At 43.9% G+C, this 576,716-nt stretch overlaps 2 long non-coding RNA genes across 2 annotated transcripts; one reads left to right on the forward strand and one right to left on the reverse strand.

Annotated features, from left to right (window-relative positions):
• Positions 1 to 15,568: 15,568 nt before the first annotated feature.
• On the reverse strand, positions 15,569 to 23,986 carry LOC139085404 (uncharacterized). The gene is made up of 5 exons (XR_011543656.1): positions 23,948 to 23,986; positions 21,685 to 23,267; positions 19,471 to 19,882; positions 18,933 to 19,291; positions 15,569 to 18,228 (listed from the first exon to the last, which is right to left on the reverse strand). It is a non-coding gene; the product is annotated as an uncharacterized lncRNA (long non-coding RNA).
• Positions 23,987 to 474,583: 450,597 nt separating this feature from the next.
• Positions 474,584 to 479,574, forward strand: LOC139085405 (uncharacterized). The gene is made up of 2 exons (XR_011543657.1): positions 474,584 to 474,990; positions 476,062 to 479,574. It is a non-coding gene; the product is annotated as an uncharacterized lncRNA (long non-coding RNA).
• The last annotated feature ends 97,142 nt before the right edge of the window (positions 479,575 to 576,716 follow it).

Raw genomic sequence — 576,716 nt, forward strand, 5'->3', positions numbered from 1 at the left:
TGAGTACAAGTCAGAATGATTGCCTTCGCCATCACTGGGTTCAGGACAGGCATCAGCGCAGGCCTGCTTTGATTACCTGCAGGCAGGTGGCGGTCCCAACTTGAGCATACCACTCTACCCTGTTCTTGTGTCTATTGTCATTTAACAGGCTGCATGCACTGATTGGAAGCATCTAGTCCAATACCTCTTTGGGGGCTGAATTCCTCCCTGATGAGGATTCTGAGGCAGCAGACCCGAAAACTGCTATGTGTTGGAAAGGTTCATTTCCACCTAGATTAATTTGTGTTAGATAATGTTCATCTCTTGGAGTTTTGCTTTAATTGCAATTAAAGTTAGAACTATTTTTGTTTACAGCTTGAGCTCTGTTGTTCTTCCTATCAAGAGTATTTTTATTCAGGCTGCTAAAAGCCTGGGAGATCTTATTGGAAAACTCTCAATTCCTATTGGAATTATAGAATAACTATATCGTGTATTCACATGAATGTCATTCACCATTGTGCTTCCTGGGGAGGATGCCAGGTGTGTTTGAAAGGCACACTTTGATAAGTTTCTAAGAGTAGAGAAGAGATGCATCCTAAAGGGCCTGGATGTGGGCAGAGTGTTTTCATGACTCACGGGGGAGAACTGGCTGTTCTAGAGAGGGTGCAGGGACAGAAAAAGAGAAAGGGAAAGAGAGGCAGGAGAGGGCAGAAGTGATGTGCTCTGTGTTGTGAACTTTCCCCATAAATCTCCGTGGAGCCTACAAAATCATGAAATACTGTGAGTCATGGTGTTCCTCAGGGAAACCAGTGGAGAGCCTGGATTTTGAAACTCAAATACGGGGCAAATCAGAGACAGCACACATGGGTCAGGGGGTCGAGAAACGTCTGGAAAGAGAGCGGCAGCCCCTCGCACAACTCTGCGGCATGGAATCAGTTCTGGGGTTAGGTTTTCCAGGTCAACTCGACCTAGGAGGGACAAACGTCTGCATTATAGCTATAAGGTTCTTTTTAATTCTGGGTCATTATAGCTGGAGACATTGCTTCCTTCACTCACTCACTCTATCTGATTCTATTTATAAATCACCAACTATATGCCCAGATTTGAGTTGAATTCTGTGAGACAGACACTAAAATAAAGACAGTTTATGCCTCAAGAAACTTAATGTCTCATTGGGGAGGTAAGCTCATGGGAAAGTTTAAAATATTCAAAAGTCGAACCCAGCAGATTTTTATTCTAAGGCAATATATTGCTCTTTCACTTCCCCGTAGCGTAGATTTGGTTAAAACACCAATCAAACCATCTCTTCTCCTAGGCATTTTATTTTATGCATAAACTGAAAGGGCGCTGCCCACCTCTTTGCTCCTTCCCTCCATGTGTGTACTTATATGGCTTGTCTGCACGTAACTGATGTGGAGGGTGTAGCAATAGTTTCTTGACAAAAAGATAGCTAGAGACAAATTCAGAGGCTCAGGTGAACAGCTGGGCAGACTCAGTTTCTCCCCATTACTGCAACTTTCCATCTTTGTGTGTCAGGCACTGTGCTGGGCACCGAAGACACAGATGCGTTAAGGTTCATCTCTGCCCTGAAGGAGCTCAAAGTCTGAGGAAGGCTTTTAAAATTAGGACTCAATTAATTTCTACGATAGAAACCAGCACAAACTAGCTTGAGAAAAGGGGAGCTTACGAGAAGACTCTATAACAGGGTAAGGGCAGGAGTGTACCAGGACGTGGAGACAGCTGGACCTCATGGTTGAGCACTGACTGCATCCCCTTGGCATCTCTCAGCTCAGCTGCCATGTGTGTGGTCTTTCTTCCTGTCCACCTGCTCTTTGCATCCTCACACTTCTCAGCTTTGCTACCACAGAAAGATCACCTCTTTTTCTTTTATTCCACTTTGAAAAGTCTCCAGTGGAAGACCAATGATTGGCTTGGCTTAGATTGGCCAGAGATGGGGTGCAGCAAGGTACCATGTATGGGAGCCTTTGAAGATCCCCTTGGTTGGAGAGGGGATGGAGCAATTCTCTAAAATAGGAGATGTGCAGAAGTTGGGTGAGTTTCTGGATAGACAAAACAAGCTCCTTGCATATTGTTGAGTATCTATTATAAGCCATTCATTTTAGCACTGGGGATATAAAGATGAATAAAATCATAATCAGTATCTGCTAAGAGCTCAAAATGAGCCTGCATTACAATGTCCGATATAAAAACAGCATGCACAGGTGTGATGGGAGCTCATAAGAGGGGCTCTAGCCTGGCCTAGTCAGGTGAAACTGCTCTCTCTAGCAGCAAGGGAGGAAAGGAACGATGTCCCAGGCAGAGAGGGAATATCGGGCAGTGACTCTGGAGAGAGGACGCAGGGGCTGGTGGGGAGCTGTGAGAGGTGGAGAAAGCTGGGAGAGCTGAGGGTGTGGGAGGCTGGACACATCATCAGGGGCAAAGCTCCAGAGGTCGTACAGATGAAGGTCAGGAGCCTGATGTTTATCCTAGGACAAATGGAGCAAGAACTCATAGTCACATGCGGGAAGTAACGGGATGAGATTCGGATCTTAGGAAAGTCACAGAGGCTGCAGGGATGGGGAATGGTCTGGAAAGTGTGGCAGTGGGAGGAAGAGTGAGGAAGACACACTGCTGTCCAGGTAGGCAGTGGGAGCAGGAGGGCCATGGGGTGAGGTGGATGTCGGAGTGATTTCAGGAGGTGGGACTAGAGCATGCGTTGGGTTTGGGGTCCCAGGGACAGGGGAGAGTGTGGATGAAGCCACCACAAATGCTGTGGCACAAGTCCTGCCTTGTTTGAAACACAGCTCACTTGGCTGTGTCACCGTTTTTGTAGAATACCATGAATTTGTGATATATTAAAATTTAATTTCAAATAAATAAACATATGATATTGTCTGTCGACAAAAATAATCCATAACCAATCTACAAATGAAAATTTGGGTGAGTTTACTCTGAACTAAAATGTGAGGACCATGGCCCGGGGCCTTTCTTCCAGAAGGAAGAAAGGGCACTGAAGAACTGGGGTGCACAGAGTGGTTATATACCCCCAAAAAGCATGTTTTGCATAGGATTGAAATGTCCTTTTACAATAGTTGTGACACTGTTTCGTTGGCACAGCAATTGATGAAAACAGCAGGTAGGTCTGATGTCTTGGGGGACACAGCAGGGTGGCAGGTCTGTTGTCTCAAGCTGGGTGGTCACAGGTGAGCTGGGTGCTCAAAGGTGAGTGCAGCAATCAGTTCCTAGCCTAAGGAAAGATGCTTATCCCTAAGGAAATGCCAATGTGGGGGAAAGTTGCACCTTTATCTTAAGGCCATTTGTTCTTGCCGTAGGAAATGTTTAAAGCAGATATACAATGCGTGCTTGATGGCCATGTGAGGGCCTTTTGGAAAAACAAAGTCAGGCCGAATTAGGTTTACACCAAGTGGCTTCCTCATAGACTCCGGTATATCCTCTCGCTTGCCATTTCTATTTGTCATGTCTAAGTTTCACTATGGATCCAGCAGACAAGGCCAATTTTTTTCTTTTTCAATCTATAGGAGGAAAATTAAAAATTGAGAACATTTGGTTTATTAACTTAATGTTTTGACCCCAAGAGCATGGCAAGGCAGAGTTCAATGGGACAATGGTTTGAGAGTTACTGGACTCCCTAGGTGACACTGGGGGACAGAAGCAAAGTCCTTGAACATGAGGCTGGAAAAGCAATGCAAAGGTAGTAAAATGGCGCCGTGTTTAGTGACGTGTTCCCTTAACATGTTTTGCCATTTCCGTGTTCCACTTGTATTTTTTATTTATTTAATACTTTTTGCCTTAAATAGATGCACTTTTTTAACTTAAATTAATTTTGAAAGGAAATTTTAGAGTACTGCCATCGAAGGAAACCAGTTTCATTTGCCAGAAATAGAACATAACATAAAATAAGTAGAATGGAAAAAACCCGATGTTATTGCATTCTGGCTGAACTACCTGTTGTTGGAAGGCTCTGTGCCCAAGGTCTGAGAGCCGGCTTCTAACGCGTGCCTCTCAGAGAGCATGAGGAGCCTTCCTCCTGGGGTTTTGGCGGGACTGCATTTCCCAGCCTCCCCTGCAGTGGGCTGTGGTTGAGTGACTGAGTCCAGCCCGTGGAATAGGACAGAGTGAGTAGCACTTCCTGAAGGCCTGGCACACAGCCTTCTGTGTGATCCCACACATCCTTTCTCTTTGAATGAAGAGGAGCCAGCAAAGATCTCTGAGAGCCCAGGGGACAGCACAGCCATAGGGTGGAGGGAGCCTAGGTGCTGGGGTCCCCGTGAAGAAGGCAGCCCAGCACGCATTCTTGCTGAGCGAACAAGAGCTTGTAGTGTACGGCCACTGAGGTCTGGGGGTGCTTCTTACAGCGGTTAGCCTATGGAGACTAAAGCACTGGTAAAGACGTGCACATCCAAACTGAAACTTCCTCCTTGTGTAATAAAAAACAGTGAAATAAACTTTAAAAGCTAAAAATATGTTTGCTTTATAATTTAATGTCGTTTGAAGGTGGGTCTGCTGGCCTCTTGGCAGCATCTTTCACCACACCCTCTGGGAAATATCAGAGCAGGACATTTTGAACCAAGCTTCAGAATTAGGTCTTCTCTGTTATTCTCAAAACTATTTGTCCAGAGCCAAACATGCAAGAAGATTGTAACACGCTCTCATGGATAACGATGGTACACTGGAGCAGTGATGGTAATACTCTCTCATGGGTAACAATGGCTAACTGGAGTCATGATTATTATAGACTCATGGGTCACAATGGCTAACTGGATTGGTGATTGTTATGCACTCTCAATGGGTAGCAATGCCTAACTGGAATAGTGATTGTTATGTGCTCCCAAGGGTGACAATGGCTAACTGGATTGGTGATTATTATACACTCTCATGGGTTACAGTGGCTATGTGGATTGGAGATTGATATATACTCTCATGGGTAACAATGGCTAACTGGAGCAGTGATTGTTATGCACTCTCATGGATAACAATGGCTAACTGGGGTAGGGATTGTTATGCGCTCCCAAGGGTAACAATGGCTAACTCTAGTAGTGATTGTTATGCACTCTCCTGGGTAACAATGGATAACAGGGGTAGTGATTGTTTTATGCTAATATGGGTAAAAATGGTTAACATTAGTGGACATTGTGAAACACTCTGAGGGTAAAAATGGCTAATTAGAGTAGTGACTGTAATACTTTCTAAAGGGTAACAGTGGCTAAGTGCAGTAATATTTGTTCTACACTCTCATGTACAACAATGGCTAACTGGAGTCATGATTGTTATGCACTCTCATGGGTAACCATGGATAACTGGACTAGTGCTTTTTGCACTCTTATTGGTAACAATCACTAACTGTAATAGTGATTGTTAGGCACTCTCATGGGTATAAATGGCTAACTGGAGTCATGATTGTTATGCACTCAAATGGGTAACATTGTTTAACTGGAGTAGTGATTCTTAGACATTCTCAAGAGTAACAATGTCTAAATAGAATAGTGATTGTTCTGCAATCTCACCGGTAAGAATAGCTAATGTCAGAATTGATTGTCATGCACTCTCATGGGTAACAATTGCTAAGTGGATTAAGGACTGTTATACCATCTCCTGGGTTACAAAGGCTACAGGATTGGTGATTATTAGTACACTCTCATGTTTAACAATGGCTAACTGGAAGGGTGAGTATTATGCACTCACTCGGGAAACAATGTCTAACTGGAGTAGTGATTGTTATACACCCTCATGGGTAGCAATGGCTAACTGGTGTGGTGATTGTTATACATTTCCATGGGTAACAATGGTTAAAAGGAGTACTGCTTGTTATGCATTCTCATGGTTAACAATGGCTAATGGATTAGAGATTGTAATACTCTCTCATAGGTAACAATGAGTAACTGGAGTTGTGATTGTTATGCACTCTGATGGGTAACAATGGGTAACTTGAGTTGTGAATTTTATACACTCTCATGGGGAACAATATCTAACTGGAGTAATAATTGTTATACACTCTCAGGGTTAAAAAGGGTTAGCTGGTTTAGTGATTGTGAGACAATCTCATGTGTCACGATGGCTAACTGGAGTGCTGATTGCTATAAAATATCATGGGTATCAATGGTTAAAAGGAGTACAGTTTGTTATGCATTCTCATGGGTAACAATTGCTAACTGGAGTGGTGGTTGTTATACTCTTTCATGGTTAAAACTGGCTAACTCATATAGTGATTCTTATGCCCTCTCAAGTGAAACAATTGATAATGGACTAATAATTGGTATACAATCTCATGGGTAACAATGACTAACTGGATTGGTGACTGTTATACACTCATGGATAACAACGTCTAATTGGATTTGTGACTTTTATGCACTCTCATGGGTAACAATGGATAACTGGAGTAGTGACTGTTATGCACTCTCAAGGCTAACAATGACTAATTGGTGTAGAGATTGTTATGCACTCTTTGGTAAAATTGTTTAAATGGAGTAGTGATCGTTATACACACTCATTGGTAACAATTGCTAAATCAAGAAGTGATTGATATACACTCTCATGGATAACAATGGCTACCTGGATTGGTGATTGTTATACCCTCTCATGGGTAATAATGGCTAACTGGAGTAGTGATTTTTATGCACTCAAATGGGTAACATTGTTTAACTGGAGTAGTGATTCTTAGACATTCTCAAGAGTAACAATGTCTAAATAGAATAGTGATTGTTCTGCAAGCTCATGGGTAAGAAGGGCTAATGTCAGAAGTGATTGTCATGCACTCTCATGGGAAACAATGGTTAACCGGAGTAGTGATTGTTATACACCCTCATAGGTAGCAATGACTAATTGGCATGGTGATTGTTATACATTCTCATGAATAATAATGGTTAACTGGAGTAGTGATTGTAATACTCTCTCATGGGTAACAATTGGTAACTGGAGTCGTGATTGTTATGCACACTCATGGGTACCAATGGATAACTGGAGTAGTTATTGCTTTTGTCTCTCATGGTAAAAATTGGCTAACTGGAGTAGTGATTGTTATTCACTCTCATGATTAATACTGCCTAAATGGAGTAGTGATTGTTATTCACTCTCATGATTAATACTGACTAAATGGAGTAGTGATTGTTATGCACTCTGATGGGTAACAATGTCTAACTGGTGTAGAGATTGTTATGCACTCTGGTAAAGTTATTTAACTAGAGTAGTGATCATTACAGACTCTCATGAGTAGCAATCGCTAAATCGAGTAGAAATGTTCATACACTCTCATGGGTAACAATGGCTAACTGGAGTAGTGATTTTTTACGCTAATATGGGTAACAATGATTAAAATTAGTAGTGATTGTAAAACATTCTGTGGGTAAAAATGGCTAACTGGAGTAGTGATTGTAATACTCTCTCATGGGTAACAATGGCTAACAGGAGTAGTGATTGTTATGCACTCTTATGGGGACCTATGGATAACTGGAGTTGGATTGTTATGCACTCTCATGGCTAACAAAGGATAACTGGAGTAGTATTTTTTCCACTCTTATGTGTAACAGTGACTAACTATAATAGTAATTGTTATGCACTCTCACAGGTAACAATGGTTAACTGGATTGGTGATTGTTAAAGTCTCATGGGTAACAATGGCTAACTGGATGGGTGATTATTATGCACTCTTATGGGTCCCAATGTCTAAATGGAGTTGTGCATGTAATACACTCTCATGGGTAACAATGCCTAACTGGAGTAATAATTGGTATACACTCTCATGGGTAACAATGTCTAATTGTATTGGTGATTGTTATGCACTCTAATGGGTAACAATGGCTAACTTTAGTAATGATTGTAATAAACTCTCCTGAGTAACAATGGCTAACTTGAGTAGTGATTGCTATGCACACTCATGGGTAAGATTTGCTAAGTGGAGTAGTGACTTTTATCCACTCTCATGGGTTATAAGGGCTAACTGCATTGCTGATTGCTATGCACTCTCATGGGTAATAATGGCTAACTGAAGTAATGATTGTTACACACTCTCAAGGGTGACAATGAGAAACTGGACTGCTGATTGTTAACACTCTCATGGGTAACAATGCCTACTTGGATTGGTGATTATTGTGCACTCTCAGGGGTAACAATGACAAACTGGAGTAGAGATTGTTATACACTCTCATGGGTAACCATGGCTGACTGGAGTAGTGATATTTATAGTCTCCCCTGGTAGCAATGTCTAACTGGAGTAGTGTGCGTTATACTCTCTCATGGGTAGCAATGGCTAAGGTGAGCAATAATTGTTATACACTCTCCTGGGTAACAATGGCTTCCTGTAGTGGTGATTGTTATCCACTCTCATGGGTAACAGTGGCTAACTGGTGTAGTTATTGTTGTGCACTCATGTGGGTAACAATGGCTAACTGGAGTAGTGATTGCTCTGCACTCTCATGATAAACAATGGCTAACAGGATTGGTGATTATTATACACTCTAATATGTAATGATGGCTAACCAAGTAGTGATTGTTATGCAGTCTCATGGTTAACAATGTGTAACTGGATTGGTGATTTTTATGCTCTTTCATGGGTAACAATGGCTAACTGGATTGGTGATTGTTGGGCAGTCTTATGGGTAACAATGGATAACTGGATTGGTGATAGTTATACAGTCTCACGGGTAAAAATGTCTAAGTGGATTGATGATTGTTATGACCTCTTATGGGTAACATTGGGTAACTGGTATATTGATTGTTATACTCTCTCATGGGTTAAAATGGTTAACTGGAGGGGCTGGCCCCATGGCCGAGTGGTTAAGTTCACGTGCTCCGCTGCAGGTGGCCCAGTGTTTTGTTGGTTCGAATCCTGGGCGTGGACATGGCACTGCTTATCAAACCACACTGAAGCAGCGTCCCACATGCCACAACTAGAAGGACCCACAAGGAAGAATATACAACTATGTACAGGGGGCTTTCGGGAGAAAAATGAAAAAAAATAAAATCTTTAAAAAAAAAATTGGTTAACTGGAGTAGGGATTGTTATACACTCTCCTGCATAACAATGGCTAACTGGATTGGTGATTGTTATACTGTCTCATGGATAACAACGGGTAACTGGAGCATTGATTGTTATACACTCTCCTGGGTAACAATGGCTAACTGGAGTTGTTATAGTTACACACTCTCATGTGTAACAATGGTTAACTGGAGTGGTGATTGCTATACACTCTCATGGGTAACAATGGCTCACTGGATTAGTGGTTGTTTTTCACCATAATATCGTATCCTCTTTTCAGGTTGGTATTGAGAATGTATATCAAAATCTGGAGTGTGAAGATTTGAAATGTCATCAGCAGCTTCCACCTCTTTCTCAGCCACACTTTGTTCTGACTCAGATACAGCCCCACCTTGTGATCACCAGAGCTTCAGTGTCTGTGGGCAGCTTTTTAGGATGCCAAGTAGGTCGGCACATGATTAGATCTCTGGTTTAAAAAGAAAACACTGGTGATAGCAAGAAAGACGGATTGGAGGGAGTGCAGACTGGAGTCTGCGTTTACAGCAGAGCTGGATCAGATCTTCATTTCTCCTTTGTTAGTGAGATTGTCTAAATTACGTTATGAAAATGGGCAGCTCCTCTTTTGCATTTATTAGAGAGGGGATGTTTTAATTTGAACACACCCACTGCATTCAGCCTACACTCTTCCATCACAGGTGAAGTAGCTGAAGCTCATGGATCGTGGAGAGAATGTTGGAGGTTAATTAGAACTACCACAGTGTGACACACACGCTGTAAACTCTGATCAAATTGCACTTTACTAACATTTGCTTACAGAATCTACTTTCTCTGCTGAGCATCTTGAATTTAAACTGTATCCCCCCACAGTGTCCATTTCCTTGCTGCTTTGGAGGCTCCTGTCCAACTTATTTCCACTCCATTCCTTTTCTAGACCCAGAGAGAAATGCAGAGGCACCACAATTAAAACTTTCCTGCTGCGTCCTTCGCTGTCTCACGCCTAGCTCCCTCTTATCTCCAGGGTAGGACTTGTCTTGGATGCCAGCTCACATCCCATGGGAGGACATGAAGTCCCAGCCCCACCTCCTCCAGGAAGCCCAGAGGTGTCTGGTCTGAACTGACCTCTCTTCTTCTAACTGCTGCAGCACCTGCAGGACAGAATAAATCATATTCCATCTTGAGCTGCACTGAAATTGTGCCAGTGTTTACATCTATCTCATAAGAGCATAGGCTCATGCAGGTCAGGATTGTGTCTTGTATTTTATTTCAGAGAGTAACCACCTGCAAGAAAACACACATGTATCAACCGCCAACTATTTAACCCGGGCTTTCTGTATGCCACGTGAAAGGGGGCAGTGGCTTAGAAGCAGCTAACAGTACTCCATGTTATTCACAAAGAAACCCTCTCCATTGTGTGTGAGGGAGGCGGCCTTACAAATTATGCGGAAATGACCTATTTAAAAAAGAAAAGGAATTTAAACCAGAAATGATAAACAGACATACAAATTTAGCTCACAAAGTGGTGTTTTCTGAGTTTAACAAACTTAAATATTTAAAGATTTCACGTAAAAATCTAGATGTTTAGCATTTCCCCAAAATTCCTAAGCTCTGACAAACCTGGGTCCACATCGCACACAACAGCATTGTGGCAGCACGGAGCAGCAGTTGCTGACCTGGACAGAGGAGGGCATGAGCTCCACAGTTTGCCAATTTCCATTCTGCCCACAACACACAGTGACTTTAACGGCCTAGACCCAGCAGACCCGTGACTTTGCAGTCCCTAAGTCCCTTTTCTGAGGTTTTAAGATTGCCTTTTGGATGTATGCGTGTTCACATTTGCCATTTAGATGTATGCGTATATGTGTGTGTGTGTACGTGTAAATGTGTGTGTGTGTGACTGTGAGCGTGTGTTTCAAAATTTGCTTGCTGGACAATTGGAAGATAGAGTGTATGTAACCCTCATGTTACTTTAAAGGCCATCAGACGTGGGGCACCCATTTGCAACCTGAAGATTACAGTGGGGCTCACAGCCTTAGCCTTCCTACTGCTCTATTCTAGACGGACTAACTCACACTTGGGGAAATGTCCTCTGGGAGAGAAAAAGAGAGTCACGGCATGAAATGTGGGGCTTTCCAAACCAGCAGCTGATGATGAGGCTGAGAGTGGAAGAAACAAGTCCCTCCTCAGAGCCTAGGGGCGCAGAGTGAGGCTAGGATCCGGGCCCACCCTCCCTCCCCGAAAGCTTTAACTTCTGGAAAATTTTCTTTGAACAAAGGAAAATCCATATTTAAAATATAGTTTAAAATTTCCTCTACTCCACCTGTTCTAATGTTGTAATTTCAACAAGTGACTCCAACACTTTAGCACATGTTCAGCACCTCCTGGGCTGGGATGGTGGAACCCAGCACAGAGCTGGAAGTGTGGCTCAGCCACATTCACTCTGTCACTCTCATCCTTCCGGTGGGGCGCATTGAGGAGCTGACAGTGTCAACCAGCAGTAAAGTGTGCTTTTACTTCCATCTCCTTGTCTCTCTACCTTATGTTCAAAACTTTCTTTTGCATTTTTAATTTTAACGATTGTATTTTTAATTTCTAAGAACCCTCTCGTACGGATTTCTCCTTTTAAGAAGCATTCTGTTCTTGTTTTAAGGAGCTGCCTCCTCATCTGAAGGGCCTTCCATGGATGCTCTTGGGATTAGCTTTCTCCCTCTACCTTATCAGTAAACACTCTTCCATTTACTTAGTGCTCCAGAAATATACATGGAAATATCTTGTTTGCTAATGCCTTGTTCTTTCTTTCTTTTAAATTTATTTTCTATCTTTGGCGGGAGGGAGAGGAGAGAGAGAGAGAGAATGAAATGAATATAAATGTATGGATGTGCTTACTCTGTCCAAAAATCTTCTGTGGAAGGTTTTATCAGTGGAATGTTGAATGAATGAATGGAGCCCTTGGAGATCCCCTTTTTCTCCTGGGGAGAGGGTACTCAGTTTTCACCTGTTTTTCAAGGGGGATTATAACCTGTAGCAGTGTTTGGCTAGCTGTCCATCAAAATCCGTGCTTCCTTCCATAGTGTGAAGTTGCTGCGGGGGGAGCTGTTAGCCAGGGACACATTTCTCTTTCCACCCACATGTGGTCCTGTGAATGGTTCTTGGCAGTGCTATTTGGGGAGCAAGACACTTCCTCTACCCTCTAGGTCCTTCTGGCTGGTGTAAGAATTAAATTGACATGAGACAGAATAACAGGAGAAAATCAAACAAAGCTTTATACCATGTATACATGGGAGAAACCCAGGAAAATTGAGTGACTTGCCAGAACGGCCAAAGCCGCCACCTTAAATACCATCTGCAGCTAAAGACAAAGGAGGATGTTGGGGGTAGTGGTTTGGGACTTCAAGGGGGTGGAAGGCAATTTATGTGGAGATGGAAATGCAACTGGGCCAACTATGGACAATGTGACGTGAGAGACACATTTCGCATTACACTACAGTTCACTTATGGTACTAGCTCCTTCCTGGAACAGGCCTTCCATCTTAAATTCTTTTAGGCAGTTGGGGGGGAGGTCAAAGCTTCTTTCAGAGTCTTTTGTTCTTAAAAACAATTAGGTGAAAGAGACACATTTTGGGGTGGCCAATTCTGATCCCACAAGCCACACAAACAGAGGTGAGACATGTCTCATCCAGACTGAGGTTTTTAAGGAGCACATGTGCCTCATACTCTGTATCTTTCTCTTTTGGCCTATTGAATGCAGAAGACTCTGAGACTTTAGGGGACGGTAGAGCCACAAAATGGAAGAAAACTTGGTCACTGAATCACCCCATGAGGAAAGTCACTTATTAACCAGCAACACTCACACTAGCTTTTGTGCTAAGCCACTGATATTTTGGCATTTATTTGTTATTAGTAACTGGCAGCGCCTTAACTAAGATAGTATTCCAAAAGTTGAACGCCACTGCCCTAGGGCATCCTTGGAATGTAGCATATATTTAGGATGAGGTAGACATTAGACGGACCTTTAAAATAACACCACCACAAGTATTGTGATCCAAAAAAATGAGATTATTTTTCTTTTCTTGAAAGTATCTCAGTTGTTCAGTTTTTGGAGTTTACATACAGGCTGATGGAGAATGCTTCTGCAGGTTATAAGGTGGTTGTTGCTTTTCTTGGGGCCATGAATGTGGCTTGAAGGCCTGATGTAAGGATCTGTCTTACATGTTAAAATACTGAGCTCTTAGCTGTGCACAGTGGTTCCCGGTTTACAAAGCGCTCACGAAGCGTTGGTTTATCTACCCAAAACCAAAAGGAGAAAGAAGAAAGAAGCTTATTTGGTAGGGATGCAGTCAGAGCTGAGGAATTAGAGAGTTGTCTCCAAGGTTTAATAGAATCAGGCTCCACTGTGAGGGCCGAGGCTAACCCATCAGCACCTGGGAGAGCCCTGTGGAGACTGGCCGGGCTGCCTCAGGGCTGATCCTCCCCCTCCTCTGACTTGGTCTGTCTTCAGAAGTCTTAATGACGCTGTCCATTGGCTGCAGTTGGATTTGGTTGTCTTTTTTCCTCTGACTTTAGGAGGCATTCTGTCCTTAAAATGCCTGTGTGTCCATCAATCTCAATCCATTACGTTTTATTTTTGTAATTTAGCTCTCAGAGTTTCAAGGGAGCCTTATTGGCAACTCTGTGTTTCAACTGCATCACCATTTTATAGATGAAGAGATTGAAGCCCACAAGGAGAGAGAGATCTACTCAAGGCCACCCAGTGAGTAAGAGGCAGAACTGGAATAGGAACAATTTAGAAAACAGTCAGTGCTGTTGGGCCCAAGGATTTGTGTTCCTTGTCTTCCAGGGGCTCACCACTGGTGAGGAGACAGGCATGGAAGGACACAACCAAAGTGTCCTGGCTGACGCCAAGGGACAATGGGGGCTTGAGAGATGTGTGGCCCTCTTCCCTCCCCTCTCTATTTGTAAAGATTGAGTTAAAATGAAAACTCAGCCTCAGGGATTGGCATTCAGATATGGGCGGCGTATTGAGAGAAGCCAGAAAGAAGTCAAATTGAGAATCTAGACAGCAGAGCCCCTGGGAAAAAAGCTACCCAGAGGAAGAGGCTGTGGGAAGAAGAACCAGTTCCTACACCAGGGCTGAGGTTCTGAAGGAGTCGGGGGCTCTGAGTCTTGTGTGGCATCTGTTACATGATCCTCTCCTGACCAGCCCCATTGTAGCATGTGTATACTTTCAGCGGGAGAAAGTTGGACATATTCAAAGCTGAGAGAGCTATAACATTTTGGAGCTTGAGCCAAAGAACGTTGTTATAGGGCTCTTTACCTGAGCCTAACACAGGTGGGGCATCATTTCTCTACCCATACGGTAGTAAGGAAATGAACAAGCATCCAAAAAAGATGGCAGGGTATCAGTGGTTTGGGTGGTGGCCCAAGCCTCCCTGGGATGAGTGGCAGGGGCAGTGGCTTGAAGGTGAGTTAGAGCAAGACAGCAGCAGCCCATTTAGAAGTGGAAGAGGCTGATCTGGGAGTGCGTGGAGATCCAGGAAATCTCCCCAAGTGATTCTGACGCATATTTCTGATTGAGACACTGGAGGAGATTTGAAAAGAGGAGGTGAAGTGCCCATATGTCCACGGGAGTGTCAATCGAGCTGGAAAAAGGCAGGCAACGGCCAATGACCACTTCACTGGTACCCAAAGACAAGGAGGCCTGCTGGCCTCAGGTTATTCATGGTTCTGATGACATGGACTAAGAGCCATAATCTACAGAAGAGGTGAGAATGACTAGGTGCATTGGGGAATTGGGGTCTCTAAGCTCCTAGGGCTCAGCTTTCCCCTTTGGCAGGTGATACTGCCAAAGTATCACCTCTTCAACATTTGACACTGAGTAACCGAGCTCCTTCCATGGCACAGTCACCATCCACACTCTCAAGAGCCCAGAACTCTGACACTGGCGTTAGAAGAGCTTCAGCTGCATGATATTTTGTGAATTTTGCATTTATTTCCTTTATCCTTATGAGGCTTTCCAAAGTACATTTAATTCCTAACTTGGGGAAGCTCCAAGTTTCCCCAAAGTCTCAGCAGATTCGCACTGATTCCCCACTTCTACTGTCTTTCTCTGTTCTGTCCCAGGTATCCCTTTGCACTCAACTCAGGTTCTTCCCTGGATTTTACTAAAGATCCACTCACAGCAAGCATTTCATGAGTGTTTGCATAATTTTCTAAATATTTGGGGCTATGGGGAGGTGTTAACTTTGCACACTACACAGCTGTTACCATTTATCTCCTCTTCTCTCTCTCAACCCTCTTCCTCCTGCCCCTTTTCAGAGCAAACATATTCCTCTCCTGTCTCAGAGCCATTTCCCACTGTTCCAAACTCACAGCCCGAGAGCTGGCCACCCTCTGCTCTGAGCACGCTTATCAAGACGTCCAACCAATGTCATCCTCCATCCCCTCCCTAAGAGGGTTCCTCGGGGAAGAATATTATTCCCCTTTCTTGTTTCTTTCAAGTAGTTTCTTCCCTTCTCACATCAAATTATTCACCAGAAGGCTCTTTAATTTTTATCTTTTGCAGTGCATCCTGGAGGAGTTAAAATAAAACAGATTCTGGAGTTCCAGCCAAGATTTTTATTCTGTTGTTCTGGAGCGCACCTGGGCATCGAGGATTGAGCCCACAGCTCATCGGCATGTATTCTGGGGACATCTTCCATCACTGAGAACCCGCTGTCCACCAGAGTCCTGGTAAGCCCCCTGGGGTTTCAGGGGAAGAATAACTACACCCTGATGGGTAGCTTGTGACCTGGGTAGGAGTGGGGACGCAGCCTCATGAAATGGTCCCCTATGATTAACAAGGGAAAGCTCTGGGACAATATTCAACAAGGGACGAGAATGGTGATTTGAGAGTTTGGGAAAAGGAGGCACCAATAGTCTCTAGTACTTAGAATGGTGGCTGAGAGCCAGGACTTAACGACCAGAGGGGCAAAGGGCTTCCTCAGTGAATGGACTGGAGGGGCAGGTGAAATTGGGATGGGATTGGGGGGGAGCAAATTGAAAGGACAATACAAGCGAAAGTTTGGAGGTATGAATGAGCGCTGTCATTTTGGTGTCTGGGGAGGCCCTGGCCTGACCGGCACAGGAGAAGCTCGAGGGAAGTCGAGCTGGGGGCCTGGAAGGCTGCACTTTGGAGTGAGAGCTCAGATGAGGATGTGAGCAAGGAAGGGATGCATAGGGAGGGTGTTTTCAGAGGACCAATATGAATTTGGTGTGTGCTGTGTTCTCAGAGTGAGAAAGATGGATGGATGGATGAGATAAATGTTTCAGAACCAAGGTGCTGTCTGGTGAGCCCCAAATCCCAATACTGCCAGTGGGAAGCCATCCATCTTTGAGCATCTTGAATAATATTTGTAGCCCCCCACCTTTTCCCTGGCCCCTCAATCCTGGCACAGATGCTGAGCAAGTCAGGACCGGTATTCTTAAGGGAGAAAAGGTCCTCAGAGTGACCTACATCCTTTTGAGAGGAGTGTTTTCATGTCCTCCTTTGATTCTGTGGATCCTGGCTTTGTGCTTGAGCTGCTCCACGCTCTGACGGAGCTCAAGCAAAGCGCAGCTTGATGCTCAGCACAGAGGAGGGAAGCCGGTCCTATTTACTTATTTACTTTTCATGTGAGGGCGTGTTTGCTTTGCCTTGTTTTGAAATCAGTGAAAATGCGTGGTGAGCCCATGCCTTGTAGACAGTCATGGTCTGCCGTGTGCGAGGATGAGCCCGGGCATTTTGCTCGAGGGGAGACCGTAAACCATCAGAGCACCGCAGAGGCAGTTACTGTCCGGAGGAAGGCCAACATTCCTCAGCGCCCTCGTCTGCACCTGCAGGTGGGTGCGAGCTGCTCCTGGGGGCTTCAGGAGGAGAGGGCAGCCACTGCATACGAGGACTGCCCACATTTGCTCTCTTTTTCCTCTGCTTCCAGGCCCCCTGTGCCCAAATTTTGTAGTCATTTGGAACTATCACAGCAGTATATTTTCCTCTGGATTCTGACTGGAGACAAAAGCCTGCAGTCTCGTGATTCCCTGTGCAAGATCTTAGAACCACAGAAGACGCAGATTCCGCGCTGGAAGGCAGCTGCGGTGCCTTGCGGGCACACCAGCTGACTGATGACTGCATCCTTGTACTCCTTCCCTCCTCTCCCTTCCCTCTCTGCTTGCCTTTCATCTCTCCCTTTCCCTCTTCTTTCCCTCCATCACTCCTTCTTCTTTCTTATTTAAAATCACTTAAAGGAATAATACAGAAAAGTGAGCCAAACACATGATTTTTTAGACAATTCACACATTTACCCTAATTTTTCCTGACAATATTTCCTATCTTCAGAATGTCTTCTTGAGTAAGGCATACATATTTTTACCAGAGAAAGAATTCTGAATCTGAGAGTCCAACCCAGGCTTATGGCTCAGACTTGTGCTGGGGTCCTCCCTGGGGACAGGCAGACCAGACTCCTGAGCCCGGCAGGCTGTCTTCCAGGAGGCAGAGAGTCTGGGCAGTGACCCAGCTTGGGCTGGATCACCACGAGAGCTTCAGCCAGGGCCTGAATATACTCTCTTCAGTTTAGCCAGCTCCCTTAGAGAGGTGAGGAGGAGAGATGGAGGGGAATTCAGCTGGAGCTGGGGTGTCGGCTGTATCTTATGTTCTCATCAGGGTCTTCCCCCTGGTTCATCAGACGAAGGACCCTGCACCTCGCAGCTTGCATGTGACTCGCTATGAGGCAGCTCTTCCTTGTATCAACCAAGAGAACATACAAAGTCAAGTCACAACATTCTCAGCTGCAAACAATTGCTCCAACCTGTTAGCTAACTACGGCTCTCTTTCCTCTGGTATTTAGCATTTTAGGCCTAGGCTTTCCCTAAAGGTGGGGCCTGAGAACCGCCCGTGTCTGAGTCAGCTGGGATGTTTGACTTCTAGGCAACTTCCAAAGTCTCCTGACTGGAACTTTCTGTGAAATGGGGCCCAGGATTCCTGGGGCTGATCCGTGTGCATATTCATGTTCAGACACCACTGCCCCCTGAGAAGAGGCTCTGGAGGGAACTGACACTGGCACTGTCCTCTCGAGGATCGTTTTCCAGTGACGGGCACAGTGCCTGCTGCATACTAAGTCGTTAATAAATGTTTGATGAATGACAAATGTGTGGCGCCAGTCCCGAGAGGTGTTCACCTAAGCTTTTCTCTCCGCATTCTCCCATTTGCCGTCCCCATTCAAGGAAGCATCAGGTTCGTTCCTTTTTGCCTTGAAGAAGAATGGAAGAGTAGCACAAAACACAGTCAGAGGGGCCCTGCCTGTCCTGGCTTCTATTTCTGCCAAGTCCCTCAGGGCGGTGAGCGAGGTGTCCTGGGAGGAGACTGGGAGGGGGTGCCACTGAGGACAACAGAGCAGGAAGGATGTTCCAAGATGCAAATGAGATTCCTTGGTGCTGGGAGTCAGGAAGGGCTAGTGGCTTTCAGAAACAGTGTTTTGTGATGTGTAAGTTCCCAGAGATTTGTGCACCGCAGGCCTGGCTGAGGAGGAGCTGGGGTGCTGGGTGGGCACAGCTGGAGGAGCTGTGCCTGCGAGCGACACTTCCACAGTGCCCTCCGAGGTCTAGGAACTGCTGAGTGCTTTGCACGTATTATCTCATTTAATCCTCAGCATCCCTGGGAGGGAGGTATGGTTATTATTCCCATTCTACAGATGGGGACACGTAGGCTCAGAAAGGTCAACTAACTTGCCCAAAGGGACCAGCTAATAATCTGCCGAGAGAGTTGGTACTGAAACCCAGGCATCCTTCTCCACAGCCCCTTCTTAACCAGGATGTTGTGCCACTTGAGTGGGGTTAGCGGGTGCTTTAAAGGGAGTGGACAGTTCTGAGAATGACTGAAGCTGGAGGATGGGGACTCAGAGTCAAAATTATAGCAACTTAAAAACAAAAGAGAAATAAGACATTTCTTGCACACCTTGGTTTACGGGCTGAGATTCATATCGGCCACACGTCAATTACTCGTGTTCAGTCAAACTTAACATATGATGATCTGTGGCAGGGAGCAAGTTTTATTCCACTCTGGGTACCCGGATACCAAGCAAAGAATTGGACACACAGAGGTCAGGGAGTGCCACATGGCTGGACGAGTCTGCATGGTTCCCTCTGACGGTCATCGTGATCAGAGCTGGGAAGCAGGGGCTGCTGCAGGGATGGCACTCAATCTCCTCCTTCCCAGGAGAAGAGGACCCCGCATCTCAGGCTGGACCCCATGAAGCAGCTCCTGAGACAAGGGTGTGAGCAGAGTGGCTTGCTTGGAAGAAGCACCTGTAGGGACTGGGGAAGTGAGAGGGGAGAAGACAACACAGGGTGTATTCACGAGCAAAGGCTCTACCATTGAGGGCAGCTGGGGTCAACTAGTCTGGAACCTTTAGGAGGTGATACAGAAGACACCTAAAAGTTGTCCTATCTGAGGGTCAAGAAGGCTAGCCATGTACCCTCTAACTTCCACTTACTCTGTCTGGGCAGGGCTGCTAGGCGGCGGGGCATGAATCCCTGGGCATCCAGTGGCCCGGTGGAGAGCTGCAAGCTGCAGGGGGAGGGCCTGGCAGGAGCTGACTCTGCTCATCTCCCTCACCAGGGACTCCTTCCTCAACCACAGCCTGCAAGGACAGCTTTGGCAGGCACCTGCTGGCTGGTACCCTCTTGCCCCATGAGCACAGCTGATCATGCCTTGAGAGAGACTCCAGGTGAGGGAGCTGCCACGTCTGCAGTTCGAGCTCTAGTCCTGCGGGCTGGCAGACCATGTCTGTACTTTGTTTTTATGCAGGTTTGTCAGAGTCCCTCACTGAATGTGCTGCTCCATGGTTTCAGCTCCTGCTTTGCATCGAGGAGCCTTCTGCAAGACACTTCGTCTGAGGAGTTAGCCTGCAGGGGGATACAAGTTGGCTGACAGAAAGAGAAATTTAAACTGACTTCTGAATAAACAGTTTTGCAGGGATCCGTGACAGCAAACAGCTCTCTGCGGACACTCACCAGGGCTTGCATGGCGACTCTGCCCTGCGGGCTGCCCTCCTTCTGGGCCCCCCATTTCTGTGGCTCCCTAATGGCCTCTTGAGGATGGTCCATATTTTTTTTCCAGATTTCCAAAGTCATCAAACTTAAGCTCATTTTTTTTTCTTATTTGTTCCCTTCTTACACAAAGATGATTCCTACTCCTGCTCACAAATTTCCTCTGGAATGTTCTCTCTCTCCCCACCATTCACCTATGAGTATCTTCCTTGTCCTTCCACACTCAGCTCCATTTTCCCCTCCTCCTGCTGAAGCACAGGCTGGAGGAGTCAGGAGGAGAGTGAGAGGGTGAGAGAGAGGGAAGGGAGGAGGAGGGAGCAGAGAGAGAGTGTGTGCTCCTGTGTGTTTCTATCCATATCTAGGGTCCACAAACTGCATTCGGCCTCTTGGCTTGTTTTCGTAAGTAAACAGTAAATTGGAACACTGCCACACCCGTTCCTATACACATTGTCTGTAGCTGCTTTCTCACTACAAAGGTAGACCGAGTAGTCGTACGTTATTTCCTGCAAAGACTAAAGTATTTACTATCTGGTTCTTTGCAGACAAAATGGCCTACTCCTGGTTTATCTATTTCTTAACTTGTTCTGAAAAAACTTAAGCAGGTGAACAAGGACTTATAAAACGTGGCCATTTAATTGTGCCCTTCCACATCTCCCTCCACTCCACACTTCCCCACTCTGCTCTGGGCCCCAGGAGGCTGACCTGTGCGGGGCTTCCTCGATTCAGGCAGGTTTGACCAAGGAAAGAGCGGAAGAGATGAGAGGAAGGGAGGGGAGCTGGGGTTCTCCCTGCAGGGTACATGGGCTCCTGCCGAGTGCCCTCTCTTCATGTCTCTCTTTCTCTCTCAACTGTGGAACTAGCTTTGGGGTCCTGCTCAGTCCTCTGTGGGTTTCCTATGCCCTGCACACACCTTTACAAATAACATCTTCATTAAACTCTCCTCAAATTGTCCAGTTTGGGTGGACCATCCCTTCCCTGTAGGGACCTTGACTGACAGAATAACAAAGGCAGATGGGAACCAAAATAAGACGTGCGCCTTGCACGCTTTGAACCGCCACAGGTGTGTCCCCTGAACACTGCCCCAGCTCGGCTACTTTAGTGATCCGCACGCCAGCAGCAAGAGCATCCCCTGGGGCTTGTGGCAGGGCAGCTACACAGACCACCCAGACCAGCCGAATAGAATCTGCATCTTAACCAGAGCCCCAGGTGACTTCTTCAGCACAAACTCCATTCCTCTTCTTACCCCAGCCAGGCGTGTGGGCTCCTCGTCTCCCACCCTTGCCAGATGTCCTTTAATCCCAGAGTTGTCCTGGGGGAGGGGACAGGGACTCCTGGGAGTTTCCTTACATGGTAGCCAGATGGTGGCACCACTCCCACTGGGCAGTCCTAGGGGCAGGTGGGGTGACGTGCCCGCTCAGATGAGGACCCTGCCCCACAGGGCTCCTTGTCACACCCTCCTGACAGCCCACTGGCCCAGACCCCACCTTCTTGCTGGCACAGCCTCCACCTATGTTATCCCACTGTACCAGCCCCTCTTCTATCATTGTAGTCCCTGAGGCCTACTCAGGAAGTGCCGCCATAGCCCAGAATTTGAGCTACAGAAAACCTCTTCTCTCTTTGATGGCTGAGAAGACTCAAATGAAAACACAAAAACATACCAGTAGTGCGTGTTCTCCTCTCTTTGGGGATGAGGGGGGTCCTTGCAGTCTCTCCAGCGGAAGTGTCTTTGCCCCGGCGGTCTGCCTTCTGACACTGCCAGGTTCCCGAGGTGGACAGGACGGCCAGGACAGCTGACTTTCCCACCAGAGCAGGTGGCATGCTCTGTCCTGGAGAGCCCTCTCTAACCTTCTTTGCCTCCACTGTAATTGGTGGGTGTCCTGCTCTGCTTTCTCACTCAGGGAAATCTTTTCTGATTTCTCTTGGTCAGTAGTTACCTCCTGCTACTGCGTTTGCTGAGCATCTGCTTGAACTGGATCTTCTGAGGGGCAGAGCAAAGAGAGACACAGGGAGGCGGTTCCTGACCTGGTGAGTGTGTGGAGGCTCATGGGAGCCAAAGCCATGGCCCAGCAGAACCAGGCGGCTGGAAGCCTTGAAGGGCTCACACCACGGCAGATGCTGTGGGTGCCCTGCCACATGCCCTCGGTGGTTCCTGTTCTAGCGTGTATCCTCTTGCAGTCACATGTGACTCTCCAAGGCCTGGAGGCTCCCTCCTGGCTCACACACGGGGCAAGCTGGGAGTTCCAGGACACCGGCACCCCGGAACATCCTCAGCAATAGTGAGGAGGAGCTTGTGGATAAACACCCCAGCTTTCCCAGGTGGGGCAGCCTGGAAGCCGGTTTCATACCATCTCCCAAAGTTCCCTGGAAGGACCACGCCCAATCAGCGTGCAGCAGTACCTGCTCATGAATGCACCTTGCGTTGGCTGCCTTCTTGTCCTGCCCCACTTCCACGCTCACCTGTGAATGCTTCCTGGGGCTGTCTCCCACTTCCACTCAAACACTTATCTCAGGATCTGTTTCCAAGGGAATCCAGACTAAGACAACACAGAGACATTGATGTGTGGGTATGGGTGGGGGCAGAAGCTTAGCTCACTGGAATGTGAAGGTAGGTGAAGGGATGAAGAACATTCTCCAAAAATGGCATTATTAACCGATCCATGTTGAAAGTCATTTTTAGAACTGTGATGAAAGGGTATTTGAGAACTGGCGTTGTGGGGGACTGGAATTGGCCACACGAGGATGTGTTTCTTTGGCATGGGATTGTTTTGTGCTAGTTACTTTTAAAAACTGCAGACAGGAGAGAAACTCTGAAAAGTAGAATTTGCTTACCCTTTGTTAAGAGACATTTACATTTGTAAAGGAAATTTCCATCTGTAAAGGTGTCTCCCTCACTGTACCAGGAAGAAGGGGTGATGACCTTATCTCTAGAAATTCTTATCAATGCAGAAGGCAAGGACTTAAATCTGCATAATAACCTTACTCTTGTTTACTGTACTTTTATGGTAATCTCCCATAACTGGCTGCCCCCACCCCCAGCAGCCTCCTTTGTCTTTAGCTGAGGATGGTATTTAAGGTGGTGGCTTCCACCATTTTGGCAAGTTGCTCAGTTTGCCTGAGTTTCTCCCATGCAGACATGTTATAAAGCTTTGCTTAAGTTTTTCCTGTTATTCTGTCTCATGTGAATTTAATTCATTGTCCAGCCAGAAGGACCCAGAGTGCGTAGAGGAACTGTCTTCCTCACCTATAGTATGAAAGTAAAAGACCGAGATAACAGAGGAAAATTGGGCAAAGAATGGCACTTTTTCTGTGTTCCCACCCCAGCATCCACCCAGATAGGAACATTTTCCCCTTTGCCCCAAAACATCCTTCCCTTGGACTTCCTACACCTGTGTTGGCTGCACCCCTGGTGGGAAGTACTCAAGAGCCTGTCTCAACAACATGCTGGTGTGGGGGCCTGGAACTGGCCAGCCCAAGATATGTCTCTCTGGCATGAGGATTGTTTGGGGCTGGTTACTTTTAATAAACTGCAGACAGGAAGGCAACTCTGAGGGGTGGAATTTGCTTGCCCTTTGTTAGGAGACATTTACATTGTAAATGAACTCTCCATCTGTAAATGTGGCTCCCTCTCTGTACCAGGAAGAAGGGGGGATGACCTTATCTCTAGAAACTCTTATCAATGCCAAAGGCAAGGACTTATGCAAAGTCCTGCTCAGGGTAAAGACCTCTCTGAGTGAGGAGGAAGTGTGGAAGAAACTGCTTTTTATTGGATGATCTACTGAGAAAAACACCTGGGTAGGTCTGGTGTCAGTCACATATCAGGGTTAGGGAGAAAACTAAAGACTGAAGATCTTGCCTCACAACTCTAAGTTTTGTTTCTTAAAACAGAATCACAGAATCTTAGAATGAAGAAAGTTGGCTCACCTCATCCACTATTGTGGTGCTGAGGATTACCAGCCAGGCCTGGGGAAGACATGAATTTTTTGACCATTAATACAGGCCAGCAATTTTTGTCCTTGTAACCATTTCACAAATGGAGTCAGGAACCCCTGGCCCAAGCCCCATGTCCCACATCTTCAGTGATCCAGCCAGGCACCCAAGAAAGGACAGCATCTGCTGTAGGAGGGCTGTGTTCCACCAGCAGGTACAGGATTTTGGTGATTCTGGGGAGAGCCATCCCATTTGGCCCAACCCACCTTTCCCACTGAATGCAGCTGCCAGTTCCCCACAGACAGGCTGATAGAAAGCTGTGTGAGGGATCTGAGAGAGCCCAAAGAAATCATTTGAAAACAACTGGAACAGACTTGTCATAGCTGTTGTCATCTGAGAAGAGAACCTTATGGCTTTGGTTGGAGAAAACGTATTTTCCAGTTTGAGCTCAATTTTCTGGGGTTGTAGCTACCAGCTCTGCTTCAATCTGGCATGTTATTGCCTCACACCTCAAGATGAATGGACAAGCCTGGAGAAAATCATTTTACTTTTTTACCGGTCTTACAACTTCACTAGAAAGTAGCAATGCTGAGGTCCCCTGGGGAAGGGTACCGTGATGGAGTCTTAACATGCCTGGCCTGTGGTACTCCACTCCTACAGCGCATCCACTGGGGTTGTGGATGGAATGCTGAGAGCTGGTGTGAAATGGTTCTTTGTCCCCAGATGTTTTGTAAAGTATGTGTCTTGGGAGTAGGAGGGAGATGGTACTAGCAAGACCAGAGATTTGGTGATTTTTAAGACAACCAAACAATTTCACTGAGAACGGAGGCTTGATCCAGCTACCTTCATCTATCTGAACTGTGTCCATCCCTTCCTCAGGCTGGGAAATGATCTGGCAAGACTCCCCCGGGGACAACTTGTAACAGATTCTGTGTAACTGACATGGCGTCAGCCCACTTCCAATTAGAGCCCAGGCTGTGGAGACAAGCCCACTCAAGCTCCACTTCTCATCAAGCTGATAGCCTCTAGCTTCTAGCTTCTATCTTTCCTGTGTTCCTCCCCACTTCTGACCCAGGGTTTCTGTGATGCTACAGCCTGAAAGTGGAGTTTGGGGAGCATCCCTCAACAATGAGGGGTGGGAACCAAGGAGAAGTACCCTCATCCCTGGCCTGAGGTGACAATTTTGGGAGGCCTTCTGTGTGCTTCTCAGGAGGTGCTGGCAGAATGCGAGCAAAGTTCCCTTTTGCTCACATGAGTGACCTCAACAATGTACCCTTTATTGGTTTGATCTCCTCCCCGCCCCTCCCTTCTCCCTCACTTCTGCTTCTTCCTGAAACCACCTTCCCAATAGTCCGCCACTCGCAAGTTCTTGGCTGGGGCTCTGCTTTCGGTGAAACTGCTCATGGCTGAACACTCAGACAGCTCCTGGCATCCAGGCTTTCTCAGAGCTGAGGTAGTCAGCTGTCACATTCGCCATTCAGAGATGAGTCCATTCCCCAGTGTATTTTTGTAATTACAAAAGAGGTTGGATTTCTTATAGGGAGAGAGGTGCCAAAGCAATCGGACCATACAGTCACCTGGCATTTATTCAGTCTCTACTATATGCCGGGTTTGGGTCAAGTAGTTTGGGGGATGCAAAGAAGTTTACATGTCATAAGGGAATATATAAGAAGTAAGTATAATATAAATATAAATCATAATGAAATAAAAAAGAAGTAAAAAGCATAAATCTTACTGGTTTGAGGCGACAGCTGTTGTTTTGCTGGCCTTGCCTGACTGCCCCTTCCACAGGCACAGGCCGTCCATTTTCCTTGGCGGAACCTGTCCCTGGCCCGTGCTTTGCTCTGGAGTTCAGTGGCTGATCCTGTCCCTGACTCTTGGGGCCGGGGGCATGATCCAGGGCTGGTCTGGGCACGGTGGCTGTTGATGTGGGGATGTCCATGTGGCTCAGATTGGCCCAGTCATACTCAGTTCTGGCGCTTTTGTCGGAGATTTTGTTAGTGCAGTTCTTTCCCAGCAGAGTTGCTTAGCTGGTAGAAATTTAAGCCTGAAGCTGCTGACCCCAACTTGGATTCAAAGCTTCATCATATCTATGAAGCTGAGGGGTTGCTAACGTCGTCCTTTCCCCAGGCGCCAATTGGCTCGAGTTGGTAGACATGGAGGGAAAGGGACCCACAAGAGGGATGTTCCGGTCCATCCTCCAGTGGTCAGAAACGTGCTGTTCTGTGTTCTTTGGTGGTAAAAATAGCTTGAAGCCTATTCTGTTTCCCAAGCAATGCTGAGGCAAGGACTCAGCTGGGCCTCGTGAGATCTGGGCCTCAGGCTGTACAGTTCACACTCTGATGACAGGTCTGTACAGATGGAGAGACGGCTGTAGCTCGTGTTTGCCTGGAACATGACGTCGCTCTGGTACGGGAGAAGTGAACGCAGTCCAGAAATTGTTCTGGAGCGTTGAGAAGCAGCTCCCCGGGCAGGAAAGCATGTGCTCGTGAAGGCTGAGGTGAGCTCCTCGGGTGGCTCCTACGAGAGAGCATTCAGCCAGGAGACTGAAGGGAGGACGTGGGGGATCCCAGACCCCCCAGACACAATGGCAGATCTGCAGAAGGAAAGGTCGAGGAGGAGTGATGGAGATGCAGACAAACCACTTTTCTGGAAGCTGGTGTGAGGAATTTGGGAGAGAGATTTCTACGTCTTTCCTTCCCATGTTGTGAAAAAATTCTGAGATATATATAGGAGTGGGAACTCAAGATGTCACCTTTACTGCTGGGGAGGCTGACTTAAGAACATGCTTAGACTTGAGTCTTGAGTATTTTCCACCTACAGACAGACAGGGCACTGGACAGTGGTAAATCTTCTCTCCTCCCATGTGACCTCAGGACAGACTGGATCAAAAAGCTCCCAAGATGGGTTCAGCTGTGACATGGAGAAATTAATGCAAAGGTGGAGAGAAATCCCAATTTCTTTTGAAGACTTTCCAAGGTTGAAAGCTCCTATTTCCTGACTCTTGGCAGGCAGTGTGTGCTAGGAGTTTGCAAAATTTGGGCATTGATGTCAATTTGGCTTCATTTTGATCCTGTGCTGGTTATTGAGCTATTGTCACTCAGCCTTAAACCACCCTTTCATGCTCTGCTTTGTGATGCTGCGCTGGGAAGCTGCAAACCACAGCCTTCCTCCGCCTCTGAGATCTGCTGGCAAGGACCTGGGTGGAGCCTGGAGACCTGGCCCCGAGAGAGAGTGCTGCTGCTTTCTCTTTTCTTCCTGTCTCTCCCTGCAACACCTCACTAATGCTGCTGCACCTAATGGCAGAGTTGGTCGCTGTGGCCATTGGTCACAGTTCCCAGCTGTTATTTGCAGTCCCAGAACCAGCCTCATCACATTTCCTCCGATGCTGGCACCAGCGCACAGCACCTCCTGAAGGCACAGGCTCCAGGCCGCCGGCCTCCTCCCTCCGCAACCAGCCCGGGACCTGGCGACTGCTTCCCGCAGCTGTTCCCTCGGGGTGACCCCTGTGTTCCCTGGCCTTTTTCAGTCCTCCTGTGCCTGCTTAGCCAGTTCCCTCTGCTGGTTTCCTTCTGATTTAATGGCCGGCGTGGCTTCTTTCTTTCTTTTAATAAATCTGAGTGATAGTGATGCACAGGCTTGCGAGGCTGGGGCCCTCAGCTCACCTGAGACATGCCCAGACTTTGTGATTCTGCCACTGTGAGCCTCAATCTCAGGCAAAATGAAGACACTGGAGGGAAATATGTGTGAGGTTGCTTTAACACTGGCATTATACCTTCTATATTTTTCAAGTAAGAGTGACAAACAAGGAAGGTAATCCAAGAGGGTTCTGGTTAGCCCGTGTCCCTCGAACCTGGCTGCAGGCTTCTGTTATACACTCGGTGGCTCGGCAGGTCAGCACAGAAGAATTAAAGTAACTTGTGGGGTTCGTCCTGGGAGACGCTTTTTGGATAAAATTAACCAGCATTGGAATAGTTTTGACCAATCATTTCTGCTCATAAATTTGGAGTCAAAGTGTTCTCGGTCTCACACCAGTAGGTCCAGGTCTCACAATGCCCTAGATGAAAAATGGGGACAGGAGCCAGCCTTGGCCCAAATGCCGCCTCCACTGGGATAAACATCTGTCTGGCTGGCCCAAGCAGCCAGGTACCACCAGTGTCCGGGTCTCTCACGGAGACCATCAAACTGCTATTTGGGACATATCTAAGCCAAATGTTTTTCCATTCAATACATTTTATTGATGCCAGGCCCTGTTTTAGGATCCAGAAATATAGCAGAGAAAAAAAGAAGTTTCTTTAGTCTTGGAGCTAGTGGGGGAGATAGATAATAAGTACACTATAATAAGTGGACGGCACTCGGAGATAAAAAGAAAATGAAGTCGTATCGAGGATAGAAAGTGAGGAGGCGCCATGCAGATGGTGTGGACAGGGAAGCTGTCTCTCACCAAGGGACGTGTAAGCCACACCTGGGTGGACTTAGAGCGTGCGCTGTGGGGCTGCATGAAGACCCCCGAGGAGGGAGCGGCAGGTGCAGAGGCCTTGCTGCAGGAGCACACCTGGAGGTGGGAGGAACAGCAAGACTGGGGGGTGCAGATGTGGGCAGAGCAGGGCGCCTCAGAGGGGTGGAGCAGGGACGACCGTGCAGGCCTTGTGGGCGTGTGAGGGCTCCGTCTACACTACAGTCCACCACCATGAGACAGCTCTCAGGAAAGCCCTTCACCTCCTGGGCCACGAGTTCGCGTTTTTTGTCTTCTTTCTTTCTTTCTTTCTTTTTTTTTTTTGAGGAAGATCAGACCTGAGCTAACACTTGCAAACCCTCCTCTTTTTTGCTGAGGAAAACTGGTTCTGAGCTAACATCCGTGCCCATCTTCTTCTACTTTATACGTGGGACGCCTGCCACAGCATGGCTTGATGAGTGGTACCATGTCAGCACCCGGGATCCGAACCGGGGAACCTGGGCTCTGAAGCGGAACATGCGAACTTAACGGCTGTGCCACCGGACCGGCCCCAGGAATAATCGTCTTGACCCTGTGTTCCCTAGGGCGGACCCGGGCGGCCTGTTCACTCACAGGGGCTCGACCCAGCCTCTATGTCTAGTCCTCGTCTCCAAAATGCCTTTGAGAAGAAATTTGGGAAACGAGCAACAGTTATGTGGCTGTTTCTTCCCCGCCACTGGCTGTTCCCTGGTCCGTTTTCTCTCTCACTTGCTCAGAAGATGTGCAGTTTATCTGGCCGCAGAGCTTCCCCAGATGGAAGCTGGCCCAGCCTGGAAAGCACTGGTGCCCCATCTCTATTTCTCTTCTGTTTTCCAAGGACATTTTTATACTTTTTTGACCATCTCTTCCCTCTCCTCCCGCAAAAGAAGTTTGATAATTTGGGGTAAGGGATTTATTTGCATAAGCACTTTACAGGTGAGAAAATGTAAGAGCTGCGAGTGCCACATTGCAGGCCCGGGGAGCCGGGGTCAGGGGCAGAGCCGACTCTCATATCTTCTTATACTGCTCTTCCTTGTCCACTTCCACCTTGTCACAGGGCCTCCAGGGGCTAGTCTCTCTGTGCCTCAGTTTCCCACATTCGCCTGGAGAGCACCTGCCCTTTTTCTAATTCAGAACACTCGCTGCTCACCACTCTGATAACGAACCACTTATGAGTGTTTACCACCCCCAGGCACTGGGCAAGCTGCCTTGAGTGCACGGCCTTCTTTAATCCCAACAAGAACACGAGGGAGGGAGGAGTTACAGAAAAGGTGCTGAGGCTCAGAGAAGTTAAAGGCACCTCAGCTCGCAGACTAGTGGACCACAGAGTTAGGGCCCAGGCCAGGGGCTCTCATCCAGATTCACTGCACATACTCAGTTTCTAAACTGCCTCTTAGTGGAGTCCCTCTCTGCTCAGGCCCTCCCCCGCAATGTCAGAGAACTATTATTGGTACCACCCTTGTGATGCTGTGGTCAAGAGCAAAGCTAGACAGGGCTGAACGTGAGGCAGGGCTGTCCCACATGTATTCATAAACTTGAGTGTCACCTGCAGATTCCAAACTCGATTTATGCTGGTTTTCTTCGGCTTATTGGCTACAAAGGAGCTTGTGATTAATTTCCTTTTATTACTGACAAATAGAAATGGCAAGTAATAGGACATATGGGAGCATATGAGGAGGCCATTTGGTGTAAACCTAGCTCGGCAAGACCTTGTTTTGTCCAAAAGGGCCTGACATGACCATCGAGCACACATTCCATATCTGCTTAAGCATTTCCTATGTCAAGAACAAATGCCCTTAAGATAAAGGGGCAACTTCCCCCCACATTGGCATTTCCTTAAGGATATGTATTTCTCCTGAGGCTAGGAAATGATTGCTGTGCTCACCTGTAACCACCTAGCTCACCTGTGACCACCCAGCTCGAGACAGCAGACCTGCCACCCTGCTGTGGCCACCGAGACAGCAGACCTACCTGCTGTTTCCATCAATCGCTGTGCCGACAGAGCAGTCTCGCAACTATTGTAAAAGGGACATTTCAATCCTATGTGAAACATCCTCTTTGGGGGTATATAAACAGTCTGTGCACCCCACTTCTTCGGTGCCCTTTCTTCCTTCGGGAAGAAAGGCCCTGGGCCATGGTCCTCACATTTTAGCACAGAATAAACTCACTCAAATTTTCATTTGTAGATTGGTTATGGATTATTTTCATCAACATTTCTTGGCGTAGTTGTGGCAGGATTTCTGAGAAACCCACCGGAGACCACCTGGAATCTACATTGAACCGAAATTCGGTACCAATAAGGTCCCATTGAGCCCCTCGGATCACTGTATTCTTCAGTGACTCTGGTGAGTTCTCCTGAAACCTGGACCTCCTTATTTTAAGTTGATGGTCCAAGAGTTTATATGAGCTGGGTAAGGTCTTAATGATGCAGGGTTGGCAAGCTGAAGAGTGGAGAGAAAGATTTCTTGGACTCTCAAGCTCTGGCAGTAGTGCTCTTTTATTTAGAGAATAGTATGGAATAGCATGGGGACAGGATGCATGGTCAGTAAAGAGCTGCTGCATGGGGACAGGACCCATGGGCAGTCAGAGCTGCTGCTGCCATGTGTTGAGGGTTAGGGCTAAATTTATAAGGCATGGATATGTGACTTATTTTTACTGGAAAAAGAAAAGATGATGTAAAATGTCATTAAATGGTTTCAGTGCAGATGGGGTCTGATTATTGTATGGTTGTATAACTTGAGACATGAATCTGGTCATATAGATCAGCATGTAGGCCAGGATGCCCTGGGCTTCTCTCCCTGGGGCAGGCCTAATCCACACCATAAAATCCATCAGGTCATATAGATCAGTATGTAGGCCAGGACACCTTGGGCTTCTGTACCTGGGGCAGCCTTGATCCACATCATAAAGACTAGGTGTCTTAAGGGGTACCACTACATACCCTAGGTAAGAGGAACCTAGGAGGAATTTGCTAGGCCAGAGGAGCCTACAGGGAATTTCGTAGGCCAGAGGAGCCTAGAGGAACCTTGGAGTGAATGTGGAAGGCTGACCTTTTTAATTTGGCTTTAACATTGGAAAGAATTGTGTTTGTAAACTGCTTGTGAACAAACTGCTTGATAGAGAAATGAGACTGAACATGTTCAGCTCTGAAGAAAAAGGACACTAGCTCCTCCCGGCCTTTACCAAAAGGTGTCCTTTGGTGACTAAGGACCTAAGCGGGAGTGTCAGAGGATCAATCCTTGCGATGTGTAGTGGTCGCATAGGGAACTCCACTCTCATTCACGGTAATTAATTATAGGCTCATCCAGGGACGCTCACATAAGGGCTGGTCACCCAGTGCTCTGAGCCCTCATGGCAGTGTTAGACTGCCAGAGGGAGAAACTGAGGCACGTAAGAGAGTGTTTACGACCTTTCTATAGGGAGTAACACTCACAAGCAGCACACTTTCTGACCCATGACACTGTCCTTAGAAGTTGTTCGGACTTTATAACAAAACAAAATTAAAAGAGAACCCTGAAATCGAGCTTCTAAAACAGCCGGATCAGTTCCTGAATGGGCAGCCTCTCCTCTGGACTCTGGTTGGCTTCAATGCTGTGACTGCAATTGCTTAACAAAGGGGGATCCCAAGCCAGATTGCTAAGGCCAAAAGAAAGAAAGAGGGAAAAAAACTGGGAAAACAAGTTTTTCCACTGCAGTCTGCTATGAGAACACCTAACTCAGAAATCTAAGGGAAATCATTGTTGTATCTGTCTGTCTGTCTGTGTGTGTCTATATTTATGTTACAAATGTGTTGTATTTTACCTCTGGATGGTACAATTTCTAAAGAGCTCTATTCCATTGTCTTAAAGTAAGCGCTTACAAAATGTTTTTCTAAATAGAACTAACCCAAACGTCTTTCAAGTTAACATAATATAGGTTAATCTTTGGTTAATGAAAGTTTAAGTTTGTTTGTTTGATTGAAAAGGCATGTCCTCAAGAGTTGTCAGTATTTGAATATGATGCAGACATGCAGCCTGGGTTTACTAGTCAAATAAGCTCACGTTGTCTGTTAGAAATTTCTCAGCAAAATAATAGCTTTAAATGATACCTAATTTTGTCTAATGTCTCATGAAGTTTTGCAGGTAATCTAAACATCACTATTGGGAACAAATGGTTTAGATATAAATGAAATAAGAGTTTATGGATAAACTTTTAACAATAATAATAATTTATGACATGTGTATTTAAAATAACTTCCAAAATCTTATTGGTAACTTGAAATTTTGAAGTTTTGCTAGGTTAATTTAAATGAATGTTAAAATTCATTGAGTATATAAATCATTTCCAAATAAGATATTAAACATTAATTATTAAATCTAAGTTTATCTACTTTTGGCTTCTTATTGCAGAGAGGCTAAACGTGTTTGGGTGTTTTACTGTAAAGTGCATGTTTCTAGAAATTATAAAAAGTGTTTAGAATCCTGATATAAAAGACAATTCATAATTGGTTATCTTTTTAGTGTTTACTATGGTCTGTTATATGTTAAGGAGTTCTGATATATGTAATTAAAGCTATTAGAAGTTAATAATGAAAATGTATTTGTATTCAAGGAAAGTAAGGTGTTAAGTTTTCAGTAAAGAAGGTATAAAAAATGGAAAAATTTTGTTTGATTGGTTAAGAAAGATAAATTTGTCCTAGAGTACTAGGAGGAAAAAAAAAAAAAAGACATGGGACAAATTCTGAATACAAAAGAAAGTTATAGAAGGTTTGTGAAAGAAATTCTTAAAAGAGTTTTGTACATGGTCAAGTTGATTAGGATTAAAATTAATCTAAGTAAATGGGTTTTACTATGAAAAAGTAAACTGGTACAAAAATTAGAATCTGGCTTTCTCTCTTAAAAGGATAATTTTCCTACACTCTTAGTCTGTTCTTGATAAAGAGGTTATAAAAGGTTTTTCCTTCTAAGTGGGTTTACCTAAAGGACAGAAGACCTATGTTTTGTTAAGATAACTTCCTATGTGCAAAAGACAGAGGTCTATGAAGGTGTTTTTGCTGTTGTCACTTTGGTTAACTATTATGAAGCATTGTTTCAGTGACCCTTGTTTTACAATGACAAGATCAGCAACCTCTTGATCTTGTTTAAGTAAGTGTTTTAAAATCTTGATTTTTTGACAAGCTTCTCCCTCAAAAAATATTCAAGTCCTAAATAAAGGCTTTCTTTTGACCTGAAGGAAGAGAATTTCTCTGAGGATTTTCAGAGGGCCCCTGGGACTTCTCAAAGAAATATGTTCTCTCTTCCTATAAAGGAGGGATACTTATTAGGCTTGTTTGGTGCTAAATTGCATGAGAAGGATTGTCAAGTAAATAAAAATAAACCTTAGGTTATATTGTGCAGGTAAATATTATTCACTATTTTAACCTTGTTACCTTGCTTCCAACATCTCAAGGGGAGAAGACCACGACTGCATTCTATTGTTTAATTTGGTTTACAAATGGGTCTTACTTAAATGATAAGTGAGGATGTTATCAAGCTGAATATGCTGTCCAGCCTCAAGAATGCCTGCTACTTTCTGTTAACCCTGCTAACACAGTAAAAAGATTTCCTTCTACAGGCTTAAGAAATCGCCACAGAAGAAAATACATATATACATAAAGGTTGCAACGAAAGAGAAAAACAATACTTTTGGAAATTTTTTTCCAGTGGCTCATATATAGCCTCTACTTGTTGTGCTATCTGCCCAAAGTATAATCCAGAGAAGCCACTTCATGACTCACAAGCCCACTTTCTCTTCCTAAGGGACCCTTTGAGGTATGACAATTGGACGTTGTCCAAATGCCACCATCTCAAGGATAAATATATCTTGTAATCATCTGTATGTTCTCATTTTGTTTTGAGGCTCTTCCTTGCAGAAGAGCAATTGCTTTAGGTAAATTATTATTGAAAAGGATAATTCCTGTTTGAGGAATTCCTCCCAAGTTACACAGTGACTGGGGAACTCAAATCTATTTGTAATGTTTGGCAAATATTGCAGCATTTCCACTGCGCTTACCATCCTCGATCCTCAGGATTGGTAGAAAGAACTAACGGCACAACCAAAACGTAATTGGCAAAGCTTTCAGAAGAAGTTACTCTCTCATGGCCTAAAGCTCTTCTCCTAGTGTGCCTTAATCTTAGATCTATACTTTTTGTAAACATCGGCTGTCTCCTTTTGAAATAATAAAACAGCCTGTGCAGTTAGATGAAGAAATATATGAACCAACTTTGCTTAAGGGATATATTAAATTGTCATGGTCTTATTGAGGTGCTTAAAAGAAATGAAAGATTGATAGCTGATTCTTTCACAGAGAGCTGCCAGAACTTAAGGATCTTGGACTATAACCTGGAGAATTTGTTTATCAAAAGAGACATCAAATAAGACTCTTTGCGGCCCTGTTGGAAGGGACCATTCCAGGAGGAGAAGAAGACGACATCTGTTGTAGACAGCTGTCCCAAGACTCCGGACCAGGCCTGTATTCCCAACCTTATATCTCCTCATTTAAACATTTGTTATGCTTAAACTGTATACCTATTTTATAATTTGTTTGGAATACTATCATACTTAATGGGATTAATTTGGAACAGACTGGTCTTGAGCGACTTTTTTTCGAGCGACTCCTAATGGAACTCAATGGTTATGTATTACAAATCTCTGGCCTTGGCTACTGCCTGGATGGCTAAAATACTGCACCCTGAGTTTCCTTCAAAAGCAGGGAAGGAGTCAGGCTGAGTTAAAACCTGTTGCCAATCGCCCTCTCTTTAAGGCCAGATGGGCTCATTCAGTGTTACACTGGTATGGCTATGGCTATATTTTCAGCTATGTTTGCTCCTTCTTTGGGGCTAAAAGATGTCCTTATTACATATGAAAGCTCTGACTAAATTTACTCAAGCAGGAATAACTTTATTTAAATACTGAAATGTCTTTAATGAGAAGGGCTGTCCGTCAAAACAGAATGGGTTTAGATGTTCTTACTGCATCCCAAGGTGGTACATATACAGTCATTCAGACTGGATGCTGTGATTTTATGCCTGATGAGTCTTCCAACGTGTCATCTCTGCTAAAGCACACGAAGAAGCAGGTAGATGCCTTATGTGATCCTACACCCAGTTTGATTTGTTTGGTTGGCTCCCTTTCAGTATCAGTTCTCTTTTTCGATCTGGATTGCAATTCCTATTTCTAGTACTTATTGGAATTCTTTTACTAGTCATAATGTTCAAACTAATTGTTGTTTTCTTTAATCAGTGCTGTAAAAATAGCATACAAACTAGAGTAATGGTTGCTTGGTGACTCCAGATGGTTGATCTATCTTATAACCCTGGACAAATTGCCTTTTCTGATAAGGACCATGCCTTAGAACTCATTTTAAACTAATGTTTTCAAATATGTTGAACTATTATCATTCTTACTGTACTTGTTCTATGATCATATGCAATGTAAATGTAAAGTGTCATAGAAAAGTACATATACAATATTTATGCAGCAATCTAAAATTAATTGAAAATTATATAACATATGAAATGCTTCCTCTGTTACTATTTTACATTTATGCTTGTCCACTATTTCCCCCCAACATGGACAACTGGGCAGATCAATGAGATAAAAGCCTAGCACCGAGGGACATGATGGACCCAGGGCAGGCAGCAACAACCTTGGTGCCGAGAGACAATATTTTGATCATTAATGCTTTCTATCGAAAGATTATAGATCAAAAGGGAAAAATGACAAATGGAAATGGCAAGCAATAGGATATATTGGAGCATATGAGAAAGTCATTTGGTGTAAACCTAATTCATCCTGACTTTGCTTTTTCCAAAAGACCCTGACATGGCCATCGAGCATGCGTTGTATATCTGCTTTAAACATTTTCTATGGCAAGAACAAATCATCTTAAGATAAAGGTGCAACTCCCCCCCCCCCAACATTGGCATTTCCTTAAGGATAAGAATCTTTCCTTAGGCTAGGAACTGATTTCTGTGCTCACCTGTGACCACCCAGCTCAAGACAACAGACCTGCCAACCCTCTGTGTCCACCGAGACAGCAGACCTACCTGCTGTGTCCATCAATTGCTGTGCTGACAGAGCAGTCTCACGACTATTGTAAAAGGGACATTTCAGTCATATGTGAAACATGATTTTTGGGGGTATATAACCACTCTGTGCACCCCACTTCTTTGGTGCTCTTTCTTCCTTTAGGAAGAAAGACCCGGGGCTACGGTCCTCACATTTTAGCTCAGAATAAACTCATCCAAATTTTCATTTATAGATTGGTTATGGATTATTTTTGTCAACAGGTGTCCTTCCATCCTTTGGAAGGAAGGCCCCGGGCCATGGTCCTCACATTTTGGCTCACAATAAACTCACCCAAATTTTCATTTATAGATTGGTTATGAATTATTTTTGTTGACAATTACTATACATTATTGCATAACATGGTATGAAAATGCCATCAAATACATTTTCAGAACAGTAATACATTTCTGTATAGTGAAGTTTTGGAACTGAAATAATATGATTCCAGGGAAAATTTGGGGAAGAATATTCAAAAAAAAGAAATTTCTGTGCTGCTGAGCAGCAATGGTTTTAATTCAACAAGTTAAATACAGGATTCTCCAACTGCACATGGCGTGCCTCTAAAATGCCACCAAGATCTGTGTGCTTCTGGGTGCCTTCTCCCATGGCTAATTGGTCATTTGCTCATCCTGACCTTGGCGATCATTTGTGAAAATGCAGTAGAAAAGTACACTTAGATAAGACTCTAGAAAGCTTTTCATAATGACCATTAAAGAAATCAAAGCAATTTTATTAATTTTCAATTTCACACACACAGCCAGATGGAGAGTAAAATTCAGAAATGGCCCTCACCATGCTGGAGGAGAAAGCAAAGCTTGTTCTTCAAAGCACCACCCTCTTCCCCATTGTGCCTGTCTCCGTCCTGGAGCGTCCCTCATGCCATGCTATGGCTGTCTTCCTCTTCACCTTTTTCAAAAATTTCCTGCCATGCACCTCATCCCCGTCAGGGTCAGTTCTAGGATGTTCCTCAGGTTATGACAGTTACTAGCTCTCTTTCCACATAGAACTTAGCATCTATTAATTATTGAATTGACCTCATGTACCTTTGTATAGGGTTGAGTATAACAAAATGAAATGCAATCATAACATCCCAGACTGGAAAGGATGATAAAGTCATCCAGACATGACTCCATGTAGTACTCAAACCTTTTGGCATAGGCTAGATTCTCCTATAAGCAGGGATTTCTCCTTGAGAATTGAATACTAGTGGTTTATTTGGGAAGTTTTCTCAGGGAGTGTCAGTAAGGGTTGGATACAGAGAAGGGAAAGAAGCCAGTACTGGTTACCTTAGTGAGCAGATTACCGTTGTAGGCAATTGAGGCTCAACCCTACCAGGGACCTCTGAGAAATATTGTGGAATGTGCCCCAAAGTTAATCTCAGTAAGAGGTGAAGGAGGTGGGGTATTTATCCTCCAGTTCCCATTTGTCATTGGCTGAGGGTACTCCTGGGGCACTGACTCCCTGGACCTCCCAGCCAGTTCTGTTGGAGTCTTGGGTACTTGCTGTAGGATGCCATTGGAACGTGAGCACTGAACTTATATGGATGGGCAGTGACGCTGTCTGTTACACTCCTGTTATAAAAGCATCTCACCAAGGTTACCCAGGTAGTGGAGTTCCAGTGATGAGAAACTCAGCACCTCTTAAAGAGCAATTCTTCCTTCCTAAAAGTTGTTTCACATGCCCTTTGGTTGTAGTTATTTGACTTTGAGGACCAAAAAGAACATGATTCCTTCCTCAGTCTCTCATGTTTCGCAATCACCTTTTCACCCCACCTTCCCGCTCGTCTTCACTATCAGCCTACATACCTAGTTCTTCCACCTGTCCCTCATAGGAGGGCCCCTCCAGGCTTGCCACCTTCTCTCCTCTGATGATGTCCTTTGCTGAGCTCCTTCATTTGTAAGGTGTTTTGAAAGAGGATGCTGGATTATCACACTGCAGTTTAATAAAGCGGCTAAGAAGGTGGGCTCCGAGGTCAGACTGACTAGGTTCAAACCTGGTCTTTGTCACCTTAGGCACCTTACTTGGCCTCTCTATGCTCAAAAATGGTGACTGTATTTCCCATCCCGTAGGGTTGGGCATAGGACAGTTCCTGGGACACAGTAAGGACTGAACAGATATTCCCTTTTTTGTTGGTGGTGGTGGCAGTAGTAGTAGTATATTCTTCGGTTTGACTGGGTTCCATAGTATTCCAGCTGTAGTTTGATGGATGCAGGTAGAACATCTGGAATGACTGGGTGGAGAGGAGATGAGATAAAAGAGTGGTAGGCAGTTGACCACGGAGAAGAGCAAGTCACCAGGACTTTGGACTGCTGGGGCCTTGAGATACGATCCTATCCTGGTGGGAGGACGAGATTTTCCCTCGAGGAAAGCAGGTATCCTGCTGCCACTCATCCTAGGAGGAGGTCCTTTGCCCAGAGAGGCTAGGAGCAGTTGAGCCTGGTTGCTGAGTCATGGAAAATTCGGAACCAGTTGTTGGGGAGGCTATGAGCTGTCTCTGGCCATGTGGGCACAGGGATGGAACAAGTCACAACACCGACCTCTACTTTTTGCTGGTGACAGTGGCAATAGTGCAGACAGGCTGGCATTTGGAGGATGAGCAAATCCACCCTGAGGTATGCCTGTGTTCTGCTTCCACTAGCTGTGGGTAACCTAAGCAAATAAGATTAAGCCTTGAGTCCCTGAGCCATAGTGAGGTCTAAACATGTGGGCTGTCCCAGTAGAGCACTGCCTTCACCAGGGGCCTGGGTGACAGGGGCAGTGGGTGGGGGCAGAATGAGGACGAGGAGCCCCCAAACCTTGGGGGCCTGTTCTGGAGATCATGGAAGGCAGAGCAGTGAGAATGACTCAGAAGGAGTTGAGTTGAAAATGCAAGAGATAGAAATGGAGGGATAATCTTCAGCACAGAGGTGGGTGGGGCTCATGTCGTCTGCTGACTCTACTTATAGTCTGTTTATAGTCACGGACAGAGGAGGCCCATGAAATTCGAGGAACAGTGGGTAACAGCACGCTTTGTCTCCTGCATCTCTGTCCTCATCCCTGGCCTCTGCTCAGTCTCGACTTTGATCTCCCAGAGCAGAGTTTACAAATTTCTGGGCTGGAATTGACATCAGAACTTAAAACTACCAAGGAGATGCAAGTCACGTTCCCATCTTCCCTAAAGGTGGAGCTGTGAGGTAAAGATCAAACTCACAGCAGCCACAGCTGGGGGCCTGAGGTGGGGAGAGGGGGTGTGTGTCATCAGGCCGGCACTGGTGCTGAGGGCGTAATCCTTCTAAACACCAACATTCGTAAAGCCTGGCACATCAGAGGCTCAGCTGGGTCCCAGATATAACCCTTGGCGTCAAGAAGGACACATCGATTGAAATAAACTGTAGCATGAGTTATCAGCATCCATATTTGATACATATTATTAAGCTTCCTGTTCTTTCACAAAGCCTGGAGCTCTCAGCCAAGGCCTTCAGGAATCCAGACTCTGATCTCCCCTCGCCTGGCTGATCCCTTGCATTTCCTGTAGCAACTCAAGTGTTAGTGGCTGCAGGCGGGAGGCTCTGAAGTGCTGATGGGGCTTGTCCCAGGGCACCCACAGGGTGCCATGGCTGGGATTACAGGACCCCTTCCCCTCAGCTCCCAGGGACTGAGGTGGGTCTTCTGTGGCTTCCAACATTGTACACGTCAGTACCACAAAAACCCACACCTGCAGAGGCCGGGCCATTTGCTTACAGAACAGGAGTTGGTTTCAGAGCTGAGACAGAAGGCAGGTGCCCAGCCAAAGACACAGAGCCTGCTTCACGTCAACCCCGTCTCTGTGAGGCTGATTGATGTGTAGGGCTTGCTGGATTACTGGGTCTGTAGGGGATTGGCACAGAGATGGTAGTGGGATGCTGATCCTGGCCGACCCTTGCCTGGGTAGTGGGAAGAGGGGGGCTGCCTCTCCCACAGGCAGGGAAAGGGGGACACCGTCAACCGTACCATCAAGGAAGGAGGGCAGGAGTGGAGGGTTTGACTGGGAGTCGAAGAGAAATCGACTCCCGCACTGATGTTTGTTTTGGATTTGTCCCGCAGATTAGTGGACCCTTGTGATTGAAGCCAAACGTCATGGACTCCCAGAGTCAAGAAGAGCAAAATCGATTCCTAATTCTGCATCTCTTATTTCCTCTAGAATGCCCACTCTTCTCAACAGCTTCCCTGGGGTGTTCCCTGTAGCAGGAGGTTCTTCTCCTCATAAGGCAACCCCCCTGGGAAGCCGCGCTTGTCAGAAGATGCTTCCTGTGATGAACTGACATGCCCTGCTGGAGCCAGCTTTGCTCCCTGGAATGGTGTGATGGTTCCTTCCCACGAAGGTTTAGCCTGACAGCTGTGATGCACGAGGCACGGGACAGGCCACGCAGGAAGGGCGTCACCCTCCCCCTTGTTTTAGTATCTCTGATATAATCCGTAGAATCACCCCCAAAGCTCGTTTGGATTCTGGCTCAATGGCAACGGACTTCTCAGATGAGGAATGGGCTCCTGTCGCTTGGCTTTCTCTGCTTATACATCAGGGGTCTGATCGCCATGGGTTTCTCTAAATCTCCTGGGTTGTTTGCATTTGGTAACTATCTGGTTGCAAATGCTGGGGACAGAAAAACTGCATTCACGTGACTTAGAGCTGCTTCAATCAAGTTTCACAGAAAGGGCAGCGCTGGTGCTGGCCCTGCGGAGATGTGAACGAGCGCGCTCTGTTATCCCCACTTCCACTCCTTTGCTCTTAAGCTGGCTTTCCTCGCTCTCAGGGAGGACAGTGTGGTTGCTGGCCTCATGCTATAGGGCTTTGTCATCAAGGAGGGACTGCCTCTCTTTCCACAGCTCCATTTCTGAAAGTTCTGGGTAAAGACCTCGATTGGTGTGGCTCAAGTCTGCTCCCAAGCCATTGTCTGCAGTTACGTAGGTGACTCCCGGCTCCGCCTGGAATCTCCTCATTGCAGCTGTGGAGGAATAGCTCTCCAGCAAAGGGGAGGCCTTCCTCTCTGGACAGACGGCTGCGAAGCACAGAGGTCCGACCAGTGGGAGACTCCCATCCACCTCCCCTCTTAGAACTCCTGCAGGTGCTTGTGCTCCAGCCATCTACAAAAAGGAGGAGTGGAAGGAAGGCAGTCTCAAAGTCTGAAGCTATCCTAACAATTTTTAATTATTGTAAGAGGGGACACAGGTCCCTTCTCACACACCAAGCACTCCTACTAAGTCCAAAAATGACGTGCCTCCTAGACGTAAGACCAGTAAATTGCAAACGAGAATCAGAAAAGAAACCAGGAAAATAGAAACCATGAGGTACATGAATGAGTTTACAGCTTTCGTTAGTGCTTACTTTATATGGTGCTTAACAAGCTTAATTCTTCAGAACACGTGAATATACTCAGCCCTGTGTTAGGCACAGAGTACAAAGAGGAGAACGAAACAGGCGCTGCTGTCCTGAGCGGAGGCGACAGGCTGGTGAAGCACAGCATTAGAGGGCTGGGAGGCTCCGGGAACAGAAGCGCTACCTGCTCCCGAGCCTGCAGACGCCGAGAGAGGGTTTGCCAGACAAGCGTGTACCGAGCGACAGGAAGGGAGAGCTGGTAATATTGGGCGAGGCGTGAGAGCTATGAAAACAGGCACAGGAACTAAAATCAAATGCAATGGTTGAGGCCGTGTGGCGCTGGAGCAGAGTTTAAGGCACCTCAGAAACTCCAGACAGCGTGACATAGACCTCTGGATGCAGCTTGCACCAGGGCTGCATTAAAAGTCAGGGTACTGAGATATCACTCCTGGTCTTCCACCAGAAATCTTGGTCCCTTCACCTCCCTGGGCCTCAGTTTACCCACCTAGAAACTAGTGAGCTCGGCTACGTAATGTCTAAGGGATTCTGAGATTCTTTGATTTTGGCTGCATTCATAACGATGACTTTGTATTCAAGGTTGAGCTATGCCTAGCTTACTGTGTCTAAAAGGGAAGTGTATAAGCAATTTGAGAAAGGCTCCTATCCAAAATGAGCTGATCACACATTTGCTAATCTACTGGTGTGGAATGTGACAGCTTAATTTCATAAATTCAACAAATATTCATTGGGTACTGGGTGCTGCATAGGCTAAGGAGCTATAGTCAGGGGTGGGGTCAGATAGTGAGCACGCGATTATAACCTGGAGCGGTGCTTGAGCAGAGGGCGAGCAGGAATCCGTAGGATGGGCATGTGACCCGTGCCATCAGAGTGGATGGGGTACATCCAGGAGGACTTTCCAGAAGAAGGAGTGTCTATCTTGAGAGCTGAAAGATAAGCTGATGCCTCCAGGCAAAGGCAGGAAGTGGGGCTGGAGGAGTGTCAGAGGCAAGAGGAGCAGCAAGTTTAATGAGGACATGAGATGGCAGTGCGGGCTGGCGTAGAAGCCTCGGTGTGAAATCAAGGGCCTTTGCATTACGGCAAAAGTCTACACTAGTCCTGGGGGATGAGCAGAGATGGAAAGGGTTTACATCCTGGAGAAGCAACTCCTGTGGGTTTTCCCGACCCATCTGACTGTGTCCTTTGAGCTCTCATCCCTGGTGTGCAGGCCTGCACTCGCTCTGACCCCTCTCTCCCCTGTACTGTGTGATTGTCTCCTCACTACCTCGTCTCCCTGTGGTCTGCCATTGTCTCATCACTGCCCCTTGTCTCTCTGTACTCTGAGCTTGTCTCCTCACTCACCCCTGTCACCCTGTACTCTGCCATTGTCACCTCACTCACCTCGGTCTCCCCTCTGCTCTGCTATTGCCTCCTCACTGGCCTGTCTCCTGTACTCTGCCATTGTCTCCTTACTCCCCTCTGTCTCCCTGTACTCTGAGATTTTCTCCTCTCTCGCCGTCTCCCCTTTCCTCTGCGATTGCCTCCTCACCAGGCTCCTTCCATGTGTTCCCCCCGTTCTTCCTAAGCATCCTCCAGAGGACATCCAAACTCCACTTTTTTCAAGTCGTCATCATGTCTTTTCCATTCCTAACACTCTCCTGCTCTCCTGTTGCTCTTAGGATGCATTTAAAGGTCCTAGCATGAGTTCCAAGTTCCTGCTGGCGCTGTCCCTGAGTCCTGCCGCCACCTCATGTGAAATGAGCCCATCTCACTGTCTGCCCTGCAGCCGCACTGGGCTCCTGCAGTGGCCTATGGGAGCTCCTGTCATGTATTCCGCAGAGCTGTCTATTGAAAATAAAGGTTGGTTTCCCACGTGGAAAGAGCACTGATGCTGTCCTGCACCCAACCCTCCCCCTCAATGACCGTGCCACGTTGGTAAGATCTTCCCTTTCGTTGCCTTGGGTTTCTCATCTGTTTAACAAATATGTTGGACAGGATAATCTTTTTGATTCCTTTTCTACTTACATTTTCGACTTTTTAAAAAATATTCTATGTTGTTCATGCTAGACCCTCAATGATAATGCTATTCTCTCTTAGATAAAATTTCAACCTCCAAGGAGCAGTTGAAATCTTACCACATGTAACACTTTCACTCGTTAAGAATTCATCAGTGCCCATTTAGGCCAGAGGCCCAGTAGTCGGGGCTGGAAAACATAGTCATTTACGTTGGGTTCCTGCGCTCTCGTGCTCCTACCCTGGGTGATCAGCACTTCATTAGTCTTGACTGCCCGTCTAACGCTCCTCTTACTTGCTTCCTGTGCCACATTTGTGTGTGCTTAATCACATACTCTCTTGGTTTTACAACCATTTTATATGAATCACACGTCTTCCTAAAAACTACAATACCAGCAATCACTTTTGCCTTAATTGCTCTGAAACTTTCCCCCAGGTCTTGTGTTTGTGGAGTAGGAATGCAAGATATGTTAGACTTGAGGTTGCACCGTCGGAGCCCCCTGACACACTGTGCCTGCCTGCCTGGTGGTGGAGCCCCTGAATTGGGGAAGTCCAGTTTTATCTTTGAGTGGGTCTGCACTTTTTCAAAACTTCCTCCTCATTCTGGGTGAAGCCACTTCTGGGTTCTTCCCAGTGAGTCCCAGGCTCAGGGGTCAGGGCCATGGCTGTCCCTCAACCAAGCAGTTAGCTTTTCCTGACCAAACGGTCTTGCCTTAGTCCCCGCTTAGTAACTGGTGCCAGAGCCCATCAGTGCTCCTGCTCACCCAGGACTCTGAAGACCTCTTGTCTACACCCAGGTACCCCGCTCACCCCTATCCAGGTTGTCAGAAAATTAAAAGAGCGAGAGCTGTAATCAGTTGTTGTTTTGAAAGCCACACTACTTCTTTTCCCAATCTTCTTCTAGAACCATCAGCCACTCAAGGATTCTGCTTTTGTCTGTGGCTTTTGCCTTTTTTTAAATCAGAAATAGATTTAAGACAACAAACAGTGTGAAGAGAGCAGTTTGTCAGTTTGAGGGCATTCTTAGACTTTGTTCCTTTCCACAGGGAGGGAAAGGAACCAAGAACAGCTTTGTGAGCCCTGATGCTGATTTATGTTCTGGAAGATAAGACATGCTTTGTAAGATTCAGCTGGCGTAGACCTGCTGTGGCCAGCGAGATACCTCTGCTCTTGATTTAGATGAAACTTGACCCTGCACAGCCCAGGTACAATCACAGTATCTACCAAAATGTGCAAACCACTGGGGTACGTACGTGCAGGTGGAGGAAGCCCACAAGGGCTGGACGCCCCTCGTGGCAACCATACACACAGCCAGTGTGGGGTCTTTGCTGAGGCTCCTGAGGTGATCTTGTTGCCAAGCTCCCTAGTGGGAAAACAGTTTCAACTGTGCTGAGCAGGACGAAGGAAACACATCTGTCACCTCTTATGGGACATGTGATACTTGGTGTAACAACTTCACAAGGAAGCATGTCTTAAGTCCAAATAATTCATCCACTGTGCAGCAAAATGGCTTCATGTGTCTCGTCCCTCAGAGACCATTGAGTCTGCTGAAACGAGGCTGGTGCCAGTCTGTGAGGGAGAAACTCCGACACGAAGCGCTTCCGGCCGCTCTCTTCTTTGCCTTTCGTTTCCACACAAGCCTGCTGTGCAAAAGATTCTTAAAAGCAAAAAAATACAAAATATTCAAATCAGTTCTAAATCTGTCTTTGTTAATATGTATGACATATTGTTAGGATATGAATTTCAAGTCATTTTTCATCAAATGTTCCAATAATTAATATCGTCAGTGTGATGGATGATAACTATTCACAGCCAGCAAGGCCTGCAGGGCTGACTTTGTCAATGGCACCTAGCGACCTCGCTGGACAGGCTCTTAGTGTTTTGTATTTTCATATATTGTACGTTTTTATGATTTTTTTTTGTGTTTGGAAACACAATCATCTCCCAAACTCCTGTTTCTACTACAAGTTTAGCTCACCCAAGGTCAATGGTAAAGGTGCATCACATTTCAGTTATAGAAAATAAATAAAATGAGAAACCCACGCTGCTTCCCTCAGATCCTTTGTTACATTCATCCTGATGTTCCAATCACGTCGCTTTCTGCGCCTTCATGGAGGGACGTATGGAGATGGCTAGAGAGAGATGGATGGAGAGCCGTGGCCTCCACTAACCCCAGCTGCCACCCACCAACTCAGCAAATCCAGAAACAGGTTTCAAATGTACCGCTCCTGAAAAAACGCTCCCTTTCAATCTCTTACCTGTCAAAGATTATACAAATGATGAGACATAAAATGAATGAATAAATGAGATATATGTATATCATCATAATCTCATTTTTTTCTATTTTTCTTTATCAAGGAGAAGCTATGCATTCTATTAATATTTTTAATAATTATCTTTGTTTTATTATGAGTACTTGATATGACAGAGTATAAAATTAATAAATATTTCTACCCGTATCTTAAACAATTTAAGAACTTTAGAAAGTTTTATCTCTGGCCTACCTCTTCCATCCTTTCATGTTATTGTTTCCTGGTGTTTCAGTTCTACCTAGAATTTAACTGCCCCCCGTATTAGTTCATTATTATTACATAATATGCTTGTGTGTGTGTGTATATCTACATGTATATGTAGACATAGAAACACAATATACAGTATATATATATAAGCATCCTATTATATATAATAGAATATATAGTACATATCCTTAATAATATATATAGTTTTATATATTAATGACCCAGGATTCTGTATACATACAGCCTCTCTCTATATATGTACAGATATCTATCTGTCTATCTATCTAGACATTATAATGAACCTGCCAAATGTTGAAAACAAAGGGGAAAATATATACTCTCTATTACTTTTAAGATTTTTCTCTTTGTTTCCAATGTTTGGCAGTTTCACTATAATGTGTCTAGATATACATACATACACACACATTTAGATTTGTCCACATACTTGCTAAATTGTTGTTTATATTTGCTTCTTGTACCAAACTCCTTCCTTTCAGGTTTTATTTCCTATTATCTGAAGGGTATCTTATTTTTTTTTTTTTTAAAGATTTTATTTTTTCCTTTTTCTCCACAAAGCCCCCTGGTACATAGTTGTATATTCTTTGTTGTGGGTCCTTCTAGTTGTGGCATGTGGGACGCTGCCTCAGCGTGGTTCGACGAGCAGTGTCATGTCCGCGCCCAGGATTCGAACCAACGAAACACTGGGCTGCCTGCAGCGGAGTGCGCGAACTTAACCTCTCGGCCACGGGGCCAGCCCCTGAAGGGTATCTTTTAATAGTACATCAGGAGCCCGTGCATGAGTAAAACCTCCCCAATTTTTGTTGTCTAAAAAGTCTTTATTTTAATATTTGCAAGTCATATATCTGACAAAGGCTTAATATCCATAATATATAAAGAACTCTCACAACTCAACAACAAAAAAATCAAACAACCCAATCAAAAAATGGGCTGGAGACATGACACAGATATTTCTCCAAAGAAGATATACAGATGGCCAATAAGCACATGAAAAGATGCTCATCATCGCTGATCATCAGGGAAATGCAAATCAAAACTACACTAAGATATCACCTTACACCCATTAGAATGACAAAAATATCTAAATCTAATAGTAACAAATGTTGGAGAGGTTGTGGAGAAAAAGGAACTCTCATACACTGCTGGTGGGAATGCAAACTGGTGCAGCCACTGTGGAAAACAGTATGGAGATTCCTCAAAAAATTAAAAATAGAACTACCATACGATCCAGCCATTCCACTACTTGGTATTTATCCAGAGAGCTTGAAGTCAGCAATTCTAAAAGTCCTATGCACCCTAATGTTCATTGCAGCATTATTTACAATAGCCAAGACATGGAAGCAACCTAAGTGCCCATCAACAGACGAATGGATAAAGAAGATGTGGTACATATATACAATGGAATACTACTCAGCTGCAAAACAGAACAAAATCATTCCATTTGCAATAACATGGATGGACCTTGAGGGAATTATGTTAAGTGAAATAAGCCAGTTAGAGAAGGATAATCTCTGTATGACTCCACTCATATGAGGAATTTAAAAATGTGGACAAAGAGAAAAGATTAGTAGCTACCAGAGGAAAGGTGGGGTGGGGGGTGGGCACAAAGGGTGAAGTGGTGCACCCACAACACAACTGACAAACATTAATGTACAACTGAAATCACACAAGATTGTAACCTATCATTAACTCAATAAAAAAAATAAAAAATAAAAAAACAAAAAAAAAAGAAATTGGGAAATTATTTTCCTAAGGAATCTATAATGAAGCCAAATGAAGACAATATTGGATTTACGTACAATAAAAACCCAATAAAACAATTACAGAATATCAAAAAATATATATATATAAAAAGTCTTTATTTTGTCCTTACATATGGATGGGACTTCAGCTGGGTATGGAATTCAAAGTTAGCAATGATTTGCCCTCAACAGTTTGAAGATATTATCCCATTTTGACCTTGATTTTCGTTCTTGGGAAATCTCATTGGTGTCCTTCCTTGGGCAATTTTCTTGACCTGGGTTCCCTGAAAGCATAGCCTATAACAAGCACTGTGTGCAGACAGTTTATTTGGGAGATGATCCCTGGAGGAAGTAAGGAACTGGGTGAGTAAAACAGAGAAGAGAAAAGCTAATATAAGAGACTGTTATTAAACTTAACCAAGTAGACAGCGGGGGCCTGTCTTAGTTTCATTGGGACCTCTTCAAAGCATTTGGAATGACTCTTAGTACTGTTTATCCAAAGAATGTGAGGTCGGAGCATTTATTCATCGGCTTCCGTCACCGTCAGGCAAGGGCTGCCCCTGGGAGTATTGACTCCTCCACACTGCATATGTGTTGGGGATGGGAGAGCTCCTGTCCGTGTCCGCAGCACTGGAGGAGCACCGAGGCAGAGAGTGAGGACGGACAATGTGAGCACGAGGCAAGATGCTGTTGACACCAGGCGTGTTAGAGCCCTCACAGAGCCGTGCCCCCAGCCACAGCTGGAACCAGAGGCATGGCCGAGAGCATGTGCGGCAGGACACCAAGCGCATCCGACACAATAATCTGTTTTTTCTCTCTATTGCTTTAAAATTTTTCTCTTTGTTTTCAATATTTGGCAGTTTCACCAGAACGTGTCTAAACACAGGTTTAAACATTTTATTCTGCTCAGGACTGACTACACTTCTTTATTTTGGGTAAATATTTAAAAATTTCAGACACTGTTGCTTTGAATATTGTCTGTCTCCCATCTTTAGTATCTTCTCATTTTGAAACTCCTAATAAGTGTAGGCTAAACCTTCTCATTATACTCCTCATGTTTTTTCTTATCTTCTTTCATAATTTCTATATCTTCATCTCTCTGTGTTATGTCCTACATAATTTACCCAGCTCTATCTTCTAGTTTCAGTCATTCTCACTTCTGCTATGGTTTATCAACTGTTTAATTTATCCCTTAAAATATTCATTTCACTAGCTATATTCTTTATTTCTAGAAATTTTGTTCCATTTTTCTAAATCATCTCCTCCCCTCCCCCGCCATGGGGCTATCTTTTTGCATGTTTCTTCTTTTTAAAAATCTTTTAAATAATTTAAAACATTCCTTTATAGTGTTTCACATATTCTATTTATATTAAGCTCATGGGATAGTTAGTACTCCTGTTTGATGCGTCTGCTGTCATTCCTTCATGAGTTTTATAATATGATTTTAAATAGGAGCTCGTTTTCAGTTTTCTCTCCCACTGGGAGTTCCGTGGACCCTGGATTGAGGGACTGTCTCTACAGTACACTTTTTTTCCCCTTCCACTGGGGACTCCAGAGATTTCACAGCTCTGGAAACAGTTTTTATTTAATCTGTCAGCTTGGGATTTCTGCACGGTGCTGGTAGTATTTGCTCATGTCCCTACACCTGCGTGTGTCTGAGACTTTGATTTTGATTTTTCCACTTACTTCCTACTCAGAGTTCAGAGCAGACGACAGGCTTCCAGGCCCCTTCGAAGGGAAGCAGGCAGAGTTTTCTCTGCCTCTTTTCGTAATGGGGCTGCCATCACAATTCACAGCATTTGGCAGGGAGCTTAGTCCCACCTTTATCTCGCAGAGGCCCCAGGTCATGTCCTTGTCCCTGAGTGGGCACGCAGGCCTAGCTCCCACCTCTAGACCCTGATTCTACACCCTGTGCATGTATTCTCAGCTCTGACCTCAAGTTCCTTCCTCATTTCTAGCAATGTGGGATTCCCTTTTCTTTCTTTTGAGATCAGTTAGCTATCTAAATTCTCTTTTTGGTTGTTGAGTTTTATCCAGAATTTTGCATGTTTGCAGCAGGAGAATGGGAAGTGATGGGCTATGTTTACTCATTCAGCCATATTACTAGAAACAACTTCCCATGTCCCTTTTCTTAGTTACTTCTCAGGTATAATTTTCATGTCCTGCCATCTTTTGTGTTATGTGACTCTGCATTCTTATCCAACATGAAGATTTTCTGCCAGTTTATCCCTATGTTCTTCCACGCAAAACATTCTAGGTGTTTGAGGCTTAATTCACTGGTCATCCAGAAGGGACATGCATTATCATTTCCAATTCCTCAGCGATAAGTTTTTGGAAGTCAATTCTTGCAGCCTTGGTACAGCTTGGTGGAATTCTCTGAAGATTATAAGAAACGCTAGTGTGATGAGTGCAGCAAAGCAGGTTTGCAAAGAAGTAACTTCTGAAATCACAGATGGTTATAAATTATCCTGAACCCACAGCAGAAGTGAAAGGTCAATGCCTTCAGTCACAGACTCAACTTTGCCTCATCTGCACATGAAAATTGTGCAAATTGCGTATGAAAAGTGCCAGGGAAAAGAAGGGGTGGACTTGCTAGTTTTTTGTTCTCTGCTAACCCCCCAGTTCATTCCCGACGCCTCGCTGACGTCCTCTGTAGCAAAGCCTCTGGAACTCCACCCACGTGTCCTCTCACTTGCCATTTCCATGCATCCTGGCCTGACAGCACCTAGCACCTATGACTTTGACTTGAGAGATTTATTACACTGCTGGAGCCCCCTTGGTCTATGCGTACAGCAAGCCGGAAAGGTCCAGGAATTGCTGCTTCCTGGATTAGTCCTCAATTAATGACTGATGAAAGCTGATAGATAAATAACCCCCTCAATCCTCAGGGCAGTGGTCTGCACTGCGATCCAGAGTTGCTCTGGAAATCCATCTTGCCCCTTTTAACTGGCCTGATGACATGCCCTTTATTGGCTTCTTTCCCTTCTCACTCTCACTGCCCTATTCCCCTTCTGAGATCTTCTCGCAAATGAACTGTTTGCACTCAAATCTTTGTCGTAAGTTCTGATGCTGGGGGACTCATGCTAAAACTGCACATAGATGGCATCATCCACCTCTCTTGCCCTCTTGCTTCCAGGTGAATTCAGACAATGGGAGGCACTGGCAGGAGACTAGAGGGCTTTAGGAAAGAGATATTCGAGTATGTCTTCCCTGCGTCAGCACGGTGATTTTGTAAGGGCTTCATCTCTTGGCTTCAGCTCATGGCTCCAGTAGTCACCAGGCTGGAGTAACATTGTTTCCTCTACCACCCCTTCAGGCCCATGAGACATAGGTTTTTTCACTCTTGCTGGTCTCACAGTGCCTCAATGTGCCTTGTTGGTCCCTCTGCCAGTTATCAATTTATTGTCTCTCAGCTCAAAATCTCTACAAACAGTTCTCCTTTGCCAGCTGATTCTACGTGAAGCTTTGTCAATAGAGGGCATTGGAAGGACACTACATGGCCCTTACAAGCGGAAAGGAAGGACCTCCCTTCTTTGTTCCTGTGAGCATGCTCTCCAAAGATGTCTGAATAGCAGCCCCAGAAGGTTGTCCTACTCCACTCGGGCTACAACAAAGCGCCATAGACTATCGGCTTGAACAGTGGTCTCTCACAGTGCTGACGGCTGAGGGAGCACGGTGGCAGCAGGCCTGGGGGCTGGTGAGGCCGCTCCCCTTAGCTCGTGGTAGCTGGCTTCTCACCGCATCCTCACCCGACCTTTCTTCTGCGCGTGCAGAGAGAGAGAGTGAGTGAGCTTCATGATGACTCTTTTTGTAAGGATCAATGCCCCACCCTTTTGACCTCATTTGACCTTAATTATCTCCATAAAGATCCTCTCTCCGAATATAGTCACATTGGGTGTTAGGGCTTTCACATATGACTTTTGGGGACACACAGTTTGGTCTACGTCAGAGGTCTTCTTCTAAACTGCTTTCTTTTTCACTCTCCCTCACCAAAGAGGAAGCATCTGCTTTCTGAGTTTTCTCCTTCTAGACTCCTTGAGTCCTATTTTAACCCCTTTAAGTAGGTAGTCTCTTTTACTGGTTAACAATTCTTTATACCAACTTTCTCTGTTTAAATTACTGATTTACTCCTACCTCTATATGGAGTCTTTTTACCTAATTATTTTCAATTCCAACTGAGCGGATGCTCGGATATGAATAAGGTGACCAGACCTGACTGATAGTCTGGAAGCTCTGAGAGTACAGCCACTCTTTGTCCAAGACTTAATACCTTGTTCTCCACAACGATTGGCTTTAAATCCTCAATCTCCTTCAACTTTGGTCCAGCACTTTCTACATATCCCGTTTTCTTTCCTAAACTCAAAGGAGCCCTGTATTTTCAAGACTAGCCACTCAACTCTATCCTTTTTACCTTGAATTTACCTCCTCACCTTGCCCTATGACACTGCCTCAGGGCTCAGGTCCAGGAAAACTGACGTCCCATCGCAATATCTTTAGGCATGTGTATTTTGCAGGAGGACAACTCAGAGATAGAAATCTCTATCTTAACTCCATAAATTCTGGGGGAATTTATGATGGGCTAGTGGAAGACACATCTGGAGGAGGGTCTTTCCCACTGGGACTGCTCTGAGTCTTCTTTCTCCCTCATGAGCCCAAGAGAAAGAAGGCAGAGATGTGGCTCCACATGTACAGAAAATCAATAATCAGGTAAGACCCATTCCCACTTCATATTTTGCTGATAGTTGATTCTTTGGCAAATGTTTGTTAGTTATATTGGTATTTGATAGGTTATTGCCCACGGCCCACAGTGAGTCAGTGAGTGGCTCATGAGCGCTGGCTGTCCAGGACTGCTGATTCTGCCCAGCCCCACGCTGTTGGATCTAATTTTAGGCAGAGGAGAAAGCTCAATGGAGGAATTATTTTCAGTGCAGTGGTTGTTTATTCTAATTAGAAATTTGTTTCTTTAACAATTTCCTCTGAGTACTTAAATAACTTTAAAATGGATTTCTTTCTTTATGCTCAAAAATCCTGTAGGTTTAAAAAAATATATTACATTTTTAATGGGAAAATTAGTATTCCTTTGGGAAGAGTATGGAAATTATATAGAGTGGTACAGAGGACAGAAAAGATTTGGTTAGTTCTTACCATCCAGTAAAAAATTATTTTAGAATGTTGAGATAACGTTTTGTGTAATATTTCATATTCTTTTCTCAATTAATATTTTTGACAAATACTTTCTGTTTTATTACAAGCTATGGTGAGCGTGATTTCCAATGACTGTCCGACTATAATTTACAACATTATACACTAACTGACCCCTGGCTTGGCTGCGGGGGTGAGGGAGGGGAGGTTTCAGGCAGGGGAATCAGACAAGCTGTTTTTAATCTTTTTGGAAAGTAATTTGGGATGATGGTGATTTAACATCCTTGACGACTGCTTGGGAAAGAAGTGACGTCAGGATCTTCTCATGGGATCGAAAGATGCAGGAAATTTCCTGGCCAGCATACGTGAGAGAAATCTGTCACACCAGCAAATCCAAAGAAATCAGGAAGAAAAATTGCACAGGTGATTGAAAGGCTTAAGGTGACGAAGCTTTGGAAACTCGTATCTGACTCTGATGGACCACACTCCCCTCACGCCCGGGTCCAGTGCAGACGCACGTTTCTCAGAGCTTCCTCACAGAGGGCTGGAAGGATGGCAAGCAAAAGCCGTTCTCCTAGCTCGTAAAACTTAGATCTCTGAGTTTTATTTGCAGGTTTCTTTTATTCTCTGAGCATTGATTCGGTTTAACATTTCACATACCTTAAGGATGCAAACGGAAGGAAGCCGATGTGAAAATGCTATTAGCGTCATCCACAGAAACATCCTTTTCTTGTCATCTGAGCAGTAATATGGCCATCGCTTCTTCAGAGACTATAATTTTTGTTGATGCCTGTCTATTCTTGGCATTTTTGTCTTATTAACTGATCTATTTCTCTTGTTTATTCTCCTTTGGCATGAAAGTTGATCGACAGACGCACACATTTCATGTGAAGTCCTTGGGGTCTTTTTAAATCCCCCTTGCTCTAAGCTATAGTCCACATGTAAGAACTGTCACCAAAATAATATGGTCCTGCTTTTGCTGAGTGAGGTGCCTGGAGGCCTCTTCTGTTCAGAGTCTTGTACACCGTCCACAGGAGTGGAATTTTAAGCAGCACGTAAATTACTTTCCTAAGTTGTATTTTATAGTGGAGAGAGAGAAAAAGAACTCCTGTTTCCCAGAGACACAGCCTGACCCAAAGCTTATGAATTCATGTCATAATCTCTGAAATGCAATAACACCTGGCTCTCGCTTTTTAAGAAATGGAATTCACATCCTCCTTTTGCCCCCACTTTTAGAAAATATATATGTGTTGGTTTTGCTCTGAAGTTACAAGTGAAAGAGCAGTTTAAGAATGACAGGCTACGGCTGGCCCGGCGGCTCAGCAGTTAAGTTCGTATGTTCCGCTTCGGCGGCCTGGGTTTCGCCAGTTCGGATCCCGGGTTCAGACATGGCACTGCTTGGCACACCATGCTGTGGTAGGCATCCTATGTATAAAGTAGAGGAAGATGGGCACAGATGTGAGCTCAGGGCCAGTCTTCCTCAGCAAAAAGAGGAGGATTGGCAGCAGATGTTAGCTCAGGGCTAATCTTCCTCAAAAAAAAAAAAAAAAAAAAATGATAGACAAACTCTTGGGAAAATAAAAAAAGGAAGTCTTAAAATAGTCTCACTGGCAAACCGGAAATATAGACTACTTGGCCCCCCCTCAGCTGCAGAGCACTGACTTGTCACGGAAGGGTCAGTGTCAGCTGTCAGACGGTAAGGCCAGCAAGGAGCAATTTGGCTGGTCCTGCGAAGCCCACATCTACTCATAACACTGTTATTATCATTATTATGCTGCCAATCCTTGACAAGCGGTGCCACGTCCGCACCCAGGATCCGAACCGGCAAACCCCGGCCCACCGAAGCAGAACGTGCGAACTTAACCGCTGCACCACCGGGCCGGCCCCTGTTATTATTTTTAATGTGCATTTATTTAGTAATGTCACCTTGATGCTCTTTATATATTCATTGGCCATTGTCTTGTGTTTTTTCCAGCAGCATTGTGGGGTTTTCCCTTGATAATTTAGTACTTTTATATCATTTAATTAAAAATTTTAAATTATTAATCTAAATTCTAATAAAGAAAAAATAACTTATAATAATAAAAATTTAGACTATAGAGTGAAAAATAAAGTTTCTCTCCCATTTGTATACTCCAGTTCTCTGGTTTCGCCTCTCTACTGGTAATCCTTGTTACCCATTATTTTGTTTACAATGTCTTTGCTATGTTAGGCCCCGCAGTCTTCCCCTCTCCTTGTTCATCTAGCTTTGAGGAGATAGGTGCCAGAGGTGCTCAATGAATCTGACTGAGCAAGAATGGGCAAGGTTGTTTTGGCCACAGCTGGGTAATTCAAAACATTGGCATTTAGAACCATTTGACTTTGAGCCCCACATTTCTTCTTTGTGGTTCCCCAGCGTCTGCTTTCAGGGCTTGCTAGCTTGACCTTGATAGTTAGGAAAGGGTACTGAAGATCTCAGCCTTGCTTGAATCCTTGGCCAAAAGATTTTATGTCCTACTGGGCCTTTCTTACATAGCCTATTCTCCTGCATTATAGAGGCCTCCTTGAGAAAATCTCCTATACTGGCCCAGGTCCCCAGACGCCACCTAACGAATGTTCCTTCTCATAGGAAGTGAATGGGGTTAATAGACTGTGAACATCATACGTCTTTCTTAACTCAGTCACTGCAAGGTGTGTCCACCCCTTCCTGAAGATGGGCTGCACCTCTTCACTGAGGGCAGAGGGCTGGGAAACCCCACACATACACAATTTGAAGCCTCTTGGTTTAGAATCCCTGCTGGTTTGTTTATGTTAAAAATAGAAATTAGTTAATTAGATACAATGAATAGGTGACCTATAAACATAGCATACACTCCAACATACTATTTCAACATATATGCCCTACAAATAAATTGAAAAGAGACTTAAATATTTATGCCCCAAATAGGATGAAAGAAAGTTATAATTCCATTTCACATTGTGTCCAAATTTTGACCCTGGGAAGATAATGAAAGAGCCAGAACACTGTGGTCGCTGCTGTGGTCCCCGATTTTCTGGAAGAGCTGTCCAGTCGCCCTGCGGAAGTTTGTCTGTAGGCTAGCTGAAAATCCCCTCTAGATCCATCCTCAGTGCCAAGAGAGACATGGACACTCCAGGGTGCAGTGTTGTTTGGACTATTCTAGAACCCCATCTTTGTCGCAGGTAAAAATAACACAGAGGTTCTGCATGTAAGGAGATTGGATGCCACTGTTGCATGCTAACAAGCAGCAAAAAGTTGAACAGAATGAAAAATCAACACTCTTCTAGGATCTGTGAGAGAGGAGGACACAGGGCAAACTGCTGCCCCCGATATTGGAGAGACTAACAGGCAAACACAGAAAAACTTGGCAGAGCAGAGACCCATGAGCAGAAACCACTGCAGGAACCAGAGCAAAGGTAGGGAAACCAGAGCTGCAACTGAGGATCTACTGGAGGCTCAGTGTGGACAACTCTGAGAGTCAAAACTCCAGGGGACTCAGGCATGGGGAGCCCCACAGTTTTGTGACATTCACCTCCAGGAGCTAGAGCAGGATCCCACAGTAAATGTTGGGGAAAAAATTCCTCATGCTTCTAGCAGGGAAGGGGGAAGGAATCATTCTGAACCGTGCTGGAGCGCTCTGTTACAACGAGGCCTGCCCTCAGGAGAAGCTAGTTAAGCGGATCCTAACCTGCTTGGGTGTTATCAGAGCCTGATTGACCTGGGGGAAGGGAAACACCCGCTCTAGTCAGCTATAGACTTCTATGTGAGAGAAGTGAAATACCCAACTCCAGTCCATTTAGGCCATCCTCTCCCACCTGAGGGGGAAGAAAAAATTAAAAACACTTGTGAAGTTCACAGTCCAGAGGCCCAGGCTCACTGAACGACTGAGACCTAATCACAGGCCTGTAGAATATTTCCTCCCACCCCCACCTCACCACCATATTACTAAGGGCCTATTCACAGCAGTTCCTTCTACCCAGTATGTAACACCTAGCTATCAAGAAAAAATTACAAGGCTTGCCAAAAGGCGAAAAACACAATTTACAGAGACAGAGCAAGCACCAGACCCAGACATGGCAGTGATGTTGGCATCATCAGACTGGGAATTTAAAACAACTATGGTTAATCTGCTCAGCGCTTTAATGGGTAAAATAGATAGCATGTAAGAACAGATGAACAATATAAGCTGAGAAATGAAATCCTAAGAAAGAAGCCAAGAGAAATGCTACAGATAAAAAAAACAACAACACTGTAACAGAAATTAAACATGCCTTTGGTGGGCTTATTAGACTACCCATCACTGAGAAAAGAATCTCTAAGCTGGAGAATATATCAATAGAAACTTGTAAAATTAGAACAAAGACTGAAAAAAAAAGAAATAAAACAGAATAAAATATCGAAAGACTGTGGGACAACTACAAAAGGTATAACATACACACAATGGAAATACTAGAAGGAGAAGAAAAAAAGAAATAGAAGCAATATTTATAGTAATAATGACCAAGATTTCCCTAAATTAGTGTCAGACTCCAAGCCACACACCCAGAAAGCTCAGAGAACATCAAGAATGATAAATACCAAGAAAAAGCACCCCAACAACAACAAAAATACACATGGGCATATTATTTTCCAAATACAGAAAGTGAAAGATAGAGAAAAATCCTAAAAGAAACCATAGAGGGGAAAGACCACTTTACCTATAGAGGAGCAAAGGTAAGAATTACATCTGACTACTTCTCAGAAAGTATGCAAGCAAGAACATAGTGGAGTGTTGAGAGTAAAAAAAAACCCATCAACCTAGACTTTTGTACCCTGTAAATTATCCTTCAAAGGTGAAGGAGAAACAAAAACTTTCTCAGATAAACAAAAATGGAGGGAAGTTGTTGCCGGTAGACCTTTCTTGCAAGCAATGTTAAAAGAAGTTCTTCAGAGAAGGAAAATAATTAGGTCAGAAACTTGGATCTACATAAAGAAAAGAAGGGTGTCAAAGAAGGATTAGTGAAGGTAAGATTAAAAACTGTTATTTTTTATTCTTAATTGATTAACAGACAACAATTAGTTCAAAATAATAATAGCAACGATGTATTCAATTACATATGCTTAAGTACATATCTTATGTATATATATCTATGCTTACATATTCGTATATATAAATTAAATGAGCCATAGCAATGATATAAGGGGTGGGAGGGAGAAATTAGGATTATTTTGTTATTACAAAATACTCACACAACCTGTGAAGTGGTATAGTTTTATTTAAAAGCGGACTTGAATTCATTGTAAATGTATATTGCAAACTCTATGGCAACAACTAAAAAGGAAGAAAAAAGTATAACTGATGTGCTAAGAAAGGAGAGAAAATGGAATCAGTTAAATGCTCAGTTAAAACTACAAAAGGCAGGAAGAGTGGAAGACAAAAATAGAAACAAAGAACAAGGCCAACAAATAGGAAAGAATAACAAATATGGTAGTCATTAATCTAAATATGTCAATAATCACTTTGAATATAAAGATTAAAGACTGTACAGACTAATAGTAAGTGGATGACGATATACTATGCTAACACTAATCAAAATAAAGCAGAAAGCATATTAAGTTCAGACAGAGCAAGGAAATTTATCAGAGATAAAGAAGGGCATATTGATACATATTGATAATGGGATCAATTCTCCAAGAAGACATAGCAATCTGTGTAACATGTATGTGCCTAACAACAGCATCAAACTACATGAGGCAAAAACCAATAGAACTGGAAAGAACCATAGATGCATCCACATCATAGATGGAGGCTTCAAAATCTCTCCATCAGAGCATATTTTCTGCTCTGCCAGCAGGCAGGAAATCAGTAAGGACGTAGCTAGACTCAACAGCACCATCAACCAACTGGATATGTGGACACCTATAGACTCATTCATCCAACAACAGCAGAATATGCATTCTTCTCAAGCTCACATTAAACATTCACCAAGGTAGAACATATTCTGGGCCATAAAATACCTCCTAACAAATTTAAAAGTATAAAAATTATGTAATGTCTGCTTTTAGACAGCAATGGAATAAAACTAGAAATCAATAAGAGAAAGTAGCTGGAAAATCCCAAAACACATGGAGAGTAAACAACACACTTCTAAATAACACATTGGTCAAAGAAGAAATCTCAAAAGAAATTTAAAAATATTTTGAACTAGATGAAAATAAAAATGTCTTTTCAAAATTTGTGTGATGCAGCAAAAACAGTGCTTAGAGGGAAATTTATAGCATTGAATGCATGTATTAGAAAATAAGAAAGATCTAAAATCAATAAACTAGGTTTCCACCTTAGGAAACTAGAAAAAGAAGAGTAAATTAAACCCAAAGTAAGCAGAAGAAAAGAAATAATAAGAATTAGAGCAGAAAATGGTGAAATTGAAAACAGGAACTTTATAGAGAAAATCAACATAACCAAAAGCTGATTCTTCAAAAAGGACGATAAAATCAATAATCTCCTAACCAGGCTAACTAAAAATAAAATAAAGAGGACACAAATTACTAAAATAAGAAATGAAAGAGGGGACATAATATGGGTCCCATGGAAATTTAAAAAGATAATAAAGGAATACTATGAACAACTGTATGCCCACAATTAATAGCCTAGATAAAATGGAACAATTTCTTGAAAGACATAATCTGCCAAAACTCACACAAGAAGGACTACACAAATCTGAATAGGCCTATGTGTATTAAAAAATTGAAATAATAATTAATAACTTTCTAAAACAAAAAGCACCAGGCCCGGATGGGGTCACTGGTGAATTCTACCAAACATTTTAGGAAGAAATTATACCATTTCCCTATAGTCTCTTTTAGAGGATAGAAGCACAGGGAATACTTCCCAACTAACTCTCTGAGGCCAGCATGGCCCTGACACCAAAGCCAGACAAAGACGTCTCAAGAAAAGAAAACTACAGATCACTCTCTCTCACAAATGTAGATAGAACAGTCGTCAACAATATATTAGCAATTCAAATCCAAGAAAGTATAAAAAGAATTATATGCCACAACTAAGTGGGATTTATCCCAGGTATGCAAGGCTCCTTCAACAATCAAATATCAATTAATGTAATCCATCACATCAAGAGACTATAAAAGAAAAATCACATGCTCATATCAATAGATTTAGAAAAAGCATTTGACAAAATCCAACACCCACTCACGATAAAAACTCAGTAAACTAGGAATAGGGGAGAACTTTGTCAACTTCATAAAAAATATCTACAAAAAGACAATACCTACTGTTATACTTAATAGTGGGAAACTTGAAGATTTCCCACTAAGATCAGGTGCAAGGCAAGGATGTCCTCCCTTACACCCCTTTTCAACATCAGACCGGAAGTCCTTGCTGATGCAATAAGGCAAAAAAAAATGAAAATAAAGGATAGATTGGGAAGGGAGAAATAAATCTGTCTTTGTTTGCAGATGACATGATTGTCTATATAGAAAATCCAAAAAACTCAACAAAAAACTCCAGCAACTAATAAACAATTACAGCAAGCTTGAAGGATAGAAAGTTAATATACAAAAGTAAATCAATTTCCTATATAACAGCAATGAACAAGTGAAGTTTGGAATTAAAAACACAATGTCATGTACATTAGTACTCAAAAAGATGAAATACTTAGGTATAAATATAACAATATGTTCAAAATATGCATGAGGAAAACTGCAAAACTCAGATGAACAAAATCAAAGAAGAACTAAATAAATGGAGAGATCATCCGTATTCCATAAATAGGAAGTCTCAATATTATTAAGATATCAGTTGTTCCCAACTTGATCTATAGATTCAACGCAACTCCAGTCAAAATCCCAGCAAGTTATTTTGTGGATATCAAAGAAGTGAGTCTAAAGTTTCTATGGAGAGGCAAAAGACTCAGAATATCCAACACAATATTGAAGGAGAAGAACAAAGTTGGAGGACTAATGCTACTCAACTTCAAGACTTAGTATAAAGCAGAAGTAGTCAAGACTGTGGTATTCGCAAAAGAATAAACAAATAGATCAGTAAAACAGAATAGACAGCCCCGGAATTAGACCCACATAAATATACTCAACTACTCTTCCAAAAAGGAACAAAGGCAACAAAATGGAGAAGCAACAGTATCTTCAACAAATGGTGCTAGAATAACTGGACACCCAAATACAAAACAATAAATCTAGACACACATCCTACACCCCTCACAAATATTAACTTAAAATGGATCATAGACCTAAATGTAAAATGTGAAACTATAAAATTCCTAAAAGATAACGTAGGACAAAACCTAGATGAACCTTGGGCATGGTGATGACTTTTTGGATATAACACCAAAGGCAAGATCCATGAAAGAATAATTGAGAAGCGGGACTTCATTAAAATTAAAAACTTCTGCTCTGCAGAAGACAACGTCAAGAGTGTGAGAAGACAAGCCACAGACTGAGAGAAAATATTTGTAAAAGACATGGCTGATAAAGAACTATTATCCAAAACACACAAAGAACTCCTCAACTCAGCAGTAAGAAAACAAACAACCTGATTGAAAAATGAACGAAAGATCTTAACAGGCACTTCACCAACAAAGATATACAGATGGCAAATAAGCATATGAAAAGATGCCCTGCATCATATATCATCAAGGAAATGCAAATTGAAACAGTGGGATATTGCTGCAGACCTTTTAGAAAGGCCAAAATTTAGAACATTGGCAACATCAAATGCTGGTGAGGATGTGGAGCAACAGGAACTCTCATGCACTGCTGGTGGGAATGCAAAATGGCACAGCCACTTTGGTATACTGTGTGATTATTTCTTACAAAAGCAAACAGTCTTACCTTATGATCCAGCCATCGTGCTCCTGCATATTTACCCAAAGGAGTTGAAAACATTTATCCACACAAAAACTTGCACACAGAAGCTTATCACAGCTTTATTCACTTAATTGCCAAACCTTAGAAGCGACCTTGTAAGAAGTGTCCTTCAGTAGGTGAATGGATAAATAAATTGTGGTAGATCCAGACATAGGATATTATTCAGCGCTAAAAAGAAATGAGCTCTCAAGCCATGAAAACACATGAAAGAACCTTAAATGCATATTATCAAGTGAAATAAGTCACCCTGAAAAGGCTACATACTGTATGATTTCAACAATATGACAGTCTGGAAAAGGCAAAACTACGGAGACAGTAAAAGATCAGTAGTTGCCAGGGGTGGAGGTGAGGGATAAGTAGGCATAGTAAGGAGGATTTTTTCGGGCAGTGAAAATACTCAGTAAGATACTATAATTATGGATACATGTCATTATACGTTTGTCCATACCCCTAGAATGTATAAGCCCAAGAGTGAATCCTAACGTGTATTATGGACTTTGGGTGATTACGATTTGTCACCGTAGGTTCATCAATTTTAACAAATGTACCATCTGGTGAGTGATTTAAATTGAAGAGGCCATACGTGCATAAGGGCAAGGTGTATGTGGGCAATCTCTGCACCTTCTCAATTTTCCTGTGAATCTAAAACGGCTCAGAATAAGAAAGTCCATTAAAAAATAATGTTGATAATGTTTGCACATTGTTCTTAAGTATATTTAATAGAAATAAGGGGAGAATGAAACCTTTAACTTGGTTTTCTTCACTTGATATTTTGCAATTTTCACCTCACTCTAATGCAATGAATCAAAGAATAGATTAAGACAGAGAAGGAAAGCTTTTTTCAGTTTTGTAGACTCTAAAATATTATAATTTTGGAGCTTGCCTCAAACTCCTGTGTGCAAGACTCCCAGCTTCTCTGGACTCCATTGATGTACCAAAAGTTTCCATCAGCCATTCTGGTGCGGGTCTGCTCTCCACTGCTTGAGCCGTGCGTCTGTGTACGGCATGTTTCTCAGGCGCCATTTCAAAGCATCCTGGCCCTACCTTTTCCTTTAGCCACCTCTATGACAACCAGTCACATAAGGACTTTTACTGCCTTCTTTCAGGTACAACTTGAGAGTCCCCACCTAGAGGTGGACTCACACTGAATACCTCTTGATTACTGCCCCGGAGCTTCTCTGATTCCACCTTGTGGGATGCCCGCAGGCACATAGTCAGTACTCAATATTACACAATCTAGAAATGTGAGCTGTTTATACCCTTCAGGCTACCCTCGACTGATGGCTGACAGGAACCAATGGATGAATGGTTTCGCCTTTCACCTCCCTGGTAACAGTCCTAAGATGCATTTCAGAAGACTCCTAAAGGGTCATGTGGGATCAAGCACCAATTTCCCATAGCAACGGTCAAGTCAGTAACAAATCTTTGAAAAAGCATTTCATTTCCCCCTTTTTACTCTTCCTGTCCTTTAGCCCTGTTAGCTAGGATAACATTCCAAATACAACACCTGCATGTAAATCTTTGCCTCTCGCTGTTCCTTTGGAAAAAGAATGCAGATGCTTAAGATGGGTTTTCGGAGGTGCTAGAAAGGAACCCAATGCTGGTATTATTTGGGTTGTGATAACCACTGATATATTGTAGCATCACAATTCCTAAGACTGTCATTGGAAGGTGAACTTGGATAAGGAAGCAGTCAGTCGAATGATATGAGGATACTTGTAATTATCAGGATTATAGAGTTGGTCAGCTTTTAAAATTGTTTTGGAAATCTTTAAAAAAGGAAATGACATGCCAACTGTCGATTCACGGCATGCTGTGAAATCCAGAGGGATGCTACGGGTTTGTCTACAGAGACCCTGATGGTAACGGAGACGTGCTTCCCAGCTGCAGGAAATGCAGCCTGCAGATAGCCTCCAGCTGTCATTTCCTTTAGGGTCTGCCACAGCTGCAAAAAACCCCTTACCCCACGTCGTGAGATTCCAAGGCAGACAATATAAGGTACCTGAGTGAGGCAGGCATATGAAGGTCTAGGAATTTCAGCCTGCAGAGTATGATTCTAATGAGTAATATGTGCTCCAGAGTTTCTTGCCATATTGGCTGAGATTATGCCAGGCCTGTATCCTGTGTGCAATCCTGCTGCTGTCCTATTCCTTTCACAGATGTTGACTCAAAATAAATATCATGTACCTCAAACTTCAGTTCTATGTCTGCTTCTGGAAAATCTAACCAGTGACAACCCTCATCTTCTGGTGCTACAGGGTTCCACTGTGCCAAGAATCTGGCCCAGATTCTAACTGTAGGGATGACAGAACTGCAAAAGAGATTAAATATCCATCTTTGGCAGGTCTTCTATGCCAAAATATGGGCCCTATAAGGCAAAGAGTTGAAGCCTGAAACCTAGGATGGAGAAGTTTATGTGGACTAGCCTGAGTATATTAAACTCCCAGACTTTTGAGAACGTAGGGAGCTGCATAACCAGCTCCTTCCCCACTGCTTACTGAGGAACAGACTCCCCTGCAGGATATAACCTGTGGCAGCTACCCTACAATCTGATGCTTACCTTTCCAAGGGCCACACTGTTGCCCCATTCCCATTGCCTCCAGATGATAACCAGTGTTATAAGATAGCTCTCATGAGTAAATACAGTCCTTGGTCCAAAAAGAAATAGATTACATACAAAAGGAGTTGTAGGCCCTGGGTAATATATACGAGCAAAAATAGGAAACGTGTGTGGGAGTGGATCTTGAGGCGAAAGAACAGAAGGGTGGGAAGGAATGTAAGGCTGGAAAGAGATTTTACTCACATGAAGTGTTCTCTTGTGACTCAGGTCTCAAGATCCTAGCAAGGGGTACTTGGAGACAGACCTGTTACACAGCTAGGATGGTTCCTTAAAAATTGAATATGAGGATGACCTACAGTAAGTGAAGTGAAGAACTGGAACTGACTTGGGAAAGATTCGAGGAAGAGTTCAGAAGTCTCAGAGAATTGAGAATGCTACGCTGATGAATTATGTGGGACTGGAGAACATCTTACTTAGGAGATCACGGAGGTATCTCTTCATTAAGGCAGTGAGACACGCACAGAGGAGGGAGATGCTGTTGTCTTTGAAAAGTTTGGTAGTGGCCATCTTTCACAGGATGAGATTGATAGCAAAAGATGAGGATACAGAACCGAGCTCCCTAGTGTCGACGTGGATGATTGGATTCTGAAACGATAGAGACCAGATGTCAGCAGTTAACCACCAGATTCAAGTTAGATGGAATTACCCTAATAAATAGCAAAGCCAAAATAGCAATCAGGGTGCTTTCATCTGCAGGGATCTGTATTGATGGATAATGGTGTCCTGAGGGACGAAATATTTATACAGACAATTAGAGTATTTACTTGAGTTATATAACTGAAAGAACGTTGAGCAGGCAAGTGGAAAGATTATGCATTAGTTTACTAGTGTATTAGTTTACAAAGTACCACTGACCGAGAGGCTTAAACAACAGAAATTTATTTCCTCGTGCCTCTGGGGGCTGGAAGTCCAAGATCAAGATGTTGGCAAGGTTCATTTCTTCCGAGGTTTCTCTCCTCGGCTTGCAGATGGCCATCTTCTCCCCTTGTCTTCACGTGGTCTTTCCTCTGTGCGTGCACGTCTGTGTTCTAACCTCACCTTCTTATAAGCGCATCTGTTTGATATTGTCTGACATTGGATCAGGGTCCACCCATATGAACTGATTTTACCTTAATTACCTGTTTAAAGGCCCTATCTCTAATAGCCTTATTCTGAAGTACTGGGGTTTGGGGCTTCATTATTTGAATTTTGGGGGACACAATTCAGCCCATACAGCTAATTTCAATTGCTCAAATGGAAAATTGTGGTCCTTCAAGTAGTTTCCCTATGTACGTTAGCTCACACACCAGGAATCCACTGACTAAAGGAGAAGCTGGGTACCTATGAGTAAGAAAACTATAAAGCACCACAAGTGTATAATGTAAGTATATACGATAAACATTGGTAAACATCTTCCAAATCTTACCCAAAACCTTACACTGGGGAAAGAGTAATAACCAGAATTTTTGAGAGTCTGAGCAACACGGACCCTAGGGGCTCCCAAACAGTCTGACAGTGCTCCAGGTAAAGCTGGGCTTTACGGAGGCCAGATGATATAGTATACTCTGGCCCAAGACCATCTTACAATGGGTCTGTGGACCAACCCTTGGTTATTTACCCAGATCCCCCAAATCATAATTTGAGTAGTTATATTTAGTTGCTGGAATAACTCTGTCGTTGGTTTATAGAACCATGGAATAAGGGTCCTTATGGTAGGGAGCGCCAAGAAAAATGCCCTGAAATGTACCTCCACACCTCCAACACCAGGATAGCAAATAAAAGATAATATTTCAACTGAGAGGAATTTCAGAGACAGGTGTCACCTTAAAGGATGCAGGGGTTGTAATCTTCCCTATGTCTTCACTCAGTTCACTTCTATAAGCAGGTGGCACATGATGGTGAACAAGCACAAATGTAACAAAGAGGTGGTCCCAACTGTAGCTGCTGGGTCAAGTGTTGTACCTTTGCTAGAATAAATCATCACAGTCTCTGGTACTTGTGATGTTTATTGATCTGTTGAATGCTTTCCTCTTAACACCCATCAGTAAGCAGAATCCAGCGAAGTTCACTTTGCATGAGAGTCACAGCAGTACACTTTCACCATGTGCCCCCTGGCTCTCCATCACAATATAGTCTGCAGAGGCCTGGATCTTTTCAGCAATCTTCAGAACATTATGCTCGTTTACTCTAGTAAATATATCATCCTAATTGTGCCTGGTGACCTTAAAGTGTCAAATGCTATAGACACCCTTGTGCATGTCGGACAGTGGGAAATAAAGCCAACAAAGATTCAGGGGCATGGCACACTGGTGTAGTTTTAGGGTGTCCAGTGGTCTGGGGCGTTGCAGGAGAACCTGGCCAATGCAAAGCATGTTGTTGTATGTCACACTCCCTTGTTAGTAAGAGAGAGGCTCAGCCGTGCATTTGGTGGGCCTATTTGGATTCTAGAGTCCGTTGTGTATGTGAGCTGAACCAACATCTGATGTATGGTACTGCAACCCCATAGCTAAAATACACAGGTCTGGGAACAACAGAGAAGAAGCAGTATTGTCTGCTTTTACCCATCCCTGTGAGTAATCCATTTGTAGAATTTGCAGCTCCCTGTCTCTAAACCTTAGGCTCTATTGGATTGTAGGTGTTTCTCAGTGGAGGAATGTCTCTAGCAGGAGACAGTGAGGTTTCCACTAAAGGTTAAGCAAAGAACTATCATTGTAATTAATACTGCGCTGCATCCCTCAGATCCCCTCAAGACCAAGCAACTCATTCCACCAGCTGCTGGTGGGAATTTTGGCTGCTGATGGCTCATAATAGAGTCTTTCTGCAGGTATTGCCCTCAACTCAAGGGCGCTGTCTCATCCATCTAAGTTACTACTCCTCCCTGGAGGTGGCTGATCAATGCAAAATGAAAAGGCACAGTCCTTTTGTTCCACTTTGGGGTAAATCTGAAGTAGCGTTTTAGCTTCAGAGCTCCCGTGGGATTAGCTGTAGCCTCTGCTGCCACTAAATTGAAGCTCTCGCTCTGCCCAGCCCACTTCTCTCACTCCTTCACAGGCATTACTCCAGAGCGTTCCTACTCCTCTCACTCGTTCACAGCAATTACTCCTGAGTGTTCCTACTCCCCTCACTCCTTCACAGCCATTACTCCAGAGCGTTCCTACTCTCACTCCTTCACAGGCGTCATTCCTGAGTGTTTCTATTCCTCTCACTCCTTCACAGCAATTACTCCTGAGCGTTCCTACTCCTCTCACTCCTCCACAGGCATTACTCCTGAGTGTTTCCTAGTAAACCTTTTGCCCACAAATCTTCTCAGCTCCTGTTTCCTAGGGAACCTGACCTAAGACAATCAATTTTTGCAATGGAGCAGGGAAAAGAATGTCTGAAATCCAAAGGATTCTCTGGTGTATCTTTTGGTCTTTCCTTACTGGTGATAATAGTCAACCAGCCAAGCTTGTAACCAGAGCCTAACAAAAGCGCTGTAGCCGGGAAATCAGAGCCCTCATGGGTAAAAGTCTATGACATCCCACCAAGAAAGCAACCTAGGCCTCCAAGAGTACTGGCTGAGGGTAAGGGAAATCTAGACTGGTTGGCAAAGAGGAGAAATGATGGATTCATTTATGGCCTTGAGACTAGCTGCAGCCCTAGGTACCGACGTGTTTTGTTAACCCTCTTGCATTAAGCCTTTGCAGAATGTTGGCCATCTTTGGTCAATGGGGGACGGGAATCAGTAGATAAATTCTCCCTCCTTTCATTGCCTGTGTGGATAGTTTTGAAATGCATTTCACAAGGCTCCATGGTCAGTCTGTTTCATAGAATCAAGCACCAGCTGCCCATCACTGTGGCTTTTCCTTCATCCTTCCTTCCTTCCTTCCTCCTTTCTTTTCTTCCTTCCTATCTCTCTATGCTTTCTCTTTCTTTCATAGCTCCTTTTTTCTGTCTGTTTCAGTCTTCCTGACCCTCACCTTTGCTCCCTGGAACCACATTCTCAAAGAGACTATCCATATGCTAGCCTTTTCCTTCAGCTCTGCTTTCAAGGGAACCAAGGCTAAGACAGTCTGACAGAGAGGCAACTGAATTCAAAAAATCAATGGCATAAAAGAGAAGCAAAGTAGGTTAGTATCACATAGTATGTGATACAGTGAATCCAGCGATTCTTCCAAGACACTCTGGATCATATCTTCTCATGGGGTTCACAGTGATGATGAAATAGATCAAGGCCAGATTTGAGAAGCTTATGACTCTTTGGGTTTGAGTTTTTCCTCAATTTTATTCTCATTTTGGCTTCACTGAATTGGATGGCAGCCTTGAGTCCCTTAGCCAATTCTGAATACTACATTGACCCTCTTAAAAAAACAAAAACAAAAAAACCCAGATTAAATAAGAATGAGAAATTTGTAATCTCGTATATTTCCTCAGCATTTTCTGGCCTGGATAGTGTCTATGAGAGAGTAGAGGCTCATTTCCTTAGGTTCCACTGACAGTTTGGTATTTCTGTTTCGTTTTCCCTTTACTATTATTTTAATGTAGAAAAAAAACAAAAACAAAAACAAATAGACAGTGGTTGGCCTAGCTTTAGACTAAGTAATGATTAGTGCTTTCCTAGCATGGAAAACTCAAGGTAAATTCATTGTCCTAGAACCAACTCAGGCTTTTGTTCTGCCACCGTTTTTCAGAATGACACCGCTATTCCCTACCATCCTCTCTAGGTACAGAACAATAGCATCCTTTCCAGAGAACAGAGTGAGAATCTATCTCACATCACTCAGGTACAAAGGGGCCCAGGAAGAGACTGGCCATTGCCCTGGTTCCAGAGCTAGAGGGTGTACTGCTGGGACTAGAACCCAGGTCACTTGGCCTCTGATCCAGGGCTCCTTCCACTGCTCCTCTCCTAGTTTCAATGCTCAGGTCATACCGTTTATTTGCCTAGAATATGAAGATCAGATCGGAAATAGTTTAGTGTGTAGACTTAACACACCTTTAGCTCAAATACCTAGGGCACGGTGCAAATTAAACCGAAGTCCCACATTCCATCTGAACCAAGGAGGTGTGACACACAAGTGTGGGCTTCACAGTCACATAGGAATAGGTCTGAATCCCAGGTCATTCACCTTTCTAGCTGAATGACAGTGAGTAACCATTTAACACTTCTAAGCCTACTTCTTCACCCATACAATAGATACAAAGTCACTGGTTTCACAAGACACTTTTGAGAATTGCATGTATGTATGTAAAACACTTAACACAGCGTCTGGCCCATGAGAAGTACTTTCCTTTACCTTCTGCCATCAACCTGTCTTCAAGTTTAGCCCATATTCTACAACATCTCCCACAATCTTTTGTCTAAACCACCTTAATGGCTCCCCGCACTACCTGGTTTCATTGTTATGATTACATTTTGGTGTGTGATTCTGATCCACCCCACCAGATTATGAGCTCTCTGTGGTGGGAACTGGATTCTACCCGCCTTTGTTCTGCCACCACAGTGCTTGCCCCAAGATCATGGAAGCTTCCTTTTGAGACACTGGGTTAAAACTCTGCAGTGTAGACCAATTCCTGGGGAGGGGAATAGCTTCTGACATAGAAATGTGAAATGAAAAGATGAGTCCAAAGGGGTGCCCAGCTAATTTTCCTCTATGGACTTTGGGGTGGTAGAAATGAGGGTCGGACTTCATGATTTGGGTAGGGAAATATCTCACTCATGCTTGAACTATCCTCATCAATGAGCTCTGGTCTACCAGAAAGCTTTACGGTATGGTGTTTTATAGTATAAGAGGAGATGATGTCCCAGATCCAATATTAAGAAGGCTCTTTCCAAACTGATTCTATGAGCAGGAGTGTCTTTACCCCAGTCATCCCTACTCTTTCAGGCAATCTTTCCTGTGAAATTCTGTGATATCATAAGAATCAGTGAGATGATGGGTGAGGCATAAGGGATCCTCCATGGTCACAATCTGAGTGAAGTGATTTCAGCCTACAAGTGTTACTAATACTGCCATGTCCTGAGAGCACATTGTGTGCCAGGCACCATGTAGGCACAGTACTTTATTTAATCTCACAATAAGTCTATGAGGTAAGTGCTGTTGCCTTCTCATTTTGCATATGGGAACCTCAAAGATAAAAGAGGTTAAGATCCAAGTCTATGTGTCTCTAACACCCAAGGTTACTTCCTTCTGCCAGGCTCTCCTCCAGTGAGTGGATTCAGAGCTCTCCACCCCGATATGTGCACATTGATTATTTGGCATATTGGTTATTTTGAGCTGAAGGCACTTGAGAAACAGTAGAGGCAGGAAGGGCTCTCTGACTGCCTCCGTTCTATCTAAAAGCAGATCACAAAATTTCACCTGAGAAAGATGCCCTCTCCGCCCCAGGAAGAGAAGAGCATTCTTATCCCCAGAGACCGGGAGTCGATGCCAAAATGGACCTCTACAAATGCACCTACCAAAATAACCCTGATGGTCCCTTAGTTCCGACCTCCACATATTTCTGAGTTGCTGTCCCACATTTTATTGTCCCTAGCCCAATGTCTTGTCACATCCCCACAATTTATCATTCTTTTTGTAAAACGGTATGCAAGTATTTGGGCCTAATGGCTTCTTTGGATCTTCATTTTCTTCTGAATATCTTGTGCATGTTAAAAAATGTGTATTACAAAATTGTTTATGTTTTCTCCTGTTAATCTGTCTTATGTCAGTTTAAGTCTTAGGCCAGACATGGAACCTAAGACAGCAGAGGAATTTTATACTCTACATTAGTATTGACGACCATAAGGCCTTGGCTTTTCTTATATAACCCAGAGGTAGATTGCATTGTATAAGCTGGAACGTTGCTTTCCTAGTCTTTGGGAGTGGCCACGCTTCTCGCCTCTGATGTGGGTTGACTTGGCTCACTGAATTAGATGGACCCCCTAAGAGAAGTTGGGACTTTTAAACTCAAGCATTTTGAAACTATTAGCCACACAGGTGAGAGATTTTGTTTTATATGTGTCCATACTTGGGCTTTCTTTCGAATACCTGGCTGCTGAAGTGTATGTAAGTAAAATTGAATTTACACAAAATAATGTGCACACAACTTCTTAGCAACACATCTGCGGCTGAGAGCAAGCTTTGCAGACAATTTCACTGAGGGGTGGAAAGGGCTTGAGGTCACCAGAGCTCAGAGGAACCAAGTAATAAAGGTAGAAGGAAGTGAAAACCTGATCACTGGAGGTTTTAATAAGAAGAGTATGTTTAAATTTAGGAAACTTTAATTTTGTGTAGCCTGAAGAACGAAAAAACTATTTAAAGCAAAAGCTGAGTGCAGCTGATTTCACACACTGGAAGCAAGAGGGTCTGTCTCAGGAGCCAGGAGAGGTGGGGGACACCTTGGTGGAGCCTGTCTGCTCTCACTGGGAGTCAGCCTGCCCTGCCCTGGACCCCGTGGCTGGAGGGCAAAGGCAAAACAGAGAGGGCGGGCTCTCTGCCTAATCTAGTGGGTTTCTGAGAGCGGCCTGGGAAGAAGGGGAGAAAGAGGAGACACTAGACGGTGCTAGGGAGAAATGGCTCAGTTCAGGCAGGACGTGAGCAGGAGGAAACTCCCTGAGGGGGAAATTGACAATTAGGTTTATAGGTAGGAAAGTTATGTCTGCCATTAAATTTGTGATTTTATTACCAACTCTGTTGTAATTACTCAGCATGCTTCCAAACCTTCATAAAAGTGCAGGACACTCAGCGATTTTGATTTGGTGATACCCTCAGGGGAAGGAAGGGAGGGGGTGGTCCTCGGGATAGGAGAATTGAGTCAGTGAAGGGTGGCAGCTGGGGGAATCAGAGGTGTGCTGGTGAGCTCAGACTGCTGTAACAGAATACCACAGGCTGGGACCTTAAACAACAGAAATTTACTTCTCACAGTTCTGGAAACCAGAAGTCTAAGATCAAAGTGTCAGCAGGGTTGCTGTCTGGTGAGGGCTATCCTGGGGCTGTAGATGGCCGCTTTCTCCCCGGGTTCGCACGTAGCCCTTCCTCTGTGTGCCCACAGACAGAGAGAGCCAGAGCTGGTGGCCCTTCCTCTTCTGTTAGACTAGGGCCCGCCCTCGGATCTTGTTTAACCTTGGTGACCTCTGTAAAGGCCTCATCTTCAAATTGCAGCCACATTAGGGGTTAGGGCTTTCACATAAGAATTTTGGAGGGACGCATTTCAGGAAATAGCAAAGGGTGAGGCTGAAAACAGGTGATAGTAGAGGTGCAAGGTGTGGCATGTGCTTATTCAGGAATGGGCAAGAAACAGCCCTCTTTCCCCAAATTTACCAGAAGTTATTCCTAATAAAGGATAGTTCAGATTCCTTAGTTTTGTACAATAAGGTGTATCACTGAATCTTTTCTGCTCTGTTTCTGTACAAGAGTCATCTTTGCAAGATTTCCACCCAATTCTCTAAGAACAATTAACTCTACACTTCTGCCAGCAGAAGGTTGCGGTGTCTGGGGAGACAGACTGTTTTGTTAAGATACTGTACCTGCTCGTGTTCACAGCAGGGCTTACAGAAGGCAGGAAAGGTGTCTTGTTTCCTCCTGAAAATTCATACCTTTTACCTAGAGTAGAATCTTCTTTATCAGATGAGAATATGTATAACCCACAACATTCACAAAGAGCCCACATAATCACCAAACCCGTACACAGTTTCATGATTCAATGACAGCTAATGGAGTTATTCTCAGCAAAATGGGGTACTTGTTTGCGGTGGAACCCCCTCCTCCTTGCACATCAGAGTGGGACCCACCTGGACGGAGTATGCACAGCAGAGATCCCACCCTGCCTTGGAGGCCAGCCACCAGGAGCAGCAGGGCCTGTGGCAAAGTGGTTAGCACCATTCCTGGGCAGTGGACTGTCCCACTGTGCTCTCAGAGCCAGCCTCCTCCTGAGCAGGAAAACGACAGATGCTACTCCACACACGAACACATCAGGCCATGACTTGCCTTTTAGAACAATCAGCACAATGTGTTCAAAAGAACAGCTGTTTGATTATGGTTGCAATTTGCAAAATATTAGCTTGAGATGCTGGAAAGAAGAGGTTTAGCTCAGCTCGTTAACATTTGTGGGTAAAGAAACAGGGCTCTGTGCTCCATCTGCACCCAGGAGGCAGCATGATATTGTCATGCAGGGAGCCGGGGTTGGGAATCAGACCCATCTGAGCTAAGATTCCGCCTCTGCTTCCTTCCAGCTCCAGGCTCTGAAGTCTTCGTGCTTTTTCACGCATGAGATCCGGGCAGCGATGGTGATTGTGTTGTGGATCACTGCCCAAGACGATGCATGCAATGGTTTCAGCACGCTGTTTGATACTTAAGAAATGCACAAAAAAAAGTCTGCTCTGAGTGTCATTTAATGAATTGTCCAAAACTCATTAAGTTTGAGATGGAAAGGGGCACTGTTAGTATTTATCCTGGGCAACAGGTGTAAAGCAAGACTCTCCCAGGCTAACCAGCATGCAGAGTTGCCCCAGCTATGAGCGTGAGGCTGTCCGCTGCAGCTTCCCTTTGTAACCTGGAGACAGCTCTGGTGTGGAGAAAAATGCCGCCCCAAGAATGAGTAGATTTGCTTTGAAATTGGAGTGTAGATAACCCGGATATAGCTTGGATCATATTATGGACTGGATTGCATCCTCCCAAAACATATGTTGGAATCCCAACCGCCAGTCCTCAGAATGTGATCATATTTGGTACTAGGGTTATGGTAGATGTGATTAGCTAGGATGAGGTCATACTGGAGTAGAGTGGCTTCTTAATCCTGTTAATCTATATGATTGTTGTCCTTATGAAAGGAGGGAAATTCGGACATGACACAGAGGGAAGTTGGCCTCACCAGGGCCCGGCCAGCCCTCCGTGCAGGGCTCCTCCAGCCTCTATGACTTCAGCTCTTACCCACTCTCTTCCTTATTCACTTCTACCCACGTCATCCTTCTTTTTATTCTTTGACACACCAAAAACTTTCTTGCCACAGAGAAAAGCACTTTCTGGCCCATCTTCCTGGAATTCTCTTCTTCCAGATGTTCACGTGGCCTTAGTTTCCTTTCTAGACAGAACTTCCTTGACCTCAGTATCCCAAAATGCAACTCAGCAATTATCTCTGCCTGACCTTAGGTTAGATGATGAACAAGTGCACGGACTGTGAAGCCTCTGCCTTTCTGATTCCTCATGTTGATACCGATCCTGATATCAGTTTCCCCACATTAAACCCAGCATACATGGGGTTAAAACCAAAGCACTCATTCCCTGCTTACTCTCTGTTTTCCTGGCTCCAGAATCCACTATCCTCCATGGAGACAGACACCTCCAAGGACAAGCACCTGGATTCATCATCTCCTCCCTGCAAAGAGATACAGGCTGGTGGGAAAGCTCTGACCAGCAAGGTCATGTGCTCCCCCTCCCCTACCTAAAACACCAAATAAAAACCCTTCCTTTTAGCTTTTCGGGGAGTTTGGGATTTCAGCGTTAGCTGCCCTCTCTCCTTGCTCAGTGCTGTGCAATAATAAAATTCCTACTTTCTTCCACCACACCCGGTGTCAGAGATTGGCTTGCTGTGCAACGGGTGAGAAACTCACTTCAGGTTCAATATCAGTGTCATCCCCAGCTCCTAGGACGGTGTCAGGCACCTGGTAGGAACATCAATAAACATTTGCTGGATAAATGAGTGGATGGATGGATGGATAGGGTATTGAGATGCAGAATCATAGCTTGGAAAGATTGGTGTCATGGAGAATTTTTGTCACAAATCTGTGTTTCACGTAGCCTTAGGGCTTAATGTAGTAGAAGCTATGTGAGCCTGGGAAAATATACTCTCATTCATTTGTTTGCTCATTCACTCATTTGCTCAACATATAAAAATCATGCACCTGTGATGGTCTGGTGCTGTGCAAAGTGCTGGGAGGCACTGGTAAGCACACAAACCTGGTGCTGGCTCTCAAGGAGCTTAAATTCTTTTAGTGGTACAGTCAGCCAATTTAAAAAGTAAACAAACTGCTAAATAAGAAATAATTGGTAGTGATATAGACTATGGATAAAATGAAACAGAGAAAAGAGAAAGAGATGGGGTATGCTTTATTCTGCATGTCTGGGGAAGTTCTTTCTGAGGAGGAACACTTAGACTGAAATCTGAATGGGAAGAAGAAGTGGGTCTTGTGAAGAAGTCTGGGCAGAAGGAAAAGCAAGTACAAAAGCCCTGAGGCAGGAGGAAGCATTGAGTGTTTAAGGAACAGAGAGCAGGCCATTACGGCCAGAGCACAGTTAGCAAGGAGCTCCTGCTGCTCAGTAGGATAAGGCCTCAGCAAGCGTGCAGGTGACAGAACTGAAGGGGCATGGCAAGGAGCCTCAGTGTCCTAATCTGTAAAATGGGCATCAGAGTGCCTATCCTGTAGGGTCGTTCTAGGGATCAAGTCAGATCACGCATACCACGAGTACAACACGTGGCTGGCACAGTGTAAACAGAAGCTGACAATATTTCAGCACTGACTTTTTGCCGAAAAAGACACACTGGCTTCAATATTTCTGGTAAATTCTCTTGTCTGGGCTGGCTATGCTGGGATCTCTTGCCAGCAGAAGAGATGTTCTGGAAGGAAGTCTAGATGAACATCCTGGGCCTGAGCCCTTCCTGCCCGTTCTCCCATCTGCCCGTCTGCCTGCATGTTTCTACAACGTTCATTCATTTTTAAATGGACACGAACGGAGAACTAGGCAAGTGGAGGAATATTTCCGCCTGTTACAGTTAAGTTTGGGGCCACTATGTAGCTACAGGAATTCTTAAAATGAAATTTTGACGTGACAATAAAAGAGGAGAGAAGATGCAAAACTATTGGAAGTCCTCCAGTCTTGGAGTTGGGAGGCAGGGAGCCAAATCCAGGGCCTGAAATGGCTTTGGACTAATCTTGGTTAAAATTCTTTCTCATAGAGAGATTCTGACCTCCTTTCTTTGCGCTTAAGCTGAGTGGTTCACAGGGTGTGGGAGGTGACACTAGGAGGCTCGTTAGACAAGTGTGCTGGGCTGAGGATGGCTCTTGGAAAGCGCTCAGACTCCTCGCTGTGTCCTCCAAGACACCCCAGTAAAGGCTCTGGCCTCTGCCAGTGTTCCCCGCCTGGGCCCGCTCTGGCTTCCACGCTGCTCCTGAACACGCAGTTCTGTTCCCTTCTCCTAGTGCTCACATGTGGTCTTCCCTGCACACGGCTGCTTTCTTCCTATCGCCCGTGATTGATCCCTCCTCAGAGAGGCCCCCGGACTTGCATAATTAAAACAACCCTCCTTTGTCCCTGCTCGATTTTCTCCCTAATGCTTATCACTGCTGTAAATTATTTTGTTCTTTCGCTTGCTTGTTAACTGGCTGTTTCGTCCCATAAAATCATGTCCACATAAGAGCAGTGACTGATCTGCTCTCCATAGCACCCTGATGCCTAGAACAACGCCTGGTGCTCCGTAAGCATTTGTTGAATGAAAGATTGAAAGGAGAGAAGCAAATCTTGAACTGACTTGCATAGGCGAACAGAGGAAATTATTAGAGGGTACTGGGGTGGCTTGTGCTTTTCAGGAAGGGTGGGACATCTGAGGCACAGAAGACGTGGAGGGGCGGCTGGGCCTCCGGAACCAGGAGGCTGACTGCTACCAGGACTCTCTCTGTCTCTTTCCTCTGCTTCTGTCTGTGTGTAGGCATCATGCGGTTTCACTGTGAATCCTTTCTCCACATAACAGGAAGGACGACTATGCACGGCTACTGAGGCTCAAATCTCGTAATTTCTGACCCTGAAGACGAAGTAAGCCTCTTTTTAATTCCCTTGTAAAATGACTCAGGCAAGAGCCCTGACTGGCCTGATGCGGAACCAAGTGCTTGGGGCCCTGGGGATGGTTTGCGTGTGAACGTGCTGGCTCCTGTTGTAGCTGGGGGAGGCAGAGATGGAGTAGCTTCCGAAACAGAGAGATATGGGGAAGATGTCCGCTACACTGGGCCTTGAAACACAGAAAGGTGGGAAAACTTGAATAACTAGGCATGGAGATGGAAAGGAGACAAGATTTACCATAGGAAAAGCAAGCAGAGAAGCCTGGAGTTAGGAAAACTGCTTGGGAAGCTTCTGCAGTGGTCCCGACGTGAGGCAGTCCACACTTCCTGTATCCCTGACTCCTCGGAAAGCAGACCTGAGGCACAGTCTCCTGTGCTTCCAGATCATTAGGGAGCATAGTGCTGGGGGCAGGAGTGAGGCAAAGGAGGAGAGTGGGAGGAGGAGAGCCAGTAAGTGGATGTGTCTGCGAGCTGCCACCATCTTGTACCAAGCACACTGTTGTGTATACAGTGTCATCTTCCAGGAGGCCATGTAAATGATGACTTCTTAGGAAGTGCCTCTGAGAGCAGCGTGGGTAAAGAATTTGTCTGCTGGACCCCTTTTCCCTTCATCAAAGTTTGGCCCCGTGGGGCAGTAACTTCCCCACACTTCCAGACTGCTCACGTGCGGGCATGGGAAGGGCACATACTCATGCCTCAGTGTCAACAAGGAAGCCTCTGGGAATGAGGCTGCAACCCCAGAGGCCAGTGAAGTGGAGACGACATGAACTGACACATAAAAATGGGTCTGTGGCAACACCAAAATGGAATGAAAAGCAGTTGGAAGAGAGGAGAGGAAGAGTCTGTGAAAATGTGTGAAAATTGGATGGAACCTACAAACTAACTGAACATGGGGATTGAAGACGAGCTAGGGAGCTGAGATTCAGCAAGAGTACTCCACCGAGCTGCCCAGTGTTCTAAGAATCTCCTTCTCACTCTCTTCCTAAATTCTGATTTCTCTGCATAAGTTTTGATCCTAAGACTTGATTTCTGGATCTCTGAGTCTGACATTTCTCACAAACTTGGCAAATTCTGTCATCATTGGTGTAGGGGAGGAAGACATTTCCTCTACCCTCTCTGGGTTCTTCTGGCCAGAGAACAAATTAAATTAACATGAGACAGAATAACAGGAGAAAATTAAACAAAGCTTTATAAAGTGTATACATGGGAGAGGCTCAGGCAACCTGAGCAACTTGCCAAAATGGCAGAAGCCACCACCTTAAATATCATCGTCAGCTAAAAACAAAGGAGGATGTTAGGGGTGGAGGGGGAGTCGATCATGGGAGATTACCACACAAGTACAGTAGACAAGATGCAGATTTAAGTCCTTTCCTTTGGCGTTGATTAGGAGTTTCTAGAGATAAGCTCATCCCCCCTTCTTCCTGGTACAGAGAGGGAGACGCCTTTACAGATGGAGATTTCCTTTACAACGTAAATGTCTTTTAACAAAGCGTAAGTAAATTCTTCTTTTCAGTTGCTTTCCTGTCTGCAGTCTATTAAAAGTAACCAGCCCCAAATAATCCTCATGCCAAAGAGACATATCTTGGGGTGGCCAATTACAGGCCCCCACATTGGCAAGGAATTAAAAGCTGAGGTCTGGTTTTATTTGAAGAGCAAAGCCTGGACAAACCGTACCATTGGAGTAGAAAAATTTCAGCTCCCTGAGAGACAGATGGGAGCTGAGGTTCCATAAAGAAAGCACCAGAAGACCCTGCTGTCAGTGTCCTGTCTGCAAGCAGGGACCGCAGGCTGGCAGAGGGCTCGGGCAGAATGCAGCCTCGCCTCCTGACGGGCTCCCTGTAGTGACTAGAGCCTGTGCAGGCATGTCAGGAAAGTGAAAGGACATTAGGAAAGTCAGCTTCCTATTATTCCAGGAAATGGAATGGGTGTTATCTCATGGGCAAAAGAACCGATGGGCAAGAGGAGAAGGAAACCGGGGTGGCATGGTGATTGTACCACATCTCTGCAATGAGGGGCTGGTGTCTGACACATCAGATCCTCCTTCCCCCTCCTGCAGTTAACGTTACTACCAATAGTAAACTACTACCAAATAATAAAAGCCTGTTTTCTTAATAAGCGTAGCAAGTTTGTACATTAACAGCCAGAAGATGCACAGAACTAGCATCTCTTGGCTTTTAACTTCTGGAGTGTGGCAAAAACAAATTATCACAAAAATTGAAAGATTATTGCCTTTGTTGAGCCAAATACCTTGATCAGTTACTAAGACCATAAGACATTGGTTGCCGAGAGGCTTCAAAATAGAAAACAAGTTTACATGCGTCAGAAATGAGCAAAGAATGGGGTGGGAAGAAGAGAAAGGGAGGGGAAAATCGGCGAGGGAGGCAGGATGCTGAGTGACACTGTAAGGTGCTCAAGGCCAAGAATGTTCATGAGTTTTAAAGTTTGTTTGGTGTTGTGAAGGAAGTCCTTTGTCTTCTCAAAACTTCAATCACAAGGGTGACAATAAAATTATTATTAATTGAGCTCTTATTAATTGCCAAATACCACACAAAATACTTTACCTACATTATCTCATCCAATCCTTCCAGCAACCACGGGAGTTGAGCACTGCTATTATCCTTATTTTAAGCATGAGGAAATGGCAGCTTGGAAAGAGATGACCTGCCTAAGGTCACCAAGCTGTGAGTGGTAGAGTTAGTCTCCAAGCCAGGCAGACTGATTCCAGAATTTGCTCTCTTAATCACTTCCTCTGCTAATATGCTACAGACTCAAAGGCCATCGGGTGAGTGTGTGTGTGTATGTGTGTGTGTTAATAGAGCCTGAGGAACAAGACACAACCCAGAGGCGGGAAGTTGGAGACCTAGGTAACCACCAGTGGGAAGCTCCCTGCACATTTGCAGAAACGTGAGGCAGGGGCTGGCCTTCTTCAGGGCATAGTATACAGACTATTTTCTCTGGATTTTATAGGTCAAGGAGATGTTGGATGATAACTGGTTGGCATTTATAGACTAGAGTTGTTAATTTTGTCTCTATAAGAAAATGTTATTGTGAAGAGCTGTGAGAATTGTTGCACGAAATTTGTTAGCAATAAAGTACCAGTGTTTGTAAATGGTTTATTTCTTGTGTAAATGAAAGCGGGTTTGAGTTGTTCGCTATAGCAACATGATTTTCATCCATATGTATTCTGATTCACCTCCAGGTGTGGGAGAGTAAGGGAACAGACAGTGTTATGAATTGTGCATAGCTCCTCTCTATCTTGCCTATGCGACTGCGCATGGCCCAGACTGCATATGTAAACATTATCCATCAGAGGTATCTTGGCACAAAGTAGTTTGAGAATAACTTGACTGGACAACTACTGTGTGACTACAAGAATTCCCTCCGGCTCCTGGGTTATTTCAATGCCTATTGCCTCTAGGAGAAATGATGACATTGGGAATTTGCACCGGGTTCATCTGCGTTATGATTCTGCAGTGCTATTCATTTTGGTTTCCCGATGATGTTTAGTTGCTGCCACATACAGAAGTGCAAACTGTGAAATTGCCCCTGCTCTGCAAAAGGTGAATGGCGGTAGAGTAAAGGTGATTCTAACTTTAATTGATTAAGAAATTGGAACTTGTCACACACACAGACACAGAGCATTTTGTTGATTCTCCTCACTTTTCGTAGCTGTTCAGGATCAAGTCCATAGCCCAAGAGGAGGCAGCCCAGTCCCCTAAACCGTCATTGTTTCCATATCTAGAGTAAGGATCCTGATGGGAGACGGCCTAGGGATGCTCCCCTGTAATGAGCTGGATTACCCTCAGCTCAGCCAACCACATCTCCACCTGGGGCTCATTTGCATTTCAGAGGCAACAGAGGGCTGGAGCAGCCACAGCTTATCCAGTGCCAAACAGTTCTAGCTGCTCAGTTCAAGCCAGTTGAAGCTTGCATCTCCCTTTTCCTTGCTTGCTCTGAGCCCAGGAGCAGCCGTGGTCGGGCTCTGGGCTGGACAGTCAGGTCTGTTTTTGCATGGGTTTATGTGGGAGTCACAGTACTCACCCAGTTGATGAAAACACATTTTTGGAGGGAGCTTCTAAGTCATTGTTAGCCAAACATCTACAAGACCATTAAAAAACAAAATTCCACTGAGTAAATCAGAAGATCTAATGGGCTTTATTAAATGATTCATTAATTGAGCAGTATCCCGTCTAGCAACAAGAAGTCACTCTGAGGGATTGTACAAATGTGAGGGTTTATAGGAAGAAGGGTAAGATAAGGGAGCCAATAGCAAAAGAAAGGATTATTTTTAGGCCTGGCCATCTCCTCTTGGGGGAGGGGAATAGCAGGTGTCTTTATCATGCAGATCACCTCTTCTTTTTCTGGGCAAAGCATGGGGCTCAAGTGACAGATTACTTTAGTGGTACTTGACCAGAAGACTTCAGACTAGTGATTAAGATTACATTTCTGGTGTTAAATCTAGGTTTGGCTTTAGCATGAGTGATGCCATTTTGAGCCTGTGGTTTTCTTTTTACCAGAGGTCTAAAACAGCCCAGCTGATAGAGGCAGCATTATTGGCAGAAACGATTCCTTCCTTCTGCCCTCCTTCCTTTTCTTCATTTACTTGGTAGGTGTTTGTGGTATAACAGGAAATAAATATTTGGTCTTTGTCCCTGTTTCCTGGCACAGAGCTCCTACGGTAACCGTGGGCCCTCGAGGACCAGTTCAACACACCCCACCTTATCAACAGAGTAATTAAGAAATTGTCTTTCAGAAAATGTGCAAAGTCACACAGCCAGAGCATTCACAGAAGAAGAAATCTTGACCTGAAATGACTGCAGAACCAAAGAGACTCCTCCCCCTGGAATTAAAGGACCAGGACACGATCGGAACTAAAAGTTGGACTCTTATCAGAAACGAGGGGTTTGTCATTCAGGAAGATCCGGTGATCCCACCTCATCATAAATGTTTAGAACCTCACCATAAATGCTTGAAGCCCACCAATCAAAACCTGTCCCACCAGTGTTTCCACATTCAGCCTGTTTTCCCTAAACTCTTAAATTTTGCCCTAAATCCTGAACTGGGGAGAGGTACAGTAACACTACTCTTAAAATTTCCTGAGTGATAGGAGCATCTTCTGTCATTCCTAATAAACCCCTTCCAACCAGACCTGATTCACCTACTAAGTGACCCTTGGACAATCCCCAGCCAGGTTTAGAGTGAGGCCGGTCTGCAGAAAGGCCAAGCTTTGATTAGGGGGTTAGAACCCTCAGCCCTGCCCCTTCCTGGGAGAAGAGAGGAGCTGGAGATTGACTTCAACCACCAATAGCCATGATTTAAGCAATCATGCCCAGTAATGAAATGTCCTTAAAAATCCCTGAAGAAGGACGTTTGGAGAACGTCCAGGTTGGTGAACACAGTGAGGTGCTGAGACAGCGACGCTCTGGAGAGAGGATGGAACTCTGCCCACTCCTTACCACGCCCACCTTACACTATTCGTGCTTCCCATTTGGCTCATCCTGAGTTGTATCCTTTATAACAAACCAATAAATGTAGGTAAAGTGTTTTCCTGCATTCTGTGAGTCATTCTAGCAATTATTGAACCTGAACAAGGGGTCACGGGAACCCCCTATGTGTGGCCAGTCAGTCAGAAGTATGGGTGGCCTGGGGCTTCTGATAGGCATCTGAAGTGGGGGCAGTCTTGTGGGACTGAGCCTTTCAACTTGTGGGGTCTGAAGTGAGGTTGAGGTAGATAGAGTCAGAATTTAATCTAATTGTTGGACACACAGTCGATGTCAGAAAATCAGAGACATTTACTGAACATCTATTATCTGTCTAGTACTATTAAAATTGGGAATGTATTTGGTTGTTATCAACATTGAAAATGCTGTTGCAGTCCAGAACACGTGACTATGTTTGTCTGCATTAAGGAAGGCTTCACAGTGGAGGTACTATTTGAAAGAAGTCAAAATTTAGCTAGAAGGTTTTAGGTACAGAGGAGAAGGACACTCAGGCAATAAGAACAGCTTTGACCAAAGCACAGAGATGTCTTTGGGGAAATCCCCTGTGGCTGGAATCTGGGGAGGAGGCATAGGACTAATTCCCACGGAGACAGATGGGCCCCCCAAAGCAAGGGCCTTACACACCAGATTGACCAGTTTGTACTTTATCTTGAGGTGTGGGAGATCAGAACTGGCCACCCCAAAATGTGTCTCTTTGCCTTGATTATCTTTAAGGACAAAAATCTCTGAAAGAAACTTCGACCTTCCTGCTAACTGCCTAGAAGAATTTGAGATAGAGACCTATTCCAGGAAGGAGCTAATACCATAGTATGACTACAGTATAATGTCAACTAGCTGTGATAGATAGAAAGGACCCGGGAAGCCCATTTTTATCAAAGTTCTCTCTCAGGTCACATTGTCTACGGATGGCCCAGCAAACATTTGTTTATCAAACATTTGCATTTCTGTCTTGATGTAAATTGTCTTCCTCCCCTTGAGTCCCAGGCCACTACCCCCAACACTCTCCTTTGTCTTTAGCTGAAGACGGTATTTAAGGTGGCAGTTTTAGCCATTTTGGCGAGTTACTCAGTTTTCCTGGGTTTCTCCCATGTATACATGTTACTGAACTTTGATTATCTCCTATTTTCCTGTCTCATGTCAATTTAATTCTTAGACCAACGAGAAGGACTGAGGGTAGAGGAGGAGTCATCCTCCCCTACAAGGGTAAAGAGACTAGTAGGCAGGTATAATGAACACTGCTTGACCTTGTATCCTCTCAGAGTACTTTTTACCCCAGCTATTGCTGCAGCAACTAGCTTGTCACCATTAGAAACAGCCAGCACTTTGTCTTTTCTGCACCATGTACATCTTATTCTCTTTCCTCCAGTGCTTCTCTGATACTATGAGGTGTCTGTAAGAACCACCTGGAACACATATGTGCCCTGAAAGTATGAGGCAGGTAACAGCCCCACGGAGGCTCCTGCAATAGTCCAGACAAGAGTAATGAGATTTGATGAGCTTGGAAAGAGAGAGGTTGGCGGCGATGGATATTGGAGTTATTTGGAGTCAATGCTGAAGCAGACCAATGTCCACTTTGAATGATTCTGGAGGAGGAGTGCTTTCATTTGTCTGGAGGCGGACGGGGCATTCCCCCAGGCCTCATGGCCCTATTTAAGTGGGCTATGAGCCCAGATGGAGAAGAACCAGATACTCCCTGCTCTTGAGCCCACAACCTCCTGGGACAGACCAAGTATACAGACAGCTTAAAGGCTTTGTGCCAGGGGAGTACGGAGGGTAAAACAAACATCTTCACATATGACCTCTATTTAGATATACCACCAGCTGTCTCCTGACTCCCTATCATCTATTACCATGATCCTTTTCAATATGGAAAGCAACCACTTTTCTAGGATTAACTCCTGATAATTCACAGTTATTCTGTCCCCTCTTCCCCAGACAGCCATCTCTGGGCTTTTGTCCGTGCTGCTCCGTTCACCTGGGATGGCTTTATTCCCCTCTCTACCTCTTGAAATCCTGTTTATCTTCAAGGCTTGGCCCAATTGACGCCTCCTCCATCCGAGAACGTGAATTGTTCCCCCATCCGCAGTCCTTGAGTTACAGAGCTTATCTCAATATGCCTGGTGTTGAAGTTGCCGTGCACACTCTGTCTTCCCCACCAGGCTGTGAATCTGAGATCAGAGGCAGTCTAGTGCACCTCAGTGTCCGAGTATCTCTTAGAGAGAAGGTTGGCACACAGTGGATGTTCGGGAAATTGCATTCAGTATAACTTAATAATATACCCTTGCTTAATTTGTCCAGTTGTCCTTTTTGATAGTAAAGAGCAGAGGCTTGCAGAAACAACAACATGGCAGCAACAATTAATTGCTCTCCAGTGGAGTGTGGTACTTTGTCAGCAAGACTGCCATTCATGGAGAAAGTGTGGTGCATGGCTGCCTTGCCCTTCAGAGCCTCATCTTCCAGGACTGCACAGGACCAGCTGGTGAAATCTTCCTCTTGTACTTCCAGAACTGATTTTAGGGGTGTGTGGGATTTTTTGGCATCACTTCAGTGGGGCCAAAGCCCAGTCAGAGAGTTTCTTGCTCTCCTGCCTCCTGCCACTGTAGAAAGCCCCACAGCCTTCATGGTGTGAGCAGACCAGCTCCCAGAGCTCTGCTGAGACTCCCTGGCTTTATCCAGCCATAAAAGTCACTCACACAATAGCCAGCATTGTCTGGGCAGGACAATGCAGCAGCATTTCCTCAGCAGGAAGGTGCGTCATCCCCATTTTACTCTGAGACCCAGTGAGGGAGGCTGCTGTCTGGAGCCTGGACCTGGAAGTCTGTGCTCTGGGCAGCCAAAGCTGGAGCTTTTAACTGCTGGACTTCCACGTCAAATCCAGACCAGTGCTCAGACTGCCCTCCCCTTGTGAACATTACCTCAATCCGCAGAGCCCCGCTCCAGGGCTGGGCGTCTTTGGAGGAGACAATCCCTCCACAGCCCTGGGCTCTTAAGTGCTTCAAAGTTCAAATATGTAGGACTCTTTCTGCTTTTTGTTTGCTTGGTTTTTTTCTCCTGTTATTTATCTATAAGATTTTAAATTGAAATGTTTTCTGCCCAGACCATGGATTCAGAATGCAAACAAAATATTTTGTCCTTAAAAATATCCTTTAATGAAACAATACATATAAGGACTATTCTTAATTATAAAAGAACTTAACATTCTATTAACTAACAAGGGGTCCTCCAACAGAGAGGGCAGGATCCCATCTGTGCGGCGTGCGGTTTATTGCCCGGGGGAGGGTGGCGTCTGAGGACCCGCGGAGGCCTGCCTTCTCACTCTCCTACATTGCAAAGAAAGAAATTGTGAGTGATGGCAAAGGACTCTGCTGAGCTGCCCTCTGGCAATGCCATTCGGCAACAAATATAGCCGTTGTTTCTTCTAGGCCAGTTTATGAGTATTTTCCACTTAAAAAATAGGCTTAGGACAAGAACAATGCTAATGCAGAGTTCTGTGGCAAGAAAAAAAAAATCAGTCTTCAAGAAAAGGGAAGTAGTGGTTACTTAGTGTAAAATATTGTTTATGAAATCATAAAATAGAAAGTATTCATATGCTTTGAGGTTTAAAAACTAATTGAATTTTAAGCGGCACATGCATCCACATGTGATTTTCCCCGTGGATATGGTGACTGCATTTACAGAGTAGCACCCATCTATGAGAAGCATTTAGTTCTCAACAGTTTCTGGAACACACAGTGCTGTGAACGTGCTGTTCTTCCTGCCTGGAATGCTTCTCTCTCCTCACCACTTTCTGAACCTCTCGTCCATGTGTATTCTTGAAGCTCAAGGATCCCTTCGCTTTGAAAGTGTTCCATGACTCAGCTGAAGTTGACCACACCCATCTCTGACCTGCACTTTGCCCAGCACACATCCCAGTCTTCATCGCTCAGCCATGCAAGTAGGTCTGCACGCTGCTACCCGCTGTTACAGGCTTGCCAATCACCGTCTTTGTCCAACTTTCATGATTTTTGCCATATCTGCATTTCATTTGCACTATTACTTTCCTGATTGTTTTCTTTAAACTAGTCACCTTAAAATTTGCAAGGAATCTTAAAATCACTTCTCTAGGCTCTAGGCAAGACCCCAGTAGCACTTGCTACAGAGATAATGAGACAACAGTGTCTGGTGCCAGCAGAAGCCTACCGCCTGTCAAAGGCTGGACCCTGAGCCTTCCCTGCCTGCCTGAGATGAGCCAGTGGTGGGAAGCTGTGACAGACTGGCACAAAACAGGCTTTCTTCCACATGCAACCCGAAGGACTGAAGGGGACTTGGACATGGAAGAATCTTTCACTGGGTGATGATGTTATTTTAGGCTGAGATTCCCTCTCATTCCAAGGACAGAGTTTCTAGTGTCTTACACTTTGGAAAAAACTGTCCCTGGCCTGGGAGCTTCCCTGGAAAACAGAGACCAGGTGTGATTCAGCTCCATATTTCTCTGACCTGGCACATTACAGAATCAATGTGTTTGGGCAGAATAACTTTCAGTACCATCATACTATATTTAATGTACAAATGGATTCACTGACTGATGGACACTGTTGCGAGGTCCCAGATGCAGCGTCAGCCATGTGTGGAGAGAATGTGAGGCTGTTTGGCTCTTACTTTTCCTGCGTGGCAAAATTCAAGACATGTGTAACGATAGCTGCATATAGTAAGCATTTACCACGTGCACACATAAAATCATTTAACTCTTTAAACCACTCTGAGAGGTAGATATTCTTATCACCAACTGTAAGATGAGAAGGGTGGGGCTCAGAAAAGGTAAGTAAGTTATCCAAGGACACTCAGCCATGGGTGACAAAATTAAAATATGAACCTGGTTTGTCTCACTCTAAAGCCCTCATCACTGCATCAAACTTCCTCCTAACAATTATTGGTGAAAAGACCAAGCTTGAGAATCTAGAGAGCTGGTTCAAGGATTAGGATGCGGACATCTCTGGGGGCCGCTATGCTGCCTAGCCCAAATCTCAAACTAAATGGGGAAGCGATGATCTCCAAGATTGAATTTGGTTGACTGGCCTTTTGGTTTGACTTTGAAACCTCTCTCTGTGCCCTAAACAACTTTCCCTCCCCTCAGCTCCAATCATTGTTCCCCCTGCTGAGGACACCCTTTTCCCGATGTGACCATGTCGAAGCCAAATGTCAGTTAGTCGAGGTTTGGCTTGAACACCACCTGCTTTGAGTACCTCTGTCAAAATGACATTAAGCCTATCTTCCCACAGCATGTCACTCGTTCCTCCACATGGGGCATTTCTCAGGCTGCCTGTCCAAGTGTTTGTCCACAGGAGGCATTGTTTACGCATCTTTAATAAAATGGAGCCAATGGAACAGAGGGTGTGCTGGACCAGAGGTTGGTGTAGCCCAGTCATGTGACCCAGCCCTGGCCATTGGCAACTACAGGGACAACTGCTTAGACGGGCAGGATGACACAACATGTTGTGTTGCTTTGTGGACTTGCACTGTTTTCTGCATTTAGAAACTCGTACAGCAATTTAATTGAGTAATGTTGTGCTTGTTAAGTCTAATAATAATAATAACAAAATAATTGGGATTTGCATTTTGAACATGTTTATTGTTTATTTTCTTTATCCAGCCATTGATTTTTATTGTATTTTACAAAAATAGTGGTTTGTGATGGGTTGGAAAAAGACACCGGTTCTTCACCTCAGATAGTCTGAGCAGCTCAGGAACTTCTGGGAAAGATTTTCCTCCTTAAAGAAAGGGGGGCTTCCTCTTCGTGGGAGTCATGTCTGCACATAATGCTGGGGACCGCTGTGTTCACCCAAGTGGCCATGTGAGAATTCCACGCCTATGCTGGGATGTCAGAAAAGAAAGACCGGGGGCTAGCATTTATTGGTAACAACACTAGCTACCATTTGATGAGTGCTTACTATATACCCAGGACTTTTCTAAATGATTTATGCACATTTCCTCATTTAATCCTAATAATAACCCTAAGTGCTATCATGACCTGCTATGGCCTGAGTCTTTGTGTCTTCCCCAAATCCACATGTTGAAATCGAATCCTGAATGTGATGGTGTTGGGAGGCGGGGCCTTTGGGTGGTGATGGGCTCCTGAGGATGGAGCCTCACGAAAGGGACTCCTGCCCTTATACAAAAGACCCCGAGGGCTGTGTCACCTCCTCCACCATATGAAGACGCAGTGAAATATAGCCATCTATGAACCAGGAAGCAGGCCCTCCCCAGAGACACAATCTGCTGGAGACTTGATCTTAAAGTTCCCAGTTTCCAGAACTGAGAGAAATAAATTTCTGTTGTTTGTAAGCCACTCAGTCTAGACTATTTTCTTATAGCAGCCTGAATGGACCAAGAGATTACCTCACTTGTCAGACAGGGAAACCGAGGCTAAGATGCTAAGGGGTTAAGTGGCAGGGTTGCCTTTGGAGTCCAGTCTTGTCCCGAGCGTGGGCTCTTGCCCACAACAGTGATGCTGTTGAGCCACTGACCGATGGACCCCGGGGTCAACACCTTCCTTTGGTGTGAGGAGGTAAATCCTCTTCTATGAGTCTCTTTGGGAGGGATTTCCATTACCTGCAGCCAAAAGCATAGGAGCCACATGATAAGAAAAGGAATATTTCACCTGAAGTATGTATTTGTGCAAGCTTCAGGGAAATGACTGGTTAAATGATGGGAGCCATCCATTCCTGGTAAGTATTTGAAGCCAAATTGTCAGCATTCAGCCTTTAAAGTTGGATTGATTTGTAGGTGAACAACACTCATAACCTTATCTCACCTAGTTCATGATTTTATTTGAACTCTAAATTTTATGTCTAGATGGTGAGGGAGTCAATTCTCTAAAATACGTAGCCACACCCAGTGCAGAAGAGGCTGTGAAGGGCCTTGGTGTACACACAAATGCCATGATAAAGAAACCCTCCCTCCTGAGCCTCCTGCAGAGCCGACTGTGCTGAAGGCCGACTCCCCCTGCTGCCATCTGCCATCTGCACGCGTGTCGTCTCTACAACAGACTTCTTCTTAAAGCCGGGCTGGGACTTCACCCACAGGGGCTGCAGGGATCTTGTTACTTCTGTGTTTAGAGGCTTCCAAACACTGAAGAGTAAATTACGCTGTTCCCACTTGTTCTCCTGATAAGGCAGGTCAAGTGGTTCTCTCTAACTCTCTCCTGACGTGGCTGATTCTTGAGTGACAGCTGCAGCCCGGGCTGGCAGTTGGAAGGGTTTTTACTGAAGGTCATAACCTAAGAGCAAATGATTATCTTGCCATGTGGAATTGTGCCTTTCTGGTTTGTGTCATAGAAAATGGGATTAGAGTAGATGGATTTAGCTGCATCCTTCCCTCCCATAAATATCTTTTTGAAGTCATCGTTATCCTTAATTACTGAGAAAAAGATCTAGTTACGTTAAGAATCAGGGTTATACAAACTCTTGACATTGCTGCTTAGTCATTTATCATTGTAAATGACATTCCTTCAAAGTTATGTTTATGATGAGTAAAACCCAGGGTGAGATGAAGGAGATAAAGCAGGTGTCACCTTTTGGGTAAGGATTGTCCTCTGTAGATAGTTTCCCTTCTCAGACACAAAGATGGAAATAGTAATATTGATATAATCAGTATTTAGATAGCAAGAATTTTTTATTCAAAATGTATATGAATCACGGATAACTTGTCTCAATTCAACGCACCCCAAACAAAAGAATGCTTTGATTTCTTAATCTTGTCTTCCCAACGATGGCAGAACGGCTGAGCCAGTGGAGTCAGACATCTCTCTCCTACTGAGCATTAGGAGAAATCAAGTCAGAGGAGTAAACTGCCCCATTTCCCCTTAGCTGTGGGAACTGGGAGAAGGTGGCTCAGCTTCTGCAGACAGGAGTGTATGTGTGCGTATGGGAGGGCAGGGTGCCCGACAGGAGTGTGTGTGTGCGTATGGGAGGGGAGGGTGCCACGGACAGGAGTGTGTGTGTGCGTATGGGAGGGCGGGGTGCTGAAGAAGGTGTGAGTTCTAAATACAGTCTTGAGCTCTGAAGTTAGTATTATTTCTTTAATTCAAAAGAATAAACATTTTTTTAGTTTACATCACATTTAAAGTCACCATGGTAGGTGCTGGGGACACATCGTGATTAAGGCAGACAGTCTCTCATTCACAAAGCTTGAATTCTCTCCCACTTGCAAACATATACCAAGACAGATTCAAGCTTTCTCCTCTGGCTTTTCATGGCAGGAAAATTATGGGCACCTGAGGATCTAAGCCACAGTCTACTCCATCCACTGCGAGCCACATCCATCCCAGGCCACAAAATAGTCTTCCACCCCGGGGCCAGGGTGGCGGTGGTGGAGGGCAAGGCCTGGGTGAGGTGCTGGTTTCTCCCTTTTCTTTAAATCCGCGCACCCAATGTGTGGGCCTTTCTCCCTCTTCTAAGCGCCTGATAGTGGACAGGGTTTACTCTGGCGGTGGGCTGGGGAATCTGGGAATAGGGCTTCTATTAACCACTGCAGGTGGCTCAGAAGCCATCCTGCCTCACATCTGACAATGGGGTTTCCAGGTGAAAAGCTGCCCAGTGCACATCCAGTTTGCAAAGGGCTGAATCTTTCTTTTCTGTCAAATCTCAGTGAGTTTATTGCACATAAATGTGAGTACTATTTTGGGACAGGCGCTATTCTAATTGCTGAGCATATGGTGTTGAGTCAGAAAGACGTGACCATGAGACTGACAGGAACTAAGGAAAGATAGAATCAGAGAAGTAAACTTAAAGTGTATTATTTAATCCCAGTGATGCCGTTTGCTCTGAAGCTCACGGCGCTGAGTGTGTGGGTAGGAGAGCAGGCTGACCTGTCCTGGGAACCAGGAAAGGGCTCTTATGTGGCTGGGAATCTGAAGGTGATGAGGAATTGGCAAGAGAAAAGGTAGGACAGTTTTCAGCAGAAGTATGAGAGTGAGGAAGGAGTGACAGACGTGTGTTTGAGGAGTGAAATAAAAGAAAGACACATTTGTTGAGAGCCTGGAGAGTGAGGAGGAGGAGAGGGCTGCCAGATGAGGAGGGAGACACTCGGGGCTGCATTATGCTGGACTTCAACGGCCAGGGCGAGGGTTCAGAGAGTCTGTGAACAGAAGCGGGAGGCATTTGAAGCAGGCCATGAGTAAGGCTGGATCAGCATTCTGTAAAGATCACTGTAGCTGCCAGGTGGAAGTGGACTGGAGGGGAGCAGAGGAGAAGTGCAAGACCAGTCAGGAAATAGTGCAATTGTTCAGCAAGGAAGGATGATGTCTGGGACTTGGGGGGTGTGGCATGGTTGTAAATTTTAAACACCCTTTCTTGCAAAGCATCTTTAAGATACTTCCATCATCTAAATCTGCCCCTCAAAACTTTCTGCACTCTCTGAGGGCAACAATATGATGATTCCCTGTTTGTTAATCTTACAGAGGAGCTGGCACATCAGTTGCTTCATAGCACAGAATAGCTGCATGTGTACTCTGTCACACATAAGTTCCTTTGCATAATCAAGATGAGCACACAGCTAATGCCCGTTTTATGGGAGTTGGGCACAAAAGCATTGTCCCCCGTGACCAGAGAGATTTGTAGCTATTTCATCTTTGCGTTCAGGCCAGTTTGGTCGAATCTCTGACTTATTGGACGCTGAACCCTTGGTCAGGACGACCTTCCCATGAAGGCCTTGTTGCTGTGGGCAAATGTGACGGCTTCCTGACAGTCTGATTTATGGCTGACTTCCCAGGAATACCTCATTGATTGGTTTATTCATTCAACCAATAAGTGCTGAGCACCAATTATGTTCTAGACCAACTATGTGCTAGAAACAGGGGATACAAAGATGTCTTCAGAAGAAGTTTGAAGTGCAAGAGGGTCAGGCTCATCCTGCATCAGGAAAAACCCAAACCTAGACTCCGTCTCATCAGACCCCGTGATGGCCACTGCCTTCGTGTTTGCTCACACCACCCCCTTCTTCCATGTAGCCGGCCCTTTATTCTGTCCAAACAGATGTCAACCATAGTCACAATCTCCTGGAGATCCAACCCAAGGCGACAAAAAGAAAAGGCAAAGGAAACAAATTGTTATTTGTTCAAGGATTGCTACTTACTATCTTTCTAGGCTCAGGGTTATATGGTCTAGTATTTATTTTCCACAAATGAGCCAGGACCTCAGAAAGATTCTGAAGCAGAGCTTTTTTCTGTCTTTTTCCATAATAAAATCCTCTGAGCCGAAGGCACTGCCCTTCATTTATAAAAGATGATATTTATTAACTTCCTGATGTAATGAAAAATGCAGTGTTTGGAGATGGGAGCATGTGTGTGGATGATTTATCACTGATCTAGCTTCTGGAGCTGGCTTTTCAGGCCTGAACCATATAAATATGAGCTCAGATACCTCGTGTTAGTGACCTGGCCTTTTTGCTATCCCTCTCCTGAGATACCAACATAAAGACTTAGCTTCTTTTAGAGGAAACACTTCGAAACCAGAAAAAACCTTTTCCAGGAAATCATTTGTAAAGGCTGCTGCCTTTGAGGGGCCTGCCCATGGCTCTGTACGAAGCAACGGCTTATGTTTTCTCTTTCTCTTGCTGAGCTATTTTTTCTTGTTTATTCTTTTCTGTTTTAAAAAATGTGCTTTTTTCAGAGGCCTCTGAGGACACATCCAGAGCACAAGACTCTTTAAAATCCATTATATCAACCAGAAGGCCAGCTCCATGCTTTTGTGAAGGAGTAAACAGAGGGAACTGTGAGCTGGGGTCTCAGCTGGTTCCAGAGAGATGTTCTCCAGAGGTGTCGTGTGGAGAACACATCTGTCTTCTAGTCCTTGACTTCTGCAAGTTCCCCTGACAAAGCCAGCAGCCCCACACATCAGAAATGGCACCGGCACCCTGCAACTGTGTTCATCCCCCTGTGTCTGTATGTGTGTGTATGCATGAGAAAGACGAGAGAGCGAGAAAGAGGCAGACAGACAGAGAGAAAGATACCCAGGTGAAACAGAGTGATCCCCACAGTAATTGATAATAATAATAAGAGTAATAAGCAATAATAACTATAATGTATTGAGTACTTACTATGTGCCACATACTGAACTAAAGAGTTGATACTCATTATCTACTTTAATCCTCACAATTCCAGAACACACATTAAATTAGTCAGAATAGGACAGGTTATACAGCAGTAATAAGTAAACTCTGAAATCTCAGTGGCTTGACAAAGATAAGATTTATTCCCTACTCATACCATAATCTGTTGTAGTTTCCCTGGTCATTCTACCTCAGCAGTGATAAAGTGGTCCAGGCTGTTCCCATCCCACCACGCTTCACCTCTAAGCTCCTGGATCTTCTATCTATATGGTTACAAACAAAGTGTGAGGAACTCACATCTTCTCTTACCTGTGTTAGACCAGAATTGGCATGTTTTAATTCCCCTCACAAACTATTGGCTAGAAAGTCACATGGCCCAGGCAAACTGCAAAGGAGCCTGGGAAATGGAGGGAAGCATGTGGGCTGCTTAGCGAGCACCACTGTCTTGGCCAGGTAGATGATGCTGTTATCACCACTTCAGAGAAGAAGAATGAGAGAGTTTGAGAGGTTAGTGTCTGAGAGTAATAAAAGGCAGGGCCAAGGACCAGATCAGAGTAGCTCTGTAATCTTAACACAGGGCTGCGGTAACTTGTTTATCTTCTTCAGGATAATTAAATTCGCTCATTCATTTATTCCACAAACAGTTGACAAGCATCTATCATGTACTAAGAGCCGTGCTGGGCTCTGCGGATACCACAGTGGACAAGTCAGATGAGGTGCAAGAGTGAAAGAGTCTTACATGGCTGTGGGCCTGATTATGGACTGTTTTCAGTCCGTCCGACAGACATTTCTTGAGCACTTATTGTGCACATGACACTGTGCTGAGGTGATCACAGTAAAGTCAAATACAGATCCTGCCCTCAAGGATTGATGGGCTCCTAAGGTGGACAGAATATCCCAACTCTGTACACGCTACAGCAATATGGTACTCTGCTCAACTGTGAAGAGGAACTGACCAACACTGTGGGGACCAACAGCAGGGAGAAGAACTGAGACGTTTCCACGCTGCAGAGGAATGTGAACAGGGCAATGGGAAGTGGGTAAGTGTCTAACAGATAGGGGTGAAGTGATGGATGAGGACACCTGCACGAGCAACACCTGAAGGCAAGGAAGTGATGTCTGTCCAGACAGAAGTAGCAAGGCCCACGTGCATGTGGAAGGGAAATGTATGCATAGGGAAGTGTGGTAGGGTTAGGCTAAGAAGCCAGATATTAGGGGCCGGCCAGGTGGCGCAGCGGTTAAGTTCACACGTTCCGCTTCTTGGCGGCCTGGGGTTTGCTGGTTTGGATCCCGGGTGCAGACATGGCACCGTTTGCCATGCCATGTTGTGGTAGGCATCCCACATATACAGTCGAGGAAGATGGGCACAATGTTAGCTCAGGGCCGGGCTTCCTCGGCAAAAAAAGAGGAGGACTGGCAGTAGTAAGCTCAGGGCTAATCTTCCTCAAAAAAAAAAAAAAAAAAAAAAGAAGCTAGATATTAGGTGACGTGGAGAAAACAATTCAATAGCATAGTCAGGACACCAGGATGGCCTGAGATAAGATGTAAATACTAGCTTGGCTGACTTCTTACTGTGTGGTCATAGACGAGCCATTTAACATCTCTGAGTTTCCATTTTCTACTATTTTAAAATAGGGATAAATTTAGACCCATCTCACTGGATTTCTGGAGAGATTAAATTAGGTAATGCTTCTAAAATGTCTGGTGTGGGAAGCATTCCCCCACTCTAGTTACCATTGTATTGTGACAAGGTCTGGCAATGGAAGGAGAATCGTGCGAGGCACTTCTCCAGGGAACATAATTCTTTAAGCAGAATCCTTTGTCCTCCTTTCTAAAGCCTGTTACTGATTAACGTCTTCCCTCTGTCCTGGAAGCCTTGTAAAAACAGGCAGAACTAGCAATAAACATATCTCAAAGAACAAACAGCAGCCCCCAAGGATGAGGGGGTCTATATTCCGTTAATCATATACTCGCTGTCCTCCTAACTTCTTTGAAGACACTGAAACTATGTAACCTCTTCCTAAACAATCAATATGTATGCTGCACATCTGGTATGTAGATAACCACCTTTGATTATTACCTTTAGTCACGCACTGCCCCTCATCTCTTGTTCCCATGACAATAGTTAGACCACCTAGTGTGATTTTTTCCTATATAAGTGTACCCTATCCCCGAAATAAGTTGGACTTGCTAACACCAATCCAAGTCTCACGTCCCCTTTATTTTCCCCTCCCTCAGTTTGCCGACGCCATCTCTCCCGCGGGAACCTGGACTCTGACGAGGCTGGACCCCGGCAGTCTGGCACATAGAAATCCAATTTTGTGGCATGCCTAGTGCCTTAGACACAAAGCAAAAGTGGATCGACTCCTGAGGTTGGTTACACTCAGTTTCTGAACCAGTCCACTACACCCAGAATCTTCTCTTCCTCCAAAGATGACTCTCAGGGACACTCATTTGCACCAACTGGGTCACAGGAGGTGCTCTTTCCCTGGGCAGGCGGGCAGGTGGTGGCTAGTCTGCTAAGCTCCAGGGCCCTACCTTTCAGCCTTCTATTTGCTAAACTGATAAAAAAGATGCAGTTGGCACATTCTTGTTTTTAATGGCTGAAATGTAACATTGATCTTTTTAGGATGGTTGTGGCAGGGACACTATCCCTCAGAGGTTGCTAGAGATAGCAGAGCAGATGTGGCTCTTTAGAAAACATTTTTTAACTCTAGGCATATTCTTAAATTCTTTTAGGAAAGTTTTCGGCTATTATTTCTTCAAATACATTCCCTGCCCCTTTGTCTTTCTCTTCTCCTTCTGGGACACGTATAATATGAATGTTAGTGCACCTGATATTGTCCCAGAGTTCCCTTAGACTGTCTCATTCAATTCTTTTTCCTGTTATCTGTTCAGCTTGGGTGATTTCCTCTAGACTTTCTTCCAGCTCGCTGATCCCTTCTTCTGTGTCACCCACTCTGCTATTAAGTCCCTCTAATGAATTTTTCATTTCCAGGATTGAATTCTTCATTTCTGATTGGTTCTTATTTGTATTTTCTAATTCTTTGTTGATGTTCTCACTGAATTCATCCAGTTTCTCCAAAGATCAGTGAGCATCTGTATGAGCTTTTTTTTTAAAGATTTTATTTTTCCTTCCCTCCCTCCAAGCCCCCCAGTATATAGTTGCATACTTTTAGTTGTGGGTCCTTCTAGTTGTGGCATGTGGGACGCCGCCTCAGCATGGCTTGATGAGTGGTGCCATGTCCGCACCCAGGATCCAAACTGGTAAAACCCTGGGCCACTGAAGCAGAGCATGTGAACTTAACCACTTGGCCATGGGGCCAGCCCCCTCCTTATGAGTTTTTCTTAAACTCTTTGTCAGGTAGATTGCTTATTTCTGTTTCATTTAGCTTTTTTTCTGGGGTTTTGTCCTGTTCACTTGCTTGGAATGTATTCCTTTGCCTCCACACTTTGCCTCTTTCTCTGTGCTTATAGCTAAATATTAGGTGAGGCAACTATGTCTCCCAATCTTGGAGAAGTGGCCTTATGTAGGAGACAACTTTTGAGGCCCAGCAGTGGGCTTCCCTCTTGTCACCAGTCCAAATGATCGAAAGTGACCCCTTTGTGGGCTACTTGTATCCTTCTGCTGTGGCAGGATTGCTCTTACTGAAGGTACCCAGGGAATCTAGTCTTTCCCTCCCTGGCCAGCTGTTTGTAAATTGGATTTGGGGAGCTCCAGCACCATTGGCTACAAGGTCTAATATCACATTCCTGTTGCAGTTTTCCTGTTAATTGGGTAGGTACCCAGTGTGGCTGGTTGCTAGGCTCAGGGGTTTACAGTTGCTGTTGGCCTCAAGCCTGCAAGGCTGTTGTCAGCTCTCCTAGGATTGCAACTGAGTGGGGCTGGCCCCAGGCAAGGGAGCACCCAATTGTTTCAGGCTTTGGAAGGTGGGGCTGAACCCCTTTTTGGCTGTTTGTGAAGCACAGGTCTTCTGCCACTGATAAGCCCCATGGCCCACAGGTCCACACACACTGTCAACACAGTCCTGGCCCCTGCACACTTCCTGACCCCATGGAACATTCCAGTCACCCCACTGTAGAGGCTTCCACACTCTACACCAACGCCCTCCACAGTTCACCTGCTCCTCACACAGGCCCTGCCCCACAGAGGTGGACACACTAGCCTACTTGTAGAGGATCGAGGCACCAGGTCTATGCAGGCTGACAAGTAGCCTGAGGACTTGCTCTTGGCTGGGGCCAGTCTGCCCTGGCTGAGCTGGATTAAATCAGCACTCTGGTGGGCAGGGCAGACCCTGGGTTAACAGGCCAGGGGATGAATTCCAATGGCGTCTTCCAGTGTCTGTGCCAGCATGCCTGTACTAGGTCACAACAGTGGCCGCCACCAATGTCTTGGTCTCTGGAGAGGTCTCACCTCCCACCGAGATGCACCCACAGCCTAACAGGTGAGTTCCTTTCACCAAAGGACTATGCCTCTCTCTTTCTGGTGATTTTAGCCTGCTTTCTGAGACAGGTAATTTGTGCATGCGCCCTTTAAGAGCTGAGTTTTTCTGCTTATGTCAATAGCTTTCCTGGGGGTGTTCCCCATTGTGGTTAATAGCCAGCGAAGCCAGATAGTAGGACACTTGTCTCAGTTGTGCTGAGCCTGAAGGATGCTTATGGTGGTAATGGGCCCTGCTAAGGTCCCCACTTCTCCAGGGAGGGCTGAGTACCTTAGGATGGCTCCCACCCAGCCAGCTGTGAAGCTCCACTGCTCTTGCAGCTGGCTTTTTCTCTCCAGCAGGAATTTCTGCCTCAGTCAGGACTGTCCCTTGTTGTGGGGTTTCTTTTTATCCAGTTTTCAGTTCACTCTCCAGGCTAATTAATTGTTCAAAAAACAGTTGTAACCTGGTTGTGTTCATGGGAGGAGGTGACTTCAGAGTCTGCCTGTGCCGCCATCTTGATGAGATCGCCCTCGTTAATTTTTTCGAGTTAAGTACCTCACTAGTTGCTCTAGCTGTTTTCCAGTTAGAAAGAGCCTCTTGCCTGTAAACAGACAAGCATTAACCATTTTATTATTCATTACAGAAACTCTTTAACTAGAGAAAAAGACTAATACTTTTCCCTTGACTCAGACTTGTGATATTCACCAGATTCTGGGTCTTGAGGGTAAATTGCCCTGTTATCAGGCCAGGATAACACTCGTTGTTGCTCATGGACTTGCAAAGAAACGAACTCCCACCCAAACTGCTGTAGCTCCCTCTGGAACTGGGGCCAGCACTGTGCTGTTAGCCACCAGGCAGAGCAGGGGAGACTAAGTTTCCAGGAAAGTGTTTAAAGCATCTTATGACTTTAGTTTACACATAGGGTGAAGTGTCAGGTAATTTAAGTCCCTTCTGTGATCTAAAGCCTCTGCTTGCTGGTTCGTTGCTATTTAACACTAGCAACTTCTGGTTTTATAATTTGTTTAGATTGATTCTACTAACATCACGATTTGCTGAGATGACTCAGCTAAGGAAGTGCATAGTTGATTGACGCCCTGCGACCAAGGGAGAGCTTGCTCCCTGACTCCTGCCTTAACATTCCCAAGCAACATCAGGAACCTGGGAGCTCAGCATCCCTGGACTCAACTCAGCCTCTGGTCAAGTCTTGGACTGCGGTTGTGCAGCTGCCTCAGCAGAGCTCAGGACAGACTCTGTGTGCCGCCCTCATGGGTGAGTGTGGTAGGTGCTTCACAAAATGTTTGCCAGATGAGTGAAAGTGCACACGACGTACCTAGGAAAGTGGAGGAAAAGGGTTTGTGGATGATCCCCAGCTCATCAGAGGCCCCATTGTTTTACCCAAAGCAGATGTGTGGTATTTCCATCTTCAATCAGGGTGTTTTTGAAACTATTGTAGGTGAATATAAATTTTTCTTTGTGGATATGAAAAATTAGGAAATTACTTATATTGGCTGTGAGATATATATATATCCATAATGACAAATGAACCTCTAAACACACATGATGATGACAGCATATCAGTTATCTGTCGCTATAATTGAAGATATGTATAACAAGCAACTCTAAAACATAATGACTTACCGATGGTGCAGTGGTTAAGTTTGCACACTTCACTTTGGCTGCCCAGGGTTCACAGGTTTGGATCCTGGGTGTGGACCTACTCATGGCTCATCAACCACACTGCAGTGGCATCTCACATACAAATAAAAAATGGAGGAAGATGGGCACAGATGTTGGCTCACGGCCAATCTTCCTCACTCTCCCCACACCCCCCAAAATAGTGGCTTAAACAACCACCATTTATTATTGCTCATGACTCTACGGGTCTTATGAGTAGTTCTGCTGATCTTGGACGAGCTTGCTCATAAGTTTGAGGTCAGCTGTGTTATTTAGGTGCTGAGCTAGGGTGGCCTTACCCGGGATGACTGGGATGCCTCAGCCCTGTTTAATATCCATCTCTCATATTCCTCCAGCAGGCTGGGGCAGGCATGTTCATCATGGAGGTAGATGTTCAACAGCGAGTAAGGGGAAACACGCACGACCTCTTGAGGCGTAGGTGTAGAAATGACACTATGTCACTTCCCCTCCTTCTATTGCCTAAAGCAAGATACAAGGTAGTCTCAGATTTAAGGAATGTAGAAAAGGCTCTGCTTCTTTTCTGAAGGAGTGAAGAATCAGAGCTATTACTTCAGTAAATCTACCAGAAGCAGAGACGCATCAGCCAAAAGTGTGAAGCATAAGCTTGGAACAAAATAATAACCAGAGATAAATTATCTTCATACTTAATTAGAATTTTCCATCAGAACTGAGGGCTTAGGATTCAGAGGAAGGAATGGGGGGAGCCACACGGATAGATGAGGAGGCTAAGACCTCCTTCTACTTTGGACAGAAGTTCAGAAAGCTAGGACCCTATTATAGGCTCCACATGGAACAACCACAACAAGTTGAGGGGACGAAAATTCAGCACTAGCCATCTAAGGATGGAACAGCTCTACAGATCTGTTTCTTCCAAGCGCAGTCCCGCTGTCTGTCTATCTGTTTACAGTGCAAGAAAGAGGCTCTGACTTGCTTTCTCGCTCTTGTGAACTCTTTCCTTAAACAAATCTTAAGTGGGCCAAGAGTAAGAAGAGAGAACATATGCATTTTTCTCTCTCTTTTCTATCTCTATCCCCTTCAATCCTATTTCCATTTTGATCTCTGTTTAAATGGAGATGATAAAGGGAGAAACATTAAAACACCATAAAAAGAAGACAATTTCATCTTTGTTTCTTAGTACACCCACATATAGCCTAGACTTAGTGCAAATGCCTCTGTTGTGGGAGGAAGTTAAGCAATTTTGGTTAGATTTTTGAAGTTTAAGTTGAGACAACAAATATTTTGGCTCTGGATCTGCATAGAATTGACCACGTGGCATTGAGCCAATCAGTTACCAACCAGTCAGTTAATCCATATTGGGCATCTATTATGTTTATCTCTGATGTAAGGAGAAGTAAGAGCCAGGATCTCTACTGTTTATGACAATAATTCTGATAAAATTCACTTTTTAAATTTGCTGAATTTGGGGTTCCTCTATTGAGACCAGACAAAAGTAACCACTTCTGGCCCAGCTAACTTATAGAGCTGACAATGAAAAGAAACAATGGAACAATGAATGCAAAGAGATTAGGAATAAATGCCCTTCAGATATTATGAATTAGTGAGACTGAAAGAGGATGGTTGTTTTGCGTGTGGCACCATACCTGAAGGAGCACTTTCAGTGAAATGTTCTCATTTCAATCGGCATGTTTTACGCTGGATGTACAGAAGGACGCGTGTGGTACATATAATCAAAAAGTAAGATGCAGCTACTTTATTGTATTCTAATTAAGAAGGTGACAGATAAGAATTCAACTGTCCACTCTGTGATGGCTGCACTCATCTTCAGATGGTGCCTCTGATGTGGAGTCTTTCTCTTTAAGACCTTGAAGGGCTTCTCTTATCGTTTCCATCATACTGCTGCCAATGCTGCTGCTGTTCCAAGATGGGGATAATCCACTCAGGTGTCAAGGAGAGCCAGACTCCTTTCACAGCACTGGACTGTACAACGGGTCCCTTCAGCTGAGCACAGTCTATCTACCTGCGTGCCTCTATTGGGTTCCTCGGGATGTATGTAGCACTGAAGGGAAGAAGGACCGGGAACCTTACAATCTGGCAAGATTGATAAGCCTGTCACACACAGGCAATTAAGGAACAAGATAGTACATGGATGATTTCACAGCTTCTAAAATGTATTGTGCATTTGTTTTGCATTTAATCTAGTTTTACTTGTGTTAACCGTGTCAGTATCTGTTCCTGCCACCAATGAGGGGGAAGAACCGTAACAAATGACATCATATCACTCTCTTGATAAAAATCCTTAGGTGAGATTTCTTTCTTAGGTCTTGACAGTTTGGGGCACCGAACTCACTGTTCTGTGATAAACAATGAAGACAGTGGGAAAACATTTGGGGCATGGGTGAGCAGGGAGTATAAGATTACGGTTCCAGATAGAAGGGAGGCAAATGAGGTGAGCCCTATGCTCCAGCTGGAAAAATTTTCCAGGCTGCAGTGCAGGGAGGAAAAACCCAGATCAAGGCAGTCATGCTGAGCCGAGGAGACAAAGGCTGAATTTTAGAAAGGCAAGTGAAATTTGCAGAGCAGAGAACCACAGAGGAGGGAGTTACACAAAAAGAGCTCAAGAAACCTGCATGGGGTCCTCCGGAGCCTTTGGTGAGTAGGGTACACTATGTACACCATGAAATTGGGCAAAGGATGACTATCACAGAACTCTAAACCAAACAATTCCAAGACTTCATATGGGACTGTGAGATGCTTGAATTCCCATGAGCTGGAGGGATGAATCCTTTGTTTTATTTTATTATTATTATTTTTTATTGTGGTAACATTGGTTTATAACATTATATAAACCTCAGGTGTACATCATTATATTTCAATTTCTGTGTAAACTACATCACGTTCTCCACCCAAAGACTAATTACAGTTCATCACAACACATGAGTCTGATCACCCCTTTCCCCTCCTCCATCCCACTTCCCCTATGGTAACCACCAATCCGGTCTCTGTATCTATGTGATCGTTTGTCCTTGTTTTTATCTTCTACTTATGAGTGAGATCATATTCATTTGACTTTCTCCCTCTGACTTATTTCACTCTGCATAATCCCCTCAAGGTCCATCCATGTTGTCACAAATGGCCGGATTTCCTCATTTCTTATGGCAGAGTAGTATTCCATTGTGTATAAATACTACATCTTCTTTATCCATTCGTCCCTTGATGGGCACCTAGGTTGCTTCCAATTCTTGGCTATTGTGACTAATGCTGCAGTGAACACAGGGGTGCAAGTATCTTTATGAATTTGTGTTTTCAAGTTCTTTGGATAAATACTCAGCAGTGGAATAGCTGGATCATACAGCTGATCTAGTCTTAATTTTTTGAGGAATCTCCATACTGTTTTCCATAGTGGATGCACCAGTTTGCACTCCCACCAGCAGTATACAAGGGTTCCCTTCTCTCCACATCCTCTCCAACACTTGTTGTTTCCTGTCGTGCTATTTATAGCCTTATTGAATACCAAAGGCATTCTGTAGAGCCCCAGAGGGGTCACCTTTGTAGTAGGGCCAAGCCAGTCCTAGGGTAAAGGCCATTCTAGATCTTCCCTACCAAAACCATAAAACAAGCCACGAAAAGATCAAACTGATCTACAAGAAATGCCAAAAACAATAGTAACACTCTTTAAAGGAAAATAACAAATTCCAGGCATTCAACAATTTGGCATTCACAATACTTAGTATCCAATCAGAAATTACTAGCAATGCAAAAAATCAGGAAAGTATAACCTATGAACACAAGAAAAAAATAAATCAAGAGAAACAAACTCACAAATGACAGAGGTGCTGAAATTAGCAGACGAAAGAAGACCAGAGGAAAATGCCCCATGATATTGACTCTAGGCCCCAGCTGCTGTCCCCTGGACCCACCTCTGCTTGCACAGAAACGATGCTTTCTGAGGCTGCTCCAAGCTAATGACTAGGCATGGCAGAAGATTTAAGATAAGCCTATTCCTGTGGGATATAGAATTCCCCCAATGGGAAACACTGGATTAAGGATTTCCTCATCAGTCTGGTTGAACCTTCCTTGGTACTATACAGCTATCTAAGACTTTTTCTACCCTATGTGCCTTCCTCCCCTCTCTCCATGATAGTTATTAGACCTGTTTCATGGTCTGAAGATTCTCCCTGCCTTTTCATACCTTCTCTTCTTTATCTTTTATAGGCATTTCCACCAATAAATCTTTTGTATTTATATTCATGTCTCGATGTTTGCTTTGTGGAAGACCTGAGCTAAAAGTGTCTAAAAACAGAGCTTCATAATACATGAAGGAAAAAAAAAATGACAGAAATGCAAGGGGAATAGACAAATCCACCATGATAGTTGGAGATTTCATTACCTCTCTCTCAGTTATTGATAGAACAACTAGACAGAAAATGATTAAAATGGAAAAGATTTGAACAACACTATCAACCATTTTGACCTAAATGATATTTCTAGAATATTATAGCTAACAATGGCAGAATACATATTCTCTTCAAGTATATATAAAATATTTACCAAATTAGGTCATATCTTGGCTCAATACATTTACAAGGCTTGAAATTATGCAAACTATTCTCTCTTGATTCAATAAAATTAAATTAGAAATCAGTAATAAAGAGATAACTAAAAAATTCCCAAGTATTCAAAAATTAAACATAATTCTTTTTTTTAATTTTTATTATTTTCGATTTTTCCTTCTTTTCCCCAAAGCCCTCTGTACATAGCTGTGTATTTTAGTTGTGGGTCCTTCATAGTTGTGGCATGTGGGACACCGCTTCAGTATGGCCTGACGAGCAGTGCCATGCCCACGCCCAGGATCCGAAACGGCAAAACCCTGGGCCAACGAAGAGAGCGTGTGAACTTAACCACTTGGCCACAGGGCCGGCCCCTAAACAACATAATTCTAAGTAATCAATGGGTTAAACAAGAGACCCAAAGTAGAATTAGAAAATATTTTGAATTGAATAATAATGAAAACACAACATATAAACATTTAGGATCCAGTAAAATAGGACTAAAGGGAAATGTATAACTTTAAAAGAAAGGAAATTTCTAAGGTCAATTATCTAAATTTGCTCCTCAAGAAGCTTAAAAAGGAGAGCAAACTGAACCCAAAGTACCAGAATAAAAGAAATAATAAAGATGAAACCAAAAATCAATTAAATAGAAAACAGAGAAACATCAAAGTATCTTTAAAATCAAACACCATTTGCTGTTAAAAAGACTAATAAAATTAACAAAACTCTAGCTAGACTGATTGACAGAGAGAGAGAGAGAAAAGACACAAATTACCAATATGAGGAATGAAAGAGGGGATATCACCATAGACCCTCATGGCCTTAAAAAGATAATAAGGAAATATACAAAACAGCTGATCAGTAAACCAAAAAGCTTTTTAACTGGAAAAATTCTTTGAATGATGCAAATTAGCAAAAAGACTCAAGAACAAATATAACATATGAATATCTCTATGTTTATTTAAAAATGTGAATTTAAACCTTCTCACAATAAAATTCCAGGCCTAGATGGCCTCATTGCTGAATTCTGTGAATTTAAAGAAGAAATACTACCAATCCTACCAAACTCTCTCAGAGAAGAGAAGAGGAGGGCGTGCCTCCCAGTACAGGAGTCCCCCTTTATCTGTGGCTTCACTCCCTGCGCTTCAGTTACTCATGGTCAATTGTGGTCTGAAAATATTAAATGGAAAATTCCCAAAATAAACAATTATTCAGTTTTAAATTGTGCACCATTCTAAGTAGTGTGATGAAATCTCATGCCATCCTGCTTCATCCCACCTGGGACGTGAATCATCCCTTTGTCCAGGGTATCCACGCTATGCATGTGGCCTGCCCATTAGTCACTTAGTAACCATCTCGGTTATCAGATCATCCGTGGTGGCATCACAGTGCTTGTGTTTAGGTACTTTTACTTTACTTAATAATGGCGCCAAAGAGCAAGAGTAGTGATTCTGGCAGTTCGGCTATGCCAAAGAGAAGCCGCAAAGTGCTTACTTATAAAAGTAAAAAGGTGAAAACTCTTGACTTAATGAGGAAAGAAAAAAAATTGTACGCTGAGGTTGCTAAGATCTATGGTAATTTTTATTACAGCATATTATTATAATTTTTCCACTTTTATTAGTTATTGTTGTTAATCTCTTACTGTACCTAATTCATAAATTAAACTTTATTATCGGTGTGTATGTATAGGAAAAAACATAATATATATAAGGGTTTGGTACTATCCATGGATTCAGGCATCCACTGGGAGTCTTAGAACATATCCCCTGTGGATAAGGGGGGCACTGTACATTTTATGAGTCTAGCATTGCCCTATCACAAGAATCATAAAAAAATGAAATATTGACCAATATCTCTTAACGAAATATTAGCAAGTCAAACCCTGCAATATATAAGATGGGTCATGACCAAGAAGGGGTTATTCCAGGGTGCAAGGTTGGATTGACATCTTAAAATCAATCAGTGGAGTTTACCATATTAACAGAATAAAGTGAAAAACACGAGATTTTCTCAGTAGATGCAGAAAAATAATTTGACAAAACTTAATGCCTCCTAATGACACTAGGAGTAGAAGAATTTCAACAAATTCAGAGTAGAAGAAAACATTTCCTCAACCTGTGAAGTGCGTTTATAACAAATCTACAGCTAACATCAAACCTAATAGCGAAAGACTGTACATTTTTCCCCTGAGATCATACGGCAAGGATGTCTGCCGTCGCTTCTGTTCAGCATCGTAGTGGACGTCCTAGCCAGTGCAATGAGACAAGAAAAAAACAAACCAAAAGCACACAGCTTGGAATTGAAGAAGTAAAACTGTCCTTATTGATAGAAATAATAAATTCAGCGACATTGCAGGGTATAAGGTTAAACTAAAAAAATCAATTTTATTTCTATAGTCTAGCATTGAAGAATTTGGAAATGACATTAAAACTTTCCTTTACAATACCATGAAAATATAAGAAATATTTAGAGATAAATTTACCAAAACATGCACAAGACCACTGGACTCAAAACCACAAAACAGTGCTGAGAGAAATTAAAGAATATCTAAATCAGAATGAAGAGGGTTGAGAATTGGAAGACTTGGTGTCTTAACGTGCCAGTGATCTGCAGTTTGATTTAGATTCAGTGCAGTTCCAATCAGAACACCTGCGGGCTTTCTACGGGGATTGGCAAGCTGACTGAAATTTCTATGGCAACGCATAGCTAAAATGATTTTGAAAACTGATAAAGGTGGAACACTTAGATTACCTGATTTCAAGGCTTACTCTAAAGCTAGAATAGTCAAGGGCAGACACATAGCTCCATGGAACAGATTAATTAACCCAGAAAGAAACCCACACACATTGATTTTCAATAAAGTTGCCAAGGTACTTTAGTGGGGAAAGCATTGCATTTTTAATGAATGGTGCTGGAACAACTGGATACGCATATGGTAAGAAAATGAATCTCAACCCTCCACCTCGTACAAAAAATCAGCCTATAATGGACCATAGACTGCAACGTAAGAACTGAAACTATAAACTTCTGCAAGATAACACAGGAGAAAATCTTTTCATCCCTGGTATAGGCAAAGATTTATTAGAATACAAAAATGCACTAGCCACAAAAGAAAAAAAAGGACAAATGTCACTTCTTTAAATTTAAAACTTATGTTCTTCAAAAGATACCACTTAGAAAATAAAAATATAGGCCAAGAGGTTATTTTAGTCTGTTCAGGCTGGTGTAGCAAAATACCACAGACTGAGTAGCTTATGAACAACAGAAATTCATTACGCACATTCCTGGAGGCTGGGAAGTCAAAGATCCAGGCACCAACAGGATCATGTTTTGGTGAGCGCTCTTCCGGGCTCACAGCTGGCACCTTCTCACTGTGTCCTCACGTGGTGACCAGGAGAGGGAGTCTCCCTGGAGGTTCTCCTATAAGGCATTAATCCCATCCCTAAGGGCTCCATCTTCATGACTTAAGCACCTTCCAGAGGTCCCACTTCCTAATACCGTCGTCTTTGGGGGTATAATTTCAACATATGAATTTTGGGGGGGGGGACACAAAGATTCAGACAATATTAGAAGGAGAATTTTTTTTGCAAAATATATATCTGAAAAAGAAAAGACCTGATTCCAGAATATTTAAAGAACTCTTACACCTCAAGAAAAGGACAAATAACTCAATAAAAATAGGCAAATACGGAACAGAGATTTCATAAAAGAAGATAAAGGAATGCCCAGAAAGCATATGAAAAATGTTCAAGATCATTATTCATTAAAGAAATATAATTTAAAATCACAATGAGATACCACTACATATGCACTAGAATGGCTACAATGGAAATGACCTATTTTCACGAAGCTAGTCAGCCTTCTTTAAATATCATTTCTTCAAAGAGGACTTCTCTGAAGTCAAATCTAAATAATTCTCCAGAGGAGCTCCTTATAATTTTCTTCCTAGCACCTAAAATATTTCTGTGTTACACATTTATTAAAGTGAATATTTAGTGATAATCTTCTCCTCTAGGATATAAGTCTCGTGAGGGCCAGGCCACCATTTTGTCCCCATTCTATCCCTGGAAATTACTATACTGGCTGATACTTCAGAGCCCCTCAACAAATATTTCTTGAATAAATGAATGAATGAAACTCCCAATAGTGGCACAGACACTCATATAAAACAAATATTTATAAATGTTTCTTTCAATAAAAACTGGATAAAGATTATTGTTAAGTTCTCATTCTTTCATCTCGTTTTAGAAACCCACTATCCAGACCAGAAATTTGGGATGGTCTCGTATCTTCAGCTGAGAGAGATTTCTGAGGTTAGGGGCGATTCTGCTTTGGCTCTTCTTGGATGCCCACCAGGTGAAGGCGGCGTCTTCAGACTTTCACTGTCTCCTGCACGCCTGTTCGGTCATTTTGTATTTGCGCGTTACTAACCCTGTTGTCCTGCCATGGCTGCTGTGGCCTTTTGTGATCCAGACTTACTGAAGAGCAAAGACTGCTGGACTCGCAGGGTCTAAACCTGTCTTATCGTTCCATGTTCCCACACCGTGCGAGGAGACTACGTTCTGAACAGGCCTGACTGAAGAGAAGGGGCTTTCACCACGACCCGAATCACTACTTCAACGTTTTCTCTAGCTCTCCGACAGTTTCACTCCTTCTAGTGAATGACTTTATTTTATTAACAAGGGAAGACAGGCAAAGTCCTTGATCTTTCTATTCTGCTTCTCTTCCCTCTGACACCATATCCATAGCACCCAGCCACTTTACTCACTCCTCCCCTTTCTTAAGGTATGCGGTATGACTTACATGATACTAAAAACACAGGAGAATAAACTGGCTATCTTCAGCTCATTCCTACCCTTACTCTTCTTGAGAGTAACCTGCCTGAAGAAAGCATGTGGGCCACCCCAGTTTAGTGCCATCTGCCTGGATGTGTAACTCTATCAAGTTCTGGGGTCCGGTTTTCAGGCCTTGGGGCTCTCCCACTACACTATTTCCTCCCCTTAGCCTTTCAACAGTCCTTAAAGTGATATGTTATCGCCACTCCTTTCCTTTGTTTTACTGTTTGTTCAGAAGTTGGACAGGGGAAAGAGGCATGATTTAACCGGCTTCCACAGAGATGTTGGCAATGAACACTGTGTATCCATAGATTTGGGCCTCTGTAAGTGTAACTGATGAGCATACCTGTCAATCAGCATCAGCAGACATTTTTATAGACCTTATATGTTAACACAAATGCACCAGACTTGAGATGCAAGAATAAATACGACTTTGAGGAATTTATGGCTTAGTTAGAAAGATCACACATGTATGAACCGAATTGCTAAAAATTAGATCTTTTTAGTTTATTTTTTATATTTATATGTGTAATTCAATGGTTTTTAGTATATTCACAAACTTGTGTAACCATCACCATTATTTAATTCCAGAACATTCTTATCACCCTGAAAAGAAAACATGTTCTCTCCTAGCACTGCTTCCCATTCCTCCTCCCTGTAGCCCCTGCCAACCACCAATCTACTTTCTGTCTCTCGAGATTTGCCTGTTCTGGACATTTCATAAAAACAGAAAGGTTCCCACTAAAGCCTTTTAACGGCTGAACAACATTCGATTGTATGAAGAAATGTTTGTCAGATCTGTAGGGATTATCTCAGATATCTGTTATTGATTTCTAGTTTAATTCCATTATGATCCAAGAATATACTTATATGATTTCTAATATTTTACACTTAAGGTTTCTTTTGTAAGGTTTTTTTTCTTCTGAGCTGGTTGGTGTTCAGGTCTTCCATATCGGACTGACGTTTTGCCTAGCCATTACTGAGGGAGGACATGAATGTTTACAACTACAGTTGTGGATGGTCCATTCCTTATATACGTTCTTTCAGTGTTTTTTTTTTCCCATATATTTTGAAGCTCTGTTATTCAAGACATACACATTTAGGATTAAATTTTCTTGAATACTTGATGCCTTGTTTCAGAACAATATTCTTGTTCTAAAGTCTACTTTGTCTGAGTTTACTGTAGCTACTTCAGCTGGCCAAACTTCAAATTGATGCCTGTTTGAACCCATCGGAAAGCTGGAACGCCAGAGCAAACCACTAGTGGGAACCCTGCGCGTGCAGAGAGAGGGGAGTCTGAGGACTCGCTCACCAGGCCTGGATGCAGCTGGGCTCTGGAAAAGGGCTCAGCTGAAGAGCGGAGGAACCGGGAAAGCTGAGGATGGCCAGCAGGATACAGGAAGCCCCTAGGAGCTAAAGAAATTGTGTCTTCACCCTCTTCCAGGCTCCTTCTCCTTAATGCCAATGTGTGACCCCAGAGAAGAGTCTAGAGACAGTTAGCCGGCTGGTGGGGCGGGGAGCTCGCCGTGGTCCTGAGCGCCGCGGTCTGAGGCGGGCAAGGCGGTCTGAGCTGCGCTTCCCTCGGGTCTCCGCGTAGTTCCGAGTTCAGCACACACTCCTGCTGCTCCCTGAACAGGGGGTTTTTCCTCCCCTAGCTGCACTCGATTTTTGCCCGTGCCCTCAGGGGACAGTGTTTGAAGCCCTCCCCCCCACCTCAGGATCCCGGGTTTGCCCCACAGGGAGATGGGAGGAAGGGTCTGGCGCGTTCTGTTCCTGAGCAGCCGCTGCTCCCTCCCCCAGCTCTGCTTTACAACGCAAACGTCAAGGCTTTTTCTGCTTTTCTTTATTTTGTAAACACCCATTAGGATGCCTGGAGAAAGCCTAAAAGAGGGTGCGAACTCACTGCGTTTCCGCGGTTCCCGGACCTCGTCCTGTGCTGGGCCACGCAGCGCTCCCGTCGCCTCTCTCACAGCGGGGCAGTGTCGCCTGAGACTTTGTGGGTGTGTGCCCTGCCCCCTCAGTTCTCTGGTTAAAGAAGAAGGCAGGAATTCAAAGTCTGCGCCGCTCGCCGGAGGGCGGCGCAGCTCCGCGTGCAGCCCCAGGGGCCGAGCGCCCCGCAGCTCCCCGGGAGGCGGCACGGGTGGGCTGGAGCTGGCGGCCGCGTGGCCGCGGTTACCCCGGCACTGCAGGGTGGCGGCCTGCACGGCGCGGCCAGCGGGGGCTTGTTAGCTGGGCGCTTGCCCGCTGTGCCCGATCTGCCCACGCGTCCCCGCCGCCTCCCCGGGACGCTCGCCTGCTGCCCCGCGCGGCCAGGCTGCCTCTGCGCCCACACGCCGCCTGTCTTGGGCCGGCTCTTCGTCTCCCCGCCGGGGACGGGGTCTTCCCCAGTGTCCCTGCCCCTCCCTCAGCAGCGTTTCTGGTCCTTCTGTATTCCCGCCCCTCTCCCAGGGGTGGAGGCGTCTCCTGGTCCCTCCCCCAGCCGCGTGGGTTTTCAGCGGTGCCCCAGGGCCCCAGTTTCTGTGCCTCTTCTCCCTCCAGACGGAAGCTTTTGTTCCACAGAGGACAGAACGGAGATGCGTCTGGACGGTTTCACGCCCCTCCCACGGCAGCTGCATCCTGTGGGAGCTTTCCTAGGGACCTCCGAGTCTCCCCGCTCAGCTTCTGGTCAGGTTTGTGGGGAAAAAGCCAGCAAGAGGGCCGCAGCCCTCTCCTCCCCGCTCTGTAACTCCCAGGGACTTCACTCTGGACTGCCAGCCCTACTGCCCTCCACCTCAGCTATTCTAGCGGGATTCTTGCACCAGTCCTGCTGGCCTTTCTACCCCAGGTAAACACGTGTCCACGTCTCCTTTCTCCCTGAAGGCACCTGTTGCTTCCTAGATTTCAGGAAGAGGCCCTGGTACTTTGTAGGTCTCTACATTTCTGGGAGGAAACCAGAAGAAGTCAGTGAGTTGGAAAAACTATCCTTTGTTTCTCCTTTATTCAGATGCCAATATCCCACTAACAAACTTCTGACGCCAGATGTGTGGGTTTTCTACATAAACAATTCTCTGTGACACCAGCTAGATGTCCTATAATTCAATTCAGTTCTGACGTTATCTACCTGGAGTTAGCATCAGATCCCACAAGTTAAGGGCTCAGTCCCACAAGATTGCCCCCACTTCAGACACCAATCAAAAGTCTCAGGTTGTTGGGCCAGCCTAGGCACAGCAGTTAAGTTCCCATGTTCCACTTCCGCGGCCCAGGTTTCGTGGTTTGGATCCCCTGGTGTGGACCTACCCCCTGCACATCAAGCCATGCTTTGACAGGTGTCCCACATACTAAATAGAGGAGGAAAGGCAGGGGTGTTAGCTCAGGGCCAGTCTTCCCGAAAAAAACCCAAGTCTCAGGTTGTTACCTGTACTTCTGACTGGCTGGCTATAAGTCAGGGTCCCCATGGCCCCCTCCTTGGGTTAGATGATTTCCTAGAACGGCTTGTAGAACTTAGGGAAACACTAGCTTTACTGGTTTATTATAAACTATATAACAGGATACAGATGAAGAGCCGGGTGAAGAGACCCACAGGGCACGGTATTGGGGAAGGGGTGTGGCGTTTCCACACTCTCTCTAGGCCACTGCTCTGCCATCCCCCTGTGTGCACCTGCCTGGATGGTCTCTGAACCCCACACTTTTGGGATTTTTATGGAGGCTTTATCACATAGGCATTATTGATCATTAAATATAAATAATTGATCTGTATCAGGAATGGGAGTCAAAGACAAAATGTTAGAACAAAAGATGCTTCTAGTGCTCTTGTCACTTAGGAAATTACAAGAGTTTTAGGAGCTCTGTTCCAGGAACTGGGGACAGAGATCAGGATATATTTTTTCTATTATTTTACAGTCAGATACATTTTTATAAAAGTATCCTTCTCTATAACCACCAACCAATTTGAGAAATACAGTTTTTTCAGCACCTTCCCCTAAGCTAATAATCCCACAGAGATAACCACTATTCTGACTTTCATCACCATCGATGGTATTACCTATTCTTGAATTTCATATAAATAGAATCACACACATCAAATTTTTGGTCTTTGATTTCTTTTACACAATACTATATTTTTAACATTCATCCACTTTTTGTGTCTTAGTAGTTTTTTCTATTACTCTGAATATATCATTGTATGAAAATATTACAATTTATTTATCCACTTTCCAAATGATGGAAATTTGTTTTGCTTCAAGTTTTGGCTATTATGAAAAGCTGCTCCATTGAAATTTTAAGTATGGCAAAAGGATGATAAAAACACTAAAAACTGAAGATAGAAATTGAATAAACTGGTTTCTACATCTGATAGGATTTCAATATTCAAACTCCAGAGTAGCTATACAGAATTAGCCTTGTTTAGGACTTTTCTATACTGTAGTGGTGCAAAAATAGAATATTGCTTACAGAATCTGGGAGTGTCTCTTCACCAAACACGTATTTTTGCCAGTCAGAGTCCTTGTTAACCTTCACCCTTCCTGTTAGCTGTGCCAAACACTGAGAGATGGAGAGCCACATTCATCTTACCCGTCAGACAGGCCTTGCTTAAAACAGATCCATTGTATACACAGGGTCTAACATCCTTTTTTCTGCATGGCATTTAACTGACGTCTGAGACCATTTCTTAAGCCACAGCACTTAGGGGAATGAGCCCATCATTAAATAATACATTACACTCAAAATAACCCTTAGAAACTCTCCATTTCGTTCCTATTACCCTGATGCTGCCTGTGCTTTAGTGACAAACGTGCATTCTGTCTCTTCCCAGAAGCTTGCTATGGCCACTTGGGTCCACAATAAATTCTTAATCTTGGATTTCTCCAGGCGTTGGGGCTGAGGCACAGCAAATTAAGGCAGGGGCTGGGGCACTAGGTAACACAGTCAGGTTTTTGCCAGCTGGGTTCGAAGCAAGGGAGTGTGGCAAAAGTTCCTATGGGTCAAGGTCAAAGTCGTGAGAGGAGGACGCCACCAGCAGTCTGGAGAATAATAAACCCGAGAATGTGAGACTCAGAGACAGCACCTTGCAGAGCTTGATAAACAAACAGAAGGGGCTGGGCGAGCACATGGAACAGCACTGTCATTCACCCTCAACTGCTGTCGTCTCCTGATCTTGGACACAGCCCTGAATGTTTTCACTTGTGGGGAGGGCGCACTAATTTCTTGGAGTTTTGATCTTTGAGTGCTAGTTGGGTGAACTCTTTTGGAAGAATTCACAATGAGGTGGATTTGAAAGTTTGGAGATTGGGATTCCTTCTCTTCCCCCAAGTAAATTCAGAGCTCATAACTGTGCTCCCCCAAGAGCCCTGTGGGACTGGGACCCAGTACTGATGTTTCAGCTCCAGCACATGTGTTTGTGAGAGTCAGGCAGGAAGTGTGAGGGGCAGTGCACTGGAGGCACCTGGAGGCATCCGGGGGAGTCTCCTGTGTGCCTCTCAGCTCCTCCCCCTTTAGCCTCCTTTCAGAATCAGGCACAAGGTCTGGATGTGCTCTCACTGTGGCTAGGAGCTTCTAAAATCTGGTCATCGTTAGCAAGCTTCTGTTAAGTTGGGCAAATAAAACTTCCTAAGGAACTTGGCTCTGTAGCCCCTTTGCCCTAGTTAGGATTATATAACCCCAACCCACATAATGATTCGTTTCTTTATTAATAATTACAGCTTGCTTTAGCTGATCTTGCTCCTCTTAGATGTCTAAATGTTGAAATAAGTAAAATTCAAATTGTGGTTTTCTTATGTGAGAATGTTAATATTTTGTGTCTGAAGTTGCCTCGTAGCACAGGGAAGGATGGAAGTAGGTCTCCTGTAGAATCAGTCTCCTTTCTACACTTGCTTCAGCGATAGCCTCTTCTGGGCTCAGACTGGAGCCTTACATCTTTTGCCCGAGTTTCTGGCAGTACCACTCTGGCAATAACATTGATAACTTCACTTAATACTTGTAACAGTACACTCTGGGCTGGCAAAATTTTTAAAAATTCAAAAGAAGAAGAGTCGTTCTTTGTTCCCGTCTGGCTGGCTTATAAAAGGGTGATCAGTGTGAAACAGGGTGAGGGAGGAGTCAAGGTTAAATGAACACCTGTTCTGTTCAGGCCTATTGTATGTTCTTCGAGGGAAATGATGTATGTGGTTTTTACAACAACTATGGTACCGATAACTCCAAACCGCTGTGAATGAATGCGGGCTCAGAAAGGGTAAATGCGGACCCAGTGTTTCATAGCCCACCAGCGAAGGAGCCAGGGTCAAACCTAGGTGGTCTGGCTCCAAAGTCCGTCTACTTCCTGCTATGCTCATACTGCCTCAAAAACAAGCTGGTAAGGGTTTTGAACCTACTGGTTAGACAGAACTAAATTGAGGTACTAGGTAAGCATAATCTCCATAGGACTTTTGCCTTTTTGATATAATTTGTTTATCTTTTCTTTCTGGCTTGCCTTCTCCATTGCATACTCATATAAGTGAAACATACATAGACATTTGGACATTAGTAGCTTGCTATTATCTGATGCAGTTGCTAAAATTATGGCCAGAAAAGAAAATTCAGGCCATACTAAAGAACCAGAAATATCTGCCTTGGCTGGTGAATCCCTGCCTTGGCTAACTTCTGCTTCTCACTTTATTGTTTGACAGTAGCAAGTAGATGCAGCCACATTTGTGTCCTGGTATTTTCACCCCTTCTTTGATTATACAAGGATCATGTAAATTGTACAAGGATCAGTTGACTTGAGCAAATATGATCTAATTTGATGATTTATATCTGGTATTTATACCAACTTCTCTGTAGCCTGCTATTTTAATGGCATAGTCATGGTGAAAATGTTTCTTTTTTTCTTATACGTGCTGTTTTCTTTCTCATAGTGATTTAAGAAGCAATGACTTAGTGTAGCAAATTAAGATTCTGTTGATACTCAGTGCCAAAAAGGCACCTAGAGAAAGTCGAAGTCTTCAGACATAATAATTTTTAAATGTACCATTTTTTTCATAAAAGACACAGATAGTCCCTATATAAACAGAAAGGTTTAGGTTCCATTTATATTGAATTAACAAATAAAGTTGTGAGATTATAAACAAATTTTTTATTTTCCAACCAGATGTTTTAGGAATTGTATGGACAAGATCTAAAATAATCTTTGATTTATAAGGGAAATGAAACAATTTATTGTTCCTCTAAATCTCTGCATCTCCTACTCCTCTAAATCTGATTCCTGCGTCTCATTAATACCAAAGGAGAGTCATCATTTCAGGACTTGAGGAACTCAGGCTCACATCCTTCCCCTCCCACATACAGTCTCTAAATCTCATTTCTTTTTTCTGTCTTCCTTCCTGGACCCCGTCCCCACTGGTTCAGGGCATAAACTGCAGAAATCTGGACCACGGTAACAGCCTGCTAATGGAGCTCCCTTCCTTTCTCCACTCCGCTGCCAAAGCTGTCTGCTCACCACACAAAGTCCACTCTCTCAAGCCTGGTGTTCCAGGCTCTACGCGCATCTCCTCCTCTCGTGTAGTCTGTACAATGTGGTGTTCAATAAGCACATTCCTCCTTTTTGTGCTCTGCAGCTTTGCTAACATTTTGCTAATGTTATTCCCATTGCTTGGAATACTCTCTATCCCCATCCCGCCCCATATAAATACTGTTCATCTTTCAAGACTAAGAAACTCCTCATGGGGATTTTTTCTTATTGCCTCCTGGAGAAGGCAATTGCCTCTTCTGAACTCCTCTAACTCTTTGAGCAAATGTCATGAATCTATTGCTTCTTCGTACCAGTATGTGCATGTGCTTTATCTTTGCCACAATATGACATTCTTCTTAAAGTCTTTGTGTGGTCACCTTTTTTTTAAATCTCCTTAAGATATAGCATAGCTCCTAGATCATTCTAGACACTCAATTAATTTTTTTAATAAATGAAATTTAAGAAAATGAACTCTGCTTCCAGTTGATGTACGATTCCTGTGGAGGCAACATTTAGTATCACCACATAGCCACATGTTTTCCTATGTCCCAGCTTCCTATGCAACTAGACTGGAGCCATGTTTCCAGTTCTGGCCCCTGGAATACGAGTGGAGGTAACGTGTCACTTCTAGACTAAAATATGAGGCAGCTCAAAACTGGTATATCGGGGCTGGCCCCGTGGCCGAGTGGTTAAGTTCGCGCGCTCCACTGCAGGCGGCCCAGTGTTTCGTCAGTTCGAATCCTGGGCGCGGACATGGCACCGCTCATCAGACCACGCTGAGGCAGCGTCCCACATGCCACAACTAGAAGAACCCACAACGAAGAATACACAACTATGTACCTGGGGGCTTTGGGGAGAAAAAGGAAAAAATAAAATCTTTAAAAAAAAAAAAAACTGGTATATCTTCTTCACCTGTCTCTTTCCTGTCACAGTATCTACAAGATGACTCCTACTGGGCTTTATATGAGTAGAGAAATAATGTAGAGATTACAGCATAACCTGTATACAGTTATGCCTCAGAAGAATGACTCTTTTCATTTGTGTGACAATTTTATATCAGCACTAAAAGTATATATCTATGCATCTCAAAATATTTATTTTTCTATTCTATTCTGCAAAATCTTCATCCTACGTGAAAGTTGATAACCAATAGATTTGAGCAATATTCACAATTCCAAATAAATTCCTTAATTATTGATCTATTTGGCACATTAATCATTTACTCAGTTAACATTTACTCAGTGAATATCTGGCAGATACTTTTCCAGACACTGCAATTCACAAAGAGCAGGTAAATAAACAAGAAATCAAAACAGAGTGTAGTTAAGTATGGAACAGCATAGATATAAATAACACAAGTTTGGAACAAGGCAAAAATGAATAATTCTTTCTTTGAGTAGTGGGGAATAGGAATTAGGACATTGGGACATGGAGAGGGTACAAAGAAGACAGTGTTCGAGCTGAATGTTAGAGGATGAGTAGAAGTTTGTCAGGAAACAAGACGGATGGTGACATTTCAGGCAGAGGTCATAGATTAATGGAAAGCTCAACTGTGAGCGTGGCTACGCACACTGTGCAAAGCGCATGCTTGGAGTTGCTGCGGTGTGCGGGCAGGGAGCTGCGAGGCTGGGGGCAATGCTGCCAGGGAAGTGACCGGATGGGACTTAGACTTTGCTAAGGTTGCTTCGGCATGGGTGAAGAGGAGGGATTCCAGAGGAGTAGATGGACATCAACGACAATTAACAGACTGCGGTAATAATCTGAATGCGACATGGTGAGAGGCCAAAGTAGTGTTCATGAAGTGAAGGAGCCACATGCAAGAGATATTTAAAATGTAGAATTGGTAGTATTAACTGTTTGACATTTCACAAAGGGGAATTTAGAACAAGAGAGGATGAGAAGATATTCAGAGATATATCTCTATTACACAGAGGACGCAGGCGTGGCAAATCACCTGTATGATCTGATGATTCTTAATAGGTAGACTATGTAAGTATAGATGTTACCTTTAAGGTGCACTTTTTAGACTCTAGCAAGCAGATGATAGACCAGTGTCAATAATACTTATCTTAAGTTAACTTAAGAGGAGATGTGTTTTTTAAGAATAAAATACTTTTAACAAAAACAAGAACGTATCAATCAATGTATATCACTTGCAGGAGTTGGGGAGGTGATGTGTTCCAACATCATAGAAATGAGGAAAGATGCTCCTTTCTAGCAGGAAATCCCTGTGGTAGAAATTGCTGAAGAAAAATAACATTTCCGACCAAATAACACCATGCAGCTTGCAGATACTGTACTTTGCATAGACCTAATTTGTAGTTATTTACATTTTAATAAGTATGTCTGAACACTTAGCGTTTCTGACACTTGACATAATTTGAAATAATTTGTGCATTTTCACCAACTCTGACCCTAATTATGAAGTTAGATAAAATAGTGTTTTAATCTGTGGGTGGTGATAACTAATGGAACATGGGACTCGTTCCATTGAAGTTTTGAGTTCAGTGATGCCCCCAAGGTAAAGCTGTCTGCAGGGTGTCCTTGAGATGAGCGTCGCCCTGTGCTGTGACTGCGCTCAGCTTCTGCTAGTGGAGAGTTGCCGTGATTAATGAACATTTTGAAACCAATTTACATCTGTTCTCAATTGTAGCTGCTATAAAATGCCTCTAAACTAAAAATAGGTGTATTATGATATCTCAAGTTCAAGAATCATGGATTTGTAAAATACAGGTCACATCTTTCTGGACAAGAGATAGGCTCATACCTTTGTGGCCATCCTGAAACCCCTTAAGTAAATGATCTTTTGTGACTTTCAGGATAATTCCTGGGAGTCTTTGTGTTCAGTGGTTTCTTCTCCTTGTTACGGCTGTGTTCTTACAGGTTTTACAAAGCCCTTTGTTCCAATGACTTTGAAACTTTCAAACACAGCTGCCTCCCCAGTTCTCCCAGAGACTTAGCCAGCACTCCACAGTGCACACAATGCTGGCAGCCAGCCCTCCATCAAAGCGACTCTGCAGAGAGGGGCTGTGAGCAAGGGTCACCCCAACAGTCTCTTGTTTCTTCCTCAGATTTTCTGACAGTGCTTCCCAGCGGCAGATGCCACCTGGCAAGAGAGTCCCCTGATAGATTTCCTGCAGTCAGCATCCTCGGGCACAGAGCATGGTGGAGACTGGATCTGGAGGACAGGCGGAAAATAGCCAGCGCTTATAATTAAGCAGTTAACTTTTCTCCCACTTACATTTTTTACTTCTCTACCTCTTATTCCTTTCAAATCACTTCTTAGGAAATTTTACAAACTTGTGCTGACTTGGAATCACGTGTTTTTATTCCTCAAACGAGTACTTGAACTCAGTTGAATAGGTATTTAAAACATAAATTATTATTAACAATATTAGTAACCATTTAGAGTTGAAAAACTTTTGGAAGTACATTAGGGTCAGTCCAGGTTTAACAAGGATTTGAACACACTAAATATTTAATGAATCGAGTGTTATAGGTTAATTCACTTTTCCAAAGCATCTTATGTATATAGACCAAAGATCACAAAATATAGAACAGCTGGCCATACCTGCTACACAGACATCTGTTCCCCCTGTAGAATTGCTTTGTTTGTTTGTTTTCTTTTTTGTTTTTAATTTTATTAATGTGGAAAATTCTGAACTTTAAAAAGTGGCAAGAGTAGTATAATGAACTTTCATGCTCCAGTCACCCAGCTTTAACAATTATCAACTCGCGGCCAGGCTTCCTCCACCAAGTGACCTGTAATCACATTATTTTGGAATAAAATCCAAAACATCACATTATTTTATTTATAACTATCAAAATATATCTATAAAAGATAGGGGCTTTTTAAAAGTCCATAATCACAGTATCATTTTACACTTTAAAAATCTCAAAAATTCCTTAATGATCAGTGTTTAGTTCCCTGATTGCTTTATAAATGTATATGTCTTTGAATTAGAATTCAAATAAAATCTATATATTGCAATTGGGTTTTTTTATTTATTTATTTTCGGAGGTGCATCATAATATATTTTGAATTCTGTGTAGATTACATCATGCTCATCACCCGAAAACTAATTATAGTTCATCCCCTCACATGTGAGCCTAATCACCCCTTTTGCCCTCCCCCCTCCCCCCTTCCCCTGTGATAACCACCAATCCAGTCTCCAATGCTATATGTTTGTTTGTCATTGTTTTTATCTTCTACTTATGAGTGTGATCATACGGTATTTGACTTTCTCCCTCTAATTTATTTCACTCAGCGTAATACCCTCAAGGTCCATCCATGTTGTCACAAATGGCCGGATTTCATCATTTCTTATGGCTGAGTAGTATTCCATTGTGTATACACACCACATCTTCTTCATCCATTCATCCCTTGATGGGCACCTAGGTTGCTTTCAAGTCTTGGCTATTGTGTATAATGCTGCGATGAACATAGGGTGCCTGTATCTTTATGCCTTCATGTTTTCAAGTTCTTTGGATAATACCCAGCAGGGATAGCAATTGGTTGATGTATTTCTTAAGTTTCTTTTGATATATTGCTTCTCTCTTGTTTTCGCCCTCTTTTATTTTTTGCATGACAAACTTCTGCTGAAGAAATCAATAGTTATTGTAGTTTCCCACATTCTGACGTTTGCAGATTACATGCTGGTAGTATTGTTCTTTCTATATTTCTTGTAAATTAGTAGGTAGATCTAGAGGCTTGATTAGATGCATGTTTGACTGTTCTTTTGAAGAGCGCCTCATGCACAGTTCTGTGTGCCTCCGTCAGGGAGCGCCTCAGTCAGGCTTCTTCACTGTGCTGTCAGGAGTCCTTGATGGCCACTGCGTAGATTCTTTAACTCATGGGGGGTTGTGATATGGGGATATTCTAATTCTAACATTAATTCTTCATTTGCTTACTATCTATAAAGAGACTCTTCCTCTTATTGACCAATTTGCTATCCTAAATAGCTAAATGCAGTTTGATTTTAAAAAGCAGAATAAATATTTGATTCTTTCTTTTAATTTACAAGTTGTGGCAGATAACCTCTAAGATCCCTCCTTCTTGATATTCACATCCTGTATAATCTCCTCTCCTTAAGTTTGGGTCAGAGTGAATGATTTTTTTGTGAAATAATAGAATATGGCAAAAGTGATGGAATGAAACCACTGAGATTAGGTTACAAAGAGTCTGTGCTTTCTTACTGGGTGAGCTCTCTCATGTTTTCTCCGAAGGAAGCCGGTTGCTAAATTGTGAGTTGCCCCATGGAGAGGTCCATGTTCCAAGAGACTAATGTCTCCAGCCAGCAGGTGGCGAGGTCCTGAAGCCTCCCAACAACTTGCAAACAAATCTTATCCCGATCAAGCCTTGAGATGCCTGCCCTGGGCAGCACTTTGCTGCCTTTTGAAAGCTCCCCAGCCCGAGGCACACCTAGATTTCTGTCCCACACAAATTGGAAGATAGTAAATGTTTGTTGCTTTAGGCTGCTAAATTTTGGAGTAATTTCTTCTCTTTTCTTGGCATATTTATTCTTAAGGAAGGTTTATATTTTGACACTAGCATTTTATACTAATTATCCTTTATAACATCCCTTGTTGTCCTCCCCCACTTTTGCTTAATGTCCTGGGTCACATTTTCTTGCCTTGAGTCTGTCGAATAGATTGGTAATTTTCCTCTGGCATAAATCATTGCTTTCAAAAATCTCAGGACAATTTGTGGTGGTTGCCTAGATGTACCATCCAGGTCCCCTTCAGGACCAAGACAGCCATTCCTCCAGCTGGTGGGAGTTTTAGCAGCTGACCACTTTCAGTTGAGTTCGTCTTTGGGGATTACCCTCTGGGGAAGAGAGGTATTTCGTCTATGGACATATGTCCTCCTTAGGGACAGTGCACATCTAATTTCTGTCCAATTTGGAGGTGGGGATAAAAGGGCCTGCCCCTTGCTCGAAGGTGGGACAATTCTGAAGGGCCAGACAGCTCCACGTGTACAGTGAGATTAGCCGAGGCCCTTGTGATGACTGAATTGCAGCTGCTTCCTCTGCCTACACCTACTTTCTTTACTCGCTCGCAGATGTTGAGCCTGAGGTTATTCCCCAAGAAACATCCTGCACGTAAATGTGTCTCAGTGTCTGCTCCCGGGTAAACCAACCTAAGACAATCTGAATCCTGCATCCATTTCTTTTATATGCGGTTTAATCATTTTGCCCAAATGTCTTAAGGATCTTTTTTCTCTTTTCTTTTTAAATCAAATTGTTTAACTAGAAATGTTTTAGAGACGAAAGTACTGGGTCAATATTCCAAGATACACACTTTGTTCTTTCACTATGAAGTTTTGAGTTTGTTTTTTTTAATTGCAAAACATTTTCTTGATTTATAGTTTTTATTTCTCGTTACATTACATTGCTTCTTTTCTCCTTCAGAGATTCCTGTTATACATATGTTCAATCTTTTTCGCCCTCTTCCTTATCTATCATTTTCTCTCAAATTCTTTTCAACTTTTAATTTCTTTCTGGTTTTTAAAAATGTCACATTTTCTATCTTCAGTTGCTCTTAAGGCACCGTCCACTGAGTTTATTTCCTCTTGTGTTCTTTACAGGACATTTCTAAAGTTATTTTTGTATTTCTCATTCTTTCTTGAATTCTGTCACTTCTCTTTTCAAATATCCCTTTTATCCAGTTGCTTTCATTTCTATTTTTTTCTAAATTGGATTCATGTTTTTATTTCACAGTTTCTATAATTTTCTCGGTTCATTTAACACGTTTAGAAATATTAGGTTAAGTTTCTTCTTTTTGTGGGCATGTCTGTTTGTGTGCTTTCATTGTTCTACTTCATATTCTCTTTTTTTTCTTGTGATAATCTTGTATGAGGTTTGACTGTAATTAGTATCTATTTCTCATTTGGAAGTGAAAAGTTGTTTTGCTTTCATTTTGGAAATATCAGAAGGGTCAGGAGAGTATTTCTAGCTTCATGGCTCCAAAGCTCCCTTTTCAGTTCTTTGCATGAGATCTGCATCTTCTGTTTCGCTGTGATCTGGAACTTAGTGTCTCTGTCTTAGTCAATTTGGATTCTACTTCCAAAAGTTTCCCCTCAAGGTGGAGCCTTCGTTGTGAATTGGTACCCGAAAAACTTCCTGACCTTCTCAGAAGCTGCTTCAGCTTGCCCTGACTTGCGTTGCTCTGAATCCCTGTTGGTGGTGTTGACTGATCTCCGCGCCCTCAAGACCATCAGAAGCTTGGAGACATTTCTTCCACTTCCTCTCACGCAGATGATGGTACCATGAGGTCTTCCCAAAAGTGTGTTTCCATCTCTTCAAATTTTGAGTCCACAGGGATACATGCCACCTAGTTTCATAACATAACATTCTGGTTTTCTTCTATTAGACAAGACTAAAAAAAATATTCTCCTGCATATTTTGGTTGCTCGCATTTACAATTTTGAGTTTTCTGCTTTCCTTGAACAACTAGAAGATATGGTAAGACAGTTTATATTGCATTCATGCCTTATAGGCTGGAAGAGAAATCCTCTTCCCCATCATCTTCACCTGGACTATTTCTCTTATTTATAAGGTACTTATTTCACTTATTATAAGGTTCCTAGCCCTTTTTAGCTGTTGAGCATGTAACACCTCTGTATGTATGCCCCTAAAGATTTTGGTATATGATGCAGTGGGAGGAAAGGACTTAAGAGGAAAGTTAGGGGGTATATTTATGATGTTTTATTTGCATTGGAACTAACTAAATCCAATCAGCAAGGTTTGAGAGAGGATCAAAGAGGCTGGGCTGGTGTGGAAAGAGAGGTGTTAATGTATAACCTGAAGGTAGGGAGATGGTAGGGGGATCATAGTTCAGTTAGAGCTTCAGCAGGATTTCTAGGGAGAGGACTGTGATGTGGTCCCTTTTTAGCTCAGTGAAGTGGTGCTGTGGAGGCAGATTCATCACCCGGCACGTGTCAGTAAGGTCTGGAGGAGAGTGAGGTTATCTAGAGCGATGGAGCCGAGAGTGTGGCTGTGGACATCCCCAGGGTCCGGAGGTGAAGAGCTGGAGCAATGATAGATGCTCGGCACAGAGACAGTGGCCAGACTTAGTCCCTTGCTTGGGGGGAGAATTTTACCAGCTGTGCAGCCATCGAGTATCACCATGCGGCTAAAGAACTAAGATGGCCCAGTGGGTTGCTGCAAAGGGTGGAAATCAGGTCTGCAGGTCAGAGAAAAAGATCAGCCTTTAGGTAATGACTTCATTCATCCATCTATCCAAAATTCTTTTTCTTCTTCTCTTGGGGCAGAAGGGGGTTTATATCTTGAAAAGCAATTTCTTAAACATGTTGGGGAAAGCTCACAAGAGTCACACACTGGCATAATTTGTACTGAAGTCATATGTTGTTTGAATAGCACAGTATTGTTAATTTTTTGAATTTGAATTCCTTTAGGCAGGGCATGCATACTTCAGTTTTCATCTTCTCCAACAATTTTATTTTCTTAATATGGTCAAGTTCACTTATTTACGTTATCTTCCTAAACTTTATAGGAATTTTATTTTACTGCCTCAAAAAGAATACACTGGGCTGTCTCCGAAGCAATGGCAATAATGAAAGGTCTGCTTATGTATACCGCCCTATACAATTTATTAAGCATGTTAAAATTTCCCTTTGATTTGTAACTAGCTGTGGTATAAGAAGGTTAGAGAAACGGAGATTCAGAGATACGAAGTGGCATGGGCAATGCCACTCAACTAATAAAAGATATAACACAAGTCTGGTTTGCTCCTTTGTCCAACCCCTAAACAATGCTGCCCCTCAGCCAGCAGCTGCTCAAACCACATTTCCACCATTTATAGGCAGATTAATTATGACCCCCAAACAGCCTCTGATAGTCCCAACCACACACTAAGCACTGATAAAAATTGTGATCATCACTAATAAACCCTATTAGAGTATAGCGACATTGTCACCTGAGATCTAGGCTGAATGCAAATAACATTATGCTTAGTTAATATTTGCTGAGTGACTGGCCTTGCGTGTGTGCAGTGCGGGAAAGGCCCATAGGGAGACACCCAGCCATCCATGCGTATTTCAGAGAAAAGGAAAGAAAGTGCCTGCATTAGGGCCAGGACTTGGATCCATAGGCTTCAGGCTTCTCTTAGCAAGAGCTGTCAGTATGGTAGACAGGGCACTTTAGTTTCACACATTTCCAAGTATAGTGGAGTCATACTGAGCTGTATTATACATTCATTAGACTTATGTCATCTTAAAACACAGACACACACACGCAGCAGCAAAGAGAGAGAGAAAAAGAAACTTGGAAGAATTACAATTTAAACAGTGTTGGTAGAGAAAGTGATAGTTGAGTAGAGCATTGGGAGGGGGGCGGGAATTTTCCCAGGGTACCTGGATTTCCTGAGAGAGGGACCAGCATGGAGAGGGATCCTAGACCTGTGGGTCAGGACACTGAGGCTGTGGTAAGGATGGGGGCGGAAGTGATCTACCCATCTGGAGGCGACTCCTGCTGCGTAGGAACTTCATGCTGAAGGAATAAGATGATGTTGGTGGGTCTAGAACTCAGTGGGACAATGACACCTCTTCGCAGAGATGATGGCAGAAGGCTTTAAATGTGCTTATAGGTGAGGCTGGTTAGCTTGAAAAATATTGGGTAGAAACCCCACAGTTCTGAAAATATTGTGGAGGCTTCTGTATGTGAAAGCTTCCTGGATGAAAAGCAGATCCAAAGTGGAAGAGAGGTGAGACGACAGCCAAGAGCGAAGGTGATGACGATTGTTTGAAAAAAGGAGCAAGTTTGACTGGGAGATGTTCAAACAGCTCAGAGGATGAAAGCTCCAATCAGTAAAGCTGATCAAGTCAGAGATGCAGCTATGACAGCAGCCCTCACATCACTTCTCCTGGGCCAGCCAGAGCCAGGGTGGACGCTGAAGCCAGTCAACACTTTCAGGGCTTCAGACAAGGTTTTATTCCAACAGTGAGAAGCCTGGCCTGTCCCCTCAAGTTTGTCTCAGTGCAACCCTGGGCATCCAAGGATGAGTCCTCATCGCAGATTTACTGACCCACCCTCTCTCCTACCCCATTCTACAGTGGTCCATAGGGGAGGCGGCCGCTCAAGTTTACTAAGAATAGACGCACACCAGCCTGCATTGGAACCAGTGTCACCAGGATATTGAAGTGGGCCCCACTGCTGGAGGGGAGTCTCTCGCTGCATAATGTATCCACAGGCTTCATGCCTGCCGATTCAGGCGTCAGGCTTCAGGAGGGGAGGTTCGTCAGAGTTTCAGAAAGATAAATTTCTTCCTCCCACTTTGAGTGACTTACTGACCATATTACTTTGAGTTCTCCCGCAACAAACCCTGAGACAGTGATTCGGAACACCATTTCTTTGCTTCTTTCTGGGGGGAGGGTGATATTGGGAACCACCAGTAGGTAAGTAGGGAATGGTGAGTGACTGGAACTTAAACCTGGGGGCAAACTTTGGTTGAAAGGCACATTTTTCAGAACTATCGCACTGAAGGGGATAGTCACTGGTTGAGGATGCTCTAGAGTTCGGCAATTTCCAGCGCTTCTGGGCTGTTCACAGGTGGTTCCAAGGAAGGTCCTCAGGCACAGAGAGGCAAAGCCGGGCCGTCGGACACCAGCAGGCACACTGAGAGGGTAAGGTCTGACGGATACAGGAGGGAGTCTGCCGTGCTAACTTGTTCCAAACAAGGACAGATGAACACATCAAAAGGTTGCTTTCCCCCGTAAATTACTAATTACAAGAGTGAGGGATAATAAAAAAACTGGTTTTTACTGAATAGTTCCTACATGCCAGGCACTTTACGCACATTGTATCATTGATCCTTCCAACAGCCCTGCAAGGCAGCTAGCATTGTTTCTATTGTATAGAGGAGGCATGGAATCACAGAGAACTCATGTGACTTTCCAAGTGGCACAGCTAGTATACGGAGGAGTCAGTGCTCCGACACTGGAATCGAGTCCACCTCTTAATCATGGTGCTCTCTGACATGACTAGTGCTGAGTATCATTTGAATTGCTGAGGTCAATGGGCTTTTCAAGTCCTAGCATTTTTTTTTTTGTGTGAGGAAGATTAGCCCTGAGCTAACCTCTATGCCAATCTTCCACTAGTTTTTGTATATGGGATGCTGCCACAGCATGGCTTGATGAGCAATGTGTACGTCTGCACCCAGGAACTGAACCTATGAACCCCAGGGCACCAAAGCAGAGCACAGGAACATAACCACTTTCCTGCTGGGCCGGCCCCAAGTCCTGGCATTTTTAACTTTCACCACTTGACTGTTAGCGTTTTCCTGTCCTTCAGGTGATCAATGGGGCCATGGGGCTTTCCCTGCTGCCTGGTGCATCCCCAGCCTTTGATTCCTACACATTTGGGAGCTTTGTGTCACCCTCTATGATAATGCTCACAGAGTGCGCTCACAGACCCACATGAACCGTCAACCTCCCATTCAGCCCCGCTCTACCAATGGACTCTGGGTCTCTTCTGACTCCTGGCTCTTCCTCTGGCTCACAGGGAGACAAAAGCTTTGTCAAAAGGAAGTGGTGCATCTTTCAGATCTCTCAGAGTGAGACGTCACTCTTCAGATTTCCACCTTAATCCTGTCTCCTTCAGGTGGCTCTGCAGGTGCTCCTGGAGGCTGCCTGAGTCACTTGACAGGTCGTCACAGCAGAGGTGCAAAAACAAAATTACTTTTGCCACAGTGTGAGCATTGGAAGGCCCTGCTGAGTCATTTCTAAGATGCAGAGATCTGCTCTGATGATAAAATCCCAGCCCAAACCCCTAGGGCCACTCATTCCTGAATTTGTTCTCACCAGGCTGTTCCCAACCACAAGCACCTTCATTCCCCCCACACTAAAGGCCACAGACGGGCTATTGGATCTTGATCAAACTTGCACGCTCCAAGCCGGGCAGGGGAAGCCACACATCTGCATAAAAAGGACAGAATGCATAGTTTCTCTCTATTTTTCTTTTTCATTTCTCAAATTAAGAATTGTAAGAAAGAGCTGCAACCCACTAGTCTATGAGCCCCACTTGTAGCGTCTCCCTCTCCAAGACTCCTTCCTGACCTCCCAGCAGATCCACCGCTCCCCTGCTTCTCTTCCTGGACCCGGTCTTCCTTTATGCTTGCATTCAACTGCTAGGCTCCTGGACTGGGTGGAGATCACACACTGCCTGCACCTCTTGTTTCCTCCTTCTACCTTAACCTGAGGGGTCCTTAGGATTCTTTTCATGCCAGACCTACAGATAAGCTTGCAACCTGGCCTCACTTTGGCATCTGGCACTTCATCCTTCCTGGGTTTCCTCACGTTATCCTGCCTCTCTTTGGTTGCTCCTATTCTGCCCCTTTCCGGATGGTCTTCTTCTCCTTCCTTAAACATTCACACTTTGTTGTCACATCTTCACTCTAACACACATACCTCTAATTGTCCCTAAGAAGTCTACAAGGAGAAGTGAGAAGAGTAGGGTGCTGAAGTCAGGCAGAGTTGTCTTCTGTCCCAGCTCTGCCTGTTGCTGGCTGTGTGATGGAGGGAAGGTCATCAGTGCTCTGCGAGTTAGCTTCTTCATTCATAAACTGGAGGAAATATTATCTAATATAGTAGCAATGAATATCTGAGTACCCTAACCAAAAGCAGCTTGCAAGAGATGTTTTCCAGTTACATGTCTTACAAGATAATCAAATTTGAATGCCTTTAGGTGGGTCCTGAGCTCCCCAGCCTGAGATGCTGCCTTGCTTTATTCCATTATGTTAACGGGTTGGCCGCTGAAAGAGTTGAAGTTTTAGATCCCTCTAGGGTTTTGGTGAGAATAAAATTAGGGAACTTATTTTGCACAGAGTAGGGGCTTCATACATTTTTCTTTTCATTTAGGTCTATCCCATTGGTTTCTCTAACCCTTCTATTTTCAAACACAGCCGTTGAGAAGTTAACTCTCCCCTGTTTTTCAGTTTTGTGTCCAAATTATTAAGATACTTCCAGATTGAAAGATACTTCCAAGCATCTGCCTTCTCATCAATATTTACAGCACCCAACTGAACCCACCCTTGATAGTTTCCTCTCCCAGGGCCCCGGGCAGTCCCTCCTCTATCACACTTAAGTTGATCGTGACGCATCCTCCAGGCTGGAGTTTTGGAGTGATTCTTTTGCACGTCTGTCTCTTCTAATCCATCATGGGGTTCTGAAAATCCTTTCTGATTGTCCTAAGTCCGGATACCCCCTCCCCCCGAGCAGGCTCCCTTCAGGCTCCTCAGTGCCTAGTCACAACAGCCTCCCAATCCGCCACGCTGCCCGTCAGTTCAAACCACCCTCCCTCCACGATGTCTTCCATCTCCTGCTCAAAGAGCTCCTGATTCCATACCTAGTTCCCATTCCTCTGCCAGGCATCTGAAGTCTTTAAATCTTTCCTTCCTACTTGATCTACTTGATCTTATTTCCCACCACTCTCCAGAATGCCTACCCTTCATACAAGAATCACTTTCTGAGTATAAGAACTGGAATGGTCTTCCAAGATACCATCTCCCTATGTTAGAGATGGGTAATCTGAGGCCCAGAGAGGGTCTCCAGTCTAAGAGCAAAAGACAACTTGCATCTGTCCTGAATAGACCATATTTACTTACTACTTGGTCTGCATCTTCCCATTCCTCTACTTGTGTTCAGAGAACTTGCCTTTGTTCCTTCTACCAATCCAAATCTGACCCAGGATTAAAGGCCGTCTCTAGTCCCACACCTTCCAGAAAACCTGCTCTTTACTTGCCTGTTCTCTAGACTTGACTAGTGCTCTGGTCCCCCTCCAATCTTCTTTCCTCAAAGTCTGTTTGTGCTCACTGGTCACCTACAGCACTAGCATATTTCTGCCACAGGACCTTTGCACTTGTCATTTTCTTACCCTATACCTCTTGCCTGGTCAGCCTCTTCTCATTTAGATATCAGCTCAAATGTCACCTTTTTGTAGATGTCTTTCCCAAGTAATCTTTCTAAATTAGCCCCACTCTCTGGCATGCATCTCTATCTCAACACTATGTTTGTATTTGTAGCACTCATCACTCTCTGAAATTGCTTTGTCCATCTTGTTTACTTGTTTATTGTCCATCTTCCACCACTGGCATATAAACTCCGTGAAGGAGGAACCTTCTCTGCCTCTTTCCCCCTCAGAATCTACCACAGTGCCTGGTACATTGTAGGTGCTCCATAAATTATTATTGGATGATTAACGAAAGTTGCACTGTTCAAGTTCTGTTTTTCTAATTCCTTGGCCACTGGGTATACTGAAGCACTTAAACGGGACACAACAGAGTGGACATCAGTCCCCTTTAGAAGAGACTCTGGCACAAGACAAAGCTTCACCCCAGGGTCTGTTCCCAGGGTCCTGGAGCAGCATCACTGAACTCTGCTCCCATCCATTCCTTCCACAAGTACCTTCTCAGGTCTCTTTGCTAGCGCATGCCTTGATAGACTTTTCTTGGCTGCAGTATCTTTCTGAATAAACCAGCAATGACAGTGCAGCCAGAGTAGAAATTTATTTCCCCCCTGCAAATTTCTATTGGCACCTTGTTCTCTTATTACATTGCTCTGTTTGGTTTTGAGTCCCTGAGAGGGATGGAGGTCACACAGATGCTGTCTAACTTCTAGCTCTGTGCCCCGGTTGGACCCACTTGAATGAAACAGACACTTGAGGGTGTTAGAGAAACACTTCCCCTGCAGAAGCAAGGCTTGAGGACCCTGAGTCTTCAGCACTGAGTGAAAGCCTTTCAAAATAACCACTCTTCTGCGTTCTGGGTCTCCAGTGTACTCAGCTGCGTTTTTACTCACAGCAAACGTAAGATGTTGAAGTGCATTTAAAGCTATTTGTGAATGTAGGCTGTCCTTCGGTTTATTGCTGCTGGAGCTGTCAGCTGGAACCCTATACAGGTGAAGCTGAATGTCTATGTAGAAATCAAGGCCATTTATATCTCAAAATATTTCAAAAGTGATAGATAAGCTAGAGACTAACTGGACAGAAAAATTTGAAATAAATTCAGGTAGTGTTTTAAGAGAAGCTTCTCTTCTCTTTGTTGTGCATTATCCTTCTTCAATAGCTTGAGTCTGTAGGGTTACGGTTGGATAAGGGGTTTTAGGGTGAGACCAGGGTCTCCCACGGTTCCTAATGGAAGACCTGTCTCCCGATAGACCTTTGTTAGAGTGACGGCTCTTCACCTCCCCCAACTCTGCAGTAATTTTCATTCCTGTTAAACTCTTTACTGGTGTGATTTCTTGAATTTTTGTTTCTAAGAAGAGAAGATGTGTTAGACTTTTGGAAAGAAATCCCTAGCCTAGGGAAAAAAAAATTAATAAAGCCCATAAGACATTAAAAGACTTGTGAAACATTAGGTCAAGACGCATCTGCATATATTATCCTTATAATTATCCTTTGATTTAGCAGAAAAAAGTACAATCCAAAGGAGGAATGTCTCTCTGAGCCATGGAACTGTCACATCTTTTTTCCAGAGAATCAGGCTTCAGGTTAGTAGTTTGAAAAAGCAATTGAGTGGCACTTGCACAACGTAGCCATGGCGTTATCAATAAACGCTTGTTATAGGAATGAGTAAATGAGGGAATACTTTCACAGACTGAGGAAAAATTCACTACAATTCAAACAGTAGATATTTATTTGGGCAATTAGAATTGCAATTTAGGAGACACAGATTTAGGTACAAACCCAAAACGTGTTTGTCCAGGGAGTGAAAGTCAGCGGCTTTTAAAAGCAAAGAAGCGGGATAGGCATGGTGGCACAGTGGTTAACTTCACGTGCTCCACTGAGGCGGCCCGAGGTTCGCAGGTTCGGATCCCAGGTACAGACATATCACAGCTCATCAAGCCATGCTGTGGTGGCATCCCACATAAAATAGAGGAAGATTGGCACAGATGTTAGCTCAGAGACTATTTTCCTCAAGCAAAAAGAGGAACATTGGCAGCAGAGGCTAGCTCAGGGCCAATCTTCCTCACACACACACAAAAAGGCAAAGAAGGGAGGTTGTATTACGAAGAATTTTAATTGGAGTTCGAGGCAGAGGGCTAGTCTCGGCTAAACGTTGAGTGACTGTTGATTCTATCTACGCAAAGTCCACCATCCTCAGTCTCTGTGATCAGGGCGTCCCTTTTTCCTGCTGGCATCTCAAATAATTGCTTGTGAAACAGTTGCCACCTCAGTTGGGTCCAGTCCAAGGTGCAAGAGAGCAAAGCAGTTTCTCTGGAAGGGCAGCTCCGACTAAGTCTCAAACGGCTCCCCTGACGTCAACTCTGACACATCAGTGATTGAATAAATAGCTAAAAATGTTGATAAATATACAAGCACGTGCACATTATTTACTCTAATGTTTGTTAATCAGCTGGAATCATTTTTGGCCTTCTGAAAATTGAGAACTATTAAGCTTATAATAAAATAAAAGTTTATAATAAAAGGACTTAAATTCCTTTTCTCTTCCCACCATCTACATGTTTTATATTTTAGAAGTCTATTTTCAATCTATAATTCTTTTATTGTTTAAAAAATCAGACTCCATTCCTTTTCAATAAACAACATCCTTAGCTTTTGGAGTCGCAGCCAGAGGTATCTGTCCAGAGAAGCTTTGATTTGTTTGTTTTTATGATGCAGACAGTGTGGTAAAATGATTAATTGTAAGTTTGGGATCAGATTATCTGGGTTTGAGTCTCACACTGCCCCTTCCTAGATGTGACTTTGGGCAAACTAGTTATTTCTATGAGATTTTGTTTCCTCATTTGTAAAATGAGGTAATAATAATAAGAAGAAGAAGAATAGTAGTAACTGATGTGGATTAAGGCTGCCCCAGCTAGAGAAGCCCAAGGTGACCTGGCCTACATGCCAAACTATATGACCCAGTGGACTTTTTTTTATGGTATGAATTAGGACTGCCCCAGGGAGAGAAGCCCGGGGCATCCTCACCTGCATGCCGATCTATATGGCCAGATTCGTATCTAAAGTTATATGACCGCACAATAACCAGACCCCATCTGCACTGAAATCATTTAATGACTTTTTACATCATCTTTTTCTTTTTTTTTTCCAGTAAAAATAAGTCACGTACCCATGCCTTATAAAATTAGCCCTAACCCTCAACTCAGGGCAGCAGCAGGAGCTCTGACTGCCTGTGGGTCTTGTCCCCACACACCAGCTCTGCCTGCCCATGGGACCTGTCCCCATGCCAGCGGGGGCAGCAGCAGGAGCTCTGACCGCCCGTGGGTCCTGTCCCCACGCACCAGCTCTGCCTGCCCATGGGTCCTGTCCCCATGCCAGCGGGGGCAGCAGCAGCTGCTCTGCCTGCACATGGGCCCTGTCCCCATGCCAGCGGGGGCAGCAGAAGCGGTGGCAGCAGAAGCTCTGACTGCCCATGGGTCCTGTCCCCATGCTATTCCACACTATTCTCTAAATAAAAGAGCACTACTGCCAGATCTTGAGAGTCTAAGAAATCTTTCTTTCGCCTCCTCGGCTCACCGACTCCCCATCAGTAACTATCTCAGAGGTGCAGAAGATTAAAAACAATAATACATGTAAAAAAGCACTGAGCACAGTGCCTGTTACACACTGAGAATTCAACAAATGTTAGCTCTCTATATTATTATAATGATTAGGGTTCTCCAATTTAGTAGAAGGTTAAATCTGTAATTTATTTACCCCTGTTTTATAATGTGCGACCTACAGACTCTGGTCAGATGATCCTGGCCACGTTTCCCCGGGATGGTGAAAGGACGTTTTTTTTAAAGGCAGCACCCCCAACAAGGGACAATAGGAGAGGAGACCTGAGAAAGAAACATGAGACCCTGGCAGCTAGCTCTCCTCCTGAGGGAGCAGGGAGAAGTGAGAGAAAGCACTCGAATTACAAAAACAGTATGGTAAATGTCTATTCATGAGCTCATGTTCTTATCAGCATGTTTATCGAGTGATTCAACCAAAAGCAAAAGAGACAAAAAGCTAGAAAACAGGAGGGAAAATGAAACACACTGAGAAAAAGAATTCAGAAGGCCCAATATCCAAATAGCAAGAGATCCAAAGAGAGAATACAGAAATTGGAAGCGAGAAAATCATTAGAAAAAGAAGTGAAAACATTCCTGCCAGTTTTTCAGGCCCATCCAGTACCCAGCAAAATGGATGAACTAGTCCAGTGGCCAGCAAACCCTATCAAACCTGGCCCATGCCTGCAGTTGCATGGCTGAGAACTAGGAAGGATATTTACATTTTTAAATGGCTACATTTTAAATGATTATATAGGTACCTATGTGATGTCCTTGATTTTGTCTCTCAGCCTGCAAAGTTTAAAATATTTACTGTTATAGTCCATTACAGAAAACATTTGCTGTCCCCCTGGTTAATAGACTCACATAAAAGCTATAAAAATTTTGGAACAATTGAGGCAAAGAGAAGATTCTGGAAGATTCTAGATAGGAAAAAACCAGATAACATACAAAAGACCATTGCTTAGAATGCCTTTGGACTTCTCAGGTACAAGCCTGGAAACTAAAAGATAATGAAGAAATTCCCTTATAATTATGAAGGAAGTTATCAAACCTAGAATTCTATATGCTGTTAAACTATCTATAAATGCAAAGATATAATTAAATTACTTTCAGACATGTAAGATCTCAAACAATGAACCACTCTTACACCATTTCCCAGGAAGTTAACAGAGAAGGTACTCCATCAAAATCCAAAATGAGAGAGTAAGTCAACAAATGGCAAAACACAGACCCCCCAAAAAGGCGATGTGACTCAAGAAAGAGATGAAAGGACCCCAGGATGACAACGAAGGGAGGCCTCAGGATGGCAGTTGTGCACCAGGCCTAAGGATAAGCTGACCGGATCGGAGCTGTTTTTGCACTTGGACAGTTAACTCCAAGCACATGAAACTGATGACATTCCTGATGTGTTTAATTGTACCGAGGGCAGATTTGTGCAGTTATGCATTAGTGGTCACTACATAGAAATCCAAAAACAAGAAGAACCGATATGAATTCTAGGAAGGTGAAGGGGACAGATTGTGTGAGAACGGCCCATTTGCCATGGGTGTTACATACTCACTCCAGATTTTGAAGGTTTGGCTGACTGGAGTCGTGCATGTATGCTTGGCGACGAGGAAGGCGAAGTTTGTAGGTGTATGCTGTGGGGACAAATGAGAGCAAACACTGACCTTTCAGAGCGGAAAGTCAGAGGATGGTGCTGGACATAGAAACATGTTATTGAAAAGTGTGGCTGTAAACACCAAAATAAACGGCCAAAAATGCAAAGGAGTGCCTCTGCAGAGAGAGCCTGGGAGGGAACGGGGCTGGGTTTCTGTTTTCCTGAGTAGCCCTGAGGATAAGTTAACTCTTACATAGCAAGGATGCGTAAACTTTATACAAAAACAAAACAAAACAGTCATGTTTGCAGCATTGTATGTACTGGCTCTTGCAATCCACAGAAAAATCCTTCAAGGGTGTTTGAGGAACTGAAGGTTAGAGGAATTAGCAACTTTATGAAGGCCACATAGCTACTAGGTGCCAGATTTGAACCCAGGTGAGTCTTCCCAATTCTATAGAGTTTTTTTGTTGTTGTTTTGAGGAATATTAGCCCTGAGCTAACATCTGTCACCAATCCTCCTCTTTTTTGCTGAGGAAGACTGGCCCTGAGCTAACATCCATGCCCATCTTCCTCTATTTTATATGTGGGACACCTGCCACAGCATGGCATGCCAAGCGGTGCCATGTCCACACCCAGGATCTGAACTGGCAGACCCCCCGCTGCCAAAGCGGAACGTGCGAACTTAACTGCTGCTCCCCTGGGCCAGCCACTAGAGTTCTTTTCTTTGTGCCGATTACTTCCACTATATTGTCCTTTCAAAAGAGATGGAGTGAAACTGAGAATGAAGTTAAAAAATCTGCCCTAGAGCAAGAAACTCTGAGCAAAGCTTTGCCACCTGCAGCTGTGCGTACTCAGCACCATCAGCTGTTCAAAGCTAACCAGGTCCTCTATCCCTCCTTGGATACGAGGGAGCTGTTTCCTGCAGGAAGTCGGGGTCAAGACAGCAAGATTCAGCCCCCTAAGGCCAAACACAGGCTGGTAGGAAGGTGCCACCCAGCAGGCCACGTGTTCCCCCTCCCCCACCTAAAACCCCAGATAACAATCTCTACCTTTTCCCTTCTAGGAGGTGGATCTGAGTCTTAACTCCAAACTCCTATTCTGGCTGCCTTTCAGTAATAAACCTCTTTCCTTGCCATAAGCCTGATGTTCCTGTGATTGGCCCTACTATGCGGTGGTAAACAAACCCGTGTTTGTGTTTGGCAACAGTTTGGGGAACCAGCCCGGAGGCTCTTGCCCATGGCCCCGTGGTCCCGGGCTGACTCGGATTTCCTGGGAAGCAGTCCGGTAGCTGCCTATGTGATTTGCCCAGTGGACTGTCCCTGGTACTTTCCGTCTGACCAGGCACCCCTGGTCCTAGGCATGTTTTCCTTCTGTCAAGGAAACAGGCTCTAGATTTGTTCGTTTGTTTGTTTTGCTTCTGGTTTGGAATGGACGCCCTTTCGGTGAGTTTCCTTGTTAAAACTGACTGAGTCCTCTTTCTCCTTTCATTTGTTTGCCCCTGTTTCAGGGGTTTTGTTCCAAATTCTTGGAGTGTGTTTGTGCAGCCTCTTTCCAGACACTAGGCTGCACCAGTGATACGTGGCTACAGCTGTGAAGACAGCTCTGTAGAATTCTCGCGACTTTTGTGGATGAATTAGAATTTATCCTAGTTGAAGCACAGACATTTCAAACTTAATTCTTTTTTCAGTTTAATAACTCAGATAAATATATTTTATCCTATTTCTGAAGTGCTGCAAAGCCATTTCAACAAATTCAATGGCGGCACTTCCCTTGAAGTTGATCTGAGTTGCTTAGCAGCGCGTTGATTCCCTGCAATGGGGCTCACTTTTCCCTCTCTCTTCAATACAGATTGATTTTGAATTGTTCCTGATCCACAGAAAAAATTCTAGTTAAGGTCACCTTCGATACCCCTTTGTCCTCTGGTCCCCTCTGCTGTTGTCAGAATTCATGTGGGAGTAATAGTTCAGGCGTCTGCAAAAACCCTGTGGCTGTGCAGTCCGTTTCATACCGTTTCCTCCTGCCCTCAGACCAGTCTCCTTGCTTTACCATGCAGGTCTGAGATGCATACATGTTAGAGAAGATTACAGCAAATTTGCTCTTCCTACATTTTTTATAAATAACCTGAAGTTTTCCTCAGGCAAGGAAATCGGTGATGATTTATACCAACCCGAAGGGCAGACTGAGAAGTGAAGCCTGACCCCAACTTCGATGAAAGTACTGAAGGGGGTTTAAATTGCAAGGGAGAAAGCAAGAGAATGAGACACAGAGCCAGAGAGAAACACAGAGAGAACACTGCACCTGCCTTAGCAATTAAGGAGGAATGGAAGAAAGAGAAGAAATGGGTTGCTTTGACATCCATTATTCTCACAATTTTGCTTTGAATATTATTCATAATTATTTTATCCTAGTACATGATCCAACATCAAAGAAAAATAATAGCTATTTATGAATAAAGTACAGGAGTCTGTATATTCTGAGTAGAATAAGAAAATGTAGAGATTTATGGTAGGATGCTGCAAAACGTATAAATGATCTGTACATAAAAGGTAACTGCCTTTGGGAAAAGGGCATTATACACTGCCAAGAGTGTCTCACCTTTTCCGAACGTGGGAATTGCAAATTGATCAATTCTAAAACATTCCATAAAATTTACAGCCTCAAAGACACTGCCCTGTGGACTGGGAGGCCTCCAGAGCAATGCATCATGGATCTCAAAAAGTTAAAAAGACACTGTGTTTCAAGATGCACTGTGGCCCCAGGAAAGGAGCTGGGCTAACCTCTCGTAAGAAGAATTACAAGGTGGCTGCTCTGAGTGAGTCATCTTGCCTGCGTCTGCAGTGAAAATAAATGCCAAAGCAAGGGTGATGATATATTACAGATTAACTGACATATGTCCCTCACTTGCTTTCAAAATGAAACAGATCTGGGTTTAATGGATAATGACAGGGAAAGGAAATTTGCAACATTTGTGGCTAGGATCTTGCGTTTCATGTAAAGTGCACATAATCAGACGCAAAGTGTAAAATTCAATCAACCAAGTGTCAGGCTGACCCAGTGCCATCCCCTATGCTCTCATCAGAAGCCACAGATCTGGTGAGTCCATGCTCCTTGCTTGGCCCCGTGCTGCGGCAGGGATCGCCCTGCGTCCAGAGCTTCCACGGTAGTGTGAGAACCAGAGGGGCACAGCTTTACCGTCAGGCCCGTTCACTGCAGGGGAGACTGGCAGTGCTGAGGACGTCTCAGACCATGGGGACTTGAGGTAAGAATGAGCACCTCCTGCTGCTGGGATCAGGTGAGGCTTTGAGGAGATGTTGAGATCCAGCAGACTTTGTACACACAGATCGACGTGTAGATCTTGCTTGCTCAAAAACATGGAAGGAAAAAGATTCCGCTGTGAATATGATGGTGAGGAGTCCAGTTTGGCTTAAGGGGAACATCTGTGTAGCGGGAAAGTAATGAAGGGGTTTAAATTACAAGAAGGACACACAGAACATGTCATCTGCCTTAGCAGTTGAGGGAAAATGGAAGAAAGTTCAGAAACATGTCACTCCGACATCCATTATTCTACCTAGCAGAGCTGGAGAGACAGTCTGGGAGAGAGAGGAGGCTGTAAGCTTCGGTGCCAAGGCAAGAGGAGCAGGTGGTGAGGAGCCGAGCTGGTTCACAGCAAAGGGAAAGGCAGGTGTAAAGCAACTGGAGGTGGGTCGTCAGGCGGTGGGCTTGCACCAGGCGGCACTGGTTTTGGGGAAGAGCGGATGGGTTGATCTCAGTTTCTGGGCTCATCAGCTGTTTGATAGGGATCTAGCCCTGGCCTGGGATTGCCAAGGTTGGTGACAGGGTGGGATCAAGGCAGGGGAATGAGGATGCTCTTCATTCTTCGTCCCACATGAAGGATTCTCCCTTAGCTGCAGGTGGGCCTGCCTTGGCAGTGCCTACAGTGTTGCTCAGTCTGTGCTGTTGTGACCACCCCAACCACCAGCGTATCTGACCAACAACATGGCTCTAGGCTCAACCTCCAAAGCCCAGAGCACTTTCTGCCTCCCGAGAGTTGTTATTCGTAAGACTAGGAGGCTCCTAATTTTCCCTCTTTGTCTTTGCCCTTGCCTTGTAAAGGGAGCTTCTGGCTGGACTACAGGGAGAATCTTGGGCAGATTCAAGCGCAAAGCAGAGAACAGCACATCTCAGTATCAGTGTGCTAGTCCTGGGGCGGGCTCTGGGCAGTGCCTTGAATGACAGCGTTCAAGGGGGCCCTCTAGCGATTGTTCAAAGGCTTTTCTGCCGAGTGTTTGGTATCAGTCATTGCATGAACAGAGGGGGATTTTTGCTCCATGAAGAATCTTCTGAACTATCTATTGCCTGATAGATTCTGTACTAATCTCAGCTCAAGCTCACTAAAATTTCACTTATTGGGCACTGGTTTTTATCTTGGCCTCGATTCTCTCTCAAGTTACAACCATGATGCCTCTGTGGAACAAGTCTTTCAGAGACATCAGCTGGCTTTTCTTTACTGATAAGCCAGCATCCAAATGACAGCCACAAATACACTCCTGATTACAAAGCCCCGCTATTCCCTTGTCTTTCTTTTCAACTGCGGAATCTCAGGGAAAGTCTCCGGAACGGGAACCTGCCATCCACGCTGCTTCTGCCGGCATGCAGATTCCATCATTCTGGGGACCCCACCCATGGAGTAAACATTAGTCCCCTGGATTGATGGAAGTGACTTCCATTCCCTTCACCTGGTCAGGCAGAGATGTTTACATTGCCGTGGAGAGCGGGCTGGCCATTTCAGTAAAGACATTCTATAGGATGGGAAAATGGAAGAAAATTAAAAATCAACCCAAACTCGGGAGCACTCCCTCACAAACAAACTTGTGAGGGTTTGGAGAAAGAATCCTGCCTACTTCACGGGGTTGTTGTGAGTAACAAATGAGATCCTTTATGGGAAAATATGTTGTAAACTGCAAAGTCTTATGTAATTGTGAAAAAAGTGTTATCACATCATTCACTTAACAGCCTGTGAGTTTTAAGCTGAGTGACTTTTCCTCTGGATTTATGCACCTCTCTCTCTCTCGGAAGGGTCAGATTGTACCCAAACAGGTACAACTCTTGGTTAGAGTAAATGTACCTGCACACGCACCTCCTGCTCATCCCAGAGATAAACTCTTGCCCAGTCTCCTGGGCCCTGGCCAGCCTCATCCCTCACAGCTCTTCCTAATGTCTCTGTGTCATGTTGTCTCGCCTTCCTCTGAACACCACTGCTACATATCCATCCTCTTTTCTGCATACTCTCCTTCTTTCTTCACCTGGATTGGAAACCTAGCATTAGAAAGCGAGGGAACCAGTCTTGAGTTTGCCACTTAGCTATGTGATCTTGACCAAGGTTAGCATCTCTGCCTCATTTTCTTCTGCAAAGAGGACAAGAATACCTACCCTATACAGCCTTTGCAAGGAGTATGCAAGACAGCATGTAAACCCACTTGATAAAACTTTACAACTTGCAGTGCAGCAAGACATTATCATCTCTCCTTGTCTCAGAGCAGTGTGTGTTCACGTTGTACTAACAACCCAGGGACATTTTTTTTCAAAGGGTCTTCACAAGGACTGTTACAGGAACAAAAATCACAGGTGTTGAAAAATGTTGGAGATTCACTGGGAAGTTGCCCGGAGCCATATCCAGGAAAAAGTGAACACCAGGATATGAGGAGCCCTGGGGGATTAGAAAAGGAGCTGAAGTGGGGGAGAAATAGAAGCAGAACAGCAGAGCTCACACAGAAAACACAACTGAGTATTGATTCAACGTCAATAGCCTCAGGCACAATCCAGCGTAAGAACTGCCACCTACATCTTAAGGTGTCCGTCCTGGCACTGGAGGGAAAGTACAGCACGACTAGAGGGAGAGCTCGGTCCCAAGTGTTCTTGTCTGACACCCGCATAGCATGGAGAACAAGAGTTTAGGCATTTTGTGGAGGTAAAATGTTAGGAAGAAACAGGATGGGTGGCACCTGGCAGGCCCCGCTTGGGGGAGCCGGCAGGAGAGGCACATGTTCATCACGAAGCGTGGGAGGTGAGGGCCTTGGCAGACAGCTGGGGGAGCAGTCCTGGCTGGGTTTCCCCAGAGTCTAATGGAGATGGGGAGCAGGCCTGCCCCCCGCGCTGCTTGCCCACTGCCCAGCTCCCAGTCCTCCTGTCACTTTCCCTCCTGAGGGCCTGGATCCTCACAAGAGACCTTCCTCATGGGTATGACAAGGGCATTTTGGAAGAGCCGAAAATGCCCTTTACATCATTTGTGTTCAGGAGACTGCATCGTACAGAAGAACACTTCTGTTGATTCAGCTAGGATTTCCAGCACCCCTGCTCTGTACTGGGCCCTGTGCTTGGTGCTGCTGGAATGGGGCGGAGAGGAGCACAAGGACACCCCAGGTCCTGCCTTCAATGCACTTTCAGCCCAGAAGAAGAGGAAGACAGAAACTCATGACTCTCATTCATGGCAGGCAAGGCTGGGCTCAAGGAAGCATACCAGGGGATTGTGGAGAGCTTCTGTTGTCTCTGAGCCCAGAGTGCATTTTCTTCCTGGGCGCTGTGCCTCACTTTCCCTTTGAGAACCCATTAGCTCTGAGCCTCTCCACTCACAGTCCATCTGGTTGGGATGGGACTGGCTACATCTGCCCACTCTTCACTCTCATTTTAGGAATGGACACATGACCCAGTTGATCCAAGAATACTCAGTCTCAAGACTTTTGTTGGAACTGCTGGAAAATTGAAGCTCTCTCCACTGGAGAGGTCAGCTGCAAGGATGATATAAGCTGTAAGCTGGGTCCTCCACAAAGAGAGAGCTGTTCAGGAACTTACCCAGCACAGAGGAAGGCAGAGCCAGGCATCAGAGCCTCAGCTGAGACAACTGGCAGTATCAGGGAGAGCTTCATGGAGGAGATGGCATCTAAGACGGACCTTCAAGTCATACGTGGATTTTTTCTTGCATAAAACTGAAGCCAGCTAACTTCAGCAGAAATTACATTTACCAGAACTGACAGCAAGCCTGGAGACTCAGACGCAGAAAACAGAAAGCTTAGAGGCAAGAACTATAGTTAACGTCACACTCCAAGAACAGCCCGAGTAGAAGGACATTGCTGCTGCTCTTGTCCCTGGTGGACATGGAAGGCTAAATCTATTTCTTCTCCTGTCGCCTACCCTAGACGCTTCTTGCTGCCACATCAGCAAGGGGGGGCTCTGAGGCACTCCCGAGCATTTTGTCACTCACCAGACTCAAGGATCTGGCCAGGAGCATACCTAGCTGTGGGGTGGGGGAGAAGGTGTCTGGCCTCCTGAGCCTTGGGTGAGAGACAGGCCCTGCTTTCTATGAAGTCTCACACAGTGTTAGATTCCTCAAACACAAGAGTGGAGATGGGGACCCGGGGAAAATTTTCTAGTGCATGAAACAGTCTGAGACTTGCGGGAGGAGGGGGGAAGGAAAGCCACAGCACGTTTAAGGGAGAGTCATTAGACAGAAGAATAATAGGTTGAAGCAGATTTGTAAAGATCCTTGAATATTCTGTTTTGGACGAAGTTGTAGGCAATGTGGGAGCCTTTCATATCTAAATGAACTCTTCTATCAAGATGGACGTGGGGCTCCCGTTGCAAACTTGTCGCGGAATCGTACGGGAAAGGCACTTGTATGACTCAGGAACGTCTGCAGGAGCCCATTTCGGTAGGCTGAGCTGACTGTAGCACTGGGCAGGGATGGCTGGCGGCGGGATGGCTGCGGGCACTTTTGCTGTGGAATCCTTTTCTCCAAAGCAGCTGAAGCCTCCTTGTTCCAACACTGTGGTCAGCTGAGGCCGCTGGGGGTTCAGGGTCCAGGGGCCTCGGGAGAGCTCGTGACAGCGCCTGGCCTCTGCCCTCTTCCTACCAGGTGTGCTCTGAATCTATTACCCCAGAGGCTCCTCAGGGCTCTGGGCCGGACACCACCTTAGAGAGCAGGGTCATCACACGAAATATTAAATGTACTGAATTAAGTGGAGCAGAATTCCAGTGCCACAAGAAACTGCCGCGAAAGGACTAAGGGACTGGAGGCGGAATAAAGGGGCTGACTGTCAGCAGCTCTCTCCTGTTGGTATGCATGCAGGAGGTGATTCTGTCCAGGGATTTGCTCTTGGAAGGGCACTCCTTCCCTTCCCCACGTGGAGCCGCCCGCAGCCTGGCGCAGACTCCTCAGGGCTGCGGCGTTTTTGATCCACCTTACAATTCAGTTTGGAGTTGACTCCGATGTGAACTGGGTAAGGAATTCAGTTTTCCTTTCTAGTTGACACATCTCTCGGAAACATTTTTCGTAAGAGAGTTGGATATTTGAGCTTTGCAAACTGGAGCTGTATGGACTGGAAGGAGAGAAAATATTCACATTGGGCGGAGGGAGCTGAATCACAGCTAAAGACGGGAAAGCCCCTCCGGCTGCCCACCTCGCCTCTCCTGGGCCACTGACTTTTCTGCCGTCGCGGCAGGAATGGGACCTGCTCCGGAGGGCAGCAGGGGAGTGAGGGACTCCTCTGGAACCTTCCATCTGTGTCTGGGCTGGCTGACTCAGTGTGAGGAGCTGCACACGGTGGCCAGAGACCCCTTGGAAGAAGGTAAGGGGCGACCCAATCACTCTCCATCTCCCCCCATTATTGGGTAATACCGCCGGTGCAGCTTGAAAGCAACAGACACTGAAGGAGCCCCTCCCCGACTACCCACCCCTCACAGCCTCCCCTACACTGCTTTAACTGGTGTAGGTTTCTCCTTGTTCAGAAACAGGGGACCCTGCACCTTTGGGCACACACCCTTGGATTCCTCTCTTCAGTGAGGACCCCTCACTTCCCCTTTTGGCTGGTCTTTTGCCTGCTTGCTCTGATGCCTCCCTCACTATGCTTTGTACCACAAGGAACTACATTTCCCAGGCTCCCTTGCCAAGGGGCTTCTGCCTAAGCTTGGTCAATAGCAGGCACTGGTAGGAGAACGGAGGGGAGGAGCAAGGGAGAAGTCAAGCTGTTTCTCTCTCTCTCTGCCTTGGGAAGTGCTTCCTTTAACAGGTGTCTCCTCCTTGTTCCCAGCTGCCATCCACCAGGCCCACCGTGGTGCCAGCATCTTGTAGGGTGCCTTGCCTCCTGGCTTCCACCACTTATCTTTGTTCTGTCCGCTCTGTGGGTAGCAGTAGCTTCCTACCGCTGTTGCTAATTCTGGGTTTGCATGTGCCTTCTCACTGTTTTTATCACCAATGTAACCGACTCCCCGCATTAAATTTCTTCTGTTTGAAATACCTAGAGCTTTATATTTTCTGACTGACAGTGATGGATACACTTCCTTGTCCTGTTTCTTTTCCAGTATGCAGGCAGCTTCAAGCTACTTTTAAACATAGTCTGCTTAATAAAATTATGATTTTTCATTATTTATCTCTTGACATCAGAGAAAAGTTCCCATTAAATTTCTCTCTCCATCTGATTTTCTCCAGTGCAGGGAGGGACTGGCCCAGCTGGGCATCCAGAGTCAGGGCTGTAAATTGGGGAGTGAGGCTGGAGCCTCACCAGAGACAATGGGAGCCATGGGTTGCTGCCTGTGGGAGCGGTGCTGGTGGTGGTGAACCGTAGCCAAGCCAGAGACTACAAAGAAAGCCAGGGACCAAAAGCTGTGGACAGCCAGGGTGAACGTGCTATGCAAGGCCTGGGAGTCAGCACAGCCCCCAGCGTGTGGAGTGGGGATGACTCAGTCAAGGAAACGCGGGTTAGAAGCAAGGAGGAAATCCAGGAATGGCTGCAGTGAAATTAGGCTGGTGTTTGAGGTCCTTCTAGTAAGAAACGATGAGAGTCTCATTTAGTTTCTAGTTTCAGGCAGAGTCACAAGTTCTGGGCATGGTCATCAATGTGAGGGCCTCCTTGAAGGTTTTCAGTCTCATTCATTCATTCACTCATTCTCATCATTAACCACTCACTATACGTCCCAGCTCCCAGCCCAGCACCTAGCACAGGATGCGCGGAATTAGACACAGTCCCTGCCCTCCTGGAACTCCCAGTTACACGCATTGAATACATAACGAGATCAGGAAGCACCGTCTTAGACTCTGTGATCACTGCTATGAACAAGAATACAGGTGCTGGGAGGGAACCGACGTCGGGTGTCGAGGGAAGTCCTCTCTGAGACAGTGACAATAAAGCTAAACCTTGAAGGGTAAGAGTTAAACAGTTGATAGAAAAGGAAGAGAATTGCATGCAGAGGGAACAGCATGTGAACAAGTGCTGAGAAAGCAAAATCCTTGCACACAAGGGGAGCAGACAGCAAGCCAGGGTGGGTGGAACGGGCTGAGCATGGGGCACAGAGGAGAGAGCTGTGCTAGACAGGTGAACGGGAGCCAGTCCGTGCAGGGGCGACAGGCCAGTACAGACGGAGACAGAGTGGGTGTGAGCAGGACCATGGCACGCTCAGGTTTATATTGAATAAAATGATATTTTTGATATGTTTAAGAGCAGTTTGCACTTATTTTTTCTAGGACTGCCCATTCATATCCTTTGAACAGCTTTCTATTTTAGTCAATTTATTATGAATTCTCTTTATATTAGGATCATTAGTCTTTTGTCTATGATATGAGTTACTAATAGTTTTCTCAGTTTTTAATTTTTTTGACTTCACTAAATGTGTGATTGGTTGGTTCTTTGGCATTCAAAAGTTTTCTAAATTTCTTTATGCAAATTAATTTATCATTTATTTTGTTGCTTCTAAATTGATCGTAGTTAAAATGTCCTTTCCCATTCTCAGCATGTTTTCTTCTAGCACTTTCATGGTTTCACTTTTAAAATGTTTAACTCATACTAAGATAAATTTCAAGTGGATACAAATATAGATCCAGCTTTATTAATTTTTTTGCAGATGATTACTAAATTGTTCTGAGAGCATTTATTGAATAATTCACCTTTCCTCAACTGATCTGAGCTGCCACTTTCATAATATTATAAATTATGGTGTGTTTTGTCTTTGTAGCCTTTTTCTTGTCATCACATAAATAGAATTCTATAGCATGCAGCCTTTGGAGGCTGGCCTTTTTTCACTAAGCAAAATGCATTTAAGATTCACCATGTTGTTAGATGTGTCAGTGGTTTATTCCTCTTTATTTCTGAGTATATTCCATGGTGTGGATATTCCACAGTTTGTTTATCTGTGTACCAGTTGAAGGACATGTGAGTTGTTTCTAGCTCTGCTGATTGTGAATAAAGCTGCTATAAACATTCACACTCAGGTTTTTGTGTGAACACAGGTTTTCACTTCTCTTGTGTAAAGACCTAGGAGTTGGATTGCTGGGTCAGATGGTTTAATTTTATAAGACTCATTATAAACTGTTTTCCAAGTGGTGGTAGCAGCTTGCTTTCCTACACTAACGTATGAGAATTCACCCTACTTTTGAGAACCCAAAGCTCTGTGCAAAAACCAAAGGACAAGCGTCAGTCTCCCAGACAGCTGTTTTGTCAGCTGGGATGGGTCGATGTATAGAAAAGCAAAGTTCAGAAGCAGCCAGGGCTCAGCTCTGCAGAGGGAGGAAGGCAGGGCAGAAGCAGGTACAGCGCAGTGCAGTCTGCTGTGGGCCTTGAACTCGCGCCCCTCCTTAGCTCCTGCCCAGAAAGGAGCAGGGGGAGTGGGGCAGCTTAGAAAGGGGTGATCGGGTCCTCTGGACAATCTCCACTACAGCCTGTTGGTCTAGGACACAGGAGGGCGGAAACTTTGCTTCCACTAAAGAAAGCAGGCTCATCATGTCGTCCAGCTGGTCTTCACAAATCTGTGCCCCGGACGTGAAATTTCTGACTTGCAAACAGCTCCTCCACCTATGACCTACTTTCTGCTCCTCAAAGAGGCCAGAGCCTTTGGCCTTACCTGGGCTTCCTTGCACCTTCTTCTAGATGACCTCCTCCCATTTATGGAGGAATGGGGCTGACCAGGCTCGACAACAGCTGGCTAGACTGAAGCTTCTCATCAGACACCCACATTCGAGCACATTTAAATACCTATCTGGAAATGAGAAACGTCTATGTCAATAAGACAAACAAACCCTGTTGTTCCCAGATGTTAGTCATTTTTCACTGTGCAAGTTCTGGAAACAATTAAATAAGGAGAAAAATACAGTCACCAAGAAATCATGGCAAGCAGCTATGTATGGCTAAGACTGCCAAGCAGGCGATGCCACCGTGTCTTGGAACAATCAACAGTGGGATCAGCGGCTCTGGCCTGCCAGCCCCAAAATGGGAACATTTGGACACTTAGTGTCCTTTAGATCTCCCATCCACTTTGAGACGTATAAAAAAGTGTGCCCCATTTTTTTTCCCCAAAGCAATTAAAGCTGTTAACGTTTATCTTTGGCATAAAAAGGAGCTACATTTTTCCCACCATAAGAAAAACATCTGTTTGATTTAAAAGCTTCAAACTCCATATCCTAAAGGTAAGTTGGGATCTGTAGTAAAAAAGAAAAGTTTCCAGTAATGAAGCATAAACATCAACACGTATGAAAGGTAATCAAAACAAAGCTGTAGCTGGCTTAGGAAGCGTTTACTCAGGAAACACGCCTTCTTTCTCCTGGTCTTAGCAACACCAGGAAATAAACATTTGCAAAAATGGCTGGTGCTCTGGGCTTCCCTGGGGTCTGTGAATCTGGGCAGCGGGCACGGCCAGGCCCAGGACCCAGGGAATCTCTGACAGAGACTGGAAGCTACCTGGTCAAAAGGCATTCCCCAGGCTCAAGCCAACACTTGAGACTCAAAAATGTCCTTAGGATTCCACCTGGTTTAGTCTCCTACTGGACAGAAGGGGAAATTGAGGCAACATTCTGTTAGGACGTTAATGGGGAGAAAAATGTTAGATCATCCTGAAAGAGAGGAAGGGACATAAGATAAATTTACCTACGAAACTCAAGACAAAACAAGATGATACTTTGCTCGTTCATTTATGTCCTCACAGGCTGTGATTTCCTCAGCTGCTTTTCCTGTCTACAAGCAGAGGGTATGGAGGAAGATGGTCAACCCTCCACGTGGTGTGATCACAGAGACACCACCTACCCTAGTCCACCCCAAATCCTACCACTGGATTTGGGTTAAGATGATGTCCTTTTTATTAAATTAATAAATTTTATTTTTTAGAGTTATTTTAGGTTCACGGCAAAATTGAGTAGAAACTATAGAGAGTTCCCATATACCCCCAGCCCCACATATGTACAACAATCACTATGGACATTCCACACCATGATGGTACATTTGTTACAGCTGATGAACCTACATTATTATCACCCAAAGTCCGTAGGTTACACGAGAGTTCACTCTTGGTGCTGTGCATTCGGTAGGTTTTGACAAATGTATCCACCATTATATTATCATACGGAAGAGTTTCACTGCTCTGAAAATCCTCCACACTCTGACTATTCACCCCTGCCTCCTTCCTAACCCGTGGCGACCACTATCTTCCTATTGTCTCCATAGCTTTGCCTTTTCCAGAATGATATATAGTATGTAGCCTTTTCAGATCGGCTTCTTTCACTTAGTAATATGCATTTAAGCTTCTCCCTAGATAATGCCCTTTTAAGGTGTCCTCTTGTAAAATCCCAATACCTCCAAAAGGCCAACATGGCAAGTTTTCACTCAAAAGATACTTGTTTGGAAGATAATTCAGTTTTTATTCCTTCTACTAGGCTGGACTTGAAGGGATTAAAAATGAAACTATTATTTTTTATTTAATGTTCATCTTCCCAACTGGATGAGGAAGGACGTTATGACCACTCTATTTAGCACTGCTTACTACTGGGTAAGTACCTGGCAGGTAGTAGAGATGGAATAAATACCACTGGACAGATGATTGCTAAGTGTTTATGATGAGATAGGCTGGAGCAGTCGGAGGGAGCTGCCTCTGCTAAGATACTTTTTAGGGGAGTGGGGCCGTCAATGAACTGGTCAGTGTCCAGGTCGGGGCAGCAGAGACAGGTCAGGGGATTGGAGAAGATCAGTGAGCAACTCTAACCTCCTTCATGATGTGGCATCCTCCTGTCTGGAAGAGAAAGTGGCATCCTATTGGACGTCCAAGCCACTGCCCAGGTCAGCTGGTGACTCTCCCTCCCCGCCCCGCCAGAGACGCAGGAGCTACGTGTGGGCTCATCAAACATTCTAAATCCACCTCTTAGAATGAGCTCTTGAACCAAATATTTATTCCAAGTTTTCTGATTAGTCTGTCCTTTCTAGACCCATAATTACCCAACAGCCAATCAATCAGTTGCTACGCTGTTCAGCCTAATTGCTAATTGTCTGAGCTTGATTTTCAATGACTGATCTTCCAGCAGAAATTGCTCCAACAAGGATGGTCACAAAGTAGGAATCTCTCAAGCACTGCTATAAACATAGCAGATACTCTCTAATTAGCACCTCTGGATGTGTATTGTGTGTGCCTGTGTTTGCATGTGCATGCGTGTTTGTGTGGGGTTTACTGCTGTGATCAGCCTTGATGATGGTGTGACTTACGTGGCATTAATTACATCACCTCTTCCCACGTGGGTGGGCTTTGCTCTGAACACTGGGGACTGGGCTTCAGACATTCGGCTTCCAGTTTCCACTCCATCATCTACTCACTGTACGACCTCAGGGATGTCTCTTCCTCTCTCTGAGCCCCAGCCTCCTCTCTGAAAAACCAGGGACTGCATAGGATCAGATGTAACAAGCTCATCAGTCAGAAAGGTAGCAGAAATGAGCAAGGTGGGTTGGATTGTATGGGGATCTCTTGACAACAGCTTGTTTGCATGGGAAACATGTAGGGCTTCACTTCCTAAAAGAAACAGAATCTCCCACTCCACATCCTCCCCCCTGAAATACTCCTCTTCTCAGGCTTTCATTCCTGCACTTCTGTAGCGATGTGGACACAGAGGTCAATCTCTTCAGTGTCATCCTAAACAGTAGGATGAACAAGATGACAAACAGCAACTGTTCTCAGCCTCAAGGCTCAGAGACGACAGAAAAGTGTCAGGGGCTGGGAGCGTCTGGAAAGCCCAGGCCCTTCTAAAGGGTTGGCTCCTATCTGCCGCCTGTAGGTTGTTGGAATGAAGGAAGGTAAGGCCTGTGTTGCCAGATTTTTTTATAAAGAGAAGCTGGGTGTTTTTGTAGGTCTTAGTCTATCGACAGTGATGCTATCAACCAGGTCTGCCTGCAACTGGGCCCCTCCTGCTTGTGGTGAGCCCCCACAGACACTTCCCTGACCAGAATCAATGATGTGGCTGGACCAGCCCTCGTGGTTACTGTGATGGCAAGATGCACCTCAGCAACAACTATCAAGAAATTTTGAAAAAGGTTAATTTCTCATAAGTTCTGGGGGTTACTTGGCACACCCAGGGGCTATGCAGCAATGTCACTGGTAGAGACAGAGAGAGAGCTCTGACTGGCGCTCTGCCTTTATTGGGGTATGAGGGTGGGGTGCCTCGGGTTTTACAGGTTTGCTCTTTATCGGCAAATTTAAAATATAACAGTAAGAATTGGGGCGAGGGAAGGACAGCCCAGTGTCACTGAGCGGTCAGTTATCTAGGTCACTCACGGTTTCCTAAAAGGGGAACTTCGTGGGTGGGATGGCCGCGTTTCTTACCTAGTTGTTTTACTAGTAGCTGTGCCATATGTTATTGCAGATGGATGTCTTTGAAACGGATGCCTCAGCAGTTACAAAGCTTAATGTCAGGCACTAGCGCTATCCTGGGTATCTGGATTTTTCTGTGAAACACTCCGCAGGCCACACAGAACAGCCAGTGAGTCTGATTTGCTGCACTGTTGCCTGTTTGTGACCTCTGGCCTAGATCCTCACTGAGGTCCCTTCCAGCTGATTTGAAAGTTTGAGAAATGGGGTGAATTGCTGCCTTTAGAGAAGCATTTATTCTGTAGGAAAGCGGGAGGTAGGAAGCGCCAGCGGCAGTGAGTGGCCGCGGAACTGGGACCTGGGCTGGAAGCAGGGTGGCGTCTGCTCGGGATCCGGCGCATGGTGGACTAAGGGGTGTTAAATTCTGCCGTCGGAGTTCAGCAGCGAACAGATCATTTTACGGAGGGGACCAAATGGGAGTTCGGAGGGTGACAGTGCTGGACACGGGTGGTATAAGTGCTGAGGTGATGGGGTTATTCACTGTGTGACTAGTGTCCTGCGACTGTGTAGACAGAGCTTGAGCAGTCAGAGCCTGAGTGGAGAGTGCAGTGGGTTGAACTGAGCCTTGGGTCAGATGTGCCTCTTCCAATAACTCACCGCATGACTGCAGCCAAGCCGCCTACAGGCTTCCCCTGCTGTCCGAGACCAGAGCATCCCCAGGAGACCTTGTATGTAAAACAGGTAAAGTGAAGAAGCAATCACTAATAATTTATGTGGGAAAAATGTGTGTGCATTTCCAGACCCCCTCAAAAAAACAGCCAAATCATACCAAATAACACACAAAACCTAAAATAACACTAACATATAGTAAAAGTAGGGATAATATAATAAATACACAGCCTATATAAAATAGAAATAATGTACGTACAGTGTAGTCTCACTTACCAGAATCGTGGAGGCAGAGCTCACGGGACGGTGGTGGCGGTGATGACAGTGGGTTAGGCTGAGTCATCAGAGGTTGGGGGGTGGGAGGCACCGGGAGACGGGGTTGTAGGAGAGAGAGGACTAGGGTCCTCTGTTAACGTCTCATCGTCATCTGAATCCATCGGGCAGGCAGGTCACTGACGTCTACACCTTTTGTTGCATCTGCCTGGATGTCAAAGGTCGAGGTTCATCGTGCGCTGTGGCTGAAGTGGCTGACGTGCTTGAAATATGACAGCACGCTTGACTGCTTAGCCTCTATAGCAACTCGCTGCAAAACAAAGGCTGAAGGCTGTTTCCACTTTTCACCTTTTTTTGTAAAAGCAAAACCCCTCTTCAATTTCTTTGTGAAAGCAGATACCAACGTGGGTTTTTCGTAAAACAAAGCAGTGTAAAGCAAACTTTCAGGTAACGGGGGAAACCTGTAATTGCATTGACTCTCAGTTTCTCCATTTGTGAAACAGGATCATGGTGCTGGACTGACAAACTTGTAGCGCTGCTGCCAAGACGAACTGGGCAACATCTTTGCTGCCTGAAATACGCGCAGAGGACAGGCACTGAGGAGACAACTGCTGGAGGAGACCCGGGGGTGAAAACGGGTGTCTGGCTGCAGTGGCCGAAGCTGCCAGCGCCTGTTCCTGTTGTCACCATGGTCTGCTTGTCCCCTTCTCCCTGCCTTCCAAGACAGGATTTTATCTCACCAAACAGGAGCTACTCAGGCTCATTTTTGACCTGCGTCTGATGCCAGTGTGAGGAACGGGCGTATTCTCTCTTCTCAAGCTTGGGATTCATTCCGAGGTTCATATCTTCACTCGCAAATTTCCTTTCCAGCTACAGTCACTCTGAGGGAGAAAAGTGAAATAGAATTAACTTTTTAATTGCAGCACTAAAAGAAAGCGGTGCTCTAATTATTCATTATTACTATATGCACTGTTCCCCAAAGCTACCGACCTATTTAGTTTAGAGAGGAAGAGATTTCAAATGAGCACCATGGCACATCGAAACTAAAATGTTTATCTAGAAATACTACCAAAGCTGTGCACGGTTACGTTGCAGGGTCTGTGGCCGCATTTCTGAACTTGTGGTCATATTTCTACCCTAAAGACCAAAACAGAGGCCCACACTGGGGTTGGTCATTCATTTTTCATTCATGTACTCATTTGTTAACTATTTATTGAGTACCTGCTCCGTGCCTGGTGTGAACTTCCAGGCTGAGAGATAAGATGAGTCGTAGTCCTTACCCTCGAGACTTTATGGTCTAGTGCAGGTAACAGAACAGTGCAGGGATTACAACCCTGCATTTGCTTGTCCCAAGAAAACGAGTACCTAACCCTGATGCTTGCAGATTCAACAGAGGGAAGAAAACACAAAACATTCTAAGAGCAATTTGTATTTCCCAGTGACATGTTTGGAGCCAATCGTTGCCACCACTGGGAATGCCCTTCCCCCTAGTGTCCACGATGAAAGGACAGATGTTTGCGTCAGGGCCGTTGCCTGCAGCCTGCAGGCCATGGACCGAACAGCTCCAGGAAGTGCTCAGACAGACTCAGCTGTGAGCTCTGCCTTCCGGAGCCACACGTGGTGCTGGCCCTGTCCTCTGCTCGGGTGAAGAACGGAGGACAGCACCTTTCTTCATGTGACAGGTGGAGAATCTCACCTGCATCTCAGTCCAAAAAAGAGGCCCCGCTCTTCACCTCTGGTTGCTGCTCAGATGCCTTGGCAGCATCTGGACAGCCCTAGCAGAAGAAACTCTGCACAGGAGCCGTGGCCCTGTATGCGGACTCTGCACAGGTACTGAGGCCCATGTGTATTCAGGAAGAAATAACCTTACACAGGGGACTGGCCTCCACTCCCTCTACCCTAACTTGGCTCTCCATGCTCTGCTGCATAACCCCCTTCGTCCCTCTGAGAAATAAACTCAACTTTCCTGTGGCTGCATCTTTCTCGGAAGTACAGATGTGAATGTTCACGTCTATAAAATGGTCCATAGCAGAGTGCTTAGGAGACTGGCTTTGCAGTAGAACAAACTTCGATCCACATCCCAGCTTTGACACTTACAAGCTCTGTGACCTCGGGATAGTCACTTAAATTACCTGGCCTTCAGTTGGCTTATAAAATAGAGATAATCATATTTCCTTTACAGAGTTATCATAGGGATTATGCTAGGGATTAAATGGAAGATACAGGTCAAGTGCTTAGCATGCTGTCAGCCGTGGTGGTGATGCTGGGAGGATGCCGTGTGGTCGCCCTTTATTCCGTAGGAGTCTCAGCCTGGAGTGGCTCTGTGCTCTAGACCAAACCCTAACCCTCTTTCAAGCCTCGTGTCAGTCATGAAGCCAGAAATGTTTGCTCCTTCCTGCACTTCCAAAGCATTTTTCTAACACTTTTATCCTAGCAATTGCCTGATTCCACCTGATGTCATAGCAAGAAATATCTCACTTAGAAATTCTTTGGCTGCAGTGAGCAGAAACCTGACCAGAAGAGCTGACACAGGCAAGAGACCTGTATTAGGAGGATGCACAGGCAGGAGAGCTCTATTGGGAGGACACACAGGCAGGAGAGCTCTACTGGAAGATTCAAAGGGAGGAAGCTGATTTGGGAGGACGCACAGGCAGGAGACCTCTATTGGGAGGACTCACAGGCAGGAGAGCTGTATTGGGAGGATGCAAATGCAAGAGAGCTGTTTTGACAGGACTCAAAGTAAGTGGAACTGTATTGGGAGGATACACAGGCAGGAGACCTCAATTGGGAGGACATACAGGCAACAGAGCTGTATTGGGAGGATGCACAGGCAGCACAGCTGTATTGGGAGGATGCACGAACAGGAGAGCTGTATTGAGAGGACACACATGAAGGAAGCTGTATTGGGAGGACACACAGGCAGCAGAGCTGTATTGGGAGGATGCACAGGCAGGAGAGTTGTATTGGGAGGTCACACAGGTAGGAGAGCTGTATTGTGAGGACACACAGGCATGAGAGCTGTATTGGGAGAACACAAAGACAGGAGAGCTCTACTGGGAGGATGCACAGGCAGCACAGCTGTATTGGGAGGATGCACGGGAATGAAGCTGTATTGGAAGGATGCACAGACAGGAGAGCTGTATTGAGAGGACACACATGAAGGAAGCTGTATTGGGAGGACGCACAGGCAGCAGAGCTGTATTGGGAGGATGCACAGGCAGGACAGCTGTATTGGGAGGACACACAGGAAGGAAGCTCTATTTAGAGGACTCACAGTCAGGAGAGCTCTCTGGGGAGGCCGCACAGGCAGCAGAGCTGCATGGGGAGGACACACGGGAAGGAAGTTGTATTGGGAGGATGCAAAGAAAGGAAGCTTTATTGGGAGACCGCACAAGCAGGAGAGCTGTATTGGGAGGATGCACGGTAAGGAAACTGTATTGGGAGGATGAGCACACAGGAGAGCTGTACTGGGAGGATGCACAGGCAGCAGAGCTGCATAGGGAGGACGCACGGGAAGGAAGCTGTCTTGGGAGGACACATGGAAAGGAAGCTGTTTTGGGAGGATGCACAGGAAGGAAGCTCTATTGGGAGGACGTATATGCAAGAGAGCTGTATGGGAGGTCGCACGGGAAGGAAGCTGAATTGGGAGGATGCACATTCAGGAGAGCTGTATTGGGAGGAGGCACAGGCAGGAGAGCTGTATTGGGAGGATGTAGGGCTTCTCGCTGACCTCCTCAGGGACAGTAGGCTCTCAACTTCCCCTCTTTCCTTTTCTGTTTTCTTCTCTCTTTGTAACACCCAGCACCATCCAGCCCCATTCCTCTACATCTTCGGTTCCTTCTTATTGTTCCAATCAAACGCCTCCTTGTCTTCCTCAGCAAGGCCAAACCTGACTACGCTTCTACCCTGGGACCCTCTCCATTCCATCCCTGCTTATCACTTCACCAGACTTCATCTTCTCCTGAGCACTCATCGCTGCCCGACATAAACAAGCTAAACGATAAATTCACAATGCTGTCTGTCCTCCTGCCATGCCTATTCCCTCCACCACGGGAGCTTCTTGAAGGCAGAAACTTGGCCTGCCTTGCTCAGCACTGACTCCGAAACCTGGCAGAGTTCTTAGCCCAAACAACATATGTGGAATGAGTAAGCAGCCCACCTTATATTTTACTTGTTCTGTACTATTCTATAAATGAATGTTCTATAATATATTCATTATTATATTGACAGCTTTTAGGTGGTTTCCCATTTGTCACTTTTGCAAAATGCACAGGCATCAACTTCCTTTGCCAGCTGTCTTTAGCAAGGCACTGAGAAGTGGAACCACCAGACAGGGTGCATGTCCTCCACAGCACTTCCAACACTGCTCTCCTTCTGATACACCGGCCAGGCTTAGCTGGATCCTGTAACTTTGAGCCTGGGCACCTGAGTTAGGGAGGAAAGAATTGTTCTCCCACATATTTGGGGCCTGAGAACTTGGGAGGGATCTCCTCTTATTTCAGTATAGCTTAGTTACTTTGTTTCTGGTCACTGGGTTTCCTGCTCCTCCACTGGGTCTCTGCGACTCCAATGCTGCTGGGCCCTGCAGCACCTGCACCATTGTTCCTGGTTATCTTGGGGTACTCATTGCACCTGTTGGGGGTGCTGGGTTCACAGGCGTCACTGTAGCTGGCCTGGGGTCCCGGTGACCTGTATACAGCCCCTGCTGCTGGTGGAGCTGGCGTCGGGCTTGCCACCACTGGGGGCTGGATCATAGGTTCTGCTGTGGTTCCGCTTGCTTCTGGTCTCAGATTCCACCTGCCACTGCTAGGGGCAGGAGGGGTAGCCAGGGGCTGTGTTTCTGTTGCAGGTCTGCATTGGCGCTGGTTGGCCAAAGCACTGGGCAGGTCGCCCTCACGACAGGGGCTGCATGCTGGGGAGTCGAGGTCCTGAGGTGAGCCAGGCCACCGGCAGGCGGGGCAGCCTCTGTGGCAGGTGGGCGCTCCTGCTGGTTGGGGCTACAACTCCAAAGGCGTTGGCGTGGGCGGCGCTGTGCCGGATCGGCGACCTGGATCCCTGCCGCTAGACACGGGGAGGGGTCCGCTCCCCTAGTTCCTCGCTTCCCCGGGGCCCAGTCCACCCACCTTCAGATGTGCAGCTGCCTGGACCTCTCAGGTATCCTGTTGTGCTGTGTAGGGAATCTTCTGTTGGTTAATGGTGTGCTTTGGCTGTAACTTATTGGAGAGAGACAAAGGAACCCCTCACTCCGCCATGATGCTCAGGTCACAATGGGGATCCTCTCTCTGGCAGCTGGGGAACGAGTGGTGCTGTCATTTCCAGGCAGTGTTTCAAAGCTAACCTCTTCTTTCTCTTGAACCTTCGGATGCTCAGGTCCCACAGGCACTGACACCTATCTGCAGCATGGCAACGAAGCAGAGGGGAGCTTTGTAGAAATTTAACAATTAGGCAGGCTGAATTAACCAGGGCGAGTGGCCGGAAATTTAATTAGATTCTCCCAATCTCTTAAGAATCTTGTAGGGTCTGGATTTGAAACACATGTAAAGATTTAATAGAGAAATATTTTGCAAAGGTCATTTTGAGATTTTGGTCTATTTCTACTAAGTGAATGGCTTCCAATGAAACACTTTAAAATAAGTACCACTTAGAAAGTTAAAGAAATATTCATGAGTTAGACTGTTTCTAAGGAATATTTACGGTTCCTTGGTGAAACAGTTGCTGGCCTGGAAACAGCAGTGATTGGTGCCAATGATTAGATTTTCATATTTTTTATTGAGTGAATACTGACATCCCTTATTATTTAGCTAGTAGTGTGTTTATTCTTCGACAGTCATTATGTTCCCCACCAAATTATTGGGGTTAATTTTTATTATTTACCTTATTATTGTTACTAGTAAATTTACATTAGAAAAGCTCTGAGCCCAGTGCCCTCTGGAGTATGTGCCTGTCTCTTTTCAGCACCCAGCAGACTATGCCACGCCCTCCTGATAGCCCTGTTGGATTCCTGTGCCACTTTGAATACAAAGGGAAGCCCTCAGAAGCTGGACTTCCTCCAGCCTCCTTGTCCTCTACTTCCCTCTCTCTCATGGAGTCCCAACCACACAGGCCTTCTCGCTGTGTCTTGGACTCATCAAGGCTTTTCCCACCGCAGGGCCTTTGCCTATGCTGTTTCTCTGCTAGAACTCTCTACCCCATGATGTCACATGTCTGACCATTTCTCATCCTGCAGGTCTCAGGGCAAAGAGCCCTCCAAAAGAGGGGCCTTTCCTGACCCTCCTTGTTAAGGTGGGCCCACTCCTGGTTTACTCTCTGCCTCCAACTGCTCTTACCTATTTAGCTCACTGCTGTACCACCAGTATCTGGAATGAGACCTGGCAATAGTAGGTGCTTAGTAGATACTTAGTGATGGCCCCAAGTGCCTGTAGATTTTCAGTCCACACAGCTCTGGAACTTTAGGCCTTGAGCTGGTGCAACCCTTTCTTAATGTCTGAGAGTTCCTCTGTCTGAAGACAGAGACTATTTAAGTTAAGGAATCCCAGGTAGGTAGTGTCTTACGTTCCTGTTATGACTTCTATTTGAGATGTGGTGCCTACGTTGGGACTAAGACATCATTTTGTACTACAATTCTCAAAGAGTCCGAGCCCCGTCTTGCTCCCCTCGTTCTTGCCCTGCACCTTAGTTCTTCCTAGGCTGGGATCCTGGCTGGTCTGTGGCCAGAAAAGATCACCTGTTACAGGGCTCCCATCCTGCTCCCAGGCCTGCCTGTATAGAATTGGTTCCTATTGTGATGTCGCCTGGCTGCCCCCTCCATCTCCAGCCTCCTTCCCTACGTGGACACTCCCCCGCTGCCTCAGCCCAGGCTCATCCCTTCTCTGGGCCTCTTGCTGTCTTCCAGCTGAGTCCTGATGCTCACAGAAGGCACAGGTTTGCTTTTCGTGGTGACGGTTCCTAAAGCAACCCCCAAAGAATTGTTTCTTAACTAGGTGACTAGAATTCCTGGTTATGTGAAGGAAAACCAGCATCTCATTTTCCAGTTGATATTTTCTGAGTGGCAGAGGATTTCCAAGTCCTGATTTCAAGCCCGGGTGCCCAATATTTTTCTAAATTCAGAGAGTCATTCTAGAGAAAGGAAGCTGAAGTGCTAAAAATGTCCGTTTCCTTCCCTTGCACTTCTGCAAGTTTCGTGAGAGTGAGGAGCACGGACTACTCCTTCACCAGGCTGCATTCATCCTCAGGGCTGAGCATCGGGGTCCCTAGGTGGATAACGAGTGCTCAATAAATATTTGTTGATAAATGAATTAAAATAAAAAACTCTCCCTAGCTCTGCTTTGGAAGAAAAAGCGAGTTGTGTTTTTGTGTTTTTGTTCTTTTCTTTGGCAAAGAGAGCAAACAAGAAGTTTGATGATCTCAACTTTCTGTGAGCCCCTCTTTCTCATCGCTTGACTGGACTTTCCACCTGCCTGTCTTGGTTTGTGAGGTTTCATGTGAAGAGAATTCAACTGGATGTCAGGAAACATAGGATCATGCTCCAGGTCTCCCATGGACCGTAGAATAACCCTTGAGCCTTTCCTCACCAAGAAAACGAGTAATTGGTGAAAACAAATGGGGCACCATAGGAGACCAATTAGAAAAATTCCAGAGTGATATGATTATTTCTGTCTGACATCTTCCTGAGCTCTGTGCTCTGCATGCTCGCACCCAGCACAGCGCTGTCGCCACCCTCTCTGTGTAGGGCAGCAGAGGGTGGGGCTAGTGAACTTCACGGTGATGAGGCAGGGTCCCCGCCCAGAGGCTCCAGAGGGCTTTGCCAGTTTGCTAATGCAACAGTTAAAATGGGAAGAGGAGAAACACGCAGGTGCTTTTCCGACACACACACACACACACACACGGGGCAGGTAGAAGAGAGTGCTGTGGGTGACTCTGTTCTTGGATGAATATGAAAAGTTGAGAAAATTGGCACCTGGAGAATCCAGAGTCTTTGGAAGCTTCAAGTTTGTTTAATTTCCCCTTGTTAAGTTCTAATTTGGAAGAAAAGACTTTTCTTGAAGAATGGAACAAACTTGATTCATATGAATGGCACAAATCAGCAAGCAGTATTTGTTAGTTGTTAAGAAAACTGGAGTTTCTTTGGGGCCCAGCAAACTGCAGAGTGCCAGTCATGCCCGAGTGAGCCTCTGAGGTGGTGGTGAGCTGTCACAGCCTGGAGCACAAGGTCCCACTGTTCCTTTGATTCTTCTCAAGGATTTGGAGGCAGTCATCCAGCTCTGCGCAGCATGGAGAGAAAACACTGTTTCCCCCTTCAGAGCCTAGCTGATGATTCCCTTGTTTAGCTTGAGAAATCGAAGGTCTCTGAGGCAGTGGAGAGATGGCAGGAAGAAAACTATCATGTTGCTGCAAGCGTGCAGCCAACTGCAGGCTTCGTTCCACCACGTTAACGACATTTACCTGAACATTTACCTGGAAGATGGAAAGAAGTTTAGCCTGCCCTTCATGCTCACTGTGCTTTATTGACACTGCGAAGAGGATGCTGACAGCCTGAAGCTCTGTTTCTTCCTGAGAACTGAAGCTACTTCATCTCAAGAGGTAGGCAGAGTGGGAAACATGCTATTAATAAAACGTGAGTAAAAACATCACTATTTTATCTGAATATTTCCCATGTGTTTCCAGTGAGAGCCAACAAGTGGCCGATGAGTCAGGGTCTGGAACATCAGGGTAAGACAAGGCACTCCCCGGCTGAGGGCTTTCTCTCAGCCTTCCTGGGTGTCAGTGACGATTCTACAGGGTGGCGTTTCTGTTTTCTCATGTGGACCTGTTTGAGACAATGTTCACTCTGCTGGCAAATCCACTGTCCAACCCAGAGCATAGTTTTGAAGCCAGGTAGCCTAGACTGAAGCGTGGCTTCAGTGCTCATTAGCTTTGAGAACTTGAAAGTTTCATCTCCTTCATCCATATAATGGGATAATCTTTCCTACCTAAAGGACTGTTGAGAGTACTGAAGAAAAATGTTTAAGGAAAATAGACCCACTAAATGCAGTTCAAATAAAAAGAGGGTGGCAAATGATAAGGACATGGAGAGAGATCACAGAACCCGAAGAGGAGATATTAAGTGCAGCCAGGCCCAAGGAGTCTCTGTTCTCCAGCCTCTTCCTCACTCATTGGTTTCTTCTGGTCTGCTAGGCACGGACTTCCCCAGCCCCCACATCCACATACTCCCCCAGCCCAAGTGCTCATGGCTACATAAACTCCATCCCTAGTACCCAGTTCCTGGGAGAGAATCTGACTGGCTTAACTCATCTTTTTGAGTGAACACCTCCATGCAATAGGTTACTGGACAGAAAAATACTGAGTTTGGGTTATATTTCTGTCCTTGGGCGGATAAGTTATGGCTGGAGTAGGAAAGGAGGAGGTGTCACATGGAAACAGGTCTCTCTAGGGAACCATTTCTCAGAAGTTGCTGTGGGTAAGCAACGATTGCAAGGGCCAAGCACAGAGCAGGTGCTTTATAAGTAGTGGCTAAGAATTATTTCCATTTATTGAGAATTGTGATAGAACATAAGACAGGTTTATAATAATCCATAGGATTTTAATTTTTAAGAATCAGATGGAAAGTAGTGTTTTGTTGACTTTTAACCAGAGAAATTAAGGAGTTCTATGAATGTAATGATTTATTTATCTATTTTGTATTATTTTAACTAGGAAATTTACAATATACATAGAAAATAGATTCTGATATAACTGAACATCTGAATTGAAAAGATATCTATCTGTTGCAATATTTGTCAAACCATTTTAATAATAGCAATAAAATACTACTGATAAAACTGATAAATTTTGTTGCCATTTTCAATCCCCTTACCCATCCTATCTACCTAAACAAAACCACCATCATCCTTACATATGAGGCTTATATCTTTCCAGTCATGTTTTTATAATTTTATCACATTCGTGTGGCTTCCTAAACAATATATGGCATTATTTAAATTCTTTTAAATATGTTTGCAAATGGTTTCACATTATAGATAGTACTCTCTGGTGACTTAGTTAATTCAGGATATCTATTTATTTTGAGGTACCATATGGTATTTCACGATGCATCATACTATATTTGTGTGTTACCGTATTGATAGACATGTAGGTGATTTCCAATATCTTACTTTCACCAGAAAATCTTACAGTGACCATATTTTCTCTTTGCATGAATGGAGTTTTAAATCCTGCAGTGACATGGCTTGCTTTGGGAATGTATACATCATTTATTTATAAATTCTAATTTTAAATTCCTTAAGCCTAAAGTGGTATAGGAGATGCTATGGGGTGCCATCCAGATTCACCAGACCACCCAGAATGAGGAGACACTCATTCTCCTAGGCGCTGGCACCATTGACTGCTGACAACTAATAACTAGTCCTGGGAATCAGTCTTTCCTTAGTCAAGTTTACGTCTCCTCCCATGGCAGCAGCCCATATCCAAGGACTGGTTGATGATAGGGTATAAAAACCCAACCCCATTGTCTCAATTTGTCACATCTCTAAAGGGTCATCCCCAGGGACTGACCGAGGCCCTTTTGTGACTGCACTGCATTTTGGCTCCTCCCTTTGCTTAATCCTCCTCACAAGTGTTGTTCCTGAAAGTGCTCTCTAAACCACCTGCAGGCAAATCTCGGTTCAGTCTGTTTCCCAGGGAGCCCAACCTACAAAGTTTGGTGCCAAGAGTGGTCTAAGGAGGTGGATTCTGAAATGCAGTATAGGATCTGGATCTCCCACTAGCTGGCTGGCAATTGAGATTCCCTCAAAGGTAGTAGCTAGAGCACGAATAGCCCCTGGTGTGTAATGGCGGTGCCGTTATTAAACCTTTCACCAGTGGTGAACTGGGCTGGGATATTGGTGGGTAAATGGTGGGGCAATTACTCAGGTATTTTAGAAGTTGGCTGATTGAGGGAGAGAAAGGAATGTTTACAGGTGAGAGCTGAGAAGTTAGAAGAAGTTCCTTTGGTCCCACTGGGTCCCAAAGAGATGCATCTCTTTGCTGGACTCAGCTCTGTCTCCTGTGAGGCTCAATTCAGGGGCCTGTCTGGTCTGAGCCTGGACATGGGTTCCTGCTTCTACGAAATCAGCCAAAGTACAAATTCAGTGTCGTGGGCTTCTGGTGTGACACCATCCTCGCCTCTATATAGTACACTTTTTGGACCCACAGAGAACATTATGCTTTTGGAGAACATCAAAAGGAGGAACTTATCTCTGGAGTCAGACATTTGATGTTCGAAGCTCATTTTTGCTTCTTATTTGCTATGAAGCCATAGTCAATTTACTCAGCCTCTCTCTATATCCATTACATTTGTCAAAGTGAGCTAAGGAAAGTCTATCTCATGGGGTTGTTGTGAATATCAAAGACGTGAACACCAGCCACTGTTAGCAGTAGTATGGTTATCCATGCAGCCTGCCCCTGCTCTAGCCACACAGAGTTTGTCTTCATTCTCCAAGTCTCCTAACACATTTGGGCATACTGCATTCTCTTCCTCCAGCATTCGTTCATTAATCTTCCCCTGATAGACTCTTGTCCATCCTTCCAGTCTGGTTTACACGTTATCTACCCATGGAAAGACTTTGTCAGCCCCAGGATGCAAGGACAGTGCCTCTCTTCCCCACCTGCGAGAGCCTGCCCCCTCACTACTTTTCTTTGGCCCTATTCTAGCACTTGCCCTACTGGAGTGTTGCCTGTTTTGTGCCTGAGCCCCATATTGAACTTGAGTCCTTAAGGGCTTGGACCACATTGTATGCATTTCTATCTCTCTAGAGGCTGAGTGGAGCCTGGCGCATACTCAGGAAATATGTGGTGTTATAATCAATGAATCAATATGAACTTGTTACAGATACTTAAATCTTCTCAAAACCACATTATTAAATAAGCTGCTTCGGCCTTTTTGTTTGCATGTTCTGCTAGTGGCTGTTTGAGCCTAAAATGATTTCAAGTCCATTTTGCAAAGAGTCTGAGTTCTGACCTTATAACGTAATGCTGGAACTCTGCAACCCATTCATGGTGCCCTCGTCTCCTCTTGTCTGAACCAGGCCTGAATTTCCTGGCTGGTCTCCTGCCTCTGGGCTTTCTTTCTTTATTCCATTATCCACACCCTGTCGAGGATTATTTTCTTTAGATGTTGATTCTGTATTTTTCCCAAAAGACTTCAAGGCTCCCTGTCACTCCTTATTGGCTTGCCCAATCCACCTTCCCAGATTTATCACCAGTTTATGGACCCCAGAGTTCTCTACTGTACTCATAGAAGACAATATCTCAAGCAGGACTTGCCAGATACTTCATTTTAGCAGAGCATGATTAAGGGTACTCCAGCAACAGTAATCCTAAATGACACATATGGAAGGTTGAAATAATGGAATTTCTACAAAGCTGGGGCATCTGCATGGTTCAGATATTCTCAGTGAATCATTTAAGGAGCTGGGGACTCAGATCAGCTCAGAGAAGACTAAGAAAAGCATGTGTGGATGTATTCATTCAACAGATATATTTTTTTTACCACTTACTATGTGCCAGACACTGTACCAGGCACTGGTGGATTCAGTGTGGAGCAAGACGAGGTTTCTGTTCTTTTGAAGCCTGTATTCTAATACCTCTGCCAGTGGTAGAAGGTGAGATCAGAAAGGTAGGCAGGGGCAAAATTCTGGAAAAATTAATACTTCTTAATAGCCCACAGTAACGAGTTTGATCTTTTCCTTGAATGTAATGGGAAAACATTGAGAGTTCTGAGTAGGGAGTGACATTATATGATCTGCTTGGTAAAAGCCCAATCTCTCTGCTGGATGGAAAATAGATTGTAGGAGTACAGCATGGAAAAAGGAAACCAACAAGGAGACCTTTGTAAGTTGTTCAAGTGAGAAATTACAGTGTTTGGATCAGGGAGACCGTAAAGAAAGAAGGAAGAGACAGGAGACATGGCTTATTTTGTGGATGCAGTAACACAATGTGCTAATGCTTTCATGTGGGGGGCTAGGAGAAAAGAATCTAGGATTATGCCCAAAGTTTGGATTTGAGCAACTGGCGGAACATCACAAGTTCTGCTTCATCAGTAAAAGAGTCAGTCCTATGACGTGCTCAAGTGGAGATGTTGATCAGACAGTTTGATCAGTTGATCAGGAGCTCAGCACGGAGGTCCAGGTTGAAGACCTGAATTGGAAAGTCATCAGCTTAGGGAAGTATTTAAAATCACGGGGCTACAGAAGATCACTTAGGAGGAGAGTATAGATAGAGACAAAAGGCATCCGGACCCAGTCTTGAACTCTCCACACATTTACAGGCTGAGATGAGAAACAATGAGTGGGTGGTGAGGCAGGACGACAGCCAGAAAAGGTGGTATGAACTCAGCCATGGTGTTTTATGTTCTTGTCTTTATATTCGTGTCTCCTTTTAATCCTTATAAAAAACTTGTAAGGCAGATAATATTTTCAGCTCCACATTTTAAAGGGCAAAGACTAAAGTTTTGAGGGGTTAAATAATTTATATAAGGTCATACTGAAAGGGCGCACTTGTAGAAAAATGGCAAGTTTGGGACTTGGAATCGGAGGACTCTGATTCCAGACCCCAGGCTCTTCAGCACACTCAACACTGGAGAGAGTGGCTGTCCCAGCACCGGAGATTTCCACTTTAGAAACTACCTGCCAGGAATGTGGATCCAGTTGTGCATCTGGGCTCCAGAGCCAACAAGGTCTATTTCTGACCTTCAGTTCGACAGTCCTTTGATTCCTAGATCTCTCTTTTGTTGACAGTCCTTTCAATGGGCTTCCCTTCAGGGGACACCACCAAGCCCAACAGATAGTGCTGTTGGGGCTTTCCTCCTAAAGCTCAGGCTTAGAAATATGGTTCTTCACAATTCTCTCAAATCTCCATTTCTTTACAAATCTCATTTTTCTTCACCCTTGCTGATGCCTCTTAATTTCTCTCTGCATCTTTTATGCACGATCCAACTTGGAAAAGCACTTAGGAAACAATCAGCATCACAGTTGCAACACAAAGTAACATCACAGCTTACTAGTGCTTCTGTATCCAGGCTTATTTTTTCCTGCTGCATGGAGGCTAATCTCCCCTGAGCTGCTGCCTGGATCTCTAGACCTGAAGATTTTTCCTTTCATCAGTCAATTGGTCAGCCTTAGGATACTGAGGATATCACGTGTGTAGTTGGGAAGGCGTGGCAGAGCGGCCCCAGCCTGATAGTCTTCCGGCTGGCTGCCAACACAGCAGATCTGTATCAGCATTCATAAGCATCTGCGAGTTCAGACCCAGCCACCTTCACAGGTTTTCTAGCCACTTCCTTGCTTTATTGAGATCATCAGGGCTGCTGTGGCACTGATCCAGGTGGGTCTAAGTTTAACATCTGCTCTTGTCACATTACTAGCTGTGTAACCTTGGGCAGGTTATGTAACAGCTCTGATTTTAAATGTTCTAATCTGTAAAATGGAAGTCTTAGGTTCCCTAAAAATAGATCCTGAGATAGGGATTTGCACTTTCAGAAGAAACAGGTAAGAGAGTGAGGGAAGCAGCGTAGGGAAGGGCAGGCAAAAACATGTTTCAAAGTGGAGTTTAGCTTCAGCGTGCTCCACTAGGGAGCCATGGTACACAAATTGTGGAATCTGTGGGCAGGAGGGAGCAGAGCTTTCGTATCCCTGCCACGGTCAGGCACGGGCCATAGGCTGTGGGAGGGATGGAGTGGTATAATTCTCAAGGACCTCTGAGGCAGGTGGCTTCTAAACCTCTGCAGAAGGTTGCAGGGGCTACTAATAGCTGAGCAGAAGCTGGAGGATAGATGCATCAATGAAACAAGTGCAGAGAATCCCAGTGGTGTTTGCAACCACCTCGTGGGATACCTAGTCGAATTAGACAAGATAATGTCTATAAAAGGAGTAGGAAAGGCCCTGCAGGTAACACTCAATAAATGGAAGCAAAATAGGGCTGGGGTGTCTTTCCATTCAAGCTGATGGTTCTCAGACTTCAAAGAGATTCAAAATCACCTGAAGGACTTATTAAAATAAGATTATTGGAGCCCATCTCCAGAGTTTCCAACAGAAAAGGTCTGGGGAAGGACCAGAGAATCTGCATTTCTGCTAAGTTCCCACGTGGGGCTGGTGCTGCTTATCTGCGGACTCACACTCTGAGAATCACCGAACTAAGTGAATTAGAAGTATAAACAGAATTACAAAGGGACTTATATGTTCTTCAAGGCTTGGCTCCAGTCCCACCCGCAGGCGGCCATCCCTAAGCCGCTCGGACACTCGCAATCTCGCCTTTCTCCACGGCTTTATAGTCATTTTGTCCCCGGTAAGAGCTTGTTTCGTGTTGTATTCTGCACGCAGTGGTGGACTGAAGCTAGCTGGTACCAGTTCATGAAAACCCATTATTAAATTTTGCTAGCCTCTTGTTAAACACAGCTGTTATTACATCAACTTACATAAATTAAATTGTATGAACTTGCAAGAATAAATTATATTAAAAACAAAGGCAATAAATACTCAAAACTCATCACTTCCTAATTATTTTACTACATTTTATTGTTTTCTATGCTCTTGAGGTTATTTGCTTACATCACTTTGCTGTGTTCCCACTCTGCCTTCAGTGGCATCATGTTGGTAGCTTGAAACTGACCATGGTGACACCGTTTACAATGTGCTCTGAGAGACGGTCCGTGGCACCACCCGCATGCTGCTGCCCCAAGGCTTCAGGCAGTTATTACCTAATTGATCTGCAAGTTTTCTGACGCTACTGAATACGATTTGAGAAGCAGAAACTAGAGAAAAGTCCAGAGCACCAAGTAGGTGTTCAGCTTGTATTTGTGGACGCATTTGAGAGAACAGAGTCATTGGAAGCATGCGTAAGATTTCTTAAGTTCATTGCAAATTATTTTTGGTTATTTATTAAACTGCAAACCCCTTACCCCTTCAAATCACCGTCCTTGCAAGACATAAACCTGGATTTTTCTCCTTTAAAATAGTTCCCATTTGGAATCTTCTCAAATTCCAAGTAGTTTTCCCCTCGATCTGTCTAATCAGCCAGCTGCTTTCATTTGTGTTGTCTCAGAAGAATGGCTAGGGCGTCACCTCAACCCAAGCAAAAGTGTTTGGGGGCAGCCCTTCTATGCCACAAGCCTATACTGAGCATAGCGGGGGAGTACGGAGATGGAGAAGAGGAGGCTGAGTGTCTAAGGTGGAGACTGAAATAACCAGGGGAGTACGAGACAGAGAGGACAAGGGACAGCAGGCTGCAAGGAGTTGGGGATTCAGCCCTTAGACTCAGCTGTTGAGGATATATCATCAAAGTATGGAAACGGAGATGGCAAAATCTGGGAGGCAATAGTATGTTTGATTTCCTGTAATGTACTCTGTGTCTGGGTGTGTTTCTGGCTCTGAAGATTTGAAGGAGACACCGCTGGTAACAGAGTGTAGCCCAAGGAACTGGAAATCTGGATTCTAGTCTTGGTTTGATTGCTAACGCACTGGGTGACTTTGCTCAAGTTCCTGACCCTCCCTGAACTCCTGCAGAACGTGGAGGCAGTTGTGCCTGTTGTCCTCACAGCGCTGTTGGGCTAGTCAACTGGAAAAATTGTCACTGTGTTGTTATTGGTACAATTAATGAGCAGGGACCCTCCCTGGTCTTAGGACTCAAATAATACTGATATACTAAGTGAATTTTCACTTGGTGCTTTTCCAGGTCATTGTTCTACTTTTTGCCTTTATTTTGGCTTTGTAACAAAACTCAGATTTATTATTAAAGAAACGATTTCTTCCCTAAAATAACATTAGGCTCTGATGACAATGTGGAAAAATACCGTGTTGACTCAGGGGAAATATCTGACTAATGATCAGGTCTTTGGGTTTTGTGCACTATTTAATTGGGATTCGCATTTACTTGTTGCGTAGACTCTGTGTGACGCTGGGGGCTCTGTTGAAGTTGGCATTTGGAGTGGTTGACAGAGCAGATGCGTTTCTTCTTTTAACCCTCTTAAACAAGCATCTTTCCACTTCCCTCTGCCCCTGTCTTCTGCCAAGCCTTGCTCTGCGCTGGGGCTGCTTTCTCACCCAGGTGAGAAAGGTGTGTGCTCTCTTTAGCTAGAATCTTTGTTGCTACCCTGTTTTCCTACCATCTGCATACGTTTACCCGTCTCCACTGAGCCCTGAGGTGTTCACTATCTTTGTCAACCTCACATCAACTCTAAAAGGGGCATTAGAAGTGGCAAGACCCCAGTTTGTAAATGAGGAAACTGAGGCCCAGAAAGGTGAAGTGGAGACCTGTTGAAGCCAAGTTTTATGTCCAGAACTCCTGACTTTCAATATATTATTCCACAGAGCCCCAAAAACATTTGAAATAAAGGGAAAGAGATGTCCTGAAAAGGAAATGTCTTCAGTTTCCCTGGACAGTCTCTCCTAGTCAAGAATCTCCAGGAATTAAAGAATGTTCAGATTCAAGAAGGCTCGGGGCAAAGTCAAATCGAGCCCCGGCTCCTGTAGTGTGATGAACAGCTCATCTTAGAGACACAGGGAGAGAAGCAAACGCTTGTCTCCCAGTAACAATCCTAGTCTTTGTGGAGTGCCCTTCGCATTTCTATGAGGAATGCAGGTCAATTACGGAACAGTGAGTAATCACCCAGTGGCCATTAGTGCTCACATCTATCTGAGAAGGCAGGCAATGTGCCGGGATGGCCAGCACCAAGCAGATTGTGATACATCATTAGAAAAGGAATGATGAGGTATCAGAGAGAGAGGCTGCAGCTTTACAGGAATAAAGGTGGGAGCACACTTAAGGTGACTATACACGTAACTGGCCAAGAGCCCTCGAGACCCAGTCCCAGTGGCAGAAGATGATTACAGAGTAGACTTGCCTTGAGAAAAGCAGGGCCACCTCCTGCCCACGCCAGCATGGAGCATGGCAGCAGAACCAGTCACAGCATCTCAGCATGCTAGAGTTGGAAAGACCCTTAGGGATGAACTGAGCCAATACTTCCGTTTGAAGATAGGGAGAGACTTGCCACGGAGCCTGGTAAATTCCAGATGTTCCTCTCTCCCATCCAAGGCAGTCACCAACATAAGGCTCATTTTCTGAGAGGGGCTGGAGACAAGAAGAAATGTGCATCTCCAGAGACTTCCTGCCCTTGCTCCACTCTTGCCTTCTTCAGAGAACTGGCAATGGAATAGGAATGACAGCAAAGGATCTCCGGATCCACTTCAGAATAAACAAGACAAATGAACGTTCCAGCTAGAATTGTCATGGCCTTGTTTCCACATCCAATGTTTATCTGTACAGGAAAAGCCCTGTGACCATTTAATAGTCACTTGTCATTCTCCACAGAGTGGGTGCCTACTGTGTGTCAGGCATGGTGTGTGGAGTAGAGAGCCACAAATGTGATGCAGAACCTACACTGGGGAAGCCCAGCACCCAGGGGAAAGTAAAGACATCTTCTTCGTAGCCTGGGGTTACGTTTTCCATCTTGAAGATCTTTTGGGTGAGTGGATGCCAGAGACCACAACTTGATGACCACATCATCCAATCCAGTGACACAGCACCGAAGAAGAGAACCCACGTACTCACTCCCCTCTTCTCCTCCTCTGCCCCCTCTGGTGGGGGGCGTGGTTGTTTCCCGTTTGAGGGTGGATGGTGGGGGAGCGAGTGTCCATCCACGGTCTGGATCCAGTCCTCAATGCTGGCAGCTGTCATGACCTGTCTGATACTATGTGATATCGATCCATTCTGCCTACAAATTAAATTGTTTCATTACATCTGAAATAATTAGATAATTGGTTTTTAAAGTTCTTTATATTATGCTGTTAAGAAGGTTTTGGGGGGGGCGCATATCTGGCTTTTTCATGGGCTGGGCCAGCAATGCCTTGTTTTCCTAATTTGGAAAAATCGAAGATAGACTCCCACCAAACAAAAGTCGCCTTCCACCACACTCTGGATCCAATTTAGATGATGAGAGATGCCCGCACTTATCCAGAAAATAGGTCAGCCCTCTCCAGAAACACAATGAGAAAATTCCTAAAAAACTCTAAGTTGGGCCTGACCGCACGTCCATGAATGACTCATGTTTGAGTGGGAAAGTCAGGTGTCTGAGAAACCCCACAGAAGTAGCGTCCTAGACTCTGAACCCAGGATGCAGAGGTCCCCAAAACAGCAGCCATCACTACTTCTTCCAGGAAACAGCCCTGATTAATGCCACCCCATCTGCTCCCTCTGTTACTTGCAGCGAGGTAATCCGTTTTGAATGGTTCTCCACGATTTCCCACTTGTGAATACACCGCTTCATAGTTGTTCTTGTGCCATTTCATGCTTGGGTATTTTGTTTACCTTGGAGAAGAGAAGACCGGGGCAGATGAGGGAGCTGTCTGCTCCTGCCCGTAGGGCACTTTATGGAAGTGGGACAAGGGTCTGCGCTGCTCGGGAAGGCGGGAAGGCGAGGCTGGAAGCCGCAGGGGGCAGCTCTCAGCTCCACACAGGGCGGCAGTTCCCTGGCAGAGGGGCCCTGCTGAGAGGTGGGAACCTGTCTGCAGTGTCAGAGGGGCGTAGATGTCTGCCCCAGTGGGGAAGGGACCTTTGTGATGAGATCATAGAGAGTAACGAAAGGGGCCTTGATGTTCTCATCTAATCTATCATTACATAAATGTAGAAACCGGGAGCTGGTGAAGATGAGTAACTATCTGGGGTCGCACAGTGAGTCAGAGAAGGGTCAGAACCACGACACTTGTCTCCTGTTTCCTTGTATAAAATATATTTTTTTCATAACACTAAGTTTCGAGTTTTTTCTTTCCTCTTTCATAATTCCCTGATTCTAAGGCTTTGAGTCTTTGGTAAATTCTCAGTGGGATGCTTGAGAGTAGAGACCATTCCTTTTAAATCCCGTGGGTACCCCCATGCTGTGTATTTAGGGTTTCTGCAGGGCCTTGAAACAATTTACTCATAGCTCCCCAAATACCGCAGCACAATTTTTTCCCTGTAGTGCAAGGACTTCAAAAGGAAACGCTTCCAGGGGCCAGGCCGATGGGATGATCCGGTTAGGAAAGCAGGAGCAAAACAGCAAGGAGTGGTGAGGACTGCAGCTGGTGCCCCGTGTGACCTGTGCAGCTGTGTTTGGCTGTGGTGGAGGAGGCTGAGGAGTCAAGCAGGCCTGCTGTTGCCAGATCTTTGAAGATTCTACTTTTCTTTGGCCTTCACATCGAATCTTCTGATTAAGTGTTGTCACACACGCACACTCTGTGCAGGCCAAACAGAACTGGCCCTGAGCCAGATTTGGTCTGTGTGCCATCAGTTTGTAATCTCTGTTCTAGGCCCATTTGGCGAATGCTAAGGCACTATTTCTGGGAGGGCAAAGAAATGGGCTGTGGAGCCCAGGGAAGGTAAATTAATATTAATTGTCATTTGGCTCTTTGGTGAAGATGGGTTATCATTTTGGTGACCAATAAGTTTTGTTCACGCTCCTTGTTGAGAAGTTGCCTGTGTCAATATAAAGAAAGCGAAGCATTTTTCACCTCTCTCACACTTTGATGCATTACGTTTCACTTCTCACTGGCAGGCTAAATTAATGCATGAGGCTTTGATGAATGTACAAATATTGACCCAAAATGCACACACAGCAGAAAATAAAGGAAAGGATAATAAATCACCTTTTCCTTAAGCAAACATATCTCTAAATCTCTCTTACAATGGCCAGCCCTTGTGTTATTTATTATGACTGTGCCACACAGCCTGAGTGTCTGCTTTGACTCCTTGAGGGGAAGAGAGGTAGCCGTGGGCTGGCAGCGGGGCAGGGGCTGGGGGAGTTCATCTCTGCTTGCTCCGGAGGAGGAAGTAGGTGCCTCTGAGCCAGCCTAGCCCCAAACATTCTGCCATGCTGGGGGCAGGTTGCCAGAGTAGATGCTGAGCAAATACCCTTGGGGACTTCCCAAATTGGCCCCAAGCCCAGGGATATCAAAGTGAGGCCATTCTCTTGGCAAGTCCAGGACACACACACATCTGCCTTGGCATTTGTTTACAGAAAAGTCTCTGAGGGTGGAAAGGGTCTGGGCTGGGAGTCCTCAGTGTCCCCCGGCACTGGCTTCGTGGATTTTCTCTCCCAGCACCTCCAGCTTTTCTCTGAATGAAGTGCATCCACAGGGAGTCTTGGGAGTGGGCGTGGACAGAGGGGCAGAGAGCAAACTAGAGTCTTCATTTAGTCCTGTCATTCAGAACAATGTTTCTGGATGCTTGGTGCTATGGTGGACGGAATTTTAAATTTGGTCTGCAAGACAGTGGAATTAGAGGGCTCCCCAGCTCTCGTGGCTCCCGGATGGGTCTGAAAAGGACACCACTGCCTGCTGTGGTTGTCCTCCTTGGGGATGAACCCCAGGATTCCTCACTCAGAGGTGTCCACATTCACCGCCTGGATACAGGAGGGCCCTGGACCAGTGACGGAGCCCCACACTTCCACTTACTAGCCCCACGATCCAGGCAAGACATAGAGACTTGCCGAGCTTTAGTTTCTTTCTCTACATAGTAGGATTTTTTAAAAAATAATATCCCATCTGCCTCACAAGGCTGTCGTGAGGTAAAACGTGTGTAAAAATGGAGTATATTGCCATGTACTTTCAGAATACGCAATTGAAAGGTGGTACATTTGTTTTCTATTGCTGCTGTAAAAAACTACCACAAATTTAGCAACTCAAAACCTCGCAAATTTATTACCTTGTAGTTCTGAAAGCCAGAAGTCAGAATGGGTCTCACTGGGCTAAAATTAAAGTGTCAGCAGAGAGTAGATTATTGGTTGCTAGGTATTAGGGACAAGATGCTGGGGCTGGGGCTAGGAAGGCAAATGGGTGTGGTTATAAGAGGAAAACACAAGGCGTCCTTGTGGTGATGGAATTTTTCTATGTCTTGACTGTGACGGTGGATACAGAAGCTCCCATATATAATAAAATTGTGTAGAATTAAATATGCATACACTCAAAGACAGATGAGCAAGTCAAATGGAAAATCTGAGTGAGATCAGTGGACTGCATCAATGTCGACAGTGGTTGTGATATTATACTACAGTTTTGCAAGATGTTATGACTGGAAAAATTGGGTAATGGGTACATGGGATCTCTCTGTATTATTTCTTTATAGTAATAAAATTTGAAGGGAGAAATCTAGAAGTTTAACAATAAGTGATTAGTTCATTAAATATGCTATGTATTAGAAGTATAATAAACGTTCATGATGTACTTTATAAGACATTTTCATTGTAGTAAGAACACTTAAAGTGAGACCTAGTCTTTACGAAATCTTTGTGAACAGTGTAGTAGCATTAGCTGTAGGTACGATATTGTACCACAGATCTCCAGGACTCCTTCATCCTGCATAACTGAAACTTTATACCTACTGGATTGCAACTCTCCATTTCCCCTCCCCCCAGCTCCCAGCAACTGCCCTTCTACTCTCTGTTTCCATGATTTTGACTATTTTAGATCCCCATATAAGTGGAATCATACAGCATTTGTCCTTCTGTGACTGGCTTATTTCACTTAGCATAATGTTCTCAAGGGTTATCCATGTTGTCACAAATGGCAGGATTTCCTCTTTTTGTGAGGCTGAATAATATTCCTTTGTATGTGTATTCCACATTTTCTTTATCGATTCATCCCTTGAAGAACATTAAAGTTGTTTCTATGTCTTGGCTTTCGTGCATACTGCTTCAGTGAAGAAGGGAGGGCAAATATCTTTTCATGATCCTGATTTGAATTCTTTTGGATACATATCCAGAATTGGGATTGCTGGATCATAAGGCACTTCTATGTTTCATTTTTTGAGGAATCTTCATACTGTTTTCCAGAGTGGCTACACCATTTACCATTCCCACCAACAGCATACAAAGTTCCAATTTCTCCGCATCCTTGCCAACTCTTATCTTTTTTTAAAATGGCCATCCTAACAGGTGTGAGGTGATGTCTCATTGTGATTTTCATTTGCTTTTCCTTAACGATTAGTGATGTTGAGCTCTTTTCATGTACCTGTTGGCTCTTTGTATGTATTCTTTGGAGAGATGTCTATTTAAGTCGTTTGCTCATTTTCAAATTGGATTATTTACTTTTATGCTATTGAGTTGTATGAACTCCTTACGTATTTTGGAGATTAACCCTTTATCAGACATATGGTTGCAAATGTTTTCTGCCATTCCGTAGATTGCCTTTTCACTCTATTAATTATCTACTTTGCTGTGCAGAAACTTTTCAGTTTGATGCAGTCTCATTTATATAGTTTTGTTTTTGTTGCCTGTGCTTTTAGTGTCATATACAAGAAATCATTGCCAAGACCAATGTGGAAAATCATGGAAATACTCATGCTAAAATATTAAGTGGAAGAAACGTAAGCTGACTTACACTACACAACATAATACTAAAATTGAAAGAGGCTAGAAAGAATTTACCTAAAAATGTTATATGATATAGTACCTAACATACATGGTCTATTCTATAATAAGAACATAAAATAGATTAGAAAGAAATTATATAATACACTGGAATATTACACAAAATTATTTATAGAACTTATGAATAGTTGTGTGATTACAGGTATTTTTATTTTATATCATCCGTATTTTTCAAATTCTCTTTGGAAAATCTTCAAACTACTTTGGTCTTATTCCTCTGGCGAGAATATCCAACAAAATGTTTAATAGAAGTGGTAAGAGTGGACAACCTTGTCTTGTTCCTGACTTAGGGGAAAAGTTTCCAGTTTTCATCTTTAAGTACAATTCCAGCTGTAGATTTGTTGTATATGCCCATTATCAGATGGAGGAAGTTCCCTTCCTCCCAGTTTGCTCAGAGTTTTTCTCTGGTTTCCATTACTGAAAGCCAAAGGTCCGCATAGAGCATTAGTAAGCATTGCATTAAATTATCAACCCACACAAAGTATTCAGCACATCCATATTAGTGTGTCATGAAAGAGAGGAGGAGGACGACGAACAGCTTGTCTAGCCAGGTTGCGGGGAACCAGTGGACCTGGGAAAAGGACTCAGGCTCTTCTGATTTAAAATCTAATATTTTCCCACAGCTCAGAGTCACAGGGCCAGCCTCCAAGGAACGAACCCTAAAGACTCAGTTTTAAAAACCTGACTCCGAAACGAACCATCCCATCCAAAGCTTGAGAACTAAACTTCCTAAGGGAGATGCTCTCCCCTCTCCATGTGTGGATGACCTGGGGTGGGAATGCTCATGGGGTAGGAACCACAGAAATCTAATTGGAAAGTCATAGCTTATTGAGCCAGGAGCTCAACAGGTGTTTGAAGAATGTGGTGGATGGTGACGTTTGCTTAGTGGGAGTCCACATTTCTTTACTCTAAATGGAGAAAATCATGATGCATTTCAAGTGCAGCGGCCCCACCCCCCACCGCCACAAAGCTAATATCCTTCTCCTAAACTCTCTTAACTGCACAGTAGAGAAGGAGGGGGAACGAAGGGAGGGAATGAGCTGTTAGGAAGGGGAGGGAAAGAAAGGAGATGACTGGGAAGGAAAAGACAGAGAGAGGAAAGGAAAAATAGGGAAGCAGGCAGGATGGAAGGCCATGGGCAGGGACGGGCCGAGTTGTCACCACTGTGGAGGTGAGATCGAGGCAACGGACCCACACGTCAAAAGGGCAAAATGGCCAAAAGAAAGTGAAATCTTTTTTAAAAATTTTTTTCCCCGCATTTAGATTCTTTTTTTAACTGAAGTAGAAATCTTTTTCTGAAATAACACTATCTGTACCTTCACTTCAGACATACACTGGGAGATCAATTTCTGGAGGGAAAAAGGCAGATAAATAAGTAAACTTCCCCAGGCTAGATGGGGGAAGAATGAAGAAAAAGACCCCTTCAGTCTCGTCTAATTCTCTGCTCAGAGTCAGTGTGCAGAGTTTGAATATCCAGGTCCGACTTTAGGCAGAGAGACTGTTGTTCCAGCAACAGCAAAAAGCTTGCATCTTGCAAGTGAAAGGAAATAAGGCTCAGAGAGCGATTTCACAGAAAGGCTTAAGATTTAGACTCTGAATCCAGGCCTGGAATCTAGGAGGATATTTTTGCATCGTTCATCCCTTCCCATTTGTTAAGCTGAAGGATACAGAATTGCTGGTTTTGTAACTCAGAAATGGTCAAATATTATCAGTTTCATATGGTTCAAACTAATAATTTGCAAGTTTTCTTCTTCTCACAGGTATCACGTATTAATTACTTCAACAGCATTTATTTTGTACTTACCATGTGCTGTGCACATAGAACCAGGGTCTATTTCAGGATCCTATATTCAGTCCCATTATATAGTTAAAGAACAGTTTTTGGACTTTCTTTGGACATTTTTCTAGTGCTCATTCCACCAAAAAACCTTTGACCTATTTAGACTGGACATCTGCAGATTCTTTAACATCTGTATTTTCATCGGTATTTAACATCATGCCTTTGTTTTTTGCTTCCCAATAATTGCCACCTTTCTTCCTTCCCTTTGTCCATTCAAATCCTCTTCATATTTCAAGACTGAGAACAAATGCTGCTTATCCCATAAAGTTTTCTCCCAATCCCCATAGTTGCAGCTAATTTTCCCCTCTCCACATTGTCATAGCACTTCTAGAATGTCTTAGGCAATAATACAGCGACAGTGACACAATGCATAATACCTGTGTATTCACTCCAGTAGAAGGGAAATGCCTTGAGAATGGAGCATTCCTCATCCATCTACTTATCTCAGAGCTTACACTGTGCCAGGCATAGGTAGTAAGCACTCAAGAAATCTTTGAGAGGGAGACATTCTGTTCCGTTCAGCAAGTACGTATGACCTCTTCCACATTTAAGACTTCATTCCAAGGAGATGATCAGTCAAAGGCTCAAAGACAAGGGTTTTCACTGCAGAATGGCTTATAATAATGAAAAATTGTATTGTAAACCTATTGTATCTACAATGGAATATGAAAATAAAAGGAATGGTGTCTCTGTAAAACTGGACATCAAAATGTCTTCCATATTGCATCTGTTCTCAGGCTCTACATTGTTACAAGATGGTGCAGCATCTCGGCTCTGACTGGGCTGTGTGCCCATACTTAAACTATGGTCAGGGGAATTCACTGCTCTAATTTGCCAGGCTTCAGTCACATGCCTGTGGCGGCAACCCAACTCAAAGTGTATCTAATTTGCTATACTCATTCACATTTCCTGCCTGGCTCACACAGGCCATTGAGCTTGGTACGTGGAGTGGATACAATGGTATGCTGCTCGTATCCCCCTTCAGAACTAAAGGATTTATTCCCCTAGTTGTTGGGGGTGATGCTGGCTTTTTCTCCTCAGCTGTTCAGAAAGTGCCAGTGGCAATAGAAAGCTGCCTTTCACTACATCACACTCCTTTACTGGGGCAGCCTGCATCCAGATGTTGGTACAGAAGTATAAAGGCCTGATTCCTTTGCTGTGATGTGGGATACCTCTGATTGGCCTTTCCAGCTTCAGAGCTCCCCATGGGGCTGTCTGAGGCCTTTAGTGAGACGGCATTGCAATGCAACTTCTCTTTCTGCCTGATACTGGTTCCTCCCTTTTGCTTCCACAGGTGTTGATCCTGAGACCATTCAAAATGAACTTCCTACATCCTGGGAAACTCCCAAAAGTACCTCATCTCTAAGTTCTAACTCACAGTATTTTTATGATTATTAAATATTATTATTCTAATTTATATATTTAAAATGTTATCCTAAGAGGTGATATTAATACATGGTCTGAGGTTATACAAACACGAACCAGTGGATGTGGGGTACAATCAAGCAGTCTCCCCGCTCACTCCTTGGGTTCATATCCTTCGCAAAATTTTCTATACACTTTTACATCCAACTCGAGCACGACAAACACTTGTTCTCCTCTATTCTCCCTCAGCCTGGGTCGTGCTACCACTACAGAACTCACTGTTTTGCCTGGGAATTACTCATGTGTATCTGCATGTGTGTGTCCCTGTCCATGAGGTCTTTCCTAGTTCATGGCCCGTCTCTTCATCCCACACAGTTATGGACATATAACTCAGCAAATATGTGCTGAGTAACTAGATGAATGCATGGCATAGGAGGAGATTAGACCTGTCTCTTTGCAGGGCACTTGGCACCTTGGGCATCTTGGGAATGAAACTAATGCCTCCTCTGAATAGAAACAAAGTGAGACCTAGGTATTGAGTGGCTAAGACAGCATAGGAACTATAAGTTCTTAGGGGATAAATTTGACTGAAACTGCAAGCATCTGCTCCCCCATCCAAATGGTAGTTTCAGCTCTTCTGCAGCTTACAGATCTTGACACAGAGATAGCTCTTTGCTTTGTTGACACAGGTAGGAAATTGAAGTTTCCTTTCTTCCATTGCCATTAAAAAACATTTCAGAATCCATAGCAGGGGTGACTTTAACACAGCAGAAAGAAGAGAGTATGAAATCGAAGCCACATAATTGGTAGGGACCTGGGCAGCTGCCAAGGCTGTGGTAGGCAGGATTTCAAATATGAGCTCCAAAGATGGCCTGCGTTAATCTTCAGAACAAGCCATCTTTCCTTCGATTACGCTATGCTATACAGCACAGTTGAATTTAAGGTAAGGGGATCATCCAGGTGGACCTGACCTAATCGTGTGAACCCTTAATAGCAGAGAGCGTTCTCTCGCTGATGGCCAGCAAAGCTAGAAGAGGAAGACAGAAAAGGAAGTCAGAGAGATTCAGAGCATGAGAAGAACTTGACACCCCATTGCTGGTTGGAGGATGGAGTAGGCCATGTAGGAAGGAATGTGGGCAGCCAGTAGAAAGCCCAAGGTATTTTTTGTAAAGTTGGACAATCTGAGGCCCAGAGGGAGGCAGGTTACACAGTGGTGGGGAGCAAACTCCTTCCCGCATGGATTCCAGAGCTAGGCTCTTTTTATACCAATGTCATGGGAGGAAAGGAGGAAATGTAGCTGGGATTGGGAGAGTAAACTCCGGACGTAGGCACGCCTGAAATGGAGTAATGGTCCTGTTACTGAGCCTCAGGTGCCTTGAAAGTAAAATGAAAAGATAATGGGGTCAACCTCATGAGGTTGTTCTGGCACTCTAAGGAACGAATATTTATAAAACTCGTTGTATGGCACCATAGGCCATGACAAATATTATTAGTTGTGAGGTCTGTTATTGATACTGCTATTATTTCCACCACACTGCCTTATTGATCAGTTCACTAACCAAACCAAACACATACGAAACAAAACAAAGTTACAGTAAAGAGATTGAAAAAGGCTGGTCCAGTGGAAAAATCTTGGTCCACTGTGATAGAAGTCAGGAATTCTAGTCTAGTCTAAAGCAAGGTTTTCCTTTTCTTCATCTGTAAATTTTTTTCATCTATAAAACGAAATCAACCTAATAAGGCTGTTGTAAGATTAAATAAAATAGTCCAGGTCCAACACTCAGCATAATGCTTGATGTAGAGGAATGCTCAATAACCAGGAAAGTAGTAGTAGTAACAGCAACTGTCATCATGTCCATCCACCATCATCACCATTGTCCTCTTGTCCAGTGAGTTGAGCTCTTTGGACTTCATTTTTCACTTTTCCAATGTAACAAAGATAACTTTCTTTGTTTCAACTCTAAGGACTGGAATGAGAATCCAAACAGATGGTGGGAAAGGAAAGCACACTTTTCTATGTAAAAGTATGTTATTGATTTGGGGGCATGAACAGATTCTCTCCTTTGTACTGTGTAGACCAACTGCAGTCTGCTGGTGTTGCTAGTACACGGCCACGTTAATGCCTTTGGTGCCCCTGTAAACCCAACCTGAACTACGCCAAAGTAAGGACTACACAGGTCCCTGTCCTTTGGGAATCTGGCTGGGAAGATAGGAAAGGATAGGATAGATGCTTTCTACTTAGTTTTGTGGGTAATTCCAGATGGAGCTGGAGTCACAGATTAAAAGTTCAATGATCTGGTCGCTTTAAATGAGGAGACCAAGAGCTGTAGTGTACTGGCCATGGAAGACGACACCAGTTCTGTGCTCCCACTCAACCCGAGGACCTGGGCCAGCCATGAACCGGGAAGATGCCTCCCTCACAGGCGGGACTTTGTTTCATTCGGGTTTATACCATCTTGTTAGGCTCTTCTGTGTATCTTAATTTATTAGCAAGCTAGAAAACATCAGGCTATTTTAGTCAGATAGAAAGAACAGCTTCCATATTACTTTATAAAACACTTGATTCCAAATTGTCCAGCTTGAATAGTTTTAGTATTTAAAATCAATTTATTGTCCAGAAAAGCAGCAAAGAATATTCCTCAGAAATGGATTTTAGAGGCCTATAAATATTATCTATAAACTTATCAGCACATAATGATATTATCAGCATACAGAATGAATATGCCACTTCACATGAAATTGAATAATAGGCTTATAAAAGGAGAAAATAAAAGTGGACTTAGAACAGACCGTGCTGGCTTCCTGCTGTGAATGGTCCATTGATTCATCGATGCCCATCAGAAACAGCAGTCTCTTGATCACTTCAGTGTGTGCCACCACAGGGCCACACTGCTGGATCGTCTTCATTGTGTGAGTTGCTTGCAATAGCTGGTGTCTAGCACATCAAAACCCAGGCCTCATCCACCAAGCATTCAGCTTGCAAATTTGCCATGGTCCTGGGCCAAAACAATTTGCTTATTAAAAATCCCAACAAAATAAATGTTTAGATGAAGGGGCCAACTGTCAGTTTTGCCTGACTGTGCAAAACTACACCATCTCCACTGTATCGTTGCGTGCAATTTTATTTTTGAGATATACACTCTAAAAGAGTATCTGGAGTTTCTGAGTTTGCTTGGAGCATTTTTCTAAGCAGGAAATTTTGATCTCATAGATGAGGAATGAGTGAGATAGGTGTAGAACTCAATGAAACCTCCAAAAAATCTTAAAATTGTTTCCATGAAAAGAGTCCCCCACCTTTCCACATGGCAAAGTCATGTGCTGTAATTTAAACTTCAAAGCCCCTTCTTGTCTGCTGGATCAAAATAAACAGCTGTGTTGTATTCTCTTTTTCAGTATGAGACCTCTTAGGTCTGATTCCCTTAGCCCAGCCACTTAGACAAAGAGCCAGGAATTTCAGACCCAGAAGTACCCTCAAAAATTATGTCCCCCAGGGGCCAGCCCAGTGGTGCAGCGGTTAAGTTCACACCTTCCACTTCAGTGGCCCAGGATTCACTGGTTCAGATCCCGGGTGTGGGCCTACGCACCACTTATCAAGCCATGCTGTGGCAGGCATCCCACATATAAAATAGAGGAAGATGGGCATGGATGTTAGCTCAGGGCCAGTCTTCCTCAGCAAAAAGATGAGGATTGGTGGCAGTTAGCTCAGGGCTAATCTTCCTGAAAAAAAAAATAAAAAATTATGCCCCTGCTGGGGTCAGCCCCATAGCCTAGTTGTTAAGTTCAGTACACTCCAATTTGGCCACCTGGGTTTGGTTCCTGGGTGCAGACCTACACCACTCATCAGTGGCCATGTTGTGGCAGTGACCCACATACAACACAGAGGAAGAGTGGTGTAGATGTTAGCTCAGGGTGAATCTTCCTCAGTAAAAAACAAAACAAAACAAAACAGTTATCCCCCTGTGCTCCTTCTATTCTACAAAGGAGGAAACTGAGGCCTGGGGATGAGAGATGTTTTGCTTAAGGTTAGATTGTGAGGTAGCAGCCAAGCCAAGGCTTAAATCCAGATCTTATTCTACATTCGGACCTCTTCCGTTATAACTGTCACACCTGGTCTCTCCATTTAGCATATGGACAGGTCACTTTGATTGTCTGAGCCCCACTTTTCTTCCCTATACAATGAGATGATACTCTTTGCCATGCCAGTTTCACAGGGATGATGGAAGGCCCTATGTAGACAAGAAAGGAGCTATAAAATGAGTATTTTATAAAATACTGGGAGGCACGTTAGAATAAGAGATGATTCAGCAGGGTCATCCTTCCAGGAAATAGGGTCCTCTCAAGAGAGAAGTCACGTTTTGTTCACTCCAGTCTCCTCAGAGTTGAGACCAGTGGTGGTTGAAAGAGGGAACAGGCGAATTAAATGGATGTGGACCCTTCACATAAGGTTCGTAGGTCCGGACAGTAATCAGGTGTTCCCTGCCGCGCAGCACACAGGAGTGAGGTGGTTTCCACGGTGATCTCAGCCGTACCTTCCAACCCAGGAAGACGTTAGCGCATGTTATAGAATGTCTGCGTCACCAGCTCATTCATAGTCTCACCAAAGATTATCCCCAACCAGTTCTAGTCTGTATCCATTCCTCCTGAAACTTTCAAGGCCCTCCTTTAAGATGGCATTCACTATTCTCACAGTAGCGCGGCACGAGAAATCACCGTTGTTCCATTCCTTTATTTATTTATTTTTGTTGGAAAACTGAGTGATGGTAGTGAGGCGAAGAAGCGTGCATATGGAACTGAGAAGGCTGCTTCCAGAGCTGAGGGTTACGTCACAAGTTTTTTTTGTAGGCCTTTTAAGAGCTGGCCAGCTGCCAGAACACTGTCAGAGCTGCAGCCCCACACTGCCATTTCTCCCTTTTCAGAGACAGAGGAAAACTTCAGTGATCTGCCAAGTCACCAGAAAGACCAAGGAGTTGCCCAGGATCTCCCAGGTGAGATATGTGTGTTTAATGCAGTTCCCTCAAAATGCTGTCAGCCTCAGCCACGCTAGTTGAGCTGCCTGCCGGGCACGATTCATCGCTGGGCCTCTGTTCCCCCCCCCCAAAACGTCCTCCACCAGCTGCCTCCACTTCTCCCAAAGTTGCTCCACCTCTTCAGCTCGAGACTTGGATGCCTTTTGAACCAGAAATCCCCTGAAGGAGCCACATTTGGAGCTGCCATCGATCACACACAGTTTAGCACGGATGCTTGTAAGTTTCTCAGGGAGAAAAAAGGCTCCAAACCAGGAGACTGAAGATGTCCACTGCCAACTTTCTGATTTAAAATAATAGAGATGAAGATCTCTTACGTTTACTGATGGCCAGTCCTGTGCCAACCATTTTTACACGCACTCTCTTGCTTACCCTCATGGCCATCCCAGAAGGAGATATTATTCGAGCTTGCATTTCACAGAGAAGGAATCCAAAGCTTGAAAATTGGAAGCAACACACCTGAGGTCACACAGGAAGAAGGCAGTGGGGCAGGGACGTGAGACTGGCGGCTCCCACCCTAGGGTGTGTGCTCTTCGCCACCACACTTCTCTACCGCTGCTGCCTTTGCGATTTCTGTGAATCCTTTTTCCTAAGACCAAGGCGGGATGGAGGCTAAATGGTCAGGAGGCAGCCTCCCCCGAGGTTTGAGTCCCCCTGGTTGACTTAACTCTTGCGATGCCCTTGACCTCTCATAACTTTATGTACTGGGCGTATTGCTTTCTCCTCTCATCTTGCTTTTAACATGCTGATCTCTCTTTTATGAACACATTCCCTGCCCCAAAACTCATCCCTTATCCCATCTCCCACCCCGTTGCCTGACCAACTCTTACTAATCCTCCACGTCCCAAAGCAGATGTCACTCTCTCTGCAGGGCTCCCCTTACATGTCCCGCCCAGGTTATGTGCTCTCTCTGTGCTCCAACACTCAGGGAGAGAGTGTTGTACAACTCCCTTAGGCACTACTCACATTGTAGTTTATGGAAAAGGTGCCTCCTGGAGTTGGTGACACTGCAGCCTTGCATATCATAGCCCAATTCCAAGATAGTAAGTGTCCACTTATCACTCTTGGTCCATAAACTCTGAGATGGCTGAGCCATACCTGCCCAATTCAGCAGATGTTCCCAAATACATTTGTTCCATGAATAAATGATTCATTCGACCATAATGTTATAGCTGGCATTCATCCCCCTCACCTCATCAGCTTATACTGCTGCTCAGCTAAGAAGCAACACTTCTGAATGGTGATATCACTACGCTTTGTGTTGCTTATGGGCAGAAACATATATGCTAAATACCTTTGTGCTCAGAGATGATATTCAGAGCCCCAGAAACACCTGCATTTGGTTCCCAGAGACCAGTCCAGGGATGAAGGGTCTGAGATGCCAAGGGAAAGAAGTTTCAGATTTGTGGTCCTTTCCAGTGTTGGTACTGAGGTGATGCTGGCTTTGCAGTCTGTGCATCTCTCACCTCATGTACTGCCCTTCATTATAACATCCCAATTTAGATGCCATTCACACACTTCATTTGGCATGGCTGCTCACTTTAAGACAAAAGCAGTTTCTACCTGGGTTCTTTCAGCCAAACTTTGAGGAGCTTCTCACTGATGCTCCCGCTAACCAGCAGGCCAGGCAGAGCTCATTGTCGCTCTATACTGTGATTAGAGTGGACAAGTGGGCAGTCACAGGACGCATCAGTCCACAGAGGGAAAGTCCAAATCAGAGAGTCTGTGTGTCTGCTGACTTTACCTGGGGCCTGACCATGTCCTTGAGAGGTGGGCTGGGGGGCTTTCCCACAAATGACCCAGTGAAAAATGAAAACTTAAGTACACACCCCAGTGAGCTTACTCACGTCCGTCAGAAGGGACATAGCGTGTTCAACCCTGAGTTCCCAGAGCCATGCGCTTGGCCAGCAAGTGGAAACTGTTCAGGGTCCGTTTGCTGAGTTGAATCCTGTAATAGCCTCCTAAATGGTGAGAATACAGTACAGAACCTAATCTTGTCATCCTCAGAGTCAAGAAACTTTGGGAGGATATGAAAATGAATAGTAAGACATTATTAGCCCTTCGCAATCTATGTAGTACATTAACCTAAGAAGTGTCGCAAAGGCTGATGTGCCCCCACATCCGGGGCAGAACTCTACCTGCCCCATTTGCGGCTATATAAAAATGACACATCACCCACGGAGAGGGTGTACTTGTGCCAGGTACTGTGTCTGACACTTTAAATGCCTTTTCTCATTTAACCTTCACAGTAACCACATGAACAGGACACTTAATGGCCCCATTTTACAGAGAAGGACACCAGGACCCAGAGAGGTTAAGATACCAAAGTCATACAGCCAACAGTGGCAGAACCAGGTTTTGAACCCAAATCCCTCATAAAACCCTGTTGAAAATAAGAATGGATTAGCATGGGCTTTGGATGCATGTTTATATTTCTCTTCCTATTTTCAATGACCTTCATTTTCCACCATGGATAAAGGGAAAGACCCGTAGCCAGCACTGACATAGACTTTATTGGTCAGCAGAAGTGTTGGTGAGGTCTGGTGCGGTCCCTGTCTGGTCACTCCTCTCTCCCATGTGACACCACCAGGCTGGGGGCTTTGTAAAGCACAGTGCTTGGGTGGCAGTGCTTGGGGAAGTGTCAGACGTGAGGGCGGGCTCTTGTCTAGCTGACGGCCTAGAGTTTGGGCATGGCCTGGGGAACAGGAAAGAATTCTGCAGGAGAGGATGGGCCAAGCAGGAGATGCCACTGAGCAACTTCTCAACTCTCACAGAGCCTGCCCTCTTTGGTTTCATTCTGTTTGAGGGCCGTGAATTCCTAAAACGCCGACACCTGTGCTCAGGTGAGGGTGATGAGTGTGTGCTTCAGCACTGGCCGGAAAGGGATTTGGATCACTTCTTCTGCTCACCGACCTCAAGGGGAAGAGAGTGCTGGCTGTTTAAAATGGCCTGGGGACATGAGTTGCTCCTTGCTGCAGGCATCTGCACAGCGCTCTGTGCAGCCTGAGCCCGACACCCCGGGCCCTTTTAAAGGGTTTTAAGAGGGGTTTAGAGACATCAAAGTACGCGCTTCCAGCTCAGCCCCGTGGCACGCTTGTGTAGGAGCGCGAGGAAGCCTTTAGTTATAGAGCACAATTCGGAGGGTAGCAGGAAGTAGAGAGTGGAGTTTATCTTGGTACAGCTCACAAATAATTTTCATTACAGCTTATTTGTAATGATGATTACAAATAATCATGACAACTAGTATTTATTAAGAGCTTACTCTGTGCTAGGCACTATGTGCTGAGTGTTTTGAACATTGTGTTATTTAATCTTCATGCCAGCTGCAGTTGAGTGGGTATCATTGCCCACGTCTTAACCAGAGCTCACGCCTATTGGGCAGTCAGAGAACTTGAACTGCAGGTTTCTCCACACATGCTTGGCACCTGCGTTCAGGGAAATGGCTGCATTTTTAAAAGAGCCTGTATTGTAGCTGCTCTTTATTGGAGGGGGAGGTGTTTGAAGCGTGACTCAGCCGCTGGTGCTTTTCTCCTGAAACGAGATCTTGCTGCATGCAGAGTGCTGGTGAGCAGCTGAGACTTGGGATCCGATCTGTAGAAATGAAAACGTGCTCCACAGAAAGCGAGGCTTTAACATGCAGTACCACACCATTTGCAAAAAACCTTTACTTTTTCCCCACTGATGGGGCAAGCGGACCGTAAGCCATGAATTGAGGGAGAAGAATATCGGGCCCGCCTGGTGGCACTGATATTTCTAGGAACTGAATCACTACTTAGTTTGCCAGGTAATCTAATGAAAATACAGAAAACCCAAGTCATGTATTTTTATACAGTAGACTTGAAATAGACACTTCTTAAATCCTCTCTATTTCTTTATGCTCAGCTTCCAGCAATGCCGCAGGTTCATTAAACAAACACGGAGGTAAAGCATGAATGAAGATGGCAGGGGCAGTTTCCATTAATGAAAAGCCATAAACATAACTGTTCTAGAGATAACTGTGTGAGAGGAAGCCCTGGCCCCGTGGAGGAGAATTTCATAGGTTAATACAGTTGATATAAAACACGGCTCTGGAAAGAGCTATCAAGCTCCTGCCTAGCGCTGAGGTTTATGCTGTTCTCTAAATACAAAACATACGCATCACTTCTTATGCATGTGTATATGTCATACAGATATACACATATATACACATATACATATATGTTTTATATATATTTTGTATAGGTACATACATATATAATTCTTTCCAGAGCTCTCTATATCACTTTTTAAAAAGTGACATATGGGGCTGGCCCAGTGGTGCAGTGGTTAAGTTTGCGTGCTCTGCTTCGGTGGCTCAGGGTTCACAGGTTCAGATCCCAGGTACAGACCTAGCACTGCTTGTCAAGCCATGCTGAGCTGGCATCCCACATAAAATACGGGAAGACTGGCACAGATGTTAGCTCAGGGCCAATCTTCCTTACAAAAAAATAAACAAAAATAAAATAAAAAGTGACATATGAAGAGTATATATAATATATAAATAATATACATTATGTATAATATATACATACATAAATATAAATAATATATAATATATAAATGCATATATATGTACATACATATACAGTATAAATATTTACTAATGACTGCAAAAGCTATAGAAGTGATTTCCCCCCTCCTCTCCTTCCAGTTTCAGGATGTGATGCTTCAGATCATCCCAATGACTCTGTTGCCATCACTGTCCCTGTAGGACATTGTGACAAAGATGGGGAGCCAGTTTATGGTTACAGGGTCTTCTGAGTATCCCCAGTTTATTTGAGCTGGGGGACCTCAGTCTAATAAAACCAAGGAATTCAGAGAGAAGTTTGATATGGTTGGACTAGGAGGTTTTATTGACTAAAGCACATGAGGCAGCTGCGATATTTTCTTTGAAAGCATGAGCCAAGTAATAGCTGTGATTTCCAACAGAGCTGGAAAGAGTGGAGGGAAGGCAAAGGGTCCACAGAAAGATGGGATACGTCACAGACAGATCCATGAATCATCAGTCATCTTTTGTGAGCACAGGCGGGTTGTAAGTGCAAGGAGTGGGGAGCTGGCTAGTAGAGATGAGGAGAAAAGGGATCCTTGCGCTCTTAGAATTTAGGGGAAATTTGGATGCAGATATTAAACCAAATAGAACAGAGAGCCGCAGCGCAGGACTTCTGAGCACAGGGTACTTGGCGGTGATTGAGTCGGCTGTGCGCCACCCTCTTCCAAGTCCGTCATATGACCCCTGGAGAGCAAAGACCTGCTGTCAGGTTACCACGAGAGGTCCTGTGGGGGCTTTATTGTTGCAGAAGGAAATGGCAGGCTCCCCTCTTCCACCACCATTCGCATCCTTTCACCAACCCTTGACATTACTTCAAGCTATCTTCCTCTTGTCCATCCCAGGTAGCAGCTCCTTGTACTCAAATGGACTCTTACAGCCTCCTCCCAGGATCCTCCTGTCCTGGCTCTCATGAACCTGACCTGATCTCTCAAATCACCAGAGTGATTTGCCTGATGAATCTCTTTTGCCACATTACTTCTCTTTCAGAAACTGACTCAAATGAGTGGGGTTTTTTTCAGTTTCCCACTGAAATGCCAGTGAAGATAGAAAAAGAAAGAAGAAAACTTAAATTACTAGCACGGAAAGAGAATACAAATGTTGGGTTGACTTTCCACTGGAACACGGCAGATGGAGAGAGATGGGCCTTGTGCACACCAGCGGCTGCATGCAGTTCGGGCGAGGGCGGCGAGGGCCAGCTTCCGTGTCCCGTGCCCAGGCTTTCAGCACTGAGCCAGCTGCCCAGCAACAAGGATAGGCAGTCACTGTTGACGCTATGTTTGTTGTAAAACAAGGTTATACATATTATTTCGAAATTTGGTTTTGTTGAGGAATAAGACTTTTGAAGCACGGCCAAAGCATAACAGAAGAGGAGTGGCAGTATAGTGAGGTTGTTCTTAATTTAATTTTTTTTTTAAGATTGGCACCTGAGCTAACATCTATTGCCAATCTTCTTTTTTTCTTCTTCTTCTTTCTCCCCAAAGCCCCCCAGTACATAGTTGTATATTCTAGCTGTAACGTCTTTCTGGTCGTGTGTGCATAGTGAGTTTTCGATACTCTGACAGGTGAATTATCGTGTCGATCGTTGCCCTCTACCCGGTAATAGAGTTATACTTCCGTACCCTTTGCCCTGTAACTTTGCAGTGTCCTCCTGCCGTGGCTATGCTTTTACAGCTCCTGACTCTGGTTGGCCGTGTGACTTGCTGGGGCCAGTGGGATGCTGGCAGAGCAATACAAGCAGCAGGGTGAGCAGTGCTTGGGGAAACAGTCCTGCTTTCTCGCACCTCTGCCATTGCCGTGAAAAGAGCACACCTTGACGGTCTTCTGGTTCCAGGAGGAGGACGAGGAGGATAAGAGACACATGGAGCAGAGCCCTCTGAGGGGGCCTCAACCAACCCATGCATCCATGAGGGTAAATGAATGTTATTTTAAGCCACTATATTTAAGAGTGGTTTGTTATACAAAAATTTGTGGTAATAGCTAACTGATATAGATATCATACCTATTAGAAAAGTGGATACCATGTGGCAGTTCACTGTCACATTCCAAATCAAATCTTATTTAACAGTGTCTCCTCTGAAGAGTCAAATGATCCATGAGACCTTTAAGTGTCATCTTTTTCTCCCTTCTGTGCCTCTAATTTAACACGAGTTCTTTCTTAGCATGTCCCTGTGACATGGAGGCAGTGACTGCAAAGGAGACAAAGATATCATGATTTTCAGCAGGATGACATCTACTAAGGAGTTAGATGTACATTGGGAGAGCTCGGTAAGGTGGCTAATTATGAGCTAAATAAAATTAATAGATTTATATAGAGCAGATAATTCCAATTAAAAAATATAATAGGTAAAACCATCCTAAATGCAAAAGAAAATATAAAAAGAAACTACCTAGAAAAAAATTAAAATAAAATGTGCATTATCTTCATGATGAACAGTATACAGTTTTTTGGAAGATCATAAAGAATATTGTAATCATCATACACTGTCAGGTTCATATCATGTAAGAAAAAATTGTAAAGATGATAATTCGCACCAAATTAATTAATTAATAGGTCAAATAGAATCCCAGTAAAGTTGTCCCAGTAAAGTTGATTTGTTTAATGGTGGTAAAATTATTTTAAAAATTCATCTAGAAAATTAACAGGTGAAGATATTGAAGAAAATAAGATCCATGCCCGGGTGGACTTGAGCAATCAGCTCTTGAAAGGCTTGAGGCACATGCCCGGGGATGGACACACAAGTCTATTTGAAGGAATAAACATAGGCAGCCCAGAAATAGATCCTATTGTTTTAAATAATTTACTGTATAGCAGAAGTCAAAGAGTAAATCAGGGGAAATGGGAGGGAAAATTTTTTAACCTTTAAGGGAGAAAAATCTGTTTGATCTCTAACACTCCCTACATACAGGAATTCTATGTTAATTAAATATTAGATATAAAGTAAAAATGCATTTGTAAGTCAACTAGCGGAAAACATGAGGAGACTCATCTGAGCCCTGGGCACATAAAGTCACATCAGAGGACTCAGAGGAGGCTTGTCCCCTCGGTCCCAAAGACTGTTCTGTTTTGTCAGCATAGAATTAAAAAAAAAAAACCACACATCAACGATGTAGATTCTTAAAAAAATATTTAAACCGAACCTAATGATAAGGAAATAATTGGAGAAATCCAGATTGTGGACTCTCCCACTGGATAAATATCCTGGATTTATTAAAAAATGCCACTGTCACGAAAGACACACACGCTTGCGTGTACACACACACACAAACGTAGGGGACCCTTCCAGATTAGAGCTGACTGCATGGATATGACAACCTAATGAGTAACAGTTAAATGGAGCTTGAATTGAGGAAAAATGGCCAAGAAAGGACTTTTATGGGACAATTAGGGGAACTTATATAGAGAGTACATACTAGATAATATTATGAAATCAAGATTAATGTTTTGGGAGGGCGATAATGTCATTGTAATTAAACTGGCAAAATGTCCTTATTCATTGGAGATGACGGGAGGGGTGAGGGGTCATAATGCTATAGACGGACAGATGGAGAGAGACGGATCAATAAAACGAAAAATTCTCAGAAATCAAAATAAGACAAAAACAAAAAGTTGAAGATTTACAAAAAAAAATATGAATGCCTCATAGATGCATTAAAAATTCTCTAACATCACCAAGAAAAATAAAATAAGGAAGACTTTTTTCATCTGTAAAATTGGTAAGAATGAAAAGTAGACATCTACTGTTGGTAAAGACATAGCGAAATAGATGCTTTCCAGTATGGCTTAACTGTGTAGAAACTGGGGAAAATTTTATGGACTGAAATTTTATTATATTTATGTTTCCAGAGGATTTAAGTGTATAAAATTTTTGACCCAAAAATTTCATTTCTAATAATTTATTCAAAGGAAATATACCAAGGAAACATTGTTCTTCAAATGATGCATTCAACTATTCTCTACAAGAATACAAACTGCAGGATAATTTATAACATGAAATTGGAAGCTAAGCAAATGTCCAATAAGGAGGGATTAGTTGAGTTGCAGTGTGTCCATACGGTGGAGCTTCACATGCTGGCGTGGAGATCCCTGTGTGATCTTCTGCGCTCACTTTTCTGAGGATCCGCCTAGCCTCGAAACTCACAAACTCTGAGGATCTCATTTTGCAAACCCCGAATGCTACAGTACCTCCTCACTACGAATTTCCTACAGTCCTTCACTGATAACATCCAGGGAGAAGGAAAATGCGGGGCTTCATTTTAGGGTTCTTTTTGCTGGTCAGAGGAAGGAAGCAGAGGGCAACTGGGCAGGTTGTCTTAAGGAGCGGTCACCACCTCAGCTTTGGGATTTGGTTCTCAGAGTTTGAGAGATTCCATGCTCTACTCCGTGACACTCCCAACAGGAGCAGCCACCTCCATCCACTGATAAACTGCAGTGTGTGCGTCTTCTGTCCATGTGTTTTTGACTCGTGAACTTGACAGTCTTGGGGGCAGCAACAAGTCACAGCAAGGCACAGCTGTGGCAGGAAGAGCGGGAGCGCTCCCGATCTGCTGAGGGCTGCGGCCTTGGGGAGTCGGCAACCTTTATTTGTTTGAAGAACATTTAAGAAGATGTGAAAAAAACGTACGCGGTAGATAAGTCCCACTATGCCAAACTGAGTTTATAAGAAAAAGTCTCTCTCTCTTCTCTATCTCCTAGGTGTGCAATGTAAGAATATAGACTAGAATGTACTGTTTGATCCCCTCTGACAGCGCGAGTGACCGAGAGAGAATGAGCCCGTGCTCAAAGAAGGCCTGCCAGAATGCTGATGTAGTTATTTCTCAGTGGCGGAATAGTGACCTCTCTCTTAATAATTTCTGTATTTCCCAAATTATGTAATAAACGTAATACATTTATCACCAAGAACATCAGGAAAAATGACAATAAACAATATTTTATGTTTTGATTTTTTTAATGTCCTCTGGCACTAAGGCTTGGCTCTGGCCCATGTCTCCTCAAAACTCTTTCAGTTCCTAGCAAACCGGTCTCCTCAGTGACGCAGCAAATACCACCCTTTTCCACCTCCCTGCTTGGGCTTTGCTTGCTTTCCCCAGTGGGAACGCACTTCAAACTTTCCTCCATCTTCCCATATCTTAGCTCGTCTTGGCCTCTCTTGAAGCCCCTTTCCCCAGTAAAGTTTTCCCTAACTGAAGCAGCCTCCCCTGATTTGCATTTTCTGAACTTTAAATGCCTGTGGCCCCAGAATTTGAAAGCTAAGTCAACATTGAGTGAGACAGCCATGCCGCAGATACAAACAGGAGGCGGGAGCAGAGGGGGTCCCTGTGTGGTGTTGTCCACAGGTGCTTTGAAGCGCCTGGAAGCACCACTCCTACTCTGTGTTCAGGTGGAGAGTGTCAGCAGGCTTTCGGGGGGCTATTTTGGAGGCACTGCCAGGGCATCCTGTAAAAGGGGAAAGCAGCCTGGGAGACTGTTACAATCACCTAGGACACACAGTCTGACCCTAATGAAGGCAGTGGGGATGGAGAAGACGTCATGGGTGAGAGCTGGTGAGTGAGAGAGCATGGACAGGCCAGTCTGACCGCCCACATGTGGGACAAGAGGAAACAAATGAGTTAAAGAGAGTTTTGAACCTAGGTGACAGGGAGGACGATGACTCCATTGGCAGAATGATGCAGGGGAGATGAAGCAGCTGATTTGTGAGACGAGGGAAAGGATGCATTTGCTTTTACACATATTCAGAGTTTCACCTTCCTCTGGCTAGTGGACGCTCTGTCATTTATAACGAACTGGGACTCTCTGATACTTAGTCAGCGAAGGGAAAAGCATCCGTGTTAAAACCCTATCCATCCCAGCTTGAAGCTAAGTGCACTGAATCCCCTAAGCCTCTCTCTTGCCTCCTTTAAAACCACTTTAATCATCCTAGATGCACAACTTAGGAGGGAATCCATCTTGCTTCATCTCATGCACTGAATGGAAGCAATGGTGGTAGTGGTGGTGTGGTGAGGGTGCTGTGGCTGGCATTGATGTTAGCACTGCTGTGTCAGAAAAAGTCTTCAGGGGCCAGCTCCGTGGCCGAGTGGTTAAGTTCGTGTGCTCCGCTGCGGTGGCCCAGGGTTCGGATCCTGGGTGCGGACATGGCACTGCTCGTCAGGCCACGTTGAGGTGGCGTCCCACATCCCACAACTAGAAGGACCTGCGACTAAGATATACAACTGTGTATGGGGGGGGGGGTTGGGAAGATAAAGCAGAAAAAAAAAAAAAGATTGGCAACAGTTGTTAGCCCAGGTGCCAATCTTTAAAAAAATAAAGAAAAAAAGAAAAAAAGAAAAAGTCTGCAAAGGCAAGTGTGACAGGACCATGAACCCTCTAGGAGCTGCAAGAAACTGTTCCCCATTGGCCTGGCATGACAGAACTAGTAATTGCAGGCAATACCGTGAATATTAGTAGATACATTTGGGCTTAACATGCAGAATTTGTGCCAGAATTATTAAACAATTAATTAAGCAGGTGTTCTGTCCAGCTGCCCTCAATTTAAATCATATTAACATTTTGTTTACAGAAAGAGTCATTCTTATGTACAAACTGACTTTGAGCATAGTTTTCTCGTATTAGTCACTGGAGCAAGAGCCTTTGCACTCATCACGCTTCACCCTGGAGCTACATCAGCACACTTCTCTTTTTGTTGGAATCAGGATAACAAAGATGTCAACTTTAGTTGCAGTAGATGGTGCATCCTACTTCCTGAGGAAAAACAGACCCACAGAGCATCAGGAAACAGGCTTGTGCAGTTCTGAGCGATGGCAAATTCGTGTTCGTGGTTCAGTCCTCAGTGGTGGTGAGCATCCACTACGCACAGAGCTGGAGACTGAGCAGAAAAGGAACATGAGGCTGTTCCAGCTGCACGGGGGAGCAGGGCAGGCCAGAGGAAGGAATTAACCCTCTGCACCTCTCTGCACCCGCTAGATCCAATGTGGTTGTGAAGATGTTTTGACCATCTCCTCCCCTTTAGAAGTCTGAGGGCGGAGATGAGCTGGCTAGCCTGGCAAAGACAGAAGGGTCCTCAGAGGGGGCTGGGAAATGGGGGGAGAAGGCCATATGTTAACAAACCTTGTTCCTTTTGCACTTGCTTATTCCAAGTGTGAAATAAGTTACTCACATTTGCTTACTTCCACTCTCCAGAGTTTCATCTCAACCTGTCTTGACAGTCGTTTCTCCCACTGTTCTCTCCTCTGTATCCTCAGCATCATTTCATACTATTCTTTATACATATTCCACATATCCCAGCTTCCATTCTTTCCCCCTGGTGTTCCCTTTTTACAGGCTTCTTCCCTTAAGAGTTGAATTCTACCCATTTTCTGACACCCCAAGAGCTTCAATACTGTCTTCCATGTCTGGCCACCTGAGTCTTCCCCATGCCTTTTCTGTTGTGCATCCTTGGGCCAGACATTTTACTTAGTATATATTCTAAATAGCAGTTTTATAACTGTTTCCTTCTCTTAAGGAACAGATTGACAAGGGTTGAAGAACAAGTCTTCAGAGTTTCAGAGAGCTCGGTTTGAATTCTGGTTCTGTCATACACCAGCTGGGTGATTTGGGAATAAAGGGGATGGTAAAGGCTCCATCTGGGAATTGGTGGGAGCATCATGCGGGATAACGTACATGACTCCCTTATCACAGCACCTAGCGCATAGCCACCTCAGCAACAGGAGCCGCTGTCGTTGCCATCGTTATTTCACTCAAGAACCGGAGGTTGTAACAACTGTACTTGTACAACGAAACCGCTCTGCCACCAGTTACTCCACATTGTGCACGCACCTTACTCCTCTAGCTTTGATGTGAGTCCTCTGAGGGTGGATTCTTTTCATTGCATACCTTTGTGACCCTAGGCCCTTAAAGAGGATGTGGAGCTAATGACTGACAGCACAGCAGCTGGATTCAGATTGGTTTACACCCTAGCCACTGGTTCTGAAAACTTAAGCATGTTTTTAAACCTTTTGAGCTTCAGAATAAGATAGATGTAAAAGATAGGAGGCAGCGAAAAACAGAAGCTGATGTTTCACTTTTCTAATCTTTCTCATCCATGAATATTTATTGTTCTGGTCACTGTTCTAGTTGCTAAAGTGGACATGAGAACGAAGAGACATGAGTGAGGTTGTGCCTTGCTACTAGCCGTCATTCTGTCTGCAGCTGAGCCCCTTCCTGGCGGCCAGGGAAGAACACCGCCAGCACTTTGCGCCTGCATGGCCACACCCTGTTACACATCCTTAGATGGACAACTTCGCATTTTGTCCAGCCGTTTTGAAGTTTACAAAGAGCTTTTATAACTGTTGGATCATTTCATTTACTCCATATCCCTGCCACAAAGGCTGGGCTGCAATGTTCTCTGAGCCCTTTACAGAGGAGCAGGCACTGAGAGGAGCTCTCAGACCCATCATCTGTGCAGCCCTGAAGGTTGGTGGGCTCATCCTCGTTTTACAAATGAGGAAACTGAGATCCAAAGGATTATGTGAGTTTTCCCAGGTTACACAGCTCATAGGGTTTTGACTGCCATCTCAGGGCTGGACCATGCCAGTCTCATGGCACCCTCAGGCCCACCAAAATGCCCAGCATACAGTAGGTGGTCAAAAAATATTTGCTGAATGCTCTATTCCATGTACGCCTTCTTTTACAACCAGGACACTCAGTCTTGGAGAGACTAAGTGATTTGCTGAAGTTTCTAAGGCTAATGAGCTGAAGAATGTAATACAGCCTGAGGTCTTAGTAATACAAATAATTATTCTTTTTCCAGACAACTTTTGAAGACTGCCGTATTAGACTGTGAGTTGCATACAAACTTATTCTTTTGTTGGATTGATTTACAGAGTCAGGGGATCGTTGGCTGCAATTTAAACTCTTTAACCCCTATGAGCTGAGTGAACCAAGAGAAAAGCCGCCTGCTATAGACTGAGTGTGTGCATCCTCTGAAAATCGTATTTTGAAACCTAATCCCCAATGTGATAGTATTTGGAAATGAGGCCTTCGGAAGGCAGATAGGTCACGAGGGCAGAACCTTTATGAATGGGATTAGCGCCGGCACAAAAGAGAGCCCAGAAAGCCCCCTTGGCCTTCCTGCCTTGTGAAGACACAGCAGAAAGATGTCTGTGTGTGAATTAGAAAGTACGTCCTCACGAGACACCAAATCTGCCAGTGCCTTGATCTTGGCCTTCCCAGACTCCAGAATGGTGAGAAATAAATTTGTGTTGTTTATAAGTTACTCAGTGTGTGTCATTCTGTTATAGCAGTCCAAAATGATATCTTTTCTTGAAAAATGTTTCAAACCCTAAACTTGTGTATGCACGAACAGAGTAGTTAAGAAGTCTGACTATTCCCTGACGGAGCTTTTTTTTTAAAGATTGGCACCTAGGCTAACAACTGTTGCCAATCTTCCTTTTGTTTTTTTTTTTTAAGGATTGGCACCTGGGCTAACAACTGTTGCCAATCTTTTATTTTTTTTTCCCCCTTCTGCTGTATTTCCCAACCCCCCCGGTACATAGTTGTATATCTTAGTTGCAGGTCCTTCTAGTTGTGGGATGTGGGACGCGGCCTCGACGTAGCCTGACGAGCAGTGCCATGTCCGCGCCCAGGATCCGAACCCCGGGCTGCTGCAGCGGAGCACGCGAACTTAACCACTCAGCCACGGAGCCGGCCCCTGACGGAGCTTTTTAATCACATGTATAAAGTTCTCCCTTTCTGGTGATTAGTTTCCAAGAGTTTTCTCATTTACAATATCCATTAGTTTCCCTTCCAATTGATTCATTCCTCTTATCTGCTACCTAACCAGCTCATCCAAATCAGCGTGCCAAGTGAAAAATTTGGGGAAAGCTGTGGCACATTTTGTGGTAACAGAGGAAAAAGCAGTGCTAGCCAAGGCTTTATTATTTATGACCATTAATCTTCTAAGAAGCTCAGTGGGTACTCAAGACTTATTTCTCACGTATCTCAGAAATAAAAGACTGTCAGCATTGGCCAAATGACTGGAGGGCTCACACAGCGCCAGGCCCCCCCACCAGACATTCAGCCAAAGGGAGAAAGGAAGCAGAGCGCTCTGTACTCTGGGGCCGTCTGAGATTCACTTTCATGAACGCTTCTTACAGCTTCCTTCTTTGAAAGATAACGAGTGGTGGTACTGAGTGAAATAATCTCATGCACATCTTGGTGTTATGTCCTTAGGAGAGGATGCGGCATGTAGCACAGCGCTCCCCACTGCCCTCTACCCCCCAGTTTTTGAAAACAACTGTTTTGTGTTGTCCTGGCAGTAACTGCACTATGAGAATCACTGAATGGTGTTGACAGCGTGACACTGATCTACACAGAGTAGGGCTTGCTGGACTTCACATGATAGTTAGAAAGAAGAAAGTATTTCCTAATTGCTTCCCTCCAAATGTGTTTTACCAAGCCAAAAATTGGGGAGCTTTCCATTAATGCTCACCGTCTTCTGTCAGGAAAAGCAATGTACCAATTCATGAATTTCCTTATATAGCAAGAAAGACACAAACTGCTACTTTGGCCAGTGTGATGGTTAATTTTACGTGTCCGCTTGACTGGCCATGGGGCCCAGATTAAACATTATTTCCAGGTGTGGCTGCAAGGACGCTTCCAGATGCAGTTAGCATTTGAATTGGTGGACGCAGTAAAGCGGACCTGCCCTCCTCAGGGTGGGTCAGCATCATCCAGTGCGCTGAGGGCCCCACAGAACAGAAAGCAGAGGCGGGGGCAATTTGCTCCCCTTTTTTCTGTCTCACTGCTTGACCTGGAGTGTCTTGTCTCATCTTCCGCCCTCATCCTGGTGTTTGCATCATTGGCCCCCTGGTTCTCAGGCCTCAGTTACACCACTAGCCTCCAGCTTGTATGTGCAAGATTGTGGGGCTTCTAATCCTCCACATCGTGGTAAATCTCTCTTTCTCACACTGTATAACTATATAAATACAAAAATACAAAATCTCCTATTGGTTTCTTGGCTCTGTTTCTCTGGAGGACCCTGACAAACAGAGCTGGCATTGATTACAATCCATTCCTCTCCGTAAATTCCCATAGCTGAGTTTGGATTTCAAGTCAGGACAGAATTTCAGCCCCTTTGCTCTTCTCAGTAAGAAGCCCAACTTAGCCAGTATTATGAGGCAGACATATTTGCAGTCAAAAATGGAAATTTTGGTGGAAGATTTGCTTTTAAAATGTAAAATATATCTAACTCTAATCTGTGATGATCATTTTGTTCTTTCTTGTGAAGATTTAACCGGATCTTAGCCTACCAACTCCAGGCTTTATATGCTGAAAAGTAAAGTACGATTTTGAAGGCATCTTTAAACACGTTGCGTAAATTAAATACTTATTTTGGTTGAAGTTTCCGCTGGGGAGATAAGAACAGAAGAGCTGAAAATATTAGGTTGATTTCCCACTGGAACATAAGAGAAATTAGGTAGCTAGATATCGTTTCTATGTAGAGTACTACTGGAAAATGTTGTAGAGCCAAATCTAAACCTTCTTCTGAGTCAATGCCTCGTCACAAACCGTGACTCAGGAAGCCAGTGCTGCCCGTGGTTGAGCAGTCAGGCTCTGCACCCAACGCCGGAGCACAAACCCAGTCCCACCGCTCACCAGCTACGGGCCTGAGCAAGTCCCTAGTTTCTCTCTGTTTCTTCACCTGAAAAATACTGATAATAACAATGTTTATCCTATGATATCATTGCTGTGACTGAATGGTATAATCCCTCTTTAACAGTTTGATGCCAAGCACTTAGAAGTAGGTCTACAAATATTAGCTATTATATTAATTACATCACATCTCTCAACATTAGAGCTTCCTCTGATTCTGATAAAGACAAAGTAATTTAGTGAGATGTTCAAGGCCCTCCATGATTATCCAGGCTGTTACCTTCATCTCCCTCCAGGTCCTTTCACTCACTCCGTGTTCCAACTAAATTGGGTTATTCAACTTCCCCTGAATCTCTTTGCTCAGTTTTTTGCTATGTGCTGCAGTGTGTGTTGTTACCATTTCCCAAAATGCCTTAGACATTATCTCTGTCTTTTTAAACTGTTCTCATTGTCTAGGGCCCAACCTCAATATTGCTTTCTTTGTTTGTGTTACCCAGTTCTTTCCAAGGTCCATATTTAATCTCCCAAGGTATGTTGAATTTGTCAATTCAGTTGCAATTATGTGCCCAAGGTTTGTAATCATGTCCACAGGTGAAAATGAACCCTTTAGGGCCACATAATATACTAGTTCCATTTTTAAAATTTAAGATTTGATTTGTAGGATTTTTTTTTTTTTGAGGAAGATTAGCCCTGAGCTAACATCTGCTGACAATCCTCCTCTTTTTCTTTTCTCTCTCTCTCTCTTTTTTTTGTTTTGCTGAGGAAGACTGGCCCTGAGCTAACATCCATGCCCATCTTCTTCTACTTTATATGTGGGACACCTACCACAGCATAGCTTGACAAGTGGTGCATAGGTCTGCACCTGGGATCTGAACTGGTGAACCCAAGGCCGCTGAAGCAGACATGCACATGTAACCACTGCGCCACTGGGCCAGCCCCTGTAGGAATTTTAACAGCAATGTTTTCAAACCAGGGGTCAATGTGGGAAAGGGTCTAATTGTCACTATTTAGCTTGTGGGTGGGTAAGGGAATAGGACTACCAATCTGCTTCCTATGGTAGGCTTTAAAATCTGTACATAAAGGGGCTTTTGACAGAGGATTAATTTGATTGTAACAAACAGAAGTTGAGCAAGATGTAGATACAGGAGGGGCAAAATACATAGTGTTTCTTTTGCAGATAGTTTGGTTAGTTTTTGCAAATGCATCAGTGGGTACATCATGATTTAAGTTCCTGCTTGGTTACGAGCTTCATCATATACGTCAAGAGGTTTAGTTTCAGGTGGAAAAAGAAAGAAGAACAGGGTGGGAGAAGATTGAGGATTAAATATCTGGACACAATAGGTCATGTTGGAGTGTGGTTTGCTATAATCTATAGTGAAATTGGGAAGATGAGTAAAGTTAGTTATGGATATTACTATCAGATCATTATTTTTTGCAAATGATCCTATAGGAGAGACATGACAAATTCAGCAGTTGGAAAAATTGCCAGCAGAGGCTGGGGATCGAGATATCAGAACAATGGTGTTGTCTTGTCAAGGGTTAACTGTAGTTCTGGGAATGAGGAGGGGAAAGAGAGAGAGGAAAAGGATCAACAAGAACGCTGTTCAGGTTGGAGATATCCGTCAAAGGAAAGGTAGGGACCTACCCAAAGGCTTTGAATTATCCAGTTGAGGTTAGGGTATAATCTATGGGCCATTTGGGGTCATCTTTAGTCAGATCTAGGATAAAGAGGATTAAGAGCAAAGAGGTATAACTGTTCATGAATGTTATCACCAGTGAAAGAGACAAATTTGGTAAAGCAAAGCAAACAGCATAACAAAGCCTACAGGTAAGAAAAGAAATCCAAAGATTTCAGCTCTAGTGAGCTTGTACATGAGGGTACATGGCTTGGTTCCAACTCCCGGGAGAGCTGTCTACTCAGGTGTCGTCTACTTCTCTTCCTGGAAGCACTTATCGCGAGTCAGCTTTACTTGGTGTCTGAGAGCAGAGTGGAATTCCAGTCATCTGAAGGAGCTGGAGCCTTTTTAAAGTGAGAAACACGAATTGAAGAATCAATACCTTCTAATTTGGTTGCACAAAATTAGTTAACAGTGCCTGGTAAGGCCTTTTCCAGCAAGACTGGAAAGAGTCCTTGGTTTAGTGTCATTTCCAACAAACAAAATCTTCAGGATGCAGGTTATGCCTTGATTCTTCATCTCCTGGGAGCTCGCTGAGGAAGGAATCTTTGACAAAGTAGTATTGACCTGCAGTGAGCTAAGAAGCCCCTGGCAATAGTGGAGAAGATTTCCTTTCAGAAAATTGGGATATGAAAGTCCTTCATCGAACCTCATGAAATGGCCCATAACAATTTCAAAAAGCAAAAACTTACCCTTTCTTGTTGGAGGGGAACTGGGGTTAAGCAACACCAAGGGGGGAGCCTTTACCCAATGTGGAACAAAAGTCGTACGAATTCTTGCCAATTGAATTTTGATTATTCCATTAGTTCTTTCCACCAATCCAGATGACTGTGGATGGTAGGCACTGTGGAAATGTTTGTAGATGGGCCAAATCTGGCAGATATTTTGGACAATTTGTTCTATGAAATGGGTTCCTCAGTTGCTATGAAGCTCTGAAAGAACCCTCCCCCTCAAGTCAGAATGATTCTCTTTAATAGAAATTTAGCCACAGTCATGGCTGTCACCTGTTGGCATGGGAAAGCCTCTACACAGTGGGAAAATACACAGATCAGGACTAATACATGTGATAGCCTTTTCACTGGGGGAGTTGGATAAAATCCATTTACCAAACTTCAAAAGGGGCACTAGGAAGAGGGAGTCTTCCCTTAGCAATATATAAGGGTTTTCCGGGGTTAAACTGAGGACAAATCCTGCAATGTTTATAACCCTGGTGAGCAATTGTTGGGGAGAGTTTCCAACACTACTGCTGTCCCCATTGAATCATTTTGCCTGTTCCAGTGGGTTAGGTCATGGATGAAGGTTAAACATGGTCTTTGAAGGTTATCAGGAAGGACTGGGCAGAGTTCAGCCCCACCCAAAGGCTGCTTTGGGAGTCTACTTGACAGTTTTCTAACCTCCATCTCCCCTTTCAGGTACTGTTGGTTTGCACCTCTCTGAGGTGTCCCTGTATGGAGGAAGGAAGGTTGGTATAGGTGACAGACATAATGGAGAGAAGTTTGGAGGGTGGCTGACTTTGCCATCACGTCTGCCAATTGATTTCCTTTGGTCTCTTGTTTATTGGCCGAAAAATGTCCTTGGATTTTAATTATAGACAAGGACTTAGGGGTCCATATGGCATCGAAGAGTGCAAGAACATGGTCTTTATTTTTAATTAGTTGCCCTGATGAGGTCAGGAACTCTCTTTGTTTCCAAAGCATGCCAAAATCATGGGCTACTTCGAAGGCATAGTGACTGTCAGTGAAAATGTTCACGGTCTTCCCTGTGGCCAGTATACACGCTCAGGTGAGAGCACGTAATTTGGTCTATTGGGCAGAAGTGACCTCCACTAAGGGGGAAGAGTCAATAATGAGTTATAAGGACATGACAGCACTGCCTGCATGGTATTGGTCCTCAGAGTCCTTGAGATAAGCCCTAATAGTAAACCAGTTGAAGTCAACTTTGGGCAAGGGGCTCTCATGCAAGTAGGCATGAGGTGTCAGGACACGGTCTGTCAGTGAGATGCAGTCATGGGATATGTCATCTTAGACAGGTAAGGGTAACCGGGGAGCAGGATTGAGGAGGTTGCAGAGGGCAACAGTGATATGAGGAGAATGCAGGAATTGTGCTTCATAGGTTGTAAGATGACCAGCTGAAAGATGTGGGGTACAGTGAGAGTCAAGGAGAGCCTTAACAGAAGGAGGAATGAAAAAAGTCGGAGGCAGTCCGATGTTATCTTTTCAGCAGCTTTAACAAGGGCAGAGGCAGCATCAAGTATGCACAGGCAAGGGGCCAGCCTTGAGCCACAGGGTCTAATTGAGTGCTGTGTACCCTGGAGGGCAACAATGTCCCCACGGGACTGGGTGAGAACTCTGAGGCGGTTTCCCTCATGTTTGTAAATGAAAAGCCTAAAGGGGTCACAATTGGGGTGTCCTGGGTGGGTGCCAGCAGTAGTTGAACTTTAAGATTTTTAAAGACTTTCTCATCAGAGGTGTCCCAGATGAGTGGACTGGGAGAAGAAGCATTTCTTCACATTTTGTAGAGAGGCTGAGTTGTAATGAGAAATTTGGGATCCAATTATGGCAGTATCCCATAAGTCCCAAGAACCCTCGTAGCTGTCTTTTGCTTTTGGGGAGGGGGAAGGTAAGTTATTCTGTGACACAGGAGGGATCTCTGTTCAGTCCCTTGGGGGTCAAAAGAAGTCCTAGAAACTCAGTGGAGGGCTTGCAAAACTACAACTCATCTTCAGATGGCTTGTGGCCCTTAGAGCCTAGACTTCAGAGAAAGAGTAGAGAATCAGTGGAGCAGGCTTCCTGGCGGAGCAGAGAATATATCATCTACATATTGGAGTAGGGTGGAGCCCAGAGGGAAAGACAGATCGGCTAGATCGGCTCAGAGGATTTGGGAAAAATAAAGTAGGGCTTTCTGTAAACCCTTGAGGTAGCAGAGACTAGGTATATTGTTGACCTTTCCAGGCAAAGCTGAAAAGAAATTGGCTCTCGGGAAACTGGGATACTAAAGGAAGCACCACAAAGGTCTATTGCAGAGAAGTAAGCTGAATGAGGGGGAAGATTAGAGAGAACGGTGTGGGGTCAAGTACAACAGGGTGTCTGGGAATAACTATATTATTTACAGCTTGGAAATCTAGAACGAGTCTCCATCCTTTTCCATTCAGCTTCCATGCAGGAAGGATGGGGGTGTTATGAGGGCTGGTGCATGGAATGATTATCCCCTTATGTATGAGGTCCTCCAGGATGAGCTGGATGCCTTTAAGGACTTCAGGACTTAGGAGATATTGTTTGATGTTTGGGAGAGCCTTGTTATTATCTATCTGAATCATTAAGGGTGGGACCAAACATATATTCCCATGCCTGTGTTGGATTCAGCTCAAAGACTATCTGGTAGGTCCTCTAATGCTGGAGGACTGGGAGAGGTGAGTCAGTCAGACTGTTTATGGGTATGAGGATATCTAGGTCCTTGGCTAGACTGGAGGAATGGCGACTTCGAGCATTAATTCCCCCTTTTCTGAAAAGGAAATTTGTGCCTGATGCTCTTGGAGGAAGCTTCTTCCCAAGAGGTGAATCTGTGTTGAGGGTACTAGAAGAAATGAGTGTTTTCTGGAGAGGGGACCCAATTGGAAGGGCATAGACAGGGACTTAGAAACTGTCATGGGTTGTTTTGAGACCTTGACCATTCAGACTGTCTTGTACTCTGGGGCGGGGCATAGATAAAGTGTTGGGGCTGAGGACAGACAAGGTAGCTCCAGTAGCAATGAGAGCTGTGGTCAAGTTTTCGTCTATTTCTTAGATTGACCTCTCCTAGGGAGTTGACAGTGAGGAGAGGGGATGTCCCCCTTTAAGTCCCTGGAGTGCCCCCTAATATTGATGCAATGGAGGGGTCAAAAGATAGTGGATCTGTCAGGGTTCTGTTGAAGCTATCTTTGTTTTTCTGGCAATCATTTCTGAAATGCCCTGGTCTTTTACTAAAAGAAGAAGTCTTTTCTTGATTGGGTGGTGGCAGTGGTTGTTTGAGAGGAGCTGGGGAGTGTTTCTGGAACTGCTGCAATTGGAAAGCCATTAATTTTGCCATTTTTTCTCAGCAATCAAGGATACATAAGGTTCTTGACTCTTTATCTTTTTCTAAAATCTTAGATAATTGATTTTCCAAGGAAGCAAGTTCATGCAGACATTTAGCCAGTCAGTAAAGTTCATGTTGTTTTAAAAGAGTGGCCACGGGGGTCAGCCAGGTGGCGCAGTGGTTAAGTTTGCACATTCTGCTTTGGTGGCCTGGGGTTCGCCAGTTCAGATCCCAGGTGCAGACATGGCACCGCTTGGCAAGCCATGCTGTGGCAGGTGTCCCACATATAAAGTAGAGGAGGATGGGCACAGATGTTAGCTCAGGGCCAGTCTTCCTCAGCAAGAAGAGAAGGATTGGTGGCAGATGTTAGCTCAGGGCTAATTTTCCTCAAAAAACAGAAAAAAAAAGAGTGGTCAGGGTTTCTTGCAGGCCAGCAACAAAAAGAGAGTTAAACATGTTTAAGGTTTCATCAGTGAAGTCCTTTATGCCAGAGTTCTGCTGGAAAGTTTTCTCAAGTCTATCATAAAAATCCAGGACTGATTTGTCCTTTTTCTGGATGCAGTGGTGGGTGTCCTTCCAGTTACTTGTAGGGGAAGATTAAAGGAAGAGCTTTGGTCACTATGGCTGCCTGTTTTGGGGCCTGTTCAAGGGCTGTGACCCCAGTTAGACTAAAATCATCTAGAGGGTTCTCCCGTTAGGGTGCTTTTATCCATTCTCGGGCAAGGACATTTCCAACCAGCACATGAACCAACTGGTAAAGGTTGGAGAAGCCAGGTTGGTAAGTGCCAACGTAAGGCTAAAGTGGTTTTGGAATTCAAGGGAATCAAAGTTAGGGTTGAGGAAATCTTTGACTAAAACCAGCAATTCAGCTTTAATCCAAGGAGAATAAACGACCTGTTGGCCCCCTTTCCCTGCAGCGTTGGCTTGAACCTTGATGTGTGCTGTTAGGGAGGGAGGCGAGTTGGGTTTCGGAAAGAAGGATGGAGGAGGGATTTTGGGGGACCTGAAGTAGGGGAGCTCAGTGAGAGTGGGTGGAGTAGCAGAGGTAGGGGAGTGGAAGGGAAAGGTCAAGAAGCTTGGGTGGCAGGTGGAACAGCAGATATGGTTTTGTTTTCGATAGCGCGGTTGCTGGCATAGTTGTCATTCTCTAATTTGACAAGTGTCTCATTTAATTTGGAATTATTTTCTTTTAAAGAGGCAATAAGGGATTCCCTGACTTCACTTAGAAGCATCAAAATACCAATTAAAATAAGCTTCCTATTGTTCCTGGGAAGTTAGATATTTCCTTGATTCTAATTGCATATGGACATCAACTAATTTGGGGATTTGAAAGAACCCCAAATTAGCCAGCAATTTGATATCACCCCTGGTGATCTTAATCCAGGGAACAAGATATTTACAGGATCCAGGGCCATAATTCTTAAACATAAACGCAGCCAGGGTACCAGACCATGGCTGATCAGCAGAGGTTGGCTTCGAGAATGGATTTCCCATGTTGAGCTCAAGCAAAGGTTATCATCCTGAAAGGGAACTTCCCACTGAAAACTCTAACTTGTGGTGACAAGAGCTAGCATCCAAACAACTAGATAGAAACCTCCCTTTTCCTAAAACCTTAGTGAGCAACCCCTCAGGCAAAAATCTTTCTGCGTCCTCTACCTGACAGTGTAGGAGGTCTTGGATCTGAGACGACTTACCTGGACATCTCTTAACACCACTAAGGAGGAACTGAGCTCAAGGGGCTCTTACAGCCACTGGCGCGTTGCTCTAGAAGGTGCAGGGAAGGGTCCAAAGGTTGCTTTGGATCCTGCTTCTGGCACCAAAGAAGGTCAACAATAATCTCCGGAATACAAGAATTTACTTAGGAAAACCTTATTGCTCATACAGTTTGCAAACCAGGGAGACATCCCCTTCAGGACCAAACCAACAGTATACTCTGGGAGGACAAATGAAGTGGGGCTGCCTTTTACAGAAAAAGTTCCCTCCCAGGTTCCCACTCAGGTCCCTTTGCGCAAATGAAGAATGCAAGCCAGCTCCACTTATGCAAATAAGGGCTGCTAGCCTGCTGAGTCCTGATCGGTTGGAACAGGTCATAGTTTTATTGGTTTAGTCTAGGTGGCTGTTAGGTGCTTTTGTAAAATCAAGAACTTTGGCAGAGTCAAAGCTTAAGAGTCATTCTGTGGTTTTTCCGAGAACACAGTATATGACTACCTCCCAGCCTGGTCGTGGCCACTTGACTATTTTGTTTTTACGTCCCAGTTAGCCACACAGAATCCATCTAGTTCTCAAGGACCATTTTGATTTCATTTTATTCCATATATAGATAGATAGGTAGATGATAGATAGATAGATAGATAGAAAGATAGATAGATGACAGATAGATATATAGATGTAGATATAGATATAGATATACATAGCTATAGCTATAGATATATCATATATATATATTTGTATATTCTGCTATGTAGGTCAGCCTGTCTGTGGTCCTGAGTGTCCAAGCAAAACATCTATTTTCTAGGCTAAATTTTGGACACAAAGGAGAAGATAGCTTGGCCAAGAAGTAAATTTGGGTCTAAAAGCAGTGAATTTACCAGTATGTGAGAACTTTGGAGAAATTTGTAAGAAAATCCAAGAGGATGAGCTCTGTAATTCCGAGACAGCAGCCACTGCTGCATCTTTACAAGGCAAATACTCCTGAACGTTGAGATTCCAGCCAGCATTCTTACAGTAATCCTCATATTCATGAAACTGACATGAGAAATCCAATGTCCCCATCATGTGCCTCAAAAGGAAAATCTACACAGGCAGGTTTGCCAGTTAAAATAGTCAGATTTAGACATAATTGTTTTTTGGTAATCCTTTAAACTTGTGTTTGAATTTCGGATTCAACTAGATCGGTCAGTGAGAAAACATCCTCTCTCTATATATATACAGTTATTTACATATAAAGGAAGATATATTTACACATGCCCATTTGTGTGAGTGTATATATTACATTTATCTTTATATATATGCATACATATATATGCACGTATATTTAATACCTTTTTAAAGTCTCTTTAAAAGCCATAGACTTCAAGCTTGTCAAAGATAAAGCCAAACACTAGTCAAAGCATTAAGGATAGAATTTACTTAGTAATAACCTTTGTAATGGGGACAAGGGTCCCACATGAACCGACATCAACTTTGATTTGTGCAGGAATGACGGGCCGTTTTAGAAGGAAGAGAGCTCCATGAAAAAGGGAGCATTGGGCAGAAACTAGCCTTGTTAACTGAGGTTTATCTGGAGGAGAAGCAAGTTTTCTGGTATCTTTCAGACAGCAGGTGGTATTGCGCGTCACAGCAGGGGGTACACAGGCTGGGGAGGGAGAGTGGGAGTTATTTCCCTGAATGTTTACATTTCAAAAAGATGGCTCCCAGGTGCTTGAGAAGACGGCTCTGTGTGGCGGAAAATCTACATCTCAAAGGGGGAGAAGACGATCTGCAGCTGTAAGCTTTCTAAAGCAGCTGCTTCAGGAGAGGGCTTGGGGTCCTGGATGTTTATTACTGGGTTTTGGCTAGACAAACAGCAGCTCTCCCGGCGGCCACCGTGAGCTTTCTCAGGCAGGGTCTCCAGGGGGCCAGGGTTGTCCTGGGGATGCTGCCCTGAGCTGTTGGAAACTGAAGTGGATTAAGGCTGCCCCAGCTAGAGAAGCCCAAGGTGACCTGGCCTACATGCCCAACTATACGACCCAATGGATTTTTTTATGGTATGAATTAGGGCTGCCCCAGGGAGAGAAGCCCAGGGCATCCTCACCTACATGCCGATCTATATGGCCAGATTCGTATCTAAAGTTATATGACCATACAATAACCAAACCCCATCTGCACTGAAATCATTTAATGACTTTTTACATCATCTTTTCTTTTTCCAGTAAAAATAAGTCACGTACCCATGCCTTGTAAAATTAGCCCCAACCCTCAACTCAGGGCAGCAGCAGCTCTGACTGCCCATGGGTCCTGTCCCCATGCGGCAGCAGCAGGAGCTCTGACTGCCCATGTGCCCTGCCCCCGCAGCAGCTCTGACGCCCATGGGCCCTGTCCCCATGTGGCAGCAGCAGCAGCTCTGACTGCCCGTGGGTCCTGTCCCCACGCAGCAGCTCTGACTGCCCATGGGTCGTGTCCCCATGGCAGCAGAAGCTCTGACTGCCCGTGGGTCCTGTCCCCATGCTATTCCATACTACTCTCTAAATAAAAGAGCACTACTGCCAGATCTTGAGAGTCCAAGAAATCTTTCTTTCGCCTCCTCGGCTCACCGACTCCGCATCAGAAACGATGTCAGTGTTTGTTCTGGTCTTTTAGTGTGAAGGTGTGGGGGACGTGTGGACAAACTCATTGGTGCTGAGAGTCTGCAGTTTTCACAGGCCAAAGATGAGGCCTGGCTGCAGAGGGCTTAGAGGAGCCTGTCTAAATTTGGTCTAGCAGAGGGTCTTTGCCCAAACTTCTCAGCCAATTACTTATGTTACAACTGCACTATATGCTAATAAGCTCAAATACACATTTGAGTCCCTTTTAAAATTCAATATCTGCTTCATTTGCTAATTCATAGTGGTTTTCTGCCTGAATTTAATTTTTGTCAAGAGAGAAATCAATAAAACATATTGACTTTTATGAGAGGAGATATTATGAAATATATTTTAGCTTGCATATTTTGACATTATTTTAATGTGAATTTTCCTATCAAATCATACAATAACTCATTGATCTGAATTCTTATTACAAATAAATGCATCAGGATCAGAGATGTTGAGTTAAAAATATTTTTTAGACTTAGAATACAAAATAACACTACATTACTAATTTGTTTGTAGAATCAAGAGGAAGCTAAAGGAACTGTGTCATCTCATAGCCAAACATTTGTTGGTCTCTCTCATTCCGCCATCATCGAGTCAATACCTACGACGCGGCAGGAACACCATCAGGTGCTGGGGACTGCGGGTGTCAGACAGGGCCGCTTAACCATGAGCGACTTTGTCTGCTAAGTATATTTAGCAATGGCCGGAGACATTTTGGTTGTCACAACTGGGGAGGGGGCTACTGACATCCGATGGATAGAGGCCACGGATGCTAAACCCCTTACAATGCAAAGGACAACCGTGCACAGAATAAATTAGCCCACGATGTCAATAAAGCAAGGTTTAGAAACCCTGTTAGAGACGTAGTAGCAATCTCTACAGAGTTTACTTTCTAGATGGTAAAGCTCTTTGAGAAAAAAACACCTGCTGATTGCTATATGAGAGTAGAGGAGAATCAGAGGAGGGTCAGTTAGGGTGTGTTACACGGTTGGAAAAGGCTTTATATCTCAAGGCTTCCGATCTTGTCATTTTCTTGGCCTGGCACAATCTTTCCACCTCTTCCTACAAACTAAATGTTTGATCCTCAGTTTAAAGGACTTGTTCTTTGGAATGTCCACACTGATCGACCCCTCACACACTCCAGCTAAGTCAGGTTCCTTGGTTTTATGGTCTGCAGATTTACGGAAAATCAAGAGAGTAGAGGCAACCGGACTAGTTAGGACTACTGCAGTAGTCCAGGAGACAGAAAGACAATGAGAGCTAAACTAAGGTGGTGGCAGGGGTAGAGAAGGGAAGTGATGTAAGATTAGGTGGTGAAAGGGAGAGAGGAGTTGAGTATATGTAAGACATGTCTCACTTGGGAGACCAGATAGCCAATAGTCCTGTTTGCTGAGGAAGGGAACCAAGGAAGAAGATGAGATCATTTTCTGAGTCTGCTATTTCTCTGAGACATTTTGGTAAAGAGTTTCAATAGGTAGTTGGCTGTGTGGGTCTGGAGCTCAAGAAGGCGATATGGTCAGACTTGAAATCATGGAAATTACTAGGAAAAAGTGGGAGTGAGAGTAAATGAGTTTACTTAGTCAATTTGATATGAAGAGGACACTCATGAAACTCCACTAACAAAGGGACAACAGAGAAGATGGAGGGGGAACAGCTGGAGAGGCAGAAGGAGACCCCAGATCAGCGAAGGGAGGAGACAGTAGAGAGGGTCAACAGCAAGATAAATGCAAAGAGCTGGGCAGGACAATAGCTGCAAGTGGAACAGTGCGCCGGCTGCAAGGGGGTCTCTGCTCACCTTCTTGGGAAGTGTTCCTCTATTAATAGTGGAGAGTGAGTGGATGCTCATCACGGTGAGCCTGCACGTGTGGAGTAAACAGTGAGGCTCATGGAAATATGGGGAATCATACATCTCTGCAATAGATGATCATAGGGCCTAAATATTCACATTGGTCATATCTAAGCGTTAGGAATCATGAGTGTTTAAAATTTACTATTTTTCCCATTTGTATTTTTTATAATAAATGAGTATTTTTTTATGGAATAACAAAAATCTTAAAAGTAAATGTTACAAATTATTAGAATATCAATGTATTAAAGTTGATAGAGTTTATCCACTCTATACTGATGCTCTCAACTTCACGTTTATCTTCAGATGCGGGGTACCCAAAATGAGCCTCTCCTTCAGGAAATTCTTAGTTGAAGACAATATACGAAATAGATTTCATCAAAACAAAGAAACAGAAAGAAAATTGGGGTCCTGCTGCAAAATGCCCCTCGTGGAGTTAGTATGAGTGAATGAGAAAATATTCAACACATGATTTGAACTCTTTCAGGGGAAGACTCCCAGTAAATGCAAATACTGTAGTTGAAAAAGAAGATTTTGGAGGAAAATGCCTTAAGCTAATTGTGACCTCCAGAGGGTCATGTGGTTTGTCTTCACGGATCAAGGCCAAGTCTGATTCTAACTCACTTAGAAACTTAGTCAAACTCTCTTTTCTTTCTGGTAACTTGTGTGTCCTGTGACAATCCGGGCGTTGCTGTCTCTCTCATCTGCTCTTGAAACTGCTTGGACTTGACGGCTAGTTGTGTTACTTGCTCTTTTATATCACTAAGTCTTATGTACACTGAGGCTCACTTGATATTTACCGTTTCTCCTCTGTAGAGACCTAAGAACATTTTCTTCTGCATTTGCTTGCATCACTTGACAGTATTATACTAACAAATTGAAGGCCCCTTGTGGAGTTAACATGAATGAGTAAACTTGACTGCACTTCAGGGAGATAAGGGGATGGAGACGCTCAATAGCACAAACTCTTGTGCATATAGGTAAATAATATTCATGGGTATGACAAGGAGGCATTTAATTTATAGCACTAAGACATTCCAATGCACGTATTTTGTAATCATTTGCATCTGCTTAATGCGCATATGATGAACGCTTGGTCATAAAATGTGTCTTTACAGCACTTGGGCTGTGTCTACATTAGGCAAGTTTACCACGAGTATAAATAAGAGCTACATTTTTATGCATTTTTATTGGCAATGTGAATGGGAGGAGGAAAGTGGAGCCAAAATGTCTTGAATGAGAAACATTTAGAGTTCATTACATGCTTAGCAGCATGATCGAGACTATCTCAACACTACTTTAATTGTTTGATATTTTGTAATGACTGTTTACATGGATAAATTGGCTGACATTTGAATTTCTTCAGAATCTTGCCCCAGTCTCCATTTGAAATCTTAATTCCCATTAATTTCCTGCATATACTTCTATACTTCAGCCTATTTAATCATATTTATATAGATTTCAGGGGGATTATAGGTACATTTTCCTCTTATTTTCTAGAAGGGGGAGAGCAATAACCTAAGAGAATCTTTATTTATTGTTTTTTCTGCCTTTTCTCCCCAAATCCCCCCAGTACATAGTTGTATATTTTAGTTGTGGGTCCTTCTAGTTGTGGCATGTGGGATGCCACCTCAGCATGGCCTGATGAGTGGTACCAGGTCCACGCCCAGGATCCAAACAAGCAAAACCCTGGGCAGCCGAAATGAAGTGCACGAACTTAACCACTCGGCCATGGAGCTGGCCCCAAGAATCTTTATTGATGCTGATATAAGGTAACACTGCCAGGACCTTTAGGTTAATGTTTGTGCACCTTTTTCTTTTTTATCTTTAACCTATGTACTTATATTTTAGTTTTTCTTCATGTTCCACATTGCTATATTTTTAAAAGATCCAAACTGTCTTGTTAAAAGACAGTTAAAAGAGCATGTCTTTTAGTTGGTGAGTTTGATTTATTTATGTTTATTGTAATTATTGACACATTTTGATTTATCCATAGAAATTATCCAATATGAAGAAAAAAGGCATTTGACAAAATTCAACATCATTTATGATAAAGAAAACTGTTAATAAAACTAGGCATGGATAAAACTACCTTAGTTGTTAAAGGACATCTACAAATTAACTACATCTAACATCACACTTAATGGTACAAGCCTAAATGCTTTCCCTCTAAGATTATGAACATGGAAAAAGTGTCCATGCTTGCTGCTTCTAACTACATTGTACTGGAGTTTTCAGCCACTGCAGGAACGCAGGGAAAATAAATTAAAGGTATAACAATTGGAAAGTAAGTAAAACTCTTCATTCACAGATGATATGATGTTTAAAATAGACCATTATAAAATAAGATGTTTCATTTAAAGGTAATCACAAAACAAAAACCTATAGTAGACACACACAAGATAGAGAAAAACATCAAAGTATACTACTATGGAAAATAATCAATTCACAAAATAAGACAGCAAGAGAGGAAGAAAGGGACAAAAGAACTACAAAATAACCAGAAAACAATGAACAAGATGGCAAAGTAATTCCTTACCTATAACAATTACTTTAAATGTAAATGAATTAAATTCTCCAGTCAAAAGACATAGCATCACTGAGTGGATTAAAAAATAAGACTCAACTATAAGCTGCCTACAAGAGACTCAAATAAGCTTCAAGGGACACATAGGCTCAAAGTGAAGAGATGCAAAGAGATATTCCAAGCAAATGGAAACCAAAGAAAGCTGAGGTAGCTGTACTTATATCAGACAAAATAAAGGTTAGGTCAAAAACTATAAAATGAGACAAAGAAAGTCTTTATATAAGGTTAAAGGGATCAATTCATCAAGAAGATATAACAATTGTAAATATATATGCACCCAACATTGGGGCACCTACATGTATTAAGCAAATACTAACAGATCTGAAGGGAGTATTAGACAATAATAGCATAGGTCTTCACTACCCCACTTTCAACAATGGGTGGACCATCTAGACAGAAAATCAGTAAAGAAACATTAGACTTGAATTAGACTTTAGATGAAATGAACCTAACACACATATATAGAACATTCCATCTGACAGCAACAGAATACACTATCTTTTCAAGTGCACATGGAACATTCTCCAGGATAGACCATATGTTAGGTCACAAAACTAACCTCATCAAATTTAAAAAGGTTAAAATCATACTAAATATCTTTTATGACCACAATGGTGTGAAAGTAGAAATCAATAACAGGAGAAAAACTGTAAAATTCATAAATATGTGGGAATTAAACAACACAGTCCTGAATAACTAATAGACAAAAGATGAAATCAAAAGAGAAATAAAAAACAATCTTGAAACAAATGAAAATGGAAACACAGCACCCCGGAACTTATGGGATACAGCTAAAGCAGTGCTAAAAGGGAAATTTATAGTGATAAATGTCTATAGTAAAAAGCAAAAAGGAAAAATATCAAATAAAAAACCTAACATTGCACCTCAAAGAACCAGAAAACCAAAGACAAACTAAGCCCATTGTTAGCAGAAGAAAATAAAGAACAAAGATCAGAGCAGAAATAAATAAGTAAAGAATAGAAAAACAATAAAAAAAGATGAACAAAACTAAGAGTTGGTTTTTTGAAAAGAGATACAAAATTGACAAATCTTTAGCTAGACTTACCAAGAAAAAAGAGAGAGAGTTTAGATAAATAAAATTATAAATGAAAGAGGAGACATTACAACTGATACCATGGAGAAACAAAGGATCATGAGAGACTACTATGAACAATTATATGCCAATAAATTGAACAACCTGGAAGAAACAGATAAATTCCTTGAAACCTACAACCTGAAACATACCAAGGCTCAATCATGAGGAAATAGAAAATCTGACCAGACCAATAACACATAAGGCTATTAAATTAGGAATCAAAAAATCTCCCAACAAAGAGAAGCCCAGGGCCAGATGGCATCATGGTAAATTCTAGAAATATTGAATAAAGAATTAATGCCAATCTTTATCAAACTCTTCCAAAAAACTGAAGTGGAAAGAACATTCCCAAATTCATCTTATGAGGCCAATATTACCCTGATACCAAAGCCAGATAAGGACACTAAAGAAAAGAAAACTACAGGACAATATGTATAATAGATGTAAAATTTTTCAACAAAGTACTTGCAAACCAAATTTAACTGCACATTGAAAGGATCACGATCAGGTGAGATTTATCCTTCAAATACATGGATGGTTCAACATATGAAAATTGATAAATGTGATACACAACATTAATAAAATAAAGGGTAAAAATCTTGTGATCATCTCAATAGATGAAGAAACAGCATTTGACAAAATACAACATTCATTCATGAAAAAAAGTCTCAACAAACTGAGAATAGAGAGAGCATACCTCAACACAATAAAGTACACATATAACAAGCCCATACTCAATGGTGAAAGATTGAAAGCTATTCCTCAAGATCAGGAACAAGACAAGGATGCCCACTCTCACCACTTTTATTCAACGTGGTATTGGAAATCCTAACCAGAATAATTAAGCAAGACAAAGAAATAAAGGGCATCCAAATCAGAAAGGAAAAAGTAAAACTGTCTCTTTTTTGCAGATGACATAATAGTATATATAGAAAACCCTGAAGACTTCACCAAAAAATTGTTAGAACTATTAAATGAATTCTGTAAAGTTGCAAGATAGAAAATCAGCATACTAAAATCAGTTGTGCTTCTATACCCTAACAACAAGCTTGCAGAAAGCGAAATTAAGAAAACAATCGCATTTACATTTGTATCAAAAAGAATAAAATATTTAGGAGTAAATTTAACCAAGGAGGTAAAAGATCTGTACACTGTATAAGACATTGAAGAAAGAACTGAAGATATAAAAAAGTGGGAAGATATTCCATGCTCAAGGATTGTAAGAATTAATATTGTTAAAATGTCCATGCTACACAAAGCAATCTTCAGATTCAATGCAATCGCTATCAAAATTCAAATGGCATTTTTCACACAAATAGGACAAATAATCCTAAAGTTTGTACTGAACCACCAAAGATCTCAGATAGCCAAAGTAATCTTGAGAAAGAAGATCAAAGTTGGAGGCATAATACTATATTACAAACTTATAGTAATCTAATAGTACGATATTGGCATAGAAACAGATGCAGAGATTACTGGAACAGAACAGAGAACCCAGAAATAAATCTATGCATATATGACCAAATAATTTTTAAAAAAAGAGCCAAGAGCATACTATGGGGAAAGGATAGTCTCTTCAATAAATGGAGTTGGAACCACAACACACAAAAGAATTAAACTGGACCCCTATCTTACACCACACAAAAAAAATCAACTCAAAGTGGATTAAAGACTAAGATTTAAGACAAAACTGTAAAACGTCTACAAGAAAACATAAAAGGTAAGCTCCTTGACATTGGTCTTGGCAATGATTTTTTTTTGATATGACACCAGAAGCGCTGGCAACAAAAGCAATAAAAACAAGTGGGACTACCTTGCCTTTTCTCTGTAGTGGCCAAGGTGATATTTAAAACTAAAGACCCCAATACCTGCATGTCCCTCCATGGCTTACATACATCTAGTGGGTTCCACTGCGCTTTGAATCACAACCTAGTTTCTTTATGCAGCCTCCAAGGCTCTAGGCGATCTGGTCTTCCTGCATCTTAGAACTCATCTCCAATCCTCTCCCTCCTGCTTAACGTGCCTCAGCCACAGTGATTGTCCTCGTGTTCCTTGAACATGCCCACCTTCTGCCCATGTCTGTGCTTTTTGCTCTTACTCTTGTTACTGCCTGAGTTTATTTTCTCCTATGTCTCCTGTAGCTGAGACTTTCTCATCATCCAGTTATCATCTTAAGTATCACCTTCTCAGAGTGGCCCTCACTGCCCATTCTAATTAATGTCACCCTTTCTCCAGTCACTGTCATGACTGGAGATTTCCTCATTTTATTTTGACAAATTTATTATCTGTAATTATTTATTTATCAATTACATATTTATTTTTTATCTTCCTTTGTGTTTAAGCTTAACAAGAGTATGAATTTTGTATCTTATTTACTGCAGTATACCAAGGTCCTAGAACAGGGTTTTTCTGTCAAACACACTATTGAATATTGCACCAGTCTTTTGGTAGTTATTATCTCCAGAAATGTCTGCTTGTGATTCCAGGACTAAGAAGCTGCAAAGAGAACTCTGGTTCAAGAAGGAACCTAAAAAGTTTCATCTTTTCTCTTTTTTAGAGGCCATAACCTAATGCTTCTTGCTCCAACGAAGCAACATGGTTAGGACACTCAGCCACATGGATGCCTGCATTTTGCACACCTTCGCAAGTACTGAAAACACTTCATGTGGTTCTCGTTGGGTTTGTTTGACTGCTGACCCATGTGAGGAGCTTACAATCACTGCTTTGGGGGTAGGGAGCCAAAACTATCCAATTTGGCTGAAGAAAGAAGAATATGGCAAAAATTAAGAGCTGGAAATTTATCCCAGGCCTAAACCAAGGGAGTGACACACTAGGCCCTCAATAAATATTTTCAAGTTTTTGTGTAAAAGCACCTTAAAAGCAGTGTAGTGTTTGTTTCACACCTGACAAGTGATTACTAACGAGAAAGTGTTCCTGGAACCATAGTATGCGTCATTCAGCAGAAAGCTAGATCTTTATTTGAAAATTTTTGTCTAATTTATTAAGATTTTTGGCATTGTAATTGCATTCTCTATGGACCTATGGAGTCTCTGCAAGGCCTATTCATTAGTAGTTGACCTACTCTCTCTCCTCGGGATTGTATAGGCTTCTTTTCCCCTTTATAAGTTTCCTGAAAAGAAAAGCAATAGTTCCAGCCACATGTTACCTACGTGAAAAATAATTTACCACTTTTAGCTAAAAGGATTTTTGTCACACAAGGATCCTATAAGTGTGAGCAGATCCTGGTGGCTTCAGCAGACTGAGCAAGTCTCATTTTGCATTATCTCTGCTCTTTCCTGCTTGAGTCATCAACGGCTTTGCTCTCCAAGAGCTCCCAAGCAACTTTGGGTTTAATGCATCTGTGGTAAGTTGACAGAGTGATGCATCTTTGGGCCCTGATCTAAAGACTGCCACAGTTTCCTGGTTTGGGTCAAATTTATGGTCACTCCAGAACCAGGAAGGTATTTCTCAAAATGGTCCCTGAGGGCTGTTCACAGGTCAATCCTGGAAGGCAGTTCCCATAGTACCTGCTATCATGATGTCGACGAAAATAATCCATAACCAATCTATAAATGAAAATTTGGGTGAGTTTATTCTGAGCTGAAATCTGAGGATTATAACCCGGGAGAATCTTTCCACAAAGGAACAGAGCACTCCAAAGAAGTGGCCGTATAAGGGTGGTTATAGACCCTCAAAGAGGATGTTTCACATATGATTGAAATGTCCCTTTTACAATAGTCACGAGGCTGCTCTGTCGGCACAGCGATTGATGGAAACAGCAGATAGGTCTGGTGTCTCGGTGAACAGAGCAGGGTGGCAGGTCTGTTGCCTCGAGCTGAGTGGTTACAGGTGAGTGCTTCAATCAGTTCCCAGCCTAAGGAAAGATGCTTAATCTTTAAGGAGATGCCAACGTAGGGGGAAGTTGCACCTTTATCTTGAGGCCATTTGTTCTAGCCATAGGAAATGTTTTAAAGCAGATATACAATGTGTGCTCATAGCCACAGTCAGGCCCTTTTGGAAAAAACAAAGTCAGGCCGAATTAGGTTTATACCAAATGGCTTCCTCATGTACTCCTATATATCCTATTGCTTGCCATTTCAATTTGTCAATGAACATGCAAAGGAGAAAGCTGTAAAGCCGGATGATGTCTTCAGTTGCTGTGAAACTCTGGGATCTACACTGGTTGGTACAAGGGGCATAGGTGTAAGGAATTAAGGTAACCTAAGTGCAGAAATTTTACAATAAAGAGTCTTTGTCTTTATTATTCACAGATGCATCTCATCAAAATCCCTCTGGACTGAGAGATAGGGCTTCTCTCTGAGCACAAAGCAACATGGCTGTCACACAGACTTTGTTGAGGACAGATAAATACTCAACGTATCTGAATTTGGCTGACTTCAAAATAGGATTTGGCTACTGCAACTCTTGTTTCTTAAGAAATTTTTGTTGGCAATTTGAAATTTAACTGTGGTAGGCTGAAATTCCTTGGGCTTGCTCGCTCTGTCTGTGTCTCTCTTTACTGTTTGTCCTTCCTACACCCCTCTTGGTGTGGAGAGGAACAGTAAGCACAATAATGCATCTGAATGCTGTTCTGGGAAGTGACCAACATTAGCAAGGAACTAGTGCTTTTTCAGAGTGGAAATGCTCAAGACAAACATAAAGAGCCAAGACAATTCGGGATACGATGGCTTGAATCAAGCATTAAAGCGAGCATGAAGAGGAGGAAAGAGGGTGACCATGAAGGGTAGTTTACCCAATTGAAAGAACAATTGTAACAAAATGTACTACCCACCCATAGTCCTTACCAAGGCATACCTCTAGTTTCTCCCTACATTTTTACTCATTCCAACACACACTCTCTCTCATGCACAATACTCTAGCCCATTTAGCCATCTTTCTGTTTCTTCAAGCATACCATACCTATTCCCGTCTCAGGGCCTATGCCCTGAAAATTTGTTACTGTTATCCTGGGGATAAAGTTCTTCCTGTTATCTGCGTGGCTTCCTCCTTTTGGCATCTAAGATATCACCTCCTGCCATGTTCTCGCCCCATATTCTGCTTATTTTTACTTTAGACCCTTATCACTTTCTGAATACATTATAAATTTGCTGTTTACTTAACAATTACCTGCTACCTCCACTAAAATGTAAGCTCCATGAGGGGAGGAATTTTATCCACTTGTTCATCATTTTATTTCCAGCACTTGGTAGAGTGCTAGCCACAAAATGGACAGCTTTGTTGAATAAAAAAATAAATAACAAATCAAAATCTTCTGCACTGGTATTTATGATTGATTCTGTAGATTTTGAGTTCTTTTAGGTAATCAACTCTAACCATATGCATTCCTGTATAACATAATGACGTGGCTAAAGAATATATAAACAATGCTTTCTCTCGGCTATTTGAACAAAATGTAAGCTCCTTTCAGGAACAGGTGCTGTGTAAACTTGGTGGCTCTGTATGTCCCCAGAGGCAGGTTGGCCTACGCCCTGTTGGAAAATCGTGCTTAGACAATGTAGAGCCACTGAAATCTCAAGTGGAAAAAGCATCTCTGCCGAGTTGAGGCACATACAGCACTAGTGTTCCCTACCGAAGAGTATAAAGGAAGAAAGAAAGAACATCTTCAAGATATTTAAATGAGGCCAGCTGACAAAAGGCCCAACTTACGTCACTGGGGAGCGACACACCTTATCTCTTTATAAATGTCTTCAACTGTAAAGGTCACTTGAAAATAGTTCCAACGGTAAAAATAGTTGGCATCTGGAGATCCACCCCTGTCTACATTATGTTATTGCCAAATTGAAAAAGTGGAGAAAAGCAAGAGAGGTGAGGCGATAACCCTAATTCTACATTTCTTGGTTAGTTGGAGAAGGGCCCTTGTCTTTCAGGAGCACAGCTGCTGAGTGGGTAAATGAGAAACCCAATTTAGATCATAACTACAGAATCATTAGGCAGAACCACAAATTGGTAGGAATAAATTTTGGAATAGAGTGAAATTGCCTTTCATGCTCAGACCAGCTCTTTAGAAAATGGCTTGTGTCACATTCAGGGTTCCTGCTGACACTGCGATTAACTTCAGTGAGGAGGGTCTTTCTGTCTCTCACAAAAATCCTGCCAAAATCTGCCAGAGGAGGAAAAATAAAAACACGGAAAAGTGTTTTCATGGCAAAGGTTAGACTTAGGGGAAAGTCCCCAGTTCCCAAGAAAGCTTTCTTGAAGATAGACAGAAGGCCTGCCATGAAGTAAGTGCCCAGGTATGGACTACCAAAAAGAATGGTTAATTTATTCCCAACCCCTTGAACAGTTAGCAATGGCTAGACAACAAGTCAGTCAAGTGTGACACAGGCAAGCATGCACAAGGGGAGGGGCTGTGCCACATCAGTGGCTGAACACTGGCTAGTATCTCCATGAATTGTCCTCCTTACAGGTGACTTTTTTGCCCATGGCCTCAACTGACACACGATCTCAGCATGTCAGGGCCCCAGAGTGAACTTGACTCCAGAATCACACTCAAACTCCAGTCCCATAAGGCGCATCTCTCCAGTTCTTTCTTGCTTTGGGACCTCCTCTCAGCCTCTGCTCTCCCTGTACTCACCTGCTTTCCGTTTCAATAATACAGAGTCTCTTGCCTCTAACATTTATACATGCTGTTTTTTCTGTGTGTTTGTGAGAAACAAAATTGTTTCTCCCTCCTTTTCATCTGGATGATTTTAAATTATCCTTCAGGTCTTAGCTCAGACAAAATCACTCCGGCTGAGCCTTCACCTCCAAATTTGGTTAGGTCACCCACTTAGGCGGCCCAACTGTGTGAACTTACCTCTGTTACTGGGTTAACCAAATGCTTCAACCTGGATGTGGAACAGCGCATAAAACATTGACCAGCTGAAACTGGTTTTGCCTCCTTAAAACAGGTTGTTGATTAATCAAACCTTGCTCCATAGCAGAGACAGCACTGTGCGTGTGCCAGGTGGGAACCCGTAGCCCCAGGATGACCCCAGAAACAAGAATGTTCAGAAATGCTGCCACCTGAGCCCTTTAAAAGCGAGAAGTCCTTCAATAAGGAAAATCTGGCTCACAGCAGCCCAAGTAGTTTGATGATGGACTGATTCGAGACTAGCCAATCAGCTTACATGGGCCCAGCTGAAGCTCTGTGGCCCCTAACTCCTTAAGTTTTGCCCTGAACCTTGGACTGGGAAGGCAGATTTGAGAGCTTTGCCTCCCCTCTCCTTGCTGGTTGACCTCACAATAAAAGTCTCTCTTTTCTCAAAAGCCAGCGCCAGAGTATTGACTTCTGTGCACATCAGGCAATGAGCCCTCACTCAGTAACAGATGTAATATGTAATTTAGACCTCACAAGGTGGTCAATGACGGGAAAAATGAAACCTGAATGTCATTAGCTAATTTCGACTAATTTTCATAAGACTTTTCTTCTACAATTCCACCACTCCAGCAGAGTTCCAAGCTTTGGCTCTCACGCCTGTACTCCAGTAGGTTCTGTTGACTCCTTCTGCCCCAGGTCATATACAAGTCTGACACTCCACGTCACTGCTGGAGGGTGAGGATCTGACCAAAAAGTGGGGGAACCATCATTTCAGTCACTTCGGTGTTCTCAGATTCCCTAGTGCTTTTGAAGGGTACCAGAATATGCTGCCACAAAATATATCCACTTGGCATATTGATTATTTTGAGCTGAAGATAAGTGAGAAGAAGCAGATAGAAGAAAAGCTCTCTGCCCTTCCCCTATTTGCCCAAAAGCAGGACATTAATTTGTAAAGTATCCCCCCTCCTCTCTTCACCAAGGACAGACGTTAATCACTAGAGAAACTCTAGACCCTATCAGCCCAGAGCTGGCAGCAGAGGAAGCTATATGACAAACTTTGCTAACTGGTTCTTATCTTCCATTAGGTTCCCCCATATGTTTACCTTCCCACAATTCATTGCCCCTAGAAGCTCTAAGTCCCTTTCTCTTGTCTTTTCACTTTTTTACAAAATGTATTGTTCTTTTGTTAGGGTGCTAGATAAGCACAGGTTTTAACCATCCCTTTGAGTTACTAAGCACTGAGTACTCCTGCATGTATGTATGATGTGTGGATTAATAAACATCTTTTTGTTATTCCCTAGTTAACCAGTCTTTTGACAGTCTCATTTTCAGAGACCCAGCCAACGAACCTAAGATAGTGCTAAAAAAGAAATAACAGGATGAATGAAGCCATTTGCCCCACAATAGCAAACAAGACAATCTCAGTTTCAACCTCCCCTAGGAATCCTGATTGGCACTAGTGAGGTAATCTGCATGAGAAAATCCCTGCTGTTCCCTTCCCCCAAAAGAAGAGGAAACAATCCTTTGTCTTCTTTGATGTTAACTTCCTTGTCCCACTCTTCTGCTTATAAAACCTTTCCATTTTGTATAACTCTCAAAGTGCCTTTCTATTTACTAGATGGGATGCTGCAAGACTCATGAATTGTTGAATAACCAATTAGCTCTTCAAACTTACTCAGTTGAATTTTGTTTTTAACAGATTTGGTGGCAGTGATGGGATCCCAAATGAACTTCTGGTGGCATTCGGGAACAGCAAGAGACACAGGTGTGGCACCCACAAACTCCTTTTCGAGTTTGCTGTCTTTCTCATTGTTTCTGAGGGCCCTGGGCAAGTTCCTCTTGGTCTGAGCTCCACTCTCGTTGTGTTGAAGCTCTCAATCTGTTTGGCTTTCCAATCCAGTGCTTAGCAAGTCAGCTTGAGCTGGCAGACAGTTCCATCTGGAAGCTCAGTCCCCAGCCCCGGATTCAGTCTGCAATTCCCCAGTATTTGGTTTATCATTCTCTCCAGTTCCAGTTTGCAATCCTCATTTACCGAAGTCTGCTGGGAATGGCTAGAAGTATGCATAGGGCGTCCTATTGGCCAGTCCATAGTAATATTTACAGCCCTTGATTCTGTCCCCAGATTCCATGTTAGGAACTGCTGACGGTTTAGTCTGCAATTCCTCACTTGTTGGGAATCCTTTCCCAGATTCCACAGTGGGAACTGCTGGTGGCAGCTGCAGTCTCTGTTTGTTGGAATCGGTCCACAGTCCCATTCTTTGAGGCCTGCTGAATCAATCTTTTCCCCAGTCTCTGGTTTTTTGGTTACTGCTGGTGTCCACAATTTCATTTCTACAGTCATTATTAGTTTCTCTTAAGGTGCACACGAGGTAAAGGCTATTGTTAAAAGAGAATCTTGTCAGCCAAAGAGTTTCAGTACTAATTTGGCTCCAGGAAAACCAAAGGCCTAGCTAAAAGATGTGGGATTCTTTATGTCCCAAGATTTGAGCATACCACCTTATTTTAATAAGGCACACATGCTTATTTTATCTGAGAACTGTAATCCCAGAAGCTGTAGATATTAACAAAAATGGCAAACTATTGCTAAGTTTGTTTTGTGTCTTGAAGTTTGGCTTGGTAGCCATCAGGTAGGGGCTTCAAAATACAGCCAAATAGAAATGAGTTGCATTCCACTGTGGCTAGAAATGGCTGGACACAAATGTGGATTAAACTCCATTTGTGGCCAGGAACCTACCAAACTGCTGCTAACTGTTAGCAAAATTAAAATGGCCATTATGGGGAAAGTTCCAGACAGCATTTTAAACGTGTGCTTAAAAGCAAGAGTTATTCAGGAGCCTCCAAATGTTTTCAAAATTCAAAAATAGCGTCACTGAAAGATTCATTGCAAAAGGCTAATAAAAACTTAAAGAGAGAAAAGGCACCTAAAACAATGCCACAATCTAATTCTTGGGGGAATTGGCCTTGCATATCTCTGCAGGGCCAAAGATGGGGCTCTATATGTTCAAAGTTCACTTTCCCTTTTTGCCAATTCCTGAAATCTCCTCTATTCATCTCAAAATGCTTGTAGATTTTGGGACATTAGAAAGAGAATTGTCCTGTACTTAAAAATTTAACTTATGTTGACATCAGCATCATGGCAATGTGAGATGCTCCCTTTGTCTCTCTCCTTCAACCTAAAATGAGTAAAAGGTCCATAACTCAACAAAGGCTGCATTGCCCAACACACCAGAATGCTAGAGAGAGATCTTCACATTGGTACAAAGGTGAGTGGATTGGAGCATAGAGAAGAGACAAATTGGGGGAATACAGAAGAGGCAATCTTCATGATCCTGGTCCCCTGGCTAGAGAGGTTAAGACAGCCACCTTGAGCCCTAGAGAACCTGGTGGCCACAGCAGAGATATGCACATGACTCCAGCCTCCTGGCCACAGCTGTACCTGTGGCCACAAGAAACAGAGCAAGAGCTGAGGTGGAATACTGTAATCCGGACCCCCTAGCCACAGCCCAGAAACTGGTAGGAGCAGCAGAGACATACACACAACTCTGGCCCTGACCATAATAACACCTATGGCCACAAGGAATCAGATGACTGTGGAGGCAGTGCCCTATGAACCCAGTTCCTTCCCCACCCCTCCCACCACAGTGGCAGTGCTTGTGACCTAGCTGACCCCAGGTGCAGCAGAGGTGCCTCTCCATTGCTGTGCCCCAAGTGACACAGCCAGTGACAGCAGCAACACCAGCAACAGCAAGGCATCAGTGGCCCTACGAGTTGCAAGTAGTGACAAAGAAGGAACAGGAGGCACTCAATAGAAGCAATGGAGGTGGAAAGGGCCAATCCACAAATATAGTTACAGGTTGCTCATGTAAGAGAAATTAAAAACTAATGCTGGGGGCTGGCCCCGTGGCTGAGTGGTTAAGTTCGCGCGCTCCGCTGCAGGCGGCCCAGTGTTTCGTTGGTTCGAATCCTGGGCGCGGACATGGCACTGCTCATCAGACCATGCTGAGGCAGCATCCCACATACCACAACTAGAAGAACCTACAACGAAGAATATACAACTATGTACTGGGGGGCTTTGGGGAGAAAAAGGAAATAATAAAATCTTTAAAAAAAACAAAAAACAAAAAACTAATGCTGAAGCATCACATACCGAAAACAAAGGCCTTTAATCACCAACTGGTTGAATAATTAGAATCAAAGCAATCAAAGCTATACCTAAATAAGAAAAATGTTTGCTATGACAAATGTGCTGGCAGAGGAATAACTCAGCAAGCAACATGAAAAGCCATGGTAACACAGCATCACAAAAATAAAATAACAGTTCTCCAGAACCCAAACATAAAGTCATGGAACACTGTGATCTAACTGATAAAGAATTCGAAATAGCTGTCATAAAGAAACTCAATGAGCTACAAGAAAACTCAGAAAGGCAGTTCAGTGATTGCAGAAATAAAATTAATAAACAGAAGGAGTACTTCACCAAAGAGATTGAAACTCTAAAAAACAAAAACAAGCTGAAATTCTGGAGCTGAAGAATTCAATAAAACGAATGAAGAATGTATTAGAAAGCATTCGGAATGGAATAGAACATATGGAAGAGAGAATTAACAAACTCAAAGAGAGAAATCTAGAAATGATGCAGGAAGAATAAAAAAGAGAACAAGATTTTTTTAAAAGTAGAAATTATGTGAGAACTATTCAACTCCATTAGAAAGGGCAACATAAGGATCATGGGTATCTCAGGACAAGAGAGAGAAGGGAGCAGAAAGCTTACTTAAAAAATTAATAAACGAGAACTTTGCAAACATGGAGAAGAAATTGGATATACAAATCCACGAAGCTAATAGAACACTCAATTATCTCAATGCAAAAAGATCTTCTCTAAGACAGATGATAACAAAACAGTCAAAAGTCAATGACAAAGAATATTAAAGTAAGCCAGGGAAAAAATAATTACCTACAAGAGAAGCCCCATTAGGTTAACAGCAGGTTCCTCAACAGAAAGTCTACAGGCCAGGAGAGAGTGGAATGATGTATTCAAGACATTGAAAGACAAAAACTGACAGCCAATAATACTCTATCCAGCAAAGTTATCCTTCAGATAGGGAGGAGAAATAAAGACTCTCCCAGACCATCCATAGCTGAGGGAGTTCATCCTAACTAGACACGCCTGACAAGAAACGTTTAAAGGAGCTCTCCTCCCTGAAACAAGAAGGTGAAAGTACCAACACTCTGAGCAAGGTGATAAATAGACAGATAGAATCAGAAAATTGAAGCTGCATATCAGAATAGGTTGGTAAGCACTTAATTACAGCATAAAATTTAAAGGAAAGGAAACATTAAAAAATAACTATACCCACTTCAATTTGGTAACAAACTCCCAACATAAAAAGAGATAATTTGTAACAACAAAAACATAGAAAGGGAAGGGAGAAGGGGCAAAACCTGTATAGACAAATGAAGATAAGATGCTATCAGTAATAAAGGACTACTTACATATGAGACCTTATATACAAACCTCATGGTAACCACAAAACAAAAATTCAGAGCAGAGACACAAAACATAAAAAAAGAAGAATCTGAGAAACATGTCACAGAAAACCACCAAACTAAAATGGCAGACAGAAACACAAGGAAAAAGAAACAATGGAAATATAGAGCAACCAGGAAATAAAAGATAAAATGACAGTACTAAGTCCTCATATAAGAATAATCACCCTAAATGTTAATGGATAGAATTCACCAATCAAAAAATACAGAGCATCTGGCTGGATTAAAAAACCAGAGCCAACAATATGCTGCCTCCAAGAGACTCATCTCAGCTCTAAAGACAAACATAGGCTCAAAGTGAAGAGATGGAAGATGATACTCCAAGCAAATGGCCACCAAAAGAAAGCAGGTGTAGTCATACCTACATCAGACAAAACAGACTTCAAAACATAACAAGAGACAAAGATGGACATTATATAATGATAAAGGGGATAATTCATTACGAAGACTTAACATTTACTAATATACACACACCTAACATTGGAGCAATAGAAATAGAAAGTATTATTATTAACAGACCTAAAGAAATTGATACAACACAATAACAGTAGGGAACTTTAACACCTCACTTACATCAATGGATAAATAATCCAAACAGAAGGTCAACAAGAAAACATTAGACCAGATGGACTTAATGGATATATATAGAACATTCCATCAAAAAGCAGCAGAATGCACATTCATCTCAAGTGCATATGGAACGTCCTCAAGAATAGACAATATCTTGGGAAATAAAACAAGTCTCAATAAATTTAAGATTAAAATCATATGAAGCATCTTTTCCAATGAAACTAGAAGTACACTATAAGAAGAAAGCTGGAAAAGGCACAGATATGTGGAGACTAAACGATATGCTACTGAACAAATATTGGATCAATAAATAAATCAAAGGAGAAATAAAAACACTTGGAGACAAATGAAAATGAAAACACAATGTATTAAAACCTATGGGATAGAGGAAAGAGGGACATTCATAGCAACGCAGGCCACTTCAAAACAGAAAATCTCACCTGTTGCACCTAAATGAACTAGAAAAAGAAAAACAAATGAAGCTAAAGTCAGTAGAAGAAAGGAAACTAAAAATCAGAGTGGAAATAAATGAAATAGAGACTAAAAAGACAATTGAAAAGATCAATCAAACAAAGAGCTGGTTCCTTGAAAAGATAAACAAAATTAACAAATCTTTAGCTAGACTCACTAAGAAAAAAAGCGAGAAGGCTTAAATAAATAAAATCAGAAACAAAAGAGGAAAAATTATAATAGATACACAGATCCATCAAATTATAAGAGACTACTATGAAAAGCTATATGCCAACAAATTGGATAACCTAAAAGAAATGGATAAATTCTTAGAATCATACAACCTTCTAAAACTGAATCAAGAAGAAATATAGAATCCAAATAGACCAATCACTAATAAGGAGATTGAAATAGTAACCAAAAACCTCCCCAAAAACAAAAGTCCAAAACCAGATGGCTTCTCTCGTGAATTCTACCAAACATTCGAAGGTTTAATACCTAACTCATTGTACCAACATTACCTTGATATCAAAACCAGACATGGGCAACACAAAAACTGAAAACTATAGGTCAATATCATGGAGGAACAGATGCAAAAATCCTCAACACAATATTAGCAAACAAAATTCAGCAATACATTAAAAGGATTGTAGGTAACACGGGAATTTTAACTATGTTTATTCTTCTAATCCATGTGCATGGAATATCTTTCCATTTCTTTATGTCATCTTTGATTTCTTTCAGTAATGAGATTCAATGCAACCTCAATCAGAATCTCAATGACATTCTTCACTGAAATAGAACAAAGAATCCTAAAATTCAAGTGGAACCGCAACAGACTCCAAATAGCTAAAGCAATCCTGAGAAAAAAGAACACAGCTCAAGGCATCACAATCCCTGACTTTGAAATATACTACAAAGCTATAGTAATCAAAACAACATGATACCGGCACAAAAACAGACACACAGATAAGTGGAACAGCATTGAAAGACCAGAAATAAAACCACACATCTATGGACAACAGCTAATCTTTGACAAAGGAGCCAAGAACATAAGATGGAGAAAGTTTCTTCAATAAATGGTTTTGGGAAAATTGGACAGCTACATGCAAAAGAATGAAGGTAGACCATTATCTTACCCCGTACACAAAAATTAACTCCAAGTGATTAAAGACTTGAATGTAAGACCTGAAATCATAAAATTCCTAGAAGAAAATATAGACAGTACACTCTTTGACATCAGTTTAGCAGCATCTTTTTGAATACCATGTCTACCCAGGCATGGGAAACCATAGAAAAAATAAACAAATGGGACTACATCAGACTAAAAAGCTTCTCAAGGTCAAGGGAACTATGAATAAGACAAAAAGACAACCCATCAACTGGAAGAAAACCTGTGCAATCATATATCTGATAAAGGGTTAATTTCCAAAACATATAAATAACTCGTACCACTCAACAACAACAACAACAAAACAAACACCACAATCAAAAAAATGGGCACAGGATATGAACGGACATTTTTCTAAAGAAGATGTACACATGGCCAATGGACTTTTGAGAAGATGTTCAACATTACTAATTATTAAGGAAATACAAATCAAAAATAACAATATCACCCTATACCTGTTAGTATGGCTGTAATTACCAAGACAAAACATAACAAATGTTGGAGAGGATGTGGAGAAAAGGGAACCCTCATACACTACTGGTGAGAATGCAAACTGTTGCAGCCACTATGGAAAACAGTATGGAGATTTTTCAAAAAATTAAAAATAGAAATACCATATGATCCAGCTATCCCATTACTGGATATTTATCCAAAGAACTTGAAATCAACAATTCAAAGAGACTTATGCACCCCTATGTTCATTGCAGCATAATTCACAATAGTCAAGATGTGGAAGCAACCCAAGTGCCCATTGACTGATGATGGGATAAAGAAGATGGGGTATATATATATATATATATATATATATATATATATATACACACACACACACTAGAATACGACTCAGCCATAAAAAAGATGAAATCATCCCATTTGCAACAACATGGATGGGCCTTGAGGGTTTTATGTTAAGCAAAATAAGCCAGAGAAAGGCAAACACCTCATGATTTCTCATTTGTGGAAGATAAACAAACACATGGACAAAGAGAAAAGATTAATGGTTACCAGAGGGGACGAGGGTTTGTGGTGGGCAAAAGGGGTAAAGGAGCACATATATATGGTAATGGGTCAAAATTAGTCTATACAGAAACTGATAAATAATCATGTACACCTGAAATTACACAATGTTATAAACCATTATGACCTCAATAAAATAATTGAAAAAAATCAATAGGTTAAAAGAATCATACCCCATGAGCAAATGAGATTAATTCCAAGGATACAAGGATGGTTTGACATTTGCAAATCAATCAACATGTTATAGCACATTAACAAAATGAAGAATAAAAATCATATGATCATCTCAATAGATTCAGAGAAAGCATTTGACAAGACCCAGCATCCATTTATGATACAAACAGTCAATAAAATGGGTATAGAAGGAAAGTACCTCAACTTTGTAATGGCCATATATGACAAACCCACAGCTAACATTATACTCGGTGATGAAAAACTGAAAGTTATTCCTCTAAGACAAGGATGCCTACTGTCACCACTCTTGTTCAACATAGTATTGGAAGTCCTAGACAGAGCAATTAGGCAAGAAAAAGAAATAAATGTCATCCAAATTGGAAAGGAAGAAGTAAAGTTGTCACTATTTGAGAATAACATGATTTTATACAGGGAAATCCATCAAAAAAAAAACTATTAGAAATAATATGTGAATACAGTAAAGTTGCAGAGTTTAAAATGAACATAAAAAAATCAGTTAGAGCCAGCCCTGATGGTCTAGTGGTTAAAGTTCGGCACTTCTGCCTTGGTGGCCTGGGTTCATTTCCTGATCGTGGAACCACACCACCTATCTTTCAGTTGCCAGGCTATGGTGACAGCTCACATAAAAGAAACGCGACTTACAACTGGGATATACAACCATGCACTGGGGCTTTGGGGAGAAAAAAAAAAAAAGAGGAAGATTGTCAACAGATGTTAGCTCAGGGTGAATCTTTCCCTGCCAAAAAGAAAAAAAATTCAGTTGCATTTCTATACACTAACAACAAATTAGCAGAAAAAGAAATCAAGAAAACAAATCCATTTACAATAATAACACAAAAAAATAGAATACCTGGAAATAAATTTAACTGAGGAGGTAAAAGATCTGTATACTGTAAACTACAAGTCATTGTGGACATAAATGGAAGAAGACACAAATAAAGGGAAAGATACTCCAGGCTGAAGGATTCAAAGAATTAAGATAGTTAAAATATCCGTATTACATAAAGCAATGTACAGATTCGATGCAATCTCTATCAAAATCCTAATGAGGTTTTTCATGAAAATAGAACAAAGAATCCTAAAATGTATACGGAACAACAAAAGACCCCATAGCCAAAGCAATCCTGAGAAAAAAGAAAAAAACTGGACGTATCACACTTCCTGATTTCAAAGTATACTACAAAGCCATAGCAATCAAAATAGCATGGTATTGGCAGAAAAACAGACATATAGATGAGAGGAACAGAATTGAAAGCCCAGAAATAAACCTACACATACATGGATAGCCAATTTTTGACAAAGGAGCCAAGAACATACAATGCAGAAAGGAAAGTCTCTTTAATAAATGGTTTTGGGGAAACTGGACAGCCACGTGCAAAAGAATGAAACTACATCACAGTCTTACACCATACACAAAAGTCAACTCAAAATGGATTAAAGACTTGAATGTAAGACCTGACACCGTAAAACTCTTAGAAGAAAACACACACAGTACGCTCTTTGACATCGATCTTAGTAGTATCTTTTCAGATATGTCTCCTCAGGCAAGGGAAACAAAAGCTAAAATAAACAAATGGGGCTACATCAAACTAAAATGCTTCAACACAACAAAGGAAACCACTAACAAAATGAAAAAACAACCTAACAATTAGGAGAAAATATTTGCAAATCATACCTCCAATAAGGGGTTAATACCCTAAATATATAAAGAACACATACAACAGCAAAACAAACAAACAAAAACAAACAACCTGATTAAAAAGTGGGAAGAGGATTTAAACAGACATTTTTCAAGAGAAGATATACTGATGACCAACAGACACAGGAAAAGATGTTCGACATCACTAATTATTAAGGATATTCAAATCAAAACCACAATGAGATATCACCTCATGCCTGTTATAGTGGCTATTATTAAAATGACAAGAAATAACAAGCGTTGGAGAGGATGAGGAGAAAAGGGAACACTCACGTACTGCTGGTGGGATTGTAAATTGGTGCAGCCACTATGGAAAACAGTATGGAGATTTTCAAAAAATTAAGAACAAAACTACCATATGATCTAGCTATTCTACTTCTGGGTATTTATCCAAAGAATATAAAAACACTAATTTGAACAGATATATGCACCCCTATGTTCCTTGCAGCATTATTTACAATAGTCAAGACATGGAAAAGACCTAAGTGCCCATTGATGGATCAATGGATAAAAAAGATGTGAGATATATATATCACATGGAATATTACTTAGCTATATAAAAGATGAAATCTTACCATTTGTGACAAAATGGATGGACCTTGAGAGTATGAGCTAAGTGAAATAAGTCAGATGGGGAAATATAAATACCATATAATTATTTCACTCATAGTGGGAGATCAAAAGAAACACAACAAGCAAATAAACACAAAGATACAGAGAACAGTTTGGCAGTTACCAGAGGGAAAGGGTGGAAAGGGGAGGGCAAAATGCATGTAGGGGATCATTTGTACGGCGATGGGTAGAAACTAGACTTTTAGTGGTAAACACAATGTAGTGTAAACAAAAGACAAATTATAATGATGTCCACCTCATATCTATGTATATTATAAACCAATGTTACTGTGATATGAAAAGATAGAGAGAAATGTGGAAGGATATGCCCTCATGAAAAAAAATTTAAATTACTCTAGATCTCTGATAATAGGCAAATATTCCCCCAAAACTTCATTTTGGCAAAACCTTGAATGCTTTTCTCTGTAACTTTGTGATGCAGATTTCTACGCCCACCTTCTCTAGGAACTAAGAGCAATTCTTTGAAATGTGAACTTTATGGAGAAGTTTCTCATCAGAAGGAAAAAGAAAAGGAAGCATATGGAAATTGGGGTAATGAAAAATTTTAAATATCTTCTCCACAAATATTAGTAATTTAAGCTGTTGCCATCTATTTGTACATGTCTTCATATGTATGTTGTAACCGTGATATATATATTCTTTTTTTTTAACCTCTGTTTGGTATTGCCAAAATTAATTTGTAAAAGGAGCTTTATTTAATTGGCTTAAAGAAAATTAAGCACTTATATAAATTAAACTCTCATAATAAACACTAGCCGGAATGAATTTCAAGTTCACATAATCTGGGAAAATATTAGGTATTAAAGCTAGTTTAAGCTTTTCATTTTAATTAAAATAGGCATGTCTTCAGAAGTATCAGCATTATATGTAATGTAGATAAATAACTTTTATTTTACCTGGGTTTACTTGTCAAATTCATGTTATCTCTGTTGCAAAATTTGTCAGCAAAAAATAACTTAGAATGATGGCTGATTTTGTCTAATGTTTCATGAAGTTTTCATGAGTAATCTAAGTATGATTGTTAAAATAAGTACATTAAATAGATGTAAATGAGATGAAAGATTTTAGGCAAACTTTTCAAATGTTATCCCCAAAACATTTTGGTAACCTGAAACCTTACAAGTTTTCTAAGTTAAATTAAATGATGGGAATTCATTGAATGACTAGATCATTTCCAAATAAGATAAGATATTATAACATTAATTGCTAAACAAGTGTAAGTTTACTTACTTTTTCCTTTTATTAAAGACAAACAAAGATATTTGGGTTTGTTAGTAAAGATGTTTTGTGCCACGCTGAAAAGAATGTTTCTAAAAATTAAAAAATTTGTCAAGCCACAGAATGCTAATATTAAAGACAGTCACAATTACTTACTTTTTACCCCCTGATCTCATATAAAATGGTCACTAAAGAAATACACTCTCCGTGGGAGCTGAACATTTTTCTCAATCTATTTATCTCCTATTAATAGAAGATTGGGAACCTATGGGCATTTTTAAATCTGAAATATTCACAGGCTTTTTCAGTCCAAGGTCATGGTTTCTTGGGGCAACAGCTCTCTCAAAAAGCGTAAGTTTCTTAAGTATTTGATAGTAGTCCATTCCTCACGCCAAGACCCACAGCCACAGTTGCTTTTCCTGGTCCAGTCCTGTGCTCAGATGCTGGATGTTGCCTTTCTTTCTCATCCTCATTTCTCTGTTTCTTCCTTCATCACAGCTCTTCTGCTTCCCTTGACCACCTTGATATTTCCCAGAACAATTAGCTGGAGGCTCACACTTAATCTGATGTTAGCTCAGAGAGCTGTTACTAGATGCTTGACCCATGAAGTCATTTACAGTTGTGTATCATGCTGTTTGGTATACGAAAGCAGATAGCTTTTCCAACATTGTAGTAATTCAGAATTTCTGGACTTTTTCTATTTCTTTTATTTTTTTATTTGCAAATTGTCAAGTTTTTTCTTAAGTTTATGTCTTTCTTATCATACTTCGCCATATGTGTGCAACCAACTCACACTACACACAGCTTTATCCTCTAGAACTGTGGGATCCGTTAAGAAGTATTCTGTCTCCCAGGACATCACAGGTGATAGTTTTACCACGTTCTGCCTTTGTATCATCTTTCTAGTCTTCGATACTACAACAAAGAGCTGTAGTATCTTTACCTGACAGCTAAGAGTTCAGTCAATTACACATATTTTTGGTTTTTATTATGATGGAACCCCATTTATGGCACAGATTTATGTATCAATAAGGATAGAATAACCCTACTTCAGCAACAAATAACCCTCAAATCTCAGTAGCTTAACACAAAATTTGTTTCTCATTCATGCTGCACTACCATCTTGGGTTGAATGAGTGCTCCACAGCAACTCTGAACTCAGGTTACAGGAGGCACCACTGTCTTGTAGCTACATTAAATAAGGGAGAGAGAGAGGCTGCAGAATTATGCTGGGAAGTGGCTTACATAACTTCTGTGCACATTTGCCACGAGGAGCGAGTGTCTCTGTTATAAAGTCCAGGTTTGCTTAGGCCCAAAGATGTTTCAGAGTTTAATGATACAGGCTTTTGATCACTTTATTGATCCTATAGTTACTAATTATAGTTCATTCTCCTTCAGAGAACACACATATATAAAAGAGTTTCTTGTGTTAGGAGAAGTTCAAAAAATAGCTACCACTTAATAACATTTCCTTCTGAATTTTCTCATTTTATCTCATTAGGACTCATTCCTCTTATGGCTAACATTTTTTTCACAGGAAACCTTTACCAAAATCTATCCTGTGTTGTTCACCAGATATACAAATATATGCTGCCGTTCAGATTAAGACATTGTTTGCTTATTTTCCCGGAAAGCTCATCAATCCCTGTGTAAACCAGGGAATGCAAATATATACCTGGAGATCTAGAGGATGGAAGGATACCCATCGGGGCAGGAGGAAACTTTTGGAGGTGATGGATATGTCATGTCATTGATTGTGGTGATGGTTTTGTGGGTGTATACTTATCTCCAAACTCATCAAGTTATATACATTGATTATGTACCCCTTTTTGTAATTCAGCCACACCTCAATAAAGTGTCAGCAGGATTTGGGTTGGGAGAGGGCATTTCAAGGCATTCAAATGGGAATGGACTGCTTCAAGAAGAGAATTTCATTACTTGGAAATAATTTCTGCTGGATGGGGCCAGATTATAGAGGTATTTGAACTTTGTTAAGTTTTGAGTTACTTATTTGAAAATAGGGGATTCTTGCAATTTTTTCTTTTCTTTTTTCTTTTGGTGAGGAAGATTGGCCCTGAGTTAATATCTGTTGCCAAACTTCCTCTTTTTGCTTGCGGAAGATTGGCCCTTAGCTAACATCTGTGCCAATATTCCTCTATTTTTTGTATGCAGGACTCCACCTCAACATGGCTTGATGAGCAGTGTGTGGGTCCCTGCTTGGGATCCAAACCCTCGAATCCCAAGCTGCCAAAGCAGAGTGCACGAACTTAACCACTATGCCAGCCCCAGCAGATTCTTGCAATTTTAAACAATGTAACACACAGAAAATGACTGAAAGAAAATTGACTCAGTAAGAGAGTGTGAGATGAAAATGGAGATAGCAGAGACAGATGAAAAGTGTGACTTCACCAAGATCAAGAGGCTGTAAATGGTAGAGCAAGACACCTAACCTGGGCTCCTTATCCTGGGTCCTGTGCTATCTAACTATTGAAGGATCTGTCTGCTGTATCAATTCTTGCATGTGAACTGGTTCGCAGTGTCCAGTGAGGACATCCTTTTTCCAAACTGAGCCAAGAGTATGTTTAGGCAGTGGAGTCTGCAGTGGAGTGTACCATCCGGCATGTCTCCACTGTCAGCCTGCTAGGGTGACAGACTCTGAAAATTCACTTCACAAGAAAGTGAGTTAAAGTGAGTTTTGTTTTGTTTTGTTTTAAATAACCAGAGTCAGTCATGCTTTCCTGGACAGCTTTATACTTCATTACCCACACTGGAGGGGGAGGCTAAAACAATATCAGATCCTGAGGGTAAGTCTTACTTAAAGAGGCTTAATATCTGCTTCAGCTGAGGATCAATGGATAGAGTAATGTGGAGCTCAGGCAGTTCAGAGCAAGTGGACATAAAGCAGAGGTGGGCACAGTGCACGATAAGCATCTTAGAAGAGATGGAAGATCACACCTGGAAAGTGACCTAAAATATTGTCTCAATGAGCCTCACTATGGGGAAGTTGAGGCCAAGAAACTTTAAATAATTGAGTATCTTGTCCTCGCTATCCATTCTAGCCTATGTGATCACCAGGTAGTTTCAGAGCATACTACTATCTAAGGAAGGAGTCTAAATAAATTCCAGCCATTCAAGAATTCATGCTCTGTTTCAACCTATCACTCGCGCCCATCTCCCCATCCCCTTACTTGGATGTTCTGCTGTTGGATCTTCCATTCATTGTGTAGCAAGAATGCCTTGGCTAACCCCACCTCTCTACCTCTTTTTTTGGCTTAGTTTCACCTGGACTTCTCTCTCTTATTTTCTATGCTTCTAAATAATACCAATCATTGGCTGCTCCTCCAGGAGCCTACTCTCTAAGTCCACTTCTGAGCCTTCTGTAGGGGGACTCTTGCAACAATTATATTGATAATAACTTATATGTATTCAATGATTTATAGACTGCAAACATTGATACACATCATCTTCCTTAGTACTCACAGCAGCCCCATGGAGTTAGCATTGTTACAACCATCCCCATTTTGCAGATGAAAACACTAGACTTGGAAAGTTTAGGTGACTTGCTCAAGACTCCTCTGCCAGTAAGTGGTAAAGACAGGACTTGGAAACCTTAGACTTTCTCATTCCACATATCATGCTCTATCACCTGATGTTTATCACATGGAGTTTTTCACTTTTAAATAAACATGTCTAATTTCTCCAATTCGATTCAAAAGTTACTGAGGACAGGAACACCATTTTAGGCCTCTTTCTGGTCTCCGAGGCTCATATAGTATCTGGTTGATTAATGATGTTTTCCCAAGTTTCTCAAATGTATCATATGTCAACAGAAGTGTTAAAGGGCTTGGGTGAGGTTTGGCGTTCTTACGCCAGGAGTTCAAGAACACAAGCAAACTATCCTGGTATTCTACCCTCCTCTCTACACAGTCCCTGACTGAAGGAATTACATGCAAAACAAAACACGACGTAGGAATCAAAGATTGCTTTAACTCAGCAGAGAACTATAGGTTCTGTATTGGCCTGGATTGACCTATACTCCTTAATGAGGCCTCTCATTTCCTTGCCCTGACTCCAATTCAGCAAGACTGCAAAGCAAGCCCAGGTCTAATTCATCTACCCAAGACAGGATGCAGGAAGATGAGGAAAGAGTAAAGAAAAGCCTTTACCACACTTGTCCTGAAGAAGCAGGACTTACCTGTGTCTTAGGCAGAAAGTAGAGGAGATGATGATGTATCAATTATGGAGCCATGGAACCCAATTCGCAAGGGGAGTTTATTAGGCAACCACTGAGTACTTACAGATCGCATGGTGGGTTGGAGATGGAAGCAGCTTTGGCGCAATGGGAAACTAGATCAAAGGGGAAGATCTTTGTTCATAGTATGAATAATCTAATGTAGGCACCACATTTGTGATGGTTGAAGCTAAAGGCTGGTTAATCTTGCACTGATACGAAGATGAAAACATTCTAAAGAGAGAGTGTCTGACTGTCAGAGCTTAGGTCTCGTGCCCACTCACCTGGCTGTATGAGAGTGAGAGATGGAGTCAAAGAAATTGATGGTAGCTCTCCTTGCTGGTCCACCTCCTTCTGAAGTAGAAAGATACACCTTGGACTTTTTGTCACACCAGACTTTTTGCAACAGGAGATAGATAATTGCTTCAAATGAAGTCTGAATGCTGTTAGCAAAGAGAAATGGATATTGGATGATCAAAGCCCAGCAGAGCTGGATTCTGACCTTTAAGAAATAGGAACCCTGATATTTATCACATGGAGCCTACTCTCTAAGCCCACTTCTGAGTATATAATGTAGCCCAGTGATTGTCTTAGAGGATGGCCAGATTGATCACTCCTCCTTGTGGTAAACTATCACAGAAATGAGGGGGAAAAGACCAAGCATGGAGTAGAGGTAAACAAATGTCTCATTGTCAATGAGATATGGCTCCAGTTATCTCCAGGGAGCTGGAGGCAACCATCCTTGTATAGCAGGTCACTGAGATTGCAAAGGTTTAGCTGAAGTTCTGGTGCCTGCCCAATAAGATCCTGGAACAAGATGGACAAGGGGCATTCGCCCTAAGGGAAGGGGTGAGAGAGATGGGTTCTGCTTAAGAAGGAAGTAGGGCAGCTTTGCTATAATGTCTGTGAGCTGAAACAAAGCATTTTTCTCCTCTGCTGTGGTGATTTTTCTCCACCCCCCTCAAGGGTTATGTGACCTTGGGCGCCCTCCCCTCATATTCTACTTCTTCTCCACGAGGGGTTGTGTCCCAAGTGAGGCCAGTCCAGAGCGAATCGTTTCTTAGAATGGGTGGACCCGGTTTGATTCAGTGGTTTGACAGCTTCCAATGGGATGATTAGTTTATGATTCAGGGTACATTATGGAGAGTGAGGAGGCCACTGTGATACTAAGAATTCTCTGTGTAATGACTAATCTTCTTGAGAGTGATTTTGGTTTTCAGGATCAGATGTTAGTTATCTGAAGAAATAGGCTTTTGCTTGGGAGGCTGAGGGACAGAGGGCCTGAGGTTTTGGAGTAGGCATGACAAGGGTCAGGCACTTACCTTGGTGTGGGTATAGAGAAAGATGTCTACCTTCTAACATAGTGTTCCACAATGCAACCTAGTGTTTTGAGAATGGAAGATCTTTGAAGCTTTGGATAACAACAAGGTAAAATTCCCATTACAAAAGAAATAACCATAGTTACCTCTGAATTACAAGTGCAGGGGAAGAATTCCTCTTGGGGCAAGCTGATTTTTTGCTTCAGAAAAGCCCAATGATCGGTCTTTGATAATGAGAAATAAGATCCAGATATGTTCCACGTGAGCAATGCTTGATGCAAGAGAGAGCTATCTGGAGCTATATAACAAAGTAAAAGGAATTTTTTCTTTCTTGCAGGATTCATGGGAGATAGGCAGGAAGAGGACCCAACACTGAAAGAGAGTCTGGGCTGCCCCAGGGCATAGGAAGGAAATACTACCACTTGTACTTAGTTATTAAAGGCCAAGCTCTCCCAGGAGACAAGACATGCAGGCAGTTGGGTGACATTAGGATGTAGATATTGTGCCTTATTTTTCCTTTTGTGGTAGAGTACCCTGGTATCCGCCCTCAGGATGAGGCCTGGGGGCCAGGGACCTGATGCCATGAGCATCCTGGGGAAGCATTCCTCACTGGACCTTGCTGTGGTTCTGCTTTGATAGAGTCAGTTCTGGGCTGTGGACTCCAAGTGAGTGGATGCCTCTGAACCTGCCACGGCAGGCAGGGGCAGGAAGTTTTTTCAGAAAGATGTTTATATTATTTCTGTGTAAGTAGTTCCAAAACCATGGACAGAGGTTGCTCCAGACTTAAAGACCTACACACTCTTTTCCAAAAATCTGGGTTGTAGAAATAAATTCTGGACAGTGCGAGTCAATTACTAACGTATGTATGCTCTGCTTTCCAGCTCTTGATTTAGATAGAATATCATATCTTATTCTATCTCTGGCTATTTTCACTTCATATCCTTAACTTTATTACCGTTTTGTGCTCTTTCATCACTTTGAACATAGTTAATGTCACGAATATTGTCATTGCTGCTCAGTTCCTCTTTTACAGCACAACAGAGTCTTCTAAAATATGGGCAGACATGTTCACAGTGTGCCCCTAGAATTATTTAATTAGGACAGTTAATGTTAAATAGCACTTCACTGTAATGCATCAACAGTTGATGTCTCAGCCTGGCAATCTCCACTCCTTCTCTATCTACATTGTCCTCATCAAACTCATGGTGGCTACAAATGGAGGAAAATTTCCAATGTATTTTCCTCATGATTACTGCCAAACCTCCCAATTCTTAGAATAACCACCTTGAAAGGGGACACAGATGGATGCAGCAAGGCTGGGCTAGTATATTGGATCCTGGGAAGACACCAGACTATAGTCCTCACACATGACCTCTAGCTTTCCTGTGGTGGCCCTGCTCCTTCTGCAAAAGAATTCCATTCCAAGGCAGATGGCTCCTCCAGTCCCATGTGGCTTTTAAAATAATGCATTTCAAATTCAGTATTCCCGTCTCAAGTATCTGTGTATTGTGGAACAAAATTCCCTAAGGAACAGGATCCCCATCAGACCTGCAGACATGATGCCTTGATAGATGGGGCAGCAGAGAGGAAAGAGGATCCCAGAGTAGAGGAAACAGCTGCAAATGACAATTTTTCTCATGTTGCCCTAGTCTTGCTCTTTCCAAGTGGTTCTGAGCCCTCATTTTCTCATGTGAGTCCCTCTCATGGGCCATGGGATGAGTCAGAGGGGAACTCTACCGAGGTGCAGACCCTAGTGCAAAGGTTATCATTAGCAGGTCCTCTGTCTTCTCATCTCTCATCCTTGAACCTGTAGTTGGTATTTCTGTTGGTTGATAGTCTGAAAAGTTGGACTAGTGTGTCAACTTCCTTCACTGCTCAGAATACAGCCAGATAATTCTTGCCCTCATGATTACATATCTCAATAGCCTAATTTATCAGAGAAGCAGCACCTTGAGAAACTGGCATCTTCATCCCTCACACTTTCATTAGGAAAAACTTATTTTGGTTTCTTTCTTTTTATTTTCATGCTAAAGTTTTATGATCATTAGCTGGCTCTAGAATCCTTTAAATTATACACAATCATTATAACTGGTTTTAAAAAATATATTATTACCAACAATCATTTATTTAGCATCTCATATTTATAAGTGCTTCGAATGGATTTTTATTAGTAAACTCCCAAGACTTCAGACTTTTTACTTCTGCTCTTTTTATGTGCCTAATCCCGAGCTTCTGTGACTGGTCATATCATCCCAATGATGTTTCTTGAAGAGTAATAATAATGTGCCAGTCTAATTGGGCTACATGACTTCAAGCTCTAGATATACAGGCATTACTAACTGCCTGGCAACTGGCCCGCAATGAATAGTTCCAAGTGGCAATGCCTCTAGAAGTGGCCTCTAGAGTGCTCCGCAAGCTTTGAAAATCATAGAGACCAATGGTGGGATGCCTTTAAAAGCAGAGACCCTGACTCTTTTGTTCTGAGCACTGGGCTCTTGCTCAGAGTCTATGAGCAACTGGACCAGTGCAATTGGCCAAAGACATGCAGATCATGTATGATAGCAGATTCAGTGAGTATCCACTCACCTGGACTTCTCTTATACTTAATTCATAAGGAGTTATGATCTCTTATGGCTTAGATCAAGAGAAAGTTTCTGGCAAGGGCATGTGTTCTGGAGTTCCTACATGCATGAACTAGCATCCTGAATTTATTATTCATGCTTTATGACCTGAGGAATTGCTTAACTTTCTTTGTCTGAATTTCCTTATTTGAACAATGGAGATGATAATAGTATTTAATTCATTGGGTTGATTAACTTCTCTATTATCTAAGAAGACACATAATAGAATAGTGCCCACTACATATAAGTTCTTAATAAGTAATGGTTATTACAAATATAATTTTTATTATTTAGAGTGGACATCAATATTTCATCTTGATGTACTCTGTGGCTTCTGTCTCATTCTAGCCTTTTCTGGTAACTAGTCCCAGTTGAGCCTTACACAGAAACAATCAAATGTACGCAGTTGATAACAAGGCACTGGGGAGTAATTTCAGCTAAGGCTAGGCGGGTACCACGACCCTATTGGTGGCTCCGCATGTTTGGCCCTGGACCAGGGTCTATGTCTTCCTACTATTCATCGATTTATTGATTGATTAGATTTACACAGCAGATGAATGGCTGCCACCTTTAACATTGTCCAGATACTAGCCTGCTGCCTTTGAGCTGCCAAAAGTCTCCTTGAATCCATGTGGCTACATGGAAGAGGTCAAAGTTTTCTCTTCTTCAAGGAGAAATGCTTAAATAATTTAACATGTGGCATTTGATCGTTTCTTGACTTTTTGAAAGAAGCAATAACAGTGCTACTAAAAGATCTGAGAATAGTATAACAAGGTCAGGTCAAGACTTCCTGATAGAGCGGTTAAGAGTATGTGGAGCTTGAACCCTGGTTCTGGCACCTACTTGCTGTGTGACCTTGAGGAAGTCAGTTCCTTCATCTGCAAACTTGGGACAACAATAGCATCCTGTGCATTGAGTCTTTGTAAAAGTTAAAATAATCAACATGAAGTGCTTAGCACAAGGCCTGGAATATAATTAAAAATAATAGTAAATATTAAAATAATATAAAGATAAATATATACTTTATATATAAAAATATATAAAGATAATATAAAAATAGCCTAATTGGTATCTTGGAGAAATGAATGTGTTTCTTGAATGTAGAAGTGAAAAACAAGGTAAACTTCATGAAGATACTATATTAATTACTTAATTGTGTTCAGCCAAAGCCACATCCACTCTAATAGACGTTATACACCATTCTGTCTTCTCCCTGGCATGTTTCTAGAATCAAGGAAAGATCTAGGCATATCTGTTTGGTAAAATGGTCTCTAAAATTGAAACAGTCATCTGAAGGCTAAATGGGTCACACATACTGAGTGAAGGAAGAGAATTATGAATCTAGAAACAAGAAGCAGAGTGTGTGTGTTGGGACTCATTAAAGAAAGTGTTAACGTTGGAGCAGCTGTTTATGCTGCATTGCGATGCATACCTCATGGGTCTGAACTGATGTGATTTACATCCCGCCTTTAAACTACCTAGTTTATTGTGCCCCTGCATTAATGATCTTTCTTATGCTGCTAAATTACTCCAATCCCTGAACACTTTTGCAAGCACTGTTTGCAAGGTTTATGGTCTTGCCTTGTAAACACTCATTCTTAGGTGAGGAAGGAGATTTAATGTCCTTTCTCTACTCAGAGATTTGTGAGCTCAAACCTTGTCCAGGGCAACTTGATACAATACTCTAGGCAGCAATGCCATTCTGGATTTTGTGCATGAGGGGAAGTCCACAGTTCATGCTAAGACCTCAGGGATAAAAATCAGGTTTCATTTTGTTTTGTTAAAGGTTCAGTTTTGTGTCTCTTTGATTTTACAAACTCTCAGTACACTGGCCCAGTTGGATATGGGGAGAAAGACATGAAGAGGTGAAGTTTTCTCTGCATGTTTCAAGATACAGAGAAAACTACAACTAGTAGTGTTACTAGTAACAGAAAATGGATAATGGACATTTGCCTCGTGCTAGGTGTTCGGTTTATTAAATTTCTCAGCACAAACCTAAGAGATAGGTGCCATTACATCAGATCACATGTACATTATATCCGGGTTGCAAATTCAAAAGTACCTTCTTAGGTCAGGCAAGTAATAGGCAAATAATATAAAGAAAAGAAGTGAGCCAGAATTAAGATAATAAGAAATGTCTAGGTTGTTGGAGAATGAATATCTTGCTTAAAGATACTAAAAACTCAGTTATTAAACTAAACAAACAGAAAAACCAAAACTTTTATTCTAGCCAGGCAAAACACGTTTTCATACCTATTGTCTCTGCTTATTGCTGTATTCCCTATACCTAGAAAAGTGTCTGGAGCATGGCAGGCATTCAACATTTGTTGAATAAATGAGTGAACATGAATCCATGAATGCAGGAAAACATACATTCGCATTCATACTTATTTACTCTATCCCCATTGCTCACAGAGGAAACTGAAGCTTTAGGGAGATTAAATACTTAATAAAACAAAATAAACAGAAAACTCTAATTCTACAACCCAAACTCAGATCTTGTCTGACTCTAACAATTCCTGCATTCTTAATCATTCTACTACCTTTAACTGTTTGCTAATTCCATTCCCTTTTGGATTCTAAGTGTGCCCACAAAGTCTCCTCCTTGCTGCTGAGAAGGACTCTTCATCCATGTGTGTTTCTTCAGGGCTTGGGGACCTTTGAGGCTTTTAGAAATTCCCTTTTGTAGGAAGATAGGGAATAGAGAAAGTTCTGCTTATCTTGTTCTGCCACTTGCCTGCTGTGGACCTTGGGCAAGACATTTCTTTTCTCCAAATCTTGGTTTCTTCATCCACAGAACAGGAGTTATCCTATATATTATAGTAGTCTTGGTTGGCTCAGAACTGTCCTTGTTTAAGCATTGAAATTGTTTTCTAAGAAACCCCTCAGTTCTGGGCAAAGAAGAACCTCCTCTATTATTCATCAAGTTAGTCAAAAGCATGAATATTTTGGGTAATCAATAAGAAAGTGCCATACAACTGTGGTTGTGTGAAATGAGAAAGATGCAGGCAGGCTTCCTAGGGACATTTTTCCCCAGGAACTAACACTTTGGGAGACTGACAGTCTCAGACGGTGGGGTTTAGGTCCCAGCGCATTACATTGACTCTTGACCTGAGAATATTTCCACCTTGGAACTGTCTGATTACTGAGGGCTCAGTGTGGCATCTTGGCCAAACACTGTCGTCATTCATACATTTTTTAGACATGGATTGTGCACACAGTAGGAGCTTATAAAATACCATAATTGAGTTGAAAATTAAATTCAAGGCACTGAATCAGAATAAAAAACCAGAAAACAGTGAAGTGTAATTGAGGTGATTTATGAGTTATCCATGATCTTAGAGTGAGCTGGGCTCCACCAAGCTGACAGAAGAACTTTGTCTTTAGAAGTCTGTCTTTTGTATAGACCACAGGCTCTGCTGACAGCTCCCAAGGCAAATGAGAAATGCTTCAAGACGTTTTGTCAGTGTTCAAAATACATCACCAGGAGCTGCATTTCTGAACACCCAGAAATGAGCTAACATCTGGATAATTCTTATAAATGACATGACAGTAACACAAGCTGACACGGGCAAGAAATAAAAGCAAAGTTCATTCTGAAAAGCCCTCATAATGTGCAACAGGAGGTTGGAAATAAACATACATAAACATAAGTTAGCTTTGAATTAAATTAATTTTGACACTTTGACACAAACTGTCACTGTTATCCAAAGAAAGACGTTAGTAAACAATTCACTGGGCACTGTGGTGCCTAGAATAATAAGTGATGTTTTAAGGTACATCTTAAGGAACTGAATAAGCTTCAGACAAAAACATGGATGTATATTTGTTTTCTACAGGGGCAGCTCAGCATTGTCATTCTGTCATCAGCTATGAACTCTGACCTGTTTCTCTTGTCTTGCTAAAGAGTGCAAGTGTTCCATTCTCTAATGTCCTTGCAATTGCTGGTTTCTCCAAGAAGAAGATCTAAACAGCACCCTGAACTGGTCCAGACCACAACCACACAAGTGATGCCTGTGCACACAGGTGGAGAATTGTACAAAAGTAACATTTGCCTCATTATAATGCTAAGATCACCACTCCAGCTGGGGCTTAAGTCTTATTAACATAACATATGATGTATAGGAAAGCATGATTTCAGGCTACAGCTGCACAAGCTTATACCCACCTCTACATATGATGATAAAACTTCCCTTTTGAATATTCATTCTCTACCTCAAATAAAGGCACAGCTTTCTCTTTGCTAAGGGAGGCACAGATTTGTGAAATTGTTCCCTGTGGTCTCTTTTTGTTTGCTGCATGCTGCAAATAAAATTTCTCTTTGTGTGACAACTGAGTCTGGTGAAGACCTTGATTTCAACTCACCAAGGAGAGGACCCATTTTGGTCCAGTAACAATGCCACATCTTCTCATTTTATTGCTCTGTAGATACTATCTGTCTTTGCTGGGTTATTTGGTGATGACACATTTATTTTTAAGATGTAAAACCAGATGTATGGTCTGCTCAAGAAAGAAATCCCACTAGAATTCTCAGCAACCTTGTAGTGCCAACCTGAAATGGTTGGGGAAACAAACAAACAATTCAACAGGAGAAAGTTATCTAGGCAATCAGGAGGCATGTATTGACAAGAGGAGAAGAAAATCTTAAGAGTGAGCTCATGCACGTTTCTTTAGAAGACTGAGAAGACAATCCTCAAGTTACTTCTCCTTTGAGGAGTTGGCCAAGACAGAGTGGAAACCTTTCCTCAGATCTAGTTGGCATCATGTCTATCAATAAATTTAACCTGAAAATTATTGAGGATAATTTGACTAGTTCTGTAGAATCCTCACAGTCTTTAATAATTTGATCTTAATGGGTGGTAATAGCAGGGAAGACTCAGGATTGTCCTAGCTTCCAGACTTCTGGAAGTTAATTAATGAGCAAAGAAGTGAAGCATCATCATGTCAGCCAAAGTTTAAGGATATCAGGGAAGGGGAGGTCATTTGAAGACAGTTTTGTCCATTCCTGAGTCCTGTAAAAGTCCCCTTTCTATGTCCGCTAAACTTTAGCCTGAGCTCTGACTTGGAATCCTTCCTGCAGTGCGTGTAAGTCAGAGCCAGCTGCCTCAGATACACCAAAGTCTTATATGTAGCACAGGATGCTCTCCTTATTCTGCCTCATAAGAACAGAATGGAAGCTAGCTGACTGTAAATCCTTGATTCAGCTTAGTCAAAGGGAGATGCCACTCATGAATTAGACGGATGACAAGATGCACCTCCCACAAGAGGCACATTTCCTGGCCCTTCTTGGTAGAGGTGGACATGCTATGTGTCTGGAGTGATGGAAGGCAAGAGACCTGTTTGTGCACTACCTGTAGTGTACAGGCTGGAGTGAAAACTCCAGCTTAAGGTGACAATGTCTTGTTCTTGTGTATTAGAGAAAAAGGCATTTTAAAGGTGAAAACTATAACCAGTCTCTCTATCTATAGACACAATGCATGTTTAATGCACTAGATATCCTTCTCTTCATTTAAATTCACAGGAGGAAACCTGGATCCTTGTTTCAATTAATAATTTCTTTGGTTTATCCTTCTTTTATTTATGTATTATTCATTCTGATAAGAGTAGGTCAACCAATGCCTTTCATTGCAACTTTTTCCTTGGCTTATAACTGCAATTCCAAAACCTATTTTTAAAGATTATTATCTGTGACTGGAAAGTCAGAAAATAAATCAGATATATATTTTTTTCATTTCTTTTTCATCATCAAAATAAAGAAGGCCTGAACCTCTTCAAATGGCCCTCTTATGTCTTTGGCTTGCTCTGCAGCTCAATTCAGACAGCTTCCTCCTCCAAGATACATTCCTGCATCTGTAGTCTCACCACGATCTGGAATATGGCCCTACTCTCTGGTGTGTGCCTTGTTAACTCTACCTTTCTCTCTGATAAGTAGCTATAAACAGGCCACCTATATGATAAAACAATATACATGGGCTTCCCAGATAGGAGGTGAAAAGGCAAGACTTGAGAATTCATCTGTCAGACTGAACAGAAATAGCTGCCCGGGGCACAGATATGAGCTGAAGGGCATAGAGAAAGTTCTTCCTCACCCTGCAACTTTCCCTCTTTTTGCATAAAATCTCCATAAAATCCAGAAGTTAGGCAGTTCATTGAAGAAGTGAACTGTAATTGGGCTGACACCAGTTTTTGCCATAGAATATTAGAATCCTCACCATAGCAAGTGCTAATATTGATTTGGAAGATAACTTTTACTATCTGTCTTACTTTATAACAACACCAGATTATTCCTCTAGACTTCCTAGCACAATACAGGGTTTTTATTTCTTCATTTTATAAATATTGATAAAATATCTATAACACAGTAAAGAATTCGAGAAGAATGCTATAGCTTCTGTAACATTTACCAGAGAAATATTTTCTTCTCATTTGCTGTTAGCCAAGAGGTAGGGAGAAAAAGACCATAATTTGTTACAGAGAAAGTTTTGTCTTTCTTTTTAAGAGAAAGTTTGCTCATAGACATAAAAGGAAACTGCTGCTGTTTATTGACCAAAGGAGACCAAGTGAGAACTAAGGCCCATGTTGCCCTCTGTGAAAATTAACAAAGGGAAACCACATTTCAAATGGAGTCAGGAGGCCAGAAGAGGGAGCTCCCATGCAGTACTACTGCAGGTAAAATCTGGGGAAGATTGCCAATTATAGACGCCAACAAGAAGAACCTCAACAGGAAAGAATTGTCAATTACAGGCCTCAATAGAAAAGACTGACCTGTGTCTCCTGGAGGAAATTGACTACCCCAGCAACCAAGTCAACAAGAACCTGCCATCAACTTAAAATCTCACTTCCTCCCGTGGACTTTTGTTCAAAACAACCCCTTCCTGCTTCCTTCTTTTTCTCTATAAAATGACATTCCTTTCCTTTGCTTGACAACCCATGGTGGTCATGGAACTCTCATGGCCTGAGTTAGCTTCCCAGTCATGGAACCATACCACCCATCTGTTGGTTGTCAAACTGTAGAGGCTGCACATTGCTGTGATGCTAAAAACCATGCCACCAATATTTAAAATACCATCAGGGTCACCCATGGTGGACAGGATTCAGCAGAGCTTTCAGACTAAGACAGACTAGGAAAAATGACCTGACCATCCACTTCAGAAAAAAATTGACCATGAAAACCCCATACATAGCAGTAGAGCATTGTCCAATATAGCACCAGAAGGTGAGAGGATGGCACAAAAAGACTAGGCAGGATGCCACTCTGCTGTACACAAGGTCACTAGGGGTCAAAATTGACTTGGCATCCCTGAAAACAACCTTTGCTTCATGGACTTGCACATGGCTTTTGCCATAACATGCTGGTCCTGAATTGCAATTCTCTGTTTTTTCTCAAATAAACTCATTTTGCTGGTAAAATACCTGGATTTTTTACTTTTAAGGTTGACATACATGGTGTCCAAAGTGGGATCCAAAGCAGTGACCCCGAGAGACAACAGCCCCTGGAATCAAGTGAGGTACCGGCACGGAGCCCCTTCCACTTGCTGCCTCCAGGAGCCATGCCTACTTTTGGTTGGTGAGTCTTCTCATAGATTCTGAGCTCCATTTTTCTTGCATTTTGAGCTCTCTGATTTTATTTAGGAAAGGGAGAGGGTTTTTCTTTTTTCTCTCAGGAAAGGGTTAGAATCCCTTAAAAGAAAAGTTATAGTCCCTTCAGGAAGAGGTTTTGTCTTAGGTTCTATCCTCACAAGCACAGCCTTTGTCCTTGGAGGAAGGGTTAAAATCCCTCCCAGTGAGTACTCAGATATCTTCCAGGTACACGGCAGCCAGTTTGCTTTTGGGGATCAAGCTAGTGGGGATTTTATTTTGATTGTGGATTTCATTTGGTTTTAGATTCCTCCTGGCATCAGTTTGGGCTTTCAGAAGTTAGGAAATGGGGTCTCGGTCACCTAAATGCTCTGAGAGCAGCCCTCATCATGGGCTTTGACTGGGCTTATGGTGAAGAACCATGGACCCCACCATACATGCGTTTTTAACTAAGTGGGCCAAACTGACCAAAAGTCATCCAGAATTACAATGGCCATTATGGGGGCCTTTAGATTTCCCCACTCATTTTTCTTAAAACCAGATTAGAAGACTGCAGCTCTAAAATGAAGCAAAATGAATGGTATGTTTATTTTGATTGAGACCCAGAGGCTTCCAAACATGCACAAAACTCTCCAACTGCCTGACTACGTGATACCATATCTAAATTAGCCAAAACCTCTGAAAACCTGAGGAAAGACAAAATGACTTTTGAGACCTTGCTTTCCCTTCCCCCATTTTCTTTATCTTATGCTAAGGCCTCACTACCGGCACCATCTTCCTCTTTCCCTTTAGCACCACCTCTAGTGCTGAAACCTTGGCTATCTGAGAAAGCAACCTTAGTCCACCTGCCAGAAACACAATTTGGATACAACCATTCCTTTGAGCTTTGTACCTGAGACATGGCTGAAGTTTTTAAAACAAAAGCTATAAGGTCTCTGTGTCTGTCTTTATGTCATGTATGTCTTTGTATGTGATATTTATCTACTTCCAGATGGTATTGCCAAAATTAATTTGTAAAAGAGTTCCATTTAATTGGCTTAAGGAAAATTGGCTTCAGTGTTCATATAAATTAACTATTCCTGAAAATTCTCAGAAATATAATAGAAACTAACTCAAATTATTTTCAAGTTGACATGATCTAGGAAAATACTCAAATTTAAAGCTAGTTTAAGTTTCTTGGTTTAATTGAAATAGGAATGTCTTTAGAGTTATCAACAGTAAATATAATATTTTTATTATACGTGAGTTTATTGGTCAAATAAGTTCATATTGTTTCTGTTGAAAAATTTGTGAACAGAAAAATTTATTTGAGATGATGACTGACTTTCTCCAATATCTCCTAAAGTTTTTTGAGTAATCTAAAAATAATTGTTGGGAACAAAATCTTTAGATAGATAAAAATGAAGTACAAGTTTGTAAATGCAATAATTATGTTTTATGGTACATATGCTTAGAAATACATCTCCAAATCTTTTTGAGTAAGTTAAAACTTTAGAGATTTTGCTAAGTTAAATTAAATGAAGAAATTTCATTGAATATCTGAAGCATTTTCCAACAATACAAAATACTAAAATATTAATTACCGAACATAGGTTTATCTACTTTTGGCTCCCTCTTGCAAATAAACTAAAGATAAATTTGAGTCTGTTAGTAACCATGTCTCGTGCCACATAATAAGATTGCAATACTTAAAAGCCATATGCTCCTTGAAATTATAAAATGAACTGTAAAATTTATAAATTTATTAGTCCACAGTTGCTTACCTATTAGTTTTCACTAGGAACCAAGGATTCTAAGGGTTAAGAATCCTAATTGATGGGAGTGATTAAACCTACCAGATTTTTGCAGCTAGGTAACTTCCTATGTTTTTCTTTGAAATATTCTTGTCACTTTGGATAATTAAGTATTATTTCCTAATTTTCTGTGATCCTATTTGTTCAAATGTCCAAAACTTTTTGATATTTTTGACAGACTTCCCCAAAATCAAATTCTAAATAAAATCTTTTTGACCTGAAAGTTAGTTTGGGAATTTCCAGAGGGTTCCTGCGACTTCTCAAAGGACTTGTTCTTTCATCTCTCAAAAGGGAGATGTGAAATTAATTAGGCTGATTTGAAATGTCAAATTACATGGGAAGCATTGCCAAATAAATGATAATAAACCTTCTTAGGTTATATTATATAGGTAAATGTTACTAAAATAAATGTTCTAGAGATTGTATAAAAATTTCCAAAATTCTGATATCTACTATATAATGTTATCAGTCATAATTTTAAAATGTATGTCACAGAAGTGACCAAATTTACTTGTCAATTATCTTATAATGAACCTTCATCCAGTTCTTTAACCATTGATATTTTCAAGTCTTTTTTCCAAACAGTCATTGTTTTACCCTGGCGCTTTTGCAAATATTCTTTGTCTTCAGATAAATTCATGGAAAACATCCTGACAAATACTCTAGAATGCAAGTCTTTGATAACTTTAAGATCGTCACACTGAACTGGATTTAAAAGACCACTTTTCTCCTCTCCTTTGAGAAAATATATTTTTACAACACGGTTTAAAACATTTATATTTTTCTCCCTACCTGACCCGTCCAGAATTCAAAGACTTAAAATTCTTTTCATGACAATATATGTATTTGTGTAAATTCAACGAGAATCTGTTTTTCTTAGAACAGGACACCACTGGAAATATTGGCTATATTACTAAGGCTTTGACTAGAAAGTCATATTCAAGAGATACATACATAGACTCAGATATTCACTATGATTATCTTTGATTTAAATGGCGATAATTGTGGAGAAAGAAATTATATTTGCACCTTTGTAGATATTAAATCTCAATCCTATTTATTGTTCTTAAGGCTTTGTCATATATTTGTAAGCTGGACTGGATCCGAAGTTCTTCTAGTTACCTCAAATATTTGGCTATGACTCTCCAAACTAACATTTCCAATTTTCTTACTGTTTCTAAAATCTCCTTGGAAGGGACTATCCCAGGGCCTTCCTTGCTACTCAAATGGTAGCCAAACTTGAGAGACTCAAACCTTGAGTGCACCTCACAGCTAAAGTAGGCTTCACCTGACATCTGGTCCTACATAGATGCTGGGAACCTCCAAATCGAGTTGACTAGGAAGAGAAGCAACTGAATTCTGAAGGAGGCATCTTTCCCAAGATGACCAGACAAAGCTGTTTAACGTTTTCTCACTATTGCTTCTTCTCTCTTTTGTGGAAAGACGAAGCCCTTTTCTGTATTTCCTAAACCCATGTGACAGGGGAAAACCTCTTCTTTTGATTATGGCATTTTGAAAAGAGCCTTTTTATAAGCCCATGGCAAATTAATCTTTTCACTTTTTTTTCTGAAAGATTAGAAAGTTCAGAATTCGCAGATGTCTTTTTTTCATCCGGACTGTTAACTGACTCTGGTTCTTATCCAAATTCATGGTATTTAAATTTGCAACCTTACCAGCTGTATTATTGGATAGCACATTTGCTTCCCAAGCTGTTCTTTTGAGATATTAATACTGTTTTAGTACACCTTTGGAGTTTTTACTGTTTTTGCAAAGAGTTCATCAGCTATTGCTTCATGTTTACTCCTGCACCTTGTCTTCCCAATGAGCTTGGTCAATTCTTTCAGTTTGAGTATGCTCTTACTGTATTTGCTGTTCTATTTTCTTTTCATAACAATCCAGAAGCCTGTCATTAATTCACCCTGTTAGGCCTCTTTTTAGCTGGTCACCTGAAGGTCTCGACTCCTAGTTTAGAATCATCAGAAAATTTAGAATTCTCATGTTACTTTTAATCCTGTTTTGTATGATTATTTTAAGTTTTGTATTCTGTTGTCTGACAAATCTGTTGTGAAAATGACATGCCAACAAGGTGATGCCAGCTCAGTACTTTGAGATGATCTCCAACACCTACAACCTTAGCAAAATATAGACTTTAGGTGGGAAATGCCTGAGAGTTTTCCCTCCTGATCTTTCTTGTTGCTCAAATCTGGCCTAAATACTTTCCAAACCCTGTGAACTTTTCCTCCAACATGGGACACGACAACCAGGAAAGATTCTTCCTGGCACAGAGGGACAAAACCACTATGCACAGAGAATCTGACTCTTGAGTCAGGAGGTCAGAAGCGGGAAATCCCAAGCAGGACCACCCCAGGTCAATTACAGAAAGAACCGTCAGCTACAAACCCCAACGAGAAGAATCACAAACAGGACAGAGTCATCAGTTACAGGCCTCAACAGGAAAAATGTACATTGCATCTCCTGGAGGACATGACCCACCCCAGCAACTCAGCTAGTGAGAACTCGTCATCACCCTGAACTCTCGCTTTCCTCCAATGGACTTTCATTCAAAACAACTCCCAACTTCCTTCTTTTTCTCTATAAAATAACATTCCTCCCCTTTGCTGGCTGGACTTCCCTATGGCTTTTGCCATAGCATGCAGGTCCTGAATTGCAATTCTTTGTCTTTTCCTGAATAAACTCATTTTGCTGGTGAAATAACTGGCTGTTTTATTTTAAAATTGACACCACACCAAGGCTACCCCATACTCTGCTCTATATATGCTTTCGTATCTTTCCTGGGAGGTATCCCCCTCCCAGAACTCATGCCGGTTTTCTATAAGGACGGATATGCAAGTCCATGCATCTCCAGTTATGACTGCAGACTACCCTTTACAGTAGGCCATGCACTCCTGTTGGGCCCATCACAAAGGCCCTGGGTGAGGCTTGGATGTCTCTGTCTTGTCTCTTTTACCAACACATCTTTGTGTATCCAAAAAGCAATCGCTGGATCATCGTCAAAGCAGAGAACATCATATCCAGAGAAACCGTAAAGAGGGGTTTTCATTCAAATGAATAAAAAACAATATGCAATTTTTCATATGTTAGATGTTTTCCTTCAGCCTTATCAAATGAACTTGCTTAATAGCACTTTCCCTTTGTGTCACATACCTAGATCTTAACCTGGACTCTAAGATAATTGAAAATTCAAATTAACCAGGTTCAAGTTAGTATTATTTTAATATATCTGCAAATCCAATGCATAGGCATCCTTCCATTCCTTCCTGTTCACCTTGTTAGAAATGAGAATATCAGTACTTTCAACACTAGCATATTTTGAGTAGCCAATGAATGCTTTTTTCTGTAAAGATTATGCAGGGTAGAGAAAATCCCTACTCTCCTGAATAGCTCTCTTTCTGCCCCCAGTATTCACATTTCCCAGCTGTGATGGCATAGAAGTTTGAGAAGACTGGCTACATAAAAACACAAGGTCTTTATCATTGAGGCTTCTACGATTTTATCATACTTATCAACAGATAATTTATGATAATTTCTTCCTTCACTTTCTGTCTTCCCTTTGCTTCTTTAGAAAATAAGCTCCATGAAGTAAAGGGTAGCCATCCGTTTTGTACACTGTTCTATACCTGGTGTCTAGAACACTGCCTGACACAGTGTTCCATAAATATTTGCTAAATAAGATTTCTATTTGGCTTTTTATCTTATTTGTGCATATTACAAGCTACATGTCTCACTTATTGAGCTATCACTTTATCACTCAACAAAATCCTTATAAACTATAATTCTAATTCTGATTCTCTATTCTGTCCCATTGCTTTAATTGCCTATCCCTTCACCAGTCCTACATTTTTTCTATTGCAGTTGCTTTATAATAAATTTTAGTATCTTGAGGAACAAATCTCTTCTTATTGTTCTTTTTGAAATTTTGCTTCCTATTTTGGTAACTTTTCTCAGTGACAGTGTCTGTCTTTCCAATGTCCACATCCTTTATGTCTTCTTTTTAATTTCTTGCATCTCCTAGGACCTTGTGGCAATCTTCAATAATATTGGTGATAAACATGGTAGTCATCCTTGCCCTGTCCCTTACTCTGATGGGAATGTATTTAACATTTTACCATTAGAAATTACATATGTTATAGATATCTAGTAATACCCTTCATCAAGTTTAAGAAAGTTTTCTTCCATTCTCAGCTTTCTAAAACATCTGCAGCTTCTACTAAAATTTGGGAGGTCCTTGCAACTTGCCTTCTCCCACCGTTTTTGAAATTTATGCCTCTCTGGTCTCTGAGCTTCTGGACACGTCTTACAACAGCCCATTGAATAACTGTAATCCACATCCAGCTGCAACTTGGACAAAAGTGTTTTTCATCCCCCTCTAGCGGCCCATTACAATTCCCTCATGACGTTTTCATAGGCCTCCTCATCAATGTTCATTCTCAGGCAGCAACATTTTTTTCTGAAACCTCTCTCCTTAGTTACCACCTTACACCTGGAGTACATTAAAAGTATTTAACACCTAGTCTGTAATAGGTGCTAACCCGTGTGAGTGGACTCACCCAGAGCACTGGAGCAGAAGTTGGAAGCCTCTAAGCAGAGCACGACAGATGTATGATCTCATCTGTTTCTAATGGTGAGACTGAGAGTCCACAGGGCAGGCTGGGGGGCGCCGAGTGGGGGGAGGCACTTGGGGACTTGCGGCAAAGCCATTTATCAACTGGTGTATAAATATTTTAGTATTTTAACCAATGGGCAGGCCATGCTGGAACTCAGCAGCTGAGTTTCAGTCTTGCTTTAGACGCTACTCTGCCAAGTTATTGACTAAATTTGGATTTCATGGACCTGTAAAAGTGCAAAAAATAATTTTTAGGGCTGGTGTGGGGTTTCCAACATTTAATCTCACAAAGTAAGGATATGAAACACACACACCCCAAAAAAGAACTCACACAAAAATTCAACTATCAGCTATTATTATAATTATTTTATTAAACAAAAGATTTTAAATACCTAAATATATGAAGCATATTGAACTGACTACATTTAATTATGTGGAATAGTCACTACACTGTCATTTTGTTTTTAAAATTTTTTCATATGTCAGGTGAAAACCTGGCAAATATCTACAGAGTGTATTGGAAACGATGCAGTAGTGAATGATAAGTTAGATTTGAAGAATTCTGAGATACTAATCCAATAATTTCACATTTACTGAGCAGCACTCTGTACCAGACACTCAAAAACCACAGTCTCCTGTCTTTAGAGAGATGCATTCAATACAATACTCTCATGAGTTAGAGTTTATGATAATATATTAGCTTTCGTGAGCTGTATAAAATATAGTTGGCTGTAAGGAAAACTTGAGGGCTTTTAAATATTTTTCCAAATAATTAACAAGTGAACAACAAAAGTAAAAGAAATACCTCTTTCTTTCAAAGAAAACAAGCAAACAAAATCTTCCCCATTTCATATAATGAAAGGCATATTTTACATGAAAACATTACATAATCTCAGAACACGTAACAAGGTGTAACCTCAGAAGGAAATACTCTGCCTGACCACAAAGGAGACATTTTAGAGCAAAGGGGCCTTGAACTTCACCACCATGTCCGCTACATCCCTTAGAAAGTGGGGACTGTGAACCAAGCACTTATGTTTTATTTGATTAAGAAGTCTTTGTCTTTTCCCAGGGGCTGTAGAAGTCCTTCCCCTAAATTGCAGAGCTCTTTATTCAGCCCTGCATCTGAGACAGCCTACTCACTGATGTCCAGTCACCTGTTTTGGACATCCACCCCTCTATCTATTGCAAAAACTTGAGAATGTTGTCTTTGAGAGTTAGGTGTTAGAATTTATCATCCCCCCTGTTAACTTAATTAAGATGACTTTTTCTCTCTCTTGTTCTCTCCTCCCCATCCCTCTTCTGCTTAAAAATCTCATTACAAATGTTCATCAGTTCTTGGATGTCCTAAGGCACAATTTTAACTAAAATTAAGCAATTAGATGTATGATTACTATGGCTACATGGCACAGAAGATTCCATTAGTGTATGACAAGCAAATGGTAACCAAGGTCAAGTATAAACTGTCAGGACGGCAGCTGTAATAAATGCAGAGTCAGAAAATTGCTTCATAAAAAAAGTACATGACTTTATTCAAAAACCAAATTTAAACTGGAGGAGCAAATTAGAAGAAAGCGTTTCAAGATCACTTGAAACAGGTTATAGCAAGAGAATATAAAATGACAAGTAGCCTAAACTCATCATATTAACTGCTTTGCTAGTAGTCCTAATTTCACATTTTACCCTGTTAATAAGGTATTTATTTCCTCTTTTTTTTTTTCAAGATTGGCACCTGAGCTAACATCTGTTGCCAATCTTTTTCTTTCTCTTTTCTCTTCTTCTCCCCAAAGTCCCCCAGTACGTAGTTGTGCATTCTAGACGTAGGTCCTTCTGGCTCTGCTACATGGGAGGTCGCCTCAACAAGCCCTGATGAGTGGTGGATGTTCGCACCCAGGATCCAAACTGGGGAAGCCCTGGGCCGTGCCAGCAGAGCGTGCGAACTTAGCCACTCGGCCACGGAGCGGGCCCCTCCTTTTATTTTTTAAAGAGCTCTGCACTAAACTTTAATATCCACTCTCATCTACATAGGAGAATTTATGGAAATATCTTCTTGAAAAACTTATGATACATGAAGGAAAATAGGATGTCAAAAATGAGCTTGTAATCAGTGGTTACACATCTGTGAAGTGAATAAAATATTTAACAGTTGAAAAGTTGCCTTTTGTTGTCTTGGCCATAAAAATGCTTGTTCTTCAGTGACTTTAATGGGACTGTGGAGAAATTGTGGGGAGGTTACTTGTAAAAAATTAGTTGATGTGAAGGAGAGATCTGTTCCTCTTTTACTTTGATATAAGCTGGAATATATGAGATAGCACAGGCAGGCGGTGACAATGCGTTAAAGTCAGTCTGGAAATGTATGTCCAGTTTAGCGTAAGACCAGAGTCCATAGTTCTGAATGGATTCTAAGGAGGGCAAAACATGGCTGCCAACCCTTTATTTATGGTACTTTTTATCGGCCAATATTCTTTCCATGTTTAATAATCTTCTTCTTTGGTTGTGTTGTCCACATGTGGACGTGATTTATGATAAATTTAAGGCTGTACAGAGCATACAGAGTTTGTTTTCAGACCAAAGGGAGATTTATAAGACAATACTCTTTAGATAAGTCTCAACCTTAATCTTTGTGATTGGAAACCTCCAAATGCAATGCTTCCCCAAATACATGGGCTCTTTTTTCCTCAATTGGTGGCATTTTAAAATTCACTTGGCACTCTAATGAACAGACAGTTATGTGGAAAAAAAGATGGGACTATATAAGGTGAAACCCCCAAATAAGAGAAAGCTTCCAGATGACCTGATGCTCTGTGAACATCAGGCTAGGTAAGTGATTTAGGAAAGGGCAGCCAAGTGCTCTGGAATTCAGTCCCTCACTAATCTACCCCACAGCTTCCCCCCTGCCATCTCTGAGCTCGACCACCACCAGAGGCATTATAAATTTCTACCTCTGAGAATGCCGTGGGAAGCGAGTCTGCGTCTGTGGGCTTACAAACAGCATGCAATGTTGCTCAAGGTTGATCTGCTCCCACTCAGTAATTAAAAAGCAAAGAGGCAGCCATTGGAATACAGTGAGTCCTACACCATATGCACAGGTTGTTCATTAGTCAGGGACGACAAATGCTTTATGCTATTAATGACTTTTGCTTCAGACATGTTTATGTATCTTGCAGAATCAACCAGCAGGCTGCCTGTGCGGGTAACTGAAGGAGTTTGGTGAACTACTTCTCTTGAGCATAAAGGAGTTCTAGAGACATCTGACCCTTTTACTTGATTCCCTTTGTTGTAAAGGTAGGGAATAGAAATTATTTTCAGGAATTTTTAAATTTGTGTTACTCATGCTGTTGAGTTAGGACAGAAGTTTGGATAACCCCAAACAGAGTGTGACATAACATGTATTGTGTATTGAGTGCCCACCTCAAGCCAGATATTGCTCTAAGCATTGTACTTAGAACACTGTGCTTAATGATACTTCAGCAATCAGTCCAACAAGACTTTTTTAGATAGATGTGGTGTTTAAGCCATTTATAGAAGAGAAAACTGTGACAGAGAGAGGTCAAATAACTTGGCAGAAGGTCACATGCTAGCAATTCAGAGACCCAATGATTTAAATGCAGGCAGCTTGAAGCACTACATAATACATGACCAGACCTCTCTCATTCAGAATGTATTATGAAGACATTGTGAAGTAATCAGGCGATCTTCAACGTGTGCAGCTTAGGCTAATATGAGCTTGCGTATATACTCCCTAAACACAAACTTCTTGCTGGAAGAGATTACATAACCTGGCAAATTATAACAAACTATCAAACATAGCCTTTGACCCATTAATCCCACTTTAAGAAATACACCCAGAGGGAATAAACCAAAAGTAAAAATGTTAAGAAGCAAATACATTGCAGCGTTATTCATAATAGTGAGAAATTGGAAACAATTCATATGTCTCCTAAACAGGGAAATTGTTAAACAAAAGATGCGATGTATTGTATTTATAACATGGTGATTAAAATTATAATCACGCAAACTATGTCAATTCCTACAAATATATAAGTATGTAAAACAAAACATGAAAATAGAACCCAAAAGAACATGCACATACTCACATAATAGTATGCAAAATATATATTTGGCACTGGCTGTGGGTCTTGCTTCTTTTTTTATGCAATTCCTTTTTTTATTGAGGTAAAATTGGTCTATAACTATAATTTTCAGGTGTACATCATATTTTGATTTCTGTGTAGACTACATCATGTACACCACCCAAAGACCAATTACCATCCATCACTGTCCACATGTGCCCTGTCACCTCTTTTGCCCTCCTCCCTCCCCCCTTCTCCTCTGGTAACCAAGAATCTAATCTGTGTATCTGTGTGTTTATTTGCTGCTGTTTTTATCTTCTACGTACAAGTGAGATCACACAGTACTTGAATTTCTGCGTCTGACTTATTTCACTCAGCATAATATACTCAAAATCCATCCATGTTGTCACAAATGGTAAGATTTCATCTTTTTTATAGCTGAGTAGTATTCCATTCTGTATATATACTACATCTTCTTTATCCATTGATCCATCGATGGGTACTTAGGTCGTTTCCAAGTCTTGGCTATTGTAAATAATGCTGCAATGAAAACAGGGGTGCATATATATTTATGCATTTGTGTTCTTTTGACAAATCCCCAGCAGTGGAATAGCTGGATCATATGGTAGTTCTATTCTTACTATTTTGAGGACTCTCCATCCTGCTTCCATAGTGGCCGCACCAGTTTCCATTCCCACCAACAGTGTAGGAGAGTTCCCTTTTGTCCACATCCTTTCCAATACTTGTTAGTTCTTGTTTTATTAATTATAGCTATTCTGATGGGCATGAGTGATATCTCATTGTAGTTTTAATTCACATTTCTCTAGTAATTGGCAATATTGAACATCTTTTCATGTGCCTGCTAGGCGTCTGTATATCTTCTTTGGAAAAATGTCTGTTCAGATCTTTTGCCCATTTTTTAATAGAGTTGGTTGTTTGTTTTTGAGAGGTGTGAGTACGTTATAAATTTTGAATATTAACGCCTTATCAGATATATGGTTTGCAAATGTCTTCTCCCAATTGTTAGGTTCTCCTTTTCTTTTGTTGATGTTTTTCTTTTCTGTGCAGAAGTTTTTTAGTTTCATGTAGTCCTATTTGTTTACTTTTTCTTATGTTTCCCTTGCCTAGTCAGACATGGCATTTGAAAATATGCTGCAAAGGCTGATGTTGAAGAGCATATTGCCTGTTTCTTCTTCTAGAAGTTTTATGGTTTCAGGTCCTACATTCAAGTCTTTAATCCATTTCGAGTTAATTTTCACGTATGGTGTAAGATAACAGACAACTTTCATTCTTTTGCACGTGGCTGCCCAGTTTTCCTAAAAGCATTTATTGAAGAGACTTTCTTTTCTCCATTGTGTGTTATTAGCTCCCTTGTCTAAAATTTAGCTGTCCGTAGATGCGTGGGTCTCAGCATAGATCTGCATGTCTGTTTTTGTGTCAGTACCATGCTGTTTTGATTGCTACAGATTTTTAGTATATTTTGAAATCAGGGAGTGTGATATCTCCAGCTTTTATTTTTTTTCTCAGGATTCCTTTAGCTGTTTGGAGTCTTTTGATGTTCCATATAAATTTTAGGATTCTTTGTTCTATTTCTGTGAGAAAATGTCATTGGGACTTTAATAGGGATTTTATTGTGTCTATAGGTTGCTTGAGGAAGTATGGACATTTTAACTAAGTCAATTCTTCCAATCCATGAGCACAGAGTATCTTTCTATTTCTTTGCGTCTTCTTCTATTTCTTTCAACAATGTTTTATAGTTTTCAGTGCACAGGTCTGTCACCTCCTTGGTTAAATTTATCCCTAGATATTTTACTCTTTTTGTCGCAGTTGTAAATGGGATTGTAGCCTTGATTCCTCTTTCTACTACTTCATTTTAGTGTATAGAAATGCAACTGATTTTTGTATGTTGATTTTTGCATCCTGAAACTTTACTGTATTTATTTACTATTTCTAATAGAGTTTTAGTGGGTTCTGTAGCGTTTTCTACATATAAAATAATGTCATCTGCCAATAGTGACAGTTTTACCTCTTCCTTCCAATTTGTATCCATTTTATTTCTTTTTCTTGCCTGATTGCTCTGGCTAGGATTCCAATTTTATGTTAAACTAGACTGGCAAAAGTGGGCATCCTTGTCTGGTTCCTGTTCTTAAAAGGATAGCTTTCAGTTTTTCTCCATTAAGAATGATATTAGCTGTGGTTTGTCATATATGGCCTTTATTATGTTGAGATACTTTCCTTCTAAACCCTTTTCATTCACAGTTTTTATCATAAATTGATGCTGTATCTTGCCAAATGCTTTGTCTGCATCTATTGAGAAGATCGTGTGATTTTTGCTCTTCATTTTGTCAATGTGATTGATTTGCAGATGTTGAACCATCCCTGCATCCCTGGAATAAATCCCACTTGATCATGATGTATAATCTTTCTAATGTATTGTTGTATTTGATTTGCTAGTATTTTGTCAAGGATTTTGCTTCTATGTTCATCAGTGATATTTGCCTGTAATTTTCTTTTTTTAGTGCTATCCTTGTCTAGTGTTGGTATTAGGGTAATGGTGGCCTCATAGAATGAGTTAGGAGGCTTTCTCTCCTCTGCAATTTTTTGGAAGAGTTTGAGAAGGATAGGTATTAAGTCTTCTTTGAATGTTTGGTAGAATTCACCAGAGAAGCCATCTGGTCCTGGACTTTTATTTTTTGGGAGGCTTTTGATTACTGTTTCTATCTCCTTCCTGGTAATTGGTCTATTCAAATTCTCTCATTCTTCTTCATTAAGTTTTGGAAGGTTGTATGATTCTAAGAATTTATCCACTTCTTCTAGACTATCCAATTTGTTGGTGTATAGCTTTTCATAGTATTCTCTTATAACCTTTTCTATTTCTGAGATTTCCATTGCAATTTCTCCTCTTTAACTTTTGATTTTATTTATTTGAGCATTCTCTCTTTTTTTCTTGGTGAATCTAGTTAGAGGTTTGTCAACTTTATCTTCTCAAAGAAGCCGCTCTTAGTTTCATTGATTTTTTAGTCTCTATTTGACTTATCTCCACTCTGATTTTTATTATTTCCTTCCTTCTACTGATTTTGCGCTTTGCTTGTTCCTAATTTTTCTAGTTCTGTTAGGTGTTTTGTTAGGTTGTTTATCCGAGATTTTTCTTATTTTTTGAGGCAAGCCTGTGTTGTTCTAAACTTCCCTCTTAGTACTGCTTTTGCTGTTATCCTATAAATTTTGGCATTTTCATTTGTCTGCAGGTATTTTTTTTAATTTCTTCATTGACCCAATATTATTTAGTAACCTTTTGTCTAATCTCCACATATTTGTGGCTTTTCTACTTTTCTTCTTATAGTTGATTTCCAGTTTCATACCACTGTGATCAGAAAAGATGCTTGGTATTATTTCAGTCTTCTTACATGTACTGAGACTTGTTTTGTGGCCCAATATGTGATCGATCCTGGAGAATGTTTCATGTGCATTTGAAAAGAATATGTATTCTGTGGTTTTTAGATGGAATGTTCTGTATAAAGCTACAAAGTCCATCTAGTCTAATGTGTCATTTAAGGCCAATGTTTCCTTATGGATCTTCTGTTTGGATGATCTAACCATTTACGTAAGTGGAATGTTAAAGTCCCCTACTATTGTTGTGTTACTGTCTGTTTCTCCTTTTATGTCTGTTAATAATTGCTTTGTATATTTAAGTGCTTCTATGTTGGATGCATAGATATTTACAAGTGTTATATCCTCTTGTTGGATTGTTCCGTTTATCATTATGTAGTGCCTTTCTTCATCTCTTGTAACAGTTTTTGTTGTAAAATCTATTTTGTCTGATATAAGTGTTGTTACCCCAGCTTTCTTTTCATTGCCATTTGCCTGGCATATCTTTTTCCATCCCTTCACTTCCAGTTTATGAGTGGCTTTATGTCTGAAGTGTGTCTCTTGTAGGCAGCATATATATAGGTCTTGCCTTTTTATCCAGTCAGCCACCCTACACCTCTTCATTGGAGCATTTAGTCCAGTGATATTTAAAGTAGCTATTGACAAGTGTGTACTTATTGCCGTTTTGTTTCCTTTTTCTGGGTGTTTTAGTAGGTCTTCAATGTTCCTTTCTTCTTCTCTTGCTTTCTTCCCTTGTGATTCGATGGCTTTCTTTAGTATCATGTTTAGGTCCCGTTCTCTTAATTTTTTGTGTATTTGTTATAGGTATCTGATTTGTGATTACCATGAGGTTCATGTATAATAACCTACATAAATAGCAATCTATGTTAAGTTGATGCTCTCTTAAGGTTGACCTCTTACTAAAGCCCTACTCTTTTACTCCTCTTCCTCCACATGTTATTTTTCTGTTATCATATTTAACCTCTTTCTTTTTTGTGTTTATCTGTTACCCTCTTCTCATGGAAATAGATAATTTTAGTACTTTTGTCTTTTGACCTTCATATTAGCTTCATAGTTGGTTGATCTGTTACCTTTACTGTGTATTTGCCTTTGCCAGTGATTTTATTTTCTTTGATAATTTTCTTATTCCCATTTGTGGTCTTTTTTTCCCCACTTAAATAAGTCCCTTTAACATATCTTGTAAAGCTGGTTTATTGGTGATAAACTCCTTTAGTTGTCAGTTCTCTGGAAAACTCTTATCTCTCCTTCCATTTGGAGTGAAAACCTTGTCAGGTAGAATACTGTTGGCTGTAGATTTTTCCTATCAGGACTTTTTTTTTTCCCTTTAGGTTAGGAAAGTTTTCAGCTATTATTTCTTCAAATAGATTCTCTGCCCCTTTGCCTCTCTCTTTTCCTTCTGGGATATGGATGTTAGTATGCTTGATGCTGTCCCAGAGGTTCTTCTGTAGCATCTACTCTGATTCTCTCTCATGAACTTTTCATTTATATTATTATATTCTCCAGTTCTGATTGGTTCTTTTTTATGTTTTCTAATTCTTTTTAAAGTTCTCACTGTGTTCATCCATCCTTCTCCTCAGATAAGCAAGCATCCTTATGACTATTAGTTTGTAGTCTTTATTGGCATTGGGTCAATTGATTATGTTTTGATTAGTTCTTTTTCTGAGGATTTGTCCTGTTCCCTTATTTGGCACATATTCCTATGTGGTCTCATTTTGCCTATTTCTCTGTGCTTATATCTGTGTATTAGCGAAATCTCCCAATCTTGGAGAAGTGGCTCTATTTAAGAGATGCTTATCAGGCCCAGCAATGTGCTTCCCTGTCATCACCAGTTCCAAATGTTCCAAGAGTGTCCCCTGTGTGGGCTATGTGTGCCCTTCTGTTGTGGTGGGGTTGCTCTTACTGCAGGTGGATTGGAAGTCTACGCTGTCCCCCTGGCTGGCTGGCTGCAAGGCTCCACTGCATTTGGCTGCTAATGTCTCTTTAGTCACTTTATTGGGAAGGAGGAGTCTGAACATAGCTGGCTGCAAGGTCTAATAGCACACACCTGCTGCTATTTTGTGTTAGTGAGTAGGCCCCCAACATGGCTGGTTGCTAGGCTCAGGGGATCACAATTGCTGTATATTTCTAGCCTGCAAGGCTATTGTTGGCTCTTTCAGGAGTGCAGCTGTGTGGGGCTGGTCCCAGGCACAGCAGCACACAGTTGTTTTGGGTTTTGGAAGGTAGGGCAGATATCCCATGTGGCTGTTTAAGAAGCACAAGACTGCTGCAGCTGACAAGCCCACCATCTGCAGGCCCACACACCTTATCAATGTAGTCCTGCCCCTCATGCACACCCCACCCCACCCCAGAGGGGTGGACCCACTCGTCTGGCTGCAGAGGTCCCACACACCTTGCCTAAGTGGGCCCACAAGTTGCCCAAGGGCTTGCTGATGCATATGGTCCATGCCTAGGGTGGGCTGCCAGCCCCAGCTGAGCTAGATTAAATCAGTGCTCCAGTGGGTTGGGCAAACCCCTGTGCTAAGAGGCCATGGGAAGAAATCCAATGGCATCTGCCAGTATCTTTGTTAGCACACTTGCACTATGTCATGATAATGGCTACTGCCAGTGTCTCAGTCCCTGGGATGGTGGTCCCAGCCATGTGCTTCTTCTCTGATGTATATCCATAACTTATCAAGTAAGTCTCTTTCACCAAAGGACTGTGCACCTTTCTTCCTGGTGATTTTGTATTGGTTTCTGGGAAAGGTGAATTTGTGCCTGGGCCCTTTAAGAGCAGACTTTTCTTTCTCTTATATTTAATAGCTTTTCTAGAGGTATTCCTCATTGCTTTTAATAGACAGCAAAGCCAGATATTATGACAGTCACGTTGCTTGTGTTGAATTCAAAAGCTGTTTGCTGTGGCAAAGCTCTCCTGCTCAGGTCCCCCACTCATCCAGGGAAACCTCCCTAGGTTAAGATTGCTCCCAGCCATGAAGCACTGTGTCTAGAGTGTGGTTCTCTCCTCAGCAGAAAAGTATTTCTGCCTCTTCCCCCTCAGTCAGTGTTGTCTCTTGTTGTGGAGGTAATTTTTATCCAGTTTCCATTGTTCTCTCAGAGGTAATTGTTCCACAGATAATTAGAGACTTTTTTGTGTCTGTTGGAGGAGGTGAATGCACCGTCCTCCTGGCCTCCATCTTCCTAGCAAACACCTGTCTTCTTCTATATACTGTTTAACTAGTCTCAGTAAACCAAATTGGAAGCATTGATTCTTTTCATTCATTTATTTTATCCTTCTGTAGGCCATATTAGAAGCCTTTACTTGACAGAAATTTTCTCCTCTCTCAAACTTTATGGGTCTATTTTTCACTTAATAAGTTGCTGAAAGTGAAAATAGTAATCCAAATTATCTATCTTTATGTTTTGTTTATTTTCAGATGTACATCATAATATATTTCGAATTCTGTGTAGACTACATCATGCTCACCACCTGAAAACTAATTATAGTCCATCCCCTCACATGTGAGCTTAATCACCCCTTTTGCCCTCCCCCCTCCCCCTTCCCTTATGGTAACCACCAATCCAATCCCCGCTGCTATGTGTGTGTTTCTTGTTGTTTTTATCTTCTACTTATGAGTGAGATCATATGGTACTTGACTTTCTCCCTCTGACTTATTTCACTCAGCATAATACCCTCAAGGACCATCCATGTTGTCACAAATGGCTGGATTTCATCATTTCTTATGGCTGAGTTGTAGTCCGTCATGTATATATACCACATCTTCTTTATCCATTTGTCCCTTGATGGACACCTAGGTTGCTTCCAAGTCTTGACCACTGCGTACAATGCTGCAATGAGCATAGGGGTGCAAGTATCTTTATGCCTTTGTGTTTTCAAGTTCTTTGGATAAATACCCAGCAGTGGGATCGCTGGATCATATGGTAGATCTATCCTTAATTTTCTGAGGATACTCCATACTGCTTTCCATAGTGGCTGCAACAGTTTGCACTCCCACATCAGTGAAAAGCTGTGTTAGATGTTTCAGAATAAGAAACAAAGTAGAACAACTTCTTCTTCTTCTTTTTCTTTTTTTGAGGAAGATTAGCCGTGAGCTAACATCTGCCACCAATCCTCCTCTTTTTGCTGAGGAAGACTGGCCCTGAGCTAACATCTGTGCCCATCTTCCTCTGTTTTGTACGTGGGACGCCTACCACAGCATGGCTTGCCAAGTGGTGCCATGTCCACACCCGGGATCTGAACCAGAGAACCCCGGGGCGCTGAAACGGAATGTGTGACCTTAACCACTGCACCACTGGGCCAGCCGCTAGAACAACTTCTTGATTCACGATGGTGTTTTCCTTGGTCACTCTTTCTTGTCACTACTTTGTGTCTACTTTCAGATCTGAAAATGGATCTGTGTTCCCAGGGCACAGCTCAATGAAAGACTAAAGGTCGAGACACCATTTGTTGGAGAACGTTTGACCATCAGTGTTCAAGCTGGCTGATGCCATAAAAAGGTGTTTGTTATTATTCTTATTTTGTTATTTACCAATTTCTAGAGCACCAGTGCTGCTCCTCATAATGACCATTGGCTGGCGGGGGGGATGACCTGCTATGTTCTAGCAGTGAGTAGTAAGTGAGAAAGGCTGTGAGGTTGCCTATCGCCTGGAACTTAGGCTGTGTCAAGGCTGAGAAAGTCTGGAGTTGGCTGAGGCTAAGATAATCAAAGAGGACAAAGTAACAGAGCAAGTCCAGTCCTCTGTTGTGGGTGTTAAAACACTTTCTGTGGGTTTTGCAGGCCATGCGGTTTCCATTGCAACTACTCAACTCTGCCCTTGTCGTGTGAAAGCAGCCACAATAATACATAAACAAATGAGTGTGGCTGTATTCCAACAAAATTTTACTTACCAAAACAAGCAGCTAGGTTTGTCCATGGACTATGGTTTGCCAACCCCTGCTCTAGTCATTAAACTTATATGCAAATATGAGACTATGGAAGAGATTAGGATATAATATAAGATTCTTTACCATTTAGGCAGAAGTATGGCAGTTTTGCAAGAGATAATATGTGTCTTACCTTATTCTTGCTTTGGAAAATAGGTCTTTACCCCAGGTTTGATATTATAGACTGGAATTTTTCTCTTGTTATCAGGGATCCTTAAAGTAGGAAGAGGGTACATGTCACCCAGGCATTCAGTTTGTGCTGAGGGGAAGTAAAAGAAAACCCCCAAAAAGCCTCTCCAACTGCCACATAATATGGTGCCACTAGGATTTTAATCAGCAGCATTGGAAAGACAATGTGGGCTCAGATGACATAATCCTAGCTGCATGAGATTTTCAGTTTGGAGGTTGGCTCACCAGATGATGCTACTTTTAGTAGCATACAGGTCAATCAAACATATGCAGATCATGACTCTTTCTGGGTCACCTGTCTAAAGCCATCTTTTCTGGGAAATGCCCCCACTCAATTTACTTGGGTGGGGTTGACAGTCATTTTGTACAAGGTTATTTTGTGCTTCTGATTGGACTAAGGATGAGCTATGCTAGGCCAATCAGAGTGCCTCATCCAGACTCATCCCACCAAACCCAACTGATTAGTCTGGGAGTAGTCATTTGACTAAAGCATGTTGTCCCACTCTCTTCTCTCCCCGAATTTAGAAATAGGACTATGATTTCACTGGTTGAAGAAAGAAGAGTGACACTTGAGAACTGTGGCTGGGTATTTTCTACCCAGTGGACCAGATAGCTGGGGAAGCCATTCTGTGGAAAGAACAAATAAGACAGATTGAGAGAAATTAAACAGAGAAGCAAAAAGAGGCTGAGATGAGAGATGGAGAAACTAATACTGATGGTACATCAGAGTCTGAATCTGGTATACCCCTGAGGCCCAATTTCTTCCTGACCTTTGTGTTCTGTGAAACAGTTCTGTGTTCTTATCATACCCATGTATTGTTGCTTTAGCAGGTTCCAATAAACTCTGTTGCTTTCAACTTAATATATCCAATGCATCAGAACTCTATCCTGAATCATATTACAGATAATGCCAACTGCATAGCATCCAATTATACAGGAAAATTGGATTTTAATATTTCACAAACTCTCTACCCAAACACTGTCCGTATTTTATATGTCTGAGGTTTGATTGTGTAAAATGAGTGTGTCTGTGTGTATGAGATCAAGGAGGATGGGATATCATAGTAAGAGAGCATTGTTTAGTCACACACATTCACATTCATACACATACCAGCTGATTATCTGAGGTACCCATATGGAAACATATACCCTACTAAGGGATTCCTATAACAGAATTTTTACCTTTCCAAACTAGGCAGTAAGAAAACAAAAGCAAAAACAAAACTTACACTGAGATAAGGAGCATGTGACTACATATCCCCCAACCTCTCTAGGGGCTTGTGGTTTGGTCCGACCACAGGAAGATTTCTCTATTATCTTTCCTGCTGTTACTGTGACCAAGGTAGAGAGAAATAAAGCCCAGACCCTCTTCCATTTGTGCTGCTCGTGTTAAGTGAGTCATGATCTTTCTGCTGGTGATGTAAGACCAGAGTAGCGAAGGGCCAAAGAGATTTTCATGAAAATCTGGTGATTTCCTTTTAGAATCACCAAATTGGGAAGAGATCCTAGGCTTCCTCACTGTTTTCTGTCTTGTGAGCTCTTTCTCTGGTCATGCTCGTTATATATCTTAATAGCAAATATGTATACACTACGCCCTCTGTAGCAGCCACTTCTCTGAGCACTTTAAAATATTAAATTATTAGTCCTCACAACAACACTATGGATTTTCTACTATATTCACCTTCATTTTACATGTAAGGAAACTGAGACACAGAGAATGTAAGTAACTTTCCTAAGATGCCACATCTAATTCTGCAGAATTAAGATTTGAATCTAGATGGTCTAATGCCAGAGCTTGGAATCTTTGCTTTATTTTTTGGGGGGTTCAGATATTAGACTAGAACATCTGAGGGAAGGATGGGCAAACCTGGCCTGCTGTGATGTTGCTCGATACAAAAGGAAAAAGGAGGTTAAACCCCAAATCTAGGTCTACATTATGCTAGTTTTTCCCTAGTGTCCAAAACTCTCACTCTCACCAATCACTACATAAGAGCTAAACTTCTTATTTGCATTCAAGAGTCTCCAAGGTCATATCGTGAACTATCTTTCCATTTTTCTCCTTCTCATGATTTTTACAATCATATGCTTTTAAAGATTGCCTATATCTTTTTTTAAGAGCATCCAATGTTTCAAAAGTCATGCATTGAAACAAACATCAGCATTTGCAACAGGGGGACCATTTTGCATGTATTGTAGAGAGACAGAGATTAAACTGTAATCCTCATGTGCATCTGTGGTGCTTTTGTTTGGGTTGCTGGGTTTGTGTTTCTTGCATGGAGTTGAGGAGCTTTGGATTCTGCTGAGAACCAGCAGAGTTCGTGGTCTTTTCTGGATAAATGGATTGATGAAGTTCAGAAAATATGTGAGCTGGGCCCTGGTTTTAGTGCCCTGAGGAGTTGTAATATTCTGTCACTGTTTACAGACTGTCGCAGCTTAAAGCATCTCTCCTCTCACAGGCAAAGATCCCTATGCAAGTGTCTCTCTGTGTCCACATGACACCTGAATTTACAAGGACAAATTTACTGATCCTGGATGAAAAGGGAGGTATTTTCTCAAAGCCTAGGAAGGCCATTTTTTATTATTCAGACATCCCAAACTTAGACTCCAAGAAAAAGACATATAGCATCTAAGCTAAGGATAATAATGCCCTCAAGAGTAATGGTATTTTTTGAAGTGAATGGCAGCTAATCTACTTGCTTAGGGTCTATTGAAGAGTAATGGGGCAAGAAAACCGTTACCCCTGCATGTTAGCTCAAGCAGGATACTCTCATTATATGCTGACTTTTATCTTCACCGTATTATTCTCTTCACCTTTCTTGGAGTCTGGGGGGAAACCAGTTTCTCCATTAGTAAGTTGTTAGAGTTTGCATCATTTTTGGAAATTTTTTCTCCGGCTTCATCCTAAAGTCTTTCCAACCATCTTCCAAAGATTTCTACCCATTGCATGAGGAGTCTACTTGTAGCTGTGGGACATAATTATCATTTGGAAGGAGATAAAAAAATTTTAAAGTATTTTGAGTAAATAAATAGAAGAGAATAAGAAGATCCTTGATGCTTTTCCTCACACAATTCACCTGTGAGTTATAGGAATGGAGACTAATATTTCTAATTGGAAATAGTATGTTTCCTGTGAAGGAGGCAAGGGTCATACCAATTCAGGATTTCTTGAAACTGTTGACATTTAGGGCTATATAATTTTTGTTGTGAAGATCTCTTCTCTGCATTACAGGATGTTTATCAGGATTCCTGGCCTTTACTCATTAAGGCCAGTAGCACCTTCTACCCGATCGTGAAAACTAAAAATGTCTCCAGACATTGCCAAAAGTCCCCCTGAAAGAAGAATTACCCCTGTTGAGAATCACTATTGTGTTTAGTATAATTTTATTTTGTTTAGCATAGTTATTTTTTCAGGAGGTTGACTTTGTATCTAGGCTCATGGTTCTTATCTGAAAATTTTTGCATCAGGAGCTTTTGACTTCAACAGACAATGACACCAGTAAAGTTCATGTCTTGTACTAAGTTTTTTAACCTGTATTACTTCATGTGCTCTTTGTCACAACCCTACAAGGCAGGCATCATTGCCATCCATATCAGGTGCAAACACAAGGACTTAAAGCAGTTCTGTGGCTTAGTCTAGGGCACCTGCTTCTTATGCGATGGCACTGGAACTCCAGTCCAAGTTTCCTCTGACTCCAGAACTTGGAAAATTTACCAAACATGCTAAGCTACCTATGTAAAAACAAACAAAAAACAGACCAATAGATGGCATTGGGATGCAATCCCTTTCATCTTAGCCTTTGGTCATGTCTACATAAATTCTTAGGATTGTTATTATACAGCATCTCATGCTATAATTATTCCTGCATGCATTGTTTCCAAGTCAACTTTAATCTTTTGAGTGCGGAGGTTCTATCATATTCTTCCATCTGTATGATATTCAATACATGCTGATTGGCTGGCTGGATAAATAGGTGGGTGATAGATAGATGGTAGATGTGTGAAAGAATAGATACATGAAACATTGGATAAATCTGTGAATAGGTGAGCAGGTGGATGGATGAGGAATGTTAGCCTAACAGAGGGTATTCTCTTACCCTAGCAATAGAAATCATTTTTGAAGAATGATGGGAAAACATGAAACTGAGAGTTTCCATCAGATCAAGTAATAAGCCATTTGTAAATAATGAGGCGTCTTAGAGATAGACAAGGAACTTCCCTGCCCTTTCCTCAGATCAATGTGTAGATAGCCATGTCTTTGTACTTACTAAAAACCTCCTACCTCGATAAGTCCCTGGATTAGAATCAACTGTGGTTGACCTTGGCGATGGGAGAACTTTATTCCATAAGCTAAAGCTTCTCTATTATAGGCAATCTGAGTCATGCAGGAAAGTAAATTTAAAAAGTCACACTATAAAAAATGCATTTCTGTGTAATGTGAGCATGATGGCAGTATAAGATGTTCCTCCATTTGATCCCCTTTTTTTTTAACACTGAATTAGACATCCATCCAAACAAAAGTGCCTTCATGGATATTGCGGGATATGTCAAGGGACCCAGGAGGATTCTTGCCCACCTGTGCAACTGCTAGTAGGCAGAGCTCAGTAAAGGCTACTGAACCAGCTGAAGCCAGTGAACTGCACCAATCCTTCTTTTTGCAGTTGGAAAAAATTCTGAACAGTGCTGACCTGGGTAGATACTCGCACATGAGAAAGAATTTGTGGAACTCCTCTTCCAAGAGGAGATTCCGTCATGCCATTGGAGCCAAAAAGAATGACAAGTTTCATCACAGGAGAAATTGCAATGAAAGAAATTTTCCCAGTGCTGCCCCCAACCACTACCATGGAAACACTCCACAGGGCTGATATATTCAGCAGTGGCAACCTCTTCCACAGGGGAAAAGGACAGCTGTGAGTGAGTGCCTGGCTACCCCAATTGTGCAAGATGTAGCAAGAAAAATCCATTTATCTCCAGCAGAGATAAATGTACTCCACCCAGAGTACTGAAGAGGTACCTCCATGACTGGGTGGAGGAAGGAGACTGAGAAAGAGGCAAATACATATTTCAAAGGGCATTAAAGGGATTGTGTGTAGCAAGAAGTCTGTCCACAAGCCTTTGGGGGTACCACACTTGGGGATCTTTTATTTACCAGGTCTGCAAGCACCTCTAATGGCCTGATTGCTAACCCATAACCCCCGTCTGCAGTCAGTTTCTTATGTATGTTTCCACCTAAGGTAGTGAGAGAGAGCTCCAGTAGACAGGGACCATGCTCAGAAAACAGGCCATGGTCTGTGGGAAAGAAACCACAAACTTGAGTTATAGTTCCGCCTGCAGGAAAACAGAGAGAAATTTCCAGTAGCCGGCCTGGTAAGATGTTAGAACCAGAAAAGACATAAAAATTTAAGAATTCTGCCACAAGAAAGCAAGATGAGTAGAGAAGATGTACCCAGATAAGACAAAGAAAATCCCAGACAGTAACATTGCCATTTAACACAATACTCCATGTGAAGGCAACTAAAAATATTTAAGCAGATGTCTTCTTCTTCAAATGTGAAAGCAGCAATGCAAAACTACAAGGAACATAAAAAATCAAGAAAACCTGCCATCTTGGATAATCTAGAAGAAATGGATAAATTATTAGAATCATACAACATTCCAAAACTGGATCAAGAAGAAGTAGAGGATTTGAATAAGCTAATCACCAGTAAGGAGATCAAAACAGTTATCAAAAACGTCCCAAAAAATAAAAGTCCAGGACCAGATGGCTTCCTTGGTGAATTCCACCAAACATTGAAAGACTTAATACCTGTCCTTCTCAAACTCTTCCAAAAAGTTGAAGAGGAGAGGAGACTTCCTAACTCATTCTACGAAGCCAACATTATCTTGATACCTAAACCAGACCAGGACAACAACAACCACCAAAAAGAAAATTACAGGCCAATATCACTGATGAACATCGATGCAAAAATCCTCAACAAAATACTAGCAAATCCAATGCAACAGTACATTAAAAAGATCATACAGCATGATCAAGTGGGTTTTACTCCAGGGATGCAAGGATGGTTCAACATCCACAAATCTATCAACGTGATACACCACACTAACAAAATGACGAATGAAAATCACATGATCATCTCAACGGATGCAGAGAAAGCATTTGACAAGATACAGCATCCAATTATGATAAAAACTCTAAATAAAATGGGTATTGAAGGAAAATACCTCGACATGATAAAGGCCGTATATGACAAACCCATAGCTAATATGATTCTCAACAGAGAAAAACTGAAAGCTATCCCTTTAAGAACAGAAACCACACAAGGATGCCCACGGTCACCACTGTTATTTTTTTATTTTTTTTTTATTAATGTTATGATAGATTACAAGCTTGTGAGATTTCAGTTGTACATTTTTGTTAGTCATGTTGTGGGTACACCACTTCCCCCTTCGTACCCTCCCCCCACCCCCCCTTTTCCCTGGTAACCACCGATCAGATCTCCTTCTCAATATACTAATTTCCACCTATGAGTGGAGTCATATAGAGATCGTCTTTCTCTGACTGACTTATTTCGCTTAACATAATGCCCTCGAGGTCCATCCACGTTGTTGTGAATGGGCCAATTTCGTCTTTTCTTATGGCTGAGTAGTATTCCATTGTGTATATATACCACATCTTCTTTATCCAGTCATCAGTTTCTGGGCATGTAGGCTGGTTCCATGTCTTGGCTATTGTAAATAATGCTGCGATGAACATAGGGGTGCAACGGACTCTTGAGATATCTGTTATCAGGTTCTTAGGATAGATACCCAGTAATGGGATGGCTGGGTCATAGGGTATTTCTATTTTTAATTTTTTGAGAAATCTCCATACTGTTTTCCATAGTGGCTGTACCAGTTTGCATTCCCACCAACAGTGTATGAGGGTTCCTCTTTCTCCACAACCTCTCCAACATTTGTCGTTCTTGGTTTTGGATGTTTTTGCCAATCTAACGGGTGTAAGGTGATATCTTAGTGTAGTTTTGATTTGCATTTCCCTGATGATTAGCAATGATGAACATCTTTTCATGTGTCTATTGGCCATATTCATATCTTCTTTTGAGAAATGTCTGTTCATGTCCTCTGCCCATTTTTTGATCGGGTTGTTTGTTTTTTTGTTGTTAAGCAGTGTGAGTTCTTTGTATATTATGGAGATTAACCCTTTGTCGGATAAGTGGCTTGTAAATATTTTTTCCCAATTAGTGAGCTGTTTTTTTGTTTCAATTCTGTTTTCCCTTGCCTTGAAGAAGCTCTTTAGTCTGATGAAGTCCCATTTGTTTATTCTTTCTATTGTTTCCCTCAACTGAGGAGTTACAGTGTCCGAAAAGATTCTTTTGAAACTGATGTCAAAGAGTGTACTGCCTGTATTCTCTTCCAAAAGACTTATTGTCTCAGGCCTAATCTTTAGGTCTTTGATCCATTTTGAGTTTATTTTGGTGTGTGGTGAAAAAGACTGGTCAATTTTCAATCTTTTGCATGTGGCTGTCCAGTTTTCCCAGCACCATTTGTTGAAGAGACTTTCTTTTCTCCATTGTAGGCCCTCTGCTCCTTTGTCGAAGATTAGCTGTCCATAGATGTGTGGTTTTATCTCTGGGCTTTCAATTCTGTTCCATTGATCTGTGGACCTGTTTTTGTACCAGTACCATGCTGTTTTGATCACTGTAGCTTTGTAGTATGTTTTGAAATCGGGGATTGTGATTCCGCCGGCTTTGTTTTTCTTGCTCAGGATTGCTTTAGCAATTCGGGGTCTTTTGTTCCCCCATATGAATTTTAGGATTGTTTGTTCAATTTCTGTGAAGAATGTTCTTGGGATTCTGATTGGGATAGCATTGAATCTGTATATTGCTTTAGGTAGTATGGACATTTTAACTATGTTTATTCTTCCAATCCATGTACAAGGAATGTTTTTCCATCTCTTTATGTCATCGCCTATTTCTTTCAAGAAAGTCTTGTAGTTTTCATTGTATAGATCCTTCACTTCCTTGGCTAAGTTTATCCCAACGTATTTTATTCTTTGCGTTGCGATTGTGAATGGGATAGAGTTCTTGAGTTCTTTTTCTGTTAGTTTATTGTTAGTGTATAGAAATGCTACTAATTTATGCACGTTAATTTTATACCCTGCTACTTTGCTGTAGTTGTTGGTTATTTCTAATAGTTTTTCTGTGGATTCTTTGGGGTTTTCTATGTATAAGATCATGTCGTCTGCAAACAACGAGAGTTTTACTTCTTCGTTACCTATTTGGATTCCTTTTATTTCTTTTTCCTGCCGAATTGCTCTGGCCAGCACCTCCAGTACTATGTTGAATAGGAGTGGTGAAAGTGGGCACCCTTGTCTTGTTCCTGTCCTCAGAGGGATGGCTTTCAGCTTTTGTCCATTGAGTATGATGTTGGCTGTGGGTCTATCATATATGGCCTTTATTATGTTGAGGTACTTTCCTTCTATACCCATTTTACTGAGGGTTTTTATCATAAATGGGTGTTGGATCTTGTCGAATGCTTTCTCTGCATTTATTGAGATGATCATGTGGTTTTTGTTTTTCATTTTGTTGATGTAGTGTATCACGTTGATTGACTTGCAGATGTTGAACCATCCCTGTGTCCCTGGTATAAATCCCACTTGATCATGGTGTATAATCTTTTTGATGTATTGCTGTAATCGGTTTGCCAAAATTTTGTTGAGGATTTTTGCATCTATGTTCATCAGTGATATCGGCCTGTAGTTCTCCTTCTTTGTGTTGTCCTTGTCAGGTTTGGGGATCAGAGTGATGTTGGCTTCCTAGAATGTGTTAGGGAGTTCTCCATCTTTCTCAATTTTCTGGAACAGTTTGAGGAGAATAGGTATTAAGTCTTCTTTGAATGTTTGGTAGAATTCTCCAGAGAAGCCGTCTGGACCTGGACTCTTGTTTTTGGGGAGGTTTTTGATTACCGTTTCTATTTCCTTACTTGTGATTGGTCTATTCAGATTCTCCATTTCTTCCTGATTCAGTTTGGGGAGATTGTAGGAGTCTAGGAATTTGTCCATTTCTTCCAGGTTGTTCAATTTGTTGGCATATAGTTTTTCATAGTATTCTCTTATGATCTCTTGTATTTCATTGGTATCTGTTGTGATTTCTCCTCTGTCATTCCTGATTTTATTAATTTGCGATTTCTCTCTTCTTTTCTTGGTGAGTCTGGCTAGGGGTTTGTCAATTTTGTTAATTCTTTCGAAGAACCAACTCTTTGTTTCATTGATCCTTTCTCTTGTCTTTTTTGTTTCAATATCGTTTATTTCTGCTCTTATTTTTATTATTTCCCTCCTTCTACTGACTCTGGGCTTTGTTTGTTCTTCTTTTTCTAGTTCTGTTAGGTGTCGTTTGAGGTTGCTTACGTGAGCTTTTTCTTGTTTAGTGAGGTGAGCCTGTATTGCGATGAATTTCCCTCTTAGGACTGCTTTTGCTGCATCCCAAATGATTTGGTATGTCGTGTTCTCATTTTCATTTGTCTCCAGATAATATTTGATTTCTTCTTTAATTTCTTCAATGATCCATTGTTGAGAGGCGTGTTGTTTAGTCTCCACATTTTTGCACCTTTCTCTGCTTTTTTCTTGTAGTTGATTTCTAGTTTAATAGCGTTATGATCAGAAAAGATGCTTGATATTATTTCAACTCTCTTGTATTTATTGATGTTTGCTTTGGTTCCCAAAATATGGTCAATCCTTGAGAATGTTCCATGTGCACTTGAGAAGAATGTGTAACCTGCTGTTTTTGGATGAAGTGTTCTATATATATCTATTAAGTCCATCTGGTCTAATTTTTCATTTAATTCTATTATTTCCTTGCTGATTTTCTGTCTGGATGTTCTGTCCATTGGTGTTAATGTTGTGTTGAGGTCCCCTACTATTATTGTATTGTTGTTGATGTCTTCTTTTAGTTCTATTAAGAGTTGCTTTACAAATTTTGGTGCTCCTGTGTTGGGTGCGTATATATTTATAAGTGTTATGTCTTCTTGGTGGAGAGTCCCTTTTATCATTATATACTGTCCCTCTTTATCTTTCTTTATCTGTTTTGTTTTGAAATCTACCTTGTCTGATATTAGTATAGCGACACCTGCTTTCTTTTGTTCATTATTAGCTTGGAGTATTGTTCTCCATCCCTTCACTCTGAGTCTGTGTTTGTCTTTGGGGCTGAGGCGTGTTTCCTGGAGGCAGCATATTGTTGGATCTTGTTCTTTGATCCATCCTGCCACTCTGTGTCTTTTGATTGGGGAGTTCAATCCATTTACATTTAGAGTGATTATTGAGATGTGGGGGCCTACCACTACCATTTTGTGTCTTGTTTTCCAGTTTTCTTCAGTTTCCTTTGTTTCTCGTCCCATGGTTCAATCTGTTCTGATGTAGAGCTGCTACTCTCTGTTGTTGTCCTTCTACTTATCTCCTCTGCTCTTGGTTTTGTAGCCCCTTTCCTTTTTTGGATTTTTCAGGAATGAGGGTTTTCCTGAGGATTTCCTGAAGAGGAGGTTTTGTGGCAATGAACTCCCTTAATTTTTGTTTATCTGGGAAAGTTTTTATTTCTCCATCGTATTTGAAGGATATTTTCGCTGGGTAGAGAATTCTCGGCTGTAGATTTTTGTCCTTCAGATTTTTGAATATATCATTCCACTCTCTTCTAGCCTGTAAAGTTTCTGCTGAGAAATCTGCTGATAGCCTGATGGGGGTTCCTTTGTAGGTTAGTTTCTTTTGCCTGGCTGTCCTTAATATTTTCTCCTTGTCGTTGACTTTTGCTAGCTTCACTACTATAGGCCGTGGAGTTGGTCTTCTTGCATTGATAAAGTTTGGAGATCTATTGGCTTCTGTCACCTGAAGATCCATCTCTCTCACCAGATTTGGGAAGTTCTCAGCCATTATTTCTTTGAATAGGTTTTCTGCCCCTTTCTCCTTCTCTTCTCCCTCTGGTATACCTATAATCCTTACGTTGCATCTCCTAATTGTGTCTGATAATTCTCGGAGAGTTTCTTCATTTCTTTTAAGTCTTGCTTCTCTCTCCTCCTCTGCCTGCAACAATTCTATATTGCCATCTTCCAAATTGCTAATTCTTTCCTCCATATTATCGGCCCTACTGTTCAGAGCATCTAGATTTTTCTTAATCTCCTCTATTGTGTTCTTCATTTCCAATATTTCTGTTTGGTTCTTCTTTATCGTATCAAACTCTTTTGTGACATAGCTCCTGAACTCGTTGAGTTGTCGGTCAGAATTCTCTCTTAACTCATTGAGAATCTTAATGATGGCTGTTTTGAAGTCATCATCATTTAGGTTATATATCTCATTTTCTTTGGGATTGTTTTCTGTGTATTTGTTACTTTCTTTCTGTTCTGGAGATTTAATGTATTTTTTCATATTGCTTGATGATGTTGATTTGTGCCTCCACATGGAGATAGAGTTTAGTTGCTCCTTTCACTTGTTTCAGCTGCTGCGGTGGGGGGAGCAGCTGTTTATACTTCACCAACCAGGAACCCTGTCCGTAGTTGCTAATTGGGCCTGGGCCCCTCTTCGTAGCCACAGTGGCCCTTTGGATTCCCTCCTCTGCCGTGGGGGCCGTCACAGGGGGGCTTCAGGCTGCAGGTGCCTACTGTTGTTGCCCACCTAGATGCACTCTCTCCTTGGGGTCTGCAATGGTGTTATGGGCTTTTCCAGCGGCCAGGGGTGGGATCACTTATATTTGTCGCTCCGTTGCTGTCGGCACCCACCAAATCTCACTTGTCCTCTATGGGTCGCAGGAGAGCTATTGGCATCTTCTACAGTCTGTGGTTAGTACACCTAGCTATGCTGCTTTTGTCCTGGGGTCTTCCAGCCTTGTGGCTGGCGGCTGGGTGCCTTCTACTGGTGCTGTGCAGAGGCTTTCCCTAAGGCTGCTGTGAGCCTGTAGGGTTTCCCCCTAGGCTACTAAGCTGGGTCTCTGGAACTCTCTCCAGCCCCAGTCCTCTCCGAGATCTCTGGCAATCCCTAGCCCCACGGGGCGGGCAATGGCAGCTGGGGGTCGCTCCGCCCTCTGGGCTTCTCTCCGGGCCTCTCCCAGAGCCGTGAATGCTCAGCGTGGCCCCTCTGCTAACGGCAGACAGAGAGTTTTGTCTGCTGCCCGGGCTGAGCTCCGGCGCTTCCCCTCCGGGTCGCCGAACCGGCCTTTGAAAGTTCCCCCAGCCCCGGTCCTCTCCGAGATCTCCGGCAATCCCTAGTCCCACGGGGCGGGCAACGGCAACTGGGAGACCTCAGTGCCCTCCGTGTCTCTCTCTGGGACCCTCCGGGCGCCCCGAGCACCAGGCTGGGTCTCCCCGCCAATGGCGGGGAGAGACTCTCCCCGCGGGCTCAGGTGTGCAACTCCAAAGTTTCCCTCTGCGTTTAGGAGTAATTGCGGGGTGTTTAGGTAGGGTTCTGGTCACCTGTTTCCACCGTCGCTCCTCTGTTGTGTTCTCGCTCCTGCCCTAGATGTGTGTGGATCCTCTGGGGGCGTCCGTTGGAAGAAAGCCGCTTGCAGGTACTAGGCTGCCCGTCGGGGTCGGAGACTTTTCACCTATTTCCACATCCTCCCGGAGGAAAGTCCATCCGCCTTCCAATGTATAGTCGCGTGGGTGTCTCAGACGTCCTGAGATGCTGTCTGGATATCCTTTGTCAAGCGATAAGTATCCAAATAATTGTAGACTCGAAGGGCGAGAGACAAAGAGGACTACTCACGGCACCATCTTGGCTCTCCCCCCACCACTGTTATTTAACATAGTATTGGAAGTCATATCCAGAGCAATCAGGCAAGAAAAAGAAACAAAAGGGATCCAAATAGGAAAAGAAGAAGCAAAATTGTCACTATTTGTGGATGACATGATTCTAAGTATAGAAAACACCATAGAATCCACTAAAAAACTTTTAGAAATAATAAATGAATATGTCAAATTTGCAGGATACAAAATCAACATACAAAAATCAGTTGCATTTCTATACATTAAGGATGAAGTAGCACAAAAGGAAATTAAGAATACAATCCCATTTACAATTGCAGCAAAAAGAATAAAATACCTAGGAATAAACTTAACCAAAGAGGTGAAAGATCTGTACACCGAAAACCATAAAATCTTGTTGAAAGAAATTGAAGAAGACACAAAGAAATGGAAAGATATTCCATGTTCTTGGATTGGAAGAATTAGCATAGTTAATATGTCCATACTTGGGGCCGGTGGCACAGTGGTTAAGTTTGTATGTTCCACTTCTTGGTGGCCTGGGGTTTGCCGGTTCAGATCCTGGGTGCAGACATGGCACCACTTGGAAAAGCCATACTGTGGTAGGCGTCCCACATGTAAAACAGAGGAAGATGGGCATGGATGTTAGCTCAGGGCCAGTCTTCCTCAGCAAAAAGCTGGAAGATTGGCAGTAGTTAGCTCAGGGCTGATCTTCCTCAAAAGAAAAAAAATGTCCATACTCCCCAAAGCAATCTATAGATTCAAAGCAATCCCTATCAAACAACATTTTTCACAGAAATAGAACTAAGAATGCTAAAATTTATATGGAAAAAAAAAAGGACCCTGAATAGACAAAGGAATCCTGAGGAAAAAGAACAAAGCTGGAGGTATCACATTCCCTGATTTCAAAATTTACTAGAAAGCTATAGTAACCAAAACAGTATGATATTGGCACAAAAATAGACACATAGATCAATGGAACAGAATTGAGAGCCCAGAAATAAAACCACAAATATGTGGACAGCTAATTGTCAACAAGGAAGCCAAGAGCATACAATGGACAAAGGAGAGTCTTTTCAATAAAAGGTGATGGGAAAACTAGACAGCAACATGCAAAAGAATGCAGGCAGATCATCATCTTACGCCGTGCACGAAAATCAACTAAAAATGGATTAAGGACTTGAATGTAAGACCTGAAACCATGAAACTTCTAGAAGAAAACATAGACAGCATGCTCTTTGACACCGGTCTTAACAGTATATTTTCAAGTACCATGTCTGACCGGGCAAGGTAAACATAAGAGAAAATAAACAAATGGGACTACATCAAACTAAAAAGCTTCTGCACAGCAAAGGAAACCATCAACAAAATGAAAAGATGACCTAACAATTGAGAGATGTTTGCAAACCATATATCAGATAAGGGATTAGTATCCAAAATATACAAAGAACTCATATGCCTCAACAACAAAAAACCCAACAACCCAATTAAAGAATGGGCAAAAAATGTGAACAGAGATTTCACCAAAGAAGACACACGGATGGCCAACGGGCATATGAAAAGATGGTCAACATCATTAGCTATCAGGGAAATGCAAATCAAAACTATAATGAGCTATCACCTCACTCCAGTCAGAATGGCTATAATTAACAAGACAGGAAACAACAAGTGTTGGAGAGGATGTGGAGAAAAGGGAACCCTCGTACGCTGCTGGTGGGAGTGCAAACTGGTGCAGCCACTATGGAAAGCAGTGTGGAGTTTCCCCAGAAAATTAAGAATAGATCTACCATATGATCCAGCTATTCCACTGCTGGGTATTTATCCAAAGAACTTGAAAACACAAATGCATAAAGATACATGCACCCTTATGTTCATTGCAGCATTATTCACAATAGCCAAGACTTGGAAGCAACCTAGATGCCAATCAAGGGACAAATGTATAAAGAAGATGTGGTATATACACACAATGGAATACTACTCAGCCATAAGAAATTATGAAATTCGGCCATTTGTGACAATATGGATGGTCCTTGAGGGAATTATGCTGAGTGAAATAAGTCAGAGGGAGGAAGTCAAATGCCATATGATCTCACTCATAAGTAGAAGATTAAAACAACGACAAACAAACACATAGCAACAGAGATTGGATTGATGGTCACCAGAGGGGAAAGGGGGAAGGAAGGAGAGTGAAAAGGGTGATTAGGTACACATGTGTGGTGACGGATTATAATTAGTTTTGGAGTGGGGAACATGATTTAACCTACACAGAATTCGATATATATTCTGATGTACATCTGAAAATTTTAAAAAAGAGCCAAAAAATAAAATAATAAATGATAAAATTTAAAAAATTATAAAAAAACAAAACTTGCCACCTTCAAATAGAAAATAATTATTCTCCACTAACGAAGTTCAAAGGCATGGAATTTTGTGATGTAGACGATAAAGAATTCAAAGTGGCTGTTTCAAGGAACTCAATGAGCTACAGGAAAACTCAGAAATAGAGTTCAATTAAACTCTCAAAAAATATGATCAAAATGAGATTTTTACTAAGAGACAGGAATCATCAAAAAGAACCAAACAAATTCTGGAGTTGAAAAAAGAACAATGAATGAAATGAAAAATGAAAGAGAGAAGATGTGGTAGAGTAGAGCAAACAGAAGACAGAATAAGTGAGTTAGAGGATACGAATTTTGGAATAACTTGAAAAATAAAGAAAAATAATGAGAAAGAGTGAAGAGAGACTAAAAGTCTTATGGGATTCAAGCAAAAGAAAAATATTGGAATAATCAGAGTTCCAGAAGAAGAGAGGGAGAAGTGAGTAGAAAATTTATTTTAAGAAATAATAGCTGAGAACTTCCCAGAACCTGGGGAGAGAATTGGACATCCAATAGACAGCCCTATTATCTCAATGTAAAAAGACTTTCTCCAAGATGTTTTAGAAAGAAAGTGCCAAAAATCTGGACTAAAGAAAGAATTCTAAAAGCATCCAATAAGAAAACGTAACCTACAAATTAACCTCCATTAGGCTATCAGCAGGTCTCTTGGCAGAAATCTTGCAGGCCAGTAGACAGTGGAATTATATTTTCAAAATTTGACAGAAAAAGTTGCCAGCCAAGAATTCTCTACCCGGGAAAGTTATCATTTATATATGAAGGAGAACTAAAGACTTCCGCAGGCAAACAAGAGCTGAGAGAGTTCATCACCATTAGACCAGCCTTACATTATATGCTGAAAGAAGTTCTTCAAGCTGAAATCCAAAGACACTATTCACTGACATGAAAACATACAAAATTATACAACACAATGACAAAGACAAAGACAAATATAAGATCAGACTTAGAATACTCTAAATCTCTAATAAGATGATGTGTTAACCACTCAACTATAGTATAAAGGTCAAAGGAATAGATTACTAAAAATAAGTATAGATACAATAATGTATTAACAAATACAAAATATAAAAACAACTAAATAACGACACCAAAAACATAAAAGAGGGTAACAAAGTGTGAAACTTTAGAGGATGATTAAAGTTAATCATCTTTTGTAGATGATTGAAGTTAATGAATACTGAAGATGCTATCTGCATAAAGTGAATTGGTTCATCTATGAGATGTCTTATGTAAGCCTCTGGGTAACCATAGAGCATATGAACAAATGATAAAGAAAGGGGAAACAGAGCATATTACCACAGAAAATCACAAATTTACAAAGGTAGGCAGAAACAGAAAGAAAAATAAACAATAGAAATACAAAACACCAGAGAACAATTAATAAGATCACACATTACATATCAATAATAACTCAGTGTAAATGCTTGGAATTTATATATCAAAAGGCACAGAGTGGTTGGATGAATTTTAAAAAAAGACCCAACTATATGCTACCTACAAGAGACTTGCTTCTGCTTTAAAGACACATACAGGGTCAAAGGAAAGGAATGGAAAAAGATGTACCATGCAAGTAGAAAGCAAAAGAAAGCAGGGATGGTTATACTTTTATTAGACACAATAGACTTTAAGCCAAAATCAGTAGCAAGAGACAAAGAAAGTCAATATAATATTAAGGGGTCAATTCATCAAGAATATATAACAAACCCACACATATATGGACAATTAATCTACAACAAAGGAGCCAAGAACGTATGATGGAGAAAGGAGAACCTCTTCAATAAATGATGTTGGAAAAACTGGACAGCCACATGCAAAAGAATAAAACTAGACCACTATCTTATACCATATGCAAAAATTAACTTAAAATGGCTTAAAGACTTTAAAATAAAACCCAAAACCATAAAGCCTGGAAGAAAACATGGGCAGTAAGCTCCTTGACATTGGTCTTAGCAATGTCTGTGTTGGTCTGATTCCCAAGGCAAGAGAAGCAAAAGCAAAAATAAACTTTGACTACCTCAAAGTAAAAAGCTTTTTCATAGCAAAGAAAATCATCATCAAAGTGAAAAGGCAACCTACTCCATGGGAGAAGATATTTGAAAACCATATAACTGATAAGAAGTTAATAAACAAAATATATAAAGAACTCGTGCAACTAAAGAAAGAAAAGCAAGCAACCCAATTAGAAACTGGGCAGAGGATATGAATAACATTTTTCCAAAGAAGACATACAGATGACCAACAGACACATGAAAAGATGTTCAACAGCACTAATTATTAGGAAAATGCAAATGAAAACCACAATGAGATATCACCTCACACTTGGTATAATGGCTATTATCAAAAAGAAATAGCAAGAGTTGGAGAAGATATAGAGAAATGGGAACCCTCACACACTGTTGGTGAAATTGTAAATTGGTACAGCCACTAAGGAAAACAGTATGGAGATTCCTCAAAAAATTATGATTAGAACTGGCAAATGATCCAGCCACTCCACTTCTGGGTATTTATCTAAAGAATACCATGACACTAATTCGAAAAGATACCAGCGCCCTTAGGTTCTTTGCAGCATTATTTACAGTAGCCAAGATATGGAAACAACCTGAATGTCCATTGATGGGTGAATGGATAAAAAAGATGTGGTATATAGAGAGAGTGGAATGTTACTCAGCCATAAAAAGAATAAAATCTTGCCATTTGCAACCACATGGATCATGATGAGTAAAATAAGTCAGATGGAGAAAGACAAATACTATATAATTTCATTCATATGTGGACTCTAAAAAAAATATCAAATGAACAAACAAAACAAAAACGATCTCATAGATACAGAAAGCAGATTAGTGATCACCAAAGGGGAAGAGGGCTGGGGATTGGTAAAGGGGGTCAACTATATGGTGATGGACGGTAACTAGACTGGTAGTGGTGATCACTTTGTAGTGAATAGAGATGTTAAATTATAAAGCTGTACACCTGAAACTTATATAATAAAAAAAGAAGATACGGCAATAGTAAATATATAAACATCCAACATTGGAGCACCTAAATATAGTAAGCAAATACTAAGAGAGTATCACTTCCACTCCATACTTCAGCAATGGAGAGATCATCCAGATGGAAAATTTACAAGAAAACAATGGACTTGAACCATTCATTAGACCAAATGAACCTAACAGACATTTATAAAATATTTCATCCAACAGGAGCAGAATAGACATTCTTCTCAAGTGCACACAGAACATTATCCAGGATAAACCATATGATAGGACACAAAACGCATTTTAGTGGGGCCAGCCTGGTGGCACAGTGGTTAAGCTCACACATTGCACATCAGTGGCCCAGGGTTCACTGGTTCAGATCCCGGGTGCAGACCTATGCATTGCTTGGCAAGCCACACTGTGGCAGGCATCACACATATAAAGTAGAGGAAGATGGGCACAGATGTTAACTCCAGGCTGGTCCTCCTCAGCAAAAAGAGGAGGATTGGTGGCAGATGTTAGCTCAGGGCCAAACTTCCTCAAACAAATTTTGAAAACACGTCTTAGTAAATTTCAGATGACTGAAATCATACCAAGAATCCTTTCAGACCACAATGGTAGGAAATTAGAAATAAACAACAGAAAAGCAGGAAAATCTACAAATATTTTGGAATTAAATAATGCACTACTGAACAATCTATGGGTCAAAGATAAAATCAAAAGCAAAATTAAAAAAAATGGAAACACAACATATACAAACCTATGGGAGGCTGTAAAAACAGTTTTGAAAAAGAAGCTTACAGTGATAAGTGCATGTATTAACAAAATAGAAAGATATCAAATAAACAACCTAACTTTACACCTCCAAAATCTAGAAGACAAACAGCAAACTAAGTCCAAAGTTAGCAGAAGAAAGAAAACAACAAAGATAAAAGTGGAAATAGTCCCATTTGTTCGTTTTTTCTTTTATTTCCCTTGCCCAGTCAGACATGGTACTTGAAATTATTCTGCTAAGACCAAGGTCAAAGAGCATACTGCCTAGGTTTCTTCTAGAAGTTTCATGGTCTTACATTCAAGTATTTAATCCATTTTTAGTTGATTTTTGTGCATGGTGTAAGATAATGGTCTACTTTCATTCTTTTGCATGTGGCTGTCTAGTTTTCCCAACACCATTTATTGAAAAGACTCTCATTTCTCCATTGTACGCTCTTGCTCCCTTGTCAAATATTAGCTGTCCATAAATGTGTGGGTTTATTTCTGGGAGCTCCATTCTGTTCCATTGATCTGTGTGTCTGTTTTTATGCCAGTGCCACGCAGTTTTGGTTACTATGGCTTTGTAGTATATTTTGCATTCAGGGAGTGTGATACCTCCAGCTTTGTTCTGTTTTCTTAGGAATCCTTTGGTTATTGGGGGTCCTGCTGGTGGGAGTGCAAACTGGTGCAGCCACTATGGAAAACAGTATGGAATATCCTCAGAAAATTAAGGATAGAATTACCATATGATCCAGCTATTCCACTGCTGGGTATTTATCTCAAGAACTTGAAAACACAAATGCATAAAGATACATGCACCCCTATGTTCATAGCAGCATTATTCACAATAGCCAAGACTTGGAAGCAACCTAAGTGCCCATAAAGGGACAAATGGATAAAGAAGATGTGATATATATACATAATGGAATACTACTCAGCCATAAGAAATTATGAAATCTGGCCATTTGTGACAGCATGGATGAAACTTGAGGGTATTATGCTAAGTTAAATAAGTCAGAGGGAGGAAATCAAATTCCACATGATCTCACTCATAAACAGAAGATAAAAATGAGAAATAAACACACAGCAACAGAGAATGGATTGGTGGTTACCATAGGGGAAGAGGGGAGGGGAGAGAGCAAAATGGGTGATTAGGCTCACAAGTATGGTGATGGACTATAGTCAATTTTTGGGTGGTGAACATGATGTAATCTACACAGAATTTGAAATATATTACGATGTACATCTGAAAGCTATATAATGTTATAATCCTATATTACTGCAATAAAAAGTGGAAATAAATGAAATAGAACCGTAAGAACAATAGAAAAAAGAAAAGACACTGAGACAATTTTTTGAAAAGATAAACAAAGTCAACAGACTTTGAGCAAGACTGAAAAAAAAGAGAGAAGACTCATAAATAAAGTAGGAAATGAAAGAGGAGACATTAAAACTGATACTGCAGAAATACATAGGACCAGAAGAGACGACTATGAACAATTATGCACCAACAAATTGGATAACCTAAAAGAAATGGATAAATTCCTAGAAATATATAACCTACTAGGTCTGAATCAGAAAGAAATAGAAAAACCTAATAGACCAATAACAAATTAGCAGATTGAATCAATCAGAAATATCCCAACATAGAAAAGTCCAGGACCAGAGGGTTTCACTGATGAATTCTACCAAATATTTAAAGAAGAATTAGGGCCAATCCTTCTCAAACTCTTCCAAAAAATTGAAAATGACAGAACACTTCCAAACTCATTTTTCAAGACCAGTATTACCCTGATACCAAAGCCCAATGAGGACACTACAAGAAACAAAAACAATATATCCATAACCCTGATGAATGTAAATGCAAAACTTCTCAAGAAAATATTAGCAAACTGAACTTGAGAACACGTTAAAAGGATTATACATCATAACTGAGCGGGATCGATGCCGAGAGGATCAACATGCACACATCAGTAAGTGTAATACAGCATCTTAATAGAACGAAGATGAAAACCATATGATTATCTCAGTGGAGTCAGGAAAGCACTGGGCAAATACAACACCCCTTCATAATTAAAACCCTGAACACATTTGGTACAGAAAGAACATACCTCAACATAATAAAAGCTAATTATGCAATCCACAGGTGATATTATTTGCAATGGTGAATAACTAAAAGCATTTCCTCTATAATCAGGAACAAAACAAGGGTGCCCACTCTTGCCACTCTTACTCAACATGGTACTGCAAGTCCTAGCTAGAGAATTAGGAAAGACAAAGAAATAAAAGGAATCTGAATCAGAAAGCAAGAAGTAAAATTGTTATTTGCAGATGATATGATCTTATATATGTAAAATCCTAAAGATTCAATCAAAAAACTGTTGGAACTAATCAATGAATTCAGTAAAGTTAGAGGATATCAAATCAACATACAGAAATCAGTTGTGTTTCTGTACACTAACAAGCAAACATCTGAAAAAGAAATAAAGAAAGCTATTCCATTCAAAATAGCATCAAAACCAGTAAAATACTTAGAAATAAATTTAACCAAGAAAGTGAAAGATCTGTACAATGAAAACTACAAGACCTTGATGAAAGAAAGTGAAGAAGACACAAACAAATGGAATGATATCTCATGTTCATGGATCAGAAGAATTAATATTGTTAAACTGTCCGTGCTACTTAAAGCCATCTATAGATTCAATGCATCTCTATCAAAATCCCAAAGGCATTTTTCATGGATACAGAAAAAACAATCTTAACATTTGTATGGAATAAGAAAAGACCTCGTAATAGCCCAAGCAATCATAAGAAGAACAAACCTGGAGGCATCATACTTCTTGATTTCAATTTAAAAATCTCTAGTGATTAAAACAGTATGGCACTGGCATAAAAATAGTCACATAGACCACAGGAACAGAATAGAGAGCTCAGAAATAAACCTCTGCATCCAGGGTCAACGAATATTTGACAAGAGAACCAGGAACACTCAATGGGGAAAGGATAGACCCTTCAATAACGGTGTTGGGGAAACTGAATAACTACATACAAGAGAATGAAATTGGACCCTGTTTTACACTACCTACAAATTAAATACAAAAATTAACTTGAAATGGTCAAAGACTTAAAGGTAAGACTTGATACCATGAAACTCCCAGAAGGAAATACAGGGAAGAAACTCCCTGACATTGGACTGGGCAATGACTTTTTTGAATATGACACCCCAAAGACAAGAGACAGAAGGAAAAATAATCAAGTGAAAAATACATCAAACTAAAACGCTTCTGCACAGCAAAAGAAACAACAAAAAAAAGGAAAAGGCAATGTACAGAGTGGGAGAAAATATTAGCAAACTACTTATCAAATGAGTGAATATCAAGTTTATAAAAAATCTCATACTACTCAATAATCAAAAAAACCCAAAAGACTCCAATAAAAAAAATGGGCAGAGGACTTAAATACACATTTTTCTAAAGAAGCTATCCAAATGGCTAACAGGTACATGAAAAGATGCTCATTACTAATCACCAGGAAAATGGAAACCCAAACCACAATGAGATATCATCTCACACCTAGAATGTGTGAGATGGCCATGTGTTAGAATGGCCATCAAGAGTATACTAGATAACAATTTGGCAAGGATATAGAGATAAGAAGACCCTTTTTCACTATGGGTGGGGGATTAGATTGGTTTAGCCACTATGAAAAACAGTATGGAGGTTCCTCAAAAAATTAATAATAGAACTACTATATAATCCAGCAATTCCACTTTTGGGTATATATGAAAGGAAATGAAAATAGGAATTTGAAGAAATTTCCGCACTCCCGTGTTTATTGCAGCATTATTCACAACAGCCAAGATATGGAAACAACCTAAGCATCTGTCAGTGGATGAATAGATGAAGAAGTCGTGGTATACATATTCAGTGAAATATTATTCGTTCACGAAAAAGAAGGAAATCCTGCCATTTTTGACAACATGGATGGACCTTTAGGGTATTATGCTAAGTGAAATAAATCAGACAAAAAAAGACAAACATATAATGCTACCACTTATATGCACAATCTAAAAAAGCCAAACTCATAAAAACAAGAGAGTAGAATGGTGCTTACTAGGGGCTGGGTGGTGGAGTAACTGGGAATGTTGTTTAAGGGTAAAAACTTGGAACTGGTTGATAGAATTAAGTCGTGGAGAGCTAATGCCCAGTGTAATGATTATTGTCTACAATGCTGCATTATAAACTTCAATACTGCTAAGTGACTAGATATTAATTGTTCCTAGCATAAAAAAGAAATGAGAATTATGTGATGTGATAGAGACGTTAACTAAAGCTTTGGTGGTAATCATATTGCAGTATGTAAATGTATCAAATCAACGCTTTGTACACCTTAAACTTACACAGTGTTGTATGCCAATTATATTTCAGTAAAAAATAAATAGTAAAATGAGGCATCTCTGCGTAAGGGGAGGAGAAGGCATAAGATTATTTCATTTTAGTCAAATTTTTGCATTTTTTTGACGTGGCAATTTATAGTATATACAAAATTAATCAACCCTTATTTCCTAATTAAATACATGCTTACTGTGGAAAATTGAAAAAAATGCAGACATAAAAAGGAGAAAACAAAACCCACCCAAAGATCTGTCTCCAAAAGCTTATATTGTTAAAAATAAAATAAAGAAAATATTTGGACAAGCTCTATAGAGGAATCTTGACACTTGAAGCTGGGTCTTCTCGGCCTCTTTGTGAGGACGAGACTGGACTCTGTAAGTGACGCAATTGTGGTTTTATGCTCCCTCTTCTGCCATGTAACCACCCACTTCCCACAAAGGATTATCAATGTTCCTCGCCCTACAGCAGCTGGTGAGTCAATAAAATCAAAACACATTTTAGTTGGAGATAAATTCTGTCCCAGGGTTTTCGCAGGGATAGCTGTAATGTCGAGCTGAGCGGTAATTTGAAAAGTCCACGTGTCTCTTTAAAATAAAACAGTATTGCAGAAAATAACATTATCTTCAGCAGTTTTGCTGTGTGGCATAGGGTGACTATTGATTTGCCATTTTACAAGTTTGATAAGGATTGTGAAATGTTTTAGTTGTTCATTTCCAATATTTATTCAAAAATTTCCTAATGTTGCTGTGAGTGAGGACAAATTAATTTCATTGTTACTTGCTAGGTTTTATGACGAGACGGGTGGGATTTTTAATTTAAGCATTCCCCCACCCCTGCCACCATTACATAAACACCAAGCGTTGGAACTGCCAGTTACCTACCTCAGCAGCATCTCAGAACAGTCACGTTGGGGGAATGTTTAATTAATTTTAACATGTAATATAAAGGGAATTACATACATTCTTATGATGGATTTGCAAGTTAAGCCTAGAGTCTTTTAAGTTTCTAATGAATTCTAAATTTCTGGCTGTGCCACCACAAAGTTGTAGAAAACACATGGCATTTTAAAGCTTTCCATCGTCCCCTGCTCTCAGCCCTGCTCAAGCCCCAGAATCTGGTTTAGTATTACATTTCTTCTTTGGTGCTTAGGCTCACAGAAGCTCATGGTACCCACTCTGATGATTTCCAGTGACCTGTGGATCGGTGTGAAATTTGTTTTGGCTTGTTACGAGAAGTCTATTGTCTTGGCCGGGTGTCTGCATACTGGCTACATGATCACAGGCAATAAATGACTTTATTTGGCTAGTACCCAGACAGTCAAAATACACAGGTTGTCAGATCAAATGTTCTGAGGAAGAAGGCAGTGAAATAGTGTAAACTGAGTAAAATATTGCCTTTCACTTGGGTTTTTAATCAAGCATATGGCTCCTTTTCAGTGCTTTGCATATTTTACACTTGCATGCTTTTTATCCTTGGAAGCACGTTTTCATTTTACTATATATGAAGATGCTTTTTCAGGCTTAAATAAATATTCCTTATTCTGTCTTTAATTATCAATAGTCCCATCTGTAAACGTCCATCTAGTTTTCAGAGACTCTTATAGGACGTGTCTGTTGCATCACTGGGTATGCTGTTTGAATGGTCTGCTTTCCTCTAATCTGCTGTTGGCCTAAAAGACCTGAGTATAAACATTTCCCCTTATATTACGATTTTCTTACCAACTCTCATTTTCAAAATCTTTGATCAAGTTGCCAATTAGTTTTTTCATATGTACTTGGAAAAGCAAGATTTATCATTTTGTGGCTTGTTAGTCTACTGATAATTTGGAGACAATAATTTTAGTAATAATTTGTGAAAGGGAAATATATTTTCCAAAAAATGGACCTTGACTTTTAAAAAGTTATCAATCCAGTTGATAGGTTGGCTACTTCTCCAGCCCTCTGTAGAGGCAAGGCTGGAGACGCATACAACATGAAACACTGCTGAGGAAGCACAGCTCTGTAGCATTGTTACTGAGCCCTTGGTTACAGCCACATCCTACTTCAAGGGCTTTTCTAATGCCACTCCTAACCAAGTGATCACTGGGGTATCGACATTCCTGCTAACTTGAGAGAGCTGTGGTGGCAACTGGCTTGATACTTACACCCCACCATGACCACAGCACTAGGAGCTATGACACCATTTCTGGTTTTCTACTTGGCAGTTTGCACCCCGTGATGGCACAGGCAAAGTGGCTTCTGACTGTGGTGCTCCAAAAGGTGCTGTACACCTTCCATCCGTTTATCTCAAACTCGAGGAGAATGTTTAATCACACTGCCCTGATTCAGGTTGCTCTCTGGAGATGCGGGCCATCATATAAAGCTCGACTTCTCTTTGGTTCAAGTGTGAGCAGTAATGTGCTCTTTTCTGGCCATCATCTCTCCTCTGGGAATACAGGTGCCCATCGAACCATTCTGGGGGGATTAAAGTATCCTGAACTTTTGCCAGACAGTTGTTCTACGAGCTGTATAAGAGATGGCTGACAACAGATGAGCATCTCTCAGGTTGGGTGATTGATGTATGACATACCAACTGCTGTTGCTCATCAGATGGTAATAAACAGAACAACTGATCTGATTTTAAAGGATGGACTGGTGAGGAGGCAGATGTTACCTGTTCAAACAGAGGCTCTTGATTTTTCTTTTCTGTTATTCTCCTCTTCATAGAATTTTTATTTTTCCTTCTCTTCCCCAGTCAGAGATATCCTGCTCTGTTATATTTATATGAACTCTTTTCTTCTGCATATACCAGTGATTTTTGTAGCCTCGCGGTTTCAGTTCTCAGTATGTAATTTTGGTCTACACAGCAAGGAGGCCTTGGTGTGTGACAGAACGAATTTGATGAGCACAGAAGAGAGGTAGAATAAAATCCATTAATACTACAACCAAAATTTTATATCACCATATTCGCATAACCATCACTCTTCATTCAGGCATCAATTCTTCACACAATTACCAGCTTAAGCTCTACCTTCGTGTTACCCTATCTTCACACCACCTTCCCCAATGATGCATCTTGTTCCGCACGTTCCCGCTCTGTCATCTAAGCCCTGTGGTATGACCTGTCATTCACCTACAGTTAGCACCAATAGTCCTTTTTGAATCATGCCAAAATCTGTGGGATACAGCAAAAGTGGTTCTAAGAGGGAAGTTTGTAGCAATTTAGGCCTACCTCATCAAACAAGAAAAATCCCAAATAAACAATCTAAGAGTGCACCTACAAGAACTGGAAAGAGAAGAACAAACAAAGCCCCAAATCAGCAGAAGGAAGAAAGTAATAAAAATGAGAGCAGAAATAAATGAAATAGAGACAAAAAATAGAAAAAAAACAGTGAAACCAAGAACTGGTTCTTTGAAAGGATAAAATTGACAAACCTTTAGCCAGACTCACCAAGAAAAAAACAGAGAAAGCTCAAATAAATAAAATCAGAAATGAAAGAGGATAAATTACAATGAACACCTCAGAAATACAAAAGATTATAAGGGAATACTATGAAAAGCTATACGCCAACAAATTGGGTAATCTAGAAGAAATGGATAAGCTATTGGAATCATGCAACCTTCCAAAACTAGATCAAGAAGAAATAAAGAATTTGAATAGACCAATCACGAGTAAGGAGATCAAAACAGTAATGAAAAACCTCCCAAAAAATAAAAGTCCAGGACCAGATGGCTCCCCAGTGAATTCTACCAAACATTCAAAGAAGAGAATACCTATCCTTCTCAAACTCTTTCAAAAAATTGAAGAGGAGGGGAGGCTTCCTAACTCATTCTATGAAGCCAACATTATCCTGATACTAAAACCAGACCAGGACAACACAAAAAAAGAAAATTACAGGCCAATATCACTGATGAACATCGATGCAAAAATCCTCAACAACATAGTAAAAAAATCAAATACAGCAATACATTAAAAACATCATACACCATGATCAAGTGGGATTTATTCCAGTGATGCAGGCATGGTTCAACATCCGCAAATCAGTCAATGTAACACACCACATTAAGAAAATGAAGAATAAAGTCACACGATCATCTGAATAGATGCAGAGAAAGCATTTGACAAGATACAGCATCCACATATGACAAAAATTCTGAATAAAATGTGTATAGAAGGAAAATACCTCAACATAATAAAAGCCATATATGATAAACCCACAGCCAATATCATTCTCAATGGAGAAAAACTGAAAGCTATCCCTCTAAGAACAGGAACCAGAGAAGGATGCCCACTTTCACCACTCTTATTTAACATAGTATTGGAAGTCATATCCAGAGCAATTAGGCAAGATAAAGAAATGAAATGGATCCAAACTGGAAAGGAAGAAGTGAAACTGTCACTATTTGCAGACAACATGTTTTTATAAACATAAAATCCTAAAGACTCCATAAAAAATTTCAGAATTATTAAATGAATATGGTAAAGTTGCAGGATACAAAATCAACATACAAAAATCAGTTCATTTCTGTACACTAACAAGGAAGTAGCAGAAAGAGAAATTAAGAAAATAATCCCATTTATAGTTGCAAAAAATAGAATAAAATATCTAGGAATACACTGAACCAAAGAGGTGAGAGACTTGCACACTGAAAACTATAAAACATTGATGAAAGAAGTTAAGGAAGATACAAAGAAATGGAAAGATACTCCATGCTCTTGGATTGGAAGAATTAACATAGTTAAAATGTCCATACTTCCTGATGCAATCTATAGACAGAAACCATCAGCCCTGACCTCAGTGCTTGAGTAGTGGCCTCACCCAAATATAGGCCCTGCTAGCAAGCCCTACCTTCCCAAAGACATCACCAGCGGGCACACCCAGAAACGCAAATTAAGTTGACTGGAGAATAACTGTCTTTCCAAAGCAAACCTGCAAAGTGTGGAAGATGAGACCATTTATCAAATGCAGCTATCAAAGTAAGGAATTAAGGATCACAAAAAATCAAGTAAACATGACACAATTAAAGGAAAATAATAAAGCTGACACTAAAGAAATGAAGATATATAAACTGTCAGACAAGGAATTAAAATAATTTTATTCAAGAAGTTTAGTAAACAGGACTGGCCCAGTGGCGCAGTGGTTAAGCTCGCACATTCCACTTCTCAGCAGCCCGGGGTTCACTGGCTCGGATCCTGGGTGTGGATGTGGCACCGCTTGTCAAGCCATGCTGTGGTAGGCATCCCACAAATAAAGTAGAGGAAGATGGGCATGGATGTTAGCTCAGGGCCAGTCTTCCTCAACAAAAAGAGGAGGATTGGCAATAGTTAGCTCAGGGCTAGTCTTCTTAAAAAATAATAATAAATAAATAAATAAATAAATAAATAAATAAGAAGTTTAGTGAACTTCAGGAACACACAAACAGACAACTAAGTGAAATTAAGAAAAGAATACATGAAAAAAATGAGATGTTCAATAAGAAAAATCACAAAACAATAAACACAAATTCTAGAGCTGAAAAATGTAATGACTGAACTGAGGAATTCTATAGAGTTTAAAAAGCAGACTTGCCCATACAGAAGAAAGAATTAGTAACCAAGAAGACAGGACATTTGAAATTATTCAGTAGAAGGAGAAAAAAGGAAAAAAGGAGTGAAGAAAGCCTATGGGACTTATAGGACACAATCTAAGAAAATGATATCTACATTATGGGAATTCCAGAAGGAAAAATAAAAAGAAAGGGACAGAAAGTATATTTAAAGCAATAATGGCTGAAAACTTCCCAAACCTTGGGAGAGAAATGGACATCCAATTCAATGAGGCCCAAAGGACCTCAAATAAATTAAACCCAAATAGGGCTACACCTAGACAAATTATAATTAAATTATCAAAAGTGAAAGGCGAAGGAAGTCTTGAAAACAGCAAGAGGAAAAAGAAATTACATCAAGGAACCCTCATAAGACCACAGGTGGGTTTCTCAACAGAAACTATTCAGGCCATGAGAGTAAAGGATAATATATTCAAAATATTGAAAGAAAAAACCCTATCAACCAAGAATTCCAAAAGCTGTACTTCAGAAATGAAGGCAACATAAAGACGTTCTCAAACAAAGAAAAGCTGAGGGAGTTTATCACCACTAGACCTGCCTTACAAGAAATACTAAAGGGAGTTTCTTTGTGGAAATAAAAGAATGCTAATTAACAGCATAAAATCATAAGAAAGTAGCATAAAACTTGTTGGTAATGGTAAATATATAGTCTAAGCTAGATTCTGGAATATGGTAATGTTGGTGTGTAATTCACTTACAACTCTACTTTAAAAGTAAAAAATAACGTAGTAAAAATAACCAAACTACAATAATCAGTTATCAGTTACACAATATAAAAAATATGTAAACTATAACATCAATAACCTAAAATATGAGGGGAAGGAGAAGTAAAAGTGTAAAAGTTAGGACAGCTAAACTTTGAAGTTAAGTTGTTGCCAGTTTAAAATACGGTGTTATAATTTTAAGATATTTTATGTAGGCTTCATAGTAACTACAAGAGAAAAACTTATAGTATTTATATAAAAGACATGATAAAGAAGTAAAAGCATACTGATATCAAAAGAAATCAAAATGTACACACACAAAACAGCAGTATAAGAAACGAGAAACAAAAGATCTACAAAATACCTAGAAAACTATTAACAAAATTGCAATGGTAAGTCCTTATCTGTCAATAATTACTTTAAATGTAAATGGATTAAATTCTCCAGTCAAAAGACATAGAATGGCTGAATGGATTTAAAAAACAAACAAGATCCAATGATATGCTGCCTACAAGAGACTCACTTTAGTCTTAAAGATACACATCAATTGAGAGAGAAGGGATGGAAAAAGATATTTCAAGCAAATGGTAACCATGGTAACTATACTTATATAAGGCAAAATAGACTTTAAAAATCGTAAAAAGAAACAAAGAAGGCTATTATATAATAACAAAGCACACAATCCATCAAGAAGATATAACAATTGTAAATATTTATGTACCCAACAAAAGAACACATAAATATATAAAGCAAAAACTCACAGAGCTAAAAGGAGAAGTAAATAGCAATATAAAATAGTTGGAGACTTTTATATCCCACTCCCATCTAGACAGAAAATCAATGAGGAAACATCCAACTTGAACAATGCTGTAGATCAGGAGTTCCTAAGAGACATGTACAGAACGTTTTATCTGACAACAGCAGAAGACAAATTCCTCTCAAGTGCACATGGAACATTTTCTAGGCTAGACCATATGCCAGGCCACTAAACAAGTCTTCGCAAATTCACGGTTTAAATCATACCAAGTATCTTCTCTGACCACAATGATATATGATAGAAATTAGTAACAGGAGAAAAACTGAAAAATTAACAAATACGTGGAAATTAAACAACATTCTTCTTAACAATGGATCAAAGAAGAAATTCAAGGGGGATAAAAAAGTATTCTGAGACAAGCAAAAGTGGAAACACATCATAGCAAAGCTTATGTGACGCAGCAAAGGAGTTCCAAGAGGGAATTCATGGGAATAAATGCCTACATTCACAAAAATGTTCCGAAATGAAAAGCTCAACCCTATGTCTTAAGGAACTAGAAAAAGTAGAATAATCTGAGCCCAAAGTTAGCAGAAAGAAGGAAATAATAAAGATTAGAGCAGAAATAAATAAAATAGAGAACAGGAATATAATACAAACGATTAACAAGGGTTGGATCCTTGGAAACATAAGCAAAATTGATAAACTTTTAGCTAGACTAACCCAAGAAAAAAAGAGAGAGGATTCAAATCAACAAAATTATGTCAAAACGGAGACATTACAACAAATGCCACAGAAATACGAAAGATCATAAGAGTCTACCATGAACAGTCATATGCCAACAAACTGGACAACACAGAAGAAATGGAAAAAAAATTGAAACATACAAACTACCAAGACTGAATCATGAAGAAATAGAAAAGTTGAACAGATTAATTACTAGTGAGGGTATTAAACCAGTAATCAAAAATCATCCAATGAAGGAAACTCAGGACTGGATGGCCTCACTGGTGAATTTTGCCACCTGTTTAAAGAAGAATTTGTGCCAGTCCTTCTCATGCTATTCCAAAAAACTGAAGAGGACGGTAGCTTCCAAACTTATTTTTCAAGGCCAGCATTACTCTGGTACCAAAGCCAGTAATGGACACTACAAGAAAAGAAAACTATGGGCCAACATCCCTGATGAATATAGATGCAAAAATTCTTAAGAAGATACTAGCAAACCTAATTCAGCTGCACATTAAGAGGATCATTCATTGTGATCAGTTGGGATTTATGCCTGGGATGCAAGAATATTTCAACATACACAAATTAATTAATTACATTAATAAAATGAAAGAAAAAAATGCAGTCATCTCAATATATGCAGAAAAAGTGTTTGACAAAATTCATTTGTTCATGATAAAAACTCTCAACAAGTTAGGAATAGAAGAAATGCATCTCAGCATAACAAAAGCCATACACAAAAAGCTCACATAATAGCATCACAATCATAACATAGCATCATAATCGATGATTAAAGGTTGAAGCCTTTTCCTCTAAGACCAGGAACAAGACAAGAGTGCCCACTCTCACTACTCCTTTTCAATTTAGTAATGGAAGTCCCACCATAGCAATCAGGCAAGAAAATGAAATAACTGGCATCAGAACTGGAAAGAAAAGTGAAATTGTCTCTATTTGTAGATGACATGATTTTGTATATAGGAAAAGCTAAATACGCCATCAAAAAACTGTTAGATAAGTCAATGAATTCAGTAAAGTTGCAGGATACAAAATTCACATGCAAAAATCAGCAGCATTTCTATACACCAACAACGAATTATCTGAAAAATAAATAAAGAAAATGGTCCCATTAACAATAGCATCAAAATAATAAAATACTTAGGAATAAATTTTAATGAGGCAAAAAATATATGAAAATCTTTAAAGCATTGATGAAAGAAATTGAAGAACACACACAAAAAATGGAAAGGTACCCTATGCTCACGGATTGGAAGAATTGATATTGTTAAAATGTCCATATTACACAAGACAGTCTATAGATTCAATGCAATCCCTATCAAGAATCCAATGGCATTTTTTACAGAAGTAGAATAAAAAATCCTGAAATTTATATGGAACCACAAGAGACCTCAAATAGTCAAAACAATCGTGAGAAAAAACAAAGTGGAAGGCATCACACTTCCTGATTTCAAGTTATACTATAATCCTATAGTAATCAAAACAGTATGGTATTTGCATAAATACAGATACATAGACCAATGGGACAGAATCAAGAGCCCAGAAATAAACCCATGCGTATATGGTCAACTAATATTTGACAAGAGAGCCAATATTACTCAATATATCAAAGACAGTCTCTTAATAAACAATGCTGGGAGAATTGTGTATTCTCATATAAAAGAATAAAACCAGACGCCTATCTTACATCACTCACAAAAATTAACTCTAAATGGATTAACGACATAAACATAAGACCTGAAACCATGAAATTCTTGAAAGAAAGTACAGAAAGATATCTCCTGGATGTGAGTCTTGACATGAGTTTTTGGATAAGGCCCCTAAAGCACAAGCAACAAAATAAAAAATAAGCATGTCAGACTACATCAAACTAGAAAGCTTCTGCACAGCAAAGGAAACCATCAACAAAACGAAAAGACAACCTAACAATTGGGAGAAGATATTTGCAAACCATATATCAGATAAGGGGTTAATGTCCAAAATATGCAGAGAATTCATACAGCTCAACAACAAAAATCCCAACAACCCAATTAAAGAATGGGCAAAAGATCTGAACAGAGATTTCTACAAAGAAGATATACAGATGGCCAACAGGCATATGAAAAGATGCTCAACATCATTAGCTATCAGAGAAATGCAAATCAAAACTACAATGAGATATCACCTCACTCTGGTCAGAATGGCTATAATTAACAAGACAGGAAACAATAAATGTTGGAGAGGATGTGGAGAGATGGGAATACTTGTTCACTGCTGGTGGGAGTGCAAACTGGTGCAACCACTATGGAAAGCAGTATGGAGTATCCTCAGAAAATTAAGAATAGATCTACCATATGATCCAGCTATCCCACTACTGGATATTTATTCAAAGAACTTGAAAACACAAAGGCATAAAGATACACACACCCTATGTTCATCGCAGCATTATACACAATAGCCAAGACTTGAAACCAACCCAGGTGCCCATCAAGGGATGAATGGATAAAGAAGATGTGGTACGTATACACAATGGAATACTACTCAGCCATAAGAAATGAAATCCAACCATTTGTGACAACATGGATGGACCTTGAGGGTACTATGCTGAGTGAAATAAGTCAGAGGGAGAAAGTCAAATACCATATGATCTCACTCATAAGTAGAAGATAAAAACAACAACAAACAAACATGTAGCAATGGAGATTGGATTGGTGATTACAATAGGGGGAGGGGGAGGGCAAAAGGGGTGATTAGGCTCACATGTGAGGGGATGGACTATAGTTAGTTTTTGGCTGGTGACCATGATGTAATCTGCACAGTATTCGAAATATATTACATTGTACATACAAAAGCTATGTAATGTTATAATCCAATATTACTGCAGTTAAATAAATAATAAATAAATAAAATTTTAAAAAATATTCAATATTGCATGTCACTAAAATAACACCGTTCTAATTTGTACAAGCAAAGTGCATTCTTAAGAACATTTTACATCTGCGACCTTACTGACTGCATGACACGCACTACACAGTGGCGCACAGAATATTTCACCATAATAACACTGTTATTATTTACGCAGTCAACTAGCACTCTTAAAAAACATCTTTACTTAATGCGTACTAGCAGTTACAGAGTGTATTACATGCAGCACAGAGAGGTGAACACATTGTTCACGCTCTTCTGATTCACATCTCAATCTAGCACTCTTAAATATATCTTTTATACATTTTTTTGCAGAGTTTATAACATGCAGCTTAGAGTTTTGAATAGAGTGTATGAGTGAATTAATTCTGTACTTATTCAAAAACACAGCTCGCACTAGCAGGTGTACCTTTTACACCTGTGTTTTTACAGTCTGTATACTACGCTTGCCAAAATGATGAACGTGCTATTTCCCTGGAAAAAGACTTAACCTGGGACACACGCAACTAGTGCTTTTAGAAACATCCTGAATATATGGACCTCTACAGAGTTTCCAACACACAACGAACAGTCAATAACACAGATTTTCACAAAGGGTTACAGTGCTGACTCACAAGTGCATCTGGGTCTCTTAGAAATTTCTTTCATACATTTGTCTCACAGAGCATCTAAGCATGCAGTGCAGAGTGGAGAACGGAGCTTTGCACTGAAACTACACTCTCCTGATTCGCATGCACAATAAAATCTACTTTTGTATATGTGCCTTTTGGAGTGTAAAGCTTGCAGTACAGAGTGGTGAAAGAGAATAAAACAAAAATAACACTGTCTTGATTCACTAGCACAACTGACACTCCTAGACACGACATGTATACATGTGAATTTAGAGAGTATGTAATGTGCAGCACAGAACATTGAACACAGTTTCACTGAAATGACACTGTCCTGATTCAAATGCACAATTAGCATTCTAAAAAACATCTTTTTTATATGTGTGTGTTGGGAGCTGGCCTGGTGGCATAGTGGTTAAGTCTGCATGCTTGGTTTTGGCAGCCCAGGGTTCACAAGTTTGGGTCCTGGGCACGGACCTAGTACCACTCATCAAGCCACACTGTGGCTGCGTCTCACATGAAGTAGAGGAAGATTGGCACAAATGTTAACTCAAGGCCAGTCTTCCCTATATATATACAAAAAATATATATGCGTGTGTACTAGTTTTTTCCAGGGAAGCAGAACTAATAGGAGATCGATCTATCTACCTTTCCATTTATCTATCGTCTATTTACCTATCTATCATCTATCTATAGATAAATTGATATGAGGTTATTATATGTATATGTGTGTGATTTATTATAAGGAATCGGCTCGCACCAGTCTGGAGGCTAGGGTGGGTTCTACAGGGTATAGTTCCAGCCTGAAGGCCAGCAGGCTTAAGACTCAGGACGAGTGATGTTTCGGCTTGAGTCTGAAGGCAGGGAAGAGTTGGTGTCCCATTGAAGGCAGCCAAGCAGGAAGAATTCTTTACTCAAGAGAGGGTCAGACTTTCTATTCTCATCAGGCATTCAACAGATTGGACAATGCCCACTGATATTAGGAAGAGCAATCTGCTTTGCTCAGTCTACTGATTTAAATGTTAACCTCCTACAAATACAACCTCACAGAAACACCCAGAATAATGTTTGACCAAATATCTGAGCACCTTATAATCCGGTCAAGTTGACACATAAAATTAACCATCATAATTCCACCTCTTTTTTGGCACCTATATGCATCTCCTTAACCCATACCTAATCTCCATTACTAACTACCTTCTACTACCCATTCGGTATTCACTTTGTCTTCAGCAAGTGCCTCAGCTGATTGTGGTTATTTACCTGGTGGGGTGACCCAAACCTTCATTCCTGAAGGATCTGGGACGTGAGTAGTCTCATCTTGTTCAGGTAGCTGTAGTTTCCATTGATCTTAATCACAGGTCGTGGTAAGAATGAGACACCCTAAGGGATCGCCTGTATTCCAGACATACTCTTCATTACCTTCATTGTGGTGTAGTAGTCCAATGTTCCCTTGATAGTAAGAATCAATCCCCTCAGGCAACAACACACTCTTGCCTGTTCATTCAGAGGCATAAGTAGTTCAAAGTGGCTGGACGGCAGTCTTAACTTTTAGTTCAATGGAATCTTTGTTGTGTCTCCTGGTGGAAGCATTCTGCCTTCTGAAACTAAGACCTCTATGCCAGCAGAGGATAATGTTGTGAGAATAGGAAACAAATACTTACCTATAGCATCACTTGGCAAAACAGTGAGTGTTGCCACTCTCATTTCTACCCTTTAATTCCTGGGTCCTTGAATTCTGGCCACAGGAGAAATAATACCATCTCTTACACATTAATTCAGAGCATATACAGGCTTCTGAAGAACCTTGCCCCATCCCTGCAAAGCGTTGCCGCCTAGTTAGGGCAGCAGCTGAATCTTTAAAAGGCATTCCACTGCTCTACAACTCAGCTGCTTCAGAATGGTGGGAAACATGCTGAGACCAATAATTTCATGGGCATGGGCTCGTTATTGCACTTTATTTGGTGTGGAGTGAATTAGAAGCAATGCTATGTGTATGTGGAACACCATGGTGACAGATAAAGCATTGTGTAAGTCCATGCACGATAGTTTTGACAGGAGCATTATGTACAGGAAGGCAAATCCATATCCAGAATAAGTGTCTATTCTAGTAAGAATAAAAAGCTTTCCCTTGCATGATTTAAGCAGTCTAATATAATCAGCCAGGTAGCTGACTGACACTGAAGGAAATGGTACCGTTCTGGGACTCAGTTTTGGTCTCTGCTGGTGACACATTGGTTCTCAGCAGTGACTGTAGCTAGATCAGCCTTGGGGAGCGAAAGTCCATGTTGTGGAGCACATAGATAACCTCTGTCCCTGCTATAATGGACACTTTGTTCACGAGCCATTGGGAAATGACAAGGTTAGCTGGGAAGTGAGGCTGACTAGTAACCACAGAACAGATCATCCTATTCACTTGATTAAAATCTTTCTATGTGGAGGTCATCTTTTAGTGAGTATTGACATGGGACACAAATATCTTTATTTTCTGCTCATCCAGAGAGGTCTATCCACAATTGGTCTCTTCTCCAATTTATTTATCACCAATTGTCCAATTATGTTCCATTGGCCACAGCCCATGAATCAGTATATAATCGCATGTCTGACCATTTCTCTTTCCAAACGAAGTGGATAACCGAGTGCACTGCTAGAAGTTCTGCCCACGGGGAAGATTTTCCTTCCCCATTGTCTTCATGGATGTCCCAGAAAGGGACTGTAGTTCAGCAGCTGTCCACTTTAAGTTAATGTCTATGTGTTGTGCAGAATTATGTGAAAACCAGGCCCCACTGTTCTCTTTTTGTCAACTAATAATAGGAAACACATGAGACCAGAGTGCGGGCTGAGTGAGAGAAAGCAGTATAGCAGGAGTGGGGACCATGAGCATTTGGGCCACTTCTTCATGTAACTTACTTGTGCCTTCAGTGCCTGCCCAGGCCTTATCTTATATATACCACTCTCCTTTGATGACGGACTGCTACTGTGCCTGCCCAGCTTTATAGCTTGGTGAGTCAGATAAAACCCAGTGCAAGATGGACAGCTTGCATCGCATGGTAATTTTGTGGCCCATGGTTAAGCTTTCAGTCACTATTAGGGCCCAGTAACAGGCCAATAACTGTTTTGCAACAGAAGAGCAGTCATTTTTAGAGGATAGAAGTGTTCTGCTCCAAAATCCTAAGGGCTTGCACTATTATTCAGCTTTAGGGACGTTCCAAAGTCTCCAGACAGCATCCCTATCTGCCATCGACATTTCAAACACCATTAGTTCTCCTGAGTCATATGGCCTAAGTGGCAGAGCAGCCTGTGTGGAAACCCATCCCTGTTGCAGATCCTTCTCTTACTCTGGGCTCCACTCAAAACTACCATATTTCCAGATAACTTGGTAAATAGGCTGAATTAACACACTTAAATGACGAGAAGGTTGCCTCCAAAACCCAAAGAGGCCCAAAGCCATGGTATCTTTTTTCTGATTGTGGGAGGAGCCAGATGGAACACCTTATCTTTAACCTTAGAAGTAATATCATGGCATGCCCCACACCATTGGACTCCCAGAAATTTCACTGATGTAGAAATCCCCCTGAATTTTTGCCAAATTTATATCTCACCTTCTGACATGCAAATGTCTTACTAAGAAGTCTAGAGTAGTCGCTACTTCCTGCTCACTAAGTTCAGTCAGCATAACGTCATCAATGTAATGGGCCAGTGTGATATCTTGTAAAAGGGAGAAAAAATCCAGATCCCTGTGAACTAAATTATGGTGTAGGGCTGAAGAGCTGATATACCTCTGAGACATAACAGGGAAGGTGTATTGCTGGCCTCACCAGCTGGAAGTGCACAGCTTTTGGTGGTCTTTCTGATCACTTTTGATCATCTGGCCTTTGCCAGATCAATAGCTCCATGTTAGGGACTAGGGAGTATGTTAATTTGTTCAAGCAATGAATCCATATCTGGCACAGCAGCTGCAATGGGAGTCACCACCTGGTTAAGCTCATCATAATCCACTGGCAGTCTCCAAGATCCAGCTGTTTCCTGCACAGGCCAGATAGGCAAGTTGATCTGGGACATGGTGGGAATCACCTCCTCTGCATCTTTCAAGTCATTGTTGGTGGCACTAATCTCGGCAACCCCTCTAGGATGGTGACATGACTTTCCTTTTACTGTTTTCCTAGGTAAAAGCAGTTCTAGCAGCTTCCACTGAGCCTTTCTCATTATGAAAGCCCTCAATCCATAGGTCAGGGAATCAATATTGGGATTCTGTGAGCTCCTGAGTGATGCATCCTATGGAGCTGTGGATGTGTTCAGGGCCCCACTAGCCCCACTGTGAGATGGACCTAAAACTTCATAGACCACCTGACCCTCATAAGATCTAACTGCCTGGTGGACCTGGTAACCATTCGGGGCTACTGGAATTAGTGTCAGTTCAGAGTCGTGCCCCTGGTCCCCCACAGGTCAGGTTGTTTCCTACTCTCCAACACACCTTACTTTGGTTAAAGGCTGTAGTCCCTTTCGGGAAGGCTGAGGGAAATATGAACAGCATGTATCTTTTCAGTGCACAGGGTTCAAGCCTTCCTTTCATTCAACGAGCTCTGAGTCTGTAAACTGGCTCAAGTCTAGCAATTTGATCGAGGGGCCATGACTTCCTGTTTTATGCCTCAAACTAGTTTTTTGTTCACTTAACCTAGAACTTTTAGGCTTATACAGATCAGGTAAGAATTCAGCAGACTTCCCATCTATTTCACTTCTGGGACGACCATAATTAACTAGAAAGTGCCATGCCCCTGCCTGAGTCCGACTATCCCTATTGCTGTCCACTACAGTGACATGCCCATCTCACCGTTGACAGATGGCCTCGGCCATCCTGGGACCCAATTAATTCCATTGCAATCATTTTTCCCAATTCAGTTCCCACTGTAAGGTCTGGCCTACATAGACGAGCACTCACAGACCTCTTTAAGTATGCTGGGGCTCCTCTCACATATTTATTCCTTACAGTCACGATAAAAGTTTGAATTCTAAGCCCTCCGGGGGTGGTTGGATATGTCTTAAATGACAAATCCACTCGAATCTTCTAATCTCCCTGTCCTTGAATCTCTTCATCTACATTAAATCAAGGAGGCCTGGCATTTCTAACTCACTCATCCTGGAAAACCTTTTCATCTATATTTTAGGCAAGAACTCAAATAAACTGTTAGAGCTCTTTACAAACCCCTGAGAGGCAACATTAATTCAGACTCTCTGCTCAGTGAGCCCACATCAATAAATTTGGCCTAGTCCAACTTTATGTTCCTTCCACCACTACCCCTCAATATCCATTTCCACACATGTTTACTGGATTTTTGTCTGCATAAAGTAGAAAACACAAGCAATTCTTTGGGAGTCCAGTGCACCTCCTGAAGGTGCACACGTTGTGCCACACCTTTAGAGGCCCGCCAGGATTGGAGTCTAGTTATAGATATGGAAGCAAAGAGGGGTGATGGCGGTGGGTCCTGGGAGAATCAGCGCTGTCTTACATGGCAACCGTCTTAGAATACAACATTACAGTTTCCTCAGGAAATGCCGAGTTAAAGTCCCCAGATAGAGATGGAGAGGCCACTTCCATTGGAGTTTGTCAGGCTGCTTCCACTGAGGGGTAGAGAGAGTCTTTCCAGGGGCAAAAAAGAAAGCCATCAGAATTTAGGGGTTTAATGTCTCCAGCTTTATCAGGATATTTCCCCACACACCCATTTTAACCTTCAGGATACCATTCATTCTAAATCAATCTCTCAATTTAAAGGTGGACACCCTGCAATGCTGGGAGTTCAACTGCTCTGTAATTCACCCAGTCTCAGGATGAGGTTCTGCATTTCATTTTCACAATTTCAGCACTGTGGCTAGAAGAGAGAAGGGTCTCCTTCAGGGCACACATAGAAGCTTTCTGGTTGCTTATGCAACGCTTGAGCTGGGAATTCAAATCCTTGAACTCATCACTTTCTTTCCCTATTTTGTCCAGTACAACAGGAGCTACTAGTCAATCTCGGTATGTCTGTTAGTTTTCAAAAAATGCAGATTCTTGCTCTTTTTCATGAGTAATTAGGGCTATGACAAATAGAAATGATGAGCAATAGGATACGCTGGAGTCTATGAGGAAGCCATTTGGTGTAAACCTAATCCAGCCTGACTTTGTTTTTTCCAAAAGGGCCTCACTGTGGCTGTTGAGCAGGCATTGTATATCTGCTTTAAAACATTTCCTATGGCAAGAATAAATGGCCTTAAGGTAAAGGTGCAACTTCCCCCCACATTGGTATTTCCTTAAGGATAAGAATCTTTCCTTAGGCTAGGAACTGATTGCTATGCTCACCTTTGACCACTCAGCTCACCTGTGACCACCCAGCTCGAGACAACAGACCTGCCACCCTGCTGTGTCCACCAAGACAGCAGACCTACCAGCTGTTTCCGTCAATTGCTGTGTTGACAGAGCAGTCTCTCGACTATTGTAAAAGGGACATTTCAGTCATATGTGAAACACCTTCTTTGGGGGTATATAACCACTCTGTACACCCCACTTCTTTGGTGCCCTTTCTTCCTTAGGGAAGAAACGCCCTGGGCCATGGTCCTCACATTTTAGCTCAGAATAAACTCACCCAAATTTTCATTTATAGATTGGTTATGGACTATTTTTGTTGACAAGTATAATGGTGATATTTTTCATATCCCTATTGCCAGATCAGGCCGTAATTTTATCCGTAAAATTCTGTTCCACTAAAACTGACTCTTGGTACTATAGTGGACTGGAATTGGCCACCCCAAGATATGTCTCTTTGGTATAAGGATTATTTTGGGCTGGTTGCTTTTAGAAAAACTGCAGACAGGAAACAAACTCTGAAAAGTAGATTTTACTTAGGCTTTGTTAAGAGACATTTAATTTTGTAAAGGAAATCTCTACCTGTAAAGGTGTCTCCCTCTCTGTACCAGGAAGAAGGGGGGATAACCTTATCTCTAGAATCTCTTATCAGTGCAGAAGGCAAGGACTTAAATCTGCATAGTAGCCTTACCCTTGTTTACTGTGCTTGTCTGGTGATCTCCACTAACTGACTTCCCCCATCCCCAACATCCTCCTTTGATTTTAGCTGAAGATGATGTTTAAGGTGGTGGCTTCAGCCATTTTGGCGAGTTGCTCAGGTTGCCTGAGCCTCTCCCATGTATACATGTTATAAAGCTTTGTTTATTTTTCTCCTGTTATTATGTCTCATGTGAAGTTAATTTTTGTCTGGCCAGAAGGACCCAGAGCGAGTAGAGGAAATGTCTTCCTCTGCTATAGTACCAAAGTGTCTATTAGTCAAGATTCTCCAGATAAACAGAACCAATAGGAGATGATAATTGATAGATAGATAGACAGATAGACAGATAGAGATAGAGATAGAGACATAACAGGAGATAGATATATTTATATATAAAGAAATTTATTATAAAATAATGATACATGTGTATATATTTATTAAAAGAGAATTATATATTTTATGAGATTTATTATAAGGAAATATAGACAAAGATATATATAGGGAGAGATACAATATGTAAGATATATATATATGTGGCTATCATATATATATATCTAAAAATCTATTATATTTTGTATATAAGATTATATATAGAGAGGGAGACAGAGACAGACAGAGACAAAGGAGACTGACAACTACCGACATCCACAGGTCGAGCCAGCAAGCTGGAGACACAGGAGTTCTAATAGTGCAGTTCCAGTCCATGGCCAGCAAGCTGGAGATGCACAAAGAGCTGATGTTTCAGTTTGAGACTGAAGGCATGAAAAAAACAATATTCCAATTTGAAGACAATCAAACAGGAGGAATTCTCTCTTATTAAGGTAGAGTCAACCCTTTCTTTCCCCTTCAGGCTTTCAGGTCATTAGGGGAGACCTACCCACATTAGGGATGGTAATCTGCTTGCCTCAGTCTACTGAATTCAAAAATTCCCTTGCAGAAAAAGCTTGACTAATGTGTTACCAGTTATCTGGGCACCCTGTTTCTCAGTAAAGTTAACCCACAAACTGACCATTGCAATGTGCCTTTACATGAGTCTATAACATGAAGTACAAAGTGGTGAACACAGTCTTTCACAGAAATGCCACTGGCTTGATTTATAGGCACAACTAACCTTCTTAGAAATATTTTATATTAGTTTCATTATAGAGTGTCTAGAAAACAGCACTGAGTGGGGAACATAGTGTTTCACTGAAATAATTCTGTCTAGATTGGATACACACAACTCACAACTTTAGAAACTCTTGAAACATTTTTCTGAGTTTATAACATGCAGCACAAAGGGGCGAACACATTTTCTCATGTAAACAGTGTGTTCCAGATTCATTTGCATAAGCGTCACCCTTGGGGTGTCGTCATGCACTGTGATACCATTTCCCCACTTCGCAAGTGAGGGCAGCACTTCTTAGAACCTCTTTGGCAGGTGTCTTTGCAGTCTGCCTAACACTGCAGGACTGACGGAATCATTGTTTTACTGACAAAACACTTGCCTAACTTGCATGGTCAACTAGCCCTCTAGACATGCCTTCGATTCAAGTATCTTCACAGAGTTTGTAACATGTAGCACTGAATGTGAACCCAGTATTTCACTAAAAACACCTGATTCACAGTCGTGTGAACACATTGTTTCACCGAAATAAAACTGTCTGGATTCACCCATGCAACCAGCACTCTTAGAAATGTCCTTTATACATGTGTATCTAGCACGTCTAACACAGTGCTTCACTGAATTAACACTAACTTGATCCACTTGAGCAACTAGCACTCTTGGAATCATTTTTAATATGTGTCTTTTCAGAGCATATAACATTCAGACTACAGTGGTAGTCACGATGTTTAACTGATGTAACATTGTCCACATTCACACATGCAACAAACACTAGTAATATATCTCTCATACATATGTCTCTAGAGGGTGTATTACATTTGCCACTGGGTGGTGAACACTAAAATTACACTGTCCTTATTCATTTGTGCAACTAGTATTCTTGGAAATATCTTTCACACATGTGTCTTTACAGTCTGTATACATGAATCAGAGAGCGGTGGACAGAATGGTTCACTGTAATAACACGGTCCTGATTCACATGCTCAAACAGAACTCCAAAACATCTTTTACATGTGTGTACGTATAAAGAATATAACATATAGGATTAATAAGTAAACATATTCTTTCACTTGAAAAGCACTGTCTTGATTCACAGGCAGCGCTAGGATCTTACTTACATCTCATACATATAGCATAGAGTGTTTAACACAATGTATCAATGAAATGACAGGGTCTCAATTTACTGTGCAACCAGAACCCTCAAAAACATCTTTTATACACGTGTATTTCGAGAATGTGTGATATGCAGCCAAGAGTTGTTAACCTAGTTTCACTGATATAATACTGCCCTGGTTCACAGGCACAGCCAACACTCTCAGAAACATCCTTTGCATACACACGTTACAAAGCGTATAACTTGCAGTGTGTGTAAAACACAGTACAGAAGGTGAACAAATGTTTTATTGATATAACATTACCGTGGGCCCCATGTGAGTAGTCCTCCTGGAAACACCTTTATGCATGTGTCTTTAGAAAGCGTGTAACATGAGGCACGGAGTCAAGAACATAGTGTGTCATTAAAATAATACTGTTCTGATTCACACAGACGGCTCATGCCCTTAGAAATATATTTTATACATGCATAATTATAGATGCATAACATGAAGCACAGAGTGGTGAACACATTTGTTCACTGAAAACTGTCCATATTAGCAGGTGCGACTAGAACAGGTAGGAACATTGGTGTGTGCATGTGTCTGTGAAGAACGTAGAGCATGCAGGACAGGATGGGGGACACAATGTTTCACCCATTTAAAATTGTCCTGACTCATAAGTGCAATTAACATTCTCAGAAACATCTTTTATATATGTCCTTTACAGAGTGTATAAATACAGCACGTCATGGTAAATACAATGTTTGAGTCTAACACCACTGTCCTGATTCAATGCGCAGCTGGCATTCCTAGAAGTATCTTGTGTGTGTGTGTGTCTACCAAGTTTATAACACAGTATTGAGGGTTGAACATAGTATTAGTGTGAAATAATGTCCTGATTTGCACACCTAATTAGCACTCCCAGGAGTTTCTTTGGTGATGTCTTCAGAAAGTGTAAAATGCAGCACAGAGTGGAATATCACTGGCCTGGCTCACACGCGTAGCTAGTGCTCCTAGCTATCACTGGCCTGGCTCACACGCTTAGCTAGTGCTCCTAGCTATCTCTGTTATACTTGTGTCTTTACAGAGTGTCTTCTTGCAGTATTGAGTGTTATCACAGTTTTTCAGTAAAAACTCACTGTCACAATTTATTCAGGCAAATATCAATAATAGAATAGCTTTTACACGTGTGGCTATACCAAATGTGTAACATGAAGCACAGAGGGGCAAAGTGTTTGATAACACTGGTCTGATTTACACGTGCGAGTAGCACTGCTAGAATAATCATTTATAAGTGTTTATTAAAGATGTACAATGTGCAACACAGAGCGCTGAAACATGTTCAAGTGAAAAGCCCCTGTACTGATTTATGTGCAACTAACACTCGAAGACACATTTTTATTCATGTTTCTTTTACAAAGTTTGTAATATGCAGCCCATTATTTATATGTTTCTTTAAAGATGTACAGCATGAAGTACAGCGTTGTGAGCATATTTTTCACTGAAATAAGTATCTCCTATTTCACATATGCAGCAAGATGTCCTTGAAACATCTTTTTATAGATGAATCTTTACACATCGCATTACATGCAGCACAAGGTGGTGAATTAAGTGTTTAACTGAAATAAAAGTGTCCTGATTCACACATGCAACTAAGACTCTTAGAAACCCTTTCATGTTTGTGCCCTTCCAGAGTGCACAACATGCAAAACAGGGTAGTGAACAAAGTGTTTCACTGAACTAACTCTGTTCTTCTTAGCACAAGAGCTAGTACTTTGAAAAACGTTTTCTACATATGTGCCTACACAGATGCAACATGGAGCCTTAAATGGTGGCAATGTCATACGGAAATAACTCTGCTCTCACTCACACACACAGCTATCACATAACCTCTTTTACATGTGTTCTTACAAACTGCACAGCGAGCAGCATAGCATGGGTAACAAAGTATCACAATTTGTGACCATGTCCTGCTTCATACAAGCCACTAGCACTCAGAGAAACTTCTTGTATACAAACATCTTGAGAGTGTGTTTTGTAGAGTGTAAACCATGTGGCGCAGAGTCTTGAATACATTGCGCAAGTGGAATAACACAGCCCTGATCCACATGAGCAGCCAGTACTATTACCGACATCTTCTCACGTGTTACTAAGCCAGTATGATTTTATAAACTTATAGTGGACACGCTTTCACTGAAACAGCACTGTCCAGATTCACACACGCAATTAGTGCTCTTAGAAACGTTTTACACATTTGCCTTTAAAGAATGTGCAACACACAACACCAAGTGGTGAAGAAAGTGTTTACTGAAATAACACTTTACTAATTTCTGTGGGCAACTAGCACTCTTGGAAACAACTGTTTTGTTTGCTTTTTTGAAGATTGGCACATAAGCTAACATCTGTTGCCAATCTTCTTTCCTTTTCTTCTTCTTCTTCTCCGCGAAGCCCCCAGTGCATAGTTGTACATTCTAGCCGTAGGGCCTTCTGGTGGCGCTCTGTGGGACGCCGCCTCAGCACAGCCTGATGAGCAGTGCTGCATCTACCATCAGGATCCGAACCAGTGAAATCCTGGGCCCTCAAAGCAGAACATGCAAACTTAACCACTTGGCCATGGGGCCGGCCCTGGAAGCAACTTTTATATATGGATTTTTGAAAAAATTTTATTGAGGTCCCATTGGTTTACGACATTGTGCAAATTTCAGGTGTGCATCATTATATCCTGGCTTCTGTATGGACTACACCCTCTTTACCACCAAAAGTCTAGTTTCCGTCCGTCACCACACACAGGTGCCCCTTTACCCCTTCTGCCCTTTCTTCACAGAGTTTTTAACACGCCTCCCAGACTGGTGAACACATTTCACTGAGATAACACTGTCATTTGCACACATAATTAGCACTCTTAAAAGCATCTCTTATACCAGTGACTATACAGAGTGTCTACCATGCAGCACAGAATAGTAAACTCAGCATTTCAATAAACTAAGTCTTGATTCACATGTGCAATTATTACTCTCAGAATCATCATTTCTACAATTTTCTTTATGAAGTGTGCAGATATAGCACAGTGTGGTAAAGAAAATTTTTCACTAAATAATAGTTTACTGATTCGCACACTCAAAGCCAGCAGTCATTAAAACACCTTTTATACCTGAATCTTTACATTGTGTGTTGCGAGTGCAAGGTAAAGAACACAGCTTTCTCTGAAAGAACACTATACTGATTTGCACATGCAACTTGCTTAAGAACTTCCATTATACATGTGTCTTTACAGAGCGTGTATCATACAACACAGGGTGGTGAATAAAGTGTGTCACAGAAATAATACTGTCCTAATTCACATGCAACTAGAAATCTTTGAAACAGCTTTTACTTATGGATCTTTAGAGTGTAGTCTATGCGGCACAGGTGGTGAACACAGTGTTTAAAAAAATCTGCGTATTCACACATTCAATTTGTATTCTTGGAATCATCTTTTGAATATCTGCCCTTATGGAGCACACACCATGCAGCCAGCCTGGAGTGGCGGACACAGTGTTAACCTTAAGTGACACTGGCCTTCCCCACACATGCAACTAACACTCTTAGAAAAATCTTTGATGCACGTGTCTTAGCAGAGTGTGTACCATGCAGTGATGAACAGCGTTTCACTGAAATAACACTGTCTTACTGCATAGTTGAAATGCTCAGTCTTTGAAAGATCTTTTAAAAATGTGTCTTTACAGGGTGTATAACATGAAGCACAAACTGGTGATGGATAAATTCACTGAAATAACGGACTTGACTCATACACATGACTGGGAGTGTACAAACATCTTCGGGACATTTTTCTTTACCAAGTGTGTAACATGAAGCACAGATGGTGAACACAGAGACTCGCTGAAACAATACCCTCCTCACTCACGTGCCCAACTTGTGCTCTTACCAGCCTCCTTTATCCCCGTGCCTTAGAGACGTAATAATACGGAGTACAGAGCGGTGAACAGGCTGTCAGTGAACGACAGTCTCTGGATTTACACACGCAGCTGCCACTCTTACAAACCTCTTTTGTACATTTTTCTTTACTGAGTTTATAGCATGCAGTGAGTGGGGAATATAGAGCTTCATTAACAATAACACTTTCCAGATACAAACGCACAATTAACATTTCTAAAAACATCTTTTATCTATAAACGTATAGATGTATACATACAGCAGTGAACTGTGAATGCAGCCTTTAAATTAAACGACAGCCTGAATTTATATTTTCAACTCTCATTTTTTGTTCTTTTTTTAATTTTTTTAAATTTTTATTTATTTTTTTATGTACATCATAATATGTTTCAAATTCTGTGTAGATTACATCATGTTCACCACCCAAAAACTAATTATAGTCCATTTCTTGACATGTGAGCCGAATCACCCCTTTTGTCCTCCCCCCTTCCCCTATGGTAACCACCAATCCGATCTCCAATGCTATGTGTTTGTTTGTCATTGTTTTTATCTTCTACTTATGAGTGACATCATATGGTGTTTGACTTTCTCCCTCTGACTTATTTCACTCCACATAATAGCCTCTTTTACGTATGTTGTTATAGAGTATTAAAAAACGTGCCACGGACTAGTGAAAACAGACTTTCACTGAGATAAGACAGTCCTAACTTATAAGTGCAACTGGAAGTATTCAAAACCACCTTTATATGCATTTCTTTAAAAGCATGTAATGCAGCACAGATTGGTGAACACAGTTTTGCATCTGAAATAACACTGTGTTGATCCACACATGCGATGGGAACTCTCAGAAACAGGATTATACATGCGACAGGAAAGGGTGTGGGATGTGAAGCAGAGCGGAGGTCACGGCGCTTCACTGAAATCACCGCCCCGACCACACACACAGGGAGCACCGTAGAAAGGTTTACACAGGCATCTTTGTAGACTGTTCCACATTCGACACAGCGTGTGGAACACATTCATCCATGGATGTGACACTGTCTTCATTTACAGGTGGAACTGAAATTATTCAAAATATTCTTTACCCATGTTTCTTTGCAAAGTTGTAACATGAAGCACAACGTGGGACCAGAGAATTTCACTGAAATAGCACACCCTGATTTACATGCATAACCCCACGCTTAAAAACAACTTTCAGGCAGGTTTTCCCACAGGGTGTATAAACGAAGCACAGAGTGGTAAATAGTGTTTCACTGTAATAACCTTGTCCGGATTCGGATATACCAATAGCACTCTTAGAAGCCTCTTTTATGAATATGACTTTACAGAGGGTATATCATTTAGTATAGTGTGGTAAACACCATTTTTCATGAAATAACACTGTTATAATTCATATGCTAAAGTAGCACTTTAGAAACACCTTTTATGCATGTATATTTATACAGGGTATAGCGCATCCCCGAGTGGTAACGCATTCCATCACTGGAATAGCGCTGTGTTGACTCACACGTGCAACTCGACGTCTTAGAGCTCCATGTTTACACGTCTCTCCAGAGCATATAACTTGCAGGACAGAGTGGTGAACACAGCGTTTTACTGAAATAAAAATGTTGTGATTCCCACATGACCCCAGAACTCTTGGAAACATCCATTATACACATGACTTGATCGAGTCTATAACTTACAGCACAGATTAGAGGACACAGCACTTCACCGAGATAACGCTGTTCTCAAACTTGGATGACAGAGCGCTGTGATTTAAACGCAACACTAATGTTGTAGAAACATCTTTGACGCCTGTTCTTTCCTCAGTGTATAACACGAAGCAGGGAGTGCTGAACACATTTTCATGCAAAAGTAACACAGTCCTGATTCATGCTTGCTGTGAGTACTCTTAGAAACGTCTTTTATAAATACACCATCACAGAGTTTCTAATATGCAGCACAGAAGGGTCAGCTGTTCTGAAATAATAGTTTTTCACTAAAATAACACAATCCTGATTCATATTCTCACATAGAATTCCTAGAAAAACTCCTGTATATGTATCTTTGCAGAGTGTATAACCAGCAGCAACTGTCCTGATTCATACATACAACTGGCACTCAGAACAATCGGGTGTACCTGGGGCTTTGCAAAGATCGTGGTGGGGAGCACAGAGTGACAAGCACAGGGTTTCACTGTAATAACACTGTACACACAAAACACGCAAAACTAGCGCCCTTGAAACATCTCTTATGCATCTTTAAAGAGTATGACGTGCATAATAGAGTGGGAAACACACCCATTGAGTGACATAACTATCCTGAATCATACTCACAACCAGCACTCTTTGAAACATTTTTTATATATGTGCATTGACGGGGTGTATAACACGCATACTAGAGTGGGGAAACAGATTTTCACTGAAGTAACACTGTACTAATTTAATGAATAACAAATCTGTTAGAATAATCAATTATAAAGTGTCTTTAAAGAGTGTACAGTATGAAGCAAATATTGGTGAGCACACTATTTCAATGAAATAAAACTGTCCTGATCCGTCCATGCAACTTGCCCCGCTAGAAACATCTCTTAAGCTTGTGTCTCTGGAGAGTGTTTCCCTTGCCATCCAGAGCATTGAGCATGGTGTTTCACTGCAATAACACTGTCCTGACTCATGTGAGCAGCAAGGACTCTTACACATCCATCGTTCACGTGGCTTTACAGAGTGTACCTGCATGTGCAGCAAAGGGTCGTGAACAGCATGTATCACTGAAATAACACTGTTTTAATTCATATACAACAACTAATACTCTTTGAAAACTTTTTTGCACCACTTTATTGAGGTATGATTGACATGTAAAAGCTGTACATAGTTAATGTTTATTCCTTGATGAGTTTGGAGATAAGCACACATCCTTGAAACTATCACCATGATCAAGACCATAGCATTTTCATTCCTTCCAAAAATTTTCTCCCATTATTTTTATTATTATTTAAAGTAGTATTTTGGGAGTTAAGAATACTTAAGTAAGGTAAACCTTTTAGCCAGCTTCAAGTAAACACTACAGTATTTTGGCCGTGGGCACTGTATGTCTAGTAGAAGTCCAGAGCTCATTCATCCTGCATAGCTGAAATTCTGTCCCTTTGACCCATCGCCTCCCCATTTCTCCCTGCCCCCAGCCCCTGGTACCCACCATTGTACTCTCTGAATCTATGAATTTGACTATTTTAGATTCCAATATAACAGAGCATGCAGTATTTGCCCTTCTGTGTCTTCTGATGTATTTCACTTACCATAGTCTTCTCAAGGTCCATCCACGCCATTGCAAATGGCAGGAATTTTCTTTTTTAAGGCTGTGATATGCCTTCACGTGTATATATTACATAAAATGTTGTGTATATATAACATATACATTTTCTTTATCCATTTATCTGTTGTTTCCATATCTTGGCTATTGTAAACCATGTTTCACTGAACAAGGGGTGGAGATCTCTCTTAGTGATACTAATTTTCTTTCTTTTCATAAATACCCAGAGTGGGATTGGTGGCTCATATGGCGATTGTAATTCAATCTTTTGAGGAATCTCCATATTGTTTTCCACAATGGCTCCATCAATTTACATTCTAATCAACAGTGTACAAAGGTTTCCTTTTCTCCGCATGTTCTCCGACTCTTATCTTTCTTTGCTTTGATAAGGGCCATCCTAACAGGTGCAAGGTGATATCTCATCGTGGTTTTGATTTGCATTTCCCTCGTGATAACAGATATTGAGTACATTTTTATATACTTGTTAGCTGTTTGAATTTATTTATTTATTTACATTTATTCTTCTGAGAAGTGGCTGTTTAGGTCCTTTGCCCATTTTACAATCAGGTTACTTGCATTTTTTGAATTGAATTGTACGAATTCCATGTACCTTGTGGATATTAATCCCTTATCCACTATACAGTTTGTAAATATTTCCCTCCATAGGTTGTATTTCCACTTTGTTCTTTCTTTCCTTTCCTGTGCAGAAGCTTTCTGGTTTGACGTAATTCCACTTGTTTATATGTTTGTTTCTGTTTCCGTTTTTGGCACATCGTATCTAAAACATTATTGCCAAGTCCAATATCAAGAAGTTTTTTTCCAGTATTTTCTTGTAAGAGTTTTACACTATCAGGTCTTACATTTAGGTCTTTGATCCATTTGGAATTTATTTTCGTGCATGGAGTGAGATAGGGATTCTAGTTTCATTCTTTTTATGTAAACATCCGGTTTCCTCAGTATTATTTGTTGAAGAGACTGTACTTTCCCCACCGTCTCTTTAGCATCCTTGTCAAAGATCGCTTAACCCTAAATGTGTGGATTTCTTTCTGGTTGTCCGTTCTGTTCCTTTGGTGTGTGCATCTCTTTTCATCCCAGTGCTGTGCTGCTTTGAGCACTACAGCTTTAGAATGCAGTTTGAAGTAAGGAAGTGTCATGCCTCCAGCTTTGCTCTTTCTCTAGGTCGCTTTGCGTGTTCAGGATCTTCTGTTTTTCCATATAAATCTTAGGATTATTTTTCTGTTTATGCAAAAGATACCATTGAGGTTTGGATAGGAATTTCATTGACTCTGTAGATCGCTTTGGGTAATATGTACTTTTAAATAATATTAATTACCCGAACCTTTAACATGAGATGTCTTTCCATTTTTTGTGTCCTTTTGAATTTTCTTCAACAATGTTTTATAGTTTTCAGTGTATAAGTCTTTAACCTCTTTGGTTAATTTCTAGCTACCTTGTTCATTTTATGATAATGTGAATGGGATTGTTTTCTTAGTGTAAGTTTGGGATAGTTTACTATAAGCGTATAGTACCATCACTGATTTTTGTGTGTTGATTTGTATACTGCAACTTTACTGAATTTGCTTATTAGTTCTAACAGATTTTTTGGAGAGAGAGATATATATCTCCATAAATATATATAGACAGATAGTTAGATAGATAGATGTATGCCATCTGTAAACAGAGATAATTTTACTTGATCTCTTCTGATTTGGATGCCTTTTATTTCATTTTTTCCCTAATTTCTCTGGCTGGGAATTCCGGTACTAGGTTGAATAGCTATGGCCAGAATGGGCACCCTTGTCTTGTTTCTGATCTGACACAAAGCTTTTAGTTTTTCCTATTGATTATTTTTATTTGTGGGCTTTTCGTGTAACACCTTATTGTGTACAGGCATGTTCCTCATGTATGTATTTTGCTGAGAGTTTTACTCATGAAAAATGTTGAATTTCGTCAAATGCTTGTTATTTATCTATCGAGATGATCATGCGGCTTTCGTCTTTCATTCTCTGAACTTGTTGTGTGTAACACTGATTTGCACATTTTGAAGCATTCTTGCACCCCAAGGATAAATTCAACTTGGTCATGGTGTATGATACATTTAAAGTGCTATTGAATTTGGATTTTTATAATTTTATTTAGGATTTTAGCATCAATGTTTATCAGGGATATTGGCTCGTAATTTTCTTTTCTTATTGTGTCTTGTTCTGGCTTTAGTATCAAGGTAATGCTGGTCACATAAAATGAGCTTGGAAGTGTTCTCTCTTTTCCAATTGTTTTTAGAGTTTCAGAATGATGATATTAATTCTTCTTTAAAATGGTTGGTCCAATATACCAGTGAAGCCAACCGGTCCTGGACTTTTCTTTGTTAGAGATTTTTAATTAATAACTCAATATCTATACTCATTATATTTCTGTTCAGATTTTTTACACCTTCATGATTCAATCTTGGTATGTTTCTAGGAACTTATCCATTTCATCTAGGTTATCAAATTTGTTGACGCATAATTATTCATATAGTTTCATGTTCCTTTGTATTTCTGTGGTAATAGTTGTAATGTCTCTTCATTCATTTAAAATTTTATTTACTTGAGTCTTCCCTCTTTTCTTTTTAGTTAGGCTGGCAAAAGGTTTGTCGTATTTGTCTTTTCAAAGACACAGCCCTTGTTCTTGTTGATCTTTTCCATTGCTTCTCTGGTCTCTATGTCATGTATTTCTTCTCTGATCTGTGTTGTATTCTTCTCTCTGCTAACTTTGGGCATAATTTGTTCTCCTTCTAGCTCCTTGAGGTGTAAAGTTAGGTTGTTTTTTGAAATATTTCTTTTCTCTTCACATAGGCATATTTTGGTATAAACTTTCCTCTTAGAATGATTTTGCTGCATCCTGTAAGTTTTGGTATGTTGTTTCCGTTTTCATTTGTTTCAAGATATTTTTATTTCCCTTTTAATATTTTTTGATCCAATGATTGTTCAAGGATGTATTGTATAATTTCAACATCTTTGTAATTTTCAATTTTCCTCCTCTTTTTTTCTTTTTCATTTTCTTTAATTTTTATTGAGGTATAATCGACATATAACATTATATTAGTTTCAGGTATACAACATAATGACTTAATATTTGAATATATTGTGAAATGATCACCACAATAAGTCTAGTTAACATCTGTCACCATACCCAGTTAAAAATTTTTCTTTTATTATGATGAGGACTTTTAAGATCTACTCTCTTAGCAAGTTTTGAATATACAGCACAGTATTATTAACTATAGTCACCATGCTGTACATTACATTCCCGTAAATTATTTATTTTATAACAGGAAGTTTGTTCCTTTTGACATCCTTCACCCTTTTTGTCCACCCCAAGCTCCCCACCTCTGACAACCACCAATCTGTTCTCTGTATATATGAGCTTGTTTCTTTTTTCTAATTCCACGTATGCGGTCATATGGTATTTATCTTTCTCTGTCTAAATTACTTAACTTGGCATAATACCCTCAAGGTCCATGTTGTTGCAAATGGGAAGATTTTATTCTTTTTTACGGCTGAATAGTATCTCATTGTATATTTATGCCACATTTCCTTTATCCATTGATGGATACATAGGCTGTTTCCATACATTGGCTATTGTAAATGATACTGCATGAACATGGCGTGCATATATTTTTTCAAATTAGTGTTTTTCTTTTCTTTGGGTAAATATCCAGAAGTGAAATTACTGGGTTATATGGTAGCTCTCTTTTACTTTTTTGAGGAACTTCCGTACTGTTTTCTATACTGGTTGCCTCAAATTACATTCTTCCAACAGTGTACAAAGGTTCCCTTTTCTCTACATCCTTGCCACCACTTAAGTTATTTCTTTTCTTTTAGGTAATAGGCATTCTAACAATGTGAGGTAACATCTCATGGTAGTTTTGATTTTCATTTCCCTGACAATTAGTGATGTTGAGCATCTTTTCATGTGCCTGTTGGCCATCTGCTCGTCTTCTCTGGGAAAATGTTTGTTCAGATCCTCTGCCCATTTTGAACTGGATTGTTTGCTTATTGCTATTGAGTTGTACATGTTCTCTCTCTGTGTATAAGCCCTAATCACATGTATGATTTGCAAACACTTTCTCCTACTCACTAGGTTGCTTTTTCACTTTGATTATGGTTTCTTTTGCTGTTCAGAAGTTTTTAGTTTAATGTAGTCCCACTTGTTTATTTTTGCTTTTGTTCCCTTTGCTTTTGGAGTCAGATTTTTAAAGTGATTGCCAAAACTTATCTCAAGGAGCTTACTACTTGTGTTTTCTTCAAGGTGTTTTATGGTTTCAGGTCTTAAATTCAAGTCTTTATTCCATTTTGAGTTAATTTTTGTGTATGGTTTCATTTTTTTTGCGTGGAGCTGTCCAGTTTTTCTAACACCATTTCCTGAAGAGATTGTCCTTTCCCTATCACATATGCTTTGCTCCTTTATCATAAGTTAAGATTATATATGTGTGGAATTATTTCTGGAAAGTGTGTGGAAATATTCCGTTCCATTGATCTATGTGTCTATTTTTATGCCAATCCCATGCTGATCTCATTACTCTAGCTTCGCAATATTGTTTGAGATGATGGAGTGTGATGTCTCCTTCTTTCTCAAGGTTGCTTTGGCTATTCAGGGGCTGGAGATGGTTCTTTTTATCGTTGAGTGGTAGGACACTTAATCTTCCGGATACAAGTTCTTCGTCGGTTTGATATGTTAATTTATTATGTCACAGTTTGTGGCTACCAATTCAGCAGGTTAACAGTTTCTGTTTTGTTTTTAATTGGTATTTTTTAATCTATTATTTTGACTTGTATGATTAGAACTTTCTCTAACCAAAGAAAGCTTTGCCTACCCCAAAGACAAAAATTAGTCTCTAATTTTTCTTTCCAGAAACTTTATAAGTTAACCCATTTGCTAAAGTCTATGATTCATTCCAAATTCACATTTGTATGATGTGAGGCAGGAATCATAGGATTGTTTTTTTATATGGATATAGTTTTTTTATCACAATTTTTTGGTAAGACTTTTTCCTCTTTATTGAATTGTTATGGCCCGTTGTCTAAAACCACCTGAAATATCTTTCCTAGAGTCCCACTGTAACTGGTGTTGCTTATAGAAATATCTATCAATATGCTGCCAGATTTGGATAACATTTCATAAGAAAATCCATGAATCAGTTTTAGAAGATGGAAACACAATGGTGATTTTTAAAATGTAAACTATTGATGTTACACTGCTTAAAAGACTTAGAAACTCTTTCTGTAAATAAGGCGCTCCTTATCCCCAGTATTTTTTCCTGGGAGGAGGGGTCGCCTGTACTGAGAATGAAGCAGTTTGGCACGTGCTGCCGTTATTGATTTCTAGTCTTATACCACTGTGGTCAGAAAAGTCACTTGACGTATTTCCATTCTAATAAATTTGTTAAGACTTGTTTTGCAGTCTAACATATTATCTGTTCTGGAGAATGTTCCATATGCACCTGGGAATAATGTTTTGCTGCAACAGATTGAATGTTGTGTATATATGTCTGTTAGATCCATAATTTGTCTATAGTATTGTTCATGTCCACTGTTTCATTATTGAGTTTATGTCAGAATGATCTATCAATCATTGAAAGTAAAACTGGAAGTGTGCTTCCACTCTTGCATTGCTGTCCATTCCTCCCTTCAGTTCTGGTAATACTTACTTCATGTATTTAGGTGGTCTGTTTTGGGCTTCATATATATTTAAAATTTTTATATCCTCTTGGTGAAGTGACCCCTTTGTCGTTGTATAATGACCTTCTTCGTTTCTTTTGATAAATTTTGACTGAATGATGTAATTAATTTTAAAGTAACTATTGATAGGTTAAGATTTAACTATTCTCACTTTGGTAATTCTTTCTGACTATTTTATGGCTCCTTTTTTCCTTTCTTACTCTTGTCTTCATGATTTAATGATGTTTTTGTAATGATATACTTTGATTCTTTTCTCTTCATCTTTTTTTTTGGTACCTGCTATAGGTTTTTTCTTTGTGGCTTACATAAAACTTGTAATAGTTATAACAGTATTTTTTCTTAACTTTTGTGCAATAACTGACAAATAAAATTGTCTATATTTAGTGAACAATGTGAGGATTTGACATACATATACCTTGTGGAATGGTTACCAATACTGGGATAATTAACAAATCATCATCTCACTTAATTAACTCTTTGTATGTGTATGTATGTGTGAGTGAGAATGTGTGTAGTAAGAATTCTCAAGAAGTTTATAACAACTTAATTCCAATTTTATGCCCAAACTCTCTACTTTTACTTCTTACACACTCACACTTAATGTTATGAAGTCAGAATTAACTTCTTTTTCTATTGCGTATACATTTCCCAATTTTTATGGTTATAATTATTCTTAGTAATGTTTTCTTTTAATTTTTATACTAGAGTTACAAGTGACATGCACTATGATTACAGTATTGCATTATTTTGTATTTGTCTATATATCCACTTTTACCAATGGGATTTATATATATTTAAATGGGATTTACCCTTTTATATGCTTTCTTGTTGCTCTTTAGTGTCCTTTGATTTCAAATTGAAGGACTCCCTTTAGAACTTCTTGTAAGGCAGGCCTATCAGTGACACACTCCCTACTTTTGTTTGTCTGGGAAAGTCTTTACCTTTCTTTTATTTTTAAAGAATAGTTTTGCTGGATATTGTATTCGTGGTTGTAAGTTCTTTCTTTTGTCACTTTGAATATATCATTCCACTCTTTGCTGGCTTAACAGTTTTCTCCTGAGACATTCACTTATAATGTTATGGGGATTCTCTTTTATGTGATGTGCTGCTTTCCTCTTTAAAAAAAATTCTCTTTTGGTCTTTGACTTTTTGACAATTTGATTATAATGTGTCTTGGTGTACAACACTGTAGCCTCAAACTCTTTGGGATCCTTTGGGCTTCATGAATATGGGTGTCTATTTTCCTCCCTAGATTTGGATTGTTTCCAGCCATTAATTTTTTAGATAAGTTTTCTGCCACTTTCTTTTTCTTTTCTCCTTTGGGACTCCCAGAATGTGTATATTGTTTTACTTGATGTTGTCCCATAAGTCTTGTAGACTTTTATCCATCTTTTTCATTCTGTTTCGTTTTTTATCCTTTGATGATAATTTCAAGTGACTTGTTTGTGAGTTCACTGATGCTTTCTTCTGTTTGATCAAGTCCATTATTTAAGCTCTCTATTGAATTTTTCACTTCAATCATTATATTTTCCAGCTCCAGACTTCAGTTTGGTTCTTTTTTATGGTTTCTATCACTTTGCAGAACTCCTCATTTTGTTCATGTATTTTTTTCCTGATTTTATTTAGTTGTCTGTGTTTTCTTGTAGCTCACTGAGCTTCTTTAAGATTATGATTTTAAATTCTTTGTCAGGAACTTTATAGATATCCATTTCATTGGTGTCAGCTACTGTAATTTTATTTTGTTTCTTTCATGATTTCATGTATCCTTGATTCTTCATATTCCTTGAAACTTGTGTTCAAATGTATTCACATTTGAAGAAGTAGTTAATTCCTCCAGTATATACCGACTGGATTCAGTAGAGAAAGACCTGTCCCAATCAGACCAGCTAGAGATTTTGTCGGGGCTCTGAGACCTTGTCCATGGATATTCCCACTCTATTCCTCTTGTTCACTCCTGGAATTGTGTGTCTTCTCCTGATCTTGCAAAACCAAGCCTGGTCCTGAGACTCTCCCTTTCATTTTTCCTAGGGAAGTGCCATAAAATGTTGAAGGTTGTGATTTGAACTGGATTCCGACATCTGTGAGCTCTCTGCAGGAGCTCAGGTGCAGCATCTGCAGGGGCTCATCCACGCTGTCTTGGGAGGTTTGTGGCCTCCATTTGTGAATACTCATGCATGTGCAGTGTGCAATCTAGCATGGGATATCAGCTATAGAGTGGGGTGTGAGAAGTACTGGTGGCATGCGTCAGCCAGCTATAGTCGTCCACAGGTGAGCAGTCATATGAACTTCATGGTCAGGGCCTTTGGTGGGATCTACAAGCTTGTTACGAGAATCTGAGGTCAGTTATGGAGTTCTCTGTGCTGGTTATTATGATCACATGCCTCTTCCCTCTTCCCCTAGCTGTGCCCAGAGTATTCAGCTGTGCCAATCCTCTCAGTATTCTGGATGAGTGAGACAGATGTGGGCCTCTTGGCTATCATCCTGCAAGGCTGGGGAAGCCAAACACTCACTTTTTTCTCACTTTCCTCATGGGAGAAATTATGGGCCCTTGGGATCTCTCTTGGTCCTGAGCTGTACAGCCTTGAAGAGAGGTGACATGAGTAAGTCCAGTTGTTCTTACCCTCCTCAATGTGTCTATTTTTTGCTGTACCTTGGATCTGGAATCTCTGTGCTGTACTCATACTCCCATAAAGACATTCCTGTTCATGGGTTGTTGCTGAAATCAACATTTCTGTGGGGGTGTATGACTCTCCTAATCTACCATTTGACTCACATCATTCTTCAAAATACTTTTAAGTCTTATGTCCTTAAATAGTGTATGACATGCCAAACTGTTTCATGATCAAATTTTTTTACTGAGATAATACTACCTTGACTCAAATTTCTAACTAGCACTCTTAGGGCTATCTATTATAAATACATGTTTAGAGAGTGGAAGCATGCAGGACAGATTGGTGAACATAGTGATTTACGGAAATAGGACTGACCTAGTTCATACACACAATTAGCACTATTAGCAACATCAGTTCCACATGTGGGGTGTAGACAATGTAACATGTAGGGGAGATTGGTGAAAACATTTCACTAAATAATACTGTCCTGATTAATATATGCAGCTAGAATTCTTAGAAATATTTTTCATACATATAATTTCAAAATGTAGAACATGGCAACACAGAGTAGTGAACATGGTACTGTCCTGATTCATGCTCTCAACTAGCACTCTTTTACAAAACGTTTTATATATTTTTGCAGAGTATATAATATATAGCAGAATGGTGAATGGTGTGTTATTGAAATAACACTGTCCTAATTCATACTCTCAGCTAGCACTCTTTGACAAATTTTTTTATACTTATGTCTTCAAATAGTGTATAATTTGAAGAATAGGGTAAACATTATTTCACTAAAATACTAAGTCCACATGAATACATGCATCACTATCTCTTAAAATGTCTCACATAAATTTCACTTATCAAGTATGACACACACACATCAATAAATACCGAGCATAAACACATCCACTCCACTAACCAGAACACTTTCCACCTATCACTAAATTCAGTCATATAGCCATCACTAACACAGTGTCAGATGCTCATTATTAGATACACTCTTGTGTGCTCACACCACTAAACACAGTGTATTACATTTATCACTAAAGAGAGGGTAACATTAATACCACACAGGGTCAGACAATCACTACACACATTCACAGCATCAAACACAGCCTCACACCCCCGTCACTAGTGTGCCTCACACACATCACAGCCCAGTTTGACACACATATCACTAATCACAGTTTCACCAACACATTGTTAAACATAGGCTGTGTAACACATTCAGTCTACTACCCACCAAACCTTTCACATATGACTAAACATTGTGTGGCGCACACAACATTCAAGTCAGTGTAATGTGTACGTCGCTGAAGAGACTGTTCACAAAAACATTCACACAATCAAACTTATTGCCTCATACACATCATCAAACAAGGGTAACACACGTCACTACAGAGTCATACACACATTCCTCAATACGCACACTTACACGGCATCAGACATACCTACAACCAAAAGGAGAGTTTCACACACATATTACTAAGCACAATGTCACACACACACACCCCTTTAACGCAGTGTGGCACATGCATCACTAACCTGCTGTCTCACACACATGCACACACTACTAAACCTTGTGTCTCACACACAGCACTAAACAGTGGCATACACACAAACAACTCTAAACACAGTGTCTCACACACTCATCACTAATCACAGTATTGTCACACACACTCTCACACTACTAAACATGATGACTCAAACACATCACTAAATCGTGTGTCTCACACACTTAACAAAGTGTCTCACAAACACTTTGCTAAGTGCACCCCCCCATAAGGGTCCTTCACACACAACTAAGTACAGTGTCTCAAAAACATGTCATGATAAACATTGTCACACATGCCACTAAACACAATGCCTCACACACACACTGAAGACAATGTCACACAACTCACTGACATATGTATCACTAAACTCTATTTCACACATATAACTAAAGAAGTGTTACACGAATCACTAAGCAGTTTCTTATACAAAATCACCCTCAGCATAGTCAGTCTCACACACACATCACTAAATGCAAGGTATCTAATACACATACACACAGACACACAATTAAATATAGCTTCTCACACACACATCACTAAACAGACTGCCTCACACACATCAGTAAACACAGCGTCTATCACACGAGTAAATAGAACATTTGACACGTAAACGTAGCTTAACACATTGACACACATGCCAGAAAACAGGATGACCTGCACACATTTCTGAACTAGTTACAGACACAAAACATTAGTACTGGGGCCAGCCCAGTGGTGCAGTGGTTGAGTTTGTACCTTCCACTTTGGCAGCCCGGGATTTGCCAGTTCGGATCCTGGGTGTGGACCTATGCACTGCTCATCAAGCCATGCTGTGGCCAGTATCCCACATATAAAGCAAAGGAAGATGGGCACCGATGTGAGCTTAGGGCCAGTCTTCCTCAGCAAAAAGAGGAGGATTGGCAGCAGATGTTAGCTCAGGACTAGTCTTCCTCGAAAAAAACACAACACATTAGTACTACTAAGCACTGCGGTTCCCACACATATCTATAAAGACACTGTCAATCATTAGAGAGAGCTTCATACAGACATTTAGTAATGTTTAGCAACATAACACAACATCGCACACACACATATACTTACACCACTAAACATATTGTTTCACAAGCACGTTTGTATAGAAAATGTCCCAGACACAAATCACTAAACACAGTGATGCACACACATTATTAAACATGTTTGCACCATGATCCTTAAAGACAGTTTTACATGCACGTATCACAGATGCAGTCTCCGTATAGACATCACTAATCCATTGTCACACCAGTAAACTGTGGTTTACACACACATAAATAAAAGTAGTGTAACACAAACACAAAAATATCACTAAACAGTGTTCCACACATCACTAAATTCAGTCTCACACACATCACTTAATATGATACACACAAAGGCAGTTTTTCGTACACATGTTCACACCTTTAAACAGAACATGTCGCACACAACACTATGGACAATATCAAAGTCGTCACTATACGCAATGTCTACGTACAAATTCGCACAACTTATAAACCACTGTTCACAAACTTATCACAAAAATAGTTTATCATACATCGCTGAACAGTGTCTCACGCTAACACAATCATCGTTCTAAATTTGTCTCACACACAACACTAAATAAAGTGTCACAAACACATCAATAAACACAGTGTCATGTGCACATCAATAAACCCAGTGTCCCTCACACACATAAATGACACATTACTAAATATATACACAACTAAACACAATATCTTATACACACGTCAATAAACTCTGTCACGTACATGTGCATCTCTAAACGCAGTATCTCTCACACAAACATCACATCCCTGAACAGTGCTTTATACACACAGCAGTAAAAATAGTGTCTTACAAATCATTAGCCAGTGTTAAACACAAAGCACTAAACACAGCATTCAAGAGTTTATGAGTGTCCACTGACAGACACTCTTAGCACATAACTTGTGTCTCAAAACATACACCCATGCACTCCGAAAAATACAGTGCCTCACACATTTATACCATTAGCCATACGTCTCACAGACATGCCACAAGGCACGTCATCTCAGACACATCTATAAACACAGTGTTATTCACACAAGCGTAAACACAATGACTCACCAAATCCATTGTCACACACACAAACACACACAAGTAAATAGAGAGTCATCCACATCACCAAACCAAGTGACAAACCTTAACACTACTACACACCGTGTCTCACAGATACATCATCAAAGAAAGTATCACAAAGTCATCACTCTAGACAATGTTATACACATCACTAAACACAGTCTGATACACTCACACCACTAAACAGCATGTCTCATGCATCACTAAATACAATGATGCACACACATCATTACACAGTGTCATACACATCAGTAAACACATCTCATACACCTTAATAAACCAGCCACGTATCAACCAACACAGTGTTTCTCACATGCACTTTCATCCCCAAAACCTAGCGTCTCACACATTCATCACTAAATGCAGCATTCAGGCAGAGGTGTCAGTGCACACACGTTGAGTGAGTAGGGACTGGTATGAATAAATGTAAAGAATTGAGTGTGTAAGGAGTAAAATTTGAATGATGTTGAGTTAGTGTTGTATAAAGATAAATGGAATCACTAGAAGTAATAGCTCAATGGCACATGGTAAATGTGCACATGGTGGGACAAATGGTATAAGAAAGTTATGCAAAAAAGTATAATCTGAATAGAAAAGAGTTGCCATGTGAGGCATAAATATGAATGGAAACAACTGTGTATGTTAGAAATTGAGTTTAAATAGTACATTTTTATGTGCATTATGGTATATTTAAACGAATGTAGTGTGTATACAAGGAGTGCAAAATGGATAGTACAGCATGATTGAGCAAAGGGTTGAAGTTCAATTTTACAGTCAGTGTACACTGACTGTTGATTGGCAGACAGTGGGTGTGTAAGGAGTGGAGGTTGGAGGGTGGAAAATAATAATGCACAATGTTTGTTGAATCACACACAGTGCCTGCACAGGGAATCATATTTAAGTGTCATAAAGTGGTTGTGCAATGAATATGTTTTAGATAATTTAGAATGAGTTAAATGTTTGAAATTGAATCATAACTTGAGCAAACAAGGATTGATTAGAAGATGGCACTGGCTCTTGCAAGAGAAAGTGAATGGTTAGACATCACACAGTTGTTTTGCAAGAAGTGATAGCTGAACGGCACAAAGAGGATGTGCAAGAAGTGAATTTGGATGGGATAAGAATGCATAAACAGTGTGATTTAAATCTCACAGATGCTCAAGGAGTCATAGATAAATGACACAGAGCACATATGAAATTAGTGGCAGTTATTGCAAAATAGTCGAGCAAAAAGCAGTTGTTGCAACGAGTGTTCACACAAAGTATGATAGCTGAATGACACAGAGTAGCTGTAAATAAGTGTGTGAGGAGTAAATGGAAATGGTTTTGCATGAAGTTCAAGTTAAAATGCACAAGTTTGAGTACAGGAACTGATAGGTTAATGGCCTAAAATAGACATACATAAAGTTGTATGTTGTGGGGTCTGCCCAGTGGCATAGTGGTTAAATTCACATGCCCCACTTGGGCAGCCCAAGGTTTATGGGTTCGGATCCCAGGCATGGACCCATACAACATTCATCAAACCATGCTGCGGTGGCATCCCACATACAAAAAAGAGGAAGATTGGCACAGATGTTAGCTCAGGGCCAATCTTTCTCATAAAAAAAGTTGCATGTTGAATGGTGCAGATTGGGTGAGTAAGATGTTGAAGTTTAATCACATGAAGTGTTTCTCCGAAGAGTAATATTTAGATGAGCAAAGTAGTCTTTCAGGAAGTGGAAGGTGTTTGTTGTAGAATGAGTTAACAAAGAGAATAAGTTGAACTGCACACAGTGAGTTCAAGGGCATGGCACAAGGTGCATGTGCAAGTAATGGTAGTTGGGTGATGCAAAATACATGTGCAAGAAGTGGTGGTTAACACATAGTGGGTGAAAAAGGAGTGATATTTGAATAGAAAAGAGTTTCATGCAAGGAAAGAAATTTGAATGACAAGGTTAGAGTTGGGGAATGGGTATTGGAATCACACAAATGTATGTGCTAGGAGTTAGAATGGAAAGAGTGAGTGACTAATGGAAAGGCTAATAAATATATGTGGATGGAGTTGAATTTGAATATCACATATTGGATGTGTGAGGAATGAGTTAGGATAAAACTGTGGGAGTGCAAAAAGTGCGGTTTTTATCACACATTATAGATGGGCAATGAGGCATAATTAAATGGTATAGAGAGTGTGTAAAAGGCATGGAAATTGGATACTGCAAAATGGTTAAGAAATGGAGTTCAACTGTGAAAAGGGTGTGTTCAAGGAGTAGAATTTGATGGCTTAGTGTGGTTGTTCAATGGGCTTATGTTGAATAAAATAGAGAGGACAAAATAAATTGAGGTTGAACAGACCAAAGTAAATGTGCAAGGAGTAACATAAGAGCACACAGAAGATGTTCAAGGACCAGTTGGCATAGAATAGGTGTTCAAGGAGTGGGAGTTAGTGCAGAATGAGTGTGTATGGTTTGAAATTGAAATTTATACATGAGTGGACAAAGATTCATAAGAGAATCACACAACCAGATGTATAAGGGATGAATTTGTATCACAAAGAAGAGATGTGCAAGGAGTAGTCACTGTATAATACATACTGACTATGCAAGAGTGTTAGTAGAATCACACAAAGTCAATGTGCAAGGTACGTGTTGAACTGTGTAGAATAGGAGCACAAAAGCCTACAGTTGACTTACATACAGTGGGTGTACACTGAACGAATTGAAAATAATATAGAGCAAGTGAGCAATGAGTGGAAGATGGATGGTGCTGAATGCGTGTATGAAGACAGGTTGGCGAGTACACAAGTTGAATGAATAGGTTATATTTGAATTATATAAAGTGGATGTGTGCAAGAAATGAAATTTGGCATAAAATAAGTGTAGGACGGGAAGTTGAATTTCATCAATTGGTGTTGAAGGAGTGATAGTTCAATGACACAGAGAGGGTTTGTAAGTGGCAGATAAAATGCACAGAAAAGATTTGGAAAGGGTGAAATTTGAATAGAAGAGAGTGAGTGTGCAAGGAACTACTTAGAATACAAAAAGTGTGTAGGAAATGGGATTTTGAACATCACACTTTTGGTGTGCATTGAGGAATAATTTAGTGGGACAGACCATGTATATAGAAAATGAAAAATGGATAGTGAAGAATGGCTAAGCAAGAAGTTGAAGTTCAATTGTACAGACCGTGTGTGCACTGAGGGATAAATGAATGGCATAGGGCACATGTACAAGGAGTGAAAATTTGATGGTGCAAAATACGTATGCAAATGCTGTTTGTTACATCACACACAGTGGCTGCTCAGTGAGTCCTATTTGAATGACATAGAGTGGTGTAAAAGGAATGGGATTTGGATGGTGCATAATGAGTGTGAAAATGCTTGGAATTTGACTACACAGTCTTTGAGGAAAGATTGGATAATGCCATCAACTTGTGCAAAGAAGAAAATGTGAATTGCACAGAAAGGGTATTCATGGGGTGTTTGTTCAACAGCAGACATTTGTTGCACAAGGGTTAATATTGAATGGAGACAAATGTTTGTAAAGTGTTTCATTTTAATCTCACACTTTGGGAGTGCAAAAAGCAATAGTTTAATAGCACAGATAGTGTCTAAAATTCGTGGCAAATGGATGTTGAAGAATAGATGCACATAGAGAGGATGTTGAATTTCGATGTCTTTGCAAAGTGTGATAACTGAGTAGCATACAGCGGGTTTGCAGAGAATGTATGAGGCACTGAGAAGAATCGTTAATTATGAACTTGAAACTGATTAGCACACAGTTGGTGTGCCAGTTTTGATAATTTAAAGGTCTAAGGTTGGCGTGCAATGAGCGTATGTTATATAGTGCAGAATAAAAAGACAGGATGTTGAGGCTGAATCACATACAATGGGTGTCTAAGGAGTGATAGTTGAATAGCACAAAGTGGTCCAGCAGAAAGTGGAAGATGTTTGGAGCACAATGGATGAATAAGTAGATGAAGTTAAATTGCACACATTGGTTGTACACTGAGTGATTTTTGTAAGAAATGGAGCAGTGTGCGAGGAGTGAAAGATGGATGGTCCAGAATGCATGCACTAAGATAAGCCATTGAATCACGCACATCAAGTAAAGGAGGAGTTATATTTGAACAGGAAAGAATGAGTGTGCAAGAATGGAATATGAATGGCATAAATTTGGACTTGTATGAGGGGAATTTGAATCACACAGATTCATGAACTAAGAGTGATTGTTGAAAGGTAAAGGGTTGATATGCAAGAAGGGATGGAGAGCACAGGAATGTGTGCAAAGAGTTGAATTCAAATGCCCAGATTGGGTGTGAAATAAATTATGATGGAACCAAATGAGAGTGCAAAGTGTGGAGTTCGTATCACATACTCTGGGTGGGCAATGAGGGATATTTAAATGACACAGAATGTGTGTAAAAGGAATGGCAATTGGATAGTGCAGAATGATTGAACAAATTTAACCTTTTCATAGTGGATATACAGAGTGATAGTTGTATGGCATATAATGAGTATTCAAAAAGTGTACATGGAATGGTGCAGAATGGGTGAACAATGATTTGAATATGGTCTCATACAGTGGCTGTCTAAGAAGTGCTCGTTGAATGGTGTACACGGAGTGATTGTAGAACGGCATGGAGCAGGTGTCCAAAGAGTGAACCTTGAACAGTGAACATTAGGTGTGCAAAACAATCTAATCTCACACAGTAACTGTACTAATAGTGAAAGCTCAATGGTACAGAGTAAGTGTGCAACAAGTGATTTTGTAAGAGGCTGAGTGTGTGCAGAGAATGATTCGAATATATCAATATGAGTTGAAGGTATTCATACTTAAATGGCACAATACATATGCACAAAAGTGAAAGTGAGAAGTTGCAGACTTGGTGTTTAAATAGTGGTTGTTAAATGACAACCAATGTCTGTGCAAGGTGTGATACTGTAATGGATGAATAGATTTGAAAGGAGTGTATGTGGAATCAACCAGAACAAGTTAAGTTGAATTGCACACAGTTGGTATGTAGACTCATAGTTTAATGGCCCAATGTGGGTGTACAAGAAGCATATGGTGAGTGATGCAAAATGAGTGAATAAGGATTTGCAGGTGAATAATATACTGTGTATGTCCAAGGAGTAATAGTTGAATAGCACAAAGAGGTTTTTGCAGGAAGTTGAAGATGTTTGGTGCAGAATCAATGAAGAAAGAAAGTAAGTTTAATTGCACACAGTAAGTGCACACTGAGTAATTGCTGAATAGCACAGAGTGTACAATGATTGGAAGTCTGATGGTGCAGAATGTAAGTGCCATGAGGTGCTGTTAAATCACACAAAGTAAGTGGTAAAGAAGTGTTAATATTTTAAGAGCTGAGAGTTGGCAATGCAAACACTTGAATTTGAATGTCGTGGAGTTGCAACTGTAGGAGGGAATTTGATTGAACAGATTTGTGTGCTGGGAGGCATAATTGAATGTCACCAAGAGGGGAAGTGAAGTAAACAGGAAAAGTTGTGTGCATGGAGTGAAATTTAAATATCACACAGTGGGAGTGCATAGATGGATTTAGGATGGAGCCATATGAGAATGTAACTGAATCACACAACATGGATGGGCAATGAGGGATACCTGAAAGGCACAGATCATGTGTACAAGAGCGGATATCACAGAATACAGAATGATTGAGCAAGGAGGTGAAATTCAATCATACACAGCGGGTAAACAATGAGTGGTAGCTGAAGGAGAGTATGTGCTCAATAAATGAAAATACAAGCCATATAATGGTGCCACCGAGTGAAAATTGATGCAAAGTGGGTATGATGAGTGGTTAATGTATCACATACACTGAATGAGAAAGGATCAAAAGCTGAAAGGCACAGATGTAGGAGTGGAATTTGGATGGTATTGAAGAAACACGCAAGGAAAAGTTGTTGAATATCATAAAGATGGGTGTGCAAGTAGGTGACTGCAGAATGGTTGATTAAGGAGGCAAATTATATGTTGCTGGCAGGTTATACAACAGGTGAAGTTGAATTTCACAAGATGGGTGAACAAGGAGTAGAATTATAATCGCATAGAGTAGGAGTATGTGGAAGTTGGATTGCACAGAATTGTTTTGCAATGAATGGAAATAGAATGACAAGTAGTGAGTGCTAAAAGAGTGGGAATTGAGTGGAACACAGAATGGGCAGAGAGGATGGGTGTACAAGGAATTTAATATGAACAGTGCAGTGTTGACGTGGTAAGGGGAAATGTGAATCACAGAAGTTGGGAGGCAAGAATTGATAGGTGAATGGCACAGGTGGGTTTTTAAGGGATAGAATCTAAATGGTGCAGAAAGCATGTGCAAGGATTGTTGGTTGAATCATACAATTGGTTTGAGGAATTTAAGTGGTGAAAAATGGGCATGAATGAGTGGTTAATTGTACACATTAGGGTAGAAAGAGTAATAATTGAAAGACAAGTGGGTGTTCAGTAAAGGTATGCTGAATACTGTCAAATGGGTGAACAAGAATTTGAAGTTGAATTGTGCACAAAGGTTGTGCAAGGAGTGATAACTGGATATTACAGAGTGAGTGTAAAATCAGTGTATGCCGAACAGTGTACTTTGGTGGAACAAGGTAAAGAAGTTGAATCTCACAAATTGGGTGTGCAAAGAGTAGAATTTTAATCACATAGAGTGGGCATGTAATAGATTGGAGTTGAATAGCACAGGCCAGATGGTTGTGCAAGGAGTGAAAGGTAAATGGCACAGTGTGGGTATGCATGGAGTGGAAGTTTAACGGTACATAGTGGGTGCAAAATGTGTGAGAGTTGAATCACGGAATGTGAATGACATATAAAGAATGTCCAAGCATTAGAAATTGATATGTTAAAAAGTGAGTGTCAAGGAATGTAATTGAAATGGCACAGAATGGGTATCCAATGAGTGGAAACTGAATGACACAGTGGGAGTTTTCACTGAGTGAAAGGAGAACTCTTGAGTTATGATTAAGGGACATGCTAATCTAGCTCCTTTCCACCTATTCATTCTCATATCTTTCTCTTGGTTTTTCCATACTTCTTGCACTTTCTCTTTCTATCTTTATCTCTTCCACTACTTTTCTTCACAACGTTCCCTTGCCCAACCAGTCCTCAACGCTTGGGTAAAACCAGAAACTGAAACTGTTGGCCTAAATATCTCTATTGTCATAGGTGACTATTATCGTGATTCCTGTCCTTCCCTACAGCCAGGCAACATGGGGCCCGGCCAGGAGGAACGACAGGAGGCCTGGCCAGGAGGAACGACGGCTGGCTGCTTCCACACTGACAGATCCGAGAGAGTGTTTTGTGGACGTATTATGGAAGATGACACACTCTTCTCATCATTTAACATTGTTTTATTTAAAATCAAGAAAAATAAACCTTCCTATTTTCATTAAATTATAAATATGAAGAGCACTTAAATTTTTTAAACTTTAATTAAAAAGCTGGAATTAGAAGCTTTTATGTCTCATAAATTGTTTCTTCGTCAATAACTATCTTGGCAGCGTTAGCACAAACTTACAGAAAGAAGAACGCTTCAGAGATTTCAGCACTTTGGCAAATCATGGTCCAGACACCATGAGTCAGAACAGCTGGCAGGAAGATTCCTCTTGAGGCCGTAATATGGCATCTCCTACCTATGTGCCTTTTTGTGTTAACCTCAGCTGCACTCTCTGTCGGCCTTCCTCTCGGGCAGAGCGACAACTGGTGATGGGTGACTTTCTCTGAAAAATAATCGTTTTAGCTTTTTCCAGGTGGCACAAGTGGGTCCATCTTTTAACACTTGTAAACTGATAAAAGCCATAAAATGTAAGACATGAAGCGTTCCTTTGTCCACAAGGGCTTTCTAAGCAACAAGTGGGCCCTGACCAAGAGTCAATCCAGAGGTGAATGGACTTCAGCCCCCCCAGGCTTCCAGACTATTGAGAAAATCAGACACAAATTTAATTCATATGTAAGAAAAAAGTCTTAGACTCCTAAAGGAGCAGAGATGGAGAGTTTTGGAAGGTTAGAGAGAAATAAGTGGCTCCATTTTTAAGAACATGTAAAATGAGCATTTAATTCAGAGTCAATGATCAGTAATGATTAGAAATACATTGTTTTTACTAATTATAATGTTAATAAAATATGGACAGTAGCATCCACATTGATTAAGTATTTAATCAGTTACCTGTTTCACAGACAACACTAAGGACTTAATATGCATTTATTTCTCGCAACACTCCTGTCAAATAGTGCAATTATTATCCTTGCTGTGCACAGGAGTCTGCAAGTTTCAAAGTAACTATCCCAGGGCAAACAGCAAGTACATGGCAGATCTGTAAGGAGAGTCTAATTTGCATCATTATAAAGCCCATGCTCTTGAATCCTTTCAAGGTAAGCATTTATCTCCAAATCGCACCTCCCCATCTTAGAGGTGAAGAAAAAAGTCACACATTTGGGGTCCCATGCTGGCAAGAAGCAGAACCGCATTTTGAACTGGAGTCTGTTTGACTCCACAGCGGGTCCTCTTGACACTTCTTGTATGCCATAGTGTTTGTGGTTATTGCTGTGAGCACGGTTGGAAAGGGATCCAAAGGGTCCAGGTCTCCAGGAGTCCCTGCTCTTCAGTAGAGAGAAAGGGCTCAATTGCCATTTCCATTTGTTCCTTGCAGGATCAGCCACATCTTCCAGAGCAGAGCCAAAATGGGCTGCTGCCAACTGGTCAGGCTTCCGGAGAGAGGAGAGAAATAGAATCCCCATCTGTGTGGTCTACTCATGTCCAGCCTACCAGCCAGCTGTGGTCACAATCACCTGACCACTGAAGGCGAGAGAACCAAAAAGTATTTCTGTGGCATTATTCCTTCCTGCCTTTGCCCAAAGAGGCTGCGGTGACGGGTAGAGGGGGAAGCCAGGGCTTCTCTCTCCTGACCTGCTAGTGGTTCCCTGGTTAATGAAGTGTCAGAGGTTCTTCCTGAAGCATTGGCTCCAAATATTGAGTAGCGAGCAGAGATTCGAAGAGTAAAAGGGAGAAAGTGTCAGGAATTCACTTCCATGAGCAAGGCAGAATGAAGCTTGAGTACATCACTGAATTAGCCTCCAGCCCCAGAAACAACCAGCTGAGGGAGCTGAAAGGTGTCAGGGTTTTTTCAGAGAATTAGCTGGCTACTGCGACATGATGAGCCTCACTATCCCCGAGAGAGGACTGGATATCCCACCCAATAAAGATGGAACTGGGCAAAATTTTATTTTTTGAAGGTCTTCCAGAAAACACTTTTAAAGCCATTGTTAAAAATTGTTCACAATCACTTTTTACTTTGGTTTCCTAAGTTATGCACCTCTAATGGAAAGTTGTTTAATGTGGATTTGTAACCGAAAGTTTGGTCTCTGAACCCGATGCCAATCCAAATAACGAGAACAGAGTCTTGAGTGGAAGAGGAAAGGTTTTTACTATGCCAGGCACAGGGAGCAAAGCAAGGGCTCACACCTCAAAAATTGCTAGCTCCTCAATGAGGAATGGGTAGGGATTTTTATTTGGGGTTTTGGGGAGAGGGGGAGGAACATGCAGCTTGTGCAGCTCGGTGCTTTTCCACCAGCCTGCGTTTGGCCTTGAGAGGCTGCTTGCAGCAAGGCGGTGGGGCTGGGCGGGGTGAGACAGGAGGATGGCAGGCGGGCATCCTTCGCCGTTGTCTCTTGTCTCGTCTTCCTGTTTGAGGCGGGTTTGAGCACCCGGAGTCGAGGAGTTGAGGTCTGGGAAGCCTCCGCCCCTCGATATTCTTGAGACAGCGGCTTTCCTGGCAAACTCAAGGACACATGATTAGCTAAACTTTAGTGTGCCTCCAGCTCCAGGCCACCTGGGCTTTTAACAATTTGTAACTCCCATTTAGTTGTAAAGCTCAAGGAGGCCAAGTTTAAAGAAACAGGTATTTACATGTGAGTGGAGCTAGAGAAGCAGGAAAGGGGTGGTGGGTTTTAGTTTTAACCTCATATACGCTGGGTTCAATGTGGGGAACTGATGTCAGGGCTGATGTTAAGAGCCTGTAACAGATTTGGAAGGCCCTGGCGTTCTCACATCACTGGGCAATGAGAAAGTTTTAAGTTGAAAGATGAAAAAGATACAGAAAATTGGTCTACACAGACTCAGACATCAGAAGTTTTGGGTTTTTTAAAATGTCTTTTAAAAATAAATTTCTAATTGGGGCTGGCCCCGTGGCCGAGTGGTTAAGTTCACGTGCTCCGCTGCAGGCGGCCCAGTGTTTCGTTGGTTCTAATCCTGGGTGCGGACATGGCACTGCTCATCAAACCACGTTGAGGCAGCGTCCCACATACCACAACTAGAAGAACCCACAACGAAGAATATACAACTATGTACTGGGGGGCTTTGGGGAGAAAAAGGAAAAAAATAAAATCTTTAAAATAAATAAATTTCTAATTAAAAATTTATCTTCACATTTGCCTCTTTCTGCATGGGAGTGTGTGTGTGTGTAGTCTGCATAAGACGAGGCACCCTCTTGATTGAGACTCTCAGTTAATTGAGTGCTTACTGTGCATCACAAAATTCCACCTACACAATGAACATTTTGGAAGTTAAATTACTTAGCCCAGGGAACAACACAGTGCCAGGGACAGCAAGATTAACAGAGTAGGGCTCAGCACACTTCCTGACACACTCCAACTTCATCACAGAGTAGACCTCCCAGACTTGCTTCACTTTTTTCTCCATCTGCTACACATGTGATGGTTAATTAGGTGTTTGCTGTCCACTATAGGGTCCTGAACCAGCTCTTCAATTTGCCACAGCAGGTACCCAGGCTTTGCCTCTGCACTCAGCTGAAGGAAAAGTTATGAAGAAAGAGAAGAAATCCAGCTATAATAGTTATGAGAAAGCACAAAGTGATATTTTCCTCACCAGGGGAAAGAGATGTTCAGGAACTAAGTACTACCTGCCAATTCTCAGCAAAATTGGACAGCACAAAAGTAGTCTTGGACACCCTGCTTTGTGAAGCCCTCGACTCCCACACCCCTTTCTGTTCCAGAAAGCCTTCCTTAACCCAACCAACAACATGGTGTTCAAGACAGACAGCTCCAATTCATTATATGTCAGAAAACTACTTTCACCAAGTTCCGCTCCAGTAGATGTCTTGGACATCTTTTTAACTTCTTGTAACTAGTAAGTATAACATTAAAGCTGTAACCAGAGTAGTGAGGTCAGCATCATGGAAGAATGAGTCATTCCCTTTTTCTCTCCTCTTTGATTTACCTCTAATCAGACATCCATAACCAAATAAAAGCACCTGTGTACAGCACAGCAAGACCCCCGAAAGATTCATCCATCTGTGCACTCAAAAGTGGGTGGACTGGACCTCAAAGGACCCCGTGGAGCCAGAGAGAGGTGGCAGAGGCAGTGGCAGCAAGGGCACACCAGGCCAGCACAACCTTTCTGGCAGAGGAGATGGAGAGTGCAGCTGGTGAGTGGGAGTCTATCTGGCTGCATGTGCTTCAGCTGGAGGGACCTGGTGCTCTCTCACAGTGAGCGGGGGAGGAAAAGGAAACGAAAGAAGGCAGAGAAAGAGAACCAAAGGAATGTGTTTCCAGCTGTCTGCCCCAAGATTCTGGTGGGAGGACCACCCACAGACCTCTGGGATCTCCCCTACTTGAGTATCCCCAATCAGGCTGTGGGCACACTCAAAGCCCCAGGTGCTAAGCACACTCCTCCTCCCACTCCGCTGCCACTTCTTTTATACGTTTCTCTCCACCAGCTTTTTTGCACGAAATCCCACATTTAGCAGCAAGTCAGCACTAATAAGAGAAACCAAAAGCTTGTGCTCCAGTGCCACCTTCTGGAAAACAAAAGGCAGGCTCCTAATTAGCAAGCTGTTGAAACTTTGATTTTTTTTCTTTTTTTAAATTGAGGTAACACTGGTTTATAGCATTATATAAATTTCAAGTGTAAGTCACTAGATTTTGATTTCTGGTAGACTACATCATGTTCACCACCCAAAGACTAATCACCAACCATCACCACACACATGTGCCCTGCTATTCCTTTCGTCCTCCTCTGTCTCCCTCCCCCTCTGGCAATCACCAATCTAATGTTTGTATCTATGTGTTTGTTTGTTGTTGATTTTATCTTCTACTTGCGAGTGAGATCCCACGGTATTTGACTTTCCCCCTCTGACATATTTCACTTAGCATGATACCCTCAAGATCCATCTATGTTGTTGCAAAAGGCAAGATTTCATCTTTTTTTTATAGCTGAGTAGTATTCCATTGTGTATACACACCACATCTTCTTTATCCATTCATCCCTTGATGGGCACTTAGGTTCCTTCCACGTCTTGGCTATTGTGAATAATGCTGTAACAAACATAGGGGTGCATGTGTGTTTATACATTTGTGTTTTTTGGGTAAACATCCCACAATGGAATAGCTAAATCATATTGTAGCTCTATTCTTAATTTTTTGAGGAATCTCCACACTGTTTTCCGTAGTGGCTACACCAGTTTACATTTCCACCAGCAGTATATGAGAGTTCCCTTTTCTCCACATCCTCTCCAATGTGGACACAACTGTTATTTCCTGTCTTGTTAATCATAGCCATTCTGAAGGGTGTGAGGTGATATCTCATTGTGGTTTTGATTTTCATTTCCCTAAGAATTAGTGATGTTGACCATCTTTTCATGTGCCTGTTGGTCATTTGTATATCTTCTGTGGAGAAATGTCTGTTCAGATCCTCTGGCTGGCCTGGGTGAGTTGGATTAAATCAATGCTCTGGTAGGTGGGGACAACTCCTGCACTAACAGGCCAGGGGAAGAACTCCAATGGTGTCTGCCAGCTTCCATGTCAACGTACCTGTACTAGGTCCCAATAATAGCTGCCACGATTGTCTTAGTCCTGGGAAGGTGGTCCCAGTTGCCTCCTGCCTCTCTGAAATGCACTCAGAGCTTATAAAATGAGTCTCATTTACCAAAGGACTGTGCACCTTTCCTTCTGGTGATTTTGTGTTGGTTTCTGGATTGGGTGAATTTGAGCATGGGCTCGTTAAGAGCAGGCTTTTCTTTCTCTGAAATTCAATAGATTTTCTGGGAGTATTCCCTGTTGATTTTAATGGTCATCAAAGCCAGGTATTATGACACTCATCTCTGTTGTGCTAAGTTCAAAAGCTGCTTATTATGGCACAGCTCTCCCACTCAGATCCCCCACTCCTCCAGGAAAGACTTCACACCTTAATATTGCTCATGGCTGTGAAGCACCACAGCTAGAATGTGTTTTCTCCCTCCCCAGACAGGTATTTCTGCCTCTTCCCCCTCAGTCAGCACTGTCCCTTGTTCTGGGGATTCTTTTTATCCAGTTTACAGGGCTCTCTCAGAGGTAATTGTCCCACAGGTAGTTGTAAATTTGTTTTGTCCATGAGAAGAGGTGAGTTCAGAGTCCACCTATGCTGCCATCTTCCCAGCAATCCGTTGAACATTTAGAATCAAAGTAAATAAAGCCTTACCTAAATAGGAAAAGTGTTTGCTACTTCAAATGTGATGACAGAGGCACTTTTTATCAAACATCATGAAAAATTATGGTAATACAGTATCACAAAACGAAAATGACTCTTTTCCAGAAACTGAACACAAAGACACAAAATATTGCAATGTTACTGATAAAAAATTCAAAATAGCTGGTATGAATAAATTCAAAAAGCTACAAGAAAATGCAGAAAGGCAATGCAACAATTGCAGGCATAAAATTAATGAACAGAAGGAGTACTTTACCAAAGAGATTGAAATTCTAAAAAGAAGCAAACTGAAACTCTGAAGCTGAAGAACTCAACACACAGATAAAGAGTGTATTAGACATAGAGCAAATCAGACGGCACAGAGAGTAAGTGAAGTCAAGAGTAGGAATGTAGAAGTGTTTCAGGTGGAAGGGAGAGAGAACTAAGCTTTAAAAAGTAAAGAAACCCTACAAGAACTATCAATCTCCATTAGAAAAGCCAACATTAGACTAATGGGTGTACCAGAAGGAGAAGAGAGGGAGAAAGGAACAGAAAGAATACTTAAAGATAGGATAGCTGAGAATTTGCTAAACCTGAGGAAGGAATTGGATATACAAGTCCACAAAGCTAATAGAACACCTTATTATCTCAACATAAAAAAGATGTTCTCTAAGACGTATTATATTAAAACTGTGCAAATCAATAATAAACAAATAATTTTAAATGCAGCCAGTCAGAAAAGGACAGTAACCTATAAAGGAACTCCCATTAGATTATCTGCAGATTTCTCAACAGAAAATCTACAAATCAGGAGAGAGTGGAATGACATATTCAAAGTATTGAAAGATAAAAATTTCCAGTCAAGAATGCTCTATTCATTAAAGTTCATCTTCAGGAATGAAAGAGAAATAAAGGCTTTCCCAGGCAAACAAACCTAAGGGAATTCACCACCATGAAACAAAAAGGAAACAGTACACAAAACTCTAATTAAGGTGATTAATACAGGCATATCTGGGAGATATTTTGGGTTCAACTCCAGACCACTACAATAAAGTGAGTCATACAAATGTTTTGGTTTCCCAGTGTATATAAAAGTTATATTTACACTATTCTGTAATATATTAACTGTGCAATAGCATTATATCTTAAAAAAACAATTTACATAGCTTAATTAAAAAGCACACTAGGAGCTAAGGAAGGGGAGCTGATCTTCATCACTCCTCCACATTAGATGGTCCATTTTGCTGTTAGGGTTGAGTATCTTATTCAAGCCATTTAACTCTCAAAGCATACTGAGGGTTGTGAATCTTTGCCCAGGCTGCTCAGCAGAAGAAATTCCACAAAAGAGCCCCCTCTCTGTGAAAGCTAACAGCCTTCAAGAGGTTAAGTAATTTTCCCAAGACCATGTAGTTGTAAATGTGGAAGCTGGGATGGGAACACAGACAGTGTGACAATAGAGCCAAAACATTCAATCACAGAGCAGTGCCAACTCAGGCTGGATCTCAGAAGTAAAGACTCTTAGCGGCACACCAGAGGATATAAAATATAGAGTTTTAAGTGCAGTGACATGCTTTGTAGAATTCTGCTTTCTTATTTTCTTCTTTAAAAATGTTAAATTTGAGGGGTGACATCAGCATCATGGCAGAGTGAGCTGTTCCCTTTCTCTCTCCTCTAAGTTACAACTCAATGGACATTCATTCACCAGCAGAGGATTCCCTGCAGAGCACAACAGGATGTCAGAGAGATCCATGCATCTGAAGGAGGGTGGACTGGATCCTGGGAGGTGGTGGAACTAGGAGAGCACACCCCTCCCCATCCCCAGCATCAGCGATCTGAGTCACAGGTCCTCATGCAGCAGCTGGTGCGACTGTAAGAGGAGGAAGGGGCAGCACAGCCTGCACAAATGCTTTTGGAGTTGTAGCATGGCCCATGGGAGCACCCACTGTACCACGGCAGCCCCACTGGTGGAAATGCTTTACACTGAATGGTGGCAGTACACCTCCTGTGAAAGTGCTCACCCACTGAGTGCAGCACAAGCAAGAAGACATCCTACTGCTCAGAAGGCCCACAGAGCACAACAGCCCATGGGACTCACCAAGTGTGGGCTCAGCCCCTGCAGAGGCACCCATCTGGTGTAGTGCAGCAGCACAGCTGTTCTCTTGCCAAGCACAGGGGACCCAGCCACCCAAGAGTGACCAATCTGCAGAGCACAGAGGCACTGTCTAAAGTGCATGACCCACCCAATCAGCACAGACCCTGCCCAGAGGTTGAGCACAACCTGCAGAGCAGCTGCAGTCAGCTGTGCAAACACACAGCAGCACTACCCACACAAGTTCCTACAGACTAGGAAGGCTCAGAAAATTCATCTCCTGCTCCTCCCCCACCATTGGTGGCAGGTGGAATCTGTGACCTGATACTACCACAAATACACTGACAAAAGATCATTTCATCAAACACCGTGAAGAATTACAGTAACACTTCAGAGCAGAAGGAAATGACATGTCTCCACAGACCAATCCTGAAGTGACAGAAATTTAAAACCTGAGTGACAGAGAATTCAAAATACTTGTCATAAAGAGACCCAATGATTACAAGAAACTCAGAAAGACAGTTCCGTGAACTCAGGAATAAAATTAATATGCAGAAGGAATACTTCACCAAAGAGATTGAAGCTGTAAAAAAGCAAACAAACAGAAATTCTGATATGAAGAACACAATTAATGAGATAAAAATAACCTAGAAACCATAAAAAATAGAACTGATGTTATGGAGGACAGAATTAGTGAATTAGAGGACGGAAATATAGAAATGCTTCAGGTAGAGGAGAAGAAAGAATTAAGATTTTAAAAAATGAATAAATTCTTTGAGAGATATCTGACTCAATTAGGAAAAGCAATATAAGGATTATAGGTATTCTACAAGGATAAGAGGGAGAGAAAGGAGCAGACAGCTTATTCAAAGAAGTAATAGCTGAGAACTTCCCAAACCTGGGAGAAAAACTGGACTTACTAGTATACAAAGCCAATAGAACTCCTAGTTATATCAATGGAAAAAGACCTTCTCCAAGGCATATAATATTAAAACTGGCAAGGGCAATGACACAGAAAAAATATTAAGGGCAGCAAGGCAGAAGAAAATAAACTACAAAGGAACCTCTAACAAGTTTTCAGAGAATTTCTCAGCAGAAACCTTACAGAGTAGGAGAGAATGGAATGATATATTCAAAATAATGAAAGACAGAAGCTTTCAGCCAAGAATACTTTATTCAGAAAAACTATCCTTCTAATATGATGGAGAAATAAAAGCTTTCCCAGATGAGCAAAAGTTGAGGGAGTTCATTACCACTAGACCTACCTTACAAGAAATGATGAAGGTAGACCTCCTACATGAAAGAAAATGACAAAAGTTTACAAAGCTTTGAGCAAGGAGAAAAATAGACAAAATCAGAAAATTGCAGCTCTCTATCAGAAAAAGTTAAGAAACAACTATAACATAAAAATGAAGGGAAGGAAAGCATCAAAAATAACTATAAGCACTTCAATTTAGTCACAAACTCACAATATAAAAAAGAAGAATTTGTGACAACAATTACTCAGAAGGCGAAGAGGAAAAAGGTAGAACCTGCTTAGCCTAATGGAGATAAGAGGCTCTCAGAAAATGGGCTATCTCACCTATGAAATCTTTTATACAGACCTCACGGTAACCACTGAGCGAAAAATCAAAGCAGAGTCACAATTCAAATAAAGAGAAAACTGGAAAACCATCACAGAAAACCACCAAACTGAAATGGCAGTCAGAAATATACAAGGAAAAAGGAACAGTGGAAATATAGTATACCTGGAAGACGAGAGAAAATGGCAATATTAAGCCCTCATATATCAATAATTGCTCTAAATGCAAATGGATTGAATTCTGCAATCAAAAGACAGAGTGGCTGGATGGATTACAAAACAAGACCCAACATTATGCTGCCTCTGGGAAATATATGTCAGCTCTAAAGAGAAACATAGGCTCCTAAGGGATGGAAGACAATACTCCTAGCAAATGGCAAACAAAAGAAAGCAAGTGTTGCCATGTTTATATCAGACAAAGTATACTTCGAGATAAGAAAGGCTATGAGAAACAACGAGGGGCAGTATATAATGAGTAAAGGGACATTCTATCAAGAGGAAATAACATTTATGAATATATATGCACCAAACACAGGGGCACCAAAGTATATGAAGCAACTATTAACAGACCTAAAGGGAGAAATTGACAGCAACCCAGTAATAGTAGAGGACCTCAACACCCCCCTTGCATCAATGGATAGATCATCCAGACTGGAAGTCAACAAGGAAACATGGCCTTAAATGAAGCACCAGACCAAATGGACTTAGATATATATAGAACACTCCATCCAAAAACAACAAATTACTCATTTTTCTCAAGTGCACATGGAATGTTCTCAAAGACAGACCATATGTTGAGATACAAGTCAAGTTTCAATAAATTTAACAAGATTGAAATCATATCAAGCATCTTTTCTGTCCACAGTGCTATGAAACTAGAAATCGACACAAGAAAAAAGCTGAGAAAGGCACAAATGTGTGGGTATTAAACAACATGCTACAGAACAACCATTGGATCAATGAAGAAATCAAAGGAGAAATCAAAAAATACCTAGAGACGAATGAAAATGAAAACACAACCTACCAACTTTTATGGGATGCAGAAAAAGCCATATTAAGAGGGAAATTTATAATAATACAGTCCTACCTCAACCAACAACAAAAGTCTGAAATAAATCATCTTAAATGACACCTAACAGAACTAGAACAAACAAAGGTCAAAGTCAACAGAAGGAGGGAAATAATAAAAATTAGAGAAGAAATAAATGAAATAGAGACTAAAAAACAGTTGAGAGGATCAATGAAACTAAAAGAAGATAAACTTTCTGCTTCTTTGAGAAGATAAACACAATTGAAAAACCTTTAGTCAGACTCACTAAGAAAAGAAAGAAGGCACAAATAAATAAAACGGGAAGTGAAAGAGGAGAGATTACAACAGATACCACAGAAATACAAAGGGTTATAAGAGAATACTATAAAAACTATATGCCAACAAATTGGATAACCTTGAAGAAATTGATAAATTCTTAGACTCATACAACCTCCCAAAACTGAATCGAGAAGAAATAAAGAATACGAATAGACCAGTCACAAGTAAAGAGAAAGAAACAACAATCAAAAAACAAAAGTCTAGGACCAGATAGCTTCTCTGGAGAATTATACCAAACATTCAAAGAAGATTTAACGCCTATCCTTCTCAAACTATTTCAAATAGTTGAAGAACACAGAATACTTTCTAACTCATTCTATGAGGCAAACAGTATAGTGACACCAAAACCAAACAAGGATGACACAAAGAAGGAAAATTAGGCCAATATCCTGGATGATCATAGATGCAAAAGTCCTCAACAATATATTGGCAAACTAAATACAGCAACACACTAAAAGGATGTTACACCAAGACCAAGTGGGATTTATACTAGGAATACAGGGATGGTTCAACACCACGAATCAATCAATGTGATACACCACATTAATAAAATGAGGAATACAAATCACATGATCATGTCAATAGATGCAAAGGAAGCATTTGACAAGATCCAACATCCATTTATGATTTAAAAAAACCTGGAACTACATCTCAATAAAATGGACATAGGAGGAAATATCTCAACAGAATAAAGGCCATATCCACAGAAAACAACATACTTAATGGTGAAAAAATGAAATCCATCCCTCTGGGAACAGGAACAAGACAAGCGTGCCCACTCTCAACACTCATATTCAACATCGTACTGGAGGTTTTGACCAGAGCAGGTAGGCAAAAAGAAGAAAAGAAGGTATCTGAATTGGAAAGGAAGAAGTAAAACTCTCACTCTTTGCAGATGACATGATCCTATGTACAGAAAACCTTAAAGAATCCACTAGAAAACTAATAGAAATAACAACTACAGCAAAGTTGTAGGGCACAAAATCAATTTACAAAAATCAGTTGCATTTCTATAAACTAATAATGAACTAGCAGAAAGAGAAGTCAAGAATATCATCCCATTTACAATCACAACTAAAAGAATAAAATATCTATGAATAAATTTCACTAAAGAGGTGAAAGACCTGTACACTTAAAACTGTAAGACATTATTGAAAGAAACTGAAGAAGATATATACAGAAATGGAAAGATATTCCATGCTCATGGATTGAAAGAAGAAACAAAGTTAAAATGTCCATATTACCTAAAGCAATCTATGGATTCAATGCAATCCCAATCAGAATCCTAATGACATTCTTCGGAGAAATAGAACAAAGAATCCTAAAATGTATATAGAACAAAAAAAGACCCTGAATATCGAATGCAATCCTGAGCAAAAAGAACAAAGCTGGAGACATCACAATCCCTGACTTCAAAATATACTACAAAGCTATAGTAATCAAAACAGCATGGTAAGTCACACAGATCAATGGAATAGATTGAAAGCCTCGAAATAAAATAACACATCTATGAACAGTTCATCTTCAATGAAGGAGCCAAGAACATAGAATGGATAAAGGAAAGTCTCTTCAATAGTGTTGGAAAAACTGGACAGCCAGATGCCAGTGAATGAAAGTGGACCATTATCTTACCCCATTCACAAAAATTAACTCGAAATGGATTAAAGGCTTGAATGTAAGACCTGAAACCATAAAACTCCTAGAGGAAAATATAGGCAGTACACTCTTTGGCATAGGTCTTAGCAGCATATTTTTGAAAACCATATCTACTCAGGCAAGGGAAACCATAGAAAAAATAAACAAATGGGACTACATCAGACTACAAAGCTTCTGCAAGGCAAAGAAAACCATCAACAAAGTGGAAAGACAACCCACTAAATGGGAGAAAGTATTTGCAAATTATATATCCAACAACGAGTTAATTTCCAAAATATATAAAGAAGTCAAAGAGCAACAACAAAAACAAAAAACAAAAAAGCTGATCAAAAAATGAGCAGAGTTGGGGCTGGCCCCGTGGCCGAGTGGTTAAGTTCGTGCGCTCCGCTGCAGGCGGCCCAGTGTTTCGTTGGTTCGAATCCTGGGTGCACACATGGCACTGCTCATCAAACCACGCTGAGGCAGCGTCCCACATGCCACAACTAGAAGGAACCACAACGAAGAATATACAACTATGTACCAGGGGGCTTTGGGGAGAAAAAGGAAAAATAAAATCTTAAAAAAAAAAAAATGAGCAGAGTATGTGAACAGATATATAGATGGCCAACAGACACATGAAAAGATGTTCAACATCACTAATTATCAGGGAAATGCAAATCAACACTACAATGAGATATCATCTTATGCCTGTCACAGTGGCTGCAAATACCAAGACAAAAAACAACAAATATTGGAGAATATGTGGATAAAAGGGAACACTCCTACACTGCCCATGGGAATGCAAACTGGTGCAGCCACTATGGAAAACAATATGGAGATTTCTCAAAAAAATTAAAAATAGAAATATCATATGATCTAGGTATCCCGCTACTGGGTATTTATCCATAGAACATCAAATGAACAAAACAAAGAGATATAGGCACCCTTATGTTCGTTGTAGCATTATTCACAATAGCCAAGACGTGGAAACAATGCAAGTGCCCACCAACTGATGAATGGATAAAGAAGATGTGGTGTATATATTTAGAATGGAATACTACTCGTCTATACAAAAGACAAAATAATCCCATTCACAACATGGATAGACCTTGATGGTATGATGTTAAGCAAAATAAGCCAGACAGAGGAAGACAAATGCCATATGATTTCACTCATATGTCAAAGTCATGGATAAAGAGAACAGATTAATGCTTACCAGAGGGGAAGGGGGTTGGGGGTGGGCAAAAGGGGTAAAGGGTCACATATGTATGGTTACCAATAAAAATTAGACTATCGGTGGTGAGTGTGATGTAGTCTATACAGAAACTAAGTAATAATATACCCCTGAAATTACAAAATGTTATAAACCTCAATAAAATAATTTTAAAAAACAGAAAATACTTTATTGCTAAAAAATGCTAATCACCATCTGAGCCTTCAGCAATCATAATCTTTTGCTGGTAGAGGGTCTTGCTTCGATGTTCATGGCTGCTGACTGATCAGGGTGGTGGTTTCTGAAGGTTCCGGTGGCTGTGGCAATTTCTTGAAATGGGACAACAATAAAGTCTGCCACTTGATTTTCCCTTCCTTTTGTGAACAATTCCTCTGTAGCGTGCAATGATACTTGACAGCATTTTACCCATATTAGAACATCTATCAAAATTGGAGTCAATCTTTTAAAACCCTACCACGGCTTTATAAACTAAGTTTATGTAATATTCTAAATCCTTTCTTGTCATTTTCACGATTTTCACAGCATTTTCACCAGGGGTAGTTTCTTTGCCTATCCATAAGAAGCAATTCCTCATCCATTAAAGTTTTATCATGAGATTTCAGCATTCAATCACATCTTCAGGCTCCACTTCTAATTCTAGTTCTCTTGCTATTTCTACCACATCTGCAGTTACTTCCTCCACTGAAATCTTAAACCCCTCAAAGTCACCCATGAAAGTTGGAATCAACTTCTTCCAAAATCCTGTTAATTTTGATATTTTGACCTCTTCCCGCAAATCACAAAAGTACTGAATGTCATCTAGAATGGTGAACCCTTTCCAGAAGGTTTTCATGTCACTTTGTCCAGATTCATTAGATGAATGACTACGACAGCTATAGCCTTAAGAAACGTATTTCTTAAATGGTAAGACTTGAAGGTCAAAATTACTTTATCCATGAGCTACAGAATGGACGTTGTATTAGAGGCAGGCAAACAACATTAATTTTGTTGTACATCTCCAACAGAGCTTTGGGGTGACCAGGGCTTAAAATATTCCATAAACCATGTTGTAAACGGATGTGCTGTCATCCAGATTTTGTTGTTCCTTTTATAGAGCACAGGAAGAGTAGATTTAGCATAATTCTTGAGGACTGTAGGATTTTTTGGAATGATAAATGAATGTTGTTTCAACTTAAAGTCACCAGCTGCATCATCTACTGCCAGGAGAGTCAGCCTGTCCTCTGAAGCTTTGAATCCAGGCATTAACTTCTTTCTAGCTATGAAAGTCCTAATGGCGTCTTCTTCCAATAACAGGCTGTTTCATCTACATTGAGAATCTGTTGTTTAGTGCAGGCACCTTCATTAATTATCTTTGCTAGATCTTCTGGAGAACTTGCAGCAGCTTCTATGTTAGCACTTGCTGCTTCACCTTGCACTGTGTTATGGAGACGGCTTCTTTCCTTAAACCTCATGAACCAACCTCTGCTGGCTTCAGACTCTTCCTTTGCAGCTTCCTCACCCCTCTCAGGCTTCATAGAGTTGACGAGAACTAGGGCTCTGCTCTGGATTATGCTTTGGCCTAACAGAATGCTGAGGCTGGTTTGATTTTCTACATGGACCACTAAAACTTTCTCCATGTCAGCAATAAGCTGTTACATTTTTTTATCATTCACTTGCTCACTGGAGCAGCACTTTTAATTTCCTTCTAGAACTTTTCCTTTGTTTTCCCAACTTGACTAACTGTTTGGTGCAAGAGGCTTTGCACCTTTCAGCCTATTTTGGTTTTCAACATAGCTTCTTCACCAAGCTTAATCATTTCCAGGTTTTGATTTAAAGTGAGAGACAGTGTGACTCTTCCTTTCACTTGAACACTTGGAAGCCATTGTTAGGTTATTAATTGGCCTAATTTCAATGTTGTTGTGTCTCAGAGAATAAGGAGACCCGAGGAGAGGGAGAGAGATGGGGAATGGCCAGTCAGTGAGGAAGTTAGAACAGACAAGGCATATCCATTAAATTTACCATCTTATATAGGTATGGCTCATGGTGCCCCAAAGCAATTACAACAGTAACATCAATGATCAATGATCATATATCATCATAACAAATATAATAATAATAAAAATTTGAAATATTGTGGGAATTACCAAAATGGGACACAGAGACATGAAATAAGCAAATGCTGTTGGAAAAATGGATAGACTTGCTTGATGCAGGGTTGCCATAAACCTTCAAATTGTGAAAAAAAAATGCAGTATCTGTGAAGCAAAATAAAATGATCTATGCCTGAGACAATCAGAATGAGAAAACTGTAACTCTGTTTTACAGTAGTATATTAAACACTGAATTATAGCATAAAGGTTAAAAGAAAAAGTATTAAAAATAACTATAGCTACTACAACTTGGTAATGAAATTGCAGCATAAAAAGAGATAACTTGTGCCATCAAAAATATAAGAAAAGAAGATACATAAAATGTAAAAAATATATGTAAAAGATATATAAAATATAAAAAGATGAAACCTTTATAGGCAAATGAAGATAAACTGTTATCAGTAGGTAAAGGACTATAGCATCTATGAGATGTTTTATGTAAACCTCATGGTAACCACAAAGCAAAAATTAAAATTAAAAAATGGGAGGCTGAGAAAATCACGAAGGAAAACCATTTACAAAGTAGACAGAAAAAGAAGGAGAAAGAAACAATGGAGAATCAAAATAACAAGGAGGCAAAAATGAAATGACAGTCGTAAATCCTTGCATGTCGATAATCTCCTAAACATGAATGGATTGAACTCACAAATCATAAGTAACAGAATGGCTGGACGGATTAAAAAAACAAGACCAAACTATGTGCTGCCTACAGGAGACCCATTTCAGCTCTAAAGATATACGTATGCTCAAAATGAAAAAATAGAATAAGACATTTCGAGCAAAAAGAAAACTAAAAGAAGGTGAGTGTAGCCATAATTATATCAGACAAAATAGGCTTTAAGCTAAAAAAGGTAACAAAAGACAAAGAAAGTAATTCTATTTAAAAAAAAGGGTCAATACATAGAAAATATACAACAATCATAAATATATATACACTTCCAAGACTTGAGCACCAAATTTTGTTATTTAAATACTAAGACATCTTAAGGGAGAAATAGACAACAATAAAGTAATAATTGGGGATTTCAATACCCCACTATCAGCAATGCATAAATCATCAAGGCAGAAAATCAACAAGGAAATTTTTGAATTAAAACACACATTACAACAAATGGACTTAACAGATATATACAACACATTCCATCCAACAGCAGCAAAACACACATTCTTCTCAAGCGCCTGTGGAACATCCTCTGGGATATATCATATGATAGGACACAAAACAAATCTTAACAAATTTAGGAAGACTGAAATCATACCAATTATCTTTTCTGACCATAATGATATGAAACCAGAAATCAACAAGTGGAAAGTGAGAAGATCTAAAAATATCTGGAGACAAAACCACACACTTCTAAACAACAAATAGGTTAAAGAAAAAATCAAAAGGGACATAAAAAATTATCTCAAAACAAATGAAAATGGAAAAATAACATAGCAAATATTGTAGGATGCAGCAAAAGCAGTTTTGAGAGGTAAGTTTATAGCGATAAATGCATATACTAAGAAATTAGAAAGATCTCAAATAACCTAACTTTACGCTTCAAGGAACTAGAAAAAGAAGAACAAATTAAGCCCAAAGTTATCAGAATGAAGGAAATAAGAGAGATCAGAATGAAAATAAATGAAATAGGACCAGAAAACAAAAGAAAGGGTCAATGAAACTAAGAGCTGGTTCTTCAAAAAGACAAACAAAATTGACAAACCTTTAGCTAGAGTAAGAAAAATAAGAGAGAAGACAAAATTAGAAGTGAAAGAGGAGACATTACAAATGATACTACAGAAATAGAATCGTAAGAGTCTATTATGGACAATTATGTGCCAACAAATTACATAACCTAGAAGAAACGGATAAATTTCTAGAAACATACAACCTACTAAGACTGAATCAGGAAGAAATAGAAAATTTTAACAGATCAGTAATGATTAAAGAGATTAAATCAGTAATCAAAAACCTTACAACACAGAAAACTCTAGGAGCTGACAGCTTCGCTGGTAAATTCTACCAAACATTTAAAAAAGAATTATTGCCAGTTCTTCTCAAAGTCTTCCAAATATTTAGATAATAGGCAACACTTCTAAATTTATTCCATGAGGCCAGCATTATCCAGATACCAAAATCAGATAAGGACACTACGAAAAAAGAAAACAATAGACAATATCCCTAATAAATATATATGCAAAAATTCTCAACAAAGTATTAGCAAACCAAATTCGAGAACACATGAAAGCAACTATACAAAATGGCCAAGTGGGATTTATCCCTGGGATGCAAGATTAAACAAACGCTACTGAACAACTATTGGGTCAATGAAGAAATAAAAGGAGAAAAATTTTTTTAAATATCTAGAGACAAATGAAAATACAGCATACCAAAATTTATAGGATACAGCAAAAAAAGTACTAAGAGGGAAGTTTACAGCAATAGGAGTCTCCCTTAAGAAACAAGAAAAATCTTAAATAAACAATATAATAATATACCTAAAGGAACTAGAAAAAGAAGAAAAAACAAGCCCAAAATCAGTAGAAGGAAGAAAATAATAAAAATCAGGGGAAAAAATAGACACAAAAAAAAGTAGAAGTAAAGCAATGAAACTAAGAGCTGGTTCTTTGAAAAGATAAACAAAATCAACAAATCTTTAGCTAGACTCACCAAGAAAAAGAGAGAAGGCTAAAACAAGATCAGAAACATATGAAGAGAAATTACAACAGACACTACAGAAATAAAAAGGACTATAAGAGAACACTGCAAAAAAAGTCTATGCCAATGAATTGGATAATTGAGAAGAAATGGCTAAAATCTTAAAATCATACAACCTTCCAAAATTGAATCAAGAAGAAATAGAGAATCTGAATAGACCAATAAGTAGTAAGGAGATTAAAACAGTAATAAAAAATCTCCACAAAAACAAAAGTCCAGGACCAGATGGCTTTCCAGGTGAATTTTACCAAACATCCAAAGAAAAATTAATACCTATCCTTCTCAACTCTTACAAAAAAATTGAAGAGGAGGGGATGCTTCCTAATTCATTCTACATGGCCAGTATTATCCTGATACCAAAACAAGACAAGGACAACAACAAAAAAGAAAATTATAGGCCAATATCACAATAAACATAGATGTAAAAATCCTCAAAAAAATACTAGCAAATCAAATACAATAATACACTAAAAAGATCATACACCATGATCAAGTGGAATTTATTCCAGGCATACAAGGATGGTTCAACATCCACAAATCAATGAATGTGATACACCACATTAACAAAACGAAGAACAAAAATCACTTGATCATCTCAATAGATGCAGAGAAAGAATTCAGCAAGATACAGCATCTATGTATGATAAACTCTGAATAAAATGGATATAGGGGGCCAGCCCTGTGGCCCAGTGGTTAAGTTCACACGGTCCACTTTGGCAGTCCAGGGATTCACTGTTTGGATCCTGGGCATGGACATGGCACTTCTCATCAAGCCATGCTGAGGCAGCATCCCACGTAGCACAATCAGAGGCACCCACAATTAGAATATACAACTATGTACGTATTACCTAAAGCAATCTACAGATTCAACGCAATCCCTACCAAAGTTCCAATAACAGTTTTCACAGAAATAGAACAAAGAATCCTAAAGTTTATATGGAACAACAAAAGGCTCTGAAAGTCCAAAGGAATCCTGAGAAAAAAGAATAAAGCTGGCAGAATCACAATTCCTGAATTCAAAATATACTGCAAAGCTATAGTAGTCAAAACAGTATGAAACTGGGAGAAAAACAGACATGCAGATCAAGGGAATAGAATTGAGAGCCCAGAAAGAAATCCACACATCTATGAATAGCTAATTTTTTTCAGTTATTTCATTGAGATCAAAATGGTTTATGACATTTTGTAATTTCAGGTGTACATTATTATTTATCGATTTCTGTGTAGACTGCATTATGCTCAACACCAGTAGTCTAATTTTTATCTGTCACCATACATATGTGCCCCTCTACCCCTTTCACACATCCCTCATACCCCTTCCACTCTGGAAACCACTAATCTGTTCTCTTTATGCATATATTTCTTTATTTTCCACATATGAGTGAAGTCATGCAGTATTTGCCTTTCTCTGTCCGGCTTATTTGGCTTAACATTATACCCTAATCCAATCCAACTCATTGCAAATGGGACAACGTTGGTGTTTTTTTTTTTATGACTCAGTAGTATTCCATTGATGTATATACCACCTCTTCTTTATCCATTCTGCCATAGAAGGGTACTTGGGTTGCTTCCACATCTTGGCTATTGTGAATAATGTTGCAATGAACATGGAGGTTCATAAATCTCTTTGAATTATTGATTTCAATTTCTTTGGATAAACACCGGGTAGTGGGATAGCTGGATCATATGGTATTTCTATTTTAAATTTTTTGAGAAATCTCCATACTTTTTTCCATGTCGCTGCACCAGTTTGCATTCCCACCAGCAGTGTATGAGGGTTCCATTTTCTTCACATACTCTACATTTGTTATTGTTTGTCTTGGTGATTATAGCCATTCTGACAGGCATAAGATGATATCTCATTGTAGTTTTGATTTGCAATTCCCTGATAATTAGGTTGTTGAACACCTTTTTATGTGCCTGCTGGCCCACTGTATATCTTCTTTGGAAAAATGACTGTCCAATCCTCTGCCCATTTTTGATCAGGTTATTTGTTTTTGTGTTGTTGAGTTGTTTGAGTTCTTTATATATTTTGGAATTTAACCCCTTATCAGATATATGATTTGCAAATATTTTCTACCATTTGGTGGGTTGTCTTTTCATTTTGTTGATGGTTTCCTTTGCCTTGCAGAAGCATTTTAGTCTGATGGAGTCCCGTTTGTTTATTTTTTCTATGGTTTCCCTTGCCTGAGTAGACATTGTATTTAAAAAGATGCTGCTAAGACTGATGTCAACAGCATACTGTCTATGTTTTCTTCTAGGAGTTTTATGATTTCACCTCTTACATTCAGGTCTTTAATCCGTTTTGTGTTAATTTTTGTGTATTGTGTAAGATAATGATCTATTTTCATTCTTTTGCATGTGGCTGTCCAGTTTTCACAACACCATTTATTGAAGAGACTTTCCTTTCTCCACTGAATGTTCTTAGCTCGCTTGTCGAAGATTAGCTGTCCATAGATGTGTGGCTTTGTTTCTGGGCTTTCAATTCTGTTCCATTGATTCCTGTGTCTGTTTTTTGTGCCAGTACCATGCTGTTTTGATTACTATAGCTTTGTAGTAGATTTTGAAGTCAGTGATTGTGATGCCTCCAGTTTGATCTTTATTCCCAGGATTGCTTTGGCTATTCAAAGTCTTTTGTTGTTCCATTTAAACTTGAGCATTCTTTGTTCTATTTCTGTGAAGAATGTCAATTGTGTTGAATCCTTAGATTGCTTTAGGTAACACAGACATTTTAACTCTATTTATTTTTCCAATCCATGAGCATGGAATATCTTTCCATTTCTTAATATCTTCTTCAATATTTCTTTCAAATTTATTTCAATAAGGTCTTATTGTTTTAAGTATATAGGTCTTTCACCTCTGGTTAAATTTATTCATAGATATTTTATTCTTTTTGTTGTGGTTGTAAATTGGATTGTATTCTTGACTTCTCTTTCTGCTAGTTTACTATTAGTTTACAGAAAAGCAGCTGAGTTTTGTAAGTTGATCTTGTACCCTGCAACTTTGCTGTAGTTGCTGATTATTTCTAATAGTTTTATGATGGATTCTTTAGAGTTTTCTATATATAGAATCATGTCATCTGCAAACAGCAAGAGTTTCATTTCTTCCTTTCCAATTTGGATTCCTTTCATTTATTTTTCTAGCCTAATTGCTCTGTTCAAAAGCTCCAATACTATGTTGAATAGGAGTGGCAAGAGTGGGCAGCCTTGTCTTGTTCCTGTTCTCAGAAGGATGGCTTCATTTTATCATAATTAAGTATAATGTTGGCTGTGGGTTTTTTATATTTTGTCTTTATTATGTTATTTTCCTTCTATATCCATTTTATTGAAAGTTTTTATCATAAATGGGTATCAGATCTTGTCAAATGCTTTCTCTGCATCCATTGACATGATCATGTGATTTTTATTCCTCATTTTGTTAATGTGGTTTATTACGTTGATTGATTCGTGGATGTTGACCTATCCCTGCATCCCTGGTATAAATCCCACTGATCATGGTGAATGATTCTTTTAACGAATTGCTGTATTTGGTTTACCAATATTTTGTTGAGGATTTTTGCATCTATATTCATCAGCAATATTGGCCTGTTATTTCCCTTCTTTGTGTTGTCTTTGTCTGGTTTTGCTGTCAGGGTGATGTTGGCCTCATAAAATGAGTTAGAAAGTGTTCTGTCTTCTTCAATTTTTTGTAATAGTTTGAGAAGGATAGGTATTAAATCTTCTTTGAATTTTTGGTGTAATTCTCCAGAGAAGCTATCTGGTCCTGGACTTTCGTATTTTGAGAGGTTTTTGATTACTGTTTCAATCTCTTTACTTGTGATTGGTCTATTCAGATTCTCTATTCCTTCTTGATTTGGTTTTGGGAGGTTGTATGAATGTCAGAATTTCTCCATTTCTTCTAGGTTATCCAGTTTGTGGGCATATACTTTTTCATAGTTTTCTCATAATCCTTTGTATTTCTGTGATATACATTTTAATTTCTTCTCTTTCATTTCAAATTTTATTTATTTGTGCCTTCTCTCTTTTTTCTTAGTGAGTCTGGCTAAGGGTTTTTCAACTTTGTTTATCTTCTCAAAGAACCAGCTCTTAGTTTTGTTGATCCTTTCTAAGATTTTTTTAGTCTCTATTTGATTTATTTCTGCTCTAATTTTTGTTATTTTTCTCTTTCTGCTGACTTTGAGCTTTGTTTATTCTTCTTTTCCTATTTACGTTAGGTGTAGTTTCAGATTGCTTATTTGATATTTTCCTTGTTTTTGAGGTGGGCCTGTATTGCTATCAATTTCCCTCTTATAACTGCTTTTGCTGCATCCCATAAGAGTTGGTATGATGTATTTTCATTTTCATTTGTCTCCAGGTATTTTTAAATTTCTCCTTTGATTTCTTCATTGATCCAATTGTTGTCCAGTAGCATGTTGTTTAGTTTCCACATATTTGTGGATAGATAAATTTGCGAGGGGGGGGTTGAGGTTTCTTTTTCTTCAGAAGATTTGTCCTGAGATAACATCTGTTGCCAATCTTCCTCTTTTATTTTCCTCCCCAAAGCTCCAGTGCATTGTTGTATATTCTAGTTGCAAGTCCTTCTAATTTTTCTATGTGAGCCCCTGCCACAGCATGGCTACTGAGAGATGAGTGGTATGGTTCCACAACTGGGAACCAAACCCCAGCCACCAAAGCAATGAGAGCACTGAACTTTAATCACTGAGCCATCAGGGCTCGCTCTGTAAATAACTAATTTTTGACAAGAAAGCCAAGAACATACATAGGGGAAAGGAAAATCTCTTCAGTAAATGGTATTGGAAAAACTGGACAACCACATGCAAAACAATAAAAGTAGGCCATTATCTTACACCATACACAAAAGTTAACTCAAAATCCATTAAAGACTTGAATGTAAGACCTGAAACCATAAAAATTCCAAAAGAAAACAAAGGCAATATGATCTTCAACATTGGTTTTAGCAATATCTTTTTGATTACTATGTCTCACTAGGCACGGGAAACAAAAGAAAAATCAATAAATGGGAGTACATGTAACTAAAAAGCTTCTGCATAGCAAAGGAAACCATCAACAAAATGAAAATACAACCTAACTATTGGGAGAAGACATTTGCAAATCATATATCTGATAAGAAGTTAATACTGAAAATATATGTAGAACTCACACAACTCAAAAAAAATCCAATTAAAAAATGGGCAAAGGATCTGAACAGACATTTTTCCAAAAAAGATATATAGATGGTCAACAGGCACATGAAAAGAAGTGCAACATCACTAATTGTTATAGAAATGCAAATCAAAACTACAATGAGATGTCACTTCATGCATGTCAGAATGGCTGTAATTAACAACACAAGAAATAAGTGCTGAAGAAGATGTGGAGAAAAGGGAACCTTCTTACACTGCTGGTGGGAATGTAAACTGGTACAGGCACTATGGAAAATAGTATAGAGATTCCTCAAAAAGTTAAGAATAGATCTACCATATGACACAGCTATTTCACTTCTGTGTATTTATCCTAAAAATACAAAAGCACAAAAGTGAAAAGATATTTGTACCACTGTGTTCACAGCATCATTATTCACAATAACTAAGACATGGAAACAACATAAGCATCCATCAGTGGATGACTGGGTAAAGAAGATGTGATGTATACACACAATGGAGTACTACTCAGCCAAAGAAGATGAAATCTTGCCATTTCTAATGACATGGATGCATCTTGAGGACATCATGCTGAGCCAGATAAGTCAGACAGAAAAAGTCAAGTACTGTATATTTTCACTCACAAATGGAACATAAAAACAACAACAACAAATAAACACATAGATACAAAAATTAGTTTGGTGATTACCAGAGGGAAGTGGGAAGGGGGAGGGCAAAAGGAGTAAAAGGGCACAAGTGTGTGGTGATGGATGGTAATTAGTCTTTGGGTGGTGAACATGAGGTAGTCTACACAGAAATGAAACTATGATGATTCACACATGAAATTTACATAATGTTTTAAACCAATGTTACCTCAATAAAAAAATAAAGTGAGAAAGAAACTATCCCATTCACAATAACATCAAAAACAGTATAATATATGAATAAATTTAACCAAGCAAGTGAAAGATCTGTACAATGAAAACTAGAGAACATTCAAAAATTGGAAAATACACAAAAAACTGGAAGGATATCCCTTTTTCATGGATTGCAAGTATTAAGAGTGTTAAAATGGCCATATGACGCAACGCTATCTGTAGATTCAATGCAATCCCTATCAAAATCCCAATGGCGTTCTTTACTGAAATAGAAAAAGCAATACTGAAAACTGTATGGAACCACAAAAGAGCCCAAATAGCCGAAGCAATTCTGAGAAAGATGAACAAAGTGGGAGGCTAGTAATTAAAATAGTGTGGTACTGGTATAAAATAGACACATAGACCAATGGAGCAGAATACAGAGCCCAGAAATAAACTCTTGCATATACAGTCAACCAATATTCAGCAGGGGAGCCAAGAAAAACCAATGGGGAAAGGATAGTCTCTTCAACAAATAGTGTTGGGAAAATTGAATAATCATATACAGAATAATGAAATTGGACCCCTATGTTAGATCACTGACAAAAATTAACTTGAAATGGATCCAAGACTTAATCTTAAGACCTGATATCATAAAACTCCTAGAAGAAAACACAGGGAGGAAGCTCCTTAAGTTTGGTCTTGGCAATGATTTCTTGGATATGACACCAAAAGCACAACTAAAGAAGTAAAAATTACCGAGTGGGACTGCACCAAATTAAAAGTTTTCGTACAACAAAAGAAACAATCAGCAAAATGGAAAGGCAACCTACAAAATGAGAGAAAATGTTTGCAAACCAGATATTAGATAAGATGTTAATATCCAAAATATATAAAGAACTCATATAACAAAAAGAATTAACAAATCAGTTAAGAAGTGGGCAGAAAAACTAAATAGACATTTTTTTCCAGGAAGATATCAAAAGAGCTTACAAGTACATGAAAAAATACTCAACATCACTAATCATCAGGGAAATGCAAATCAAAACCATAATGAGATATCACCTCATGCCTGTTAGGACAGCTATTATTGAAAAGACAAAAAATAAGTGTTGGAGAGAAAGTGGAGAAAAGTGAATCCTTGTGCACTTTGGTGGGCATATAAATTGTACAACCGCTATAGAAAATAGTATGAAGATTCCTCAAAAACTTAAAAATAGGATTAACATATGGTCCAGCTTTTCTACTTCTGGGTATTTATCTGAAGAATACAAAAACTCTAATCAAAAAGATGTATGCACCTCTATGTTCATTGTATCATTATTTACAATAGCCAAGATATGGAAACAACCTAAGTGTCCATCAATGGATGAATGGATAAAGAATACATGGTATATATACAATGGAATATTAGCTATAAAAAAGAAGAAAATCCTGCCATTCGTGACAACACGGATGGACACTGAGGGTGTTGTGCTAAGTGAAATGTCACACAGACAAAGACAAATATCATATAATTTCACTTATGTGTGGAATCTAAAAAACAAAACAAATCAAAAACAAACTCATAGATACAGAGAACAGATTGGTGGCTACCAGAAGGGAAGTGGGTTGGCAGTGGGTAGGTTGGGTGAAGGGACTCAATTGTATAATGATGGATGACCACTAGATTTATGATGATGATCACTTTGTTCTGTAAACAAATATCGAATTACAGTGTTGTACACTTGAAACTTATGTAATGTTATATACCAATTTTACCTCAATAAAAAAAGAATGGCTATCACCAAGAAGACAAGAGGTAAGTATTAGTGAGGGTGTGGAGAAAAGGAAACACTTGTACACTACTAGTGGGAGTGTAAATTCATCCAGTCACTGTGGAAAACAATATGGAGAGTTCTCAAAAAATTAAGAATAGGTTTACCATATGATCCAGCAATTCCACTTCTGGGCATTTACCCAAAGGAAATAAAACCCAGAGTTGAACAGATGGATGCACTTCCATGCTTGCTGCAGCCTTATTCACAATAGCTGTGATACGGAAATGCCTAAGTGCCCATCAGTGGATGAATGGATAAAGAAATATTATCCACACCATAGAATATTATTCAGCCATGACAAATAAAGAAACCCTGCCATTTGTGACAATATGGATAGTCCTTGAAGATATTATGCTCAGTGAGACGTCAGAAAGAGGAAGACAGAGACTGTGTAATATCACATATTTGGAATCTAAAAAATCTAAAAACTCATAAAATCAGAGAATAAAATGGTGGTTCCCAGGTGCTGAGGGGTGGGAGAACAGAATTGCTGTTTAAGGGTACAAACTTGCAATGAGTAGTAAATAAGTCCTAGACATCTAATGCACAATATAGTGAATATAGAAATCAATATTGTATTATAATCATCAAACTCGCTAAGAAATTAGATCTTAATTATTCTAAGTACAAAAAAGAAATGATAATACTGAAGCAATGGAGGTGCTAACGACCCCTACAATGGGAATAATATCCCAATGCATAAGTATATCAAGCCAACATGTGGTGCATCTTAAATTTACACAGTGTTGTATGTTAAATACATGTCAATTGAAAAAGACTCAGGTTTGGAGGGGAGGAGTAAGAGCAAATGGGAAAGGGATTGGATTCACGACTCCTTTGATCTACCTATAGATAGTTCCTATCTATTACAGGAGAAAGGAAATACCCAGGATCCAAACCAGGTCCCAGTAGCACCTTCATACTTCAGTCAAAGCATCAGGTAACAACAGACTGACTTTGCTTTCCTTCTCTCTTTTGTACCTACAGGTCCTTCAAAGCACTTTTTGAGAGGAGAGACTGGTTTGGAAAAGGATTCAGGTCTTCCTGCATCTTCTGGAAAGTATCACCTTAAAGCTATCTAAACTTTCATGATATTATTGGGTTACATAAAGTATGGCTTATCTATACCATGGAATATAATACGACAGTTTAAATAAAGAAGATCCGTATGTATTGGACTGAGAAGAAACCTATAAGACAGTATTAGTTGAAAAGTATAATTTGCAACATAAAATATGTAATATTATCTATGTGCATTATAAAAATCTAAGAGGTTCTGCGCCAAACTGTGAAAACTCAACAATATCCACTTAAGGGGGTGGGAATTGTGAGTGATTGTGATAAAGGAAGCTTACATTTTACTTTACATATATTTTTGTTTAAGTTCGAGAGTTTTGAGTATTTCTTTTTAACTAAAAAGAAAAACAACAACTCAGAAACGGTACGCCACCCCAGTCTCACGGTATAACCTCAGCAGGTAGATGGGGTAGGACTTGGTGACTGGTTTGTAAGGAAACTGAAGATTCCAGGGTAGCTTTCTAATTTGTATTTTGGCTGACTGGGTGGATACTGGTGCCAGTAACAGAAGTAGAGAATATAGGAGGATAACAGGTTTGTGGGGCAACTTTGAAGTATATAAAGGATATCCAGGTAGAGGTGTCCTACAAGCAAAATACTCACAAAAATTTGGAACTTAAGGTGGAGATTGGTTATTGGAAGACTCAAAGGGAGCTAAAGTGTGAGAGTACTACACATAAGGACAGTGTAGAGAATAATCATTGAAATTAGTAAACCCAATAACTTAGGGACTTCTTTTTCACATTACCAATAGTTTATTTTCTTCACTAAAGATTCTCAACAGAGCTCATTGAAATATTTCATCTCTCAGGCTAATTCCAAAATAGGACTCAATGTATAAAATATGCAAATCCCAATAAAATTTTCAGAAACGCAGGACACACTATCCCGAAAACCAGGGATTACAAACATTTTCAACTAGATGAAACGAATGTGATCCGTTTTCTTACTCAAACCACCCTGAAAACAAAAATGGTTTTAATGTCTGACTTCAGAAACAACACTGGAATGCAAATGGTTTAGCAAGGATTGTGAGTAAAGAATTTATTCTTTCATAATTCTTTATCAGCAACATCTTAACAAGCAGGAAGCTCTGGAAACCCTGAAAACTGTGGAGTTTTCAGGTCTGTTTCCCACCATCCACTATTATATGTTTTATGTCCTTGACACATAGAATGACTTAAACTTCACGGATATGCCATGTGCCCAAGGCCCTGGTTACACTCATCTCTCTGCTCCAAAACTTCTCCTTCCTCATCTACACCTGAAGAGCGTCTGGCCATCCTTCAGGGTCCAGATTGGAATCCTATCTCTGGGACTCAGTCAAGTCTTCCCTAGTGGCCCTTTCTGCCACAAACAACCTAAATTTCCTGGCTTCTCTGTGGAGCTCCCCCAGCCCTCTGTAATGTTTCAACAGTGGCACTGACCCAACACTAAGTCATTATCTGCTTCTCCCAGTGCACTATGGATCACAACCTCAAACACCCAGAGGGATCTGGTGGGCATTGCAAACCAGACGCAAGAGGGGAAAAGCAGCGCCAGAATGATGGTAAATGGCAACTGACATTCAGACTCCAGCATCAGTGAAGACAGGAGTGCTGGGTTCTTGGGGGAACTGGAAAGCACGCGGCTCACTCGGAGACAGCAGCTCTTGGTTCATCCCAGATCGGTATTGCTAGGGGAAACATTAACCCAGTATTGTCCGACCTTTAGGCATTTAAAGAAATGTTGGATGTTTGGATTTTCATGTGGAAATTTCACATTTTAAAATAATATCTAATTTAAACTTTGAAAGAAAAAAGTCTTGATAGAAAACAAACAGGGTTGAGACACAGTCTTTGGGATGAGCTGTCGAGCTTGTTAGAGCATGGTCTGTTCAGAGGTTGTCATAATCCGGGAAGTGCAGGCAACTGTAAATACTTGATTGTGGTCAGTCTATGGGGTGTGCCTGGGTCCCTGAGCTAGTCAGTTCCTTCTTAAGCTACAGGAGGAGGAGTGGTCCTGGGTCCAGGGGACTGAAGGCTATGTCTTAGGGAATCTACCAGTGAAGGAGAGCACTGGCCCTTCCTAAGCTCTCACTGGGAACAAGGACGTCTCTTCTTAGTAGTGGTCCTGTTATTCCTTTGAAAATGTTTGACTTCTCTCTCCAAACTTCCCCCTCAGAGGCCACAGCAGCTTCTCAAGGCGAGAGGTAGACTTGGTAGCTTGATATGCACTACACGGGAAGAGTATTTTCCTACACTGACCTGTGGAACCACTGAGTGCCACCAAGCGGGTTTCTTTTCCTACTCGTTAAGTATTTGTTACATCAAAGCTATGGTGTGTGGTGTACAGGTCATAGGGATCCTGAGTGTTATTCTCAGCTTTGCCATTGACTTACTATATGACCTTGAACAGATGGCTCAATCTCTCTGGTCTCAGAGTTCCCCATCTGGAAAACTGGAATGGGTGTATTCTGTTGATATTTCTGTACAGGCTTATGGAGAGGACTAATTAACCTATTAACCCAATTAATGCCTGGCATTTCTTGGAAGAATGAAATACGTTGACAAAATGGTTTCACAAACCATTACTGAAGCATAGGCAAAAGGCAGACCTCATCCATTGGAAACCGTCTCATTACATCTCCTCGTACGCTTATGGTTCTGGAGCTAACAGGATTGTAAGAGGGAATACTACCGGTATTTTCAGATAAATGTCAAATAAAGGCATAATGCCCTCTTTCAGATTTCCCAAGGACATCCATTCCCTTGGGCCAAAGGTTGATAGCTATACGTTTGTCCATCTAGTCTTCCAGAATCCACTATAACATGCAAGCTGGAAAAAGGTCTCAGGATTAGCCACTACATTCTGAAATTAATATACTTACTAGCAAAAATCTTGGCCAGCAGATGGACATAGAGAAGAAAACCAGAAGGAGTTTATTTTGCCATACCTCAGACATGATCAGCGGCTTCTAAACTATGTCGTGTGGAAATTGTCCTCTAAATAGGTTCTAGTTTTGTGTAGTGAGGAAAAGCTCAGACTTAGATTAATTTTCCAAGTTAAGCTAACATGCAACTTCAACAGGAAAAGACAAAATTTGAATCATGGCAAGTTCATAGTTTGACGTTTATAGTACACTATAATTCTGACGTTGGGAAGACATGAGAAATCATTAGATTCAATCCTCCGTGGACATGGGAAGCCCTTGTTCACTAATTCAGCTTATGTATTGGATATGCTGTTTTGTTGTTGTTGTTTGATTTTGCTTTGTTTTGTTTTGCTTTTCTAGCACCTTCATTTTCTTCTGTGTAACCTGTGGTACGTGGCCTTACTGGAACTGCCCATCACAGATTCTCGCCCCCAGGCTAAAGGGGAACACATGACCCAAGCCAGGACGATAGTTCTCTCTCTCAGAAAATTTGAATTCTAAGAAGAGAGTGCAGTAATAGAGATCTTTATTGATTTCCATCTTGCCAGAGGCCTGGTCTGTCAGTCTCTCCTGGGATTTTGTGAGACACTTCATATATTTTCAATATATTTCTTTATTTTTTTAAAAAAATTATCCCAAATTAATTCCTATTTTTGGCCTCCAAACATCCAAATAATTGTCTTAGCCTGGGTCAACTAAGGCAAGTACTGGCACCTAATTTGAGAGAGGCAGGTCTGGAGTTATAAGGATGTAGAAAATGAAAGATGTGAGGCAAGAAAATATATGAAGCCTGAAGCACATGAAGTGATTTATGGCTTCAAAATGAACCACAGAGACACAGCATGCCGTTTGGTAGACAGATTTCCTCAGCAACCTAGAGTCACCCACAGAAGAGAGAAATGAAGGGGCGTTTATCTGACTGGCACCATTTTATCTCCTGTTTCTTAGGCACCAAGTTTCACCCCATGGGGCGAATTCCCGCATTTCCAAGTGCATTCCCTGGCCCCTCCGTGAAACTAGATGCTACATCTCATGGTCTGACATTTCACCCAGGACTAGTAGTAGAGGGGTGACTCGATGCATGTGATGCCTCAAGGAAGAGAGAGAAAGAAGGAGGAGATCAAGCGAATCTGAGGTGTGTGTCCAACACTCTTAGAGAACATATTTAAATGCAGTCCCCAATACTCACAAAATCAGAATACAAAATTTTTTCTGAGTAGACGGTCTGCTGTATGAAGTTCATGAGAATGGTTCCAGTGCCTACACACACGGTCACACAGCTAGATCAGTTGGGAAGATTCCCTGGACGTATCTTCAAGCTCACTAATTCTTTCTTCTTTTATGTCCAGAATACCGATGTTTCTATCAAGGGCATTCTTCATTTCTCTTACAATTCATAGCATTTCCTTTTGATTCTTTCTTAGATTTTCCATTTCTCTTCTTATATTATGTTTCATGTTGTCCACTTTGTCCAATAGAGTTCTTAACATATTAATGATAGTTATTTTAAATTTCCTGCCTAATTCCAAAATGTATGTCATATCTGAGCCCATTTCTGACTCTTGCTTCATCTCTTCAGACTGTGTTTTATCTTGCTTTATATTATGTCTCATAATTTTTTGTTGACGTATTTTTTTATTAATAGAATTTACTTTTTGGAGAAGTTTTAAGTTCACTGCAAAATTGAGTGAAAGGTAAAGATATTTCTCATTTACCCCCTCCTCCTACACATGCACAGCCTCCCCCATTATCAACATCACCCATCGGTGACACATTTGTTACAATTGATGAACCTACATCGACACATCCTCACCCAAAGACTGCAGTTGTACATTCTATGGGCTTTGACAAATAAATAACGACATATATCTGCCTTTGTAGTATCATACAGAGTAAACTACTCTAAAAATCCTCTATGCTCCACCTGGTCCTACCTCCCTCTCCTCTAACCCCTAGTGACCATTTATCTTTTCACTGTCGCCATAGTCTTTCCTTTTCCAGAACGTAATATAGCTGGAATCATACAGTATGTAACCTTTTCTGGTTAAATTCTTTCCCTTAATAATATGCATTTAAGTTTCCTCAGTATGTTTTTAGGGCTGATAGTTCGTTTAATTTGGGCACTAAATAATATGTCATTGTTACCCATTCACCTACTGCAAGAAATCTTGCTGGCTGCCAAGTTTGGGCAATTATGAATAAGTCTGCTCTAAGCATCCATGTGCAGGTTTTTCTGTGGATGGAAGTCTTCAGCTCCTTTGGGCAAATATCAAGGAGTGTGATTGTTGGATGGTTTGGTAAGAGAATGTTGAGCTTTGTAAGAAACTTGCAGCCTTCCAAAGCGGCCGTTCAATTTCCCATTCCCACCATCAATGAATGAGGGTTCTTGCTGCTCCACCACCTTATCAGCATTTGCTGTTGGGTCAGTCTTCTGGCTTTTGGTCATTCTAATAGGTATTTAAGGTATCTCATTGTTTGAATTTCTTTGGTGAAATCTGACATGCAGCATCTTTTCATATGCTTGTTTGTCATCTGTTTACCTTCTTTGATGAGGTGTCTGTTCAGTTCTTTGGCCTATTTTTTAATCAGATCGTTTCTTACTGTTGAGTTTTAAAGTTTATTGTATACTTTAGATATCGGTCCTTTATCAGATATGTCTCTTTAAAATATTTTCCCCCAGTATGCAGCTTGTCTTTTCACTCTCTTGATGTCGTCTTTTGCAGAGCAGAAATGTTTAATTTTAATCAAGTCTGGCAGTTCTTTCTTTCACTGAGTATGCCTTTGGTGTTGGATCTAAAAAGGCATTGCCAAACCCAACATCATCTAGATTTTCCTATGCTATCTTCTAGGATTTTTATAGTTTTGCATTTCACATTTAGATTCTTTTTCTTTTCTTTCTTTCTTTCTTTCTTTTTTTTTTTTTTTTTTTTTTTTTTTGCATTAAGATGTCCAGTTGTTCCAGCACCATTTGTTGAAAGGACTTTCTTAGCTGTCTTGTATTGCTTTTGCTCCTTGGTCAAAGACCAGTTGACTGTATTTATGTAGGTCTACTTCTGGGCTCTCTATTCTGTTCCATTCATCTGTGTATTCTTTCACCGATGCCACACTGGCTTGATTACCATAGCTTTATAGCAAGTCTTGAAGTCAGGTGGTGTCAGTCCTCCAACTTTGCTCTTCCCCTTCAATATTGTGTTGACTATTCTGGGTCTTTTCCCTGTGCATATAAACTTTGCAATCAGTTTTTTGCTATGCACAAAATAATTTTCAGGGGTTTTGATTGAGATTGCATTGAATCTATAGATCAAGTTAGGAAGAACTGACATCTTGACAATATTGAGTCTTCCTATCCATGAACATGGAATATCTCTCAATTTGTTTAGTTCTACTTTGATTTCAGTCACCAGAGTTTTGCAGTCTTCTTTAAATAGACCTTGTACATATTTTATTAGAAATATACCTAAGTATTTCATTTTTTGGGTGCTAATACAAATTGTATTGAGCTTTTAATTTCAAATTCCACTTGTTCATTGCCTATATATAGGAAAGCGATTGACTCTTGTATATTAGCTTTATATCCTGCAACTTTGCTGTACTTGCTTATTAGTTCCAGGAGGGTTTTTATAGATTCTTTGGTAGATATTCCACCTAGACAATCATATCATCTGCCAACAAAGACAGTTTTATTTTATCTTTCCCAATCTGCATACCTGTTTTTTCCTTCTCTTGTCTTGTTGAATTAGCTAATGCTTCTAGCACAGTGTTGAAAATCAGTGGTGAGAGGGGACATTCTTGCCTTGTACCTGACCTAAGTGGGAAAGCTTCTAGTTTCTCATGATAAAGTATGATGTTAGCTGTAGCCTTTTTGTAGCTATCTTTTATCAAGTTGAGGATGTATCCTTTATTCCTAGTAAGCTGAAAGTTTTTATCATGAATGGGTGGTGGATTTTGTGAAATGTTTCCTCTGAATCTGTTGATAGAATCATGTGTTTTTTCCTCTTTAGCCTGTTGTTATTACGGATTCCACTATTTGATTTTTGAAGGTTGTACCAGTCTTGCATACCTGAGAGAAATCCCACCTGATTGTGGTGTATAATTCTTTTTTTTTTTCCCTTGAGGAAGATTAGCCCTGAACTAACTACTGCCAATCCTCCTCTTTTTGCTGAGGAAGACTGGCCCTGAGCTAACATCTGTGCCCGTCTTCCTCTACTTTATCTGTGGGACACCTACCACAGCATGGCTTGCCAAGCAGTGCCATGTCTGCACCCGGGATCCAAACTGGCAGACCCCTGGTTGCTGAGAAGCAGAATGTGCGCACTTAACCACTGTGCCACCAGGCCGGCCCCTATAATTCTTTTTATATATTGTTTGATTCCATTTGATAAAAATTTTTTGAGGATGTTTACATGTACATTCATGACAGAAATTGGTCTGTAGTTCTCTTTTCTTATAAAGTCTATGTCTGGTTGACTCATAGAGTGAGTGAGGAAGTACTCCCTCTACTTCTAACTTCTGGAAGAGATTGTAGAGAATTGGTATAACTTCTTCCTTAAATCTTTGCTAGAATTCACTAGTGAATCCATCCAGGCCTGCCACCTTCTGTTTGGAAGGTTAATATTTATAGATTCAATTCCTTTAATAGATATAGGCCTATTCAGATTGTCTATTTTTGTGTGAATTTTGGTAGGTTGTATCTTTCAAAGAATTGGTCCATTTCATCTAGATTACCAAATTTCTGGTCATAGACTTGTTCATATTATTCCTTTATTGTCCTTTTAATATCAATAAAATCTGTAGTGATGCCTCCTTTTTCATTTCTGTTATTAGTAATTTATGTCTTTTCTTTTTCTCTTAGTTAACCTCACCGTAGGCTTATTGCTTTTATTGATCTTTTCAAAGAACTAGCTTTACGTTTCATTATAGTCTCTTAAAACTTCTGTTTTTAATTTCATTGATTTCAGCTCAGTTTTCATAATGTCTTTTCTTCTGCTTTATTTGGATTTAACTTTTCTTTTTTTCCTAGTTTTCTAAGGTAGAGAGTGTAGATTATTGATTTTAGATCTTTCTTCCTTTCTAATATATGCATTCAATGCTATAAATTTCCTTCTAAGCATGGCTTTCATTGCATCTCACAAATTTTGATAAGCTGTCCTTTCATTTTCATTTAGTTTGAAATATTTTCAAATTTCTCTTGAGATTTCTTATTTTACCTATGTGTTATTTAGAAGCGTGTTATTGAATTTCCACGCATTGAATTTCTGTTATTGATGTATAGTTAAATTTCTGAGAGCAAACTGTATGGTCCCTATCATTTTAAATTTGTTGAGATGTGTTTCATGGCCCAGAATGTGGTCTATCTTGGGGAATCCTCCATGCAAGCTTGAGAAGAATGTGTAGTTTGCTGTTATTGGGTGAAGTACTTTATAGATCCCCATTATATTCAGTTGATAGATGTTGTTTTTGAGTTTAACTATTTCCTAACTGATTTTCTACCTGCAGGATCTGTCCATTTCTGGTAGCAGAGCGTTGAATTCTCCAAATAAATAGTGGATTCATCTATTTCTGCTTACAGTTTTATTGTTTGTTGTCTCATATGGTTTAACAATATGTCATTGGGCACATATACATTAAGGATTGTTATGTCACCCTGGAGAACTGACAACTTTATCATTATGTAATGCCCCTCTTTATTCCTGGTAACATTCCTCAATCTGAAGTCTGCTTTGTCAAAATTAATATAGCTACTTCCACTTTCTTTTGATTTATGTGAGCATGATGTTTCTGTCTCCATCCATTTATTTTAAATCTATATGTATCTTTACACTTAAAGTGGGTTTCTTGCAGACATCTTATAGTTGGGTATTATTTTTTGATCCACTCTGACAATCTGTCTTTAGTTGGTGCATTTAAACCATTGATGTTAAAGTGATTATTGATATAGATGGATTAATAGCTATCATATTTGTTACCATTTTTAATTTTTTTCTCTTGTTCTTTGGTCCTATTTTTGTCTTTCATCACTATTTTTCTGCCTTTTTCTTTTTTGGTGAGGAAGATTTGCTCTGAGCTAACATCTGTACCCTTCTTCCTCTATTTTGTATTTGGGTCACAGCCACAGCATGGCTCAATGAATGGTATAGGTCCACGCCCAGGATCCGAACCTGTGAACCTGGACTGCTGAAGCAGAGTGCATCAGACTTAACCACTACACCATGGGGCTGGCTCCTGCCTTATATGGTTTGAATTGAATATTTTACATGATTCCATTTTCTCACCTTTCTTTTTCCTTTTTTAGTGGTTGCTATAGAGTTTGCAATATATATTTGCAATTAACCCAAGTCCACTTTCAAACAGCACTATACCACTTCACGGATAAGGAGTATCTGATAACAGAAAACCCCAAGTGCTCCCTTCTGTTTCTTGTATCATTGCCCTTAACTCTTGAAACATTTCACTCCACTCTCTCCTTGCTGCATTGTTTCTGGGGAGAAGTTGACATGGCTCTTATGTTTACTCCCCTAGAGGTAAGGTTTCTTCTTTCCCTCTTTTATCTTTGAGTTTCTGTAGTTTGGAAATTATACATCTAGGTGTAGTTCTTTTGGCGTTTATCCTCCTGGGTGTTCTCTGACCTTCCTGTATCTGTGGTTTGGTGACTGACGTTAATTTTGGGAAATTCTCAGTCATTATTGTTTCAAACATTTTTCTATTCCTTTCTCTCTTTCTCCTTCTGGTATTCCCTTATATATATATGTGACACCTTTTGTAGTTTTCCATAGTTTTCAGATATTCTGTTCTTTATTTTTTTCCAGTACTTTTCATCTTTGTTTTTGGTTTTTGCAGTTTCTATTTAGATATCCTCAAGCTCAGAGATCCTTTTCTCAGCCATTTCCAGTCTACTAATGAGCCAATCAAAGGCGCTCTTCATTTCTGTTGCAATGCTTTTGATTTCTAGCACTGCTTTTTGGTTCTTCCTTAGAATTCCCATCTCTCTGCTTACAATGCCCATCTGTTCCTGCATGCCATCTACTTTATTCATGGCACTGAGCATCCCACTCATAGCTCTCTTAAATTCTCAGTCTGATCTTTCCAACATACCTGTCACATGTGAGTCTGCTTCTGATGCTTGTTCCTTCTCCTCAAATTGTGTCTTTTGCCTTTTAGTACATCTGGTAATTTTTTACTGACAGCTAGACATTGTGTACTAGCTAAAAGGAGATGCTGTGATTAGCCTTTTGGTAATTTTGTGGTAAAGTGTGTGGGGAGGGCAGCATTTGACAGTCCTATGATTAGCTCTCAGACCTTCCGTGAGCCTGCGCCTCTGAGCTGTGAACTTGACACGTGCTTCTCAGCTTCACCTCACTCAGGTTGGACAAGATTGCTACAGTGGCTGCAGCTGGGTATTTCCCTCCCCACAGGTCAGTTAGGCTCTAATGAAACTCCATTAGGTTAGGCTCTGGTTAAAGAGTTTCTCTTGATAGCAGAAGTTGTTAAGAAGAATTGAATGTTCTGGAATATGTCAAAATGGTTCACTTTCCACTTTCCCTGCCAGAAGCATGAGGGGATATTTCTCTGATATTCACTATGAGAACCTAGGTGAGCTGGAGGAGGTAAAGCTCACAAAAGCATGGTGGGGCAGGGGGGGGCCCAGAGTGATTGTGTCCCCTTGTTTTTATCTCAGACTTGTTCACACTGGGCCTCCAGGAGTTCATCAGTCACAGGTTTTCCTACCCTGACCCTGGCTGCCGCAGACATTTCTGCTGGTTGATTTCTGCTCCAATAAATTGTGATTCTCTGTGTTGCCCTGTTGGTCTCTCCAATTTTTGAGCAGTGGTTTTCCTTGTGCCCTCATTTCTCTTATGGGTCTAAAAAGAGTTGTTGATTTTTTTAGTTTTTTCAGTTTTTTAACTTATTAGGATTGAGTGGTGACTTCTGAGCTTCATACATGTTGGACCAGGAACTGGAAGTCTGTTGATTTAATTTTGCTGATACAATTTTGTTGATGTATTAGAAAATAAAAACTGAGGTAATTGATCCTAGTGTGAGGTTTTATGTTAATTCGGCTAGGAATTGGGCTGTGTTTCAATATTTTCTGTAGCTGTAGGTGCCGTAGGCTTTGAATCCCCCTGGTGTCCTTGTTTTAGTCACCCCTGTTGTCTTTGGGCTTCCCAAAGTACTCGTCCTTCAGTGGAGTCGGTGCCTTGCCCTTCTTTCAGCTATACTGTACTATTATAACATTGGAGCTGTTGATGTGGTGGCAAGATGTGGGGGATAGGAAGCACTCTACAATCTTATGATTCATTCTCATTCTTTTAGTGGGCTTCTATCTCCAGGCTGAAAAATTCGCAAGTGTTTCTTAGCTCCCCCAGTCCTTTAGATGCTACATGAAGGCTGGAAGGGGTTGTGTTAGATGAAGGCCCTTTCCACTGACTGTCATAAGGCCTTTGTAAAGCCTTTTCCCCTGGAGAGTAGGCTATTGCTGGGGAACGCTCTGGGTGTGCTTTGGGAGGGTTACTTTTCCTCTTCCCCTACCAGAGCCACAGGGGGAGTTTTCTCTGGTCTTCACTATGAGAACCTGGTGGAGTTCCTGGACTTAAATAAAGCCCATGATAGTGTGGTGCCCCCTAAGACTGTGGTTTCAAGGAGTTTCTCACTCTCATGCTAGTCCACACTCCGCCTTCAGAAATTCATCAAAATGACCATTTATGTGTTCCTACCAGATTGTAGCTCAAGGGGCTTCTGCCCCAGGAAAACTGACAGGTCTGACTTTCTGCATCCGCCTTTCCCCAGATGTCAGGGAGAGGGTTTTCTCTGTGACCTCAATTTTCTGATGGGTCCAAGAAAACTCATTGTTCTTTTCAATTTGTTCAACTTTTATCTTGTTTTAAGGATAACAGTGATGGATTCCAAGCTTTTTACATGTTAGAGAGGAAACTGGAAGCTTCCTAAATAAAAATATTTTTTAAAATGTTTTACAAACTTTGGACTTATAACTACAAGCAGTACAGATCACTAGCAAAACATCTCACTTCGCAATAGCTACTCAAGACCCTGCGGTGTGTTTTTAACACTGTGATCAAGAACTGTGTGCAGAGGAATTATGTTATATGACATTCTCTTTGCAGGAAAACAAAGTGATGGAAAGGGATCAGCACAGAAATCTGAGCATCCATCCATGATGCTGACACCATTCCCCCTGGAGACTCTTTTCTGTTCAAGGAGTCAGCAATGAGCCTCGTTGCTTTCTCTGATTTATGCGTTTGGCAGGAAATGAGAAAGAAGGGGTTAGATTTTCAAATTCTAACAATAAGCTAGAATTTTCATCCTTTTTATATCTGTATCTATGCTTAGCTCTAACAGTCATTAAATATAGAAAATTACTCTTTTTAGCTATTTTTATCCACTTTTTGACCATGTTTATGTTTGGAGTCCCATTTTTATGTGAATAGGGTTCTAAGTAATATTTAAACACTTATTTTATGGATAAAATTCTAAGCTCTATTTACTTAACAATGAAAGCAAGACCAATGCTCAGCCTGTCTTGTCCTGGTCCCATAATGGAGCAGAGGCAAGACAGGTTTCAAGGGATTAAACATCTTGGTTGTGCCCTGGACTGTTCAGCCTGAAGGTGGCTATAATTACCACCCCTGCTGGACAGCGCCTCATTAATTATGGCTCTGCTCTTGGAGAACGTTTTGCACTTCTCTGCAACACCATGTGTCCCAGCAAACTTTTACTGCCCAGTGGAGAACACAGCTAACATTTCAGGAACTCTCCAGAGATGAGGAGAAAATATTGGGTCCTTCTTAGAGAGGGTGAAATCTCTCATAACAACAATAAAAATGACCAACAGCTGTGTTTTGAGGATGTGAAAGGAGTCAATTTGGGTGAGACAGAAGTTAGGCTGGAGACATAGAGCAAGTGTTACAAGCTATAGCCCACTGGCTCTCCTCCCTCTCTGGTTCTGGGACTCAGAAGTTTTGCTTTTTAAGGGTGTATAATGAGAGGAGGAAGGGGGGAGTGACGGTTATTTGGGGAGAAAGAGCGAGTGATTAATTGTGCATAAGACTAATATCAAATGTATATTTTCCACCTAATGATTGAATAATCTCTTTTTGGTTTGAAAGAATCTTGAAGGAGAAAGCCAAGACAGTGGTTTGGGAAGAAGAATCTAACTGCCCAGGCCCTGTGTCTGCCTGTGTCTTTAGCCCTGCGCCCCTACTTCCACCTCACGCTCTTTTTCTCCCCAGATGTCTCTTCCCTACTTGGTCCCTTTCATGAAAATTCCACCGCTGAGCTTACGTTGGGATTATGTATTTACTCCTCCCAGGCGGATGCAGAAGCCTTCCCTACACTGTTCTCCATCTTCCCTACAGACTTTGGCTGAACTTCACATTCATTCAGGGGCTGTTAGACGGCAGGTGCTGGGCTTGTTAACCTACCAGGACCTTTTCCAGCTCCAGGATCATGAGCTATTTGAACAGGCAAGCTAGTTCTTTCTGGCATCTAATAAACCTTCTATAGACCTCCTACCATTTGGAGAGTTCTGCGTTGTCCAGAATTTAGGGTTTTGTGTAACCATGGAAGGTCAAAATAAAAGATTTTGTTAAGCCTTATTCCACTTCCTTTCACAGAGGTGAGAACTGGGGCTCGGAGAGGAGCTTCCCCTAAAATCAAAGGGCAAATCCGAGCAGACTGAGCACCAGTCCTAAGGCTCAGGTCAGCTCTCTCAGCTCCCCAACACATCCCAGGGCAGGAGCCACCCCTACGAATGGGGGTGCCACTTTGGTCTCAGAAAAGAAAATGCTATTGTTCTTCCTACTGCTTTCCTGTTCCTTTACAGCCAAACAGTCATATACTCTTTTAGGATAATTGACGCTCTTTCCCTGCTGTAGGCTGAGTTCCTTCGAGAATCACTCCCTAATGGATGTGGCAGGTACCACTTCTAGAGGGAAGCCTGGCCACCTGGGTGAGATTGGGGAGATTTTGAGATCGACATCTAATAGTAGGTAAGGGCCCCAGGCACACACGAGTCCCCTTCTTGCCTCTCCCAGCTCTGAGATAACAGAAAATTTTACTTAACATCCCCAATCTTCAGTCTTCACACTGGTAAACAGGGATACTAATAACAGGGATGTCAGTCTTGAGGATAATTTGGAATATCAGATGTAGAATCCTTGAAGAGAGGTCTAACACACTGTGAGGAGTGAATAAAGGAAACTATTGCTTTAGTTCCTGCGCAAATTACCTGAATTTGAGTTATCTGACTAAAACGATCAGGCAGGTGAGTCTCTGATGATGAAGCTCACTGATACCACAAATTGCAGTTCTGCCAAACAGCCTTAGGATGAAAGCACTCTTCTTCAAGACCACCAGTCACGTCCTTGGTGCTTACCCAACATTTATGTAGCACCTACTATATACCCCCTGATTAGGTGATAAGACATTGCAGAGCTCACATGAGTGTGCAGAAGAGGAATTTAGAGGATCAAGAGAGTGAGAGAAGAGCTTTCTTACGAAATCACACTGAAAGGTGAGTTGTCTTCAGTCTGGAAAGATGTGGATCCAGAATGGCATCAGTAAAGAATAAAGTTACCATTTTTTGAACTCAGTATGTCCAAAGGCATAGAGTGAGTAAATGGCAGAGGCAGGAAAATAACGTGGAAGAACAAGTTCAGTGAAACTAGAGGCTTCTACAGATTTAAAACCAAACCTGATTTTTGTTTCATACAAGGAACAGCAAATAGATGACTTTCATTATTGTGAAGATAATCATCAATTCCTGTGGGTGAAAGAAACATGTACGCAGCTAAGAGAAATAGAGATAAATGATGAATCAAAGAGAATAAGATAATGGCTTTTAATAACGCATTTTTGAGAACTAATTGGTGTTTTACAAGTAGTCGGTATGGGTCTGGTGGCCACTCTCCAAATTCAGAATCCAGTGGTCATAGACTGCTCTGGACCGCCTATCTCAGCAACCCACCAAATTCTCTCCCTTTTTGTTTTATCCAGGGCCCAGCATGGGGTGGCAGGAGTGGCTGCTTTCATCATCTGTGAGGGATGATGTGTCTGCTGCTGGACTCACCTCTGTGATCTCCAGCTCCCAGAGCCAGATTCACCAGCTCTGAAAGGGAGGCCACCCCGTGCTGAGCTGAGCCAGAAAGATGAGGCCTTCCCATCCAGCCGGAAAGTCCCACAGATACCATCTCAGTTTCCAAGCAGATTGATGGTGTTAATTCTGCCGCAGCTATAGCCCACTCCACGGATAGAGAGAGTCACCGCTACCTGGTCATTCATCACAGTGACAGCAACCGCCCCCTTCCTACTTTTCTTGTTTTCAGCTGGGCTCTAACAAACTCTCATGAAGTCTGGGAAGCTTCCAGTTGATTCCATATTCTTCAGGAAAGCAGGTTAATAAATCCTTCCAAATGACCCTGAACATTCAAAGCTTCTTTCCCTCTGCTAGTTTAGAAAAGATCCCAGTGCAAAACAGAGCTGAACTCCTCTCCAAGAACTCCTCACCGGAGCACACAGTACTCAAGAAAAGTGTTGGGCTGAATGAGAAATAACACTCACATCTGCTCTCGTGGACTGGCTTAAGCACTTGGGAAAGGATATTCTCATAATTCCCAGAGTGGTAGATGGGAGTAAGGAAAACGATAGGGTACCGAGGGACGGAAATGTTGACGCAGATCCCAAAACAGTTCTGTACTCAGAAAACATGTCCAAACAGAATGAGATATTGCTCTTAAGAACTAAATAATCTCAGCAATGGCCTCAAATGCTAATAATATATTATAAATCACACGTTGGAGGGTGGGTGAAATTCTGGAATTATCTTCCCTTGAGTCATTGCTAGGTCAAGGCAAATGGGCCCCTAGAGAACTGTGAAAATTTGGAATCTGTGTCAGAAAATCGACACAAGCACTTTTTGACATATATGTTTATTTTTTAGAATTCTTGCACAGAAGGTCTATTTCATGTTTCCTCCTCTGTGACATGGACAGTCACAAGCCATGCATCTTATTATGCCAGCAGCAAGCTACTGACGTCTGGTGTTTTCTCCACTTTTCCATTAAAATGTTCATAGTACCAGAAAGAAAGATTTAAAGATTCCAGAGCAATGGAGATTTGGAATATTGATAAATTCATTAAATTTAGAATTAGGCCCCAAATCAGGACAAATGTCTAATAATTAAGGCTTGGATGAAGCATTTAGTTAAGACAGCATGGCAAATTAGGGGAAGATGAGAAGTTTTAGTCTAACTGCTTCTCCCCAGCTCTTTTCTCACAGATACAAAGCCATAACAACCTGTGGGATGCAAACCCCTGCCCCACACTCAGTGAAGAGGCCACAGCTGTTTCACAGCCACTGCTGGTTCAGGCCGCTGCTCCAATTCCCAGAATACAGCCAGGGATGAGCAGAAACAGACGGGGGAGGGGCGCTTTAGAACCACAGACTAAAGAGGAAGACCAGAAACACTGACTCGGAAAGCTGCGGGAACGGCTCACTCTGGCTTAGAGTTTATTCTTTCTCTCTGTCTGGCAATAAACGAACCACACTTTTAGTTAAAATTATACTCATTGTTATAAATTCTCTCCTAAAGCAAGCAAATTTATACCTATTAGAAGACTGAAATTGCTAGAAAAACAACTAGCAAGGATGCACATTAACCCAGTTATTCTTGTCATGAAACACACAAAACAATAATCGTATTTGTGGTCACTCTGGGGTGATTTTTTGAGACTACCTTGTGACCAGAGGCAATGCCTGGACTTGCCTGGACATTGTAAGGACTCTTGCAAATATCGTTTGATTCGAGAAGGAAATAAAAACTGCATTTCCAGTTTCTTTAGAACCTGAAAAAGGTGAACACTATGTATCAGTTCTGTGCATGTAGGGAATTGGGTACAGCTAAGACTTTCCTCCAGGAAAAACTGGCATAAATATATTTCCAATAGTTAATAATTGTACAAATGTAGATGCAAAATTTTAAAATATTAACAAATAAAACAGTATATTAAAAGAACTAGTATATTGAAAGAATACTGTGTTACTCCCCAAAATTAAAAAATTATTTCATAAGAAGCATACAATAAATGTTAGGTGTTATGGTAAAAGATTTCCTAATGTGTGCTAGACACTGGTATAAGTACCTGATTTGTATTAACTCATTTAAAATTCAAAACAGCCTTAAACAATGGCGGTATTTTTATCTCCACTGAACAAATAAAGGAACAGAGACACACAGAGTTTGACTCTCTTGTTTAAGTCACATAGCACAGAGGTTGTGAACAATAAGCTAATAAAAGTCACTTTATTTATTTATTGTCAATAACTTGCCAAAGTGCCCTTGGCAAAACTTTAACACCTATTCTTAATACGCTTTAGGAAATTAATATTAGAAGGATACTTCCATGGCAGAGACTCTAAGTGTACACCAAATTCTCGTGTGTTCCTCTGTGCTTTCGATGCCCCATGTACCTAATTCTGGCCGAGAGGATGAAGTGCCAGCCGTGAACCATCACGCAGGAGCTCTCCTTGTGCTCTCTCCCCTGCAGATGACCTCGGAGGAGCTGGCTCCAGGGGGCGGAGCTGCAAGACGGTGCACTGCCTGACGCAAGTTGGAAGGCTCCTGAGGGAGAAATGAAATCTTTGTTTTGTTAAGCCATTGAGACTTCAGGAGCTTTTGTATTTTAACAGCCAGAGGTAATTTCCTGGACAATCACTACCAAAATATTGCAATAAAACAAATACAAAAAAAAAAAAAGAAAGAATATCTCAAACCAAAATTCAGTAGCGTGGTAGATGGGAAACACGAATAGCAGTAACGAGATAAAGATGCTGACTATGGTGCAGGGTATCACGTGAAACAAACAGAAACAACTCTGAAGACGTCTTTTGTCACAGTAATAACCACCTAGAAAATATAAAAAGAATCCCAATTTATTGACAGTAACAAGCATGTAGAATATTTATGAAAAGCTGACGGAAATGTCTCTGTCTAAGATGGAATATAAAACTAGATGGTATTATACTGCATATAGTGGAAATGGGAATAAAGAAACATACTGTATCAGTCGGGGTCCCAGCAGGAAACAGGTGGCACGTTCCAGTGGGCTAGGTGAGGAGAGTTTAATACGGGGCTAATTACCACGTGGGAAGAGTAAGGACGCAAACAGGCAGGGGATGGTGAAGCGCTCCGGGGCTAGCAACAACAGGAAGTTGCTTCCAACTCAAGGCCAAAAGGGAAATGAGGAAAAAGCAACTTCAAAAACCTGGAGAGAGTTGAGGGACACAGCCGACAGAGAGACTGGTACCAGGAAGCTGGGAGGTGAAATCTCGCCCTCCTCCCACCTGCCGGTGTCTTGCCAGAGCCCACGGGCTGAACCCAGCGGAACCCAGGGCAGGAGAGCCTGTTGACGTCTTCCTAAAAATCAACCTCCTGGGCACACAGCAAGGTGGGAAAGTGCAAAAAGGAGTCTGCAGGGGTAAATGGACATAGAGCACCACACCATTTCCCTAAGTGGGAAATTGAACGAAAAATGCCAACGCTTCCAAATTAGTGTATAGATTTAATATTATTTCAATTATAACACTATGAGAATTGGGGAAATTTTATGAAACAGTTCTTAAATTCATCTGGAAGAATAAAGAGGTCAGACAGCAAAATACCAGCAGCAATAATAATAGTATAAATAAATGATAACGGAGAATCTTCTTTTACAGATAAATACATACAATAATAAAAGTCACTTGTACAAGTTTAACTACACTGACACTCACACACTCACATATACACAGGCAAATTAATGAAATCCAATGAATGACTACATCTCTCTCACACTCGTCTGCGTGCAGGGATGAAGACCAGGGTGTGTGAAGCAGGAGCTAACCTAGAGAAATGTGGGAAGGCTGCACACTTGTCGGCTGCTGCCTGGGCTTCAGCACTCACATACTCATACCCCCCTGTCTTCAGATCTGAGTGTAGGGCAGATCTATTTCCGACATATGGGAAATCCATGCGCCAGCTTCTAGGATGGGAACCAAGTTTCAGGGACCTTCCTTCGGGTCAGCATCTCTGCTCACATTATGATTTCATTCTGTGGCTCTCTTCTCAAATCTCCCTTCCATGTAACTGATCTTCCCCCATGATGGATTCAGATAAAAAGCTGGGTCTTCTAGGACAAGATCCCTTCACAAAAGCAGCACTAATTTTCTCCTCCTGTCACATCTTCTGCAGATACAAAGCAAGAGCTGCAACATAGCATCCTCCACACTGCCACCCAGGGAAATTCTTAATCGACTCTCAGACAAATGGGCCATCAGTGTTTCATAGATGGATGGGAGGGTCAGGCCACTCATGACTACTGGGCCTGGCTCGTCTTCTCTTTTTTTCTATTATTTCTGGTCCCTTTTTTTGCAATCTCTCTGCTCTAATTGAATTGATCTCATAATTCATTTTTTTTTTAATATCGCTCGGAAATAGCTTAATGAGGTCAAGGTTCTTAGTACTCTGGATGAAGAGGTGTTTGGAAGCTGAAGAACCACAGACTTCCTCCTTAAAGCTTACTACACTGCTATGCGGATGGGCAGACAGTGCCTCAACTATAGTCTAGACTTCAAGACAGAATACACAGGAATTTGGGAATTTAAGCATTTTGGTGTCTCCTTAAAAGGGAAAAGGAGGTCATGCTACACAGCTCTGGAGGGTACGGCTCGTACTGCGTTCTGTGTACACAGCACGCTTAGAGCATGGCGCCCAGGAGGGGCTCCCACTCACTTAGGAAAAAATATGAAAAGAAACAACTTTTCTTATCTTGTTTGCATGAGACTCAACACACACTCCCAAATTCCACTTGGGATCTGCTGAAGAGAGACTGTTTCTGCCACGTTAGAGGGAAGGTGTAGCGATATATTGTCACCGTGTGTGGAGGGGAAGTGTAGGTAGATACAGATTCTGATGCTGCAGCAAAGACTTTAGGCTCAACCTCTGCTTTGTCTGCCTCCGGGGTTCAGCCACCTCTGAGCACACCCAGAAAATGTATGCTAAGTCCTATGGGATTCCATTTACATGAAGATTTAAGAAATTTCTGGGAAAGGGGAAGTCTTAAAAGAAGACGGCATCACATGCAACCAGCTTGAATCAGCTGTAAAGGGTTTGCCGACACAAGTGGGAAATAATTCTGAATACAGACTGGCGTCCAGCTCCTGGAAATACCTTTGTGTCCTAGGTAGAGAGCGAGGGATACAAGTAAAAACCACAGATCTGTGTCGTGAGTGTCATACGAGACATGGGGCACAAGCGATTCTAACATGAGGCCCGACTACAGAGAGCAGCTCGGAGGGAATGACCTGACTTGTTCGGCCACATGCTCCCCAGAACCCTGGCAGCCCCAGGGACCCAGCATGTCAGTGATGTAGTTGAAAATGACGCACCAGGTGAGACAGCTGTTTGTGTCCTCAAAAGAGACACCTTAGAGAAACTCTCCGGAATATCAGGGGACCTTTCAAGGAGCTGGCCCGTACGAGCATGTGGTGACATGAGCCAGGAAGTCCACGCCACTACTGTCAACGTGACTCAACCTACACCAGCAGGCCGATCTGACCTGGAGAAACAAAGAATATACTAGAAAAGCACTCTTCCTGTCATTAGGCCTACAAGGAACTGGGAAAGAGTTGTCAAGACCTCAGGTACGGAGGCGAGAGCCAGGAGAGTGAGAAATCTGTTAGAAAATGCACCCCACAGCTCCCAGCCTTTAGCCGGCACTGCCTGTCTTGGGACGTTAAACTATAAGGACAAAAAGTATCTTACTCTGCTCCTCTGATTTAGTATTCTTGTACCATACGTAAATGTCGTCAATGCCACTACTGACATACGCATGGAAAAATGAGAAGTTCCCATTACAGAGAACAAGCCTGCTCTGTGTGACGCAGCTCAGAGACATTTACTACAGTCCTCACAGAGGGACACGAGTGGAGAACGAGGGAATCTGAGCTCAGAGTTATTTGAGCACTGTTTGCCTAGGAATCAGAGTGTCTCCTGCTCCTAGATGTTACTTGTTCTCTCTTTGACCTCCTGTCTTCCGACTCTGCCACTGTAAAACCTGACAAGGTTACTCGACACCTGTTAGATTCAGAGCATTCTGCTGGGGACTATGCCAAAAGAGGGGAATAATCCACGGCCCTGTTCTTAAGGAAACCCCTTTTAGAAAAACAAAAGATATGATTGCACATTCTATGAGAACAAAGGCTGTCGAGGTATTCTCAGCATGTGGCACAGTACCTGAAACATAGTGGTACTCAATAAGTTTTTAGTTATTTACTCAAAATTAAATCAAAATAATAAGATGACCTCTATATCAAGAGACAAAAGTTTGAATGAGTCCAGGAGAGGGAGAAACTAACTTTCTAGGGTGTGTGGGTGGGTAGGGGGTGGGAGAGTGGGCAGATACTGGCAACAGAGAGGCAGACCTGGGGCGACAACACAGGTGTCCTCATTCCAAACTCACTGCCCTCCCCATACACAGCACCAGCGTGAGCCTGCACTTGGGGTGGAGGAGATTTCTAATGAGGACTCCCTCTCAGGGACCTCCAGGGCTCTCTGCCTCCTGTGGTGGCAGTGCTGGCCAGTCTCCTGGTGAGGGGCTTGCTGAATGAAGGTCCCAGCTGTGGGTTAACCTCCTCCGATGGTGGGCTTCGTGTGAGTAATGCAGAGGGCACACATCTACAATCAGCAACCTGCATCAATGACTCCTGTCCTCTGAATGTGCTGTTGACACCTTATGTCCAGACGATCCTCCTGGACAAGTCTGAGGCAGGTCCTGGAAAGTCGTGGTCACTGAGGTGCTAGGCGGGGACTTTCTTGGAGCTGTAACAACAGCAGAGTATACATCTGGAGCGGCCACCAACTCCCCTGCCAGGACTGCGGCCCCCTTTGGTGGAGATGGGTGGTGGAGCCTCCTGGTCGTTAGTTAAGCACTACCAGCTCCAGGGCAAGGGCCCCTCTGGGCATGGAAGGAGAACCTGGTCCAGTGGGGCAGGAATCCGTCTCCGCTCCTGGGTCTTTCCGTGAGTTTCCCCTTCTGGGAGCAACTTTGGACTTCTTCACCCAGCTCAGTATCTGGCTATCTCAGGCTCTCTGAATTCTGACACATTCCCCGCACAGTGGCTGAGATGGCAGTGGGGTCTGATGTCTTCGTTTCCCATGCACTCGTGACTGACATGAAAGTTTCCATTCACAGAGACCTGCCATGACCTGTGCTGAGTTCTCACGAGGACGGATGCTCTAGCCGGCAAAGCCTGGGTTAGGCATGCCTGCTCACAGCCCCTGGCTCTGAGGGAGGAGTCCTGCGGACCAGAATGGTTTTCCACTGGGCTGAGTTGAGGCCCTTTAGGCAGAACCATTTCTTTTACGTAAGTGCTTTGGATTGAAGCTCTCAAGAAGGCAGACCCTCTCTACCTGGCTCCAGGCTGCCTCTTTAGAGCTATTAGTCACCCAAATTGACAGCAGATCTATAACTGGCACAGCAGCTAGTGTCTAGGTTCTGCTATATTTATTCAGTAAATGTTCTGTAAAATCATATTATGAAATCAAAGCAAGATCTTAATAAATCACAGTGTATGAGATTCACCACCATGATAAGGAAGACATTTCTGAGGGCAGAAATTGTGCCCATTTCCCAAAGGTGGGCCTTCCTTGGCACCATGAAATGCTGCTTCTCAGTCCCTGGAGCGGCTGAGAGTCCCGCAGCTTCACACCTCAGAAGGGTGCTGTGGGATTGACCCGAGTTGTGAAATGTTCCTTAAATCTCCTTTGTTGTTGAGCTCTCGACCCCGTTCCAGAATACGCCCACTTCCTGCCCACTTCCTCATCCCGCTTCTCATGCTTTGGTTCAGGTTTTCCTAAATGTATGATTGTAACAGCTTCCCCTCTAACCGCCCTTCAGGATGCCTCATTTGCTCTGATGTAGCGCACGCCCAGGGCTGTAACATGTATTTCCCGAGAGTCTGCTCCAATTACTCCCTCTCCGGCCAGACACCTCCCACCGGGGTCCCCAGCCCCCGCCCTCCCTTCTGCGCTCTTCCTTGTGTCCAGCACACTGGCCCGCATGGGGTCAGAGGTCTCCCTTGTCCTCTCTCTGGGTTGAATCTAGCCAAGTAGGAGGCTTGGGGCTGGCACGAGACCCAGGTGAGGGAGGAGGACGAAGTCAGGACGTTTACTCTCCCCCTGCTTTTCTGCATGGTCATCAAGGCTGGTTGTCTCCCTTCAGCGAAGGTCACAGCTCCTCTTAAAGAGGCCTTCTCTCCACGATACTCTTGGCTGGTTCTGGAAATCACTCTCCGGATCTCTTGGGCCTAGGCCAGTCACCAGACCCCAGTGACTGTGCTATCTGTGAGCTGCAGCGCATGTGGCCCCCACTCTATTAATAGTCCCTTTACGAAATCATCCTCTTGTCATCCTAATTTCAGTTCACCATCCTCTTCCTGCCCTGCCCTAGACGGACACACTTGCTTTGCTAAAACCATCCAGGGCTTCTCATGACACCCGCAGAATCTCATTCCCTCTTCTTACCGCTGGCATCTTTTTCACGATGTTTGTCATATCCTTAAACCACTTGCAACATTATTTAATACTCTTCTTTGTATATACTCCTCTTTTACTTCAATAACTATGTTTTAAAAGGAAATTATAACTACCAGAGACAGAAAACTAGTATCATTTTCCATAAATGAAATATAACCATAAACATACAGTCATACATCGCTTAACGATGGGGAGATGTTCTGAGAAAAGTGTCGTTAGGCAATTTTGTCGTTGTGTGAACATCATAGAGTGACCTACACAAACCTGGATGGTACAGTCTACTGCACACCGAGGCTGGTGGGACTAACCTTACGGGACCACGGTCATGCGTGCGGTCCCATGATCACGTGGTGTATAGTAACTATACAAAGCTGTCATATTGCATTCTTTGTATTGTTGCTTAAGGCTCTAAGTCTGAGGCCTGCTCTCACTTTGGTAAAAAGGGAGATTAACAGATGTTAGGGCAATATTAAAGGCACATTCCTTGGTATAAAAAAGGACCAGAGCTGAATCACATGTGACGGTTACCTACTTTCACCTCCACACTCTCTTATGTAGGGTCCATAAACCTGTAACCTTCTGTCACACCCCACCAGTGATGTCCTCCCATGCTTTGGGAGACACTGGCTCACTGGATCAAACACAGCCCGTTAGTTAGGCACTGGAGGTCCTCCCTTGCTGCGAGGGCAGCCAACCCTTCTGCCTTCCTCTCCCCCTCACCAGCTCTACCGCAGCTGCGTTCAACTACGTGACACCCTCCATGCCCTCCCTCGGCTTTCCTCCCTCTTACCTGTTCACAGTGATGTCCCAAAGCTGCTTATCCTGCAGGGCCTGCCCAGGGGTCACCTTCGCCGTCCAGCTTCCTTCGTCCCCCAGGCGGAAGCCTGCCTCTGCCTGGCCTGTGCTCATAAAGCACGTGGTGGCTCCTCTCTCCTGCGGCCTCTGTCTCCCTAACTTGGGCTGGGGTTGTCCTGTGCTTCCCATCTGTCTCCTTCCATGTCATGATCCTGTAAGCAGGATGAAAAAACAATAGGAGAAGTTGAAAATTGTGTGAATTGAAGCCCTAACTAGCTGGTAAATAGATTCTTGCTTCCTTTGCTGGCAAAATCAGCATGCAAGACCGTTACCTGAGTAACCCTCCCAGGACAACCCACTTCTGGGGGCCATCTCTGCCACTGAAAATTACACAGTGCTCCAGTCGGTGTTTTGGTAAGTTTCCTGCTCTCCTTTAAGGCAGATCAGACAACAAACATAGGACGGGGCCGAGATAAGGAGCTACCAGGGCTGAGATTTGGCCCCACGGCAGTGACCTTCCACATCCATAAAAGTAGGTCACTTTCTCACCTGCTCTGGGCTTCAAGGCCTCTGGCGACTCATACAAAATCCGTCACCCGGAGACCTGCATCCCAAGGCAGCACAACTAGGGCCCGAGAGGCCCACTGCGGGGTTCAAGCCGGCTCAGCCCTTCACAAGCTACGGGTTCTTGGAAAGGTCCTCACACTCTCTGCATCTCAGTTTTCTCAACTCTAAAACGAGCCTAATAAGAGTGCCTCTCTCATTAGGTGAGAATTAAGTAATTTAATGCATATCAGGTGACCAGGGTGGCATTTCACATAACATGCCTTCCAGGTTAGCAACAGTCAGATGAAGGAAGAGAGAGAGCAGGAAGGCCCGGCAACACCACCGTCCCCTTCCTGATGAGAACAGTCCCTGGTCAGCCCACAACTGCCCAGAAGATGCCTCCCGATGTGCCATCGCTGATCTAAGAAGGCAGAGAGCTCCTGAGGACCAGGGTGCTGTGACTCTGTCTCCACCACAGTCATCACCTTTTCCTTCTGGAGACTTCTGGGGGGGATATCCCCATACTCAAAGTCAAATGCAGAGTGGTATCATATCTTGGAAGACAAATGAGGGGAAAACTTGTCTCCCGAGTGGCTCGCCCCTGATTCCTGAGGACGGGGCAGTCATTCTTTGGCTGTGCATGTACCACTTACTTCACTTTTGTAGTATACGGATCATTGCATGATATTAATGATTCCACTTTCAGCAGATAGGTACTTAGCACCACCATGGCTGGGTGCTCTGCTGGGCATGGGGGTATGTTGGTGAGAAAAGCAGGCATGGTTTCTGCTCCCATCAAGTTCACTGCTGTTTGGAGTCTTGTCTCCCTGATTGAATTGTGATCTTCTGGAGAGCAGGACAGGGTCCAGATTATCTCATTGTTTTCTGAGCATCTCCCAGTGCCTGGCTACACAGTCGGATGTCCTAGGGCACAGTCAGCATGGATGGCAGCCAGGGCTTGCCAGTAGCTGGAACCTCACCATGAGTGAGAGACACCCCAGCGAATGCTGGAGCAAGGTCTGACCGTGGTCCTTCTAGGTACCTCTCAGGTGTATCAGCTGGCTGGGCCTGTGTCCCAATGCCTGCTGCCCAAGGAGCAGGGGTGAGAGCCAAGGCTGACCCAGGCCCAACTGCCAAGGGGCGAATGAAGATGGGAGAGCCCAGGCCTTCAGGGCTGTGAACTGGGTCCCCTCTTTACAGTTGTGGGAGGTTGTGGAGAGGGCACGTTTTGTCCCTGCTGCTTGGTCTGCAGCTGTGGCAGGTAAGAGTGGGGTCACCCTCCTGTTGGTCTCAGTGTCAGTCAGGGTCTGATCTAGAAGGCAGAGTCCACTTGAAGTGTGTCTAACAGAGAAAATTTAAGGCGAGGCACTGATTACACAGGTGATGTGTGAGCTGAGAAGTCAACAGGGACAGTGGGGGAACCAGAGACGAGCAAGGCGGAGTGACAGCCACCCCAGGGCTGGTGGAGAAGGCTGGGAGCTCAGGGCCCAGGTCACTGGTGGATGCTCAAACCAAGCAAACTTGTCCAGTGGGAGCTGGGGCTGTGGAAGGGGTGGAAGCGCTGCTGGGTCCCCTCCCCTCCAAGGTAGAGAGAGGAGGAGAGACCCTGCTCCCCTCTGTCCTCACTCCGAAATCTTACTACAGTTTCCCGTTGGCTGACCAGGTGGAGGCCAGCTCACACAGGAGCAGGGGTGAGCCCCCTTCATGCAAAGCAGAGCAGGGGAAGAGCGAGAAATGGCTCTGGGAGCAAACAGCCCTGAACCAGGACAATCTGTGTGTGACGCTGAGGATGGAGCCATTAGTGTGGCTAAGAGCGCAAGCTGTGCCTCCCGGCTTTGTGGAAAGGAAAGGCTTGCTCCTGAGGGGGAGGGCCTCACACTGACCTCGCCTTGGTGAATTCAAGGAGTCGGCGAGCACCTTGATGCATCGTTGTGGTGGCCTGAGGAGTCCTTCAACTGTATGTCTGTCATCCATTCTCTCCAGTTCACATGACCAGTGTTGCACATGTTCAAACTCACTGCATCCTCTTCAGATCCTCAGGTGTTTCTGGACATGTTACCATGGAAAAAAGTCCCAAGATGCCAGTTTTGAGTGGAAATAAGGTGTAGGACAATGTATTTTAAATTATCCTGTTGAAAAGAAAAAGCACAGAGTAAATCAAGAAATGTTCTACAAAATCCTAACAGCAGCTGTCACTATAGGACGTCGACAAATGACTGTGTGTGTCTGGCAGTGGGTGGGGAGGTGGGACAGCCAGGAGGACTTTCGCTGTGTGCAGTATTTCACACCGCTCTGAGCCCAGCAGGAAGGTCAGGGCTCTGTTGGTCGCCTTCTCCAACGCCGCTTTCTCCTGGGGTGCTGTGGCCTGGAGACGGCATTTATTTCTTGTAAGTTGAAGACACAATGTTCTGAGGCCTGCACGCCAAAGTGTCTTGTTGATGGGAAAGCTGTACCTAATAACAATGTGGAATGAGGTGAAGGACCCAGGAAAAAGGAGGGAAGTTGGAGAATTTCTCATATTCCAGTCAACGTGGGAGGTTGACCGCTACTGGACAAGATGATGGGAATATGGACAAAGGGGGAATGACTGAGTGACTTCTAGAGGTCACAATCCTTAACCAACTAGTCCGAAGCTGTCACTGTACTTTATTCAAAGCCCTCTCCCCACCCAGGCCTGTGACAGACATATGTCTTATTCAAAATGTACACCAGCGGAAAAATGGGCTTCATTTGAAACTGACTTTGTTGGTTGTATCTTTTGCACACAGTCAGGGAGCCTGTCCTCTGGTGACGAGAGCACAGGCAGAGGAATGAGATGAGTCCCCGTGCAGAGCAGCCGTCTCGGTGGGGTCTGCATCAGCTGTAGTCCCAATAGGAAAGAGCATGCTCAAATTAGCATTGTTCGAGGGAGGTTCATGCAAAGAGAAAAATGGCAGAAGTGCAGAGGTCTGTGGGGAAATCACAAGGGCAGGAACCAGGCCAGCAGGTGCAGAGGGGTCACCACCCGAGGGCCGAAAGGGACAAGAGGAGGGTGGTTACAGAACCACAGAGCACAGGCCCCTTGAGGCGAGCACAGAACTTTTCTCAAAGATAATGCCACAGGAGGGACCCTTCTCACAAACGCCAGTTTCCTGCGGATTCCTTGCCGGCTGAGCCCAGGGCTCGGGCCAGGGGTGGGACACACACCCTGCCCACTAGGGCAGGGACGAGGGGACAAGAGTGGTGAGGGGGTCTGGAGGTGTGACTAGAAGGCAGCACAGATGGCTCCTGACAGCAGGCTGGCTCCTGAGGCCTTTGTATGGGGTGGGGAGCCTCGTCTAGGTGTGTAACATGGACACATGGTGGGATGCACACAGCAGGGGACAACAGCAGTGACTGGATGGGGGGCACTTACGCTCGTGCCGTGGGAACATTCCATTTTTTCCACAGATTCCATTTTCAGTGGGATCGCATTCCTTGACACCAGAGGGAGAAGGACAGGTGGGTTCAGAGGGAGAAGCGGCTGCTCACACTTTGATCCGTCCTTGCGCTCCCTGGGCATCTGAAGACAGAGCTCTTACCTATCATTATTAGTCACAAGCACTCAGGAGCAGGAGATTGGAATTCACCTTGCCTCCTGTGTTCGTGACTGTTTGCTGGGCTCCACAGAAAGCCTTTCTTCACCCAGGTCCTCTCTCCAGAGATGCTCCTCCTTCTTTCTTTCTTGCATTCCTTCCCTCCTTTCTCATTCTCCCATCACCTATTTCTCTATTTTCATTCTCCGCTCTGACAGGTATGACAGCAACATTTCTGAAACACAGACCTGCTGCTGCCTCTTCTCCCTCTGCTTCTGCTCCCCTCTGGAGAGTAATTTGGTAGTCCCTGGGGCACTGCCGATGTGAACCGCTCACCCATAGCAAGAGCTGCCGTTGGCCCCCCAAGAACAAGTACCGCTGCTCTGTGGGCCCTGACAGCTCCCCTCTCCCTGGCTGCTGAGCTCTCAGGTCTCCTGCCCACTGCCGCGTTTCGCCTGTGCACACGGCACACATCCGGCCAAACTGCAGTCCCCAAATGCCACTTGTGTTTTCCCTGGGCATCCTTCTGCCGGGGGTCTCCCGCTACAGTTCCTCTTCCTCATTCTCCCTCCAGGAGCCTTTGCTGTTGTTGATTTCACCCTTCCCAACGAGCCCAAATGCTCTTTCCTTTATGAAATCTTCATTTAACTCCTTTCTTGGTGTTTGCTCAGCATTTTGTATTAATCATTTTCTCCTCCACATTCGCAATTCCTTCCATATTCTCTGTTGCCTAGGGGTACCACCATCTTCCCAGGATTCTTAAACAGAAAATGAAAACAGGGAGCTATCTCTGCCATCCTGGTCTTGCTGTTTTGGACCTCTAAGTATTTCTCAGATCCACCCCCTCTCCTTCCCTACCATCACTGCCCTACGCAGACGCTTGTCATTTCTCTCCCGGACCATTGCAACTGCCTTGCATTGGTTTCCCTGCCTCCAGTCTTCCTCCTCTCCAGTCTGTTTTCCACTCTGCACTGTTCCAATCCATCTAAAACACACACGTGACCTTGTCCCCTCCTGCTTAAAAACCTTTCGCCTGCAGCATAAAGCCCAGCGGCCCAGTCTGGAGCCAGCCTTCCACCTTTCCAGCCTCACTGTTGACACCTCTCCTCTAATTCTCCCTCTCCAGTGGTGGTGTTCAGTGCAACCCAGAACACGATGCCGGCCCTGAGATCAGTTCCCCCACATTAAACCCAGCATATGTGGGGCTAAAACCAAAGCACTCTTTCCCTGCTTACTCCCCAGCTCCCTGGCTCCAGAATCCACTGTCCACCATGCAGACGGACAGCCAAGGACAGCCGCCTGGATTCCTTGTCATCTCCTCCTCCCTGCAAATAGCTTCCCAAGGCCGAACGCAGGCTAGTGGGAAAGCTCCGGCCAGCAAGGCCACTGACTCCGCCCGCCATCCACAAGCAGCCACATTCCTCACAAACCTTTAAAGCCCCTCACCTCCCTTCTTTCAGGGAGACAAGATGAAATGACACAAATTTGAAGGCTCACTCCAGCCTCCCGGCCGATGTCATCCAAAATAAAAACGCTTTCCTTACCATAAGCCTGGCGTTCTGGTTTTTATTTGGCCCCTCTTGTGTGGCGGGTAAGAAGCGTCTGTTTGTAGGCAGTAGCAACAATACACTGTTTGCCCCTCTGTCCCCTGGCACACGCAGTTCTCTCTGCACAAAACGCCTCCTACGACATCTCCTCATCCCAACGCATGCACGCACGCACACACACAGCCTCAGCTCGGTGAACTCCTTCTCATTCTTGAAAACCCACTTCCCTCTTTCCACTTTTCACTCCTGTTTGGCAGCATCTAGCACAGGGATCTACGAACTACAGTCTGCGCACCAAATCTAGGCTGACGGCTGGGTTTCCGTAAGGAAAGTGTAACTGAAGCCCAGCCGGAGCAGTCGCCCGCATGTCGTCTCTGGCCACTCCTGCACTGCAATGGCGGGGCTCAGCAGCCGCTACGGAGACCATAGACGTTTACCATACAGCCCTTCACAGGACACCTCTGCCAACCTGTGATCCAGCACATTGCAAATGCACGTGATTTTATGACCCAGTCACTCTCCCTATATACATATATATATGTACATATACATTTTGAGTTTTGGGTGAAAAACAAGTTGCACAGTGAAAATCACAGAATGGATACAATGTATGTACGTGCAACATCACACACAATCAACACTTGGATATACAAACATACATGATACAGAATGTTACAAACAGGCAGGAAGGATGCATATGAAGTACATGACAGCAGTTTCCTCTGGAGAGGGGAAAGAAGAAGGAACTCAGGCTGCTTGTAAAGGGTTGTAGCTTTATTTTTACTTTATTTCCTAAAAAGAAAAAACGGAGGTAAATATGACAAAATATTAGCATCTAATAATTCTGGGTGGTGGCAAAAAGGACCTTTAGTATCTTACTTTAGTACTTTAGTAATTCCAAAGTTGTCAACATAAGCACAAGCCCTCTTCAGATCACGTCCCCTACAGCCCTTCTCAGTTCCTTCACGTCCACAGGCCTGCCCCACGCTGCCTCTGTTCCTTCCACACACTTGGAAACACAGCGTGATGAAAGCCATTACCAATACGGTCACTTGTATGGTCGTCTTCCTCCAGGATGTGAGCCCCGTGAGGACAAGGACATGCCATAGTGGACGTCCCAATTGAATTCTATTTACCTTTCTTATGGCAAGAACCAAATTTTACTCTGCTTAATTGGTAAGTAATTTTTCTTACCTCTCCTAAATTAGCCAGGAGTTCCTTGAGGCGAGGGATCCCCGCAGCCTGGCGCCCAGCTGTCACTCAAGGCAGTGTCGTAGAGAGATCAGGGTGCAGGGTCCAGGGCTCAGCTCAGGACAGCCGACCCCAGCAGAGGCATAGAAATGAGCCCAGTTTTAACTTCCATAACTGCCCCTGGTGAGGATGGACACAAAGTAAAAATGATTAATGAACCGGAAAACAAGGAACTTGGAGAAAAAATTAGAGGAGATCAGATTGTTTTTACCCAAAGTAGAACCTAAAAGGCAAGCGTGTAAAGCCCTGCCACACACCCATCATGTTTCCTCTGCTCTCTGGCCACTGTCTCTGTTTTTCTTTCTGGCTCCTCTTGCTACGTGACCATTAACCGTTAGCATAGGCAGTGGTTCTCAAAGTGTGACCCCAGATCAGCAGGATCGGCATTGCCTGGGAGCTTAGGAGAAATCAGGTGCTTGAATCCGAAGAATCCGCCTCCTCAATGAGGAGGGCTGTGTCCAGGGCCCGGCACACGGGCTGCAAGCCTCCTGCAGCACTTGCTCAGAGGCACCCTGGGTCTGGGGACCACGGCTGCACGGTGTGCTCCTGCGCCCGTCCCCTCCACCCACCACTCTGGTCTCTTGTCTGCGCAAGTTCATGGTCTCCCAAGAAATCCACTACTACCCACGAACAAAGATTCCTGAACTCAGATCTCCAGCACTGACTCATCCCTGATGCTAGCCCGTGCCCGTGGCCCCTGCTTGGCATCTCTGCTTCGATTTCCTAAAGGCTCTGCTCGCCGCTGTGTCCTGGGGGTGCCCTCTCCCCAAACCTGGCCCTTAACCTAGCTGAGTGCACCATCATCTATCTGTCCATATGACTAATCTGGAAACCTCTCCTGTTTCCTGCTCCCTTCCTTTACCTCATTCGCCACCAATGCCCTGCTATTTTACCTTCTAAGCACCCACCATATGCATCCACTCCCACGACGACTGTCGCTCTGCTGACAGAGGGAATCTTCAGACGTACAAGTGCATCCTGACGTCCCACTCATTGTGACCCACCAGACCTTGCCCAGTCTGGCCCTGCTGCCTCTGATGACAGCCGCCCCCTTGCAATTTGAACCCAGACACACAGCTCGGTTTGTCAGAGAGGTCAGCTCTGTCCTTCACAGGCTTCTGTGCACACAGTCATTCCCCTGACCCTGTCCCCTCACTGTGTCCTCCCTCACTGCTTCTCCCCCTACTGTCTGCCAACCCCGCTTCACGACAGCCTCAAGGGAGCCCCCTCTCCGGCAGGCGCTCGTCATCAGCGTTCTGTTGATGCACACCAAGTTACGCACACGTCGAGGGCAGCACCCGTGTCCCAGCTCGCCCCCCTCCTCAGTCGCAGTCTGCCTCAGGTGCCTGGGTTCTCTGCCCAGAGCTCTCAGTGCTGAAGCCCAGGTGCTGGCCAGGCTGTGCTTCTGGAGGCCTAGGAAAGGGTCTGCTTCCAGCTGCCTTCAGGCCTCAGCCAGACCAGCTCCTTGCAGCGGTGGGCTGAGGCCTCCTTCCCTGTAGCCGTTAGTCCAGGGTGCTCTCCGATCCTGGAGGGGTCCACATTCCTTGCCAACTGGTCCCCTCCATCTTCAAATCCAACAACAGAGTCCCCCCACGTCAAATCCCCCTCATGCACCCATCTCTATTTGCCGGAAGAACCCAGTTCCTTTTAAGGATTCACCTGATTAGGTCAGGCCCGCTCAGGATAATCCTTATATTTTAAGATCAACTGATTTGAGACCTTAATTACATCTGCAAACCCCTTCACAACAGCAGATAGAGTCTTATTTGATTGAGTCACTTTGAGAAGGTGTGTGCACCAGGGGCGAGGACCTTAGTGGCCATCTGAGAGGCCTGCTGGCCACACGATCCTCTGACATTTGACTCGTGCCGGTCTCCTCACTAGCTTTCTAACTATGTGTTCCACCTGGCCATCCTTCTTCCAGGTCGGGCCTGATATTTCCGTCTCTGCGTCTCTGTCCACATGATGACCTCTGTCTAGGATGCCCCTGCCATCTTTGCAGGATGCCCTCTGAGGCCCCTCTGTTGGTGGCAGTCCCTTCTCTTTTGTGCCCATAAAACACTTTTCTCACGTAGGACAGCATGCTGACACTGTTGAGGCTGGCGTCACTGCTGCCGAGCTTGTCGGCCGTTAGCCATTAGCCCGGGTGCAGTGCAGCGAGCACAGCTCACTCCTTGCTGCCTGGCCCCGCCGCACCCAGGCCACAGTAGGGGAAAGATTGGATTTTCAATACAATTACAAAGTGTACTGAAGGAAACTGAACCCAGAAATATCCAGACTGCCTGTGAGAGGTGATAAGAGACCAAGCAGGATGGGAGGAGGGAACAGGAATTGGAGGACTAATGAAGGGAGGAGAGCCGGGGACCCGGGGCCTCCACATGCAGCCTGTCGCATGGCCTCTCCCCAGTCACCAAAGGTGGCTGAAGTTGGTGCCACTTGAAGTCGCCTTGCCTCATCTTGGCCACTGAAACCACTGCTGTGAACAAGATACCTAAGGGCAAAGGGGCCCGCTTAAAGGGGAGACCAGCCCATCCTCTCCCGTGGCCGTAATTAATTATCTCACAAAGGAGCCGGGCCTCAGCAGAAAAGATAGAGGTTTAGACTATAAAAATTTTCATGCACGATAAAATCGGAACCTTTTAAAGCTAGTGTATATCTCAGCTGCGGTTCAAGCTGCAGGGCAGGGAGAGGAGAGGAAATGGCCCATCACTCAGGAAGCACCTGGGCGGCCGCCAGGGGCACTTCACACGCTGGCCTCTGGAGGGATGGGGGTTCAGCTCAGGGCGGGCAGGGCGGGGCCTCTCCCTGGGCCCCTCCTCGTGCTGGCGGGGAACCCACGCCTGGGGCGGCAGGGGCTCCCGCAGAGCTCTGGGAGAGCACGGTGGGAGGGAGGGCAGGCCCTGCCAGCGCCTGGTCCGCAGCCCCTCCAGGGCGCACCCCCTCAGCGTTCAGCGGTCCCCAGGGGTTCTGTTCCTTCAGCTGCTCCCTCGTGGTTGCCATGCGGCAGCAAGAGAGAAGGCGGCACCGTGGCACGCGCCAGGGGTGGGGCCGCCAAGGGCCACGCCCGGCTGAGGACTTCCGGGCACAGTCAAAAGTAAACGAGACATTTTATTGTCTTGAACCTTTTCTATTGCTACGGCATCGTGTCCATAAAGTTTTATATTTGTATGCCAAAATAAAATCCTAGAGGAAAAGGTGTGGGGCTGCTGAGATGTCTGCTTTTGACTGTCGTTGTACGAGCTCAGTGTGATCACCACGCAGCCCCGCACATCCCCGGTGGCTGCTTCCCAAAAGAGGAGGAAGCCGCGGGCCCCCTGCCTCTGCTGAGGCCTCGAGGCTGTGGTCCTGCGGCCGCCGCAGAAGTCATCGCTCTGCCAAAGTCGCTTCTCATACTCCACGGTGCCCTGTTGCATCCGCGGGGACCTGGGCCCCACACACTGCTTAAAACTGACCATAAAACATTTCGAGCTGGAGATGTTACACTGAAATGCTTCAGGACGTACACCTTGCACCAGCACCAGTCTGGGTGCCCGCTGGCCCGCAGGGTGTCCCTCGCAGTCGTTCACTCCTCGGTGGTCAGTTACCACTGGGAAATGAAGAGAGAAACGAGGCCTTCAGGGGAGGCGGGAGGGAAGTCTGAAGTCAGCTGGCTCGGGACACATATAAATATGTGTTTTAAAGTGGTGGCTCATGGTTATGAAAACCCGGAGCAGGACCTACCAAGGAGCATGGACTTTAGGGCCCGTGTGATTTCTGTTTGTTTTGTTTTTACAAAACTAGTGAATGATTTAGTGATAGCTAGCATTACTGAGCGCGTGAGGCTGGAGGGGACAATCCAAAGCTCACCTCATCTATCCTCCCCATTGCCACTAGAGGCCAGGGCCCAAGGCCTTCTGAGGAAGCTGCACACAGATTGATGAGGATTTTAGGCTCGTTAATTTTAAAACTGCAGATGAGAAGCAGGCTCCGAGGAGTGGAATTTGCTCACCCTTTGATGAGAGACAGTTGCATTTGTGAAGGAAATCTCCAGGCCTCCCTTTCTGCCCCAGGAGGAAGGCGGGGTGGCCTTATCTCTGGAAACTCTTAATGGGGAAGGCAAGGACTTAAGTTGGTTACTGTCTGGCAACCTCATGTAACTGACCCCCCCCCCCCCCAAATCCTCTTTTGTCTTTAGCTGAGGATAATATTTAGGCGGTGACTTCTGCCATTTACTCAATCCGGTTTGATTCTTATCTAAAAGTTGTGGGACTGCCCAATGGCCGGACCCTACCGGCACTGGTACCATTTTAACTTTTTTTTTTGTCTTGTAAAGAGATAACTCACATACCTATGCCTTAAATTTAGCTCTAACCCTCAACTTGGGGCAGCAGAAGCGGCAGCAGCAACAGCAACATGCCGGCAGCAGCTCTGCCTGCCCATGGGTCCTGTCCTCATGCCAGCGGTGGCAGCAGCAGCTCCCATGCCAGCAGCATCTCTGACTGCCCGTGGGTCCTGTCCCCACACAGAAGCTCTGACTGCCCATGGGTCCTGTCCCCATGCTATTCCACACTATTCTCTAAATAAAAGAGCACTACTGCCAGATCTTGAGAGTCTAAGAAATCTTTCTTTCGACTCTTTGGCTCACTGACCCCGCATCAAGATGAGAAAGCCCTCCAGCTATTTCTGTGGGCCTGAGATGCCGAGTGTCTATTTCTACTCCTTTGTGATAACGTAACTCCAGCTTTCTTTGGGGAAACCCCCTTCTCCTCATTCTTACCAGCACATTTTTTAGGGTTTTGTCCTACCTCCAGTGCCAGTGGAGGGATTTGATCACTTATACTAGTTGGCTATCCCCATGTGTCCACAGCACAATGGGTCCAGAGGGAAATCATGAGCTAAGCTGGTCCAGTTAGAGGTACCTCACCATCTTTTCTGAGAATGTCAGGTCACTGATCTCTCTTCTAATTCTAGACAAGGAAGGCCCTGGCCTTTAAAGCACTGGCAGCAACCTTGCATTCACACAGAGAGTCAGCCTTTCAATGAAACTGGCAACATGGGAAGCAGGAGAGAAAGGGGGAAACTGAACCATTGTCGAGTTCCTGGATCAAGCCTTACCTGAAGGCCTTTGCCACTGTACTTTTCTGTTACACAATGCCATCAATGCCTCTATTGTTTATGCCAGTTTGAGCTGAGTATTCTGAAAGCTCCTGGCTACAACAACTGAAAGCCATCACAAGACCTCTACTGTGTGGTAGCAGTCAGCATTTTGAATGTATGAGTCAGTTTCCTTAATATCCTGTATTTTTTATTTTCAGCACTAAACATTCCCAGTTCTTTCAGGGATTCTGGTCCCATCGCCATCTGATTACAGTTGATGGCACCCCCTTTGGAGTGCCAGTTTCTTCTTGCTTGGGTCCCCTTGTTTTCTGCTCTCACAGGTGGGCCTGGCTATAGTTGTCCAGCTTCCCACCTTTGGTTCTGATACAACCAAAACACAGACACATGTGTGACACATGGGTTTGCCTTCCCTTTGGTACATCATAGACACAAGTCTCAGCCTGGGTTTTGACCTAGAAATCTTGGTTGAGGCTTTTGTCTGGGTGGGCAGAACTGAGATGTCAGCCCTTGGCCAAATGGGGGTAGGAGGGGTCTTTGCTCAGTTCCAGGGGTGTAAGACGTTGCAGGGAAAGGTTCTGGCTGCCACAAGGAGCATTCCGTAAGGAGCCTCCCTCTGTGTGTCATTGCACAGTGAGGGTGCTGTGGGCCATACCTGGCACAGGTGTCATTGCACAGTGAGGGTGCTGTGGGCCACACCTGGCACAGATGTCATTGCACAGTGAGGATGCCATGGACCGTACTTGGCACAGTCTTGGGACGGCTCTCTGGGAAATGTCACAACTGCTTGGGAAGCGGCAGTGGGCTGGCCCCTGTGTCCCAGCTGGAGGCACCACATTGTTCTGCACATCAGGATGACGGGCACTCCTCAGCTGCACTTTCCCAGGCCCTGTCCCTGCGCCTGCCTCACGCTGTAGGTCCCACTCCCAGGCCCTCAGCGGCTGCTGACACGGGGCTGCAGGGGAGCCCGGCCTTCCCTCACTCTCTCAGCTTCCCCCGCACTGACTCTTCTCATGCCGAGCCCGGCCCATCTGGTTTCTGCCCCACTGGCCTTTCTAACAGTCCCTTTCGCTGCCCTGACCACACAGGCCAATTAACTGAGCTTGAGCTCAAGCCCCCAGCCTCCAAACACATGTATTGACTACTCAGCCCCACTCCCACCTTCTCTGAGCCCCCGTTCCATGTCCTGCCATCCCTGCTCCACCTCGAGCTGCCTGGCGTTGCCTCGTGTGGAAGTCTAGTTGCCCAGGGAGACCCAAGCCGTGCGCTTAGCCACGTGCAGGTGCTCGAAGGTGCTGGAGCTGCAGCCCTGTCTGCTGTTGCTTGGAGCGTCTGTGTCAGGGCCAGGACAGAGCGTGCTCTGGGGGCCTCAGGCCACACCCCCAGGGAAGGAGGGTGACACCGGCAAGGTGTGGTGCCTGGTGCTTCCTCAGGGCTGTGTGCGTCGTATCTCATTTCATTCTGCAGACACGTTGGCCACCGTGGATGAGCCTGGGGAAACCGGGCAGAATTGGTAGCATTTTTCACACTGTTCTCAGACACGCTAGTTCTAACCACTGCTCCAAACACAAAGGAGGGGCCAGAGTGGGTTCCGGAAGCATTTCAGTCTAGTCGCTCTTGGAAATTTCTCCAGTTAAGAAATCAAGCTAACTTTGTTGAACTCAGAGTTTCATAAGTTCAGTTGGCATGAAAGCCTCCCTTTTGTGGAATATCTGCCAATATCCTGCAGAAGTGTCTGTCAATGCGGTGTGGGAAACACTGCTCCGGCTTCCTCTTTAGGAGATCACATCTATTCCACAACTTTCATCAGACAACCATGATATTGTCGACGAGTGTGCCTTCCAATTGAATTCAGTAAACATTTACCAAGCACCTACTGGGCACAGACATTGTGACAGATAGTGTGGGGCAAGGCAGATAAAGAATGCTTCTGTGGAACTTAGAGCCTATAGCAGAAGAGAAGTCCAGAGGCACAGCAGTTCTAGAACACAGTAAAGTATTTTTATTAATAGACTAAGATAAGTGCCATAAAATAGATATAGACAGAGTGTCATGGGAGTCAAAGTAAAAGAGAAAAGAAATACGTCCAGCTGGAATAATGAGAGTAGGCTGCTACACTGACGTCTGAGCACATCTAGGCAACTGCCTGTCTGACTTCTCTGCTTGGGTATTTCAAACCAAACTCATGGACCCCACCCCACAAAGCCTGTGCTTTTCCCGCGTCCTCTCTCTCAGAAGAGTACCACCAGCCACCTGCCACGCAGGCCAGACACCCAGGAGTCTTCCTTGTCTCTGCCTGTCTGCCCACAGATAAATGTTTTCATAGTGTCCTTTCCTACACTTGTCCCATTTAGGGGTTCATTTACTTAGTGTCAACGCCCCCCACACACACTCTATTTTGAAATATGCATGTACTGTTCCTGCTCCTCAGTGAACTCTCAGAACCGGTTTAATGCCTGCACCGAGTAAGTCCCAAGTAAATAATGTTGAATGAATGCCTGGAGGAATAAACGAATGTGTGGGTTGGTTTTCGAGCTCCCTCTTGATGGAAGGAGCTACCACGTGTAAAAATGGAGGAAATGACGCTCGCAGTGGAAGGAGTCAAATGAGAAAAGGCGCCGAGCCTGGCGAGCCTTGGATTAGAATCCACCTCCTCCTAGAGCCCATGCAGTGTCCATGACTGGATCCTGGAAGAGAAAACGGATGTCAGTGGAAAAACTAGTGAATCCAAGTACAGTCTGTCATCTACTTATTAGTAATATGCCGATGTTAATTTCTTAGTTGTGACGGATGTACCACAGTGACACAAGATGTCAACGTTACTGGAAGCTGAGTGAGGCGTAAATGGAACTCTCTGTACTATCTTTGCAACTCTTCTATAAATCTAAAAATTATTATAAATTTGAACATTTACTTTGAAAAATCAAATTTCTCTTTCTCTATATGTAGCATAAACCATTCCAGTCTAACTGAAGTAATGCTCATCACTTGTGACCAATAGCAGAGCTTTAGTGCCACAGCAACGTGGAGTTCATCAAAGCAACCAGTGTGAGGGTGTTTTTGTAACGGAGAAGGGTGATCCATTGGGCCACACAGGGAAGTGGCAATGTCTGGAGCACGTGTCTAACAGGTGAGGCTCAGGACAGTGGAACTCATCCACCCTTTCCAGGACGTACCCAAGCTGTCCCCTTGCCAGGCGCTGGGCTTGGGGAAACTGACCTGGAGGTCCTTTTCGGCTGAGAGCTAGCTCAAAGTTCCAGCCCCTGACCTTGGACCCAGGCTTTTTCTCTCCTAGCATCACCCTTTGGCACCCTGATGGTGTCCTGCCCAGATTCCTTCAGGTCCCTGTTACCAGTAATGTGTGCCCCACACCCTGTGCTTGCTGGACCCTCCTCAGGGGCTGCCTGGGGGTGCTGGAGCTGCCCTGCCCATGGGAAATGCCCTCCCACCCGACTCCAAGACAGCTACAGCCAGTGATTGGCGTGAGGCCGCAAAGCTCGGCCCCTCCCCTTCCAGCAGGACGAACTCGAGGTGCAATTGTTGCTCCGGAGTCGCCCCTTGGATCTCACCTGAACTCACGTGCTCGCCTGGCCCCTCCATTCCCCCTGCTGCCGCTTCTGCAACCTCACTGGTGTGTGTGAGTTTTTGTTGGCTTGTGTGTTTTGAGTATTTCCCTAATGATTCTTGGTTCAGGGTCTACTTCTGGGAAAACCAGATCACAGACACTGAGGCAGTGTGGCTACAAGAAAGACTAAGTGTTAGCGTCAGAGGACCTGCCCTCTAACCCTCGCTCTCACACCTATAGCAGAGTGACGTTGGTGATGGCGTCCCCGCCTCTCGCCTCTGTGAAATGGGGACAATCACACCGACCCCCACTGACCATGCAGCTTGCATGAGATGATGAACGTTACATGCCTGCGCGCCTTTCCCGGGTCTCGCGGTCCAGTGCAACTCCCGAGCAGCCTGGGCGCCTTTTCTACGAGAAAGCTCTGTCCATGGACCTCAGACAAACTCCCTGTGCTCTCGGTCGATAGGGTCGATAGAGGACATTAGCAAACGCCTAGCCAAGTGTTCTGACTGCATTTACTCCCACATTCACCACCATAGAAAGTAAACAGCAGAATAAATTGCCCGTCTGCTGCCATCAATCACAAATACAGTCTTCGCCCACTGTAGCACAAGGCAAATACAGTAATGACAAAATCCATAGCTGGAAGACAGAGTGGGGGCCGGGACTTCCTCTCCACGCAGGTCTATCCCACGATCTATTATCTAAATGCCAGTAAGTGAGCGAAGCATCAGTGTGTCGCCTGCCTCTGCTGCTGCCGGGAGGGGGCTGCTTCGAGCCTTGAGCTCGGGGCCTGTGGGTGGTACAGGCTGGACACTTCTAGGAGAGACGGCCATGAGGGGAGGCACAGTGGGGGCCTGGCTCACGGGCAAGGTTCCCCGCACTGTTGAGAGCCCAGAAGTGGAACCCTCCCGTCTTTGGAGTGCGAGAGGGCCACCAGAAGGAATGAGATAAGAATATATGGTGACGGTTCAGTATTTTTAGTTTGCCAAGTACTTACGCATATAGAAGTTTAAAATAACTCTTTTTCTAGTGTGAAAAAAGAAATTTTGACAAATGCAAAAGCTCAAGAAGAAAATTCCACTAAGGTATGATTCCGTTGTCTCAAAAATAGCCACCATTAAAATATTGTTCTATATCCTTTAAGACTTTTTCTCCTTGATATAAGTACAAGCACAAAATATACAAAAATAAGACTATGCTATGTTGTCCAACTGTGATTTTCCTTCTGTGTGTACGTGTACGTCTTATGTATTTATGCAGGAATAGTTATAAAATATATACAACCCTACTAGTGGTATATGTTAAGCCATTATTTAAGAGTTGCACGCTGTTTTATTATATGAATGTACCTTGGTTTATTTAAGAACTTTCCTACTGTTGAACACTGAGTTATTTCAGTTTTATGCAATTATGAGTAGCACTTTGAAAACAAGGTTGCTCATCAAAGTGTGTCACATCCCTGGTTAGCTCTTTAGTATCAAATCTTAGAAGAGCAATGACCAGGTCGAGGATGTAAACATGTTAAGACTTTGGATACATATTGCCACGTTGCCCTTCAGAAAGGTTTTCCAGTTTGCGTCACCACCACAGGAGTATGTGTGTATCCATCTGCCTGCATCCTGACCAACACTGAATTTTCCCTTTAAAAAGAAAATGGAACTCTGCCGATTTAATAGGTACAGATAATACCTCATTATTCCACTTTGCATTAAGTAATTTTACAGCAAGATAGTCTGGGTTCATTCACTATTAGCTCCATTTGACAGACGAGGACATGAAGCCTCGCGAGACTGAGCGCTAGCCCAGCATCGTGCAATGAGGAAACAGCGAAACAGGGAACGTGAGGGTGAAGCGCATGCTCCTTGGCTCTAGAATCTCCGTTACAGCAGAGCAGACGTCATTAAAACTTTTTAATAAACTCAAAATCACGGCATTTACGAATGACACATTTGACCTTAATGACAAAGATTGTAGTAACAAAGAATTTGACAAAAGGATAATATAAATATAGCCACAAGCATATGTCTCTGCTCTTACTCAGTCAGTAAACCTTGTCTTTGTTCTGGGAGACAGGATGTGTGCACCTGTTAATGTGTACGCGTGTGTACGTGTGTATGTGTGCGCACATACGTGTGTGTAGGGCGCACTCCTGTGAGCAAGGAGTACAGCGAGGCCCCTTGTCCTTTCTCCACTGCTTGCTGGTGCCTCTATTCATAATGATAAGACAGAGCCTTCTGTGTCACACAGAGAGCTACAGCCAATGTCCCTGATTCCATACATTCATCCCATACATATTTCTTAAACAACTGTGCTTGCCGTTGGGGATAGAATTGTCACACGATAGGAATAGACGCTTTCCTCAATGAGCTTCTGTCTAGCTGAGTCGGGCAGGAAGGCCAGATACTGACACATCGTGATCTGTGCACGACCCTGGGCAATTAGTGAAGGTCGATGATATGGAGGGATAGCACACGAAGGAAATGTAAGTAAGCAAAAACTGTCTTACAGAGGGCGTCTGGGTTAGTCATCAGCAAGCTAAAATGAATCAAATGAACGAGAGGCTAAGTTATCACCCATGTTGAATTCAGCAAGTCTTATCGGGCCACAAATAAAATTAGCAAATAAACTCATGGTTTATTCCCTGTTTACTGTTCAAACTAACCCGACTTTGCTGATGGCCCAGCAGCTGCACCTTGGTTAGAAATCATTGAGCGGTCGCTAATGTAGGGCGTTACTGCTTTCATCTCTCCGAAAAGCAGAGCTAACTGTTCTGCAAAAATGCAAGTCTGAACAGAAAGCTCATCCCTGAGTTCCCTGGGATCCTGGTCATTCTCAGCCCTCACCCGTGCTTGGCAAGGGACCTTGAGAAGAGTGTGGATTAGGGTTTGTTGCATTGAGCTGAATCTCCAGCCTTTCAGACGTGGATGCGTAACAAAGAATAGTGTATAACTCCTATGGTAATGCGTAAGGTCAGTCATGCTGGCACAGATCTAAGAGATCTCTTGGGAACCTGGAACAGCTGAAATCCCTTCAGTCAGTTCTCACAGGTAGTCTATTTCTTTTCTTTTTTTTAATTACTTTATTGAGGTCATATTGGCTTATGACATGGTGTAAATTTCAGGTGTCCATATTACATATTGGCTCTGTGTAGACTGCTTGGTGTTCACCACAAATAGTCTAGTTTTCATCCATCGCCATAAGTATGTGCCCCTTACCCCTTTTGCCCTCCCCCCACCCCTTTCCCCTCTGGTAACCACTAATCTGTTTTCCTTATCCATGTGTTTACCTTCCACATTTGGGTGAAATCACACGGTGCTTGTCTGGCGTATTTCACTGAGCATACTACCCTCAAGGTCCATCCATGTTGTTGCAAATGGCACGATTTTATCTTTTTTTATGGATGAGTAATAAACTCTTGTATATATACACCACATCTTCTTTATGCAGTCATCAGTCAGTGGGCACGTGGGTGGCTTCCACGTCTTGGCTGTTGTGAATAACGCTGCAGTGAACACAGGGGTGCATAAGTCTCTTTGAATTGTTGATTTCAAGTTCTTTGGATAAATCCCCAGTAGCGGGATAGCTGGATCATAAGTCTATTTCTTACTGAAGTGGAGCAGATCCTAATCATAATGCTGGGTCCTCCGGCAATTTAGACTCACAGGCTCTCACCTACTCACGTGCCTCCCACTCTCCCTTTGTCCCCTCACTCCTACAGCTCCCGCCCTTCTTACCACACCCGCCTGTCCTTCAGCACTGCCCTGCAGGGCTTTTTAAACAGACACGCCATACTGCAGCCAAGCCCTGAGCATCAACCCAACATCAAAGAGGCTCTTAGGGGAGACAGGAAAGGGGTCAGTGAGTTCTGGAAAAGCCCTTTTGCCCCCATTATCCTAATGCTCAGTTTTTCTATGAAAGCAGCCACATTTGAGAAGGAGCCTTGCCACCTGCGTATGCCCCAGGAGGCAGGCAGGCAGGCACGTGAGGGTTTTCTCCGCCGTCGTACCCCTCCCACGCACGCACAGGGCCTATCACAAGCAGTAGTCACTCAGTGTATTTCTGCTAACGAGTGAATGATTGAATGAATGAGTGAATGTGTCACTGTCTTCCAGGGTGCCCTGGGGCCTCAGGAAACTGCTGTGGCCTCTGTCCTTCAGGGTCCCGTGCATTCAATGTTGTCTTTGCCATTCCGGCCGCTTCACAAGGCCCCTGACTTGAAAGCAACAGGCTGCCCTGCTCCCAGTGGAGGGCGTGATTTAAGATTACGGAAGTGATTCACTTGCTGAAGAGATCAGCAGTCGTCTAAATTTGAAGTCCAATTTGAAAGATTGAGGCGCTCTTAAAAACGTGAAGCACTCCCAATAATTCCCAGCTGGGTTCCACTCCGCTTCCCAGGGCCAGCCACCCCTCCCAGCAGGTGCAGACATTTGAACACCAGAATAAGGATGTAACTCTGGGACAGACGGGCAGGTCAAGGACAAGAGGTGGCATGTCGAATGATTCATGAAGATGCAACAACTTGTCACGTTCCTTCAGAGAACAAGCAATTCCCTCTGCTCCCCAGTTTCTCCGTACCAAGAGAAAACAGCTGGATCTCCAAAATGAGACGGGCTGCGCCCTCAAGTTCCCAGCCTTGGGCGGGAGAGGGAGCACATGTCCCCCGCTGTGGACTGCCCATTCCAGGGGGAGAGTTTTTCTCCAGGAATGTTTGGTCTCGCTGAGAAATCAAGCGAGGAGGGGGGGAAGTACAAAAAAGCTGGGTTCTGCCATCTACTAGCCACGTGACTTGAGAAAATGGCTTCCTTTTCCTTAAGGAATGTTCTCTTTATCCATAAATTGTAGATATGAATACGGATCTTATTGTTGCCATAAATTATCTCACATATTAAAAGACCTGACACATGGAAGACTCAAAAATGTCACTGTCATTTCAGCTCAGAGGTCACTTCCTCTGGAAAGGGTTTTCTGCCCCTCATTTGTCCCCAAAGACACTTAATTCACCAGGTGTCACTGGCCTGCCTCTCGCACTCCCCCTGCAGCCGGCCTGAGCTTCACTGAGGTGAGAAAAGCGACACCTGTGTGTCTGTTCCCAGTGGTGCCCTGTCCCCTGGACCAATCCTGGCGGAGGACGGATTTGTTCAGTGCCCACCTAGGCAAATCCAGAGCGGGGCCAGCCCAGCACCCTCCCTCTCTGTGCGGAAGTCTTCTGCTCCTCTTCATGCCGTTCCTTGGGCTTTCTTAAACTTCTGGTAGCGAACTGAAAGGCTATTGTGTTTGAACCTATTTTCTTTCTATCTTTGATCACTGTCATTTCACTGTAAGAAAAGCAGAACTCATTTTGAATTCAGACTAAATTTATACAAAAACATGAAAATACCTGGAACTTAAGGAAAGGGTAATCAACCCACCAGGACTTATTCGTTTTCAAGCTTTGTGCCTCCTGACCCCATTTCAGGGGTTCTCCAACAACACAGTCCTCTCCACACAGCTGAAGCCTCCTTCCTCCAGCCTCAAAGGAGGAGGGGTTGCTCTTGCCGTAAAATAATAATTATCTGCCAACGGTTGCCCGTTGTGAGCTTTCCTTTATAGTCAATACGATTAGAGGTATTTGCTCAAGGTACGCAGAATCGCCAGGACCCTTTCTCCTCGCCTGTTCAGCCCCTGAGTCCTCACAGGGTCGGTTTCCAGCGTGAAGAGCGTCGTGGTTAGGGTGGTAAGCTACCAGGTCATCCGCTGCTGTTCCCAGCGCTGTGCAGGCGGAGGAGCCAGGCTCTCCTGAGGCAGTCTGGAAGAACGCTGTGTGTGCGTGGGGAGAAGGCTGACTGGGGAAGGAAGAACTCAGCCTGCTGTCAGGGCTTCCTGCCACATCCCCTCCCTCCGCCCTGAGGGCCCCTGAGATGACAGAAGGCTGAGGGGCTCACAGGACGGTCTCCTTGGGTGGCCTTGCTTCCCCTCCGCTGCAGCTCCTCATCTTTCCCTGCCTCCAAGCCTCGGCCTCTGCAGCCTTCACGCTGAGGGAGGGGCCCATGTGGCCCTCCATGCCGTGGAAACCTCACCTCAAAGCCAAGCCTGAGCCCCTCCTTCGAGATTGCCCTGCCCTCCTGGGCTCCCTCGCAACGATCGCCGCAGTGTGCTCCATCGTCTCTTTATGAGTTTGTGCCCCTGAGACGCCAGCACCTCTGTTTGCCCAGCCCCCCTGTGCCCGGCAGACGGTACGTCACAGAATACGTGCTCCACCGCTTACAGGATCGAAGCTACACAAAAAATCCCCAGGAACTTTAGGCTCCACAACTATAAAAAGAATAATAAGAATGCCCGTCACATGGGATTCTTATGCAGCTTAAATTGAAATAATGCGTGCAGGCAGATGCACCCTGGGCGTGTGCACTGATATTCAGGGCGTCCATTTGCAGTGTTGCTGTAGCAGCGTTTCCAAGAGCCGAAAATCGGAAACAAAGCAAAAATGTCCCCAAAACAGAATTAGTTAAATGGATTTTGATTGGATCCTAAAGTGAAATCTTACGCAGCTGTTCAAAAGAACGATGTTTCTCCCCAGTCTTCCTCATGGTCAACACTTAATTGCATTTCACAAAAGAGGAACCAGTGATTGAGAAGATATTGCTAGTCTTCAAAATAGGAGGACAGTAGGTATTTGCAATGTATCCTAAATGTCGAGCCGAGTGTGGGAAATTCTAAACTCATATACACTGTATATAAGTCAGTAATACGTGATTCAATCACTCATCAAATTGATTCACGCGTTTAGCAGACACTGCTGAGAAGACACATCAAAGCCCACACTGGGAGAAGACGGTAAGAACATCTCTATTTGTCATGTGCATGATAATTTGCAAAGTGCTCTCCTTCCTTAATCTCCTCCGAGGCTCGCAGCTACCCTAGGGGACAAGAAGAGAAGAAATTTTTGTCTCAGAGGTTTCTTCTCTGGCAGTTGACCTGATCTTCTCTCCTCAGCCCACGCACGTGTGAATCTCTGCAGCTTTCCCAGGAGGTTGCCCATCAGACCTGAGCTCCGCTGAATTGTGGAACTGATCCAGATTCCTTTTCCTTGATGGCCAAAGCACAGGCAGCTGCCACACAGAACTTCCTGTCATGAGCTTTGGGGTCGGCCTCATCCTTGGCTCCACTCCAAGCCCCAACCCATGTTTTGCTTTCTCCCGCTCAACCGTGTCTCATTGACGTCATCCTGCTGCATCGCCTGGGACCCTCTGTGCCCCCTTCGATGCTCCCAGGTGGGTAGGTACGACCTCAGCACGTTCACTTATCTACCTATTTCTTCCCTCAAGGCTGAAAAGGGGTTCCTCTGACTGGAATGAAAGACACCTGTTTGTGGGGAGCTTTGGGGTTCTGGACAGAACAGGGAGAGAGCTGCAGAAACAATGGGGCGTTTCCTCAGAGCCTGTCCCCACTACCATGGAGAAGCCTCCTGTGGGGACTGCATTTCCTGAAGGGAAGATTCCAGGCCCAGAGCTGTTAGCACCTTCCTGGCCAAAGACCTGTAACTGGGTGGGGAAAAAAACCCGTTTAATTAGAAAAGGAACTGTCACGAGTTGGGTTTGTACCTAATCCGTTGTTTTCATTGTGAAACCACCTCTTCCCCAGGTGAGCTGGCTTTAGAAATAAACTGGCAGAGAGTCTCGTGGTAGAATGAGTCTATCAGAAGGCAAACGGAGCCTCCATATTTAGGGCCCCGGACTGAAAACACACCCCAGGGGCCAGCCGCATTGTCTGAACTACAGTCTCCAAGGGACATGGATTCTTCTGCCTATAGGCAGTGATTCTTGAATCGCTGACACAGAAAGTTCTCTTAGGAGGCTAATTAAAAACACAGAAGAGCAAACTTTACACCAGACAGCTGACTGGCCGGTCTTGGGTGGGACTCAGGAATCTGCACGTTAATAAGCCCCCCAAGCGGTGCTGAGGACTGGATTCCCAGGAAACACTCCTGAGGCATTTTGCTCAGTCATGAATCAACAACCTCTCTTCTAAGAAATAGAGAGGATAGTGCAGTGGCCACTGGGCCCGCGTCTGTCAAAGCTTGTCCTGGGCGCCTGAGAACTGCTGGGGTCCCCAGAAACCTGTGAGAGTCCCAGGAGGTCCTAACTAGACCTGGCTGAACTCTGATTTTGTTTGTACAATTCTTACTGTAGCCCACTTCTACTTTCAACCTCCACGCTGCTCCACCCTCTGTGTTTTTATCTAAGTACATTCAAGGGCTTCCCCCTCACGTAAAATATCTGCCATTTAAAGATGGAATATTTGCTTGTTGATTGTAATTCTAACATGGACCCAAGATAGGAAAACAACTAAAGGATGTGTTCAGAACCGAGTGCGTCATGCAGAACTGTGGCTGCTGGCCTGCAGCAGCTGGCTCGTTGCCTTTGATTGGAGGAGATGTTTTGCACGGTGTCTCATGGTCCCCTATGAAAGCATTGGGAGCATCTCCCTCCTCCCCACAGACATACCCCACCCTCCTTATTTATTCCTCTTAACGTATTTCAGGCTTGGAGAACCAAGCACTTTTAAATTCCATATAAACTCTGATGAAATAGAGCCCACATGAGAGCCCTATGAGGGCTCTTCTGTGAGTAAAGGGATTCAGATTTAGTGCTCTGACACTGTGGGAGCTCAGGGAATGTACTGCATAGCCATACCAGCAGCTGTGCAGTCAGACAGACCTGAATGCAAACCTGGACCTCTGCCACTCTATTTACTCATTTATAGAATGGGTGTGATTCCACCCACCTCTTTGGCTTGCGGTGGGAATTAAGGGAAATGGGACGTGTGAAGCTCCTGGCGTATGGGGAGTGCTCCCAGGATGAATTCCCTAACCGCTGGCAGTCTGAGCCTGCACAGAGGTGCTGGGGCCGAAGTCGCTCCGTGAGACACACGGCTGAGTCCCGAGAAGCAGAACTCCAGAGTCCTATGTCATAAACCTGCTTGGAAGCCGTAGCTTTGGGGACAGGGTGGCTCAGAGATGCAGAGCCCTGCCTCTGCGTAGATGTGCATCCCTGGACATCTCTCTGGGGACTCTGGCATTGCCTCACCCACATCGGTTCCACGCCACCCCCACTGCGTAGCACCCAGGTGGCTTGAGAGCAAGGCTGGCTTCATGAGCATGTGTCCTCTGCAGGCGCACAGAGCCCCTTAGTTTATTGCTCTGCTGTTTCCACCTTGAAATGCTTTACATTTTTATCTTTGACCTTACATTTTGTAAGTGAAGTTCAGTGGGACAATGAAGCACGCCTATCAGCAGACGAAATACGGAGGTCAGCAGCAGGCACACGTGCAGGCTCAGGGCAGCGGGCACCATGGGCAGGAGGCAGTCGGTACACCAAATAGTTGGCCTGGCTGCCTGGTGCGTACGCCTGGGGCAGTCTAGGGCACCATAGTCCCCAGGGGTAGTCAGGGCCAGGACCCAGGTCCAGATCGGTGGTGACAATGGTGGTCGCAACAGCAGAAGCATCAGTGGTGGTGGCAGCCAGAGCGGTCCCTAGAGAGAGGAGAGGATCTGCGTGGAGCCAGCACTGGGACCACAGTCAGTCTGTCCATCCACCCTGGAGCCCATCCCCGCAGTATCTGCACAAATATTAAATATTCCGCCTGAGTGCCAGAGTAGGAACTTCCCGTGCTCAGGAAGTAAATTTTGTCAGTAAATTATTGCAAAATAAAAGTGTGCACATGGACATTGCAATAAAGCATAGTGGGGATTTATCAGAATTCTTCAAAGAACTCGGTGAAATTTTAAAGCTTTGAAGTTTTGCAAACTGGTACAACATTGCAAAGAAGATATCCACAGGCTTAGAAATGGAACTTAAGTTTAAAGATGTTCATATTAGCATAAAAGAACACTATTTTTATATGAAGTTTTAAATAAAGTATCTCCTAATAAGGGAGATAATTTAAAATGTTTTTTGTAATTGAAGAAAGTGATAGAATGTATAAACAGGCATTTTGAATTATATACAAATTGTTTTCTTGTATGATCTCCATAAGTTAGAGGATGTCAGAGGAAACATTAAAATGACATTGTATGAATTTACATTTATCACTAAACTCAGAGTTACACACAACTGATTTATCGGAAAAGTTAAATGTTTTTAGAAAAAATTGTTCCACAGAGTCTTCAGCTTTTAGAGGTACTAAATAATTTTTCAGAAGTGTATCTAAATGTTGTTGCAGCCTATAAAATATTCTTAACAGCTCTAGTAAGAATTGAATTAGCAGAAGTCTTTTTCAAAACTAAAATTATCAAAAATTATTTGTGATCTTGCGTTTGATGTTGATTCCAATTGTATCGATTGGAAATGGAGTTGCTAAAAGTGAAATGTCTGATGACATAATAAATTAACTTGCTAAAAAGTGAGCTAGAAAAATCTTATGTTAAATCAAAATATCAGACCGATGAATTATTATTTATCGTATTATGCCCAGCCGTGGTGATTTAGTAGTTAGGATTCGGCACTGTCACTGCCACAGCCTGGGTTCATGTCCTGGTCAGGCAACCACACCACCCATCTGTTGGTTGTCTTACTGTGGTGGCTGCGTGTTGCTGTGATGCTGAAAGCTACGCCACTGCTATTTCAAATATCAGCAGGTCACCCATGGTGGACGGGTTTCAGCGAAGCTTCCAGACTAAGACAGACTAGGAAGAAGGACCTGGCCACTCACTTCCCAAAAAATTGGCCATGAAAACCCTGTGAATAGCAGCAGAGTATCATCAGATGTAGCGCCGTAAGGTGCGAGGATGGCGCAAAAACTCCAGGCAGGGTTCCGCTGTGCTGTGCACAGGGGCTCTAGGAGTCAGAATCAACTCGACGGCACTAACAACAAATTATATTATACAAAATAATGGCACAAAAATATTCTTTTTTGTGATTTGTAAATTTGTACTGTTGCGTATCATTATTCCATTATGTTTTATAAATAACATGTTACTTTTAAAGGATAAGTCTTTATATTTTAGTGTCTTTGCATTCTTTTGTTTTTTTACTGTGGGAAAAAACATATAGCATAAAATTTATTAGTAGTAACATTTATTATATTTTTCCTGCTTTTTATATAAGGTGCCCTGGATTTTTCTTTTACCCTAGGCCTTCATATAATTTAGCTAAAATAATATAGCTAGCCCTGTTGCATTTTTATGAATTACCTAGCCTCCTGCCCCCTGCAAGCCCTAGTGCAAAGGTTCAATCATTAACACTTGATTACTCTCGAATTTCAACCATTAGGCCATGGAAAGGAAAGTGTCTTTTCTCCAAACATGGTCTGGCCCATGATTAATGGCCCATGAAGTGTCAGACCCAGAAGCCTGTCCCCAGACCACGCCCCCTGGAGCATCTGTGCCTCGCTCACAGTGGGGAGGGGACCTTATTTGGTCAGAGACTGAGACCTGAGCCTGAGCTGACGGCATCTGCACAGTCCTGTGAGCAAAGCTGCCAGGTTTGACCTTGGGGAGCCCCTTGGCCTCTCCTTCACAAAGCTTCCTGCTACCTTCTGACTTCTCCAACCTCTCCTTCACTTATTCCGTGGATAGCCCTAGACCCCGGAAATTCCGTCTGCTGTGAGCAAGGCTGAAGCTCAAGGCCTGACCGTCTCAGGATGCTGTGCTTTGCTGGCAGATGACGACGGCCAGCAGCACTCACTGCCACGCTGGGCAACGAGCGCTCCACCTGCCAGGACCTGCAGAGGGCCGGGCTGAGGGGTCCCAAAGTGTGTCCCCTCCACATACCAGGTGATAGAAGCGTTCCAAGATCTGAGGAGGTCAGGAGAGGGCGTGTAACACGGCACTTCTTGAGGGTTTGTGATGTACGTTGCATAGTCAATGTCCGCGAGGTGACTAAGGGGTCAGGTGCTCCCCAGCCGCATTTGGCCACAAGGCCTTTATCCTCAGAACCCCTAACAGTTCTTGAAACTAGGGCTCTACTCTTTCAGTATATTTTTTTTTGTTTATTCCTCTCATTTTAAACATGGGGAAACCAAGACCCAGAGAGGGAAAAGGACACATAAGGTCAGAAAGTGAGATCCAAGAGGGTAACCCAGGCTTTCTTCCATTTCTGGGTGTTCTTTTAAGAGATTCGAAGGAAAGAGGCTCTAATGGTGAAAATGTAAGCAGATTGATAGTTCTGGAGTCTGTCTAGTGTGTGAGGCCTTGGGTGAGACGTGACCTGCGTGGACCTGTTGTTGGGGGAGGCGCTGGCACCCTTCCTAGCGAGCTGCACCCAGATTTGAAGCAGTACTGACCAGTCAGAGAAAGCAGTGGGAGGAAATCCACTCATGCATAGAATCTGGACGGGGCAGTGGACGTGGGTTAGGAGATTAAGGGGTCCTAGTCCCAGCTGTCACCCAGACTTACTCGGCACCTCTGGAAAGGTCCCAGGCTTAGGTCCCAGGATCCGGAGCTTCAGGAATAAGTCATTGTTAGATAGTTGTGTTTTACGGGTTTGTGAAAATTTCTTCCTTTAAGACTAAAATTCTTCAAAATAAATTAACCACTTGAATGGAAGTCTTTTTATATTTTATAGGCCTCCAGATCTTCTTATACAGATAAGAAAATATGTCCAAGCATATTTTGGAAATAGTAGGTTTTTTTTTTTTAAAGATGGGCACCTCGGCTAACAACTGTTGCCAATCTTCCTTTTTTTTTTTTTTTTTAAGGATTGGCTCCTGGGCTAACAACTCTTGTCAATCTTTTCTTTTTTTTTTTTTCTGCTTTATTTCCCAAACCCCCCCGGTACACAGTTGTATATCTTAGTTGCAGGTCCTTCCAGTTGCGGGATGTGGGATGCCGCCTCGACATGGCCTGGCGAGTGGTGTCATGTCCATGCCCAGGATCGAACCCTGGGCTGCTGCAGCGAAGCGCGCGAACTTAACCACTCAGCCACGGAGCCGGCCCTGGAAATAGTTTTGAGTTTTTGTTTTTTATGCTCTCATGCCTGATGCAATGGATCCTCAGGCCCTGTCGGGCCTGCCTTCTGGGGCATGGAAGGCAACCTGCTTCTGTACCACACAGGCCTAGGCTGCTATGGTTCGGTACTGTGTGAGTCAGAGTTCTCCAGAGAAACAGGACCCCTAGGATGGGTACACATGTAGATGCATGGACAGACAGATGCATATGAAGGTCTTAGTACTAGGACTAGGCTCCCGTGACTGCAGAGGCTCCCAAGTGCCGAATCCACGGTCACAAGCCGGAGATCAGAGGGCTGATGGTGACCTCCAGCCTGAGCCCGAAAGCTCAAGAAAGGGGAGAGTGGATGGGGTAAGTTCCAGTCCAAATCCAGCAGGCTTGAGATCCAAGATGAGCCAGTGTTTCAGTTCATGTCCCAGGGCGGGGAGAAGACCTGTGTCTCAGCTCAAGCCTGTCAGGCAGGAGGAGCGCCCTCCTTCTCTGCCCTTTCGTTCTACTCAGGCCGTCAACTGATGGGATGAGCCTGATCCACATTAAGGAGAGTCATTTGCATTCTCAGTCTACCAATTCAAGTGTTACTGTCATCTAAAAACATCCTCACAAACATAGGCAGAATAACGTCTGACCAGATGTCTGAGTGCCCTGTGGACAGTCAAGTCAACACACAGAATCAACTGTCACAGATACCTTGTAATTGCTCTATTTTTTTCCTGGTTTCCCCTTGGGATCGAACCTGCAGTCTCATTTTGGCTGTCCCCTGTGCTTCCTACATCACCATATTTAATTCCCCACCGTCTCCGCCCTGTGCTAGCTGTGTGACCTGCGAAAGTTACTTAATCTCTCAGAAGCTCAGTCTCCTCGTGGGTTAAACAGCGATGGCCTTCCTTGCCCCGCTGTACCACAGCAAGAGGTAGGGCACACGATGCTGATGCTTTATTGGTCAGTTTCTCTTCTTCGAGGCTTTGCTTAGGGTCCTGCAGGACGCCTTGCTAACAACCTCTTTGACAGAGAGCTCTCTCCTCTGAATCACTCTTGTACTTGCTGTGTGGCACTTTCTTCCAACAATTCACAATATTGTTGAGTAAAACTTTGTGTAGAGTTGCGTTAAACTCTTGGTTTTTAGTTTATAAACTCTTGCTTAATTTTGTTCCTGATTTTATTTGAAGAAAAAGACTCTACACCCTATAAAGTGCTTCTTCCTCCAACTTCTGTTTTTCTCTTCAAGGCCAGGCAACATAGCAACTGGTTCCAACACCCATTACTTCTCTTTGTGGACATCTTGGGAGGAGAAATCTACAGCCCTGCCCAGCCCCGGGCCCGCCCCTCCCCCTGCACTGCCCGTCTGGACCCAGTCAGACATTCCCCGAGGGCGCTCTGCATGCATGTGCACCTCCTCTCCTCCCCCACTTGGAGCAGATGCACCTTTTCCAACACTATTTCAGCTAGTCAATCTCATGTCAAATTTTCCATTGTATATTTTTCCAATTAAGTTAATTAGATTGAAAATCCCTTTATCTGGATGAGAGAGCTCTGCTTCCCAACTGCTTAATGACTTTCAACTCCAAAGGCACCTTCTTCCTCTCTTTTACTTGACTTCAAACACTGTTTGCTAAGCACCTTTAGTTGTCCTAATATAAAAGCAGTCCAACTGATTTCCCACACTGAAAACATTTGGAACGTGCTGTGCGTGTGTGTTTATATATTTGTCATTGTTTAAGCTTTAGCAAGAACCTTATCTTTTCCCCCTAAAATCCCTTTAAAGTCTTCAGCCTGGCTGAGTGAAGCTAGCCGCAATCCTAGACTCTGTATCCTTACTTATAATTATCTTCAGGTGCAAAAGAATTCCTAATGCTTCAAATCCTTTTTCTACTGTGTTGAAGTAAATAGAAGTAATTTATTATTGAAAGCACTGCTGCTCTGCCAGTTTGGGGGTGGGAGTTGGCATTTGGGATATTGTGTAATGTATAATGCGTCTGCAATGAGTGCTTCTGATCCAGTCAGCATCAAAGGCAATTTCACTTGTAGGGCAAAATGCTTGCAAATTAAGTTGCATATCTTCATGAAGGCAGGGAATAGCATAAACTGTGGAAATATTGATTTGGATTCTGCTTTTCTTAGAAATTATTTTGGATGTGTATTCAGAAACACATTTTCCCTGAGATAGAACCCTGTCTTTTCTGCCAGAGAGATGTTTGAAAGATGTCTTTGGTAAGGATTGTTTTTCAGATGTTATGGAAATAAAATCAATAGAGGCTAATTTCTACTTGTCAACTTTCTATGAATGTTGCCTGATGGGGCTGCAGACAAGCCACAAAATGAGGCTGGGACTGCTGCTCCCTGTTTCTCTGTTCTTTCCTCTCAGCCCAGGCTGCGCAGAATGGCTTTGCTGAAAGGGAGGTCAAGGTGGGGCTCAGAAACGACCAGCTGGGGAAGCTATCGTTTGGCCAAGAGGTGGAGAGGCAACAGTTGGGAAGAGGAATGGTTACACACAGGCTGCCAGAGAAGACGGAAGAGAGAGCTACAATCTATAAAAAAGCAACGTTATTGGATTGGAAGGTGCCAACTGCAAGATGAAAGAGTGTGTGAATTTACCCGGAAATCACACTGACATGCGGCCGGTTGCTAGCCCACTTCAGGAAATAGCACCCCCTCTGTCTCTCTGGTCTCCGAATCTCCTTCTCCTTTGGGTTCTTGTCTGCCTCAGTTGATTTCAGGAATCATATTCAAGACCATTAAGAGTAAATTATTCAAAGCTGTCACCCATGGAGTCCTTCCTTCCCTCCAACAAAACAATTGGTTTGCACAAATTCACTTAAAACTCTTGCAAATGTCAGCCATTTGGAGTGCCCTTTTGCTCACCTCTTCCCACACACTAGATAGGGAAGCTGAGGCCTTGCAAACCTCTCTAGTGGGATGCCTGCTCTTCCTACCACAGCTTCAACCTTTCAGACTAAGTCACTGGCTTCATAAGTCCTCACTACTCCAGCTACTTATTCCCATAAAGAACCATACAAAATCTGCTACCAAACTAGGAGTCGAGGCCTCAACACACTGCTGGATACCCTCTGTAATCCCGCCCCCAGTCCAGGCTCCATCCTTCTCTGACCTGCTCTGTGCCGATGGGGATGGGCCGTCACTGCAGGTACCTGGGCACCTTGGCTTCCTGCCCTCTGGCTTCCTGTCTGGCTTTAACAATAGGAGGCACTGTCGGGTGATGCAAGGGCAGGATGAGAGAGGTGAAGGCGTTTGTTTTTCCTAATCCATCCCCACTTTAGATGCACCTTTCTGGCAGCGGCCGATTCTTCCGTGACCACAGTCCTGTTGGACTTCTCAATCTTTCCAGCTCTCCCTGAGCTCTAGTAATGCCATTCCTCCCCTTCGGCCTTCATGCTGAGGGATGGAACACTTGGTTGCTAGTCCCTAGATGCTCCAACATCTCTTGTTAGTGCTCTTAACCCTACCCACAACACTATAAGTGGTCTCTCATGAAATTCTCTGCATTTGAACTATCTGGGGGGGCATTCTATCTCCTGTCTAAATCCTGCCTGATAGAAACAGGCAATCTAAGTTCAGTAGAAATAAGGAGCCCTGGATGTTGAAGTAGTCAGGGAAATCTCCTTGGGAGGATGGAGCTTGAGCTGCTCCTGGAAGGACTTGAGTAAGGTGTAAAGAATTGCAGACAATGCGAACATTGAGAGAAGAGTAGCTGGTATGTATCTGGACTCAGTTAGTTTCATGCCATTTGCAACTAACCAACCTGGCTTAAGTGAAAGGAATTTATTGGTTCCTATAACTAAAAATCCAGGGGTTTCAGGCATGACTGGATCTAGGAACTTAAACAAAATTATAAGACTCAGTCTCTTTTCACATCTTTGCTCTGTTTCTTCCTTGTTGGGTTTATTATCTGGCAAGTTCTCTCTCTTTGATGCAAAACTGACCCCAGGAATCTCCAGGCATATTCCACCCTATTAGCTCACAGTCTCAGTAGAAGCAGAATTATTTTTTTGGGCAGAGGGATGGTGAGGAAGATTGGCCCTGAGCTAACATCTGCTGCCAATCTTCCTCTTTTTGCTTGGGGAAGATTGTGCCTGAACTAACACCTGTTCCAATCTTCCTCTATTTTGTATGTGGGATGCCACCACAGCATAGCTTGATGAGCGATGTGTAGGTCCGTGCCCAAGATTTGAAACAGCAAACCCTGGGCCCTGGAAGTGGAGTACACTAACTTAGCCACTATGCCACCAGGTGGCCCCTTTTTCTTTTAATTTCTAAGGCAACCTCTTCCAAAGGACTGCATTGGTCCTATTGGGGTCAAATGTGCACACACACATAGACATACACACACGTGTGTGCATGCATGCACATATGCCCAATCACTGTGTCCAGGAGACTGGGACATTCTAACTGGCTAATGTTCTCATACCCATGGTCGAGCAACAGTGGCTTTTGGATCAAGTATGCCACCATGCTGGAGAGGGGCAGCCTCCAGAAGGAAGGGATATGGGAGAGGGAAACAAAATGTCAGAGATGTCCACTTGGATCTCAGCTTCTCCACCTCCCTGGGCTCAAAGCCAACCCAAGCCCAGTGGAATGCTGCTCCAAAAGACAATCTCCAATAAGGCGGCCCTGAACCCAAACGATGGCTCTGACTCTAAAGAAGGGTCTGGTGAGATGCTATGACTCGGAGAAGCGCTTTGCTGAGAGAATTCCCTCTGCCTCCTGGGGTGACCTCTGAAGCTTTTAGTCCACACCCCTGCTCAAGACAAAGGTCCACGGTTCAATCCTGGAGGTCAGAGAACTGAAATGATAACAGAAGGTGAAGCGTGGCCTGCACCCATCCTGCCAGTCATGTTTGCCAAGAGGGAGGTAAGGCTAATAGCAGTCTTATTGTTTCTCAAAAAACCGTGTTAGCATTTGGCCTAGAACCATGGCGGAACGACCTCCCAAGTATCATCTCCTTAATTTGACTTTAATCGTCATTGTCCTTAACCGACTGTCCAGTGACTTCCAAGGAAGTGGACTGTGACTTCGTGGAACACTTGTATTTTTACAGATTTAACTTATTGGTAGCTTTGAAAGCAGGGCAACTGCCTTAGACCAACAGAACGTTCAGCGCACCCCACCAGAACAGACAGCGCAGCTTCTGAAGAATTTCACGGGAAGCGTTTCCAGGCTAGGAAGGCCTGTGTGCTGGGCTGCCGAGAAGGCGGGGAGTGGTGAAGGAGCAAAGCGGCACACATTTGAGAAAGTTGAGAATCTGTTTCTAAGACACCATAGTTTCAAAGGGCACTTTTCCAGGTAATCTTAGGAGACAGCAGGCCTTAGAGCCATATCTATGTCCAACATATCTACTAGCTCCACATCTGGCTTTACAGCCAGCATCCACCTTTGACTCTTTCTTGCTCAATTCAGCATCATTACTTCCCCCAGTGAAATCAGAATCCAGCTGTTGGCCACACAAGGTGCTCTGTGTATTGATCCCGCCAGGAGTCCCAGGCTGCAGCACTTTCCTCAGGCCGCGAGCCATCCTGGAGTGCTCTCCCCAACGATCCAGAGAAGTCAGGACACATGAGGGATTCAGGGGCATGTTGAGCTTGAATTCCCAAGCATGGTCCAGGGTGGGGGACTTGCCCACAGGTGAAGACAGGGGTGGCAGGGACTTTCACTGCACCAGGGAATTGCCAAGGGCTGGCTGCTCCAGCCAGCCCCACCCAGGCCCAGGAGGGGGACTTGTGACAATACAACTAGTCTCCATTGGTCCCTAAGGCTGCCAGGGACTCCCATTCTCTTTAATCCTCCCCAGACTTTGAGGCAGGGTGTATTCTCATTTCTATTTTAAAAAGGAGGGAACTGGGGCTTGCAGAGTGAAGGAATCTGAAGCTACACTGCCGATGAGTGGGAGCATCAGGACTGGGACCAGGTTTTGTTACTCCAAATCCTGAGAGCATGACTGCTGTATTTGACGCCTGTTAAATCGCCTGAACGAGGCAATTTCTGAGCAAGGCAATCTCTTCCTAGTAGATGGAGCAGTGGTAGGAGGTATGAAAAGTTTGATCATGCAGAATATTTACCAAATGGGCACTACTGGTTAGTGAAGAGCTTCTCTGAAGAAGAATGGGGCAGAAGGGAGGAGAGTGGTGATACGCACATGAGCCGACCTCCGTGAGGGTGGACTCGGCTGGATAGTGGTCCTGCAAAGACGTCCATGCGCCAATTCCTAAACCTGTGGATAGGCTACATTACATGGCAAAAGGAACTGCTCAGATGATGAAGTGGAGTAACAGATGTGATTGAGATAATGGTCTTGAGATGGGAAATTATAGGGTCCTTAGAAGAGGGGGGCAGGAGGGTCAGAGTCAGAGCAGGAAGGATGATGGAAGCAGACGTGATGTGAAGGAGATGTGATGACGCTATGCTGTCTGCTGGCTTTGAAGACAGAGCACGGGGCCATGAGCCACCAAGGTGGGGGCCTCTAGAAGCTGGAAAGGTGAGGAAAGGCATCCCCCTAGAGCCTCCAGAAGGATGCAGCCCTGCCGACACCTTGACCTTAGACTGAAGAGACTGAGCTGGCTTCTGGCCTCCAAGAGCGTAAGGTGATACACCTGAGTTACGTTACACTGTGAACGGGTGGTGCTGTGTCACAGCAGCAACAGAAACGCAATGCCACGTGATTCTCAACTGCCACAACACGCAAGTGAACCGCCAGGAGACGGTCACAAAGCAGGACCCTTACACACGGCCCACGAGGGCCCCGGGTCCTGGTCTCTAACAAGCTCCCGGCAGTGCTGGAGAGCTGCTCCAGCCGTTGCGCTAAGAGGAGGGGGTTTCACACGACAGCGCCTCCCTTACCACCATGGGGCCTGGGACGCACCCCTGCATTTCCATTTACAGATGAGGAAATTGAGACTGAGAGTCTAAGCCACTGGTCCAACGCCAAACAGACACCAAACTGCAAAGCATGGAATTGGCCCTGGTTCGGGCAGGGTTTAAAACCCGTGCTCTCTCCACTGACTTTCCCAGCTCTTCCCTGAGCTAAGCTCTCTCTTCCCGGGGGGAAATGAAAGAGGGTTTCAGATCTGGGTGGTCATTATTGGATATAATAGTGGGTCAGGATGTGATCTGCACATTTTCCTGTCTCATAGGTATGATTACTCCCTTCACACATGAAAAAAACTGAGACTCAGTGTGTTTAATTTGCCTCCAGTAAAGGCTGTCTATTTTTTTTTTTTTGGTGAGGAACATTGGCCCTGAGCTACCATTTGCTGCCAATCCTCCCCGTTGCTTGAAGAAGACTGTCCCCAAGCCAACATCTGTGCCAATCTGCCTCTGTTTTGTATGTGGGGTGCCATCACGGCATGGCTTGATGAATGAATGGTGTGTAGGTCTGCAGCCGGGATCCAAACCTGCAAACCCTGGGCCGCCAAAGTAGAGTGCATATACTTGACCACTGGGCCACTGGGCTGGCCCCAAGGCTATGTCTATTTTAACTGTGTGCATTCAAAGTCCACTCTTGGGTTTGAGGGATCATATCAGCTATACAGAGGGCACTGTGGGGTTTTTCATCCTACAGAGTCTTGCCATGAAACATTTTGGAATCCTTCTTTCATGGATATTAGGAAATAGTAGTATTTGCATTGGAATTCTCTCCAGCTAGAAAGCCATTCTTTTACTTTTTCTTTAACCATTTTCGAAATATACTCACTTGCCATTTAACATACAACAGGTGATTTGTCTGTGATGCTCATCGCACTTGCACTGAGTGTGTGTCTCAGTCCTTTACCAGCTCGTTAGCTGCATGAGTCAGGAATTCTGCTGCCTTCCTCACTGCTGCCTTCCCAGGGGAGCTCTGCACCCAGCCAGGCATGACAAGAAAATATGCGCATGGATGGAGGGGCCTACAGGTGGGCTTTCCCCTGGGCCGGATCAAAAGCTCCTTGAGAGTAGAGATGAATTCTCAAATTCATGTCCTCTGTACCTGGGTTTTCCATCCATACAATCACACATGAGCCATAATTTGGGTTTAGAGCATGCAGCCACTGTTTTCGCACGTCGTTGTGATCTTTGGGAAACACCAGAGGAAAGCCTCTGTATTTGACATCAGAAGTTCAAGCCTTGGACCTGCCACTTCTTTGTGGACTAACCAGGGCCATGTGGTTGTGCTTCTCCGAGCCTTGGTTTTCTCTGCTATCAAACAGACAAACAGAGTCGCAGATGAGTGGATGACACAAAAGTTCCTTGAAAGCTCTAAAGCCACATGAACACCCAAGTGACAGCTCTCCCTAGTGCTTTGTCTGCTGTAAGGCAGCACCGAGCGCTGGTGGACTTCAAGGCTGGCCCCTTCCCTGAGTGGGTACAGCCCACTCAGCATTGCCGATTCTTCCTTCACCAGCAACTCTTACCACTTTTGAACTGAAGAAGCAGCTGAGGAACGGGCAACACTCGAGAGGCAGAATCGGGCCACCAGGTTTGCATCCCCACTCTTGCCTTACTAAACTGTGGCCGTGGGAAAAATCACTCGTACCCTGAGCCTCGGTCTCATCACACGTCTCAGGGGATAATATCAACGCCACCTCCCCAGACCATTTACACGCAGGGCTTAGCCCCACCGCCGGGCAGACGGCCGTCGGCAAACGGCAGTTGTCGGTCGGCCAAGGAATCTGGTGACTTCAACTTGACGGATGGAGGTATGCCTTTGCTTCTCCATTTCTGTTGCTAGTTTTCCCACCTGGTCTGAGCTCAGCTGCCCTAAGGAAATCAAAGGCCTAGCATCCTCTAGAATTCCCTAGCTCCTTATCTGCATAAACTCAATTTAAGCATGATTTTTGGGGGGGAAAAAAAGCAGCCACAAAATGTCTCCTTTTATTTCTACCTTAGTAGAACTGATGATGGCAAATAGAAAAACATTTATTTACTAAAAGGGAAAAAATAATTAACACATTGAAACCAACCCTACAGGAAGTTTACAAACATAAAAAACATGAGCTCTCTGGAAACAAAGGGGGATGTCCTTTTCATTTATCTAAAACAAGGATGTGCTGTCTCTCCGCCATCCTCTGTTAGCAACAACCAACAGAAAGAGATGACCGCTGCCTTCTGAATATTGATTTCCCTCTATTTCATTGAAAGGAAAAAACTTAGTTTTACGTTTGATACTTACAATTGGACTTTTTATGCAAATGCAGCCACCCCAAGAGGTTAACCCCACCCCCTCCCCCGACACCCCATGACTAAAGCACAGGTTTGTTCTTCTGTGAGGGGTCCTGGGGGCGCGTTTATTGTCAGGTCAATATCTCCTGCGCTGACTTCCCCTTGCCAAGACACACTTCTAAAACATCGGATCTGACACTTTGTTGTAGCATTTGCAATCTGACAGTCTTGCTGCTTTCATCCACAGACAACTAGCTTGCTGGTTTTATTTTGCACTTTATCTTTTTTCCAATCAATAAAGCTATATAACTAGTGTTTAAGATACTACAGTAGATACTGAGGCCGGCAGACAGTACATGCTAATCAATTTTTAATTATGGCTTTAATTTTATATGCTGCCATTTAGTTTTATTAGATGTATTAAAGTGAAGCTGTCAGATCACAGGATCTACTGCTGGGGCCAGAGCAAGACGTGGCCCGCAGCCACACGCAGGTGTATGACATCATTGAAAAGGTCATAATCGGGCGCGTGGTGCAATGTTCATATTGTGCACACGAACGTCGCATATGCCCGCGTGGCTGGAACGGCTTCCTCACTGGCAGCATCTGAGTTAGGGGAGCTGCTGTGCTCAGGGCAGCTCAGAGACCTCGTGGGACAGTGGACTGCGAGCTGACTGCAGACCCAGCATTGCCACCAACTGTCCTGTTAAGTATGTAATTTTGCTTTTCTGAGTCTCAGATTCCGCGTGAATAAAATAAGGATTGAGTCAGTTAGTCTTCTTGGGGAAAATTAAAAGCAATTCAAACTCAGCCGGGACTACTGGCATTAACCTCCCTGCCCCTGGAAATCTTTTTAAAAAACGAAGGGAGATGGGGGCCGGCCCCGTGGCTGAGTGGTTAAGTTCGCGCGCTCCGCTGCGGCTGTCCAGGGTTTCACGGGTTCGGATCCTAGCGCCGACATGGCACCTGCACCGCTGGTCAGGCCACGCTGAGGTGGCGTCCCACATGCTACAAGTGGAAGGACCTGCAACTAAGATATACAACTATGTACTGGGGGGATCTGGAGAGACAAAGCAGGAAAAAAAAAAAAAAAAACGAAGAGAGAACAGAAAGTGGAGTGTAAAGGTTGCTGCTCGTGCTTTGTCTGCATGCCCTGGGAGCCCTCCCCCTGGCTTCCGTTTTCTTTAGCTTCCAGCAGCTGGAACCCTGCCTCAGGCTACAGCCACTTGACCTTCCCAACTGGAGATGTGCTTATGCTCACCCACACACTCCCAGGGCTCCTTGTGTCCCAGAGCCCTGCTGGGGGTCCTCCCCTTCCAGGGCCTGCTTCCCTACTTCCTCTACGGCTCTCCAGAGTATACTGTCTTAACAAATCCCTTGCATACAAATCCTCAGCTCAGTAAATGAAGAATAAGAGACCTACGACAGGGGAAAAGAGCTGGGAGGAGGTCGTGTCACAGGCCAAGAGAAACCTTGATCCTACTACAGTCTGAAGAGCAGAGGGATTTTACTCCAAGATTTCTTCATCAGTTGGCATGTGCACATGTGTGCGTGTGTATATGTGTGTGCACAATATTAAAGACTGTGGCGGGCTTTGACGCTCCTGAAGAAGGACCTAAGTGGGATAGAATGGCATTAAGATAAATTTGATTGTCTCATAGAAACAGTGTTGTCAGAGGGAATCTGTATTCCTGTGCAAGAACGACTTGCCTGAATTTCCAGAACTGGCCACAAATGCCACATGTAGGCAACCATTAATCACACAGAAAGGGCTCACCTTCAGAGAAAATAGAGCACGGAGCTTCCTAAAGAGCAGTATAAATCAACCGAGCAGAGCACTGAAAAAGAAAACCAATGGCATAAAATCCTACTGAGTGTGTTTCATAATGGCAGAGAAATGTGCAAAGTTGCTTAATGTCTTAATTTCTTCTCTGTTTTCATTGCCTTGCGACAGAGGGAACGTTCTTCAGACTCAGGGAATCCGGAGGCCTCTCAAGAGCGTTGACAGGCATTTCAAGGTGGACCTGAGGCTACTCGAGTGACATGGATCCAAGCAGGTTTGGTTTGCTGCCTTCTCTCTGCTGATTTCCCCGATCTGGACCACGTGCCGTTTTCTCCAGGAAGCCTCTTTGCTCTTGGATGGAACAAATGACTCCTGTTCCCTGCACCCTGCCACACTTATTCGCACTTTTCTTGTGGCCCTTATTTCTTTACCTCAATAGGCTGCATACAAGTGTGTGTGTCTCAGATGAAACTCTTGTCCATTTGTCCATGCATTGAATACAGTTACTGGGCACCTTCGACGTGCCGACTGCTCTTCTGAGCACGCGACCCTGTTTATCAAGCATCTACTGTGTGTCCACACTCTTCTCGGCAAAGGGCGAGCAGAGGGAACAAGGCACCAAGGTCCCTGTCTGGGGACCTGCAGTCTATTGAGGGGAGAAAGTCAGTAAATGAAATAATTCCTGACAGTGATAAAATCCACAAAAGAAATGAATCAAGGCACTGTGATAGGCAGTGGGGACGGGGGTTCAGGGAGAGTGTGAGGAGGGGACATTTTAACTGAGAAGGAACCAGCCCTGAGAAGGTGGGGGAAATATGAGCGGGGGAGAAGGACAAGCACTGGGAGTTGAGAAAGTTCCTGAAACAGGGAGAAGGCCAGTGTCGCTGACGCGTGGTGGGCAAGGTGGCAGCTGGGGGGAAACAAGGTCAGGAAGACGGGCAGGGGCCAGAGCGGCAGGCTCCTGTGGCTGTGAGGAGGAGCTTGCATTTCGTTCAACAGGACAGATGAGGTGCTGTGCCGGCGATGGTGCTGGGGCCCCCTTTTTGTGTTCCCTGCATGATCTGTCCTTGGGAGACGACCGGAATGTGCGTCCCAGTGCTCTGGGTGGTTCAAATTATGTGAGTGAGCAGGTGAGCACGTGTTAGAGGGAACATTCTCCTGCCTGGAGCCTTGGGCTGAGACCATGGCTTCCCCATTGGAAGAGCCGCCACCACACAGAGGGCCCCTGTCCCAGCCGCAGCCTGGGCATCCTACTCCCACCCCGGCCCCTTGTCCTGGTCACATTTTCCCAGATTCATACCCTAGTCTGCTTTTTCTCCTGTTTCTTCACCTCAAAAGTAGGGAGTGTCTCTCGCCAGCTCCTGCACCAGGTACAGGGCGAGCAACCACAAAGGAAAGCCCTGCGCAGGCCGGTGAGCGGCATGGATGGGCAGAGAGGCCCAGGTGGGACCCAGGGAGTCTGGGTGGGGAGAACCTGGCAGCGGGAGGCAGCTGCTGGCCATTTGGACATATCAACCCAGCACTGGCAAAACACCTGATTTTTCATGAAAAGCTAGAAATCCATGTTATCACATGAACTCCTTTGATTTGTAAATATTGATAATTAATTCACATTTTAACATTGTGTGGGTCAAATACATCTATTAGCCAAGGAATGACAGCAAACACTTATGAAGCCACTACGAGGTGCCAGGGCTCTGCAAGCACCTCCACCTGTACTAACATATGTAATCCCGACAACCCTATTCGGCACCATTTTTGCTCCCAGTTTCTAGATGAAAACACTTAAGTGCAGATGGATTATGTAGCTTGCCTAAAGCCACTGGGCAAGTGACTCAAGTGCTGGGATCTGAGTGAAGCTGTGTGGCTGGAAAGCAGAATGCTGTGTGTAGGTCAAAGATGGACAGCTTCTGCCAAGAGTGCCCCGGCTGGTCCGGCCCCTGGAAGGGAGCCCTGACACCTCTCCATGCCCCTTCACCTGCCGGGGAATGAGCCTGCAGACCAGAGCCAGGAGGAGCTCCTGCGGAGCGCAGCTTCCCTCTGCATGTTCAGGCCTCCTAGAGGAGGGGAGGCAGCGTCCACTCACCGGGATCTGTGTGGTGCAGCAAGTGCTGCAGAAGGGGTCCGGAGGTCGGCATTGGCTCCACCATGCACCAGCACTGGAACCCTGGGCTGTAGGGTGGTATGAACACAGGACTGGGGCTCCAATCCCAGGCTCTGCATCCCTCGTGTCCCTCGGGTACACTAAGTCACTCTCTGAAACTCCCTTCCTTATTGATGCACGAGCATAACGATCTTTGCCTGTAGGATGGTTTTACACGGAAGGGAAGACGCTGAGGTGAGAACAGAGAGGCCTCCGTACGAAGTTGAGCGAGGCCAACCCCGCGCTTGCAGGGCCCTGGCAGTGTCTTTCAATTTAGTACCCCAGGTGGCGCTCTTGCCGCGCCTTCATCCGCCTGACCCGGGTGACGCAGGTCGAGGCTGCGCGCCGCGCTGGGCGGGTAGGAAACGCTCAGAGATCCCGAGCTGTCGTTATGTCTGGGTTAGGAGACCTCGGCGGCTCTGCTGTCTCATTTGCGAATGAGCATGAGTGTCACAGCACTGTCTCAGGCTTGCGGGACTCATGCAATTTCGGGGCCGGGCTGCTGGGCGTCCGGCCCGCGCGCTGCGGGACACACAAGGGCGTGTCCAGGCCGCCGGCGCCCCAGGCCTACTGCTCTCCCGGGACGCCGGGCAGGCGGGCGCTGCGAGCGCGGGGGCAACGGCGGAGACGGCTGCTCTCCCCGGGCGCGCCTCCCGGTGCCCCTCTCCTGGTGCCCCTCTCCCCGGGCGCGCCTCCCGGTGCCCCTCTCCTGGTGCCCCTCTCCCGGGGCGTGCCTCCCGGTGCCCCTCTCCCGGGGCGCGCCTCCCGGTGCCCCTCTCCTGGTGCCCCTCTCCCGGGTCGTGCCTCCCGGTGCCCCTCTCCCGGGGCGTGCCTCCCGGTGCCCCTCTCCTGGTGCCCCTCTCCCGGGGCGTGCCTCCCGGTGCCCCTCTCCCGGGGCGTGCCTCCCGGTGCCCCTCTCCTGGTGCCCCTCTCCCGGGGCGCGCCTCCCGGTGCCCCTCTCCTGGTGCCCCTCTCCCGGCACGCCTCCCGCTGCGCCGCGGCTCTGCCCGCGCCCCTGAGCTGTGTCCGTCAGTCTGAGAACAGCTCTGAAGGATAACCTGCCAGCGCGGCTTCTTGGGGTTGACGCACAATGCGGACTTGGACACAGCTAATGAAAGAGAAGGATTATACAAGGATGTGTCTCCCCCTCAGAGCGTTAGGGGCGGGGCGTGACCCTGCTGCTGGCAGGCAGGTTGGGGCGATGTGGATCACCGGGAGGGGGGCGTGTCTGGAATCGTCGCTGCCCATGCCCGCTGCTGGGTCAGACCCCACCCGAACCGACACCCTGAGCCAACAGCCCGGCATGTGGCGCTGGCCTTGGACGAGGCATCCACACACACCTTTCCCCGTCCATGCAGCCGGTGTCTCCTGGGTGTGGGCTCCGTGCCCGGCTCTGTGCTGGAAACGGGCTGGGAAGCAGAGCGCGCAGCCCACGTGCTGGGCCCCTCCCTGAGGAGGCAGGCACCCACGGGGAAAGTCAAGTCCACCGGCTAGAGGGGGAGACCAGGCCATCACGCGGGCTTCCCTGCCAGGTTAGGCACTCCTCAGAGCGAACTCCTACTCCATCCATCCTCGCAGACTAACTAGAGCTGAGGGCATAACAGACGCCCAATAAAACTCTGTCAATTAAAAATGCAAGTATAGAACAATGCAAAGGAATTCTAAATTTACAAATTCCCACACAGGAAGTTACCAGAATAAAGACACTTCATAAAAAGAACCTTCGCTTACTCAGGTCATTTCCCAAATGGATCCTGTAAGTCACTATCTCTCTCACATGACGTTAAAAGAGGGGTTGGGGGGCACCTATAAAGGCCTTCAGAAGCCTGGAAACTGGTAGATGAAGCTGCCCTTCCACAAGGTGGCTTGTCAAAACTATGGTGGGATTGAGTTAAAATTTACCCAAACTCTCTTGCTGTGAAACAAGGCACCAGCCCTTCGGGGGAGCCGTGCCTCCTCAGGGGCTGTGTGTTCAGAGCGGCCAGAAAGTAGGAACAGCCAGGTCACTCTGGAGGCAGTTACGGCCCCAGAGTGCAGAGGAGGAAAGCCAGAAGGCCAGGAGTGACCTTCCGGTTGGGCTGGGTCCACGGCTGCTCAGTTCCCAGGACTCGGCACAGGTCACTCAAGCTTTGGGCGAATTTCCCAAAGTGGGGCCTGATTGGGTGCTTGAGAAAGGCCAGGTTCCCGGCCTGCTCTATCAAGAGAGGTTGTCAAACGAGTCCACTGGTCATCCTGGGGTGGGAAAGAGAGCACGGGCTCTCCTTCAGTGTAGACACACAAATGCGGAGGTACCCCACCCGAGCTGGTGGGAGACAGTGTAGACACACACTAAAACAGTTAAAAGCTGATGAATGCTGAGGACTCGAGTAATTAGGAACACATGAATGGATGCATTAGAAATGACAGTAATAATTATTCTTTGAATGTATACAGCTTATATAACTTTACATTTCACACAGATTATCTCATTAATTCCCATCTTTGATAATTTAAAATCGAGCCTGGGTGCGCGCGAGTTTTCGGTGAAGCCTCGCGACCCTGCGGGGCTCCTTCCGCAGGACCAGGAGGCCCGTGCAGGGACGCTGAAGATTCATCCCAAAGCAGCAGCAGAGAGACAGCACAGAGGGAAGGCTGAGCTGCTGCTCCCCGAGCCCCTGACGGAACACCAGGAGCCATCTTGCCCTCTCTGGGCCCCACAGGCTGGGCTTGAATTTGCCTGTCCCCAAACCCTCAGACTCCGACACCAGCTCTGTGTGCCTCGCACCTCCTCGGGACCTCTGCGAGATCCGGAGTTTGTCATTCACCTCTGAGCCTCCGGTGCCCAGTTCGATACTCAGTAAATGCACAAAGTAATGGCTTATAAGAGAACACTAATGGAAGGAATGCCTTGCGGTGTTTCCTGTGTGCACAGTGGTTTCTCCCTTTTAGGCGCATAAGCTACATGTCCCCAACCTGACTGTATTTTCCTGAGGTCAGCAGCCATGTGTCATCTTTCCTTTTTGCCCCCTTCTCCTTTTGATAAACTGACTGACAGGTGCCAGATGCTCATAAGTGTCTACTGGGTTGACTCGAACTTGCTTCATGATTGGAACAGCAACCACGGGAGAGGAGAAAGAGACAGGTGTAGGGGCCTCCGCCGTCCTGGGGCACCTAAGATGGTCTTGGCTTGGTTTTCTCCCAAAATAGGGCTTGAGGGGAGGATCTGAGTGCAGGAAGGCTAACGGGAGGAAAGTAGACAGGGAAGGGAAGGCAGCCAGCAAGGGGTGTGTTAGTGAGCCAGGAACCGTTGTGGGCACCTGGAACTGAATCCACTGGGGAACACTGGGAGATGGTGTAGACAGACACTCTCAGAAGTACCCCACCTGAGGGCCTGGGAGACAGTGTGGACACACACTCAGAGGTGCCCCACCTGAGGGGTGAGAGACAGTGTAGACACACTCTCAGGGGTACCCCACCTGAGGGCCCGGGAGACAGTGTAGACACACTCTCAGAGGTACCCCACCTGAGGGGTGAGAGACAGAGTAGACACACTCTCAGGGGTACCGCACCTGAGGGGTGAGAGACAGTGTAGACACACACTCAGAGGTTCCCCACCTGAGGGGTGAGAGACAGTGTAGACAAACTCTCAGGGTTACCCCACCTGAGGGGTGAGAGACAGTGTAGACACACTCTCAGGGGTACCCCACCTGAGGGCCCGGGAGACAGTGTAGACACACTCTCAGAGGTACCCCACCTGAGGGGTGAGAGACAGTGTAGACACACCCTCAGAGTACCCCACCTGAGGGCCTGGGAAACAGTGTGGACACACACTCAGAGGTTCCCCACCTGAGGGGTGAGAGACAGTGTAGACACACTCTCAGAGTACCCACCTGAGGGGTGAGAGACAGTGTAGACACACCCTCAGAGTACTCCACCTGAGGGGTGAGAGACAGTGTGGACACACCCTCAGGGGTACCCCACTTGCAGGGCGAGGGAGCTGAGGCGTTCATCCACCAACCCCTTTCTGTCCTTTCTGGGCTGCTCTCAGGTGATTACCTAGCACTTCGAGCCTGATCCTGTCCAGGAAGCCAGAGGAAGGCTTCAAGACAAAGAGCGCAGGTGCTGGAGGTTGGGGGTCCGACCGGAGCACACAGAAATGGTGAGCGCTGTGGGGAGGGGCGAGAACCGAGGGCTCCTGCAGTACTTGCTGTTCAAGCACGCAGCCAAGGGACGAAGGGGGCTCAGACCTTGACCACGAGTCCTGGATTCCAGTTCTGTGTCAGACTGCTCCGGACTTTGCCTCTCTCTGCTGCCCCAAGACAAACGGAGGACTCTCCATCGTTCCCGATCGCTCCATCTGGACCCAGAACTTCATGACAGGAGTGAAAAAGCCTGCCAGGGCTCTGTGTGCAGAGGGGACCAGCGGCTCCGAGTCCAGGAGCCCTGGCTTGCATCTCAGCTCTGCCCCTAATTAGCTGTGTGGCTGGAGAAATGGCTCACCCTCTCTGGGTCTCTATTGAGGACAGTCTGCATGGTATGTAAAAACGCTTCCTTCTTGCCCTGGGATGCTCAGCTAAGTGTAGGGTTTCCTTCTCTGGACGGCAGTCTTTTTTTTCTGTTGATATTTCTTGAGCCATTAGATAAGTAATAGATAATTCATGCTCATTGTAGCACCATGAGAAAAATGTAGGTAAGTAAATAATCCAGACCCAAGCTTGCTGAGTCTCAGGAACCCAGAACATCCCCTGGTACACGATAGTCACCCCATAATGATTTCTACTGTAATTGTCTGATGGCGAGTGGGGGTCAGGTCAGGGAAGGAGGTCAAGAAAGACCTCTGTGGGACGTCAACATTGGAGCTAACACGCGATGGCAAGAAGGAGACCCACACAGAGATGCAGCCAAGCGTTTGGCAGGCTTTTCCCCTCAAGCACAATAGAGTCAATGTTTCAGCCTGTGTGGGCTCCATAGGATCTCTGTCACATCTCCTTAAAAAACTTAAAAATATGAAAACATTCTTGGCTCCTGGACTTCACAAGAACAGGCTGTGGGTCACAGTTTGCTGACCCTCATCTACGTGGAAAGCATCCCGCGTGCGGGAGCAGCCAGCGCAAAGGCCTTCAGTGGTACACGCTGGGAAGATGTAACGAGCAGAACAAGGCCAGTGTGGGTGGGACGCCGTGACCAGGATCCAGCGAGAGAGTGAGGGGAGAGAAACCCTAGGAGGAAGGAGGACCCAGACAAACGGGGTCTCGTAGGGCACAGGAAGGCATTTCTACTTGATTCTAAATGCAGGGGGAAGCCGTTGGAGGATTTTAAGCAAGGGGGTGAGGTGATGTGATTTATGCTGTTTGGAGAAAGGCGTGTGGTGGGAAGAGGAAGGCAGCGAGCCCAGGGAGGGTCACGCAGGAGGCCGGTGGGAGGTGAGGGAGCTACGGCAAAGAAGAGACGTGGTCAGACTTGGGACACACATGGCCCCATAGGGGTAGTTTTCCAACTCGCTTCTTTTCATTTAACAAAAATAGTTTCCTGTGGCACTTAATATCCTTTTCCTACTTTCATGTAAAAGTCCGTAGACTATCACATTGTACGGTTCTTTGTTTTAGCCATCTCTAAAAGGTGGACCTTGAGGATGTTGCCAATTATTCGCTATTGGGAATAACCCCCCAGCAGAGCTTAATTTGTTCACTCTCTCAGCCTCACCAAGCTAGTCTCTTTAGAACGGTCTCTAGGGCTCTCTGAGGCTCCCATATTTTCTCTATTTCAGGAAGAGCAGAATAGCAAGTAAATAACACTTCCTGTCTGATGACCTCTCCTGGGGGTCCAGTGTCCTCCACAGCCCTCAGCGGCACCCCTTCCCCATGAGCACCCCTCCCTCCACTCCCTCTTCCTGTCTGATGACCTCTCCTGGGGATCCAGCGTCCTCCACAGCCCTCAGCGGCACCCCTTCCCCATGAGCACGCGCCCCCACCCCCCTTCCTGCCTTTTGCTGTCCTTTGGTCTTCCTTAGAACAACTCCTTTGGATCTTATCTCCTCTTAAATTCTTATCCTCCAATCAACCTCATTTTGCTACCTGGAGGATCATTTTCTCCCCAAATCTGGAGTAACAGCGAACTGGAGAGCATGCGGCTTAGGTAGACTTGAGCCCACACTGGAGCTCTCCCGAGCACCCCGCTCCTCCCTGCACCCCTCAGAGGGCCCTTCCTTCCAGGCGACTGGCTCCCCTCTGCCCTGTGGCCCCATCCTCTCCCCCACAGTTGGCTCTACCCTGTGGCTGGCTTTCCCCTGGGATACGGCTCTCCCCACTGTGTGGCCCTTCCCAGTGACTGGCCCTCTTCTGTGACTGGTCCACCCCAGTGACTGACCCCGCCCTCCACCCCCCCACCACTGAACTTCCCAGTCAGAATCTGTGAGGCCCTCAGAGAGGGTCCTGATCTTGCTTCAGGTAGGAAACTGACCAGAAGCTCCATAAATCACAAGGCTGAGAGCAGGCCTCCACGCCAGAAAACCCAGGTCCCTGCCCTCAGGGAGCCAGAAAGGGCTCAGCCCCCTGTGAAAACTGCATGGAGCCTTCTAGCCGGAACCCCAGGAGGCAGAACCCTCCTCCTGAGGCAGCCACTGGGAAGAGAAGGAAGTCAGGCCTGCCCCTGCCAGCTGATACTGCTTCTCTCTTATACTCTCCTCTCTGTTTTTTTCCCTTGTTCATCTTCTCATCATTCAAACTAATTTTTGCATTCACTGACCTTAATAGAGAACAGCAGTCTGGGCTGAGCTGGGAGGGGTGAAGGGAGCTGACAGGAAGCAAGCGATGTGGACATTCCAAAGATCTCTGAGATGGGACTATGAGCCCTCAGCCCTCCAAGAAAGGCAACAGAAATCCCAGAAAGGTTGGGAAATTTAACTCAGGACTTATGCTAGTTTCTATGCGCACTCACACACCCCTGCTATGGGATCTCCCCCAAACCCAGAAGTAGCCTAGAATGTTGGGATGGACACAGTGGTCCTTGAGCCCAGGCTGGGCAGAAACTGTAGTCCCTGACAGCCCAGAGTGTGCACATAATGGGATCTCCACAGCTCAGGACTGGCAGACACTGCGTCCCTCCTGCTTAGGACGGTGCTGACATGGTGGTCCCTCGTACCCCAGGACTGGGCAGACACCATAGCTCCCCACAGGCCAGGACTGTGCACCCGCTGTCTTCCCTACAGCCCGGGTCTGCGCAGACGCTGCCTCCCACCAGCCTGGTGTGGGGCAGACACAGAGTCGCCACCGCTCACAAGTGGGTGGACACTGGAGGCTGTCACAGTGCAAGATCCGGGCCCGGAGGGCTGAGAAGGTGGCCGAGAGGGGCCTGGCTAACAGAAGCTTGTTGGCAGAACCAGAGGCCTCCAAACAGGACAGAGAGCCGGTCAGCTCTCTGACCCCACGGCTCTGGGCCTTCAGAATGTGCACAGTGACTGAAGACCAACGAGAGCCAGGGAGCTCTGCGGATGTCAGTGTGGACAGAGGCTGTGCACGGATAACTCCGCCTCCTCCACATGCGTGTTTCAGAGTCACACGAGTCTTGCACATGGAGACACTCCTCTAGGGAGAAGAAAACGTTTGGATTAAAATTATCTGGAATTAACTGTGAGGATCCTTTCTGCAAAGGTTGTGTTACACAAAAATATATTAACACCTTTGAGCACAGTTGGATTTTAAAGAGTGAAAACAGCCAGGCTTCCGCATTTTCCTCAGTTCCATCACCTTTTGCCTCCACGTCAGACAATGGTGCTGGGGGCACGTGGAGAAGGACGCCCTGGTTGTGCTTTTGTGCCGCCCTCTCACAGAGCTGTTCCCATTGCCAGGAAATTTGGGCTGTTCAGCCCTCAGAACCCAAAGGAAAGCCTTGCACAGCAGCCAAGCTCGCTGTCCCTATCTGCAGCTGCCCCAAGGCATCTTCAAAGCGGCCCTCAGCCAGCATGGGCCCGTGAGGCGGAAACCCCCCCAGAGATGTTTCTTCAGCAGCCCGTTTCCACCAGGAAACCCAGCGCTTATCTCGGCTTTTGACAAGAGACCCCTCCATGCCGCTCTCCCCGCTCCTTTCTGCTCCCGCTCTAGAGGGAGACGGTGGCGTGTGTTTCGTGGAGCAGTGGCAGGCCTAGGAAATAAGCAGGCAGCAGAGTGGTCCACAGGAGTCACGGCCACCAGTAAGCTCTTACCATGTGCCACACAAGCGCCTCACGTGCGTTCTCTCACTTTGTCTTAACGCAACGAGACAGGAATTACTCTCTTCCCTGCTTCACAAATGAGTAAGAGGCAGAGAGAGGTTAACAGAGTCGCCCAGCCACGCAAGAGCTAAGGGTCAGATCAGGATTCAAAAGCGGGTTGTTGCAGTTCTGCAGATCTTGCGCTAAGCTGCTGGGGCCGCAGCCAGGCCTCACACCTCGCACCTCACCCGTCCATGACTTCAGCCACTTGCAGGGACCTCCGTGAGTACAACGCTCGGCCGGGGATGGGGGTGGGTGGGGTGGGGACGCTGTGAGCAGCCGGGAAGGGCCCTGTGAACCGTGTGTGTGCTTTCCTCTCCACAAGTGGGTAACTTGCTTTCCTTTCTTGTTTTGTTTTCTGCTTTGAAATAACACCATCCCGTTGGCAAAGCCTGCGGGGAGAACCGTTTTATTACTTTTTCTAAATATAATGTGAAAAAGTTGCTGACCCAGAGCTCTGTGGCAGAAACAAATTGTTCAAGATCTTTTAAGAAGAGGATGGCAGCCATGTGGGATTGCAGAGAAGGGGCTCTCCAGAACCGGCTTCGGCGAGAACTTAACGCTCACATTTTCATTCTCCTCCTGATGCAGATCGCATTAGAGAAACCACGAGCATTTTTCACAAACTGTGTTTGAACTCGGGGACGCTGTTTGCACGGAGAGCCCCTGAGCCCCGACGGAGGTCATGTCGCCTCCACGGAGCGTTCTGAGTCTCACCCGCCACAGGGTCAGACCTTCTGCGTCTGGGCCCTCAGTGTACACCACCTTGACTGCTCCCCGCTTTGTCATCTCAATCTCTCTCTCCAAGTTGTTCTCTGGGGAGGCAGGAGCTGGGCGCCCCTTTCTTTTGCTCGCCTTCAGCATCTAGCAGTGATTGGCACATGCTCAGTTCTCAGGAGGCACTTGCAGTCTGATAATGCTGGCCTGAGCCCCAAATCTTAGTCTCTAAATAGGAACAATAATACATGTCCTCTCATCCGGGATGCTGGAGGATCAAGACGATGCACATGAGGCGTTCATCGCACTGCCTGGTAAGTAGTAGGCGATTAATTAATGGTGACTACTATGCTGTGTTTCAGAAATAAATACTTGCAAATGGAACTCCAGTTGTTTTCCTTCAGGAAGGGGATGGTGTCTCCTGAAACTCTCCGGAGATCAGCCATCTGTGCCGTCATCTGACTGGCTCATGGATCCCAACCCCCCACCCCATGAGGCCTTCTGGTGACGCCGCCCTGGAAAGAGCTGAAATCAAAGCGAAGCAAAGCCAGTGCGTCAGAGAGCTGGGCCGTGAGGCCTGGGGCAGCAGGGACATAGCGGGGAAATGCAAAAGGGCTCTGCTGAAATGCCTCCATGCCCAGAAGAAAGGAGAAATTCCCTGCGACCTCAGGGTATTCTAAGAAACCGTAATGGCAACGTGGGAGGACTGCTGGGGAAGAACCGACCGGCCAGGTCTGCGGGCAGCTTCTGGAGGTGTGGCACCCAAACCTCGCTTCGTGCCTGGGAGCCAAGCGGGGTCAGAGGGGTCGAGGGACTCGTCCAAGATCTCAGAGGAGGTAGCAGCTGTTCTTCTGTGTTGTGTTGTGTGGTTCTGTCTTCCAGGACACACTGTTGTTCTTCTGGGAAATCACCACCCCCCCACAGTAGCTTTACATACGCCAGTTAGGCTCCAGGGCCCTCTGGTTCCAGGGACACTGCATGTGACTCAGGCCTGCCAGTCACTCCTTAAATGCTCTAGAGAAGGGCATTAATTCATGGTTTATCATGTGATCCAAGCTGGTCCATTGAGAATGGCACCGAGAATGAGTGTAGGACCTACTGGGAGTGACCATTTCTTTCCCACTGAATTTGATGCTGGGGGGATACAAAAGTGGAACATTTGGAAGTCATTTAACCACCAGGTGGAGCTGGAGAATAAAACATCAGGGAGGAAAGCAGAGCCAAGAGAAACTGGATCACAGTGACCTTTTTTTTTTTTTTTGAGTCCCTGGATCAAACCACACCTGAAGATAACTACTTGTTAGGTTTTTCCAGTTATGTAAGGCAATAAATTCCCTCTATTCTTAGCCAGTTTGTGGTGAGTTTTCTTTCCCTTTCAACACTAAGAGTCCTGAGACACTAGGTCTCAGTGGGAAATACAGCGGATTGGCCCACTCAGCCTCTGCTCCAGTCTCTTTAGCAAGTGTTCCCTTACTACAGGAGTCAGAGGTGGGGAGCAAAAGGCTCCGATTCCAAGACTCTTCATAGCTAGGATATGTTCCTTTGAGACTTGCTTTGCAATCAAGGTAAACAGGGAAAGAGATGAGGCTTGTAGGAATATGGCAGTTGTCGAGGTGCTTCTTTGCCCCCATGTTGCTGCCAAGCGGGGGGACCTGGAGTTCGTGCTCTGCCCTGCCTGCCTGTTGCAGAAGTGGCAGGCAGTCCCTCTGCTGAGCACTTCTGCGGTGACATTCTAGAGGTGCCCCTCTAGGCCTCTGAGGGTTTTGCAAGCACCTTATTCCCAGTGTAAAATCCCTTCCTGCTTGAAACAGCTAGAATGGCCTGTTTCCTGCGACAGAACCCTGCCTGGTAAACCAGAAATCCTGCCTCTGGACAGGCCCTTGCTTCCCAAGGTCAGCGTGTCGCAGGCTCCCCTGACCTGGGGCATCTGAGTACTGTGGAGTGGCAGGAGGCTGGTGGCCGCCACCTGGACTCCCAGAAGTGTGGACTGACTATTGGTGATGCCAACAGCTGACCCAGATTTGGGGCATGGGAAAGAGAAAGGAGGTGTGGGGAGTGGTGCCAGGGGGATGAATGAGCCAAACCAGAAGAGAAAAAATGCCCTGAGAGCATTGCCGTCTCCCTGAGAGGGCTTCCTCCCAGAGAAGGCCATGGGAGTCCTTCCGTGCCAGGTCCACAGGGGTCTCTTAAAGGTGTTTTTATGCAGGAGTCTTTGTGATGGGGGCAGTCCCACTCCAGGGGAGTGAGACAGCTTACTGGTTTCTTCTCAGAAGTCACGAACTGGGATCACTGGAATAGTAAAACCAACGACCTTGTGATTTTCCACTAAGCCATTGGAGCCACTGGCCCCCACACCGCATGCTGTGAGCACAGCTCAAGGCACTCTCCAAGTGTCTGGATCTTAAGTCTTCTCAGAAACAAGGGTTTTTTCCTGAGACTAAGTATAAGGCACTGACTTCTCATAGTGTAGTTGGGCCCGATATTTAGCACTGTATTTACATATGAGTTCAAACCCCAAGCAAGACATAGCGATAAAGAGTCCACAGACCTGCTGACGCAACACCCCGTCCGCCTCCCTGCTAGCCTGCCTTCTTGACTCTAGAGCAAGGGACCCAAAGTGGTCCTCGCACCAGCAGCATCAGCATCCCCATGGAACTTGTTAAAAATGCAGATTCTCAGGCGCCGGCAGGGTGGCATAGTGGTCAGGTTCGTGTGCTCTGCTTTGGGGCCCAGGGTTCATGGGTTTGGATCCTGGGCATAGGCCTATACACTGCTCATCAAGCCACACTGTGGTGGTGTCCCACAAAACAGACGAACATTGGCAACTGATTTTAGCTCAGGGCCAATTTTCCTCACCAAAAATAATATATAGGCAAATTCTCAAGCCCCTCCCCAGACCTACAAAATCTGAGCTTTCTCATAGGGTTACTGTGGTAATTAATTGAAACAAAGTGTGTAACACATCTAGCCAAGAACTTGCAGCCACATGGCTGACAGTCCCTAGGTTTGTATGTTTTTGCCCACACTGTCCCCTCTGCCTGCACTGACCCTTGCTCCCTCAGCTTCATGGACCTATACTAACCTGTCACATTTGAACTCAAGCATCCCTTCATCTCCTTGGCTCTGAACTCTTTTCCCATCTTCTTCCCGCCGGGTACTAGCACCCTCTCTTCTGAGCTTCCATCCTGTCACCAGCAGACGTGTACCTCAACATTCCTTGTCTGCATGGCTGGAGGAGTTGCCGCTGTGCCGGTCTAGAATCCTTTCACTCTGCTCCTGTTCATGGCATGCTCATTGCATTTCGGGAAATCTTGCCTCTTCAGTCTCAGTTCACATAGTTTGGAGGAAACGGACCCTTTACCTCCCCTCCCCCGACAGCACATCACCAGACCTGGCCAATCGGAGTCCACTTCATGGCCACAGCAACTGATTCACAGGTGGCCATGTGACATTAACGGGTCCAAGGAGAGTCAGTCTACAAACTTTGGTTTGGAATATTGGGAAATATAGGGTCCTTATTGTCTGGGAGAGGGGCTTAGTTGATGTAATAGGAGAAACTCTGCTGAACACGAAGTCAGCTTCGGAGAAAGCAGAGGGAGCAATGGAGACAAGTGCCTGCCGCGCTCTGAACACCCAAACCAGTCAGCGCCTGCTTTCGGACCCGGCGAGCGGGCAGCTCCGTGCACTGATCAAAACTTTGTTGTTCACTTATTATTTTCCCCACATCAGTGTGAATTTGGTTTTTACCACTTGCAAAAGAAAGAGTCCTTGGCTTTTGTGACCCCATTAAGGGACCTTGTTCACACTCGCTCTACCAGCTCCAGGTTCCTGCAAGGTGCTCGGTTCGTGGGAGACGCCCAAGAAGTACTGAAGGAGCAGATCACGTGGACAAAGAGCAGAGGGCCGCATTTCCCTGCCGGTGCCCCTGCTCCTGCGCCCTTTCTCCACCTCCTCAACATGCCTTCGCTGGCACCTCCATGTGCCAAGCAGCTCTCCACGGCGCGGCCTGCCTCACTGGACCCCTCATGCCCTACCCCGCAGCCCTGCCTGCGCTCTGAGGCCTCCTCCCAGGAAAGGCAGAAACGTCCACCCCCTGAGGCCGGGCACGGCCCCTCCATGACTCCCTCAGCTGAAAGCCTTGTAGCTCAGGCAGCCGTGCCAAGCAGCCATCTGCTGATCGTGCTCCACAGTGGGGAACGCTTTGGTCAAACTGTCCCTTTGAAACTGGCTCTGTATCCCCCAACGTGAATTAATTCTCTCATGTAAATAGATTAACCAGCCCATCACCCAAAGGACATTTGTCAGTCAGGTGGCCAAGGGACTGGTGGCCAACCTACAGGGGGATGCTTAGAGGAAAACTCCCCCCAGAAAACTGCCTCTGCTCTCCACTAAGTCCTTTCGAATCATGTTTCTTCTTCTGCCCAGAACGCCTTGGCTCCAGCCTTCAGGAGCTGCAGGATTGCAGTTGGAGGCAGGAAGTCCCTCCAGCATGGACCTCGGGCTCCTGAGGGGAAAGCGCGATCCGGTGGCCTGTTCCTGCCCAGGCAGGCTGCATCCCACGGGGCCTGGGCTCTTTTCCTGATGCTTCCACAGGGCAGCCCTCCCAGGAGTCAGCTGTCCAGAGGGTACAACGGTGAGTCCCTGGCAAAGCCTGGATCTGAATTCCAGGCCCTGGGCCCCTGAGCAGTGCCCTCCCACTGCATTGTCACGTGAGGGAGGAGTACAACGTGGGAGAAGGGAAGGTGAGGCTGAGAGAATGGGGAGAGGATAAGAGGAAAGGCAGTCAGCGATGCTCCGGCCCCGTCTTAAAACCATAGGCTAAATGTGCGGCCCCAGTGCCATGTGGCTTCCAAACCCAGTGGACAAACAGTACATGGAGTCTCAGATCAGGGGTCCCTCGCCCCTCCACTCCCCAAGGACGTGGCTATGCCCGCAGCATCAAGAGCAGGATGTTGCCTGAGAAGCAGCTTAGGGAAAATTCTAGTTCAACTCTCTCCTTTCGCATGTTAGGCCCCGGGATTAAGAGGTACGCTGAAAGAAACTGAGACGTGAGCTGAACCCGGACTAGAGTCTCCGCCTCTGGACCCGGCTCGGTCCCCTCCGCTGTCATTTAGGATTAGCGTTTGCCCGCCCTGGGCCTGTCGCGAGGAGCTTGCACCCCGCCTGCAGGCACACACGCCCTGCAACTCGGATGCGGGAACAGTACGTTATCCTGTAGCTCCCCCTGCTGGATCTTGGGACCACAGGCCCCTGAATCCCCGGAGGGCCAGACGCGCAGGTCGCCGCGCCGCCGCGGTGGGTGCTCTCCTTTCCCTCCCCTCCGGTGGGCCCGTCCCTCCCCTCCCCTCCCTTTCCTTCCCTTCCCTTCCTTTTGGGGGCTCCCTGCGCCCGCACCCGCGCCCGCCCCCTCCCCGCCACGCGGCGGGCTACCGGGGAGAGGCCCGGGCTCTGCCCTCCTGCCTCCCCTACCACCCTCCCCGGCGCAGGGCCCGGGCACAGCGGAGCCCAGGTGTTTCTTAAGGGACAGGAGGAGGGGGCCGCACGCCCGCGTGGAGCGCTCCGAGCGGAGCCTGCGTGGGGCAGCGGGTGAGGCCGCCCCTCCGGACCCGCGGCAGGCGCACCTCTGACCCGCCGCTTCCCGGCGCAATTCATTCACTTATTTAGTAACATTTACCAAACAGCTTTGGATAGCATACCTTTGCGTAGGCGACGTTGAAAACAAGATAAATAAAATCCAGTTCCTGCATTCGGGGAACAGCAGTCTCTGGGGAGAGGGAGCCGGCCGGAGACAGGGAGCCCCGTGCACAGATGTTTGCAGGCCAGGGGGACCGCGGCAGCTTTTTAAACCAAGCGAGCGGTGGAAGTGAGTAGTCAAGGCTGGGTTTGAGCATGATGACTGTCAGGCCGACCTGGGCCCCTTGACGCTGGGTATCTGATGGGATTTCCTGTGTGTCTCCTTAGGCCCTGGAGCCTGGAGATTGGGGGCCCTATTCGTTGTTATGAAACCAAGGTTGCCCGATTACTTAGAGAGAATTCCTGAAAGTCGGTGAGGATGGACCTGTGTTCTGGACGCGTCAGGACCTGACTCGCTGAACTGGCCATGTGACCATTGTCTCTGGTGCTACAGGGAAGTTCCAGTTTGGGGGGAGGGGGGGACGGGGGCAGCCGGGAGCTGATGCTCTCCTCGTTTGCCTTCCAAGCAAATGCTTCAGAGAGTGTTCTAACAGGCAAAGAAAGTATAACTAATGAAATTAAATTCAGGGAAGAAAGATGATCTCTGCTAATGATTAATGTGTGGCTTAACAGATCAACAGGACATGCTGAGTGGAGAGGTCGCCCAGACGGTTCCAGTCTGACGCCCATGGAAAGGAAGAACAATGAAAAAGCAAGTTCAGCTCCCCTGCCTACCCCCAGCTTGTCTCAGGGGAGACACAATTATTAACGGCTCTGAAATGTCACTTGCTTCGCTTTCCAGTAGCCACTTCCTAAGCTATTTTCTGACACCCCCCCCCCCGGCCCCGCCAAATAACTTGCAGTGTGAAAACTGACTCATGTCTGAAATCGAATTTGGGGCCTAGCACCCACCCCATCTCTGCACTAGCTTTAGACAAGGGAACGAACCAGTGCAACTCAGCGCATGTGGATAGAGACCCTGCTGCTCCCTGAGCCTGCCCCCGAGGACAGTGGGAGGCAGGGTCTGCAAGGGGCACCGAGAGGAGAGGACAGAGCTAGACGAGGTCTCAGCTGAGGCGGTGCCCACTGGCCAAGGCAGGAGCGATGCCTTCCCGGAGGGGCAGGCTCTGGGCTCAGAGCCTCGGGTGAGGGTAGCTGAGTCTGCTGCTCCTTCTTTGCCAGGCACGAGAGGTGGGTAGGAAAAGACTGCTCCCCGCTGGCTCCCTCTTTAGGACATGTGGCCTCCTTCCTTCTGCATGTCTTCCTTCTTAAGGTTCACGGAGTCCCACGTGTGTGCCAGGCCCTGGGGTAGGGAGGAGGAACAGCTGAGGACACGAGGCTCCAGACCCTGCAGTTCACAAGAGAACCCTGTGGCATCTGGGAAGTGGACAACGGGGAAATCAAATGCCGGGAGAGGTCAGAGCAGGAGGCACACAGGCACGATGGGGGAGGGGACATCTGTGTGACAGCCCAATAATCCCCCTATTCTGACTCCCTTGTATTTAACTCTGCAGTCTTTAAAATAATGTAATCTCTAAGACTCTGCGGCTTCCCAAAATCCTATTGACCTGTGAGTGGGATAAGAATTGATCTCATTTATGTCTGAATGAATGACTGTTGTCTGTGCAAGCAGCAGACTTCAGGGCCAGGCTGGTATCCAGCATCATAAAAGCAAGTGTGTGCTTTGTGCTTACAGATGGGCGCGGAGCAGCCCGGCCTCCCTCTCTTCTGGGGCCTGCGGAGGTCTGGGGCCAGGGGGGTGCATGCGGAGGCCTGGCTAGGCGCTTGTTTGCTGAGGACCTCGTGACCTTGCTGGCAGTGTGTCTGATCCGCATTTCCCCGTGACTAAATATTTGGTCATGACAGTAGGAGAGAATTCCATCAGTGGACAGCTCCATTTTAAGGCTCGGGTTTTGTTTTCTCTTTCCCACGAGACAGCCCCTCTGGCAGGCTTGAGCAGCCCCCACTGACAGCCACCCTTGCATAATGTTAAGCAGGTGTCTGATACTTGCTGGAAGGCAGGGAAATGCAATGAGAAAGGACGGAGTTGAGAGGCTGTGTTCCTTGGGGTGAAGGCAGTTTCTGTACTGCTGGGATCTATCTATTCGTCAAGCCAAGATGAGGCCACTTGCATCTCCCTATGGGGTGTGTGCATTCATGTGCATGCACACACACACACACACGATACAAAAACAGTATCCTGGTCTCCCAAAGCACCCCTTCTCTAGCCCAGCTGACTCACTCATTTCCTCCCCCTCCCTGGTAAGGATCTCTGCTCCCATCTCTTTGCCATGGACAGCCTGACCACTTCCCGGCCTTCTTGTTCCTTCTCTTTACTTTGTTCCTTCAAAACCTAATGGAATGGGTCCCTCTTCTAGCTCAGTCCCAGCTCTTCTGTTAGCTGGCACTGTGGTCCTTGGCTGGCCGCCTCATTAGCCCAGGGCTGGTTCCTCATCTGTGACAATACCGCTCTCACTGGGACGTGACAGGAGATGCTGAGTGCCCAGAGCACCCTCAGAGGCTTAGCTACTCTTGTTCCACAGGCTCGTATGAGGCATTATAGTCTTCTGTTACACACCTGTCATTCGTAATCTAAGGGAGAGTATATTGTAGGCACTGCTGCATCCTCGGTGAATAACGCTGGCCTGCTTTGACCCCCCCTTCCCCTCCCCAGCTCTTGCCCTTCTAAGACAGAGGCGGGAGGCACGGCTGGAAGCCAGCCCAGTAGACTGAACACCTTCTGGAAGATTCTCCTTCGAACCGAGTACCTTGAAGAGGACTCCCACTCTTTCAGGACACAACCCTAATGGAACTTTCTCACCAGGCTCGTCTTTGGCTTAGTGGTCATTCACAGATGAGCACGTGAGCCGTGTGGGCCAATCAGAGAACTTCTCTGGGATGTTTTGGATGGAGTTGATGGTAAAGAATATGATCTTTGTGCTGTCAGTCAACGTCTTCATGAGCTGGCCGGAGCCAGCCTGGGAGAAGGGGGTTGTCCTCAAAGAAGCAGAGGAAAAAAGCACGGGGTGTGCCCCGGTCCTGCCTCAGGTTGCTTTGAAGGGCCTTTGAGAGCCTTTTGCACAAAGTGCCTGAAAGGCAGGGTCACTAGAGTGCAATGTAGACTCCGGGGCATTTTTTAAAAATGGATTCAGCCGCCCACAGGTGTGAAGGTGAGGAAACAGCAAGCTGCTGACCGGGTTTTGAACAGAAATTATACAACTTCTGAAAACAAATTGCGTTGCTGGAGTGGGGCTTGGCCAGGAGTCCATCTGCCTCGATCCTCCCTTTGGCTGGCTGAGCACTTTAGCCCATCGGGCACAGAGTGGCAGCACGTGGGACCCCCACGCCGCCCTCAGGCCTGCTGCTTGAGGAACTGTTGAATGTTCCGGATCCATGACCAGGATCAGGGAAAAGGTGCTGTGGAGAAGAGGGAGGAGTTCCGGCTGGAGGAAAGTGAAGATGCCCTATTGTGGGTTTGCTGCAAGAGGGGGTGCGGACAGGCAGTGGCTGCCTAGCGGCGGGGTTTGCAGGCACCACCATCAGCTTGGGAACAATATCCAAGGTCATCCTGGAATGTCTTCCCACTGAGCTCCAGTTGGCGTCATATTTTTTCTGGGACTTAGAGCAGGAGATAGAGACTCAGGTAGGAAGCAGAGCTCTGGGAGAGCAGACACAAACATGGCCAACTTTATGATTCAATTGAAAGTCAGCTTGGAGCATAGAGGGGCTGAGAAGAGGCAGCGGTGGGGCAGCTGTCACCAGCTGTGAACTCTGCCGGGAAGATCTGGTGGGAAAGAGGCTGTAAGGAGCTAAGCAGAGTGGCCAGGCCTCCTGGCTTGACAACGAGGACTCCAACATGAGCATCCCAGAAGGTGAGTCGCTGGGTCAGTGCCCAGGAGGAGCAGCAGAAGGCCTGGATTCCTGTACCCAGTCTGGTCCGCCTAGCCTCTGCTCCAGGGTGCAGAGTGCCCCTGAGCCCTGGGGGGCGTGATACAGGCATGCCTCCAGTCTAAGAGGACTCTTAGCTTCCAGTCAGAGGATGGATACAAGCCAAGAGCCAGGGAATAATTCCATCAGGAGCCAATGAATGCCTTAGCCAGCTTTCAAGACGCACTGACATGGTACACAAAGCCTGTCTTTCCCGGTACTGACTCAGGGGGCACTGACGTGTGTGGCAGGTATGCACCAAGTCTGTCTTGTCTTCCAAGGGGCCCACTGGGGCCAGAATTGGGCGAGGGGCGGGTGACTGTGCTTCTGGGACCCCTGATCACTACTGCTGGGGTTTAAGAGGACTCAGCCCAATCCACCCACATTGCAAGCAGCTCTGCTTGCAAATCAATTAAGCTCCAAATGAGTTTTTCCAGCAGAGCACACAGAGGCCATTCCTGAATAACTGCTTAATTTATATAATAGGGCCTATTACTGTTTTCTAAGATAAAGCCAGGTGGAAGGCCGGCTGAAAGCCTGAGTGTCTGCGTCTGGCCGCGCGCTCTGGCAGCGTGGGCTTGCTGTGCTGCTTGTGGGGCCCAGCCTGGCTCTCGATGGAATGCTCACCTGGTGCAAAGGGAAGGGAAGCCACAGAGTGTTGAATTCAGAGGGCGAGTCTCCAAGGGTGGAGGAGACAAGACTGGAAGTAGAAGTGCTCTGCGGGCAGGGGCTAAGAACACAGAGGGGACACTGTCTCAGGCTGTACAGGAAGAAGGACCACGGCAGCTCTCAGGACCTGGCAGGCTTTCTGGATCAAAGGCCTGGGCTGCAGGGAGACCCTTCTTCTGGGGGGCATTGGGGATCAGGCAAAGTGGAGAGACAGCCGGGTAATGATGTCAGCGCATACGAACAAAGAGACAAAGCGGCCGTCTGTGCTGAGTTTTCGCAGAGAAGATTTGGAAAGGATTTGAGTTGATACATTTTAACAATGAGTTTTCAAAGACTGTTCCAGGCAGTCTCTGCTGATGCTTCTCGTGGGAGGGGGGCCTTTCCAGCCACACTTCAGGAGCCAGGCCGCAAGTTCATCCACACCCAGAGCTGAAGTCACGCAGGCAGCAACTGTGTAAAGAGGTTGGTGGAGATGCTTTGGGGATTCAGGCCTTTGGACTTGCCCTCCAGGAGATGACCACACTGGGAAGTCCTGCTGTGCCCTGCCAAGCTCTGTAAGCACTGCCCGAGAACAGAGCACGTGGTCCCATGCCCAGCATCGCAACTGGCACTTCAAGTTAGCGGCTGTGGTGGGTCGCTTCCACCAGAGGAGCTCTGTGCAGAGCCTCAGCAGACGGTTCTGGTTCTATGCGCCTGCTTCCCGGGAACAAGCCATCAGGACAAATCTAGAGAGTATGCAGGCAAGACTGTACAGCCTGATATTTGTAAGCAAAAAAATTTTTGACAGGTATTAAATAGTGGCTATTTGAGGAAATGATAATAAATATCTTTGGCAGCATGAGGCTGGTTGGTGACTACTTGAGTCTTGATGGCTGAGACTCTGTCAGTCTTTCCATTATGAAACCAATTTTCCAGGGTTTATAACTTGGAAGTAAAAATGTGCTCCAGGCAGAAACCTGGCATATGAGGCCTCTGTCCAGAAAAAGGGACTTGAGCAGATTTGTTCAGATCAATTTAGAGTTGTAAAGGGAAACTGTCCTGTGTGTGCAGATGGGTCTGGCACTGGGACAAATTGCCCAATTTTGACTGCAAGGAAGCTGGCACTGGGGGAAAGGTTAGGGGAAACTCTGCCTGGAAAGCACCTGCCTGGTGCTGTTTACCTGACAGGGCCAACAGGTGAGTTGAATCCTGAGGGCAAATAGTATTTGCCCCCTAGTTGTTGGACAATAAGGGATGGGGTGACTTCCCCGCTAGAAGGAGCTCTAGTGATCTGAGCCTAGGAACTGGGTCCAGCTTCCTGACAGGGAATTCATCGAGCCTGGTTTCCAAAGGCTGCTCAGTGCTGAGTGTCCTTCCGACATCATGAGCCAGAGTCATTCTTCTAAGTCATGCAGGCACCAAAAAATCACTTAGCATAATAAATGGGCACCCAAATGGGGAACCTGAGTTCTCCATCATCAGATGTCTCCATTCTATTTCCCAGAGACCTTGATAACAGGGTTAGCTAGATTCTTGTCCAAATGCAATTTTCAAGGTCTAGAAAATAATCAAATGAAATGAAATCTCATCCTGTTTAATAAGACCATCAGTATCACTAATAGGCCGGTGGTGTCTTTCTGATAGAACTGTTGATTCAACAGTGGACATGCATGCCATTGGCATCGATTCTTTCTAATTAGAGGGAGGAGGGATAAACGGCAGAGAGCTGAGGCAGTGCTAATGCTTTCAGGGAACTCTCAGTTCAGGAGACAAGGTCCAGACTCTTAGAGGGGCTTGGCTGGGAACCTCCACACTTGGAGCATCCCAGGGGTCAGTTCAGCAGCTTAGGAACATTTTGTCTAATTTCTTTCCTGTGGGAAATCTGGACAATGTAGAAGGAAAAGGGTAAAACAATAAAAAGTACTGCATCATCTGTCCGTCATCTGTATCTAGCCAATGGCAGCATTTTTTAAACTTCCATCCAATTATTTCTCAATGATAGAGATCCTAATGTTTTACAAAATTGGGATTATATTGTATATTTCTATATTCTGCTTTACGTATTTAGCATTATATTAGGTTCATTTTCCTATCTCAGATATCCTTAGAAAATAACCATTTAAAAATTAACCCTATACTACTCCCCTGAATGGATTTAAATATTTTATTTGGGGACATGTTCTTGTTCTTATTTTTTGCAATTATAAAAAGATGCATTGATGAACATCTTTACACATAAAGATTTTCTCATACTTCTGGTCATTTCCTTAAAATAGGCTCTTGGAGGCTTCTAAAAATAACTGTGTCAGAGGATGAGCCTATTACCAACTGACGAATTGCGTTTATGCAAAGTCAGGCCTGGGCTTCACCACATACAGCATAAAACGCTGCTCTCCCCCAGCAAGCAGAGGGTCTTGGGGCAGAGATGACATTCTTGGGGAGGCTAATGGGCTCAGTGCCTCCTTTTTTCCTTCCTGCTATGGAGGTGAGAAAACCACAATCACATTTTTTGTTCACTTATTGAGCACTGACTCTGTGCCAGGCACTAACCAACTGCTTTTCCTGGTGTGATTTGCACAACCTTGTGAGGGCAACGCTGTTTCCTCCGGGTTAGTCGGTACTGAGTGCTCACAGGTCTTCCCTCCCTTTTCCTGCCTTAGTTTATTGAGTGCAAAGCACACATCCCCACCCTAGCCTTTGGCCTTGGCCACGTGACTTGCTTGGCTAATGTGATAAGAACAGATATACACCAGAGGCTTTAAATATATTTGTGGGGTTTCTCTTTTTCTTTTTTCCCCACAATTATTTGTGAGTTTATTTGGAGTATGAAGGAAAAATGTTCCATTAATGTTTTATGATAAAAAGTCACTGTTTTTAATTGCCGTTTGAGGTATTACTGGCTCCATCTCTGCCTCTACCCGCCAGCAAAGCACACAGCGTGTATATTTGCTTCTCTGAGGACTGGCGGCCATCCCTGGCCACAGGCCAGCCATCTCCTGAAGGTGGCCTGGTCCCGAGAACAGACCTCATGGACGGCGTGGCAGCATTTGCACTCACAGTGCCATCTCTGGGACAGATGTCCTCTGCCTCAGATGAAGATGTGTTACGCCTCATAAGGATGAGGAAATTCCCTAAGTGGAGAGGTGTGCCGCTGGGTGGGTCATGGTGGGGTCCGGGAAGGGAGAACTGATTTTCCTCTTGAGTAAGTTGCTGTCTATTTGAAAGACACCACCGCTGTTTGCCAGCAGAATTTTTGGATGTGCCCCTTTAGGAGCTGTCTGCTTTGCCTGGTCCTGTCTGCTCTGGATTTTTTGTTTGTTCGTTTTTGTTTGGTGGCATTTCCACTCATCCTTTTCCACTTCTGCACTCAACCCTGAGAAGAGGATGCCCCACTGGCCCTGAGTCCCAGATAAGGAGACATGGGCACACCCAAGCCCAGATCCTTCCAGAAATAAGCCAGCTAGTCAGCCAGGCCACAGCTGATCACACCCATGAGTGAGACATAAATGATTCTTATCAGAAGCCACTGAGGGTTGGGGGATGTTTGCTACACAGCATTATTACAACAAAACCTGATCCGAGCAGTTTTGTTTGCCAGTAAGGAGAATGAAACTCAGAAAAATGAAGCAACTTGATCAAAGTCACACTGGACCACATGGACGAGCCCTGAGTCAAACTCAAGTCTGCCTGAGTTCTGGAGGTAGTATCCACAGTGGTTAGCGCACTCGAGCAGTTAGCGCACACAAGCGTGGTATGATCATTTCTGGCTGTTGGTTGGAGTTCTAGACTGCTGTGGGCCCAAGATCCACGGTGAACTGTCGGAAGATAGCTGCTATCACAGGCAAGGTGACGGGGTCAGAGCAGGGCCTGGGCAAGGCTACACCAAGGCAGCGTGCTCAGAATGACTGACCCACTGAAATCATTTATTACAACGACCCATGCATGTAGAACTTGCAAAAACTGACACCGAAGTTTAATGCTTCATGCACAAAAAAATGCATGTCTATGAGCATGAGCTGGGGAATCACACTGCTTGGTTTTCAATTCCAGTTCCGTTGCTTACTATCTTTTTGACTTTAGGTAATTTTTTGTTGTTTTTGGTTTTGTTTTTTTTTTGAGGAAGATTAGCCCTGAGCTAACATCTGCTGCCAATCCTCCTCTTTTTGCTGAGGAAGACTGGCCCTGAGCTAACATCCGTGCCCATCTTCCTCTAGTTTATATGTGGGACGCCTGCCACAGCATGGCTTGACAAGTGGTGTGTAGGTCCAGGCCCAGGATCTGAACCGGCGAACCCCAGGCCACTGAAACAGAGCACACGAACTTAACTGCTGCGCCACCAGGCTGGCCCCTGACTTTAGGTAGTTTAAGGAATATCTCTTTGTGTCGGTTCCTTCGTCTGTAAAATGAGCTAACAAGAATACCTTTCTTATCCAAATGATATGAAGATTAAGTGAAATGATGTTTATAAATACAGTGAAGAGTGTTTGGCATATAGTAAGCACTCAGTAACTATTAACTATTTACTGATTTTATTATCCACCCTTCATAGCCTTGGCGCCTAGTGTAAAGCGCTGGCTGCCTTAGCTTATTTCTCCTGCTAAATGAACCAATGAACAGTTCTGTGGTTAAGGTACGAGGGTTTCTGGACATATAGGCCACCTTTCTTTAAAGTAGCAGCCCTTTGGTCATTAGTTCAGGTTGGACATATATAGGTAATTGGTGCATTTGGAGACTTTGTCAATAAGCAAGATGTGTAAAATCATATCTCAATCCTGTCTTCAATTTTGCCTTTGTTAAAAAAATCTTGATTAGGATCCAGCTGCATTGAGCGCAATACTGATGCACGTTAGGATTTCCATCTGCCCCTTTCTTCTTGAGCTCCACTTGTGAAAACATCCCGTTTGCCATCTTAAAAAATTTTATGTTAAAAGTCTCAGGGCCTTAAAAATTAGTACACAAAGAAATGAACAGGAAAGAAAGAAACACATTTTGGCCTGGCTGTTGCATGTGAGACAGATACACGGCGGCGGCCAGATTCCCAGAGTCGTCAAGGGGTTAGCAGAGGTGTCAGCAGAAGGTGAGTTCAGACAGTCTTTGGGAATCTGGGGTCCAGCCAAAGGCCAGCATGCTGTACCGGGGAAAGAGTTGGGGAAATTGGCTAGCTTTGCTGATTGAGTCAGATGCTTGGCCCCAGTGCGAGTTAGTTTTTGAGTAATTCTGAATGGGTGATGCCACTTCCTGCTGACATGAGCTTGGCTTGGTGCCTTTTCTCCCTCAATGCATGCTTCATCAACTGCTGGGTGCTGAGATGCAGGCACAAGGCCCTCCTTGAACCAAACCTGGCTGTACTCCTGGTGACACATGAAATAAGACAGTGGAAGGGAATTGCAGAAGGTAAGGGCCCTAGCGTCAAGAAGGAGGTTGGTGCCCACTATCTGCTTATAAAGAGGAAAAGAAATCTCTCAGTTGGTCGCCATCCTCTTGAAGCCAGAGGCTCTGTGGCTGCCATCTCCATGTCTGTTTCCTCTGCTTATGCTACTCGCACTGCTTATCACACAGCAGGTCCTCAGTCAGCGTCTGCCTTTCTCTCTTTCCAAGACAGATCAGTGTGTTGCCTTCAGTGCTGCTTAGAAAGAATTGAATAATAACAGAATCTCTGGTTAGGAAGAGACCTCAGACGGTAGATATCGCATATCTTTCAAAATGCATTTAACTAACCTCTGTTTGCACACTCCTCATGTGAGAAAGCTCACTACACACTGATGCAATTAATTCCATTGATGGATAGCTCTGCGTGTTTAAAAGCTCTTTATTATACTGAGTAGAAATTTGTCTACCCTTTAGCAAAATGAAGGGAAGAAGATGTCCAAGCCCTGTAGACAGACATGTCCCCTACTTCCTCCTCCACGTGCTGTCATTACAGAGGAGTGCTTTGGCACTATGGAATGGACCAACGGGACTTGAGATTACTGAAGAGATGCTGCTTCCAGCTTTGTTAGCAGGAAGTTTGGTGTCCAATTATTTTACCTTGAGGTCAAGGGTATTTCCAGCCCGAGTGGTTATAAAAATGACCCAATGTAATAACATCACCAAATGTAAAGTTTTGGATAAATGTTTCAGATCCTCCCAGCATAAATCATTCATTGTGATCACCTTCTCAGTGGCCATGGAATAAGATGATGAGCTTTTCTGAATGAAGTATTTTGTATAAATATCTTTCCATTTATCTTAGTGTTGGCTGCTATGTGAACTGAATGGCAAATGAGGTCATAGATGTGCAAATCCTGGGACTTAGCCCCCTGCCTGGGTCAGAGGGCAGAGCAGAGAGGGTTTCCTCTGTTGCCTTCAGAAGCCTCAGCCATGCACAGTGCCTCCCCATCCTGCCCCTGTTCCAGAGTATTGAGGGTGGCATTTGACTTTGGAGCTACCAGGCTCCCAGAGTCCCTTCTTCCAGGAGTTTGATGGGAGCTGGAGGAAGCATTAACTGGTGAGATGAAAAGTGGTGAACACTCAAACACAATTTGAACTTTAGCTTTTAGGCTTGTGAGTTAATCTGTACCAGTTTCCAGAAAAGGTCATGGGCCGAGACAGGTGCTCAAATGAAATAAATGCATTCTGGAGTTGATGGTAATGCAACAAGGCTGCGGACTCAGGGGTGCCCTCCCCACACTTTTAATCATCAAACATGTTAAGTATTAGAAATTGGATCACCAGGTTCATGAAAGCTTTATATGAAATGTATATCTCCGGTCAGGCTGATCTAATTTAAATACCCAGTGTTTGGTGTTCTCCACTTGACATTGTAAAGAAAAATGTAATGGAGCCAAGATTAAAATACCAGAATGACAGACAATGATTGCACCTTGAATATATTAAAAATCACATGTGTTCTGAGGTTACAGATTTAATTTGAAGCATCTGTGTTCCCTGTTCATAACGTCTCTGCAACTTGCTGCTCTGCTATATTTATATTAAATAAGTAAATTTAAAGGAGTCAAAGTGTTCCTTTGCCTTCCACAGACTCTCAGTTCCATTTTTTTTTTTTTAAGATTCTACTCCCCCAAAAGGGAATTCACAGAGGATGGGAGGACATTGTTCTTCTCAGCTGGGTTCCGCATAAGATGGCGGCGCCATGCGCCATTGGAGCCCGGCTCTGAGAGGACAGCGGGACTGGGAAGGTTTGTGCTGGACTCTGGGGCCCAAGAAGGCAGAAAGAGGGTCGCCTTTCCCTTGGGGCTCTGCAGATTTCACAGGGGGCCGTGTGACGTGTGGGCTGCCCTTGGGGGTGCTGTCCTGCCTTCTCCCTACTGTGGACGGGACCAATGAATGCTTCCCAGCTGAGGGAGATTTACAGAGCAAGGCTGACCATGAAGCCGCCCACCGTGAGGTGAGTACCCCTGAGGGAGCTGGAGAATAACCTTGCCTGTTCCCAGTGATAGCAACCAGAGCCCACAGCCAGATAGGGGCTTCTTTTTCACCTTCTTTTCCCTTTTGTCCTCATACCCCAGTCAACTGCGTCTCCCTAAGGCATCACTCTGATCTGCCCCTCCTCTCTTTCAGACCCGTCAGAGGCTCCACTTTGCGCCCGCAGTGAACTGGAGCATCCTGCCCTCTAAGCTCTAAGACCCGCCCTCCTCTCGGCCTCTCTCTTGCCACCCTCCCCCATCGCATGGCTCTGGGCACTCGGGCCCGCCCTCAGCGCCTCAGATGCTCACAGGTGTCCTTCTCTCAGCCCGGAATCTGCTTCCTCACTCTCGGCTGTGCCCTTCAGGCCCCTGCTTTCTCGAGACCTGTCGTCAGCAAACACTTGTGTAGCTTTCTTGTGCCAGGCCTCTTTCTAAGCACTTCACCACGATTGTCATTACTGCTCCTAACAAGCTGGGAAGTAGGAACCGTTATTATTACAGCCTCCATTTCACAGGTGGGGGAAATCACCCAGGATATGCAGAGAATAAGTGGCCGGCCAGCAATCGAGCTCAAGTTGTCACTCTGCAAAGTGTCCTTTGGTGACCTTCACACACCTTCACCCACGCCCTCATAGGGCCAGGGCCCCCCACACCGTCCCGTCGACCTGCTCCTCATACTTCATGGCACTGATCACAGTTTGTAATCCTATAGTCACCATTGCGATTACTGTTTCAAATGTGTCTCTCTTCCTAAGTGGTTTGCTTCTTGTGGGCAGAGCCTCGTCTGTTTTGCTCCCCACCATGTGTCCCCGGGGCCCAGCAGAGTCTCTGGCCTGCAGTTTGCGGCTGAGCTGAGAGTCTGTTCTTCCCCTGGGCGAGCATCTCAGCCATCCTGCTGGTCGAGGGCGGGATGAGGCAGCGCTGCCCCCAGATGTCCCATCTGCAGTTTCGAATGGTGCCCTGCCAGGGCCCTGGGCATCCTGGCTCACCTGACCTGAGCAGGAGCTGGGGGATACAGAGAGACGAGACTGCTGGCCTGGGAGGGTGTTCTGTGTTCTCATGGTCTGGGGAGGGAGGTGAGCTAACCCAGCGCAGTGAGGCCAGACACAGCTGCCGCTGCCCGCCTGGGGGCCTCCATTTGGGCATCTAACTGCTGAGTCTTCCCTTTGAGAACAGCAGGAATTGGTGGAGCAATGGGGAGACACAGAGAAAGAGGGGGACGGAGGGATTTTTCCAAAATTCTTTATCGCTACGCTGTTTGTTTTTGAGAGCAATCCCTGACTGCGTTCTCCCAGCCCACTAATGAAGAATGAGGCTATTTCACCACAGTATAGACCATCGGGGGACAAATAAGCTGTTTCCACTTGCTGACACTAAGAGAAACCTCCCTGCAAAGGATGTGCTGATGCCACCGTGCAACTGCCTGGGGTACAAATGCAGTTGCAACCGACAGCAGCCTTGCGAAGGGCACGCCCGGTCAGCTGCTAGGCCCCTGGGAGCTGGCAGCAATCTCCCCATGTAGACATCTCAGAGATGGCCCTCCAGAGATGCCCTCGCTTCAGATCCCAGTTCTCCCGCTGACTGGCTGTGAGAGCTTAGGGCTCACTTTCAGTCTCTGTGTCTCCACAAACAAATTGTGGGAAATGACACTTTCCTCCCAGAAACAGCGGGCAGCTTTCAGACACTGAACTTGGGAAACCATTTAATACACAGTTCACTCTTTCTCTCACCCGGTGTCAACAGCTGGGCTGAATGTTGTATATATACTTGGTAGATACCAAGCAAATCTTGTTTTATAGACGATGTCCAGACATCTGTGAGACCGGATTCTACTTTCTACCTCGTGTAAGCCCTTTTGAGCCAACTATTGGATCTGACAATTTGCTGGGTCCCCGCTCCCGCCTCTCTCTCCTGTGGGAAACTGTGGCATTTTGCCTGGCTAATATTCATCCTTGCTTCCGGCGATACTTTCTGATTGCTCTCGGTGAATGGCATCCCCCTGCTCCAGCTCCTTGAGATCAGGCAGGATGTGGTCAGCTCCCAGTTCTAGGAGGACACTGAAGCCCATGCCTGGCCATCAGTGACCTTCATCTCCTGACGCCATGCCTGGTTCATCTTTGGAAAGCAACAGAGTTCGACCTGGCAAATTGGTGGAAACCACCAGAGGACATTCTCTCTCTTTTGTCTCAATTTGCTGAGCTGGTGAGATAGAAGCCTGGAGCTGCTGGATGCTCCCACACCACTAGAACCAGCCTGAGAAAGGAGCCACGTGAAGGCAGCAGAGGCAGGAGATAGAGAGACAGCATCTCAGGTCCTCGAGTTCGACCTGCCTCTCAGCCTGGCGCTGAAACCCATGGCTTCCCACTTTTGGTTAACTAGTTTTAGGTTGACTTTCAACTCTTGCTACCAAAGCAGTCTTAACACGTCTTTTTTCTCATTTGTTTGTTGCTCAATCAGTAAGTTTTACTGTGTGCAAGAGTCTATCCTGGGTGTATGTCAAAGTCAGGGAGGATGAAGACACTGACCCTGTCTTTGAGGAACTCAAAGTCTAGTGGGAGAGGGCTGACTGGGCCCCAAATCAGCATAGCAGAAGCCTCTGTGCAGCAGATTTCCTAGGCCAAATATGGGGAAATATGAGTGTGGGAAGCCAAAGGGTCACTTGGTGGGAACCTTTCAGACCAACAGAATCAAGTCTTACTTGAAAGGGGGCTCCTTCCAGAACTCCATGCTGGGCCCATTCTGGGTCTTCTGGAGGTTATCTGGGATGCTGCCACATCCTCTTTCTCTCACCCTTGGGCTCCACGGATCCAACCCCAATGGTCACTGGATGGGCAAGCAATCACTCAGCTGCAGGAATAGGCAGCATCAGAAGGAAGACAGAGCATTAAGGCAGTGAGGGAAACTTGGTGGTTCTGGAAGATCGTCCTTCCTCCCTTCCAGGCAGGAATGGGACCAAGATTGCACGGGACAGACCTTGAGTTAAACCGCAAGCTTTCTGAGGACAGAAGCGATACCTGCTCCTTTCCCTCCTCCGCTGCCTAACATTAGAACGCACACATGCACAGCGCTTTCAATACAGACTCGTTGACTCATTTTTTTAAAACTCTGTGACAATTCTCAAATGACTGCACCATGCCATAAACAAGCCAGAGAAAATAAAATTTCAGTGTTTCTCCAGATGTGGATTGTTAGAAGAGAGACTGTAACATAGCGGTTAAGTCTGGCACCAAATGTTCTGGATTTAAATTCTCACTTCTTCTCTTACTTCCGTGTGACCTTAAGCCAGTTACTTCATCTCTCTGTGCCTTGGTTTCCCCATCTCTAACCTGGGGGTAACGTAGTACTTATCTCATAGAATAGCAATGTGGATTAAATGGTGCAATGCACGTGAAGTGTTAAGAGTAGTGCCTGGCCCATGACAAGCATCAGCTTCATCAGCTGTTGCTGCCGTTAGTATTATAGAAGGAGAAAGGGAGAGTGCTGTCAAAGGTGCAACCCCGGAATACCAAGGTATCAAGTCTTAAATGCTGAGTGTCATTGATCTAGGGAAGCATTAATTTATAGAATAGAACTAGAAAAAGATCTCTGGTCCACTTTTTACAGCGAGGAAACTGAGGCACAGATGGGGAAAGTGTCTTACCCAAAGTCACCCAGCAAGATAGCGACTGACCATGGAAGATACTAGGTGTCCTGACTTCCAGTCTGGAACTCTTCCCCAGCCATCTCTCTGGGCTCCCAGCTCTCATATCTGACTACCAGCCAAATGTGCATGGATGCCAACAGTACACCCTCCCAACAGGAATCTGGAGCCACACCCCCCCAGCAGGCGTCCCCCAGCAGGACAGCAGCCCATGCACAGGAAGTGGACTGAGAGGCGTGCGGGGCTGGCTTACGAAGGCACGAAGCACTTCCAACAGCATGTCAGTTGGCGTTGCTGAGGCTGTTCCTCTGTCCCCTGGAAAGTGTGCACTTAGCGTCTATGCAGCCTTGAAGCAATTATTTCCCAAGAAAGAAAATCTCTTGATCACATTCCTTAATGTTTTCTGAGTGAACATTTGGTATTTAGTGGCTAAGCAAATTTACTTTTCTATAACGAGCAGAGTGGATGATTGGAAAACATTTAATACACTGAGGTATGGGTGCCCGCTGTCCAGAGGATTACTTAACTCACAGTTTAAACTCTCATTTTTTTTTTCAAAAGGCAAACAGATTTCCATTATACCAGAGAGCTTGGGATTAACTGCTGTGTTCCCATTAAACTCTAACTAAACATGCGAGCTGTATGCTTTGGCTCTGTGCTCTGTCAGGTTATGTAGAGACACGCTTTCAGTGCCGACCATCCTGCCTTTCTCTGGGACTCCCTTTGAGGGGCAAGCCTGCGGGGCGGGCCTTAGGGAAATTCAGGTCGGGTAGTAAGTGCACTGAGGTAGACAAAAGCCTGGACTCTACCGTCGCAGTAAGGTTGTCAGGGTTTCTGAAACTGAGCCCACGTTAGCACGTGTTAACATTGTCTCGATAGCACGCAATAAAAGACAAACCTTGACTCTCTTGACACACTAACAGACAAAGAGAGTTTATTAGACACATACAGAACATGGAAAAGAGTTTGAGCAACTGGGACTTAGGATGGCGGGGCGGCAGCGCGGGCAGGACAGCTGTGGCATTCTCAGCAGCCAAAGTTGATGGACTTTCTACAGGACCCATGTGCAGCGACTTTGAGTCCTTGTGTCTCTGTTTCACGTTTCAGATTCACGGGGGAGAAAATCTGAGTGGCCAGCTTGAGGCAGATACCTGCCACTGGGCTGAAGAGCTGAGACCAGAGTGGCTGTGCTGGGCAGCAGAGGCGTGGCCCCTGGGAGCACTCCCAAAGGAAGGGCGACTGTCCTGAGCTGCGCAGCAACCCCAAAATGCATTCATTGATGCAAACTGGAGATGTAACCCACACCCTTTCCTAACATTAAGTTGCTTGCCCTCTGCAACAGACACAGCCAGTGGCCTGCCCGCCTCTCCCTCCATTAACCCTCTGTGCTCCCTAGTCCAGTGTGTGCAGACTCCCCACCGCCTCTCAGAAGCAATGACCCCAAGTGGTTTCTATATCTCTCCCAGAATTCCCAGTGGAGTGAGCCCCGCTTGTCCTCAGCAGTAGCCTGCTCATTAACTCATTCCAAGTCAGCCTCTTCCCTTGTCTTGAACACTTCCCTCCCCTACCAGTGCTTTCAGGGTTCACCTCCCAAGCAAACCACTTCCACTAAATGCTTGTTTCAGGGGCTGCTCCCGGGAAAGCCCAGCCTAAGACACATTCCGATCACCTCGTGACTGATGGCTGTTTTCCTTTCATGGACTGGATAGCCATCTGACTCCAGAGAAAGTCTGGCATCCTTTGCTTTTCCAGCCCCAGCATGGTGCGGGAAGGGCGTGGTGGCTGAGGAAGCGCCCTTGCGCCGTGACTAGCCATTGAGAGAGTCCCAGTTCCCTGTGTTTGGAAAGAGGCTGTGTGCAGTGCTCCCGGCCCGCTCTGCAGCCCAATGTCCGCAGTACTGATGGTTTCAGGTTTGCGGATGTTGCCTCTCTAACTGCATGATGAGCTGCTTGAAGCCCGAGATCACAGCTTCTCTTTCCTTTGTCTCTCCTGTGGGACAAAATAGAGGAATGGGTACACTGAAGGTGCTCAAAGGACGCGTGTTGCTTGATTAAAGAACCAAGGGATGGACAGGCATAACCATTTCCAGTGTTCCATAGGCCAGAGGGGTTTTTGCTCTGCATGCCAGAGATAATCTAAATAGTTTTGAGAGGGGTGTGGCCGGCGCATCAGAGCCCTGCCCTTATCCCCTGACGATGACTATTTCTGTATATACCAAAGGCTTCTTACTGCAGATACCAGCGACTCTTGCAGCAGAGGTATGCTTAATCCTGCACATGGGGCAGCCCACAAGGCCAGGCGGCAAATGTCCCGTGGAGCAGCCCTCCACCAGTGACAAACGGGATGTAGTGAATAAACACTCCGGCTTCGCCATCCCTCACGTAGAACAGCTCTGAGGGGTGTTCCACAGCATCTGCAAAGAGAACCCCACAGGACCGAACCCCAGTCTCCCGTAAGGTGGTCTGCTCTTTCGCACACCCTGGATCGGCTTCCTTCCCCTCCTGTCTTCTCAATTTTCTCCTTCTCTGTTGGTACTTCCCGGAGTTAGTACTAGCACCCAAATCTTTATCACAAGATCTGCTTCTGGGTTAATCTAAGACAAAGGAGGCCTGGTTACTGTATGTGCAGAAAGTTCCTTCAGAGTTTCAGAAATGGCTAAGGGAACTTTAGTGTCAGGATGCATTTACGTTTGATTAAATTTATCCGCTATGTGGACCACCTTCTGTTTTCTTTTTCTTTTTCTTTCTTTTCATCTTCTAGTACATGTGTGCCTCTGTTCATGCACAACATTATTTTACAAGTTAGAAAATATTTTCCCAGGCTGGTGTGAATTATTATTGAACAATGGAGCCCCTTGTCTAGTCATCATCCCCGTGCCACCTGGCCGGGCTCAGATAAACAGCCTGCTCTGGAGGCATGCGGAACTGGATGAATCATGATGCTATCGTGGGAATGTGGCAGCCCTGGTGCGTGAGTGATGGAATATCTGTAAGTGTGGCCTCCTGATGAGCTCCTGGAGTGGGGGCTTTGTCGTCATGGAAGCCCATCCTGCTGGCGAGGCTGGGTAACTCTGTGGGCACAGATCCAGTTGCCCAGGCCTGGGTTTCGATGATAGCGCCTTCCTCATGGTCTCTTTTCACATATCTAATTTGCATGAGGAACAAGCCATCCAAAATCCAGCTAGTGGAGAAATGAGTAGGATAAGTTTCTTAATTTTACTTTGTCTGTGCGTATTAAGACTTGTTTGCTGACGTGGACACTGCTGCTAACTCCTTCTCAAGTTGGGAGTGGATGAGTTTACAAATGGAAGCCCTGTTTGGAGATGGTCTTGGATGTGTTTTAGTTATTTTATAGCTGCAAAGCCTTGAATCGCTTCACTTAACTGCAGTTCTCAAACTTTTGGAGTCACTTGGAGCTGTGATTAAAAGCCTGTAGTCTACTGCCAGACACACACACTTAAGCCCAAACTCAAACTTCTGCACACAACACCAAAAGATGCCTAGACTCACAAAGCCCACCCGGGGCCTCGATCTCCAGCCAAGACCCCCGTGTTTGTCCCTGGCTAGTGACTGGTAGTTTTGAGAGTGGAGATTCAGCTGAAGCATCCTTCTGATGAGTAGGATGACAAGTACTGCATCTATGAGGATGCTGCGCAAAGAATGTCACACACTAGCCTGTAGAAAACTTCAGTGTGAAACATTTGGGGACGGATGCTAAACTTGAACAGTAAGCCCAAGGTCCCCCCTGCTGGCCACCTTTCAAAACTCTCAATTCAAGAAACAGAACTTTCAATCCAAGAACCACAGGTGTTCGTGTTCTTTCAGGTGAGGAGAATGGCACCAACGATTGAGCTTGATGGTCTTTATTTATTGCTGTTGTCACACTGTGTGTTTATTTTTCTTCCAGATTTTAATGTAATACAGTAGTGAGTTTTGCATACCTTGCATAGAGCATTTGGAAATACAGATTGTTTTATAAAATCACATTAAATTCACCCATACCTCCGACCCTCAGAGGCTAGCTCTCTGAATAGTTTGCTGTTCTTCCTTTAATCATTTGCTATGCATATATTCATATAGCTATTATTAATTTGCTTACTATATTATTTGTTTTTCACATCATCAGGTATTATTTATAGAACCATATTTGAAGATGATATAATTTTTCTCACTGTATTTGACTGTTCTCCTTTTGTTAGAAGCTTCAGAATGTGCAGTTTCTTCCTCTTCATGTTACTCCTGATGCTTAGACTCTGCTGTGGGTTTCTCCGTGACACCGTGACATGATCCTGAGCTCCCTGGAATCAGCTCCCAAGCGAACCCACTGCCCTTGCATCCTGGGCCGTCCAGCGGCTTACCACAGAATTTATTTTTTCCCCAAACAAGCGTGGTCTTTCCCCTAGAGGAATGCTGGTCGTGTGACTGTTGCTCGTCGCGGGCTTTCCATCTCTTGAACCCTCACAATGGTAGGATGGGACAGGCGTCATTCTCTCCATTTGTCGGGGTAAGGAGCTGAGACTCAAAGAGGTCGTGTCCCTTTCAGACGGCCACACGGAGAGTTGGCCGACCTGGTCTTGGCTCCGCCTTGCTCTGGGTCCTGTTTTCCCACCAGCCAGTCCTCTGCCGCCCTGGCCTGGCTTGCCTCTCGAGACCTCTGTGTGTTCTTGGTGTGCTCCTGCCCCGGTCTCTGCCTTCCCACCGGCCTGCGTGCTCGGAACTTTTAGGAAACTTGGCCACGTTGGGCAAAGAGTGGCAGGTTGACTGCTCACTGCCTGAAGGGCAAAGTGCCTTTTCTGGGTAAAGATAACACGTTTCTGTCAAATGAATTTTGCATGTACCCAATCGTCTAATTAATGAAACGTGGCCTGTGTAGGAGGAAGTGTGTCATCAGGGGCTAGCCTCGGGCCCTGAGTACCCCCTCCCAGGCCTCTTGGCTGAAATGACCTGGGGCTGGGAGGGGAAAATTGATATTTTAAAGCCAGTTTTCATTCCTGGACAAATTGATCAGGAATCTGTCCCTGTGCTTGCTCATCTGGGTCCCAACACACACACACACACACACACACGCTCATGGCATGCTCACCTGGGGGCTGCCGCATCCCACACGGCCACAGAGCGGAGCGTCAGGATTCAATGCGGTCAACCAATCAAACAATGCAGGTAGGGAGACTTCAATCACAGAGTCCATTCCACCAACTCAGGCCAGAGCTGTCACTGACACGGGTCTCCCGCCGCGAATGTGTTTTCCGTCACTGAGTTTCTCTGACTTTTGCTCTGTCCACACCGACAGGGCAGGACAAGAGGGAAAGTAGAGTTTTGGAAATGGCTTTTCCTCCCCCACCCCCAGCTCCCGGGGGCATTCATCCAGGACCCACAACCAGAGGTCTAGAACTCTGAGCTCCGGAGGCTTGGGATGGAGACACTAGGCCTCTGCTGCTTTAATATTAATAAAACTTGCACTTACTGGGGCCCTACCGTGTTCCAGGCAGGCACTGTTACAAGTACTTTGCAGATATTAACCTATTTAATTCTGGCTGGGGTGTATACTCCCCCCTGCTTTACGGACGAAGAGCCAGGTACAGAGAAGTCAAGTTCTGTGGCCGTGGCACACAGCTGGGCACGCAGGTCGTCAGTGAGGGCACTGTTCTGCCTTGGGATGGAAGTGAGGCGTTTCCTGATCTCCTCTTGCCCAACCACCCTCTCCCTCACCGACCAACTTTCTGAGGCTCCATTTTATCAGCAGATATCCTCAGTGCACAGACGGGGAGTCACTTGGACAAATGGAGCATGGTGACCTGCCCAGACAGAAAAGGGCAGAAGAACCCAGCCTAGGCTGAGAGCAAGCTCAGTCACACATTGAGCTTGTCCAGCCTGGCTCGTGTAGCCCTGATAGGAATGCAGCAGGAAGGGAGAAGAAGGAACCGCTGCTTATTGAGCAGATATGACGTGCCAAGCTTTCCACTTCATGTGAATTAACTCTGGTCTCTGCCAGGGATTGGTAAACCATAGCTTATGGACCAAATCTGGCCTGCTGCCTGCTTTTGTAAATAAAGTTTCATCGGAACACAGCCATGCCCATTCATTCACTTGTCTGTGGCCGCTTTCACGTTACTATGGCAGAGTTGAGTAACTGAGACAAAGTCTATGTGGCCAGCAAAACCTAAAATATTTACTATTTTGTCCTTTACAGGAAGTGTTTGGCCACCCCGATCTATGCAGCCCTCCTGACAGCCTTGTTAGGTGGGCATCAAGTTCACAGATGAGAAGATGAACTTCAGAGAACTTAAAGGACTGGGTCAAGGTCGCTCAGACCAGGGCAAAGCCGTGACTCACACCCATGAGCGGCTGCTTTTCCGGCTGAATGATACGGCAGCCCTGTGTTTCTCAAGGCACTGGGGGCTGCCCACCGTGTGTTTCGGAAAGAGCAAGTGACCACAGGCTTGCTCGTCTAGTCTGGGCCCCGGCTGGCATGGAGCAACCCAGAAGCTGCTGAGCTGTGTTCTGTACACGTGCTCCTCTTGGCTGTCCCAGCCAGCGTATCTCTTTTTGCCATCACCAAGAATGTCACTGCTCTTCCACATGGCTGTTTTGTTAACCAGCGGGCACAGTAACACATTCCATGATGTTCGGCACAAGAAATGAGAGCATACACAATTGCTTCAGAATTACCGAGAAGAAAAGCAGTGATTAAATTTTTGGCCTCCTCTTTTTTCCTTCCTTGAGACGACTGTGTTGATTCTGTGCTGTCTCCATGAACAGCACATGTGTGGAACCTTCAACAGACTAATCTGAAGAAGAGCAATGTCTGGAAGCAGACGTGAGTCCTTGCTCCTCGCCGACACCTCACGCGTGACCTCGTGGCGCTCCAGTGGGATCACAGGGAATCCGGACATCACAGCTGACGGCAAGCACACGGCCGCCTCTTCGCCCTCTCTCCTCCTCTTGCCTGACCTCCAGAAGAGCCGCGCCCGTGCTTCCTGCCTCAGTCTTGCCTCCTCCGCCTCCCCAGCATCAGCTTTACTCAGCGAGAGGTGCAATCAGTGCGAGATGTGTTGACATAATTTGGTGCTAAAAATAGTACCAAAGTATAGCCATTTACAAATTATTTACTTGCTTCCCCTTTTTTGGACTTCTGCTGAAGTACAACATATATACAAATGCACAAGTCACTAAGATATAGCTTGGTGAGTTTTCCCATACTGAACACATCTGGATAGCCAGAATTCAGACTAAGAACAGAATACGATCAGCTCCCAGGAAGCGTTCTAGTCACTGCTCCCGAGGATGACAGCTGCCCTGACTCAGCACCATCCGTTAGTCGGCTGCTCTCCATGTTCACGGGAGTGGAATGGTTAAGTGCGCTGGCATCCGACTTCTGCCCCTCAACATAACGTCGGTGAGATTCATCCAGATTTGGGTGTACAATTATAGATCACTCATCTGCATTTTGTCCAGTATGAATATGCTGCAATTTATCTATCCATTCTACGGTTGGTGGGCATTTGGGTAGTTTCCAGATTTTGCCATTATAAACTGTGCTGCTTATGAAAGTTCGCATGCGCTGCTGGGGTCCGTCGGTCTGCATTTCCGGCGGGCATTTGTCTAAGAACGCAATGGCTGGGTCACAACGTCAGCGTACGCTTGGCTTCAGAAGGTACTGACAGGTGGCTTTCCTAGGTGGTTCTACCAATGTGGATGTGGGTCCTCGCCCACCAACAGTGCATGAGAGTCATAGTTTGTTTCACATTCTCATGAAACTTGGCAACTTGTTTTTTTAAAAATTATTGTTTTAGAAAGATTCAAGTTTTTGCTTATAACAACACCTCTCTTACTACTTTTACCCGTCTAATTTTTTGAAGAAAAGAAAGCTGGAATTAGGGAAATGTTTTCAGGCTATGTTCTGTTTTGGGGTGCGCTCTCTTATGCCGGGGCAAAGCCCCTAGTGAGGACCTACGTGCTGTAGTTGACAAAGTAACAAATTATGGCTGTGTTCCCCCTCTTGGCAGAAACGTTTGGATATCATCAAAACACACCTGCCCTCCGATGTCATTCACTGCCAGCCTTCCGGGACCTGGGCCACGTAATTTATCAGCCTCCTGTCTCACATCTCTCTTTTGAGCACCCGTGGCTTAAGACAGACACAAAGTGGGCAGCTCAGTCGCAGCCTTGTCTGTCCCACTGCTTCACATTCGTGTGCCCCCTTCACCATAAGTGCCATAAATACATGCCAGCCATATGTTTACTTACTTAAAACTTCAGAAACAGAGGTTGAGTTATCATGGGTGTGATGTGCTGGTTGCCTACTTATCTAGAATACGTGAAAACAAACACATGGCTATTGAAACATTCTGTCTCTGCACTGCCCCCGATCTGTGCGTTGGCGGACATGGCTCTAGCCACAGCTGGTTCTGCTCCCTGGTTGCAGCCATCACCGTAGGCCAAGGGGCCTTCCAGGATGGCCGTTCCCGGCCCTTGGTTGCTCACAAGCACACCCTAAGAGCATCTCAGCCCCACCTGCTCCAGGTACCTCTGACTCCCGCCCTGGGCTTCCCGGTTGCTGCTGAAGCACCAGATGCCAAGAAAGGCACTCAGCAGTCCCACAGAGGAGGTGGGCTGCCAGAGGGAAGTGGGGGGTTGGGAGGGTTAACGTCCCAGGGGAGTAAAATCTGCACAGGTGGGACTCAGGAACCTATGACTAACTCCTTCCCCTCCCTCCGTGACCCCCTCCCGCAGGCTGAGGCGGAGACACAGCAGTTCCCTGTGTCCCCCCTAAAGACATTCTTCAAGGCTGTGCAATCAGCTTGTGGCACAGCCCTGTTGGGTTCTGTAATGCTCCCACTAACCACAAATGAGGCGGACATAGCTCTGCCTCCACCGGCTTCACTCCTGCCTCCCTGGGGCTGCACTCCCGAGAAAGCGTCAGCGAAGAAGCTTCTGCCTCATCTTCTGTTTGTCAGGGAACTTGGGCTAAAACAAGTGTGCTGCCCGAAGTGACCTCCTGTCCCGCCAGGTGTAGGCACCACCCTCTGCCAATGCTTCCCTGGCCTCTCCTGTTGCCTCAAGGTGCCCCCTCCCTCAAGAGTACCACTCTTTTTTAAAAAAAAAAAAAATATTTTATTGAGGTCATTTTTGCTTACAACGTTGTGTGAATTTCAGGTGTACATTATTACGGCGACCATCCATCTCTGCCACCATCTCTGAGGTGCCTCCTTGAGCCTCCTCTCCTTCAGCCTGGGTGACCCACCTCAGTGTCTGTGGTCCTGACTCTACTCCTCCCTGGGGCTCTCGCCCCTTCCTTCCTGGCCCTTCCTTCCCTTGTAGATGGGATCCTCTTTATGGTAGGAACAAGTCAAGCTTTATAGCTTTTCACTCCACAGGTATTGGTAGACGGAGCGGCAAGTTCCTGAGAGAAGGAATAATGAGAAATACCGTGTCTATGACGAGGGGACATGTTATTCAAAAGCACACCAGCCTTCCAGGGAAGATGGGTCCTGTTGCCTGGAAGGTCTCTGCATTCGGTTTAGGAGCGTGATGGATTTTGATCTGCACAGGTGAGCCTGAAGGCAAACTCGGGAGTTGCTGTCTCCAAGCAGGTGCCTGACACTGAGCTTCCCCAGGAGCAGCCAATGAAATCAGGAAAGAGTGCAAATGGTCTATTTAGAAGGTGATTCAGGCGGATATCCTTGAGGGGGCGGGGGGGAGAAGGAGGTGGTGAGAAATGAGAAAGGGGAGGAGACAAAGGCAAGAAAAGATGGTTACCAGCTAGGGTCGCGCCATGGGCTCCAGGGTTCAACCCGGTGGAGAACCTGGAGGGGCAGAGCAGGACACGCGCAGGGGGTCACAGCCAGGTGCCACGGGAGTTCCCCCAGCCCCTGCCCCCCATCGGTTGAGGCTGCTTCTGCTGGCGCAGGGATGGTCTGTCTTAGGTCCGCCTTCATGGAGGCACAGCAGGGCACCAGTAGCCACAGCTTGGCTGGGCTCCACTGCGCCTATCCTCGCCTCGTGGTGGACACACAGTTTGGAAAAGTAGAATCCGACCCCTCGGAAGCCTCGCTGGCCACCCCGGGGCGCACTCGGGGGTCCGGGGGCAGACGCCCCGTTGGCTGACAGGGACAGAGGCGCCCTCCTGGGCTCCGGCGCGCTCTGTGACGCACCCCAGGCCCTTCCTCCCGCTGCGCGGAGCAGCCGAGCGCCACGGCTGCAACTCTCCGCCTCGCGTGTGCCTTTACTAACCTCGGGGAAAGAAAACATCTTGCGGGCGCCCACCGGAGGCTGGCGGGGTGAGCCAGGCCCGTCCGCAGAGGCGCCCTCCCTGCTGGGCCGCGCAGGGGTGGATGGCAGGGTGACAGTCCCCTCCTGGCCTTGGGGAAGAGGAACCCACTCTGTCTCCAGGTGGAACCCTCGCTCACCCAGACCGAAACTGAAACACCCCACCAGGACTCTTCAGTCAGGCCTTTACTTCCACAGGGGTTCAAAGCCCTTCCCTGGGTCCTGAGACATGCTGGCTGCCTCTGTCCAAAGAGAAGTTCCGGTCTCCAGAGTCTGGACACCGGCTGAGTCAGAGCTCTGACGCATGTAGATCTGGAAGTCCGAGGTAGGATGCTTGGAAAAAACAGTTTATGTTCGCACAGCCTTAGAGACTGCCAAGGCCTTTTATGTGACAATGAGTGTGTTGGCTGAAATGTTGTCCCCACCCTTTTTTTTTTTTTTTCCGCTGAGGAAGATTTGCCCTGAGCTAACATCTGTGCCAGTCTTCCTCTATTTTGAATGTGTGTCACCGCCACAGCATGACTGCTGATGAGTGGTGTAGGTCCTTTACTGGGAACTGAACCCAGGCCGCCAAAGCAGAGTGCCCCAAACTTCACCACTAGGTCACTGGGCTGGCCTCTTCCCCATCCTTTCTCAACTGCAGACAGTCAGCATGGCAATGCTGGACACTTCCTACAGAGCTAGGCTCCTTGCTCCCCAGGCCTTCTGGGCCCTACTCTCAGGAGGCCAGAAATGATTGTCAGATGAGAAGGGCCTCGGGTTGAGGACAGATGGCACAAGCGCAGCTACTCCCTCCACTCTCCCTCAATGCAGGCATCATTAATCCATCCCAGGCTTGGAAGCAGGCTCCCTCTCCTCCTTCTCAAGGCGCTACCCTAGGCAGCCACAACCAATCAATCAGGTTATGCATAAAGTTAAATCGTATTCCTGGTTCATTTCTCTGCTGAAACTGGCACCTGTAACGAGCATCATGGGACCTGGGCGATACCTCTGCCCTACGTGGCCTCTTTCCCACGTATCCTGTATGCATGTGTTCACAAGAGGAATTTACCCATTGTTTCATTGGGTAAGTATTTTTTATTAAACATCCACTGTGTGCCAGGGACTGTGCCAAGATGATGACAATTCAAAGGGAGTGAATATAGGTCAGAGTTGCTCACTGGGAGAAGCCTGCCCAGATCAGCCCCATTACTAAACCTGCTGAAAAGGCTTTATTGATAGGGCTGGGGTTCCCCAGGGCATGTCACAGCCACTCTGCAGACAGGGAGTTTTCCTGATGGAAAAGCAAGAGTCCTGAGGAGGAGAGGAGGCGTAGGAGCAGGTGGGAGGAAGGAGGAAGTCAACGAGAGACTGGTGAAGCCGAATTCTGAGTTCTTTATTATCTCTTGTTTCTCAGTCATTTCCCAAGAAAAATCCAAGGTGGTGATGGAAGAGAGGAACACACTGCGCCTTGCTGGGAGCAGTGGGAAGGCAGTCTCACCTGTGCCCCAGTCGACCTCCCTGACTCCCGGGGAGGTGGCACAGGCCCGCTCCTACTCAGGGGAGAGATCACTGCATCAAGAGGGAAGGCCCACACCCAGGACGGCCATCCCGAGGAAATGGAGAGAGAGAAAAGGCGTGTGGAGGGTGCAGTGCTGAACACCACGCGCTTGGCAGGGTGCCCTCAACTCAGTGTCCCACAACAGTCTTGGAAAGCATGTGTAAATAAGTGTTATTCGTCTGCCTCCAAAATGAGGCTTAGAGGCACATCACTACGCAATCCACGTGGCGAGTCTGCTGAGGATTCTAGATGGGAAGGAAGCCCAGATGTCTCAAGTTCAGTGATCTTGCTGGGTCCTGTCTACCTCATTCTGTACTTGTTCCCACAGTGTCTGACACCACGCCTTGTATCTGGAAAATCCCCAATAAATGTCCAAGGAAATGAAGAAGGAAAAGAAGTCAAAACGCTTGTGTAGAGACAAGTTGGAGGGAAGGAGGAAGAGAAGGAGTCAAGCAGATGGCATCCATTCTGTTGAGAAGAGTGGCTCCGTGAGGGGTCTACCTTGCATTGGAGAGAGGCCGCCTGTTGGTGTTCCCGTCCTGCTTCCCGGGCCCTGTCACATCCGGGTGCACACCAACTCCACAGCCTGCCTCCGGGGCTCTGTCCACTGCCGAGATTGACTTTGTCTGTCTGTCCTGAGAGCTGGCAACACCTCGGGATTGACCCTCCCCAGGAGCGGCCTCGCACTAACCGCGGATGGGGCACTGGCAATGCTCCTTTGCATGTGATCTGGACACCTCGCGGGTGTATATCCGGAACGCCCGTTTGGAATGCAGCCCAGTCTGCCAGGGCCTTCTCTTGATACCCCGCCCTTGTGTGCCTTTCCCTCCCGGCCCCGCCTTCCCACGCCCTCACCGGTTTCTCCTCGGATCATTTCCAAAGAAATCACATTTATCCCTTGCCTCACATTCAGGTCTGCTTCTGGGGACTCAACCCAAGATGAGAGCCTCGTTAGAAACTTCCCTTCGAGGGCTGACGCCTTCCAGTAACTTCTCCTCTAGGCTCGTCTGCCCTTTGGCAGAGCCTGAGACTCAAGTTCGAATCCTGAGCAAGTTTTTCAAGATTTCTCTCACCTTTCCCCAGCTTCCAGCCTCTGGTGCCTGAGTATTGGGGGTGGGGCTTGAATTTTTAAGCCCCTTTGCTCAAAGCTTCTCTAGGAAGTTGTCAAAATGCTCCTCTTCAAAGTATTTCATCACCTGCCTTCAAAAGTTCTAATCAGGAAAACTCAGGAGAAAGCAGACATTAAACAGAACAGTCCTGGGTAGGTAGGAGAATCACAGTAATTAGCATCCATCTGGCCCATCCGGAACGCCAGACACCGTGTTGGGGTCTACTTGTGAGATGCCACGTTTATTCCTGCTGCAACCCTGGGAAGACAGTGTCATCACACACCGTCCTTTTACAGATGCGGAGGAGACTAGAATCTCACCACCAATCGCAACCCCTCATAGGACGCGCCGAGTGCAGGGCACTGCAGCTGGCGGAGCCCTCCTCCAGGAGCGGGCGATAGCCATGCCCAGCCAGGCTAAAGGAGGTTAGCAAGTTCCCCCAGGGGGCTGATTCGGATGCCCTGCCTTTCAGGACAGATTAGAACAGAGGACAGAAGCATTAGTTGGTGAGACGACAGTAGCCCACCTCTCAGCAGTCAACACAAAACCCTCGTGTGCTCAGAAGTCCCTTCTGGGACCCCACCTCCCACCCCAGTGAAGAAAGAAAAGAGGATTGAGTAAGGTGCCTCCTCCCTGGGGAAGACTGGACTTGCCCACTCAAAACCAGCGGAGCAATTCCAGTCGAAGCCAGGACAGCCACTTTAGCGGCTGAACTAAAAGCGCAAACCAGCACAGAATGTGCTCCAACAGTGGGCGCGCTGCAAGGTGTGCCTGGCTGCCATTTGTCGGGCGCTGGCTGTACACGGGCCTCATGCTCAGCCCTTTCTCTCCTTTAAGCCTCACGGCAGCTCATGCCCATATCCTCGTCTTCTTTCTGTGCAGCCATCTAGAATATGAGGGAGGGTTCGGTAAGTTAAGACCTTTGCCCAAGGTCAACCGGCCTCTTCAGTGGGGGAATCTCGGATTGGAAGGAGCTGTTTCTGACCCTGCTTAACCACATGCCTTACCAGCAGTGAAGGAAGGTTTCCAGGAAGCTACCGAGCTTGAGTTGGTCAAGGGGACTCTCCCCAGGTGGGGCCTGGTGTGTCCTGGCCTTGGCCGGGTCCAGGGAGGAGAGTGGCCGAGGCGTGACTGAGCACCTGCTGGCAGGCCGGACTCGCGCTGTCTCTGCTGCCCTCTCTCGGCTGTCCCGGGTCCTGGTGGTGTGATTACCGCTTCCTGTTGTCGTCACTGCTGCTATTCATAGCACATGAATAATTCAAAAAGTAAACTTTGAGGCTCCCGGCTCTTTCCTGCCCTTGGGGAGCCGCTAAAGATAGCTCATCCCTCAGCCCACGGAGCGGAGCGGCTGGAGGAGAGCAGGAGGAGCGCGTGGAGGAAGAGCTCCTTTTTCCAGCTGGTTCCCTTCTATGCGCCCAAGTGCATTTGGAGTCCCCTTCTCACCCGTGACAGTCCTCTGGCGCTGTGAGCCGGTGGGTGAAAGCACAGCGCTGGATGACACTGACCTCCACTTAAAGGCCTGGAGCTGGCTGCTTTTTCTCTCTTTTGCCGGTGAGACTGCCGAGCGCCAGATAGGCCTGGGAGGAGCTGCTGGTGGCAAAGGCCAGCTGTTCCCCAGAGAGAGAAGCCTCTGAGAGGCCACCTGCATGATCCTGGGTGGTGCCTGCGGCCTTTCCTGGCCAGCTCTGAGGTGGAAGCATCCAGCAGACGCTGTGCCTCGTGGAGCAAGCAGCCCCGTGAGGAAGCACCGGGGACCTTGTGCGCCCCACCAACCAGCCTGGTGGGTGACTCGCCAGCCTGGTTTTCCCAGGACTGTTCCAGTTTTAACTCTGAAAGTCCCACATTTCAGGAAACTTCTCAGACTCAGGCAGGCCAGACCGTCAGCCCAAGGTCAGTACAGGCTCATGAATGAATAACTGTCCAAAGGGGAAATCTGTTCTTCAGGAAAGACTTCGACTTAAAATCTTAAAACAAAACCAACGCTGTGGGTGGGTGTGGTGGACCTGCACTCGCTGCGGCTGGGAGTACGATTTGTACGTACCAGGCATCCTAAAAATGTTTGAACCTTTTCCCGAGAAACTTTCTTGCATGGTAGAAACTGTAGCGCAAATCTTGGTAGTAAAGCTTTCTCCTTTCCCTCAAAATATTATACAAGCAAAAAAGGAATGAAAGAGATCATTGCTCAAATTAAAAAATGATTACCATCGTAGTCCTTCCCCGCGTGAACAATGTTTTCGGTTAATAAACACCTTGTTTTATACGCCTGTATCTTGTCTTTTTCTCCGTTGCCGAATAAACTTTATAGACAGTATGATCTCGAATCTATAAACAGATATTGAAAATATACACATATCCTTGTTAATATGTTAGAAAAAGACGAGGAGAAAATACATTAAAAAAGAGATGTTGTAAAGCCGCCTCTCAAGATGACTTTGATGTTTTAAAGGAGCCCATGCCTTTCCCTTTTCTATAAGTGATATTGAAATTCTGCTGGAAAGAATTTTCAGTTCAATGTTGAGAAATTCTTTAACTTTGAGCAAAAGCAAACTCTGAAACCTAATAAAAAAAAATGTCACTGCTACCCTATATTTCTGAGAGTGAGGGTTTCTGGAGTGCCCCCACTCACCTGATGGTGCGAGCGGGTGGGTGGAGGAGACTGGATTATCTCCGATTCTCAAACCAGGAAACCACAGCTCAGAGGGGTCAGAGGTCTGCCCCAGGGGCCGCAGCTCACAGGCGAGACCTCAGCCCGTGAGCGCTCAGCCCAGCTGTGACCCCGCAGCCGCCCACTCAGGTGTCCTAACACCCGAGCTCACGCCCTCTCTGATCCAGGCGGGCTTTTCAGACTTTGAGGACAGAAACTCCTTTAAAAATCAGCTAGAATCTTCCCTGAGAGGTGGTGTGTCAGCTTGCCCATCACAGTCCCCATTTTTGCCTATTATTCTGGCATAATTATTCGTCTCATCCTTTTTACTTTCAAGAATAGTCCGTTGTGTGAATTAGGAGACCTTATCTCCTTTTAGGGGCATATCGGTCCTTTTCAAATTTCTGTTGGGATGTCACAAAGCCGCCCTCCTGGTGCAGAGTGTGTGGGCAAGTGATCTCCGGCCTCGTGGCTGGTGCGCGAGTCTCCAGCTTTGAGCTCGGGGTGTCACTCTGAGCGGATTTTCTCCCTTCAGCTGTGTCACTGTGAAGAGAAGAGACGGTGAAGAACAGAACTCTCAGGAACTGAGAATGGATGTGACTGAGGGCAGCTCCAGCCCGCCCACCAACATCTGCTGTGTTGGGGGGCTCAGCAGGGCCAGCAGAGTGCCTGCCGCGTGCTAACGATCCTAAATGGGTTCTGGCGGTTCACCTCTCATGCCAACAGTCGCACATTCAGCAAGTGATTATTGAGGACCAACTGACCGCCAGGCTTGCGCACAGAGCAAAGACCAAAGCAGAAAGGGTCCCTGTGCTTGTAGTTCTAACATCCTAGTGGAGAGGCAGGTGACATCCCCCTGGAGGAGGATGGCCTTGGCTGGGGACAAAGGAGCACGTCGGTTACAACAGTCGAGTCTCCTCCATCGAGGGCAGCAGCGAACCGCAGCCACACGGGCACCAAAAATTGATCTGAGATCAGTTTTTAAAGGTTCTCTTAAGCTTTCAGATGAAAACAGGAAGCCCTCTTCTCCCGCAGGCTTTCCAGCTCACTCCCCGAGAGCATGAAGATTTCCTCTGGGGTGACCTTGTCGTGCCTGGTTCCGTCTTCCCTAAGGTACACACCAGAAAGCCCCCCCGTGCTTTGGCGATGGTCTCCAGGGCAGTCAACCCCACCAGTGCACTTGCTGCGCCTGGACTGACTGTGTACTGTGCTTAGGTGTCCCAGGCCCCAGTTATACTGAAATCCCCTTACACAGAGGATCAAGTGTGCATTTAAGTTTGTTATTTTATATGTTCACAATTTGTATTCTACTTATTTTTTAAAAGATGAGATTAATTAAAATATAAATGTATATATATATGATTACGTTGACAGATAAAACAAAAAATATATTTAAAAGTAGAATCAGAGTTGAGATCAATTCTATAATCGTACGCTAAATTTAACGAGCACTTCCTGGCAACCAAAGCAAAAGCAGAAATAGACTCAGCTGCATAGATCTCATTATCTTATCAAAGGAGCATACCTGTCGTTTAAGAGAAAGATATGATAGTGACCATGCCAATCACAAGGGAAAAGACAGTCAGTTTCAAAAATCTCTTAATACGTTTTTTATGTATATGGAATGTAAAAGCCTGTATTCATTGTTTATGCCTGGAATCCCAATAATTACAATCTTCCAGTTTTGCTGATGGATTGTTCTTGCAATCCTTCAGCAGCTCTAAGTTCTAGGTGGCAGAATATGAAGGTTCATTCACTATGTCACTCTTGGAACTCTGTTAAAATAAAAGTTATCTGTTCAAACAGGAATAAACAGCAAAGAGAAGAGAAGTACCACAACCACAATTATCAACAAATTTCTAGAAAACAAATAGTTTTGTGGAATAAGTTGAGTGGCATGAGTTAATGAAATAGGCAGAGGGAAGAGCCTTCTAGAAAAGCCACTGGACAGCGGAGGAGGTGGGCGTCTGTTTCTCCTTCGGCACCTGGAGTACAACTGAGGGCAGTAAGAAGGGGCTGGAAGCAGGGGAACTCATTGGAAGTCCATGCCGCTACACCAGTAGCCACCACTCCCACCTGTCGCCCCCTGAGGAGGACGCTCAGTAAGACAGCATTCTTCCAGACAAAACCCCAAGTGGCTTTCTCTAAAGACATTGAAAAAACTGTGTGGAAACGTGAAGGCATTTTGGGTGGATAATGGTACCCCGGAGCAAAGCCCTCCTCATTCCAATGAAGGAGGAGATGAGCTGTGGTCTGGAGCCTGACGTCAGCATCCTTCCCACAGCACACAGAGCCCCTGGTCAGACATGGTGCAGATGAGAGGCCACCCAAGGGTCACCGAGGATCTGAGGAGCGTAAGATGGAGGGAGAGACCAAACTATGCAGAGAGAAAACAAGACCCCAAAGGAGACAGACAATTCAGGGAACAGAAATCTTAAAAAGAAAAGAAGATAAGATTCCTGATACAGTCAATAAGAATAAAAACTATTTATAACCATAAAACAAAAATAATAATTTAAGTTGGTAAATTAAATACAAATAACAAGAAGGAATCGAAAGTAAAATTGACATAATCTTCCAGAACAAAGATAAAAAAGACCAAAAAAGAAATAGAGAAACAATCCAGAAGATCGAACATCTAATAGAAGCCCCAGAAGAAGAGAACAGAGAAAATGGATCAGAGGAACTTACCAAATAAATACTAGAACTGACTGTCCTGGAGCTGAAGGACTTGAGTTTCCGGCAGAAAGGGTCTACCGCAGGCCACCAAGACCCCAGGCCTGGACACGTTCTCGTGAGACGAGGAGAGCACCCAACTGCTTCCAGAGGGACCAGCATCTTCACCTGTGGAGTACGGGAACGGAAAAGAAATAGCATTTCTCATGAGTAATCTTGGATGTTAGAAAACTAAAAAAACAAAAGAAAACCAGTATATATTTTGAAAGAATGCGTAGTAGAAATAGAGTAGTTAGACAGTGAAAACACTAGAGCATTTTTCTGCGACCAAGGGGAATGAAAATGTGAAATGTGAATTAAGGGAGGAAATGAAGTGAGGAAAAGAAGGAGAAAAAAGGAAGGAGGGAAGGAAGAAGGGGAAAGGGAAAGAACACGTATGCGTATGAAGTTATTTTCATACATCTTCCAGCAAAACAAAAAATAGCCAAGAAAGAGGAAGACATGGAGCTCCTGGAAACGGTGGGTTCCACGCGGGAGAGCAGAAAAGGAGTCTGTCTGGTTCCTTCTGGTTTCTTCCTTCTTTCAATAGTCACGTGATAATCTATCGTCTCGCTGTTCTATAAATTCCCTTTTTTGATATTTAAGTTTTTTCTACTTTTCCAGCATTTAAGATTATGCAGAGGAGAAAATCTCTGTGAATGTAGCTGTTTTCTTTTCTTGAATCACTCCAGAAGACAAATTAGCCAGATTGGCTTTATTGGGTCAAAGAACATGAATGTTAAATAGTTTTGGTTCATCACTTGTCACACTGCTTTCCAAAAAAGTTACGTCAACATACTATATCCGTGGGCAAGTTTCTCAATCTCTTTAGGCCTCAATTTCTTGGTCTATAGAATGGAAACAGTAATAGCTTCCATCCCATAGGGTTGTGAGGCCCCAATGAAATGAAGCATGTAAATAAAGTATTTAGTGCTTTGTAACTGCTTAATAATACTAGATATCAAATAAATAAATAGTGTGCAGCAGACCTAGAAGGTTTGCAACAGAAGCACGGAGGGCCCTGGAAGGGAGAAATGCAACAAAACACCAGGCTGAAAGTAAGTAACAGGGATAGGATAAAGATTTTATTGTTATTATTTACTTTTCTTTGAGTTTTTAATTGTGTTTTTAAAAAATATACCTTATGACTTTTGGTGCAAACGTGAAACAAGCCAAAATAAGCATGATTTTGAGCAATCAATAAAGAGCAAAGAAAGAAAGTCCCTATGACCTTCCCATCGGGAACATTCTATTCTGGCACAGGAGTAATGCAACTAGGCTCCTGGAGAGAAAATGCAACCCTACTCTTAGCAGCAAGATACTTGACTGAAGAATTCAATTATTCATTCGTCTTTTCACTTATTGTCTGCTCCTACCCAACCCTGAGAGGACTTTGCCTGCCTTGTCTATCACTGTAACTTCAGCACCTAGAACACTGCCTAGCACTTTTGAATGAATGAATGAATGAATGGATGGATGGATGGATGGGTAAATGAATGAATATCAAGTCTTAAAAGTATAAACATTGTTCATTAAGTTTCAGTAATGTAAACACTGTTGGAGAAGAATGGGAGACTCAGTTGAGGTGGGAAGATTATTACAATGTTAACAACCTTCAGAGGCAAAAGTAGAAACAGAGCCGACAGAAGACAGAACACGGAGGAGTGAAGACGCAGCAGATGAAGAGGGGGAGGCGATGCTGGCGTTGCTGAGATTCTCATCCAGAAAGCGGGGTGTGAAGTGTAACTAGAACAAGCAATAAAGTCTCAAGATATGATTTAAAGTTAAATTACTTCAAGTCATTGGCTATTACGAATAAGACTGCTATGACTATTTGTGTACGTGTTTTAATTTCATTGGGTAAATTCCTAGAAATGGAAATGTCTAGAAAAGACAAATTTACAGCGACAGAAAACTCAAGAGTGTTTGGCTGTGGCTGGGGGTGGGAGGGCATTCTGACGGTAAATGGGCATGAGAAATTTTCTAGGGTAGTAGAAATGTTCTAAAACTAGATTGTGGTGATAGTGACACAATTCTATAAGTTTACCAGAGTCATTGAATTGTACACGTACAATTGTAGAGCATATAAATTATATCTCACTAAAGTTGTTCTTAAAGTACAGTTTCCAGAAGAAAATCATAGGGAATATCCTTGTGACTTGGGTGTAGGCAAATATGTCACAGAATGTAATAATCATAAATGAAAAATTAATTTTAATCAAAATTAAAACCTTCTGCTCATCAAAAGACATAAGTAAGGAAATTAGTCAAGCCACAGACTGGAAGAAAATATTTGCAAAATATGTATTTGACAAAGGCCTCACTCTCCTGCAACTCAAAAGACAAACAAACCAATTTTTTTTTAATAGGCAAGAGATTTGACCACACACTTCAAAAAAAACATAGACCAATGCCATTAAACGCATGAAAAACTACTTAACATCATTAGTCATCAGGGAAATGCAAATTAAAACCATAATGAACACCACCACACACCTATCAGAAAAGCTAAAATTTAAAAGACTAACAATGTCAAATATTGGTAAAGATATTGAAAAACTAGAACTCGCAAACATTATTAGTGGGGACATAAAATGGTACATGCACTTTAGGAAAAAGTTCTGGTGGTTTCTTCTGAAGTTAAACATATACTTACTCTAAGACTCAGCAATTCCACCCCTAGGTATATACCTGAGAGGAAGAAAAACATGTCTGCAAAGAAACACTTGTACAAGAATGTTTGTAGCAGCTTTATGCATGACGACCAAAACGTGGAAAGAGGCTAGGAGTCTATCAGTAAGAGGAAAAATAAATAACCAGAAGAGACTATTGATAAAGGCAATGCCATGAAGCAACCTCAAAAACGTTATGCTGAGTGAAAAAAACCTTTTCTTAAAATAATATTTATTGTATGGATTCATTTTCTATAAATTATAGAACAGGAAAACTAACCCATGTCGGAAAAAATCTAAGCAGCTGTTGTCTCCGGTGGTTGGGGTGGGGCGGAGATTGACTGGGAAGAGACACTAAGAAATGCTCTAGGGTGACCTATGCTCTGTATCTCCACAGAAGCTCAAGTTACACAGGAATAAGCGTGTATCAAAACTCATAGAAGGGTACACTTAACATCCGTGCATTTCATTTTATGTAAATTTTACCTCAAAAGGAGAAAGAAGAAAGGAAGGTAGAAAGATATTAAACTCTGGACCAAGACTCTATGCTGAAGGGTTTAGAGGTGGAGCGTACTGACATCTCAACTTACTTTGAAACATATCAAAAAAAGATGGATGAATGATGGTTATAGGCACGGGTGAATGGATAGAGGTGTGACAAAGCAAGTGTAGTAAAATGTGAATTGCAGAATCTAAGAGAGGTGAATATGGGTGTTCTTTGTAAAATTCTTTCAACTTTTACGTATGTTTGAAAAGTGTCATAATAAAATTTGGGAAAAATATAATCAACAGAAGAACTAAAATAATTTAACTATGAAATATGGAGAAGAGGAAAAGGAGGACTGTAGGTGAGCTAAATCCTTATTTCTTATTTTAGAGAGTCAGTAGATATCATCTAAATTTAATAAATTAAGAAATAGATGTATGTTCTTACTTAGAGCAACTGAAATAAAGAACAGAGGAAATCAAATAGAGACAGTCTGAAGAAATTATCTTTGACACATAAGATGAAGGGATGCGTGCATTAAACCTGCCTTTCATAACAACCTATTCTTTATCGTTTTGTTTTGTTTTTCTACTATACAATGTTTTACTTCGATCAGAAGAACACACAGAAAATGTCTCTGAGCCCACAGACACGTTAATCAGCTGGAGGACTGCTGGAGACCTTAGCCCAGAGCTCTCGGCCCACACTCTGGGGCTGGAGTGATTGATGATGTTGAGGCGTATCACCACTGCAAGGAATTCAGGATCAGAACCACTTCCATCTTGTGTCAAAAGTCTGAACTCCATGGCTGCCCGGTATCTACCAGGTGAAGGGCAAAGCTGAGTGTGTTCAGATTAATCCCAGAATGGCCATGCTGGGAGCGAGGAAGACAAGGGCCCATCAACAAAGTACCATTGGGTACTTTGGGTTTTAATTGATTCCCAAAGTTCTTTCTTCATTTCCAAAATAAGATAGGTTAAACAACATGGCAATTTGGAAGTTAATCATCATCACAGTGGGGAGAGATGTGAATAATCAAGGTGCATTGCACTTGATCCTAATAGTTGATTTAACTGTATTACAATGCAAAATATTGACTCTCATCTGAATTGTCTGCTTCTACACTTGATGGTAGTCAGTGTTGAACAGCTTGCTTCCTGGCACCTACTCTGTAGCACTAAAACCTGGAGATTCTTTGATTGTGAAGTTTCCTAAGTCCAGTGCTTCAGATTGAGGGTGACTACCTTCAGTAGAGACCAGGGACTGCATTTACATGGACCGTCACCACTTATCCATCCACCCATCCATCCATGCGCCCACCCGTCCATCTGCCCATCCATTCATCCATCCATCCATCTGTCCCTCTATCCATCCACCCATCCATCCATGCGCCCACCTGTCCATCTGCCCATCCATTCATCCATCCATCCATCTGTCCCTCTATCCATCCACCCATCCATCCATCCGCCCACCCGTCCATCTGCCCATCCATTCATCCATCCATCCGTCTGTCTATCCATCCATCCATCCATCTTCCCCTCTGTTTACTCAACAAATACTAACTAAATACTGAATACAGGGCTCATTTATTCTAGGAGTTCCAAAAATTTCTGTGACAAAATAGACAAGATCTCTGTCCTTGCATAACTAACTTTGATTTATTAGGAGGCAATATAATTGCATACTTGAAAGCAATAAAGGAAATTATTAGGATTACTTGAGTGGGGGAGATATGGTGGCAAGAGAAAGCCTCCTTGAGGAGGTAGCATTTTAGATGACCCAGGTTAAGAATTCCACTATGAGGAGACCATGAGGTAGTCTATTCCAGGGAAGAAAAACCATCAACAGCACTCTGAGGTGAGAAAGAACTTGGTGTGTTTGAGAAACCAAATGAAGTGCATAGTGGCTGGATTGTAGCGTGGTGTGAGGTCAGATGGAGCAGGAGGTTGAGGACGGGCCTTACGGGGCCAAGCATGTCACAGGAAGGAGTCTGGATCTTATTCTCATTGGGAGGAGAAGCTATCAAAGGATTTTAAGCAGGAAAGGGACAAGAAGAATTTGTATTTAAAAGATGATTCTAGATGCTTTGTGGAGAATGGGCTAGAAGAAGGTACGAATAGAAACTTGGGACTCTTTTAGCTATTGAGAGAGAAGCAATGGTGGCCTGAAAGGAGGTGGTGGAGGAGCTCACGATTCACGATGCCATGGCCCCCTATTTTTCCAATTCCTTTTGCCCAAACCTGCCAGTACTGTGGCTTCGGGACTGAAGTTCCTCTGCGTGGTGCTTCCTTCAGTGAAGTCCTCCTCCAGGGTTCTTTGGGACCACTCTGGAAGGAGGTTTTAGTCTGCAACATCTTTAGGTGGTAAATAACTTGCTTGGGACTATAGCTTGGCCGAAGGACACTTCATCCTTATTCAGAAAGTGTCCTGATGCCTTGTCTAGACAATCCCACTTCAAAGGAGCCACCTAGGCCTTCCTGTCCTCTGATCAGACCCCAGGCCCTATCCATCTGTCTCTGCTTTTGTCTCCTGGCCACACTCTTGGGCAGGCCTGCTCCAGAGCCTCACCGCTCATGGTCCCTAAAACAAGATACATCCCTTCTCCAACAGTTCTAGAAAAGTTATGGGACTGGCCCTTGTTAGATTGACCTATTTAATGCCCATTCCTGAGCAACCACGGGGATGGTACGGCTATTGGCTAGGCTTGCGTCAACTGCCAACTGCACCAGCCAGTGCACGTAGGATGGGACCGGGTACCTGAACCACATTGTTGGAGACTGACAGGAGGAGGATTCTTCAAGGAAAACCAAGGTGTTGACACCAGCAGAAGGTGAAACAGATGCCTGGCAGGGAAAAACCACAAGATTCCCCAAAGTATCTTTCAAACATGGCTCATCATCTCTCTCTTCCAGGGAGGGTTCTTTATCTTGCCCCGTAAAGCATGCTTGCCCCCTTGGAGAGCCCGGCCTGGTCTCACTGACGAAGCCATCTCATCAAGTCAACGAGAAAGAAAGTTGACTTTCTCGTCAAGGGGAGGTGCAGACAAATGTCAGTGACTTCAGGCCTGATCTCTCAGGGAAGTCTTGGCAGAGGAGGATGAACTTTAGTCATGGGTCTTACTGCCTGAAGAAGCAGCGTGGAGTTATCCATTCAAAACATCATTAGAAGTGTCTATCCTGTGCTAGGAACTGTTCCAGGTGCTTAGGGTCCAGTGGTCAATCATATTCATTTTGTCCTTTGAAAGAGTACGTGTCTAGTCTCACGAACAGAGCATACTACAGCCACCGTTGTGAGTAAATACATGACAGCTTGGCACATAAGTGTCGATTTGGGAGAGGCCATGAAGTCAGTGATAAAAAGAAAGCTGTGTTCCCAGAGCCCTCCCAAACGTTCTGTTCACAAGCTATGCTTCTCATCCGGTCACTGGTTTTCTCACACTCCTCTGTAGCTTCCCTTGCCTACAGAAATAAACCTGATCTTCTTACCGTGGGCTCCATGTCCACTGGAATCCACTTCAGACGGAGGTTCCTCTGCATCGCTGATGCCACCCCTTCTGCCTGGAACAGATTCTTGACCTGTCCAAATCCTACTCGCCTCTCCACACTCAGCTATAAAAAGCCTTAGCTCCCCAGGCAAAAACCCATTGCATTGCTCCCTGCCCCTGCGTTCCTATCATCTTTTGCTCACACTCTGCTGTTGCACACACTCCGTATCACCTGCCTTACATGGCATCTGTGCCCATTTGCCTCTCTCTCAGATCCTGGGCTGCTGGAGCGCAGAGGCTGGCTTCACGTAACCCTGGTCAAGACTCTGAGGACACAGAGAATGCTCTCACTAAATCCCCTCTGGGCTTGGTTGCTTTATTTTCCTCTTGAGCACAGCTTCCTAATGTGTTAAGCCTAAATAGCCCAGACACTGAAGGAGATCGTGATCTCTTTCTTTCCAGAAAGGCTTTCTTGGGCCATGGCCCTCGTAGGTATGGAAAGGTGTCTTGAAACAGTGGAAAACATTTCTACAACTATAGGCTGGCATCCAATTAATTCAACAGCAACTTGCAACCAGCTGTCAGAGTACTCCCTGGTTCCGTCTTATTGCCATTCATGCTAAGAGTTCACCACTGGCACCAACTTGCTGGTTTGGGGCAAGACAGAACTAGAGCCCAGAGCTGTCACTCTCTTCAGACTAACCATTGCCATCGGTCATTGCGTGCGATGGGAGAGTGGAAGGGGAGGAAAAGGGAGGGTGTGTGGCTTTCCTTTCCCCACAGCAATCCGAACATTTCTATAATTTGTGCACAGTTATTCATTAATGTGACTTTGTCACCCTGTATTTACTTTAAAATGTCCAAATTAGAGTCAGACGATGCAGTCCTCCTCAATCAGATGATATTGGGTATACTGCAGCAGTCAACATTCAGACTCTAATTTGAAAAGACATCATTAAGGGTAATATTTATGGGACCTTGTTCTTAATAAGTAAAGGCTGGGCTGAATGGCTCTGAAGAGTGTTTACTGGATTGTTGGGCTCCGCTCCTGGCCCAGGGGGAGAGCAGAGAGCCAAGGGGAGGGGAAGAAGGGTACACCTGCGCTTCAGTGATCCTCTCCCACTGGTATCTGGCCCGTTAAGGTTTTACTGGGGAAAATACTTATCTTTGACAGCCAGAGAGCCCTCTGGAAAAAAATTTAGGGAGACTGATGAATTTTCAACAAAATGAGCCAGCTGGGAGACAATGACAATGGAACGTGCATTTCTGCTTGAGAGAGGCTTAAGGTTTCAAATTACACACCAGATCCTACTGATTAAACATGGCTTCTTAAATTCTCTTTGAAACAGATTACAAAGAATCTTTTGAACACACCAGACAAATACGCCATGATCAGCTAGTGATGTCTACCAGGGAGGTAGAATGGAGGAATGAAGCCACAGAGAAATTTAAATACTTCGTTGAGCAACAAAGACTCTTAATCTACCAGGAGAGCCTATGAGAACGGAAAAATCACCTTGAATTATAAATTCATCTCTAAAACAAATTATGTTTTGTGTAGGAAAGAGGCAGATGGTTTCTACTGAGGGTGCTCAGATGATAGGAGAGAATTCTGAAGTTGCTGGTGGCCATCTTTCCACCCAGAGTAGAGAAACTACCTGAAAATGAGGACAGTCCAAAGAAATTAGAACCAAAAGACAGAAAGACTAATTTCTGTTGACATCCTTTCCAAATCTGGATCGAGCTGTGCTAGTCAGGAAGGTCTAAGCTTGGACTTTTGTTACATGAGCAAATTATTTCCCCTGTTTACTTAAGCCAATAGAGCTGAAGTTATGTTATTTGCAATCCAAAGTGTCCTAATAGTTTTATAAGGAAAAGCCTAGAGGAGGAATATCTTTTAAGAAGATCACTTAATTTCTTTTGGCTTTGAGTGGTCTTATCTGTCAACGGAAAATAATAAACTTATCTCTATTTGTTTAATAGGATTACTGTAGAGATCAACTGAGATAGTAGATATTAAAGTTCTTTGAAAAATGTATGTGGAAGTTTCAAAATTAAATTCAAGGTGTATGTGCATGCGTGTGTGTGGTGATTGTGTGTCTTAAAGAAGAAAACTAGGTGATGTGTACGTCAGAAAATGAGGTAGATAATCCGCTACCTTTGGTTTTTTATTTTGCAAACCCTGATCCATAAAAATATGCAGGTATGTCATGCTTGCACATCCACCAAAGCTAGCAAATTCTTTTTTTTCTTATATTCTTTTGTCATATTTTTATTTCTTATTTTTTTCATTGTATTTTCCTAAAATTTTTATTCTAAAACATTTCAAACATCTTGGAAAGTTGCAAGAATTTTACAGTGAACATCTGTATACCTAGAGTCTACCATCAACACTTAAAAATTACTTTATTGGGATAATATTGGCTTACAGCACTGTGTAAATTTCAGGAGGACATTGCTATGTTTCAGTTTCTTTATGTTCACCACTGACAGTCTGGTATTTATCCATCACCACACGTATGTGCCCCTTTCCCCCTCTCCCCCTCTCCCCACCGTCTTCACCTCTGGTAACCACTAATCTATTCTCCTTATCTATGTGTTTGTTGATCTTCCACATATGAATGAAATCACATGGTATTTGTCTTTCTCCATCTGACTTATTTTATTCAGCATAATACGTTCAAGGTCCATCCATGTTGTCACAAATGGTGCAATTTTGTCTTTTTCATGGGTGAGTAGTATTCCATTGCATATACATACCACATCTTCCTTATGCATTCATCTGTTGCTGGGCACTTGGGTTGCTTCCATGTCTTGGCTATTGTGAATAATGATGCAATGACCATAGGGGTGCGTATATCTTTTTAAATTGTTGATTTCTTGTTCTTTGGAAAAATACCCAGTAGTGGAATAGCTCGGTCATATGGTAGTTCTCTTTTTAATTTTTTGAGAAACCTCTATACTGTTTTCATAGTGGCTGCACCAGTTTGCATTCCCACGGGCAATGTATGAGAAAGCTAGCAAATTCTTTTCTTCATTGGACCTGCTTTTCCAAAGGAGTTTTCTATACGACTGAACACTTTGATTACATATTTTCTTACAGTGTCCTGAAACTTTGTGTGAACTTAAGGATTTCTTCATGTTGCCTGCAGTGCCCTCCCTATACAGCACGCTGAGATAAATTCTCTGTGGACCTGGCTCTTCCATTGATTTCGAGTCTCTTATTTAAGACCTAGGTAGCTCTCTGTGACTCCAGCGTATTCTAAGAGAGCTGCTAGAATATCAATACTGGAAAGCCTTCTTTAGCTCCTCAGGTTTGCGAGTGCCCTGTCCATTCATCATCCCTGCTGTGGGCTCCATCACTCAGCTTCTATGTGGCATTTATCCCCCAAAGTTCTGGCGCCCTTTGAGGCTGCCCACTTGATTGAGATTGTGTCCTAGGAGTGGAGAGGGGCAGACTGTGTTTCCGCCCCCTCACCAAGGCCTCTTTTGTTTTGAGTCTCAAGGATCAAGCCTACAGATTACAACCACAAAAGGATCATCTAATTATTCAGGAAGCCAATAGTCATGGTGATTTTTTTCTACTCTTGGTTCGAATCTTATTCTTGAGATATGGCTCCTCTGAAAAATCACCTGTCCCAAGGAAATAACCCAAATATTTCTTAAGGTCAATCCCTTCTTTCATTCAAACAGAAGACAGTGTAACCCCTGCCCAAGTAATGGAAATTCCAGGATCTCTAAGGATTCTGGGAGGGACTTCAGTTCTCATAGTTACTACTGGCTCCTCTGGTTTGTCTTGTATTTACTGTTACACCACGCTTTTGTGAGCACTTTTCCTCTTTCTATCAGATCGCCCTGCTGGGCACCACCCTGATTCTTTTGGGCAGCGGCAACCCACAGCTGTGTGCCCTAGACTTCCGGAAGGTTCAGAGCAATGGCGAGGATCATATGGTGCTCACGTCAGCAAGCAATCCAAGTTTGAGGTTTGACGTTTCTACCCTTAAAATTCTCCCAGCCATTTCTACTCTGGTAACCATTTCCCATCTCACTCAGCCTTCTACTATGGTAACCATCTCCTATCTCACTCAGCCTTCTGCTCTCTCGCTGGGCCTCCTCCCTGTCCTTTGATATTCCACCTCTCTGTAGCTCACTCATGCCGATCCCGGGAACTCCTCCTCAAGTATTATTCAGACCAATCTAGTGTGACCTCTCTCTCTCCCCCCGCCCCCTTCTTCTTCCGTCTTTCATTTTGTTTATATATTCCTCATTCTGTTCACATAGCAGCCCACCCTGGCCCATCCTTGGCTCGAAGGGCTTTCATACAATTATCAAATGGTGCTCCTGAAATGGAGAGTTCTCTACAATTTCCCCCTCCCTGAGGGGTACTGTGCACTCAGCCCTTGAAATGAGTTATTTCATTCTCATGATTACTGTCATAATGAATATGCAGCAATCTAATGGATAAAATATGAGGAAGCATTAGGGAAATGGCTTGACCCTTATTAAATCTAGCAAATGCTAGCTATTATTATTGACAAAGAAGGTGCCTAGTATACATTGGATCATTGAATGAATGAATGGTGAATAAATGAATGAATGAACAAATGACAGAACAAACTGATCACAGACCTGGGAAATCCTAGAGTCCAAGAATTTTTCAGGAAGATCACCATAATCTCTCTCATGGCCCCTTAGTTGCATTGACTCTTCTAACTGAGGTTGCAGAAAGGCTTTCAGTAGCCGAGTGAAAAAGGGAAATATGTTTCATTAGTCCCATTTTGCAGATGGAAATGCCGAGGACTAGGAATTTGACTTGTACAAAGGCATGCAGCTAGTAAGATTCTAGGCAGGCTGAGAAATGCTCACAATGTGGGCCCGGAGTAAAGCTACTTGGCTTCACACCCCAGGTCTACCACATTAATGTGTGACCTTTGGCAAATTGTTACACTTCTCTGAACCTCAATATCCTTATTGGCAAAATGGTCATTATAATAGTACCTACCTCCAGGGGTTTTAGATTGTTAAATAAGAGTATCTATGTGGAGCACACAGCATTTCCTCTGCCCAGACACCGAGCACGCCATGATTGGTTCAACTCCTGGTTGAGGCTTTGCCTTCCAATGTCTTCCTCCCGCTCCTCATCCTCCTTATTTCCAAAGGGTGGGTCCATCCTGCACCATTACAGGAAGTGTTCTCCGTCTCCTTAGGCGACTAGCCCAGCTGTTCTATATTATGGATCTGGCCAACATTCTTATCACTCAGAATTGTCCTTCTACGAACCAAGCTTGTGAGACCTGACAGTGTAATGGGGCATACCCCAAAATTCATGTGTTGAAGTATTGATACTCGGAATCTCAGAATGTGACTGTATTTGGAGAGAAGGTCTTTAACGAGATAATTAAGTTAAAATGAGGTCATTAGAGTGGGCCCTAATGCAATATGACTAGTGTCCTTAGAAGAAGAGGAAATTTGGGCACAGCCAGTACAAAGGGAAGACCATGTGAGGACACAGGGAGAAGATGTCCATCTGCAAGCCAAGCAGAGAGGCCTCAGGAGAACCCAACCCTGCCGAGGCCTTGATCTCAGATTTCCAGCCTCCAGAACTGTAAGAACCCTAATTTGTTGTTGGAGCCCACAGTCTGCGGGACTTCATTACGCAGCCTGACAGACTGAGGCAGACAGCAGAAGCGGGGCCTCTGGTTTCAAAACTAAAGCTGGAAACAGAAAAGCAAATGTCATGAGAATGCCATTTGATGGCCAGAGTTTTACTCTGTGGTTGTAATTCTGGAGAATCTTCCGCAGGCCTACAGGAAACTCCAAAATGAGTTCTGTAGAAAACCACCATGAAAGCTGCTCTGAGAACAAAAAAGAATTTCCAAGAACACTGAATTTGGAAAGGTTTACATACTCTGATGGCCCTCATCCTCTCTTTAAGAATCAGAATGCATATTAAAGACTTTAAGAAGTCTTAGAGAAAAACAAAGCAGAAACGTGTTATTAGAAAAGGTTGTAAATCTTTTTTTTCCCAATTAACAATCTTTAGCCTCTAGGCGAAGTAGTAGTGTACCATGAAACGTACTTTCTGAAATTCTTATTTAATGGTCCCTCCAATGCGCAAAGAATCAGCTTAGAAGCGAGCTGAATTATAATGAGAAGTGAAAGCATTTTGTGCTTGGGCAGCACGTTGCAGGACCACACGAATCTGCACGAAGATGCAGAGCAGGAGTGGATGGAGCACATTTCAGTAATTGGTACCTGCCTGGACACCAGTGCACGCCTGCACAGAGAAGGGGAATTCTCAATTTTGTGTGTCGGGCTTTGTTCGTGTCTGTTGCCAGGGTTAATGCGGTAACTGCTTAATTATTGGTAGCTGGGCTAACTGGAGCTCTAGTCACAGATTCATGTCTTACCTTCCTCAGCAGGAGCTCAAAGACAGCCAACCTCTTCTAAAAAGGGCCTCACATGTTGGGAGAAAGAATGGAGAAGAGGCCGGCGCAGCAGATTGGGGCCACATGGTGAAAAGACTTGGCTCACCACGAGGAGGCTGGCCGTGCCCCTGCAGTCATGGGGAGATGACTAAGAGCTCTAAGAGAGGGGACCTACTTCCCAAACCCGCTTTTTTAGGAAGCTCATTCTGGCATCTAACTAAGATAATGGTACAAAGGGGAGAAAGTGGAAGCAAGGGAAGTAGAAAGCACTTAGAATGGAGAGCCCTGACCCGAATGATTTGGGCCAGACTTGGGGGTGAGGAAACGTTCCGGGATGGACAGGCATTCTGTGGCTCGATAGACCGGAAGGGAAGGATGCAATGTCCCTCGCTTGATCAGGGAGACAGACAGAGGCAGGGTCTGGAGGAAGAGAGGCGTTCTGTGTCACATGCGAGTGCTTGCGAATTACAATGAGAAACCCTCTTGTTGAATCTGCCCTGTTTTATCTTGGTTATTCCACAGCACAGATTCTGTTACACAAATGGTCATCAGGATGGTTCTGTGATGCTCGAAGCCAGAAAGTGACTGGCAATTCCAGCTGGTGAGCCTCCTTTGGCAAAGTTTTACCTTGAAGAAGAGATTCCTGCCTGTGCCACCTGCCCGACTCGGCTCTGCGTTTGGAGCAGGTCGGAACTGCAGGCGTCTGAAGCCCTGCCGCTCGCAGGCAGGACCGCACCCTCTGCCCGGGCTCCCCAGCTGACCGGATCCCTGTGGCTCTGAGCCACTTTTCCGGACCTAAAATGTTTTAACACTTGAATGATACTTCGAGAGACTCTTTGGGGATTGGCAGTGATGGAAAGATTCTAAAGAAAGGAATTTGATTTTTTAATAGCTATAATTATAGCTACAGATACAGATGTGTCATGAAAATATATTGGAATGTCCTGGTTGAAAAGGGTAATTCAAAGAGCTCAGTTTACATTCTAAGTTCATTTGGGAATCAGCAGCTATAGTAAACTGCTCGTGCCCTCTGACCTGTGGAATTCAGGAAGCTAGGAAACGTATGAAACTATGCACGTGAAAAATCCGGTCAGTCACTAATAACTCAGCCTTGATTGGACCAAAGTGTGCTCTCCAGAGAGAGCAGAAAATAACATTGCAGGGGGTATGTTTAACTTACACAAGAAAATATATAGTTTTAACGCATAATGTGAAAATCGGTGCTGCAAATTATACTCCTTCTCATCAGTTCATTGAAATCGGCTCAGCAGGCGCTGCCTTTGTCCCGCCCTTCAGTGTCATTGCATTTAATTACTCTGTGTAATTTAAAATTATTCAGCAGAATGAAGCAACACTTCTTTTCAAATCCTGTCTAATTTGAAATTCAGCAGTCCAGCTTGGCCTCCTCAGCCCCCAAGAAACCCGGGTGAGGAGTCTGAGGGGTGTGCGAGGACAATGACATTGTGAATGGACCACAAAGAACACTCCAGCTCTGTGTCTAAGAGAAGTTTCGGCATGTTCGTCTCCCAGGCTTCTCTTCTGCGAGGGTTGTAGATGGACTTCTTTGTGCAAAATGTTTTCAAAAGTCGTGTCAATGTAAAAATTTCTTTGGTGGCTTAAATTTCTATTTACCTTTTGTGACATGATTAAAAAAAACTCATTATCTTCTTCTCCCACAATCTCAGCAGCAGGAAGGAGATAAGGCAGGCGCCAAATGAACTGATGGCTGGGTGTGCTGCCGCGATATCTAACGCGCCCCTTTAACAAATACAGTCTTTAACATGCACGAACACTCGCAGCCTAAGTGCTGGGTGATAAGAATAATTGTATTCATTACACAGTTGAATACAGGGACATATTTCTGAAATAATTTTCCTTGTCTAGAATTACACAGAATTCCACTGAGTGGCACATTCAAGTGACTTTTTCTTAGGAGGGTTCTAACAAACTGTTCAGTGGCAGACAGACTTCAGGTTTCATGCAATTTCTCGGAACCAGGGTGTTGCTGAGAAAGGCATCAGACAACCAGGGAGGGCTGCTCCACAGGAACAGCTCAGCAGTCAGGCTCCATGTTCTCAAGCCCAGCAACCAGCCAGCTCCTACGGAGACACTCCTATTCAGGAGCGGACTCTAAGGCACTCCAGGATTCCGGTAAGCACATGTTCCTGCCTCCTTCTCCTTTTATGTCGTTGCAGAGGTGGCACAAACTTCTGTGCTGAGACTGGATAAAAATCAGCTTCAGACAGACCCTTACTCCCCCGTCTACTTGGGTCCAAGACTTGGGTGTAGAGTGGAATCAAGAGTTTTGTAACAAGTTTTGCCAGCGTGGGGATTCTCCTTCCTTATTGGGGTTTTTGCATAGACAACCATCTGAAAAACAATTTAAACACTGGAAAGTCTTCAAAGACTACCCTAAGTACCTACTGCCGAAAGAGAGTTCGGGGGTAAACTTCGATAGTGATGTATAGTGGGTTGAACGGTAGTTCCTAAGAGGATATGCCCGCGTCCCCATCCCCAGAACCTATGAGTGTGACCTTATTTGGAAGAAAGGCCTTGCAGACGTCACTCAGTTAAAGATCTCATGATAAGTAGATCATCTTGGATTGACTGGTGGGCCCTAAATCCAAGGATGAACGTCCTTTGTAAGAGACACACAGAGAAGAGAAACAGAGAAGAGGTGAAGGCCACGTGAAAATGCACGCAGAAACTGCAGCGATGCTGCCATGAGCCAAGGAACGGCTGGAGCCGCCAGAATCTGGAGGAACAGAGTGTCCCCTAGAGCTCTCGGAGAGGTTGTGGCCCTGCCAGCTCTTTAATTGTGGACGTCTGATCTCCAGAACTGTGAGAGAATAAATTTCTGTTATTTTAAGCCAACATCGTAATCCATGACAGCAGCCTCAGGAAGTAACACAGGATCTGATCTCTAAACTTGGTGTCACCTTCTCTTCTTTGTTTCTCCGGAGCTCAGGCACATCATGGCACATGAACACCACAGCTGACACGCTACTCATTGTTTATCAAGTTTCCAAAGCCAGGATAGCTGAGTCTATAAATCTCATTAGAGAATCAGAGGATGTCTGGAAGGTGCCTTAGTCTCCTCTCAAAGGGAGGTCATTGGACAAGCCCTTGGACCTTAATTCCATGCTTCTCCCAACCAGTCACTGGCTGGGTGCTCTTTCAAGAAGCTGGTGCATGTTTTCTTCGAGATTACCCTAGCTTGATTTAGAAAATTGTTGTGACCTAGGCCCAAACTGCCTCCCTCCCTCTACAGCTTCACCTCCTAGGCCCACTCTTAGCCTGCCAGCCGCAGGAACTGTTCCGACCATGCCCTTTCCTCTACCACGCATATGCTGTTCACTACACTCGGCTGAGAGAGGAACAAAACATCCTTTAAGACCCAGATTGCCTGTCCACAGACCTTTTCCTGATCCCCCAGGTGGCTATCACTCTCCCGCCTGCTGTGGCTATGTGTTATATATTACTCTGTCACCACTGATCACATTACAGAACTCCTTACAAGGCCCATAGGTCCCCAACCTTCCTCTCTAGACTCACCTCTCATCACTTTCCATTCCAGTCCCTCCAATTCACCATGACCTCTCCTGCCAAAGTGTCTTTGCACACGCTGTCCGTCCCCTGAAGTCCCCTTTGCTCACACACCTCCATTAAAGCCGAAGTCACAGCTGAGACGTTCCGCCTCTTTGTTGTGATTGTCCGCCTGATGTCTGTGCCCTCACTGGGCAGCAAGCTCTGTAGGGCACAGATTATGTCTGTCTGTTCTCTACTGCAGAGCCAAGCACACAGGATGTCTAACAAATGCCAATGCATTTCACCTGAGTCACCCAAGGGGCCAGCGTTCCGACTGGCAGGCAGTAACAGAATGTGAGAAATGGAAGATCACTTAGGGCTTAAAAATGGGTTAGTTCAGAGAAGGAAATTGAGACCAGGGAGAGAGAATTATTTCCCAAAGGTCACGTAACAGGCTAAGGACAGAAAATGAACTAGAAACTGGGCTTCTGACTGCAAGGCCGAGGGCCCTCCCTTCAGCTACTCTGCACTCACCGCCACTGCCAGGAAGGGCACCGGCACATCCCCTGACTGTCACTCTGCACTTACTGCCACCGTTAGGAAGGGCGCCAGCACATCCCCTGATGTCACTGCACACTCTGGATGTCCCAGGCCATGCAGCAGGCGCCGGAGATAAAACGATGAGGAATCAGACCTGCTCTCCACCTTCAAGGTTCATATACCTGCCTGCATTGGACCCAAGCAATGGTCCTCACTCTGTTTATTTGAAGTAGCACTGTATGGGAAAAGCCATCTTTCTTAGCAACTGAGACAAACTGAGCAGCCAGCGGTCTGAGACGCATCCACGAGAGCGTGTGAAACACCAGCAGCTTTGAACTTTCCACCTGCTGGCTAACAGCAGTGGATGGTTTGTCTCTACTTAAACGAAATGTTTCTCAATAAGTGGTTGGAATGACGACTGAGCCATCACAGCTGTAAGCCTTGGTACCAGTGGTGACAGAGGGCATACTTGACTCCACCCGAGCTGCTGTCTCGTAGATTTTTCAGATGGTTCTTTAATAGGAAAGTTTAAAAGATCTCATGGGAGGGGGGCCTCAGTGTTAAACCCAGAGTCCATCTAAGATAGAAAGCTTTGATAGCCGATGAGGACCATGTTCTGAAGCCTCAGCCACCACGGTTCCCCTCCCACCCCCACGTTTGCACAGGTCCTGCAAGTGCTCTGCACCCATGGGCAGGCAGCCCGGGCCCTCCACAGGGAAGGGGCGCCTCGACGCACCAGAGCAAAATCAGGCAATTTGGGCTTTTGAGCCTCAAGTAATCTTTAGAAACCAAGAGTCTTGATTTGTAGGAACCAGAACTTTTGAGTTTCTAAAGTCTGAAGAACTTATACTATAAGTATATTCCCATGCAGGGTCGATAATCAGTCCAGAACCAAGCCTTCAAACAAACTAAAGTGGGTATGCATGTGACGTGGGCGTGCAGTGAGAGGAGGGGCCTGACAGAGAGGAGCAGGGGGGTGGGGGCAGGGTGGTCTTAGAGGGAGGGACCAAGGACCACATGGGCAGAACAGAAGAGTTAATGCTGACAGAGTCTCCACACCCATGCCACCCCGCATGAAGGGCACCCCCTGAACCTGTCACATGGTCCTGTAGGAACAGGCAGGCTCTGAAGACTCTCCAGGCACCATCCAAGCCGGCACCACGCAGTGCTGGGCACCTGCTGCTTTCTTGAAAGGCGCTGGCATTTAAGGAAGGCAACTCATGGACAGGAAGACGCTCCGTCACTGTGGATTGTCTCGTGAGAGTGACACTGTCCACGTACCAACGCTTCCTTCAGGCCTGCCCACTTTTACTGTATGAACAGCCCTACTGTGTTTGGGAGAGGCTGGTCGGCTACAGCTGATGGTGCTGAGGCTGACAGCTAACCAGCAGCATCACTCAGCAGGCCGTTCGTCAGATCTCCCACTCAGCCACCTCGGCCCTGCGCCCTGGCTGACCCCACACGCTCAGCACGTCAGTCTGCATCCTTCACTTCTCTCTGGGCACAGAGAAGACCATTTGGGGGAGAAATAGGCTCACCAAGGATTGTGATACGGAGTTTACATGTACCGTGACCAGTTGTCCACATTCTGGCGTGGGACCTGAATATGAGGACCCCAGCTAGGACTGTCAGAAGCAGCACAGCCTTTATTGGAGATGAAGACACGTGTGGCCAGGCAACAGGGAGAAATTCCAGGCAGGGGCTGGGGAGTCGGAATGATCACGGAGCACGCATGTTCAGAAAAGAGCCCACTGGAAATCACACAGACACCAAGTCATTACTCACTTCCTCGTCTGCAGAAGAGCGGCCTCGGCCGAGGGGCACAGCAAAGGCTCGTCTGCGGCCAGAATAGCCACATAGTCTATAGCCACATGTGTCTATAGAGAAAAGGCCTGGGGAGGTGAAACGTAAAACCAGCTGCCTTGTCATTTATGCAGCAACTAGAGTGATGACATTTACAAGGGGAGCCAGAGCACGATGTCACCATGCCCAGGTATACCCTTGAACAGCTTCTCCTTACAGCTTAGATAAGGCGCCAGCTTCTCACCGACTCTATAAAACCCCCATGTCCACCCCCTTCCCTTGGTCCCCAGCCTCACCTCTTCCACTCCCTCCTCTCCAGCTTGGCAAGCTCGCCGGCACCTTCGCAAGCTAACCACTAACCTCTTCCCCACGTGGGGCCTTGCAGTGCTCTCCCCCCTCCTTGGAACCCTTCTCTACTGCCCACCTCTGCCATCCTTGCCCTGGTTACTCCCATCTAGTCTTTGCTTGAAGGTCACTCTCTCAGAGCAAGCTTTCCTGACCTTCCAGTCTACCCTATTACTGCTAACAAATTCTCTAATTTTCCTGCACGGCACTCAGCAAATTTCCTAAGCATGCTTTCCCTTGTGTGCTTATGTTTTAATGTCTGTCTCCCACCAGCTCCTCGAAAGCAGGCAGAACTTGACTGCGGCTGTCTGACTTCAAAGACTCCTACTCCTACCACTTTATCACCCAACTAACTCTTCCTGAAGGAATGGAAGGGAAAGGGGTGGAAAAGCAAGAGGTGCAAATCACGCCAACGTAGGAGAGGGCTGCCCGCGTTGACCGCAGCCCTGCCCCAGCGGGGAGGCACGCTGTGCAGGGAGCTCAGAGACAAGACGAGGCAGCATACGGGTGTGGGCTTCCCTGTGGCCCTGGGATGTCGCTCAGCCTCCCCCCTCACCCAGCCACAGCCCTGCTAGGAAGAGAGCTGAACAGCTCCCTTATGAGGCAAGCACCCGCATCCCCATTTACCTGAGAAGCAAGCAGAAGCCAGCGAGGGGAGACCTGGGACGGAAAGCACGTGTGTGTGACGGCAAAGCCTAGGCTGTTTCCACCCCTGTGCCTGATAATCGAAGGCAGCGATGCGAGCTGCTTCCAGCTTCACTGAGGAAAAGGCAGTGCTGTCAGATGGAGAAATGTAGAGACAGACAGACTGACAGACAGACAGACAATCTCCCCTTTGCTGCCACCCAGGACGCTGACGTTTCCTCTCAGAGCGTTTCCCAGATCCTTCTGCTCCCTGCAGTCCTAGCGTCTCGCCATGGCTCACCTCTCCCCTACTGTCTGCCTTTTCACTAATTCCTTATCACTTGTCCCTCAGCTCTAATCCAGGACTTTGTGAGGACAACTAATTAAAGTCAGAACGTTCACAGAAGGAGCTATTGACCTGCAGTTCAGCCCCTTTTTCTCAGCAGGATCAATCTTCAGGTACTGGTGAAAGGGACACCTATTTAAAAACACGTCCAGCTAATCAGCTCCTCAGATGTGTTCATGAAATCTCATGAGCTGTTTGTGAATTCTAACGGCATGCCCTGCTTACCTGACTAAGAAAAGCATGCTTGACAGAGCTACAGTGGGGATCACAGCTCTGGGAGGAGTTTGTTGCAGTTAAGAGGAAAAGAGAGAGAGAGAAACATATATATAGCCAGCCCCAGGCAGCACAGTAGAAGGAACTCACCCAAAGCTGAAACAGACGCCCCCAGTATATACATTGTAATAACAGGCAGTACAAATTGTCCATTGCATAACATGCTGATCCAGGAGCTTTGAGGTCATCTAGACTAACACGCATATGGAGAAGCCAGGGCTCTGAGAGGGAGCTGCTCCGTTGCAGAGCTAGGACTGGACTGGAGGGCCTCCGACACCAGCTTTGTTCTCCATGACAGGCTGCCATTTCTCAGGACAGAAGTTCAGAGATGAAGCCAGTCATCTTCCTGTCTGACCCACAACACCTTGGTTCTCATCTCTCCTGAGCACACACAGCAGAGAACGAAGAGAAGGATGTAAATTTACCCTGAGTTGATGAGGGACAGGAGTACACAAAGAATTTGGGTCTTGAGAGCATCCATCACTAACAGCAGCAGCCTGCTTTTACTGAGTGCTAACTGTATCCAGGTGTGGTTCTTATCTCTTTACGTGTATTAGCTCATTTACAAATCAAGTGTCGGGGGCTTGGAAAGGTCAAGTGGCTTGTTTAAGCTCACAGATGGTCAGGGTTTGAGCCAGAATTCTAGATTTAGTCCTGTGTTGCAAAGCAATTCTTTAATGCCTCAACAGACAAGGTGCAAATTAATTTGAGTTAAGCTGAGTGATTGGTTTCTTGTTCTGTACAAAGATTTATTTGAATGCCAAGTTTGTGCCTGACCTTTGCCAGGAGCTAGAGGAGATGCAGATAATGGGACAGAAGAGAAGCATATGGCACAGTAGCATAGCGAATAAAAGCTCCACTTATGTCAGACAGGTGTGTGGCTGTGTTCTGCCTCATTAAGAAAAGCTACTTAAACTCCTGGACCACAAGTTTTTTCTTGTTTAAAATGGGGATAAAATAGTACCTACCTCTTTGGGCTGTGAGAAATCTTGGGTTAGTCCGTACACATTTTCTAAAACATGCCAGGCACCTGGGGGTGAGTAAAGCCCGTTAATGAGACACTCAGTCATCATGAATAAAGTGTAAGTGATGATGGCTAATGAAGATGCTGCTGCTGCTGCTGCTACTGCTGGTGATGATGAGAACGATGACGGTGATGATAAAAGCGGTGGTGAGGCTGTTTCTGCTGCTGCTGATGCGATGCTAGAGACAAAGCAAAGGAACATGGTCTCGACAGGTCAGTAAATGACCATCAAGGTCAGGTCTCCTCCTCCTGGAGGAGACTTTACCGAGGGGATATTTGGCAATATCTAGAGGCATTTTTGGCAGTCACAACTGTGAAGAGTTTGGGGTATGCTGCTGCCATTTAGAGGGTGGGGTCCAGGGATGCTGTTAACTACCCTACGATGCACATCACAGCCCCCACAATAAAGAATTAGCGAGCCCAAAGAAGACATACAAATGGCCACAAGGTATGTGATAACATGCTCAGCATCACTAATCATCAGGGAAATGTGGATCAAAACCACAAGGAAATATGATCTCATACCTGTTAGTGATGCTGGCCCTGATATCAGTTCCCCCGCATTAAACCCAGCATATGTGGGGCTAAAACCAAAGCACTCTTTCCCTGCTTACTCCTCAGCTCCCTGGCCCCAGAATGCACTGTCCACCATGCAGACGGACAGCCAAGGACAGCTGCCTGGATTCCTTATCATCTCCTCCTCCTTCCTGCAAACAGCCTCCCAAGGCCGAACGCAGGCTGGTGGGAAAGCTCTGACCAGCAAGGCCACTGACTCCGCCCGCCATCCACAAGCAGCCACATTCCTCACAAACCTTGAAAACCCTTCGCCTCCCTCCTTTCGGGGAGACAAGATGAAACGAGACAAATTTGAGGGCTCACTCTCACCTCCCAGCTGACATCATCCGAAATAAAAACTCTTTCCTTGCCATAAGCCTGGCGTTCCAGTTTTCATTTGGCCCCTCTTATGTGGCGGATAAGGAGCCTCTGTTTGTAGGCAGTAACATCAGGATGGTTATTATCACAAAAACAAAAGATAATTGTTGACAAGGATGTGGAGAAATTAGAATTCATATATTTTTAGTGGGAATGTAGAATGGTTCAGCTGCTATGGAAAACGGTACAGAGGTTCCTCAAAAAACTAAAAACAGAACTACCATATCATCCCACCATCCCACTTCCTGGTAAATATCCAAAAGAATTGAAACCAGGACCTTGAAGAGACATTTTCACCCCCGCGTTCATTATGTTATTCACAATAGCCAAAATATAGAGGCAATTCAAATGCCCATCAACAGATGAATGGATAGAGAAAATGTGGTATATATAAAGGAATATTATTCAGCCTTAAAAAAGAATAAAATCCTACCATTTGCAACATCATGGATGAACCTAGAGTACATTATGCTCAGTGAAATAAGCCAGTCACAGACAGACAATACTGCGTGATTCCACCCATGTGGAATTCAGACATCTGAGGCTGTCAAACTCATAGAAGCAGAGAACAGCAGGGTGACTGCCAGGGGCTAGAGGAGGGGAACGAGCAGTGGTTGCTCAACTGGTTTAAAGTTTCAGTCTTCAAAGATGCATAAGTTCCAGAGATCTGCGCCTAACACAGTGCCCGTAACTAAGAGCATAATATTGTACGCTTTAACATGTCTTGAGAGGCTAGAGCTCATGTTAAATGTACTTATCACACAGAAAGACTACAAAAGAACACAGGGGAATTTTGGAGGTAATGGATATGTTTAGTATCTTGGTTGTGGTGATGGTATAATGTACATGCGTGTGTTCAAACTCATCAAGATATATACTTTAATGCCACTCTGCTCCTATTAGAGTGGCCGAAATCTGGAACACTGACAACATCAAGTACTGGCAAAGATGCGGAGGAGCAGAAACTCATTCACTGCTGGTAGATGGACAAAATGATACAGCTGCCTGAGAAGGCAATTTGTTAGTTTCTTACAAAACTAAACACAGTTACCATACGATCCAGCAATTGTGCTCCTTGTTATTTACCCAAAGGAAGTGAAAACACATCCACACAAAAATGGGCACACAGATGTTTGTAGCAGCTTTTTTCATAATTGCTGAAACCCAGAAGTAACTAAGATGTCCTTCAGCAGGTGAATAGACAAACCGTGGCGCATCCAGACAATGGAATATTATTCAGCACTAAAAAGAAATGAGCTGTCAGGCCATGAAAAAACATGGAGGAACTGTAAATGCATTGTTACTTAGTGAAAGAAGCCAATCTGAAAAGGCTACATACTGTCTGATTCCAACAATATGACAATATGCAAAACTACAGAGATAGTAAAAGATCAGTTAGTTGCCAGGGGTGGGGCTGGGGGAGGAGGAATGGGTGGAGCCCAGAGGGTGTTCAGGGCAGTATTCTGTGTGATCTCATAATGGTGGATACATATCATTATGCATCTGTCCAGACCTGTAGAATACACACCACCAAGAGAGAAGCCTCGGATAAACTATGGACTCTGGGTGATGTGTCCGTGTGGGTTCATCAAGGTACCATCGGATGGGGGGGTGTTGATGATGGCGCAGGCTGTGCACAAGTTGGGGCAGGGGGCATATAGGAAATCTCTGTACCTTCCTCTCAATTTTGCTGTGAACCTAAACCTGCTCTTAAAAAAAAAAAAGTCTTTTTTAAAAATAGGTATACATTAAATATGTGCATTTTTTGGTGAACAAAGAAAAAGAATTAAAATATCCACAGTGCTACGGCTGAGACACTCAGGTCTGGGAGGATGAGATATCTCAATATTGGAAGAGAGAGACTGAAGCTTCCATTAACTGACTACTTGGTACAAACCGTTCAACTACTGTCTTGAATTTACAGGAATCTGCACTAAAAAATGAGGGAGGAGAGTCCCTGGAGGTCGGGAAGGCTGCGATGAAGCCTCTGTCTGAGTCAGGACGAAGGCCTTACCCTCCTCCCGCTCCCACAGGACAGCCTGGTGGCCCCGTGTCTCTGGCCCTTCCAAGACCCCAACTGGAAACTGTCCCCTGGTTGTGGAGATGGGCAAGAGGGCACCCAGCAGGAGCAAAGTCCCGCGGGCCGACACTCCGATGCCGTCATGGGATGTATTAGGCTGGGGGTGGGGGTGCGGGGGAGGGAAGCCACCAAGAAATGAAAGAGCAACGGAACCTGGACCCTCTCTATCGCAGCGGGAGGTGCTCTGCTGAGCCCAGCCATGGGGCAGGGCATTGATTCAAGCTGCACCACCGCCAGGACGGATGGCCCCGTTCAGCGCCGGTCAGCAGCTCTGCCAGAAGGGAAGAGGCACCCGGCAGGTGCGAAGCAGGCCCAGGGCCTCAGCTGGGCGTTCGGAAGCCTGGCTCCTTCCTCCCTCCGCCACAACTGGCTCCAAATTCCAGACTCAGAGCAAAAGTTTATTTTTTCCCGGAGCTGGGGCTGTTTGTAGGGGAGGCTGTGGGGAAGGCCAGATGCGTTGGGAAAGTCCTGCTGTCTTCCTCGCCCTGAGGCCCGGGGGCATTTGCCTGTCTTGCTGCAGGGCAGGGGGACACCTGACTTCCTCCCCGAGTTCCAAATGCCTCCAGCAAGGAGAAGGGGCTGTTTGGTGACAAAAACTTCTCTGTCTTGTTTGCCATTTAGAATTCTCTTGGATGACCTGTGAATTTTCTTTTGCAGAAGCAAAAGCATTTTTCTTAAAACATGAGGGGTTGTTGGGTTCTCTTCTGCCCAAGATCACTGTGTGACATTATAGGAGTCACATCTCACAGGTTCTGAGTCCTCTGCTGACAAATGCAGATGATAAAGCCAGTGTTCATGGATGGACTTTTTTTTTTTTTTGAGGAAGATTAGCCCTGAGCTAACAACTGCCAATCCTCCTCTTTTTGCTGAGGAAGACTGGCCCTGAGCTAACATCCGTGCCCACCTTCCTCCACTTTATATGTGGGACACCTGCCACAGCATGGCTTGCTAAGCAGTGCATATGTTCTCACCCAGGATCTGAACCAGCAAACCCCGGGCCACTGAAGCAGAATGTGTGGACTTAACCACTGCACCACCGGGCCAGCTCCATGGATGGATTCTTTTATGAGCACAAATAAAGATGAATCTTAAAAACATGACGAAAAATTAAGCCATGACGGAAAGCTGGCTGCTGTACCAAGGAGAGGCAGAGAACTTTGTGGACAAGGCCTGGTCCTTAATCATCGCTGGGTCCCAGTGCCGCACACTGTGCCACGTACAGTGTAGTAAAGAGAAAGGAAACCCATGCAAATGTGTGTTACGGTCCCCAGCTGCCTCCCTAGGAAGGGGAACTGTGTCATGGAGGGCCCTTCACTGAGCAGGTGATGATGAAGTAGACGCTGGAGTGGAGGAGCTGGACGGAGCTGAATTGCTCTACATGAGAAAGAGAAAGAAATGAAAAATAAGGTAACGGAGAACATGGGGATGGGGGTGGGGCCAGGGGGAAGTTCGTGGCAGCTGGGTGGGTAGCAGGAAGACGGGAGTGATGGTGGCAGCAGTGCCTACGGGGTGGGCTATGAAGTTGTCCGAGCCGTGGTAAGTGATATAGACACTCTTCTGGGTCTCCCTGTGAAATGTTCAGTGAACACGTGGCCCGCTACTGCTTTGTGAAGGAGGCTCACCTTCGGGGGTTTCAAAGTTGGCCTGAAGTTAGATCCGAGGGTGCCCACGAGAGACCTGGTATATCCAGGAAGCACTGCAAGAGGACACGTGATTCTTTCCACGGCTGGTCTGGGATCCGACGCGCCTGACTAGAGTCCATAGTGTGACACTGCCAGGTACGAGGCTGCGCTCTGTAGTTGACCCAGTCACCTTCCCGTTGTTTATCCCCGTTCCCTTCCAGGCGTGTCCACATATGATAGCACCCTGGGGAAGATGAGGCAGAGCAGACAGCAGGCTGGAGAGAGAATCCCAGATACAACGCTAAATCTACGTCAGGTTTTCTCTTTAACCCAAACCTATTTGGTATTCAGCAGAAACGTTGAGTCTAGTGTTTGACATAATTTAATAGTGTGCATTAATGACTATAATTTTCCCCTGTAGTCAAGATACTAAGAAAATGAGGAGAGTTTCACTTACATCACGCAGAATGGTAACCAGGGCCCACTTGCAAACGGCAGAGAGGGACAAAGGGCCGTGAGGGCTGACAGTTTGTCATTAACTTCAGATGCACGCACAGCACTCCACAATTTAGAAAGTTCTTTAATATTTGCTATGTCTTTTATCTTCACAGCACTGCTGTGTGGTTGACAATATTGCCCTCATTGTGCGGACACTGGAACTGAAGCCAGAGACGTTAGAAGTTAGGAAATGGTTTATGGACAGACGTAAAATTCAGATTTTTTAAGTTGTTTTTCAAATGTAATATTTGGGCTTGGGTGATATGGTGTGTAGGATGGAGGGGCATTAGCTAGCCCAAAGGAGTCACAAGACCCTCTCATTTCCCTTTCCCACACGTTCTCATCTCAGGGGACGTTTCCAGCTGGTTCTTGCTCCTCCCTCTGTAAGTCCTTTTGGGCGGGATGGGGAATGGCTGGCTGGCCACCAAAGTTCTAGCTTCCCTTTCACTGCGTAGAGTTGTTTCTGGAAAGTGACTGCCCAAAGGGGCCACATTTCCCAGTCTCCCTTGCACCTAGGTCAAGCCATCTGATGGAATCTCACCAATGGGATGGAAGCAGAAGGACTGAACATCACTGACAGGACTGGGTGCGTAAGGAGTGTATGTGCCCTCTCCATGGCTCCTCTCCCCTTCCCTCTGAGAGGAGGCAGAGGGTTCCGAGACCCAGAGGATGGTGGAGACCCAGCCGGAAGGAGCGTGGGTGGAGGAAAGCTACATCAGACCACTAGGTGGACGAGACGAAAGCTCTATTTTGTTAAGTCCTAGGATGTAGGGATTTATTTGTTGAAGTGGCAAGTGCCACCCTAGCTAAAACAGGTGCTCTCACACTCGCTGGGGAGTGCGGAAATAACTGGTACTGTTTTCTTGGGGTTTCTACCAAAACTGAAACAGAGGAACACCATTTAGAAAAGTGAACCCTACTGTTAACTTCTTTCATACATGAGTAGGACCTGCATGAAGAAAGCATGAATTTAAATAATAATAATTATATTTAGGGTGAGAACATATTATTACCTATCACAGGATATTTTGTTTTATATATTAACTCACCCAGGTGAATAAAAATTATCGTGAAAACATGTACACCTATGCCTATATTCTAAACTTCACAACAATGGTGTGTGTGTGTTAAAATGTGTGTGTTAAAATGTGTGTGTTTGGGGCTGTCCTACCTTCCAAAATACAGAACTCTGAGGCCTAGATTGTTCATTGTCTTAAGCTGAACCCCAAGAGTGAAGTTTTATTTTGGAAAAAATGCAAATTTTGTGACTATAGGCTTCTCTAACTTCCATATGTCTGATTTTCATAAATTATTTATTGATGGAATTGAAGCTTTAAGAGTCTGAATCCAGTCGACAGGCGTTTGGCGCGCTGGGTAGAGTAGCACCTGCTCCCAAGAGTTCCATTGTGTAAACCACAGTGTTTATGCAACTCTTTGTGTGGTTGTTATTTTATGCTTTGAGAAAGGAAATTAGAAGAGGAAAATGAAATTGCTGATACTAGTAAGAAAACTATTGTCCCATAAATGTAATATAATTAAGGCCAAGATAGAATTGATCAAGTGTGGTCATTTCTCAGATGGTGTGAATATCCATCTCAAACGGACTTTCAAATATGGTTGAATTACAAAGGAAAAGGACAAGATTAAATGCAATGTTCTAAATGTATTGTGCCTAAGAGGCAGAGCATATTTAGATAGATTACAGTATTTTTCAATCTCCGGCAATGAAACACACAACCGCCAGCCACCACGACCACCAAAAGTGGAACACCATCATTTATTTCCAGATGCCTTTTATGCATGTTTTCAAGAACATGTTATTTACAAAAAATAGATGTTTCTAATGTGCTCACTGTTTCCTGTGGCCTCCCAGGGGCCAGGGGCCGATGCAGCCCCGTGTTCGTGACTGTGCAGGCACAGGGGCTGGGAGTGACCGCCCCATGGCACGTGCATTAGCTGTGCTACCCCACTACTCTGTGGGACATTTTCTTTGGCCCAGGGTTTTTAAAACTCCACCGTCCTTGCTCAGTATTAACCTGTAATCTGTGTCACATCTCTGTGTTGTGTGGTGAGGCGGAGGACAGGTGGACACACGGGGGCCAGAGAGAATGCTGAGCACACGGCAGGCACGACTCAGGGGCCATGGTTACAGGAAGATGCTCCTGCCCATGGGGCCGTGACGCAGAGGAGGGCGAGCGGACGACCAGCGAGCAGTGACACCGCGTCTGCCGCCCGGGTGTGCAGGGGCCCCGCAGCCCTTCCAGGAAGCTGTGTACACCCACAAATAGTCCCGCGTTCACAGAGAGCAAAACTCCAAGTGTCCCTAAACAGCAGAATCTGTGGGCTGAGTCTGAGGCGTCTGGTTCAGCTGGTGGACGGGCTGTGTTTACTCTTTCCTCCTCTAGAAAAGAGCAGAGGTGCAGAAGACAACGAATTCCTGCAAGGGCTTGGGAGAAGGGGCATGTCGGAGGAGGGAGAGTTGTGAAGAATTTCTGAGATATCGAGTGTGGATGGTGTTCTACTCACAGCTGACACTGGAGAAGGCTCTGGCAGGGGAGGAGCCCTCTTTTGGGGGATAAATGAAAAAAGCCATTCCAGAATCGGTGGGTACAGAGATTTGAAAAAGATCGGGCCAAAATAGAAATATTTACCTGAAGAAATACCTGGTGAATGGATAAAAAAGTTATCTTCCCCAAAACACACACATATAACAAGGGGGTTTACACCAAGAGATTGAGTTATCTGCTTCTAAGTGGCAGCTGGCCCTGCTGAGCAGAATCCTCTTGCTCCCCCTCCTATGGGCTGGTAGCACGAGGTCCAAACAGCCTCCAGGCCTGCCCACCCCCACCCCCCAGGTAAATCTTGCCAGTGGACAAGGTGTACCCATCTACCCAGAGCTCACAACCAACCTTCTTGAGGGGAAACACCAGAAATAATACAGAAAACCCATAGTCCTCTATTTATAAATCATTTTGGACAATTAATAACCCCCAGCCACTCAAGGGTAAACAGCAGCACAGAGAGACACCAAGAAGAAGAGATGTTCTGGCTAATGCTCACTGAGCACTTGGTGCCAGGCACCTTTCTGAAGATTTTTCAGATATTAATTCATATAATTCTCAAATTCACTCTTGGAGTTGGTTTTTTACAAACGAGGAATCCAAGGCACAAAGGCCAGGTAACTAGTCCCAGGTCAAAAAAACTAGTAAAGTTCACACACGGGTTCTTAACCAGTGCAGGTTCCCGTCTCTCATGATCCATGAAACACGTGGCTCCAGAGGAGACAGAGCAAACTGAGGGAGAACAAATTTAGATCTTAAGTGTTCTCTCCACACCAAAAAACTAAGAAGAAAGAAAGAAACTATGTGAGATGATGGACGTGCAAATTATCTTGATTTTGGTAATCATTTCACCCAATAATACATACATATATCAACAATATACAATAATACACATATATCAAACCATTGTGTTGTACACCTAAAATATACACAATTCTTATTGTCAGCTATACCTCAATAAAGCTTAAAAAAGTAAAATGACTTTTTAATTAATTTCATCAGAGAAATTCAAGAAGACGTCATATTTATTTAAAAAAAGGAACAAGTTATTATATAAAAGAAATAATATAAAAACAAGAACAAATCATTGGGAACTAAAAGTATGATGACCAAAATAAAAAATGCAATTAAAGTCTAAATAGTCAGCAAATGTCCCAACATACAGAGCAAAAAGCAAAGAGATGGAAAAGAAAAAGCATTTCAAGAAGCCTAGAAAACCAATTGTTCTAGGAAGAGAGAATGGAAGTGGTTAGAGAAGATGCAAGTAAGAGAAGGAGACCGTTTCCTGGAACTGAAGGCTGTCTGGAGTTTTCAGATTTAAAGTGTCCACTGATTTCTTGGTAAGATGAATAAAAAATGATCTGCATATAGACTTATCCCCACCAAACTGTAAAACACCAAGTGTCAAGAGAAGTCTATCAAACTTCCAGGAATGAACCAAAAAATTCAGACTGACAAAGAGATCTTTTGTTGGCACTACGAGGCACAAGAAGGCAGAGACGCAACGCCCTGTGCCCCCAGGGGCCAACCTCTCTGCGCTCCCGGGACCTCTGGCTTTCAGTTGGGTGCTAACGAGGAGAGGCGCAGCCCGAGACTGAGAGAAGGAGAAGGCGGTCAGGCGATGGAGCCGTGCAGCATGCGCCCTGCCAGATAACTGTGTGCGGGCTGGGTCTCGACTCAACATGGCAGCTCCTATCAGGAAAGCTTCTCCGTTCATCTACCTTCTCTTGGGGCCTCAAGTGGAAATCGCTCCCTGCTCTTTCTCGCCCTGGGGTACGCCACTATCCCCTTAGTTTCCACAAATCTTGCCACATCTTGTAATATCTCTTTATCCAACTTTCCTCAATGGTCCAATTTGGCTGGACCATCTGTTTCCAGCACAATAGATAAACTCTGATCGAGAGTACAGAATTTCAAACCTAGAAATTAATACTCTCCCAAACTATCAAGAAGACAAGATATAGAGATTTATATCTATATTATGTATGGTTGCAAAAGTAACTGAAAGGATAATTAAAAATAAGTTTATCATTTTAAGAAAATTTATGAGGAAGAGATGAGAGGTGACTATAGTAGTGTATGAGATAAATTATTTGTCTTCTGTATTAAAGAGAAGGAATATGAGCATTTATAGAATTTGCATTTAGAGTAAGTGGCCAGCAGCAACAATGCTGAAATGTTACCCAATAATCCTACAGAGTTCCTCTGTGGAACGTGGTGGTTGTGAGCCGGTAACGCGTTCTTAACCAACAGAAAGGACAAGACACCTGCAGCCACTCTCCTTCTTTTACTCAGTTGCCTGTTCCACTTCTCATGTAAGCTTCCTTTGTCCCTAGATTAATTATTCCAAAGTGGTTGGATTATCTTGCCGGGATATGTAATATCTAATAGCCATTACCAAAATTTTGTAAAATAGTAACTTTTGACTCTACTGCCTGAAGCATGGTCACGAGAGTTGATCAAAGGATGCCATGGGCAGGTAGTATTTTGGTTTCATAAAAGGGAACAGAAGCTCAGAAAACTCTTACAACTCAACTCATTCCAGGGCACCCCTGCTGAGTATTGCATAGAGGATGCCAAAAGATAAGAGCCACCACAGCATCCTAGCATCCTTCCGGCCCATGAGCCATAAACACCATTCACAGAGGTTTCCTCCAAGCTCCAGACTTCTTTTGTACCAGTGATGTCACTGTGGGGCAATTCTGTGTTAGTTAAACGTACATTGCTGTGTTGTTAGCTCCAGACTCTGGATGGCATCTTGGAACATGTTTGATTTATTTTTCCTCCTTTGAATAATCAACTTCATTGTAATAAGGACTCAAATTTATTGCAATTTGTCTTATCTCCGTGGAAATTTTTAAAAAATCCAATCATAGAATCAAAACTTCAGAAATGTACCCAACATATGGAAATGGAAAAAGATAAAATTGGTGGTCCTACCTAATCCACTATTTGGACCAGGAAGGAAGAGAAAACTGGTTTAGATAATGGTTTTCAAGACAGAATATTAAGGAAGAGGCAGACATGAAGATAGTTGGAGTTCTCTTTTTAATATAAGGAAATGAACACACACACATACTATATATGGATATATATATACCACTTCCATTTTTTTGAAAGTTAGTGGTAGCATACTATACACATTACTGTCTTTTTTGTTTTTTTTGATCTCTTAAATATCTCCTGGAGATCACTCCATATAGTGTATAAAGATAGTTCTCATTTTTGCCTTTTCTTTATGTGTGGTTTCTCCGTGTAACCACAGAGTTGATAAACAAAGATTTGTCTTTATGGAAAGATCCCAGCTAACAAATAAAGGAAACAGGATGGATTAGAATATCCCCATTGTAACCTCCTGTGAAGTAGGAGATGCCGGCATGATCCCCAACAGCTGCCAACATCCCACAAAGGGAGACAATGAGGCATTACAGGCGTCCCGGCAGGATCACCTCTGAAGCAGTCTCACCAAAACCCATCAAACCTGAACCTGACCAAGCGTCCGGGTCTGATGACCAACACATGAAAAGGCAGGGGACAAATGATCATGTTAAATGGCACCACGCAAGTATAATCACAAAATCCAGACTGTTGGAAACTCTCCAGGACAAAAAAATGCAGTTTCTTCAACAAAAACAACATAAATAATAACATCAACAACCAAAAGAGTAAAATAATTGCAAGAAAAACGCACAGAGAGAGGGAAAAGGTAAATTAAAAGAAACATAAAGATATACCAGCCAATCACAATGCCTGGATCAGTTTTGGATCCATATTTAAACTATTTAAAAATTTTAAAAGCATTCATATGACAATTGAGGAAATGTGAACACTAATTGGGTGTTTGATATTATTAAGGAATTGCTGTTAATATCTTTAGGTGTGAAAGTTGTATTGCGGTTATAATTATCAGAACAAGTGTTTTTTATTCTATAGATGCAGACTGAGATATTTGTAGTTAAAATGATGGAAATCTGAGAGTTGTCTCAGAATAATCTGGGGCAGGGTATGGGAAGTAAGACGCAATAGAGATGAAATAAGGTTACCCATTCATCAGTAATTGCTGAAGCTGGTACATGAGAACATTATATACTCGTCTCTCTACTTTTGTAAATATTTGAAACCAGTACTAAAACTTTTTTAGAATAAATTAAATAATCCAATTTGTTCCACGTATTCTTTGCTAGAATAATATCTCCTGTGATTTGGGAAGCTTGACAACCCCTAGGATGTATCGTGCACAGCAATAAAATGACACGGTACACCTCCTTCCCCCAGGACACAGGACATATTTGTGAGTCTTTTCACCCTCATCTCACTGAAGATGTTATTGGGCACAGAATGCTCAGTAGGCAAGAAATCCTTTCTCAAAAGCAGAGGGGGTTACATTATGCCCCATTTGTTGTTTATTCTAAATAATAGCATTTCTAGTTAATGGAAAGGAAGGCGGGATTGACAGGGACCCTAGAGAGTAGTACATTCCTGTGCAGCCCTCATATCTGCTTCCCTGTTCCAAACTTTCAAATGTGACTAGAGATTTAGGACATTCTCCTGAGGGTTTGTTGTAAGGGGGTTTTTCCTAAGCAAGCAGTGCAAGCAGCAAGGAACAGCCCACCGAATTGGAGACGCAAAGAAGGGTGTCGATCTTCCCCAGCATTTGAAGAAAACAGAACCAAACCACGGCTCTGCACACCCTGGAGAATTGTACACGGGAATGTACACGGCTGCCCACTTTCCTGAGTTCAGAGGGGAGTTAGGTTCGGAGAGAGGAACAGGGCGGGGAGACCTTCCTGGATCTTCTGATGCTCACAGCAAAGGGATGGAGGCTTCTGAGTCCATGGTCGAGGCTTCTTTGAACAGAGGGACAAAACGAGAATGTGGCAGGATTGCCAGAAAATCCGAGAATTCTTGAGAGGAAGAACAGAGTGCTCCTTGCAAAACAGCCTGAGCTGGGTGCACGGAGCCCTGAAGGGCAGGGAGCAGAGAAAGCACCGCCAATCTGAAATTTCAGACGGTTGCACTGCCCTTCGCGGGCATAGATCTGGGGCTCCCCGAAAACCCCTGCACCCAGAGTCAAATGGCTCGTGCACTTTGTGCACCAAGAGGCATATTACTCCCCTTCTCCAGGCACTAATTACAACCCTTTGCAGTAGGGCTCTCATTGCCCTCTAACGGCCAACGAGACAGTACTGTTTCCCACTTGGTTTTGTCCCTTGGGTCACTCCAGGACCATGAGGACCATTTCTCCACTCTTTCTAAGCAGACCACACTTAAATCATTAGATCAGACGCAGAGGAGAACTTTGACAACCACTTCTTTGACCTCCGGCCCTGAAATCAGGACTACTCAAGTTACCCCTGCATGCCCAAACCTGGAGCAATGCTCATTTTGTCACTGATGCAGGATTGAAGCTCTTAACACTTGATCTCGAGATCCCAGAATTCTCACTACGTTCCCACAACTGTGAGCCTATTTTTGCCATAGCTTTCAGGGAAGATAAATGGGCATGAATAGTGGACGACCATTTTCCCCAAAGCCCCAGTGAGCCACGGGGCAGATGCGATGAGCAGACAGTGTGGCTCACACTGGGAGCCCTGGACAAACCTGATCTAATCCTCAGTCACTTTCCTTACTGATAACTGGACCCAACAGGACCATTCCAAGAAATCTCTTCCTCTTCAGTTATCCTTCAGTTTCATCCAAAGGGTCAGTTCAGGGCATAGTTAAGTCGATTGCTTTTGGAAAGACTATCATGACAGCCATTACAGAGAATGACAGCAGGCCCCACCCGTGCTGTGCGAACTACTAGCTTGTCACTCTCAAGGCTCGTGGAGACAAAGGATCAAAAAGATAGAGGGGTTCAGTTGTCCACCTAGTCTAGCCATTCACTTATTCTTTTACTCTGTGTGTGCGTGCGTGTGTGTGTGTGTGTGAAATCTATCATGAGCCAGAAAGCAGGATCTAAACACATGGTGGTGAACAGAACAATCGTGTTCCCTGCCTTAATGGGCGCACAGCTTAGTGGAAGATGCAGAGTGAACTCAATAATTACACCAATAAATATACCGCCACAGGTGGAGGAAGGTTATGAGAGAGGCTGGAGAACAGGGACCTAGTTTACATCGTGGGGACCAGGAATTTCTTTTTGAAGCTCAGACTAGTGGATGAACAGAGTTAGCCAGGCAAAGAGGGGTAAATGTGTCTTCCAAGCTGGCCTTTACACAAACTGCTCTTTGCTGGGGGCAGTATATTTATTGCTGTAATTATTGAGTTCACTCTGCATCTTCCACTAAGCTGTGCACCCATGAAGGCAGGGAACACGATTGTTCTGTTCACCTCCATGTGTTTAGATCCTGCTCTCTGGCTCAAGATAGATTTCACACACACACACGTACACACGCACACACAGAGTAAAAGAATAAGTGAATGACTAGACTAGGAGGACAGTGTGGCCAGAGACCTTTCGGTGACAAGGAGATGGACATGCGACGAAACCTGAAAAGTGGGCGGGCAGAGGAGGCAGAAGCTTGTTGACAAGAGTGTGGCGATCGACTGAGAGAGGGCTGTGGTGAGCGGAGGGAGCACAGAGGCGGGCACCAGGGTTCTGGATCCTGGAACCGCTGGCCACACTGTTCTTCTCCCATGTGCAGCCACCGCGGGTTTGCAGGGCCGGGGCGAGGGCTTAAGGTGTCCTGCACACCCCGGGCAAGTGTGTCCTGACTGCAGCTGAAGTTATGGAACTAAGGAAGGGAGATGAAAACGAGACAGGAACGGACGAAGACTTCAAAGACCAAAGACCCTGGGGGGTTTCTCAACCAAAGTCTGGATGCCAAACGGGTTTTTACACCACGGGCCAGCTACACAGGAGCCAGTCCATGCGCCACCCAGATCCACGGGCAACTCCAGCTGCCAAGCTCAGGTCACTTGCCCAGGCTCCATGCTCACAGAGGCAGCACCCCAGCCCCCTGCCTGTCACCTCACCCCCTGACCCCGAGGGGCTCCGCCTCCCGGGGAGTGCTGGCTGTGCCGGGCCCCACCGCACCTGCAGTTCTAGAGCCCCGGCTTGGCTCCACTGGCCCCATGGAGGCTTTGATTCCCTTAATGGCCACCCAGAGGCAGGGAGGTGGTTACCTCAACCAAGACAGATGGAGGCCCTGAAAGCCCAGAGGTGACTTTGACCAATGAGAGAGGAAATGGAAAGAGGTCAGGAGACAAAGTGCTTGACCTTCCTCCCTTAAGACAGACTGTCCTGACTCGGGTTTCACAGGTCCTCCCTGGAGATACCCCACGTGACTCAGCAACCAGCTGGAGTTCCTGAGAAACTGAGCTGAGCCTGGGGCCGCCGCCTGCACGTGCGCTCCCTCCCTCCCTGCCTCACTCCCCCATCCGTCTCCGGCTCGTGGGGAGTGCACCTCCCCATGAAGCATCAGCATGGCAGCCTGGCTTGGCGCTCTGGTTCCTGGGTTAAGACGCCGACTCGTGGCTGCCTAGGAAGTGTGGTGAGAAGGAATCTGAGCTGAGCCCAGAGCTGGGGAACGAGAGAGCTGAGATCAGTGAGCAAGGTCAACCACAGGTGTGAGAAGAGGTGCCAGCGTCCGTCACTCTGGACCAGATCCTTCTCTGTCTGCTAAAACCAGCAGTCCCTAACCGTGCTTGGGAGCAGAGACGAGGCGAAATCAAACTTCCTCCAGACTGGAAAAGCACAATCGGAAAGAAACATTTGTTTCCGGGAAGATCAGAGCCAAGAGCAGACTAGGCAAGCCTCTGTGGGCTCCGCAGCACTACGGCAGAGGCGGCAAACAAAACCATGGGTAGCGTGGCTTCAAGGATAATAATAGTAATAATATACAGGTATTGTGTGCCAGGCTCGGTAGTAAGATCTTCACATGCTCCATCTCATTTAGTCATCATAACAGTATTATAAGGCACATGCACTTATAAATCCTCTTTTTATAGATGAGGAAACAGACCCAGAGAGGTTGAGTAACTAGCCCAAGGTCACACAGCTGAGAAGTAGCAGAGTCAGGCTTTGGGCCCAGGCAGTCTGGCTGCAGGGCCCATACCCGCTAATTGGAGCACTGCGCTGCTTGGCGTTGCTCTCTGCTAGCAGACAGGGCCTGACCTCCAGGCAGGGAGGAGCGTCACTGAGAAGAGAGGCCTATTCCCGGAGGCCAACAGCAAGGAGGGAGACTAGGCCTTCCTGTACTTTCCCTTCCGTGACTCGGCGTCAGAACCCTGGTCAGAGAGAGAGGTGCTGACCGAGGCAGCAGAGCAAGCTCTGGGCTCTGTGCGGGCGGCTCTTATTTTAGAAATTAAAGGACAGTTGCCTCCAATGCCGTTAGAAACGCTCCTCTACTCCACGTCACACATGGTGGGATATTCTGAGACACCTTTCAACACTTTATTACCTGTTTCCAAAGCTCAGTGGATGGCATTGCCACAGACCTTTTACTAACAGTGGCTCCTGTAGAAGAGGAAAAATCTAGGTCCCGACAGCGGGTGGCCTTAGGCATCTGCAAGGAGTAACTGTTTCAAGGAAATAATCTCTAAAAATGTAGAGTCAGAATGAGCGTCTTGACGCTAATCACTCTAGAGGAGGGGCTAGTGTCTTCCCGCAGGGACCTCAGCGGTGCCGGCAGCACCATCGGCGCAGAGACCAAGGCGGGCTCCGCACGGCATGGCCAGCATGCCAGCCTGAAGGCTGAAGCTGGGTGGGGAGGCGCTGTCGGCGGCTGGCTCCCCAGCCTCCACCGTTGCTTATTAACATGGGAGTCTGGTTAGAAACTAGATTCTCTGTGAGAGCTTCAGCTTATAATTTAAGAACTTCTGCTGTACAGCCATTGCAAAACAATTACATCAAGATTAACTAGCAAATTCCCCAAACAGTAGTAAACAGCAAAGTAGTTTAATTAAAACCATTATCTCCAAAATCTGCACGTTAATAACAGTTGTAGCCCAGGGGGGAATAGGAGGCAAGCCAACAGAGGTGGGGGACAGAGGAGAAGATCCTTGGACACCACCCTCGCCTGCCCCTGCATCCACGCGGCCGTCCTGGCCCGTTACTCCTTAGAAGTCTCTGGCCACTGCATCTTGCAAGCTCCCAGGTTCCTCCTAGGGGCCTCTGTGGCTGTGGCCTTGAGATCCACCGCAGACAATCAGGTTACAATCAGCCTGCCACCAGCAAGAGGCCTTTCATCTTCCAAGAGAGAGGGGCAGCAAGGGGTGAAAGAATAAGACTTTCTAGTGAGGAGTTCAGAAAATGCGGAATTGGCAGAAAGCATCTGTAACAACGACTCTCATCTTTCAAAGGACACTGACAAATTTTATTCCAACCCAGACCCGTCGTCACAGACTCTGAATGAAGAGTTTGGCGAAGAAACGCAATTTAAATGAAATTTAACAACAGCCCTATTTAGCGAGCACCCACCCTGGGCCCAGTCATTTCCTTTATGGTCTCACATTGCACGGGAACCTCGCAAAGCTGCTCAGCTTTACTCTTAAGCAGACTCACCTGCTCAGCCTAGGACATGGGGAGGCCCATTTATTTTCCTCTATACTGCACAGATCCCTTTCGGTGGGGCAACAAGGGTAAACGTTTAACCCATTTAAGGCAGAGACTTTCCTCGCTTGGGGGAGCCTGGCGTAAAGCAAAGTACAGACTTGACAATGACTGATTTCTCCAAAGTTCCCCAGCAGAGGAGCCCCAGTTCAGAGCAAGCTCGGCCTCGCCTGGCACAGCCAACATCTGTGCAACTCCACCCCAGCACCAGCTACCGTGAAGGGCTGGCCTGGCCTTGGAACCCCTAAGGGGCGGATGCGCTGTGCCCTCCCCTCCACCTTCTGGTTTCTGATTTAGACACGCTGCTGTAGGGGAGGGCACTCTCCACACCCACTCTCTCCAGGCTGCCTCAGCCTCCCGGGCATTCAAGGACTGACTAGCTGTGTATCCTCTTCCTAACACACGGCCTGCCCCACATGGCAGAGTCAGACGCTCTCTGGCAGCCTGGCTCCTTACTCTGCGGCACTCCAGAAATTATGCAAATCACAGCTATTAGCATAACAGCCTCTGCAGATTTCAGAAGGAAAAGGGGAAAAAGCGCTATCACGAAATCCCTGTGCTCAGTTAAAAGACCATGAATTTCCCCATTCTCCTTATTCACTCTTGTCAATGTGATATTTATGCATCTGAAGCCTGTTTTTTAGTCATATGAATATCAGTAAAAGAGACATCAGTCAGTCAGCAGAAACCTCTGGAACTGCAACCATGAAAGAGAATACAGAAAAAGCCCAACGCGAGGCAGGATGGAGGGGCTGGGGGAAGAGGGCTAGGTGGGCATGCTGCCCAGGGAGGCCTGGGCGGGGGTCTGGCTTCAGAGGACCCGGGAGGGGAGCAGGGCTCACTTGACTGACCATGCACAAACTCAGGCCCGAATCCCCTCTGAGCACTCTGCTGTCCTTTCTGGGTGCCTTGATCCCCTTTTTATTCATTGTGCTCACTAGACAAGAAGCTTCCTGAGGGCAGGAGCTGTGTAAATTCACCCTTTCCCTCCATAGCCCTGAGCACGGTGCAGACACAGACCTGGTGCCCAAGGAGTGCGCCCTAAGATCTGGCACCTGTGTGTGCCATCATTGCTACAAGACACAGTCCCTGAAGGGTCAGATGGCACATCAACATCGAGGGTTCAATAGTGTGACATTTACAAAGGTCCAGGTGGAGCTGTGACAGGCCTGAGCGACACCGGGACAAATGATCCCCAGCTCTCAGGAGGAGGGGCTCTGTGGACACACTGCCTGGGGAGGGTGCTCAGGCAGCCAAGAGCAACCCTGCAGGGAGGAAGCTGGAGAGAGGTGAATGCTCTGAGGCCCCCCTCCCTCCCACCGCTCTCCTTCCACGGGCTCCCTGTGAGCAGAGGGCCAGGAAGCCAAGTGGTGATACCCATTCAGGTCGCCTCCTGAGGCACGGAGCAAGGTGGAGAAGCTCCTGTGGGTCAGCTCTGGGCAGGATCCCTTAGAGATCCTCTGTAAGGTTAAGAAAACGCTCTCAGGGGGCCATAGCAGACTGCTGGTGCCTGGGTCGCACCCTGCCTTCAGCTTGCCTCCAACTGGACGTCCATGCCCGCTTGTTCACCTGGCACTGGTGCTGTTCCACCTCAAAGTCATTGTGCTTTCTGCCCCAGGGTTTGGTCTGACTCCTTGAGAGACCTCCAAGTCCACACCAAGGGGCAGCCTCGAAACACGGGCTTAACCCCCCTGGGGATGGGCCCCAAACAAGAGGGAATGAGAGTTGGTGGGTAAACTATGCTGCTTCCCATCTTTCAGGTGGACAGTTCTGGAAGGCATTCTGTTCCGTCCTGGCGGGTCCTGGTGGACCTGAACCCTGTGGTCCACAGTAGCAGCTCTGCCCGTGCCCTCCTCGACGTGCTCCCCTCACACCCTCGCTCTTGCTTCCTGCAGTCACCTCCGAAGTACACAACCCGAGGCTCTGCTTTTGGGAGAACTCAACTAAGGTGTATGGACTCGCCCATAAACGGCGCGGGAGCAGCAGGTTCCCCACGTAAAGAAATGCTCCATCGGACTGCCCCCCGAGGCCACACACGGAAATCTGTCCCTGATGATTAAAGACTTCAGTGTAAAAGGCCGAAGCGTGAAATGTTTAGGAGCACGTGTTGATGGCCTCAGAGCAGGGACGGATTCCCTAAATAAGACACAAACACTGCTAATCATAAAAAAATGGGTAACTACCATGATATTATAATTAAAGACTTCTGTTTAGCAAAAGACACCATAAATAAAGTGAAAAGACAAGCTACAAGCTAGAGAAGGTATCTGCAACACGTGAAACAAGTAAAGGATTATTTTTCAAAATATCCTAAGAAAAATCAATAGGGGGAAAGAGCAGTTTTAAAAGATAGGTCACAGAAGAGGATCCTTAAAAGGCCATAAATATGTGGAAAGATTCTCAACGGATTATTAATCAGAAAATTCAAATTAAGACCCAAAGTGATTATTAAGAAGGGCGATCACACAGCAGTTGAAAACAAAGCCCGAAGGTCCAGGGGGCGAGGTCGCCTCCCCGCAGCTGGCCGGGCTGCCTGGCCCTCGCGCTGCACCCCTGGGCGCCGGGCTCCCTCCGCACACAGCGGGCAGCGCCGCCTCCTGAGGCCACGTGTCCAAGGACAGCGGACGCGCAGCGCTGGGCACACCGCCGTCACGCGTCGCTTAACGGGAATGCGGCGAGAAATGCGTCGTTAGGCGAAGTCGTCGCTGTGCGAACATCATCGTGCACGTACACAATCCTTCCTGGTAGAGCCTGCTCCACATCCTCGCTCTGCGGTGCTAAGCTTATGGGACCGCCGCCGTGCATGCCGTCCATCATCGACCGAAACATCACTCCGCGGCGCGTGACTGTATTTTCAAAGACAATTCCTAGGCTACTCTAGATCATGTAATTGATGCTTAACAGGAGTCCAGCATTACAGGTGTTTATTCTGTGTGACCCAAAATATTGCCTTTAAGTAACACTTTGGCAACCTACACAGGAAGGAACGGCTTCTGCAAGCAGTGGGTATATATACCATATTGCAGCCGTAAATGAGAAAAATGGATTAGCGGCATGTAAGCTAATGTGATCAAAGATATCTGAAAATGAATTCCGTATTTAATCCAGAGTGACCCCAAGGCTGCTGTTTTAGGGTTAGGGCGAGGTCTTGGGAAAAGCCTAGGATTCAGGATTTCACATCTTACTCCATCACTCACATCCACAGAGGGATGGCCATGCCAGGGCACGGGCCCTGGGGCGGAGTGGCAGGCGGCACATCCTGTGGTGGCCGTGCTGAAGACAGACCAGAGCAGCTCCCTGGTAGTCTCCTAAGGACTCGAAGTGAAAAATGAAGATATGTTCATGGCCTGAGAAAATTCTAGCAACAGTATTCACATGGGCATTAAATGCCTCAACATGAAGAAAACTCTGTGAAAGAAAGGACACTGGACTGAGGTCTGGATTCCAGGTCTATCTTCTACTAGGGTACTCTGGGACACCTGCCTTATCTTTAAATTCGGGAGAATCATCTCTAGCACTCCGTTGGGTTGTACTGAGGCTCCAGAGAAGCAGCCAATGTATTGAGCATGTACCAGATGCCAGACGCTGTGCTAAAGAGTTAAATGCATTTTCTGATTCAATTCAAAGAACAGCTGTGGGAAGGAAGCTACCAGGAGCTGAAGGGTTCAGGCGTAGGAGGTGGTGGAGCTGGCACCCAGACCAGACTCAATGAAATCATGTTTGAGAAAGAGCTGGATGAAGTCAGAGGATTCTTTCCCAAGTTATGTCCAAGCGGGCGTACGAGATCAGGCATTACTGCCAGGACAAAGCAAAGCCGTGCTCCTCAGTTTCCAAGGCAGAGCCTGAGCAAACCTGTGCCTGCTGGGAGGGGCCCCAGCAGGAGCGGGGAGGGTCCGGCCAGCCAGCCCTCCCGCTCTGCACCCGGGGCAGTACAAGCTTGGGGGACCCACCTTCTAAGACATCCTCATAGCGCCGGGGCCAGCTTCCTCCAGGCTCTGCAGCAAGCATGAGTAGCCAATTCTGGCTGCTCTGTCTTCTGGGGCCTTGTCATTGAAGCCATGAGCCTGTTCCACGGGGTTCTCTACCTCATCCTAAGCTATGGCTCAGATGAAACCTACAGGCAAGGTCAAAGGTAAGTTTTCACACCAACCCGCCATTGCGATGAAGGAGAGAAAACAAGAATGGATGTGTGTGGCTTTGGTTTGAAGCAGCAGCCCAGATCTGAAGCAGCTTATGCAACGGGGCCTGCGTCTCTCTAGACAGAATGATCACGACCCCGCTCCTCCTTCCATGGCAGTCACTGCTCGTCTGGCACCATTCCAGGCACTTCACGTGTAATAATTCATTTACTTCTTCCAATGACCCCATGAGGTGAGTGCTGTTTTCATCCTGATTTGGCTCATGGAGAAATAAATGCAGACAGAGAATTAGTATTTATCCAAGATTACAACTAACAAGTGACAGGGCTGCGATTTACACCCACACGGTGTGTCTCCGGAGCCCCTCGCCTGAGACGCAGAGGTGATGGGGAGGTGGGCTGACTTTAATTGGTCTTAGTGCGAATGGAGTAGTCAACAAAATTGTAAGAATTCAACTCAATGTAACAAACACATATTTGGAACCTGCTCGGGTGTTATATGCTGTAGAAGTAATAAGAGACAGTGTTCCCCAGGGAGGTTCAGGACACAGTGGGCAGTCATGGTCATGTGAGGACTCCAGGAACCCTCCTGAGAACCGAGGGCATGGCTGGCTCCTGGGGCCTGGCCTCCAGAGCCCAGCACACTCCCGTCTCCTGACAAGGCGCCGGCCTCCAAGGACAAGGTTCTCTACTTGAGAAGCAGGCTGATGGCCTGACGCCAGCCACACTGCTGCCAGGCGTGCACTCTGATTCCTACTGGGCACGGCCTCCTTCCTGGAGGAGAGGACTGAGCAGACTGCAATGGAAGGCCGTCAGGAGGGAAAAGGAGGCCCGAGAGGAGAGGCAGAGTGGAGGAAATTACAGTAGGGAGGAAGACGCATCAAGTTTGAGAAGAGCATCTGGGGTGGGCCCACCCATTCACTCAGGCGGCCAGTTAGCCACCTCTCTACTGCACACCCACTGTGTTCTGAGTCCTGGGGATAAAGTGGTGAAAAACAAATAAACAAACAAAACAAATTACAAAAACAGGCGAGTCTCCTACTTGTATAAAGGTAGCAATCCAGGAAAGAAGACAATCAGTGGCCATTCTTTAAGTGTTCAACTTGCCGTTGTGTTGTCTGCCTGCCCGCCTTCCTCGTGTAGGAGCTCACCTCAGAGATATTGCTGGTTCAGCTCCAGGCCACTGCAATAAAGAGAATATCGTAATAAAATGAGTCACACAAATTTTTGGGTTTCCCAGTGCATATAAAAGTTCTATTTGCACTATACTGTAGTCTATTGAGTGTGCAATAGCATTATGTCTAAAAAAAATGTACACACCTTAATTTAAAAATGTTTCATTGCTTGTGAGGCCGGCCTGGTGGTGCTGCAGTTAAGTGTGCACGTTCTGCTTTGACGGCTGGGGGTTCACTGGTTCGGATCCTGGGTGCGGACATGGCATTGTTTGTCAAGGCATGCTGCGGTAGGAGTCCCACATATCAAGTAGAGGAATATGGGCATGGATGTTAGCTCAGGGCCAGTCTTCCTCAGCAAAAAGAGGAAGATTGGCAGCAGTTAGCTCAGGGCTAATCCTCCTCAAAGCAAAAAAAAAAATGCCACCCATTATCTGAGACTTCAGCGAGTCAGAATCTTTTTGCTGTTGGAGGGTCTTGCTTCGATGTCGATGGCTGCTGGCTGATCAGGGTGGTGGTGGCTGAAGGTTGGGTGGCTGCGGCAATTTCTTAAAATAAGACAGCAGTGAAGTTTGCCGCATTGACTGACTCTTCCTTTCACAAATGGCTTCTCTGTAGCGTGTGATGCTGTCTGATAGCATTTTACCCACGGCAGAACTTCTTTAAAATTGCAGTCAATCCTCTCAAACTCTGCTGGTGCTTTACCAACTAAGTTTATGTGATATTCTAAATCCTTTGTTGTCATTTCAAAAATATTAGCAGTGTCTTCACCAGGAGTAGATTTCAACTCAAGAAGCCACTTTCTTGGCTCATCCATAGGAAACGACTCCTCGGTTACACTGTGACCGCGGGGGTGCCGTGATTCTGTCACATCTTCAGGCTCCGCTTCTAATTCTAGTTCTTGCTGTTCCACCTCGTCTGCAGTTCCTTCCTCCACTGAAGTCGTGGACCTCTCAAAGTCATCCACCAAGGTTGGAATCAACTTCTTCCAACTTCTTGTTAATGTTGATATTTTGACATCTTCCTATGAATCACAAAAAAATTTACTGGCATCTAGAATGGTGGATCCTTTCCAGGTTTCTACTTCATTCTGCCCAGACCCATTAGAGGAAACACTATCTATGGCAGCTACAGCTTTGTAAAATGTATTTCTTAAATAGTAAGACTTGAAAGTAGAAATTACCCCTTGTTCCATGGATTGCGGAACTGATGTAGTGTTAGCAGGCATGAAAATGACATTAATCTCATTGTACATCTCCATCGGAGCTCTTGAGTGACAAGGTGCATTGTCAATGAGCAGTAATATTTCGAAAGAGAATCTTTTTTTCTGAGCAATAGGTCTCGACATTGGGCTTAAAAAATTCAGTAAACCATGTCGTAAACAGATGTGCTGACATCCAGGATTTGTTGTTCTATTTACAGAGCACAGGCAGGCTAGATTTAGCATCATTCTTGAGGGCCCTAGGATCTTTGGAATGCTAAATGAACGTTGGCTTCAACTTAAAGTCACCAGCTGCATTAGCTCCTAACAAGAGTCAGCCTGCCCTTTGACGCTTTGAAGCCAGGCATTGACTTCTCCTCTCCAGCTATGAAAGTCCTAGGTGGCATCTTCTTCCAATATAAGACCCTTTTGTCCACACTGAAAATCTGTTGTTTAGTGTAGCGCCTTCATTAACGATCTTGGCTGGATCTTCTGGAGAACTCACTGCAGCTTCTCCATCAGCACTTGCTGCTTCACCTGCACTTTTATGCTACAGAGACGGCTTCTTTCCATAAGCCTCATGAACCCACCTCTGCTGGCTTCAAACTTTCCTTCTGCAGCTTCCTCTCCTCTCTCAGCCTTCACAGAATTGCAGAGAGTCAGGGCCTGGCTCTGGATCGGGCTTTGACTTAAGGGAATGTTGTGGCTGGTTTGACCTTCTACCCAGACCAGTAAAACTTTCTCCATGTCAGCAAGAGGGCTGTTTCACTTTCTTATCATTAGTGTGTTCACTGGAGTAGCCCTTTCAAATTTCCTTCAAGAACTTTTCCTTTGCATTCACGAGTTGGCTGTTTGATGTAAGAGGCCTAGCTTTCAATCTGTCTCTGCTTCCGACATGCCTTCCTCACTCAGCTTCATCATTTCCAGCTTTTGATTTAAAGTGAGAGACGTGTGACTCTTCCATTCACTTGCCTTAGAGACCATTGGAGGGTTACATAATTGGCCCAATTTTGATAGTATTGTCTCTCAGCGAATAGGGAGGGCTGAGGAGAGGGAGAGAGACGGGGGAATGGCCAGTTAGTGAAGGGGTTAGAACAGACACAACATCTGTCGATTAAGTTTGCCGTCTTATGTAGGCATGGTTCATGGTGCCCCAAAATGATTACAATAGTAGCATCATGGATCATCATAACAAATATAATAATAGTGAAAAAGTTTGAAATATTGCAAGAATTGCCAAAATGTGTCACAGAAATATGAAGTGAGTGAATGCTGTTGGAAAAATGACACCACAGACTTGCTCAACACAGGCTGCCACAAACCTTCGATTTGTAAAAAACACACTATCTGCGAAGTGCAATAAGGCAAGGAGTAATAACACGAGGTATGCCTGTCCTTCTTTCTGGACATCTGGTAGAAGACTACAACTCCCAGAATGCAACACAGTAGGACATGATGGAACGGGCGATCCTTTGATCTCTGAAGAAATGTGTTAAAAAGGGAAAGAGACAAGAATGGCACCAGGAACACATTCTGCTTTTATGTGCTGCGCTATTCAAAGAAATATTGAGATTTCACCCAACATTCCTAAATATCTCCTGGCTTCCAAGGAAAATTTACCACTATTGATCATACCACAGGCCACGGCTTCCTTGCGGGGGTTAGGTGTCGCTCTGGCCAGGGCTTCTTCCAGAGACAGTTGGGTGAGCCCCGGAATCTAACTCCCGGCGATAACTGATATCTAGCCAGCGCACCTCAGCATCGCCGTGGTGGTCGTACGAGGCCAAGTCCACTCTGTGTGGAGCCTGTGTCATGCTGGTTGTTAAATATTTTGAACACGACTCTGACTCTATACTCCTAGATATCCATGGAAATGGTCAGTAAAATAGATATACACATAGATATAGATATAGATACATAAATATGAAAACCTGAATGAGTGCAAGAAGCTAGGCCAAGTTTCATCCTTCTGCTTGAACTTTAAGGAAATTCTACTATATATTCAGCTATGGCACCAGATTTAACAGTCGTATAGGATTGATCCGCGAGCCCTTCTCCTAAGACAGGGCTGAAGGTAAAAAGTAAGGAGCCCTAGGAAGACGTCATTTCTACACCGTTCCCGACACCAGGATGCAAGGAAAGACCGTGGAGGGCCATGTTGCCAGAATGCTGGGTGTCAGGGACATCTGCCCAGGAGGAGAGCTGAGGGTGAAGGTTCCAGCAGTGGGAATCCTGCCTCACCTTAAAGGAGGAATTGAGAGAAAATTGCTGGCCCATGAAAAGATCCTACAGTATACAAGGAGAAAGATGAAAAGAAATGGCCCATCGCTGAAATAAACTTGGTGCCTGGAGCCAGGCCTTCCTTTTCGTAGAAGGCACTGCGTTAATGAAGCTGGAACAGGCTCTCAGAAGAAGCAGTCCTCTGAGCGCACAGCAGAGTCCAGACGTGGTGGGCGCTCAGTGGAGAGCAGGCTGACCGAGCACGTGAATGAACCAGCAGGCCCAGCCCAGATGCCCTTCTCCGAGTTGCTGCTTCTCCATCCCTACTGTTCCTTCCTTCTCTCCTCCTCTCCTCCCACGCCTCCTTTCCCCTCTTGAGGTTTCTTGATCACAATGTCTCTTCAGTTCTCACCTCTAGGAGGGCTGTCTAGTCTGTCCTGGCTTTGGAGCTTGTTGCTGTGGCCTCAAGAACTCATAGCTTTGTGCTCCCTGGCTTCCTCCTTGACCTCCCTCCATCCTGCCACACCTGACTCCTTGCCTGCCCTCAGCCCAGGGCCTTTGCACTTGCCCTGCCAGGAAAACCATCACCCCAGTTAGTAGAGAAGTCACTTGCTCACTTCCTTAGACTTCTGCTCAAATGTTATCATACTGAGGAACAGCAAACCTCCTACGAAACTAGTACATGCTGCCCGCCCGCCCCAGTCCTTCTCTGTCCCTGTCTCTGTGTCATTTTCCTCAAAGCACTATTCACCACCCTCTGTTTCTAGTTGTAATTACCTGTCTCCCTCCATCAAATGTAAGTTCCATCAGAGCAGGGACTTTTCTGTCACAGTGTAACTCAAGGTTCTAAAATGGTGCTCAATAAAGTTTCCTACGGTTCTAGCAGTTGAGTGAATAAGTAAACGTTTGCTGAACAAATGCGTACATTGTAAATGGGCTGTGAGCAAACTCCTTGACAGCCCATGACAAAACCACTCTAGACTTTAGGTCCAAGAGGGAAGAACATAAATTCAGCACCTGTAGCAAGGTCCGGGGTCAGAAATATGGTGTTGACCTAATGTGCTTTAATGAGCAGGAAAAGAGCAAGGGAAAGCCATTCCGTCTTGAGGTGGATATTCCTGCCCATTTGAATGGTGCTGTTTGTGTGTGTGTGTGTGTGAGGAAGATGGGCCCTGAGTTAACATCTGTGCCAATCTTCCTGTATTTTATGTGGGACGCCACCACAGTGTGGCTTGATGAGCAGTGCCAGGTCTGTGCCTGGGATCCGAACCTGCGAACCGCAGGCCACCGAAGTGGAGCATGCAAACTTAACCCTTATGCCACTAGGCTGGCCCCAAATGATGCTATTTTAATGTTAGATCTCCTTGAGTTAATAAAATGAGGCAAAGGAAAATAGAGATGACAGACTAACCCAGGAGTCCCAATTCCCATATAAAAATAACTTGGAAGGTTAAAATAAACAGATGATGTAGAAGCAATGTTGAAAAACTAAAAATCAAAAGCTTCCCTGAGCCAAGGAAGACTCGAATCCACAGACTGAACGTGTTGACTGAGCAGCAGACAAAGAGGTGGGACGAGGCCACTCTCGCAGCCAGTGATGGCAGTCCCGCAGCCCCTGCCCGGCCAGCTCTCCCGGGGAGGGGGCAGGAACCTTGGATGCGGCTGCTGTGAAGAGAGGGCTGTGGTCAGCTCGGTGACAGCCAGGAAGGCCCCAGGGAGGAGAGCTGCCCTCTGTTGCATATGACCTTCTGGACCAAGTGGCATCTTAGAGTCTCAAGGAAATAAAAATGCCCATGAGCATCTGGACAGGACGGTATGTGTCTCGGTCCACTCAGGCTGCAGTAACGAAATACCCCAGGCTGGGTAGCTTAAACAACAGAAACTTCTCACAGTCTGGAGGCTGGAATTCTGAGCTCACAGCATCAGTAAGGTAGATTTCATCCCGAGGCCTCTCTTCGTGGCTTGTCGGCTGCCCCCGTCACACCATGTGCTCACAAGACCTCTCCTTTGTGCATGTGCAGAGACAGCACGTTCTAGTTTCTCTTCCACAAGGACACTAATCCTATCAGATCAGGGCCCCACCTTTACGACTCATTTGACTTTAATCCCTTCCTTAGGGGCTCTGTCTCCAAATCCAGCCACGCTGGGGGGGAGGGCTTCAATATATGAATTTGGGGGAGACACAAATTCACTGCCTAAAAGCCCATAAACCTCCAGACAGGAAACAAAAATAGTTTTACAGGAATGGAAATATTTCTGACTTTGGACTTCTCTGCAATCCTGAATGCCAGGAAGACATGGAGTCCTGGAGCTGTGTCTTTTGAAAATTAAGAAAAAGAATGAGACACGTAGCTGGCATGTATGTCTGTGCAGAACTGAAATGCAGCCTGAGGGGTGAAGACAGGTAGATGGACAAGCCTATGGAAACCTGGAGAAACAAGAGAGATTAAATCAGAAACCAACACATTTGGAAGGGGAAACACTAACATTATTTAGTAAGGTTGAGAGTTGACCCTTTGAAGAACCCAATAAAATATAAATCGTTAACAAATCTAATTAATAAAAAATAGAAATAAAGAAATTGGAAATAAGAAAAGGGTATAACATGTTGATAACAAGTAACTATAATTATGAGATAATATTATGCACAGTGATATGCTAATAAATTCCATCTACATGTAAAAATGTAATATTTAGTGAAAATAATAAATTAGGAAAAATAGCTCAAGAGGAAGTAACATCCCAGAACAGCCCAAAATCCATGGAAGAAACAAGAAGGAGCCGTCCACACACTGCCTTGGAGAGCACGCGGGTGCCAGGCGACTAGACGGGGGAGTGTTTTCTGGATGTTCTGGAACAGATAATGTCCATACTATGACATCTATAGCAGAATATAGAAGAAAATAAAAGGCCACTCAATTTGTTTTATGAAGAAATTACATTAACCAAATTTAACAAGAATAATACAAAAAATTGATTTGCTAGCACTTCCCAAAATATAGTGTGGGAGGGTTTTCTTAACATAATGGCAAAGCAGTAAATTGTACAGACAACATGGGTAAGTTTACTTAAGTAAAAAATGTAAAACCGTATGTTGGAAAGCAGAGCGAAACTAAAAGGGAAATAGCAAACCAAAAGACATTTGTAAGAAATATAGCAAAGGATTCATTTTAAACATATTAAAAAATTCTCTAACAATTAGAAAAATATTATATAACCATAATAGGAAAAGACATTAAGAGAGAACCTATACGAGAAACACAAATGAGCAATAAATATGAACAGTAAAATGGTCCAAGCTCACTAGAAGGCAAAGAATTACAAGTTAAAGTCAGGATGTCGCATTTTTGCCCGTTAAATTGGCAAAGCTGGAATGGTTCTCTGCCGCGGGCAAAACCATGCCCTGATGATGGAAATATAAATTGACACGTTTTTGGAAAAACGATGTGACAACCTTTAGCAAGAGCGTTAAATATGTTTGTACTCCCTTTGACCTAGTAATTTGGCTGCTGGCAATCTATTGTAAAGAAACGATAAAAAAAAATGCACAGATAATGCCTGACCTTCCCCAGCCCAGCTGTGGGTTTTCCTCCTGACTCTCGGGCCGTCCCATCCTCCTGCTGACGCATCCTCCTCCGCCTGGTCTCTCCAGCTCGGGACCCGGCTCAGTACCTAGAGCGACTTTTTGTCCTCACTCCCTCCCTAAGGGATCTATTACTGTCCCATAATTTTAAAAGCCATCTACACTCGGATGACTTCCAAATTTATGTATCCAGTCCCAGCTTCTCCCCTGAGCTCTAGGCTTGTTTATCCAACTGCCTACTAATCGCCTCTGCCTGAATGTTTAATAAGCATCCAACTAACAGATACCAAATCAGAAGCCTGGGTCCCCTCCCAAACCTGCCTCTCTCATGTCGGCCCACGAGACCTTTATTCCGTGGGCTCTGCTCACTTTACCAAGCTCCTCCCACACTGTGCTCCCTCTACCCCTCAGCTGCACTGTCTTCACTGTCCCTTCGATGGCCCCAGTCAGTCCTCACCTGCAGGCATTGGCACTTGCCTAGAACGCCTGTCTCCTACATTTAGCAAGTTGTCCTTTGTCTCCTGCAGGACACATTCCTGGCCCTTTGGTCCACATCGCTTCTCCTCTTCCCCCGTTTCCACCACCTGCTAGTTGAGACACTATTTGAGTTTTCTTCATAACACTGACCACAACCCAAAATTATATGTTTTAAAGTATTATCTCTTCCCTGTCTGTCTCAGCTCCCTGAGTTGGGATCACGTCAGATCACGTCCTCACCACGGGACTCTAGGGCCTGCGTCAACCAGGCAGCAGACACTGGCTGGAGGAAATCAACAGCAGTGAAAACCAAAGACTACCTTAATATCCAACAATAGCGCCCTATTTTTTCAAATATGGAAATCTCCATGAGGCCATTAAAATCACGTTTTCAGAAAAAGTTTGAAGAGTAGGAAGATTTCCGTGGTTATGCAAATAATGTGAAGTGAAAAAAGAACAGGATGCACAATTATCTGTTTTGGTGATCTCAATTTTGTGAAATTATCTATCCAGCAAGGTATTTAAAAATCAAGAAATGTACTAAAATGGTTTGTTGTTAGTGCCGTCAAGTCCATTCCAACTCCCAGTGCCCCTGTGTCCAGCAGAGGGGAACCTTGCCTGGTCTTTCTGTGCCATCCTCTCACCTTCCAGCGCTCTGTTAGATGATGCTCCACTGCTGTTCACAGGGTTCTCATGGCCAGTTTTTTCAGAATTAGGTGGCCAGGTCCTTCTTCCTAGTCTGTCTTAGTCTGGAAGCTCTGCTGAAACCCATCCACCATGGGTGACGCTGCTGGGGTTTGAAATCCCAGTGGAATAGCTTTCAGCATGTGGGGACATGCAGCCGCCACAGTGTGACGACAGATGGGTGGTGTGGGTCCCTGGCCAGAAACAAACCTGGGCTGTGGCGGTGAGAGCACCGGATCTTAGCCACTAGACCCCCAGACTAAAATGGTAACAGTGATTATGTCTGAGCCATGAAGTAACAATGACTTTTTACTATTTAGACATTTGAATTTTCAAATGTTATTGAAAGAAACTTGCAAGGACAGTTTAATTTTTTAAAATTACATGCTACGACGTGAGAAAGGAAAGGATTCCTGCCAGAAACGTGTTTTAGTCAAGGAGCCACTTAGAGTGCAGCGTAACGTCCAGAGGACCTGTAGGAACTGGCCCACTGATGGCCTTGGCTCTGGCACCAGGAGCTGTCCAGCATCCTCACTAGGGATCACAGCGCTTAAAGACTGGATGGTATTTCCAAATCACCAAACTGGGACAGAAGATACACATCATGGGTGCTTGCCAAACAAAGGTGTGAAAGAAAGAATGAAAGACTAACAGGTGAATTTACTCTGACCTATAAGCAAGAACAACCCAGAAAACAAGCAGTACCAGAAAGCAGCAAATGCAGGCCTGGGCTCCACACCCATTAGGGTTCCTCAGCTCTTCACAACTAGCATCTGTACCAACACTGCCTCCTCTACTGTGCACGGAGGGGCAAGAAATGATTCCAACCTTTGCTGAAAGGTAAAAAACAGTGTGAGCCTAGGCCAGGAAACACAGAGGCTTTTGTGCCAGGAAGGCACCTTCAGGAGGGGGCCGGGGGGAGGAGGAGAGAGAGGAGAGGAGGATGGGTTTGGGAGGTAAGGGCTAGAGTCCTGTGGGGTGCATGGCACCTCCTACCCCATTTTGCAGACAAGAACCGAGGCTATGGAGAGGAAAGAGCGGTCACCGAGCTGCACCAGACAGAGCCAGCATCCGACACTCCACAAGCACACAGGTGTGCCAAGGAAGATGCAGGCAACAGGAAGAACCTATAAAGGTCAAGAATGCTTCCAAACAGGAAACAGGGCAGGTCCAGGAAGGTCCCAGCCTTACAACAGTCTGCCTCTGTGCCGCCCTGCAGGCTTCAGGTGCCTGCGTCTGTGCACGGATGAGCGAGGCTTCTGGTTTGCAGGTCCTGCTGCAGCCTCTGCCCGCGCATTGCCACAGAAACTCACCATTTGCAAGGTGCTCTGTGCAGACACCTAAACATCATTATCCCCAAACACCAAGCCAGCCAGCTAGGGCTTTGGAAAGTACTCGAACAGCTGAGCTTGCTGTTTTGATGAAATGTTGTTTGACAGAAAAGCAGGCTGCCCCCGGTAGTATGTACAAAACGATAGGATTCATGAATATGCATAAAGTCCTCTTTCTAGAGACAATTGCTGCAGTGGTTATTGGAGCAGAACAGGCTGGGGGCGGGAGGCAGCTCATCCCGACGTCCTTCTGCTTCACTGGAAGTTTTTGGAAGGTTAGCATCACCTCCTGCATCCCCAGGATCTGGTCCTCAGCACGAGCAAGGCCCACAGAGACCATCCAGATTTCCTCATGTCCCTGGCCCCATCCTACCTTGGTCAGAGTAGGAAATAGAGCCCAGAGGGGAGAAGGAGATTGCTTAAGGTCACACAGCAGTTCCTGTAGGGCCAAGACCTCCACCACTAGGCCAAGAGGCCCCCCTGTTGCAGGCCCCTGGGAGGAAACTGACACAGACCAGACTCTGAGCAGGAGCAAGCCGGTGGCAGAGCTCAGCAGGCGTTCAGAGGCCCTGCAGTGGAAGAAAGCTGCCACTGGGCTGGGGTCGGGAGCTGCGGGCAGAGCTGGGCAGCGGTTCCACAGGGGGGCTTTGAGGGGACTGCCCTTTGGCCCTGCCTCTGCCCTTTGGTGCCCAGCCCCTTCAGGCTGTCTGCAGTGTCTTTCCATGGGAAGGGTAAGGCTGACCAGCACAGTCACACTAAGGTGAGTGTGTCATCCTTCCCGGTCACGAGGTGTTTTAAGCAGAGGAGCCTAGAGATGCAAAGGGACAACGTGGGAATAAGGGGCTTGGGATCAGGCATTCCACAGACCACCCAAACTACAGCACCAGTCCATCGGGGAGCAAGCCCACCCAAAGCCGTGTGAGACCGTGATGACAGCACCCCTGGGCTGACTCCTCACGCAGCCGCTGTACCTCAGTCAAAAGGAGCAAGGCAGGAGGGCCTCCAGTCAAGGCGGACAGTCAGACGTTTTCCAAAGTCAGGCATGCTCAGACTGTGGGATCCGGCTGACGTCAGCATCCGCTGCCCGTGCTCCGAAGTCCACAGAGAGTGACAGGCAGGGCCGGGCCAGCTGTCAGGTACTCGCTTGTCAAGCTTCTCACGTGGAAGGGGCAGGGAAGAGTGGTTCCTCCGAAGGGCTGGGCACATAAAAGGTTGCTGGAAGCAGCAAAACTCCTTCATCCTGCTTGTGAAGGGGTCTGAGCCAGATGGCTGGCTGAAGGGCTGAGGCGTGCTGAGCACAAGGGCCACTCATCCACAGAGCCCGCTGAGGAGTGGACGCCCACACTCACTGTGCCAGAGGGAAGACACTCCGCAAGCCGGAGGCTGGGAGAAGCCACCTAGTGTTTATAGCACTGAGGACCCAGAGGGGACATGTGACCAGCACTTATGTGAGCCTGTTGGGCACCATGGCACCCAGACCCTGGTGTGAACCACCAGGTCTGCCACTTTGCACAATGTCTCAACCCCCTGAGCCTCAGTTTCCTCCTCTGTGAAATGGAGGTTAAGAACATCTATATCACAGGGCTGCTGAAGGGGTCGTGTGATAATGATGCACACTGTCTCTCAGAGAACATCCTGTAACCCGGCAGTTCTGTGTGGCAGCTGTGGTTTTGGATGCTGCTGCTGCGCCAGGCACCAGGCATACAAAGATGAGAAGTACTCAAGACTTCTGGGGGAGGGACACCGCCAGATAAATACCACAAAACAGGACGGTGGCCGGAGTGGAGGGATCCCCAAGGCAGACATGAGAGGAGGGGAGCTCCCAAAGGAGGTGGCTTCTGCGCAGCCCTCAAGGATAGGTAAGACTTCCACGAGGACAATGGAAAGGACATTTCAGACTGAGGGCGTGCCACGGGCCAGAGCACAGAGGCCTGTGAGTTGCAGCCTCTTACGCATCTGTCACATGTGGGTCTGCCATCTTCAACACAGACACAAAGGGCACAAAGACAGCGTCAGACAAAACAACACCTCAACACAGAGTTGGAAATGCCACCCCAGGGACCTTCCAGCCAGTCTAAGGAGGCCTGGAGAGGCTTCCTGGAAAAAATACCTTAAGATGAGGGCTAGAGGAAATGCAGGTGTCACCAGGGGAGGCAGGAAGATAAGGAAAGGGAAGTAGTCGGATGTCAAGGTGACTTGAAAAATGCAGTCAGTCTCTCCGCCCAAGAGCTCCATGGAGGGCTGGACAGCAGTGGGAGCTCAGTCAGGGGGTGGCCCCTGGCCTTCTCTGGACATCCACTTGGGATGCAGCCGTGCACTGAGGAGCTCCTTGGCTATCGGCATTGGGCCCCAGCTCCTGAGAGCTCTGGCAGCCCCCCGCAGCCGCAGCCCTTCGCCCCCAGTGGGCTTTCTTGGAAAACTCACCAAGAAAACTGCCTGTTTCCTCTCTTTTAATTCTCCTTCATATGAACACATCTGGGATGTGTCAGCAATTTCCTTCTGAAATGGAGAAGATGATGCCCCAGGGGATGGCAGATTGAGTGTGTGCCTCCTGGAGATGCACTGCAGGGGCTCCACCTGGGCCTAGGGCCTTGCCCGGCCACATGCAAGCTCCGCACATTCTCCTGTGGTGCTGAAACAGGATGCAGAACTTCCCCAGCTCTTGGAGGATGAATCAGGGATGGGTAGATGGAGTCCAACGGAGCACAATACCCCAGAGAACCACAGAGCGTGTGCTCCATGGTGATTGCCGTGGGGCTGTCAGCTATAGGCTAGCTTGACGTTCACATAAGACAGCACCTCCTAGACTTTAATATGCCTACAAGTCACCTGGGATCTTTTCAAAATGCAGGCTCTGATTCAGTAGATCTGAGGTGGGCCCCAATACTCTGCTCTTCTAACAACATGGGGTCCCATGTGATGCTGGGGATGCTGGTCTGCAGCCCATACTTGGAGCAGCAAAGCACAGACTTCTCACTCGTGTAGCAGTTACTGGCCACCTCCCAAGTGTTAGACTCTGCTCTGTGTATAGCCGGGAGCCAAACAGGCAAAGACCCTTGCCTTCCAGAAGCATCTTTTGGATGTGGGGAAGATAACAATAAAGAAGTAAACAAAAAATTTTTCAAGAGAACATCATAGAGTGATAAGCTCTTTGGAGAAAATACAGAGGGAGAGTGACAGAGAAGGGCTTGGGTGAAAATAATGGAGGTGAGTTAGGGTGGCTGATATGGGAAGGGTGCACTGAAGAGGAAATTAATGGAAGGGAGAAGGAGCCGCCCGAGAACTGGCGGGAAAGCTTTAGAGACAGGGAAGAGCAGATGCAAGTGCCCTGCGCTGTGAACGAGCTTGGGTCACTCAAGGAGCACAACTCAAGACAGAGCCATCCCCCAGCCGACAGCCTTTCCCTGGATTCCGCCACTTCTCCCTGGCTGTGAGCTTCTGTTAGTTGGGTTAAACTAACAGATCCCCTGATCTTCCAGGGCTTAGAATAATTTCTGATCCTCTTCGAGAACCTTGTGCCATTCTGGGGATCTTGGGAAACTTTTCCAAGGGAGGTGGCATGGAGGGAGGGCTTGGCAATGACTCCGTGACAAAGAATGGCTGAAATACAGTCTGGCCCATTTGGGGAAAGAGTTGGCGGTAATTTTTGTAAAACCCTAGAGAAATTAGATTGGGATCCAATCCATGTTGAAAAATGGTACCTATTTGATACAGGGTTGATGGAGCATGTTGAGTCCACGATGCCTGATGTAAATTCTGGAGGATTAGATTGAAAGGGGATGCTGATAGATATGAGATGGCTTAGGGCAAAGCATGGTGACCAATAAGCCACACCTATGATGCTGCCCGTTTGTTTACCTGCTCTGCTATATGCTTCCACCTCCCATCCATGCTAATGACGCTCTCCCCAAACCCCGGCCAAATGGTGTTTTACCACCTTTCACTGGCCATGCAGTTGACATGTTAGTCTAGAGTTTATTTGGACTTTTGCCACCTTCTGCTGCTTGGAGACCGTACCTGACGCATTTTGTGCCACACACCACATATGCTTGTGGGCCACGTTTTTGTTTTGGCAACTGCACTGTAGTGCGAGCTGACCACCACCAGCTGCAGTTGCATTGGGCATTTTTCTCTGCCTGAGGGCTCATCTCCCACCACTGCACAGGACTCTCACAAGAACCTACTTGGTCATTCTGATGCCAATCTGAAGTGTGAGGGAACTAGCATCTTCTGTGAGAGCTGTTGACCGATGAGGGATGGGGCTAGTGGGCAATATGCCTCTCTTCTGCCCCTGGGCGGGCAATTCTGAGGTGACTTGTACATGGCTCCCCAAAGGGTCCCAGCAAGATTGTGCCCAGTTAGTGATGATCAACTCAAGAAGGCACTCCCAGTGTAGACTTGCATTCTGTCCCTTTTCCACTCTTCTCGGTGCCCTACTCCGTTCCCTGAAATCACTTCCAAAAGTCAGCCTCCTGGAATAAAGCTGGGAAAGGGGCAAAAATGTAGAGACTAAACAACATGCTACTGAACAAACAATGGATTATTGAAGAAATTAAAGAAGAAATCAAATATTATCTGGAAACAAATGAAAATGAAAGCACACCATACCAACTTCTTTGGGATGCAGCAAAGGCAGTCCTAAGAGGAAATTCATTGCAGTACAGGCTCACCTCAATAAGCAAGAAAAATCTTACATAAACAACCTCAAACAACACCTAACAGAATTAGAAAAAGAAGAACAAACAAAGCCCAAAGTCAGTAGAAGGAGGGAAATAATAAAAATTAGAGCAGAAATAAACGATATTGAAACAAAAATGACAGTAGAAAGGATCAATGAAACAAAGAGTTGGTTCTTTGAAAAAATTAACAAAATCGATAAACCCTTAGCCAGACTCACTAAGAAAAAAAGAGAGAAGTCTCAAATAAATAAAATTAGAACTGAGAAAGGAGAAATCACAACAGATACCGAAGAAATACAAAGGATCATAAGAGAATACTATGAAAAACTATATGCCAACAAATTGAACAACCTAGAAGAAATGGACAAATTCCTAGACTCTTACAACCTCCCCAAACTGAATCAGGAAGAAATAGAGAATCTGAATAGACCAATCATAAGTAAAGAAATAGAAACAGCAATCAAAAACCTCCCCAAAAATAAGAGTCCAGGACCAGACGGCTTCTCTAGAGAATTCTACCAAACATTCAAAGAAGATTTAATACCTATCCTTCCAAACTATTCCGGAAAATAGAGGAAGATGGAGCACTCCCTAACACATTCTATGAAGCCAACATCACCCTGATCCCCAAACCTGACAAGGACAACACAAAGAAGGAAAACTACAGGCCAATATCACTGATGAACATAGATGCAAAAATCCTCAAGAAAATTCTGGCAAACCAAATACAGCAATACATCAAAAAGATTATACACCATGATCAAGTGGGATTTATACCAGGGATACAGGGATGGTTCAACATCCGCAAATCAATCAACGTGATTCACTACATTAACAAAATGAGAAACAAAAACGACATGATCATCTCAATAGATGCAGAGAAAGCATTCGACAAGATCCAACATCCATTTATGATAAAAACCCTCAATAAAATAGGTATAGAAGGAAAGTACGTCAACATAATAAAGTCCATATATGACAAACCCACAGCCAACATCATACTCAACGGACAAAAACTGAAACCCATCCCTCTCAGAACAGAAACAAGACAAGGGTGCCCACTTTCACCACTCTAATTCAACATAGTACTGGAGGTTTGGGTCAGAGCAATTCGGCAGGAAAAAGAAATAAAAGGAATCCAAATAGGCAACGAAGAAGTAAAACTCTCACTGTTTGCAGACGACATGATCTTATATACAGAAAACCCCAAAGAATCCACAGGAAAACTATTAGAAACAATCAACAGCTACAGCAAAGTTGCAGGGTATAAAATCAACATACATAAATCAGTAGCATTTCTATACGCTAACAATGAACTAACAGAAAAAGATCTCAAGAACTCAATCCCATTCACGATTGCAACAAAAAGAATAAAATACCTTGGGATAAATTTAACCAAGGAAGTGAAAGAGTGAAAGAGCTATACAATGAAAACTACAAGGCTTTTCTGAAAGAAATGGATGATGACATAAAGAGATGGAAAGACATTCCATGCACATGGATTGGAAGAACAAACATAGTTAAAATGTCCATACTACCTAAAGCAATATACAGATTCAACGCTATCACAATCAGAATCCCAATGACATTCTTTACAGAAATTGAACAAAGAATCCTAAAATTCATATGGGGCAACAAAAGACCCTGAATTGCTAAAGCAATCCTGAGAAAGAAGAACAAAGCCAGAGGCATCACAATCCCTGACTTCAAAACATACTACAAAGCCACAGTAATCAAAACAGCATGGTACTGGTACAAAAACAGATGCACAGATCAATGGAACAGAATTGAAAGCCCAGAAATAAAACCACACATCTATGGACAGCTAATCTTCGACAAAGGCGCTGAGGGCCTACAATGGAGAAAAGAAAGTCTCTTCAACAAATGGTGCTGGGAAAACTGGACAGCCACATGTAAAAGAATGAAAATTGACCATTCTTTTTCACCATTCACTAAAATAAACTCAAAATGGATCAAAGACCTAAAGATTAGGCCTGAAACAATAAGTCTTCTAGAAGAGAATATAGGCAGTACACTCTTTGACATCAGCTTCAAAAGAATCTTTTCAGACACCATAACCCCTCAGACGAGGGAAACAATAGAAAGAATAAACAAATGGGACTTCATCAGACTAAAGAGCTTCTTCAAGGCAAGGGAAAACAGGATTGAAACAAAAAAACAGCCCACTAATTGGGAAAAAATATTTACAAGTTATTTATCCGACAAAGGGTTAATTCCCATAATATGTAAAGAACTCACACAGCTCAACAACAAAAAATCAAACAACCCAATCACAAAATGGGCAGGGGACATGAACAGACATTTCTCCAAAGAAGATATACGGATGGCCAATAGACATGAAAAGATGCTCATCATCACTAATCATCAGGGAAATGCAAATCAAAACTACACTAAGATATCACTTTACACCTGTTAGAAGGGCAAAAATATCCAAAACCAAGAGTGACAAATGTTGGAGAGGCTGTGGAGAAAAAGGAACCCTCATACACTGTTGGTGGGAATGCAAACTGGTGCAGCCACTATGGAAAACAGTATGGAGATTTCTTAAAAAGTTAAAAATAGAAATACCTTATGACCCAGCCATCCCACTACTGGGTATCTATCCTAAGAACCTGAAATCAGCAATTCCCAAAAGTCCCATGCACCCCTATGTTCATCGCAGCATTATTCACAATAGCCAAGTCATGGAACCAACCTAAGTGCCCAGCAACTGATGATCGGATAAAGAAGATATGGTGTATATATATACAATGGAATACTACTCAGCCATAAAAAAGGACAAAGTCATCCCATTCACAACAACATGGATAGACCTTGAGGGTATTATGTTGGGTGAAATAAGCCAGACAGAGAAAGACGAACTCTGTATGACTCCACTCATAGGTGATAGTTAACATATAGACAAAGAGAACTGATTGGTGGTTACCAGAGGAAAGGGGGGGTGGGGGGAGGGCACCAGGGGTGAAGTGGTACACCTACAACATGACTAATAATGATGTACAACTGTAATTTCACAAGGCTGTTAACTATCATAACCTTAAAAAAAAAAAACTCAGCCTCCTGCACATGAGCCCTTGTCCCAGGCTCTGTTATCTGGAAGGAAGGGAAGTTAAGACAGAAGGACCTGCCAACCAACAGTAACAGCCTTGTCACATGAGACCCTTCCCCACTGATGGCAGGACTGGGGTTTTACCGACCTGTCTCTTTTGTGGGTGGTCAAGGTGGGGAGATGAGTTAGCTCAGCTGGGCCATTCCCCTGCCTCACTCCCACCTGAGAGTGGCACCTAAGTTAGAGACTCCTTGGTGGATCCTCCAGGTGGAGGAACAGGTCCTGAACTAAGGACACATGACCAACTCTCGGAGATCCCTTCTTAGGGCTTTAGAATCTGGAAATTGTGCTCCCCTAATGCTCAGCCACAAACCCTTGGTGGTCATGCCACAGGCCTTCCCACAGCCTTTCTCAACAGAGTCAAAGGCAGAGGTCTGTGCTCTCCTAGCATCTCCCCTCCCCCAAACGCCCTCTGACCTGCCCCTGAGAAGTGGCAAAGCAGAGACCACATGTAATGAGGGAAACAGACAGAACGGGGTGACCTTGGAGAGCTGGTTATTTCAGGGATGGTGCAGAGAAAATACAAGATGAGCCTGGAGCATCTTGTGGCACCAGACAGCAAGAAAGTGTTAAAAACAAACAAGAAGAACTCATATGTGTGTGTATGTGTATTTCAAAAGGACACAGGACCCAAACTGAAAGAGTTCCCAATGGCCAATGTTGGAACAACTTGAACAAAATATGTAACTATGGTATTGAATTATAACCCAAAGGATAATATAAATATCCATGAGTCCGTACAGATTAAATGAGTAACTGAATAAATAAATAAATGAGGGCAAAGCAACAACTCTTCTTCGCAGAAGAATTCCAATTAATAAATGTAGAAAAAAATGAGGGAAATAGAAAATCAGTAGTACACCAGCGTAATAATTGCCACGGCCAAGATCTACTGATGAATATTAAAATGAATGGGAAAAATTTAAGTAGAAACAGGATATTTACACAGTCTCCAAGTATCTGCCCTGGAAGACTCAGTAATTTCAAAGAGAAAAATAGGGCATTTGCAGCATAGAATCCTTGCAGATGCCACCTCAGCCAAGTGATGGAGTGGTTGGCAGCAATAAGATGTGCGACCTCACGGACTCCCTAATGTGAGGCACCGAGAAGGGCAGAGCACCTCCGTGGGGTCCTTCCCAATAAAGCAGAACCTAAATCTAACACATAGGAAACCTCACACAAACCCAGATGGGGGGACACTCTACAAAATAACCCACCAGTCCTCTGCAAACCTTTCAAAGTCAAGCAAGACAAGGGAAGACGGAGGAGCAGGCCTTGGAGAGGACCGAGGAGACAAGATGACTAAATAAAACGTGGGAGCCTGGATCAGATTCTGGAACAGAAAAAGATTGTCGGAAGAACAACAGGAAGTCCAAATAAGCTTTGTGCTTTGGTTCCTAGCACAGGACCAAGGTTAAGGTCTTAATGTTGATAAGTGTTCTAGGCCACGTGAAAAGTTAACACCAGGGGAAGCGGGGTGAAGGGTATCAAGGAGCTCTCTGCACTCTTCTTGCAACCCTTTGGTAACTTTAAAATTATCTCAATATTAAAAAAATATGTTAACTGTGAAAAAATGAGGAGAGAAAAGTGATATAAATGTGGACAATTCTGTTGCCATTCCGCCTCACTAAGAGAGCGAATCTGCTGCTCCCGGTGCTCTTTCTCTGGACCCCTGCAAGACAGCGGAGGGAGTGGTCCTCAGACTGTGGCGCACAGCAGAACCACCTGGAGGCACCGTTAGAACAGAGTCTGGGCTTAACCCCCAGAGTTCCTGATTCAGTGGGCTGCTGGGTGACCCTGATGCTGCTGGCCCCAGAGCCACACTTGGACACTGGCCCCCATCTCCATTCCCAAGGGGCGAAAAGCTGGGTATTCATCACCAATTGCCCTTCCTCATTGGCTGAGGGCGGCTCCCGGGGCGGTGACTCCCCAGCATGGTGGCCTGCCTCCGTGGGCATGGAGGGAAGGTCCTCAGGCAGAGACTTGAGCGCTGGCAGTGAGATAGGAGGAGCATGTGTGCGAACAGTCAGTGCTGAGGGCTGTGGGCAGGACCGGGCGCTGTACGTTACAGCATGCCACCCCAAGGGGATAGAGGACACTCCCTGCCCCCATTCTGCATCCCTTCTTGAAATCTCGCAACTTTCATTAGCATAGTAACCGTTCTGAGAAGTGCTGAAATAAAGACATTCGTTGAACTCCATATTTCCCAAATTTCTTTGAACTCCTTTTCAAAGAAAGTTTGGGAATTGCTATTCTAAGACCAGGGTTTGGTGACTAAGTCCCACAGACCCAAGGTGACCTCCAGCCTGTTTGTGTAAATGAAGTTTCACTGAACACGGCCACACCCACCCCCATTCACAGGCCATCTCTGGCTGCTTTCGCTCTGCAACGGCAAAGGCAGGGAGCTGCCACAGAGACTTGGATGGCCCGCACGCCTACAGCATTCATGACCGGGCCCTTGGCAGAAAAGGTTGACACAGCCCTTGTAGACTCTTTACGCCCCATTTTACAGACAGTAAAACTGTGGCCCAGAGAGGTAAAGTGTCCCGCCCAAGGTCACTGAACAGATCATCACAACTCTGGGACCAGAACACTGGGCTCCTGATTCCCATGCCCTTTCCAGGAGCCCCTTCCACTTCTCACAGCTCCGCCTCATAGGCCCTCATCCTTACCTCCTGGTCTTTATTCTCTCACTTGCTAATGTGAGAGATGATGGGTTCTCCAGAGAGAAATCCACGTGGTTCTGTGTAAAGGCTCCTCTACGTGACACAGGACCACCCACTCACCAGGTCTCTGACGGGAGAGGCGTATGTTAGGCGTGGAGATGACGCCAGAAGTAGGAACTGGCACGGTTCTGTCCTGTTTGGAGCCTAGTCGAGCAAGGGAGTAAAAAGCCATCTTTAAAAAGAAAGCGTATTGTCTCTGCTGGGTGCTTTGGAGACAATGACAGTGAGGGAGCGGTGGGGAGGCTTAGGGTTAGACGGCCACCAGAGTGGCATTCAAGGCAAGAGGTGAATTACGGAGCGAAGACGTTGTGCGAAGCTCTGAGGGAGCCGCGTCTGAGGCGGGAAGAACGGCAAGTCAGTGGCTTGAGATGGGAACATCCCTGGCTGGAGCTTCATGGGAGGGGACGGAGGTAGCATTGAGGCACGGACCAGGGCAGGGCCTTGTAGGCCATGACCAGGAATGTGGATTGCATTCCGAGTAAAATGAGAAGCTGGTGAGTCTGGGAACCCTTCCCAGGAAACAGGTGCTGAAACCCCGACATGGGTGTAAGCTTTCCCGTGGACACTCGTGGTCACAACGGCCCAGCTTATGCCAGAAGAGGCACATGCCTTGGCCTGGCAGATGCCCTAGGGATGGGGTAAACGTGCACACGTCTACACCATAGGAGGAGCGACATGTGCTGTCCTCAGTATGCCCCTCCATCCAGTGTGCCCAGGTCAGCCCCCTGTTTGCATATACTGTCCCGGCGTTGATTACCAAGAGCGCCCCCGTTCACTACTAACAGTGTCTCAATTTGAATGACAAATTATAGCATCACCATAATTATGCCACTCGCTTCCATGTAATGTAAGCCCTGGTTCATGAGGTCAATTCCTGCCGGGTCGATGGTTTACTCTACCTTGAATTACAGATTCCCCACAATTAATAGAACCGTCACATTTGATGTCTTGTTTCTGCCATGGCACTCTATATCCCCGAAGACAGGACACGCATGTTTGTCAGGCCATTTACATAAAGAGCTCTTGCCAGCTCTGACATGAAGATGACAGGTAGGCACATGACAGCTCAAAGTTAGGTCCTGTAGTCTTCACGACAAAACTTCTGGGAGGGCAAGAGTCGTTTCCCTTTTAAGGACGGGAGAAGTAAAGCGAGTGGCCAAGGTCTCAAGCCAGTAAGTGTCAGAATTAGAACTTGAACTTGGGTGGGCCTGGCCCCACACTCAGTCATCTTTCTGCACTACCACCCTGCAGCTTAAGGCCTGGCTCACCTCTCTTCTAAGGCAGATACTGACAGCCTAGTAAGACAGAGGAGAAGACGTAATAACCTTTCCTGTCTGGGTTTTGCAAATATAGAACGTCTTGTAACAGCGGAATCATAGGAGCCGTCGGCATTGGCGGGTGATCAGGATGTGGCCAGGGCCGTGGCCAGTGCAGAGATTTTTATGGCTGTCTCCTAAAGTGTGTCAGGTCAGATGTAACACCATGTAAGGTCAGAGCTTATCAGCCTTGCTCGAGGCGGGCACACAGGGTGCACATTGCCCAGCGCTCTTGGCACACGGTCAAGCCCAAGCCCAAGCTGTCAGGGCTCTCTGAATGCCAGCTCCCCTGGCGGGCACACACAGAAAGTGCGGGTCTCCCCAGGATGGCGGGAGCTAAGGGAGCCACACGTGGGCTTTCCCCAGCACCAAGTACCCTCAGGGCAGCTCAGCCCTGTCAGGAGAGAGCAATGGCTCCTTGGAACTCCAGGGAGTGGAGAGTCCTCTCCTTCCCTCAGGCAAGGCTCCCTCCCCCAGAGGCGGGCTCAGAGCTGTTGCTGCCACACCTGGTTCTTGTCCTGGCTCAGACTCAGGCCATCTGGATGACCTGGGGCAGGTCCCCCGGCAGGAGGAGTGGCTGGAGAGAACTTGGCTCAAATACTGCCCAGGATCATTTCTCTGTCTCTCTGAGACTCAGACTCCTTTCTTGTAAGCTCTGGTGGTAGAGGCCACCTTGTGGGGCTGCTGTGTACATGAAACACCCAGAGGTTTGCACACAGTGGGTGCTCAGAAGAGGTGGGCCACTGTCATCAGTGTCACCATCATCCGCATCTCCCCTCCCCTTAGAGACTGCAGCTCTCAAGGGCAGGCGGTGAACATGGACAGGAGACTCAGTGCATTGGCTTCCTGCATCTCTGTCCTGGGATACCTGGGGGCAATGGGACCTCCAGCGGAGACGGCACAGCAGGAGGGCTAACTCCACCCTGGCAGGTCTCCTCTGGCCAGAACTTCTAGTTTTGTGCACCCTGCAATTAGTCAAGTAATTAGGTGCATGAGGAACTGGAATTAGGAAGCCTGGAAAAATGATGACCCAGCCCCTCCCCCTGCTCTGAGCAAGAGCTGTTCGTTAATACGATGCGGTCACACAGCCCGAGGAAGCCCTTCAATTCTCTATTTCTAATTTTTACTGATTTCTGTTTTCACTTTTTATTAGGGAAATTTTCAAACACTCTCAAAAGTAGAGAAAATACTATGATAAGCCCTCATCTTTAACAATTACCACCATTTTGCCATTCTTTTTTCATCTGCCCCATACACATACATTTTTAAGGCAAATCACCAACATCATGTCATTTCATCCATTTCATCCTTGTTAGCACACTGGAAAGAGGAGGGACAGGAAGGGCAAGGGCGGAGGGGGGGGGAGGCTGCTCAAGGACCCAGACAACTGGTCCCTGGAATAGGACCTGGGCCTCAGAAACTCCTATTTACACCCAGAGCCAGAGGAGGCTACACTGGAACCTGCCTTGGAATCCAGCGATGCATTTCGAGGACAGGTGATTTGTCAGGATAAAAAGCACACAAGCTTTTCTAGGAACAGATGGGGTCTCATGCCCCTAACACCAGCATGGAGGACATCATAGAGCCCTAGAAATGTCCAGGTGTCTGGAGGTACAGCCACCTGGTAGCAGGGGAAACAGTGCGAGCACCCCCCAGGGCTCCTGAGCAGCAGCCTTGGAGCAGAATTGCAGCACCAGATGCAAGCAAGAAGCTCAAGGCGGCCACTCCTCCAGCCTCCGCCTTCGGGCTCTCATCCAGCCAAATGCAGACCCTGCTGTCTCTTTGCACAGAAGTGGGCTTGCACGAGGAGCTTGCGGGGAAAGCCTGGCACACTGAGAGAGGAACGGCCAGCTTCAAACAGGTGAAAACGTATCCCAAAAAAGTGTCTTCACATAAGAAAACATGATGTGCCCATTTCACAGATAAGGAATATAAGCCTCAGAGAAGAAAACTGCTCAGAGTAACAGCTGGCAAGTGGCCGAGGCGGCCCTGGGCATGCTCTGTCCTCATCCTTTCTTCCTAGCTCCCAGATTAGCTCCCAGAACTAGAGGACTTACTCTGAGAGGAAACATTTTCGGGTGACTGATTCAGTAACCAACTTGGTTTGAGTTTCATCAAAGGCAGTGCTGGGAACAGAGTCAGTACTTCCTTCCACTTTCCAGCCTGCAGAGAGGAAGAGAACATCAAAGCTCAGATATGCAAAGCAACATTTGGACTAACTTCCTCTGGAGTTTTGGCCTCCAGGAGAATTCTTTATTCCCTGGAGAAATGCATTCTTGTTTCTGTTTAACAAGTGAAAAAGGAGGGAAGATTTTTCCAGATACCAAGCCTAGGAATAAGTCTCCATGGAAAATGTGCTTTTGTGGCAGCAAATGTTGGCTCAACAAGGATAATGTTTGCTAAACAAAAGTCCCGTTCACCCAAAGGACTGGAAATAGAGCATCCCAAGCTCCAAACTGTGAGAGTAAATGAGTCTCCTCTACTTTCAGTGCTCACCTTTCTTCCACCTGATTACCAGACCAGGTTCCGTGGTCCCAGCTGAGACCCGGCCTTTAGTGTGGGTTCCTGACCTCCTGCAGGAAGGAATTCAAGAGCAGGTCAGGAGAGATTATGCAAGTTTATTGAGAGACGAAGCCAGGCCAATTAGAAAGAAACTGAGGAGGGAAAGCAGGCCAGGCCGACCCGGTGGAAACTGACACACCAGCCCAGAGCGGGGTCTGGGGTCCTCATTTATACTGGCTGAGGTGGGCAGCTGGGCACTGGTCAGTCTAAAGTGCGGAGTCGGGTTGGCAGCTGGGGACTGGTCAGTCTCCAGGCCAGGTGGCCAAGTCGTGCAGGCCAGGCGCCAGGCTTGTGACCAGACTCCTGGTTGGCTAGGAGGGGAGGGAGATGCCTAGGCAAGGGGAGGAGGATGTTCACAAAGCGTGGTGCTCCTGGAGCTTGTGAGTGGCCGGCCGATGGTTAATCCCAGATGCTGGGGGACAGCCGCATGCTGCTGCTGCACTGTCTGCTGCTCAGGAGACTGTTTGTTTGTTCTGCCTTTGCCCTGTCTCACACCCAGGCCCTCGCGTTCAGCAAGGTCTGGGACGGTCTCAGGAGGTACCAAGGCTGTGAGCAGGAAAGTGGGCGGCAGCCTTTCCTCTATGATGGCAAAGCCAACAGTAATGGACTGAAGCGTAAGGTTAGGCACGAGGCGCAGTGCTGGCATGGGGAGGATAGGGGGACACAAGCCCTGTAGCCCTTACTTCTGGGGGCCCTGGGCCTCAAGAAAGACTAAGACGCATCATGAAGACAATGGGGCGTTGCTCAGCTGTGCTCAGGGAAGACGGCCCATGAGCTCTGGGCGATGCCTTCCGGGGAATTTCTAAGGCTCTGGGGGCCCCAGGCCCTGAAGGGACCCTTTTTCTTGAATGAGAAGCCCAGGCTTTAGCTCTGTGTGCCCAGTGACTTCTACTAAGTGGGCCAGATGTCCAACACATAGTAAGTCTTGACCCGGCCAGCTCGCTACAGTGCGCCACCTGGCCTCCTTTCTCTTGCGCTCCTCTTCTTGCCCAGGCCTCACACCCCTCAGAACCTCACACTCACGACTGGCTCAGGCAGCCGCCGTCACTCCTGATGAAGGCTCTTGGGCCTGGGTCTTCAGAGCTGCTGACAATCTGGCAATTAACTGCCAGGCTGAAGGAATACTGTTTGAATCCTTTGATAAAGCCTGGCATGCCTCTGCACTATCTCCTTTTGTTTTCAATCATCCCGACACTGCAGAGACAGCTGGGGAGTGATGCGTATGTTAATGACGCCCGCAGAGCAAGGCCCAAGTAATACAGCTACCAAGGCCTGGGGTTGAATTTCCCAGTTCCTGCTTGTAACTGGGTCACTATTTTTAGTTGGAAATAGTCAAAAATGTCAAGCAGGGAAAATGAATGTGAATTTGGCTGAAAGGAAAGAACCAGGGGTGGGGTTTCCATTCCATCTCTCTTAACAACTTACCCTGGGTCCTAGAGAAAGCATTTCCCAGATCTGGGCCTTGGAATTTCCCACCTGAATTGGATATTCTACGAATCAAAGACCAGCAACTTCCAAGGGAGAAGGGACCCAGGCCACGAAGCCAAGCACCCTTCGGAAAAGTTCTTTCAGGCGTCTGCGATGCTAAGGTTTGCAACACGTTCTCACATCTTTGCCCATGAGAAGCAGAAAAAGAAAATGCGCAGCAAAGTCACATCTGACACACAGTTTGATTCAAACGTCAGCGCATAAGGAAAAGTCATACACAGTCAGAATTCCCTGCAGGACGGTGCCACCCCCCAGCCCAGCCCGCCAGTGCTCCCCCCTAGCCTCAGGACCACCAGTGTTCTTCCATTAAACATCTGAGGAGAAGGCTGCCTTGCTCTTAGGGGACATGCTATATGAGAAAAATAGCATCCTTAAGGTGTTATCAGAGCCTACCTGACTGAAGAAGGAAAATCTCAAGTCCCGCTGGCTCTAGCCTTCCATGTGGGAAGAGGGAATTACTCAACTCCAGCCCCTTCTAACCATTCTGTCCCACATAAAGGAAGAGAGAAAACTGAGAGGGCTTGTGGACTTTACAGGCAAGAGGCACATGCTCATTAATAGACGGAGACCTCATCACAGTGCCACCCACATGCATGCCCGGTGCACTGACATGTATTCCCAACAGAGAAACTTAGCTTTGCCCCACGCCCGACGTTTTCCTTTGAGATGTTTTTCAGTTACTCTTCAAAGAACCCGCAGCTGCAAACCGCCCTAAGCCAGTTCTGGCCGGATCACACAAGCAGCACCTGCGCAGAAGGACCTGGAAGCTCCGTGGAGTCATGTTTGCCTTATTACCATGCTAGAGTCCAGGCCCGGGGAGGGGCGCGTGTGCCTTGATAGACACATCTGGTGCCATGCGCAAAGGAGTTCCAAGGACTACGCACTCACCAGCTGTTCCTGGAAGTCACCACCCCTTTCCCGGAACCCTGCTGATGCCATGACCCATTGCCCTTTAAAAGTTCCCCATCTCCTTGTCTTCAGGGAGAAGATGTTTTTAAAGCACAAGCTCTCCATTCGCCATTCCTTGATCCACAAATAAAATTTCTGTTCTGCTATTCTGAACCCAGTCTTGTTCCATTGGTGTGAGCAACTCCAGGCAAAAAAACCCACTCGTGGGTCACAGTCCCTTAGGGCTCAGTAACAATGAATTATAGAATGCTATCCCTACCCCAAACCTCATCACTACGTTACTAAAAGCCTATTTACAGCAGTTCCTTATACCTGGTACAGCATGTCTGTACATCATGGCTATCAATAAAAATTACAAGGCATACCAAAAGGCAAAAGCACAATTTGATGAGACAGAGCAAGCATTAGAACCAGACTTGGCAGGGATGTTGGAATTATCCGACCAAGAATTTAAAATAACTGTGATCGATATTCTAAGGGCTCTAATTGATAAAATAGATAGCAGGCAAGAACAGATGAACAATGTAAGCAGAGAGACGGAAATCCTAAGAAACAACCAAAAAGAAATGCTAGACATACAAAAACATTGTAACACATATGAGGAAGGCCTTTGATGGGCTTGTTAGTAGACTGGACACAAGTGAGGGAGGAATGTCTAAGCTAGAGGATACATCAATAGAATCTTCAAAAACTAAAAAGCAGAGAGAACAAAGAAAAAAGAACCCCGAATATCCAAGGAACCTGAGACAACTACAAAAGGCATAATACATGCATAGTGGGTATGCCAGAAAGAGAAGAAAGAGAGAAAGGAACAGAAGAAATATTTGAAACAATAACGACTGAGAATTTCTCCATAATTAATATCAGACACCCAACCACAAGATCCAGCAAATTCAGAGAACACAAAGCAGGACAAATGTCAAACAAACTTCACCCTGGCATTTTTACAGAAAATCAAAGATAAAGAAAAAAATCCTGAAAGAAGCCAGAAAGAAAAAACACCTTACCTGTCTATAGAGGAACAAAGGTAAGAACCAGCTCTAACTTCTCCACAGAAACCAAGAAGAGAGTGAAATATTTAAGTGCTGAGAGAAGAAACCCACCAAACTAGAATTCTGTACCCTGTGAAATTATCCTTCACCAACGTCAGGAAGCAAAGACTTTCTCAGACAAACAAAAATTGAGAGAATTTGTTGCCAGTAGGCCTGCCTTGCAAGAAATGTTAACAGAAGTTCTTTAGAGAGAAGGAAAATAGTATAGGTCAGACACTTAGATCTACATAAAGAAAGGAAGAGTATAGGAAAGGAATCAGCAAAGGTAAAATAAAAATTTTTATTTTTCTTATTCTTAATTGATCTAACAGATAACAGTGTGTTCGAAATAATAACAGCAAAACTATATTTGATAAAGTATGATTATGTATGTACTTATACATATGTAAGCTTATGTATGCTATGTATGCTTATATATAAATGAAATGAATAATAGCAATCATACAAGGGATAGGAGAAAAAAATTAGAATTATTTTGTTGTTATAAGGTACTCAAACAACCCGTGAAGTGGTATAGTGTTATTTAAAAGTAGACAGGGATTAGTTATAAATGTATATCTCATACTCTAGGACAATCACTAAAAAAAGTTTAAAAAGAAGTATAACTGATATGCTAAGAAAGAAAGGAAAACGGAATCATATAAAAGGCTCAATTAAAACCACACAAGGCAGAAAAAAAGGAAAAATAAAAATAGGAACAGAGAACAAGGGCAAGAAATAGAAAACAATAATAAATATGGTGGATATTAATCCCACTATTCAATAGTCACTTTGAATGTCCATGGTCTAAAGGCACCAATTAAAAGACAGAGATTTTCAGAGCAGATCAAAAAACATGACCCAACTGTATGTTGTTGAAAAGAAATCACTTTAAACATAAAGACACATATAGATTAAAACTAAATGGATGGAGAGCCAGCCCACATGGCTAGTGGTTAAAGTTCAGTGCGCTCTGCTTTCGAGGCCCAGGTTTGCCTCCTGGGCGCAAAACTACACCACTCGCCTGTCAGTAGCCACACTGTGGTGGTGGCTCACATAGAAGAACTAGAAGGACTTACAACTAGAATATACAACGATGTACTGGGGCTTTGGGAAGAGGGAGACAAAGGAAAATTGGCAACAGATGTTAGCTCAGGGCAAATCTTTCCCAGCAAAATATACGTATCAATCTTTCCAATTAAAAAAAAAAGTAAATGGATGGAGAAAAGTACATCATGCTAACACTAATCAAAATAACGCAGGAGTAGCTGTATTAATTACAGAAAGAGATGACTTCAAGGTAAAGAAAGTTATCAGCGATAAGAAGGCCATTATATAATGATAAAGGGGTTGATTCTCCAAAAAGACGTAACAATTCTTAACGTGTATGCACCAACAACAGAGCATCAAACTACCTGAGGTAAAAACTGATAGACCTGAAAGGAGAAATAGATGAATCCACTATCAGAGATGGAGACTTGAGCACCACTCTCTCAGAGATGGACAGATGCAGCAAGCAGAAAATCAGTCGGCTCAAGGTTGAATGCAACAACACCATCAATCAACAGGATATAATTGACCTTTTTTAGCTGCTTCATCCAACAACACCAGACTACACATACTTCTCAAGCTCACATGGAACATTCACCAAGATTGACCACATTCTAGGCCATAAATCACACTTACAAATTCAAAAGAATAGAAATCATACAACGTCTGCTCTCAGACCACAATGGAATTAAGCTAGAAATTAACAGAAATGAACAGGAAGATAACTGGAAAATCCCAAAATACATGGAGATTAAACAATATACTTCTAAATAACACATCGGTCAAAGAAGAAATCTCAAGATAAATTTTTAAAATATTAGGACTAAAAGAAAATGAAAACACAATTTATCAAAATTTGTGGGATGTAGCTAAAGCAGTACCTAGAGGTGAATTTACAGACTTGAATGCATATATTAGAAAAAAAGAAAGCTCTAAAATCAATCATATAAGCTTCTGCCTTAGAAAACTAGAAAAAGTAGAGAAAACTAAATCCAAATTAAGGAGAAGAAAATAAATAAGAAGAATTAGGGCACAAACCAATGAAATTGAAAACAAGAAGTCAATAAAGAGAATCAACAAAACCAAAAGCTCTTTCTTTAAAAAGATCAATAAAACAGATATATATTTCATATTCACAGATAGGAAAACTCAATATTGTCAAGATGTCACTTCTTCTCAACTTGATCTATATATTCAATGCAATCCCAATCAAAATCTCAGCAAGCTATTTTTTGAATATTGACAAACTGATTTTAAAGTTTACATGGAGAGGAAAAGACCCAGAATAGCCAGCACAATATCGAAGGAGAAGAATAAAGTTGGAGGACAGACACTACCTGACTTCAAGACTTACTATTGTAGGGACCTGAAATTGGCCACCCCAAGATATGTCTCTTTGGCATCAGGATTATTTGAGGCTGATTGCTTTTGATAAACTGGGACGGGGAAGGAGGCTCTGAGGAATGGAACTTACCCTTTGTTAGGACACATTTACATTTGTAAGGTAAATCTCTATCTGTAAAAGGTGCCTCCCTCTCTGTACCAGGAAGAAGAAAGGAGATGACCTTCTCTCTAGAAACTCTTAATCAATACCAAAGGCAAGGACTTAAATCTGCGTTTTATTGTGCTAGTCTGGTAACCTCCTGTAACTGACTTCCCTCCCCCCCACCCCCCAACATTGGCATCTCCTTAAAGATTAAGCATCTTTCTTTAGGCTGGGAACTGATTGCAGCGCTCATCTGTGACCCCCCAGCCCGAGGTAACACACCTGCCACCCCGCGGCGTTCACTGAGACAGCAGACCTCTCTGCCGTTTCCATCAAGAGCTGTGCTGACAGAGCAGCCTTGTGACTATTGTAAAAGGGACATTTCAATCACATGTGAAACACCCTGTTTGGGGGTATATAACCACTCTGTGCATCCCACTTCTTCGGTATCCTTTCTTCCTTCGGGAATGAAGGCCCCGGGCCATGGTTCCTCATAAAGCTTTGTTTAATTTTCTCTTGCTATTCTGTCTCATGTGAATTTAATTCGTTCTCCGGCCAGACGAACCCACATTTGGGAAGAGGAAATGTCTTCCTCGCCTACACTATAAAGTAATTACTATAAAGTAATCAAGATGGTGTGGTATTGGCAAAAAACAGACAAACAGATTAATGGAACAGAACAGAGAGCAGAGAAATAGAGCCACATAAATACAGTCAACTCATCTGTGACAAAGAAGCAAAGGTAATACAATGAAGTAAAGATAATTTCTTCAACAAGCTGTGCTGGAACAGCTAGACACCCACAGGGGAAAAAAGGGAATCTATACATAGACCTTACAATTTTTTACAAAAACTATCTCAAAACGTAGCATAGATCAAAATGTAAAATGCAAAGCTATAAAACACCTAGAAGATAACAGAAGAGAAAACCTAGATGACCTTGGGTGTTGCAATGCCTTTTTAGATAGCCCACCAAAGCCAATCCATGAAAGAAATCATTGATAAGCTGGACTTCAATAAATTAAAAATTTCCGTGCTGCAAAAGACAATTTCAAGAGCATTAGAAGATGAAATACAGACTTGGAGAAAATATTTGCAAAAGACATATTTGATAAAGGACTTATATCCAAAATGTACAAAGAATTCTTAAAATTCAACAATAAGAAAACTAATATCGCAAATGAAAAATGAACCAAACAAGTTAATAGACATCTCACTAAAGAAGATAGACATATGGCAAATAAGCATATGGAAGATGCTGAAAATCATATGTCATCAGGAAAGTGGAAATTAACACAATAATGAGACCACTGCACACGTATTAGAATGGCTAAAATCCAAAACACTGACACTAAACGCTGATGCTGGTTGGAATGCATAATGGTGTACTACTTTGGAAGACAGTTTCCAGATGATCCAGTAATCTCAATTCTTGGTATTTACCCAAAGGATTTGAAAACTTATGTCCACACAAAACCTGCACACAGATGTTTACAGCAGCTTTGTTCATAATTGCCAGAACTTGGGAGCAGTGAAGCTGTCCTTCCATAGGTGAATGGATAAAAGAACTGTGGTACATCAAGACAATGGAATAGTATTCAGCACTAAGAAGACATCAGTTACCAGGTCATGAAAAGACATGGAAGAAACTTAAATGCACATTACTCAGTGAAAGAAGTTTTTTAGGGCAGGGAAAATACTCCGTAAGCTATTATAATGATGGATATAGGTCATTATATACTTGTCCAAACCAACTGAATGTACAACACCAAGAGTGAACCCTTAGGTAAACAATAGACCCTGGGTGATTATATGTCGATGTAGGCTCATCCTTGGTAACAAAGGTAGCATCCTACGGTGATGTTGATAATGGGGGAGGCTAGACACATGTGGGGAAGGGAGCATATGGGAAATGTCAATTTTACTGTAAATCTAAAACTGTTCTAAAAAAAATTGTCTTTAAAAAAATAGCATCTTAAGTCTAGAGATCCTTATGCCATTAAAGATGTGAGGGACATGAGACCTACAAGAGAAATCAGCCAAGGCAAGTCCCTGTCTCCTGGGCTCACTGATGGAGCTCTGGGCAGAAGTGCCTCCACGGCTTGAACGCTTGGATGGGAATTCTCTCTCTTTCTCTATCTATCTATCTCTATCTTTCTCTTTCTCTACTCAAAGTGGAATTCTCATAAAATATATACAATGTATGTATGATGTATGTGATGCCTACACATGTTCCAAATTTCATACTTATTATTCTCATGTATAACATATATGTTCCAGGTGGTGACTAGAAATGCTACTTCGGGGCAGCCCCATCCTTACCCAACTGACTTGATGAAGAGTGGGGTAGACAAAAGATTTAGCCAGAAAAATGTTGAACTATAATGTGAAGAAATTATAAAGACATCTGAAATCAGTTATTTGATGATCAGAGAACTTAGTCAAATGTGTTCCTTCCACGACAAATCTGGCCATGGGCAATTTGTAGTATTAAGAAATGCTATTAAGAAAGTATTAAGAAGGCTGTGAGAAGTGGCCGCAGTAAATTAGGTTATTGTGTCCCTGCTGCTGCTTATAACTGTTTGTAAAAGCTTCTTGAATCAGGTATGGAAATGTGACTCCAAGGGTGCAGGAAGTAACACATGGTCATCACATGTCTTATCATGCTGCCAGCCAAGGGGGCTTTGCTGAGTTTATTCACCCAGAAACCCTGGGAGCCACAGCCAGGGCAGAGAATGGGTCTGGGTATAATGCAGAAGTTTCTCGCATTTTCTTTCTCCTGTCTTATAGCTACCCTACTCCACCCCCTTCCCCAGTCACCAGCCTGCAGGTGTGCAGAGAGAAGACAAGTGAAAAGCCCACCTGCCCAGGGCCTCCTAGACTCCTGGCCACACACAGAACAGTCTCTACTCTCTCTGCATGTATATGAGCCGCATACAGCTTTAGGCCACTTAGCAAGATGGCCAGTTGGTCAAATTTACATAACAGAGATCCAGCAACTTCCTCTCCATCTCATTTCCTGGAGAGGTTGCTCCTCCAGCCTGAGGGGCAGCTCTCCATAGCAACAGATGCTCTCCCAGTCACAGCTGAGTGGACATCTTCAGCCTAGGCCACTGAGATTCTCTCCCTGAGGGATGCAGAACTGGACACAGTGATACAGGCCAGTGAGAGGCAGGCCCTGGGCCATGCTGGCCTGAGCTGAGACTTGCAGATGGGAGCTCCAGGATGCCTGTTTGCAGAAAGGAAAATGAAACAGATGTACAGAGGAGAAGGGAGAGAGAGGAAGGGGGGAAAGGGAGGGAGGGAGAGAGAGAGAATTGGAGCCGATAACTACCAAGGCTCTTGACAGATTCCTGGCTCTCAGCTCTCAGCTCTCATGAGACCCCTCTTTCCCTTGGGTGTGTTTATTTAATTAATATCCATCGGGGGTTACCACGTGCCAGGTCGTGTCCTAGGGCCAGGTACACAGTAGTCCCTGCCCTCAAGGTGCTTCCTTTCTAGTGGGTTCTGTGAAAGACATGCACTCCTTCTAATAAATCTTTCCTTGAGTGAGCCCAAGTGGATTTCTGCTTCCTGAACCCAAGCGATCTTTCACTAAGGTCAGGTTAGGGTGGATTTTCCCGTTCTGCAGGTGAAGACCCAAAGCTCTGAGGAGGTGCAGTAGGTAGCAGAGGCAGGGCCGGACTTGGAAGGCAGCACATCAGATCGGAAGCCCAAGCATTTCGCACTGTCCCCGTTGCCTCCCACGTGAAGAAGCCATTCATTCTGCCAGAGGGTGTCAGGGCTCTGCACCCGGAGGTAACCGCTGAGATCAACGGCAAGGGTCCCAAAGGGTGCACACAGAGAAGGCCTGCTCACAGCAACCCACTCTCAGAGGCTTTTACGTACCTTTTGACATTGGATTCTCACAACAGCCTTGCTGGAGCCACAGAACAAGCATTAGCTCACTTTTACAGCTGAAGAAAGCCTGAATGTGGAGCTGCCAAGAGACCTGCCCAAGGTCACCGAGCTGGCGAAGAAGGAGCCGAGGCTCTCCCCGATGATGCGGGATCGGTGAGCCGAGGAGTCGAAAGAAAGATTTCTTAGACTCTCAAGATCTGGCAGTAGTGCTCTTTTATTTAGAGAATAGTGTGGAATAGCATGGGGACAGGACCCATGGGCAGGCAGAGCTCCTGCTGCTGCTGCTGCTGCTGCCCCCGCTGGCATGGGGACAGAGCCCATGGGCAGGCAGAGCTGCTGCTGCTGCCCCCGCTGGCATGGGGACAGGACCCATGGGCAGGCAGAGCTGGTGCGTGGGGACAGGACCCACGGGCAGTCAGAGCTCCTGCTGCTGCCCTGAGTTGAGGGTTAGGGCTAATTTTATAAGGCATGGGTACGTGACTTATTTTTACTGGAAAAAAAAGAAAAAGAAAAAGATGATGTAAAAAGTCATTAAATGATTTCAGTGCAGATGGGGTCTGGTTATTGTGCGGTCATATAACTTTAGATACGAATCTGGCCATATAGATCGGCATGCAGGTGAGGATGCCCCGGGCTTCTCTCCCTGGGGCAGTCCTAATTCATACCATAAAAAAAGTCCACTGGGTCATATAGTTTGGCATGTAGGCCAGGTCACCTTGGGCTTCTCTAGCTGGGGCAGCCTTAATCCACATCATAAACCCCCCCTGAACCCATTTGGCCCCAAAATCTTTTGGGGATATGGAAGACGGTCAGTCTTCTGTAACTACTTCCGGCTGTACAAGGTCGTAGAGCTGTCCCTAAATGGGGCCATAGGTATAGGTAGGAGGTTCAGCGGACCGGAAGACTGCACCCGTGGAGTCCAAGGCTGACAAGGCATCCAGAGCCTCTGGGGACGAGAGAATCATTTGACGAGTGGTGGTCCAGGAGGTGAAACTTTGTTGACATGCGGAAGACAAACAATGAAACAGACAACAAATTATAATAGGAAATACTAGCAATATGATTAACCCAATGAATAAGGTTTTGATAGTAGTCTAGAAACCTGGTCCTGACCAGGAGTTAAACCAGTCATTTAGAGATAGGGGAGGGTCAGACATGGACTTAATTTGGTGGCTCATATCAGATAGGAAGCCGGAGATATTTTGATGGTAGTCAGGAATATAGACACAACATTCAGTTTTTATAATGGCACAGGTGCCCCCCTGTGCTGCTGTCAAGACATCCAGTGCCATTCGGTTTTGGAGGACTGCCTTACGCATTTGGGACACTTCTAAATCGAGCAGCAAAAGGCTATGTTGTGTATCATTTTAATGCTTTCATAGTAAATTTGTTTAGAGCTTCCATGGGTCAGATGACACTTTCGATTCCTAATTGGGGAAGGAAAATTGAGGAAACGATGGTCATACCAGTGGAAGACAGAGCAGGTCCAGCGCTGTTGCAGGTTGGGTAGGTTAGCAGGAGGAGATATAGTAAATGTAGTTCTACCTTGCATCCAGACAAAGCCTAGAGTGCATCGTCCAATCCATCCAGGTGGCAGCCAAAGCCATAAGTTGGAGCCACATAGCCACTGAGTGCCATTAGGGGCTAACCAACGTGTGCTGGGTCGTCTATCCCAGTCAGTCCCAAACCAATCAGTATTTTTTAAGCTTATGATATGAGAACACATATGACAGGGAATTTTCCCATAGGTCGGGTGCTATTAGGCCATGTATCACAGGTGTGATTGGTTTGTTCCCAACATAGAGTGGACTTTTACTGAGTTGATCACTAGCAGGAGTGAGCCAAATATATTCGTCCCAAATTTGATATAGTCCATCCTGTGTGTATCAATAAATTGGGGACTTTACCTTTGGAACTTGTCGTTTATGATCCACCTGTGACAAGGCAAATCTAGTTAGTATTTGGGCAGTAGTGTTGAAGGAAAAGGTTTGATTGTGGCCAGGGAACTCCCAGGTATCAGAGATGGATGGCCACAAGGAAACATTATGATTAGTAACAGATGAATCTTGCAGAAGAGAAGAGCTAGAATCTAATATCCATGAATGTGTACTATACCTTCTACTGAAACATAATTTTTCTCTCTAAAATCACCCTCATTTTTACAAAAGATAGCCAAATTAAGATTAACTGGTTTGCAAAATAAGTGTAGTTTCAATAAAACTTGGTCCAATTATTTACATAAGTGCAGCAAGAATAGCAATTGATTATACAGGCTTTTTAAATCTGCTTTGCTGGAATTTTTATGAGGAATCTCAGATTGAACTGTAAAGGCCTCTCGAGGCCAGAAAAGCCAAGCCAAGGACTTGCCATCAGATTTTGCCTGCAGTACCTACAGATTTGGGTGGACTCCTCTCTTCTCGAGGTCCCCCAAAATATTCTGAGGTTCCTTGCACCCGCCAGATAAGCAAGCTTCCTTACTTACCGGGTAAGATTGCCAGAATCTCTGTAAACAAGGTACCAGGCCCATGTTTCCAAGTGGCTGTATTCCAGAATGTCCAATCTTTGTTCCTGAAAAGCTGTGTTGTCATATCTGAGCCTGTATGTTTCAAATATGACATTCCAGTCAAAGCCTTGGTAATATAACCAATGTATCCTGTTATAAGGAGAATAAATTCTTATTGAACTTATGCAAATAACTATATTGCCACGAAATAACCGTACTCACTACAGAGTTTCTAAATTCTGGAGGGATCAGGTAGGGAGAAAAAGATAAATGTTTCAGTTTTGCTCATAAAGATGTATTTCACTAAATTGCTGTAAGTCATAGTTAGCATAAGAGAAAAGAAAGAAAGATTTCCTTAAACATGAGAAAACAAAACAAAACATCAAAACTCAGCAATATTTCAAACAGAAGTCATAAAAAATTATAATCATCCTCATCAGTTCACACAGTCCTGTATAATCAGTTCTTGAGCTTAATCTTCTGTTAGCAGATCTATGAGCTTAGTTTCTGTTAGAATTCTGTAATTTCTTACCCGGTTCAGTTTTACAATCTGAAAGTTTATCAGAAACCTGTAGTTTAGAACCCTTGTGTCAGAATCCTTTCCAGGAATTTCTCTGGAGATGAAACATATTTGCAAAAGCAAAAAGCATCACAGTAAAACAGCAACTATCTGCAAATGGACAAAAGACTCAAAAGGGCAATTGACAAAGAAACTTGGCTATTTCTGTGACATATAACACTTTAAGATAATAACTGGAATTATGACTGATAACCAGAACAGATTAGAATTTTAGGAATGCTATATAATGTTAAGACATGTATATTAATAACATTCACCCACGTAATACCACATAAGAAAGTTTATCATCGCTTATTTGACAATGCTTCCCATGTAATTTAATAAACCAAATAAACCTAATTAATTTAGTATTTTCCTCCTTATAGGAAGAGAGCAAATTTCTTTGAGAAGTCTCAGGGGCCCTCTGAAAATCCTCAGAGAAATTCTTCTTCCATCTACCAGGTCAAAAGAAAGCCTTCATTCAGGATTTGAATATTTTTTTGAGGGAGAAGCTTGTCAAAAATATCAAAAGTTTTTAAAATGCTTGTTCAAATAGGAAACAATGCTCACTGTTAAACAATGCTCAGGCATCCATTCAAAGTGACAACAGAGACAGTCAAGAGCAAACAACATCATCAAAAAATTTTAGAAGAGACCTCTTTCTTTCTGAATATAGGAAATTATTTTAACAAAACATAGATTTTCTGTCTTTTAGGTAGAGTTAGAGCAGGCCAAAAGTTCAAGAAAATTATGCTTTGAGAGAAAACCAAATTTTAATTTCTGTACCAGCTTATTTTTAACATTAAAACTCATTCACTTAATTGGATTTACTCTAATCTTAGTCTACTTGACCAGGCATAAAACTCCTTTCAGAATTTCTCCTTCACAAACCTTCTACAACTTTCTTTTTGCCTTCAGAATTTGTCCCAAAGTCTGTCTTTTTTCCTTTCTAGTACTTTAGGACAAACTTATCTTTCTTAACCCATCAAACAAAAATACTTCCATTCTTTATACCCTCTTTACTGAAAACATACATTTTAACTTTCCTTAGATACAGAGCTGTTTTCCTTATTAATTTCCAGTAGCTTTAATTATATAGGTTAATAAGAACTTTTAACCCTTAACAGACCATAGTAAACACTAAAAAGGTAAGCAATTATGAATTGTCTTTTATACCAGCATTCTAAACACTTCATAATTTCTAGAAACACGCTGCTTTACAATAACAGACCCAAAGACTTTTAGCCTCTCTGCAATAAGAAGCCAAAAGTAGATAACTTAGATAAGTTTAGCTGTAATGCTTGTGTGCTATCCAATCCAAAAATGACCCAGATGCTCAGATTTTTATCATTTAACTTAACTTGGCAAAACTCAAGATTGTTATCAAAACAATTTGGAAGCTTTTTTTTTTTTTTTTCAAGTATACAGACCATAAAACAGTTATTGTACCCACAAAAACTTCATGAGACATTAGACAAAACTGGTCATCATTTAAAGCTATTATTTTGCTGACGAATTTAACAGACAATGTGAACTTATTTGACTAGTAAACCCAGGCTGCATGCCTGCATCATATGCGAATACTGACAACTCTGACAAGAAGACTATTTTCAATCAAACCAACAAACTTAAACAAGCTTTCATTTACCAAAAGTTAATTCACATCAAGTTAACTTGAAAGACATTGGATTAATTTCTACTACATTTAGAATTTATGTAAGCGCTTACTTGAAGCCAATTAAACAGAGCTCTTAATTTTGGTAACACCATCCGGAGGTAAAATATCACACATATAACGTACACATAGACACACGTACACAGAGACTGCACAGCTGTTGTTAGAGCTATTGTTTTTTACCAATATTTGTGGAGAAGATACTCAAGATGCTAGATTTTTTGCAAGGGCACGCTTATGGCCGTTTTGCCTCTCCCCTCCTCTTTCTTTCTTTCTTTTTTTTTTTTTTTTTTCAGTCTTAGGAATTAGTGATGGGCTAGATAGTAGTTCCTGGAGAGGGGAGATGATAATCCTTTCTGTGATAAAGGAACTAGGTGGAATCTGAACTGCCTCTAGAGCTGTATTTCCAGTCTTGCAAGGATTTTCTAAGGACAGTTGCTCTTGATTTCCCAGAAACTGGATTGTAACTCAAATTACATTCCAGGTTGATCTACCTGTCCAACTGCATCACAAAGGCACAGAGAAACCCCTCAAATTTTCTCCCAGATGGAGTTAGAACGCATCCACAGGGTGGGTCTCTGGGGATGCTTAGGAGCCTTCCCCGTGGCGGTAAAGCCAGTGTCTGACTGACAGCAGCTGGAGAAAGGGTGCAGAGGCCGATTGCGGGTGTGCAGAGGCCGATTGCGGGTGTTGACATAGTTATAAGATTTAGTCAAGTCCCGCTCAGCCTGGGCACTTTGTCTCTGAGCCAGCAAAGTTGAGGTAGGGAAGCAGGAGGCAAAGGCCTGGAACTGGCTGGAGGCTGGGGCTCCCAGAGCCAGGTTTGAGAGTTAAATCCCTGGCAAAAGGCTTATTTTTCCAATTTTACAGAAGGTCAAGGTTCTGCTCAGGTCTAGCCTGAACTTAACCTCGACTTGGTGACAACAGAAGAGATGATGAGCAAAACAGACAAAGAAAGGAAAAGAAGAGATCAGACCTCACCCTCATGGCCTCTTCCAGAGGGTTATCAAGATAAGAGTCACACAACAGTTCCTGTACTGGGGCACACTACGCTAGCACGACAGTTCACAGAATAAATCACAGGTCTCCTACCCTCATAACCGACTCAGTAGGTGACTAAAATACTCAATGAGTCAACTGTCAAGAGAGGGCACCCCCACTTAGGGTTGCTGGGGTGATCAGGCCCAGAAACCCAAAGTTGGGGCTCCCAGGGGTGGAGCCTTTTACTCTTTAAAGATTTCTTTGTTTCCCAGTCACAAGGCTCAAAAGGAGATGAAAATTGCCATTGTAACTCCAAGAGAGACAAAAGAAACGGGTCCATTACCATGAAAAATCCCCCCTGAACCTAGGGCAGCGTCCTACCCGTTGTTCCTACTGTGGGGTTCCTATAGCAAGGGGTGATGGGGGCGTCCCCCGGCATTGCATCCCTTGTATACCTTCCCTGTTATGCCTGGCAGTAACAGGTGCCTGGTGCCTATTCTGCCTGACAGCATAGGCCTGGTGAATGGTTCCCGAGAGAAAAGGAGAAAGAAAAGGGGCCATTACCTTGAAAATCCCCCCATTGGGGTTCCTGTAGCAAGGGATGATGGGGGCATCCCTTGAACATCTTCCCTATTCTGCCTGACAGGAATAGGTGCCTGGCGTATGGTCCCAGAGAAAGGGAGCCATTACCTTGAAAATCCCCCCAATGGAGTTCCTGTAGCAAGGGATGATGGGGGCATCCCTTGAACATCTTCCCTATTCTGCCTGACAGTAATAGGTGCCTGGCGTATGGTCCCAGAGAAAGGGAGCCATTACCTTGAAAATCCCCCCATTGGGGTTCCTGTAGCAAGGGATGATGGGGGCATCCCTTGAACATCTTCCCTATTCTGCCTGACAGTAATAGGTGCCTGGCGTATGGTCCCCAGGAGAGAAAAGGAGAAAGAAAAGGAGCCATTACCTTGAAAATCCCCCCATTGGGGTTCCTGTAGCAAGGGATGATGGGGGCATCCCTTGAACATCTTCCCTATTCTGCCTGGCAGGAATAGGTGCCTGGCGTATGGTCCCAGAGAAAGGGAGCCATTACCTTGAAAATCCCCCCAATGGAGTTCCTGTAGCAAGGGATGATGGGGGCATCCCTTGAACATCTTCCCTATTCTGCCTGACAGTAATAGGTGCCTGGCGTATGGTCCCAGAGAAAGGGAGCCATTACCTTGAAAATCCCCCCAATGGGGTTCCTGTAGCAAGGGATGATCGGGGCATCCCTTGAACATCTTCCCTATTCTGCCTGACAGTAATAGGTGCCTGGCGTATGGTCCCCAGGAGAGAAAAGGACAAAGACAGTGAGAAAGAGAAAGACAGTGAGGAATTTTCCGCCAGTCTGGGGGACATTCTACCCAATTGCATCCTGGAGCCATTCTCCCAAGAAGGGGTTCCCATACTCCACCAAAGGTTAGAGTTTGGTACTTCCCTTGAACTGGAGTCCCGAGTGGGACTTTCCTCGCAGTTCAGAGCGTGGTCAGGTGCCAGAGGGAGGGATCCCAATCCAGCCTTAGGAAAAGAAACCTTCCACGGGAGTCTTGGAGATTGGCGGCCGTCCTAATGACTTAAGTGGCCGACCCGCGCCCACGTAAAATTTGTCTATTAGAGATAGAGTCAGGAAGGAATGGATTAATTCATTCTCCATCACCCTGAGGCTTAAGGTACTGAATCTCTTCAAGCTGAATGCCACAATTTGCCCCATAGAGTAGCCATGGGCAGCAAACGTGGATTCATACAGCTGTCCGAGAAAGTTCCCGATGGAGCAGTGAATCTAGATCCATCCTTGAAAAAGAGAAAGGCATAAGGAAGAAAAGGGCACTTACCAGAACTCGAGCTCACAAGCCGATGAAGCAAGTCCCCGTACGGGCCACCAGAAATGATGCGGGATCGGTGAGCCGAGGAGTCGAAAGAAAGATTTCTTAGACTCTCAAGATCTGGCAGTAGTGCTCTTTTATTTAGAGAATAGTGTGGAATAGCATGGGGACAGGACCCATGGGCAGGCAGAGCTTCTGCTGCTGCCGCTGCTGCTGCCCCCGCTGGCATGGGGACAGGACCCATGGGCAGGCAGAGCTGCTGCTGCTGCCCCCGCTGGCATGGGGACAGGACCCATGGGCAGGCAGAGCTGGTGCGTGGGGACAGGACCCACGGGCAGTCAGAGCTCCTGCTGCTGCCCTGAGTTGAGGGTTAGGGCTAATTTTATAAGGCATGGGTACGTGACTTATTTTTACTGGAAAAAAAAGAAAAAGAAAAAGATGATGTAAAAAGTCATTAAATGATTTCAGTGCAGATGGGGTCTGGTTATTGTGCGGTCATATAACTTTAGATACGAATCTGGCCATATAGATCGGCATGCAGGTGAGGATGCCCCGGGCTTCTCTCCCTGGGGCAGTCCTAATTCATACCATAAAAAAAGTCCACTGGGTCATATAGTTTGGCATGTAGGCCAGGTCACCTTGGGCTTCTCTAGCTGGGGCAGCCTTAATCCACATCACCCGAGACTGCTAATCGGTGCTCTTTCCACCACGCAGCAATGACTGTGATCTCCACCAACTGCGTTACTTCCTCTCATCATATGACCCCTTCTCTCTTTGGGCTATTTACCGTTTCTTCTTGGCCCAGTCTCTACCCACAACTGCCACCCAGCTTCTCCACTGTTTCCCACCCGCTACCCATCTTCACTCAACCCAAGCCCCTTCCCGTCCTCCTCACACTCTCTCAACACGTCCAAAACCAAACACTTTATCCTGCCCCTAAACCACTTCACGCAGGAGCATCCCACTCCAGCCCGATGACCAGGCGGAACCCTGGAGGCTGATGACGATTTTTAGGCTGCTTAATTTTAAAACTACAGATGAGAAGCAGGCTCCAAGGAGTGGAATTTGCTTGCTCCTTTGTTGGGAAACATTTACATTTCTAAGGGAAACCTCTATCTGTAAAGATGCCTCCCTCTCTGTGCCAGGAAGAAGGGGGATGGCCTTATCTCTAGAAACTCTTAATGCCAGAGGCAAGAACTTAAGTTGGTTACTGTCTGACAACCTCCTGTAACTGGACCCCCCCCCCCCAAATCCTCCTTTGTCTTTGGCTGAGGATAAAATTCAAGCAGTGACTTCTGCCATTTACTCAATCCGGTTTGATTCTTATCTAAAATTTGTGGGACCGCCAAATGGCCGGACACTAGGGGCACTGACACCATTTTAACTTTTTTACATATTCTTTGTCTTGTAAAGAGATAACTCACATACCTATGCCTTAAATTTAGCCTTACTCTCCACCCAACTTGGCAGCAGAAGCAGCAGCAGAAGTGGCAGCAGCAACATGCCGGCAGCAGCTCTGGCTGCCTATGGGTTCTGTCCCCATGCCAGCGGCGGCAGCAGCAGCTCCCCATGCCAGCAACATCTCTGACTGCCTGTGGGTCCTGTCCCCACGCAGCAGCTCTGACTGCCCATGGGTCGTGTCCCCATGGTGGCAGCAGAAGCTCTGACTGCCCATGCGTACTGTCCCCATTCTATTCTATACTATGCTCTAAATAAAAGAGCACTACTGCCAGAGCTTAAGAGTCTAAGAAATCTTTCGACTCCTTGGCTCACCAACCCAGCATCAGAGGCGACCTTGGCTTCAGTGCTGCTCCACTCCACTGGCAACATGTCAACATCAAGTGCAAAATTTCTGTCCAAGCCAACCACTTCCACTGCTGTGACGGTGGCCTAGTCCCCTCTCAACTGGATGACTGTAGTGGCCTCCGGACTGTCTTTCTGCTTCCTTAATTGTGCCCCAGGGAATATTATGTAAACTGCAGCCAGAGATCTCTCCATACATCTCTGCATACTAGCAGCAAATGCAGTAGAAACTCGAGGCTGGTGTTCTTCAAAGTCTGGTCCAAGGACTAGCTCAGCAGAATCACAAAGACCTCTTGTTAGAATGCTGATTCCCAGGCCCTGAGCCTAACCCCCCAAGTCAGAGTTGCTAAGGAAGGGGCCAGGGATTGTCATTTAATGAGTTCCTGGATGATTTTTATGCATACTAAATGTTGAGAACCATTGAGGATTCTGATGGGTAAAGAGGACCTTTCTTGGAAGGCATGGGCTGGGAGCTGCCCTAGGCCCTGTAGCTGCTGAATGGAGCCAAAATCTAAGCTCTGGGGTCAGGGTTGAGAGGTAGCTGAGGGTCAGAGGCCCGGCATCAAAGACCTGGCTTTGCCACTTCCTAGATATGGAGCCTCGGGCTATGTGGTTCTCCCCTGGAACCCCAAGTTCCTAGTCACAAAATGAGATAATGACACCTGCCTGGCAGGGCTGTTGTGAGGGTGAATACTTTTGCAGTTTACCCAGCACTTAGCACAGGTGCTAAATGCCTCAAAAATGTGGGACATCATGGTAATTAGTGATGTGTTTTCCTGAAAACATCAGTTATTTTCCGGTTGATGGATTTACATGACTTGAAGGCCAAAGGGGGCTCTCGTTGTGGAATGTTTATCTTGTTCCCAAGTAGCATTGTTCTCTGGTTAGCCCCCCCTTACACACACACACAACACACATACACACCCCTAACACACGTATATACATACATACATACATATACCCGCCTAACTCTCACACACCCACACACACACCAGGCTTCAACAACATTCCTGGATATTATCTTTCTTCTATCTCCCAGTGCTGTTCACTCTCTTATCCACAAGGAATTCTTTTGCTTCCTCCCTATCTTGATACCCTTTTGAAATAAAGCTCAAGTCTCAAATCACATTCTCTCTCCTCCATGAAGCTTTCTCAAGATTAACCCGTGCTTTTCGCACCGAGGCAGCATCAGTGTGCTCTCCCAGCACTTTGCGCCAGCACCTGACTCTCCTCCCCGACTGCAGAGGGAAGCTCCCGAAGCACAGCCCTGTCTTATTCCCTCCCAGGGCGTGGCCAGCATCGACGGGTGAATGAAGAGCTGGCACATCTGCCTCCTTCTCTCCAAGTCAATTAGGAAATGGAGAAAATTCTATCCTCCCCTTTCTGGCACTTCCTAACTGCTATTAGTTATGCCACCTAATTGGGAATTTTCTGGCTTCGTTCTAGTGAAAATAGCTGGCTTTAGGTCAGTGTTGGTCCCCAAATAAAAGATATTTTCTTTGTTATTTTTTGGGGGAGGGGTCTTTATTTTTCAATCAACTTTTGAGGTATGATTTACATATAACAGACTATATCCACTTGAAGTGTACAAGTCAATGATTTTGACAGACGCAGGCATCCTTGAAACTATTGCCACAATCAACCTACCAGACAATTCCATCAGCCCCCAAAGATTCCTCATGCCCTGAGGTGTCTCTTAAAGGACAGAATCAACAGAGATTCAGTGTCACAAGGTCAGGAAGGAGGAGCCTGGATTTGCCTCCTGGGTGATCCTTCCAGGGAGGGAAACTGGCTAATTAATGACAAAGCCTCAGAACACCCGTAGCCAGGCAACAGTTGAACAAGAGAACTTTCTCAAATGATGAAGCAAGGTTGTATCTACACTGTCCGACGTGGTGGCCACTAGCCACATGTGACTATTGAGCAATTGAAATGTGGTGGGTGTGACCAAGGAACTAAATGTTTAGTTTAATTTAATTAATTTACATTTAAGTTTGCATTTAATTAATTTACATAGTCACATATGGCCAGTGGCTACCATATTGGACAGCACAGGAGAAATAAAGCAACAGGTACATCCTTATGGAAGCCCTACTGTGCGCTCCACTCCAAAATGCGTCATGTGGGAAGAGAGGCCAGAGAGTCTGCCCCAGGAGTTTGCAAGTCTTCTGGGGAGATGGCTTGAAGCAAATGCAAAAGGCAGGAGGATACAAAAAACGGTGCTAAATTGTGGCTAGGCTGCAAACCTAAAAACCATTAATGGCAACAGCACAGAGAGCGAGAGGGCTCCACCCAGGTCACACACTGTGTAGTGCTCAGTTTCAAATGTACGTGTCCTCATCCCCCAGACCTCATCTGCTACACAAAGAACTGGGGGCAGAGGCTGGGAAGGGCCTTGAGGCAACAGGAACGCTCATAATCATGTCCCAGACTTTAAGAGAAAACCAAGAACCACAGCATTTGCTCCTGCCCTGGCCCTCAGCCCAGGGAATTCACTGCCGCACGAGAAACAGCCTTAAGAGTTTCCTTACCAAGACAGTACCGAGCTTTAAACACATCAGTCTTAAAAGCCATGGAGAGCCCTAAAATTTTTTAACCTTGCAAAACTGAAACTATTCAAATGGAACGAAAACTGTACACTTACAAATGGTTGAGAGGCTAAATTTTCTGTTTTGTATTTGATCACAATTGCTTTTAAAAGGCTCTATATGTGTGCTCATCCCCCAGACCTGGTGCTACCGTGTGCCCCCTGGATTCAGCACCCCGTGTGCCACTGGAGCCAGCATCATTGCACACCCATGAAACTAGTGCCCCCATGTGCCCCCAAAACCAGTGCAGAACCTGGCACTGCCACGCACCCAACTCAGCTGGTACCCTTTTGCCAACTCACAGGTAAACGTCTTTCCCCACCAAAGCCAGTCTACTAAGTCTGCAAGAGGGACCCCTCCTTGAAATGCGCAGACACCAATGCAAGACCATGCGGAACATGAAAAATCAGGGAAACACGACACCACTAAAGGGAAAAAATAAATTTCCAGTAATTGACCCAAAAGAAATGGAGATCTACAAATAACCTGACAGAGAATTAAAAACCATTGTTTTAAAGAAGCTCAACTCCAGAAAATGAGAACACAAGTCCCAGACTGGAGAATACATTTGCAAAAGACATAGCTGATAAAGGTCTATTATCCAGAATACACAAAGAACTCTAAAACTCAACAATAAAAAACTCAAACACACCAATTAAAAAATGGGCCAAAGACCTTAATAAACATCTCACCAAAAAAGAGATACAGATGGCAAATAAGCATGTGAAAAGATGTCACATCACATGATGTGAAAACACATCAAATGTTATCAGGAAATTGTAAGTTAACGCAACAATGAGATAGCACTACTCATGTACTAGAATGGCCAAAATCTAGAATACTGATAACATGAAATGCTGCTGAGGATGCGGAGCAACATTGCAGGCAGTAATGAAAAATTGTCCAGCCACTTTGGAAGACAGTTTGGCAATTTCTTACAAAACTAAGCGTAGTCTTACTATATGATCCAGCCATTGTGCTTCTTGGTATTTAGCCAAATGAATTGAAAACTTACGTGTACACAAAAACCTACACACAGATGTTTTATTCACAACTGCCAAAACTCGGAAGCAATCAAGATGTCCTCCAATAGGTGAATGGATGAATATATGCTGGTCTATCCAGGCTACGCATGTTCAGGGGCTGGGGATATATAGGCAATCTCTGTATCTTCCTCTCAATTTTGTTGTGAAATTAAAATTGTCCTAAAAAAAGTCTTTAAAAAAGAAGCTCAGTGAGCTACAAGAGAACACAGATAGACAAATCAATGAAATCAGGAAAACAATACATGAAAATAATGAGAAGTTCAGCAAAGAGATACAAATCATAAAAAAGAAACAAACAAATTCTAAAGCAGAAGAATACAATGAATGAAATGAAAAATGCAATAGAAAGCTTCAGAGTAGACTCAGTCAAGCAGGAGAAAGACTCAGCAGACTCAAAGACAGGGGAAGTTTTCTAATCGGAAGAGATAAAAGAATGAAGAAAGTCGAAGGGATATATGAGACACCCTTCAATGAACCAACACACATCATGAGATTCCTAATAGGAGAAGAGAGCAAGAAAGCAGCACAAAGTTATTTAAAGGAAGATTGACTGAAAACTTCCCAAATCTGTGGAAGAAAATAGACATCTAGATTCAAGAATCCTAAAATAGGATGAATAGAAAAGGTCTACACTGAGACACAGTATAACCAAACTGTCACAAGTCAAAGACGAAAAGAGAACTTGGAAAGCAGCTAGAGAAAAGGGACCCACCGCACCTCAGGGAACCCCTGTAGGACTGTCAGTGGACTTCTCAGCAGACTTCGTAGGCCAGAAGAGAGTGGGAGGATGTATTCAGAGCACTGAAAGAAGAAACTGTCAACCAAGAATACTATACTTGACAGAACTATTCTTTTAAAATGAAGGAGAGATAAAATCTTCCCCAGACAAACAAACTGAGAGAGTTCATCAGCACTGCACCTTTCTTAAAAGAAAATTTTAAGGGAATTCTTTAAATTTAAACAAAAACACACTAAACAATAACATGAAAGCATAAATCTCACTGGTAAAGGCAAATATACAGATAAATACAGAATAACGCAACACTGTAATAGTGGCAGGTAAATTACTTTTAACCCTAAATAAAAGTTAAAAGAAAGAATGCGTTAATACACAAAAGAAAAAGAAGTAAACTCTGACTACAGGAACAAAAAACGTGGGGAGGGAGGGTCAACGTGCAGTGTCTGCATGCAACTGAAATTAAGTCGTTATCAACTTAAAACAGATGGTTATAACTACAAAACAGTTTAAGCAAGATTCAAGGTAACCACAAAGAAAAACCTGTAATACACAAAAGATGAAGAGAAAAACTCAGAGCATATCACTATAAAAAATCATTAAATCACAAAGGAAGATAGCAAGAAAGGAAAACAGGGACAAAAAACTGTGACAGAAAGAAAAGAAATAATAAAATGGCAATAGCATTCCTTACTTATAAATAATTACTTTAAATGTAAACGGATTAAACTACCCAATCAAAAGGCACAGAGTGGCTGAATAGATTAAAAAAAAAAACTAAACAAGATCCAGCCATACACCGTCTACAAAGGACTCACTTCAGATTTAAGGGCACACAGGCTGAAAGTGAAGGGATGGAAAAATATCCCATGCAAATGAAAACCAAAAGAAAGCAGGGGCGGCCATACTTAGACAAAATGGACTTTAAGTCCAAAACTGTCTCTAGAGACAAGGAAGGTCATTATGAAACAATAAAATGGTCAATTTAACAGAAAAATTTCACAATTGTAAATATGAAATATATATATCCAGAGAACCTGAATATATAAGGTAAATATTGACAAATCTAAAGGGAGAAATTGACAGCAATGTAATAATAGTAGGATACTTCAATGTCCCACTTTCAGTAACGGATAGAATGTCCAAACTGAAAATCAGTATGAAACATCTGACTTGAACAACATTATAGAGCAAATCTAATAGATACATACAGAATTTCCACTCAACATTAGAAGAATACACATTCTTCTCAAGCACACACAGAACATTCTCCACATTATCACACATTAGCTCACAAAACAAGTGTTAACAAATTCAAGAAAATTGAAAATATTCCAAGTATCTTTTTACAGCATAATGGAAAGGAACTAGAAATCAATAATAGAAATAAAATGGGAAAATTCACAAATACATGGAAGCTGAAGAACACACTCATAAACCACCATTGAGGCAAAGAGGAAAACAAAATGGAATTTAAAATATATCTCAAGACAAATGAAAACAAAAACACAACATACCAAAACACATGGGATAGGATGCAGTAAAAGTAGCACTAAGAAGAAAATTTATAGTGATAAATGCCTACATTAAAAAATAAAAAAAACTCAAGTAAACAACATAACTTTACACCTCAAGAAATTTAAAAAATAGAACAGACCAAACCCAATGTAAGTGGAAGGAAGGAAATACTAAAGATTAAGCAGAATAAATCAAATAGAAAACAGAAAAAAAAAATCAACAAAACTAAGAGTTGGCTTTTTGAAAAAATAAACAAAATAGACAATTAGATAAAGAAGAAAGAGAGAAGACCCAAATAAATAAAATCAGAAATTAAAGATGAGACATTACAACAGATGCCTCAGATATAAAAAGGATCATAAGGGACTATTATAAACCATTACATGCTAACAAAGTGGATAACCTAGAAGAAATGAATAAATTCCTAGAAACACACACTCTCCCAACACTGAATCAAGAAGAAACAGAAAGTACGAACAGGTGAATAACAAATAAGGAGATATAAGAAGTGATCCAAAACCTCCCAACAGAGGAAATCGCAGAACTAGATGTCTTCATGAGTGAATCTGTCAAATATGCAAAGAAGCATTAACACCAATCATTCCTAAACTCTACCAAAAAATTGGAGACAGAACACTGCCGAACTAATTTTACGAGGCCAGCCCAAAGCCAGACAAACACACTGCAAGATAATAATTAACTACAGGCCAATATCCCTGATGAACACAGATGCAGAACTCCTCAGGGAAATACTAGCAGACCAAATTCAACAGGACCTTGAAAAGATTATGCATTATGATACAGTGGATTTATCCCTGGGATGCAAGGATGGCTCGACATAGACAAACCAATCAGTATGATACACTGTATCAACAGAATGAAAGATAAAAATCA

This window comes from Equus przewalskii, chromosome 9 (assembly GCF_037783145.1).
Source record: "Equus przewalskii isolate Varuska chromosome 9, EquPr2, whole genome shotgun sequence".
Classification (NCBI taxonomy): domain Eukaryota; kingdom Metazoa; phylum Chordata; class Mammalia; order Perissodactyla; family Equidae; genus Equus; species Equus przewalskii.